The following is a 511,322-nucleotide window of genomic DNA, read 5'->3' as shown; positions in this document are numbered from 1 at the left end:
ATTGAAAGAAAAACATTGGGCAATGACTGGACAGAATGGAGAAGGCGAGTAGCAGAAGGCTGAACAGGGCTGAACGGGCCTCATCTAGCCTGCTTGTTCGGCCGCTGGGGAAACCAAGGCACAGTGTGGGCAAAGATCTGTGCACCTGGGCCTTCTGCCCTTGGAACTGGAGGATAGGAAGCGGGGGGGCCGTCACAGAGACCCAGGCCCTGGCCCAGCTCAGCCGCTGCTGAGGCTTTGGGCTGCTATCTCAGGGGTCTCGGTTCCCCCGAGTGGAAACAGTAGCTCATCAGCCAGGCCCGCAGGGCTGGGAGTGCAGGGTGTGTGACCCAGCGGGCCTGTCGCAGGGGGGGTGGCCGGTCCCCTGGCCCTCCTCTTGGCCCTCCCCGCTCTACCTCTGTGTTGTGTTTCTCTGTTCCAGTTTGTCTCTGTGCCTCTGCTCGCTGGTCTCAATCTGTCTCCGTCCCCCACCTCTCCCTCTGTCTCCCCGTGTGTGTGTCTCTCTCTCTCCCTCCCTCTCTCCCTTCTTGTTTGAAGACTGCCTCCCACATCTGCCTTCCGCCGGGCCCGGGCTCTGACCCGCCGTCTGAATGCCTTACTCCGACCGCACATCTGTGGGGTAATTGTCTCCTACGACCACAAGGTACTGAGGCAAATTATAGTTACGGGCGGGGGCCTCCATGTGGGCGAACCGCGTCCGCCGGGCCTGGGCTGTACCGGCCTCGGCGGGGTGAGGCAGCTGAGGCCGAGGTGGGGCCTCTCTGGGCCTGGGCCTGAGAGCCAGTGCCGGCCCCTGGCCCCTCCCTGCCCCTCTTGCCAGACCTGCATCTTTTGTGGCAAGATGAAAATGCCTTTTGTGAAAGTCAGCAGGAAATGCCATTGTTTTGCAAAACCCTGGCCCATTATTTATTCACTCACTGGTCCATTCAACAAATATATTACGGAGCGTCCACTCTGTGCCAGGCGCTGTTCCAGGCACTGAGGCCAACGCCGTGAACACGACCCAGGGAAGTCCCTGCCCTCCTGGAGCTCACGGTCCACTAGGGGATGCAGACGAGAAATAAATAATCGTGATAAAGAATGACAAAGCTGGGAAGGGAGCCACGTTAAACGGGGGGTCGGGGGGTCAGAGGGAGGTGAGGGCAGTGGGGGGGGATTCGCGGCCCTCCCACATCGCAGGGGGAGACCTCCTTGCCATGTGTCCCTGGGCTTGCGACCTGACTTCTCTGAGCCTCAGTTTTCCCGTCTGTAAAAGAGGAACACTCAAAGTACTGATCCCCCATGGCTCTGGGGGCTTGCGTGTGGTCGTGCACCTGGCCCGTATAAGTGGTCCCTAAATGGCTGCCGTGAATAATGAGGTGCAAGTAATTGGGTCTAGTCCACGTGCTTGCCCTCCGCCAGCAATCGCGGAGCCTGCTGCATGCACAGCTCTGAGCCGGGTGAGGAGGGAGTCCCAGGGACGTGGGGAATGTCAGGCTGGGTTTTGAGGGATGTGCAAGAGTCCTTGGGTGATACAAGAATGAAGGGTGTACCAGGCAGAGGGGATGCTGGGAAGCCAGGCGCAGTGCTTGGGCCTTCACAAGGGGACCTGGGAGCCATGGAGGGTTGCAGGCAGCGGAGAGGAGCACTCAGAGCCCCCCTGAGGAAGAACTGTCCAGGTGGTTTGGGGACAGAGCAGGGAGGGAGAGCCCGTGCAGCCAGGACCCCCTGTGCCGCCCTGCTTCACTCAGCCTTGGTCTCCATCCATGAGCAGCACGTGCTGCTCCACAAATCCTGCCTCCCCTCCCCACTCCCGGCCGGCAGCCTGCAAGGCCACCTGGAAACCCGGAGCAAGTGCTTTCCAGCCAGACGAGCACGTGGGCAGCCCTCACGCGGCAGTCCTTCCTGCTGTCTATCTTCTGCCCCTCCTGCTACCAATGCCGGCCGGACAGCCAACCCACACAGAGCAGGCACCCGCGTACTGAGATGAGGCATACACCCAGCGCTCCATAAAGACACAGCAATTATTAGATTACAAAATGCAAAGAGCCTCCCCGGCTTGCCCCTTCTCAGAGGTGGGGAGAAGGAAGGGAGGACGGGAAATCACAGGGCGGTAGGAGCCCCTGCTCTGGGCTTTGGTGTTTTGTCTCCGATCCCCACCCCCACCCGGGCGCCCACCTGGGCCCCACCTGGTCCTCATCCTCAGCGATTCTGCACCCTTTTCCAGACAGGCGTGGGGGCCCGCGGAGGGCCAGCCACTTGGAGGTGGCACCAGCCCCAGCTCAGCACCCACCTCCTCCCAGGCCCCGGGCCCCTGCGGCGCGGCCTCTTCCCGCACGCTCGGGCACCCAACCTCTCCAAAGGCCCTCCACCGCCCGGCCTCGGCCTCGGGCCGTTCCCAGGGCGCCCGGGACGCGGGAGGTGGGAGGTGGGCCGACCTCGGGCGCGACCCCGACCCGCTGCGCCCCAGCGCCCCTCCCCGACGGAGCCGACGGGAGGCAGGGAGGCGGGGGGCCGCCCGGCCGAGCCACACTCCTTCCGGGGGTGGGCGGGGGGATATTCCCGGGCAGAGGCTCATTCACAAACCCACGGGCCGGGCGCCGCCGCACGCGCACTCGGGGCGGTGGGTGGCCCTCGCGGGATGGCCCGGCGGGTCTCAGACTAGCGCGTCCCGCCCGCCCCGCCCGCTCCCCGCAGCCGGCGCTGAGCCGGGCAGGGGACCCCTCCTCCGCGCCCCGGAGCCCCGGGCCATGGGCGCCCGCTCCCCCGCCCCGCACCCCCGGCCCGCCCGGCCCGCGCTGCGCTCCCAGTAGGCTCCGGCCGCCCGTGCCCCCGCGAGCATGGAGGTGCCCGGGCCCCCCGTGGCCAGCAAGCCCGGAGAGACCTCGGTCAAATGGCAGCTGTGCTACGACGTGACGGCCAAGATGTGGTGGATGGTGAGTGGGGCGCCCCGCGGAACCTCGGGGGACCCCTGGGCGCCGGGGCCAGGTGGGGCTGCGGACGCGCCGCCCTTCCCCGGGTGTTTGCAAAATGGGGAGAGGTGGGCACAAGGGGGGGAAACCGAGGCCAGAGATGGACGATCAGCGCACCCGAGTCTTCCACCTGGAAGTGGGTCCGAGGCTGCCCCCGGGGGCGCATGTCCTGGTCCCGGAGGGCAGTGGGGGTGGCGTCCCCCTGGCAGGTCCGCAGGGAAGTAGCCAGGCTGGAGACCTTGCAGGGCCCTGTCCGGGACTCCTGTTGCCCCTGGAGTATCTTGGGGGGCTGGGGGCGGGGGACCCCCCAGGCGAGCTGGCCGGGACTCTGCGCCACCCAGGCTGCGCCTCTGCCCGTTTCTGCGCCCCCTGACCCGGGGAGGGAGTGGACGCCCTGCGGCATCCACCCTTAAGACTGAGCACCCTTCTAGACGCTTCCAGGGAGAGTGACCAAGGCCCCCGAGCCAGGGTTCAGCGACGGGGCAGGGTGGGCCGTGGAGGCTGAGGCTCTCAGAGCCAGCACGAGGCCACTAGGCCAACACACCATTGTCTGCCCAACTGTCCCCCACCCTGCGTCCCTCCGGGAGCTGGCTTGTCAGCCACAGCCAGGCTCTGGAAGCTTCTCTCAACAGTTCTAGACCATACAGACTAGGTTTGGAGCTGGGTATGCCATGTGACTGGGGTCAGCAGCGAGGGGCGCGGGGGTGCGGGGAGGCGTCTCATGACCAGCCACGACCACTGGTCCCTGCCGCCTCTCAGGTTCCTCTGACTTGGGGGGACTGGGGGCAGTGGGAGCTGCTTCCTTGGAGTGTGGCCGTCTTGGGATCCACGGGGACAGGTCTCCCCTCGTTTCTGGGGAGGCTCACACACTGCTTTCATGTGTCATCGTTCCTCATCCAGCCAACATTTACTGAACACCTACCGTGTCTCCAGCCCTGTTCGCATGCCCAGGACACAGCAGTGACTCAGACAGAAATCCCTGTCCTCTTGGGGCTGATGTATTGGTGGGGGAGACAGAAAATAAAAATACCAGTGCCCAGAGTCAGACAACCATGAACGTGGAAAGGATTATATGGACCTGGGGGGAGAGGGGGCTTTGAATAAGCCTGGGCGATCTAGGAGGGCTTCCCTGAGGAGGTGACATGTGCTCTGAGGCCTGAATGAGACAGAATTCATTAGAAAGGAAAGAGCAACAGCGTTCCAGGCAGCAGGAACAGGCCATGCAAAGGCCCTGGGGCAGCACCAGGCCTGGCCCACTGGAGGGACAGCGAGGAGGCCTGTGTGGCTGGAGCAGCATGAATGAAGGGGAGAGAAGGAGGACGGGAGGGCAGTGAGGGGAGAGGGCAGGCCGTGCGGGGGGGGGGGGCCCTGGGGGCCGCAGGGAGGACTTGCCCCCCCCCCCAGGGAGCTGGGTGCCCTGAGGGCTGTGGGCAGAGGAGGCCTGTTTTACATTTTTTAAGCTCCCTTGGGCTGCTGTGGGGAGAAGGGCTGGTCCGGGGCTGACGTGGCAGCCGGAGGCCAGGGGGAGCCTGGGGCGGCGTCCGGGCGAGCGCTGATGGGGGCCTGGGGGTGGGAGGAAGAACGGCGGGAACTTGACAATTAACGTGAAAACTCGAATCGTGGAGCGACTTGCTCAGAGGCCCGCAGCCAAGCAGGGGGGGAGGCCGAGCTGACGGGGGCAGAAGGGGCGCAGGGCAGGAGGTCAGCGGCGAGGGCACGAGGCCCCGGGGCCCACCTCCACGGTCCTGGGGCAGCCGTAGGACCTGGCAGCAAGAGGCGCGTTTCCATGCAAACTTGAGGTCTTATCAATGGAGGTAGTAGCCCTGACACCGGGGAGGTTTGGAGCCAGTACTCAGCCAAGGCAGGTGGCCCCTGAAGAGGAAGAGGCTGGCGCACGTGGGCACGGGGGCTGCAGGGGGCCGGCAGGAGGGACAGGGTCTGCACAGGCCCTGGAGGGTGGAGCTTGGCGTCCGCGGCCTCAGCTGCACTTGGCTAACCACTTTCTACTAAGTGGGTGTCAGGTGATGAGGCCTCCAGTGCAGGAGGCAACCAAGCCCCAAGTGGTGGGAATTCCACCCTCTGAGGCAGGATGGACTCCATGATTCTGAACATCAAAGACCCCAACATGGCTGGGGGTGGGGGGCAGGCGGTGTTGAGAATGTGGGAGGGGAGCGGGGAGGGACCCCAGCCTCGACCCGGAGTCCCTGTGCCTGCACATGGCTGTGCAGGAAATCCAGTCAGCGGGGGCAGGGGGCCGAGCCAGGGGGGCGGGGGGGGCAGGGGCGGTCTTACAAACTGTGAAGCACCGCGCCCAGGTGGGGAACCGGCTAATACTCACGCAGTTACTGCAGGAGGAATTGTGGTCAGACCCCAAGAAGACTTCCGTGGCCACGCCGCCTGCTCAGGGAGTGCCCGCTCCAGCTGCGCTGCCCTGGGACCCCACGACCCCCCCATGCCCCCCGCCCCCGGGCCCCTCCTTCCTGGGCTCTCAGTCCAGCACAGGAAACAGAGAGAAAAGGAATCAATGCGTGAGATTATTTCAAACTGGGAGGAGGCCGTAGGGCTTTGGAAGCGGGTCATAGAAGCCGGGTGGGCCGGGTGGGCCGGGCAGGCCTCCCCGAGGAAGCGGCAGTGCAGTCTGAGGGATCTCAATGGACCAGAGCTCTAGGGGCAGAGAGCACAGCATGTGCAAAGGCCCTGGGGCACGACCCGGTCTGGCGTGCTGGGGGGGATGGCGAGGAGGCCCGTGTGTGGCTGGAGCAGAGTGGAGAGGGGAGGGCAAGGAGGGGTCAGGGGAGGTCGCACAGGCCTTGTGGGCCCGGTGGGGGGTGGTGGGCTGTGTGCAGAGGGCACCAGGGAGCCCCGGGAGGGCTCTAAGCAGGGGAGGGCCTCCGCCGCCCGCCCGGCTGTAAGTGCAGCCCGCCACCTCCCCCGCCGTGTGCCGGGCGCTGGGGTGGGGGTCGGGGTGCGCAGTCTCCCCAGTCCCCAGCCCGCGCCCGCCCGGCCGCCGCCCACTCTGCCCACATCTGAGGCGCCGAGGAGCCGGACAGTCTGCTGCAAACCACGGAATGTTTCCCGGAGCGCCCGGGCCGGGAATGTCGGCGGCGGGGAGGAGAGGGCGGGGAGCCCCGGAGAAGAGAGTCGGGGAGACACAGGAGGCAGGACCGGGGTGGGGGGCGGACCCGGCACCACTGGGCGCCGGTGCTGAGGCTGCTGTCAACCAACGATGGGCCACCACGAGGCCCCCTGGCTTCAAGGACGGGGAAACTGAGGCAGGCCCACAGAGGCGCAGGCCCACAGAGCTGCAGAGAGGCGGACTCGAACCCAGCCCACCTGGCTGCAGAGCTGGGGCTCGACGGGCAGCCTCTAGGGACGGAGCCAGGGCAGCCTTTCCTGGTGAATGAGTGAAGGCGAATGAATGAATGAGGGCTGCAGGCACCACCCAGCCGGCCCGGCGCCCGTCAGCCCCCCGTCCCCGCATCCCAGTGCTGCCCTACCCTCCACACGTCCCTCTGCGGACACGCCCTGGACCCTCCTCGCCTATTTCTCCTCCAGGGCAGACAAACACAGTGTCCACACCCTCCCCTGGGGGCACCTGCCCCCCCAGGAGGGATACGGAGGGGCCACCGCTCGTTCTAGAGGAGTCATCAGAGAAGGGACCGCCTAGGCCCAGAGAGGGTCGGCACCCGCCCCACGGCCACAGAGCAAAGGACCCTGAGCCGACACCTCAAGAGAGCGGCCGGGCGGCCCCCACGTGCCACGTCCTTCCAGCTGCGCCGCAAGCCCACGGGGAAGGAGCCGCCACGATGATCACCTGATCACCGTCTCATGGGCAGGGAAACCGAGGCGCGGATGGGGCAGGCAGTGCGCGGGGTTGGGGCGGGTGAGCAGGGTGCCGTGGCGGCCCCGGGGGAGCGAGCGGAGATGGCTCGTCCACGTCCGTCCGCGGGTGGGTGATGTTCTGGGAAGCCGCGCTGCCGGGTGGGGGTGCTTTGCACTTCGGGGCGCCTTTGCGCTTGGTGGCCCTGCAAGTCTCCACGGGCCTGGGAGCCTGGGGGGGAGGGGGCACCTGGTCCTTGGATGGAAACGCAGGGAGCCAGGAGTGGCCCCCGGAGAAGGTGGCATCGGAGCCCGGCCTGGAGGGGTCACACCGAGATGGCAGGCCGGGCTCCCACACAGGTGTGGTGGCGGGACTGTGAGGGGTGACGGTGGGCGGGGTGAGAGCGTGTGCACCTCAAATGCTGGGGAGCGCAGGAGGGAGCCGTTGGGGGGCGTCAGAGCAGGGAGCACCATGGCCACACCTAAGGCAGGTGCGGGGTGTGCAGTGGGGACCAGGAGAGGGTGGAAGAGCCTTGATCCAGGTGGGAGAAAAGGAGACCCGAGCCCAGGCCAGGACCGCGGGCGGACGGGGGAGACCCCAGGGTGCAGGGACCCCAGCCGGGCAGACGCACAGCACATGGCAGGGAAGGGGCCAGGCCAGTGCGCCGGTTCCCACCTCAGGTACGGGAGCGACGGGGAAACTGTCCGTGAGGTGGGGACACTCAAGGGCAGCAGGTTCAGGAGGTCTAGGGACTCTGGGGGATGCTCAGGTGGGGGGGATGCTGAGTGAGGTGTGCGGAAGTCTCCTGGGGCCTCAGAACACCTGGTCCATCTTTGTGACCCAGAATCACTTGTCAATGGCAGGGAGGGAGGGAGGAGTGAATCCAGGGGGGATGATGGATGGATGGATGGATAAGTGAGTGGATGGGTGGGTGGATGGATAGAGAGAGGGATGGGTGGGTGGGTGGGTAGTGCATGGGTGGATAGGTGGGGGAGGGATGGATAGAGGGACGGACGGGTGGGTGGACAGGGAGAGGCCGGGTGGGTGGGTGGGTGGAAGCTAGAGACAAGTGGTTGTCCTGAGTGTGTGGCAAAGGCCTCCGCATGGCCCCGGGAAGCCCCCCCCAGTTCAGGCAGGGGAGGGGAGACGGGGTCCCCGTAACCATCGTCTCTCGGCGAGGCCCTCCCACCCACGCCCTCTCCTCTGCCCTCACCCCCCCACACACATGGCTCTGCTCTGGGGGGCCCACCGCAGGCAAATCAGTGGAAAATTAAAATAGTGCCTGTGCGCCCGAGATCGGGGCCTCGGCTGGGCCACTTAATGAGACCTTTCTGGGGATTGTTACCAGCTGGAGGTGCCGGGGGAGGGGGTCAGCGCCCAGCCGCCCCACGTGCCAGGACAGGAGGGTGGTCCCTGGAGGGGGAGCCAGCCGGGGCTCGGTCGTAGTTGGGGGAAGATGCCCCCAGGCTCCAGGCGGACTCACCTATCCCCGCCCCCCCGCAGCCCCGTGGGTCCCTCTCACGGTCTGTCCCTGCAGCACCTCCTGCCGGCCCGCTCTTCCCCCGCTCTGCCTGGGTAGCTCCAGCTCACCTTTTAGGTCCCCGGTCCATGTCACCACCTCCGGGGAGCCCTCCCAGAAGAGGCCAGCTCCTCCTGTGGTTTCCTCTATCGCCTTACCCTCCAGCCACACAGGGGTGAGGAGCAGGGCCTGCGCTTCGCCCCTCCCCTGCGGTGTGTCCCCCGGCAGGCCACTTCCCTCTCTGGGCCTCACGTTCCTCGTCTGGAAACCGGGATGCGACGTGCTGGTCCCTCCTCAGGGCGGGCCGGGCAGGCCACTCAGAGCCCACAGTACGCGTTGAGCGAGTACTCTGCGCCGCGTGGGGCCTGGGTCTGGTCCCCAGGCCCTGACAGTCCCATCTTACGGGGTGGGGACACTGAGGCCGGGAGCATCATCGGGGCTGCGACTAGCCCAAAGTCCTCTGCTGTGGACGACCCCCCCCCGCCCGCCCCCCACCTGGGGCTGTGGTCTGGTCCCTACCATCCACCTCCCAGCAACGACTACTGGAGGGCCCCCGTGAGCACCCCCCCCACCCGCCCCCATCCTGCTCCCACCTCACTGGGTAAAAACTCAAATCCTCCCTGAGCCCCCCCCCCCGTCCTGCATGACGCAACTGGCCCCCTCCCCTCCCCTCCTTCCTGTCACCTCGCCCACCCTGCTCCAGCTGCACAGGCCTCCTTGCTGCACCTGCAACAGTCGGGTCAGGTCCTGCCCCAGGACCTTTGCACAGGCCGTGCCCCTCTGTTCCATATCCTGTTGGCCAAGTTGATTTTGTCACATTCCTCTGTCCTGAGCTCAGATGGCACCTAGGAAACCCCCACTGCTCAGCTGAAGTAGGTCCTCCTGCCAGTCTATCTCTGGCCCCTCCTGCATTATGCTCTCTCTCTCATTTTTAAAAAAAGATTTTACTTATTTATTCATGATAGAGAGAGAGAGAGAGAGAGAGAGGCAGAGACACAGGCAGAGGGAGAAGCAGGCTCCATGCACCGGGAGCCTGACGCGAGACTCGATCCCAGGACTCCAGGATTGCGCCCTGGGCCAAAGGCAGGCGCCAAACCGCTGAGCCACCCAGGGATCCCCACTCTCATTTTTTAAAGATTTTATTTATTGATATGACAGAGAGAGCTCAGTTACTGGAGCTCCCACCTCCCCAAGCTCAGGACCCTTTCCCCCACCCTGGGCCGACTTTGTGATGATTTTTTAAAGAGTACATCATGGATTCCATTCTGCTTATTTTAATTTTCTGGCTTAAGAATCAGTTATATATGGAAAAACGCCGATCCAAAGGGCGGAAATAGGCCCCCGACACATTGGGGGGGGTGCTTATTCCAATTAGCGGAGAAGTGACAGGTTCTTCAGTGAATTTTGATAAGACAGCATTAAGGGCAGGGGAGGGGGGAAGCCCGTATGTTTTATTTTAGAATAATTTTGGGGGATCCCTGGGTGGCGCAGCGGTTTGGCGCCTGCCTTTGGCCCAGGGCGCGATCCTGGAGACCCGGGATCGAATCCCACATCGGGCTCCCTGCATGGAGCCTGCTTCTCCCTCTGCCTGTGTCTCTGCCTCTCTCTCTTCTCTCTCTCTCTGTAACTATCATAAATAAAAAAAAAAAATTAAAAAAAAACAAAAGGTTTTAGAATAATTTTGGATTTATTCCAAAAATTGTGGCAAAGTGGCAAAGTGTGGAAAAGTGGCAAAGACAGCTCGGAGAGTTCCCTCCAGCCTGGTTTCCCCGATGAAAACACCTTTCTTAAAGCTCTGCTTTAGTGTACTATCCGCTACCGAATTATGAATTTTTTTGCTCTGATTTCTCTGGTTCTGCCACTGGGGCGGTTCCACAAGGCTCCCGTGAGGAGGACAACTCTTTAGCCACCGGAGAAAGTATGAACTTGTTTCCCTTATATGGTAGACATCAGTCCCCAATATGCATCACATGTGGGTTAAAGATTTAGCTGTTAGAAAACTAAAATGTAAAATACTAGAAGAAAATTCCAGGAGAAACTGTTTATAGGGTCAACGTGTAAAGGCCTTTCTAAGTGAGAACAAAGCCCCAGAGACCATGAAAGAAAGACTTAAAGGTTTCCTTACGTAGGATTTAAAATTCTATGCATGGCAGAAAGTCCAGGAAACCAAACATGCTTGCAGAAGATTTTTACCGGATCACGAATATGTCAAGAGTGTCTACAAATCAATAAGAAAAGATGAACAGCAACAACAACAGAAATACAAAGGACGTGAACAGGCCATGACAGAAAAGACTTACAATGGATAAAAATGGACAAAATCTATGAAAAGATGTGTAATGTTGTTCCTACGAGGAGACATTCACGTTAAAGCTACGACAGGACAGCTACTGTTCAAATTTCGAAGAGTGAAAGTCGTCTCGCACGTGAACTTGTTATAGGCTTGGGGCACTGACTGTCAACCAGGACTGATTTCGACCCCGGGGGATGCTCGGCGACGTCTGGAGACATCCTTTTAGTGGTTATAACTCAGGGGAGGAGACGGCTGGCGTCTAGTGGGAGGAGGTTAGGGATGCTCCTCGACACGCTACGATGCGCAGAAGGCCGCCCCCTCAGCAGGGAATGATTCAGCCCAAAGCGTCAACGAGAAAGCAAGCTCTTCCGTGGACCACTTGTGAGACCATACGTCTTTTGGGGGTGGCTTGGTGACATCTGCCAAAATGCTCAGTGTGGACACCTCATACCGCCCTTCCAGTTCTCGTAATACGTCTTAAATGTCTGCAGCGATATGCACGTAAGGGGGTTCACCCCATCGCGACCAGAGTCCCCGAAGACCGGAAATCGCCAAAATGAGCCGCAAGCAGAGACTAGCTTGAACCATGGTCTGTGGGAAGCAGTGTGGCAGGTCCTCAAATACTTAAAAAAGGAATTACTGTCCGACCCGGCTATTTCACTGCTGGGTCTTTATTCCCCCAAAATCGGAAGCGAGGATTGGAAGAGACACTTACACACCCACGTTCACAGCAGCGTTAGGTACAACCTCCAAAGCTGGAGGCAACGCAAGCGTCCACTGGTGGGTAAATGGATAAAGAAAGTGCGACCCCTCCATACATTGGAATCCGGCCTCGGGGAGGAAGGGGACCTGCCACCTGCCCTGCGTGGACGGACCCCGAGGACACCGGGCTCAGGGAGGGGACCCAGACCCAGAAGGACACCTCCTGCAGGACCCCACTCCAGAGGAGGCCCGCCCACAGAGACAGAGAGGGGGTGGTGGGAGCCAGGGGTGGGGCGGGGGGCGGGGGTCAAGCTTCCTGGGGACGGGGCCTCCGTGTGGGGAGATGGAAGGTTCTGGAGGCGGTGGTCGGGGAGGGTGTGCTTCATGCTCTGAGCTGCGCACTTAGAAATGGTCAATACAGTAAATTACAGATTATGTGTATTTAACCACAATTTCTGTGACGGCCGGGCATCCACGCGAAGGCCCGCTGCACCTGCCAGCAATCCCGAGTCTTGGCTGTTTCGCTTTGCGGCGCAACCACGGCCCAGGCGAGCCAAGTAATAAGGCTGCGGTGCTCACCGTCCCCGCGAGAGGGCAGCGCAGGACCGGGACACCCGCCTTCGGGCCGCCTCTGCCCTTGGCAATTTTGGTGGTTTTCTCCTCTTCCTCCCTTTTTGTTGGTTCCTCTACCTAAGTCTCTCTGTCCGCTTTTCCCTTCGCCTCCTTTTGATCCCTTAGCCCGTTCCCTGCCCACCTCCAGTGTTCAACGTCTTTTCTTTTTAATTATTATTTCTATGTGTCCTTGAAAAATGCATTTTGTTGCCATAGGTTGCACACGCAGGTGATTTGCTTCCGAAGGGGATACCTAAGCCAATGGGTGTGGCCACGTGCCAATAAAATTCTATTTATAAAAACCAGCAGCGGAGTGGGGGGAGCCTGGGGGCTCAGCAGTTAAGCATCTCCCTTCGGCTCAGGCGTGATCCCGGGGTCCTGGGATCGAGTCCCGCATCGGGCTCCCTGCATGGAGCCTGCTTCTCTCTCTGCCTGTGTCTCTGCCTCTCTATCTGTGTCTAATGAATAAATAAATAAAATCTTATAAAAAAAAACAAAAAGCGGGATCCCTGGGTGGCGCAGCGGTTTGGCGCCTGCCTTTGGCCCGGGGCGCGATCCTGGAGACCCGGGATCGAGTCCCACGTCGGGCTCCCGGTGCATGGAGCCTGCTTCTCCCTCTGCCTGTGTCTCTGCCTCTCTCTCTCTCTGTGACTATCATAAATAAATAAAAATTAAAAAAAAAAAAGCAGTGGTGGGCTGTGTTCTCTGGAACCCTGAACCCTGTGGCCAGGGTTCTCCAGAGAAACGGGACCCGTAGCGTGGGTGGGTATGTGTGCACAGATACCACGTGGATGGTTAGGCATAGACAGACAGACATGGAGATAGGGATATGCATACATACGGATGTTTATTTTTTTTTAATTTTATTTATTTATTCATGAAGACACAGAGAGAGAGAGAGAGAGAGAGGCAGAAACCCAGGCAGAGGGAGAAGCAGGCTCCATGCAGGGAGCCCGATGCGGGACTCAATCCCAGGCCCCCGGGGTCATGCCCTGTGCCAAAGGCAGACGCTCAAGCACTGAGCCCCCAGGGCTCCCCCTAAAGATGTTTATTTTAAGAAGTTGTCCCATGTGCTGTAGGAGCCGGCAAGGCCAACATGTGTAGGACAGGCCAGCATGCTGGAAATTGGGGTAAGAGCAGATGTTGTGGTCTCGAGCCTGAAACGTGTAGGGCAGGCTGGGAGCTGGAAAGTCAGGCAGGCTTTCTGTCATGGCCTATGAAGCAGAACTCCTTCCTCCCCCGGACGCCTCAGTGTTGGCTCTTAAGTCCTGCAACTGATTAGATGAAGCCCACCCTCCTCGCAGCCATCTGCCTCCTTCACTTAAAGTCAGCGGGTTGTACGTGCGTGTAAACGCGATCGCATCTGCAAAACAGGTGCATGGGGCTGTCTGGTCCGGCATCTGAGCGAGCGGCGGGGCGCCACGGCCCAGCCGGGTGGACACATAAACTTTAACCATCACAGCTGGCTCGGGTCCAGGGGCCACACCTGGCCAGCTCGCGTGTGTGCTTCTTTCCTGGCGCTGCCGTGATTGAGGTACCAAGAGCTGGGCGGCTAAAGGAGCAGGAACGGCCCGGTGACCCCGGGGCCACAGGTCTGCTGTCGAGGCGGCGGCGGCGGGGTGGGTGCTGTGAGGGCGGCGAGAAAGGCTCCACTCCCGGCCTGTCCACTTGGCTCGCCCCGTCCCAGCCCCCGGGTGTCCCCATGTGCGCAGCCCTGTCCTCGTTCGGGTTACCAGGAGCCCCGGCCTGTTGGACTGGGCCGCCCCAACCCATGTCCCTTATGGTCCAAAAGGGGAGTCTGGGGGGGGGGGACACAGCTGACACATCACACCACCGCGGTATAAATGGAGAGGGCTGGCTCTCCGCGGCGCAGCCCTCCCCGCTGCCCTCTGCAGCCCTTCGCCCTTCTCGTCTGTTCTGGGGATGGTGCTCGGAGGCTGTTTGTGGACCCGCTGCCCGGGGCGTCCCTGCGGGTGCGCGCCTGTGGGTGTGACCGGGTGGCGACAGAGGGCCTCCCCGGGCCCGCTGCTGCCCAAACTCACACACATGTGCGCACATGTACACACTCACATGTGTGCGCTCATACACGTGTGCCTGCACACATGCTCGCATGCACACACTCAGGCACACATGCACACACGTGCTCACGTTTGTGCAGTGCTCAGATGCAGACTCACATGCGTGTGCGTGCTCACACTCGTGCGTGCACAGGTGCGTGCTCACATGTACACACTCATGCACATGCCTGCGCTCATACTAGTGCGCCTGCACACGTGCTCACACGCACACGCGCGGGCTCTGCGAGCCTGGGCAGCTCCTGCCCTTCTCATCTCTGCCCCCTCGTGGGCGCGGGTGGCGGGGTTCCGGAAGCGGCCCTGCCACCCCACCCCCTGCTCCGTTCCCAGTGCCCTTCGTGGGGCAGAAATCCTTCCAGTTATTGTCAAATCCACGCATGGGTCGCACACCAGCGCGTGCGCTGGAAGTTCTGCTTAAGAAACCCCTTCCAGCCGCCTAGTCGTGAAGCACCCCCCCCTCCCCGGTTTCCCGTGTGCGGACTTAATCCAGGTGGCTCCCCACTTCGGGGGCTCATCAGGCGGGGAGCCAGCCTCCCACACTCCGCAGGCGACAGGCGGGGAAACTGAGGCTCAGGAAGGCGAGTGCTCCCAGAGTCGCGCTGGCTGCTGGGGACGTAGAGGCAGCGCTGGAAGCCGGCACAGGGTCGGGTGACTCCATCGGTGTGATTTCTTGCCGTTAATCTAAAGCAGGAGGCGCGAAGCTTCTCCGTAAAGGGCTGGACGCTCAGTCGGTGGGGGTCTGTGCGCTGGGCGGTCTCGGCTGGGACTAGTCAGCTCTGTCCAGCGACGCAAGAGCGGCCACAGATGCCACGTGAACACGTGCGTGTGGCCCAGGACTGATAAAACTTTATTTGTGAAATCAAGGGGTTGGCCCGCCTTGGCGTCTGGCCTATGGTTTGCTGACCACTCGCCTAAATGTTTATCAAGCTCCTACAGGGTACTGAGCCCTGTTCTCCAGGCCTGGAGGTCCAGCAGTGATCAGGACAGGTGTGCAGACAACTGAACAGATAGGGTGACATCAGATGAGTGTGAGGCTGTGGGATAAAACAGGATGGGAGGACGGGGGAGCGGGAGAGGAGACAGGAGGGCAGGAGAGAATGTTCCCGAAAGATGCAAAGAAGGCAGCATTGGACACAGCCTGTGCAAAGGTCCTGGGGCCTTTGCATTGGAGGTCCGGGCCTGGTGCATTGGAGGAACAGCCAGGAGGCCCGAGCGGCTGCAGCAGAGTGGGCTACAGGGAGAGAGTGAGGAGGGGACGGCAGGGAGGGGTGGGGCAGGTGGTGTGGGCCCTGGGGGCCACGGGAAGAGAAGGCTCGATTTTACCTAAAGGGCAATGAGGAGCCAGAGAGAGTTCAAAAGGTATGTTTTAGGGACAGGACGGGGTGGGGGCAGGAGTGAAACCCAGGAGGCCAGGGAGGGGCCGGAGCAGCCTGCACTGAGCAAGCGGCTTCACGTCCCGGCTCCTCTGTGAAGCGGGATCCACGGCACCCACTTACTCACACAGCAGAGCAAGGGCCCGTGGCGGGGTGTCCATGGGCGCAGGTCCCAGAGTCAGACAGGGGCTGAGCTGGGGGTCAAGCGGTCGTGGCCTGGGCTGTGGCCGGACTCGGGCGGCGGCCCCTCGGAGCAGAGCACGACCTTGGGACGGAAGGGGCGAGGGCAGGAACCTCTCCCGCCTCCTGCCACACCTGCTGTGTGGGTTGTGCAGGCTGCCCCAGACTCCGCTACTATTGGGGTGGGAGGTTCTCGAGTCTGGAAGCAGGTTGCCAAGCTGAGGCCAAAGGGATGCTGGGGTCAGGGAGCCCCTGGGTCCCCCCCGCCTCCAGGGACGCCGGACACCTGCCCGGGCCGGCCCGGCTCCTGCGGCGGGCACAGGGGAGGCCGCGACCTTCCTCCCAGATCCCAGAGCTGAGTAACGGTGACCGGAAAAATAGCCCTGCCAGCCGGGTGGCTGCCCTGTGCCCTCGGGAAGCGGGTCCAGGTCCCCGGCCAGGCCGCAGGAGGCGGGGGCCATGTGACCGGGCTGAGGGTCCCCCTCCTCGCGCACCCTCCGCTCTCCATGCTGCACCCAGGAGGCCTGAAGGGAGGTGCGGGAAGAGCCCCCGGGCCCTGGCTGCCCCCGTGTCTCCCCAGGCCTTGCTCCCACAGAGCCTGTGTTGGGGAGGAGGGAGTCGGCGACGCGGCCGGCCGGGAGCCCGGACATCGGGGCCCTTCAACCTGAGCGCCGTTGCTTTCTGGTGGGGTGACCTTGCACAGGTGACCCCCCTTCCTGAGGCTTGGTTTTCTCCTCTGGACAATGGGAGCTAAGAGACCCCCCACCCCGGCTCCGAGAGGCTGGGGTGCAGTAGGGTGGCCCGGGGCACCGCGTGGTCCTGAGTGGCTCAGGCTTGGGAGGCCGGGAGGCTGCAGCAAGCAGAACAAAGGCACCTGCCCCCGTGCAGGCGACATTCCGGGGGGAGGGGGAGGACACCAGCATGTGACGTCCAGGAGCCCAGAGACCACGGAGCTCATGGGACCTACCTCGCATTTGTTACCGTCGCCACTGTGGCTGGTGATGCTCCATGAATGCACCCCACTGTCCGCAGCCTTCCAAGGCATGTGATTATTTAGCGCTGACTGTGTACGGCGCTCCGGATGCATGACCCCACACGCCCATCCCCCGAGGACAAAGTGAGGCCCTCGGTCTGTGCTGGTTGTACAGACAAGGGCCTGGGAGCAGAGCTGCCCCGGGGTGCGGGGGGGCATGCTTCGGGGACCCTGCTGCCTCCCCGGGCAGAGCTGGCACCCTGTGCCCTGAGCCTCCCCAAGCCGGGGTCGAGATGGGCAGTGGCCGGGGCGGCGCAGGAGTGGGGTGCCCGCTGCCCACCCCCCACCCCCAGGGCTGCCTGGGGAACGCCAACGCCTAATCCTGGCTCAAGAGGACACGTTGTACTAGAGATTATATAAACCGCCTCTCCCTTTGTTTGTTTAACGCTTTCAGGCTCCCCCCAACCCCATCTGTCACGCTCCCATCGTCCTGTCAGCGAGGCCGGGGTGGGTGGGATACTTTGGGCCTGGCCTCTTGGAGGAGGAGGGTCTGCAGCCCGTCGCGTGCTCCCCCTGCGTCCCGGCCACCCCATTCCCTCTCCCTGGCCAGAGATCCAAGTGGGGTCTCTGCCCCCCAAGACCAGGTGCACCCGGCGTGCAGGGCGGGGTGCTGGGCGGGCTGATGGAGCGTGACTGAGAAACAGGAGCCTAAGGGCCCAGAGCAAGGGCTCCGAGGTCAGGCTCTCACCCACTCTGACCCTGGCCATGTCTCTGCACCTCAGTTTTTCCCTCCTCCAGAAAATGGGGGTCTGAAAGGCCCCGACCTCTGGGTGCTTGAAAAGGCCATGCAAGGAGCTTGCGTAGTATACAGTAGGTGCTCACTTAGTGCTGGCTGTTCACTCTCATTGTGCACCCTGAGAAGCGTTGATGCCGCCCCTGCCCAGCCTGGGGGTACCCGACCCTGGGCGCCCTCGCTAAGATGTGGGGTTCCCATCCGTGGAATGGGGAAGCCAACATGGAGCTCCCCTAGTCCGAGCTGCAGGGCAGACCTCCACAGGGAGGTCTGGGTTCAAATCTCAGTGGGGATCCACTGAGTGAGAGCACCCCCTCCTGCCCCGGGGTCCCCGAGAGGGTTAAAAGCACTCGTCCACAGAAGGTGCTTAGCACGGGCGCTTTACACATGCGTGTACACGTGTGTGCTAAGAAGGGGAAAGTTAGAACCGAAGCGTAAGGTCGTGAAAATGCCGGGCCCACGGGACAGATGGGCCGACAGGGGCTGCGGTTCGCGCGGCAGGTCAGGGTAGGCCTGGGACTTGGGAAACCAAGTTGGCTGCCCTCACCCCCCACGCCCACAGTGCCCGCGCCCGGATGGAGGGCGTCCAGCCCCGGCGGCAGGATTCAAACCCCAGGCGGCCTCCAGCCAGTAGCCGGCCCGCGCGAACCTGCATTTCCCGCCTCCTTCGGATGGGACCTGGGTGGGTGGCAACATCAGGGTGCCCGCCTCCCTGCCTGCTGCCCCGCCCCTTGGCAACCCGGCCGCCGGCCGGAAATCACAGTGCCAACGACTCTCTCCCTGTGTAACCCACTTCCTGCCGTTACCGACCCACCTCGGGTGCCCGTGGCGTCCCCCCCCCTCCCCGGCCCGCCGTGGCAGAGAGGTATAGTCCTTCGCCCTGAGGCTCCCACCCCGGGGGCACCCCCCCACTCTTCGACCGCCCGTGGGCTGGCCGGGCTCCCTTCTGCCACTCTGCTGGGAGGTGGCTTGCTGGCCACCCCGTTCCTGCAGCGGCAGGATAAGGGGCAACGGGCCAGGAGCCCCCTTGGCGGATGGAGAGGAGCAGGAGGGAAGCAGGCCTCGGGGTGGCAGGGCTTCCCAGGGCAGCTGGCAGGGGCGGGCGGGGGCTGCCCTCGCAGTACAAAGTACCGTGGGGGCCACGAGGCCAGTCCCGCCGAGAGGGACAGCTGCGTGCTTCAAGCGCTGGGCCCATTTACGGGGTGAGCGGGCTACCTGCCCACCTGCCCACCTGCCCACCTGCCCCAGCCGCGAGGTCTGTAAGCAGCAGAGCTGGTCTCTGAACGTCCAGAGGCCTGATTGCGTGGGCACGGGGCGGCCTTGGTGGGCTCTGGGGGCCCAGGAACCACAGCTGCAACCCCCACCCCACATTTCTGCCCGGAGACGGATCCTCGTCTCTTCCCTGCGGCGACCCTGCCTGGCTTGTTAGCAGACAAGATGGGGACACTGAGGCCAGGAATACAGAAGCGATGCGTGCCAGTTCCCACACGACAGTGGGGATGCCTCATCGGGTCCCCGGGCCCCTCCCACCCGTGAGGTCCTGGCACACTTGGGACTCAGTTTCTCCACCCAAAGGGGGAGAGGCCAGAGAGGTGTGAGCGGAGCTCGGGAGATGGGCCCGGGGCGGGCGTGTGCGGGCAGGCTCCGCGCTGCCAGGCGGTGCCCGAGCCCACACCCAGGTGCCCACGCCCGGGTGCGAAGGGGCTGGGCGGAGTCCGTTCCCCGTGTCCTCCGCGGAGGCCTGGCCTTGACTCCGGCTGCATGCTCCACGGCCTTGTGGCTGTCCCCAAGCCTGCCGAGCTCCGTCCCACCTCGGGACCTTTGTTCAAAGTCACGCAGCAAGCAAGCGCAAACCCAGCTCAGCCGAACTCAGAAAGCTACAACATGTGGGGAATTTCAGAGGATTCCGGGCGCCAGCTCCCGGGCCAGCCGGAGTCCCACCACCCCGGGGCAAGCGGCCACACCTGCCTGAGCCGTGACATCCCTATTTCTTACAAAAGTGGCACCATTCACCCGCTCTTTGCTCCTCTCCCGAGGGCGTGAAGTGTGTCCAAAGGGGGAGAAAACATGGGTAGATTCCCTGCTCCACTGACCTCCAGACCCGGGAAGTGCTGCCAGGTGTCTAGCTGTAGTGTGTCTGGCTGCTTGGCTCCCCCTCCCAGTTGTTTGGACACTCCCCCCCGCCCCGGGAGGGGGGGCGGTGCAGGCAGTGGGGGCTGCTACCCAGGGCAGCCGAGGAGGTGGGTACAGTGGTCACCAGGCAGGGGACGTGGCCTGGAGGTGGACGGAGCCTCAGTTGGCTTCAGGCTCAGCGTGGGACCCCCCGGGGCAGGCGGCACAGTTTGCACAACCGTGAAATGGGTCAGAAGTGGCTGCAGCCGAGGGTGTAGACGAGGCGGGGAGGGGGGCGCCCAGCACACAGTAGGTGTGGAGAAAAGCCTGGCCACCCCCCACTGCAGCCGCCCGTAAAGGCTCCGCGGGGAGACTGAGGCAGCCCCTTTCCAGCAGGCGATGCTTTCCAGTTTCCAAAATGGCTAGGCCTCGGGGGCGCGGGTCCACCCGGCCGGGCAGGGGCGCTGCGGGCAGTGGTGGGGGCGCAGCAGCACCCCGGCCCCCTCCCGCTGCCGCCGGGGCACCCTGTTGTGACAACCACGGATGGCCCGGGGAGGGGCGGCGCCAGCGCCTGCGGGCACCTGGGGGGGTCGGGGGCTGGGCGGCCTGCACCCCGGGTTCCAGGAACTGGCACGAGGAGCCCAGGGCGTGCACAGCTGCAACATCTGAGGGCGGCAGGCCGGCGTGCCCGGGCAGGGCCCCCCCTCGGCAGCTCGCAACCGGGCACCAGCACCCCCGGCTGGGATCGCGGGCTCGGGCGGCGGGGGCGGGGGCGGGAGGGGGCGGCCCAGGTGGGGCCTGCGCCCTGCGCCCTGCGCCTCGCCCTGCGCCCCGGCCTATCCGGCGAAGCTGGGTGCGTGCTGGCCAATGGGGAGGCCCCAGCGAGGACGGCCACACCCCCGCGGAGGCCCATTGGCGCAGGGCAGCGCGAGGGGTGGTCCCCCCGCCTCCCCCCCACCCCGGGTCCTGCGCCGCGGCGAGCTGCGGGTGCTTCCTAATACGGGGGCGCGGGGGGGGCCTCCCCACCCTGAGCGCCGCTCGCAGGCGGGACCCTGGCTGTGCTCCCTTCCCTGAGCCAGAATGAGGCTTGACGGTTCAGGAAGGCGTTCGCACGCCGCGTGTAGGGGGAGCGCGGGTCTGCGCGGCGGGCGCAGCCCGTGCAAAGATCCTGGGGCAGCACGGGGCCCGGCGCGTTGCAGGGACGGCCAGGAGGCCGGTGCGGCTGGGCGGCCGGAGCGGAGTGAACGGAGGGGGAGAGGGAGGAGGGAGGGCAGGGAGGGGACGGGGCGGGCCCTGCAGGGCCTCTTGGCTGCGGGGAGGACTTTGTCATCCTGACGACCATGGGAGGCCGTGGAGGGCTTCAGACGGTGGAGCGATGTGATGTGCCCCCCAGAGACAGTGGGGTTTGGGGCAAAGGGCTTTGCGTGCGCGGGCCAGCAGCCCCTCGTGCATCAGCCGGGGGATCACAGCACCTCCTGGGGGGCCGCCGTGGAGAGAGGCTCGAGCGGGGTGGCTGGCGCATAGCAGGTGCACAGCCGTCACCGCTCCGGCCCAGCGTCACCCACTCGGAGCACTGCAGGACCCCCCCACGCCCCACCGGTCCCGGGGCTCCCGCCCTCGCCCCCCCACAATCCGTCCTCCCGGAAGCGGCCACCAGAGGGCGCCCGTGAGCACCCGAGCCGGGTCCCGCCCTTCCTTGCCCCCAGAGCTCTCCGGGGCTCCCACCCTCCCCGCGGGTCCCCGAGGCCCTGCACCACCTGCCCCCCGCCCTCCCCCGTCCCCCCTCCCCGTCCCCCTCACTAACTCCATCCGGTCACACCGGCTTCCTGGCTGTTCCTCCACGCCGGGCCCAGTCGTGCCCCAGGACCTTTGCATGAACTGTTCCCTGTGGAACCCCCTCCCCCGAGACACCCACATGCCTCCTCTTCCACCTCCCTCCTGTCTTAGCTCCTTAAAATCCCACCCCCAGTCCCGACCCCCCCACTCTCCCTCCCCCGCCCCCCAGCATGGCTTTTCTCAGAGATACCACCTCGAAGTGCGCAGTACACTCCACGTCTGCCTCTTGCTCACCATCTGTCTCCCCCACTGGATCGTCAGCTCCATGAGGGCAGAAATTTTGACTTTTTGTTCTCTGCTGCATCCTCCGTGCCCAGAACAGCCCTTGGCACATAGCAAGTGCTCAGCAAATGTTGATGAATGAATTCATGAACGATGACTATTATTATCCTCCTCCCCACACCTCAAGTTCCAGTCAGTGTGTGCTCCCCTTCCTGGCCTGCCCCGCAGCTCCCCCAGCCCTACGGGAACCCCAGGGGTTCATGGGGCCGCAAGAGGGAGGAGTGGGCATGGCCAGGAGGACTGGGGTGGGGGGCATGTGCCAGCAGAACAGCCACCTGCAGCCACCTTCGGCCCCCTGGTCACGCCGATGCCCCGGGCAGGTCCCCGCGATTTCTGTTTGGGGGAGAGGCGGGGGAGCAACCGAGGCGGCTCCGGGCTCGTGTGTGGGAAGGTTCTGCGGCCTGGCAGGGCCTCATTCTGGCCGGTGTCAGAAGTCATCCGGCCCGGTTCCCGGGAACAGAGGAGACGGGGCCACGTGGGTGCGAGCCGACGAGTGGAGGGGGTCCCGAGACCCACCCGCCCAGAAGCCTGCGCCGACCAGGGGGGTTGGGTGGCCGCGGCCTGGCCGGCCCTCTCCTCTGCTCTGGGCCCCGAGCGCCTGCCCCTCGGCTCCAGGATCTCTCCACCAGTGGAACCCCGGTGCCGAGGTTCTCAACGATGAACAGATGGTCTTAGGTCGGGGGGTGGGGTGCAGGGGCAGGGAGCTGAGCCCTGGAGGGGACCGGGGGTCCCTGGAGCAGCCCTGCAGCCCTCCTGGAGGGAAACTGAGCCAGGGAGCTCCTCCGAGCTTCTGTAACCCAGGGTGGGGGGTACCATCCGCAGAGGGTCCCCTGGTTTGGCCACGTTGCACTTGGCAGAGGACGGCTTGGGGAGGGCGGAGACCCGGGCCCTCTGCCAGGTCAGATTCCTCCCAGCAGCGGTTGGGGGGGAGGGAGAGGGTGTTTTTTTTTTTCCACCAGAATCAAAAGGAGGAGAGAGAGCTGTTGGCAGGAAGAAGGGATTGGAACGGAGCCTAGGCTGGGCTCACCCTGAAAATCACACTCCTGGCCTCGCGCTTGGCAGCTGGGAATGGGGGTGGCGGGAAGGGGAGTTTGGAGGCTCTCAGCATCCACCGCACCCCTGCATTTTGCAGAAAAGGAGGCAGCCTCCTCAAAGGGTACTGGATGCGGCCTTCAAGGCCCCCCGCAACTGCCTCAGCCCCTCTCCCACTGGTTACTCAAGGGACTTTGCTGCCTCCACACCTTTGCTCCGGCTGTTCCCTCTGCCTGGGATGCCCTTCCCATCCGGGCCCCCGTGGATCTGGGCTTCCATCCCCCTGGACCTCCAGGGCTGGGGTGGGGGTGCCAGGTGCTAACCCGAGGCTGAAACACCCCAAATCTGTAATGCTGACCTTACCTTTTCCAAAACATGGTTACTCTGTTAGCCGTGGGTTGTCTGCGTTCAGTTTGATTCTTCACAAGATTGTGGTAAGAGGTAAGCTGCCTCGAGGACCGAGAGCAGCCCTGGTGCAGCCCCCCAATAAGTGCCTCACCCTCCTTTCGGCTCTGGTGGTCTAGCTTGTCCTGTAACAAGGCCAGAAATGAGCAGAACCCAAGCCCAGCCATCGCCCCTGGAGACAGACACGGGGAGGTGAGACCCTGATAAAGGGGCCCAGGCAGCAGTGGGGGTGGGGATCCCCGTGGGCACATCGGACCCATGCTCTGCCCTCTGGTCCTGGAGCCTATCCTGGCGAGCAGAGCAGGCGCCCGGCAGACCTGGTCACACCAGTGTCCCCACGTGTGACCCTGGGCAAGTCATTTCCTTCTTCTGGCCTCAGTAATGCCTCTTCCACCAAACTTGTTCATCGGGGCTCCCCTGCCTGCCTCCAGGGCTGTTTGTGCACCCGATGGGATAATAGCTGGAAATGGCTGCCTACACAATGAGAGCTGTTATTAGGGCTTCCTGGCCACCTGCAGGCCTCAATTTCCTCATCTATAAAATGGGCGTAATGATACCCACTACGGCTAACCTCTAGGGTTCCAGAGGTTTCTAGGTGGGGGGCGGGGGATGATGAGACTTGGCAGAGGGAACATCTGAGGGCCGAGAATGTTCTGTGCAGGTAGGGACCGTGGCCAAGTCTGAACACATACACACACACACACACCCCCGCATTAGAGTAACACCTCCTACAGCAACACTGTCAAGGAGAAAAAGGTTAGCAAAAAAAAAAAAATTCAGCTAACACCATTGTTGCAAATGTGACCTCTTTCCTCCTGGTCCGTTCCCGGCTCCACCTTTCTGTTTTCCTCCCCTTTTCACAGCTCAGAGCTAGAAGGTAACTGGAGGGGGCGGTTAGGCAGTGGCCCTTGTGAGCCAGACAGCCCGCCTAGTTTTATTTATTTTAAAGATTTTGTTTATTTATTCATGAGAGACACAGAGAGAGAGGCAGAGACACAGGCAGAGGGAGAAGCCCGACGCGGGACTCGATCCCAGGACTCCAGGATCGCGCCCTGGGCCAAAGGCAGGCGCTAAACCGCTGAGCCACCCTGGATTCCCCCGGCCCAGCTTTAAATCCCAGGCTTACCACGTATTGGCTGTGTGGCCTGGGGCAACCCTCTCCACCTCCCTGGGTCTCGGTTTCCTCATCTGTACAATGAGAATGATGCTAGTCTCTGTCGCGTGGAGCTGCAGTGATCAGTTAATGCGAGGATCTGCAAACCACATGCCAGGGGCCGGATTTTTTTGTGCTCGGCCCATGAGCTAAGAACTGTTTTATGTGACATCGTAAGTGGGTGGAAAACTCAAAAGAATCATGAAAATCACGTGAAATTTATACCTTGGCTTTCGTGAATAAAGTTTTATTGGTACACGGCCCATCGGTTGACACACTGTCATCCCTAATGGCTTTTGGCTTTTTGGCTTTTGGCTCAGTAGGTGCTGAGTAGGTACATCAGAGACCATCTGGTTGGCAAAGCTGAAAATATTTACCCTCTGGCTCATCCCAGAAGTTTCTCACCCCTGAGTAACTTTCAACAGTGCTGGGCACATAATGAGCTTGGTATCCTCATACTGGCCATTGTTATGAAATATGTGGTTTGTATAAAAATCACATGCTATTTCTTCCCCTTAAAATGTCATATTTTTCCCACACCACTGAGGATTCTGGGAAGCTGACCTCACTCCCCCCATCCTGTGAAAGTTCCTCCCCGATCCCCTCCTGTTGGGTGCTCAGGTTATTCCCAGATGCTAAGGTAGAGCTGCGGAGGCCAACACCCCCACACCTCCAGCTGGGTTTGTGTTCACGTATCCGACACCTCGCTGTCGTTTGCGGCGTGCCGGGTCCTGTCCTAGGCCCTTTGCAAATGTGAACCTGTTTAGTCCTTGCGATGGCTCCCGTGATCCTCCCGTTTTCCAGATGGGCACACAGAGGCTCAGATGACTGGCATGACTGGCCCAGGGGACACGGCCAGCATTCAAACCCAGGCTGGGGGGCCCCTGTCTGTGTCTCGACTGCGGTCCTCGTTTCCGAGGAAGAGAGACCCAGAAGCCAAATCCTGGTATCAAAGCGGGACAGGAGTAAAAGATTCTGGCAAACTGCCCCTGCTGTATACATATGGAGGTCACTTAGGGCTAATGCGAGGTTTGATGCTCAAAACCTGACTACGGCCTCCCAGGGGCAGGTCCTAGAATCTGAGTGTTGCCAGGAGAACTGGCCGTCCCTGCCAGGTAGGGAAGCAGCAATCCCTTGGTTACAATCCAGGTGCAGTGGCTGGGCCCCAAACCTGCAGCTGCTTCGCTCACCTGGGCCTGGGGGCATGGCCAGCAGGTTCTGCACAAATCCAGGCCTTCATCTTGCCAGGACCTAACCCCCCCCAAGCTACCTCTTTCCCCTTCACCCGCCCTGTCTGAAAGGATGCCTAGGCTCTTCCCTTCGTTCAGGCTCAGCCACCAGAGGTGGGGCAGCTCGGACTCCCCATCCCTCCTGGCAGGTATGTCAAATGGTGCAACCGCCTCGGAGAACAGTTTGGCAAGTTCCAGAAAAGTTAGATACACACCCACCGCCACAGGACCCAGCGTTTTACCCCCTGGGTGTCTTCACCCAAGAGCAATGAAGGCTGATGGCGGTGCACGCACTTCTACATAGACGCCCCCAGCCTGTCACCCATTCCAGTCCCAGACATTCACCGGGAGGAATGAAAGGGCACGTCCATAAGGTGTCGTGCCACCCGCAAGTCCCAGCCACTTTCTTTGTGACAGTCTGAGGAAACACCGCAGATGCCCATCGGCAGGTGAGCCAGAGAAGCATGCTGCGACCTATCCGGCCCATAGCACGCTAGCCGCCAAGAAGGAGGCGTGAGCCATGGGTGTACATGGCAGATGGATGAACCCCAAAATAATTAAGCTGAGCGTGAGGATCCAGACACGTGGCCGTGCCTGTGGGTTGACTTATTGTCCAGGGTGGCTTCCGTGCTACTGGGGCAGAGTTGAGTAGAGAAGAGCTCTGGGTAATCAGTAACTGTCTGGGTCTCAGGTCCCGCAGCTACGGAAGGGGCCTAGGCGTGGCCCCTGACCCCACAGCCGTGGGTGCCCCCTGCTGCGGTGCCGCGTGGCTCCGGCTGTGCTCTGGCCTAGATGCCGGAAGGAAGTCTCCTTCATCCAGCGATTTGGGTTTTCTCTTTGCTTTGCCTCCGAGACAAAGCATCGTGGACATCGGTTCACGCCAGTGATTGAGTAACCCTGGGAGGGGGGTGGGGTATGTGCGTGATTCTTTTAAATATGTGTATTTACGTGTCTCGTTATCTAATAAACATATTTAATATGTTTATACACGTGGTAACATACAATTATGCATTATACAGTGTGTAACAATACCTGGCGCCTTCGAGTGCATGTACATTGGATGTGACACGTTACACACGTGTGAATATATACTATATGTTATGTGATGTCCATAGCATATTTAAAGCATAGACGTTTTATATAAATACACTAGGTAAATAATAAATACATACACTACATATACATTGTATGTTACACGTTTCATGTGCACATATATTATGCATATCAATACAACATATACATAAACATATGAGATGTGGGGTTTTTTCTTCCTTTTTTTTTTTTTTTTTTTAGAGCGGGAGGCGGGAGGGGCAGAGGGAGAGGGAGAGAGAGAACCTTAAGCAGACTCCATGCCCAGTGTGGAGCCCAACATGGGACTTGATCTCAGGACCCTGAGATCGTGACCCTGAGATCATGACCCTGAGCTGAAATCAAGAGTCAGACGCTTGGGGCTCCTGGGTGGCTCAGTCTGTTGAAGCATCTGCCTTCGGCTCAGGTCATGATCTCAAGGTCCTGGGATTGAGTCCCACAGTTGGGCCCCCTGCTCAGCCTCTGCTGCTCCCCCTGCTTCTGCTCTCTCACTCTCTCTGTCAAACAAATAAATATATATGAAGAGTCAGATGCTTAACCGACTGAGCCACCCAGGCACCCCTGTGATTTGTTCTTAAAATGGGATTTTTACAAGGCCTTTGGTCCCTCAGACTTGCATTCATTCAGTCAATATTTATTGAGCACCTACTTCGTACCAGGAGCTGTTCTCGGTGTCAGGATGCAGCTGTGAACTCACCAGATGGGTACCCCCTACCCTCGCGGCGTGGAGCTGACAGTTTACTCTCACACGTTATTCTGAGCTGGTGGTTTCTGCAGTTTGTTTGGGCTTTAGATGCTGAAATGAGTTCAGTCCCAGGCTGACTCATGACTTACTCTCATCACTGTTCCACTTATCAGTAAGTTTTAAATTTTGCTAATAGGATAGATACCCACCAACTCAACACCACCTGGATAAAGAGAATTTTAGCAATGACCCCATCCTGCTGCCTGGATTCTCCCTTAGAAAGCAACCACACTCCCTGATCTGGGGAAAGGATCATTTATCCTTTCCCTCCCTCCCCACCCCCCTCAAAAATAAGCATATCTCAAATTGTTATTCCCCCGTAAAATGTCGTTTCAAGTACTCTAACTTCATAAGGAGGCTATCACACCATGTGTAACTTCTGGGGGCTCCCTGCCCCCTCGATGTTGCATTGCTCCGTCCCTCCATACTGTTGGCCTGTGGCTGGGGACACCCCCTGGCCGGGCTGCTGATTGATACTCCAGTAGGTGAATTTCCCACAATGCATCTCTCCATTCTCACAGCAATGGGCATTCGGGTCGTTTCTGGGTTTTTGGCTTCTTCACGTTGCAGTGATGACTGTTGGGGGGGGCGCATCTCCCAGAAGCAACGAGCAAAGCTTTCTGGTGGATGTGTATCCGGGAGCGGAAAGGCCATGTTATGCGGCCCATGGATGTTCAGGGCTGCGATTCAGGCCAGTCTGTTTCCCGGAGTGTTTGCAGTGTGCAAGAGCTCTGTGTACGCACAACCTCTGTGACATTTGGTATTGCTGGACATTTTAAATGTAGGGCTATGAGGAAAATTGGGCCTTGCCACAGCCTTCCCGTGCATTCCCTTGATCTTTTAAAAAATTATTTATTTATTCATGAGAGACACAGAGAGGGAGAGACAGAGACACAGGCAGAGGGAGAAGCAGGCTCCCTGCGGGGAACCTGATGTGGGACTGGATCCTGGGACCCCAGGATCACGCCTTGGGCCGAAGGCCAATGCTCAACCGCTGAGCACCCAGGCATCCCTCCCTTGGCCCTTAAAGAGGCTGGACATCTCGTCATGAACTTGTTGGCCACTCCTGTCTCATCATTCATCGTACACCTGTTCGTGCTTTCGACCTATTTTCCTTTTGAGTGGTTGTCTTGTTCTTACTAGAACCTCACTCCTTTTCACATTTCATCAGAAGTCTATGCCATTATTTGTAGCATGCATTCTCGAGAAGGGCAAAAATTGGTCTGGTGGTGGGAGGGTTGTAAATAAAATCTTACTCTTCTGATGTACAAAACACAGATATACATTAAATATAAACACAAGCACGCGGTATACCCGTGGTATTAAAATTTCACGAGAGGTGATCAGGAAAGAAAAAGTCTCAAGCAGGGGCGTCTGGGTGGCTCAGCGGTTAAGCATCTGCCTTCAGCTCAGATGGTGATCCTGGGGCCCAGGGATCGATCCTGCAGGGAGCCTGCTTCTCCCTCTGCCTGTGTGTCTGCCTCCCTATGTGTCTCTCATGAATAAATAAATAAAATCTTAAAAAAAAAAAGTCTCAGACAGTTCAAGAGGGACTCTAGTGGGGGGAAAAAAAGGCTGAGAAACATTGTTTTGTAGCAATTCTCACAAGCATAGGGCAAGGAACATCTTCTGGGGCACTCATAGGTTATGGGAGTTCGAGACAGACTCCCAGAAGTTGGGCCCCGAGGCCTGAACGTGCCTTCGCCCCCTGCCATGCCTGCCAACTGCTTTCCCAACTCATACACATTCACCTCCGAGCACTTTGTGAAAATGCCTGTTTCACCACATCCTCACCAGCACTAGCTTTTTATCAATTTAACAATCTTTACCTACTTTGATGAGCGCCAGAGCATGGTATTTTTCTTACTGTTTGTTATCCTTTCTTTGGCCTCTGTAACACTGGGCACTTTTCGTGTGTTTACTAATCAGTCTGCCTCCCAGGAATGTAACAGAGTAGAAGCACTGCAGGCCAACACATCTGGAGGAAAAGGGGGGGTCCTTGGTCTGTGGTGGCAGAGACTCAGCTGAGCTGTGTCCTACAGTTATACAGGAAACAGGAGTTGATGATGTGAGAGATTCTCAGCCTATTCAGATCACAAAAGAAGCTAAAATGAGAGGAGGTTAAGTCAGGAAGGCGTCCTCCAGGCCAGCTGGGTGACCTTGGGCACATGTCTAAACCTGTCTGAGCCTCAGTTTCTCCACTCATGAAATGGGGATGGAATTAATAGCACCCACCTCATAGGGTTGCTGGGAAGGGTAACAGAGCAGGCTCACACATGAGCTCGGTTCCTGCAGCCCAGGGGTGGCCTCTGGGGAAAATGATGGGTGGGAGCTGCTTCTGTGCCCTCCTGACTGTCCGCTGGACCCCAATCCCTGGGGTCTGGCAGCTATCAACTCAGGCCCCGCCCCTCCTCTCAGGTACCTAAGAGGGAGGGGCAGAGGATTCATGGTGGGGATTAACAGGGGAAGATTAGAGATTGGGGGGAGGGGGGGAGAGAGGCAGAGGGTGGGGGAAGGGGTCTCTATCCACTTAACCCTTCCCTCGCCAGCGCCAGAGTAGCCACCCCTACTTCCTTTGGCCTCAGGTTTGTGAGAGGGCAGGCCACCTGCAGAACCTTCCCCTCTCACCACCGCAGAACCCTGGAGGAGGCTTTAGGGTTGGGGTCCTCAGGCTTCCCACATGCTGGTTGACCTGGGGAAGATGGGGTTCCTCTCTGGGCCTCAGTTTTCTCTCCTGAAAAACTGGGAGAGCGTGCAGAGGCGATGAGACCTCGGCTGGCAGGGCGGGAGCTCCGGGCCTGGTGGAGATCTGCTGGGGCGGCCCAGACTTACTGAGCACCTACTATGCAGGCAGGGCTGCTGTCACATCTCATTTGTCCGAGATTTCCCAGCCTCTGGGATGCCCAGCAGCGCGCACAGAGCCGCAGAATCAACTTCCAGAAGCCCCCAGAGTCCGCCACGGCTGCGGAAGGGCGGTCCGGGGCCCGATTCCCGTCCTGAGCCCCCGCCTGCCCCCTCCCTAAACCCCGGCGTCCTCCCTGGGAGAGCTGGGAACCACTTCTCCAAAGGGGTCCTTGAATCCCGGCGCCCCAGTGCGGGGACCTGGGGGCGCAGGCTGAGGGGAGCCCAGACAGCAGGACGCTCGCAGGCTCTCCTCCGCCCACCCGGCCCGGGCAAGACCCCTCCCGTCGTCCCCCAGCTGCGCCAGACGCAGAGCCCGGGAGGGGGGAAGGGGGCGGCGCCTGCTCTGCGGCTGCCGGAGGAGGGGGACTGCGGGAGAGCGCTGGGGGTGGGGGGGCGCTGCGGCACCGCGGCCCGGCTCACGGCGGCCCGCGCGGCAGGGGCGGGGGGTGACCCTCCTCGCCCGCCCCTCCCCCCGCTGCGGACGCTCCACCATTAACCGTGACCCGGGGAGGGGGCGCCCGCTCACCCCCACCTGCGAGGCCGCCGCGCGCGCTCCCCGCCCCCCGCCCCGCTGGAGCCCCTGCGGGACCCCCAGGGGACCCCCGCGCCCCAGGTCTGTCGCCCTCGGTGTCCGAGTCTGTCTGTGTCCCCATCTGTCCCGTCTCCCCGCTATGCGTGCTTGTTGTGACTGCGTGTATCCGGGACACCTGCACTCACGGGCCCGGGGTGGGGGGGCGGGCGCGATCGCCTGGGGGAGGCCTCCCGGGGTCGGTGTGCGGGTCAGGCCGAGGTCTGGAGGGTCTTTCCACGGCCGTCAATCTGTGTGAGTGTCCAGGGGACACCCCGCGGGCTGTGAGTGTGCATGTGACAGCGTGGAGGCTGTGGCTGTCTGCGTGACACCCCACAGGCTGCGAGTACGTGCGAGTGCCCGGGGTGTCTGTCTGGGTGGCAGCCGCAGGCCGTGCGGGTGTGCGTCCGTGGCCCCCTGCGGGAGGCGTGCGTCCGAGACAGCCCCCTCGGCGGCGAGCGTGGCCCCGCGCCCCGGGTGACGCCGCAGGCTGTGTGTGTTGCACGCTGCGGGCGAGCCTGTGCGGGTCTGCGCGCGTCGCTGTGCGTTGTGTGTCCGCGTCGGGGTCGGAGGCCCGGGCCGCGAGTGTCCCTGAGCCCTGTGCGCGCGTGTGTGCGAGTGTGTGTGCGAGTGTGTGTGCGAGTGTGTGTGCGAGCGCGCGCGCGCCGCGGCGAAGGTGGATCCGCTTCCTCCGCAGCCAGCCCGACCTGGGCCCCGCGACCCGCCGCGGCCGCCGCTCGCTCGGCCTCCCCTCGCGCGGGCCGCGCCGGGGATGGAGCCGCAGCCGGGGCCGCCGCAGCCGGGGCCGGGGCGCGGAGCGGCCTGAGGCGCGGGCGGCGCGCGGGGCCGGGGGGAGGGCGGGCCGAGGGGAGGGTCCTGCGGGCCGGGGGGGCGGGCGCGGCGCGCCCCCTCCCTCGCGCGCTCGCTCCCTCCCCCGCGCGCCCTCCCTCGCCGCCTCCTCCCGCCGCCTCCGGCCCCCCCTCGCCGGGGACCGAGCGCGCTCGCTCCGGCGCCGGCCTCGCCTCCTCGCAGCAGCGCCATGGTACGTCGCCGCCCCCACTTTCGTTTTCGCCCGGGGAGTTTTTGGGGTGGTGCGTGGGCTCCCGGCGAAAGTTGCGAGGTCTGGGGGGGCGGGGGGCGGGGGCCGCCCAGGGGAGGGGCTCCAGGCGGGGACCCCCCCGCGCCGCCCGCGGCCGCGGGACCCCCGCCCGCCGATCCCCCCGCCCCCCCCCGCGCGCGGCTGGAGGCGGAGCCGGCGCGCGGGGCTCAGCGGGGGACCCCGAGTGGGGGGCCGCGGAGTTGGCGGGGAGGGCGGGGCTCCCCGGAGAGGCCCCCCCCCCCCCCGGACCCGGCTCCCGCCTCCCGCCTCCTCCCGGGCCCGGCCGGCGCGGGAGGGCGCGGCCCGGAGCGCACGACCCCCGAGCGCGCAGCCCGCGGGGGCGCGGGGCCGAGGAGGGGGCGCCCGGCGGGGCGCGCGGGGGGCGGGGGCGGGGGGCGGCGGGCCCCGCGGGGTGCCCCGGCCCGGACGAGCGCCGCGCGCCAGCTAGCGGAAAATGGCCGCTGCGGAGAGGGGCGGAGAGCGCGCAGCGGCCGCCGCCGGGCGCCTTGAACTTGGAGCGGGGCGGGCGGCTGCGCTCGGGGGCCGCACCCCGCCCGCGCCAGGCCGCAGCCCCGCCCCCGGGCCGCCCCCGGGCCGACCCCGGCCCTCCGCCGCGCGCGCCGGCCGCCGCCGGGAGGGGTCCCCGGGTCTCGGCCCCGCGCGCCCCGGGCCCGCTTGGCGTCGGCGGCTGCGCCCGAGGGCTCCGGCCCGGCCCGCGGGCGTCGGCGGCATCCGGCGCTCGGGGGGCGCGTGGGGGGCGCCTGTGCCCCGGCGGGTCCGCGCGGGAAGCCCGGGCGCGTCGGCGGCTCTGCACGGCCGGGGGCCCCGTCGCGGGCCGCGGGCCGCGGGTCTCGAGGCGTCGAGCCCTCCTTTATGTGCCTGCGTGTGTCCGCGCACCCACGTGGCCGAGTGTGTTGTGTTGCGCGTGTGTCCGAGCATTGTGCGGCTCGGGGACGGCGGGAGCGCCGGTGGCCGCGCGTCCCGCTGGGAAGATGTTGTGAAGCTGCGAGGAGGGCCGCGGTGTCCCGGGGTGACCCGCGGGGGTCCGCATGGGGATGTGCGGCCGCCGGGGGGCTGTGTGGAGCGGCCGCGTCCCAGGGGACGGCCGGGTGTCGCCGTGTGCGTGTCTCTCGCGCCCAGGGACTCTTCCTGGGGATGGGTCTGCACGCTCCCTGGGCCCCCCCAGTTCCTTTTCTCCTGCACCCGGGGCTCCTGAGTGAGGGACGGGTGCTTCCTCTACCGCGTCCAAACTCTGACCCCTCATCGCACCCCACACCACCCCCTCCACTCGGGGTGCCCCATCCGCGGGGCCCCAGGTGGTCCCGGCTTGAGGCTCGGGCGCGAGGTGGCGCCGGGACACGATCGCTCGGCGGCGGCGCCTGCTCCCGCCCGGGGCTGCGCGTGCGCGGGGACCTGCCCCAGAGGGAGGCGGGGCGGCGGGTGTCCCCCCCACTCCGCGGCGGAGGAGGTCCCGAGGGACGGCTGGCTACAGAGGCGCGGGGGCCAGGTGGGGCCCGGGAGGGTGGCCGAGGAAACCCCCTCACCCCCGAAGCGGGGAGCCACCCCCAGGCCTGCCTCCCTGCGCTTGCCCCCTCCCAGGCCAGAGGGGCGGGCACAGAGTGTTGTTTGCTCCCCTGCGGGGGAATCCCCGCCGCACCCCCACCCCCACACCGGGGCGCTTGATATAATTTTCTAAATATAAAAGCGCCAAGGCCAGGCCGGAGGAGCAGCTTTTTTTCCTTTAAACCTGCAACCCATTTTAGGGGGCTGTTGGGGAAAGGGAAAGAGGGGTCCTACACCGACACCGGGATGTGTAGGCGCCCCACCCTCAAGGTCGGGAGGTCTGGTAAACTGCCCCCCTCTCTCTGCCAGTGTGCCCCCTCCCCTGCGCTCCCCACCACTGCGGAGACACAACAGTCCAGCCACCCTCCCGCCCAGTGGGACACCTGGTCCGCCTGCCCTTCCCAGCACGAGCCTCTCCCGCCGGGCGCCTGGTGCAGTGGGACACATCTGTGCAGGAGCATTGACAAGCACACACCCAGGACACAGGTGTACAGCACTGCACGCCCGCACCACCGCACACAGACCCACACTGACACTCCCAGCCGCAAACAGGCACCTGCATTTGGGGTGGGGAGACAGGCCCTGCCGCCACCACCCACCACCCCTGTGCAGCCCACTGGGGAGAGCATTGAGCCTGGGCCCGGCTCTGGGGGGCACGGGTGGGGGAGGAGCAGGGATGTGGTGCGCACGTGCAGGCACCTGTGTAGGGATCCTGGGAGGGCTGCTGCTTGTGGGCGTGTGCATGGTTGTGTTTGGGTGTGAGGGTGTGATGGTGAAGGAGCGTATATGTGTTATGTTCACGGTTGTGTGTGGACTGGAGTGGATCTGTGTGTCTCCCCAAGTCTGCTGAAGGTGTGTGTGTGTGTGTGTGAGCCTGTGGGAGTCCGGGTGTCCCTGGGTGCCCCTCTGAGGAGATGTTTGAGGCCAGGTGTGGGGAAGTCTGAGTTCATGGGAGTCTCTGTGTTTGTGTCACGTGTGTGTGACTGTATGTGTCATATGAGGACTGTGTGTCTGCATTTTTGTGACGTGAGTGTCCGTGGGGCATGGTGTGTGTGTCTGCGTGTATCTGTACCAGCCTTGTGCCCCATCCTACCTTTACTTGTGGAGACCAAAGACCTTAACATCGCCTTCTAGAACCTCAGTTTCTCCTCTGTAAAATGGGAACACAAGGGCAGAGGAGGGGTGACACTGTCACATTCCCAGGGCCTGGACGGTGCTGTGTCCTCTGTTCTCCGGGTGTGGTGGCTGTGGACTTACTGTGTGGACACCTGTGGTCCCTGCCTCAGCTGCCCTGTGAAAGGCACTCACTTTTTTTAAAAAGTTGGTTGTTAATGACACAAACCATCCAGGAGCATCTAAGGAAGATATAAAAGTCCCCAAAGTGAAAAGCAGCCTTCCTCACCACCCCTCCCCGAGTGGGACCCCACTCCGGGGCAGCTCTCTTTCCATCAGCTTTGTCTGAACCATTGCACACATAACAGGTACATATTCTTACAAATATGCTTGCTTTTTTTTTTTTTAACAAAAGAATCCCAGATGAGAGCTTGAGTCTCCTTGCAGCATTTCCAGTGGGCGGGGTGGGGTGGGGTGGGGGGTGTCACCCAGGGACTGTTCTGCCCCAGGAGACACTGGGTAATGTCTGGGGACATCTGTCTGGATTGGGGGGTGCGCCTGGCATCCAGTGGGAAGGAGCCAGGGATGCTGCTCAGCACCCCTCCCCCACAGTGTCCAGGATGCCCCCAGTCCCCGCCCCCCTCCCGGCAGAGAATGATCCAGAGCACCCTGCAGGGAGAAGCCCTGCCTACAGCTTGCTTGTGCTTTTATGGAGCTGCATAGTAGTCTCCCCGAACTGCCCTCCCCCCATGGACTCGGTGGCTTGTTCCCAAATTGTTGCCGTTGGTGTTAGAGAGTGGTAGTCAACACACTTGTGCGTCTGTCCCAGGGACAGTTAGAGAGAAGACAGAATGAGCTATAAAGGAGCGAGCGTGTTTTATTTAATCTTTTTAAACCAACGAGCTATATGGTGCTCCATCCAGGGTGCCAGAGGCTAAATCGTGCCCCCACCCTCGCCTCCTGGGCCCTGGCACAAACAGGTCCGGATCCACCAATTGCTTTGGTAAGACACTGCCAGGTGCAAGGCAGTGTCCTAACGTCAGTCCAGTCACTGGTTCACCCACGACATCCCAAGGGGTTGGAACTACCTTTGCCCTTTCTCACGGAGGGGAAGCTGAGGGGAAGCTGAGGCACCCTGGAGTTTAGCTGCTGCTGGAGGAGGCACAGACCTGGCCGCAGCCCTGCACTAGCGCTGGCCCGCTGTGTGCTCGCAGGGCCCCTCCTGCCCGGACTAGAGCACATACGTCCGCACTGTCCCACTCGTGGTGTCCAGGGTGTCCACACAGGTAACCCCAGGACTCCCAACTCCCCAGCCCTCCTCCAGGCGGGTCCTAGCACCTTTGCCATTTTACAGATGTGGAGACTGACGCTCCCAGGGGGTTAGTCTGTATTCTCCAAACCTCACTTTGCCAACAGAAGCCTGGGGGTTGGGGGGCAGGCTGGGCTCAGAGGGCCAAAGCCGGGAGAACCCTCTGAAGCCAAGGGCAACTTTTAAATGTCTGTGAATTCGGGATCTTGTACTCTCTGTGCTCCTTGCACTTTTAAAATAATAAAATACTGCCTGACGTTATGTTGGCATTTGGATTCCTAGACACCTGCCTTCCCCGTTCATCCTGGGGTTTTGAAATGCACCCCTCCCCACACTCCCCGCCCGACAGGGGTTTTCAGACATTCCCATGAAGTGCTCCTGATGTGCTAAGCACTATTTGTTTGAATAACGGACACCCACATGCAGTGGGGAGGTCCCCGTGGCCCTGAACGTGTGTTCTGTGGGAACCCTGCTCCCGCCTGGTCCATCCCTGGGGCCCTGGGCGAGCGGCTCCCTTTCTCTGGGCCTGTTTCCTCCCTGTAATGCGGGAGAATAACAGGGTTCCTGGCACCTTCCTTTACCCTGGGCATGGGGCAGCTGCCCCAAGTTGGCAAGAGGGTATCATTTGGCGTCAGGATACTGGGAGAGAACAAATCAAAATCACCAAGCTTTCTAAGAATGCCTCGGTGCACATTTGACAGAAGGTCAAGGCTCTGCTAAGTGCCATTATCCTCATGCCCATGGATCCCATGGGTGGGCACCGTCAGTGCACTTGACAGGGGACGACACCAAGGGGCAGAGCGACACATCGCCCTGGTCTGTGGGGTGGGAGTGGGAGCTTCCGCAGTGGAGGCTGGGAATGGGAGGATTCCGGGAGTGAATGGGGAAGGGTTGAGGTCATGGTCCTCAGGCACCCTGGGGGCTCAGATGAGGGGGGATGTCAGGTCTATGCCTCTTTCTCTAGAGGGAGAACAGTGGAGCTTTAGGAATGTGGGTTCTGGGGCCAGGTGGCCTGGCTCCAAGCCACTCGCTGTGCCTCAGTTTCCAGATCCGTGAAATGGGCACACTGCTGGGGCCAGTAGGAATTACTGGACGCCCAGGGAAGAGGCTGCAAGGGTTCACCTGGCCAGCCTGAGGTTCTGGACACATCCTCCTGGCATGTTGGGGAGACTCGTGGGGGATGCCACAGCAACCCCTCTCCCTGCACACCCAGGTCCCCTCGGGTGCTAACTGAAGAGGCGAGAGCAGAGTGCTGGCGGCTCTGGGGTCAGCTGGGACCTTTGGGGCTGGTGGGCTGGTGGAGGAGTGCACTTGGAGCCAACCCCTGCGCCCATGGAACCGCAGCCCATGTGTGGCTCTGGGGGAGCGGCGGGAGACGATGCCCCCGGAGCCCCCTCTCCTGCCCTGCACCCCGGGTTGTACATCTTTAAGGGGAAAGACGCGCGCTGGCGCCGGGCCTCTGCACACGTCACTTCTTCATTCTTTCCCTCCCCCCCCCCCAACTTGGCTCTTTTCTCCAACTTCCCGGCCAGCGCGGGGAGGGTAAGGGGGGGGTCTTAAAAATCCACCTCCGGCCCCAAAGTGTCCAGCAGCAGCCCAGCACCCCCTCCCCACTTGACTCGGGTGGGCGGTCCTGGGGGACCCGCGGTGACCCGGGTCGCGCGGCCAGTCGGTCCCCGTCGGTGCCCGGGACCAGGCGGCTCGTAATTCGTAATAATAGCGATGATAGGGGTTCACGGGGCATGGGGGGGGAGCGGCTTTGCTTCCCCGCTCGCTCGCGCTCTTTTTTCCCTCGTTTCTTTGAAAGTTGGATGTTGAGAAGTGGGAGGTTCGGGTGGGAGGGGAGGGGAATTGGGGGGAGGGAGGGGGAGGCTGCCGGAGGGAGGAGAGACAGAGACACGGAGAGACAGAGACGGAGGAGGAGGAGAGAGGGAGGGGGGACAGGAAAGGAAGAGAGGGAGAGCGAGCGAGCGCGGGAGGGAGGGAGGAGGGAGATCCAGGGAGGAGGCGGCGAGGAGCGCGCCGGCCGCGGCCGCGGGGGGGGGTTTGGAAAAATGACTCAGTAAGTTCAGCGCGCCCGCTCCGGCCGGCCCTGCGCCTCCCGCCGCGCCCGGGATGTATTCGTCCCCGCTCTGCCTGACCCAGGTACGCCCCGCGCCCCCCGCGCCCCCCGCGCCCCCCGCGCCAGGGCCCCGAGCCGGGAAGCCCGAGGAGGCGGGACGGGAAGGGCGCGCGTCCCTCCCGCCGCCCCGCAGGGTGCCCCCGCCGAGGGCCGGGGGCCGGTGGGGGATGGGCCGGCCCGGGGACCCCCCCCCCCGCGAGAGCCGTCCCCGGGACCCCCGCCCCGCCCCCGGCGCCCCGGCCGCTCCCCTGCGCGGGCGCGGGGCTCGGGGTGCGGGCCGGGCGCTCGCCCCCACCCGGGAAGGTCCGGGGAGCGCCCCCCCCAGCGGCGAGGGCGGGCCTCTGCGGGGACCCCCCCACCCCGGCCTGCCTCCGGGCGCAATCGAGGGGTCCTGGCCGCCCCCCCCACCCCGGGCACTGCCGAGGACAGGATCCCTCGGACGAGCTCCCCAGACAGCGCCCCCCCACCCGCCCCGGGACGCCGTCCCCCCGCGCTGGCCCACGTGTGCGGGGAGGGGGAGGGGGAGGGGGCGCGCGGAGTTGGAGGCGCCAGGGCGGGGGGAGGGGGGAGGGGGCGCTGACACCGCGGCTCGGCCTCCGCCCCCCCCCCCCCCCCCCGCCCCCCCGACACCGAGCTGATATTTTCACCGCATCGATCCTGGATTGTTGCGCCGCCGCCGCCGGGAGGAGCCGGGAGGCCGGGCGTTCCGGGGTCTGGCCGGGCACTGCGGCGCTGCGGACGCCTCGCCAGCCCGGCACCTGCCCTGCCCCTGCCCCCTCCCGTAGCCTCTCACCCCTGGCCGCGCTCCCAGACCGCCCCGGGCTGAGCCCTTGTGCAACGGGCCCGGGGGTGCGTGGGGAGGGGGCGGCCGGCCGGCCCGGCCTCCTCTAGTTCTCTCTGGGACACCCCCCAGGTCTACTTCCAGCTCCCCCCACACCCTCGTGTCTCTTTAGGCCAGGGGGGGTTCCGGCCTCAGTTTCTCCTGAGGACTAAGGCAGGTTCTGGAGACAGGGCCGGGGTGGCCTCCAGCCTGCAAAGTGCAGGACTCTGGGAGTCCTCTGAGTGGGGGGGGGGGACTGCGTGTCCCGTGTCCCTCCTCCCTCCCTTGTGGGGAGCACGTGGATGCCTGGCTCGGGCCTCAGGGACCGCCAGCCTCTGTGGGGAGGGTCCCTAATCCAGGATCTTGGGGTCCCCAGTCATTGGTGGTGGACTCTTTCCTGCTGGGGTAGGGAGTAGGGAGTTCCTGGTTCCCCCCAGCAAATGGGTGGACGGGTGCCCCCCCCCCCCGGGGGGGTCTCAGAGCTTGTCTTACCCATAATCCCCTGAGTGACCTTGGGCCAGTCCCTGCCCCAGTGCAGGCCTCAGTTTCCCCTTCTGAACAACTTTGGAGGGGGGTCTCCCCCGGAAGCTGTCAGTGCTGCCCCTCCTCTGCCTCCCCACTGTCCTGCAGCTCCTGGGAGCAACTGGGAGCTACTGGGGTTCTCGTCTGGGTTGCCGTGTGACCTTGGGCCTCCCAGCCTCTGCGCTCGCGGGGTGGCCTGGGTGGCTGTGGGTGCCCCCGCCCCCTCCACCCTCCGTGCGCTTGCCAGCTCCCGCCAGCCACACAGGGGGGCTGAGCCAGGGAGGCTATTCCAGGGGAGGAGGTTGGAAGGCCGCCTTTTGTCACCGAGCCCTGGAATTCCCCCATCAGGACTCCTCGGGAGACAGGCCTTCATCCACGTTGCCGCGAGAGGCGGTGGCGGTGAGGAGCGGAGCCCTGGGGTGAGCGTGTGTGCTCACGGGGCCTGGCGGGGCTGTGCCCCTGCTGGACGTGGCCCTGACGCCTCCGTGAGCCTGTCCCGGGCTGGGGACAGGGAGACAGAGACAGGGAGCCCCCCTCGCCACCAGGCCAGGGTGCGGAGAGAGTGGCCCACGTGCAGGGGGGTCCCCTCCCTCCCCTATCTCCTGCGTCCCCACCAGGATGGGAGTCCTGGGACCCTCTGTCAGGCAGCCTGAGGGCAACTCCAGAGCTCCTGGGAGAGCCAGCCTGGCCTGGGGCCTCTGGCGGGGGTCCCCGGAGCACCCCGACTGATCCCCCTCATGCAGGACCTCTGCTCCTGGCTGCCCGGCGGCTCAGGTCCCTAAGTACGCCACCACCCCCCTTCTCTGTGACCACCCCCAGCTCCATCTCCCTGTCTCTCCGTCTCTCCCCGTCTCTGCCTGCGTCTCTGTCTGTGTCTCCATCCGGTTCCGTGTGTCTCTCCCCCGGCCCCCCAGTCCGTCGTCTCTCCAGTGTGTCTCCCCGTCTCTGGGCCTCCGTCTCCCCCCTTTTCCCAACTCATTTTACAACCTGAGCCCATCCTAAAATAGCTCGCTTTTAGCTGATCCGACCCGGATCCTTGTCGGAGCCGGAGCCGAGGGGGGAGGCAGCGCCCCGGTGCCCGCGCCCGGTGCCCCCCGGGCCTGCCCGCCAAGGGGGGGCGGCGGCGGCCGCGCCCTGGAGGATTCTGGGAGCCCCGTCCCTGTTTCAGTGGTGACTCAAGCGCTTTTTCACTTTTACTCTTAAGAGGAACTGTGTGGAGCAGCCGTTACTTCCATAAATCCTGGCGGCGGGAAGGCCGGCCTCCCCGCGCTGGCCCTGCTCCGGGCCTCCCTCCCTGCCTCCCTCCGCCCGGCACCGCCACGTTAGTTATTCCGGGTTTGGGGCCAAATCCCTCTTGGCTGCAGTGCCCAGGATTCCCCGGGGCCGAGGCCGGCCGCTGCGGCCGCCAGGGCCCCTCCCTCATTCATTCATTCCTCCCTTCATTTCTGCCCCGGCTCCCCTGGGCCTGGCGCCCCGGCACTGCCGATTCCCCAGGGGGGAGGCCGAGGCCAGAGGGCGCCCCGCCGCTGAGGCGCCTGGGGGGGCGGGGGAGGCAGTGAGCTCTAGGCCTGGCCTGGGCTGTGGGGCGGTCGGGGTGCCCCAGCATGAGGACTGGGCGACGCCGAGCCCAGAGAGGGCCAGGGCCTGCCGGGGCGGCACAGCACGGCCTGCGGGGCGCGTCGGGGACACTCCCGCTTGGCTGTCTAGCCGGGCCTGGCAGGTGGGCGCTCCCCGGGTGATCCCCCCACCCCACCCCGCCACCCGCAGGGTCTGCTGGCCTCTGCTCGGCTCCTGCAAAAAGCACAACCTCCCTGTCGCTGTCTCTGCGTCTGTCTCTCCCTCCTCCCTTCTCTGCGGCGCGGAGGTGCCTCAGCGAGCGCGCCAGGGCCAGGCGCCTTGTAAATCACGAAGCTGGGATTCTGGCCGAGTCAGCGTTCCCTCTCTCCCTCTCTCTCCCTCTCTCTCCCTCTCTCTCCCTCTCTCTCCCTCTCTCTCCCTCTCTCTCTCCTCCTCCTCCTCCTTCTCTCCTTCTCTCTCTCCCTCTATCTCTGTCTCTCTCCCCCCACCTCTCTCTCCCCCTCCCCATCTGTCTCCCCCCACCTCTGTCTCTCTTTCTCCCCCCACCTCTCTGTCTCTCTCTTTCGCCACCTCTCTCCCCCCACCTCTGTCTCTCTCCCCCATCTCTGTCTCTCCCCCACCTCTGTCTCTGTCTCTCTCCCCCTCCCCATCTCTCTCTCCTTGCACCTCTGTCCCTGTCTCTCTCCCCCCACCTCTGTCTCTCTCTCACCCCTGCCCCATCTCTCTCCCCCACCTCTGTCTCTCCCCCTCCCCCACCTCTGTGTCTCCCCCATCTCTCTCCCCCCACCTGTCTCCCCTCCTCCCCATCTCTGTGTCTCCCCCATCTCTCTCTCCCCCAACCTCTGTCTCTGTCTCTTTCTCCCCATCTCTGTCTCTCCCCCTCCCCACCTCTGTGTCTACCCCATCTCTCTCTCCCCTCACCTCTGTCTCTTCTCTCCCCATCTCTGTGTCCCCCCATCTCTCTCCCCGCAGCTCTATCTCTGTCTCTCTCTCCCCCACCTGTCTCTCCCCTTTCCCCACCTCTGTGTCTCCCCCATCTCTCTCCCCCTACCTCTGTCTCTCCTCCCCCCCATCTCTGTGTCTCCTCCATCTCTCTCTCCCCACACCTCTGTCTCTTTCTCCCCCCATCTCTGTCTCTCCCCCTCCCCATCTCTGTGTCTCCCCGCATCTCTCTCTCCCCACACCTCTATCTCTGTCTCTCTCTGCCCCCACTTCTCTCTCCCCCACCTCTGTCTCTCCCCCTTCTCCACCTCTGTGTCTCCCCCATCTCTCTCTCCCCGCACCTCTGTCTCTCTCTCTCCCCCCATCTCTGCCTCTCCCCCCACCTCTGTCTCTGTCTCTTTCTGTCAGCCTGAGCCCTCCTCCCTCCGTCCTCACATCACAGGGATGGGAACCGCTCAGCACCTCCGGGTCCTCCTGTCGCCCTCACGCGTGGATGCACTGTTCACACCCCCCTGCACACACGTGTGCTGCCCACTCGCCCAGGGGCGTGCACGCAGACAGGCTGCTCGCTGACGGCACCGTCGAAGACGCAGCCCGGCCTGGCTGGCCCCACAGGTGCTCTGACGAGGGTCACCGGGACGCAGGCCTGGGGCCCCCAGAGCCCATGCAGACCGTGCTCGGGAGGGAGTTCTCAGCTTCGGGGCCACATGGCCCATCCGTGTCCCCTTGTCCCCACTGTGATGGTCAGCGGTCATCTCGAGCTGCGGATTCGGGAGGCGGGACCCCTGTGAAGTGCTCAGCGCAGGGCCTGGCATGCAGTAGGCGCTCACGGGTACCTGCCACGTGAAGGGATGGACGGCCCGGCCGAGAGCGGCCACTCTGTGAGCCTCATTTCCCGCCCGCATGAGACCCTGGGGGAGACAGTCCTGCCGTCCTCAGAGGCTTCACCCCCAACACAGTGCCTGGTATACAGTGGGTGCCAAATAAAGGTGGCTGTGATTCGGGCTGTTGCTATACTTCTCGGGGGTGCTTTGGACGCGCCCTCCCTCCACCCTGTCACAGTTGGCTCAGCGGGAGCCAGGCCTTGGGCTGGGTGACAGGGGCAGCTGGGACCCCGGAGGGTTCTGTCCAGGGTCATTCCTCCCCCGCGGCCTTCTCCGGGGTCCTGCTGAGTCTGGCCAACCCCACGGGGGTGCCGGCATCCGCTGGCGTGTGGGGAGTTTGGACTGGGTGACGTAGGGATTGCTCCTGGGGGATCCGGGTGCTGGGGGCCCAGCCGGGGACCGGGATGATACATCCATGTCCTGGAAGGGCCGCGGTCCGGGCGCTGGGCAGGGCAAGGAGGCCCTGGGGAGGCAGACAGAGCCTACGGGGTGCAGGGTGGGCCTCTCTGGGGAGTCCCAGCAGTGGGGCTGAGGTGTCAGGAGGCCCGCGGTCACGGGGACGCGGGGTGGATCCTAGCGGGGCTCCTTCTGGCTGGGTGGCTTCCGTGCCCAGTGCCTCGGTCTCTCCCTGCGGAAAGCGGGTACGAGGTCGGCCCTGTGTTGTGGGGTTGATCGCTCGAGACACGCGCAGCCCATGGCCGGGTGGCCCCACTCCCGGCCTCCCTCCGCGCCTGGCCACCTGGCTCAGCCCCCGCCGTGTCCCTGGCACAGAAGGCACAGAGAGGGAAGGCAGGAGATCCAGGGTTCAGCCTCCCCGGTCACTGGGGCAGGAAGTCTCCACCCCCACTACTCCGCGTGCCCAGATTCCTCCCAGAGGCCCCCAAGACCCCGCACAGGCAGACCCCGGCACCTCCCTGCCCTCCCCCACCCCCCTCCTCGTTCGCTCCGTTTCAGCCACACGGACCTCTTCACTCTTCTCACAAACCTGAGTTGCGGTGCTGCCTCTGGGCCTTGGCACATGCTGTCCTCACTCTCTGGAAAGCTCCTACCCTGGCCTGGCATTTTTTTAGATCTTTTTTTCAAATGTCCTCTCCCACGAAAGACCCCACCCCACCTCCGCCGCCACCAGGACCACTGTCAGCTAAGAAACAACCCCCTGGGCATTCCCCTGGCCCTCCCCAAACACCTTGAAATTTTTTCAGGGCACTTTGTTCAGACTGACATTTTATTACACATCGTGCCGGCTTGTTTAACATCCATCCCTGCCCCAGGTCAGGATCCACGCGGGGACTGAGCCCAGGTCACTGCTGGATCCGTAGCACCATGCACGGGGCTGGCATACAGCAGGCACTCCATATATGTTTGTCGAACGATCACACGGATCTCGCCCTGATGACCTGGGGTCATGCGTACGCTGTGCTGCTCTGAGTGTGAGGGGAGGGATGATCCGAGGTTGGGAACACCCCCTCTGGTGCCAGGTGGACCCGGTTTTGACCAGGAGCTCTGCCCTTCGCCCCTTAATGCTGGCCTTAACGTAGAGGAAAAGACGTCGGAACCAGGGCTTTGCAGGATGCGTAAGAGTTCGGGATCGGCATTTAGGTGGTTCAGGCAGTGCCCGGTAACGCTTGGCGAGCCGCTGAGTGACTGAGGGAGAGAGACTCCTTCCTGGAAATCTTGTGGTTGGTGGACGGGAGCGTCGTGGCCCCAGCCAGCCACCAGCCAGGGCTTGGACCCAGGTGTCCACCTCCCAGCTGCTGACCTCCTGGGCCAGGAAATCCCAGCGGGCCGAGCGGAGTTTCTGGGAAAGGCCTGGCCTTGCTCGGCCTGCCCCCGACATTGCCTCCCCGGTTACCAGGAACAGACAACCCCACCCCCCCGCCCCGGGACACACCCGACAGCTGCAGGATCCCATCCCGCCGGGTGTACAGGATGAGAAACCGAGGCCCAAAGCAGAGCCTCGGTTTGTTCTGGGGCCAGATGGAAGGTGAAAATGGAGGCCCTTTGCCGCCCAGCCTCATCCCCTTGTAGAGTCTGCTTGGCAAACGCGTGCTTCGGCCCCCGGTCTCAGTCTCGGGGTTGGGGGTTGGGGAGTAGCAGTAGAGCTGGACTCAGAAGCCCGGCCTGTGTGGTCCAGGCGAGGTCTGCGGGAATCCCTAAGGAGAGCACGGAAGGCTGCCCGAAGGAGAAGGAACGTGGGGACAGGGCTTTGAGGGATGTGTAGGAGTTCGGGAGGAATCTCCACCTCTGGCCCGCCTGGACTGCCTCCTTTGCCTGTCAAGCCCGGGGGGAGGGGGGGATGTGCCTGGGAAAGATGCCTCGGATGTTGCAGGTCCCGTGGGACAAAGAGTAACAGGCCTGCCTCTCACCTGACCTGACCCCCCGGGGAGGACGAGGGAGGATAGGGCAGCAGGTCCGTGACCCAGTTACAGACTGTTTGTCTTCCTTCCTCCCGGACCAGCTGGGGTCACTGGTGACGTGGGCTCCCGCCCCTGTCCGCCTCCCTGGCACCTCTCTGGAGAGTGGGCCCCCCGGGGGTGTGTAGGGCCCCCAGAAAGGGGAGGCGCGCGGGGATCCGTCAGCCTGCCCCACCGGCCCGCATTCCAGCTGCCCCTTCCCAGCTCCCTCTTATCGCTACCCCAGTAAGCGCCGGTTTGGGTGGCAGCCACGGCTCTATGTCAACACCACTGCTTGGCCTCTTGCCACCCTGGCCTCCCCTCTGCTGGGGGCAGCGACCTGGGCCTCTATCGATTCCCTACCCCTGGTCCTCCGGCCGGGAAGCCTGGGCTCTGGTCCCAGCTCTGCTGAGCGGCGGTGTGACCCTGGGTGAGTCACTCCCCGACTCTGGGGCCGTCAGGTGGGCCTCAGGCGCAGAAGCCCCGCCAACGACCATGACCACGACCATGAGCACGAGGGACAGGGAGCGGGACCGGGATGCACCCCCCCGCCCCTCCCCCTGCCTCAGCAGGTCAGCCGGGGTGGGGGTGGGGAGTGGGCCGAGGAAGAGAGCCCTGAGGTCCAGCCCCTGCCGCAGCTGTTCTGGTGACTCACGCTTTGGGGGACATCGGAGTGGGGAGCGGGCTGGCATGAGCCGAGCCCCATCCGCCCCACCCGGGCGAGGGCGGGAGGCTATTTTCAGAGCCTCAGTAATAGGTGAAATCTGAGGTCATCTCCCTCCCCCCCCCCAGCGCCCCACGGCCCGGCCAGGGGTGCACAGAGCAGGGAGGGCACATGCTGGGGGCTCCGGGGACAGTCCTGGCCTGGTGGTGGGCCCGAACCAGGCCACGTCCAACCCGAAGGCAAACGGAGAGCCCGAGCAGCCGCCTCCCCGGGACCCCAGGCCGTTCTGGGAAAGCGGTGGCGGCCTCCGCACAGGGCTTGGGGGCCTGGGCTGGGGTCCTCACGAGGCCCTGAGACCCTGGGGGAGCCAGGGCGGGTGTCCGCTCCTCTCCGGGCCTCAGGTCCCATCACTTGATGGGTAGCTGCGGCCTGTGGAGGGGCTCACGTCCCTGGAAGCCCACGGCCCAGGCCACAGGCAGAGTCCGGGAGCCTCAGGGTTTCTCCTCTCTGCCTTCCTTTCTCCTGGACGCTGAGAAGCCAGGCCCCAGGGGTTCTGCAGACTCAGTTTCCCTTGATGAAACCTAGAGAGGGTGGGACCACCATCCCACCGGACAGAAGGGGTCAGGGACCTCCCACGACCCAGCCAGCGCTGCTGTTGTTTTCATGGGGAACGGTCCATGCCCCCCATGAGTAGGGCGCCTCTTGGGGCCTCGGTTTCTTCATCCGTAAAACAGGTGTTAGTGTCTCCCAGCAACGCCGGTTAGGCAAGACGTGTGGGGGGTGTTGAAGTCACAGGTCTGGTCAGGCCTTGGTTTCTCCATCTGAATGGGTCTGTGGGGGGCAGGGTCATGGGGTGAACGGGCGCCCGGGGGCCCCTCTCTCCAGCTCTGAACCTCCGTGGCCCAGCTCCCCTTCTCTCGATCTCTCAGCCCCTACGGTGGGTCCATGCAGGAGCCCTCCCCCGCCCCCGCCCCGGCTGCCCTAGTATCGCCCCATGGACCTCTGCCGGTCTGTCTCTACGAATGACCCCTAGACCTCATTGTTTTGTTTTGTTTTGTTTTTTAATTTAAGGGGCCAGTAGAGGCAGCCCTGAGGACCCCCCCCCCGCCCCCGAATCCAGTGTCAGCTTTCTTTGCTGATGATGACACTATCTGAGCCTGGTTTCTGCTGCAGTCGTCGAGCACCTGCTGTATGCTTGGCCCTGCTCTGGACATTGGAGCTCAGACTGCAGTTCAGGAGTTTGCAGACAACAGGCCTGGGGCCCAGCGCCCGCCACCACCTGTTTTTGTAAATAAAGTTTTATCGGCACTCAGCCATGCCCATGGCTTGTGCGTCACGTCTAGGGCTAACCGGGGGCCACCGTGCACAGTTGGGTAGCTGCAAGGGACTAGGATGCTCGCTGTCTCGTTCTTTAGGGCGCTTGCAGACTGGGGTTTGCAGACCCCCATCCTGGTGGACAGACAGTAGGTCCGTAACCTCCCCATTCTCCCGACCTCAGTTTTCCCCGACTATACAGCGGGTCAGCTCCCATAGGACCTCTGGGGACCTTCCGCTTGCTCTGTCTGTGTGTTGGGGTTCAGGACGGTCCTTCAGGCACTTCTGCTGGGTCCCCTCCGGCCTTGAGTTTTCCCCAGGAGGTACCAGGTCAGCGGCGGCCCCCATGCGCCTGGCCCTCCCCGCGGGTCTTCCTGGAGCCCCCCTGCCTCAGTCTCCCGGGCGGGGCAGGGGCCCACGGTCCCCCGGCGCCTCCTGACCTCTGTCCTCTTGTGCCCACAGGATGAGTTCCACCCGTTCATCGAGGCGCTGCTGCCTCACGTCCGCGCCTTCGCCTACACCTGGTTCAACCTGCAGGCGCGGAAGCGCAAATACTTCAAGAAGCATGAGAAGCGGATGTCGAAGGACGAGGAGCGCGCGGTGAAGGACGAGCTGCTGGGCGAGAAGGCCGAGGTGAAGCAGAAGTGGGCATCCCGGCTGCTGGCCAAGCTGCGCAAAGACATCCGGCCCGAGTGCCGCGAGGACTTCGTGCTGGCCATCACCGGCAAGAAGGCGCCGGGCTGCGTGCTCTCCAACCCCGACCAGAAGGGCAAGATGCGCCGCATCGACTGCCTGCGCCAGGCCGACAAGGTGTGGCGGCTGGACCTGGTCATGGTCATCCTCTTCAAGGGCATCCCGCTGGAGAGCACCGACGGCGAGCGCCTGGTCAAGGCGGCGCAGTGCGGCCACCCGGTGCTCTGCGTGCAGCCGCATCACATCGGCGTGGCGGTCAAGGAGCTCGACCTCTACCTGGCCTACTTCGTGCGCGAGCGAGGTGAGGGGGCGGCTGTGGGCGCCCAGGGGCGGGGGGCAGGTGTGTGCGCGGCCCGTGAGGGAGGGGACGTCCCCTGGGGAGGCCTGTGGATGGAGGGACTGCAGGTGCCGTGGGAGGCGGCGTGTCCAGGGCCGTGGAGGGTGAGAGACAGGCCCATGAGATCTCGGGAGATGAGACCTTGTCCCAGAACGTCTAAGGGGCAGCATAAGGCCTTGTTGGGACAGTGGTGAGGACAGGATGGTGACCAACCGAGAGGCAGGGAAAGCTGACAGAGTGCCCGCGTTGCACGCTGTGGATGCTAGTTGATTGACTCTCAGACCTTCAGCAGAGGCCTGACAGGTCCCACGTTTGTGCTGAGGGGGAGGCTGTGTGCCGTGTGACTTTGGCTAGGTTTCCACCCTCCCTGGTCCCCTGTGTCCCCGGCTCTGGCCGTCCTAGAGGGTGTTTGCTGGCTGCCTGGTCAGACGCCCCACCTGGGGACCAGCAGGGTCTGGGGGACGGGGATCCCTGGCCGCTTCCTGGAGGGAGTGCTATGGCAGATGTGAGCTCTGCAGGGCAACTGTGGGGGCAGGGGGGTCCCAGAGGGTCAGCAGCCTGGGCAAAGATTTGGAGGCCGGATGTCAGCAGGGCTGGTGGCCAAGGGCAGGGCCTGGCCGGGAGGGCGGTGTTATCTGTCGCCCTGCTGCCCCTGGCTGTGTGGCCAGCCTGGGCCTCAGTTTCCCCCATCTGTCAAGTGGCGGCCACCTGAGTCTGAAGCTGGAGTAGGCCACAGGGGATTGGCCGGATCATGCATGCGGAGTGTGAACCCTGGCCTGCCATGTGGCAGGTGTCAGCTGGGAAGGTCTTCATGCGGACACAGTCAAGTGTGCTCGTGGAACCCAAGTGTCAGGTGTGCCCCAGGTCCCCGGCAGGGCGGAGTGTAGTTCACACCTGGGTAGCTCAGGCTGCAAACCAGCCCCAGCGACCCCGCAGGAGCACAACCCCATGGGAGCATGCGCCTGGGGTTGGGGAGGAAGTGGCACCACCAGAGACAGATGGGAGGCGGCCGGGGGAGAGGCGGGGGCATGTAGCGGGGACAGGTGGGGGCCACTGCCCTTTGTGGGCTGTGTGACTTTGGACGCATCACTGCCCCGTGCCTGTCCCCTCTGGAAGGCGTGGAAACGATGGCGCTGCCCCGGCCAGGAAGGATCAGACCAGCTTGCAGGGCTCTGGGTCCCCGGGGTGTGTGGGAGGGAGACGCAGGGCAGTTTCCCAGTCTCGACCTTGACTCCTTGACCTTGACCCCTCCTGCCCCCGCCCCCACCCTCCGAGGCCCAGGATGCAGAGGGGTGGACGCCACCTGGGTGACCGCCTGTCCCCGGCGGGGGGCGGGGGTGGCCTTGGGGGCGGAGGGCGTATTGCCATGCGGGGCCAGGCCTCTCCCACCACATCCATCCTCTGAGCCCGGCCCTGCCCCCACCTCCTCCGCGCTGAGCTGATAAAATTTTGAAGCGAGTTTTCTGCCTGTGTCAGCACAATCTGCAGGCGCCTCCCCTCCCCCAGCCGCCCCCTCCCCCCTGGGCTCAGCAGGCAGGCCCGGCCTCCAGGCTTCCCCAGACACCTTCGCGTCCGGCCACCCTGCCTTCCCTGCCAGGCCAGCCATGGGCAATGGGCCTGGGGCTGGGGCAGGTCAGAGCGGTCCGGCCGTGCTCCCAACGCCCCTCATGCCCTGCTCCAGCTGCCCCCCCTCCCCGACCCAGCCGCAACTGCAGCCCCCGCGAGTGAGGCTAAGGCTCCGTCCAAGGCCGGCTCAGCACTTGCCCGCTGGGCCACCCCAGACAAGTCACCTAACCTCTCTGTGCCTCCTTTCCTTGTCCTTAAGGCGGGAAGCTCAGGATAGCTACCTGGTTGGGTCCTCGTGGTGAGTGCTCCCCAGACAGCCCCTACAGGGGGGCGTGGGGGGGCCGGCTGGCGGGGAGGGCTCCGCGGGCCACTGTTCTTACCACCCCCCACTCCATACCATCCTCATCGTGCTTAGTTACCATTTACCAATTCCACGCCTTTGCCTTGCTGCGCCCCGGGGAGCACACGGAAAGCTCCTGCGTATGCTTCAGCACCCCAGCTCCTAAGTCCCCTTTCTCTCTGCTGGGCATTTTTCCTGAGCGCCTAGCAGTTCTTTCCGGGTCTGTCAGCAGCCCTACAAGGGCGGGGTCACTGTCGTACTCCTCCCGCCGCAGATGAGGAAACAGGCGCAGCGCAGGGCCCTGGCTGCCCAAGGCCCCACTGCCGGGGAGGGTGGGGGGCAGAGGGGGTTGTGGGTGCAGGCAGCTGCTGTGGAGGATGGCCCCCAGCCCTCCGCCCCCGACGGTGGGAGAGGATGGAGGTAAATCGTGCGCTCCAAAGCCGCTACCCGGGCAGCGTGTTTGGCACGTCAGGGTTGGGGCCGGGTTCTAGGCTCCCCAGACCCTGGGGCCACCCTCCAGGACCCCCCAACCTCGTTCCAGGCCCAGTGAAGTCTCTGTTCTTGGTGAGGCAGGTGTCGGTATGACAGTGGAGAGAGCTGGCCGCCCCCTGACCACAGCATGGCACTCCCTTCACCCAGCCCTGCCGGGAGCCATGGACTGGATGGGGAGGCAGGGGACAGGCCTCTGGGAGTGGGTGCAGGTGGATGTTGGGGCGGGGCCCCCCTGCAGCTGCAAGGGCACCACCTCCGACCTGGCAGCCCCAGCCCGTGCGTCTCTGCTGGACAGGGGTGCCCCCCGCCCTCCATCCTCAGGTTTATTTGAGGGGGGGAGGGGAGGTGAGCTCTGAGAAGGTGCCCTCACCACTGCGGCTGCACTGCGGCCCGGTCAGAGCCGGGGGTGCCTCCTGAGGCTAAATCTGGTGACTCTGGGCATCCCTCTGGGACCAGAGGGCCCTGATTCCAGGGGCAGCACTCGGTGTTGCCCTGGGGGCTGCCTAGGGCACATCTGGGGGGACCGTGAGGAGGGGGCAATGCGAGCTCTACTTTGGGGCTATGGGGGGGCTGTCTGCGGAACGGCTGTGTTGGGTGGGGTGCAACTGAGGGGGGGACCCGGAAACCGCCAGGTCACAGTTCAGTGAATAAGAACAAGGGCAGGAAAAGAAAGCAGGGGCAGGGTGTGGGGCACTCCAGACCCAGGAGTTGGGGGGGGAGTGCCCAGGGATGCGCCTGAAGGAAGTTTGGGAGCCACAGAGGGATTTGTGTGAGTGCACAGTGTGGGGGGGGGGGGCAAAGCCAGTGCAAAGGCCCAGAGGCCAGCGCCCCGGAGCCTGAGGAGCAGGGCAGGGAGGCCCCGGGGGACCGTGGCGGGGAGGCCAGGCCCGCTGCGCCGCGTGGCTTCCGGGGAGGCCCGGAGCGGGGAGCCCGCCAGTCCTCCACCTGCCCGGCACTTGGGAGGGAGCCTGCAGGAACCGGGGCCCAGAGAGGGAAGCCGCCGGCCCAGCCCTGAAGCCCGGCCAGGCCTCCCCGCCCCCTCTGGCGGCCCGAGAAACCCGAGGCGCGGGCGGGCGCCGTGCCAGGGCCGGGCGGGGGAGGGGTGCCAGGCCCGCCCGCCCCGGCAGCTGCCAGCCCGCCCCGAGCCGCCAGCCCAGATGGTGCCCATCTGCTGACGCTGCCGCGGGCCGGCCTCCCGTTCCCGCCTTGTGCGGTGCCAACCTCCCGGGGTGGCGCTGCGGGCCGGGGCCGGGCTTGGGAGGCTTGCAGCTGCTGGAGGGGCTCCCGGGGCACCCCCGGAGGGTCCCCACCCCCCCCACGGGAGCGGGAAGCGGCAGTAGCGACGGGTATAGTAATGGCGAACACGTGTCATGTGGGTCCAACACCGGGTGCCTGCTCCTGGGCTCACCCCATGTTCTCGCTTGTGGACCCCTCTCCACCACCCCGAAAGGGGGGGACTGCTACCTTGTCCCCGGGCTCGGGTAAGGAAAGGGCCCAGAGAGCGCCAGCCACCGGCCCAGGGCCACACAGCCCCGGAGAATCGGAGCAGAGTTAGAAGCCGCAGGATCCTGAGTGCTCCGAAGCCGGAAAGCACGTTGGAGGTTATCCCCTCCCGGTTTGTGCAGCCGATAAAAAGAGGAGGCGCTGGGTACAGGGCAAATAAATGAATGAGTAGCGGTGAGCCACGTTGAAGAGCCCAGTGTGACCGAGCCCGGGGGCCGGGGTCACCGTAAAGCACACCCTGGGTTCAGGTGCAGGAGAAGGGGCCTCAGTGTGGAGCAAGGGGGCCCGGGTCAGCTGTGTGACCGAGGGCAGAGCCCTGCCCTCTCTGGTCTGCGGGGGAGGCGGGCGGAGCTGAGGGCAGGAAGGTAGGGCCTTGTGGGGCACAGAGAGGAGCAAGCGGGCTCATGACTGAGGGTCCCCCTGCCTCCAACCCCGTTAAACTCCATCCCAGCACTGGGCCCTTGGGAGACGAGGGGTGGGCAGGAGGGTGTGAGGTCACCCGTTTATCTGCGTGACGGACAGAGTGAGTCCGTGAGATGCATTCCCCTGTGAAGCCTTGGTTTTCCCATCTGTAAACGGGGAGCGTGAGAACTGTGTCCACCACACTGAGGACCGGAGTCAGCGATCCCCTCCCTATACAGGAAGCGCTAAATAAATGCCCAGCCCCTTCCTGGATGCTCTCCCCAGCCCGAGGCGACAGTGGGAGGGCGCCTCAGTGGCACTCTGAGACCTCGGGCCTTCTTCCCGCCCAGTGAACCCACAGGGACACCTGTGACCCGGGACGGGCTCGTCCACTGGCAGCCGGCCGGCCGCCCTCTCCAGGTGTCTGGGCGGCGGAGGGGTGAGGGGCTGCTGGCGGCCGGAGCGCCCCCAGGGCCGGGCAGCCAGGTGTACGCCGTCCGTCTGTGCAGGGAAGGTGGCTGCACGGCTGTGAGGCCCAGACGCCAGCTGACGGTGTATTTATAGCGATGGCAGGCCTCCAGGCTCACGGTCAGCGGCAGACAGCGACAGGTGAGGGTTGTGCTCACGGAGCAGAGGCCAGGAGCCGGAGGCGGGGGCGCTGGCCGTGTTTTGGGGAGAGTTGGGGCACAATCTGTGGCCAGACCACCCTGGCTCAAATCTCACGGCTCCTGAGATTCGCGGCCTTTGGTAAGTGACGTCACTGCCTGCATCTCGGTTTCCTTCCGTCTCACGTGGGCAGGGTGAGAACACCTGTGCGCTCCTCGCCGCGCCCCGTAGGGTGAAAGTAGGGAACACGTGGGGAGTGTAGAATGCGGGGTACAGGGTAAGCCAGCATTCGAAAGCCATTTGTCATCCCAGGAAGGAAAGGGCCCTGCCACCTGCCCCGCGTGGACGGACCCCGAGGACACCGGGCTCAGGGAGGGGACCCAGGCCCAGAAGGACGCCTCCCGCAGGACCCCACTCCCAGGAAGTCCCCAGAGGAGGCCCGTCCACAGAGACAGAGGAGGTGGTGGGAGCCAGGGGTGGGGCAGGGGGCGGGGGTCAGTGCTTCCTGAGGACGGGGTCTCCGTGCGGGGAGATGGAAGGTTCTGGAGACTGTGGTCGGGGAGGGTGCGCGACGGGGTGAGGGTGCTCGGTGCCCTGAGCTGCAGGGGGTTACGGCGGTGAATCTACGTCATCGTGTGTATCTTACTCCCACTGATGCGATTGTTGCCGTCCGCGTTGATCCTACCGAGTTCTGTAGGTATCGCGTGCTGATGAATAATTCGTGGAGATACGGCTCTGGGGACGCAGTGAGAGAGCGTCACCCTCAAGGCGCCGGGGGCTCTGGTCGGCTCTGCTCTCTGGCCTGCTGGGCGCTCTTGGGCAGCGCAGCGCCCATCTCTGTGCTGCTGCGTCTGCAGAACGAGCAGAGGGTGCGAGTCCACGAGTAGGTGCTGCGCTGCGGCCCTCCGCACCCCTGCGGCCGTGATGCCGCCATGGCAGGGTTGCAGGGGCTCCGGGGGCCGCCCCCAGGGTGAGGGAGGGCAGGGCCGGGCCGGGCTCTCCCCGGAGCCGGCAGGAGGGGGAGGCGGCCTGCTGCACCTGTGGCGTCCACCCCGGCGTGGGGGGGGCTGCACTTGCCACCTTGGCCCTCTGCCCAGGGAGCCGAGGGGACGCCGAGGGCAGCTAGGGACATCTCTGGCACCCCCCGCCCCCCCTGCCAGCTGCCAGGCCAGCCCCTCTTCCTCCAGCTGGGTGTGGGCAGGAAGTCACAGATGGTCAGATGTGGCGAAGGGTGAGGGAGGGGGCACACGGGGACACTGCATGTCTGGTCCAGACAGGGAGACCGAGGCCCAGGGAGGGGTGGGGCGTTGTCCCGGGTCCCTTCTGCACCATCTTGGCCTCCGGGCTGGCTTGCAGGGGTGTTGGGAGGCGCAGGTGGACGGGGACCCTGGCGCCTCAGGGAAGACGACGCGCGTGTGGCGGGCAGGGGCTCCAAGCCTGGGGCGGGGAGTGGGGGGATGATTCTAGAGCGCCAGAAGCTGAGGAGGCTTCCAAATCCTGCAGGAGGCCGGTTCTGGATCTCCCCAGGCCTGAGTTCGGGAACCCTCACCGTCCTCACCGTCCCCGCGGCTCTGCAGTTCTCCCAGGCGGGGGGCGCCGGGGTGGCTCCGAGGCTTCGGCCTCTGACGCTCCATCACAGCCCAGGGTCCTGAGTTCAAGCCCCGCGATGGGCTCCGCGTGGGTCTCCTCGGCGGGCTTGGGTGCGATACCCGGCGAGCCACATAGACAGTTGAACGTTGTTGTCTTTCAGGTGTCCGCACTCTGAAGCGCGTACATACGTACCCAGGGGAAGTTGGGTTAATTAACAACGTGGTCACCCGGGACGTCCGCAGTCTCGTCCTTTTGACGCGTCGTCGGCCTGAATGGGTTATTGGGGTGTTTTACGTTATTTTATTTGTTCTGTCTCTGACGTCAGTGTGTGTTTTACACTCACACCCCCCCCCGATTCTGAGCAGCCACGTTGCGGGGCGCAGAGCCACATGGGGACCCGGGCAGCTCCGCGCTGGAGCATGTGAAGTCCAAATGATTTCAAGGCCCCGTCTCAGGTCGGCCCCCGGCTGGATCACAGAGAACGTGAGGAGGGCGTCCTAGAATTCCCCACTTGGCTTCTTGGAAATCCAGGGAGTAGGTTCTAGAAGGCCTCACCTTGGCGCTTTTGAATGTAGAAAGGCAGGTCTCTCCCCTTTGGCACCACTGACCTCGGGGCTCGGCCAATGTCTGGTTGGCGTCCAGGGCGCTGAGGAGGGCTGAGCAGCATCCCTGGCCTGCACCCCTCTGGGATGCAGGAGCACCCCAATTGTGCGGCCACAGATGTGCCCAGACATGGCCCTAGTGTCCCCTGAGGGCAGAAGCCCCATGCTGAGCCCCCCTGAGCCCCCCAGGGAGACTGCGTTCTGACCCCTCGGGCATCTACCCTGGTGTCTACTCTGACCCCCACCCACTTAACTGTGACCACCAGAAATGTCTCCAGACGTCGACAGGTGTCCCCCAGGGGACAGAGTCACCCCGGTTGAGAGCCGCTGTGCTCAGGGCAGCCTTAGAATTCTTTGAGGTTGGCCGATTTAAGGATCCAGGTAACGGCTCTAGGGCCTTGCTCTGGAACCTGGATCGGCAAGCCGGTCCCTCGATCTAGAATTCCTCGAGGGTACTCTGGACCACCTGGGAGTTGAACCAAGAATTTCCCCAGCTGGGTCACCGAGGGTCTCGACGCAGCGTCCAGGATGCTTTACGAAAACGTGTCACCCTGGGTTTTTGCTCCACTGAGGGCCAAGCTCCAGAGACCTGCGGGTTGGGTTCTAGAACACGTGGGTCCTCGCCTTCTTCGAGGTGGGTTTCTTTTCAGCAGCTGGGGACAGATCTCACATATCCCACGCAGGTTCTCAGGAGGCAGGCTGCCTTCTTGGGGATGGGGGGCGGGCAGCTGGCTGGACCGGGGCCCCAGTTCTGGGGTGAGATGTCTGGGGGCATTTCATGGGGGTTACGTGACTGCGAGAACCTGCAACCCGGTAGTCCTGGGAACAGGAATCGAGACTTTGTTGGATCTGACGCTTACTGGATGTGGGGACGCAGAACCCCAGGGTGGGGGGTGGGTTCCAGAGGCTGCTGTGGGGCCCAGGGACACCAGGAGGGGTGTTTAGTAGGTCCTCAGTTGAAGGCAGTGGCTGTCCTCGAGACTGACACCTGGAGGGAGGCAGAGTGCACGCAAGTGTGTCTGGGCGTTGGCGTGCGTGTACGGGGGGCGCTTGCGGGCATCCCAGGGACGCCCCCAGCTGGACCCTCAGTAGATGTCAGGTCCTGTTAGCACCATTTCATTTTATCCTCATGCCAGCGAGGTAGAGATGGGCGTGACCTGCATGTCAGAGTCGAGGAAATGGAGGCCCCGAGAGGAGAAGCCACTGGCCCGAGGCCAGGTAGCTAAAAGGCAGCGTCAGGACTGGAACCCAGGCCCACAGGGGTCCCCTGGGAAGGGGCAGTTGGAGATGTGTCAGGGACCTCCCCAGAATGGCCCAGGACCACCACCCCACCTCCTTGGGCCTATAGGACGTCGGTGCTAGCCGGTGGGCACCAGGTTTGGCTGGATCAAGGGGCCTCTTGGGGGGCTGCACCCCAGCTGGGGGTTGGGCCAGCCTCACACTCAGTTCAGGGACCCAGGGGAGCAGGAGGTGCTGCCGAGAGGCCGGGTGTGTCTCTCCGTGTCTCTCTGTCCGTCTCTGTGTCTCTGCCTCCCTCCCAGCGCCCGTCTCTGCCTCTGCTCGCCCCTCACTGTCCCTGCCTTTGCCAGCCTCCTCCCTGCCTCCCACCCAGGCCAGCCTGTGGGCTGCCCGGAGGTGGCAGCGGCAGCTGAATGGGCCCCTTGTTCCCGACCACACCCGCCCCTTGGGGTAACCCCGGGACAAGCCCTGGCCGCCTGCTGCCTTAAAGGGCCAGTGCCCACAGAGAAGGGGAAGGAGGGGGCCGCCTCCCCTCCCGAGCCACACCCCTGCCAAAGATGGGGAATGGACGGGGGTGGGGGGCTGCCATCCCCAGACACCCCCAAGCTCCCCGGGGGGCAGACGGAGGGTCCGGGGCTGGGGAGACCCGCTGGGGACAGAGACGGTGCACGCGGGGTAGGGCTTGGATTGGGCCTTGGACAAATCCAGGCTCTCCATGCCTCGGTTGGCTTCCCGGTCTGTCTCTCGGGCTCCCGAGTCCACCTCGGGGCTCGTTGTCGGGACAGTATCTGGGCCAGAGGTCGGTATACAGTCGGCACTCTTCCCGGCTGGGGGGGAGGGGGTCACCCTCACACATTCCCCTCTGTCCCTGCGGCTTCAGGGTAGCACAGGGCAGTGGCCGCGCCAGCTGCCCAGGGGCAAGCGGGTTGATAGAATTAAAAGGCTTTTCGAGCAGGCCCCGCGGAGTTGAGTGCTGCTGCATTTATTGAGTGCCAGCTGTACACTAGGCGCGGCGAGAAAGCTGCTGCCGCAGCCCCGCTGTGCGGAGGGGTGGGGACGTCGGGGCTCCGCTGAGGCCGCACCGTCCACGTCTGCGCTGCGCTCGGGGCTGGGCCGCGCTGGGCTGCTCGCTCGCCCTCTCTGGGGCTCAGTCTCACCTTCGGAGCAATGGGAGGCCCGTCCACCCGCGGACCAGAAGCCCGCTGCCTCCCCGCCGAGGATGCCCTGTGTGCGCCCCCCCGCGGGAGCCGACCCCAAGGCCCGTGGCCGGGGCTGCGCCCGGTGGCCACTCTGGGTGGCCCAGCGCTCCTGCGCCCCAGGCCGGCCCCGCAGACGGCCCGGGACAGGTTGCTGCCGGATGGACAAGCCTGTTCCCTGCTTCCTTATGTAACCAGGTTATGCAAGGGCGGCTGGGCTGCTTACATAAGGAGAGGCCGGGCCAGCGCCCAGCTGGGGAGGGGGAAGCTCTTAAAGGGGCCGGTGGCCCCCCGGGTCCTCCCCCCGCCCCCCCGCCCCCACCCACACCGGGGAACTGGATCCACGGGCCGATTCTGTGTGGGTCAGTGCCTCCTCGGTGTCGTTACTATTACTGTCGTTGATGTTGTTGACGATCAACTGTGTTGTTGGCCGCAGGTCAGCCGCTGGGGCACAGTGATCCCTGGCTTGGGCCTGCTCGGCTTCTGACCCTAGCCTTAGTTTCCCCACCTGTAAAATATGCTCGCCCCGTGGGGTTGCCGGGGTGGTGGTGGGGGGAAGTGTGTGAGCACTGGCGAGTGGTCTGGGGCGGCGTAGAGCGCGCCCACCCAGCACCCACCCAGCTAGAACCATGGTGTAGTCAGTGGATGACTCAGGAATAGAGATGGGGGCTACGGGGGGCGCTGTTTGAGCTGGGACCTGAGGGTTGAGGAGCCGGCTGTGCAAACGAATGGCAGGAGAGCATTGCAGGTGGGAGGAACAGCCTGTGCAAAGGCCCTGGGGCAGCCCTGGGCCTGGCGGTTTGGAGGAGCAGCAGGGAGGCTCGTGCGGCTGGAGCGGAGTGGGTGAAGGCGAGAGAGGGAGGAGGGGCCGGGGCAGGTGTGCAGGGCCTTGGGGGCTCTGCTGGAAGCACTTGGGCCTTGACCAGGGGGAGATGGGGGCCCTGGAGGGCTCACAGGCGCCCTCTGGCCACCGTGTGGAGCACAGACGCAGGCAGGAAGGGGGCTGGAGGGAGTCAACGGGCCCAGGCCACCGTGGGGGTTCAGGAGAGGGACAGGGACCCTCTCCCGGTTGGTTCCCTTGTCGCAGCCGGGGCCGCGTGGAGCCTGCAGGCTGACCGCCCGGATTGTGTGCCCCCACCCCCCTGCCGCAGGGCACCTGCCTGGGCATAGCAGGGGAGGGGTGCTGAAGCCAGGGCAGGACGCCCTAGACCTGCCCAGACACCCTCTGGGAATGGGGCGCTGCTGTCAGGCTAGCTGGGTGCAACCCAGGAGGCCCCTGGGGCCTGTGGGGTCCCCGCGGGGCAGCGTCTTGACCATTTTATCTCCGATCTCGTCAGGGGAGCTTTATAGGCCAGCGCCTGCCCTGCTCTGTGCCTCGGTTTCCTTGTCTGTGAAACGGGAGCGATAATCCATGAGTGTCCAGTGGGTTCCAGGAGCACCTAGCACGCAGTAGGCGCCTTCTCAGGGATGGGCCGCAAGGAGGCCAGAGGCCGGCACGGGAGGTGTGCAGGGGGAAGCACGCATGCTCACCGGGACAGGCCCCAGGCGGGGAGACCACCCGCGACCTCGGAGGCCCTGCTTTGTTCCGGGAAAATGGGAGCGCGGACACGGAAGGCACCAGGTGCCTGCACAGGTTCCAGCACAAGGTGCAGAGGCTGGTGTCCTGCTGCCCATCTGGGGGCGAGGCCGGGGGGGTGGGCGGTCACCTCACGCCATGGCTCTGATGCCCCGGGAACATGAAGATGCCTCTGGAACAGGGGTCCTGACTCCGGGCCACTCGCCGTGCCTCAGTTTCCAGGTCTGTGAAATGGGCACACTGCTGGGGCCAGTAGGAATTACTGGATGCCTGGAGAAGAGGCTGCAGGGGTTCACCTGGCCAGCCTGAGGTTCTGGGCACGTCCTCCTGGGATGTTGGGGAGACTCGTGGGGGATGCACAGCAACCCCCCCCCGCACACCCAGGTCCCCTCGGGTGCTAACTGGAGAGGTGAGAGCAGAGTGCTGGTGGCTCTGGGGTCAGCTCGGGGTTCCTGGCTGGCGGAGGGGATGCAGCTGTAGCTGAGCCCCCGGACCCAGGCCCCACAGCCCCTGCCGTACAAACACGCAATACGTGGAAGTGGTGGTTATTACTTTCGTGCACTCTTCTCACCCCCCAGGAGCCCCTTCAGTGCCTGGCAAACTCCTACTCACACATCAAAGCCCCAGCTCCAATATCCGCTCCCCCAGGAAGCCGTCCTGGGCCCCCAGGACAGACTCCAGTTACTTCCTCAGGCTTCTCTACCCTCTGAGACATTCAGGATCTGGAGCCATCGGGGGGATCTACTCGAGAGAGGATTTCTGCTGATCCTCGAGGGCCCAAGGGGACCGAGGTGGGCAGTGTTGGGGTGACGTTCCACACTCTGTCCCGGGCCTGCTCTCAGAACCCCCTGCGTCACCAGTGACTGGAGTCTGTATCGCCCTCGGCCAGGTCTTTCCCTTGGAATATTCCCCGATTTTCCCACCATTCCTCCAGTTCCTTGCACAAGCGTTTATTGTGCACCTGTTGTGTACCAGGCCCCATCAGGATCATGCCAGCCAGTCACACGACAAGCACGTATGTATTGGGTGCCTACTGCGTGCGGCCCCCACTGGGATCGTCATCACTTGCCTACAAGCATCCATCGAGTGCTGGCTACATGTGAGCATTTATTGAGCACCGACTGTGTGCCAGGCTCCCCGAAGAGAGGTTGTCAGGAAGGCCGGGGGAGCAGCAGTCTCCCGCGGCCTCCCCCTCTGGCGCCGAGGCCGTGGGTTTAGAGTAACTGGGCTCCGACGTGCTGGCCCACTCGCTGGCGGTGGGACCCGGGCCCCACCTGCCCGCGGCCCTCGCTTTGACCCCCCACGAAACGGGCTGCCCAGCACCTGAAGGGTGTGCACGTCGACACCTGCTCTGTGCAGAAAGGGAGATGAGCATGAGGGGGGCCTGGGGCCCCTGTGTCCCCGCAAGCAGGGCTGGGTGGGGGGGACCATTCTACTGACCCCACTGCGGGGCTAGGGGTGCCCCCCCCAAGGCCCGAGGCCACGCAACTCCCGGCAGGCCCGAGGCCTGGGGCCTCCTCAGTGTCCGCCTCCCTTGGTGGCCTCGTGGGGGGCGGGGCACAGTGGGGTAGGGGGGTTGGGGGGCGGCCCTAGAGGCCTCAGAAAGCAGGGGTGAGCTGGGGGGTCGTGGCCCCCGCCCCCCCGCCCCTTGCCCGCCTCGGGCAGCCGGTGTCCTCACGCGCTCCCGCTGGGCTCCGTCCGCCGCGCGGCCTCGTGGGGTCGGGGGCCTCCGTCCCCTCCCGGGCCGCCCACGTGTGCTCAGCCCGGGGACATGTGGCCCCGCGCCCCCGGTCCCCCCCCCGCGGCCGCCGCCGGGCCTGCCAGGGAGGCGGGAGGAGGCCCTGGTTCGGCTGCCGGAGAAGCCAAGAATTTGCTCCAAATGTAAACAGCAAGTTATTTTAAGTCTGCCCCCCTCCCCGGGTGGCGTTGACACATTTGACATTGGAGGGGACCGCGGGGGGGGGGGGGGGGGGGGACGCGCGTGTGGGTATTTTTAACCTGTTTTTCGCGGCCCCGGTGGCACCCGGAGCGGAGCCGCCGGCAGCCCCGAGCCCGCGAGCCCCCCGCGCCCCGCCCGCGCCCAGCCCCGTGCCAGCCTCGCCTCCTGCGCCGACAAAATGGCCGCCCGGGCCCGCAGAAGCATCTGGAAGGCGGCGGGGAGAGGGGAGAAAATGGCCGCCGCAGCACTGATGTCATCGGGCGGCCTGGCCGCCAGGAGCGGGGCCGGGACCCTGCCTGCCGGCCGGGGGAGGCGGGGGCCTCGGAGCGGCGGCGGAGCCGGGCCGGCGGGAGGGAAACAGAAACTTTTCTTTGAAAGTGACTCCGGAGCAGGTTGGCTCGGGCCCAGCGGCCGCGGCGGCGGCAGAGGAAGAGGGAAAGTGTGGGCCAGACTCGAGGAGCACGCGGGCCAGGAAGCGCCCGAGGCCGCCGCGCCGTCCCCGCCGTCCCCGTCCCCGCCGCCGCCTGTGGCCCCTGGCGGCTCCCGCCCGCCCCGGCCCGCACCCGGCCCCGGGGACAGAGCGGCTCTGCGGGCGCCACTCGGCGGGGCGAGGCGGGGCGCAGGGCCAGGCGGGCGGGCTGCGGGGCCTCCTGCCCCCCGAGCCGCCGCCGACGTCCCGTAGCCCGCAGGCCTCGGCCCCGCTGCCGTGGCGGGCGCAAGCCCCGGGCCGGGACCGCGTGCGGCCGGATGAGGGCCACGGCCTGGCCTACGCGGGCACTTGCGCAGACACCAGCAGCGGGCTGCAGGGGCGAGGCTCAGGGACGCGGAGCGGGCGTCCCGGCACCCGACGGCCGCGGGAATGTGTTGTCGCACTTCTCGGGAGAGCCGCGGGGAGGTGAGGTCCCAGCCTACCCGGCTCAGAGCCTGGATCCTGCGCCCACGGCTGTGAACGCATAAACCGCACTTGAGCAGACCTGATACAAAGTGAGGGCTTGAGCCAGGCAGGCATTGACAGGAAAGGCATTCCAGGCAGCTGGCACAGCCTGTGCAAAGGCCCTGGGGCGGCCCCCGGCCTGGCGTGTGTTGCAGGAACAGCGGGGAGGCGTGTGAGGCTGCAGTGGAGCGAGCAGGGGGGGCGGAGGGCAGGAAGGGGGCACGGCGGCAGCGCGGAGGTCATAGGCCAGGGTCGCGGGTACAGCACGGCCCTTCCAGGACACGGAAAGTTGAACCTCGGCTGGCTAATGTTTAAAAATGGCTGGTGACACCCGGGAGCTGGGAATTCCAGGGCCTGGCTTTGGTTTCCTCTCTGGCTGGCGGCGGCGGGAGGCAGACGTGGCAGCCCGTGGAGCCAGCTGCACTTGGACGCCGCAGACGTTGGAACGTGGACCCGGTGATAGGTCCCCGTGCAGGCGCCGCGGGTCCCGCAGACGTGCCGCGGCCCAGGCCCCCTGCCTCCCGCCGGGTTTCAAGGAAGGGGCACGACGACGGTGCCAGCAAGTCCTGTCTGTTCTACATCCTGAGGATCCACGAACGAAGACCCTCTGTCCGCGCCCTGGCCGTCCGTGGGGACACCTACCCCCAGGATCTTGGAATTCCCTGAGACGTGTGTGTGTGTGTGTGTGTGTGTGTGTGTGTTATTGTGGTTGAAAGACATGGAATATAAAATTCACCATTTTAACCATTTCTGAGCACACAGCTCAGGGCACAAGGCACCCTCACCTGCCGCACACCTGCCCCCACTGCTGTCTCCAGAACCTTCCGTCTCCCCACTCAGAGACCCCGTCCCCAGGAAGCACTGACCCCCGCCCCACCCCCAACTCCCACCACCTCCTCTGTCTCTGTGGACGGGCCTCCTCTGCGGACCTCCTGGGAGTGGGGTCCTGCGGGAGGCGTCCTTCTGGGTCTGGGTCCCCTCCCTGAGCCCGGCGTCCTCGGGGTCCGTCCATGTGGAGGCAGGTGTCGGGCCCCTTCCTTCCTGGGGCTGGGTCGTGTTCCGGGTGTGGATGGGACGTGTCACGCTGATGGGCACCGGGGCGGCCTCCCTCTGTGGTGACCGTTGACCCCGCTGCTGTGCGGGCGGGGTGCATCCATGGGGAGCCTCTGCTTTCACCTCTTTGGGGAAGATCCACGGGCCTGGAGTTGTTGGGTCATGTGGGAACCCCACGTTTAAGTTCCCGTGGAAGCGGAAGTGCCAGGCCGGCCTCCACCACCACGCACCACGCTTCCAGGTCCTGCGCAGCCTCGAGGCCAGCCACACGGTTGAGTCCCCCAGAGCTGGAGTCGCGGCGCCCCATGTGGCGCTTGAGGGTCCAGGCCGAGCTTCCCTCTGCGGTCACGTGGCCCAGGGGCTCAGTCCTGTCCCCTTTGTCTCAGCACGCAGTGCCACGTGGCCCAGCCCTCAGACGTCCCCACTTTATTCCTGCCCCAGGGCTTTGGCCCTGGTTGCGCCTCCGCCCAGCTCCCCCGACCCCGTTGCACAGGCCTCTGTGCCCACGTGGCCTCCTCCGCCGCCTGACGGCACCCCCAGACCCGATCTCTGTCCCCTCACCCAGGTTCATGGCCTCGCAGGAATGTAGAGCCGTGCACAGGGGTCTGGGGTCTGGGGTGTGGGCACGAGTCCCGCCGTCTCTCCCCCGCCCCAGGGTGTCCCCTGCCCCCGATGCCTGGCGGGCCTTGGTGATCGCTAACTGCTAACCGCCTGCGGGACGGCGGGACAGGACGACCGTCGACTGTCTGTCTGGTGGTGCGTGGTCTCCCAGCTCCGACCTGGGTGACGGGAGCTGTCACTGCACGGGGGTGGGAGCTCCCGCGGGAGGGGCAGGAAGGGCGGGACCGGAGGCCCGACGGCGCCTTTGTCGTGGGCTGGGACGAACCAAATTTGGGCTCGTGGCCACGGACAGGAAAGAACAGTTTGTACGCTCGTCAGTGGGATCCAGTTTACATTTCTATTGTCACCACGGTCATGTGCTCGTTTGAGCAAACGGCCACAGGAGGTGGTGACGTCCCGGCTGCGCACAAACACCCCAGGGACCTGCAAAGTCGAGGGAGCTGGGCCCAGGCCAGGGCAGGGAGTCACCTGCAGGGCAGCTGCTGTCGGGCCGGGGTCTCTCTGATCCTCACGCGGGCGTGGGTGACTGTGCGCCGCGCGGGTGCTGAAAGGCCTTCTGTGTGTGTCAGAGAAGGAGACGTGTGAGGGGGGCCCCGGGTGACAGAGGGGGCAGGGTCAGCCGTGCAGATGCTGGGGGAACAGTGTTCCAGGCGGAAGGCACAGCCGGTGCAAAGGTCCTGGGGGCAGTAACTGCCTGGCGTGTTGGAGGAGCAGCCCGAGGCCCGTGAGGCTGGGGTGGCGGGACGGCAGGTCCTGCGTGGGCCGCGGGAGAGGGGAGCCCTGCAGGGCACTTGGCGGAGGAAGGACGGCGAGTTCAACTAAAATCAGAGTTTGGAAAAACGCCGTCACTGAAGCTGTATTTGTCCCTTATCTGCCATTGGCCCTTCCTGTTCCGGAGCTCCTGTAACTTCTGCCTGACCCGGAAAGGGAGGCAGCGATTGAGAACGTTCACTTGACGGATGGGGAAACCGAGTCTGGGAGCGGGGCGGGGACTCAAGGTCAGGGCTGGCAGATGGATGGGTGGACGGAGGGATGGACAAGGCTGGGAGCCGCTGCCCCTTCGAGACTCCAGGGCATTTTAAAGACCCTACAGGGGCGCCTGGGCGGCTCAGGGCGTGACCCTGGGGTCCTGGGATCGAGTCCCACATCGTCTCCCCGCAGGGAGCCTGCTTCTCCCTCTGCCTGTGTGTCTGCCTCTCTCTGTGTGTCTCTCATGAATAAATAAATGGAATCTTTTAAAAAAAATTTTTTTATTATAAATAAATAAATAAATAAATAAATAAATAAATAAATAAATAAATAAAGGCAGGCCCTGGAAAGTCCCGCAGCTGCTCGCAGACCCAGTGAGGCTGGCGCGGCTCGGTCGCGTCTGGAACCACACGCCCGGCTCCCCAGCGGCCACGTCCGGCATCTTTTCCACGGGAGACACGTCCGTGTTTTCCTCGTGGGGAGCCCAGCGGCCGGTGGCGCGCCCGCCCCGCGGGGGCTGCGTGTTCAGGGCCGGGGAGCGTGCGCCGCCGCCCGCCGGGTCACGGAGAGCTCACAAGCAAGCAACGCCGCAAGGCTGGCGGCAGTCGTGGGACCACGTCCAACGGGGTGTTCGCTTACGCGTGTTCTTTTTTAAGAGGGGAGTGGAGAAACCCGGTGGGCCCATCGGCCGGCTGCTGTGTGGCCCCGGGTAGCCCGCTCACCCTCTCTGGGTAACCCGGGAGCTGCGGCCTCCATCAGGTGCACGGCTGCCGGCCGGCCCGGGTGCGGCGCGCCGTGGGTACGTGGCTGGTGTTGTTGGCCCACGCGGTGGGCTCGGGGGGGGGGGGGGGGCCCTGTCGCCCTGGGGTGTTTGCCGCCCTGCATGGGGCCGGGGGCAGCCGGGCCTCACCTGGTCAGGAGCGCAGGAAACAGAAGTGCGGCCTCCACTCTGGGCCCGTGGCCTCCGGCCGGTGCTGCACACCTTTAAAGCTGCCTATCTGGTGCCTCAGTTTCCCCATCTAGCAAATGGGGACGAAAATGGCAATGTTCCTCCTGGGGGAATTTATTTATTTATTTATTTTGTTTGTTGTCTTAATCAGGGTTGATTTTTTTTTAATTTTTATTTATTTATGATAGTCACAGAGAGAGAGAGAGAGAGGCAGAGACACAGGCAGAGGGAGAAGCAGGCTCCATGCACCGGGGGCCCGATGTGGGATTCGATCCCGGGTCTCCAGGATCGCGCCCTGGGCCAAAGGCAGGCGCGAAACCGCTGAGCCACCCAGGGATCCCTGATTTTTTTTAAATAAATCTTTAATCTTAATTCCTATCTAGTTATTGTCCCGTATCACACGAGTCTCAGGCGTGGGATAGGGGGATTCCGCAGTCCTACCTGGGAGCACGCTCCCTAATCCCCTCCGCCCCCCCGACCGCCACCCGCCTCCCCTCTGGGGACCACCTGTTTGTTCTGTGGTTGTTGTCAAGAGTCTGATTTCTGGTTCATTGCTCTTCCCTTCCCCGCCCCCCCTTTGCTTGTTTGTTTCTTCAATTCCGCATTTGGGTGACACCGTGCGGTGCTGGTCTTTCTCTGACCAACTTACTTCGCTCGGCCTTACACTCTCAGTCTCCACCGTGTTGTCTGTCCTCCTGGGGACAGTTTTCGAAGATCAAAGAAGTCAGTGGAGGTGAAAGTTGCACCCCAGTCAAAGAAGTGACTCACTAAGTATTAACTCTTGGAATGTACCATTCCCCACACAGCGGCCTTATCCACCCTCCCGGAGGCTCCGGCCGGAGCCCCTCTCCCTCCAGGGGCTGCCACCCACATCTCCCGCTTGGTTTGGCCTTCCTGGCACTTGGCACAGCCTGAGGCTCTCTCTCCTCCTCGTTTATTTGCTTACCCGTTGGTTGGTTGCCTGTCGCTCCCCCGTTAGGACAGCAGGGCCGCGAGGGCAGGGACTTCTGTGCATCCTGGTCGCTGCTGTGTCCCCCTGGGGCAACTGACACCTAGGAGGTGCTCAGCAAGCAATTCCTTTCAAAAGAACAAGGTGACGTTAGTGAGGTTCACATCTGGTTTATGGATGACGGAAGGGTACCCAGAGACGTCAGAGGACGTGCCCCGTGACACGCAGCCGGGAGGCCGTACTCACGGTAAACGGCCCAGAGGGCGAATATTTAAGACCTGGCAGGTCTCGTACAGTTTCTGCCTCATGGTCTCCTTTCTCCTTTTACAATCCCTTAAAAAAATGTACTAGGGTACAACACGTACCGATCTTTTTTATTATTGCTTCCCCGACATATTCCTTTTTAGACCTTTTTCTATAATCTCTCCATTCCATGAAGCTGGGTTCGTTTGTTTGTTTTTTTTTCCTAAGATTTTTATTTATTTGTTCATGAGAGACCGAGAGAGGCAGAGACACAGGCAGAGGGAGAAGCAGGCTCCCTGTAGGGAGACGATGCGGGACTCGATCCTGGGACCCCGGGGTCACGACCTGAGCCGAAGGCAGACGCTCAACCGCTGAGCCCCCCAGGCGCCCCCTCCGTGAAGTTTTCATATCACAGGAATATTACACATTTATTCACGTGCCGCGTCTAGATGGACGTATCAATGTTTTACACGCAAAAGAGCAAATCCCCTCAGCTCCTCCGTCCCCGCACGAACCGGTTTTCACCCCCACTGAAAATGGATGGATCCAGACCAGGGTCTCCCCACTTGGCACTGCAGACACTGGGCCAGGTCATGCTTGTGGGGGCGTCCCTGCGCCCCTGCCCCCCCCATGCCAGGAGCACCCCCCGTCGTGACGACCACAGATGTCCCCAGATACTGTCCCGAGGGGCAGGCTCCCCCCAGTGGAGGTGCTTCTGTGCACACAACTTCTTTGACTTGACATCAGTGTTGGGAAATAGGCTCTCTGAGGCTGGCCTCAGTTTACCAAACTCATCAATTGGGTGGGTTGAATCAGATGGTGCCGTGAAGCTCGTTGCACAGTGAAACTCAGCAAATGAGAGCTGCTGGCTCTGGGCCTGGGACATCCTGGGGCATCGGACGGTAGCCGTCCCTGAGACGTTATCCACTCCAGGTACCTCTGTTCGGGCCAGAGAAAGGTGTGTTTTAGGGCGCCGGAGTAGATGCAAGGAGGAGGGATTATCTGTGCCCCTTTGCTCCTGAGTTTTCATGGAAACATCCACAGGCCCTCAGCCCCTTCTGTGGTGATGGTGATATTTGGCACCGTCCAGTTCAGTCCCCATCAGTCTTGTGGGCTATTGAGTATGGAAAAGTGGCCAGTGCCACTGAGACCCTGAAATTCTGACTTAATTTCCATTTAGCATATTTAAATTTAAAGTCTCATGTGGGGCAGCCCAGGTGGCTCAGCGGTTTAGCGCCGCCTTCAACCCAGGGCGTGATCCTGGAGACCCGGGATCGAGTCCCGCGTCCAGCTCCCATTGCATGGAGCCTGCTTCTGTCTCTGCCTGTGTCTTTGCCTCTCTCTCTGTGTCTCTCATGTATAAATAAATAAAATCCTAAAAAATAAAAATAAAGTCTCAGGGCAGCCCTGGTGGTTCAGCGGTTTAGTGCCGCCTTCAGCCCCGGGCCTGATCCTGGAGACCTGGGATCGAGTCCCATGTCGGGCTCCCTGCATGGAGCCTGCTTCTCCCTCTGCCTGTCTCTGCCATGAATAAATAAATAAAATATTAAGAAAAAAAGAAATCTTTTAAAAATAAAGTCTCGGGATCCCTGGGTGGCGCAGCGGTTTGGTGCCTGCCTTTGGCCTAGGGTGCGATCCTGGAGACCCAGGATCGAGTCCCACATCGGGCTCCCGGTGCATGGAGCCTGCTTCTCCCTCTGCCTGTGTCTCTGCCTCTCTCTCTCTCTCTCTCTCTGTGACTATCATAAATAAATAAAAAATTAAAAAAAAATAAAAAATAAAAAATAAATAAAAATAAAGTCTCACGTGGCGAGTGGCTCCCATAGGGGACAGCTCTAGAAGGTGGGGTTTTCAGGAGCCAAATGACAGGCAAATGGTTGGCAGATGGATGAGAAATATTTCAAGGGTGAGAGATAATTAAAAATATGATGGCATAATTAAAAGGAAGGACATCCTATACCTATGTCCCCACGTGGACGGACCCCGAGGACACTGGGCTCAGGGAGGGGACCCAGACCCAGAAGGACACCTCCTGCAGGACCCCACTCACTCCCAGGAGGTCCCCAGAGGAGGCCCGTCCACAGAGACAGAGAGGAGGTGGTGGGAGCCAGGGGTGGGGCGGGAGGCGGGGGTCAGTGTGGGGAGATGGAAGGTTCTGGAAACAGTGGTGGGGGTGGGTGCGCGGCGGGGTGAGTGTGCTTTGTGCTGCTGTGCTTTGCAGTTAGAGATGGCTAAACGGTAAATTTTATGGTATGTATATTTAAGCACATTCTAGAAACTAAATTTAAAAAATTTTGATAAGATAGCATATAATTACAGTATTATTTTTGAGAAACTACACTTATTTAATTTTACAAAAATGCTCCTGGGACCATGGAAAGAGAAGAGAACCCCTTCGGCCCATTGCAGGGGTCAGCAGAGAGCCAGCCACATGACCACTGCACCGAGGAGGTGAGATCCTGAGTGACTTCACCCCAAGAGCAGAAGCGAGAAGGGACACTTGCTGTCCGCACTGGTGCTCAGCATTGTGCCGGGGGTCCTTGCCAGAGCGATAAGGCAAGAAAAGGAAATCCGAGGCATACAGATGAGAGGTCAGGATGGTCTGCTGAGGAAATTCCAAGGAGTCTATGCAAACGTGAACATCTAGAACCATCAGGGGAGCTCCGGAGGGCTCGCCGAGTACGAGATCGACCCACAAAGACCGGCCGTAGTTCCCCGCGCTGGCAACGAACAATCAGAAACCGAAATTGAGAGCACAGTGTCATTTTCGGCCGCTCCCCAAGCCTGCCATTTCTGTGAATGTCAGCCGGCGGGTGCCAACCCTCTCACACGTATTATTAGCTGCCTTGGCGCCCTAACAACACCTGGAGGTGGCTCTGACCATCTTCCCCGCGGGACTTTCAGGAAGCGAAGGCTCACAGAGGTGGGGTGGCCGGCCGGCCCGGTCAGAGTGAATGAGCAAGGGGACGAGGGCTCCCAGCTGGAGCCTGCCACCGCCCAGGGCCATCACTCTCGGCTGGTGCCAAGGCACACGGAGGACCAGCACCCAGGACGGAAACGAGGGACATCACACTAACAGCAGTAAAGCCCCCTGTCCGATTGATGATGGGCTTCCCGTGAACCCCCCACCCGGTGGGGTATTGGGGTGCATTCACTGTCCCCCTATTGGTCCGGAACGGCGTGTGCGAGGCGTGCTGTAGTTGTGCCCACTTCCCGGATGAGGAGAGCGAGGCACAGGGGAGGGGAGGCCCACAGCCCCGCTGCCCTGATCCCCAAGCCAGCAGGCGGCCGGTGTTCGGGCACTACTCCCCCCCCCGCCCGGGGCAGCACCCGGGTGCCAGCCGGGCACTGCTGCCTGCTGAGTCCGTGTGGGCGCCGGTTCCTCGGGAGGGTCCTGTGCCCGAGGCCCGCAGCCCGACGGCCGGCTGCCCGGGCTGGGCTCTTCCCAACGCAGGGGCCACCCGTGCCCAGCCGCCTGGTCGTCCAAGCAGAAGTGGCCCGCGCCAAGGGGCCGCTGGCTGCCCAGCCTGGGAGCGACCGCAGGGCGCGGGGCCGAGCCGGGCACACTCCCCTCGGCTGCTGCCCAGCCGTGCCCGGCCCAGTGGGTCACGCCTGGGGCTGCTCCCGTCTGCGCCTGTCAGGGGTGGGGAAACTGAGGCACAGGTTCCGGCTCCGGTGTGGTTTCGGGCATCCTCAATCTTGGCAGGCAGGAGGTGCCCCACACATGGAGTGGGTGAGGCCACAGGGCAAAGGGTGAGGGCCCATGGCTGTTTTGGGGCGGCACCCACATATCATGTCCACGGCACTCCGGGGTTGCTGAGGCTCCCGGGGCTGGGGTGGCCCTTGGGTGTCTGAGCACAGCGCTGGGCGCCTGGACGCACCCGTGCAAACGAATGCGGAATATCACCCCCGTAAGGGAGGAGCACTTGTTCGCGGTGTCAGCCTCAGTTGTCCTCGCCTATAAAAGGGGTGCGCTAACGTTGTGGCTCTCCCGAGGATTCAGGGGAACGTCTACAATGGGAACTTCAAGTGAAGCGCCCCATTTACGGTCGTCTTAGGGGTACAAACATAACCCCACCGCCAGGGACACCGGGATGGACGTCACCTGGTATCCGGTCCTTGGCGTGCCCTGGGTGCTTCGTCGGCATCGTCTCTCCACCCCCTCTTGGTGATGCTTACACGCACCTGAAAGAGAGAACGGCCGCTCAGAACAGCTCAGCCGCTGGCCCGAGGTCACACTGCGAGGATGCCTGGCCTCGGGGGGTGGCAGGTGGAAGGGGCTGATGCTCTTTCGTTGGCCTCTGATGGTGATGCCTCTCGCCACCTTGGTCTTTGACCTGACGGACAGCCGGGTAGGGCCGGGGGTTCCGTCTGGCTGGGCTTGGCCGCGTGCGCCCCCCACCTCCCGCCCCAGCATCGGTCCTGGGTGGACATGGTGGGGGCTGCCGCGGGGGGTTGGCGCTACTCGCCCTCCATCCAGGCCGCCAGAGCTGATAATGCTGAGCTCAGCGTCTGTCTGCTTCGCCCGTCTGCCAAGGAGCCTGATTATTTTTAGATAAGATGGAGAGGCGGGCGCCGGGGTGGGAGGGAGCCCCCAAGCCAGGCGGGTGGGTGGCGGTGTAGCAGCTGCAGGGGGACGCCCCTCCGCCCCCTCCTGGGGGCTGTGAGCGACAACCCAAGGACCAAGGGCTGGACCCGCAGGACGTCAGGGGCAGAGGCCAAGCGGAGGGGGCCTGAGGGCTCGATGACTCATCTCTTTGGCCATCAGTTTCCCCATCTGTAAAATGGGCATAACGAGAGCTCCCACCGCACAGGGTTGAGCCAGTTAGTGAATAAACGGGCTCGAGGAGGGGAAGATCTCCAGCCTGCGACTGAGCCGGCGCCTGTACACGGGTTCTGGCAAGTGGGTGCCCTGCCAGGCCCCCGTGACCCTGTGGGGCAGCAGCCAAGGGAGGGGGCGAAGCGGAGACCCTGGGGCCTGGGCGCCTTCGGAACCACCTCTCCACGGCACTGCACAGGGGTAGGGGTCTCCTCTCTCCCTGGGGTGGGGTTCCCTGCAATGTCACCACCTCTTCCTCCTTCTCTCTGCAGACGCAGAGCAAAGCGGCAGTCCCCGGGCAGGGATGGGCTCGGACCAGGAGGACAGCAAGCCCATCACACTGGGTGAGTCTGGGGATGGCGACGGGGGAGGGTGCACTGCCCCTCCTATTTAAGAATCTGAGCCACATCTGTGTGCTCTGCATGGCCCCACGCGGGCATCTCTCAGACACTGATAGATTTGTTCATCACAGCCGTGGCGTGGGCAGGTGCTGCTGTGGATGAGAACACCAAGGCTCAGAGAGGTTACGGGCCCTTCCCTGGGGCACCCAGGAAGCTTCTGCCCTGGTCTGCTCCCGTAATTGCCCTCCTGACCAGAGGAGTCCCCTGCACCCTGGTCCCCTGGCTTCTGCCCTCACCCTTCCCAGTGTGTCCTCCCTAATGTAGCCGGGGGGGGGGGGGGGGGGGGGCGCCTGTGAGCACCTGAGTCAGGTCCTGCCTTCCTCTGCTGGCAGCCCTCCACGATTCCCACCTCCCTTGGGGTAAAAATCCTCCCCTGACCCCCAAGGCCCTGCACAACCTGTCCCTGTGTCCTCCCTGCCCTCCCCTCCTGTCTCCTCCTCACTCTCTCTGCTCCAGCCACATGGGCCTCCTAACTATTCCTCCAACAGTCTAGATCCAGTCACTGCCTCAGGGCGTTTGCATGTGCTTTGCTCTCTATTTGGATAGCTAACTGCTCTCTCTCTCTCTCTCTCTGTCTCTCTCTCTCTCTCTCTCTGCCCCCCTCTCTCCGGATCACTCAGGTCTCAGGTGACATGCTCTCCTCTCAGAGAGATCTTCTGTTCTCAAGCAGCCTTAGCCACTCTCGATGGCTGCCTTCTGTTTTATTTCCTTGTGAGGAAGTTAGTGATTGCATATGTATTTGCTTAGTTGCTCAGTGACTGCACACACATTTGTTTATCTCCCCTAATGCAGCATCACCTCCTTGAGAGCAGAGGCTTTTGTCTGTCCTGGTTGCTATTGTGTTCTCAGTGCCTAGAATAGGATACATGATAGGTGCTCAATAAATATTTGCAGAAAGGAGAAGAAAAAAAGAGAGAGGGAGAGATCGAGCAGAGAGAAAAAGAGAAACTAGAGGGCTGCTTTACCAGGGGTGAGGAGGGAGGAGAGATGAAAAGGAAGGAAGAATGGAAGGAAAAGCAAATGGGTGAGGACATCCCCGTTGGAAGGACCAGCACAGGGAGGCTGGTTCCAGGAGGTTCAAGGGCCCCAGGCTGCTGACCACTGGCCGTCTGTGACCTGAGTCCTCCTTGGCCTCCTGTGATCTCCAGGCGCCTGCCTCCAAGCCAGATGTTCGAGGCAGGCGGGGGCAGCGGCGCTTGGCCTGGTCCCATGGGGAGCTCCAGTGTCTGGCGGAGGAAAGCACTTCCTCCCACCCGCCAGGGAGTCCCCTGGAGATGGAGCTGGGCGAGTGCTGCACAAACAGGAAACCCCGGTGGGGGGAAGGCGGAGGGGCGTGCTGACACCAGCTGGCCAGCCGGGTGGCAGGAAACGGCCGTGGCCACTTCCCCTGGATGCTGGGAGGCCATCGCCCGGTCCTCCCAGGGATGTTGTGGCCCTGGGCCTCCGAGCACGGGGCTGGGCATATAATAATTGCTCAATAAATGGTGTTCACAAAGCTTGTAACTGGGGAGCCTGGAGTCTCTGGACTGGCGGTGGGGGCGTGGGTGTCCCACAGCTGGGGAACTGGGCTCGAGGTCAGCTCCCCGGGGCCCGTGCTGCCCCCTGGGGGCCTGGAGAAGAACTGCTCTCACTGCCCCAGGAAGCCCAGAGCTGCCCACCTGCTGGTCCCGACCTCCCTGGCTCCCGTCACTCCAGCCCTGGTGGCCTCCGACCCCAGGGCTTCTGCATGGGCCATCGCTGGGAACATCAAGGCCCTCGGGGAGGCGGCAAAACACCACATTTGAGATCACCCCGAAAGCGGCAGCCAACGCTCGCTGGCGTGGTGGTCACCCAGCGCCAGGTGCTGTCCTTGCCGTTTCCCAAATTTGAACGTGTCTGCTCCTCTGGCCCACCCGCACCTTGAGGTCTTGGTAGAATGTCGCCCACTGCACGGCCTTCTGAGAGTCCCTTGCGTACACTAGGTCCCCTCACCAGTGGGTTCCCCTCACCCTGCCCACTGGCCGCTGCCCGGCACACGGCGCCTTTGACTTCATAAGCTTAATTTTTTATTTTTTATTTTTTTTAATTTTTATTTATTTATGATAGTCACACACAGAGAGAGAGAGAGAGAGGCAGAGACACAGGCAGAGGGAGAAGCAGGCTCCATGCACCGGGAGCCCGACATGGGATTCGATCTCGTGTCTCCAGGATCGCGCCCTGGGCCAAAGGCAGGCGCCAAACCGCTGCGCCACCCAGAGATCCCGAGCTTAATTTTTTAATTGTGGTTAAATTCACATAACATCAAATGTACAGTTAGTGGCTTTAAGTACGTTCACTCTGTCGTGCAACCTATCCGTCTAAAACATTTCTGTTGCCCTAAAAAGAAGCCCCATCACCATTAGTGGTCACCTCCACCCCTCCCCCGGCCCCCCAGCCCCTTTCAGGTCCGCGGACGAGACCATCCTGGACATGTCACCCACATGGACTCACACCCCGTGGGGCCTCCCGTGTCTGGTCCCCTCCCTGAGCATCATGGGCTCGGGGTCCGTCCCCGGGGCGGTGCATGTGGGCACCTTGCACCTGCTCGCGGCCGAGGGACGTGCCCGCGTGTGGATGGACGGCATTTTGGGTATCGGCTCATCTGCTGATGGGCTGTTCCCAGTTTGGGCTGTTGTAGACCAGGACCAAGCCACCATGTACATGCACGCACAAGAGTTTTTTTGTTTTTGTTTTTGTTTTTTTGCCTTATTCATGTCACATGGTGCCCACTGCCCACACAGACCGTGCGTCCCAGGAGGGCAGCCACTTGCGTCTGTCTCGTTCCCACGGTGTCCGCAGGGCCCAGCTCAGAACTAGACATTGGAGGCCCTTGGTTAATGATTGTTGAGTAAGTGAATTGTGCCTGTGGGGGCCTCAGGGGACACAAGAGGCCTGCTCCCGGCTGTCTGAGGTCAGCCAGGGCTCCCGCCCTCTTGGAGCCAACCCACATCCACAAAACGGGTCCCAGCCACCCCAGGCCAGAGAGGAGGGTCCGTCTTCCTTTGCATTATAGGCAGGAGCAGTTCTAGGGACCCTGGGGACTTTAACGGCTGCAGGTGGACCCTCCCTTCAGCCCCCGCTGTTGGGCCAGGCTCCGGGCTGGGCACTAGGGGACACCGTGGGACCTGGGCACGCAGAACCCCAGCCTCACGGAGCTCCCCGTCTGGAGGGGGATGGATAACAGGCTGCACTGCTGCATGGCATAATAAGTGACGGGTGGCATTTTCCCAGCTGCCTAGGTGACATTTTCAAGATGAGGGAGCATGAGGCTCAGGGATGAGAAGGGACTTGCCCAAGATCATATCCCCAGTGGCAGCGGAGGCAAAATTTGCACCTGGGTCCGGCCTCTTCCTCCATCTCGCCGCAGGGCTGCAGAGGGTGGACAGGGTGACCCCCAAGCCCCCGGAGTCTGGGTAGCCCATGGTGTCAAGGAAGGAAACAGGGATCCCTGGGTGGCGCAACGGTTTGGCGCCTGCCTTTGGCCCAGGGCACGATCCTGGAGACCCGGGATCGAATCCCACGTCGGGCTTCCGGTGCATGGAGCCTGCTTCTCCCTCTGCCTGTGTCTCTGCCTCTCTCTCTCTCTCACTGTGTGCCTATCATAAATAAATAAAATAAAAAAAAATTAAAAAAAAAAAGGAAGGAAACAGACCCGGTGACCCCCGTTTTCTCCCTGTTGCAGACACCACCGACTTCCAGGAGAGCTTTGTCACCTCCGGTGTGTTCAGTGTCACCGAGCTCATCCAAGTGTCCCGGAGTGAGTGTCCCTGCCTACCTTGTGCTGGGATGGGAAGAGGGGAGGGACTCACGCAGGGGAGGGGCGCCGGAGGGGGGAGGGGGACTCTGAGAGAGAAGGGGCCCCCGGGAGAGGGGAGGAGCCCCTGCCCATCCCCCTGCCCCACTCCCCTCTGTCACCAAGCCAAGGTTCCTAGCAAGGGCAGCATCCAGGCCCTCCCTGGAGCCCAAGGTCAGAGCAGCACACTCCTCCCCAGGAAACAGACTCCACATGCTGCCTGGAGGGTGCTGGAAAACCCTCTGCCCCGCACCCCCAGGAGGAGACCCCAAAGGGCCCCCCCTCCTGTCTCTGCCTCCAGTCCCCTTACCTTCCTAACAGGCCCTGACACCCCCGTCCAAGCTCCACCCCAGGGAGTTGTGGGCACCGTCCTGCCTCAACCCCGACCGTCAGCCTCCCAGTCTGCATCAGCAGAGCCGGGCCTCTCTGGCTGCCTTCGGTCTCCTGATCCATAGACTAAGGACAGTTTCAGCCAAATTAGGAACCAGGCCAGTTAGGGAAGGGGTTCCCTTTCGGACTGGCCAGCCCCGGGATGGCTCTCCCCACCGTCCGGGGCCGAGTGCAGCCCTGGGCCTTGCGCCCTGCTCACCCTGCTCTCTCTCGCCCCCCGCAGCACCCGTGGTGACTGGAACAGGACCCAACTTCTCCCTGGGCGAGCTGCAGGGACACCTGGCCTACGATCTGAATCCAGCCAGCACAGGCATGAGAAGAACGCTACCCAGCACTTCCTCCAGCGGGTACGTGGCCTGGTCGCCCTCTGAGCATTTACCCTCCCCACACCCCGGCGGTCCCAGCCCCCTGGTTCATTCCCCTCCTTGCCTGCTTGCAAGGCCCACGTGGTAAACTCCTACTTATCCTTCAAAACCCAGCCCCGAGGCCTGCTTTCCCCCGACCCGACACCCCGGTCAGAGTCCCCGTCCACGGCCCCTCGAGACCCCAAGAGAACGCGGACACTGGTTCCCGCAGAGATGCGCAGTGCGGGCGTGGGCTTCCCCATCTGTGAAATGGGACCGTGGTCCCGAGGTTGACGGTGGGCCCGGTGATTAGCCAGGCCTCCAGCGTTTTAGTCCGCAGCCCGCTGACGCTGGGCCCCCCGCTGCCTCGGGCCTCACGCGTCCCATCCGAGCAATGGGCAGGTGGAGGCAGGCGCTCACGCCTCCCGCTGGAAGCTCGCGGCTCCCGCGACGTCTCGCGATAGCGCCCTGCCCTCTAGGGACCGGAAGTTAGCGCAGCCTGCCCCACGCCCTCGCGTCTCCGTGGTAACCGGCCCGCGCTCTCCCTCCCCCTCCCTTCAGGAGCAAGCGGCACAAATCGGGCTCGATGGAGGAAGACGTGGACACGAGCCCCGGCGGCGATTACTACACCTCGCCCAGCTCTCCCACGAGTAGCAGCCGCAACTGGACTGAGGACATGGAAGGAGGTGGGGCTGGCGGGGGGCGGGGCCGGGTGACCGCGGCGGGGACTACGTGTTCCGGCAGGCACTGCGCGGGCACCGGGGAGCCGGAAGCCCGGGGGCTGGAGCCGCGGAGCCTCCTGGGAGTTGTAGTCGCGCGGGCGGCTCCCCGCTGCAAGTCCGAGCTGGGGTTCCCGAGCGTTCGGGTTTGGCTGCGTGCAGGGAGGGCGCACAGTCGTCGCGGTGTGGTTCGTCTCCGCGGGCTGCAGCGCGGACTCGGGTGGCCTCGGGTCAGCAGGGCGCTGAGCCCCGGGGTCGGCCCAGACCCTCCTCTAGCGGGTCCCCTCTGCCTGCGTGCTCGTGTTCCTGCGGGTTCCCATCTCCCGGCCGAGCCCCGTCGCTTCTCTGTCGGCGCCCTTCCCGGGAAAGTTGCGTCCTCCCGCGGCCGATCGGGGCCCTATCCGTTTCCGTGGGCTCTCGTGGGGCAACGCTGGCTCCCCAGGAACCCCCCACCCCGCCCTAGAGACTTCCCTCCCGTGGGGGCCCGTCTTCACCGCGCGTGTCCTCCAAGAGCCCGAGGCTCTGCTCTGCAGCGGGGCGGCCTCAGGGATGCTCAGGACCTGGTGCACGGGGCGCGCCCCTCACCCCCCCGCCTCCGGCCTGACCCAGGGCACAGAGTCCCTGGCGACGCCCAGATCCTCAGCGGGACCCGTCCCCACATTTCAGAAGCATCACTGTGTGCAGATGACCCCTTGTCAAGGGGTCGCCCTACTGATGGGCCAGGGGTTGCCAACCTGGACCCGGGGGTGCACGCCCACTGCTCTGAGCCTGTTTCCTCTCAGTACCTGCAGGACTCACCTAAGGTCGTGGGGACTAAGCAAGTTAGTGCATTTGGTGTCCCTAAAACAGGCCTGGCACAAAATACACACCCAGTAAACCTTAGGATTTGTTTACTTGTTCCCTCCCCCTTTGTCCTCCCTCCGTATATCCCCCAAGAGCCAGCTTTCTTATAAAGCTGTCTGTACAGAGTGCCCTGCCTACAGGATTCCTGGAAAGCAGTGTAAGATTACAGTTAAGAAGGCAGGTTTGGACGCCAGAGAGACGTGGGTTCGAAATCCAGCGCTGCCATTGGCTCGCTGTGTGGGCTGCATAACTTTGGGTAGGTGGCTCCACTTTTCTGGGGCTCAATTTCCTTATGTCCAAGATGGGATGGGTGAGCTGACTCTTCTGTCCCGGAGCTGGAAGGAGGAAATGGTACAACGTGCCTAAAGCAACTCTCTGGCTCATGATACGTGCCCAGGACACAGGAGAGTTCATTGTTTGTGTCTTTATAAAATTACCGTCTCTATGAGTTGGTCTCTAAGACATCTGGTTGTGACATTCAAGCCGGAGGGGCCCCCCTCCTCCTTCCATTGTGTTGGCGTCCAGAGCAGGTACCCAACTTTGGGAGGATCTGTCTATTATAGGCTCTAACTTATGAGTCAGAATGTCTCTGTGGGTTCCCCATTTGTCAGGTTTGCCTGTGTAAAGATCCTATATTTAATAAGCTTTACGCTTAATTGTGAGAAACAGAAAACCCAAAAGGACAGGGCATTTCTCTCAAAGTAAATGTTCCACCATCAGCAACCCTGGACGTGTGTGGTGTGCGGGACTTAGGCTCCTGGCTTAGGCTCCAGTGAATGTGGTTTTCGTTCCCATCTTGTGGTCCAAGAAAACTGTTGGAGCTCCAGCCATCACGTCTGCTTTCCAGCCAGCGGGAGAGAAGGGTCAAGTCTGAGCATGTCCTCGCCCTTTAAGTATAGAATAATTCTCGGAAGATGCACCACTTACCTCTTCTGCTTATCTCTGTGCCCACCGCTCCCTGCCCCCGAGTTGTCATATGGCCGCACTCTGCCACAAGGGACTCTGGGAAATGTGGCCTTATTTTCGGCAAGCGTGTGCCCAGCTCAAGGGGAAAGGCTCTGTGAGTAAGGAGGAAGGGTAGAGCAGATGTTGGGAGACTGTTACCTTCTGCCCCGGCGTTTACCGTCGGGGACCCCAAAAGCATGTGTCCTCAGCTCTGTGATCCACGGGGCTACGTCTACGTGTAGAGCGGATGCTCTTTGGAGGTGGGGGACAGCCCCGGTGAGGTGGCCACAGCAGCCCCGAGAGGAAAAGTTATAGCCCTGGGTCTGTGGATTAGAAAAAGAGGAGGGAGGGGTGGAAGTAGAAAAACCTAGCTTTCAATGCAGGAAGCTCAGAAAGAAAAAAAAAATTAAAAGGAAGGAAATGTTCGAGAGAGTCAGCGGAGCTCCTCTGAACTTCCTGCCTCGAGCTTGAAGTGGCAGCAGCCTGGGGGGGCGGGGGGGGGGGGGAGGACGAGGAGGAAGCCCACGCCCCGCTTCTGTTGCGCCATGGGGAACCACCCAGCCTCCTCGGGAGGGAACTTCAGGGAGGATCTGTCCCCTCTCACGTCCATTGGTTGCCTCTGGCGATGGCAGGCTCGCTCCTGCCGGCGGGGGCCCTCCCCCTGCACCCCAGCCCTGTGTCTGTCTACGCCCTGCAGGTGCTCGCAGCCTGGGGGAAGATGGACGTGGATGCTCCCCCTCCTCTTCCTTTCCCTCCTCCCTCCCCTCCCCCTCTGGTCTCCTCCTCCCTCCCCCACTTTCCCCTCCTCCTGGCTCCCTCCAGCTTCCTGTCTAGACAGCCCCCAATTAGCTGCTCATTAATGGGGTTAAGCTGATTAGAGCACTCTCTCCCTTCCTCTGCTCTGGCCACAAGGGCAGTGCTCAGCTAACCACCCCCCTCAGCATCCACACTCCCCTCCCTGGGAAGGGCGGAGGCCTGGGGGTGGGGGTCGTGGGAGGGCCCCCCCCCCCAGGCAGCCACGCCTCTCAGGCCCTGGCCCTCTGTGCCCCATGAGGAGCGCCTTTTCTCCTGCTGGCCACCCCCTCCCGAAGTCTTCCCTGATTACCCCCCACGGGAGCCAGGGAGAGGGCACCCTCTGCTCAGCCGCCAGAGTGCTTGGTTCTTGCTGCTTCTGTGCCCCCCACCCTCCCATGCAGGTATATTTGGGCTGAAGCAGGCAGCTCCCTTCTCTCACCCGGGGGGCTTCTGGTAGAACTCGGGGGGCGGGAGGGGGCCCAAGCGTGGGGTGTCTGCTCCACCATCCTGGGCTGGTGACCTTCCATCAGGCCCCACTGCCCCCATCCGTGAAGTGGGGTGACTCCTGTAAGCCCAGTTCGGGGCAGCTGTGAGCAGGACGGCCTCCCAGGGCCAGGCCAACGTCAGGACATCTGCGTGTCACAGCTCAGGGGAGGGGTGGGGCTGGGGATGCTGCTCAGCCCCCACCGTGCCCTGGGCGCCCCTGTGGACAGTGACCGGGCCCCACGTCCCCAGGGCCACGGGGGCATCATGTGTGCTCCATGCACTTGCACACGCCACAGCAGGCTGCGTGTTCAGGCAGGGCAGGAGGGGATCCTCACATGGGGGGCAGGCCTGGTGGTTGGATGGGGACACGGGGGCATCTGTGTCGAGCAGAACCATGACTGCTCGGATCCGGGGGTGGAGGATACGTGGATGTCATCCTAACCCGATGGCAGCTGCTCACACGGGCGCGTGGTAGGCACGTGGGTCGAACCAGCAAGGGATGTGCAGGTGCGGGGCTCACACCCAGGGCCTCCGAGGGCCTGCCCGGGAGCACGCAGGGCTGTTCTTTCTTGCGGGCCCAGGCTCCCCCCCTACCTCCCCCAGGCCCCGTCTCAGGAAGCTCTAGAACACCTGTAGAGAGGCGGCGGGCCAGGGTCCAGCCAGGCTGTTTCCATCCAGGACAGGCTGTTCTAGGAAATCCTCCGAAGTGAGCGTCTGCCGGCCCTAACCTCCTTCCCACCACAGCCCCATGGGAGCAAGGAGCCTGTGGCCCCCACACACATGCCCACGGTCCCCAGGGCTGGCCTCCTTCCCTGCCCGCCCCCCCCCCCGCCCCCCGGCCCACCAGCTCCCTGTTCCTGGAGAGCTTGGCCGCCAGGCCTGTTGGGCCTGCTGACCCTGTTGACCCTGCTGACCCAGGTCCCCGCACACACTCACCCACAGCGCGTGATCGGGGCCACCAACCAGGGTTCATAGTAGCAAAACTAGCCGACTGCCCCAGGGGCCACTGGGGGGCACAGGGCTCCCGGGTCTGGCTCACCACCAGTGCGGCTTGGGAGGGACCCTGAGAGGCAGGACCCAGCAGGGTGGTTGGGGGAACATGGTGCAGGACTGGGCTGGGGGAGCTCGCGCCACGGGAGACCCCAGCCTCAGAGGACGGCAGCCGCTCTCAGCAGGGCGACTCTGCCCCAGGACACCCGCGGTTGTCACCCTGGGGGGCTCCTGGGATGGGGAAGGGATGTGGGCAAGATTCTTCCCGGCCTGCACGGGACATCCCCCCCACACACGGGGATGACCCGCCCTGATGTCAGCGGTGCCGGTCGGAAGGAAGCACACCCCTCCTCGTGTTCCTCTGTGGGTCTCAGTGGGTGCGTTTCTCCCTAAGATATATATTATTTTTATTTAAATAATCTCTAAGCACGTCCACCTGCAGGTGCCACAGCCCTGAGATCCCGCTCCTGGGCTCTGCACTAGCCATCCTCCGCCCTCACGTCTGGGGGCTCAGCAGGGGTGGGGTGCAGGGGGCTCGCCTGTGTGTGGAGGGTCCCTACGTGGCCAGCCGTGGCGTGATCTGTCCCCATCCGTGCCACGTTGTCTGCTGCATCCGTGCGCGCCCATTTCACAGCGTGCATTCGTGGGGGAAGGTGCCAGGGGCCGGGCTGGAGGCCCCTCTGCAGGGCATCCCCGCGCCCTGGTCTCGGTCCCAGGGCTCTGTCTCCCCTCGTGCCCACGGTGGCTGGGGAGAGGGGAAGGCGAGGCTCTGCCTGCAGCCTGGTGACCCTCTGGCTCCTCCCACGCAGGTATCTCGTCCCCGGTGAAGAAGACAGAGATGGACAAGTCACCTTTCCACAGCCCGTCTCCCCAGGACTCACCTCGCCTCTCCAGCTTCACGCAGCACCACCGGCCTGTCATTGCCGTGCACAGCGGTGAGCCCTGGGCCCCAGGCAGGGAGGCAGGCCGGGCCCTCTCAGCAGCCGGGGAAGCCCCATACGCCATCCGACCAACGGTCCTTGCTGTCGCCCCCTGCCAGGCAGCAAAACCTGGAGGTGTCCCTGTGCAGAGCACCTGGCCCTGACTCAGTCTCTTGGGCCTCAGTTTCCCCTTCTGTACAGGAAGGAGGTACAGTCTGGGCTTGTCCCCAACCAGCTCCCTTTATCTCATACTCTACCTCCCACAGGGTTGGGAGGCCCCAGAAGGAGGGCGACACTCCCAACGCAGGGCTGGGGACACACACAAGGCCACACAGGGGCGCCATGTGGACAGGAGGCTGCATACGTAGCTGGGGGGGGTGCGGGGGGGGGGGCGTCTCCAGCAACCACAGGGCGTGTGCTGAGCTGATCACGGTGCCCCTGGCGCTCCGTTTGTTCGCCTCTCGGTTGGGGTACATAGATGTGTCCCCCCAAACACACCACCCCCAGGACTGACTTCAGGACCACATGAGCTAAATCCAGGGAATGTCGCCGGTCACCCCGTTGTTACGGTGATAACGGTTTAGTCCCGCACGAGGGCAGACACACGTACCGGAGGCCGGCAAAAATTAGAGCAGTGCAGAGGTTTGGACCAGCCCGTGGCGCCCGTTGGTATAAATAAGGTGTCGCGGGTGCGTGGCCGTGTCCACCCGTTTACACATCGCCTGTGCGGCTTTGAGGCTGCGGTGGCAAAGTCAGGTGCTTGCAAGAGACCCTGGGGCCTGAAAAGCCAAAAATACTTACTGTTTGGCCAGGAGCTAGAGAGAGGGGGAGGGGAGTGAGTGGGAGAGTAGAACAGAAGCAGGACTGCCTTTGGGGGTGATGGAAATGTTCTAGAATTACAAAGCGAATATATCAAAAGTCACTAGATTGTTTAGAGAAAAGAAGAAAAGCAAATAGTACCCAGGCAGGTCACTCACCTGCAAACTGGGGCGAGGCGCCCACACTCCGCCCCCCAGGGACGGACGCTGAGCCCACGACGCTCAGGGGGGAGCCAGACACAGGACGCCCCACGGGGTGTGAGTCCACGTGTGTGACACATGCAGGACAGGCTCATCCATGGGCAGGAAGGGGGCTCGGGGTGGGGGGTGACAGCTGCTGGGGATGGGGTTGCTCTTCGGGATAAGAATGTCCTAAAAGAAACTAGCGGTGGTTGCACAGTCCCAAGAATGTGCTAGAATTGCCTACGGGACGTGTGCATTGTCTCCGGAAAGAGAGCCAGCCGAGCCCCGGGTTGGGGTTGGGCTGTGGGGCCAGACTGTCCCCAGGTCTGCCACCACCTCGCTGTGTGGCCTGGGGCGGAGGACGTGACCTCTGAGAGCCACTGAGTCACCCTGTTCTCAAAACCAAAAACAAAACCCGGGTTCCCCCGGGGTGGCTCATCCGTTGAGCATCTGACTCTTGATCTCAGCTCAGGTCTCCATCTCGGGGTCGTGAGTTCAAGCCCCCCGTTGGGCTCCACGCTGGGTGTGGAGCCTACTTAAGAAACAAAGAACAAAAAATAAGAGGGTGCTACGGGACCCCGGTGGGCTCGTGGTGCAGGTCAGCCCGTTCGGCGTACGGGGGACAGCCGGGCCCCAGTGACGGGGCTGCTGGGTCTCGCTGTGCCATCGGGACTGAGCCGCTCACCGCCGCTCACACCGCCGCTCCCATCTCCGCAGGGATTGCCCGGAGCCCTCACCCCTCCTCGGCGCTGCACTTCCCCACCACGTCCATCCTGCCCCAGACGGCCTCCACCTACTTCCCGCACACGGCCATCCGCTACCCGCCTCACCTCAACCCCCAGGACCCGCTCAAAGATCTCGTGTCGCTGGCCTGTGACCCGGCCAGCCAGCAGCCTGGACCGGTGAGTCTGGGGGGCTGGGGCCTCCCCTCTTGGCCCACGCGTGGCTCTGGGTGACCTCGCGGGGGCCCCGGCGCGTCCCTCGGCCGTCCCCGGGCGGTTGCTCGACCAGGCAGCCTCCGTCTCACGTGGTTTCTAGACGGCAGGTCCGCGCCCCGCGCCCCGAGTGCTCGGAGCCGGGTCAGAAGTCAGGCCCTTCTGGGCGTCGGAGTTGACAGCACACGTCTTCCCCCGCATCAGACGTGGCCCTGTGGCCGCAGCTTGGCCCTCTGGGTGCGAGGAGCTTGTTGCATCTTGGAGCCGCGGGCGAGGCGGTGGACGCCGCGTCCCCATCGCGAGTGAGGGGGGTGCAGACCCGCCCCGGGGTCGGCTGCGGTTTCGGATGAGGTGACGGCTCTGGAAGGAAAGCAGACGGGTAGAGAGTGGCCTCAGGAGGACACGCAGGGTCCCCGGGATGCTGCCACAGGCGGGCGGGCGTCAGCGGCCCCACCGACTCGCCCTGGTCCCGCCAAGCCCGCCGTCCCCCGCAGGACGCGGACAGCAGCCCGAGGCAGAGGGGCGCCCGCCGCCTTAACCACCTGTCTCTCTGTTCCTCCCAGTTAAATGGAAGTGGTCAGCTCAAAATGTCCAGTCACTGCCTTTCCGCTCAGATGCTGGCACCCCCGCCCCCTGGGCTGCCGCGGCTGGCGCTCCCCCCTGCCACCAAACCCACCTCCGAGGGAGGAAGCACGTCGCCGACCTCGCCCTGTAAGCACTCGGGAAGCGGTGCCCGTGGCAGGGCGGGCGTCCCTGAGGGGCCCCCTCCCCTCCCCTCCCCGACTGCTGGGGTCAGGGGCTCAGGCCTGCCTGGTACCGGTGAGTTTGGTGGGTCCCCAGACAGAAGCCTGGGGGGCCACGTGGTCGGGCCCACGTGGGGCCAAGGCAGCCTTAGGGAGTGGCAGGCGAGGGCCAGGGGGGCGTCTGGGGTCCCCGTGTGTCCGCTCCCGGCCTCCGAGCCTCCTCCGTGCAAAGGGCAGGTGGCAGTAGGTCAAGACCTCAAACTGGTGGCCGTGGGGGCAGGCGCAGCCCCCAGATGCCTTTTGTCTGTAGAAGATGAGAATCTGTTGTCTTAGAGTCAGGACAGGTCACGTGAAAATCCCGGGGTTCTGGGTTCTTGGCAAAAAGGCAAGCCTGATGGCTGTGTTCCTGCTGGTGAGCCCGGCTGGGCCACGCCTGTCAATGGGACAGTCCCCACCTGCCCACCTGACCCTAGGAGGCCTTGAGTTGACTGCCTCGTCTTCTAGAACTTTCCACCCGCTGGATACATGGCTTCCAGAGGACAGCTCGCGGGCCCCTCGTGCACCCTCCCCCCCCAGTCTGGGACTTGGCTCCCAGGTGCTCCAGCCTCTCCCTGGACCCGGTGCAGGCTCGGGTGGGCCGTCCCCGATCCTCCAGGCCGCCTCACTCTGGGCCGCCGGCCTCCAGGTGTCCCCCAAGGCCGTCTCAGTTGGTGCCTCCCCAAGTGGATGATCTCAGGGACAGCCCCCCCACCCTGGGCTCTCAGTCTGCCCCTCACACGCTGGGTATCCCTCTCCCTTTGTCCCAAATGCGGTTCCTCACCGCACCTGAGCGGGGGTGCTGGCAGCCTGCTCCCTGCCCCGCAGGCACACCCCTGCCCCCCGCATCCGGGGCCGGCCAGGACGCAGGGCGGCAGCTGCATGAGCACACGGGCTTTCTCTGCGGCGTGAGGCACTGGGTTTGAATCCTGTCCCTGCGGATTCTCAGCTGTAGAATGGGACGGTCACAGGTCCCCGAGCGCCGGGTGGTGGGGAGCAGGCGAGGAGCTAGATCGGGGTGGGGGGACACGGGCGCCGCGCCAGGCGCAGGGTAGGGAGCCAGGACGCTGGACGGGGCACCGCCACTGCTCGCTGGGCTGTAAAATGGGAAGAGTCATCACGTCTGCTAGATGGGGGCCTGTGCAGGCTGGTGGGGTCGGGGCCTGTGAACCCCCCCACGCCCGGGTTATGACAGCACATACTGCCCGCCCCTACCAGGGCCCCCGCACCCCCCACGCACCCCCCCCCCCCGGCTGATGCCGCCCCCGGCCGGCCTGAGGCCTCCCCACCACCCCCGGCAGCCCCGGGCCGCGGATCCCTCACTGGCCCACAAGACGGAACTGGCGGGACGACGACCTAACTGTAAACGTAAACATAAAGGTGAATGCGTGTGTGCCTGCGCGTGCGTGTCTGCGAACACCCGGCCCTCCCGTGCAGCTGCAAGAGGAAAATTAATAAATAAAGCGCCCTCAATAATTCATGGCGCCCCGCGCGGGATGCGGGCCGCGGAGCAGGACGGAGCAGGCAGTGCAGCTTCCTGAATAATTCACAGGCGGTTTCTGGTTATGAATCTTTCATCTCGTGCCTTCCCTCTCAGCAGATGCCCCGCCTGTGTGACCCCAGGGCCCGGCACTGTGGGCTTTCCGGGGTGCCCGGATCGGCGGGGGGGCGGGGGGGCGCAGCAAGCTTGGAGGCGTCGGGCGCTGGGTGCGAAGGCCCGGCTGTGTGACCCTGGGCAGCGGCCACCCTCTCTGGGTGCTCCCGCGCACCCCCTCGCTAACGGGCTCTCGGTCTCTCTCGTCCCTGCAGCCTACTCTACGCCCGGCACGTCCCCTGCAAACCGTTCCTTTGTGGGATTAGGACCAAGGGATCCAGCGGGCATTTATCAGGCACAGGTAGGGGCCGAGAGGCCGGCTGGGGGGGAGGGGGGCAGGGCAGAGGGGCCCGCCTGGGTGTGCAGGGAGAGGCCGGCCTGCCGGTCCCGTGCCACCCCTCCAGCCGCACCCCTGGCACAGTGGCCGCTGAACGTGGCAGGGGGGCCAGCTTCCCATACCCTTCCAGGGCCTCGAGCCCGCGCCGGGGAGGTGGTACGGCCGCCAACCCTGCCTGCCGCTTCCCAGCGGGAGGCGCTCCCGGCAGAGCGGCTGCCAGGCCGGGCCTGTTACCACGCCAGGCCCATTTGTACCGATGGGAAGACTGAGGCCCGCCGAGGCGAGGGGGTTTGCCCAGGATCACACAGCACGTCAGCCCGAGCTTACAGCCCCCAGCCTTCGTCCCCAGAAAGGGGGCAGAGGGTAGCGGTGGACTCTAGGACTCCAGGGGCAGGTGGGGAAACTGAGGCAGCTCCTGGCCCCGCCCCCCAGAAAGGGGGCAGAGGGTAGTGGTGGACTCTAGGACTCCAGGGGCAGGTGGGGAAACTGAGGCAGCCCCTGGCCCCCGCCCCCCGGGGTGGGAGGGGTCTCCCAGTGGAGCATGTGTATCCCCCCCGCCATGCTGGAGAGCAGAGCAGCAGAGGCATCGCGGAACTGCAGCTGAGCACCGGGGTGGGGGGGAGCGGCCGAGGACAAGAGCAGGAGGCCCAGAGAGGAGGAGCGGGTTGCCTGAGGTCGCACAGCAGCGGAGGGCAGAGCCCCGATGGTCCAGAACTAAGACTCGTGGCTGCCAGCTTCCCGCAGGGTCGGGGTCTGAGTCCAGGCCGCACGCTGGCCCTGGGAGCGTGTTGGCAGCCGGGGGCTGGGGCCTGGAGCCCCTGCTCCCCACTGCGGTGCGTGTTGGGGAGGGGGGTTGTAGTGCGGGTTTGTGGGACCCATGGGCTGCAGCCGGCGCCCCGCCCCCGCCCCAGTAGCTGCGGGCAGGTTTTTTGCAGCCAAGGCCGTGGGCAGAGATGGGGAGGAGCTGGGGAGCTGGCCACGTCCCCCATCGTCCCCCATCGTCAGCTAAAACCCAGTCAGCTGGGGGCCCTCCGGCAGCTCACGGGGCTGCGGGCTCTGGGGAGGCCTGGCCTTTACCGGCTGCTTCACACACGGAACGCCTGTCTCGTCTTCTGGCCTTGGACGCCTCCCGGGGGTGCTCCTGCAGGGACCAGTTTAGCTGAAAGGCACCAAAAGGCAGAGCGGCTGCCCACGTGCCCTTGCAAACCCCCCCCCGGGGAGGAGGAGTGCGTGGCCTTGCTCCGGCCGGGGCCCAGACAGGAGTCTCTTGGTCAGGCTCCCCCAGCAAGCTGGGGCGACTCCAGGACTCCCCACTCTGGGTCTGGGGTACCCCACGGCACCTTCTGTGGGTCCCAGCGTGGACGCGCCCACTGCCCAGTGCTCTGGAGCCATCCATTTCTTCTCCTGCGCCCACCCCCCAGCCCACCCCCAGCGGGAGGCTGGGAATGCCCTAACTGCTCCAGAACCCAGAGGTGACACGCAGTGACCTGAAGGAGGCCCTGCCCCTGCCTCACCTCCCCATTATTGACCCCTCCATGGGGCCCCTCTCCCCACAGCAGGTGTCCTGGGAGAGGAAGGAAACTGAGGCAGGCCAGGGCAGGACTTTGCTTCTGCACACCTCTCATGGCCCCCTCTTGGCCAGCGAGCCCCAGGCGGGTGTGGAGGCAGCTCAGGGAGGGGCACCGAGCCCCCTGCCCGGGTCGGGAGAGGCTGGAGCTGGTACAGAGACTGCCCGACAGAGGAGCAGGGTAAGGGCGCCCAGGCAGGGGGCTTGGCCCTGACAGAGGCTGGATGTGCTAGAGAAACAGCTGGAATGTGGGCTGTGTCCTGAGGGCCATGGGGAGCCATGGACGGCTTCGACGTGAGGGAGGGGCACAGCCAGATCTGGAAACGAGAAAGAAATTTCTGGGTGGGGGACATGGACGTGGAAGGGAGATGGCTGGGTTGCGGGAGTGGGGAGGCCCCAGCCTGCGTGAGCGGGGAGGGCGGCTCTCGGGGATGCCCCTGGCAGCGCTGCGGTCGGCTGGGCTAAGGCACCCCGGTTCTCTGGTGGGGTCAGAGCCCCCTGCAGACCCTAAAGGGAAGGAAGGACACTATGAGACCCCTGCCCCCCCTCCTGGAGGCCCTCCGCCTCCATTATTCCTGGGAGGTTTGCGTTCCCCTGGCCCCCCACCCCTCAACTGCCCCCCAGCCTACAGCTGCTTTCCCTCCCCACACCCTCCACCTGCCGCACCTCATGTCAGTGCCCTTCCCCCACCACTATCTCCTCCCCCAGGGACACCTGGGTGGCTCAGCAGTTGAGCATCTGCCTTCAACTCAGGGCATGACCCGCGGGTCCTGGGATCGAGTCCCATGTCAGGCTCCCCACATGGAGCCTGCTTCTCCCTCTGCCTGGGTCTCTGCTTCTCTCTCTTTCTCTCTGTGTCTCCCATGAATAAATAAATAAAATCTTAAAAAAAAACCTCCCCCATCAATACCCCCCTTCCCCAGCAGCGCCCCTCCCCACCAACATCCTCTCCATCATCCCTCCCCACCATCAGTGCCCCGCCCCGCCCCACTCCATGCCCATCCCCCCTCCGTGCCCCTCCCCCATCCATTACCCACCTCCATCTCCCCATGAACCCCCCAGTCCTCAGCCACCCATCGCTTTGGCCCCCAGCGTGGGCTCCGAGGGCGCTGACACCTCTGCCCCATCCCATGTGATGGGAGCCCCCCGGCTGAGCATTTTACACCAGGATCCTTTCTGCCCGAGGTGAGGCGCGTGACCCCCATCCAGCAGATGAGTGACTCGAGCTAAGGACCAGAGGGGTTAAGCCGCCTGCCACCGCCACACTGGTGGCTCCAGCCAGGCCAGGGAGAGTCCAGAGCCCGGACCTTGTGCCCCACCCCCACCCCAGCACCTCAGGCTCCCCCTCAGCCAAAGGGGAGGATGTTAAGTTACTGGGACCAGAGGCCTGGGAGGGAGGAGGGAGGAAGGGCCGAGGGGAGGCCACCGTGGGGGAGGGTCACGCCCAGAGTCTGTCTGGTTGCCAACAGAAACCAGACATGAGGTAATGGCCAAGATGAACTTGAACTTGGCTGGAGGTGGGGGGCTGGGAGGCAGGGCGCCAGTCCGTGGGGATGGCCCACGCGGCGGCCTGGGTGGAGGGGCACAACTGACCTACGGCAGGGCTGGGGGGGTCCCCAGGCCGGCCCCACACAGGTGGACCGTTAGATGCATTTCCAGGGGAAGGGCCTGTCCGGCTTCCCCGTGGAGACCCAGGCTGGAGCTGTCCCTGAGGCTGAGCCCCGGGACCCCCCCGGGGGAAGTAGAGGTCGCGACCCCTGGAGGGCCAGGCCGGGGTCAGACCCGGGCAGGGAACAAGGGTTGGAACCGGGCTGCCGAGCTGGGAATCTGCCGTGGCGCCCCTTCGCTGGTGGACTCAGGCCAATTACTTGACTTCTCTGGGCCCATGTTTTCTTCGCTTTGAAACGGGGTAGTCGGGGGCGTCGTCCCTCCTTTATGGAGAATTGGGGGGGGTCATTAAATGGGAAAACATTTGTTTGAAGAATGACAGCAGACAGCCCTGGTCACCCTGTGACCCTGGTCACAGCGCCTGGACGAGGCGGCGCTCCCTAGAGCTTCAGCACGTGGAGGGAAGCCCAGGGCGGAGCCACATCCTCTCCCCTTTTTTAGACTCAGGGCACCGAGAGCTGGTCGTAAACAAAGGATGCTCAAGCAGATTTAAGTTCCAGATAAACGAGAGATAAAAATAAGTCTGAAAAATACCTGTTTTAGCATAAGTATATACCGGAAGTTGCGTGTGGTATACAGGTTTCCCCGAGGCTTCTCCAGAACTCGGGTGTCCGTGGGCACCCCGAGTTTCATCCAGGGCAGCCTGGGCCAGGGGCCTCTCGCAGGTCCTGACACGCCTGGGGCTGGGGGGACGGGGGAGACGGGTCCCAGGGAGGCGGGTGTGGGCAGTGGCCAGCGCGGTCAGTGGTGGAGCCTGACCCCCGTGTGTCTCTCTCTCTCTCCCCCCCACCCCGCTCCGTGTGTCCCCGTCGGGCACCCAGTCCTGGTATCTGGGATAAGAAAGATTTCGTCCCACGCCCTGCTCCTTCGTCGCGGGAATCCCAGGGGGTCGCCCAGCCGGCCCCCGGCCCACGTTTTCGGTGGAAAGTTAGAGCGAGCAAGAACACCCCGCCGACTCCCAGCCTGGCCGAAAAGACAAAACAGACACATACACACAGGAGGGAAACAAGCAAAAAGAGAAAAGAAAAAAAAAAAAAAAAGGCAAAAAAAAAGAAAAAAAAAGACAAACGGAAAAAAAAAAAACCACCATAAAAACAAACCCACCCAACCAAGAAGACAAAAGGTAAAGACGGCAGCCCCCAGACTGTGGGGTCGCCGCGGCCGGACCAGAGGCCAGGCCCCGCCACCGCTCCGAGGCCGCGCGAGGGTCAGGGCGCCGTCCTGTTACTCATCTCTGGCTGCTGCTCTGGAAGGGCAGGCGCCCGCTCCCCGCCTCCGCCCAGGACCAGGTGAGCGCGGCCCGGTGCCCCTGCCCGGGCCTCACGGGGCAGGACACCCAGCACGGCCACCTCTCCCTGGGTCCCCACTGCCGGGATGTCAGCCAGGCCTCCGCCACGGTGTCCACCGTGCGGGGAGGCAGGTGTCGTGGGGACGGTGGGGGGGCCTGGCGAGGACAGCCGAGGCCGCCGCCGCTGGAGGCCCGAGTGGGCAGGGAAGCGACGAGGGCAGAAGAGGGTTGTGGGGAGACCCTGGGTGTCGCCAGGGGGACTGGGACGCGTGGCAGGAACTTTCTCAGGAGCGTCCTGCGGTCGCGGGACCTCCGCCTGCCCCAAAGCGTGCGCGCTCGGCTGGGCTTGCTCGGGACTCGATCTTTCCGCCCCATGCCTGCCCTGTTTGGGAGGAGAAGTCTCTATGCAATTGACCCCCCAGCTCCACCCCGCGGCACAGGAGGCCACCCCACACCGCACCCCGCTGGCCCTGCTCCACACCCCACCCCGGGGAGGGACCCACGTTGCACACACTGTAAGAAATGCACTTTCCGAGGAAGGGGCTGGGGGGGTGGAGAGACTCGGAGCTCCCCAGGCGGGGACAGCTGCCCGAGCCTCCGTCCGCCCGCGCCCTGGGAGGGGAGGACCCCCCCTGAAGCCCACGGAGGTGGGAGGTGAGAGCGAGTGGTTTAAGTGCCTGATTCCCACCGCCCGCCCCCCTTTGTCCAGCTGGAATGGGAAGTGGCCGCGGGCCCCTTCCATTCCCTCCCACAACCCGGCCACCTCCAGTCGCCGACCCTCATTGCTGTGCTCCCCTCAGAGCTAGAGAGATGGGAACACCCCCCACCTGCAGTTGGCCCAAGGGGCAGAGCTGGGCTCCCTCGGGCCCTGCTGCGCTCGGGCACGGGGGTGGGATCTGGGGAAGCCAGCAGGCCCTCCCTTGTCTCCTCTGCCAGTGCCTTACATCCTGGAGCGGCACCCCCTCCCTGGTGCTTCCCAGCCCAAAGGGGGACCACGGTTTGCACTTTCATCTTCCCCCGCCGAAGTGGGGCGCAGCCAGGGAGGTGCATCGCAGCTGGGCCCCCACCAAGAAAGAAGGCCGGGCGGCCACATCCGTGCACTCCCGGATGAGGGTTGGGGGGGTTCTGGCCGGGGGAGGGGGGGGTTGGCGCCTTGGGGTGTCCCCTGTGGCCATGTGGGGGACCTCCTGTCTGCTAAATGTTTTCCGTTGAGCCGCTCCAAAAACACTAAGCTGGGGACACCGGGTGCCCCCCAACCCCGGCTCCCTGGCCCCATCCCCACCCCCACCCCAGGATGGCCATCTTGGGTGGGGGCCCTGGGAGGGGGTGTTAGGTGTTCTAGGGTCACCAGGCCCGAACACAGGGACCCCTCCCATCCCATCCATCTGAGTCCCAACTGGCCTCCTCCACGCCTGGCCCTGGGGAAGACCTTCCCCACCGCGACCCCCCATCCCCCAGCCTGGGCCAAAGCCATCGCCCTGGGCTGGGCCTCCGCCTCATCTGCTCTCAGCCTGGCCCTCCTGACCCTCTCCCGGTGCCCCAGGCCTGGCCAGCCTCCTCCCATCAACCCAGAAACTGGACTTTCCTCCCAAACCAGCCCCAGAGAGGGTTGGCAAACCCACTCAACCGTATAGAGAAAGACCCTTCCCCACCAACCCCCCTCCCACTGTCCAGAGGCATTCAAGAACCCTTGGTCCGTCCGTCTGTCCCCAAGGCCCCCTCCACTGGGTGGCCGTTGGGGAGCAAAGCCTGGGCCGCTCTCCGGGAGGGCAGGAGGGGGGTGGGTCGTGCAGGTGGGGTATCCGGAAGCTTCTCAGCCATGGAACCTTAGGGTGCGGGTAGGCGGGGTAGGGGAGGGGCACCTGGCAGCCCCCAGCTACCTAACTTTGCATGGTGCTTAGTCGGGGATTCCTGTGACCTGGCTCCTGTTGTCAGCTCGCCGCGGCTGATACTGCATGGCAAATTATACCTGGCTCTATCCCCCTCTCCCAGCCCTCCCCGAACCCTCCGACACTACCCCCTCCTCTTTAAAAAAAAAAAAAAAAAAAAAAAGATACAAAAAAAAAACCCTTAAAAAAACTCCATGTTTCCTAATTTGCACGAAATTTTCTACCACATGATGTGCCTTGCCTTCCGAAAATAAGTATTACCTTTAAACAATATCAGCGCACACAGTTAGCTGCATGCACTGCTCGTGTAGTTAAAAAAAAAAAAACAAAAAGACAAAACAATGACATGAAATAAAAAATAAAAATTGAAGAGGGATGTATTTCTATTTGTAAAAAAAGAGAAAAAAAGAAAAAAAAGAATTAAAAAGAAAAATCCCACGCTAGAAAAAGCAATCCACAGAACAATCGCCCCATGGTCTGCCCCACGCCCACCCCCTGGCTCTGTCTCCACCTCCTGCTGCAGTGGGGGTGCGCCCTGGTGCTCTGCTGCCCCCAGCCCCACCCCTGCGCTCCAGAAGGGTCACTTCCGAGGCCCCTGCCCACAGCGGCGGACAGACCTCAGGGGTGAGCCCTGACCCCAGTGCAGGGGTTTGTCCTGCCACCGGGCCAGTGGTGTCCCCACGGGGTGGCCATCCTGCCTACAGCCAGACCCCCACCCCACCTTTCCTGCAGGCTGGCGTCCCTCTGGCTCAGGGTCACATTGCCGCCCCCCCTCCCCAGGTTCCCCTCCAACCCTCCCCCAGGCCCCCCTTCCTTCTTGCCAAAGGACTCGCCTCCGCCCCCCCATTCCCTGGAGACCGGCCTGGGACGGCACTCCCCTCCTGCCCCCTCCGTGCCGCCAGCACCCACTTCTGTCTTCCAGCTGTGACTGGGGGGGGGGGGGTTATCTGGGATGAAACAAACAGAAAACAAGCCAAACCCAATATATGCAATATCTGTCTGTCTGTCCCTGGAGACTGAGCGCAGCCGCCGTAGGCCCAGCCGGCGCCCGCGGGCACACGGACGGCCCAGGACGGGGACCCCTGGGCACGGGCCTCCATCTGGTGGCTGCTCTCGCTGTTGTCTTGTCCTTGATTTCATGTTCCCTTTCTGTTTTTTTCTTTCTTTGTTGTTGGTTTGTTTTTGTTTTGTTTTGTTTTTATTTTTTTTTTCCCCAATTTCCTTTGCTTTTGACTCGACCAAAGCTGAGACAGTAGCAGCCGGTTAGCGGGGTGTCAGAGGGCTGGATTCTTCAAGCTCGGCCTCCCACTCATCTCCTGTGGGGACAGGGCGGGCAGGGCAGACGGTCGCCCCCCAGAGCAGGGAGGAGCCTCGCGGGCCCACCCGGCTTCCATCCACCATCCTACGCTCATCCCATGTCTTTTAAAAAGATGCCTCAGCACGTCCCAGGGGGCAGGTCGCTGCCCCTGAGAACTGTCCTTTGGTCCGAGAGCCCAAGGCCCTGCCTGTCAGTTTCCATGGGGCAGATTTCTGAGTTTTATTCTCTTCCCCCCAGAACTGGGGAGCAGCCTACCTAGGACCCCTCCCCGAGGGCTTGGGGGGACCATGTGGTCTGCCCACAGCCCGCCCCGAGCTGTGCGCTGCTGCTGCTGAGTAGGTAGTGCCATCCTAGGCTCGTCCACTCCCCCTGGAGGAAAGGCCACGGGCAGAATTTGGCAGAAGCAGCAGGATCCAGACCCCTTCCCCAGGTCTGCGGTTTGGGCTCCAGGCGGGGCACAGGGTGTCCCGTTGTTTTTTACCGGCGTGAAACTAACTTGTTCTCAAACCCCCTTCCCTCCCGCCTGCTGCCACCCGCCATCCATCATCGTCCTTCCCCATGGGAGGCCCCCCTCCCAGTCTGAGCCTGGGTGCCCCCCACCCACCCCATGCTGTGGAAGAGAACGGGGAGGCTTCCCAGATATATGCAAGTTGCCCTCCCTCCTCTCTTGGACGAGGGCGTGGGATGACCAGGGTGGAAAAGGAGGTGCAGAGGGGCAGGAAGACCTGGCCCTGTCCACCGAGAAGGGGGTCAGGGATCCCCAGGCCTGGGTTCGCAGCTCAGCCTCTTGTCAAGTTCCGAGCTCAGACCCATCCCCGCCCTGATCTAGACAATCAGACCCAAGAGGAACCCCGAAGGCGACCTGGGGGGTGGCTGCACCCCCCAAGCAGCAGACAATTCCAGCCTCAGCCCCACACATCCCCCATCTCTGCTCTGGAACCTGCTGTCTGTCCCCAGGGACAGCAGCCAGTTAGGAGCCTGGGGCTAGGAGGAACTCCAGCCCCCCTGCAAGATGCAGCTTGAGGACCCTCTCCCCACTCTGACTTCTCCCACGGTACTTTGACCTCCAACGTAGGGCTATACTATATACACACAGACACACACACACATACATATATACATATATATATATATATAATTTTGGAGTTTTTTTCTCATAATACAGGTTATACAGTGGCTACTTTTTTATTTTGACCTGGATTCCCTCTCTGAGACCCTGGTTTCTACTTTCTTTTTGGAGGGTGTTGGCAGAGAGGTTCCAGAGATCCATCCTCAAATCCGGCTTCCTCCGCATCCTCCCATCTTTCCCCATTTCTGCCCCTTTGGACACCTGAGAGTCCCACCTTAAACTGACAGCCTCCCCCATTCATCCATCCATCCATCCATCCCTAAGTGTTTCAGAGTGCATGGGGCCCCCGGCGCTGGCCCACCCCCCCACCACACCCCCCTCCAGGTGAGGCAGGGAGACAGACCCAAAGCTGTACCAGCGGGACTTGTTGCCAGCGATACCAAAACAGACTTTTCCCAAGCAGTGCCTCCACATGTCTCCTGGTGTGGCTTTGGGGTTCTCCTCCCCTGTTCCCCAGGGCCCCCCCCCAGGCCTCAGGAAAGAGAAGGTGGGATCTAACAGGAGTCAGGGCTCAGAGAGGAAGTCATGCACCCCCAAGCTGCTGCCCTCCCCACGGCCCTCCATTCACACCTCCTGGCCAGAAGAGGACCCACGGAAGGGGAATGGGAGCTATCCCAGCCCCCTCCTGTTGGAAACCCCAAAAGTCCATTCCCCAAATGCATCAACACCCCATCCTCCCATCTTGGGTCCCAGCCAGGCCTCCAAAACCAAAGTCCCTTCAAATCTGGGGGTCCTGGCCTCTGCCCCCAGCTTCCTGCCCTCCTACCCCCAGGACCCTACACGGGGGAAGAGGAGAGAGTCTGAGGGATGGAGCCCAGTGCAGGGGGCAGCCAGGAGGAAGGAGAGAGACCCACTTGACTCTTGAGTTTCTTTTCTCTTTCCTTTTTTCCTTCCTTCCTTCCTTCCTTCCTTCCTTCCTTCCTTCCTTCCTTCCTTCCTTCCTTCTTTCCTTCCTTCCTTCCAAAAACTTTTTGGTGATGTTGCTCTTCATTTTCTTTTCCCTCCAAGATATTTTTTGAGGTCCCCCTCTATTTTGTATTTTACTAATATTACCAGAATAGTTTACTCTGTCTCTTGCTTCCTGCTTGCCACGCACACCGGATCACACACATACACACACATACACCCATGCTCATGAACCCAGGTTGGGAGAAGGCCTAGGCTGGGTCTGCTGCCCATGCCCTCCCCCTTCCCCCTCCGGGACAGGGACAGGGGACATGTGGTAGACCAGCCGGACTCCTCCCTTGCCCGGCTCGCCCGCCTACCCCCCTCACAGCATACTCTGGTCATAACCTTGTGTATTATGCAGTCATTTCGGTTTTTGCAGATGCGCCTACCATTTACAGAAAAGTGACTCTGGCTGTTATTATTTTGTTTGTTTGTTTCCCTATGCAAAAAAAAAAAAAAGAAAAAAGAAAAAATGAAACAAGGGGGGGTTCCATACAAGATTCAATAAAAAGCAAAAAAAAAAAAAAAAAAAGACAAAAGAAGGAAGAAAAAAATGTATAAAAATTAAACAAGCTATGCTTCGACTCTCGCTGACTGTCCTGGGTCCTCCTTTCTGTGCTGTTTGGGTGGTTCTGTGCCTGAGTGAAGGGGAGGGGCGGCTGCTGGGCGAGCAGGCAGGTGCTCTGAGATTCTGGGGTCCCCGGGAGACATCTGTTGACGGGGTGCTCCTGGCATTGAGGGCTGGGGTCAGGGGTGCTGTGTAACCCCCCATGGCACTCAGGGACCCCACACACATAGCGGTCTGGCCCCATGTCCACATCCACTGAGCCTACGGGAGGGACCTGCTTTACACACTGACCTCGGTGAGCTCTGGGTCCCGCCTGGTCCCACCTGCAGTGCCCCTGGTGGCTCCAGTGCTCTGCCCACCCCACGAGGGGCTGTTTCACACCCCTGAGCCTTGGCTCCTGCTATTCTGCTGCTCATCGCTGGCTCCCCAATCTCCGCAGACCCTTGAGGCCCCACAACAACATCCTCTTCCTCCAGGTGGCCACCCCACCTTTCCCCAGTAGCTTCCACCCCCACCAGCCGCTTAGGATCTCTGCAGGGACTTCAATCAACAAACGCCATGGTAACTTCCACCTCTCCCACCACGCCCCACCTCTGGCTCCAAGGACAGAGCCTGGCACACAGTCGGTGCCCCATAAATGTACAGAATGCTCTCCCTCTCCTTTTCCACCTAGCAAACTCCGATTCAGCAAAGATTTCCTGAGCATCTGCACACTACAAGTACTGGGGACCCAGCGAGGAACATAAAACGCCCCAAATAACCAGCGTTCATAGCGCTTACAGTCCCAAGTTGGGGAGATGCATAGTCAACGGTAGAAATAACTAAAATACATATCAGGGGCGCCTGGGTGGCTCAGCGGCTGAGCATCTGCCATTGACTCAGGCCGTGATCCCAGGGTCCTGGGATCGAGTCCTGTATCAGGCTCCCTGTGAGGAGCCTGCTTCTCCTTCTGCCTGTGTCTCTGCCTCTCTCCCTGTGTCTCTCAGGAATAAATACAATATTTTCTTTTAAAAAAGTGTAAAATAGGGCAGCCCGGGTGGCTCAGTGGTTTAGCACCTGCCTTCCGCCCAGGGCATGATCCTGCAGTCCGGGAATTGAGTCCCGCATCCGGCTCCCTGCATGGAGCCTACTTCTCCCTCTGCCTGTGTCTCTGCCTCTCTCTCTGTCTCTCATTAATAAATAAATAAAATCTTTTTAAAAAATAAAATAAAATTTCAGGGGATCCCTGGGTGGCGCAGCGGTTTGGCGCCTGCCTTTGGCCCAGGGCGCGATCCTGGGGATCCAGGATCGAATCCCACGTCTGGCTTCCGGTGCATGGAGCCTGCTTCTCCCTCTGCCTGTGTCTCTGCCTCTCTCTCTCTCTCTCTGTGACTATCATAAATAAATTAAAAAAGTTTAAAAAATAAATAAATAAATAAATAAATAAAATTTCAAAATTGTAAAATATATATCAGAGGAGGTAAGTGCCAAAGAAGTGAAGCAAAGTAAAGGATAAGAGAGTGGGTCTCCCAGGAGGAGGTAACATTTAACCAGAGACGAATAGAAGAAGGGAAACATCTGAAAGATGAGTGTTTCAGGCAGGGGCATGGTCTGTGCAAAGGCCCTGGGGTTAGGCCCCGGCCTCGCATGTTGAAGGAACAGCCAGGAGGCCCGTGTGGCTGGAGAAGAGTGAGGGACCAGGGGAGGAGGGGAGGGCAGGGAGGGGATGGGGCGGGTCCTGCAGGGTTTCTCGGGCTTTCACCCACCCACCCCAGGAGCTGGGAGTCCTGGAGGCCTGTGGGCAGAGGGAGGACCTGACTTCATTCTAACCACCACTCATCCAGGAGGCCTTCCCCACTTGTCTGGGCAGAGCCCCTATTCCCGCCCCAGCTTCCGGCCCCGAACCCCTCCCACCTGGGCCCTGATGACACACAGGGGTGTCCAGCAGGGGTGTCAAGCGCTGCGTCCAGTTCTTCCCCCCACCCTCACCCACCCCCCGGCAGCCGTGGGGGCTTCTCAGCCACTGGAGTCCAATGGGAGGGAGGCTGTGGCGCTCGGGAGCATCACAGGAGTGAGGAGCTGTCACTTCCCCTTCTCGGGGGGCTGGGATCCTTGAGCCCTTGCCCGTCACCCTGCCCCGGCATCTCGAGCCCCCCCGATGGGGGGAACCCCACAATGGGCAAGCAAAGCTCTGGGCTGCGCAGGCTCCTGCCGTCGTACAACAGACCCACCCAGGAGGGACCATTACAGCCGGCTCACTGATGGGGACACTGAGGCACAACAACAGGCGCACACAGGGACCCAGGCACAGTGCCATGCAGTGCACACAGGTGTGCGGCCCTACGCCCCACCCAGCCGGGAACAGACCACAGTCGGAGGTGGGGGTCCGAGGGCCCCCCCAGACCACACATTCCCTCCCCGCACATCCCCAGCGGGGTTGGGTGCTTCTACCCCCAGCAGCGAGGTTCTGGCGCCCCCTTGTGGGCGGGATGAGATCTGGACCCAGAAGCTGGGTTTTGGGGGGCCCCCAGCTACCTGCACCCGAACCCCCACAGTCCTGCCCCTCCCTGCAGCGGGAAACAGGGCGCTCATAGGAGCTTCTTTTGCAGGGTGAAGACCCAGCAGGGGGAGGGGCTCAGGCTGGATGGGGGCTCAGCCCCTGGTTGAGGGGTTCAGTAGGGGTGAGCAGTCAGCCAGCCCTGAGGGGCTCAACCTGGGGTGCGGGTGGGGGGGGCTTGGCTGGAGTGGGGGTGGGGTCAACCAGGCCTGGGGTTCAACCAAAGTGGCCTGGAGTTGTCAGGGTTGACGGGCTCCACCAGTGTGGGGGTGTCAGCCCGGGTTGGGGTCCTCACACCGGAGGTCGGGGCTCTGCTGGGCCAGGATGAGGGCAATCTGGCCCTGGATCCCACTATGGGCGCCTGAAGTGATGCAGTTGTTGGCTTTGGGGGGCTGTCCCAAGACTGCGGGCTGGGCCTCCCTATAAAAGGGGGCAGGGCTTGTCACAGCCACAAAAGGCCCCCCCACACCAATTTCCAGACACCCTGGGGGGAGAAGTCCAGCCCCTTCGGAAAAGGAGGAGTCCACACAACAGGGATGCTCTGGGAACCCCCCTGAACCCCCCTCACCCCCCGACCTGGCATGACCTGGAGGCAGAGGACGCCAGCCAGAGCCAGAGCCGCAGTTTAACGCTCACTCTGGGCCCTTCTAAATCCCCCAAACCTGGGGGGGGACACCCATGCCCCTGGCCCCCGCCCACATCATTTCAGTGTAACCAACACCTGACGTTTATTAGACACCTTTTGGGTTCCGGGTCCGGTGCTCGCGATTTTTGTGGACGTTATTTCATCGAATCCTCATGACAACCCAAGGATCAAGTTATCTTCCTCTCCCTCCTCCCCCTCTGACAAGACGGGACACAGGCACAGACGTTAAAGTACGTGCTTAGGGCCACACGGCAAGGAGGCACCAGGGGTTCAGCCCTCCGGAGGGGACCAGCGGGAGGGCAGCACAGGACGGGGCGTGATGACCGTCTCCTCCCGCCCCCGCCACCCACACCTACGCAGCTTGCAGACAGTGACGGGAAACTCGGCTCACGGCGGGGCGGGGGGGGGGGGGGGGGGGGGGGGCTGGTCTCCCAGGAAAGGGCCGTGTGTGCCGCTGAGTCCGCTCAAAGCTCGGGCCCAGGAGCCACGAAGGCAAGGTGGCTGGGGGGCTGGACCTGCTCTGGGGCTGCAACCGCAGGGCCTTTGCACAGGTTCCCCCTCCACCATGGCTCTTACCCTTCAGCGGGGCCTGCGCAGGGTGTGCTTGGGAAGGAGGTGTATGAACGCCCGGGGAAATAAAAGCAAAGGGGGGATGGGGGGCGGGTTCTGAGGGCTCCTCATCTGAACCCCACATGGGATAATTTCACTGGCCCCAGGACCAGGTCTGCGCTAGTCGGGTGCACGGGGTGTCCCTGGGGGCCTGCCTGGAGGCGGCAGGCGGGAAGCCTTCATTCAGAGGAGTTCGCCCCTCTTTCGTGGCTTGGAGGCCCCTCCTTCTCCTCCAGGGCCAGCTCACAGTCGCCCTCTCCTTTCTCCTCCTCTCTCACGGCCCCCACTTCCTCCTCTTTATGGCTGTGGAGACAAGAAGGATCCAGAAAACCTCACTTAATTAAGGAATTACGGGGCCCAGGCTTGTACGATTCTCCCAGAACTTCTGCGCCCCGCGCTCTCGTTGTCCCCACCCCGACAGAAGCGGTCCTGAGGCCCAGACAGGTTAGGACACTTGCCCCGTGTGAACCTGATGGGAGGGCCGGTGCCTGGCCTGCCCGTTCCCTGGGTCTCGGGACTGTGGGTGAGTGAACGGGCAGGAGGACAGGGCGACGGACCCATGGATGGTGGTAGGTTAACGAGTGGATGTGGACAGACACCTCGACGGACATGGGGACAGGTGGTGGGAAGGTGGACAGAGCCACAGACAGCGGGACGGTTACGCACAGAGGACTTGGGGGGGGGGTGCGAGAGGGATGGATAGATGCGTGGGGCCCAGGGGAGTGGTAAAGACCTCACAGATCCCCCCTGGGACTCGTCTTAGGGTTGGGGTCTCAGGGCCCAGGGGAGTGGTAAAGACATCACAGATTCCCCCCTGGGACGTGTCTTAGGGTTGGGGTCTCAGGGCCCAGGGGAGTGGTAAAGACATCACAGATTCCCCCCTGGGACGTGTCTTAGGGTTGGGGTCTCAGGGAAGCCATCTCGTTTTTCAGGTTCGTAGCAAGGGGGGGAAGGGGGGTGCGTGTTGCCTGAGGTCCCGGCGGTTCTGAATCAAAGAACCCCCTGGCCTGTCGAGGCTCAGAGAGGAGAGGGGAGGGGAGGGATTCTGAGCACCAGTGGTGCTACGGGGGGCGGGGGGAGCTCATGCAGGACGGGGGGGGGGGGTGCCCACCTGTCGCGGGACTGGCTGCACCAGATGGCGTAGAGCAGGGTGAGGACGAAGAGGAGGAAGAGGGCGGCCAGCACGGCCCCCAGCCCCACCAGCCACGGCTTCCTCTGGGCCACTGCGGGCGGGGCGGGGCGGGGTCAGCTGCTGGGCCACCAGGTGGGGGCTCCCTTCCCCCTCCTGTCCCTCCCAAGGCCTTACGGGGTTGGGCCCAAACCGGCCCCAGGACCAGAGCTGCCAAAAGGGAGGCCCGGCCAGTGGTCGTCCAGAATCGGTCCATCCCTGTCCGTCTGTCTTCGCGTCCCTCCAGCAGGTTCTGGGGTGCCACCCCGTCAGAGGAGGAAGTGGCCGCCCCGGACACCCCAGCGCAGGGTGTGGCCAGCACCCTGCAGGAAGTGAGGAGTGGGGCCCCCTTCCCTGGATCCTGGGTGTGCCGGGGAGGGGGTCCAGAGGCCCAGGCGTCCCAGCACCCTGTCCCCCTGAGGCCCCCCGCCCTCCGCTCCCCACAGCCACAGCCACGGGAGAGAGAGGCCAGGAAAGGTGCGGAACGCGTTTCCTGAGCACCTACTATGCGCCGGGCCCTGCAGTGGTTCTTAAGCCCCGGCACCTGTTTCAAGCCTCGTAACTCTGGTCCTCAGGTTGCAGATGAGGGGTTACCGCCCCCTGCGGGGGGGACACATGGCATCCCAGAGGGACACAGCTCTCGCCGCAAGGAACCGCAGCTGGGAATGAACACCCCCCACCCCGACCCTCTCTGATCATCCTACAAACCCCCTCAGCGTTCGGGCAGCCTGGGCTTCCACGCGAGCTCTGCCAACAGCCACCCGCGAGACCGGCCCGTGACGTCTCTCCTGCCAGGCCTCAGTGTTTCCAGCTGGAAAACGGGGCTAACCGTGTACTGACCAGACGCCAGGCGCTCACCGGGAGCATCCGTGAGGGCGCTTATTAGCTTCATTTCATTTATGTTTTTTCCACCCTCTGGCGGACGATCCTGGAAGTCCCGCACAGCCGCTCCCTGCCTCTGGGTCTCACCACCCCCCCAAGCCCGGCTACGGGGCCTGAACGCCAACCTTTATCAGGGTCCTTATTAAGAAATAGTTAACATCCAGGGCAAGGGCCAGGGCCCGGAGAAAGTGAGGTGAAAGGGGAGGCTGGAAACTGGGAGGAGAAAGTACTCGTTGCTTCCCAGGGGAGCACAGAGCCCTGGGACACAGCCTCCCGGACCCAGGTCCCTGGAACAGTCACGTGGCCCCAGACGAGGGGTGGGGTAGCAAGGATTTCCCAGGATACGGGGCTCAAAGTCCAGAGCTCCGCAGCAGGATCAAGATTGCCGGGGGCATCTGGGCACTGGGCAGCCTGCCCTCCCATCCCTGCTCAGGCATCGGCCCCAACCACTGCCTCCCCCAGGGGGAAACTGAGTCCCAAGAGACAACAGGAGCCCTTCTGAAGGGCTCTTATTAATTCTTTAATGCAGGTCTCTGAAAGGCAGCCCCTGCCCCACGTTGGTCCCGAGGCTGAGTAGGACGGAGGAGCTTCTGGCCAACAGATACTAGGGAGAGGGAAAAGAAATCAGGCCGTGGGTAGAAGTGGGGGAGCCGTGACACGGCGGGAGCTCGGGGGTTTCTCCATAACCCAGAATGCGCTCCAAGTGCGAGAGGAATCACTAGGCAGACAAATCGGGAAGGAGGGTGCACAAAGCCCAGGCATGCAGCACACAGAGAGCCCACCCCCCCGAGGGGCAGGGCAAGTCCCAGGCCTCTTCATTTGGGGGCCAGTATTCTCCACTCTGCATGGAGTTACTATGGTGGCTTCACATCCAGGTCATCGCTTACACGGTGTGGAGGGGGCATCTCTGGGTGGCTGCCTGGAGGAAGCCGTGTCGCGTCTTCACATGGCTGTGTTCGTGACTTTCCCTTCAACTCTGGGCTCCTCTTGCTCCTCCAGCTCCAGCCCCAAGTTCCTCTCTCCTTCTTTCTCAGCCTTCCTGCCCTTCGTGTCCTTTATCTCCTCTATCTTCTCCCTCTTGCCTTCTTCACTGTAGGGATACAAAGGCCCCAGACACAATGAGAAACAGTCGCCCCCATTGGACAGACATGGGCCTGTGCCAGGCCTTGTGACAGGTGTTTTACAAAAAGTTTCTTTGTTGAATCCTCAAAACAGTCCTTGGGAGGAAGCCTTGCTATTTCCATTTCACAAAGGCAGAAAGTAGGACTCAACTGTCCCATGGATGGACAGATGGATGGAGAATGGATGGATGTGTGGATGTATGGAAGGATGGACGCATGGGAGGACGGATGAATAGGAAGATGAGTAGAGAAGTGAATGGAAGGTTGCATGGAGGCATGAACAGACAGCATGATAGGTGAGTAGATTAATTACAGAAAGGAAAGAATGATGGGTCAATGGATGGATGGGTAGGAGTGCAGATGGGTGGATGGGTGGAGAGATCACTGGGCTGATGAGTGGGAGAAATGGGTGGGTGGGTGGATGGGTGGGTGAGTAGATAGATGGGTAGGTTAGGGGAATGAATGGATGAATGGATAGATGGAGAAGGGGGTGGGTGGGTGGGTGGATTGATAGATAGGTGATGGGCAGGTAAGTGGTTAGGTGAATGGATAGCTGCGTGGAGAGATGAAAAAATGAATAGGAAGATGAGGGACGCCCGGGTGGTTCAGTGGTTAAGTGTCTGCCTTCGGCTCAGGTCATGATCCTGGGGTCCTGGGATCGAGTCCCACACCGGGCTCCCTTCATGGAGCCTGCTTCTCTCTCTACCTCTGTCTCTGCCTCTCTCTCTGTGTCTCTCATAAATAAACAAACAAATAAATAAAACCTTAAAAAATAGAATAGGAAGATGAGTGAATGACCAGGCCAAAGAAGAGCGTGACAGATCAATGGATGGGAGTATAAATGCGTGGAGAGATGGCAGTGTAGACATGTGGATGGATGAATGGATCAATGGTTTACTGGGTAGGAAGATCAATGGATGAATGATGGATGGTTGGAAAGGGAAGTGTGGGTAGGAGGATGGATGGATGGTTGGATGGATGGTTGGATGGATGGATGGATCTGGGGATGGATGGGGATGGGTGGGTGGGTGGATGGGTGTAGATAGGTGGATAGATGGATGTGGGGGGATGGATGGATGGTTGGATGGGTGGATGGATGGATGGGTAAATGGGTGGATGAGGAATGGATGGATGGATGGATACGGGGATGGATGGGTGGATGGGTGGGTAGGTGGATGGGTGAGTAGATGGGTGGATAGATGGATGTGGGGGGATGGATGGATGGATGGATGGATGGTTGAATGTTGGATGGGTGGGTGGATGGGTGGATGGATGGATGGGGGCATGGATGGATGGGGGATAGATGGATGGGGGGATGGATGGTTGGGTGAATGGATAGATGGATGGAGGGATGGATGAATGGATTGGAGGATGGATGGGTAGGGGAATGGGGGGTGGATGGATGGATGGATGGAAGGATGGAAGGATAGAGGGAGGGAGGGAGGGAGGGATGGATGGATGGATGGATGGATGGACGAGGGGATGGATGGGTAGATGGGTGGATGGATGGATGGGAGGTAGGAGGGTGGGGGATGGGGGATGGATGGAGGAATGGACAAGGAGAAAACTACCAACACAGGAGTTCAGGTGGGTTCGAGAACCTCCAGCCCACCCTGGGAGCGGGAATCACACTTTGCTGGAGCGGCACTGAGTCTCAGACAAAGCAAACAATGAGGCCTACAGCTCTCTCCCTCACATACGTCTCGAGCTCGACTGAGAATGTTCCAGTCAGGCTGGCCTCCTCCTATCTCCTACTCTCGCCTCCCAACTTTGGCCAAGTGGGGACACTGCCCTGGAAGAGCCCCCACCCCTGCCACATCCCTGAGCCTCCCCCAGAATCTCGTCTGGAAGCAGTCGGGACCACAGTAGAGTCACCCGCGCCAGTACCCACGCTCGTGTGCAGACACCTACACGACCCCACAGCACAGTGTCGCTCAACAGGGATCTGCTCAGTGCCCACTGTGCGCCAGGCCCCCCGGGGACACAGCCGGGCCAGAGCTAAGCTCCTTCCATCTACTGGGAGCCACCGTCCAGCGACGACAGAGCGGTAAATGGCTAAGATAATTTCGGCTGCCGGTCAGGGCAAAGAACGCAGAGCTGTGGGACGCAGTGTGTCGGAGGCCTGGTGGCCGGGGTGGGCTTCCGGGAGGAGGAAATATCTGAGCAGGGACTGGAGGACGAGGCAGCTCAAAGATACAGGAAAGAGCGTCCCAATCAGAGAGAAGACTAAGTGCAAAGGTCCCGGCTGGAATGCGCTTGACGTGTTCAAGAGTAGAAAGAGGTCACCGGTGCACACTCACCCCTCCCCACCCCCCAGAGGGGCTCACACAAACCCCCGACCCCACACCAGCACGCTCACACAGGCAGTAGTACCTCACGCCCACGTCCTGATAGGGGTTGGAACACATTCTGAACCCGGTGTCCTCCTCATCCTGGGCTCTGTAGGAGAGAGAGAGAGACAGAGGGGTGAGGGTGGGTGACGGGCAAGTCGCCTCCACGGTGTCCCGCGGCTGCACAGAGCAAGGTGCACGGCCGCATGGCTGTCCCGGGCCGTGAAGCGGGGGGTGTGAGCAGAAGCAGGGAGACGGGAGACAGGGGAAGCGACCAGAGAGAGTCAGCAGGCGGGAGGGGTGCCCAGCACTCTGGGGGAGAGGACAGGGACAGCGGTGCGGAGCGTGGGGAGAGGGGCTCCCACCTCACTTTGGAGCACCAGACGCGGTTGGCCAGCATGAGGACGAAGACGATGAACAGGAATCCCACGACGGCAGCCAGGCCCACCAGCCAGGGCTTCAGGTGGTACTGCGTGGCTGTCCGAAGGCGGGCAGGTGGGAGTCAGAGATGGCGGGGAGCGGGGCACGCCCCCAAAAGGGGAGACAGCAAGGGTCCAGGGGTGAGGCGGGGATGCTCGAGCAGGTGGGGTCTCAGAAAGAGCTGGTCAGACACCAGTTCTAGAGAAGGGAGGGGGCTGGGGCCTGGGGGGGTGTCCCCAGGGATGGGCAGGGAGGCCCCGGGGGAGCGTGGGGGCTGGGGGGCTCCAAGAGGGGCCCGGCCCCATTCCTCCTCTGCCCGCCTACTCTTCTCAGAGGGGTTCCTCACCATGAAAAATGGGGAGATGTTGAGCCTTCGAAGGAGCCCCTGCCATGACCCCTCCCGACCACTGCACCGTGCACCCCGCCCCCCAGCCCGGGTGGGCGCCCTACCCTGCTGGGCCTCTGCAGGTGACAGGAGCAGGGCGCTGAGCAGGAGAAGGGCCTCCAGGGTCCCCATGGTCATGGAAGAGCCAGCGGCGCGCACAGTCAGGGGCGGCTGGGTGAGGCCGAGCCCAGGCCCTGATATGCAGGCGGGCGGGCCTAGGGGCGGACCCGCAGCTCAGACTCTGGACCTGGTATAACAATTAACGCGGGGAGTCCAGCCCTCACCCTGCGCCCTGCCCCAGGCCCCCGCCTCCAGGTCCCCAGGCCCCGCGCCGCAGCGGCCAGGCTGACACGGGCCGGGTCAGGGCTTCCAGGCATCGTGGGCTCCCTCTCCGGACACCGCACGCAGGGCTCCCGCTCCCTTCCACAGAGAAGCCCTAGGAGGCCGGGGCACGGAGGTCACCCAGAAACAGCTGGAGCTGGGACCCGAACCCAGATCTCCCTCACCCCCGGCTTCAACTTCCGCATCCTGGCTCCCGGACCCCCGTGGGCCCGCAGCCACTATGGGATGAGCACACGGATGAGAGGTGATGGGCCACGTGCCCGCGGCCCATCTGGGGCCCAGCCCCGCCCTTGTGGCCAGAGAACGGGATGCGCAGCAGCGGGTGACTCAGGCTCAGGGCTCTCCTGTCCATCAACCTTGGTCCCTGGCTGATTAGATAGGGGGCCCTGCCCAGGAGAAGGAGCGTCCGTGCCACCCCTGCTGCCACTGGGCAGCCACGGCCCAGGCACGTGGCAGGAAGCCCAGACTGGGGGGGGGCCTCTGTAGGGCCCTCAGGGGTTGGGGGGATGCCAGTGTCACTGCACACACCTTTATGGGGCACCTGTGCATACCCGGGGCCTCCTGCCTCCTGAGGTCTGCGCACCTGGGCACCCGGGAGAGCGAAGGCGCTCAGGACCTGGCCGGCGTGAGCCCACGTCAGCCACCGGGCCATGCCTGTGACGCTCCTACTGCGTGCGCCTGTCCTTGCAAAGCTCGGAAGGGAAGGGGAAGCCTCATGCGGTGCCCTCCGGGGGTTCCTGGGTTAGTTGGGAAGTCAGGACCCCCAGAGGCGGTGGATCCTGCAGGGCCACAGAGCTGGGAAGGAGCCAGGGAGGTGGGGGTGCAGCAGATTCGGGCTTAAGAGCAGGAGCAGAACCCCGCCTGGGGACTCCTGCTTTTTCCAAGGCAGGTCACCCAACTGGCCTCTTTCTGCAAAAAGTTCTCTGAGCTCCAAGCACATCATTTCTGGGCGTTGTGCCTCCATGTTCCCATCTGTTACGGGGGGTCGGGGGGAGCTGGCCTGTGAGGATCCAATGAAATACTTCGAGGAGAAGGCTCCCGAGCACGCTAGCAGGCACACACTAAGTACCAGGCAACGGCCAGCCACCTGGTTACTATTTTAAGACATCTTCTTGGGGCAGCCCAGGTGGCTCAGAGGTTTAGTGCCACCTTCAGCCCGGGGTGTGATCCTGGAGTCCCGGGGTCGAGTCCCACGTCGGTCTCCCTGCATGGAGCCTGCTTCTCTCTCTGCCTGTGTCTCTGCCTCTTTCTTTCTCTCTGTGTCTCTCATGAATAAATAAATAAAATCTTTAAAAAATAAAACATCTTCTTGGTGGTGGAGGTTGGCTCCGGGGGCCACCGGGGAAAGGAGCACGGAAAGCACCGGTGACCAACCACGGGAATCTGCCGGCCAAGAAACAGAACGTCCTCCGCCACGACTGGGCAGGTCAGTGGAGCAAGGGGTCCAGTGTGCACGAGTCGTCTATACAGCTGCCAAAGGGGTTCAGAGCCAGGACCCGGGGCCAGAGGGCAGGGCCTGGCTCAGGCCAGCCTCCAGAAGGAGCTCCGACCGGGTGGGTCCTTGAAGGCGATGGAAGGGCGGCGGGGAGCCTGGGCGGGGGCTTCTGCAGGGGCTGCGTCACCAGCCCCGCCAGGGTCCTCGTCACCCCGCCAGGCCAGAGCCAGCTGCAGGTCCAGCTCCTCCAGATCCTCACCCTCCAGGCTCGAGCGCAGCTCCCGGGGGGCGTCCTCCTGGTCCGGCTTCGGGCCAAAGGCCCAGTCTGCAGGAGGATGTGGGTGAGGAGCCTCCCAGGGCCTCACCCACCCTCGGTGCCCTCCCTGGCCAGGACGGGCCCTCGCATCACCACCACCACCACCCCCGAGTGGCCCAGTGCCACCCCAAGCAGGGCCCACAGTTGAGGGGAGCAGCTCACCGGCCAGGTCGTGGGCAAGGTCCTTGATGAGGTGTCCAACGATGGCATAGGCCACAGCCACCACCAGGAGCGCTGCCAGCAGCAGGTACAGCGCGTACCTGGGCAGGCGGATGGCATCGAGAGGCGGCGGGCGGTACTCCTCATACAGCGGCGGGGTTGGGCTCCAGCCCTCCATCCCCTCCTCAACTGCCAGCCCCGGCATGACGGCCACCGGGAGCAGGAGAGGCCCGGAGGTGACCCTCGTGGCGGAAGTATTTAGGGGCTTTGGGTAAGAGGATTGGGGATCCTCCAAGGCCACCATCTGCCAGGATTAATCACAGCGCAAATCACTTCCGCCCAGTGGGCCCCCTCACCGCCCTCATTCAGCTCCAGCCAGCCCAGCTGGCACTCTGCACATCCATCCCCACCTCAGGGCCTTTGCTCGAGCTGTTCCCTCTCCTGGGAAAATCCCTGAGCTGACACTCAAAATAGGAGGATAGACTCTGAGAAGAACACAACCCTAGAGGAAGTGACGTTTTGGGTTAGGAAGCAAAGAGCAGTATTTGGGGTGGTTCAGTCGGTTGAGCAACTGACTCTTAATTTCGGCTCAGGTCATGATCGTGGGTCGTAGGATGGAGCTGGAAGTTGGGTTCCATGCTCAGTGGGGAGTCCACTTCTCTCCTCCTGCCCCTCTCCCCCTCATGCACATGCATGTGAGTGCACGTGAGCAAGCACGCCCTTTTTCTAACATAAATAAAACCTAAAAAGAAAAAGTGGCATTGGGGCGGAGGTACCACGGTCTAAGGGGTTGGGACTACTAGGAGGGAGAGTTAAAGTTTAAAATAGGATAGCCACTGCCCTCTGGAGATGCACGGGAGCAGAGACCCAGGGGAGGGAGGGAACCAGGCAGGGGAGTACCAGGGGGAAGAGCCGTCCAGGCAGAGGGCAGAGCACATGCAAAGGCCCGGAGGAAGGACTGGGTCTGGCGTGTTGGAAAAAAGCAAGGAGGCCCGTGTGGCTGGAGCAGAGTGAGCAACGGGGTGACAGGGAGGAGGGAAGGGTAGGGACTGGCCCAGTGCAGGTCATGCGGGGCCTTGGGGGTCAGGGGAGAACTTGAGCTTTTACCCTGGGGGAGGTGGGAGCCCTGGAGGGCTGTGGGCAGAGGAGGGCCGGAGCTGGTGCCCACAGGTGGCCTCTGGTGGCCACTGCAGAGAGGACAGACCTGGGGGCCAGGAAGACAGGTAGGGAGGGGCTGTGGTGGCCCAGGTGAGCGATGATGTTTTTTTCCAAATCATTTTTTCCTCGCCGTTATACATAATAACGTGGCCACCCATGCTTCTTTCCCACATTGCAAAGTGGAAACACTTTTCGCACGTGTTGCCCTGATTAGAACCCGCCGGGCTTCTCAGTGCGGCGGAGTAAAGCCAAGTCCGTCCCAGGCCCAGGCGCTCCTTCCCGCACCTGCCGCGGGCTCCGGCCCCGCCCCCCGGGACCACGCGCCCCGCCCGCGCCCTACACTCCTTCACCTGGGTCACCGCCCCGCGTGCATTTCACTCGCTTATTTCCCGTCTGTCTGCCCCAGGCCACCAGGCTGTCTAGCCCTCGGCCCCCACTATTTGTTAAGTAAACGACGAACTCGGACTCGCTCGGGTCCGAAAAAAAGCACGAGATGCGCCCCGCCCCCGCCTGCCCGGAGCTCGAGTCCGGCCACCTGAAGCCATTGGCCACGCCCCCTGAAGCCACTGGCCACGCCCCCAGGTTTGGGCACGCCCCCAGGCTTTGGCCACGCCCAGGAACGCGGCGCATGCTCCGTCGCTAGCCAGCCCCGCGTCGCTGAATCGGCACAAACCATTTCCACCCATCGAAGTGGGTGTGGAGCCGGAGAGCATGTCCTCCACGGAAACAGCGGGCGTTGCCCTTCCCTCCCCTGAGGGATTCCTTTAGACTCCTCTGGTGTGTCAGTGTGGACTATGGCACCGATGCGGACTCAAGCTTCCAGACCGGTCTCGTGCCGCGGAGGCTTTGACGGGAACCCCCCCGCTGCTGCGTTGGTGCCGTCCGGCCCGGTCACGTGGGCGAGAAGATGGCGGCCCCCAGAGAGTGCCGCGAGCGTCGCGGTTGGTGAGACGCTGGTGGCCGCGGAGGGGGCGGGTGAGCTCGGAGACCTCGACTTCCGGGAGCTCGTTTGGGCGTCTCGGCGGCAGGGAGCGCGGTGCGTGGCCCGGGCCTGGGGGGCTGGCACGGGGAGGACGCCTCGGGGGGAGGTCCCGTCTCTAGGATTCGTGGGGTGGGGGTGGGGGTGGGGGTGGGGGTGGGGGTGGGGGGGTCGAGGGCCTCCTGATGGGTTCTGGGGACCCTGTCGCCGGGGGTCTCTTCGTTGGGGGGGGCGCGTGTGTTGCTTGCCGGGCCACCCGTTTCTCGAGTTCCCGGGAGAACCAAAGGTGTGAAGCACCCGGTACTTGGGGATCCGCGTAGACGGGTCTTGAAGCATCCGGTTCCTCGGGGTGTCCTCCAGGGGGAGGGATCCCGTATTGGGACGACCCCTTTCTGGGGGGCCGTCGGTTACCAGACATGTTGTTGAGAATTCTTGGTTTGGGTGAGTCTCGGGGGTGGGGGGATCCCTGGGGGGCTCAGCGGTTCGGCGCCTGCCCTTGGCCCAGGGCGTGACCCCGGGGTCACGGGATCGAGTCCAGCGTCGGGCTCCCTGCGTGGAGCCTGCCTCTCCCTCTGCCTGGGTCTCTGCCTCTCTCTGTGTCTCTATGTCTATCATGAATGAGTAAAAAAAAAAATCTTAAAAGTAAAAAATAGATGAGTCTCGGGTGGGGACGGGAGGCCGAGGACCCTGGTCTCCTCTCTCCATTGGGGACCGTCCATCAAGAGGCTTTCACAGGGGCCAGCGGATCCCCAGATTCGGCTTGGGTGGGGGCTGCTCCCCTGCACCCCACGCCCACCTCCTCGCCCGGCCTCCCCCTGGAAAGCTGGCCAAGGCTTGAATTGTGGGCTTCCAGGAGGTGTGCCCTCCTGAGCCCAGGGAGGTGGATTCGGGGCTCCCCACGGGAGCATTTGATGCCTCGTACTAGGTGCCAGCAGTTGTACGAGGCGCTCCGTGAGCGCTCCTCCTCCTCCTTTTTTAAGATTTTTTTTTAGGATTTTATTTACTCATGAGAGACACAGAGAGAGAGAGGCAGAGACACAGGCAGAGGGAGAAGCAGGCTCCATGCAGGGAGCCCCATGCAGGACTCAATCCCAGGACCCCGGGGTCACGCCCTGGGCTGAAGGCAGATGCTCAGCCCCTGAGCCACCCAGGTGCCCACCCCGCGATACAGATTTATTTTTATTTACGTGTACAAGTGTGCATGTATGTATATGTATGATATGAAGTCCTGTCTTTGGGGCACTAACTTGTCTGGTAAAAACCTGATCTGTGATGCACACTGGACACCAGGTGCCGTTAGGTGCTTTGGGGGACCCTGAAGCCCCGGCAGGTGAGGAGGGCAGAGCAGGGAGGGTTTGCGTCGCTAACCTCGGGTGCTCCGAGAGTTCCTTCCTGCCTGCATAACTGAATATCTGAACAGAGACTGGAAGGAAACCTGACTTGTGAGCTGTTAATAGGCTTTATTCCAAATGTAGACTTTACCGCAGTTCAGGCCTTGCCCTAGAGCCCTGCGGCGTATTTCCCCCTCCCCCTCCTCTCCCACAGCTGGAGCTGCCCTGTTGGCCACATTCCCCCTCATTCCTGGGCATCTAAGGACTCCGGGGGATGTGTGGGTGATGAAGGGCCTTTTCCACATGCCTCAGGGCGACCTCCGCACAGACCGGGAGTCAGGAGTCTTGGGTCCTGTTTGCCCTTGGCTTGCTGTGTGACCCCCACACCAGTCTCATGGCCCCTGATGCCTTGGTAGCTCGCTCACTCCTGGCATTTCTGGTTTCTTTTTCTTTTTGTTTTTAGATTTTTTTTTTTAATTTATTCATTTGAGAAAGAGCAGAGCAGGAGGAGGGTGTCAGAGGGGAGGGAGAAGCAGACTGCGAGAGAGCGGCGAGCCCAGTGTGATGCGGGGCTCCATCCCAGGACCCTGGGATCATGACCTGAGCTGAAGGCAGACGCTCAACCAGCTGAGCCACCCAGGCGCCCTTGGCTTCTGTGGCTTCTCCTGGTCCCTCTTTCAAGGTGTCCCCTCCTCTGATGGTCACCTGTGCTCGGGCAGCTGCACCTCCCTCATCAAGCCCAGTCAGCTGTGCTGACGCTGCCAGGAGCCAGAGGCTGCGACGTGCCACTGCTCGCTTTATGAAGCGTCGACCAGGTCTTCATTGGTCTGGAGGACAGAGGTGGAGCCCCTCCTCCCAGCCCGGCTGTGTCATTGTGTCGCAGTCCACCCACTCGACACGGCATCTGTGGTTTAGAGTGACTCTAGAGCCCAGCTACCTGGATTTATAGTCTCAACGCTATTCCTGAGCAAGTTATTAAGCTCCCTGTGTGTCTGCTTTCTCACCTGTGAAAGGGCGATGAGCCTAGCACCGCTCTCATAGGTTATGGGGACAGGTAGATGAGTTCATGAGTGTGAGGGGCCTCGAAGAGGTGCCTGGCACATAGCAGGTCTCAGTAAATATCAGCTGCTGTTGCTGGTAGGGCTGGTGTTTTTATTGAGGGCCTACTGAGTGCTGGGAGTCCAGTGGTGATTAGCATAGACTCGGTCCCTGCCTTCAGGGTTCTGGTGAGGGGTAAGACCAACCATAGGCAGCTAAACTGATAAACATCCTGTGTGATATCTCGTGGTGGTAAGTGCTCGGAAGAAAAGTAGAACAAGGGAAGAGAGTAACAGTGAAGAGTGATCAGGGAGGGCTTCCGTGAGGAGGTGACATTTGAGACCCAAAGAAGTGAGAGGGTGGCCATGGGGGGCATTTGGGGAAGAACGTTCCTGGGGAGGAGAAGAGCCCATACAAAGGTCCTGGGGCAGGACCGGGCCAGGTGTGTTGGAGGAACAGCCAGGAGGCCTGTGTGGCTGGAACAGAGTGTGCAAGGGGTAGAGGAGGAGGAGGGGAGCCCTGGCAAAGGTCGGGGCAGGTCACGCGGGGCCTTTGGGATCGTGAAGGAGTTTGGAAGAACGAGGACCCATGGGAGGATTGTGGAAGGGCCCAGTGAACACGCTGGGAGCACCTGCAGCCCAGTCACCTGTCATGGAACGGACGGCCCCACGCTTGGCAGCCTTGAGCAGCGGCACATGCTCTCCCGGTCGGGGCGGCCGGGATCTGGGCCTGATCGGGATCTGGTGCCTCTGGCTCAGAGCCGCCGTGAGGTGGCGTTTGGGCCGCCAGCGGCAGTGGTGGCTTCAGCCGAAGGCGCCGGGGCTGCGGGAGCTGCCACCGGCCTCCCACGCTCCCTGGCAGTGGCCCGGAGGCCTCAGTTCCCCGGCCAGTGGGCCGCTTTAGGGCCGGGGGAGCCTCCTCATAGTCCTGGAGTGGCGAGGAGGAAGCCCCGGGTCTCTTAGGACCTGCCCTCGGTGTCGTTCCTTCCACATCCTGCTGCTCACACTGCTCGATGGAGGCTACTCAGTGTGGGAGGGCCGCACGCACAGTGGGGGTCCCCGGGGACCTTGTGTCCCCTCTGGCTTCCGTGCGGAGGGGACCAGCAGAAGTCACTGCTGATGTACAGGCGAGAGGTCAGGGAGGGCAGGTAACGTAGATGACCCCGCGGGTACACGGGGCCGACCCTGCCCTTCCCCCCATGCCCGGCAGGGAGCAGGTAGGAGGACCCCCCCACACACGCCCCAGGTCCTGATTCTTCAGGGAACTAATCCCCGGATGGATGAGAAGCGCCTCTCACCTGGGCTCTGGGTTTTCCACCCGTAGGTCCTCGTGCCCAGGAGCCCCCCACCCCGTTTCAGCCCACGTGGGGCCGCGGAAGGCCTGGGCCCACGGCAGCGGGCGGCACCATGGTGACGGAGCAGGAGGTGGAGGCGATTGGGCGGACGCTGGTGGACACCCGGCAGCCCCTGCAGGCCCGCTTCCGGGCGCTCTTCACGCTGCGCGGCCTCGGCGGCCCCGGGGCCATCGCCTGGATCAGCCGGGCCTTCGGCGACGACTCCGCCCTGCTCAAGCACGAGCTGGCCTACTGCCTGGGCCAGATGCAGGACTCCCGGGCCATCCCGGTGCTGGTGGACGTGCTGCGTGACGCCCGCCAGGAGCCCATGGTGCGCCACGAGGCAGGTGAGTGGCCAGGGCGCCGGCCCTCCACCCCGCCGTCACCCCTCCTCGGCCTCCTCCCCGCGCGACCCCGGGCAGGCCTCATCTGTACAGGGCAGGCCGTCAAACGTTCAGCCCCGTGGGCCCGGCAGCCTCCGTTGCCCGGACTCCGCTCTGTCCTTGTGCTCGAGAGGCGTGGCCACGGGCCGGGCCCCTTGAGGGCGCTCAGGTTGGGAGTCCACCCGAGTTTCACACGTCGGGAAATGTCGCCCCTTTGATTTAAAAATAATAATGATAATTATTTTTTAAAAGACTATCTTTTTAAAAGATTTTATTGTTTATTCACGAGAGATGCAGAGAGAGGCAGAGACACAGGCAGAGGGAGAAGCAGGCTCCCTGTGGGGCGCCCGATGTGGGACTCGATCCCGGGACCCCGGGTCACAACCCGAGCCAAAGGCAGACACTCAACCGCTGAGCCATCCAGGCATCGCCAAAGACTCAATTTTTAAGTTATCTCTGTACCCAGTGTGGGCTCAAACTTCTCAACCCCGAGATCCAGAGTCATGCGGTCTACTGGTGGAGCCGGCCAGGGGCCTCTAAAAAAAAAAAAAAAGACACGTGAAAACTAAAAACCATTCTTGTTCACACAAAACCAGGCGGCGAGCTCCCCAACCCCTGACGTCTCCTCTTCCGTTCGTTCATGTAATGTGCTGGGCCAGTGTTTACTGAGCACCTGCCATGTACCAGGCCCTGTTATCTCGAGGGACACCGGAAAGGAGAAATGCATAAAACCCGTGGCCAGCCCCGGCTGCTGAGACTGTGCCTCTCACCACCACCTCCATGCTGGGAGGGGGAGCTGGTGTCCATCCTGCTCTGTGTCTCATGTTCCCCGATGTCCAGCCCCACGAGCCGCCATCACCCCAGGCTGCCCCGGTAACTCTCAGCATGCCAGTCACTGGTTTTGTCAGAGCTCTCCTTACCGAGAACGTTCTCCCTAACCTCACCTCTCCGGAAGTTCTGCTATTTTGAGCGTGTGTGATCACAGAATGCCGACTGAGGTGGTGGGAACGCGTAAGTGTTGAGGAGAAGAGGAGAAACGAGGCAGGGCGTAGGGCGAGGGTGCCAGAGGTGTTGCCTTTTGTAATCAGTGGACAGAGATGTGGGTGAAGGCAGTTACCTGGAGGAAGGTACTTCAGGCAGAGGATGCCGCCCGTGCAAAGGTCCTGGGGCAGTTCCCTGTGAGCTCCTTGGAGGAGTGGCAAGGAAGCCCCTCTGGCTGGAGCGGAGTGAGTGACCGCGAGAGAGGGAGGAGGGCAGGGGCAGGTCCTGGCCCGGACTCCCTTCCATTAGGATGTTGTTGATGGTGGGCAGCAGCGTACCCTGCCAGCCTGCGAGGCAGAGGAGGGGTTGAGTGGGGAGCGAGTGCGTGCCGGCTGCGGTCTCCCCGCTCAGCGCCTGTGTGGCCTGGGGCAGCCCAGGCCCCTCCATCAGGCCCTGCCTTCCTCTGCTGACCCTCCTCCCTCACGTCGTGGCGGAAAACCTCCTCTGGGACTCACCCCGACGGGCTCTACTCATTCGGGTGCCCTGGGAAGCTCCGTGCTCACCGAGGGCCCCATGCTGTGATGTGTCCCCATCCAGACCGCGAGCTGGGGGGGGGGAGCGGAGCACAGGAGGGGGTGGTGCAGGTGGGCGCCCCCGCCCGGTGTCCGTGGCGTTCCCTAATCACACTGAGCCTTCTGCGTGGTTCTTCCAGGGGAGGCCCTGGGGGCCATCGGGAACCCGGAAGTTCTGGACGTCCTGAAGCAGTACTGCACCGACCCCGTCATTGAGGTACCGTGGCCTGACCCCCTCCCTGCCCCCGAGCCTGGGCCAGCGTCCCCTGTGTCTGGGTGCTGCCCCGTCGGCAAAAACCGACTGACTCCCCCACTAAACCCCGCCCGGCTGACCCGCCTCACCTCTCCCCTCCCACCCAGCCTGTCCCCTCCAGCCCCGTCCAGCCCTTGCGCCAGGATCCCCTGGAGCCCACCCGCCCCAGCCCGTCTGGCCTCTTCCAGGCTCTCCCAGCACCTGCCTGTCTCCGTTCTTCAGGGAACAGCTTTATTGAGATGTTAGTCACATACCACAGGGTTCAACACTTCAGGGGTTTCTAGAGCATCCACAGTTGGGTGCGACATTCTCCTAATTCCAGAACATTCCATCATCCCAGAAGGAGCCCCGCCTCATCAGTAGTCAGCCCTCGGCCCCCACGAGTCCCTCCCCATGCATGGACAAGTGTCCTGGACGTGTCACACACGTGGACTCACACCCCATGGGGCCTCCTGTCTCTGGTTCCCTCCCTGAGCGTCGTGGGCTCGGGATCCGTCCCCGGAGTAGTGTGTGTGGGCTCCTCGCTCCTGTCCATGACCAGGGGACATGCCTGCACGTGGGGGACACACTGTATTTATCCACTCCTCTGTCCCTGGACACGTGGGCCGCTTCCACTTTGGCCACCGGAACCCGTGCAGGTATCCGCGTGGACGTGTGTTTCTCACCTGCTGCTTCTCACCTCCGGAAGCTCCGCCCCAGCCCCTCTCGGCAGCTGGAGGTCAAGGCAGAACTAGGTCTCCTAACCTCTTGTGGCGAAAGCTCTCCTGTGCTCGTGACAGTGACCTTTAGGATGGAATCCCCAAGTTCTTGCTGCAGCTCCAGGCCCTGCGTGAGGGAGGGCTCCGCACTGTCACCCCTCCCCATGAGCTCTGGCGCCTGTGCCCCCTCATCCCCAGCCCCTCCGGGCACTCCTCCTCCCTCTCCCTCCTCCTCCCTCTCCCTCCTCCTCCCTCTCCCTCCTCCCCTCTCCTTCCTCCTCTTTTTCCTCTTCCTTCCTCTTCCCCCTCCCTCCCTAACCACTCAAGCCCCGCAGGGCTGTTTCCACCTAGAATGACTGGTTAGCTCCCAAGTCCCTCGAGCCCCCGGAGGTGGGGCAGGGGGTCCATCGTTTCCACTGTCAGGTCCTCAGTGGCCGCCCATGCGCCGCTGTCCCCGCAGGTGGCAGAGACGTGCCAGCTGGCCGTCAGGCGGCTGGAGTGGCTGCAGGAGCACAGCAGGGAGCCGGCGGTGGCGGCAGGGCCCTACCTGTCCGTGGACCCGGCCCCTCCGGCCGAGGAGCGGGACGTGGGGCGGCTGCGGGAGGTGCTGCTGGACGAAGCCCGGCCGCTCTTCGACCGCTACCGAGCCATGTTCGCCCTGCGCGATGCGGGCGGCGAAGAGGCGGCCTTGGCGCTGGCGGAGGGTGAGTGGGGGTCGGGGTCACGGTCGGTGCACCTCGCCCAGGCTCCTGGCCACCTGGCGAAGGAGAAATGGAGGAGCAGAGTGACCAGGGAACGTGCGTCCTGCCCCGGTGCCTGGACTCCCCCACGGGCTTTCCGGGAGGCGGGCAGGCACACTTGCCCCCACTTCCCGTGGGGAGGCCGAGGCCAGAAAGGCAGAGAGAGTTGCCTGAGCGGACAGTGGTTGGCAGCCGCAGAGCTGGGATCCGGTCCCTGGGAGTGTGGCTCCGTGACTTGAGTGACTTGAGTCACTCCCACCCCAGCCCCCAGGGCGCTCTCTGCAGGCCTCTCCCCGGGCAGCCTGTGGTCCCTGCTGCCCTCCGGCACTTCCTGTCTGGCCATCACTGGGACCTGGGCCACAGGGTGGGGGTCCCAGGCGATGCCGGGCAGGAGCACAGGGCTGGGTGGCCTTGAGTCCTGGCTCGGCCTTGGGGGCCTCTGGTCCTGGGCGGTCACCGCACGTCTCCCGGTGGTTGTGCCATCAGTATAAAGCCCGACCTGTGTGTGGAGTGGGGGCCAGGTGCCCGTGACTGTCCCTTATTAATCACTGCGGAGGGGCGGGAGCAGCTGGAAGGGGACCCTGGGTGCAGGAGGGCCACGCCTGCCCTGTCTGGCCTTTGGGAGGGCAGAGCTGTGACCTTAGGGCCCCCCCAGGACCCCCCCCCCCGCTGGCTGCAGACCCCTCCCTCTGAGCAGCGCTGACCACCGGGGCTGGGGCGGCTGTCCTTGAAACAAGGAGCCCCTTTCCACCTCTCCTGGTCCCCCGCCTGCCCCGATGGCACCGCCCAGCCAGTGACCAGTCGCCCTCCCGCCCGCAGGCCTGCGCTGTGGCAGTGCCCTCTTCCGCCACGAGATCGGCTACGTCCTGGGCCAGCTGCAGCACGAGGCGGCCGTGCCCCAGCTGGCAGCCACCCTGGCCCAGCGGGCCGAGAGCCCCATGGTGCGGCACGAGTGCGCTGAGGCCCTGGGAGCCATCGCCCGGCCCTCCTGCCTGGCCGCCCTGCGGGCCCACACGGCCGACCCCGAGCGCGTGGTGCGGGAGAGCTGCGAGGTGGCCCTGGACATGTACGAGTACGAGACGGGGCCGGCCTTCCAGTACGCCGACGGGCTGGAGCAGCTGCACGCCCCCTCCTAGAGCCGCCCGCGGCCTCCCCGGCGGGGCCCAGCGCACAAGCTGCCCATACACCGAGTGTGCGGGTGGGATCTGACCTCGCGGGGCTGTCCGCTTGGCCGGATCTGGCTGCTTTTGCATCTTTCCTCCCCCAGGGCCAGGCTGAGGTGTCCTGTGACCCCCACCCAGTGGCATGGCGCAGGGCTGTAGCTCCCGGGTTTTGGGTCACGGGGGTGGGCACGGGGGTCTGAGGGTGCAGGCCAGGGCTGTGCTCAGGGGAGCGGGGTTGCCTTGGCCCAGCTTCTCGAGGAACTAGGGGTGCTGGGAAAGGCGCTGCGGGCAAACCCGCCCCCCTCGGGCCTGGGCAGCGGCGGGAGCTGCCAAGAGCTGTTCCTGGGGCCTCTGGCTCCCCAGCCTGGGACTGGCTGGGTGGGTGGGCATGGAGACCCCAGTGTCCAAATGGATTATTAAATTATTTTTGCCAAGTCATGAGTCTCAGAGTGTGTTGGGGGTTCCACAGGGCTGCTCTCTAGGAACATCGGGGTGGGGCGCAGGGGGCTGGGGTGTTGGAGGAGCTCAGCTCTGAGATCTGCCCCCGCCACACGTGCCCTGGTTTCATCTCCAGCCAGCCCTCTCCAAGGGGCTTGGGGGAGTCAGCCCTCCGGCCTTGCCCTCCCCAGGCCCTCGTTCTCCCCTGCTCTATTGGGGGCAGTGGGGCAGGGGTTTAGTGGTATGGCTAAGAGCCCAGACCATGGCTTCTCATCCCAGCTACCCGCCCTCACGTTCTCCAAGTCCAGCCTGAACAACCTGCTTTACACCCATAAAGTGGGTGTAACCCTAGAACCTAATCTCACGTGGAACACGTTCCACCTGCTGCTCTCCGCCAGCCAGCAGCAACCCTGACACAGGTGGAGGGGTCACATGAGGCCGGGGATGCCCAGATGGGGGTCGTGAGCTGGTTCTCCTGTGCACGTGCCTTCTGTCCCCAGCCCTTCTGACACCTGGCACACCAGGCGTGTGGGGTCTCTGTCCGAATCCAGTCATTTGTCCGCGGGTGTCCTACGAATCGATCCAGTTCTGAGGCTCACTGCCCAAATGCACACAGACCCCTGGGTCCCCCACTCAGGGTTCCCACCCCCTCCTCACTTGTGATGTATTGCTAGCAGAGCTCACAGAATTCCAGAAAGTGCTCGACCTGCCTGTGTCTTGTAAACGGTGTCAGGAGCCGTCGGACAAGGGGTCCCGGGTACAGGGACTGCTTCCTGGTGGAGTTTGGGGCACAACCCCCTCCCACACCTGGATGCGTTCACCTGCCCAGGAGCTCAGTGCCCTTCGGTTGGGGTCTTGTGGAAGCTCTGGGTGCAGGCAAGGTTGGGGACTCTCCCCAGGGGGCGGGGGTGTGCCCGAAAGTCCTCACCCCACCCCCACCCCCGCCGCGGCCCCCAGCCTAATCCAGCAGCCACCCCGGAGCCGGAGTGTGGGAGGGCCTTCCTCTGGCCCTTGGCTCTCAGGAAGTTACGGGCTTTTTTTTTAAGATTTACTTACTTGAGAGAGACAGAGCCACGGAGCAGGGGGAGGGACAGAGGGAGAGCAAGTCCCAAGCTGACTGCTCACTAGGTGTGCGGCCTGACGTGGGCTCGATCCCAGGACCCCGGGATCATGACCTGAGTCTAAGAGTCTGTCATCCAGCCCAGTGAGCCACCCGGGCGCCCCGGGAAGTTACAGACTTTTCAAAGCGCCCAGGCCCCCGACACATGTTCCTTGAATACAAGGGGAAAAAAACCCTCAGCCTTCGTGGGGTCACGGCACCCCCAGGTTCTGTCTCCCGCCCACTTTCTGCTGCTCTTTCCAGCAACAGCCCTGGGAAGAGCCAAACCCTGACCGCCTCCCGCGACTCACCTGTCCCTCCTGCGCCGGCAGCTCAGCCTCTCCTGTCCCCAGACCCGTCATAGTGTCTGTCTTCCCTCTCCCCGCAGGGTCTGACAGCCCGGCCCGTTCTGGGAACTGTCAGAGACCCGGCTACCCCCCCACCCCATGCCCAGGCAGGCTGGTCCCAGCTGCAGACTCGGGGTCCGGCTGCCCTGCCCCATCTCCACTTAGACACTGGTGAGGTGCCCCAAACTTAGCGGGGGAACTCTCATTCCAGGAGCTCAGCCTAAAAACGTCGGGGTTGAATCAGTTTAAAGTCTCTCCCAGGTCTGCGGCCACCCACCCCGCCCCCATCATCATCTGCCTGGACCTGCTCCAGCCCCTCCCCGTCCTCCCGTGGCGGCCACTGGAGGGCGCCCCTGAGCACCCGCGTCAGGTCCTGGGTGGGGGGTAAAGCCCAAGTCCTTGGCCTGCAAGGCCCTGCACGACCTTCCCCTGCCCCCTCCGCTCTGCCACCCTCTCTGCTCCAGCCAATCACGACTCAATGTGCTTCCCACAGGCCAGGCCAGGCCCAGTCCTGCCCCAGGACTTTTGCACGTGCTGTTTACCTGGAACCTCTCTCCCTCAGGTGTCTGTTTACTCCCTCACTGAAATGTTTGCTCCTTTGTTCTAAGAGCACGTTAAAATCACGTGCTCCTCCTCCCGTTAAAGTCATAACCTCACTCTAAATGTTCCTTTTATAAAATAAATTAAATAAATTAAATAAATTAAAAATAAATAAATAAATAAATAAATAAATGTTCGTTTTATCCTGTCCCGTGTCTTATTTTTCTCCAGGGCATTGATATTGTCCTGTTCGCTTCTCGTAATTATTTTGCTTATTGCCCGTTTTCTGCATTAGAATTAGCACCACGGGAGCAGGGATTTTGTCTGCTTTGTTTTCTGTGACGTGACAGCGGTGTAGTGGTTAAGCAGCCACCTGGAAAATAAAAATAAAGCCCTAGTTTGTAGCGGATGAGGGTTCTCGTAGTTTAAATATACCCACCGTGGGGCTCCTGGGCGGCTCAGCGCTTGAGCATCTGCATTCGGCTCAGGGCGTTATCTCGGGGTCCCGGGATCGAATCCCGCGTCGGGCCCCCTGCAGGGAGCCTGCTTCTCCCTCTGCCTGTGTCTCTGCCTCTCTCTCTGTGTCTCTCATGAATAAATAAATACAATCTTTTAAAAATAAATATTCCCACCATGGTGCGCGCATGCAGTTTCCGATCATGACTTCTGTAGTCAACACCCATGGGCTCCAGCACATCACTAAGTGGATCCCTAGCACCCATGACATGCGTGGCTTGTAGTAGGTGCCAGGTCAGTATTGAGGACTACTCACCCACAGGGGTGCTGGTTACACGGTGGTGCACGTGAACGTTAAGGATCAGACCTTCCGAAGGAGGCCAGGATCCCCGTGTGACAGGAAAAGCAGTCCTTGCAGCAGCATCCTGCCATCTCATTTGCATAAGTGGAATTATATGTGTTATATGTTATGAGTCATATGTGTAAATTACATATCGATAACATTTTTGAAAAATACCCAAGCATTTGCCCAAAGTACTTTAAATCTTTTTTGTTGTTGTTCCCAAAGATTTTATTTCTTTGAGAAAGAAAATGAGCACAAGCAGGGGGAGGGGCAGAGGGAGGGGGAGAAGCCAACTCCCCGCTGAGCAGGGAGCCCGACCTGGGACACGGGGGCTCGATCCCAGGACCCTGGGGTCACGCCCTGAGCCGAAGGCCGACGCTCAACTGACTGAGCCACCCGGGCGCCCCAAGCCACGGAGGTGCCCCTAAATCCTGTAGCTCCCTGTGCTACTTGAAATTTTTTTACTGTGATATTTACTTTGACATTTGTCAGGAAGGATTGGCGGTGGGCCCTTCAGAGTGAGCAAACAGCCAGCACTAGGCGGCTGCTTTCCCCTGGGGCCAGAATCGTCTGGTCACTGAGGTTCTGTTCTTGGCTTTCTCTCGCTTCCTCTCTCAAATAAATCTTCAAAAAAAAAAAAAAAATGTGGGCAGTTAATTAAAAACACCAAAATGCCACGCATAACAAAAAAGGCACTTTGACAAGCTCACTATTGGTTTAAACATCCAGGCATTCATTTCACAAATATTTATTGAACACCTACCGTGCAGCAGGCAGTCCAGGCACGGGGTGCGGGGTGGGGGGGTACAGAACGAGATGGTCTCTGGTCTCGTGGAGCTGACATCCTGATACTATTTTTTTTTTAAGTGATTTCCACACCAAATGTGGGGCCTGCACTCACAACCTCGAGCTCAAGCATCACGGGCTCTGCTCTACAGACCAGGCCAGCGGGCGCCCCCTATATTCTTAGGTATTGTCTTCCCTGCCTTTGAAGGGTGACTCCAGGTTGAGGTGGTCGCGGGGCCCTTGGCTGCCTTGCAGGGACGCCGTCTCGACCGTGTTGTGTGGCTCAGGCCGATGTTCACGCGGGGCTTCCCCGGGGGACCGGGCGCTGTGCTGACTCTGGAAGGCTCCGAGGCAGCGCGCCAGGTGTGATTGGGAGGAGGTAGGCCCAGGGGTGCAGGAAGCAGATATGGGACGCCACACCCCAACGCAAGACCTGTGTGCGTCAGAGAACTTGGAATCTTGAACCTACAGACCCGCGACACCCCGATAGCAAGAGACATCTGTGCTAAGCAGACATCCCCGCCTTCCGGTCTGCGGCTCCTTCGCACCGAGCAAGTCCAAGCTCAAAGCTTGGTCAGCAACGCCGGCCGGCCTGGGCCTTCCTTGGCCTGGGGACACAGCTCTCCGGCCTGTGCCTCGGCCCCTCTCTCTGCGTCCAGATTCCCCTCTTCTTTTTTTTTTTTTTTAATTATTATTTATTTATGATAGTCACAGAGAGAGGGAGAGAGAGAGAGAGAGAGAGGCAGAGACATAGGCAGGCTCCATGCCCCGGGAGCCCGACGTGGGATTCGATCCCGGGTCTCCAGGATCACGCCCTGGGCCAAAGGCAGGCGCTAAACCGCTGAGCCACCCAGGGATCCCCGCCCCTCTGGACTTCTAATTTGTCCAAAACCAGAGCCTCTGCTTTAAAAAAAAGAAAAAAAAAAAAAAAAACGAGTTAAGTAGGAATTCAGTGATGCCCTCTAGGAGCAGAACGAGAGAGAGGAGAGGGTTTGTTCAGCACTGTGGCGGGTGAGCCCCAGATCGAAGGGGTGCCAAAATCTCAGTAAGTAAATCAGTAATAGCTTAATGCTTTTTTTTTTTCTTTTTAAAAGTTAACACGTAGGGACGCCTGGGGTCTCAGGCATCTGCCTTCGGTTTAGGTCGTGATCCTGGGGGCCTGAGGTGGAGCCCTATGTCCAGCTCCCTGCTCAGTGGGGAGTCTGCTTCTCCCTCTGCCTCTCCCCCTCCCACTTATGTGCACCTTCTCTCTGTCTCAAATAAATAAAATTGTTTTAAATAAATAAATACATGAAATGGACGTGTATGTTGAGATCACTGTAGATCCCATTGCAGTTCTAAGAAATAATCCAGAAGGCGCAGTGCAACCTTCACCTAGTGACACAGAACAGGGCGCACAGCACAAGTGATGACCGGCCCCCAAAAACACTGCTCCCTGACCCCCAGAACCGGTGACTGTGCGCTATGAAAGGAACTCTATAGATAGCGGTAAGTTATGAATCTTGAGGTGGGGGTGACCCTGGGTTCCCAGGGGGCCCCAGCATCCTCACCAGGTCCTCCCGAGAAGGAGGCAAAGGATGGGCGTCCCAGAGACGTGCAGACCCTGTGCTGCTGGCAGTGAGGACGGAGGAGGGACAGGGAGGGGGCGCCTCTGGAAGTGGGAGAAGGCTGGAGCCGGGACTCCCTGGGGCCCTGGAGGGGTGCAGGGGAACCAGTCCTGCCCACGCCTGGGTTTTACCCTGGGAGACTCGTGCCAGATTTCTGACCTCCAGCATGGTGAAATAACAGTTATGCTGTGCTCAGCTCACAGTAAGTTTGGGGCAACTCATTGCAACAGCAGTGGGAAACCACACTGGGTGATCTCCCCTGCTTTTATAAACCCCCACATTCCTCCCTCATTGATGAGATTTTTTTTTAAGATTTTATTTATTCATGAGAGACACACACACAGAGAGAGAGAGAGAGAGAGAGAGAGAGGCAGAAACAGGCAGAGGGAAAAGCAGGCTCCATGCACGAAGCCCGATGTGGGACTGGATTCTGGGACTCCAGGATCACGCCCTGGGCCGAAGGCAGGAGATAAACCACTGAACCACCCAGGGATCCCCCTGATGAGATATTTTTAAAAATCAAAATTAATGTGCAAAAAAAAAACCCACGCTTTTTTTTTTTAAGATTTTATTTACTTATTCATGAAAGACACACAGAGAGAGGCAGAGACACAGGCAGAGGGAGAAGCAGGTTCCCTGTCCTGTGGGCAGCCTGATGCGAGACTCGATCCCAGGACCTTGGGATCACGCCCTGAGCTGAAGGCAGACGCTCCACCGCTGAGCCCCCCAGGTGCCCCTCTTTGTATTTTTTAAATGTGGCTAGAAGAAAATTTGCAATTACTCATGTAGCTCATGTTTCTACTAGATCCTGCCGCTCGAGATCCTATAGTGTTTGCCGAGTCACTGAAATCAGATAAAGGCGCACACGTGTGACATACATCATTTCACACGAAATAAACAAACCAACAGAAACCACGTGCCGTGGTATATTCTTTTCCTTCAAACCTTTGCCTGAATATCCCTCATCCACCGTGTTTGAGACTCCAACCCCTCACCCTATTCTCCCTTGTTTCATTCATTATTCTTCATCCTTCAGCTCCCGGCACACAGGAATCTTTTTATGGTGACTTTATTGAGATAACAATCCTCATAGTATAAAATTCACTCAAAGTGTATGATTCATCTGGTTTTAGTGTATTCAGAGTGATGCAACTGTCATCACATTCAATTTTAGAACATTCCATCACCCCAGCAAGAAAGTTCCTAGCAGTCACTTCCAAGTCCTCTCCGCCCCTCCACCCGAAGCCCCTGGGGACCACCAATTTACTTTCTGTATCTATAGAAACAATACAGTGGCCTTTTGTGTCTGGCCTCTGTCCCAGGGGCTCATCCACATGGTAGCTTCAGCGTTTCGCTGCTTTTTACCGCCAAACGATACACCTGCACGTGGTTATGCCACATTTTGTCCACCCAATCATCCTTATAGGCATCTGGGTGGTTTGTGTTTTTCATTTATTGTGAATGGCACTAAGAACATCCAGGTAGACATGTTTACATGGACACATCTTCAACCCTCCTGGGTTCCTAGGAGAGGAATCAATCGCTGGGTCATCTGGTAATTCAACCTGCAACGTGGAGGAGCTGCCCGACCGCCTTCCAGGTGGCTGCCCCAATTTCCACCCCACCGGCAATGCGGGGAGGGTTCATTTGCTCTGCAGCTTCACCCACACTTATTTTTCCTGGTGTTGTCTTTTATCAGAGCTGCCCTGTCAGGAGTGAGACTGTGGTTGTCTTTTTTACTTTTTAAATATTTTATTAGTGAGGGACACACAGAGCGAAGCAGAGAGACACAGGCAGAAGGAGAAGCAGGCTCCCTGCGGGGGAGCCCTAGGCGGGGTCAGGACCTGGGCCTAGGGCAGATGCTCAACCTCTGCAAGATGCTCAACCACTGAACCAACCACCCAGGTGCCTGTTTTTTGTTTTGTTTTGTTTTGTTTTTTATTTACTTGAGAAAGCGCGCAGGTTGGGGGGGGGGGGGCAGAGGGAAAGGGAGAAGCAGGCCGATGACCCTTAACCCACTGAGCCACCCAGGCGCCCCGCCTGTGATTTTGATTGCATTTCCCTGATGACTCACGCTGGTGAGCAACTTCTCCGAGCTTCTCGACCACCTATTTTTTTTTTAATAAATTTATTTTTTATTGGTGTTCGATTTACCAACACACAGAATAACACCCAGTGCTCATCCCGTCAAGTGCCCCCCCCCCCAGTGCCCGTCATCGACCACCTATTTTGTTTGGAAAGTGGATGCTCTGCCCATGTGGGGGGCAGGGATTTTTGTCCCTCCCCTGGGCCAGCGCTGGGTGCGAGCGCAGTCCGCGGACTGAACCACCGTCCCGCGGGGGCAGCGGGGTCGGCCCGACCCAGACGTGCACCTGCTGTGGGGCGCGCCCGCCCGGGGGGGGAGGGGAGGGTCTGCCCTTCAGTGCCCGGCCCGAGCCTGTCCCCCGCTCGGACCACGACCCCGCCCGCCCCGGTCGCCCGTGGCAACGCTTGGCGCCGCGCTTCCTGTATTGATTCGAATCGCGGGCTACGTCACGTCCTCCCGAGATGCCCGCCGCGCGCAGGCGCAGTCGCGCGGGTGGGCGTGGCGGGGCGCGCGGCGCGGGCGCGCGGGTGGGCGGGGCGTGGCGGCCGCACGCAGCGCGCCGGCGCGGGGGCGTGGCCGGCCGCGGGAGCGCGCGCGGCGGAGGAGGGCTCCGGGAGGCCGCGGAACAGCGACCGCCGCCATATTAAGGAGCGCGGAGCCCGGGGTCCCGTCGGCGGCGGTCGCGGCCCGGCCGGTGCAGCTGTGGGCGGCGGAGGCCGGCGCGGCGCCGGGAGAGGCGGGGTCGGCGGAGCCAGCGGGCGACCGGAGCGAGCCAGGTGAGGCGGCCGCGGGGCGGGGGCGGGGACCCGCCCCCCGGGCCCGGGCCGCGACCCCCCCACCCCGAGCCGGGCAGGGCCGGACGGCGGCGCGGGCCCACTCGGGGCCCCTGACTCCGAGCCGGCGGCCCCGGACGCCGCCCCCCGAGCCGCGCCGGGCCCGGGTGACCTCCGCATCGCCCCGCCGGCGTCGCCCCTCCCGAGCCCCCTGCGGCCGAGCCCCCCCCCCCCTCCCGCCGGCAGCCCCCGAGCCCCGCTAGTGAGGGCGCGGCCGAGCTGTCCCCGAGAAGCGCCCAGCCCGGGCCTCCTCCAGCCCTGCCCCGACCGAGGCTGCCCCCGTGGCTGTCACGGCCCAGCCGGGCTCGCCCCCTCCCCCCGCCCTGCGGCCCCGAGACCCCGAGGCGCCCCCCGTGCGCCCCCCGCGCCGCCAGCCCGCCCGGGTCCAGCTCTCCGTGGGGGCCCGGACCCCCACCTCTGCCCAGCCACCCTGTCATCCCAGGGCTCTTCCCGGGAGCCCCCCGTGGGGAGTGCTGCTCCCATCACAGCCATGCCCCCCCCACCCCACCCATTGGCCCTGCACCCCCAGTCCAGCCCGAAGCGGGAGACCCTCCCCTGTGCACCTGCCTGGCCCAGACCTGCGTCGTCGTCCCCGAGAAATCATCCCCTCTTTCAGCTGCCCGCCCTACTGGGAACTAGCCCTCCTGCTTTCACTCCAGTCCGCGGAGTGATGACCTCATGCCTCCTGTGGGTGAGGCTGCACCCTCCCCCTTCGCCTCGCCCCCCCCCCCCAACTTCTTCCCTTACCTTCAGTGGGGGAGGATTTACCCAAAGGAGAAACAGGCCACCGCAACATACACAGGTGTTTCCCTTACCCCAAATCGGGGACAGGTGAGAGGATCTTTGAAATGAAGGAGGTCGGGTGGTCTCCGCCACCCCGCCGGGGATCTGCACACTAGAGGCTGATGGGATCTGGGGACAATCCTCAGAGCGGGGGCATTGTCCCCTAGAACGCATCCTAGGCTGTTGTTCGTCCAGAATTTCCCGTGGGCTGTCCAGGCCTCTGAGGTCAAGGGTCCCTTCCGTCTCAGGAGTACTAGACTGGCTGGCTGCCTTCCGAGCCCAGGGTGCTGCGCCGAGTGCCGAGTGAGCGGGGTTCCACTGCTCCAGGAGCGTTTTAGGGAGGGTGATGGGCTCTCCCGCTCTGCATCCAGGCTTCTGGCCCGTGGATGGCTCTCGGTTCAAAGGACAGTTGCTTTGCTGGGTGGTGGGCAGTGTCTGGGAAGCTAGCCGGCCTGGCTCTTCAGGCTCCCATGACTGCTTCTCTGGGGGAAATCTCAGACCCCGGGGCCCAGCCGGTGGTGGTAGCTGTTTGGGGCCAGGGGAGAAGTGCTGGGAAGCAGCTGGGGAAGCGGTGAGTCTTCAAAAGCCGGTCTGCCTCCATTCTCACACCAGGCCCTCTCTTTCAGCAGGAGATCTCCCCGTGCTATTCGGTTGGGGCCTCTGGCCTGGTGGGTGTGGGGACCTTTTGCCTGGTAGCACCGAGCCAGGCGAGGATCCTAGATCATTCTTTTGGAGGGCTGATCCTGGGGACCCATGTCAGGTGTCAAGATCAAGGGACTTGGTCTTTTAGGAACCAGCAGAATGGCAGTGCCATCGTAACTCTCTCCTGGAGCAGAGGTTCTTTTTTTTTTTTTTTAATAACATTTTTTTAATATATATATATATTTTTAAGACTTTATTTATTCATAGAGATGCAGGGAGAGAGAGAGAGAGAGGCAGAGGAACAGGCAGAGGGAGAAGCAGGCTCCATGCAGAGAGCCTGACGTGGGACTCGATCCCGCGACTCCAGGATCCTGCCCTGGGCTGCAGGCGGCGCTAAACTGCTGCACCACCAGGGCCGCCCTGGAGCAGAGGTTCTCAGCCGAGACATTGGTGCTGTCTGGGATATCTGTGGTGATCACGACTGTGGGTGCTCATGGTGTCGAGTGGGTGGGGTCAGGGATGCTGCCCCCCTTCCCCACCCAGTGCTCAGGATGGCCCCAAATATCCACAGTGTCGGGGGGAGACTTGGGCCTGGGTTGAGACCAAGAGCCCTCTGAGGGCAGGGACCTCCCCAGGGCCTGCATAGTGCCTGGTAAGGCTGGAGCTCCAGAGCACTGGCCTGAGTGGGTGCTCAAGGGCGGGAGTGGCCCGAGGATAGGGTGCGTTTGGCCCCTTCTGGGAGTTGGCACAGGGAGCCAGAGGCCTCGAGAGCTGGGAAAGGACTACTAGGCTGCCCCTCTTCTGCCCAGCTGCTTCCCACCATGCAGCTTCTGGTCCCTCACAGACCCTAGTAGCCTCCTGCTTGTCAAGTCCACTGGTCACCGCCCTGGCTACCTCTCACTGCACCTGCCTGAGATTTGGTGTGTGCAGAGCAGCCACAGGTGTGTGTGTGGGGGGGGGGGGGGGGGGCGGGGGGGCGTGTTGAGCCAGATGCGTCCTGCAGCTCCTGCTGAGCGCTGGGACTCCACATGCAACCAGAGCTCCTTCTCATGTGGCATTGACGTTCTGGATGGGGGACATTGGTGTCCCCAGCAGCCATGCATCCTTGGCAAGTGACTAATTTCTCCTGCTATGGCTTCCTCGCTTGAGACTGGTACAGGAGCACATGGTGCGTCCCACCAGTGGTTCAGTCCTCAACCATCGTGCCTAATAAATGACCCCTGCCCCCCAAAAGTGGACTGTGGACTCCACTCTCTGTGGCTTCGTATACCTGCCTGCCAGTGAGCAGACTCCTTCACTGGCCCTTCTTTTCGTTATTTATTTGCTGAATTTTTGTTGGTAATAGATCTATTCAGATATAATTCCCGCACCATATGGTTCACCAATTTAAAGTACAGAGGCCAGTGGTCTTCAGCTTTTGCATCTATCCCCACTAATTCCAAAGCATTCTCATCATTCTGAACAAACCTTTCCTTTACGCATCAGTTCTATACCCTCCCCAGCCTCCGGCCCCCACGAGCCCCCTCCCTGTCCGTGGATGAGCCTGTCCTGGACGTGTCACACACACTGTGGGGCCTCCTGTGTCTGGTTCCCTCCCTGAGTGTCATGGACCCAGGGTCCGTCCCTGGGACAGCGTGTGGGCACCTTGCCCCTGTTCGTGGCCCAGTGATCTGCCCCTGTGTGGGGGGACACATTATGCTTCTCCACTCGCCAGCTGCTGGACACTTGGGCTGTTTCCACCTATTACCTGTTACAGATATAGCCTCTACGAACAGTTGAGTACAGGTTCTCGTGTGGCGACCCTTATTTCTGATTTGAACCCAGATGCTTGTCTGCTCTCCACATGCTTTCTTGACGGGCACACTTAGCTTCCTGTCCTCATTTGCTGCTGGTGCCTGAGGCTGGCTCCAGAACTCCAGGCCCATGTGGCCGGTGCCAGTCGTTGTTTGGTTGTCCTGCAGGCACCCGGGTTGAGTTAGCCCAGAAGAGGCCACTCTTTCCTTGCACCTTCCCCACCCCAGCCTCACTTGGGGCCCTCCTCTCTGCCCCCCTCCTCTCAGGCCCACCTGCTTCCTCACCTGGACTGGGCAGGCACAGCCTGGTCCCCCTGCTCCCCAGTGCTCCTCTCCACGTGACCCCACCTTCGGTCCATAGAGGCACATCTCTCGCTACTCCTGGCTCCCTGTCCTGCCCCACCTCCCTGCCACTGGCCCCAGGACACGGCCCGGCCTGGTAGAGTGTGCTTTCAGCCTTCCCTTTCCCTCTTCCTGCCTCCAGCGTGCTCCTTACACCCAGCCTCCCCAGACATGTGCAGTTCTCTAGAGCAGCAGACCATTCCTTCCAGATTCCAGTGCCTTTTTGCATATTCTCCTTCCAGAGGAAGAAACCACTGATTTGCATGGGACAGACATGCCAGGCTGTGTTTGCATAGTGTCCTACAATAAGAGGAAAAAAGGAGACGCTGGCTGGGCAGGAGGTAGCGTGGGGAAAGGATGGAGTGAGCAAGAGAGGGTCTGACTGCTTCTTGGAGCTTGTCTGTCTGCACTTAAGGCTGAACAGCAAGAGAAAGGTCAGCGCTGGTCTACTGAGCCTGAGGGAAGCCACTCTTCCCCTTAAGGATTCCCGTAAAGCAGGGTTTCTCTCCTGGAAGCAACGTCTAGCGATGTTTATGGTTATCATACTGGGGGTGTTCTGGCATCAAGTGGGTGGGGGCCAGGGATGCTGCTCAGCCGCCTGTGGTGCCCGTGACGGCTGCCCACAGAGAAGGATGGGGCCACAGTGTCAGCAGGCATGGTTGGGGTTCCCTGCCCAAAGCATACTAGGTTTTAGGGTTTCCTTCTGTCCTTACCTGGGACCCGGAAGTGGGATCCATGGTGAGACCTATTGAGGATGCACTTTCTGATGCTCAGGGCTCCCTGAGAGGGTCAGCTCCCTGTCCCTGCAGGTGTGCAAGCAGATGCAGTCGTGAGGGGGCTCACTCTGAAGCCTTTAAGGCCTGTCCAGCCTTGAGATCTGGCCCTCTGACGTAAACCACAGCTGCAGTCACATAAGTGAGCATACATCGTTCAGGTGCCGTCGCCAAGTTTTCTTTCCTTTGCGTGGGGGTTTGCATCCTCTGGGCTGCTGTGGACCCTACACCTTTGTGGCCCAGATGTCTCACCACATCACACTGGGGAATGGGTACCTTGCAGTGCCGAGAGCTGGGAGATGAGTGGCTTGACCTTGGGCCCGCTTCTGAGGCTTAGAGCAGCAGTGCTCACCTGGGGAGCCAGGTGTGTGCTCTCACGACCCTTGTCACAGAGTAAAAAGGGAGAGCCTTTGCTCCAGAAAGCCATATCCTCTAGACTGCCAGCCCTGGGGGACAGGACTCCTTGATCAGCCCAGGGCCTGCCCGTACAGAGTGGGGAGGGGGGGCGGTCAGCATTCACTGAGTGAATGCATGCTGGAACTTGCTCCTCAGGCACCAGCCCCTTCTGGCCTCCCCAGAAACAACTTGCCTCTCATGGTGATTCACATCAGCCCCCCAGGGGAGGCACATTGTCACCTGTGTCAGGAGCACCTGTGTTAGGTGCCATTTAGATGCCAGCTCTTCCAGGCCTTGCCTTTCGCTATAGTGAGAGGTGAGGGACCACGAGCTCATCATGTTCCCTCTGCCGGGGGGACCTCCCTCTTCAAAAATCCCATTCTGTGCAGCAACTATTGGGCTCCTAGGAGCCGGCATTCTAGTTGAGGTCTAGAGGCCATGGCCAGCCCTCCATCACACGGCTCTACATCTCTTACTGACCATAGCCTTCCCTCCTCTTGTGAGAGATCCATTCTTCTCCCCTGCAGGGGCAGTGAGGGAGGAGAAGGGGCTCCACCTGGCCACCCAGCCTGCAGCTGGGGCCAGCTCCTCACTGAACAGCAGCAGCCGTGGCCGCTGGGGAACCTCCCTGTGCCACAGACCACACACGCTGCCGACAGAGGAGCAGGAGGCAGGCATATCTGGGGTCTGTTGTGCTCCTGTCACCGAGGCCCTGGGATCAGCCACCACTTCCTAGCCTCTCCTCTCCCTCTCCTCTGGGTCAGGCACACTGCTGGCTGCTTCAGAGAAGTCCCGCCCAGTTTTATAGCAACATAGGTGGCCATATCCCTTTAACCCACTTCAGAGAGAAGCTGCTGGGCCAGTAGGAGTTGAAGCCAGGACTCAAAGCCAGGTCTGCCCTTTTCTGAAGCCCTCCTTTATCTTTATCTGATAGACCTTTCTAGGACTGTATGGTGTTGTGTGTGTGTGTGTGTGTGTGTGTGTGTGTGTGTGTGTGTGTGTTGGGGGGGGGTGCTGTGAGGACTGCTTACAAGTCTGCCTGAGCGGAGACAGAAGCAGCAAAGCCAGAGGCTCCCATGTGAGCAGAAGATGGAACAACTCCCCCTTTTTCTCGTTGGATCTTTCTCATGTGCTACTTCCCCAACCTCTTAGAGACCAGCTGAGAAGAATATGACCACCTCCTGGGCCCCCGGCAAGACGTTCCGGTCTTCTCAGGAGGAAAGGGCTGCTAGTCCGTAGTGTGGGAGCATCCAGAGCTGCCCCCGGGTCTCTGGCAGCCTCTGCCTGTGGATCTCTCAGGTGCACGTTCCTCTGGAGAGTTCAGGGGTCCTGTGATGGGCTGTGCCCTCTGGTGGCAGTTCCCAGGGAACCCATAGCCATTTACCAGTATATTCCTTATTGGTGGATGGTTCCTGCGAGAAGCCACCAGCAAATATTCACATGTGGTATGATGTGATGCCCCAATCCAGAGCAGGCCTTTGATCTTCAAGCAGCTGGCTCAGGTGCTGGGCCTGGGGACTCTTCCCGCTGGGGCAGCAGCATAATCTGAGCAGCTACGGGTGCTCCCAGCCGGTTCCTCCTTTGTGGAAGGGAGATAGCATTGCACCTGGGGGAGGAATTAAGTAGAGGACCTGGAGCTATGCTGGCCCGAGGAAGGGTGGGGGCAGGATCTGCCGCTGTCATTGTGACAGGGGCCAAGAGTGGTATCCTGTTCATTTGGGGCCCTGTGCCCACACGGAACATGGCAGGGTGTGTGTCCACAGGCTCCTTCATACCCGTGTGGGTAATACCAGGTGCCACTTGACCTCGACCTGTTGGCAGATGGCTTCTCCCACAGAAACTGGAGTTACCCTCACCCAGGACAGTTTGCCAGGGGACGCCGGGTGGTGTCAAGGACATGTGGTCATCACAATGGGAAGAGCTACTGGTGTACTCCATTTCATAGGTAGCCAGACCCAGGCCAAGGTCATCCTCAAACACCAAGTCGTGAAAGCCCTGTTGTGGGGACATTTCATTTCTTTTGGCTTACTGAAGAGCCTTACAACTTCTACCCCAGGAGGGACCGGTTTTTCGAGATAAACAGGACCTTCGAGAACTTGAAATTTGGTGAGCGCTTCTGGAAGCAGAGTGCTCCGTCCTGGGCCCAGCACGAACTTGGGAGGAGATGTGGCCTGTGCTGCACCCAGGCCTGGAGACGGGACTGCTACGTGTCCAGGCCAGTGCCCCTGTGATGCCCCCCGTGGCTGCACCCTGATCCGGGAGGCTGGGAGGCAGGTGGAAGTGCCACATGTTGTGTCATTGGTCCTTGCTCACGCCAGGCTCAGCCACGTGTCTCATCATCTCCCTCATTTGCTGGCCTCCCTGGCCCGGCCCCAGAGCAGGTCTGCCGGGCACTGAACATTCCAGCCGGACCACTCTCTGAGAGGGTGTCCCCGGCCCCACCCCTCCATGCCAGGACTACCCTAGTCGTGACAACCACACATGTCCCCAGACACCACCCAGTGTCCCCTGGGGGTTGGGGAAGGAGGATGGTCCCAGCAAGAACCACTGGGTCGCGCCTAGAGTAAGCCATCCTTGCTGAGTTCCCAGTCGGTGGAAGCCACGTGAGCACCGCTCCCGGGGCTGGGCGAGGTCGGGGCTAGCGGGGAGCTGCGGAGGCTGCGCTCCATTGCTGCTGGTGGGAACGGGCCTGCTCTCAGGCCCCAGATGGGTGAGGAACATGGCCAGCGCCCGGGAGGGGAGCCTGGGGGCCTGGGCAGTCCCTGACCTGTGCAGACACTAGTTTCTGCTGTGTGGGAACCTCCTTGTCCTGTGAGGTGACTGGGGTGCTGGCCATCTCCCAGAAGAACAGGCGTGCAGGTTGGAAGCTTGTCTGAGGCAGGGGCAGAAGGTGGGCCTCCTGGCTCTTCATTCCGGGGGCCACTGCGAGAGAAGGGGAGACCCCCTTCTTTTTTTTTTTTTTAAGATTTTATTTATTTATTCATAGAGACAGAGAGAGAGAGGCAGAGGGAGAAGCAGGCTTCATGCAGGGAGCCCGATGCGGGACTCGATCCCGGGTCTCCAGGATCACACCCCAGGCTGCAGGCGGCACCAAACCGCTGTGCCACCAGGGCTGCCCCAGGAGACCCCCTTCTTAAGGGTTGGCTTGCTAGGTGCACTGGTCCCCCAGTGACCGTACCCCGTGGAGGGGACAGTGGCAGCGAGTGGCCGAGGGCTCTGGCCCCCCTACCTGACCTGGACACCAGATCCCCTGCTGCCTTCCAGCTCGGGCTCAGCCATGGAGGGGGGAGCAGGGAAGCAGATGACAGCTCGTTCACAGAAGCATCACCGCAGGCTGTTGGGTATTGTATCAGGAGGACCTTCTCGTCTGAGGGACAGAGGCCAGGGTGCCCTGCTGGCCGCACCCCGGCCCTGGGCCCCGCAGCTCCATCTCCCCCGCTGGCCTGTTTCTTTGGCGAACACGTTCACGGGACACAGAATCCAAGAAATACAAGCTGCCACACCTGAGGAAACCAGGCTCCCTCTGCTCCGGGCCCCTGCCCCCTCGGTGTCTCCCACAGCCAACCTGGGCTGCCCGATGTGCCCCGGGCCCCCGGAGGGAGCTTGCACCGCGCTGGCTGCCCTGTCCCCTGGTGGGGAACCAGCCTGCCGACGCTGTCCTTGGACGCGTGGTTTTGCACACACAGCTACTATGGGCAAATTCTTAGAAGCAGAGCTACTGCATCAGAAAGGATGTGCGTTTGAAAATTAGGAAGCAGCTGCCAAATTGCCGTCCTTAGAAGTCGGGTCTCAGCTCCTGCTGGGGAGCATGTGAGCCTGCCTTCTCCCTGCGGCTGGGCGGCCGGAGGGGGCGCCGGAGGTGGGCACCTGCTGCCCTCCAGTGCTGGCGAGGGTGGGCGTCTTTTCTCAGGAAGGCCACGCTCCCACCCTGCACCACTCTGTGTCTCCCGCGCCTGGCACATATTTCTCCCGGTTGTGTCGTCTTTTTAAATAAAACCATTTGTGGTTTGTCTTGCCTTCTGGACACTTCGTTTCTCCTGGGCCCTGCTGTCCTCACACGGAGTCACCTGAGGACATAAGCGTGGTGGCCTTGCTCTGTGAGTAGAGGGTCTGGTTTCCATTGGAAGTGAGCCTACCTGGGCTGAGAGGTTTAGAGCCCCGTAGTGCACAGTGTGACTGTTCCCCGTGCTGAGGTTTCTCATTCCCCTAAGCCACCCTGGCCCTGAGCAGCCCTGCCTGGGGAGAGCCAGAGAGGGGCGTCCCCTGAGCGTAGGGACTGCGCATGGCCTTCACCTGGTCCCCCCAGGGCTCACTGCCTGGTGGGCCAGGTGGGCTTCACTCTGCACACAGTGGCCAAGGGAGATAGCTTCCTCTCTAACCCTCGTTTCCTTGTCTGCAAAGGGGAGAGGACAGCTGACTGGCCCAACTCTGGGAAAGTACCCCTCAATGGTAAGACTTACCAGAATGGAGCCGTGGTTGCTCCTCTTCCGGTCCCTCTTCCTCCTGCTTGGGAAGGAATTCTCAGTCCTCAAAGTGGCTGCTGGCCTCCTGGAGCTCAGCCTTGGTGTGCATGTGGCTCAGCCTCACTCTCAGGACTGTCTTCTGAATGGGCGTCTCTGGCCTGGACAGAAATTCGTATGGGCATGCCGCCCCAGGAGTGGTCACGGTGGTTGGGGTTTGTTCCTGGGGCAGACCAGTAGGTCGACGTGGAGCTGGCCTGGAAGGGGAAGGTGGGAAAAGGGGTCTCACCCCCAGAGAAGTGAGGGACACAGCCATCACTCGCTTCTGGACTCAGTGACAAATGGGCTGAACCAGTCTGGGGACCTCTGCTGGGGCATTCAGGGTACATGCAAGGGGGGTGGTGGCCAAGAAGGGGATGGCTGTTCCCACAGGTTTACCCCAGCCAGAGGGCCTCAGCCCCACTTTGCTCACCAAGCAGGAGGCCCACTCTGTGGCCCTGTGGGGAGGACAGAGGCCGGGGGAGCTCAGAGGAACGCCAGGCCCAGTGGAGGGAGGACCCTGGGGGCCGGTGGCCACAGACAGTCAGGCCTTTGGGCAGGAGCCCCTTTCCCTGCCCCCATGTGACCCTGAGGTGTTGCTGCCCCTCGCTCAGCCATCACATGTCCACGTGCATGAGGCGGTAGTGCAAGCTCGCAGTTTGTGAGGCCATGCACTGGGAGCCCCAGCTAAGATGTGCGAGCCTGCTAACATGGTACAAGCTGTGGGACACACTGTGGTGGCTGGTGGCTGCGTTCTTTTGCCTCCGAGTTGAGTCCAGCTGGCTTGGCTTTGGCTGAGTGTCCGGCTCTGGGCCTGGACCACGTCAGGCCCGGCCTCTGTGTCCCATGATTGCAGGGGAGGGTCAAAGACTGAACTGGCTCATGCCTGCCCTTCAGCCACTGGCCCTGGAACCCATCAGAGAGGCTGTTTGGGGACTTGGATTGGCCTCAGTATATCCTGGTGTGGCCACACCTGGAGAGGACCAAGTGGTATATACCCAGGTTTGTTCCCTTCCGGGTGAGGTGAAGCTAGTACTTTTCTCAGGAGTCTCGTGGATGGGACCCTCTGGGGACCCCCTATGAGTGGGGTCATACAGGAGGTGTCCTCCTGTGTCTGGCTTCTCTTGCTGAGAGCAGTGTCCTCAGGCATCAGAACGTCCTTTCTTTATAAGGTTGAGTAACATCCAGTGTGTGGGTGGCCCCCACTGTTTGTCCTTCATCTGTGGACGGACACTGGGGAGTCTTTTTCTGAGTGGCTACTAGGAGTAATGCTAGTCAGGGCGTTAGAGTACTAGTTCCGGCGTGCGTCTGCCTTCCTCCCTCCTGGGTGTGTGCCTACAAGTGGAATTCATGGGGCACGTGGCTGTGTGTGTGTGTGTGTGAGGCTTCTCCGGAAGCTCGTGGAGATGGGAGCGGGGAGTCCGTGCTTCCTGGGGACAGAGTCTCAGTTTGGGGAAGATGAGAAAGTTCTGGAGACGGATGCTGGGGGTGGTTGCAGGACAGTGTGATCGTGCTGCTGAGCTGTGCACTTACAGTGGTTACAGTGTCTTTTGCCACAATTGTTTTAAAGGCGAGTATTGATGTCTCCAGGGCTTTACACCTTGGAATTCATAAACTAACAATTTTTGACCAGCCTTTGTTTTTTAACTTGATGTTTTCCTGTCATGGACCCAGGCTCCAGCCAGAGTAGCCCAGTGACGGTGACTGTGGGTGCACAGGGGGTCTGGGCCAGAGAGCAGGTGCACTGGGGGAAGCTGCAGTCCTCTGAGCCCCCTCTGTGCCAGGCTCTGTCCCTGCAAAGTCTTACATCAGCCTCCAGAGGCTCTGTGGTGCCTCTGGGGAGGTAGGGCTGGCAAATGTTTCATGTTGGCTTCTGGAAGCAGCTGCTGGCAGTGGGCCTGGTGTCCGGCCTCATGGCGAAGAGCATCCTCCTCTCAGAGGTGGCTACTCCCTCTCCCTTGCGCACAGCCCTTTCTTGCCTCCATGTGTTCCTCCTTCTAGAACATTCTTCCCTGCCTCCCCTCTTCTTACTCCTCTTCAGAGAAGCCTTCCAAGCTGGGATGAACTCAGTGGGAGGTGGGTGTGAGCTCTGCACACTGGCCAGGAGCAGAGTGGAGCTGCTGAATCCCACCCCACTTGTGTACACACAAGTGCCTGTAGGTTAAGGACTGTGGTCTGGTTCTTGCATTAGGACCCAGAGGCTGCCCTATTCAGGGAGGAATCCATGCTGAGACGGTAGCTCTTGTCCAGCCCCCACCTCAGGGCTGCACATGGTCTGGGGGCAGCTTGTGGCCTCCGAGGATCTGAAGCAGGAAGGCAGCACGATGGGGTGCATGGGTTGGAGGGGTGGTCCCAGCGTGAGCCCCGTGGCCCAGGAATAGATGAGAGACTTGCACTAACCAGGACAAAGCCAGGAGGTCTGGCAGACGGTCCCTCAGAGGAGTCCCGGTCCTCCCCATCCCATCCCCCTGGGGCCTCTCTGGCCTGTGGGGTGCACCCTGGGCTCCTGGGAGGAAGGCCCTACACATGGTAGAAGGACTCCGCCGTCACCACGGGGTTTCCTGTGGTCACCAGGCAGTGGAGGGAGCTGCTCCTCACTGGTGCTGACCTCTTCTGTCCTTCCTGCTCCAGGCTGACCTTGGCCTGCTGACCTTGGCCGGCAGGCTGTGCCTGCCCTGCGGCGCCATGGACCAGGAGTATGAGCGGCGCCTCCTGCGGCAGATTGTTGTTCAGAATGAGAACACGATGCCCTGCGTGAGTACCTGGCACCGCAGCCCCACTGGTGCAGTCCTGGCTCCACGCGGTTGGGGGCTGGAGGGGTGCAGTGAGCCACTGGGCTTCAGCCTGCAGGGGATGGGGTGCTGGGCAGGTGAGAGGCACAGCCACACACCAGGGAGTCCTCGGGCTGCCAGTGTGCCTCCTGCTGCTGGAGCCCTCATGGACCATCGGCTCCCCCTCTGTTCCTGTGGGGCCATGCTCGGGACTGCCTAGGGGGCCAGGGGACATGAGCTGCCCTCCCAGTCTCCAGAGAAGGAGGTGAAGGGCCCAGGGGCTCAGAGCTGTGGGGCTCGCCTGACCAGGCAGAAGTGTGATGGTGGCCTGAGGTGGCCCTGTCCTTATCTGCAGGAACCCAGCAGAGTTTGGAGGTGCCTCTTTCCTGTGCCCCACCCCTCTCAGCCATGCCGCCTGTGTCCTGGGCTCCTGACCTGCCCCAGGCTGTACCTGCTGCTCCCCTCAGCACTCTCTAAGCTCGGCGCCTGGCAATCAGGCTCCACCCGAGGTATCCCAGGGCCATGCTCCTTCTGGGGGCCCCGTGGGGGCATCCTTTGCCTCTCTCAGCTCCTGATGTGGCCAGCAGTCCTTGGCTTCAGAGCCATCACTCCCATCTCTGCCTTATCATCATGTCCCCTTCTCTGTGTGTTGGGAGTCTCTGACTCTTAGGACACAAGGTGTGGATTTGGGGCCCATCCCACTCCAGGATGGTCTTTTTTTTTTTTTTTAAAGATTTTATTTATTTGTTCATGAGAGACCCAGAGGCAGACACACAAGCAGAGGGAGAAGCAGAATCCTTGTAGGGAGCCCGATGCAGGCCTGGATCCCAGGACCCCGGGGTCACACCCTGGGCCCAAGGCAGTCGCTCAACCACTGAGCCACCCAGACGCCCCCAGGATGGTCTTGTCTTAACTGAATTACACCTGCAAAGACTCTGTGTCTGAATAAAGTCACTTCCCAGGTGCTGGGGGATAGAACTTCATGTCCTTCTGGGAGACACAGTTGAACCCACAGCAGATCCCTTATAGGAAAAGGACCTTCCAGGGGTGCCTGGGTGGTTCAGTCAGCTTAGCATCTGCCTTTGGCTCAGGTCAGGATCTCAGGGTCCTGGGATTGAGTCCTGTGTCAGGGCTCCCTGCTCAGTGGAGAGTTGTGCCCCCCCACCCCCCACCGTGCTCGCTTTCTCTCAAATAAGTAAATAAAGTATAAGAAAAAAAGAGAGAAAGGACATTCCTGCAACAGTTGAGAGGGGTGGGCTGCTTGGCTGGGAGCTATACCCCCGCGCCTACTTCCTGGTTCTGCTGAGTCGAGGTTCTGTGGAGGGACCGTCCTTGTTTGATGGAGATGGGGCAGCAGCTCTCAGTACCCAGGGAGTCAGGGGCCTTAGGTCTGTACTGTCCCCTCTCTAGCTGTTTGTGATGGCTGGGAAATAAAAGCCCTGTCACGCCAAACCGAGCGCATGGCTCACCTACCATTTCACCTCTCCTCCTGGACCTCGAAATCAATCCCCTGGTTCGGTGGCCAGAGACTGAGTGCAAGGAGCCAGGCTAGGCCCGGCCTCCGGGTCTGAGAGGAGAGGCTGGCCTTGGCACTTCATGCTGGGGGGCTCTGAGGCACCAGCCCTGCCGTCATTGCAGGTTGCGGAGATGCGGCGAACCCTGACGCCTGCCAACTCTCCCGTGTCCTCCCCCAGCAAGCATGGAGACCGCTTCATCCCCTCCAGAGCTGGTGCCAACTGGAGCGTGAATTTCCACAGGATCAATGTGAGGGGCTGCCCAGAGGGCAGGGGGTCCGGGGCGGGGGGGGCTGGGCAGGTTGCTCCAGCTGGCCCTGCCTCCTTTCCCTCCCTCCCACAGGAGAATGAGAAGTCCCCCAGCCAAAATCGGAAAGCCAAGGATGCCACGTCAGACAACGGCAAAGGTCAGGAGTCCGGTCCCCCTGCCCCAGCCACCCCCCCCCCAGCCCCTCCCTGGCCTCATGGAGCCCCTGCCCGCAGACGGCCTGGCCTACTCTGCCTTGCTGAAGAACGAGCTGCTGGGAGCCGGCATCGAGAAGGTGCAGGACCCGCAGACAGAGGACCGCCGGCTGCAGCCTTCCACGCCTGAGAAGAAGGGTCTGTTTACGGTGAGCCTGCTGCCTCCCGGCTGGCAGCCTACACCACTCCAGGCCACCCGGCTTGGCCTCCCCACTTGTTCCTCCCGAGCTCCCCTTGGGAGCCACTTAACCCCATGTCTCCAGCCAAGAGTTTGCTCTCCTACTGCCACGAAGGCAGCCCTGGGGCAGATCTCATGTGCATGGTCCTGAGCCTTGGGGCAGCCCCGGGGCGGTGTCGGAGCCTGTTTGGGTCTCCTCAGAGATGGCTGGGGGGCTGGTGGCTGGGGGGGTGGAGAGGTGGACACTGGCAAGTCACAGTCCAGAGGCCTTGGTCATGAGGCCTGGTTTGCTTCTCTGGATCCCCGGAGCCCAGGCCATGCCTCTGGCCAGTGCTTCCCCCGGGGTCAGTGTGCACCCCACACTCCTGCCCAGTCGCCAGCTGGGCAGGGGCACCAGGGCTCTGAGTGGGAGGTCCCTGAGCTCAGGCTGAGGCTCCACTCAGCTGTTGTCTGCCCTCCCCTGCCCCCAGTATTCCCTCAGCACCAAGCGCTCCAGCCCTGACGATGGCAACGATGTGTCTCCCTACTCCTTGTCCCCAGTCAGCAACAAAAGGTGAGTCTGGGCCTGCACGGGCCAGGATGGGACGGGGCGGGCGGCCAAGTGGTGCTTGGGAGCCAAGATTGGTCCTAGAACTGGGCTCAGGGTACAGCGGTGGTCCGGGGCGCCTCCCACATTGAGGATGCAGCACAGACTCCGTGGCATTGCACCCAGACGGGAGTCAGGGAGGGCTCCCCAGAGGACGTGCCAGGCAGAAGGGCATGATGTGGCTGTCAGAGCTCCAGGCGGCCAAACATCTGATGGTGGAGAGGTTGGTGGCCACTGGGTCACGCATAGCCTGGGATCGTGTGGGCGGCCGGAGTCAGGGCCCAGTGAGTAGGAGACCCTGAGAGGGAGCCTACGGCTTCTAGGACTGCAGAATGGGGAGGAGACCGTGGTTGCCTTAGGTTACACCAGCACAGACCCACGAGGGAGCCTCTATCTCTCTGTAGTCAGAAGCTACTGCGGTCGCCACGGAAACCTACACGCAAGATCTCCAAGATCCCCTTCAAGGTCCTGGATGCCCCGGAGCTGCAGGACGACTTCTACCTGAACCTGGTGGACTGGTCATCCCTCAATGTGCTCAGCGTGGGGCTGGGGACCTGCGTGTACCTGTGGAGCGCTTGCACCAGCCAGGTGGCCCTGCTCGGGGAGCATGTGCTGGGGGGGGAGCAGTGGGGGTCTCAGTCGGCCTCCACCTGTGTCAGCGGGAGAGGCGCAGCCTGGGGACAGCTGAGGGGGCCATGTCCCTCCCTGGTGGCGGTCCACCCACCTACCCTGGCAGCGGGTCTCTCCGAGTGGCAGCTGGGGTTTAGGGCCGCTGCTCTTTGGAGTGGGCTGTTGTCAGGAGTAAAACTGAATGCAACTGGGCTCCTAGGAGGCAAGTGAAGCCGCCCCAGAGAGAGGACCACCCTTCCTCTGCCCACAGCAGCTGGTGCCCTGCACCCATGACATGGTGCTTTGTCACCCGGGCGCCCCTCCCCTAGGTCTGTGCTGCTGTGTGTCCCCTCCCAGCGTGCAGCCTCCTGAACACTCCAGCTGCGTTACCCTGCGTCTCAGCGCTGACACCAGGGCCCACAGGCCTGAGCAAATTAATGGGTGTTTGGGGGATGGACGGGGGGGGGTGGGGGTGGTTGAACAGATGGTGAGGGGGTTTCCAGAGGCCCAGTGGGCAGTATGTCCACTCACACTGACCATGTCCCCTTTCCCCAGGTGACCCGGCTCTGTGACCTCTCAGTGGAAGGGGACTCAGTGACGTCTGTGGGCTGGTCTGAACGGGTCAGTACACAGGCCCCGTCCCCCGGCTGGGCAGGGCTGGCACAGGGGAGATCTGGTCTCGCTGGCAGGGGCCCTTCACAGTGCTGGGAGGGCTTCAGAGACCCACAGGAGCCAGAACCCAGGCTGGAGGTCACTCGTCTAAGCTCCAGGAGTGGCATCGGCACCCCTGCCTGTCCCCAGCCTGAGAAAGATGGTTACAGTTGTAGGGCTCCTCCGCAGAGACCCTGGGTCACACTCGATCCCCTGCAGGTGGCTCCCCCTCGCCTTCACAGCTGGTGCGGCAGCCGCACATTGAAGCGCAGATGATTAGTGTGTCTGTTAGCTGGATTTTAACAAACCTCTGTGTTGGCGTGACCATCTTCCTAGAGGTTTCCAAGGAGAGGTAGCCTTTTGGCCCAAAGGAACTTGCAAAGATATGGCCTCAAGGCCCTGCAGCAAGGAGGGTGAGGGAGAGGTCCCCATGCGGGGCCTGATGTCTGCTCCCTCCCCATGTGATTGGTCTTAGGGGAACCTGGTGGCCGTGGGCACGCACAAGGGTTTCGTGCAGATCTGGGATGCAGCCGCAGGGAAGAAGCTGTCCATGCTGGAAGGCCACACGGCACGCGTTGGTGAGGAGCTGCTTGGTTCCCAGGGGACAGGTGTGATTCTGGGGGGCAAAGCCTCAGCCTCCCTTGCCCTCTGTCTGGCCTCTAGGGGCACTGGCCTGGAACGCTGACCAGCTCTCATCTGGGAGCCGGGACCGCATGATTCTGCAGAGGGACATCCGGACCCCGCCCCTGCAGTCAGAGCGGCGACTGCAGGGCCACCGGCAGGAGGTGTGCGGACTCAAGTGGTCCACGGACCACCAGCTCCTCGCCTCAGGGGGCAACGACAACAAGGTAGGCACCACGGGCCCCCTGCCATCCTGGCCTGAGGCCTGTCCCTTCCACCACAGGTGTTTTGGGGTGCAGGGGGCTGAGACAAGCTCAGAGGTCTCACTGCCACTGCCCCCGCAGCTGCTGGTCTGGAACCACTCCAGCCTGAGCCCCGTGCAGCAGTACACGGAGCATCTGGCGGCTGTGAAGGCCATCGCCTGGTCCCCACACCAGCATGGGCTGCTGGCATCTGGCGGCGGCACAGCTGACCGCTGCATCCGCTTCTGGAACACACTCACAGGGCAGCCACTGCAGTGCATCGACACAGGCTCCCAGGTGTGCAACCTCGCCTGGTCAAAGCACGCCAACGAGCTGGTGAGTGCGGGGCTGGGTAGGGCCTGCGGGCAGGAGCATGCATGCGTCCCACCTCGATAGAAAGCCGTCAGGAAAAAAAAAAAAGAAAGCCGTCAGGGTCCCTCAGTGAAGAGGCAGGGGCAAAGGAGCCTGGGTGTGCAGGCGTGGGGGCTGCGCGGGAGCCCTGGCCCAGTCAAGGCTTCCCCTAGGGTCCTGAGGTTTGGCCGGGCACCTGCCACCCATGTCTTGGAAGACTGGAATGTCTGGATGTGCCCATTCTGGACGCAGGCCCTCCCACCCAGCGCGCACTGGAGAGTTCACAGAGTTCTCAGGCGCTGTGTGGCTCTGGTCAAATCCAGCCGTCAGCTAGAGTGCAGGGAGCAAGGGCTGTCCCCTGTGGCCTCTTGCTTGGCGAGCCTAACACGCAGGCTCCGGCAGCCTCGCTGCCTGGGTGGGAGCGTCACACTGCTTGCATCTGAGCCCTGGGGCCACCGAAGGGGGGCCTGGGTTCTGACAGTGCCTTCTCTGCCCCCAGGTGAGCACGCACGGCTACTCACAGAACCAGATCCTGGTCTGGAAGTACCCGTCCCTGACCCAGGTGGCAAAGCTGACCGGGCACTCGTACAGGGTCCTGTACCTGGTGAGTCTGCCCTGACCGGGTTCTGGAAGAACAGCACTGCCCCATGCGCCTGAGAGGCATTGTGCAGCCCTGCCTCAGCATCCCCCGGCCTGGGCAGCCTCCAGGACTGCAGTAGGGGACATCTGTAAAGGCCAGGATGTCGCACCACCTGGAATCTGTTTTCCGCACCCCTGCCTTCCTCCACTCATCTGTGTGTGTGCACACGCACGGAAGGAGTCTCTGTGGATAACCCGGGTCCGAGTGCTCAGCTGCTGTCTGGACATTTCACCAGACCACCGTTTGATCGGGCTTGGAGAAAGGACCACTCTCTCCAGATGTGCCCCGTTGTTTTTTTCTTCTCAGAAGAAAATGTTTTGTGTTTAAACCAACATATCATTTGTCTGATTGTACAGAACAAACTGTGTCTCCTTGCGGTGGGTGGGGGACGGCCTTGCATTTTTACCAGGATGCTCTAACCTCGCTCTGTCGTGCAGCCTCGGTGGGGCCCACCCCCTTGAGCCCCTGACTCCCCCTGCACCCCTCTGCTCCTCTGCTCCATTCCGGTAGCTTTGTCCAGGGAGGGGTGTCTGCAGGACAAAAGGATGAGGAAGGGTCTGTCTCCTTCCACAGGCCATGTCCCCCGATGGAGAGGCCATAGTCACTGGTGCTGGGGACGAAACACTGAGGTTCTGGAACGTCTTTAGCAAAACCCGTTCGACAAAGGTAAAGTGGGTCGGTATCAGTGCCAGATGTTCCCCCACGCGCGTCCCCTCAGCCTCAGTCCTGGGGGCTCCCCCTCGCCCCGCAACCTGACCAGCCCTGTTTACCCTGTCAGCTATACTCTCCCCGGGGTCCCCTCTCTGCTCCCCATCGCCGAGCAGCCCCAGCCACGTGGTACCAGGTGCTCGGAGCCTGGCTCCCCGCACACCTCGGGGTCCTGGGAACGGTGCCCGCAGGCCCCTGTGCCCGAAGCCCCGCATGCCCTCCAGGCAGAGGTTTTTCCCACCCCCCTGCTGCCTGGCGCCTGGCCCGGGTGGCCTGGCTGAGTGGCCCGCGATTACAGGGAGGCCGCCCAAGGGCCGCCGGCTCAGCGGTGCCTCCTTTGTGCCCCACAGGAATCCGTGTCAGTGCTCAACCTCTTCACCAGGATCCGGTAAACCCTCGGGCCTCCGTCCGGGTCGGAAGAGTACCACCTCTCGTCGGCGTGCATGGACCCTCCCCTCCCCAGCTCACGGTCCCCAGAGGGGGCGGGCGGGGAGTCGGGCCTGGAGAGACCCCGAAGATTCTCATTAAAGCCTGATTGCGAACCCTGGCAGCCGGTGTTTGGGGCGGGGACGTGGCCGGGCACCAGCAGGAGGGGGCCTGGCTCCCTCCATCCTGGGTGGCCCCAGCAGGGACCATCTGTTTGGCTGCTGTGCTCAGAGCACGATGGACACTTCCTGGGACCCAGCCTGCTTCCATCTGCGTCCGCCGCTGCATCGTCGGGGCTGCATGCTCTTCCCAGAAGCACGTGCTCACTGCCACTGCCGCCGTCACCGCCACCACCACTCATGCCTACAGGACAGACCCCTGGGGCTGGGCGGACTGCCGAGGTCAGCACATGGATCGAAGGGACAGAGCCACCTGATAGGTTTCTCTGCGGCTGGTCCTGCTGTCCTTGCCCCGGCAGCCACGCCGCTGACTCTTCCAGAGGCACCACGTCAGGAGCAGGCCCTGGGCAGTCTCCGTGCCGAAGGACGTCATCTTGAGATGGACTTGTCTGAGGAAAACGAGTCAGGTCCATCGGCTGTCTTGTGTTTACCCTGACCCTGCACTGTCCTTGTTACTAACGGGGGTCACAGCCCTGTTTTGTCCCCAAGCAGGACTCGGGTTCTCGCGGCTTGCTGGGCAGCCAGTCAGGGTAACCCAAGGGCAGACTCGACCCTGAGAGGGTTCCTGTGGGCATCTGGCCCTCCTCCCTAGCCCCTTGCCACACCCTAGGCCCCCTGGTTGGGTCCTGCCATTGGTGCCATTGGCCTTGGGGCAGCCAGGGGAGGAGGCACCCATAGGTCCTTCCAGATACTTCCTGAGCTTCCCCCAGCCTGCCTCATGGCCCTCTGCTCTGTCCAGCTGCCCCATGGGCCCATCCACTCCTGCCTTGTCTCCAGACCAGGAGAAATGGAGGAAGGGAGAGCCTGGGCGTGGCCAAGGTTGTGAGCATCCTCCCCACCCCCCCGCCGCGCCTCAGATCAAGGGGTGCTGATGGAGCAGACGGGGTGGAGCAGGCCTGGGCGAGGTGGGTCCTGCAGAGCCAGGGAGGCCTGCACGGAGCCCCTCCAGGTCCCCGTGGCCATGTGTGTGCACGTGTATATATGTACTTGTGATTTTTCTTTGGGTTGGTTTGTTTGTAGATCAGTCCCAGAAAATTTAAGCCTGGTGGGGCAGGAGCGGTGGCTCACCCACTACCCACTGGGGGGTCGGGCGGTGGGGGGACAGCGCTCACAGCTCCCGATCAGCCAAACCTGCCTGAACTTGGGGAAGGGACCCCTCCTCCCCAGCCCTGATCTGCCTGCCACAGGGACGACAAGGGACAGTGTACATAGATGTGTGTATTTTGATTGGTCGTTCTTTGAGTGTTTTTTTTTTTTTAAGAAAACGATCCTGACTCTGCCACGCCCTCACCTCGTGCAGTTGCCAGAGCCCTGGAGCTGGCCGTGCTCGTGACTGTGTGCCCCCCAGCCTGTGGACTGGGCCTGGGCCTTGGGATAGAGAGAGGGGCGCAAAGTGTGTCTGCAGCCGCAAGTGTGCGTGGGGCTAAGTGCAGGGGCTGGGGACGGAGGGGCGCCTGGTGCAGAGCTAGCCTTGTTCTTGTGAAGTGCAGCATCGTTGTCATTAAACCAGTCGTGGGTTCATGCACTGCTAGGGCTGGCTGTCCATCTGTCTTGTCTGTCTGGTCCTCGGCCGGGGTGTCTAGGTGTCACAGACGGCGCAGGCGGCTTACCCCGGGTGAGCCGGCCATGGAGAAGACTCACCTATAGTCTGTAAGAGGTGCTGGTGACCCCGAATTCAGGGTCCCCGGGGGCTGAGGACGTGGGTGTGGCCCAGCCAGGGTGCAGCCCCGCCGTGGGGAAGAGGCACTCAGCCCTGGTTACCATCTGGAAGGAGAATGGGCCAGAGTAGTGGTCTGTGTGTGCACGGGCTGGTCACGGTGGGGTCGAGGGAGGGCTGGAGCGAAGGAGCAGATGAGGACGGGGTGAGGGGGCTGCACAGCAGCTCTCAGGTGAGACAGGTGCTCCGACCACCTCCACCCTACCCAGGGAAACGGAGGCCAGTGTGGGATCTCCCTGGCCCAGCATCTCCCACAGGGGTGGAGGCTGGGGGCAACGGGCAAGGTTGGTTTTTGTTGATCCGTGAATGTAGCTTTTGCAGTGAAGGGAATGGGATTTAGTAGTAGTAGGGGGTGAGGCACAGGCCATGGGGGGAGCACGGAGCGGCCGGTGTGGGGGCTGACGAGAGGATCATAGAAGAGGGATTTGGATGTGGTCGAGGGGAGGGAGCAGCAGGTTTTGTGTCTCTGGAGGAAAGCCAGCCCATGCCAGAGGGGAGGTGACTCCGGGCAGGACCTGGCAGGTCAGGGAGCCTCAGGGGGTCTTGGGAAGAGGGATGAGCCCCCTACAGTGAGCAGCTGCCCACATGTGGCACAGCACCCAGAGCCCCTTCCCTCTAGGTGAGGAGCCCTGTCCGGGCAGTGGGGACCAGGCCATGGGGAGGGTGTGGGCTTCCACCCCTCAGACAGCAGGGACAGCAGGGCCGTTGTGGGGCCAGCAGGAGGCGCTGCGCAGGCAGCCAGGAGCAGGTGGAAGGGGGGCAGGCAGGTCTTGCGGTTCTCGTTCTATTTTTCATTACTGTGGTAAATATGCATAACATACAGTTTACCATCTGAAAGTGTATAATTCCGTGGTTTTTACTACATTCATGAAGTTGTGCTGCCCCCATCTCTAGCTCCAGAACATTCCACCACCCCAGAAGCATCCCACCCCAGAAGCATCCCCATCCCCACCCCTAGCCCCCTTTCCATCCGTGGAGGAGCCCATCCTGGACGTGTCACATAAATGGACTCATACACCGTGTGGCCTCGTGTCTGGTTCCCTCCCCGAGCGTCGTGGGCTCAGGGTCCGTCCCTCGGGCAGTGCGTGTGGGTGGACACATGGTCTGTGTCGTCATGCAGTTGAGGACTGTGCATGGGGCTGCTGTGCGTGCCTGCCCGGGGATCTTGCTGAGTGTCTCAGAAGCAGATGAGGGACAGGGCCCAAGGAAGGGGGGATGGAAGCTGGGGTCCCAGCGGGAGCTCTGGAAGGGTGCGCCTGGGGCATAGCCCGGAGCCGAGGAGGTGGGAGCCCAGGGTCGCACACAGGGAGCCGGGGCCTCACGGCCAGCAGCTCGCTCCTGGACAGACCCCCCCACGCGCCTCCTCTCACCTGGCCCTCCCGGCCCAGCCCCCTCCACTGGGGGAGAGAGGAGCAGGCTGGATGGGGGCCAGTGCTGGCCAGTAGCGTTGCCAGGACACCGAGGGTGGCCTTTATCACTGTCAACAATGGCCCTACAGGCCTTGCAGGCTTGAGCCCCTGGGGACCCAGAGGCAGACATGCAGACCCTACGGCGGGAGGCAGCCCGGCCCTTCGTCCCCCGGGGGACCCTCGAAGCCGACTTCCCAGCACCGCTGTACAGGTGAGTGCCCACACGGCCCCATGCGCCACCGCCGTGTGTCATGCCTGATGTTCTTGAGTGTCACTGACTTCAGTCAAGGCCCGTCGGTGCTGTGCCCTTGCCCTGTCCTAGCCTGGCCGCTCCCCGGGGGTACAGGCAGGGCCGGCAGAATGGACTGGCTCCCTGGGAGTCTCCTGCAGCGGCCTGCACACACCGCCAGGCTGGGGGCTGAAGCCAGAGAGGTGTTCTCTCCTGGTTCTGGAAGCCAGCAGTCCGAGACCAGCTGGTCCGCAGGCCAGTTCCTCCAGGGCCTAGTGCAGCAGCTCCACTGTGCCTCCCTGGCAGTCCTCGGTGCCCCCTGGGGATGCATCCCCCCCCAGTCTCTGCCCTGGTGACAGTCCTCAGTGTCCAAGCTCCCCCGTCCAAGGACACCAGGCCCTGCACGCGGGCGGGGCCGGCCCCAGGTGCCCACAGCTTAGCAATGGTGTCTGCTGGGACCCTGCTTCCCAGCGGGGTGGCTCTGAGACACCAGCAGGACGTGGACTTGGGGGGCCCTTCCCACCCAGGGGAGGGGGTAGTGACCCTGGGCCGCCCCACTGCGCGCCTGTGCAGACGGGAGCGCCCACTCAAGAGCAGGTGCAGAACTCGCCGGAAGCCCAGGCGCGGGGGCCGCGGCAAGGGGTAGGGTTAGCGAGGGCAGGCTGTCCCGTCACCTCTTTCCAGTGGCAGGAAGGCTCTGGGTTGTGGGCCAGGGTGGCATTCGCTTGAGGTTCTCCCCAGCTCCAACGTGCTCTTCAGCTGTTACATCGACATTTGACAGAGACCTGCTGGCTGTCACTGCGTTTTACGTGCACCTCCGTCGTGAAGTGTTGAGCTCACGGGGCAGGGTTCCCGAGGCGACCTCGAAGCTGCCCTTTGAGCAGCAAACCCTGTCTCCGTCAGGTCCCCAAACCCACCAGGCTTGTCCCGCCCGCAAGCAGACGGGTGGGTTTCTAGTCCGTGATGTGACCCCTCCCGAGGGGTGAGAACAGGATGCAGGGAGAAGCCTGGGGCCCGCAGCTCCCGGGGCCAAGGCCCGGCTCGTCCTCGCCCTGGGCCTGGGCGGCACTGCTGCCAGACGAGATTCCCTGCAGCCTCAGCAGCTTTGAAGGGGTCTTTCGCTTTTTGGTTTTCTTTTCCACTTTTTGGGTTTTTGTCTGCTTTTGTTTTTAATGTTACCACATTGAAATTCGATTTTTAGATTTTATTTTATTTTTAAGTCATTTTTACACCCAACACAGGGCTTGACCTCACAACCCCCGAGATGAGGAGTCACACGCTCCCCACCCCACCCCCACCCCGACTGCACCAGCAGGGGGGGTCCTTCAACCTTTACGGTCCAGCTCTGGCCTGTGTCCCGTTCCTTACACCGTTCCCTGTGCCCCGGGGCCTCTGTACATCCCCCTCGTCAGGGAAGCCATCCTAATGCTCAGCCTCAGACAGGCTCTGGCAGCAGAGGCCGCCTGGCACAGGGGCTCCCCCTGCCACCCCGTGTCCCCGGGATGGGGTGGGGAGGACAGGCCAAAAACACTTAAAATAGGAAAAGGTTTAGGGAGGGTCCTGGAGGGCTGGAGAGAGGGGGCTGCAGGGCTCAGCACCGCCCCCCCAGCCTGGTGTGCGTGCCTACAACGCAGGGGAGGGCCACAGGCTCAGCCTCTATCTCCTGCCCCCTGCCTTCACCCCCTAGTGAGGACTACCTGTCCCTGGAGGGGCCCCGCTGGGCACCGGCCATCAAGCAGGCAACACGCTGGAAGTACACACCCCTGGGACGTGACGCGGCCGGCCAGCTGTGGTACACCGGCCTAACCAACTCGGACTCCCACGAGGCCTGGTACACGCTCCCGCGGGCCCCGGACAGCCCGTACCGGGAGGCCTATGCCCGCTGGCACGGATGTCACAGGCACCGGGAGCGAAGCATGCCCTCGGGTGAGTGCTCAGCCCTGCCTGCCCCCAGCCCCAGGCCAGCCCCGGGGTGGGGGGGGACGGGGGCAAGGGCCAGAGACGACCTCCCGCCCCCTCCCCCCACAGCCTATACCCAGTGCCTCCGGGAGACCGCTTGGCATGACCCCATCATCCCTGCCCAGTACAGGGCCCCCAGCACGCAGTGGGGGAGCATGCTCTGGAAAGACAGGCCCATCCGGGGCAAGGAATACGGTGAGGAGGGGGTGGGGGCAGCCCGAGGGAGCTGGGCCACCTGGGCTGGGGTTCACACGGCCCAGGGGACAGGAGGTGACCTGGGTCCTGGCCCCATAGTGCTCAACAGACACTGGTACGGGGTGGAGCCACCGGGGCCGGCCTCTGACTACGTGCCGTACCTGTCGGTGCCTCAGCGCCCGCGCTACACCACCCAGAACTACCGGCAGTGGGACCTGGAGCCTTACTGCCCCTCCACCAACCAGCGGCCCCCGCCCATCTACACACCCATCCACTGATAAAGTTCATGCTGCCTGATGCCACCCTCTACAGGGACCCCAGCGCCTCTAGCCCTCCCCAGCCCACTCCTGTGTATCTGCTCCCTGGGGACTGGGGTGTGGGGAGGACTGGGGTGTGGTGGGGTCCAGCGGCAGCCAGATAAAGGGAGCTACTAACCAAGACCCTGGTGACCAAGACTCTGGGACCCACCAGCTGCCCTCTCCCCACTCTGGGCTCCAGGCAGACAGCTGAGGCCACAGTCCTCACCCACGGGTGGCTCTTTATTCGTGGTCAGCAGCGGCCTGGGCACAGGGCAGGGGACCTGCTCCTCCCACCTCTGCCCGAGGCTCCAGTCCAGCTCCGTGACCACGCCATTATCAAGGGACCTGGCAGCATGTGGGACACCCCATGGTGAGGGGTGAGCTGGGCACAGCCCCGGGTCCCAGAGGGCCAAGCTCAGTGGGATCCTGACCGCCTGCCCTGGTGCCCTTAGGCCCAGGCAAGGATGGAGGAGCAGGGATGGCAGGCGGGGTGGCACGGGGCTGCTCCTGGCCTCAGCTGGGCACCGTGCATGTGCACAGGACAGGGACCGTGGGGGGTCAGGGCTGGGCTCCAGGGTCCCCTGCAAGAGAAAGGGGTGGGGGTGGTCAGGGAGGGCGGGGCCTGCCCCTGGCCCAACCCTGCAGCCCGTGGCCAGTGGGGGCATGGCAGAGAGGACTCACAGCTCCGCAGGCGGATGGGCCAGATGAGGAGACTGCACAGACAGAGGGTGGCGGCCACGCCCACACCGCCGGTGGCGGCCACCATCACCCAGCGGTAGAAGCCCATGCAGGCCCTGCAGCAAATCTCCAAGCTAGGGGGAGGGGGAGGGGGAGGGGAGGGCAGACGCAGGTGAGTCACCAGCTGTCCGGCCTCCAGCCTGGGCCTCCTGCCCTGTCCTCTCCCAGCGTCCGCCTCCCGCAGGTCCAGCCCCATCATCGCCCGCCTAGACCACAGTCCCCTCCTCTGGGTTCTCCCCACAGTGGCCACCAGAGGGCTCCCACCCCCCTCAGCCCCCCTCACCCAGGCCTTGCACACCTGCCCTGTCCCCTTTAGCCGCGGAGGCCTCCCCGCCAATGCCAAGCCCAGTCCTGCCCTGGGACCTTTGCACTGGTGGCTCCTGCGCGTTTGCCTGGAACTCCCTGCCTGGTCTCAGGTCCAGTGGCACCTCCTCAAGGAAGCCCTCCCTGACCTCTTGCCCCAGGCAGGCCTCCATAAGTGATGTTTTCTACACCCCCGTGCCACCGGTTTAGGTAACAGTTATATGCTTATTAAAGCGGCTGGCGTTGCCCCAGGTCCATGAGGACTGAGGGATGGGTTTTTGTTCCCAGATCCTAGGCTCCTACGAGGCTCCAACTCAGTAGTCTAGAACCATCTGGGTCTGGAACCCTAGGTAGGTTCTGAGGGTCTGAACACAGGCTCTGGCTTTGCCCAGCCCTGCCCACCCCCACTCCCCCAGTGCGGGCGTACGCTGTGTCCCCGGCACACGACAGACACAGCGCTTGCCGAGCAGGCCAGCCAGGTGCCACAGGTAAGGAGCGAGCAGGTCTTTCGTCGGGGCCGAAGCCGCAGACCTGGAGCGGGGCCTGGCGCCAGCACGCGCAGCACACTCTTACTACATGAACAGATAGCGGGTGGCACTCACGAGCAGGGATACAGGCTCTGGATGGCCATGACCGCCAGCCCGTTGGCCACTTTATCCGAGAAGCTCATGGCGCCGTACACGAAGGCTCCGCTGTGCTGGGGTACACGAGCAGGGAGGTCAGCCGCCCGCCCCGGCCCCGGCCCGGCCCCCCGCCCACACCATCAGCCTCACCGTGTGGGGGCCGATGAGGTCGGCCGTCATGGCCAGTGAGGTGACGAGGATGGTGGCGCAGCCCGAGCCGAGCAGCACCGCCGCCGCGTACACGGCCATGCCCAGCCTGTCCGCCAGCGCCACCCAGGCCGCGAACGCCAGGATCACCAGGAGGCCCGTAAAGTAGGTCAGCTGCGGGCGAGCGGCCGGCGTCAGAGCCCTCACCGCGGGCGCCGCCCGCCCTGTCTGCGAGCACCCCGGGCTCGGACCTCGGAGGGCCGTGAGGCCGGGGTGCCAAGCGCCACGGAGCCGGCCCTGGGGCCGGAGCTGGCTGCAGCCACACGCAGATCGATACGAATCTCAACGCGGCGCAACGTCGAGGTCCCGAACCGCGCTGGCCGGGCTCAGGTCCCCCCGCCCCACCGGCGGCGCCCCGCGTGGCACGGGGTGCTCGAGCTCCCTCGGGGTGCCGGCGCTCGGCTGTGGGGTCCTCCCGGCCCCCCCCCCGCAGCCCTGCCCACTCACGTTCCTCCCGATGCACTTGTTGACGGGCTTCATGAGGAAGGACGAGCAGAAGCCACTGAGGTACATCACCAGCGGGATGGTGGCGATGAACTTCTGCGGGGGCAGAGCGAGCGTGGGCTCATCAGCGGGGGCCCCGCCGCCCTGTGCGCCCAGGGCCCCCGCCCCGCCCCGCCCAGCTCACCTTGGGCAGGCTGAGCGAGTAGGTGAGGTACATGGCTATGTACGTCTGCGACAGGTTCACGATGAGCCTCGTGCTCATGTACAGCAGGCCCACCTGCGGGCGGGCGGGCGAGGGCTCGGGTCGGGCCGCCTCTGTCCCCGGCGGCCGGGGACGCGGGGCCTCCGGGAGCGCCGTGGCGGTGGAGGACGGCGGAGGGACGGTGGGCCCCCGCGCCCCCCCAGCACACCTGATAGAAGGCCGGCTCCCGCAGCCAGTGTCTCCAGAGCAGCAGGGGCCGGGCAGTAGTGGGCGCCAGCAGCGGGCGGTTCTCGTCCGGCTCCTCGGCCTGAGGCCGGCGCCCCTCCCTGGTGCCCAGGTGGAACAGCAGCGAGAAGACGGCTCCAACTCCTATCACCAACAGGGAGAGGTTCTGGAGGCCAGGCGGGAGAGGGGTCAGCGGCAGCGCTCTCAGCCCGGGCCCCAGGTTCGGGGCCACCGGGGCGTCCCTCCCGGGCCCGGCTCACCTGGAACACCTGCACGTCCTGGATCCCCAGCTGGTCACTGGCATCCCGGGCCATCTCCACGTTCGGAGAGCCCTGCAGGTGGAGCAGGAACCAGGCGGCAGCGTACACGGTGATGTTGGCCACCACGGTGAAGGCATACCTGCGGAGGCGGGCGAGGCTTCAGCACGTGGCCGGGAAGGCCTTGGCCCCACACCATCTGATAACGGACATCGGACGCACGACTCTGCTGTGCGTCCCGCTGCCCAGGCCGGGACTGATGTGGCCAAGACCGGAGATGCTCAGAAGGGGACTGGGATGGGTTCCCAGATCCTGGGCCTGGACGGGGCCGAGGCTCGGTGGTCTCGGAGCATGTGGGGCCCCTCCTGCCTATAGCCATAGAGCAGCATCCCTCCGAGGACTGGGGGTGTGGGGGCAGAGCCCCCGGAGCTCGCACCAGGACTCAGTTTCCCTTTCTGAAAGTGAGAACAAGAATACCCCAGGGATCGGAGTGAAGAGGCCACAAGGCTGGTAGGAAAGCGCCTGCAGGTAGGAGGCGCCCCGGAGCCCGGTCTCAGCACCACCCGTCCTGCCGGCTGGGGCCCTCGGGGCCTGGGCATTGGGCAACCCCGAATGCGGAACTCAACGGCGGGGTTGGGAGGAAGCCAGGCTGGCAGCGCTGGGGGCCAAACGGGCCGAGGTGGCAGAGCGAGGCCCTCGAAGATGCCCTCGAGGCGGCCAGCCCTTTCCTGGGCTCCAGCCACACCGGCCGCCGCCCCGGGTGCCGGCCCTCTCCCTGCAACTCCATCCTTGCCAGCCTCTCCTGCTGCGGCCCTCCCCCAGGGACATGCCCTGCCCACACCCTCGCGGGGGCATGTGACCCTCTAGGAAGATTAAAGATAATGCAGGTGAAAGGCCTGGATCTGTGCCTGCACACAGCAAGCGCTCCATAAATGCTCCTGTTACCACCGTATCCAGGAGAACCTCCATTAGTGCCCCAAGCAAGTCAACAGATGAGCAGCTGTATGCACGTGTGGCAGCCAGGATGCCAAGATGGCCCTGTCCCACCCCACCTAGTCCCTCCCCTTGGGGACGGGGCCTGTGAATATGGGACGTCACTCCCACAATGAAGCAGCATTTGGTGACAAAGGTAAAGGGAATCTATGGATATAACGAAGGGAGATTATCCTGGGTGAGCCAGACCTAATCAGGAGATCCTCAGAAGACCCTAAGCCTCAGCAGAGGCCCCAGCCCCAGCCAGTGCCCTGATGGAAGCCTCCGGACAGACCACCACCCCAGCTAAGTGGTGGGGCGCCTCGGTCGAGCGTCCACCGGTGATATCGGCTCAGCTCAAGTCACAAGGACGGGGTCGAGGCTGTGAGATTCCCTCCCTCTCCCCCTCCCCCCACGCTCTCTAATAAATCAACCTTAAAGAAAGAAAACACGGCTAAGCGGCCTGGCCGGGCGCGTACCTGAGGGCCGTGAGCTCCACCTTCTCGTGGTCATTGGTGGCGAGCTCCGGGATGAGGCTGAGGTGGGCGATCTGCGTGGCGGCCCAGCCGAACTGGAAGATGACAATGAAAGGTCCATAGTAGAGGAGGGCGGCCCACTCGGGGGTGGCTGGCCCGCAGCCCAGGCACGGGCTGAAGATGAAGGGGAAGGACAGCAGGACACAGACGGTGCCTGTGGATGAGCAGAGAGCGGGCAGGTCACCCCGCAGGGCCCGGCCTCCACCTGCTACGTGCCCCCAGTGTCTGCCGGGGAAACCGAGGCACACAACGGTGTCCCGGTCCCTAGGTCGTGCGCTGCCACCAGATAAAGGACAGGGCCGGGACGTACGCCGAGTGATAAGGAAGGACAAAACGGGGCCTCCCCTGCCAGCCTCGGGTCCCCCAGCAGGAAGGAAACAGGAGGGTGACAGGTGGGGAAATGGAGCAGGGTGTCCGTGGCCACACGGAGCAGGGTGCCCACGGCCACGTACCAGGTAGAAAGGGCACGCAGGGTCCCCGGAGGCCACACACACCCTCTTCGCCCACAAGCCCCCCTCCACCCCCGGCCCCACGGGGCCTTTCCCCAGGTCCCGCCCAGCGTCCTGCCGTGTTCCCAGCAGTCAGGCGGCCAGGTGCAGCCGGGCAGGGTGACACCTAACCCTGCCCTCCCTGTGCCCCAGGGTCGCCATCAGCTCATAAGGAGGTCTCTTCCCCGGAAAACCCAGGACCTCGGAAGCCCAAGTCCACAGGCGCAGCCAACAGGCTCTGCGGGACCTGCCCACCCCGCCACCCCGCCACCCCCCAGCCCCCACACCAGGCTCCGTCCTGCCCCAGGGCCTTTGCACAGCTGTGCCCTTCATTCCCCTCACATCCTAAGGAGGCTGAGTCTTCCCGTCTCAGGACTCAACTCCAATGCCACCTCCTCAAAGCTGGCCCCCACCAACGCGATCACCAGCTGTCCCCTCCCCGCCAATCCCTCTAGACGCTGCTCGCTTCTCTCGTGGCTTAGCGCACACAGGGGCGCTTTTGTCTCTGCTTGTTTCCTGCCCGCCTCCCCCACGGGGCCGGGCTCCGGGAGCGTGGGCACTAGGTCTCTCCGGGTCCCTGCTGGGGCCCAGGCCACCGGCGCGGAGCCTGGCGCGTATCTCCGGGATGAGTAAGTCAGGTACTTAGAGCACCCAGGGGTGGCCTCCCATCCTCCCCGCTGCGGGCCCACCCCTCCCCACCCAGCACCCTCTCCCCATCCCCTGCCCGCCCTGCCAGCTGGCCCTGGACCTCACGTCCCCGGGCCTGGGGCCGCCTCCGCGCCCGGGAGGAGGAAATGAAAGCAAAAGCACCCTTCCTTGCTATTTCCCTGGAAGTGGGGCCCGGGAGGGGGACCCTGAGCTCACGCGGTTGGGGGGGGGGGCGCACAGACTGCGTAGACTCTGGTCAGAAGAATGTGCTGTCCTGGCTGGAATCCGCCCCGGCACCGGCTGGGCCGGGTTAACCATTGCCGGGAGGAGGCTGGGGGGGGGGGGCGGGGGGAGGCAGGAGCTCTGCGGCCTCGAGACGGTGTCGCAGCCGTCGCAGCCGCCCCCGCCCCCCCCACTCCTATTCATCCTTCACAGCAACACCTCTCCCTTAGGAAACTGTCCACCCACATGCCCCAGCCGGGACCCCACGGGAGAAGCCACATGTGGCTCTGAGGGTCCCCTCTGGGCTAGAGCGGGGGCGCCCAGGGAGCTGGCGAAGGGGAAGAGAACCCGCCACCCAGAGGCTCAGGGGCCAAAAGAAAGAAGCGGGCACGGTTTCCGAGGTGACTTTCACTCAAGCCACCTTATCAGGCATCAGGAGGGGCTGCCCCAGCTTCCTCTCCCCACAGATCATCCCGGGGCTCCCACATGCTCCCCCTGAGGCGGAGAAGGGGCGCAAGTGGGGGCCCTGGAGCCCGCTGGGGGCCCCTATCCCCCGGGCCCGTTTTACATGAACACAAAGCCTTCGCTTCTTTATTTACAAAGGTGCCTAACCTCTGCCTCTGCTGGGGGCTCCGATGCCTCCCGGGGCGTCGGGGGTCTGTCACTGAACCCCACGCCCCCCACAAAGGAGCCCACAATCAGGCCTGGAGCACACGCGACACCCGCTGCCAGGACTGCCCTCCCACAGCGTGCTCTGCGCCTTGCCTCCCCCCCCCCCCCCCCCCCGGGCAGAGACCCCCGCCTTCCACCATCCGCCCGCCCAAGACGAAACCTCGCTGGAGGGGCGCCCGGGGGCTCAGCGGTGGAGCGTCTGCCTTGGGCCCAGGGCGAGACCCCGGGGTCCCAGGATCGAGTCCCGCATGGGGCTCCCCACAGGGAGCCTGCTTCTCCCTCGGCCTGGGTCCCGCCTCTCTCTGTGTCTATCATGAATAAATAAATACAATCTTTAAAAAAAAAAAACAAACGTCACTGGAGACTCTGGGCTCAGCTCCGCCCGCAATCCCAACATCAGCCCAAAGGGGGGCACCTTTTTCGGTGGAGGCGATCACCCGCCTGAGTCCTCCGCCTCCCCTGCTTCCCTCCCGGTGCTACGGCCGCAAGCGCCCAGCGCAGCCTGGTGTCCTTCGTGCCGCAACCCCCGAGATCCGAGGTGCGCCGCGCCCGCAGAAGTAGCCCTCACGAGGCCCCGGGGCGATCGCCGCCGTGGTGACCGCTCCAAGGCCAGGGAGCCACCAGCCAGCCCCTCCGGACTCTGGAAGCTGCCGCCCAGGATTCACAGGACCGGGCAGGCGTCCTGTCCCTGCCCCCTGATGCCCAGAGGCCCCAAACGCCAGGACGCCGGGAAAGAACAGCAGAGAACGCGGCTGGGGCTAATCTCAAGGCCCAGCAACCCGGCGGCAGAGGGGGGACGCGGGGGCCAGGCCTTATCAAGGGTGCGCCCCAGGCAGGACAGCCGGCTGCCGGGGACCTGCCGCCTCCCTTGCCACCAGAGGTGGTCTGACCGCTCCCCCGGACCACCGTGCGCCCCGCGGCCGGACCGACCCCCACGTCTCTGGTCTCCCCTGGCCCCCAAGCCTTGGCTCCCCAGGGCAGCACCCCTAAACCTCCCTGCAATGGGGCAGAAGACATGGGCAGCAGTGCTCTAGACAAACGGACAGACTGATGGACGGGGCTCTAGGCAGCCTGCCCCTCATGCAGACGGAGTTGCCCTGAGCAGTCACTGACAGATGGAAGAGTCAAGCTGGGCCAGGCAGACTGACGGAGGGGGCTCTAGGCAGTCAGGCCGCATCCAGAGAGGGCTCGGGGTGCCCACCGGGGTCAGACAGAAAGACAAAGGGAAGTGCCACTGGAGGGTCACATGAGTGGTCAGGTGGCAGACAGACGGGGGAGGTCACGGATGGGGCAAGAGGGCTACTGAGCAGCTGGAGGGAGGAGGCTCAGGCCCTGGGGCAGGAGGAGGGGGTAGGCAGAGAGGGACGCTCAGGCCCTGGGACAGATGGAGGGAGGAGGCTCAGGCCCTGGGGCAGACAGAGGGGGGAGGCTCAGGCCCTGGGGCAGACAGAGGGGGGAGGCTCAGGGCCTGGGGCAGACAGAGGCGGAGGCTCAGGCCCTGAGGCAGACGGAGGGGGTACGCTCAGACCCTGGGGTAGGCGGAGGGGGTAGGCTTAGACCCTGGGGTAGGCTGGCAGGCAGAGGGGGCAGGTGGGGGGGGGTGAGGCTCAGGCCCTGGGGTAGGCTCAGGCCCTGGGGCAGGCTGGCAAGCAGAGGGGGCAGGCGGCGGGGGGGTGGGGGGGATGAGGCTCAGGACCTGGGATGGGCGGAGGGGGGAGGCTCAGACCCTGGGGCAGGCAGAGGGGGGAGGCTCAGGCCCCGGGGCAGGCGGAGGGTGGAGGCTCAGGCCCTGGGGTAGGCAGGCAGGCGGGGTAGGCTCGGGCCTCCGGGAGGCAGTCGGAGGGGGCAGGCGCAGGCCCCGGGGCGGGAGGCTCGGCCGCGACTTACCAACCAGGTGCCAGGCCTTTCGGGGCCCGCAGCGCACGCAGCGGCCGGCGGCGCGGTCGGCCTCGTAGCCCACGAGGGGCGTGCACAGCCCGTCGGCCACCTGGCCGAGCAGCAGCAGCAGGCCGGCGCCGCGCGAGCTGTAGGCGCGCACCGAGTGCAGGTAGAGCAGCAGGTAGGTGAACCACATGGACGCGCACAGGTCATTGAGGAAGTGGCCCACCGCGTAGCTCAGCCGCGCGGACAGCGACAGGGGCCGCGGGGGCGCCGCCGCTCCGGCCGCCGGGGGCCCGGGGCCCATGGCCGCGCTCCGCACCCGGGCCGGGCGGTCTGGCGAGCGGCAGACGCGACCCCGGGGCGCACCGTCCCCGCCCGGCTCTCCCCGCGCCGCCGCCGCCCAAGCCCGCCCCTCCGAGCGCGCCTGCGGCCGCCGGGCCCCGAACCCCGCATTAAGGCCCGGGCGGGGCGGGGCGGGGGATGCTGGCGGCCGCCCCCGCCAATCGGGGCCGCGCGCCGGAGCCCGGCAGCCAATCACCGGAGAGGGGGCGTGGCCTCGGGGCCAGCGCGGCCTCCACGCCCTGCGCCGGCGGGGCGGGGCGGTCCTAGCGCCCGACGGCTCACCGTGGGCTCGCGGGCCCCCAGGGGCGGGGGACGGCGCGGGGGTGCCCACACCCACACTCCGGCCTCCGGGCCGCGCCGCCCCAGCCCGCCCGCTGCTTCACGAGGCCTAATGAGTGGGGCCGGGGGCGGGGGTACGGGGTGGGCCGGGGGCGTGGAGGGTGGGCGGGGGGCTGCCTGCGGATTCTGCGTGGAGCTGCCCCTCCTCGGTCCAGTGACTTCCCGGAGAGGCCCAGTCGGACGCGGAGAGGGCGCATTAGTTCTAATTAATTAGTTTATTAAGGATAATAATGGGGGTAATCATCATAATAACACCAGCTGGCGTTTAATGAGCGCTGACTGTGAGCCAGAGGCCCCACGTGGGTCTTCTCCCCAGGCCCGGAGGGAAGCGGGCGCCGGAGCGCGGGGAGGGCGCGCGGGGCTGAGTCAGGTGCACGCGGCGCCCCCCAGGCCTGCGCTCCGAGCTCCTCCCCACTCCTCCAACCGTCCTCCCGTCCTCCCGGCAAGTTCCTCCCAGCGGTGCACGCAGTCGTCACCCCACCCCTCGGGCCTCCTCCAGCAGCGGTTTGACACCTGCACCCGGAGCCAGACGCTTGGGGCCAAACCCAGCCCCGCTGCCACCCGCTGTTCCAGCTCCGACACGCCCTGAAACTCTGCGGGGTCTCGTCTCCCCAGATCTGGGCTGGGTGTCATGCACACAGGTCCTACAGGGGCGCCTGGCTGGCTCGGCCCATACAGGGTACCACCCTTGATCTCAGCCCCACGTTGGCCTAGAGATTACTTTTTTAAAAAATAGAATAAAATCTGTTTTTTTTTTTTTTTAAGTGACATAATTGTTAGCTCTTAATAGTCTTAGGCAGAAAGGTTTCTTCTCCCCCACCCCCCCTCTCCCCGGTCACCTCTACAGTACTCTGGGCCGCCCCTCCCCATCATAACCCTGACATCTCTCTTCTGGCCACCCCAGCTGTAGCTGTGTCCCCCACTGAACTATGACCCCCGTGAAGGCAGGGGCCAGAGCCCTGTCGGTCACTGTGCTGTCTCCAGCGACGCCTGGCACATAGTAGGAGCTCAAGAAATGTCTGTCGAATGACCGTATGCTGGACACAGAGGCAGAGATTCCGAAGTTCAGAAACAGACAGGAACCCGCTGACCAACCCGGGGCCCAGGCAGCCCACGAAGGGGGGGGTGTCCCAGTCCAGACCCCCACACTGACGCAGACCACCCACCACAGTACCCACTGTTTTATGAAAAGGAGCCCCCAAAATGGGTGTGGATGGGGTAATAGGGACTCAAGATAACCTAGTGGGGGGGGCAGCGGGGAGATAAGGGGTCACCAATTTGGAGGAGATAAACCGATAAGGAGAGACAAGAATCTCAATTCTTTCCTCCCCGGGGGCCATGCTCCCGCCCGGTTCTCCACTGGAACGAGAGATGACTTAAAGACATTCTAAAAAAAAAAAAAAAAAAAAAAAGACATTCTCAGCCTCAGCTTTACACTACTTTTAAAAAATACTTGCCTACACTTCTTTAAAATGTTTTTAAAAAGTTATTTGTTGGGGGCAGCCCTGGTGGCCCAGCGGTTTAGCGGTTTAGCGCCGTCCTCAGCCCAGGGCCTGATCCTAGAGACCAGGGATGGAGTCCCACGTCGGGCCCCCGGTGTGGAGCCTGCTTCTCCCTCCTCCTGTGTCTCTGCCTCTCTCTCTCTCTCTCTCTCTCTCTCATGAATAAATAAATAAAATCTTAAATATAAATAAATAAAAAATTATTTGTTGATTTAAGGCCCCTCCACCCGCAACGTGGGGCTCGAACTCACGAGATCCAGAGTCACACGCTCTGCATCTGAGCCAGCCAGGCGCCCCTCACCTAAGCTTTGTATTTACAGTTTCTCATCTCCTTTCATCCCACATCCCTGGGGGATCCTATACTCCTTCTTACCCATTTTACAGAGAGAACAGGCTCTTACAGAAGTCCCTGGCCAGAGGGCACGCGGCTAACAAGAGGCAGATTCAGGAGCCAAGCTCTGCTCCCCGCGTGATCCGCAGCTCAGCGTCTTTGAGTTCTTTATTTGCTGGTGGGGCCCCACCTGGAGAGAAAGGTGCCTGGAGTCCGCTCTGACCGGCCTCCCCTGCGGGTCAGGAACGCACAGGGCGCAGCCCGCACCCCCTGGAGCAGGTGCAGCACCCTGGAGCGGAGCAGGGGGCGTTTGGCAGAAGCACCAACACATCTCTGGGTTTTCCTCCCAGGGGAGCCGCAGGCTATTCCCCCAGGCCTGAACCTTGGCTGGGGGACTGGGCGGGGGGGGTGGGGGTGCGGCAAGAACCAGGCAGACCCTAGCTGTGTCCTTCCTTCCTTCCCTCCAACCTTCCTTTCCGGACTCATTCATCTGCTGGATCTGGCCTCACGCTGAGCCCCAAAGACTGAGGCCCCCAGTCGGCCCCCCTGTGGCTGGTGCTGGTGCTGGAGGCGTCAGACACTGAGTGGCAGCCCGAGTCTGGACGTTCCTCCAGGGCTGGGGAGCCACGGTGGGGTTTTGAGAGGACCTGGGGGGGAGGGGGGGTCCCATATAGAGTCTGGGAGGGGACGAGGGCGTCTGCTCCTAAACAGGCCTTTGGCTGCTGGGGTTGAGGCAGGGGTGAGGCTTGTGGGGAAGATCAGAGAAGGTCCTGCCTCAAGGAGGATGTGAGAAAGCAGGCCCTCGGGACAGGACGGAGACAGGCTCAGGGTCCAGAGATCCGGACGGGCTCAGACGTGCCCCGAGCGTCCAGCGCTCCCCCCCCCCCCCGCCCCTGCTGGAGATCGGATGTCCTCCTGGCCACGGTCCAGCTGCAGGTAGGGAGGGGGGTTTGCTTTGATCCTCTCCCAGACCAGCCCCCACCCCGTGACTAGGAGCGGGGGTGGGGGAGGATAGGGGTGGGGGGTGGGAAGGGGACCGGTGGAGGTTTCTAGAAGCCGCCTGGGACCTTGGCCAACTTCCATAAGATCCCAGGGTGGCTGTGGGTGGGGCCCACAGCCAAGATCAAACCCAGTCTCAGGGAAGCTCCCAAGCCTCAGTTTTCCTTTCTGTAAAGTGGGCACGACTGTAACACTGCGGGATAGGGTCACGGCGTTGGCGTTCAGCCTGGAGATCGGGGTTCGCCAGCCCGGGCACAACGACACATGGCTCCAGATCATCCTGTGGGGCTGCGGGGGGCTGTCCTGTGCATCCCGGCATCGCTGGCCCCCACCCAGTAGACGCCAGGGGCACCCCCCACCGCAGGTCGTCACAGCCAAAGATGTTTCTAGGCATCGTGCAGGGTGCCCTGAGTCACCCTGGGTGACAACCACCATACTAGAAAATTCTCCGTGGGCGGGGGGGTGGGGGGGTGTCTGCAGCTGCACGGACAAACAGGGACCAAACCAGCGAACACGTTCAGTCCACTGGGCTTGAAGGCTGAGCTCCAAGCCCAGTTCTAAGGCAGAACATGAATTAAGCTCCTTAACCCCTCGACGTCCTGACACAGTCACTGTCCCCCTCTGGGAGCGCTGGACCGAGGCGCAGGCAGCTTCGGTAAACAGCTCGAGTCACACACCAAGGGCTCAGGGCCACCTCCCTGACCTTCCGAAGGCCCCTGCCCCCCACCCCTTCTTTCTGGTGGCTGGGACCTCAGTCCTCCATCGCCCATCACAGCAGCCCCTCATGCTAAAGGTGTCCATCAAAAATCCCGAGGGTGGCCCAGGTGTCCCAGCAGCGCTAACTACACCCTGATTCATTTTTTTCTTTAAAAAAGTATTTTAATTATTCATGAGAGACACAGAGAGAGGGAGAGACACAGGCAGGGGAGGAGCAGGCTCCCTGCGGGGAGCCCGATGCAAGACTCGATCCCAAGACCCAGGGATCACGCCCTGGGCCCAAGGCAGATGCTCAACCACGGAGCCCCCCAGACGCCCCCGCACCCTGATCCTACCCCGTGTTGGCAAATAAGCATTAAACATTTCAGTGGGGGACACCGCAACCCAGGGCTGGTGTTTACAGCACGAGGACAGTCTGATCACAAACACAAAGAATGGCCTCTCATCTGTACAGAAACACGTGTGTGTGTGCATGTGTGTGTGTGCGAGACTTGTGTTTCCCGTTGTGTCCTCTCCCCTGCCACCTCCCTACCCCCCACCCCGGACTTCCATCTGGAAGTCCCAACCCCCAGGATCCGGAAATACACCCTTGTTTGGAAATAGGGCGATGGCAGATGTGGTGAGTTAAGATGACGTCACTCTGCAGGGTCCCGTGTGGACCCGGTCACAAAGGAAGGATGGACACCGACACACGGGGAGAAGCCAAGTGACCATGAAGGCAGGGAGGTCCAGGTGCCGCTTGGACAGGCCGTGGAGTCCCCTGGACGACCAGCGAGCAGACCCCGGGAAGCGGGGAGAGCCGGGGACAGTGTCCCTGGGGCCGCAGAGGGAGCCAGCTCTGCCCAAGCCCTGCAAGTGCACCTCCAGGCCCTGGCCCCCGGCCCAGTACCTTTCTGTTGTGTAAGGCCCGGGTTTGCGGTGCTTTGTTTCTGCGGCTCCAGCAGTGTGCGCACACGTGTGCACGCGTGTGGGTAGGAAATGTTCTATTAAGTGTAACAGGTTGGGACGCCCGGATGGCTCACCGGTTGGGCACCTGCCTTGGGCCCAGGGCCTGATCCCCCGGGATGGAGTCCCTCGTCGGGCTCCCTGCATGGAGCCTGCTCCTCCCTCTGTCTGTGTCTCTGCCTCTCTCTCTCTCTCTATCATGAATAAATAAATCTTAAAAAAAAAAAAAAAAGAAAAGAAAGAAACTAACACGAAATTTATGACTTTAGACAGCTGTGGTTCCTGCTTTTAAGGAGAGCTAAAAAAAAAAAAAAAGAAAAAAAAAAAAATAAGGAGAGCTAGGTGGGTTGTTTTTTTTTTTTTTAAGACTTTATTTATGGGGCAGCCCAGGTGGCTCAGGGGCAGCCCGGGTGGCTCAGAAGTTTAGCACCGCTTGCGGCCCAGGACCTGATCCTAGGGACCCGGGATCGAGTCCCACATCTCATTAATAAATAAAATTTAAAAAAAAAAAAGACTTTATTTATTTTAGAGAAAGAGAGCGCAAGTGGGGAGAGAGAGTATCCCAAGTGACTCGATGCTGACTGCAGAGCCCTTCATGGGGCTCAATCTCATGACCCTGAGATCATGACCTGAGATCATGGCCTGACCCTAAACCAAGAGTGGGTGGCTGACCCAGCTGAACCACCCAGGCGCTCCTACCGAGGCCTAAGTACTGAGAGACCTTTCTGTAGCTAAGAAAAAACAAGGGGCGCCTCGCTGCTTCAGTTATTGGACACACGACTCTTGATCTTGGGGTCATGAGTTCGAGCGTGAAGCCTACTGGAAAAAAAAGAAAAGGAAAAAATGATTTATAATTTCAGGGCAGAAAGGACCTGCTGTCAAATAAATCACGAAGGATGTAAAGTCAAATTATAGTAGGAACACTGCTGCTTGTGTGTCGCTTGTTTGGGGTTGTGGGTGTGTATGGGCTGCATGAATTGGACGGAATCCAATGCAGTTTGGACTGGAAACCCTTATTTTTTCTAGAGAATATCCATGCAGCAAGATCTTTTTCTTGATCCCCAGGAGCTGCAAATTGCTTTCAAAATCAACCTCAGGGGTGCCTGGGTGGCTCAGTCCGTTAGGCGTGGGACTCTTGGTTTCGGCTCAGGTCATGATCCCGGGCTGCCTGGACGGAGCCCCTCTTCTGGCGGCAGGCTCTGCGCGGAGTCCGCTGGAAATCATCTCCCTCTCCCTCTGCTCCCTCCCTGCTTGCTCTCTCTGTAAAATAAATAAATATTCTTAAAAAAAAAAAAAAAAGGAGGGGGGAATCCCTGGGTGACTCAGCGGTTTAGCCCCTGCCTTCCGCCCAGGGCATGATCCTGGAGTCCCAGGATCGAGTCCCGCGTGGGGGTCCCTGCATGGGGCCTGCTTCTCCCTCTGCTGTGCCTCTGCCTCTCTCTGTCTTTCATAAATAAATAAACAAACAAATAAACAAACAAATAAATAAATAAAATCTTTAAAAAAAGAAAACCGACCTCAAAAGATATCATTTCTTTCTGACCTGCAGGATGACCCTGAATTCCTTGGGTGGTACCTTGGGGGGCGGGGAGGACAGTTTCTAAGGCAACCCCTTGTCAATCAAGCCAAAGAGGCGGGGTTCCCCATCTTCTTGCCTGGACTTCTCACCTAGGTTTTTGTTTAACGCAGCGGAGGGAGGCGAGGGCGGGGTGTCCCAAGAAGCAGTAGAGCAGGGTCTGGAATCTGGATCCGTCAAAATTCCAGGGCACGCTCATCCCACTCAGCCCCGGGCTGCCTCTTAGGGAAGCAGGTTGTGCGGAGCTTTAATTCACATACCATACAATGCACCCATTTAAAGTGTGCCATTCTGAGGTTTTTAGTATATTTAGACTTAGCAACCATCACCGCGGTCTAATTTTAGAACATTTTGATCACTCAAAAAGGAACTCCAGGGATCCCTGGGTGGCGCAGCGGTTTGGCGCCTGCCTTTGGCCCAGGGCGCGATCCTGGAGACCTGGGATCGAATCCCACGTCGGGCTCCCGGTGCATGGAGCCTGCTTCTCCCTCTGCCTGTGTCTCTGCCTCTCTCTCTCTCTGTGAGACTATCATAAATAAATAAAAATTTATAAAAAAAAAAAAAAAAAAAAAAAAAAAAAAAGGAACTCCATGCCCATTAGCAGCTTCTCCCCCATTGCCTGTCCCCGCGAATTCCCCAGCCCCAGGCATCCACTAACTTTCCGTCTCTGCGGATTTATTTGCCTGTTCTGGACATTTTGTATGAATGGAGCCACACACTTGTGGTCTTTTGTGACTGGCGTCTTTCACTGAGCATCATGTTTTCAAAGTTCACCCCCGTTGTAGCATGAATCAGCAATTTATTCCTTTTTTTTTTTTTTTTTTTTTTTAAGTTTATCTTCGTGACCCCTACATCTAACGTGGGGCTTGAACTCATGACCCGGAGATCAAGAGTCACAGGCTCCTCTGACTGAGCCAGCCAGGCGCCCCTTATCCCCTTATTTGTTTCTTTTTATGGCCACTGATATTCTATTAGATTGAATGGACCACATTTTGTTTGTTAATCAACTGATGGGCTTTGGAGTTATTTCTACTTTTTGGCCATTCTGAATCATGCTGCTGTGAACATTTGTGGACAAGTTCCTGCGTAGACATGTGTTCTCCATTCTCTTGAATTCACCTCTAGGAAGGGGGTTTCTGGATCACCTGGTAACTTCATGTTTAATGTTTTGAGGAACTGCTAGGCTGTTTTCCAAAGCACTTGCCTCTGAGAAATTTACTGTATTTCACACATTTGCTTATTCAACAAATACGGATTGAGCAACTCCTAGGGGCACTGTTCTAGGTGCTGGAAGTGTTAAAAACCACTCCCCCATAAAAGAGCCTCTTGGGGCAAGTCACCAAAGTGGGGCTTAATGCCTAAGCCAATTACAGCTTCAGCCTCCCCCAGAAATGTTAGGTCTTACTGGGTCAGCCAGGAACTTTCCCTCCTCACCCCAAAGGAAAATGAGAGAATCTGCATAGTAAGACCTCCAGCTCTTGCCCTGCTAAGGGAAAGTCACCTTGCGAGTAGGAACAATTCTTTTCTCTTGCTAAGAACATCTTCTCCCCTTTTTCCTTCCTCTATAACTTCCCTTTAAAAATTTTATTTATTTATTTATTTATTTATTTATTTATTTATTCATTCATTCATTCATTCATTCATTCATGAAGATACAGAGAGAGAGAGAGAGAGAGAGAGAGGCCGGGACACAGGCAGAGGGGGAAACAGGCTCCATGCAGGGAGCCCAATGCGGGATTCGGATTCGATCCCAGGAACCCAGGGTCATGACCTGAACCAACAACTGAGCAGCCCAGCCGTCCCTAACCTTCCATTTTGTTCACCTCTTTGGAGCGCCCTTCTACTTGCTAGATGGGATACTGCTCCACCCATGAATCCCTCAACAAAACCACTTAGATTTTCAAATTTATTCTGTTAAAATTTTGTTCTTTGGGGGGCGCCTGGCCGGCTCAGTCATAGAGCATGTGACTGACTCTTGATTTCTGGGTGGGCCCACGTTGGGGGTAGAGCTTACTTAAATAAAACTGAAAACAAAACTGTTATGTAGCAGAGGAAACAAACACATGGGGAACAAATAAGGTGTATGGGGGAAACCTCATTGAGAAGCTGACATTTCAGCAAAGACCTGAAGGAGATCAAGCCATGAGCCAGGCGGATAATCTGGAGGAAAGGGCACACCAGGTGCAAAAGCCTGGAGGCGGGAGTGAGAGAAAGGGACCTATTTGTATGTGAGGGGCATCAGGAGGTGGAGAAGGCAGAGGAGGGCAGGGCGGTGATGTGGGAGAGTTGTTTGGGGACTAACGGGACATCGTGAGCATCCAGCGGCCGCAGCTGTCATCCTGGGAGTCGGGGAAGTCCCAGCCCAGGCCACAGGACCACGCTGCCGCCTGGGGCTCCCCCAGATCCCAGAGCAGAGCCTCCTGCCCCTCCATCTCCACGGGGTCCCAGCCCCGGGCCTCAGCTTCGGGCATCCCAGCCTCCTGGTCCTGCACATCGTGCAAGGTCCCCATTGCACGGGAGGGAAAGCGGAGCCTCCGGGGGAAGAGCAGCCCCCGCCCGCGCACTGCGGGGCTGGGCACAGCGGGACGCCGGGGGCCCTAACTTCAGGGACTAGCGGGTAACTTCCCCGCCGGGTTTGCGAGGTACGAAGACAGGTCCCACCTCGTCCTGGGGCGGGGGGTGGGGGAGACCGCCACGCCGCGGGGAAGGACCTTAACCCCCTTCCCTAGCAACCGGCCGCCGTCTCCATGGCAACCAGGGAGGGGCGCGATCTCGCCCGGCAGGTCCCGGGATCCCGCTGGGGCGGGGAGTCTCGCCTTGGCCGGGAGAGGAGGAGTCCGCGCCGCCCCTACTGGCCCTTTAAGGGGCTCCGCCCGGCGCGGCCCCAAGGCGCCCCGATTGGCCCCGAGAGCGGCCGAGCGCAGCCGAACTTGACGCACCCGCCCGCGGCCTTCCCCGTCCACCTCCCACGCGGCCCAGCGGCTGCCCCAGCCAATCGCCGGCCGGCGCGCCAACCCTCATCTGCATGGCCACGCCCCAGGGAAAGCCTGCACCCAATCGGACGGCTCGCGGAGGCCGCATTAGCATGCCGGGGGCGGGGCGAGCGGCAGGGGCGGGCTCGGGGCGGTTGGTTGGAGCGTCGCAGCAGCCGAGAGGTCCCGGAAAGTTTCTTTGGAGGTGAAAACAGCCGCGGAACTCGGGGCCCTGCGAGGGGGCGGGGGCGCGGGGGTCCCGGGACCGGGGAGGGGCCCCTCCCGGACCGGGGGAGAGTGGGCCCGGCCCTCCCGGGGGGCGATCGCCCAACAAAGGATCCCTGGGGCGCCCGCCCTCGAGGGCCTCCCCGCCCCTGGATCCGGCCCCCCCAAACACCCCGGGCCCGGCATTCCGGGATCCCCCGCCGGCCCGGCCCGTCGGCGGCTCGGGCGCCGCTCACCCGGCCACGCGTCTGCCTTCCAGGTGGGGCCGGGAGCGGCCATGTCCCACGGCTCCAAGCAGCCCGGCGCGGCCGCCGCGTGAGTGCGACTCCCCTCCCCCAGCCCACTCGGGTCTGCAGCCCCGCCCCCGCCCTCCCTGTCGGAGCTCGTCGCCCCTCGCCCCTCGCCCCTCGCCCCTCGCCCCCGGGTCTTGACTCCCCCCACTGCCGGGCAGGACCTCCCCGCACGCCCCCAGCTCCCCGCCCCGGTTCCTCCCGGGGGTCTCTCCCGCCCCCCACCCCCGTGCTTCCGTCCCGGCCCGCGGATAGTGACCCCCGCAGAGCCCTGCTCCCGGGCCCCGGGCCCCAGGCCCCTCTGTGCCAGCTCCGCGGTCGGGATGGACGTGAGGGCGGCGGTGACCCTGGCGTCCCGTGGCTCCAGGCCGGCGGGCGGCAAGGCTCCGGGACCGCACGGGGGCTTCGTGGTGGCCGTCAAGCAGGAGCGCGGCGAGGGCCCCCGGGCCGGCGAGAAGGGGTCCCACGAGGAGGAGGTGAGTCCCTGCGCCGTGGTGGGGGCAGCCCTGGGGCTCGCCCCTCGCCTGGAAGCTCCACCCCGGGCTGGATTTGAATTAGCTGCGGCCCCGCCCGCAGTCCTGATTTTCCTCCCGGAGCTGAGGCCCCGCCCCGTGCCGCGTGCCACGCCCCCGGAGGTCCGCGGCCTCGGAGCCCAGGCCCCGCCCACCGCCAAATGTCCGGTGGGAGGCACCTTCCCGTCGTCCCGCGGGGCTTTCCTCCGGCGAGAAGCCACGCCCACGCCAGGTGCCACGCCCACTCGCCGTCGCTGGGCCCAACCCGGCTCCTTATGCCCCGCGCCCGGGATCGCCCGGGACCTCCGATCCGTCACCCGCGCGGCCGGCGTTCCCCGAAACCCGCCCTCTCCCAGTTCTGGCCCTTGATCAAGCCATACCTGCAGGTTTCCAGGATAGGCCCCGCCCAGCCCTCTAGCCCCGCCCCAACCCTCCAGGCCCCTCCCAACGGCGCGGAGTGGGTACTGTTCTGCAGCCCGTGAAGAAGCGCGGCTGGCCCAAGGGCAAGAAGCGGAAGAAGATCCTGCCAAATGGGCCCAAGGCACCGGTCACCGGCTACGTGCGCTTCCTGAACGAGCGGCGCGAGCAGATTCGCACGCGCCACCCGGATCTGCCCTTTCCCGAGATCACCAAGATGCTGGGTGCCGAGTGGAGCAAGCTGCAGCCGGCGGAGAAGCAGGTGGGGACCACTGACCTTGCCCCGCCCACTCGGACACTGCCCTGCGGCCACATCCCCCAAAGGGCTTCCGCGGGGAGCACTGACCACCCTTGAGCCCTCCCCAGCAGGCGGAAGGAGGGGAGGGTCGCAATAAGCAGGAATCCACGGAAAGCTTGATAACCAACACGGAGAGGTCTAAAGAAGTAGGAGTGGGGGCCGGATTTTTATGTGATAGCTCTTGGTTTTCAAATCCTGCTAATTAAAGTTGCAAAAATATAGGAAACAAAACACACCACCAGTTTGCACCCTCTAAGTGGGATTTCACCAAGCAAAATGGGTGTGGGAGCCCAGCCCAGCCTGGAGATGGGAGCCTGCCCTCAGACAACTGGGAGAGGCTTTTAAAGGCAAGAGTTTGGGGGAGGAAGGTGCCCCGCACAGCAGGCCGAGGAGCCGGGTTCACCTCCAAGGAGGGAGCTGTGGGAAGGTGCGGTGTTGGCCTTGGAGGCCGGCCGCCCCTGCCCCTGGGCTGGGACAAGCCTTCTGCTGCCCCCACCAGCGGTACCTGGATGAGGCCGAGCGGGAGAAGCAGCAGTACATGAAGGAGCTGCGCGCCTACCAGCAGTCGGAAGCCTACAAGATGTGCACGGAGAAGATCCAGGAAAAGAAGATCAAGAAAGGTGGGAAGGGCCCCAGCCCCCAGGCAGCTGGGTGCGGGCTCTGAGACAGGTGACCCAGGCAGACCGACCTGCCCTCCTCCATGGGACTCAGTCCCATGAAGACGAGACAGCTGTGGGTGGACAGGGCTGAGCAGTGCCAACGCGGGGGCACACAGACACTGGGGGTCCTCACAGGAGCCTGCCCCAGGACAAGTAGGGCTAATCTGGGGGGGGGGTCCCAGGCAGGGGGGACAGCACTTGCATTGCAAAGCAATGTGTGGGCCCCTGCCAGGCTGATCCTGCCCTCCTCCCTCCCCCACCAGAGGACTCGGGCTCTGGGCTCATGAATACGCTCTTGAATGGACACAAGGTAAGTACCCCTCCTCCTAGGACCATGCCTGGGTGAGAAAGGTCTGGAGGTCTTTAGACCCTGGGTGAGCCAGAGCCAGCTCTCACGGGAGGAAGCAGTGCCGGGCCTCCAAGTGTGCCAGCCGACGTGGGGCAGCCACATGGTGGGAATGTTGTTAAAAGGACGTCGATGACGGCCAGAGGAATCCCTCTCAAGCTTGAGGGACGTCCCAGAGGGGTTGTAGCTGCCCCACCCCCCCATCATCACCTTGTCCTGTCGTCCCAGGGTGGGGACTGTGATGGCTTCTCCACCTTCGACGTCCCCATCTTCACTGAAGAGTTCTTGGACCAAAACAAAGGTGAGCGCTGACCAGGGGTTCTTGGGGAGGGTGCGCGGGCCAAAAGGGTGCCAAGGCCGCAGGGGGCGGGGGTGGTGGTGGTGGGGAGCATTTAGCACTCCCAACAAGCTGCGGCACCCACCTCCCCCGCCCCGCGTGGGGCTGCAGGCAGAGCAGGACAGCCGGCCTGGCAGGGAGGCCCAGCTAAGGCAAAGGCCCCTCGCAGGGCAGGGAGGGCAGGGAGGAAGCGCAGGCTCTGACCCGGCTCCCCCACGCCGCAGCGCGGGAGGCAGAGCTGCGGCGCCTGCGCAAGATGAACGTGGCCTTCGAGGAGCAGAACGCCGTGCTGCAGAGGCACACGCAGAGCATGAGCAGCGCGCGGGAGCGCCTGGAGCAGGAGCTGGCGCTGGAGGAGCGGCGGACGCTGGCGCTGCAGCAGCAGCTCCAGGCCGTGCGCCAGGCGCTCACCGCCAGCTTCGCCTCGCTGCCGGTGCCGGGTGCGGAGGCCCCGCCCCGCCCCTCCGAGCCCCGCCCCGCCCCTCCGAGCCCGGGCCCCGCCCACTCCGCCGCCCCGCCCCGCCGGCCCCACCTCCTGGCCCCCGCCCCCGGCCGTGCGACTCCAGCTCCGAAGGACCGTCCCGGTCGTGAGCAGAGCACGCGCCCGCCCCGCTGACCCCTGCCCCGCCCCCCTCCTCCCTGGCCTTCCGCGCTGCGGCCGCAGCTGACAGCGGCTACTTCCTCCTCCCGGGTTTGGATCCCCCGGAACCCCCCCCCCGGGGCTGCCCCTCACCACTTAGCACCCTCTGCCCCCTGCCGCACAGCTGGCCTTGGTTTTTCCGGGTCTAGACGTCCTGATCTCCCACCTGACCCCACCGACGCGCCGCGCCTCTGGCCCCGCGCCCCGGGACCCTGCCCCTGCAGACCCCCACCCCCTGACCTCTGCTCCTGTGGAACCCCGGCTGCGTCGGCCCCCCTCCTCCGCTGGGCCCCGGTGACCGGTCCCTGCCCTCTCCAGGCACGGGCGAGACGCCCACTCTCGGCACCCTGGACTTCTACATGGCTCGGCTGCACGGCGCCATCGAGCGCGACCCCGCCCAGCACGAGAAGCTCATCGTCCGCATCAAGGAGATCCTGGCCCAGGTCGCCAGGTGTGTACCCGGGGCGGTGGGGCCGCCCTGCGCGGGCGGTGGGGGGCTGCCTGGGGCCCCGCGGACATGAGGCCGCCGCCACCCGGGACCTGCCAGGTGGGGCCTGTTTGATGCCCGCGGCCGGTGCACTGGGTGGCGCTGATCAGATCGGGTACTTTACTGCTGCCGGTGGGGTGTGCTAGTCCCCCTTGGCCAGTGGGATCCCCTGGGAGGCTAGAACGTCCCCACAGCTGCTCGGTGGGTTTGGGTGGCTTCCAGCTGCCCGAGACCCAGGGCGATAAATGATGGGGGTTCCCCGTCACCCGTCTTCTCTCCTGTCACAGTGAGCATCTATGAGGGTGTCTGCAGCCCCACGGATCCAGAGAAGACCAAGCTTTGGTCATGGCCCCTTCTCTACCCCCATGGAGGAGGATTGGGGGTCCACCTTTTGGGGCCATGCCCAATCCTGCACCTTGGGGGCTCCAGCCCCCCTAAAATTAAATTTCTACAGCATCCCTCTAGCTTTCAATTTCCCCAGCCCCCTGAACCCAGAAAGATCACCTGCTGTACACGATATACCTAGAACCCATAGCCCCGAGGCCCGGCAAGGCCTGCTCGCCTTGCACATGACACTACAGGGACGGGGGAGCACCACAGGGCTGCGGAACCCGGGACACAAGGGGACCTGCGGCAGCTGGCTCGCCCAGTGTGGGGAGGGTTACACCTGCTGCACCCGACCGGGCCAGGGACAGGGTAGAGAAAGCCCACCCCTGACACGCTGGGACCCCCAGCAGGTGCTCACCACAGGTGCCCCCACACAGGCAGGCACACTGCAGGGACACGGTCTCGTACCCGGGGCGGGGCCCTCTGCTTGTGACCTCAGATTCCTGCACCCCAGAATTGAGGGGGCTGGTACTGACCACCCCTCCCTCATTCAGCCGAGGGACCTTTGTGGAGGCAGCCTCTGCCTTTGCTCAATCTGGACTTTTTAAATAAAAAAAGTGGAATTTGAATTCCAAGCTTGTGAATGTTTTTTTCTGGGGGGGGAGGGGAGGTGGGCCAAAAGATGTGCCAAGGGCTCCCAAGACACCCCTGCTGGGTGTCCGAGGCCTGCCCACCCCTGGCAGCCACTAACCCCCTTTCTGTCTGGATGAACCTGTCCTGGATGTTTCACGGAAATGGACTCACACACCTGTGGCCTCCACCATGGGCTCAGGGTCCATCCCCAGGGCGGCACCTGTCGGCACCTCGCTCTTTTTCGTGGCTGAATAATATTCCAGCGTGTGGATGGACCACATTCTGTTGATCCCTTCACCCGCTGATGAACATTTTGGTTGTTTCCACCTCTTGGCTGCCGCGAGTCGGGCTGTGTGAACACGCGTGGACAGGCGTTTGAACACCTGCTTCCAATTCGGCAGGCTCTCTCCCAGGCGTGGGATGCTGTGCTTGACTTACTGAGGAAGACTCGCTGCGACTTTTTGTTTAATGCGCTATTGAAGACATCCCAAAATTTTTGGAGAACAACTTGACAAACGCCCGTATCATGGGTTGAATCATGTCCCCTCAAAAGACGCTGAAGCCCTAAACCCCAGCTCTCAGAATGTGACCTTATTTGGAAATAGGGTCGTTGCAGATATAATTAGTCAGGATGAGGTCATCTTGCAGTGGGGTGGGCCCCTGATCCAATATGACTGGTGTCCTTATAAGAAGATGAAGATGTGGACAGCCACGTGACCAGAGAGCAGAAATGGGAATAACGCAAGCTGCCAGAGAGCGCCGAGGAGCGCCCGCCGCCCCGGCAGCTACGACAGGCTGGGAAGGGCTCTACCGAGGGCTCGAGGGCTCGGCGGCAGCGGGGCCTTGCTGACAGGCTGACGTCACACTTCGGGCCCCTGGAACCGAGAGACAGCAAATCCCTGTGGTTTTAAGCCCCCCTCAGCCCGGAGAGACTCGCACAGCCAGACGTCGCCACCTCCCCGACCCCAGGTCCCTTGTCTGCCCCACACACCCCCCCTGCCAACGGCACAGGTACCCCCATCCCGAATTTGGAGTATATAGCAGGCGGGTCTTTATATTCTTTGAGCACGCAAGTATGTCTTCCTCGAAGAGTACCGCTTTGATGGGGTTTGGTTTTTTTTGTTCAGTTTTCAAAGGTTTGAAAGTGTACAAGTCTGTGGTTTCTAGCGTATTTACAAAGTTGTGCAATCATCGGCACAATCGAATTCCAGAACATTTCTGTTGCCTCAAGGAGAAACCCCGTACCCCTCTCAGCCACCGCACCCCCCCCCACCTCCATCAGCCCCTCGGGGACACGAGCCCCCCTGCCTGTCCCAGGACGAGCCCGGCCCGGACGTGTCACACGCGTCTGCTCACACGCCGGCGGGGCCTCCTGTGTCTGGTCCCCCACCCCCACCCCTCGGCCCCGCCAAGCGTCATGTTTTCAAGGCTCGTCCATGGTAACACACGGCGTGTTTTGCAGGCTTTTAAACTTGACATTACATTTTCTTACATTGTCCAAAGCCTTCTGGGACTTGCCTTTTTCTATCAACGCTTGGTTTCTGAGATTCTCCCAGGGCGGGAGGCCCCTCTTTGGGCCACTCCGTGGCATTCCAGGGCCGCTGACTGTAAGAGCCAACATTCTCATTGTTGGACGCCTCGATGTTGCGTCCCAGGGGATTCTGACAGGTGCCTCCCGGGGGCCAGAGCCTCCTTCCCTCCTGTGACCTGGGAGTCCATGCCTTTCCTCACTGCAGATTGCCGGGGTGCCTGCTGTCTCCGGGCACCAGACCCCAGGATGTGGCAGTGGGGAGAAGAGGCCAGAGCCCCTGCCCTCCTGGGGCTGACACTGCGGTTGTGGGGACAGCCGGGATACAGGACGATTAAGTAGAACAGTTGATATCTATCAATACCAGGGAGAAAAACCTAGGAAAAGGGATTGAGAGGTGGAAGGAGCGGACAACATTTGAGCAAGTAGCTGAGGTGAGGCAGGGACCCAAGCGCATGACTGGGAGATGGCATTCCAGGCAGAAGGAACAGCACGTGCAAAGGCCCTGGGGCAGGACCCAACCTGGCATTAGAGGAAAGGCAAGGAGGCCGGTATGGCTGGAGCAGCGTGTGCCAGGGGGAGATGGGGAGGAAGGGAGGGCAGGGAGGGCGGCCGGGCTGGTCGTGCAGAGCCTGGCGGGCCTCAGGGAGGACGGAGCCCCCGGGGGCTGCGGCGGGTAGGGACAGGGTGTAGCTGAGGTGATCCCTGGTCCCTGTCCTGCCCTTTCTAGGGTCCTTGCAAGGAGTACATGGGCGCGCCCACTGCCCTGGTCCTCACTGGGAACCCCCGTTTCCGCCCCGTGTGCTGCTCAGGCCCCGCGGCCCGCCCGGCGTCCCCCGGGAGCGCGCAGCTGGCCTAGCAGGGCCCGCGCACCTGGGCCAGACCCCCCTCCGCGGCCCGCGGTGTCGCCTTCCCGGGAGGCTCGGGTTCCCGGATCCCCTTACCCAGCGGCTCGGCTGTCGCGCCCTGGGCCGGGGGAGGGGAGGCTGCAGGAAGCGGCGGATCCGGCGGCGGCGGCGGCGGCGGCGGTGGCGGTGGCGGTGGCTCCTCCCGCCATGGAGAGCGCAGCGGCCCACGAGCCCCGGGGCGCCGAGGCCCCGCGCCCGTCCGCGCCCCCGCCCCCGCCCTCGCCCGCGCCCGCGGAGCCCCCCGCCGCGCCCCGCGCGCGTCCGCGCCTGGTCTTCCGCACGCAGCTGGCGCACGGCAGCCCCACGGGCAAGATCGAGGGCTTCACCAACGTCCGCGAGCTCTACGCCAAGATCGCCGAGGCCTTCGGGATCGCGCCCACAGAGGTGAGGACCCCCGAGGTCCCCCCGCTCCCCGCGCCAGAGCCCCCCCCCACGCCGTCTGAGCGGGGAGAGGGGTGGAGCCCGGGGCGCGGGGCTGGGGGCCCGGACCTCCCCTCCCGGGTGCACGGGCTCCCATCAGCGGGTCTCAGAGACACGCCGCTCACATCCTGGGGGCCCCGTACCCCAGACACCCTCTTGGCTCGCCCTGCGCAGAGGGCCTGCGTCGGGGTCAGCGGGTCCCTAGCCTCCCCGGAGCCCTGCGCTGGGCCAGCTAAGAGCGGACCCCGCCGGCGGGGAGGCGCCTCTGCGGTTCCAGGGCGCGGCGGGGGCCGGGGTTCCAGGTGCGAAGTCGCCGGGGTAGGGGCCGGGCTGCAGGGCGGTGCGGCTCGTGGCCCCCAGGGGGCGCCAGCAGATCCAGAATCGACCCCAAAAGTCGGTCTGGGTGTCAGGGCGCCAATGTATCAAAACTGAAAATCTAGGGGTGACGGGGTGGGGGGGCCTCTCTTCCTGCCCACAGCCCCCTTATCACCCTGCTCCCCATTCTCAGGGTCTCAGACTCCTTCTTGCCCCTCTACCCCATTCGGAGGGCCCCACACCCCGCCTTGGACTGGGATCCCCAGGGGCTGGGTGACCAGGCCAGTTTCATGCCCCTTTCTGCCTCAATTTCCCTCCCAGGCTCCTGAGCCCATCACCCTGGTTGTTCTGCACAGACAGAGGGCGATGAGCGCTGTCATTAACTCTGGGCTTCCCCTCCCCTTGGGACAGATCTTATTCTGTACCCTAAACAGCCACAAAGTGGACATGCAGAAACTCCTGGGCGGCCAGATCGGGCTGGAGGACTTCATCTTTGCGCACGTGCGCGGAGAGACCAAGGAGGTAGAGGTCACCAAGACCGAAGACGCCCTGGGACTGACCATCACGGACAACGGGGCCGGCTACGCCTTCATCAAGGTGCCCACGGAGGGCGGGTGGCCTCCTGGGGGCTCAGGGCCCTGGGATGAGCCACTACCTGGGCTCTGGGAAGCCGAGGGGGTGGCTGGGGTGGCCCCCTGAGTGACTCTGGGTCCCTACAGAGGATCAAGGAGGGCAGCATTATCAACCGGATCCAGGCTGTGTGCGTGGGCGACAGCATCGAGGCCATCAACGATCACTCCATCGTCGGCTGCCGCCACTACGAGGTGGCCAAGATGCTCCGGGAGCTGCCCAAGTCCCAGCCCTTCACCCTGCGCCTGGTGCAGCCCAAGAGAGCCTTCGGTGAGGGCCGCCTGGGGCCCAGGGGGCAGGTGGGGTGCTGGCGAGGAGCCCTTCCAGAAGCGGGTTCTCTGGATGCCCAGCACAGTGGACGATGGGGGGACGGGACAGGATGGAAGGTTCTAGATGTCTCTGGTGGCATGACAGAGAGCCTTTGGCACTGTGTCAGGAAGAGGTCGGTAGTCTCTAGATTGTTATGGTCAGTCCAGCATGGGGGCGGCGGGTGAGGAGGTGTCTGGACCTGTTTGGTAACCTGGCTAGGAGGTTTTAAAGTACTGTGGTCAGGCTACGGTCCTGAGAATGTTTTCCTAAGTGAGTTCTAGAATGGTGCCTTTTTTTTTTTTTTAAGATTTTAATTATTTATTTGAGAGAGAGAGAGAGAGAGAAAGCGAGCACAAGGAGGGGGAGCAGTGGGCAGAGGGAGAAGCAGGCTCCCATTGGGCCAGGGAGCCCTATGTGAGGCTCACTCCCGGGACCCCGAGATCATGACCTGAGCTGAAGGCAGATGCTTAACTGACTGGGTCCCCCCACAGGCGCCCCAGCAGGTAATTTTTTTTAATAGCAAGACCTTCTCAAGGAGGGAACCGGCATGTTGCTTCCCATTCCAGCCCCACTTTCCTATTTCTTTACGGACTGGCCTTTGAGTAGCACCATTCTCCAGCAAGAGGTTCTAGAAGCGCCCTGATGCATCTGGAGGGAGGTCCCAGGGAGAATGGGACAGGATGGGGTTCCAGATCTGCCCTGTTGCACAGCAGGGGACCCTGAGAGCCAGGCCCCAACGTTAGGACTGAGTTCTACACAAAGTCTCCTCTAGGTTGACCCTCTGGCTACGGGAGGGTCTCAAGCATTCCTTCTAGAGAGAGTTGTTTTATTTTATTTTTTTTTATTTATTTTATTTTATTATTTATTTATTTTGAGAGAGTTGTTTTAAAAAGAGGAGGGATGGGGCGCCTGTCTGGCTCAGTGAGTGGAGCATGTGATGCTTTTTTTTTTTTTGTAGATTTTTAAAAAAGATTTTATTTATTTATTCATGAGACACACACACACACACACACACACACACACACACAGGCAGAGGGAGAAGCAGGCTCCCTGCTGGGAGCCTGATGCGGGACTCGATCCCAGGACCCCAGGACCCCAGGGTCACCCCCTGAGCCGAAGGCAGACACTCAACCGCTGAGCCACCGGGCAGCCTGGAGCATGTGCCTCTTGATCTCACTGTCGGGAACTCGAGCCCCATGCTGGGCATAGAGATTACTTAAAAAAACGTAAAAAAATAAGAAGAGGAGGGAGATTCAGGGGAAGAGAGGATTCTCAAGGGAGGTCTCTGAAGATTCACCTGTGGACCTAAGGAGGGCTTTGAAGGCTTAGAAGGTTCCAGAAAGGCTCGAGGGCTTACACAGATGGGGGTCTGCCCAGAACGCACGCCCCTCCCCACTCTGTCCCCTGCAGATATGATCGGCCAGAGGAGCAGGAGCAGCAAATGCCCCGTGGAAGCAAAAGTGACCAGTGGGAGGGAGACCCTGCGTCTTCGTTCTGGGGGGGCTGCCACCGTGGAGGAAGTGGTGAGTGAAGGGGAAGGGAGTCTCCTGGGGCTCTTGCACCGAGCACTCGGCTGAGGCCGTGGGACCTCGGGTAAGACCCTCTCCTTCTTCCCGCCTGCTCCCCTCCCTGCCAAGTGGGTCCTCCCTGCGAGGCGGGGCAGCGGCGGGGGCACTGAGCTCTGCCTCTGCTCACACCTAAGGGGCGGGGCCTCGGGGGCGGGGCCTCGGGGGGCGGGGCCGCGTGGCGGAGCGGGAGGGAGCCAGTTTCTGACCCTGTGGTGGATGCTCCTCCCCCAGCCCAGCGAATTTGAGGAGGAGGCGTCCCGGAGGGTGGACGACCTGCTGGAGAGTTACATGGGCATTCGGGACCCAGAGCTGGGTAAGGGGCCAGGGTAAGCCGGGCGGACCCTGGGGGGAGGACAGCCCACGGGGAGGGCACCGAGGCCCACGGGGAGGCCGGGGCCCGGGGAGCACCCTCACCCGCCTTCCTCCTGCTCGGCCTGCAGCGTCCACCATGGTGGACACCTCCAAGAAGACAGCGAGCGTCCAGGAGTTTGCGCGCCGTTTAGACTCCGTCTTGGGCGAGTTCGCCTTCCCGGACGAGTTTGTGGTGGAGGTGTGGGCCGCCATCGGCGAGGCCAGGGAGGCCTGCGGCTAGTCTGCCCCGGCGCTGAGTGCGGCCCCAGCCCGGAGCCCAGCCCCCTGCCCCAAACCTCCCGGCCGGTTCCCGAAGCCCGGCTCTGCACCACAGCCCGGGCCCCATCTGAGACCCAGCCCCGCTGCAGAGCCCAGGCCAGCCCTGGGGCTGAGTTTACCTCTAGAACCCACAGCAGTGTCGACACCAGTCCCAGCTCTGAGGCCAAGCCCTGCTCTAGACTCCAGGCCGGCCCTGAGGCCGAGTTCATCTCTAGAACCCAAACCACTCCTGAGACCCAACCCAGCTCAGAGACACAGCCTCCTTCCAGAGCCCAGGCCAGCTCTGAGACCAAGTTCGTCTCTAGAACCCCTTCCAGTTCTCAGACCAAGCCCAGCTCTGAGGTCAAGTCTTGCTCTAGAACCAAGCTCAGTTCTGAGACCAAGCCCTGTTCTAGACCCCAGGCCAACCCCGAGACTAAGGTCATTGCTAGAATGCAGTTCGGTTCCGAGAACCAACCCAGCTCCAAAACCCAGCCCTTTCTTAGAACCCAAGACAGCTCTGAAGCTAAACCAAACTCTGAAATCAAGTTAAGGTCTGGATCCCAGATAAGTGTTAAGACACAGCCCGGCTCTGAGACCAATCCCAGTTCTGGAACCCAGCCCAGATCTATGACCAAGACCTGCCACCCAACTCAATCTGACACTGGAACTCAAGACAATCTCATGACTCAGCCGTACGAAGACACCCGGTCTAGCTCAGGAACTCCCATTAGTTCTAGAGCCCAAGTCAGACTCAAGAAACAGCCCAGCAACAGGAGCCACACCAGCTCAGGATTGGAAGATGGCTCCCAAACCCAACGCTGCTCACGAGCCCAGATGCATGCTACAGCTCAGTCCAGACCCAGACCCCAGCCCTGCTCTAAAACCCAACTGCATTCGACTACCCACCCCCATCCTGGGGCCTGGTCCAGTTCCAGCGATGAGTCCAGCTCAGAGAATGAGTCTGGTTTTAGACCCCACCCTAGTGCTACAACCGGGCCCATCTCCAGAAGTCAGACAAGCTCTGAAGCCCCATCCACCTCTGAGGCCAGCCCGGCCTCTGGAGCTCAGCTTGATGCCGAGACTGGTTCTCACTGTAGAACACAGACCCGCTCTACAATACCAGCTAACTCTGGGACCCAGACCAACGTTAAGGCCTGGACATTTTCCAGAGCTCAGTCCAGCTCAGGGACGCCACCCAGCTCCAGAACGCAGCTCAATTCTGAAGCACAGACGGGGTCTGAAATCCCTTCCAGCTCCCAAACACAGTCGGTTGTTGGGACCTCACTGAGTTCCAGAATCCAGTTAAACTCTGGAATCCACTCCAGCCCCGGGACCCAGATCAATGCAGCAGCAGATTTATGCTCCACAAATCTGCCTCACTCTGAAGGGAGGCCCAGCTCCAGGACCCAGACTGGCCCAGGAACTCAGTCAACTTCTGGAAGTCAGATCATTTTGGAAACCCTGTCAACTTCTAGATACCAGCTCCAGGCTGCAACCCAGGGCAGCTCTGGAGTCGAGCCGGACTTTGGGAAGCAGACCAGCTCTGGAACTCAGCTCATTTCTAGAGCCCAGCCGAGCTCTGGGGCCCAGATAAGTTCAAGAATTCAGCCCAGCTCCAGTACCCAGCACAGCCCCAGGATTCACTTTGGCCCTGAGACCTGGCCCAACTTGGAAACCCAGAGCAATTCCAGAACCCAGACTATTTCTGAAGCCCAACCCAGCTCTAGAACCCTGATCAGTTCTGGAACCCAGCTCAGCTCTGAGACCCAGCCCAGTGCAAGAATTCAGCCCAGCCCTGGAGCTCAACTTAGCTCCGGAACCCAGCCCAGTTCCAGGATTCAGCTCAGCCCCGAGACTCAGCCCAACTCTGGAACCCAGAGCAGTTCAAGAACTCAGGCCAGCTCTGGAACTTACCTTAGTTCTAGAACCCAGACTGTTTCTGGAACCCAGTCCAGCTCCGGGATCCAGACCAGTTCCAGGATTCAGCTCAGCCCTGAGACTCAGCCCAACTCTGGAACCCAGAGCAGTTCAAGAACTCAGGCCAGCTCTGGAACTTACCTTAGTTCTAGAACCCAGACTGTTTCTGGAACCCAGTCCAGCTCCGGGACCCAGACCAGTTCCAGGATTCAGCTCAGCCCTGAGACTCAGCCCAACTCTGGAACCCAGAGCAGTTCAAGAACTCAGGCCAGCTCTGGAACTTACCCTAGTTCTAGAACCCAGACTGTTTCTGGAACCCAGTCCAGCTCCGGGACCCAGACCAGTTCCAGGATTCAGCTCAGCCCTGAGACTCAGCCCAACTCTGGAACCCAGAGCAGTTCAAGAACTCAGGCCAGCTCTGGAACTTACCCTAGTTCTAGAACCCAGACTGTTTCTGGAACCCAGTCCAGCTCCGGGACCCAGACCAGTTCCAGGATTCAGCCCAGACCTGAGACTCAGCCCAACTCTGGAACCCAGAGCAGTTCAAGAACTCAGGCCAGCTCCAGAACTTACCTTAGTTCTAGAACCCAGACTGTTTCTGGAACCCAGTCCAGCTCTGGGACCCAGACCAGTTCTGGAACCCAGCTCAGCTTCAAGACCCAGCCAAGCTCTGGGACCAAGAACAGTGTAACAATTCAACTCAGCTCTGGAACTCATGTCAGTTCCACGATCCAGCCTCTTTCTGGAACCCAACCAAGCTCTGGAGCCCAGAGTAGTATAAATATTCCACCCAGCTCTGGAGCCCAGCTTAGCTCTAGAACCCAGTTTACCTCTGAGACCCGGCTCAGCTCTGAAACCCAGCCCAGCTCTAGAACCCTGATCAGTTCTGGAACCCAGCTCAGCTCTGAAATCCAGCCTACCTCAGAGACCCAGCCCAGCTCCAGGATTCAGCTCAGTCCTGAGAACCATCCCACCTCAGAAACCCAGAGCAGTTCAAGAACTCAGCCCAGCTCTGGAACTTACCTTACTTCCAGGTCCCAGCCTGTTTCTGGAACCCAATCCAGCTCTAGAACCCAGACCAACTCAAAGATCCAGCTCAGCTCTAGCAATAGACGCCACCTACAGACCCCTGGCCTTGACCCTAGAACCCAGGCTGATCTCACTCGCCCCGTCCAAAATCAGCCCTCAGGCCCACAACCCAGAGCCCTGACTCGGGCCCCGAGCACAGTCTCTCAGCCTCAGCCGCAGCCCCATGATCTGGTACATGGAACGCAGGCCAGTACCGGCCTGGGCAGAAGCCCACCAACTTCCCACCTGGCCCCACAGCCACAGAGCCCCTCAGCACCCCAGAAACCAGCGCTCTTCCCCAAGCCCCAGCTAGGACCCCAGAAGCCCACCCCACCCCCCATATCTGTTATCTCTAGTTCTGCCCCCAGGGCAGCCGTCCTGCATTCCCAGCCCCCTGAACCTCTAGCCCAGAGACTTGTCCCCTCCCCTACACTCAAGGAGTCGAGGTCTGCTCCTTGGGGGTCCGAGCCCCTGCCCCACCAAGGGGAGCTGTAGCTTGAGGGTAACATAATTGGCTTCCATGGTTCCCCCATCCTGTCTCCTGCCCCTCCCTCCCAGCCTGGGTCCCCTGGAGGCAGCAGGTGACCTCATTCCCCCAGCAGGTGGGGAGGGGGGGAGTGGGGAGAGTGGAAACAGGGGCTTTAGTTTCACTCGGCCTGGCTCTGAGAGGTGTAAGCAGATCCCGGGTCTGTGGAGTGGAAAGCCAGGCGTATGGCGGAGGGGGGCATGTGGGCCGGAGGTGGAGATGTTGGAGCAGGAGACAATTTTGTCCTCATGTACCTCGAGGGCTGGCAGGGAATAAAGGCATCTCCCACCCCTGCAGCTGGGTGCGTCGTTTTTGGGGGACGTTCATGGGAAGGCGGGGGAAGGGGCAGGTGTGAGTGTCCAGGGGGCTCACGTGACCACACGCGGCTCTGTGCCTAGCCCTTTACTAAGTGCGCGTGTGCCCGTGTGCCTGCGCGCACCTGATGCTGTGTAAGGCTCGTCCTCCGGCCGGTCGGGCCGTGTTCACACCTGCTGTGGGCCAGGGGCTGTGTGTTCCAGGCCCCGCGGGTCTGAAGTGTTGAGCGAACAAGCAGGTAAAGGCACGAGCCCCGTATGGAGGGGGAGGCAGGTGCTCCCTCCAGGATCCCGTGTCTTCTCTCTTTCCTCACCTCCCGGGGGTTAATCCCAGAACCCCAGGGGCCGCGGGGAGGCTCCCAGGAGATGTGACCATGGCAGGCCCACCGAGGGCGAGGGCGCGGAGGAGAGCGGCGGGCACCCAGCACACCCCCTCCGCCCTGCCCGGCCCCGGCGCGGCTCCGGCTGTGGCCAACACAGGGGAACAGCAATCTGACGCCCGAACTTTAAAGATTGATGATTTCTGGACCCAAAGGAAAGTAAAGCTGGGGGGGCCAGTATATATTTTGGCAAGAGAGCGGTGTCTTGCCTGTGCACACTCAATGTTTTCTAAATAGAGCCTTCTCGGGGCTGGGGAGTCAAAGGGAATCAACTGTACCCCAGGAAGCAGGTCATATCCAGGGGTCAGAGTCCCCCCATTCTCAGGGGATTCCTGGAAGGGGCGGCTTCCAAGTCCGATTTCCTCAGACACCCTCCCCCCAACATGCCTGCCCACCCTTTCTGGGTAGGGAGGGGGAAGGGATCAGAGAGGAGTTGGTGGTGGGTCCCCAGGGCCGCTGGGGGGGCCCCACCATCCTGGCATGCACAGTCTTGGCCTTTCTGAGACTCCGGGCTCCTGGGGCTCCGGGCTGGCTGGGGGGCCCCCCGTGTGCGGCCGTCCCGCTGGGGCCCTACGGCACCGGGCGCCTCTGGGTGAGCTGGGGCTGCAGGGACAGCGACCTGGGCCGCGCGCTGAGGCGAGGGTGCAGGCGACGGATCACCGCCCGGCGGAACAGGATGTACACCCAGGGGTCCAGGATCTGGTTCCAGGTGGCCACGCGCAGGTAAATGAGCAGCTGCTGCTCGGTGGCCCGGGACAGCTGTCCGGTCGGGCTCATGGCGGGCGGGCTGCGCAGCACCGTCTGGGCGATGAAGACCTGCGGGGGGTCAGAGCCGTTAGCGGGGCACCAGCCGCCGCCCGCACCCCGCCCCGCGATCCAGTGCCGCTTCTGTCGCCGCCTTGCTGGGTGACCTGGGGGGGGGTGCCCAGCCTCTCTGAGCTTCCCCGACGCAATCTTCCTGCCTGTCTCCACAATTAAATACGGTGGAAAACAAGGCGGGTGTGAGCACGCAGAGCCCCCGCACCGCCAGCGTTATTATCCTCCTAAACACCTGAAAATTCGTAAAAATTTCATAATGTAAAACTATACTATTCAATTGCACCTTAAGTATTTAATTTTTTAAAAGCTTTTATTTATGTATTCCTGAGAGACACACAGAAGGAGGCGGAGACACAGGCAGAGGGAGAAGCAGGCTCCCTGCGGGGACCCCGATGCGGGACTTGATGCTGGGACCCTGGGGTCACGCCCTGAGCTGAAGGCAGATGGTCCACCGCGGAGCTACCCAGGCGTCCAAAAATAAAATCTTAAAAAAGAAATTTGATTAATGTTGTTTCCTGAGCACCTGCTGGGCAGTGCTGGGGACACTGCGCTGGCCACGAGGGACCAGTCCCCGCTGCACAGGCTTGCGGCCCCAACAGGAGGCGGCCAGGAAGTCACAGCGTGGGGGCGGGGGTGACAGAGCTGTGACAGGGGACACATGGGGCCTGCGGGAGGCCAGCGTGGGCGCCTGAGCTGACCCAGGGCTGGGAGCCAGTTGGCAAACTGGGTTCCCCAGGTGAGCTTGAGGGCCTCCTGGGGGGCTTATCCTCTGGGCCCATGGGGATCCGGGGCGGGATTAGAGCACCAGCTGGCCCCTTGGCCAAATCAGGCCTTTCCCCTCTTCCTGTTTGGTTTGCTTGGGCTTTTATGGTTTCATTTTATTGTTTTGTTAAGGACGTTTTTACATGTGCAAATAGTGGGAGAAAAAAAATAGGAAGGAGTTTGTGACATGTGAGAACGACATGAAATTCTCGGTGTCCTCTGGGCGCACAGTCAGGCCCACTCGCTGCCTGTGGCTGCGTTCCCGCCCGGGAGGGGACAACACAGCTGAGCCTGTGACAGACCGCGTTGAAAATACCACACGGAAAAAAAAAAAATTAAAAAAAAAAAAGAAAATACCACACGGCCCTTTATGAAACAGTTTGCCCACAAAGGGGACTCAGGGGGTGTCTAATGATTCAGTGATCCTACTAGGACGGCTTCCCTCTTATGTGTAGCAAGGAAACTCCTATTCATGCTTCAAAGCCCCGGTTCCAATGGTTCAGAGCAGCACGGAGCCCATTCTGGGTGTCCCCGGGAGAGACCGGGGGGCAGGGAGGAGACCGAGGCAGGTTCTCCCCGGTCCTCCCCGGCCCTCCCTCTCCGTCTCGCCCACTCTGCTCCTCCGACATGCCAGGCAGCGTCCTGCCCCAGAGCCTTTGCACGTGCTGTGCCCCCTTCCTGGAATGCCTTCGCCCCCAGATCTCCGCACAGCCCGCTTCCTCCCCTGGACCGCGTCTTTGCTTAAATGTCACCTTCACGGAGACGTCCCTGACCAGGATCTGCCGCAGTCTCCCGGGACCCCCAGAACGGGCCACGCTCTGCTCGGAACCACGGGCTCTGGGGCTCTGGAGCATGGGTGCGAGGTTCACAGCTGGATCAAAACCAGATAGGTGTCCTAGATCGAATCTCACGGAGTCGTGAAACGGTTCCCGGGGCCCCTTTGGTGGCCACCTTCCTTCTTACAGGGCCGTGGAATAAATATTCTAAACGCAGTCCCTGTCGCAGCTGGGCCACCGCAGCCTCGGAGCTACAGGGAGGCACAGGGGCGTGGCTGTGCTCTAGCGTTATTTCTGGATGCGGAAATTTGAATTCCATGTCATTGTCACATGTCACAAAACATCAAAATATGATGCTCCTTTGTACTTTTTCCCCGACTACTTACGTATGTGAAAAATTCTTAGCAAAACAAAACACAAAGCAAAAAAAAAAAAAAAATATGATCTTTCCATTTGCAGTGCTTTCTTTTTTTAAGATTTTATTTTTAGGGGGCGCCCGGGTGGCTCAGTGGTTGAGCGTCTGCCTTTGGCTCAGGTCGTGATCCCAGGGTCCTGGGATTGAGCCCGGGTGGGGCTCCTGCTTCTCCCTCTGCCTCTGCCTGCCACTCCCCCTGCTTGTGCACACGCAGTCTCTCTGTCAAATAAATACATAAAATCTTTTTTTTAAAAATGCATTTAAGGTTTTAAGTCCTCTCTACACCGAACGGGAGGCTCGAACTCAGAACCCCGAGATGAGGAGTTGCAGGCTCGACCGACTGAGCCCGCCGGGCGCCCATGCGGGGTTGGTTTGCACTCTAGCTCTTTTCACTCCCATCTGCCGCCTCCCGCATCGTCGCACACGTGCACGACCGGCCCTCCCCGCTGGCAAGAGCTCCCAGGGGGCTCCGTTGCTTTCATCCTCCGCTGTGTCCTCGGTGTCTACACCGCAGCCTGGGACGTAGCAGTCACTCATGAAACGCTTGTGGAAGCAGCAGATGGATACACGAGTTCATTTCACCCTCACCACCACTTGGAAGGGCAGGCAACTTTTTTTTTTTTTTTTTTTTTAAGATTTTTTATTTATTCATGAGAGAGAGAGAGAGGCAGACATACAGGCAGAGGGAGAAGCAGGCTCCATGCAGGGAGCCCGACATGGGACTCGATCCCGGGACTCCAGGATCATGCCCTGGGCCGAAGGCAGGCACTAAACCTCTGAGCCACCCAGGGATCCCCAAACTTTTGAATCCCCGTAATCAGGCCTTGGGGAGGGGAGCCCAGAGCCAGAGTCACACAGCAAGTCCTTGAAGGACACGGGTTGGAAGCCGACTGTCTGACTTCAGACTCCAGACTTGTTCTGATCGAGTCAGAAATGGAAAAATGACCACCCCAAATGGCCAAGGACGTTGGCCAAGCTCCCCTGACTGGGAAAATCCGGGCAGAGCTGGGTCTCGGACCAGAACCCAACACAAAGTGGCCTCAGGAAATGTCTGACGGGTCGGTGATACTACGTAGAACGCTTTCCTTGGTTTTGTTTGGCAGATAAACTCTTATGCGTCCTTCAAAACCCCAGCTCCAGCGCCCCTCCTCTGGAGAACCCGCTGATGACCCAGATGGAAGCTTGGAGCCCCTCCGCCGGCATCCCGGGCCTGGCCCCCCCTGGTTGGGGGGTTGTCTGTGTCTTATCCATGAGCTCCTCTGGGAAGGATGCTCAAACATCGGGGGTCTGTGCCCACATTTTCCTGGGTGGGTGGGAACCTGGGAACCTAAATCCACTGTGGAGGGGCACCTGGGGGGCTCAGTGGGTTAAGTGAGCCTCTGCCTTCGGCTCAGGTCGTGATCCCCGGGGTTCCAGGGTCGAGCCCCACGAGGGGCTCCCTGCCCAGCGCTTCTCCCTCCGCCCCCAGCCCTGCTCGTGCCCGCACACGGGCTCGCTCTCTCTGAAATAAATAAAACCTTGAACAAAGAGGCAACAGGTCCAGGCGGATGGAGCCCCCCCGCCCCGGGGAGGGTGCACTCACCAGCAGCGGCATCCAGCAGATGCTGGCCACCACCATGATGCCCGTGAGCTGGGCCATCATCTCCACCTCGCAGTCCCGCGGGCGCTGCTGGGCCGCCTCCTGCCCGTGGTACACGTGGCACAGGGTGGCCACGCTGATGGTGTTGAGCAGGAAGGACAGCCCCACCGAGAGGCTGCCGAGGAGCGTGAAGAGGAGGCCGAAGGCCACGTCCCCGGGCTGGGCGCCGAGCGTCAGGAAGCACCAGGAGCCGGGGTACTGCACGGTGTAGCGGCCCACGCCCAGCAGCGGCAGCAGGCCCAGCGCCAGCGCCGCGGCCCACACCAGCGCCACGGTGGCCCAGGCCCGGCGGCGCGAGGAGGCCGCGGGCCGCGAGAAGGGCCGCGTGATGCCCAGGTGGCGCTCCGAGGCCATGGCGGCGCCCAGCAGCAGCGGGCAGAGGCCGAAGAAGACCATGACGACGCCCATGAACTGGCACAGGCGGCAGCCGGGGTCGGCGGCGCGCCAGTCGAGCAGCGCGGCGTGCTGGGCCACCACGATGGCGCCGGTCACCAGCAGCCCCATGAAGTCGGTGAGGACCAGGCCGCAGAGGAGCGTGAGGAAGGAGGAGCGCGCGTGCGAGCCGCCCTGCCTGGCGCCCGCCAGCACGCCCAGCGCCAGCAGGTTGGACGCCAGGCCCGCCAGGCAGAAGGAGGCCGCGAACCAGGGCGACGCGATGAGGCGCCGCTCCTCCGCCGTCAGGTTGCTCGGCCGGAAACACGGCCCCGCGGAGCTGCCGTTGGGCCACATGGCGCCGAGCCGGGCGCGGGGTCAGCACCCCATGGGGCGCGGCGCACCTGGGGGCACAGAGAGGGTGTGCTAGGCCCCGGCGGCGCCTCCTCGCGCTCCCGCGCCGCGTGACTCTTACTGCCTCTAGCAGCGCCGCTGTCCTTGATGGTCTGGGTTAGAAGCGCGGCCCCGGCCCCCCCCCCCCCCCCCCGACGTGACCCCAGGACCCGATCGGCCGTGCCCCGCCGAGCCCTTGGCCGCCGCGGAATGCAGGACGGTCGGCCCGAGCGCACCGCGGCCGAGGTGAGGAGGTCGCCGGCTCTCACGCGCTCCGGGCGGCCCTGGGCCCCGGTCCCGGCTTTTCGGAAGCCGCTGCCTCACACATGTTGGGGTCATGTGGATTCTTCCCCCGTCTGCCCCCGTTTTTATAATAAGAAATAAACCCAGAAATCCAGTTCCATTCTGGGAACAGCAGCAAAAAACCCCGGCTCACTCGGAGCAACAGACTCCCCAGGGACGAGCTATAAATGGCAGCGAGAGGGACCTGTCACCCTCCGGGGCTGCGAGACGAGGCGGAGACGCCCGGGCCCCGCCGCGAGTGTGGACGGGTGTGGACGGCTGGACCGGACGGGGTGGCAGGGGCAGGGGGGATGTCCAGGAGAAAGAAAACGAGGGACCATTCTGGAAACCGTTCCCGGTGCCCGAGAAGGACAGGCCGGGGGGCCTTCCGGGGGCTCCTGGCGGCAGCTGGCGGGTCCCCAGCCTCCTGCCCTGGTCCGTGCACCGGGCTCGGGTGGGCAGGCGTGGGCGGTACGCACGCAGGTGCCCGGGGGGCAGAGCCAGGCAGTGCCTACGAGGATCCCCACTTTGCAGAGCCGGAGGGGGAGACACAGGGGTCAAGCCTCGTCTGTCCCACTGGCTTGAGTTGACCTGAGATGTAAATTCAGGCCTTGTTATGCGTAAGCCCATTCGCAGGCCCGGGCCTGGGGGGTCCGGGGGGTGGGTGTGGGCACCCCCCATTGTCGGATTCTTCTTTAAGGGGTAGAATTTTCTACAGCGGGGTCCGGCCAGATCTGCACCCAGGCTTGGCCACGAGCCCCCTCACGGCCCTGCTGAGCTTCAGCTCCCCTTCCTGTAAGCAGGGACGGTGGGAAGGAGCCAGGCGAGCGCAGGGCCTGCGGGTGCCCGTGGGTGCTGCCGTGGCGCCGGCCCTGGGGTGGGGGGGGCCCCTGCGGCCGCCAGCCCTCGCCCCCCAGCTCCCCTGCTCATCGCTGCGTTGGTCGGGCCCCTCTGCGCGGCTCCTTATCGCTCCTCATAAATCACCCAGGCCCTGAGCTTCCCTCCCAGGCTGTGAGCCAAGGCCAGGGCGCTGGTGGGGCGGGGCCTCCTGGGCGGGGGTGGGGGTGAGGGGGGTGGGGTGGGAAACCGAGGCCTGAGACCCACAGGGTCTTAGCCTCCCGCAGGGCAGGGCTTTGCCCTCTGCTCCTGCAGCGAGGCCTTCTTCAGGGCCTCTCGGGCCCGGGCACCCTCTGCCTCGGGAGCTGCTCTGCACCGTTTCTGAACATTCCCGGGGACTCGGGCTGCGCCTCCGCGTCCTGGGTCTCGCGGCCCCAACCGGGTGTGGGGGCTCGTGCACCAGCCATTCGCGGGGGGCCGCACACCCCGAGACTGCCAACGGCCTCTGTTGTCTGAGAACAAACCTGTGACCCAGAGCCCTTGGCGTGGCCTCCTGGGGCAAGCTGGAAACTGGCATGACTCCCCCTGGCCACCGCCGGTGGTTTCTAGTCCCCCCGCAGGTTCAGGTGATAGCGGCCGTCTCAGGTTCCCCAGGCACCCGGGCCAGGCCAGTAGGGGCACCGGGCACGGCCTCCTGCCCTTCCCAAGTTGTCTGGGAGGGATGGCGGGGCCCTCACCCTGCAGGGGACTGTCCTCGTCCGCGCGAGGTCCTGAATCAGCACCGCGTGGCCCTTGGGGGAGTCCAGCTCCAGCTCCCCGGGCCTCACGGGAGGCATGGACCCCAAGTTCCCAGGCCGGATTTGCTGGACAAACCCAGGCTTCCAGGACCCAGGCGCGGGGAGGTGTGGGCTCCGAAGGACCAGGGATCTGGAATCCTCCCAAGCTGGTTCTGGAACCCCCGGAGCCCTCAAATTCCAGTGGCTGAGGTGCCAGCACTTCGCCAGGCATGTGGCAGGGCCCTGGGTTCCAGAGCGCGGGCCTCAGCTCCCGGTCCGTCCTGGGGGACGACCCTGCGTGGTGGTCAGTCCACCTGGGGAGGCCGCCCGTCCTGCCCCGTCCTGCCCCTCCCGCGCCCAGGCCCCTGTGGAATGTGATCTGGGCTCCCAAGCGCCAGGCCCCTCCTCTGTCCGAGGTCACCAACGCCCAGCGCCCCTCCTCCCGCCCCAGGGAGCAGGCCAGCCCCCCATGCGTCCCTCTCCTGCGCTGCAGCCCACGCACTGGGGCCCCTGACCTGCCCCTGCCAGGCTGGGGGCGCTGCTGCTGAGCCTCAGCATCCCCCCCTCCCTGAAATGCAGAGAAGGGGGACACCGAGTGGCCCGCTGGCATCTGGCTGGCCTCCCCAGGCCTGACCCGCTCCCACCCCCGCCCGGTGAGCCTCTCCTGCTCCTGGGGTGCTCCCAGCTTAACCTGTTGGCCGTGTGCACGCGTGGGGCGGTGGGGGGCAGCCCTGCGGCGGCCCCAGCACATTTTCTGAGTCCTGAGTGCTGTCTAATGACCGTCGCCGCCCTTTGGTGTGACACCACAGGGGCCCGGCCAGCCCAGGCCTGATGCAGACCCGTGGCTCCCGGGCGCGGCGCCCCCACAGACACCCACCCAGACACACCTGCCGGTTCCCAGGCCGCCCCTGCCCACCCTCCCACATCACAAGGCTCAGTTTCCGGGAACTTTTTCCTGTTTGTGACACCGACCTAGCCCTCACCTCAGAGGGTGCAAAGTGGGGCCTCCACAGTCAGCCAACTAGGTCTCAGCCCAGCCTGGGCCTGACTCAGGGGCCCCCTGGGAGCCTCAGTTTCCTCATCTGTACAATGGGTGTGCCCTCGAGGGCTCACCACCCACGGCCAGGGGGTCTGTGCAGGGGGGCAGGTGCAGGATGAAGGCCCCGGGGCCTGTGGCCGAGGTTAGGGCTGCACAGTTAGTGATGGTGCAGACGGGCGCTGAGACCTCGCTGCCTGTGCATGCGCACGCGCGCGCGCGCGCGCACACACACACACACACACACACACACACTTGCTCACAGCCACACCCAGACCCTTGCACCCTTCCCGCGACACCAGAGGCCCCAAGTGGCTCCACGCTCGTGGACCCCGGGACACGCACAGGAGCACATCCTCAGCCACTCCGGGGCGGTGGCACACCTGGTCTCAACACCCCCCCAACACCCACACCTGGGCCGGCTGGTGGGGGGACACACCCACCCAGGCCCCTCCCCTGACCCGGCGCGGGTCTCACCTGGAGGTGGTGATCTGTGGGATGCGCTGGGGTCGCCGCGGCCGGGAGCGGGCCCAGGCCGGAAGGGCGGAGCGGGGAGCGGGGCGGCCGGGCCTCCGGGGCCCCTGGGGAAACAGAGTCACAGCCGGGGGCGGGCAGCTCGGAGGAGCCTCGCAGGGCACAGAGGGAGGGCGCGGCGGCGCAGCAGGCGGGGGTGCGCGTCCCCCGGGGCTGGGGGGGGCACGAGCCCTCCGGGCCGGAGCGGGTCCGCGGGGGCTGGGAACGGCCAGGCCCGGGGCTCTCGCTCCGCTGCCCGCGCCCTCTGTGCCGTGTGTCCGTCCGTCCCTCCATCCGTCTCTCCGCGGCCCCGCCCCTGAGCTGGCCACGCCCCTCCGGCCAGCCCGGCTGCTGGGGGTCGGTGGGGGTCGGTGGGCGCCCCGGGTGGCCTGGGCAGGGGCGGGGATGCGGGGCCGCGGCTCTGGAGCCTCGCCCCGGGCCCCCCTGGACCTGCCCCGCAGCCCCGCGTTGTTCACCAGCCCGGCAGCCCTGGATCGCAGGCCGGGAGGGCCGGCATCGGCCTCCCCCACCCCAGGCGCCCAGACCCGCGCCCAGGGCCCGGGGCTCTCAGCTGGTGACCCCGAGGGCTGGCGCCTGGCACCCAGAGGTACCTAAGAGGCTCTGTGGGCACCGGGCGGAGCCCTCGGGGGGGGGGGGCTGGGGGTCCCCACCTCCCTGCGGGAGTGTCCTGCAGGGCAGAGGCTTGGAGAGGCTGTGGGGCTGGAGAGAGCACAGCCCTAGAGCCCGGCAGGGGGAGGAGGTCCGGCCCCCTTGCCCCTCCACCTCTCACCCCTGCGTGGGGTGGGCAAGGGTGCCCGGCCGCTCAGCTCAGGCGGGAGTGCGGGTGAGGCCCGGGGCTTGGGTGCGGGCCGCAGGCAGGGTGCGCTTCCTCGGAGACCCCAGACCCCGTCCCCCCAGCCCCAAGAGCAGAGGGCGGCCAGGCTGGACGCGGCCGAGCAAAGGCCCCAGAGGTGCCTTTCGCTGCAGGTAAGTGAGGCGAGGCGAGGGGGGCAGGAGGCCTGACCGGGGCCTCACTGGCCCCAAGTGAACCGCCTGGACGGGGCGACTGGCCGCTTTGGCCTCAACCCCGCCCCGCCCATCCCCCCCCCCCCCCCCCCCCGGGGCTCTGCCCTCCTCTGCCCTGAGTCCCGACAGCCGCCTCCCGCGCCCCCGTCCTTCCGGCCTCCAGGCCTTAGCTCACACCCAGCGTCCTCCCAGACGGCCCCTCCCCGAGGCCGTTAACTCTAACTTCTCCTCCTTGGGAAGGGGTCCCCCCAACTCCTAGGCGCCTGGCACAGCCCTGGCTCCAAGGGCCCCTCCTTTGTAAAGCTCAGCTCTCCCAGGCAGTCTTGCTACCTCCAGCCTCCCTTGGGGCAACTCAGTGTCCTAGTCCTGCGCCGGCACAGTTTTGCGCTGGATCTGCCCTCGAGGATGCCCTCGTGTGGGAGAAAGACCCAGCGAGAGGGACAGTCCGGCCCCCTGGGGCCAGGGCTGGGCCAGAGGAGGTGACGGGGCGTAGGGGGTGCCCAGAGGTGAGCCAGGAAGGCATCCTGACAGAACTGGGGCTTTGTAGGACGAACAGGAGTCCCCCGGGTCTGAGAGACGGTCGTGGCAGAAATGACATGATCAAGACGTTGAGGAGGAGACGGGAGCACTGAGGCTTCGGGAAATTGTAAGGAAGGCAGATGTGGTGGCGAGAGGATGTGGAGCGGGGGCTACAGATGTGGGGACTTGAAGGACCCTGCTCCCCACTTCCTCTGCCGCGAGATAACAAGGACAGCATCCCTTCTGGGAACAGTCGCGGCGGTGTCAGAAGGGGCCTGACCTGCGCGCCGCCGCCAGCAGCGCCCGAGGCAGTGGGGGCGGGGGAGGGGACCGAGGGGCGCCGGCCAGCTCGTTGGCAGAGGGTACGACGTCCGGGTCGTGAGCTCAGCCCTGTGTCACGTGTGGGGATTACTCAAAAAGTCTTAAAAAAGGGGGGGGGAAACTGAGGCCCACAGGAGGAAACGAGGCAGCAGAGGCCTCGTGCGGGCACGCAGCTCGCGGCCACGTACGTCGGCCTCCTCCGGGCCTCCCTCCGGGCCCGCTCCCGGCCCCCCTCCCGGCCTCCCTCCCCGCCCCGGCCCCGCCCGCCGGCTCAGGCTCAGCTCATCTGCTGGGGAGGACCAGATGGTGGGAACAGAGGCCAGGCTCAGGATGCGCCCCCCGTGGCGGGCTTCCGGTGGGGGCCAGGCAGGCAGTGTCTATTCTTAGCCTCCAAGGCCAAGGGCAGGAAGACGGGGTGGGGGCTGGGGCAGCTTAAGGCACCGGGCGGACCCTGGGGGAGGGCAGGGGGGTGGGGGCGGCTGCGCTGTCTCCACTGACACCCAGCTCCAGGCCGCCAGACATTCGCCCTCTATGGCTCCCAGGGCCACCCCCGGCCCGCAGTCACTGCTCCCCACCCCACCCCACCCCCAGCACCTGCTGCCTCAACCTCTCCCCGCAGCCCCGAGCCGAGCCACAGCCCTGCCCAGCGCCCCTTCTCCCCTTCTCCAGGGAGCCTTCCACGTTCCTTCTGGGGGCCAGACCCCAAGCCCCCCTTGCCGCAGCCTGACCCCTAGGTCGCCCTTGGGGTCCGCACCCCGTGGGGGAGCAGGTGGACACAGGCTGGGGCGCGGTTGGGAGGTGGGATCCTCCCAGCCGGAGACTCCAACCCCGGCTCACACACGTGGCCTCTCTCCGTGAGCCGCTGTGCGGTGCCTGGATGCACACAGCCCGCGCTGGGACCACAGGCAGCAGTGGACCCAGCCTGCGACCCACGGGCGAGCCCCAGACTCAGGCTCGCGCCCAGGGGCCTGCGTGCACCCGGACAGGGGAGCAGATCCGGGATGCACTGGTGCCAACTGCTGGGACGTGCGGGACAGTGGAAGATCGCTCCAGCAGGCGCCACTGATTAGCGATGTCTGTCGGGGGTTGTGAGGGGGCCCCTTCGTGCTGCCCCCAGCTGCGGTGGGCACATGTGAGCTGTGCCAGGCGCTCCTGGGAGCGTACGGTGGGCTTGGGGGCCACCCGTGGCCCTGGAACAGTCTAGGCTGTGCACCCTGGGGGGTGCTGACCAGAGCACCCTCCCCACCCAGGTTCCAGCCGGTCAGATGCACTGGGAGGTGAGGCACTGGGAGGTGAGGCCGGGCGGGCAGAGACGGGAAACCTGGAGCGGGAGGTTCCCGAGGGGCCGCCGCCTCTGAAGTGCTCTGCAGCTTTGTAAAAGGTCGTCTTGCCCGAGCCCTGGCTGGGACGTGTGTGCTGGGCTCACGGGAGATGGTAAGGACATGGCGGCAGGGCAGGGCGGGGCACTCTGCAGCATTTCTGACAGTCTGGAAGTATTCTAAAATAAAGTGTTTATTAAAAAAACATGCAACCTCATGAGTCGACCAATTAAATGAAAATAAGATCTTTCCCCCACCTAAAAAAAGTCTTCGTAGAGAAACCACCTTCGTAGAGAAAACATTTCCAGACAGAACAGGGCGTGTGGGTGGGGCCGTTGGGGGAGCCCGCAGGTGGCCCTTGGTGGGGTGGGGGTCATCCCCCTTAAGGCCAGAAGGAACCGTCTCTGGAACCAAATGTCAGAAGAAACGTTTCTGGGGCAGCATGTGACCGGGTGGTGACTGCACCTGTCAGCCCCGCTGGGCTCAGGCCACACACGGACGCCGAGGCCAGTTTTGAGCCGGCTGGGAGGTGCTCTCCAGGGACATAGCTGTCCCAACATGGGGGGCCCCCAGGCCAGATGGCGTGCCACAGCCGCACACAGAGACCAGGCTCCTGCAGCCACAGAACATCTCAGCCCCCCCCCCCCGCCCCGGGCTCCTGGACCCGACGGCAGATGGTGATGGGTCTTCCTCGCCCACCCGGGGGGCACTGGCCCACACCAGCACTGGGGCCACCTGGGGAGCCAGAGCTCAGGCGCCCCTCAGCAGGCTCTCCTGGACCGTGCCCGGCAGGGGCCCACATCCCTGTGCTGCAGGCCCAGCCAGGCCAGCCAGGGAAGGGGCCAGGGGTGTGAGTCCTGCAGCCGCCCTGGACTTGGTTTCCTGCCCCTCGAGAGCGCCGCTCCCTGTTCCGCACCCTGTTGCACTGACTGTCCCCAGCAGGCTCTGTGGTGAGCCCCCCTGCACCCCCTTCCCACTGGGGAAATTGAGTCTGGTGGAGCGGCAGGCCCAGCCTGAGCTCCCGGGGCCCCTCGCCCGGCCCGGGGAGGCTGCTGGCTCCACCAGACCCCGAGGGGGGCAGCAGATGGTGTGGGAGGAAGGCCCCTGCCGTCACCGCCGGTAGCGGTAGCGCTTGAAGTGGAACCAGAGCTGGAAGATGCCGTTGGCGAACTGGCAGCGGAAGCCGTGCCGGTGGGAGTACTCCCACTCGCGGTTGACGATCTTGAAGGCGATGTCCTCGTAGGGCGGCCCAGCGTGGAAGCGCAGCGTGGCGAAGTCCTTGTTGTCGGGGCACGCCTCCAGGAAGTACTCGGGCGTGGAGCGCTTGTCGATGAGGTCGGGGTAGAAGATGTTGAACTTGTAGCCCTGCACGATCTTGGGCGGCGGGTTATCGAAGTCGTAGTGCGTCTGGTTGTACTTGTTCCACTCGAAGCCCGTGTGCACGCGGTTGAAGAAGCGCGGCTTGCGGGGCCGGTACTTGTCGGCCCACAGGTAGGCCTTGCCCGTCAGCGGCATCTCCACGCTGAACTGCGCCTCGTCCTGGCCCATGCCCTCCTTGGCCCGCCGGAAGAAGATGTCCTCCGCACTCTCGCTGGCGTCGCCTGCGGGCGGGGGTGCGCGTTGGCGGGGATGCGGCAGCCCTGGGCCCCGGCTCCACCGAGAGGTGCACAGAAAGCCCCCCCCTCGCTGCCCCCTGCCCCCGACGCCCGATCTGGGTCATCTCCGCGCGTCCTCCTGGGTGGGCACCGAAGAGCCTGTGGCCAGGAGCGCGGCCAGAGAGCCTGCTGGTGAAAGCCCTGCACGTGAGCCCCGGGCAGGTCCCCACGCCCCTGTACCTGTGACCTGGAGCTGCTGGCGGGACAGCTGCAGGCGCTGCAGGTCCTCGTCGGGCTCCAGCACGTGGGCGTCCAGTGGCAGCTCGTGCGCTGTAAGCAGCCGGGGGCTGTACTTGCCGGCGTCGTAGTCATCCAGGCTCTGCTGGATCAGGTCCTCCTCCATGAGCACGGCCTCCCCGTCCGCCTCACCCTCCACGGGTGCCGCCCCTTCCGCCTCAGGCTCCGCAGAGCCGCCCTCCGAGGAGGGCCCTGGCGGGGTCGGTGCCGGGTCCTCAGGCTCCAGGCTGCACAAGGGAGGAGGCTGGGCTGGGCCAGGCAGCAAGGAGCAAGGTGCTGCCCGGGGACCCACAAGAGGTCCTTGGCTGAGGGGTGGGATGGGGGCCACGGGGTGGCCTACCTGTGGCCAGGGGACGGGGGCTCCTGCTTGAGGATGGGAAACAGAGGCTCGCTCTCCACGCCCTGCTCCTGCTTCAGCTTGTAGAGCTTCTGACGCAGCACGTCCTGGTGGCGCTCTCGGAGCCTGGAACGCAGGCTGCCGGTCACCCCGACACTGGCCGCACAGGGGCCCCTCTCCTCCCCCACGGCCTTTCTTCCGACCCCCTTTGATGGTGAGGGCCTGGAGCCTGGGAGGGCACCAAGGGGTCCCTGCCCAAGCCCTGAGGCTCCAGGCTGTGGAGGGGAGAGGGGCGGGGGGGCGGGGGGAGCCTGCCAGGGTGGGAGTGCTGCAGGGGGCGGGGACCTCTGGGCCAGGGGCCGGGACTCAGAGTGACGACCCTGCCGGGAGCAGCATTCTGCGGTTGGCAAGGGCAGGTCCCCGTTCAAGGGATTCATGCGCCATGTCAGCCACCGAGCCGGGCGGGACAGGGCGCAAGACGCCAGCAGGGGACGAGTGAACTCAGAGACAGCTCTGCAGTTAGCGACAGCCAGGCGCTGTGTTTATGCGGCGCGGCCAAACATGCTGAGAATTTGTACACAGAGGGTGTGGGGTGGGCGGGAGACGGGGGACAGGCGGCCTCCGGGCCCGCCGAGATGCCCGCTGACCCGGGCGAGACGAAGGCCAGGTGCGGCTGGAGGCCAGGCCCGCAGAGGCCCTGCCCGCCGCCCCGGACCCTGACCCCCGACCCCAGGGGCACAGCCTTCCAACTGGGACAGTGAGCGGACGCTCCCCGGGGCCGGCTCCTGGGCCCCACAGAGGCCGGGGGCAGCACTGACCTGGCGCGCGCCATGTGGGCACGGAGCTGCTGCAGGAGGCTCTCCCAGTAGCCCATGTCCAGGTTGGGGCCCCCGGCCCGGATTTTGCCCTCGATGCCCTGGAAGATGACCTGCAGCTGGCTGTACGTCTTCCCCTTGAAGACCGACTGCACGTCAGAGCTGACCGAGGCATTGACCCCCTCTCGCCGCTCTCCTGAAGGGGACGGGACGCTCAGCACGGGCCGGGGTCTGAGCTTTCCCTCTGCCTGTCCCCCTCCTCCCCTGCTCCTGGGGTCCTCCTCCCCGCCTCTGGCTGGATCCTGCTAACACATGAAGTGGACACCAGGCCACAGACCCTGGCTGGGATGGTTCGGACTCTGTGGGCCTGGGGAGCCGGGCAGGTCCTTCAGCGGGCCTGACCCCCGGGCCACGTCCGAGCACCTCAGCCTGGCATGTCTGGCCTGTCACCCCGAAAAACATCTGAAGAACAAGGAGGGATCGCCTGACAGCCCAACTCTTGGGAGCTCAGATCCTGCTCCCGCTCTCGGCCGTGTGATCCTGGGTAGGGGGCTTGCCGCTTCTCGGTCTCCCCGTTCCCCAGGAAGGAGAGCTGCTCATCTCCCAGGCTTTGCAAGAAATCCTGGCGCTGCCCGGAGGGGAGCATGCTCACCACCCCCCACCACGGTCCTGCATCCGTGTTAGCTGGGGGCCCCGGAGGGTGGTGCTGGGTGCTGCGGGCCCCACCCGCTCTGGCACACCCGCCTCCTCGTTGCTCAGCACAGACACCACACCCTGTCGCAGGGCCTTTCCTCCAGCAATGTGACCTTCCCTACCCGTTTGCCTTCCAGATCGCTCCCCTTGGCCCGGATGCCCGATTTGTGGCTTCCCCGGGGCAGGGGCCTTGTGGGGCTTCTCTGCGGAGCCGTGCTGGCCCTCAGGAGTTAGGGTGCAGCTGCTGCTGGGTGCAGAGGGACATGAGCAGAACGTGGTCCCTGCTCAAGACCTGGCTTCTGCTACCCTCCCGCTGGACGGAGTCGTAGCCGGTCAGAGAGGGGCACGAAGGAAGCACGCTCCTCTAGCCAACCAGCGCAGGACCCGGGAAGCAGAGACTCGGCCCCTCTGCACACAGCTGGGCGCCCCAGGTACCCGAGTCTGACCGGCTGAGTCTGCGACGGGCACAGAAACGTTACAGGATCAGAAGTGAATTCAGAGACAGCTCCCAGCCGCCCCTGGGGCCACATCCCGCGCTCGCTCACACAGAACTCACACCACACACAGACTGCGTCCGCCGGCACAGCCCCACACGAGCCAAGCTCCACCTTGTCATGGGTTAAAGTCGGGTCCCAGGTCCAGATGCCCCCTAACACCCAGCTACACGGCCCGGCTGGCTGGAGGCGGGCGCCCGAGTGGCTGTGCCCTGCTGACTGGAGCACTCTGCGGGCAGCACACGGGGAGAACCCACAGGGAACGGTAGTGGGGGACCCGTCGCGGTCACCCACTTTCTACCGCACAGCTACCAACGTGAGAACAAGAGAAGCCCAACTGAACTTGTAAAGACAACGTGTGGCGCTTGACTCAAGGAACGATGGAACTGAGACTGCTTGGAAATGAGGCCGAAGGGAGAAACGGAAAAGCAAAGCTCACCTCAGAGGATGGCTCAGGTGAGGGGGGAGAGCGGGCGGGGACTGGGCGCAGGGCAGCTGTGCGCAGGGGCACAGGGCGGGCCGGCCCCCACTCTTCCCCAGCCGGACGTGCATGACGTCCCAGAACTTCCTGATTCTCGCCAGAAATTACTGGAGGATGCGTCCCACTAAGATGAGGGAGCAAAGTGCCAAAAATGGTGATGTGGGGGGTCACAGTGGGGCTCCAACATGGGCAAGTGAAGGGAACCCCAGGAGGTGGGGGGTGAGGGAGGCAAAGGCCAGTGGTGAGCCTGAATGCCACGACCCTCGGTGACACTGGTCAGTGCAGCTTCTGGTACGTGACAACCACCTACTCGTTTCTCCTCCCGTGATGCTCCCAAACATGTCTTATCATCCCTGGGGGACAAAAAGGACAACCAGGCTCCCAGGAGCAGCCGACTGGCCCAGGTCACTGAGTGGCCTGGTGGCCTGGATCGGCACTCAGGGCCACACCTGCCCAGTCAGTGCCCTTTGGTCCAGAGTTCTATACCCAGCCCCGCTGCCACCGAAGGAAATGCCTCCTCAAGCATCTCCAACAGCAAAGTATTTCCTTTTCCTTCTCCTGAAGTTACTACAGGACGTGCGGAGGGGACGCAAGAAAACAAAGCACCAGTTACAAAGACAAGGAAAGACGTGCCTCCTTCTCCTAAGCAGAGGAAACCAGCCCCAGCCCTGTCTGAGCAACACAGGCGTGGGGGAGGGGAGGCCACCACGCCTGAGAAATAGCAGCAGAGGACGTGCCCAGGATAAGCGCAGAGGAGCCAGGCGTGGTTTGAGGGGCGGCTCGAGGGGTGGAATGCCGTGTTGGTTATAAGCTCCTAGAACAGCGGTTCTCACCCTGGACAATCCTGCCTCCAGGGGACACCAGGTTATGTTTAGGGAGCTCTGTGGCTGTCAGGACGGAGTGTTTCTGACACCGAGTGGGTCGGGGTCCAGCGTCTGTGGTGCTGAGCTCCAGAGTCATGCCCCAGAGGTCATGAGTGTGTGGCCACCTCCAGGGCAAGAACGCACACGGAAAGATCACCAGGTTGAACAGACTAGGGCTCCAGGGGGTTCCCAGACAAGCGGAGCCGAGTCCCACTCTGGTTCAAACACACCAAGCCTCTGGCAAAAACTTGAAACCCAAACAAACAGGCCCCTGCTGGCACCACTCCCAGGGAAGCTGAGCGGCTGAGTGTTTCAAGGAGGCCGGTGGGTGCGCTGGGGGCTCTGAGCCCCCACCCAGTCAGCGTCAGGAGCACCTGCTGCTGCCCCCTGGTGGCTCCCGGAGAGGCCTCGAGAGGGACATGGAGACCCCATGTGGGGAAACTGAAGCAGCAGCGAGGCCAAGGTTCCCTGGGGAGCCACCCAGACGAAGGCAGATCCAGTTATGTGTCCCTCAGAGCACACCGGGCGCTTTCTGGTGACTCTGGCGCCCGTGCTGGGTTACCTGGGCCCTTGCCCGACGCTTCCAGCTTGCGCAGCTTGGCGATCTCATCCTCTGTGATGGTGGTCATGTCCCGCCAGAAGTCTGCGTTCTTGCCCTGCTCCAGCTCCATGTACACCTGGAGGTGGACGTGCAGAGGGGCGAGTTGGCGGAGGGCTATCCCAAGGGCCCGGGTGCAAGGGGCAGGGCCGGGCAGTACCTGGATGTCCTCCAGCAGGTCCTCCATATCCGCTACGGTGAGGCCGTTGAGGAAGGTGTATGGCTCGTGCATCTCCACAGCCAGGTCATCGTCCTCGGCGCTGATGTACTTGGCCAGCAGGTCAATGGGCTTGGCCCGCCCGTCCCGGATGCGGATCTTGGAGCTGCCAAGGAGCAGGGAAGTGGTGTCAGAGCCCAGGACATCATGACCCCCGCTGCCCCTCCTGAAGACCCTACTCTGGAGGGGTGCCAGGGGGAGAGCCTGGCCTGGAGGGGCTGGTGGTCACAGAAGTCTTCGGGAAGGGGGGGTGCCAGGCACAGGAGCAAGGGAGTTGGAAGACGTAAGTAAGCGTGGCATCTGAGGAGCAGCAGGTGGGAGTGGAGCAGGGCAGGGAGGAGCCCACTACCTGGGGTGGGCTGCTGGGGTGGAAGATCCGAAGCCTCACTGCTGTACCCATGGGGACAGGAGTCAGAACCAGGTAGGTCTGAGCCCCTGGGGCTGGCATGGCCAGCAGGCCTCAGGACAGAGGGGCCAGGAGTGGGTTCCTGGCGCACACACACCGGGCCTGGGGTGCTCGTGAGCCCTAGAGCCTCACAGTCCTTGTCTGTGGACCAGGCTGTGGGCTGGAGTAGAGAGGGGTGACCACTCTGGCTTGGGGTCTAGCACTCTGCTCAGCTCCTGTGGCACCACTACATGGAGCGAAGATCACGCAGATGTCTCCTTGGCATGTGACTCAATGGGGGAGACAAGGGGACTCGTCAGTGACAGGCTCAGGGAAGGAAGTGAACAGGAAGCGGCACACACAGCAGGGGTTGGCACCAGAAAGGGGGTGAGGGAGGGACACCCTGAGGCGGCGATGGGTGGAAACCTGAAGGGCAAGGGGAACCAGCCAGGGCAGAAGGCTCCAAGCAGTGCAAACAGCATATACAAAGGCCCTGGGGCAGACAGGGCTCTGTGCGTTTGGGCCCAGAAAGAGGCTGTGGGCAGAGGGAGGTGGAGGCAGCACCGTGCAGGCCTGCCCACGTACCGCAGCTTGGCCTGCTGGAGGTGGAAGTTGTCCTCCTGCTCCTCCCACGTCTTGAAGTGCTCTGCCTCCTTCTCCCGCTGCAGCATCTCCAGCTCCTGCTCCCGCATGGCCTTCTCCCGCTCCCGCTCCAGTCGCAGCTGCTTCACCTGGGGGTGCACGGGGAGGACGTACTCTCTAAGGCCATGGGGGACCCTGAGGTCAGGGGTGGGACTCTATCCCAGGCCTGGCCCCAGCCCACCAGCCCGGGTGTGGACTAGTCAGGAAAGCCTGCTTCAGACAGACACTAGGGCAGACGCACATTCTTTCTGCTGGAAACACAGCAGCCTGCAGCAGCCAGGACCATTTCAGACCTTTAACTGAAGGAAGTTTCTGAGAGTAAAGCCCAGAGCCCATCAAAACCGAGAGATGGAGGGAGACAGTGTGCTGAGACACGGCCTGAACCCCTTGATCCAGCTGTGCCTGAAGCCAACCTCCCCTGGACTTACTGCATAAGCCAGTCAGGTCTCCCTTGACTTAAGCCAGGGTCAGCCAGCGTTTAGGCCCTCACAAGGGAAGGCCTCCTGACCCGCGTAGGCAGGCCCAGGGCAACCCCACCTTCTGCAGCTCTAGACGATTATCCTCCTGGATTCTCTTGTTGCGCTCCTTCAGCTCCTTCTCCTCCAGGTGGCTGATCCCCTTCTTTTCCAGGGCCTGGAAGGGCCAAGCACACGCCCACTGAGCAGAGACGCCTCCGTCCCAGGCACCACCCGCCAAGAATCTTCCATGCCCTCCTCTGTGAGACCCAGATCGAGATCCACCTGGCTGAGTAGCGTCTCTGCAGGTGAGGCCCAGAGAAGTGACCTGTCCACGGCCACACCTCCCTGAGTCCCACTGAAGATGCGGCCCCCTCAGTGCTCCTAGACCCAACACGGCCGAATGCAATGCTCAGAGCAGCCTCCTGCACGGGTGGGACATACACTAACGTGCAGAGGGGAGGCAGCCGCCTGCCCCAGGGACTCTCGGAGGTCTCTCTCAGAAGCACCTCAACATGAGCCCCACTGCCCTGGTTTACACAGGAGCCTAGCTGTGCCAGGTCCGTTTAAGCCCCCAGCAGGTCAGAGGCCCACTGCATGTGGGCAGAGGCAGGACATCGATGGAAGGACTCAGAGAGCACACTTGCCGGGCTCGCTATGAGAGGAACAGCAGTCCCCGGGCTCACAGACCCCTGGGGTGCCATGCAACATGGTCAATGCTTCTTTCCTATCTGCCCCCTCACCCAATGGAGGGTGCTTGGGGCACAGGGGCTGGAGACCCCTCGACCCTGACATCCCCCCCATGATTACTGCCTGAGCCGGGCGCTAAGCCCACACTTACTGACATGCACTCCCCTGGCTCCGAGGGCTGTCAAGGAGGCCCCCAGTGCCCAGGAAAATATGCCCGCAGCAGGACACGGAGCTCAGTGAGGGACCACCCGGCGACGCCCGTGCTGCTCCTTGGCCTCCCCAGCCGCCACACCTATTAGCAGCGACCATACTTGTCACCTCTGTGGCCACAAAGAACAGCAACTGAGGAGCTGGGCAGCCCTGGTTCCAATCACGGCTCTGCCGTTCAGGAGCATAGAGACCGTGGGCCACCAACTCAGTGACCTGGAGCCGACAAGGCCAAGTCAGGGAGAGCCAACACGCAGAGAGCACTGTGAACAACACCCAGCATGGAGTGTGTGTCAACGATTAACATGGTGACTGCCCATGCTGCCAGCCAGCGGTCCTGGGACAAGGAGACAAAACGCATGATGCTGTTGGCCTGTCTAGAGCGGCCTCAGAGGCTGAGCTGGGGTCGACCCCCAACGTGCTGATCACCGGAGGGGCCAATGAAGGCCTCTTGTGGGACAAATCCCCCTAAGCCAGCATGGGGCCCAAGAAAGACCGTTGGGGAAATGCCTGAGCACATGTGTGTGCACACCACCCCACCCCGAACTCATTCATTCCACACCTACCCAGGGTCGAGCGTGCACCAGGCTCTGGGGACAGAGCTTGCCTGGTGGGGCTCACAGTCTGGCAGGAATCGCACGCACGTTATCAATCAGAACCCGCGTTTAGATGTCTGCTTTGCAACGAGACCTTTCTGGACCTGCTTATTCTAACCACAGCCAGAGCACCCCAACACCTGCCTGCCTTCTCTCCTCTGTGCTTTGCTAATCTACTTATTTACAGTCTCCCCCAGATGGCCGGCTCCACAGGCGTCTGTCTCTGCAGCTCACGGATGCATGCTGGGCCTGCACGGTCCCCAGTGCCAGCAGTTGAGTGGCACAGGTTCATGAGTGAAGTGCTAGGAGGGGAGAGGCAGCACTAGGACCTGTGGGACCAAGGGGGCCAACAAGCGGGCCCCGAACAGGGACCAGGTCAGCTGCGATCTGAAGGAACGAGAAAGCAGCAGCCACAGAAAGAGGTAGGAAGTGCTCCAGGCAGAGGTGCGGCGAGGAGCAGGGCCCACGGTGGCGTGGACTCAGTGTGTTCTAGACAAAGGCCTGGAGTGCACATGGTGAGTGGCAGACATCATGGCATCCGACTGTGCCACCTCAGGGGTCCCCCACCCCCCATCCCACCATAGATGGGTGCCGTGTGAGGGTTAACTGCACCCTCCAGAAAGACGCATCCACTTCCCAAGCCCAGAACCTGTGAAGGGGACCTTACATGGAAACAGGGTAGTGTTCAGAGCAGCCTCCTGCACGGGTGGGACATACACTAACGTGCAGAGAGGAGGGACCCCAGATGTAGTGAAATAAGACCAAGTCACGTGGAGTTAGGCTGGGCTCTAAACCAATGACCAGTGTCCTTATACGAAGACACAAAATGGCCACGTGACCGTGATGACAGAGGTTGGGGAAAGCAGCCATGAGCCGACTTCTGAACTAGGAGAGAAAACCTGTGGCTTTAAGTCCTGTGCGCAAGGCCGGGACTGACGGGTGAGTGATCCGCATGTGACTTTCATCTCGACAATGAGACGTCCACAAGACGACTGAGCATCTGTAACTGGAATCCCATCTTGGGCACCCGACGCAGAGAACCTGCTCCCGGTCACGTCTGAGATTAGCCTGGTGTCTTAGGGAAAGTCTTTGGAATTTTACACGGCAAGAAAATTGACTCAGTAAAAGCTGGCAGAAACCAGGGAGCGTGCGCACGGATAAAATACACTCTTAACGGCAAAGTACCACCTGGGAACACGTGCTGCGTGTGCTAAACCACGTCTCTTGAAACAGAAACCGTAAAAGGCATATGAAGCAAACCCATGAGAAAGGAAGGAAGAACCTGCAAAGGATGCGCCACGTGCCGAGGGCGGGAAGAGGCTCACCTTGTTCCAGATGAAGGTGCCCAGGAGATTGTTGTCGCCGAAGGGGTTGTCGGTGTTGGTGTAGCCCATGTACTCCTCCCCCCAGCCCATCTTCTCCCGCTTCTTCCTCTCCTTGGCCTCCTTCTTGGCCAGCCGCCGGGCCCGCTTCTCCTCGGGAGTCTCGAAGGCCTTCATGAGCTCCTCCTGCTGCTTCCGCTCCTCCCGCAGCCGCAGCCGCTCCTGCAAGCTCTGCTGCTGGCTCAGGGCTGCCGCCGCCTCCCGAGGGCTCTGGGAGCGGTCTGGGGAGGCCGAGCTGGATGCCGAGGAGCCCGGGGACCAAGAACGTGTCCGTCGCCGGCGGGCCCATCGGCGCCGCTGCTGCTCCTGCCGTTCCTCATCCGAGTCGGACTGAGAGGACCGGTCCTGTGAGCGCCATCGTGGTGGCAGTGGGCTCGGGCTCGGCCTCCTTCGTCGCTGCCACCTTTCTTCCTCCGAATCTGACCTGTGGAGGGAATCCACAGAGGTGCGCTCACTGCCTGCTGGTCAGTCTCTTGTTTGAGAGATGTTTACCGAGCACCTACTGTGCCAGGCGCTGTTCTAGGTCCTGGGGACACGGCCGTGACCAGCAGTGATACCGACCAAAGGTCGCACCCTTTGGAAGGCTCCCATCAACAAACACGCCACATGACACTAGACAGTGCTAGAAGTCGCAAAGAAGAGTGACTAGGCATTAGGAGATAGAGATCTGAGGAGGCAACTCTGGAGGAAGTGGGGGAAGATGCCACAGGGAGAGAGTCATCCATGAAGAGGGTACAGCAGGAGCAAAGGCCCTGCGGCAGAAATTTACTTGGCATGTTCAAAAAGCAGCAGGAAGCCTGTGTGGCTGGAGCAACGTGAACAAAGGGGAGTAAAGGGAGGGAGTGAGGACAGGGAGGCGGGCTGTGGCCTGGATGGTACAGGAGCTGTAAGTATAGGACACAGAGGATCTGATCTGTCCGAGGTAACAAGAGGGAGCTTACAGGAGAAGTGGTGGCTCAACAGGTCTCATAGGATGGGCCAGAGTGAACTGGAGTAAGACTGGCAGGACCCAAGCACCAGGCAAAGAATACTGTGGACACGAAATGGAATGCACGAGCCCTACTGCAGGGATAGGCTCCTTAATGGTCAGGGGCCTTTGAGTGTGCAGAGGAACAACCGTGTCTCTTCATTTTGTTAAACGCTCCACTTGTTAAGCTCACAAAAAAAAATCTATGCCACGGGAACCAATTATTTTAGAGTCCCTGTAGGCAAACTACACACTTGATCAGATTTTTTTTTTTAAAGATTTTACTTATTTATTAATGAAAGACACAGAAAGTGGGGGGGCAGAAGGAGAAGCAGGCTCCATGCAGGGAGCCCGATGTGGGACGCGATCCCAGGACCCCGGGGTCATGCCCTGGGCCGAAGGCAGGTGGTAAACTGCTGAGCCACCCAGGAATTCCCCCTTGATCAGATTTTCATAAACAACCCAACTTGAACTCGGTATCCAGGATGGCTGATTCTCCTGAGTAACTCGAATACCAGGAAACAGCAAATATGAGAGATGCACAGAAGACTGACTGCTGTCCGTGAACCAGTGCAGGAAACACCAACCCCAGGGGCTCACACCAGAGCCAGCAAACTCTCTCTGTAAATGGCCAGATGGTCGAGGACACAGTCTGCTGCTCTGCTGGTGTAGGGAAATAGTAGCTCGGACAGACAGGAACTAATGGGCATGGGTGGGTCCCAGTAAGTTTTTACTTCTGCACCCCAAAACTTGGACGCATTCAAGTACCCCATAAAATTTTCACGTCTCATGAAATACTTTTCTTTTCCCCCCCTCACCATTTAAAAACGTAAAAACCAAGGGCACCTGGGTGGCTCCGTCGGTTAAATGTCTGCCTTCGCTTCAGGTCATGATCCTGGGGTCCTGGGATCAAGCTCCGTGTTGGGCTCCCTGCTCAGCGGGGAGTCTGCTTCTCCCTCCTCCACTCCCCCCTGCTCATGCACGTACCTACGCGCTCTCTAATAAATGAAGAAAATCTTTAAAAAGACATGTATAAACCATTCTCGCTTCACAAGCGGCAGGCTGCACACCCTGCTTTAAACCCTGTCTGCACTACTTCCGTTCTGCTTCTTATAACTTCTCGGCAGCCTGCGGTTGCAATGATCTTAGGAGCCTCAGAAAAGAAAAACTTTCTCGAAGCTAGAGGGCCATCAGCCACTTCTGACTACAGCCACTGCGGCTACTACGGTGTGAACAGGCCGGAGGGACGGGAGACAAGGCGTGCTGGGAGAGGCCCCATGGACATCTTCGGTACGGAGAGGAGCACACGTGGGCCACACTGGGGCAGGGACTGGCCCGACGGTCACAGCCAGGCAGGCGGTTAGTCAGCACTGGGACCGAGATCGGGAAGTCAGTCCCCGGCACCGTCGGGTCCCTTTGTGCAGGAGCAGCCTGAAGCCAAGCCTGGAGAGCGGAGAGGTGTCCCATTCCCCCCCGAACCCGCTTTTTAAAGCTCGTATTTATTCATTTGGCAGAGAAAGTGAGCACAAGCAGAGGGAGGGGGTGTGAGGCTCCATCCCAGGACCCGGCCATCACGACCTGAGCCGGAGGCAGAGCACTTAACCAAGGGAGCCACCCAGACGCCCCAGGCGTCCCCTTTCCAAAAAGACGGGACTGCGGGCCTCGGAGAAGCGGAGACCCAGGTCCTAGAAGTCGGCCCAGGCCTGCCACCTGTCGCCAGCAGTTCTTCTGTCTGGCGCCCACTCCGGCGGCAAGAGCTGTCAGGCGGCAAGAGCTGTCACCTCCACTTAGGAATCCCTCTCGAGTGTGCCTCCCACCGCCTCCCTCCGTTGCCCAGACGACCGAACCACCTTCCTCCTCCCCGCTGTCGCTCCTGCCAGCCTCCTCCGTCCCTTTCCCACGCGAAAACCGGCGGAAAGTTCCACAAAGTAAGTCAGGCCACGTCGCTCTCTTGCTCAGAATCCCTCCCTGGCTTCGTGCTTCCCTCCCAGTAGCGACCGAACCTCTCACCGCGGCGCAAGGACGGCCGGGTGGGCTCTCGGCTCTCGGCTCTCGGCCGGACCGCGCCGCCCAGCCCGCCCCCGCCTGCTCGCGGCGCTCCCACTGTCCCCTCCGACCCCCGGGACGCCTGGGGCGCCTCTCGCTCTGCTGTCGCTGCCCAACCGACACCCGCAGCCGGACGCCGCCTCCTCCAGGAAGCCCTCACGGACTAATTCCGGGATCCCCGGCTCCCCAGCGCCGTCCGCGCAGCGAGCCCACCTGCGCTCCCGGCTCTGCCGCCTCCGCCTGCGCCGTACTTCGTCGTCCCGGCGCCGGCGGCTTCGCCGTCCATGGCTCCCGCTTCGACTTCGGCTCCGACTCCCGCTCCGTTGCCTGCGGCGCCTGCGACCAGCCGACCGCGAGCGCGAGCGTGTGTCCCGACCCATCAGCTGAGACGGCGGCGGCAGCGCTGACACAATATCCGGGGCCTGCGCCGGGGGCCTTCCTCCCCTGCGGCGCGCGCCAGGCTGCCCCGCCCGCGCCTGAGCCGAGGGAAGGAAACCTGTGTCGCTGTCCCGTCCCGCCGGGACTCCGGCGCCCCGTCACCTCTCCACTGCCCTCAAGTGTGGCCCGTGTTTCGGCCTCCGGCCAGGCCTCCGTCTCCAGGGTGGAGGACTCGCCCTTTAGGCAGTATTAGGGGCAGCTCCATGTGGGTCCTCGCGCCTTGGTGGGGGGGGCCCGGGGGCCGTGGGCGGAGCCAGAGCGAACCCGGAACAGCGAGGGGGGCGGAGCCTGGGAGGCGGGGCCCGGGAGGGGGCGGGGCCTCGGGGGCGGGGCCAAAGCGGAGGCGCGCCGCGCCCGCGAGATCTCGGGGCCCGTGCAGGCGGGCAGGGTGCGACATCGTGGGTTCGAGTCCAGGCTGCTCACCGGGGAGACTGACGGACTCCAGGTCGGAGACTGAAAAGTCTCGAAGCTGGGCTGACCTTTGAGAGTTACCCTCATGCTCCATCGCCCGCAAAGATGGGGAAACTGAGGCTCAGAGATGGAAAGTCAGTTTAAGAAACAGTAGTCCCCCCGGCCCCAGCCCCGATGAGGCAATATGGAGCTGGGATCTGAACTAGGTGGTGCGGTTTTGTTCTGTGGGTGCTGGGGAGTCACAGGAGCGCTTTGAGCAGGGAGAGGGGTGTGTGTGTGGGTGCTGGTTGTTAGGTGGGGTCCCTGAGGGACTGGTGGCCCAGGAAGGACCAGGGCAGGTAGAGCTGGAAGACCCCGAAGTCCCTGCTCCAAGCTCCCGCAGCCCACCCCAGAGGATGGTACTTCGTGTTCTAGTTTAAGCTCTTCAAATGTTTATCTTTACAACTTCATGACCTCACCCTAAATGCTAGTTTGCACTCTGCTTCGTGCCAAGGCGCTGGGTGGGGTGGGTGGTGCAGAAGACTTCCCGAAGACCGTCTCCTGCCACCCTCCGTAACAAGCCAGCTTATCAGGATGTGGATGAAACCCAAAGGGCCCTGTGACTCTCAAAATGCAGATGCATCTTTGAGAGTACGGAATACTCTCTGGACGTGACGGTAAACGTGCTGCAGCTCATCGGCATGTCCAGGTTCTAAGTGAGCTGTGCTGTTCCGCATCAGGATGAAACTGGGCGTCCAGTGGCCTGCTCACAGATGGGATCTTACTTTCAAAGCAGCGTTTCTCCAGTTGGGAATCCTGGAGAAATATTTTCCCCTTAAAAGGGGTCCATGCATTCATTACTCAATTTGAGCAATGCTGGCGGAACAAATACAAACTTTGGCAAGTTTGTTCTTTTGAGCTGGGCTGATGTCAGAAATTTTTCAGTTTCCTGAGCTGAACTGGAACCCAAAGCAGGCCACAGCTATTAAGGCATTAGGTCCTGTTATTTTTTTTTATTTTTAAATTGCTTTTTTTTTAAAGATTTATTTATTTATTCATGATAGACATAGAGAGAGAGAGAGAGAGAGAGAGGCAGAGACACAGGAGGAGGGCGAAGCAGGCTCCGCCAGGAGCCCGACGTGGGACTTGATCCCGGGAGCCCAGGATCGCTCCCTGGGCCAAAGGCAGGCGCCAAACCGCTGAGCCACCCAGGGATCCCCGGTCCTGTTATTTTAAATCTGACCAAAGTTTCTTTCTGTTCTCCTTCAAAGTCAGTCCTTAAATTCCCCAGCCAACCACCAGAACGTACGGAGGCAGAGAGAGAGAGGGTGATGCTTATTACCCGATTTTATTAGAGAGAACTCTTCAACGTAAAAAGGAGGAGGGGCGGTAGGGAGGATAGGGGCCGGGGGGCTGCATATGTTATTTGGGGCCAGCAGGACTGCACAGTTACAGAGGTGCCCATGGCTCTGGGTTTGAAAGAGACGGCGTTCTGTGCCTGATGAGGCCGCGCTCCAGATTGTCACACCCCAGACCACGGGGGCTGAGCACACGGAACCCCCAGAGAGAATTAAGACACACGAGGTTTGCAGTTTCATTGTGTTGAAATCAGTTCGACCATAAAAACGACATTGGGGGCGGGGACAGGCAATGCAACTGAGCCACCAGAGAAAAGGCGGTGGAGGGCGCTGGCCCGGGGAGCAGACCGAGGGGCTGCAGCGACAGTACCATGGCAAGGGACCCCACCGGGAGTATTGCACTGAGCCAAGTGGTGGAGGGAGGGGCGAGGGGAGGCGGGAGGACGGAGGCTGGAGGCTGGAGGCTGGCAGGGGCTCTCAGGAAGTTGCACCTTGTCAGTCTCAGGAAATGCCTTTTGTTTTCACAGCACAGCAATCCAGACGGTGCCCAGGCTCTCATCTCTCAGGGACAGCAGCCATCTCAGGGACAGCAGCCATCGGGGATGAGCCATGAAGGAACTCAGATTTCTATGCTGGGGGTGGGCACAGCTGGGTGGGTCCAGGGCTTTCCTGGGATGGGGAAGGGGGGTAGGGGGTGGAGCCTGGGAAAGGCCCTGAATTTTGCTACACATTATAAATAAGGTCTTGCCTTCCTGCCCCCACCCCCCACCCCCGGAACATAATAAGCAAACACTCCCACCGGCACAGTCTGCAGACCACGTTTAGCATCCACGTGACAGTTCTCTGAAAAGGGACAAAGAAAGCAACCAACACAAAACAGGTCTCCAAAGGGGTCTCTGGGACCTAACACAAAAATAGAAACATCATGATATCCAGGACGTCTGCAAATTTCTCTCAAGTGTCAGCATCTAAGTGATGCCTTTGTTTCGTGATTCAATTAGGAAAGCCCGCGGGGACCAGAAGGGCTCCCCTCCTGTCTCCTAAAGCTCCAGGTGTCTGTCAGTGTCCTGTGTCCAGGGCACACTGCTCCAGGAGGACTGTGCCTGCTGCTCTGGTCATCCCCACAGAACTCACAATGTGCCTGAACATCCGACCTTTGGGGGCCGGGAGGGGACTCCCAATGCCGGCTTTTGGATGACATAGTTGTCCCTGTCAGTCACCAAGGCCTGAGATACCCCTTCAGACCTCCGTCTGCTCAGTCGCCACCTTCCTTGGCGAGAAGGGGTAGGGATGTGCTGACGACTCACAGCATGCAGCCAGGGCACCTGCAGAGATGCTGATCTGAAATCCAGGTAAGGACGCTTTCTGCCTCTGGACAAAGGCTCCTTGGGCAAGAGGGGGAGGACATCACTTTGCTTCTAATTGGGAACACCCACGGGCTTGTTCTGACGGATCCTCTCAGGATTGCCTTCTCTCAGGGCCGCACGCTGGCACATTCCCTGGCAGCTCTGGACCGATGGCAGCCAGGCCAACAGGCTCCCTCCAGGCACAAGAAAAGAGCCAGGCGAGGGGAGATGAGGGACACAGAAAATCAATCTCCTGGATCAGTAGGTTTTCCACCAGGAAGGCAAGGGCTGGGAGAAATTCTTCCAGAAGGCACAGCTTCTGCTCCAAGCCAGCTCCCAGCTCCTCCCAAGCAAGCCAGTGGGGGGCAGAGCGGTTAGGGGGAAGACCATCCCCGCCATGCCACCTCTCAGGAGGTGGGAGTGCATTTCTGTGGGGACAGGATGGACCCTGCCATGCTGTTGGTGCCCACAGTGACACAGCGAGCTCTCTGAGCCCAAGGGGGGGGGGGGGCTGCCCCTGCTGAGGACAACAAACCGGAAAAAAATTTATTTTTCATGAGGAATTTTGTCTCCTATCCTTTAACTTGCGTTCATGTCAGCATCTTAAAGAGAAAGCCCAAAGCCCATCCCAGGCCTGGAGGAGCATCTCTTACTGGACAGCCGAGCAGCGTGAGCACGGGAGGGCCCCTGCTCCAGGACCGGCTCTCGGCAAGTCCCACGGCCTGAGGGCCCAGCGCGCCTCCCCGGCTCAGGCCCTCTTCCAGACACTGAGCAGGCCACGCCGGGAGCACAGACAGGCCCACAGTCCTGAGCTCCGGCGAGAGGGGTGGCCCCCGGCCATACCTGCTCATGAGTCACCTGGCAGGTGAGGTGGTGGGAAACAGACTCGTAGAGGTTACAGGCTTCGGCAGGGTGGAGAGTCGCCCCCGGACCACTGGTCAGCCACCTCCAAGGTCGGATGTCCAGTGCCTGGCCCGGAAACCTGAGCCCATGGGCTGCGGGTGGGGGCCCTTCCTTCCTCTGCATCCCGTCCAAGTGTGAAAGAGCCTCGGAGTGTGGATTTCAGCCGGGGGGGGCACGGCCCCCCGAGCCCACAGGCCTTGTTCCCTCCGGGAGACACATGCAAGCACAGCAAAGAACCACAAAGTGCAGTGGACTTTCTTCTTTTCCCGTGACACGTCCTTTTTTTTTTTTTTTTTTTTTATCTTTTTCTAAAAAAGCACACGTGTGCTGCTGTCTTTGTGCAAAGAGTAAGGACCCAAAATAAATACATGATCGGACACTCAGGGAGGTTCACAGTCTCACAGGCATAGGTAGTTGACGGGAGCGGCGGCGGCGGCCGGCGTGCAGCCAGGTCCTGCGGGCGGGCCTCCGGGGAGCAGCCGGGGCGGCGGCGGGCGCTCGGCTCCGGGTCGGTGACTGCATAGGAATTACTGCGGAAGGCAAGAGGGTGGCTGAGGGGTGGAGGGGTGGGGCGGGACCCCCAGCTGCTGCCCTCCTCCCCCCCCCCCCCCCGCTGTCTCCCCCTTGGTCCTGGGCAGGTGGCCAGGCGGGGCCAGGCGGGGTTAGGTGGGGCCAGGTGGCCAGGAGAGGCCAGGTGGGACCAGGTGGGGCCAGGTGGGGTTAGGTGGGGCCAGGGGTGGTCAGGTGGGGTCAGGTAGGGCCAGGCGGGGCCAGGCGGGGCCAGGTGGCCAGGCGGGGTCAGGCGGGGCCAGGTGGGGCCAGGTGGGGCCAGGTGGCCAGGCGGGGTCAGGCGGGGTCAGGCGGGGTTAGGTGGGGCCAGGTGGCCAGGAGAGGCCAGGTGGGACCAGGTGGGGCCAGGGGGGGTTAGGTGGGGCCAGGGGTGGTCAGGTGGGGTCAGGTAGGGCCAGGCGGGGCCAGGTGGGGCCAGGTGGGGCCAGGTGGCCAGGCGGGTCAGGCGGGGCCAGGTGGGGCCAGGTGGCCAGGCGGGGTCAGGTGGCCAGGCGTCAGGTGGCCAGGCGGGCCGGGCAGGCCGTGCGCTGGCCCGAGGCCGAGCGGGGCGCACTTACGGTGTCGCTCTCGCCGTCGGAGGCTGGGTGGGCGTGCGCGCTATAGTGAAGCGGGGAGTACACCCAGCTCCTCTCATCGGTGGGCTGGGCGGGCGGGCGGGCGCGCGTGCAGGAAGGGCGCAGAAGAGCAGGGGTGCGAGGAGGCGCGACAGAGGCGACAGGGAGGAAGGAAGAAACAGAAATAAAGGAGGCGGACCCCAACGCGGACGACGAGGCGGCGGCTCAGCCCCTGGCCCCGGCGGGCCCTCCCCCCACCCGGACGGCTCCGGGCCAAGGGCGAGCGGGGCAGCGCGGGGCGGGCGGCAGGAAGCGGAGCGCAGGGTGCAGCGGAGCTGGGGGGGGCGCTTTGCTTGCTGTCCCTGTCCCCTCCCCCCTGCTCAGCCCCCGCCCGGGGGGTGGCACCCAGGCTCGGGTCCTGCCTCCTGTGTGGCCACCGGGGCCGCCCCTCCACCGAGGGTCCTGGGTGATGAGGGCAGTCGGGTTGCAGGTGGAGCCCATTTCCTCATGTTGGGGGCGGGAGAGGGGGCGACCAAGGCGCGGGCCACCCAGAGAGCCAGCCACAGGGGGTGGGCCGCTCTTCTCCCGGCTCAGGGGAGGGGTCCGTCCCCGTTCTGGGTCAGACTCGGGGGGGGGGCGGGGGGGGCAGGGTGCACCTTCCTCCGGCACCCACACCTGTCCCTCCTGGGTCTGTTCTCAGCACCAGAACCCCTGCAGATCCCTTCTCCCTCTTCCTCCTCTTTCCTGGGGATCCCCACCCCCAGTCTGCAGCGCCCTTGCTCCACCTCTGCCCTGGCTAAACCCGCGGAGGCCACAACCCGAAGAGCCCCCAGACCTGCCCCTCCTCAGTCGGGTCACAACCACGAGCCTCAGCTCTGCAGGGGCGGCTTCTTCAGAGCCTCCTGAAGGACAAGTACGAGCACGCGACCTCCAGGCTCTCTGGGTGAACCCAGGACCCCCCTGACCTTGCTGCCCTTCAAGGCCCCCACTGCCTCTCCCCACCTCTGTGTCCCCTCCATCCCGCCCTCCTACAGCTCTGGCTGCAGAACCTGCCCTCACAGGCCAGACCACCGGCACTGGCACCAGGCGCCTGGCCCAGGGCCACATCCCCCTGAAGGCCGTCCATCAGCGGGCAGCCTGGCACAGAGAGGCGCATAGGCCCTGCTCACCGCTTGGTGGTCACAGCACACCCCGCCCGGCCCCCACCCCAGCCGGCTGGAACCGGTAGTCCGGGAGCATGGGGCGAGGCCTCTTTTGGGGCTGCTCATGCCCAGTGTCCAACACAGGGCAGCTGCAGCACACATTCGATGCCAGGGCAGCTGCCCCTCTAGGACAAGAATGTGGGACAAAAGAATCTCCATCTGAACTCTGCAAAGAGCTGGCCTCAGGGGAAGGAGGGATCGCGGGCAGCAGGATCCAGAACTCTGCGATGACCCCACTGAAGTGGGGCCAAGGACACATCCTCCCCAGGCCCTAGGGTCTGTGCCCACTCACCTAGCCCTCACACTTGCTTCCGTTGTGCCCTCTATGGAGGCCCCCTCCTCTTCCTGCCTCCCCACATCCTGAGTGTTTCCTGGTCCGGGTCAACCCCTCTCCAGGCAGCCTCTGCAAATCACTTCCCCAGGGGGCCTCAGGGCCTGCTGTGTATCCCCAGATCTTGGATCATCTTCGGGGTGTGGAATCCCTGTCTCAGCAGGACACAGCATGGCAGGAAGGTCTGGGGAAGTGGTTTCCACTTCTTGGGTTTGCTTGGCAGTGCTGGACACCCACTGACGCTCAGAGGCATTTAGGGTAGGGGATGGGAGCCTCTGAGGGGCCTCATCTTGAGAACAGAAATTCCTACTTCAAGTATTCAACTTGTTTTGCCTGCTTGAGTGCTGTGTGGCTCTGGGCAGGTTCCTAGGCCTCTCTGGGTCCCTCATTTATTGCTCATGACGAAAGTAACAGGTCCTGATAATACCATGGCTACACGATACCCACAGTGTCCCAAGCACAATAGGTGTCTACTAGACACAGGGGCTGCTTGGGAATTTGGACCCAGATTTTACCTGAACTGTGCCCTTTTGTGGGCTTCCTGGGGAGCTGAGCCCGTGGTTTCTCCACTATCAAGTAGGTATGGAGATACCACCTCCTCTCTCCTGCAGCGAAAAGCTTGGCTTTGAAGTCCCTTTGCTGACCCACATGACCACCTGCTTCTGCAGGGCAGATGCCCCTTGGGGGGCCACTGGCAGCCAGGTCTGAATATTAGACAAGAGTCTACCGACTTGTCCCTGACTTAGCAGGCTGGGGAGGGGGCAAAGACAGCCAGGGGCTGGGGTCAGATGCAGACCCCATCGCTACAGACAAGTCCCCTTAGCCCTGGCTGTGTGCCTACCGGCCTAGCAATGCCCACCTCAGAGGGACCTAGGTGACATCACTGGGGACACATGACCAGCTTCAGTCGTGGTGATTATTTCCCCAAGTCCCTTCGCAGAGGACGAGGGACAGCCAGGACTTGTGGCTCCCTGCTGCCCAGGGTGGTGGGACAGGGGCTGGGCTCCCTGGAGGCCTGCTGTGGTCACTTACAGTCCCTGAGGAGCTCAGCGTCACGGCCCGCAGTCGGCGATGCCGGGGAGAGTAAATCCAGTACCTCCCATCGGTGAACTGGGCGGGCCGGGTGGGCGGGGGAAGAAGCAAACAGAGGACAGGATGAGGCAACAGGAATCCAGGGGACGGTTAGGTGGGGAGGGTGCTGGGCAGGGGCAGGTAAGCCGATAGCCAAGCAGGAGGTGAGTTTCAGGGTGGCAGGGGTCCCACAGCAGCCCGATACCTTCTCTGCTGCCCACAGGGCCTGGCCGCCCACTTGGGTGTCAGGACCCAGACACACATACAGGACATGGCCCCCTGGGGCCACCTCACACACCGGTCCACAGGATGGGACACAAACCAAGCCCCCAGGGATGGGGATATGACGGCGGGTGTGTGGACGCATAGACAGTGCACCTGTTCCTTCTTCAGGCCCGACGGAGGCCCCAAGACAGAGCAAGGTGGTGTTAGCTACACAGCAGCAGCAGCAGCAGCAGTAGGCCCCCAGCTCACTGGCCAACAAGATCGAAGGTCTGGGAGGAGGAGAGGCAGTCCCCTTCATTGCATAAGGCCTTCTGACCTGACCCCTCAGTAGGGCTGCCTGAGGAAGGCAGCCCCAGGACCCACTGGGGCAGGGGGGGTATCATTGGACTGGATTTTGCAGGCTACCTGGCTGCCCAGCACCCACCTCACCCAGGCTCCTGGCCCAGCTGTTTGCCTGTGGGAGATGCAGTGGGGGGAGGCGACCCCCTGCTCTGGAAGAGAGGTCCCAGGTCCCTGGGGGAGGGCCGCTTCTTGCTCCCACAGACCCCGCCCCATCCAGGAGCAGCCATGAGTCCTCAGCCAGTGAGGTTGGCAGCGTGAAGCACACCTACCCCTTGCCACAATTCCCTTGCATCCTTGAGAACAAAACCCGCCTAGCTGTACCCACCACCCAGCAGGAGAAGATCCACATGGTTTGCAGCCCTCAGAGGCTGGCCCGGTGGGGCACACAGCTTGAGGACTCCAGATGTTTCCTAGGGAGATGCGGTGGCATGGCTAGGGCCTTGCCTGGCGGTGGTCACGAGGCCTGGGGAGGAGGGACAGGGCTGTTTCCTGGTCTTGGAGTAGCCTGGCCTGGATGGCGAAGGCAATGTGCTCCCATGCCATGTGAGCATGTGATGTGAACGTGTGTGAGGGCACACTGGGCGTGCAAGAGTGTATGCATGTGACTGCTGACCAGTCAGTGCACTGTGTCCACGTGGGTGTTCTGTGAGTGTGACTGCAGGAGTGTATGCCTGGTCAGGGGTCTGGTGACGGAAGGAGTTGCAGGGGACTTACAAAGTAGATGTCTGTGGCGGGTGCATCCTCCTCATCCGAGGCCTGGCTGGCGGGCTCCGAGGCCTGGCTGGTGGTTTCTGCTTCGGCAGCCGCACAGGCATGAGCTGGAGAAGCCTCCACCCTGGGGACACGAGGACAGGGGAGTCCTGAGGCGGGGCTCCGGACAGCACCCACACCAGCCCCAGCCTGCACCTGCCTCTTCCCCTCTCATCAGGAGGTCATCATGGGGACAAAAGACTCAGGAAGCCAAATAACTGCCCCCCCACCCCCTGCCTCCAAACACCTCTGTGGCGAGGTGGGGAGGATGTGCCCACCAACAGGTGAGCCTCTACTGACCGCTGCTCAAGCACACACGGGTGGGCAGGTCCTGGCCTCACCACTCACCCCTGGCGACCCTGAAGGTCCTTTCCCAACCCTAAGCCTCAAGTAGCCCCACCTGTAAAGGAGGGACACCTAGCACCCATCCTACATTGAGGTCAGAACCCCTTTGTAATCTTTACTGAGCATTTGCGATCTTGGAAGAGCCAGGTATCCTGAGTTATGGAAACAGGCTCCAGATGGGAGGGGAGGCGACTCCTAGGTCTCACCTGGTGGCCAGGTGATTGGGGGCACAAGTTCATCTCATGAGCAAAATGCACAGCTCTGAGATGGGAGGGGCACCTATAACCACGGGGAGCTGGCTCTCCAGCCACGTGGGATAGTAGGCTGTTTTGGGGGCAAAGACAGAAAGATGTGTCACACGGCAGGAATTCAGTTAATGGGAAAAAGTGGCTGGTGGCAGAAACCGCTGTGTGTGCACGCGGGCGTCTGTCTGCGTGTCTGCAAAGTAATTCTTGATGGCAACGCGCAGGCGGGGAGTGTGTGTGAACGCTAAGAAAGGGGTCTTGGAAAGAAGAGAAATTTTAGAAGCAGGGAAGGAGAAATCAACAATGGAAGCAAGAAGAATTTGATAACAAAGCAAACACAGAACCAAACAGACCAAACCAAACAAGGACATAGGCAACTAGATGCTTCGATCAATACACGGGACACAGAACGTTCCTTCCCTCCACAGAAAACACACGTTTCTCCCACATGCCCACTGATTTGGGGGCACCTGGGAGGCTCAGTCGGTGAAGCAGGTCAGGATCCTGCGGTCCTGGTGTTGAGTCCCACATCCTTCCCTCCGGCTCCCTGCTCGGCGGGGAGTCTGATTCTCCCCTCTGCCCTCCCCCCAGCCCCGCTTGTCTCTCTCGAATAAATAAATAAAATCTTTAATAAATTTTGGGGATCCCTGGGTGGCTCAGCAGTTTAGAGCCTGCCTTCGGCTGAGGACATGATCCTGGAGTCCTGTCCCACCAGTCCCACCTCTGGCTTCCTCCAGGGAGCCTGCTTCTCCCTCTCTCTCTGTCTCCCATGAATAAATAAATAAAATCTTTTAAAAAAATAAAATAAAATAGAAAGATAAATTTTGGGGACGCCCGGGTGGCTCAGTGATTGAGTGTCTGTCTTTGGCTCAGGGCATGATCCTGGGGTCCTGGGATCCAATCCCATGTTGGGGTCCCTGGAGGGAGCCTGCTTTTCCCACTGCCTGTGTCTCTGCCTCTTTTTCTGTCTCTCACGGATAAATAAATAAAATCCTTGAATAAAAAAAGATAAGTTTTGTATTCAATCATGAAGGCTTTGATCTGTTTTTAAAATATACGTCTATTTCTTTAAGGCCGCTTTCTTCAACTTATAACTAAAGACGTATAGGGGGATCCCTGGGTGGCTCAGGGGTTTGGCGCCTGCCTTTGGCCCAGGGCGCGATCTTGGAGTCCCGGGATCGAGTCCCGCGTTGGGCTCCCGGCATGGAGCCTGCTTCTCCCTCCTCCTGTGTCTCTGCCTCTCTCTCTCTCTATGTCTATCATAAATAAATAAATAAATCTTTAAAAAATAAATAAATAAAAACGTATAGAAATCAGCCCTGAAAATATAAACAGGTCTTCAAATCCTGTAAAGTTGAGAGACACTTCTAAAACCCTACAGCAGGGTGTCCCTCCCGGCACACGGGGGGTGGGGCTGACCGCCACAGGTGTCCCTGGGGTGGGGGGGGCAGGGTCACTCCCGGTCGCTGAGAGCCACTGCCCCGGATTAAGGAGCCGGTAGAGAACTGCCCCACGTGAACCCAGGAGAAGGGGCGGCCGCGGGCGCCTCCCCGTTGAGGGAAAGGCCTGAGCACGGAGAGGAACCAGGAGCGGGAAGGCAGGTGCTCCGCAGGAGCAGAAGCAGCGGACACAGGAACATACACACGGGGCAAGGGGGCTGCATCCAGAGGCTCCCTGGGGAACCGGAAAGCCCCCTCCCGCAACCCGGGGCTCAGGGCAGAAGGGGTGAGGAACCCTGGGAGATCCGAGGCCCCCCAGGGGCCCCTGCACAGACTGCCTGGTTCCCACGCCCTGCACCGCCCCTTTCCAGTGGGAGGCCCCATTCCCAGGCTCTCCCCCCTGTGGCTCCCCCACCCTGCCTGGACTACATCCCCCAGCCGGCCTTGCTGCCAGCTGGCCATGTGACTGCGCTTAGCCAATCGGATTGGACCGAGCGCGTAGTGCAGAGGTCGGGCGATGCGACACTCACCCCGCGTCCTCTTCCGTGGGGACCACGATCTCCACGCTGCACGCGGGCTCCACCTGCACCGTGATCTGCTGCAGGTCCTCCTCTGCATGTGTCTCCTCCTGGGGCCTGGAGGCAGTGGGAAACTGCACCTCACTCTCTCTCCTCACCCTAACTCTGCCCCTGGGGGCAAGCTCCAGGCCAGCTCAGATCTCCAGCCCTGGTAGGAAGCCGGGGGGCCTCTATGGGGTGCTCTCTCTGGGTGCCATCTGACCAGTGCCCTGGGCTGGTCCAGCTCACCCCTGGTCCTGTGGGTGTTATGCCCACCTGGGGTCTGCAATGGGGGCAGGGACTGGTTGTCCACCTGAGACCATCTTGTGACTCTGGTACCAGCAGGGGCATAATGCATAGGGTGGGATCCTGCTCACCCTCCTGGGGGGAAGCTGCACATGGACCTGGACTGGGGGTGGGGTGGCTCCAGGGCTTTCAAGGTCCAGGCCCCTGATGCAGGTGGGTCAGAACATTCCGGCAGCCAGGCATGCAGAAGCTCTCTGGATGGATGGCAGCATCAGAGAGCAGAAAGGTCGCTGAGGTGGGAGCAAGCAGCAGGAGAGAGAAGTGCATTCTGCCAAATGTGCTTTGTGCTGTAACTTTTTTTTTTAATGACCGGAATAATTGCCCCAAAACTAAGGAAAGCAAGCCCTATTCACTGTGGTCGCGATGGCAAGATCAGGCAAGTGCAACCACCGAAGTGCCCCCGAGGGCAGGCTACATTCCGTCAGACGGAACGCGCAGGCGCTCCCCCCAGCTCACAGATGACCTTTATCTGCTAAGTGCACAAAGCAAGAGGCCTGCAGTGGCAGAGAGCTGTGCTGGTGTCAAGACCAAAGGCAGAAACAGGCCAGTAGGTTTGTTTTCTCGTATAGTCATAAAATATTTCTAGAAAAATAAAAAACCCATCCAGGGGCTGCTCCCGGGGAGGGGAAGGGGCACGGGGCAGGGGGAGGTGTTTCACTATATTGTCTTTTGTACCGCTTAGAATAAAAATATGTAATAATGATTAAAAAAAGGATCAACAAGCAGGTTCAGGGGAGGGGTCCTCTGGCCCCTCTGGGGGTCTGTGTGGAGAGAACCACAAAGTAACTCAAGATTCTGTGACATTCTAGAGTCTAACTTAAAGCTGTGCCCAGGGGAGTGGCCAGAGAGGCGGGACTCTGGGTGGGAAAGTGCAGGGGTGCCTCAGGGGAGGCCGGACTGTGGGGGCGGTCGGGGTCTGGGGGGGAAGCTGGGGTCTCAGCTCACCGGCCATCGGGTCCTGAAGACTGTGTGCGCCTCCTGCAGAAAGACGCAAGCAGGTGGATCAGGTAGGGGAGGCAGCCCGCCGCGCCCCTCCCACGGAGGATTCGCACTCCCCACCCCTGCCTCACGGAGGGAGAGGCCCCAGGCTCCTCACCGGTACCGCGGCTGCTCTGATGACTCCGAGGGAGATCGCTCCGGGATGGAGAGAGACGTGGAGGACAGGGTTGTAGCGATGGAGGCGGTGGTGGCCTCCTCAAAAGACGGGGGCGTGCAGGGCAGGAGGTCGGGCCGACCTGTGGGGAGGAGGCTGTGGGCGCTGCGGCAGCCAGGCCCCCTCACCAGCCCTCCCAGGCCTCTGGCTCCACCTGCAGCTTGGCTCACCTTCAGCAGCCCGTGCCCCGCCCCACCTGCCACCCAACACTCCATTCTGCTTGGCAGCTTTAAGAGGACAAATAAGCTTGAATTTACTGTCGGCACCAAGGTTTCGGTAGCCCACTACTCTCAAACTGCAATCGAAACCCTCCTCAGGCCCACAGGTCCTGCTGGAGGCCCACTTCCTCCCTCTCTCCTTCCCTGACTTTGCTCCAACCACACAGGTGTCCTGCTGTCCCTCCAACACAGCAGCCCCAGGGCCTCTGCATGTGCGGTTTCTCCCTTCCTTTATGCTATTCCACCCAGCCCCTCCGTGCCTGGAATCTTTGACTCTTTAACCCTGGGAACTGGGGGGGACCTTCCAAAACATCATACCCAATTCCATCAAATGCTTCATGCCTCTAGGTCTCCAGGTGTCTGGTGATGGGGTGGGTCACCTCCCCGGTGGCACCTTCTCTGTTTAGCTCTCCCTGTGGCAGTCTCAGCTGCTCCCCCTCCCCACATGGCCGCAGATCTTTGGCTGGGCTAGGGGTGACTGTGACCCAGGCCCCTCCCGTCCAGGTAGCCAGCCTCAGTAAACCCTTCCTCACACTGTCCCTTAGCCCCAGGGACAGCACCTGTCCCCAGCAGCCCCCTTATCTCTCCCATCACCAAAGCACCCAGTCACCTTCGTCCTCCAGCGTGGGGTAGCTGCGGGCCCCCCGGAGGTCGTACTGTGTGTCCTCCCGCTCGCTGGGGATCTGGCTGGCCGAGAAGGCAGCTGTGGGTCCCAGGGGCTTGACAGCCAGCAAGGCCCCACGGCCCTTCTTGGACGGTGAAGATTTCAGGGCTGTGGATGGTGGAGAGGTGGAGTGGCGCTTGGGGCAGCCTGAGAGCCGAGGCAGCGTGGAGGCAGGCCCCCCCAGCCCCGGCCCTCCTCCGCACGGAAGCCTGGTTGGTACCCCCCGAGGCCCGCTGCCTGCACACAGGGCCCCCCACTGCCCGGCCTCCAGCGTGGGCAAGCAACATTCTCTGTGCAGAAAACCCTGCCCTGCTCTCTACCCAGCTCTGCCTGGAGGTCCCAGGAGGCCCTGTCCCGCGGCCCGCCCTGCCCGTGGCCTCCACTTTCACACGAGGACACGGAAAGCCTTGGGGCATGCGGGGTCAGCACCAAGGCCCAGGCTCCAACCCAGGACAGAGCCTGGGGAACGGGGCCCGCCCCAGCGTCACCGTCTGCAGCAACAGGGTGGGACGAGGCAGGTGAGCCCTGTGGCACCCCCCGCACCAGGCCTCGCCCATCCGCTCCTGCTGTGAGCTCTGCTCCCAGGATGGCCACAGCTCCCAGCACACACGTGCCGGATTCCCTGTACGCGGCCCTCTCGTCCCTGGAGGCTGGCAAGCGCCCCTGGACCACAGTGAGAGTGACACTCCAGGCAAGGTTCTCATCTGCTCACATGGATGGTACGCTCACGTGGATGAACCACCCGCTCTCAGGAGACAAACGCCAGAACTGTGGCGTTTGCACACTTCCCCAATGTGAACAATATAAATAATCCCCCTGCCATCGAGTTCAAGCTACTGGCTAGATGTCAGAGAACGTGGGGTCGCGTTGGCACCATGACTGGCTCCAGGTGACCGGAGCTGGGTCACCGCCCACACACACCTGGCAGAGAGGTGGGGTTCCATCGCTCCTGCAGGTCGAAGCCTGGATGGTAAAGTGTATGCCCACGAACACTGACTGAACACCTGCTGCGTGCCAGGGACATACAGTGCAAGGCTGACAAGCACGCTGCCTTCTGGCAGCCCAGGGGGCAGATGCCAGGCAGGCACATGGGGACAGAGACAGGCCCTATCAGGCAGCACATGGGATCCTGGGCTGGGGTGTGCACCAGGGTCTGGGACTCGAGGCCCAGTGCAGACAGGGGACCTCCCGAGGCCACCCCTGGAGCACAGGCACCTCTGTCCTGTGCCCTCCTTAACAATGCCCGGTCTGGCTGATGATGGGCTGCCTCCATGCCCACTAAGGCCACGTGTCCTTGGTGATGCCACGAGGCCACAGGTGATGCCCTTGAGGACCGGTATAGGGCCAAAGGCACCCGTAAACACATCTTGCTCTCACAGCTCTGTACAGACAGGCAAACCGAGGCATGGGGTAGGGCATCACCTGCTGGAGGTCACACAGGCAGGATGCGGTGCGGCCAGGACTCAAGCTCAGACAGTGGGCACCGGGCCCTGTGCTGGGGCCCATGAGGGTGGCACCCTGACCACCCTGCTCTCTGGACCTCGTCCCTGAGCCAGGCCCAAGGATGGCCAGGCAGCGGGAGGAGGTGCTCCGGGTTTACTGCACTCTTGGCCACCCCGCCTCTCCGCTCCGCACCCCGGGGCTCTCCTGCCAAAGGGCCTGGGAAGCTCACAGGAATTCTTCCGGAAGACGGTGTTGCTCATGAACTTGAAGAAGCGCTCTGCATAGAAGCTGGGCCGGTGGACAGAGACAGTGTCCTGGGAAGAAAAGTGGGGCCCGAGGGCAAGAAGGGCTGAGTGCCACCAGGCCGCCAGGAGCTCCGTGTCCCACAGGACGGCCCAGGCCACGGTGGCGGGACAGGGAGATGGGTTCACGGTGTGGGGCTGCCTGGAAGACTCAAGGACCAGGTAACAGTGGCAGGGAGGGGGCCCGTCAGGAAGGGGGCCTGGCACACAGCCAGTGCTCCAGTGTAATGCTGGACCCCGAAAGGTGGGGATGCCTTGCTCCTCCCCAAGGGCCAGTGTCCCCGGCCTCCATGGCACAGTCTCCCCTTGGCACTACGCACGCCAGCCCCGGCGCTGTGGGAGCCTAGCACGATCCCTGCCCCCACCCCTTGATGCCGGGAAGCTCCCCCAGGCATGAGGATCACAGATGTCCCCAGACGTGGCCCGGTCCTCCCCCCACTGTAATGTAACAGGACCCGCAGGGACACGTGGACCTCAGAATGCTCGCTATGGTGAGCATCCTTGCTGCCGCGAGGCGTGACCGCATGCTCTGGCAGACGGCATGGGAGCCGAGGCGGGGACAGAGGCAGCCTGCAGGGCTGGGGGCGAGGGTCACGCCCGAGGGTGTGCAGCGACACGCAGGAAAGACCTGGGCCTCCACTCCACCGGCCACCCCTCCTGCCCCAGACTGCTCACGCCTGTGTGGTCACTGTGATCAACATCTGGACCCCGGGAGCTGACGCAAACCCCACTTCAGAGATTACTAGTGGCCTCGCCAGGACTTGGCAGCTCTCTCGTCTGCCACGGCCTCATAACCTATGGAACAGCTTCCTGCTCACCGGCTGCCACCTGGACCTTCCCAGTGCACTTTCCAGAAGCTCCCGCCTAGACCCTCCAAACACTCTGAGGGGTGTCGGGAGCTTGCTGGGATTTCCGACTTTACAGACTATGCAAACACACACAGCCCTTAGCACTTTAGTAAGAATTGGTCTGCAAGGGGGCACGGGAGGGGAGGCGTGCACCCGAGGCACCGGCCAGCTTGTCAGCACCACTGGACCAGGGCTGGACCAGGGCTGCCTGGGGCCCCCCAGGTGGGCTCCGTTTGCTCCCCAACCATTGGTTCTCAGTCTTTTATATCTGGGAATCGCCCACTGCCAGCATGCAGACGTTGGCAGCGCTGACAGGAAACCGCGCATTCCAAGCTACTCTCACGCAGTGGAGCCATCCTGGAGCAGGCCACACGCCTCCAGGGCAAAGGGTCAGCGCTGCACGGCCCCTGGGTGTGGCCAGTGCCCAAGACCCCCTCCGTATCGCACGTGTCCACAATGGCCCGACTTTCCTGCCAGGCTGTCCTTGGGAATCCTTCCCACTCCACCTCCGAGGAGCCTTCCTGTTCCGCTCACCAGTGGAGCTCAGAGCCCTCACTGGAGAGCCTGTGGCTGCCGCCTGTGCTCTCCTGTCCTGACCCCGACCCCCTGGCCTGTGACTGCCAGGTCACAGGGCCGCCCCCACTGGACGGAGACTCCAGGGAGGAGGGAACACGTCTCTTGTCGTGGCCGCGGGAGGTCATTATGTTTGTGGATTGATGGACGAACACTCACCCCATCGTGAACAAGAGCCTTCCAAGTATGTTCCAGCTTCTTGATGAACCTGCAGAGAGAAGAAATACCTGAACACCTGCCAAACTTTCAGGCCCAGTGGTTCCCAGTGGGGCACTGGGCCGTGTCTGGGGATGTGTGTGGTCACCACGACTGGGGGTGCTCCTGGCACGGAGTGGGTGGGGGAGCCCTGGTCCAGAGGAGCTGAGGCTGCCTGCTGCACCCACCAGAAGCCGCCTCCCTCTTGTCCGCTTGTCCCCCTCCAGGCCTGCTGGCAGCTCCTACCACTGCTGCTCTTGGAGCGGAAGTGAAAAGACCATGGTGCTTGACCCCCTGTGGGGGACGGAGGGCCAGCGCCTCCCAGAGCACGTCCTTCACCTCTCCTCATGGCCTGGCCTGAGCCCCGGGCCCCCCTGCTGGAACTATTGTCCTGCACAGTGGCTCTAACTAGGCCCCTGCACACGTGGGCTGGGGAGAGTGTTGCCTCCTCCAGACAGCCCTCCCGGACACCCCCTAGCCTGCAGCGGTGGAGGGTCCTCTCCTCAGCACACCCCCCATGACACCCCTGCCCCAGGATGAGTTTGTGGCTGCCTGACACACACAGGCCCCCCTCCTTGCCTCCACTCAGAGCATCTGCAGAAACCTTGCTCTGCTACCTCAGAAGCTTCCTAATCCTGCCCTAAATTGAGAGGAACATTCTGCAGCAGACACTGGCCTCAGGCAGGAAATCAACAGGCTGTGAGTCTGAGCGTCTGACGGGCAGGAGTCGCGTTTTGATTTAGGGAGTAGAGACCCGTGAGGAAGAAAAGACCCAAGGCTCAGCGGGCTCCCGAGGCGGAGGGCAAGGAGCAGGGGCCACCCGCCCACAACGTCCCCTGGGTCCTGTCAGCCCAAGCACGAGGACATACGCTACCCTCAGGACAACACGTTCATTGGCAAAGCCTCGTGAAGGACAAGCACAGGGCAGCCCGGTGGCTCAGTGGTTTAGCGCTGCCTTCAGCCCAGGGCCTGACCCTGGAGACCATGGATCAAGTCCCACGTCGAGCTCCCTGCATGGAACCTGCTTCTCCCTCTGCCTGTGTCTCTGCCCCTCTCTATGTCTCTCATGCATAAATAAAAAAAAATCTTTAAAAAAAAAAAAAAAGGGATGAGCACAGACGACGGGGCTGCTGACCCCCCAGCTGTCACGAGGCTGGAGTATCTGTTCCTCAGGCCACGAGCATGTACTGCCCCCGCGTGAGCGGTCCAGGGATGCCGGGCTTTGTGGCCACGAATGAGCTTCCATCCTGCTCAGTGTAGCCCAGCGCTTGGCACACAGCAGGTGCTCAATAGACAGGGGAGCTGGCGATAGCCTGTCCCCCACGCCAGCCTCTACCTGACGTGGGCTCTCACTGCACTCCTAGCACAGATCCTCACGCGGAGTCACCACCTGGTCGGGGACCAGATGCCTCCCCTCAGGGCTGGGGAGGAGGGCGTGCTAAGGAAGGCTGGACAGCAGAGGGCACGCTGCTCCTGTGAGCAGGCGAGTGTATCTGGGGGAAAGGAGAGGCAGGGCAGGGAGAAGGCGGGAGGTGGGGAGGCAGGGGCGGAAGGGGGGGGAGGCAGAGGCGGGTGGGGGGCAGGGGGAGGCGGGCAGGGGGGCAGGGAGGAGGCAGGGCAGGGGGAGGCAGGGCGGGCGCCCACCTGTAGGACTGCAGAATGTCGATGATGCCGATATGCAACAGCAGGCGCTCCCCTCGGCCATTCACGGCGGGAATCCCACCCATCCTGGGGGGGAGAGGGAGAGAGTACCCTCTTCAGCACCCCACAGAGCCGGACCACATGGGAGGGCACCAGGCACTCACCCTGCCCCGAGCCCCCCTGCTAGAGCCCAGCCTGCACCCCCGTGCTCCCTGCAGGCGGCAGCGCAGCTGGGACTGAGCCGCTCCCCTCCTCTGGGGCACTCGAGGCTGGAGGCCGCCAAAGGGTCCGGCACCCACATGCCCATGTGCACGCATACGCACACCCATGCACGTGCATGCACACGCTCACCGGGGGCAGGGCCACCAGGGCTTCTGGGTGCCCACCGGGGAGTTAGTTGCTTCACTCAGCCCCTGGCCCACATGTGCCAGGCCCAGCAGGGTTAGTGAGGTCACACAACACAGAGACTGTCCTCAGGTCACCAATGACCCCAGACCCGCTGGCCCAGGCCCCCCACAGGCTCAGCTCACTGCACTCCACGCACTGCTGAGCTCACCTGCGCACCCCGCCAGCCCCTGCCAGGCCCGGCACAGATCCTACAAACACCAAGATGGTTGGAGGTGGGCTAGCCGCGCCAGGCCCTGCTGCTCCCCAGCCTGCCCTGGGGGGCTGGGCTCAGCTCCTCCTCTGGCCCCCCTGCAGCTGCTGGCCAAGTGTGGTGACCAGGCCATGGGCAAGCCTCGGCCCGGTCACCAGCCGGCTGTGCACCCAGGACAGCTGCTTCTGCCTCTGAGCCCCCGTGTCCCCAGCTACGGTGGGGGTGACGCCCCCTCCTTCACCAGCCACTCCCCCGTGATGGTCCCCAGCATGGTCAGCGTGTGGTGACGAGAAGTCACCCTTGACATCTGCCTTCAGCAGTGGTCCCCACCCAGGAAATGCCTTCCACAAGCTCTGGACAATGTCTGGAGACATCTGTGGTCCTCACGACGGGGGTCGCTCCTGGCACCGAGTGGGTGGGGGTCGGGGAGGCTGCTCAGCCCCCCAGGGCCCAGACAACGACCCGGCCCAGCATCCACAGTGCTGGGAAGGTGGGAGGGGGCACCGTGCAAGGCTATCTCCCCCCTGAGCCGAGCCCCATGGCAGGACTGGGTCAGCCCGCTGATCCGAGCCATGAGCTCATCCTCCATCACATCACGGCCACCTATCCCTGGAGCTGTGGGTCTGATGGCCCGTGGCAGGAGCCCACCCCCGTGCCCAGTGCCGCACCCTCTTCAATGCCTTTCCAGCTTTGCTTTGGACGGTGGTGCTTTACCCCGTTCTGGGGCCCGCCAGGAAGAGGGGGCAGCTGTGCTTCCCGCAGGGCCAGCCAATGGCCTCAGCCCGCTGGAGTGCTCATCCACACGTGGGGGTCTATGTGTCCGCGCGTGTGACCCCTATGGGGCCTGCCAGGCAGGCGCCGTTGCTCTGGTTCCCACACCCTGAACTGGCTGCAGATGGGTTTCTGGACTCATCTGCTCTGTGGTCTCTTGCCCCCCCCGGCCACCCTCCCCCTACCCCCGCCCGCCTCACACCTGCCAAAGGGGTGTGGACAGAGGAGCTGGACGCCCCGCTGGCCCCGGGCCACCTACGTGTCGTCCGACTCGATGGCCTCCCCGCGCGCGGCCCCGCCCTGGATGGACTCCATGGCCGTGGAGTACAGGGCCTTCTGGCCCAGAGGCCGCTTCTCGTCCGCGGTGCTCTGGGCGCCCTCCGCCTGCCGCTCGCGCTCCTGCTGGTCGATGTTGTGCACGCCCAGGAGCAGGCTGTAGTCCATGATCTTGAAGCTCTCCAGCACCTGCCAGAGGTGGGGGTCAAGAGATCAAGTTCTCCGTCCCCATCCCCAAACCCGGCCTGGCGCAACCCCAAGCCACGTCTGGGTCTGGGCCCACTCAGCCATGTGAGGGCCGATCCCCGTTGCACAGACGGTGAGGAGACCAAGGGGCCAGGCCTCCAATCGGGACTGGGACAGGGTGTGTCCTTCCTCCCGACAGAGCTCCCACCTGCCTGGTGACAGCTGAGGAGCCCAGGTGCTCCCGGCCCCAGCGTCTCTGACATCGGGGCTTAGGGGAGCAGGAGGTCCTCAGAGGTCTGTGGGGGTCATCTGGGGAGATCATGCAGTTTTCAGAGGCCTGGAAGCCGGGGGTGGTGGGCTGGGGGGCTGCGGATGGGGCAGAGGGCCCTGGAAGACCCGGCCCGGCAGGCTGGGCATGTCAGGCAGGGCTGCAGGGGTGGAGGAGACCGCACAGACACACGATGGAGGCTCAGAGAGGCGAGGGCCCGCGGGTCCCCCTGTGCTCAGGGGAGGCTGGGCGCGGCGGCCTCACCAGGCAGTCCCGCTGCAGCGTCTTGACGAGCGCGGAGAAGGTGTCTGCGTCGAGCAGGAGCCCCTCAGGCATGTCCTGGATGAAGTCCAGGTCCTTGTAGGTGGGGATGCTCTTCTCCTTCTCCTTCTTGCTCGCCCGCCGCTTGTACGTGGAGCCCTTGAGGTCGAACTTGAGGTGCATCTTGACCACGCGCGGCAGGATGTTGTTCATGACCACCACGCGGATGTTCTTGCCGCCCGACTGAACGCAGTACAGCCCGTAGAACTTGGGCAGCAGCGTCCTCGGGTTCTGGTTGAGGTTCTGGGAGGTGGGGGAGCAGAGAGGGGTCAGAGGAGTGGCCCCCTCAGGAAGCGCTCCCTGGCCACCTCCCGGGGGGGCAGGCGCCCCCCCCAGCATCCTGACGGGAGCTGGGCACCATCTCCCCAGCAGACAAGAGGCTCCAGGAGGGCCCGCTGCAGGTGTCAGGGCCAGACCGGGGGTCCCACGTGCCCAGCCCACCCCGGGGTGACATGGAGCACGGCCGCTGGGCACTGTCCAGGGCAAGGGTTGGCAAGCTCCGGCTGGAGGGCCAAATCCGAGCACCCGCTTGTTCTCACGCGGCTGGCTGAAGGTAGGGTTTTGTGACACATGAAGATTACGTGAAGTTCACGTTTCCATGTCAGTTGGTGAAGTGTCACCAGCGCTACGACACGCCTGCTGCTCCCTCCAGGCCCGCGGGGCCCTCCCTGCGACATCAGCAGGGCTGAGCAGGGCAGGGAGAGGCCGTCTGGCTCCTTCCAGAAAGCGTGCTGAGCCCCGACCGAGGGGAGCCGGGAGCCAGGGGCCCACCCAAGCCCACGTGCTAGGATGAGACGCCCCAAGCGGAGAGGGGTCCGCGCACAGCTGCCAAGAAAGGGCGGGCCCACCGCTGCCAGGTGCCAGGTCGGGCTCAGCAGGGCAGGTGGGCGCTCAGGCCGAGCCAGCTCCACCCCGGGATGGCTGGATATGGAAGTGGAGGCTCCTGCTTCCACCTCCACCAGGGGGTCTGTTGTGCCCTTTCCGGTTGTGAGTCACCCGGGAAACGGGAAGCGCCCCAGCAGCTGGTCCTTGGTGACAGGCCAGCTGGTGGCCCGCCCCCCTCCCCCACGCCTGAGTCACCAGCTACTGACACACAAGCCCCACGAGACAGGATTTCTGGGATCTGTGACTCGGGGGTGTCAGTGGGGGCAGGGGACAGGGAGCGGGGGCTGCTCGGGTGCCCACCTCCCCCCCCCGGATGGCAATCTCTGCCTGCCGTGTGGGGGGGACCGCGTGAGGGGGATCCTGTGGGTGAGGCTCAGTGACCCGGCAAGGCCCCCGCAGCCCCCAAGAGGTGGGGTGGTGCCTGGGACCCCTGCTCCGGCGCCTGCCCTGTGAGGGAAAGGAGCTGGGGGAGGGGGCTGCAGGGCAGGCTCACCATGTAGTAGCCGGGCAGCAGCTTCTGCAGGAACTCGGCCTCCTTGTGCATCACCGTCTTGATGATGAACTCGTCGTCGCTTGTGACGTAGAAGAGGGAGCCGCTGGCGCCAGGGTTGGACAGCTCGATCAGGGGCTCGTTGCACAGCGAGTACTGGGGGGGCAGAGAGTGTGCAGGTGGGTTGCTGACACCTCACAGCCCAGCGGCTAGAAGACGACTCTGGAACAGGTCACTGTTCCTTTCACAGACGAAGAAATAGGCTCAGAGAGGGAGACCGACGTGCCTGAGGTCACACAGCACAGAGTCGAACCCGGGCCGAGCCAGCAGCTGGGGTGCTCACCTCCTAGGGCCCAGTCCTTCTCCTGCTGCTAACAGACCCAGTCGGGGTGGGGTGCTGACACATCGGGCCACACTCACTTCCCAACCACTCCCCCACCCACCCCCCCCAGCTAGGTGAGGCCGCAAGAGTCAGCTCTGGCCAGTATCTGCCTGTAGAAGCTTCTGAGTGGAGCTTTAGGGAAGACTCCCTAAGCGAGTGACAGAGGAGGGCATACCTGGAGTTTGGGACCTTCCCTCCATCCCATCTATTTCCCACCCGGAGTGCTGACGTGAGAGCTGGAGCCCCAGCAGCCACGTTGGACCACAGGGTGACCTTTGGTACGGAGACCACCCTCCAGAACAGCACAGAGGGGGACCTGTGCCTCTGGTGAGCAGCCCTTAGCCCACCTTCTCTTCCACTGACATCTGCTTCACCTCTGCTCTTGCGGTCCAGCAGCCCCACACGCCCTCCCACCAACAGTCAGTACGTTCTGTGGACGCAGGAATTTTTAAGCGTGTTGTTGGTGGAGGGTCCCCAGCGCCTAGGACGGTGGCCGGCAAGCAAAGGAGTGGACAGCAAAGCCCTGCAGGCTGCTCTCCCTGGGCCCATTCAGCTAGGGAGCCGGTGAAGCACTCTCCAGGGTGACGGCTGTTTGGGCTGGCTTTCTGTCCCTGCACCCCCAGTCCTGACTGAGCACCGTGGGTATAGAACACGGATGAGGCCCCAGCACATTCCCCACTGGGCTGAGAGTGTAAGACTGGGGCCGACAGGTGGGGGGGGGGACACAGGGAGGAGCAGGACGCCCCCCACCCCCACCGGGTGCCACGTGCTGCCCCTGGCCCGGGGAACACCAGCGTGCTGGGGGTGTCCTGCAGTGTGGCGGGGAGGCTCACAGGGCCGCAGCAGCACGGGGAAACAAGGTGTCACCAGCTCCAGTGTGGCCGTGCCCCCGGGGAGAAGCGAGCTACAGTGAGGCCTGGACCCCAAGACCAGGCGTTTGCCATCACAGCACACCCTGCCAGCCCTGGGCTGACTCTGCCGAGGGCCCAAGGCCAGAGGGCACCCGTAACCCTACACCCCAGCAGTCAGCGTTCCCCAGCTGGATGAAGACCCAGGGGATCGGGAGCCCCCACCCGCTCCTGGGTGGCACCGTGGGAACCCCAGGGTGGGGCCCGGTGTGCCAAGCACTGACCGCAGTGGGGCTGGCTGAAGGTGCGATGGGCACCCCCCGAGGCGTGACCTCCCAGGGACCAGGTGGGGGCTGTCGGTGGAGGGGAGCGGAGTCAACGGGCCTCCCACCTGCACTGGCACAGGCAGCCAGCAACCAGCTCAGGGAGGCAGCGGGTGTGGAGGGAGACCCACGGCCCTCCATCCATCCGTGGCAGCCATGAGGCTCAGGACAGCCGGGCACCGTGAGGGAGATGGTGCAGGGGATGCCCAGCCCACCCTGGGCTCTGAGGGAGAAGGGACACACCTGGGGTCACCTGCCCGTGACCCCGCCCTGCTGGCTGGCCACCCGGCCAGGAGGTCCCTGTGTCACCTCTTCTCCCTCGGCAGCCAGGACCCCGAGAGGCCTGACCCCATATCCCCACCAGGCCACTCCCTGAGGGCAACTGTTATTAGCCATGTGGTTCCAGAACATTCTCTGCTCATAGACTTTTGGACAAAGCCATTCCCTTCCCACCACTTGTTTCTCTCAGCACTATCCCCCATCTCCTGCCAGGTGGGGTCGGCCGTACCGCCTTTGGGGTTTGCCTGTGAGGGACAGTGGCTGTGGGCTCCAGAGGTCCAGGACACCAGTCCCCGCAAGCTCCCCGCTTGCCCCTCGCTTCTGCCTTATAAGAGGGAGAGCTGACGTTAACACCAGGACGCAGCAACAGTGGGCACGCCCCCATGAGACCCAGGACCAGCAGCAGCTGCCAGAGAAGTCTCTGACCCAAGGCAGTGCCCGTGGCCCACAGGGACCCCTCCAGGAGACAAGACCCCCAAAGGGGTTGCGCTGACAAGCAGGGACAATGATGTCGTCTGGGTGCCCGCTCCAGCTGCACCCAAGCTCCCGCCCCTGCCACGGGAGCGTCTCTCAGTCCCAGGGGTCTCGTCCCCATTGCTGCAGCAGGATGGGTCTTGAAGGGGACAGAGAGGCCGAGAGAGGACCTCACCGTGTCTGAGTCCCCGCCCTGCAGCCAGGCCGCGCCAGCTGGTGCCCGCTCCCCGCTAAGGGCACGGAGGCCACATCACCACGACCGTTCGTGCAGCAGGTCTCCGCTCTACTCACGAGACCTCAAACCTAGGTGGCCCTGGGTCGTTTCCACTCCAGGACCACCAGGATGTCTTCGCTCTAATGAGGCTGCTGGACCACGGGGAAGGTGTTCACGGGGCTGCAGGGGACAGCAGGGGTGGCCGTGGAGCACGACACAGAGCCCGTGGTTGGGGGACCAGGCCTTGGCCTTGACAAGGGGCCCCGTGCCTTCTGCACCCCGGGCAGCTGGAGAACTTTGGGACCAACGCGTCCCTGGCCGGAGCAGTGCTGGTTCCCTCGGGAAGTTCCTGACCTGCGGGAAGCACCTGCCGTGGAACCTGCTACGCGGCGGTCGTGCCTTGACTAAGGTGCTCACCAAGTAATCGTCCGGCCGGATCCCGAAGAGCTCCCGGAAGTAGCGGAAGGCGACAGGTGCGTAGGTCTTGAACCTGAAGTCCTGGAAGTGGTGGGCGGGGGTGAGGTTGCTGCCTTCACTGTGGAGCAAGGAGGGAGGGAAGCCCGTGAGGGACACTGGCTTCGGGGGTGCATGTGCCCAGCACGCTGGCGGGCGCACAGCCTCCCCTGGTGGCCAGCCCAGAGAGCAGCACGGGGCCCCCGGGGGCCAAGGGCCATGGCCCGTCTCCAGCTGTGTCCCAGTATCCACTCTCACCCAGAATAAGTCCACTGCCGGCCCCTCCTGCCAGTGGGGGCGGTCACGTGCCTTTGCGTGGCCAAAGAGCTATGGGCGGAACAGAAACCTGTGCCATTTCCAGGTCCTGCGCTTAGAGGGAAGGGGCTTGTGCTCCCCTTCTCCTTTTCCTCCCACAGGTGGAATGCAGGTGTGATGGCAGGATCCCAGGCAGCCGCCGGACAGTACTGGCTGGCAAAGCTGCACATGAGGATGGCGGACCTGCTGGAAGGAACAGGGGCCCCACCCAGGGAGCCGCCTGACAGCCCTGGACTGACTGCCTATCAGTTCTTTTCACATGAGAGAAAAAGAAACTTCAGATTTTCTCTTCCTGTTTTCTCCCAACCAGTCACACCGCATCTCTCTGGTTCAGTAGAGAACTAACAGCGTGGCAGATACGGGGTCAGACCTCCAAGCCGAGCACATGCCAGGAGAGACCTGGGCGATTTGCAGCAGAGCAGGGCGCTTCGAGAGCAAGGCTGCAGGCACCGCAGCGGCAGCTCCACGGCGCAGGGCCAGGCCTACCTGGGGAAGAAGATGCTCTCCACGACGTAGAAGTCTTGCATGAGCACGTCGCGTTCCGGCTTGGAGCTCAGATTGCCCACCGTGTAGCCGATGCCCAGCTGGATGGCCCCCTTCAGGGTGGAGGATGTGGTCTGCAGGGAAACCCAGCTGCATCAAGGCCCTTGGCCCCCAGGGTGACCAGCAAAAGCAGCAGCCCCCCCGGGCAGGAGATCGGGGCACGTGCCCAGCCCGCAGCTGCACTCAGGCACCCGCCACCACCGCCGGGCCCCAGGGCACCTGCCAAGTACTTGTCACAGACCCGCTGGCCTCTGTGCCACTTAGCACACACGGGCGCACAGCAAGGAGGTGGCCTGGCTGAAACTCCAGTATCACCTCACGTGGCCCCAAGGCCTGTTTTCCATCTAGGTTCTAGAAGGTTCCAACTTCTCAAAACTGTCCTGACTCAGGAAGGGTCAGTCTACTGCCAGGATCTTTTTTCAGGGGTGGCATAAATTTACAGAGTGACACCCCAACTCCACTTCTGTTCCTTCCACCCATCCTCCCAGGGATGTGCATCATCACGCTGGGGGAATGACGCTGCTGCTGTGCCTCAGTTTCTCCACCCATAGTTGGGCATGAAGATGGCAGTACTGGCCATCCTGGGGCTGCCAGGCGTTATGTGGTCTGAGCCGCCGGGGCTGAAACCTGCCCACACCTGAAGGGGGGGAGATGGGAGTGACAGCTAACGGGGACGTCATTTTGGGTGACAGAAACAGTCAGCACTATGACTGACTGTGGTGATAGCTGGACACAACTGGAAGATGCTAGAAACCATCTAACTTGGAAAGGGTGAGTCACGTGGTCACCCTTCCTGTGCACCCCGTGGCCTGGCCTCGCTCAGGCTTCCATCAGCTCAGCCCCACGTTCAAGGGAAGGAAGGAGAACGGTATGTCCCCCTCCCCAGAGGAGCCAGCAGGGCCGGAGGTGGCAGGTGACCCCTGCAGCCACCTGAGCACAGCGCCCGACGCCTGTGACATCAGCGACAGGAGGCAAGGACGTCGCTGGGACGAGGGGCCTGCACGAGAGCATGTGCCTCCAGCCAGATCCAGGCACAGGGCTCGCCCGACCCTGTGGGGCCCCAGGACGGCCGGGGGCCCACCCCACCAGCTAAGGGCAGGAGAGAACCTTCTTGTAGGTGGTTTCACCAGATGCGTCCACGCCCCGATGACCCAACTTCTTCCCGTGGCCAGGACCCGGCTGTCCAGTCATCAGCGGGGCCTGAAGAAGAGGAAGTAGGAAGCATCAAAAACCAGCACGGAGGTGCCGCTGGGGCCAGAACACTCTGGAAACCCTGAGCAGGGAGGCTGAGTCGCCAGGTCCTGACAAAACACATGGGGTAGAGGCTGGTGTGGGCGGGCGCCAGGGCAGAGCAGGTGGCCTGTCACCCCAGGGCCCACACGGCCCAACTCTGCACACCCAGGAGGGCCCACCCCCAGGCCGCTTCCGGCTCCCAGACAAAGGCAGGAAATCGGCCAGCACAGCCTCCTTGCAGGGTCTGGCACCACTGACACAGGGGCCGGGTCATTCCCCGCGGCCCCCACCCCTTGGGGCAGCCCTGCCCTGGCACGACGACCACAGATGTCCCCAGACACCGTGCAGACACTGGGCAGTCACCCACCTGGGACCCTGGGCTGGAATGGCCGGGGGCTGAGGGGCACGGTGCCCCCGGCCTGGGCCCTCTCTGGGGACAGCCGTGGCAGGCGTGACAGACCGGTGCACGAGCACCAGCACCGACGTGTGACTCCACGGGGGCAGTGGTGGAAGGGGCAGGGGGTGCAGCTGGGAGCCCGAGGCCGAGGCGGCCAGCAGAAGGGAGCCGGGCCTCCCGGGGGCTGGACCGTCACTGACCCTCAAGCGTCATCTGTGCACCTGCTGCCATCTGCAGAGCCCGCACAGCCCTGCGGCCCCCAGCTGGGACGGCTCGGAGCAGCCCGACCCACTGCCCCAGCTCCTGAGCCCGGCTGCCGTGTGTTCTGCACACCGGCCGCCAGGGGGCGGGCTCTCCCCGGCAATCGGAAGGCACAGCCCCTGCCCTGCAGCCCCCTGCCCTGCAGGCCTCGAGGACTCCCCAGCGCCCCACGGCTTGACACCGCCTGGGAAGCCCTCCTTGCAAGATGCCACGTGGCAGATGGCATCCAGGGGACATGGATGCCTGGGGCCCGGCAGCTGGCACAGGCACAGGAACGCCACCCCTGGGCCGCTCCTGGAACGCAGGGCTCCTTTCAGGACCAGGGACCAGGGACCAGGGAAGGGCTGACGCCACCCCCACCCCCAGCAGGGCTGAGTGGGAGGGCGGCCCAGGCCCCAGAGGCGGCACCCCCAGGGAAAGCTCTCTGGAGCACGACCGACGACGCGGGACGCTACAGTAAGGGTGCTGGTGCTGGGCACTGGGCCCGGTCCCGTCCTCCTGGGAACTCCACAGGGACCCGCACGTGCCGGCTGCCTTCCCGCTCTCTGCCCCTCGGTCTCCGGTCCCTCTGTCCCTCACTGTCCGGGCCGGGTCCTCACTCTCCCCGCCCCAGCGGCTCCCCTCCCTGAAACTCGAGACGCTGGCCAGACTGCAGGACTTTCACCCCTGCCACTGGGGCCCCTGGAGGTGCGGTCAGCTGCCCCGGACCCCGGGCCGCTGTCTCTGGAGAGGAGGAGGGTCAGGCGGGCACAGGACACTCACCTCCGTCGGGACCATCTTCTTCTGTGCCAAGCCTGCGGGAGAGAAGGGAGAGGCTTCAGCCTGGAGCCGGGGCGGCCCTCCACCCGCTGTCACCACCCTGCCTCCGCCGCACACAGGTGCCTCTGACCCCACTCAGCCCTGCACCCCTATGGAGGGATGGGAGGACCAGGGGTGTGAAACGGGCAAGGATGCCAACCCACCACGGACGCCTCAAGACGTCAGGTACCCCGTGGCAAACAACTGGCTGAACTGACAAAGCCGTCTACACCCGCTGGTGGGAGCAGGGGTTAACAAGGAGAGGCTCGGGCCCCCGTTGGGTCGGTGGGAAGGGCCAGTGCCCAGGGCTGTGGACACGGCCCCCTGGCTCCTGTCCACACAGTCCCCGGGGAGAGCTGCTTGCCACGGAGAGAAGTCGGAGGCAGCGGAGCGCTTTGGGGGGCCCTCCCCCCAATCCTGGCTCCCGTGAGGCCACCAGCGACCTCTCTGAGCCTTGGCACCCTCCCCTGGAAGGCAGGCTTCTGCTGAGGACTGTGTTCAATGAGTGTGGATGGCAGATACGGCCACTCCCTGCGGATGACGGGCTCTGCAGGGGGGCAAGGTGGGGGCGACCCTGGGTTCCCGGGGGGCCTCACGAGAGGGAGCCAGAGGTGGGAGCCCCAGAGACCGGCAGACCCCCACGGAGGTGAGGACAGAGGAGGGGCCGCAGGCTGGGGAGGGCCGCCTCTGGAAGCTGGGGGGCAGGAGCGGGTCTCCCTGGGGCCCCGGGGGGGTAGAGGGGGGCCAGCCCTGCCCACACCTGGGTTTTAGCCCCGGGAGACCCCTTTTAGGCCTGTGACCTCCAGAGAGTGACACAGGTGTGTGGTTTTAGACCAAGCCGTGGTGACTTGTCACGGCGGCAACAGAAGCTCATACACGGTGTCCACCACGTGTCCGGCTGGCAGGAAGGCAAGTGGGACCAGGACAGACACCGCCCCCACCTGCAAGGGCTCACAGTCGGGGGGTGGGGGGCAGAGAAGGCCTGGCCAGTGTGGAGAGAGCCAGGAGGAGGGCCTGGGGTGACGGGTGAGGGGTCGGGTCAGGTCGGCAAGGGAGGGCTGGGGCTTTTCCCCCAGGGAGGTGGGAGCTGGGCGGGGGGGGGGGGGGGGGGGGGGGGGTCTGGCTCGGGTGCTCACGGGTGCCCTCTGGGGGCCGCCGTGGGGAAGGCAGGGGGTGGGGAGGAGGGTGGGGGCCCAGCTGGGTGGAGAGGGAGGCGATGGGGTGCACCAGGTGGAGGCCCAGGAGGGAGAGGGGTGCGCAGGTTCTGACAGGTGTCAGGTTAGGCTACGCTCATTGGAAGCAAAGTGAAGAAAACAAGAAGTCGAGAATGACTTCTCGGATTCAGAGAATGATTCTGACTGCAGCAGTGACAGGACAGGACACACGGCCTCAGCCGAGATGAGTGACGGGGCAGGACGGTCGGGGACAGTGTGGCTGAGCTGAGTGAGGGACGCCCCGGACCCTCGGGCAAGGAGACCTCCAGGGTCAGCAGACCTTGGGGGGGGGCCAGTCTGGAGACAGGACTGTGGGCATCGTCCCGCCATCGACAGGGGAGAGTGGACGAGGCTACTAATGGGAATAGGGCTTCCTCCAGGGGACGAGAATGTTCTAGAATCAGCGTGTACAGTTGCACCACATTGCGAACACACGAAAACTAAATTGTAAGCTTAAAAGTGTGAGTGACGGCACATGGATTACACTTAGAGGAAAAGCGACCCCAGGGGACCCTGAGTGGGGAGGGGGGTCCTCGTTCAGCCGTAACCACCTGCGCCTCAGCCATATGCTGGACGTGGTCTAGCCAAGGAAACGGGCTCGGTGGGCGACAGGCCGATACCAGGGGAACACCGGCTGCCGGGCGCCCCCAGCTTGTCAGGGGCAGCGTGGCAGCTCCAGGCCACACCAACACCAGCATCTGAGACGCCGTCCTGCCCAGGCCTGACCTGCCTGAGGACACCCGATGACACGACCAAGCTGCCGCTGTGTCACCTGCTTCGTGACTGGGGTCCCCGTGACAGCCACACTCTCTAGCCCGACTCAGATGCGGGCTAATAAAAGGGAGACTCAACCTCCCACCTGGAATATTCTGGACTCCGTGCCAGAAGGGGCCGCAGGAAGGCCACACACTGGCTCGGGTGAGAGGGGGGGGCCCGACTGCCCCACTGCAGCAGGATGCCGGGAGCGGCCTGCTGCTCTCCGACGGCGGCTTCGGGGGCGGTGGCTGCTCCGGGCCGGCGGGCTGCTGGAGGCCACGCTGTGTCGAGCTCCTCCCAGCCTGAGACGTGACCATCCTCTTCTGAGCGAGCCACCCCATTTTTGAGGAAATTTTTAAAAAATAGCCTGGGGGATCCCTGGGTGGCGCAGCGGTTTAGCGCCTGCCTTTGGCCCAGGGCGCGATCCTGGAGACCCGGGATCGAGTCCCACGTAGGGCTCCACGTTGGGCTCCCGGTGCATGGAGCCTGCTTCTCCCTCTGCCTGTGTCTCTGCCTCTCTCTCTCTCTCTGTGACTATCATAAATAAATAAAATTAAAAAAAAAAATAGCCTGGGGAGGGAGAGAGTGGGCCAGGCTGGACCAACACCTGCCTGGGCCCAGCTGGGCCGGCCGCCGGGCGGAAGAGGGGGGCGCCTCGGCACCAGGGCCCCGACTGCTCAGGGCGAGGCGGTGTCCCTGCTGCGCCGCTGCGTGACTCGGGCACATCCTCCGCCTCCCTGAGCAGCTTCCTCTGGTCTCCCCGCGCCTCCATGGGTGGCCGCAGCCAGCTCTCCGGAGCTGGGCCCCTCGCCCTAGCCTACCACCCGGCGCCACCATCGGGTCCTGCTGCGGGCCACCGGGTCACTCCTGTGCAGGTGACCTCACAGCCCCACATGCTCCTCTAGGGCCAGAGCCAGGCCGAGCACCCACCCTGGGAGGTAGCTGCTCCCGCCCTGGCCTGCGGCCACCTTCACCAGGCAGCTCCCTGTCCCCCCACCGCCCTGCCTGGCTCCCTGTCCCGGGCCCCAGCCACCCCCCTGTCCCCCTGCCCGGCGCCCTGGCCCCGGCCCCCCGCCCCCCACCTGGCTCCCGGTCCTGGGCCCCCGCCGCCCTCAGTACACGCTGCTCCCACACCTGCCGCCTTCTCCACTCAGGAACCGCTGCTCCTCCCTGCAGACCCTGTCCTGTCCCTCCGGGCGACAATGACGTCAACATCCGTCCTCCCCGCAGGAGCTGGGGTCCTCCTCCCTCAGGGCTGGCCCTGCCCTTAGCAGGCACCTACTAACGTTTGCCGACTGACAACCGTTCCTCTCCCCTCCGCACACACATGAGCTTCAGCAAGAGCCGCTTCTCCACGTTTGCTTCACGTGGAAACTGAGGACTGCGGGGCCCCAGGACCAGACATGAGCCTTCCCATCAGCCACCTGTACCCTTACAATCCGTCCAAAACCTGCCCCCGTCCCTGACCCTCTCAGCCATCACCTGAGCACGGTCCCCTCCACCCCATCCCAGGCTCCTGCCCTCACCCCCGTCCGTCCTCCCCGCGACGGTCCCCAGAGGGCGCCTGTGAGCACCTGGGTCAGGTCCCGCCCTCCTCTGCCCGCAGGGGAGGGGGGAGACAGGACAAGTCCAAGGCCTCCCTGGGTCCCCAGGGCCCTGCACGACCTGCTCCATCCCCTCCCTGTCCTCCCCTCCTCTCTTGGGTCCTGCCCCAGGGCCTTTGCACAGGTTGGGGCCCCTCCCCACCTGAGACACCACTCCCAAGACACTTGAGGGGTTTGTTCCCTTGCGTCATCCAAGACCTGGCTCAAACGTCCCCCGCTGTGAGGTGTCCCCCAACCACCTCACCCCAAACAGCCCCTCTGAGGTCACTCCTCACCTCCGCCTGCTCAGTCTCCCAGGGACTCAGCAGCACCTGGCGCCTCTGTGCGATGTCTCCCCCACTACGGGGAGACCGGGTCTCCCCTGACAGACACCTCCAGCGCTCTCCGAGGGCGGGTCCCCACTGGACAGGGGCCGCAGAGGGGCACGAGGCCCGGCAGCTCTGCGCAGAGGCCAGGCGCCAGGGCGGGGCCGCTTCCCAGAGCAGGACTGCCGGGTGCCCAGGACGGGTGCCGGGTCCCCGTGACTCAGAACAAACAAGAAAGCACGGGGACAAGGCAGGCCGGGCCAGCAGCCCCGAGGAGCCAGGAAGTGGCGCGGAGGCCCGGCCGCACACACTTCCCTCATTAGCTAGAATGATCTGGCCCCTGCGGGCCGCCGGCGAGGAGCCTGGGGGAGCCCGGCAGCCTCTGGGGGCAGCGCCCACCCTCACCTCGGTCAGGCTCGGCCGCCCAGACGCTCACAAGCCCCACTCGAGAAGTGGAAGAAAGTCTCCCGTGGCAGAGGGAACGGGGCCACGTCTTTGCATCCACGTGATGCTCTGAGCAGCAGAGGGTGACCCCAGAAGCCGGAGGGCGCGGCAGTGCTGGCGGCTTCTGACCCGCCCCCGGGAACCCTGCGCCCCAAGGTCCATGGCGGGGTCTCTGCCAGAGACCGGAGAGCCCGTGGGGACAGGCAGGCGGCCCCCAGCTGAGGGCTGGATTTCGTGCCACCTGCTGAGCGTGGCTGCGTGGCTGACCCCAGGTGAGGCCGCGGAGGAACCGCCCCGCTGAAGCTGGGGACAGAATCACGAGCAAACACGCAGGTGTTCTCGGCACTAAGCTCTGGGGTGGTTTGTTACGCAGCATCAGCGGACTGAGGCTGGTATTATATGTGCACGTGGAGAGTGTTTCTAAAAGGAATACAATGACCTATTACCAGGGACTTCGGGGAAACAGAAGGGAAATAGAATTTTAAGTCTTGTATCCAACTAAAATTCCTTACATTCAAGACAGCGTTAAAAATATTCAAATGGTAGATGATTAAGTCATACAAAGGATGAAGTGCTGACACGCGCTGCCCTGCGGACGGACCCCCGAGCCCACGACCCTTGGGGGTGCGGGGTAACCAGACATATGAGGCCCCACAGCGTGAGTCCATGTGTGACACATCCAGGATGGGCTCTTCCATGGACAGGGAGGGGGCTCCTGGGGGTCGGGGGGAGGGGGATGGGAAGTGGTCACTAATGGGGACTGGGTTTCCTTCGGGGTGATGGAATGTTCTCGAACTAGACAGTGGTAACAGTGGCACAACAGGCGAATGTAGTAAAACCCAATGAATTGTGCACTTTAGAGGGTTTTTTAAAGACTATTTTAATTTTTTTAAAGTTTTTATTTATTTGTGAGAGACACAGAGAGAGAGGCAGAGACACAGGCAAAGGAAGAAGCAGGCTCCATGTGGGGAGCCCGATGGGGACTCGATCCCGGATCCTGGGATCAGGACCTGAGCCGCCCAGGCATCCCAAGACTATTTATTTTAGACAGAAAAAGACAGCGAGAATGACCATGAGCAGGGGAGGAGCAGAGGGGGAGTCAGAACTGCAAGCTGACTCCCCACTGAGCATGGAGCCCCATACGGAGCTCGATCCCATGACCCTGAGATCACAACCTGAACCAAAACCAAGAGTTGGATGTTCAACAGACTGAGCCACCGAGGTGCCCCAATGGGGTGAATTTTATGGCATATGAACGCATCTCAAAAATGAATCCCTTAGTTGCATAACCACTGCCCAACGATACCCACCATCCAGAATGTTCTCTGGACTCTAGTCTTTCTGGCAGGTGGTGCTGCAACGTGAGAGAAGGAGTGGCCCAGGTCACGCTGCCCCAGGCAGGGAGGCCAGAGGGTGCCTGTGAGCTCCTGGGACAGATGCCACCTGACTTAATGGTCTCGTTCTGGTACCAACATTTTACAGGGAAGGCAGGGAAAGGGTTTGAAGAAATTCACCAGGTCGAAAGTGAAAAACCTAAGGATTACATCTCAGAATCCAGATAGGCATTGAACAAAATTCAACAGATTTCACATCCAAAACTATTAGAAACCAGAGAAACAAACAGAAAATGGGGGCCGGACAGGGGTAAGAACTGCCTTTACTTGAAAAAACACCATAAAGCGAAAGCCCACAGCAAACACGCAGCGTCCACCGCCAGAGGAGTGCAGCCGAGAGCCGAGAGCTGGCCACTGCAGTATGACAAGAAAAAAAAAAAAGGAACAGAGACCAGAAGGAAAGGCAAAATTTTAGGAATCCCAGAGAACCAAGCGGCCGACTGCTAGAACTAAACAGAGCAGAGCAGGTGGCCGGCAACTCACCCGAGGCCTGCACCGCACGTGTGCTGAGAAGGCGGCTCTGGGAGCTTCTGCCCCTTGCTCCCACCACCTGCTCTTTATCCGGCCGCCTCTCCCAGGTTTCACGCTTCGGTTAACTTTTACCTGTCAGATGTACAATAAGCGGACCCTGGGAAGGTTCCCCGTCCCCCAGGGGCACCAAGGCCCCAGAGCGGGGAGGGGATACGGGGGGGACAGGTGGACGGAAGGGGGGGATGGAGGGAGGTAAGTGGGGAGAGGCGCAAAGCAAGCACAGCAAAATGCCAATGGTAGGACCCAAGTGGTACGCAGTGCGCGTCCACTGTCCCATCCTTTCAACTTTTCTGCCCGGCTGAAAATTTTCCTGATGCGATCTTTTCCCTCTGGGTTAAAGGTGGAGTTTGACTTTCGCCGCCAGGTGTTTTCAAGCTTAGGAGAAGCACGTTTTTTTGAGTTGATTCTGCCCAAGGAAATGTGAGCAATCACAAGGGAAGCAGCAGTTGTTACGGAGCACCGTGTGCGAGGCTCCGTGCCTCTGCACGTTCACCCAGCAGACCTTCAAGAAGGCACATTCCCACCTCAGGGCCTTTGCACTCACCGCGCCCTCTGCCAGAATGCACTATCCATCTCCACATGTCTGGCTGCTGTCTGTCCTCCACCACCCAGGTCTCCCTTGAATATCGCCTGCTGGAGGGACTGTCCTTCCCACCCCCGACCATGCCTGCTTGATTAATTCATGACACACCTCGCTGTCTGGAGCTAATTGCTCGGCCGCCTTGCTCCTTACCAATGGAGCAGGGACCAGGACTGTCTTGCTGACATTACTTCCCCACGGCCTAGCCCAATCCTGGCACACGGTCAGAGCGCGGCGGCCACAGGTCCCGTGGGGCTGGGCGGGGGACGCTGGGACGGACAGGTGGGCCTGGATCTGGGAAGCACCCTGGAGGGAGGACAGCCCGGCTGTGAGAGGGGAGCACCAGGGAGGACACGACGCCAGGGACTGGGTAGGGTGGACAGCAGAGGCGGGACACCTGGATGTGGCCAGATGCTCAGGGCGGGGCACACACGCAGGACAGTGCCTGAAGGGCATCACAGGTGCTCGATCAACGTCCCTGTCAGGACTGGATACACAGACACTGTGGTTAGCACCCCCCACCCCACACTGTCCAAAACCCGGTTGGGCTGGCCCCCAGGGCACGTGGGAAACGCATCCCACTCAGTCCCCTCATGCCAAGGAGAACATACCGCGTGGGCGCTGGGCAACCACACGGGGCCTCAGCAGCAGCAGGACAGCCTAGAACAGCCTAGAACTTCAGAAGACAGGGCAAGTCTCCAACCAGGGCCTGGGGATTAAGCCAGCTGTCCTCCCCCTCTTGGATGCGCCTCCCCCCACAGGTGTGCCTGCATCACTCGGAGCCCCTGCAACACTGAATGGGGTCAGGTCAGGAATTAGGAATCTTCCTTAACAATCAACTACCCAGAGAACAGTCTGTTTCTTTCCTTTACTTCCTCACTTGCTCGTTCCAGACTGGGGAGCATTTCCTGCTCGCTGGGCCCTGCCGTGGGGATGAAGGGCTATGGAGGGAGGGGCACGGCCTAAACATGATGCTGAGTGACAAACGGATTTGAAACAAGGTGTAGGGATCCCTGCGTGGCGCAGCGGTTTGGCGCCTGCCTTTGGCCCAGGGCGCGATCCTGGAGACCCGGGATCGAATCCCACGTCGGGCTGCCGGTGCATGGAGCCTGCTTCTCCCTCTGCCTATGTCTCTGCCTCTCTCTCTCTCTCTCTCTGTGACTATCATAAATAAATAAAAATTAAAAAAAAAAAAAAAAGAAAAGAAACAAGGTGTAATATAAGGGACACCCCCAGGTTAAACAGATCTCGTCTTGTTTATCCCTTAAGTCAGGGGTCGTCAAATATGTCCTGTTAAAGACCAGAGGGACCCCAGGGAGGCAGGGACGGTGACCAGGGCAGAGGGGAGTGACATATAGGTGGCTCTCACCCAGGCCGGTCCTGCCCCACCTGGGGGGCTCCTGGTCCAGAGGCTGCTCAGCCTCCCCAGTGCCCGGGACGTCCCCCCCAGAACAACCCGGCTCTGTGTCCACAGTGCTGGAGACAGACTCTGGGGCTGCCATGGGGGTGGGAGTGGGAAGGACGAGGTGTCAGTATTCTCCAGGTATTTAAAACACTTTAGGGGGGTGCCTGGGAGGCTCAGGTCATGACCCCGGGGTCCTGGGAGGCTCAGGTCATGACCCCGGGGTCCTGGGATCGAGCCCCGCGTCGGGCCCTCTGCTCAGGGGGCGCCTGCTTCTCCCTCTCCCTCTGTGCGCTCTGGCTCTACCTCTCTGTCAGATAAATAAATACATCTTTAAAAAAGATGTTACGATAGGGCAGCCCGGATGACTCAGCGGTTTGGCGCCGCCTTCAGTCCAGGGCGTGATCCCAGAGACCCGCGTCCAGCTCCCCCTGCACGCAGCCGCTTCTCCCTCTGCCTGTGTCTCTGCCTCTCTCTCTCTCCCGGTCTCTATGAATAAATAAATAAAATCTTTAAAAAAACGTTACGATAAAAACATATTTGTACCATCCTGTATGCTTCTGTCTGGCTTGCAGTTCCCCGTAGTAAAAAGCTACAGCGCGCACACCTTTCCCAGCGCTGGGCTGGGCCCCGGAAGCAGCTTCTCCAACCTCCTAACAAACACTCCTGCAGGCAACTGTCACCGGACCCACCGTACAGCCGGGAAGACTGAGGCTCAGACGTCCAGGCCAGTTCAAGGCAGCAGAGCTGGACTCACTGGTGACCTCTCACGAGGGCTGGCTCTCAGCTTTGCTCAAGGCAGCCCCAGCTGGCCTGTCCTGACGCGTGACTGGAAGCTTCCTCCCAAAGCCCTCTGGTGGCTTTCCCTGACCCCCCGGGCTGACCTGCTGCCCCTAAATGTGCTCCCTCGCGCGAGCCCGCGTCCTGCACCCATCTGGTCACTGTGTGACCCCCACCACCCTGTCTACGGGGCTTGAGCACAGAGCCCCTGCTGGGCCTAGTACTGGACCTGGTGCCGCGCTCTGAGCCCGTGCGACCTCCTGCCAAGCTCTCGGCACGTGGTGTCACCCACACCGTCACCGTCACAGGGACAGAGGGCGACTGCTCGTCTTTCACGAACCTGGACACCCCAGGCTCACCCTCCAGACCCAGCACCCAGTAGTCACCCGCCCGCGCCCATGCACCCGCCAGCCTGTGGTCTGCTGTCTGCTCAGGTTCCTTCGCGCTGTGGGCCCTGGGCCATGCAGCAGCCGCATCTCCTCCCCACATCCCCTCTGCTTGGTGAATGCCTCCCCGGGGCCCATCCTGGGGCCTGGGGGTTCAGGGTTCTAGCCTCTCCTTGCAGCTTCCCTCTGGAACCCACAGCACGACACCACCTTCAGGGCTCTCCTGGCTCCAAGGACAGCTCCTCAGGACAGGTCGCTTCTCCCTGCCTCCCTCACTGACCCCCCTACCAGCCCTCAGGCACAGAGCTAGCCTCAGTGCACATGGCAGAGAAACCCTGGAGGGCTGCGTGGAGGCAGCTGAGGGCAAGCACCGCGGGACCCTCAGGGGAAGGGAAGGGCAGGGGGAATGCAGCTCTCACGTGTTCCCCGAGCTGGACATCTGATGAAGGGCTTCCCACCGGGCCTGTCCTGGGTATGCCTCTCACCCCTCTTCTTCAGAGGGTGAAACGGGCTCAAAGAAGGGGGATTAGGTGGCTTTGCATTCAGTCAGACGCCTACCTCACACTGCTGGGACAACAGAGGGACATTCTTTTTAACAACTTTATTTATTGAGACAGAAAGATACAGAGAGAGAGATGCAGAGAGAGAGAGAGAGACCACGAGCAGGGGAGAGGCACAGAGGGAGGGAGAAGCAGACTCCCCCGCTGAGCCGGGAGCCCGACGTGGGACTCGATCCCAGGACCCAGGGATCATGACCTGAGCTGAGGGCAGACGCTTAACTATCTGAGCCACCCGGGGTGCACCAAGAGATATACAGGTTTCAAAGATTTCATTTCTTTATTTTAGAGAAGAGAGCGAGCATGAGGGGAGGGACAGAGAATCTCACACAGACCCCTCCTGAGCACAGAACCCGACACGGGCTCGATCCCACAACCCTGAGATCATGACCTGAGCAGAAGCTAAGAGGTGGACATTCCACTGACTGAACCACCCAGGGCCCCTGCGCCTCCGTAAGATTTAATTTGAAAGAGAAAGAGAGAGAGAGAGAGGGAGAGGGAGAGAGGGAGAGAGACGGGGAGAGGGGCTGTTGTTAATATAACCCGGACCAGCAAACTGCGCCCTGCGGAACAATCCCACACGCTGTTTTATAAATGAAGTTTAATGGACACAGAGCCACGTGCACCCATTTCGGGATCCCTACAGCGGCTTTTGCGCTTCGACGGGAGAACGGGACGCTCGCCCCGGGCCCACCGGCCCTGCCCGGAAGCTCGCCAAGCCCCGACCGACGGAAGAGGGCAGGTGCGAGGAGCCTCCCCCCGGGCTCCTGGGGCCCCAGGACCGGCTCCCCCACTGTCAGCGCCGCGGCCCTCCCGGCAGGGCCCCCAGGCAGGCGCTGACTGTCGGCTCTGAAGTCCCAGGGTGGGGTCCCCACGCGGCCCTGCAGCCAGCGGCGCCCTGCCTCGGGTGGGGGGTCGGGGCTCCTCGGGGGACGCCAGGTGGCCAACGCTGGACCCAGCCGGGACGGTCCGGGGACGAGGCTGACCTGGAGACAGGAGGGCAGGACGGGCGGGGAGGGAGGGAGCCCCGCCCCGGCAGGTGCCCCGCAGAACATCACGCGCTGTCTCAGGACCAACGTGTGAGGTTCCTTGGCCCAGTTTTCCTCCCAGATATATTTTTACTCCCCGGAAGCCAGGGCTGGGCTGCAACACCGCGCCTGAATTCTGAAATGCCAAGAGCGCTGAGGACGCAAGCGGGGCTGCCGGCAGAGGCCCCCGGCCCGGGGCTCGTCACGCCCGCAGGTGCGCGCCGGTCAGGCTCCAGGTGGACATTGCCTCGGCACATGGTAAGCCCCAGGTGGGCCGGCCTCCCCATCAGGGCAGCTCCGGGCCTCCAGAATCCCGGGGCCAGCATGGGTGGCGAGCCGGGCCCGAACCAGGCCCCCGACGCCCGCCGGGCCCCAGGATCACCACGGGAGCCTTTCACCTTGAGGGTCCCTCCGCAACAGGCACGCGCTGGCTGCCCCACCCCGCGAGCCAAGGGCCAGCACGGCCCACCCTCCGAAGCCCGCGCGGGTGGCCAGCCTCCAGGACAGCCTCCGCTGGGCCGGGCCCCCGCGTCCTCCTGCAGTGGCCGGTGGGTGTGGTCGACGGGGTAGGGCTCAAGCCAGACACCGTCATGTTCCCGGGTGGACAAGTGGCTGCCATGCCGGGAACCAAGGTCACCTGCCACCAGGCATGCAATGGAGTAGGTGGGGAGTGGCTCCTCCAGCAGCGGTCAAACCTTCAGGTGAGGCAGGAGGCTTGACTGCAAGCTGCTCTGAGACCCTGTGGGAACCACGCAGCTCGGCCGCCCTCGGGTTCCGGACACACAGACATCATGAGATAATAAACACGTGCCACTGTCTAAAGCCACTACATTTGGGGTAATTTGTTTCACAGCAACAGCTACCTGATACACGCAGGGTTTCCACATGGCCCCCGAGTACAGATGAGGATGGCAGGCTGGGGGATGCCCACAAGGCTGGCTCTCTGCCCCCCATGCTCCTGCCACATGGCTTCCTCACTGTCCTCACATGTGCCAGGCAGTCCTGCCCCAGGGCCTTTGCACACACTTCTCTGGGATGCTCTTCCCCATCTCACCATTCAGGCCTGGATCAAAGTCTCCTCCCCAGAGAGAGGCCCTCCCTGCACACCTGGCTGAAGACTGCTCCCCACCCCACTTGCCCCATCATAACCCCTACCCCTGATCAGTTCAAAGCTCCTCCTTGCTCCTGCAGTCCCACTGGCTGCTCTCTTAGAGGCCAGAAGCCTCCTGAGGGCAGCAAGCACATTGTGCTTCATGGCCACAGCTCAGGGAGCCGCTCGGCAGGGCCGCCCACACAGTATCTGCTCCCTCCTGCCTGGTGGTGACGCGGGGAGGCACACGGGGAGTCACGACAAGGCCTGGGGGCCGGGGCACGAAAAGCCTGGCTCAGGAGGCAGACAGGGGAGCAGGAGGCTTGGGGCACAGCCTGCTTTGTGTCTCTAACCACTGGGCCTCTCCTGCCTGACGCTCCAGCACCGGCTAGAGAGCAGCAGGGCTGCGGACACAGCACCAAGGAGCTGACGTTTGCTGAGCCTGAACGTGGGGCCGGCAGCGTGGGACACCCTTGCGTGTGAATTCACCACATCCTCCAGCAGCCCTAGGCGGTGGGTCTGCTGCTACCTACACTTAATGACGTGGAAGCCAAGGCTCCAAGAGGCCAGCCAGGCCACTGGCCTGAGGTGCTCCAGGAAAAAGTGGGAACAGATGAGTGTGATTCTGGGCAATCGGGCTCCAGCCTGAGCCGCAAGCACACAGAGGAAAGGAGACGCCGAAGCACTAGCCACACTATAGCCAGCAGAGCCTCCCTGGCAGAAGGAAGAGCCAGTGCAAAGGCCCTGGGGCATGACTGTGTCTGAGAGTGTCTAGCGGTCAAGTGACCATCCCTGCCGCCCGTGCTGCTCAGGAGCGCGGGACAGGGTGGGAATCCGGTCACAGGGGCAAAGGCTGGTGCGGGCCTCTTCCTGTGTTCCTTCCTTCTGGGCTTCCCTCCAGGCCCAGCATACAGTAAGCGCTTAGGGCTGATGAGCAAGCAGGAGTGCCCAGCCTGTGCACAATGGGATATCACATGGGCTTCAGAAGACCCCGGGGGGCCCTGAGCTGCACCCACAAGGACAAAGCCAAACCTAATGTGTTAAAGTGTAAACTGCAGAACACAGTGGAAGATTCCCAGTTCCCCATTTTTTTTCTTTTTTACAGATTTATTTGTTTTGGAGAGAAACAGAGCGAGCGGGAGGAGGGGCAGAGGGAGGAGGATCTCAAGCCGCCTCCCCACTGAGCGCGGAGCCCGATGTGGGGCTCAATGCCGGGACCCCAAGATCACGACCGGAGCTGAAACTGAGTCAGACGCGTCACCAACTGAGCCGCCCAGGCGCCTCTCCCATTTCCTCATTTCCTAACTGATGACAAAGCCACAGTAATCCAGGCCGGGTGGTCCCCACAGAGGCAGGGACATCGTGGAATGGTCCAGAATGCATCAGTGAGGATCCAGGCGTCCATGTGCACACTTGCAGCCCGCTGAGATCCACCGGGCACCACGACCCCTCGGGGGGGGGGGGGTGCAATCCCCACGCCGGGACGACAGGACCTCCCTGCGTGGAGGACGGAGTGGGGCCCCATCCCACACCACACACAGGACAGACCCCCAGCACAGCGGGACTCGAAACCGATGTAACGAACAGAGGAAAACACGGCCGAGCCTTTACCACGTCGGGTCCGGCCGTGGCTTCTTGCACGTGACAACGAAGCACAAGCAACCGAGGCAAAATAGACTGGACTTCCTCAAAATGAGAAACATTTGCGCTTCGGGGGCGGCGCCCGGCGGGCTCGGTGAAGTGTACGACTCTTGACTCTTGGTGGCCGGCTCTTGAGCATGAAGCACACTTGAAAAGTAAATAAATAAATAAAATATTTGTTACAAAATGTTTGCCTACACAACAGGAGAGAATATTTGTGGATCACAGGCCTGGGAAGGGACCGGTCTCTACGACACACAAAGGACGCTTAGGATTCAACAATAGAAAGAAAAACCACCCAAGGGAAGAACGAGCAAAGGCTCTGAACAGACACATCCCCACGGAAGACGAACCCGTGAAGAGGACTCCACGTCGTCAGCGGGATGCAGGCCCACGGGGGGGGGCACCTCGCCCCCCAGAACAGCCAGAGCTGAGCTGACACCCGGGAGCAAGTACCGTCCAGGACGGGGGATCCGAGGCCTCATGCACGGCGGGTGGGATGGGAAGGGGGGCAGCTGCGGTGGGGGAGTCTGGAGGTTGTTCACAAGGTTAAACCCAGACTTCCACGCGACCCAGCAACTCCGCAGCCGGGTGTCCGCCCACACGACAACCTGCCCACGCAGGTGCACGGCACACCACCCGTTATTGGCAAAACAGCAGAAACGACCCAGTTGCATCAACAGATGAATGGATACACAGGACCCGCTCCATCCCCAGTATGGAACGAAGAAGAGCGAGGTGTCCACACGTGGTACCCGTGGATGAAGCCCGAGCACATGACGCCTAGTGACGGCGGGGAGGGTGAAGGCATCCTAAGGGGGAGAGAGCACGTGCAAAGGTCCTGGGGGAACAGGATGGGATGCTTTTGAGCAAAGAACAGGATGGGTTTGGTGTGGCTGGAGGGGAGGGAGCAACGGGAGGAGCCGAGAATGGGGGCAGGGAGCAGCCTGGGGGGGCAGAGCCCCGACCAGCAGCCGAGCCTCTCCCCCCACACCCCCCCCAGATCTGTCCATCCCCTTCTGCTCCCCCACCTGAATCTCACTGCACAAAGTGAATGCGTTTCCAGAGCAATAAACAGGAAGCCTTGCAAAGGATGGGGGAGGGTGGCCATGGGTCCAGAACTCCGCAGGCCTCAGGCCAGTGGTCACTTTTCCAGAACCCCCCAGCATTCAAGAAAGAGGATTCCAGAACTTTCACCAGTCTTGCCACCAACACGGCCACACACAGGTCCAGGCCAGCGCGGGCCTCCCCACAGAGTCCAGGGCCTGAGGCTTGAGAGAATCTTGCGGCTTCCTGAAGAAGCAGGCTAGGGGACCAGCGCTGAGCGAGCGGCAGGCGGAAGGCCTGGGGGTCGGGTCCACAGAGTGTGATCCTGGACCCCATCCTGGTGAGGAGACAGTCGCAGCCCTGAGGGGCAGTTTTGGACTAACTGATATCCTGGGAATCCTGACCGTGCATCGGATCAGTGGTGACCTCGGGGGCGACTTGACCCCACACTTAGGGACGAGAACGTCTCTGATTTTAGGATCCGCAGCAGCTCGTTATTCGCGGGCCTGTACCAGCCGATCCACCCACTGGCCAAATCAACACCCGCGAGCCTTTCACCGTCACCTGCAGACACGCAGGGTAGTGAGAAATCTGTCACCTCCCACCCGTGTCCAGCTGAGGTCACTCTGCCTTCATGGTTCACCTCATGGACCACAGACACTTTCCACGGCCTAATGAGTGACGTGTCTTGAATTTTTGTGCTTTTTGTTGGTGATTTTCACAGGTTAAAACGGCCCCCAAGCGTCTGCCTTCGGCTGAGGTCATGATCGAAGGGTCCAGAGGTGGAGCCCCGTGTGGTGTCGGGCTCCCTGCTTCCCCCCAGTCCCCCCAGCCCCGGCAGCTCCCCCTGCTTGTGCTCTCCCTCTGAAAGAAATAAAGTGGCCCCCAAGCGTAGAGCCGCAGTGCTCTGGGGCCCGCGGGGGCAGAAGACCGTGTGTGACAGGCCCTCAGAAGGAAAACACTCGTGGGCAGCCCGGGTGGCTCAGCGGTTCAGCACCGCCTTCAGCCCAGGGCCTGATCCGGGAGACCCAGGATCGAATCCCACGTCGGGCTCCCTTCTCCCTCTGCCTGTGTCTCTGCCTCTCTCTCTCTCTCTCTCTCTCTGTCTTTCATGAATGAATAAATAAAAATCTTAAAAAAAAAAAAAAGAAAGGGAAAACACCTGTGTGGACAAGCCTCCCCCACGCATGAGCTCCAGCGCCGCGGGCCAGGCCCTCAGCCTTAGCGAATCGACCACACATACCTTACAGAGAGGCTCTGAACAGAAACACACGTGACACAAGCTTCCACGATGAAACTGTGAGCAGAGGCTCGCAGGGACCTCACCCTGTGCGCCCGCGGGAGCCCTGCTTCCGTATCCACGGACTCGGTGTTCGCGCCGACCTTACAGGACAGAACCGACGCGAATGAGGAAAACCGGCCACCTGGGTGTGTCAGGACCAAAGGGGCATCAAGTCCGCAGCCGACTCTCAAGTGGCCCGCAGCATCTCTCTGTCTCCCTCACACACGCGCGCGTGCGCGTGCGTGATAATACCCATTTGGTAAAAAGATAACGTAACGTGGTGAAGTGTGAGCAGCTGGCGAATCTCAGCTAAAGGCCTATGGGTGTTTGCTGCAGTATTCCTGCAACTTTTTCTGCAGGCTTGAGAATTTTCAAAACAGGAAGTTAAAAAAGAAAATGTACGGACACAGAAAACCACCTGGGATGACGGTTATCTCTCCTGGAAGCAGAGGGCGAGACAGGAATCTTCCCTCTCCCCTGACCACAGGTCTGATTGTTGCTTTTTTAAAGGAAACATGTTATTACTCGTCGTTACAGACTCGCCTGCTGCAAGAACCAGGCGGATGAGTGGGACAGAATAGAAAGTCCAGAAATAGAGCAGCCACGTGCACGAATCTGGTATGTGATAAAGGTGGCATCTCAAATCAGGGAGGAAAAGCAGCTTATCCAGAAAGTAGAGTTGGGACAACCCCGAACCACCTGGAAAAACACGGAACAGTAGACTCTCTTACACCTTGTGTAGGGATGAGTTCCAAATATAGCAAGATTTTAAATGTGTTGTTTTTTTTTTTAAGTGAAACTACAGAGGCTCTAGAAAAATTATAACCTCAGAACAGGGAACTCTTCTGTCCACGACACCAAACCGAGAAACCGTAAGAGTAGAGATTGATAAGTTTGGCCACGTAAATACAAAGATATCTGCCTGACATTATTTATCATCATAAGAGATGAGAAAAGACCACTCATACCTGTGCATAAATTAAAAAGAACAAAAATGAACACTGTTCACGATATATAAAGAGCTTCCACCAATCAATAAGAAAAAGACCCCGAATGAATATGGGAAAGTTACAACCGCCCAGTTCCCAGAAGATACAGAGAGTTGTGAGACGTGAGTTATTAAATGTGGGAACAGGGGTGAGCAATGAGGAGGGGACTGGCCCAAGTGCACCTCGGGGCGTCCTTCATACACGAATACCCGAGGCTCACCCCACTTCCTTAAAGCTTCCAGGGGAATAAAGGCCAAGAAACGTGTGTACGGTGTAAACAAGAGACAAAAAGCAACTGTGACAAAACTGTCACCGTTTTGGGGGTTGCTTCTTCCAACCAAAAGCCAGGCTAAGTCCCCAAGACGCCTTCACACGGACTCAAGCTCGCGGGGCCCCTCGGGCTGGACCCCAAGCCTGTCAGGGTGGCCGGCTGGTAAAGCAGGTGCAGGGCCCCGTGGCTAATCCCCCGGGCCCATAATCCCCACACGGGGCAGCCCACAGCTCCAGGCCCCCCTGTCCAGCTGGCAGCGGCAGGCAATCCTCAGTGGGGTCTCAACCTGCCTTGTCACGAGTGGCGACACGTGGCTCAGCTACAGCAGCAGGCGGTGCAGACAGGAAGGCCCGGGAGCCCGAGACCCCCCTGGAGCCCGGGCCTCCCCAGCTCTGAATGCTGACATCACGAATCTGTCATTTGGTGAGCGCCACCCAGGGGCTGCAGGCCTCCCCCCCCCCCCCCGTTCCTGCCTCCCGAATCCCCAGGACCCCACTGCCCTCATCTTGAAAGGAGTTGACATGGGGAGCAGCAACTGCACTGGCTCAGAGGCACAGCGTCCGGGGGGCAAGGGGGGCCGGACCCAGGCCAAGACCCTGCGTGCCCCTCCCACATCAGCACCAGCCTGCAACAACTTGCTCCTCCCCAGGCTCTCCCCAAGGCCCCCCACCAGCTCCAAGGCAGGGGCCAATCCCTTGTGGGTTCTTCGGCTCCCTCAGCCTCCATCCAGGCCCCCAGCACCGCTCAGCACAGCTCACCTGGTACCTGCCCTAGGAAGCTGGGCCAGGCCCCCCACCCCCACCCCACAACCCCACATGACTGGCCCTGCCCGTTTCAGAGCCACCCACAACACCAATTTTGTTTCCATGGATCAAATGACTCAAGCTCATGCCTACCTCAGGGCCTTTGCATGGGCTAACCCCTCTGCCCAGAACACTTGACCCGTGGCTGCACTTCTCACTTAGGCCACCCCTCCCCAACCACCCCACTGCAGCTGGCCCCGCACTGGCAGTCGCCCCGACACTGGTTTCTTTTTCCTCTGCACGCTCACTACTGACCAGCCTGCTCTCACCCAGGGGACAACAAACACTTTCCACTTTCCGTAAAGCACAAGACCGTGAGTATGCCTGACGTTGCAGGCCATGAAGTCTACGAGCAAAAAGTCTTCTCAGGCCACACGTGAGTGGGTGGGTGCAGCTGTGTGTGAATAAAACTACTGATGAAAACTGGTGCTGGAGGGGCTTGACCCCATGGCCCAGTGGCTGAGCCCCGACCCTGCCTGCCTGTGTGTCGAGAGCGCAAGGGAGCCTCCGGGTCACTGCACCGGCCCAGCTGGCCCTCTGTGGGTGCCTGATGTTTAAGGGGCCTTGTTCAAAGACGAAGAAGCAACTGGGTGTCCCCAGGAACCCCGAGCCTGATGGCAGACCCCACCCCGCGCCAGGCTCTGCAGGCAGCAGGTCCAGCACGCGGCCCTTGACCGGAGGAGGGAGGAGCCCAGCACCCACCCGGGGCCAGCTAAGGGCCCAGGGCGCTAAGGCCGTAGGGGCCACCGGCCTGACCCAGCCCCATGAGAAACGTGCAGCCGTCGCACCCATTTCCCAGGTGGACACCCTGAGGTGGGGGCCCCTGGCTGGTGGAGGACGCACGCAGGATGTGGACCAAGCAGTCTAGCTGCCAAGGCCTCTCCATGGAGGGGACGAAACTGGCAGAGGCAAAAGCGTCACGTTGCCAAGAAGCACCCAGGGCACAATTCCATCTGGGAGATTTCTGCCTCCGAAGCACACAGATGACTGGCAGCAGGGGGTGAGGGACCATGCGCCCACAACTACAGAGGAGGCCTCCGGTGACAATGCCCCACCCCAGCCCCGTGGGCTCCTGCTGGTTTTCAAGCACACAGGCCTTTGCCGGGGCTGTGCCATCTTCTTTTCTCTCCTTCAGGCCTCCTTCCAATGCTGGGGGAGGCCTCACTGACAAGGAGCTATTTGAGCAAAAACTTGAAAGAGCTAAGGAAGCAAACAACACAGAAATGACAAACATTCTAGACAGAGGGCATATGTGCAAAGGCCCTGAGGCAGGACCACACCTAGTGTGATGGAGGAACAGCAAAGGGGCCCACGTGGCTGGACCAGAGTGGGTGAGAGGGGGAGGGGGAGAGAGGGAGGAGGGGAGGCAGGTAGGTGGCGAAGGCCCTCATGGGCCTTGGGGAGGACTTGGGTTTTTATCCCAGGTAGGTGGGTGCCCTGGAGGGCGGTGGGCAGAGGAGGGTGGAACCTAAGTCTGTTTTTTTTCTTTTTTTAAAGATTTTAATTATTTATGAGAGACACACACAGGGAGGCAAAGACACAGGCAGAGGGAGAAGCAGGCTCCTTGCGGGGAGCCTGATGCAGGACTCGATCCCAGGACCCCGGGGTCACAGCCTGAGCCCGAGACAGATGGTCAACCACTGAGCCACCCAGGTGCCCCCTAAGTCAGTTTTTAATGGGAGCCTTCTGGAATGAGCTGTAGGGAGCACAGCAGGGACAGGGGACCAGGCCAGCGATGCTTGACAGGGCTAGACCAGGTGGGGCAGAGATGGGGGAAGAAGGAGGCAGACTCTGGGTCCATTGTGAAGACAAAACCAGCATAATCTGCCACCAGATTAGATGTGGGAGGGGGCTGGGGGGGGTGCCGAGAACGAAGCCAACTGTTCTGTGACATCATGCAAGCACGAAGGACAGGAGGGAAATGGCTCCGAAAACCAGATCGCAGCTCAGGCCAAAAACCCACAGGTCCTAACAGTCGGCCCCGTGAACATATCCGACCCCCCTCCGGCCCTTCCTGGGCCAGGCTCGGGAGCAAGGAGCAGGGCATTTAAAGTAACCGGATTCTAAACACCACGATACCATTTCACCTCCACCACACTGGCCAAAATCAAGGAGCGGGTAACATTCGGAGCTGGCACCACTATGGCGGAAATCTGGCCCCTGCCAGACCTTTCTAGAAAGTCAGTGGGCATCAGATACTGACGTTCAATCTGCTCGCCACCACCCAGCCAGTCCCAAGCAGGGGCTTCAACTGCTAGAAGGTAAAGGGCCACAGTCAAGGGCCACGATCAGAGATGTTTACCATAGCATCTCTCGAAACATTAAAAGGTGGACTCCGGTAGGTCCATTAAAATGGTCCTCGGTAGGAGGCTGGTTGAACCAGTAATGGCTGGTGCCTAGAACAGCCTGTGTCGAATGTTCATGAAACACTGTCAACAGGCTGACGCATGCTAACTCAGTAAGGCTCATGGCCAGCCCCAGGCAGGACACACATCACCCCACTTAACAGACGGGACTACTGAGGCCCAGCGAGAAGTCAAGGCATTTGCCCTTCAAGGTCACACAGCACTCGACCAGGGTTTGCACCCTCTTAACCACGGCACCATATTCTCTCTCTCTCTCTGAAGAAAGAAACTGATATCAACATGGGAGAAAAATTCAGATAAATTGCAAGATAAATGCAGATAAAAAGCAAGCCAAGTTATGGAATAAAAGATACAGTACGATGGTTCTCACCCGGGCTGACGGTGTCTCCAGGGGACACCGGAGGTATCTGGGGGCATTTATGGTCATCACGACTCAGGGGAGATGTTTCTGTCACTGAAAGGGCGGGGCCGGGATGCTGCCCAACACCCTATGGTGCCCAGGACGGTACTTCCAAAACAAAGAATTTTCCAGCCAAAAATGTCAATAGTGCCGAGGCGGAGAACCCCTGGTGCGGCATGGAACCATTTTGGCAAAAAATAAGCAGACGTGTTTATGGATTTCTACATTTCTAGGAGCAGTAGGAAAAGTGTGGACAGTTATTACCCAAATGAGGACTTACACCAGGAGAAATGAGTTTGGAAAGGGAGCGGTAGCTCTGCATTTTAAAGTTAGTGAAGTAAATGATTTGCTGGGGGAGTCAGATTTCTGCGGATCTTGGTGACGGGCAGTCAGGGCCGGTCCCTTATCTCCCACGTCCCCTTGCTTAAACCCGCCACCCCGCCACCGCTGGGGCCTGGGGCTCTATCTGCCCCCCGTGTGGCTCACTGAGCCCCTGATAAAATAAATGTTAGCTCTGTGGCTTCCTTGTGATCACTGGGTCGTGGGCTGATCTGTCTCTGAGCAGCCCAGGTCGGAGGGCTGATCGTGCGGGCCAGGGGTCTGATAAAGGAGCACGGCTGGGTGCCCGAACCACGTCTAGGGCCAGCCAGGCCAGGGCACCGGGCCCGGCCAAGAACAAGGGCGAGGCAACCGGCAACCGGATGGTGGAAGGGAAGCGGGTCATCTACCAAGCACTTCCAGATGGCAGTAGGGACAGAAGCGGCGGGAGCCTTCCAGAGCCTGGGGGAAGCTCGCTCGCTGGCCCTGGCGCTCTCTCCCCAGACATTTCGCCCAGCCCCCCTCCCCCCGCCCCAGCCACACAGCACATCCCGCCCTGCCTGCCAAGGAAGCTTCAGGAGGCCTGGGGGAGAAGGAGGACGGATGCCCATGTGGGTGTCTGCAGGGCCTCTGCTGGCGAGGGCTGCCCGAGGAGAGCGGAGGATCCTGCAGATCCGGAAACTTCTGTTTGGAAGCTTGAGAATGTGACCCAGAAGGAACCTTGGGGGACAAGGGGCCATCCCTCCGGGCAGCAGCTGGGCTCTGCGAGTGCCCCGGACACGGCTGGCCGGGAGCCTCCGGGGCTGGGCCGGGCCACCTCGCTCTGCACACCTGCTGTTCTGGAGGAGGCAGCCCCCTCCAGCGTCCAGGGAGAAGGCTGTGGGGTGAGGGGGGCCGCCTGTTTCTGCTCCACCTGCCTGCAGAGCCGTCCAGATGTCATGTCCTCAGCCCCCTCCTGTTGCAAGCAGGGAAACCGAGGCCCAGAACGGCAATGAGTGGCCAGTGCACTAGAAACTGGGGTTTGGGGGACTCCCAAATGAGGAGGAATGAGGCAGCCAGGAGGCTGACCCAGATGGCCTCAAAGACCCCCCGCCTCCCCCGTGGCAGCTCCTGGCCTTCGGCGCACCGCTCAGCAGAGGATGTGCCCACGGTTGTGCTGCGGGCGGCCCAGGGAGCGGGGCTGTCAGCGCCCCTGCCCCGCTCACCGGGCAGGCGCGGCCCCCGCCAACCAGACTGGGTGGGATGCGACCCCGGGCGCCCTCGGCGGGAGGCAGCGCGCCCACCCTCCGCGTGCACCCCCGCCCGCCCCGAGGTGCGGACCCCGGTTCCCTGCACGCCTCGGACGGGGGCTGCTCCCGAACCGGCCCCGCACGCGCCCCGGGAGCCCCCGGGCAGGGCGGCGGCCCCGCGAGCCCCGGCGAGGGGCGCCCCATCCCCCCCCGGGAGCGCCCCCGAGTGGAACGTTCCGGCCTCCCCGCGGCGGTCCCGGCGCCCCTCCGGCGCTCGGGCGGGTCCACTGGGCCGCGGCGGGGGGAGGCGGGCGGGCCCATCGGGGAGCGCGGAGGGAGGAGGTCCGGCCCCGCTACCTGCCGCCGCGCCGCTCTCCGTGGTCCAGGACGCCTCCGAGGTCACGGCCTCCGCCTCGGCGCTCTCCGCCTCGTCCGGCACCTCCAGCTCCATGGCCGCGCGCGGACCGGCCGGCGGGCGGGCGGCCGAGGCTGCACCCGAGCTGCGGCCGCCGCCGCCGAACAACAACCGCCGCGGGCTGGAGGGCGGAGGGAGGGGGCCGGGGGCGGGGCCGGGGCGGGCCGGGGGCGGGGCCTGCGTGCGCCTGCGCACAGCACGCGCGCCGCCGGCAGGGGCTCGGGGCGGGCCTGCGTGCGTCCCCGCGCCTCGAGCGCCCCCAAGCGCCCGGGGGGTGGAAGGGCGGCGCCGCGCGCGTCCCTAAGGTTAGAGCCGGGATAACCCGCGCGGGTCACAGACCCAAGCGCTGACTACGAGGAGCGAAGCGCTGTCAGCATCGCATCGCGGATGACAACTTCTGCGCTTTGTCGTCAGGAGCAGCTATGATGACGCAACAAATGACGCAATAAGTAAAAATAAACAGGATCTGTGTTAACGTGCACGGCATATAAATGACGCGGTAGGAAGGTGCAGGCAAATTAATACCGCCAGACAAAAGTACATAATTTTGACAACAGAGATAATGTTAAAGCGTCGCAGACGTATATAATATATAACACTATGTATGATGTAATGCGAAGATACAAATAACGATGCAATTAAATATCAGGCTAGATGCTAAAGCCTCTGAGTACAATCCCGTTGTAAGTTAGGGACCTATTTCTTGTTTGCCTTTTTTTTTTTTTTTAAACTACTAATACGTTCCCGGTACCTAATATGGAGCATAACACCTAGAAGAAAATAAATATTTGAAAGTATTGATCAACCAGATTGGGACTCTTATCATTCCCATTTTACACACACAAAGAAAACAGGAAAAAAAGAAAGGAAGGAAGGAAGGAAGGAAGGAAGGAAGGAAGGAAGGAAGGAAGGAAGGAAGGAAGGAAGGAAACAGGAGCTCAGAGAGCTGAAGCCACCTGCTGGAAATCATAAATAAGGATGCTGTGAATCAGTGTGTTTACATACTGTATTAGGACTCACTGTGTTCGTGTCATTAAAGTTTAATGGTGAATTTTTTTAAAGATTTGTTTATGATAGACACAGAGAGAGAGAAAGAGAGAGGCAGAGACACAGGCAGAGGGAGAAGCAGGCTCCATGCCGGGAGCCCCACGTGGGACTCGATGCCTGGACTCCAGGATCACGCCCCGGGCCAAAGGCAGTCACCAAACTGCTGAGCCACCCAGGGATCCCCTTAATGGTGAATTTATTGATGACATGTCTAGGTTACTAATTCTGAGGCCATGATTCAGGGAGTAATAAATGTTGGTATTATTAGTTTCGTTCGTGACTAATGATTTCTGTTGGGGGGTGAGTGGGGGAGTCTGAGTACCCAGCCGGTGAGGGACAGCCTAGGATATTTTCACCCAGGCCTGTCTGACTCTGGAGACGTGGCCCTTCAGCACAGTCTGGGGTCCTGGCAAGGAAGTGGGAGACTGGATTCTGGGGTGCTTGGCAATGGGATGATGGGGATTGGGAAGATGGAGCAGGTCACAGTCAAACCCAGAGGTTAGAAAGATGTTTCTGAAATGTTTTCCATCAAAACAAGGAGGCAAATCAAGAAAGGAAAGGGATGGATAATAGGACTCAGGATGTGGCAAAAGGAACCCCCAGCTTAGCTGTGCCCTCTGTCAGAAGAGAGCCAACCCAGATCGGAGTCCAAAGATTTAAGGGAATCAAAGCATGAAGGATAAACAAAATATGGCCCATCCACACACTGGAATGTTCTCCAGTCTTAGGAAGGAAGGGACCCTGACACCTGCCCCCACATGGATGGGCCCAGAGGACACCGGGCTCAGGGAGGGGACCCAGACCCAGAAGGACACTTCCTGTAGGACCCCACTCCCAGGAGGTCCCCAGAGAAGGCCCGTCCACAGAGACAGAGAGGAGGTGGTGAGAGCCAGGGGTGGGACCGGGGGCCGGGGTCAGTGCTTCCTGGGGACGGGGTCTCCATGTGGGGAGTTAGAAGGTTCTGGAGAACGATGAGTGTGCTTGATGCTACTTAGTTGTACACTTAAAAATGGCGAGAGTGGGAAATTTTATGTTGTGTGCATATTTTTTTTTAATGATAGTCACACAGAGAGAGAGAGAGAGAGGCAGAGACACAGGCAGAGGGAGAAGCAGGCTCCATGCACCGGAGCCCGACGTGGGACTCGATCCCGGGTCTCCAGGATCGCGCCCTGGGCCAAAGGCAGGCACCAAACCGCTGCGCCACCCAGGGATCCCTGTTGTGTGCATTTTATCATTTAAAACAACGTAACAGGGATCCCTAGGTGGCACAGCGGTTTGGTGCCTGCCTTTGGCCCAGGACGCGATCCTGGAGACCCGGGATCGAATCCCACGTTGGGCTCCCGGTGCATGGAGCCTGCTTCTCCCTCTGCCTATGTCTCTGCCTCTCTCTCTCTCTCTCTCTCTCTCTTTCTCTCTCTCTCTGACTATCATAAATAAATAAAAATTAAAAAAAATAAAAAATAAAACAACGTAACATAAAGCCTCCAGGAAGAACTCTTTGGATACACACCATGGATAGATCTCCTGAATCATCTTGAATCTGGTGTTTTGTTAAGATTTTGTTTCTTTAAGTCATCTCTACACCCCGCATGGGGCTCAAACTCACACGTCCCTCATCCTCCACTGACTGAGCCAGCCGGGCACCCCTCATTTTAAATCCATTTTGAAGGAAGATTAGAGGGATGGTCCTCGAAGCCTGGTCCTTGGACCAACAGCAGCAGCCTCAGCATCACCTGGGAGCTGGTTAGAAATGCAGATTCTTGGGCAGCCTCAGACTTCCTCTATCAAACACTCCATGAGTGGGTGGGACCTATAACCTGGGTTTCGGGGAACACCCTCCCCCCCACCTCCTCCTCACCTGAACTCCAGGCAATTCAGATGCCTGGGTTTGAAAACCACTGGCTCAGACAACTGGAGAAGGGTTGGGGGCTGGGTCAATGATAAGGATCTTGAAAACGAACCAAATTTAAAAAAATCGGGATCCCTGGGTGTCGCAGCGGTTTGGCGCCTGCCTTTGGCCCGGGGCGCGATCCTGGAGACCTGGGATTGAGTCCCACGTCGGGCTCCTGGTGCATGGAGCCTGCTTCTCCCTCTGCCTGTGTCTCTGCCTCTCTGTCTCTCTCTGTGACTATCATGAATAAATAAATCAAATCTTTAAAAAAAAATCAACTTCCAGGTTGATTCTGAAAGTCTCCTGGAGGGAAGTCAATACTAACATCGAAAAAAAAAAAAAGTGGCAAGACAGGTCTTACTTAGATATGCGGAAGTGAATGTCCAAATAATCAGTTAAAAGACGCTCAAGGAGGGGTGCCTCTGGGAAGGGAGGAACTGTGGGGTGGCAGTGGCACTGCTAAGTTTAGCAAACCTAAATGATGACTCTTTAGGGTGCATGCATTACTGGGGGAAAACACACACACACACACACACACACACACACACCAAACAAAAAACAAACTGGTGTTGTGGGAGGCAGGAGAGCATGGTTAGGGAATGGAGGGGAGGGGCGGGGATCCGGGCGGAGGTCGCAGCTTCTGAGCCTCCTACCTCATCCCGTCGTGTTCCCATTTTACAGGCCGGAAAACTGAGGTTCCAGGGCTGAGGCCGGTTATCTGGTTTCTAGCGCCCCCTGGTGGCTGTTACCGCCAGCTCCAGGTTCTCCAGATAGGGACTCCGCGCTTCCCTCCATCATTCATTCATTCATTCATTCATGCCACAAGTCTTCACTGAGCACCTACTGTGTACCGGGCACTGTTCCAGGCCATGGGGACATAGAACTGTCACGCGTGCCAATTTAAATGGAAAGCTGTAACGTCATCTTAAAGTTTTTAGTAACCACATCTCGAAGAGTGAAAAATGAACAGGGAAGATTACTTTTAACGATTAAATTTAATCTAACCCAAAACATCTGAAACTGTTACTGTTACTGTTCCAACACGGAATCAGTATTCAAAATAACGAGGTATTTTACGTTCTCTTTTGCACGCTGAGCCCCCCACATCCAGCGTGTGCCTTACACCTACCGGCACCTGAGGACGGATCATCGTGGCTAGAAGGTGCGGACCCAGCATGGTCCTATGAGCACTTTACAGACATTTTCATCCGTTTATCCAACTTCTCAAATAGCCCCAGAACGTAGGGGCTGGTGCTTTTCCCATTTTTCAGGTGAGGAAACTGAGGACACTCGGTGACTTGCCCACAGCTGCCCAGCAGGGAAATGGTTGGCCAGTCCCGGCACAGGAATCCACGCAGGGGCGGCAGTGGCTGAGGAGCAGAATTTGCGCTCAGATGTGTTCCGCGGGCGGGAGCCAGCCGAGCGGTGATCTGCGGGGGGCATGTCCGCCCCCCCGACAGAGCTAGCCAGCCTCAGATGCAGGGGAGCCGAGGGAAGGGGAGCCACCAGGTGCGTCCATGGCCCACCTGTTCCTTCCAGTCCCGTGGTGATGCCAGGGACTCACGGCAAGGGAAGCGTTGTGAGCGGGGCGGTCCCTCCGGGCGAGCAGGGGTTAAGGCCAGCGACGCCCACGTGAGAGCACCTTGGGACAAAGCCACACACCCAACCAGCTGCCGGTGCTGCTGGTGCTGCTGCTGCCGCCTTGTGCACCCCGTCCTGCTGGTTCCACCTGGCACAGGACAGAGCCGCTGCACTCACGGGGGAGGAAAAGTTTGGGAACCCAGTGCGGAGGACAGAGCTCAAACCTCAGGTCCCCACCCCACCCCATGCCAGGCGGGCACCCAAGCCCTGGCTCCTGCCGCCTGCCCAGAGGCCACCCCGCCTCCTAGACAGGTAAGTCCCTGGCCCTGCTCTACGACGACGCAGACGCAGACTGAGCTCCCCAGCACCAGTCCTGGGACCCCCGTCACCTCCCCTCTGCTGCCCCTGAAAGCAGGACACTCACACTCCCGTGTGGGCATTTGACAAAGTTTCTACGGGCTTCTCTGGCTGGAAGTTAGCGCCCCTGGCAACCTGCCCAGGACGCCAGAGCCAGAGACTTAAAAGGGTCATTGTGGACCTAGGTGGGGCCAGGGAGGCCGAGAAGGTAGGGACTGGTCCCCGATCCCCCCACGCTGGGGCAGGGAGGCCCGCGCAGGGAGGCAGCAGGCGAGGCAGCCTGGCTCCTGGTGGGTGTGTGGGCCTCCTGGAGCTTCCAAGGAGACTCCCCAGTTTCCAGGCAGCGGCCCCCACCTCCCCTACTGCTGGGACCCGCAGGACCCGGGGAGGGGTCCCGTGCTGGGCTTATCTCATGCATCTGGAGTCCCTCTCTGGGCAGCACCTGCCAATGGAGAAGCGCAAGAAGGGGGTGGGGGTGAGCAAGGTGCTGGGGGTCCCTGGGGGCAGAGGAAGCCCAGAAACCGCAGAGGACAGGGTTAGGTGGCGAGAGGTTTCTTTTCTGGGTCGTTTGCTCCCAAAAGTGCAGGACAAAGAGAGCTTCCTGGCCAGCTAAGTGTCCGATTGCACCTCATGCCTCTTTGTCTGGGGCAGAGAGGGTCCCTCGGGGCCGGGTTGGGGGCACAGGCATACAGCTGGTTTGGAATTTGGGGTCACTCCCAGGGAGTGGAGAGCTTGAGAATCTGGAGTCTGTGGGGTTGGAAGGGGACAGATCTTGACTGTCAGATCCCACCTGCCTGGGGTTTTGGAGAGAAAATCCACAGAGTCTGGGAGATCTATGCCCCCGGCCGCTCAGCCTATCTAAACGTCAATTTTCCACTCTGTGAAATGGGTGCAATCCGAGTCGGTGCAACCCAGGTCTGCAGAGGGCAGCAAAGGAGAGCGTGGGCAATAGATTCTCAGTCACGGGGGGAGTCGGGTGTAAACTGTCCCACCCAAAATCGGGACTCAGAGTGCCAAGCTCGCCACAATGCCCCATCCACCTTCCTTAGACAGAAGTTGAACTCGGGCTCAGAGAGGGGCGGCCACTTGCCCAGGGCTGCACAGTAGAGAACGGATGCCAGGCAGATAGGGGAGCGGGGGGGTCTGGGGGCTGCCCTTGCCTCCTACCTCCTTCCCCCCCCAAAACCAAACACTCCCGGCTCAGCATCTTGTAAAAGTCCTGCCTCTGCGGCTCAGTGTTTCCGCGTGGCCCTGAGTTCTGGCGAAAGTCCACTGAGGCCAGTTTGGGTTCCTGTTCTTCCTCCTCGGCCTGGCCTTGTGCCACAGAAGCAGTGTTTGCTCAGGGAGGAGCCTGACACCCTTTGGAATGGGCTGAGGTTAGCGAGAGATGCCACCAGGAGGAGGGGCCGCCCCGGGAGCGAGCTTGCACTTATTGAGCACCTACTACGTGCCGGGTGCCGCTCCGGGGCCTTGGGGATTCTGGGCAGGAAACCAGACGGACAAAGCTCCCTGGTCTGGCGGGCTTGTATTCAGGTGGGTGAAGACATATGAGAAACAAGACGTATTATAAGGAAGTGAATCATATCCGGGGTTAAAGACTGGTCAGTCCCATGGAGGGAAAGATGTGAAACAACAGGGACGGGAGTGAAGCAGGCAGAGAGGTATTTTACAAACCTCAGTAGAAAGATCAGGGCGGCCCTGCTGAGCGGGGGACATTTGAAGAGACAGAAAGGAAGTGAGGATTTGGGCATTCCAGGTACATGGCTCAGCCCGTGCAAAGGTCCTGGGGCAGGATTGGGCCTGGCATGTTGGAGGAACAGCGAGGAAGCCCATGTGACCGGAGCAGAGTGGGAGAGGAGGAGAAGGAAGGGGGGGGACTGGGGGCAAGTCATGCAGGGCCTAGGAGGCTGCATATGTTGGTAGGACTCAGGCCTTTACCCCTAGGAGAGTGGGAGCCCCGGAGGGCTGTGGGCACAGGAGGGCAGAGGAATGTTCCAGGGCTTGGCAACATGGGGGGACCCGGGGCACCATGGGGAGAGCCCTGTGCCATAGGAGGGGGTCAAGGCTCCAGTGGGGACAAATGGAGGTGATCTCACGGCATTCCCAAGGCTGGGGGGTCCCCACATGCCATCTGTGCCAAGGCCTGTCCGTCTGTCGAGATCCCTGGTGGTGCCTATTACCAGCCTGGCCTCTGCGCCTATACCCCAGGCCAGCTCCCCTCAACCGGCCCTCAGGGAAGCCCCCCCTAGGTCGCCAGTCCTTACCTGCTCTGTGGCCGGACCTGCCACACCCTGAGTCTGTCCTTCTGGGGTACACGGCACGGGTGTTCCTACTCTGATCAGAGTCTTGGGTGGCTCCCCAGGAGCTCTCTGGTCATCTCAGCTGTGGCCTAGGCGCTCGGGGTGATACAGGGAGGCGCGGAGCTCACAGACCAGCAGGGACAGCAGATCCTCCAAAAGTAGCCCGGAAATAAACGTGCAGTGAGCGAGCTGTGACCTTAGCTCACAAACATCAACAGGTCCTTAGCATTTGTGTGGTGACGGAGTATCGATTAATGTCAGGCTCTGGTGCGCCCTCCCAAACCTCCGGGGCTTCCTGTCGCCTCTGGACTATTTATTGTACAACCCCTGGAAACTTTTTTTTTTTTAATTTTTAATTAAAAAAAATTATTTCACAGCTCTTGTGGCTTAGAGCTGACTGGTAGCGCGGCAACCTTGACTCTGGTCCATAGAAACGCAAACGAATTTTGCTCAACGGAGACTGTTGATTATTGCCCCGTGGTTAGTGTCTGGCTTATTGTTTATCTATACATTCGTTGCGGTGTTCTTGATGTGTGTGTGCACGTGTGTGTACACGTGTGCGCACGTGTGTGTGCACCAGCACTCTGCCGTTCGGTTCATGGTGACCGTGGTGGGATGTTGATGTATTAGCTCTGACAACAAACCGCCGTCGTGGAAGACGTTAGTGCTGGGGGAGACCAGGTGAGGGTCATGTGGGGACTCTCTGAATTATAGCTGCAACTTCGCAGTCAAGGTTTTTTTTTTTTTTTAAGATTTTATCTATTTATTCATGAGAGACACAGAAAGACAGGTAGAGACGCAGGCAGAGGGAGAAGCAGGCTCCCTGTGGGGAGCCCGAGGGGGGACTTGATCCCGGGACCCTGGGGTCACGCCCTGAGCCAAAGGCAGATGCTCCACCGCTGAGCCACCTGGGCGTCCCCTTTTCTGTCAATTTTTAAATGATTCAAAGTGAAACGTTTGTTTGTTTCCAAGCTACATCTTGCAGGGCCTGCAGGTTGGGCCTTCCGGGTCACCCCCCCTCCCCCGGGCCGTCCACCCACAGTGGCCACCAGGGGGCGCCTGCGAGCACCTAAACCAAGGCCCCCTCTGCCTACTGCCCTCCAGGACTCCCACCTCCCAGCAGTAAAAGCCCAAGTCCTCCCCAGGGCCCCCAAGTACAGGACCTTCCTTGTTCCTCTTCCCGCCGTCCCCTCCTCCTCCTCTCTCCCCCTCGCCCACTCTGCTCCCGCCACACAGGCCTCCTGGCTGTTCCTCCAACACGCCAGCCCTGTCCTGCCCCGGGGCCTTTGCACAGGCCGTGCAGCTGCCTGGAACACCTAGATCTCCCCAGGGCTCCCCCCTCATCTCCTTTAGGTCTAATTGTTCGTCTGCTTAGACCCCTCTCACCTAGGTCACTCCTACTGGATTCAGTTTGTTTTTTTTTTAAGATTTTATTTATTAAAAAAAAAAAAAGATTTTATTTATTTATTCATGAGAGACACACACACACAGAGAGGCAGAGATACAGGCAGAGGGAGAAGCAGGCTCCCTGCAGGGAGCCCGAGGTGGGACTCGATCCTGGGACTCCGGGATCACACCCTGGGCCAAAGGCAGATGCTCAACCACTGAGCCACCTGGGTGCCCCTGAACTCAGTTCTTGTTTCAAGGGCCATTCCTTGGGGAAGCCCTTCCTGAGCTCCCAGCCCCCGTACGTCCCCCGCTGATGCACTCAGAGGTCTAGGCGGTCCCTTTTACTTGTGCTACCTGACGATTTGACTACTGTGTGCCTCTCTCAGATCTGTCTCGTCAGTCCTGGGCACACAGTGGGTGTTCAGTAAGTGCAGATGACTGAGCCAGAGCCGGCCAGGCTGCACAGCTGCTCAGGGCGTTCTTGGGTTCGAATGACACCGTCAGGCCACAGATACAGCCTCAGCCTCCTGCAGCCCCACAAAGCAGCCTTCACCGGGGAGGCCCCAAGCCAGTAGGTGACTCCCGGCCCCCAGGCTTTCACCTCTTCTGTGGCCAGCTCTCTGGAGGAGGGGGAGGGGGCCTCAGCCCCACCCCCCCACATTCTTGGGGTCTCAGTTTCCTCATAAGCACCAAGATCAGTGGAGCAAGGTCATCCCAGGGGTCCTTCTGGGACCCGCCTTCCCCCACTCTCCCCGCCTGGTTGAATTTGGCACGGAAATTTCAGATGGGAAGTCGGTCCCTATGGTCTGACACATTTTTGTTGCGTTAATGACTGAATAAAAACAATGAATGGAGTCGATTGATGAAAAGCAGAATTTTATTTCCTTACAGTAATCGGGCTGGGGGTGCGGGGTGGCGGCTGCAATAGGAGGCTTAAGGCCAGTTCCTCCAGCCTGTGGGGCAGCACTGGCCGCACCCTTTTTCTTTTTCCTTTTTTTTTTTTTAATTCAAAAAACTTTAATGCACCCTTTTTCTTTTTTTTTAATATATTTTTTAATTTATTTATGATAGTCACACAGAGAGAGAGAGAGAGAGAGGCAGAGACACAGGCCGAGGGAGAAGCAGGCTCCATGCAGGGAGCCCGACGTGGGATTTGATCCCGGGTCTCCAGGATCGCGCCCTGGGCCAAAGGCAGGCGCCAAACCTCTGTGCCACCCAGGGATCCCTGCACCCTTTTTCAAAACCCTGCATTTGGTGGGCCGCCTGGCCGGCTCAGTTGGTGGAACCCGGGACTCTCAATCTCAGGCTGGTGGGTTCAGGCCCCACGTTGGGTGTGGAGCTCACTTTATTTTTATTTTTTAATTTCTTTAAAGATTTTATTTATTCATTAGGGGACCCTGGGGTCACGCCCTGAGCCAAAGGCAGATGCTCATCCGCTGAGCCACCCAGGCGTCCCAATTAAAAAAACAAAAAACCCACAAACTCTGCCTTAGAGCACAGGGTCATCTGATGGGTACTAGGGAGCCACTGAGAATTCTTGAGCCTGAATAGGTGGGGGCAAACGTCGGGTGGTTAGAGGAAGACCATGCGTCTTGGGGTGGTTGCCCCCCTTCCAAGGCTGGTCCAGAGTGGGGTTCCTCTACTACATTAGTGCCATTAACATTCTCACCCAGGTCATTCCTTGTGGGGAGCAGTGCTGGGCGCGGGGGATGAGCAGCACCCCTGGGCTCCACCTACTTGATGCCAGGCATCTCCAAGTGTCCCCCAGGGGCAAATTCCCCTATAGCGAGCCAGAAGCACTGTATGGAGCTAGGGGCGCGGGGTCAAACAGAGCCATACGGGGTGGGTTTGGGGGGGCCAAATCCAGCTCTTGCTGGCGGCGCTTGCCACTCAGTCAGGCTGCCAACGCGTAGACACGTGGACATCCCGTGTACCCGGGGCGAAGCAAACGCTCAGTAGACGTGCACCAGGGGGCTCATTACCTACAAATTCAACCCATTTGTTCCCCCCATGATGGTGCTGAGGTCTGTAGTGGAGCGGGAGTTTAGGACGCTCCTCACCTACAGGCCTCTCCAGGTGCTACAGCCGCAAACACCCACGTTCGTTCGCGTGTCAGTGGGGAGCTTATTTATGTTTTCCTATGACTCATTAAAACAAATACACAGCGACTTAAAAAGAAAAAAAGTTTGACCTTGTTCTACCTCAAGTTGTTCTGTGTGCCGCCTGCTGGTGACCTGACAGCAGGGGGTGGGGGGCGTGACTGCGAGACACGGAGCTTCCCCCCCAGCCCCGAGGTTTCACGCAGGTCCTCAGAGGGGTTTCTGCAGAGACTGACTGTCTTGGGGACCTTTGGAGATGCGTGAGGGGCCCGTTCAGGCCGCCTGGGCTCTAGGACTAGTGTTTTTTTTGGGGGGGAGGTACTACAGTGAGGAGGGGTAAGAAGTCAACTCTGGGGGCCTCGAAAATGTTTATTACATCCTATTACAGCGATTATACCGTCCACGTTGTTCCCTTGGCAAACTCTTACCCAACCTTCAAAACCCCGCTGCCGTGTTCCCTCTTCTAGGAAGCATTTCCTGAGACACACACACACACACACACACACATGCACACACACACCCCGTCTCCTTGTTTCTCTGCCTTTCTGTGCCGCAGCGTGGGGCTCCGTGGGGCTCCTTTCTGCCGGAGTTGCCTGCATGAGGCTGGGAAGGGGCCTCTGCCCAGATTTGCCCTTCCGACCTTGGCGCGAGGTGGGGCACCGAAGAGCTGGGCCTCAGGGTGTGTGTGCATATTTATATTTACACTTAAAGGGGTGAGGAGCAAGGGGTGTAGCCAGGGGCAGCTCCAGCCCCCCTCCCCCCGGGGGATCCCTCCCTCCCCCCACAAGGAGGGGTCCTGCTGCGCTCTGCTCGGGCCTTCCCAGATCTTACCTTCTAAGGCCCAGGAGGAAGCCTGACCTTTGCTCCCAGGAGCCTGAAGAATGTTCTGGGCCAGGCCAGGCCCGCCCTCCTCAGCTGGGGGCCCGGCGCCCTGCGGGGTGTGAGGACGGGGCTCTCCGGGGTGCCAGTGGCCCAGCACCTTCAGGAGGTCGGTGCGGCTGACCTCCCTGGGCCTCAGTCTCCCCGTCTGTGTGATGGGGGTGAACCTCCCGCGGCTGGGGAGCCCCGCGAAGGCCCAGGCCTGCGTCCCCAGGTCCCCGGCCCTGCGCTTGCCCCCGCTGTCACAGGCGTCCCCACCCGGAGACGCGCGCGGGCCCCGGGCGCCGAGCCGCGGGCCCGTCCGGTCCGCCGCCCGCGCTCCTCCGGGTCTTCCCGGCAGCCGGGTCCCGCCGGCCTCCAGCCCCGACGGCGGGCGAGCGGCGCGGCGGGCTGGGAAACCCGGACTGGATCGAGGCCCGGAGCCTGGATCCCGCGCTTCGGGCGGAGGCGGCCCCGCGCGGCCCGGGGGCGGGGCGGGCGGGGCGGGCGGAGGAAGAGGGGCAGGTGCAGCGGCCGCGGCCGGGCCGGCGGGAGGAGGGCGAGGGCCGCCGCCGGGGCCGCCGCGAGCCTCCGCCGCCTGCTGCCTCGCCCCCAGGTGGGGCCCGACTGCCCGTCCAGGCCCCCCGAGGGGCACGGGCGCCGCAGAGCCCCGGGGTGGACCATGGCGGTGAGATTCCAGGCGAGTAGCCGCAGAGGGCGGGCGGGGGAGGGGATCTAGCAGGAGTGGGGCCTGCGACCCGGACCCGGGACCCCAGACCACCCCGGATGACGGATGGGGAAACTGAGGCCCGGACGCAGGTGCAGGCGCGCGGCCAGGTCCCTGAAAGCCGTCTCTGGGGTCTTTCTCTGCCCCCAAGGTCCGCCTCCGTTACCTGGTGGATCTGGGTTCCAATTCTGACTTTTCTGTATGACTCTGGGCCAGTGAATCAAGGCTTCCCGGTACTTCGCCTATAAAAGTGATGATCTTCGCTTTAAAGAAGGTGCAGGGAGGATCCCAGGAGGAAAATGTGTTTTAAGCGCCCGGCACGCATGGGGTGCCCAATAAAGATGTTTACGTCCGGCTCCTGGGTGTTCGGCCGGGCTGAGCTTGAGCAACAGTGGAAAGGCGGCAGTGACTTCTCTTGTGGGCTGGAGTGGCTTCAGGGAAAGCCACGAGGCTGCCGGAGAGGGAAGCAGCATGCATGTATGAGCGCCTGCTGTGTACAGGGGTGGCAGACATAGGGGTCGAGAGCCCCTTTTCCACAGAAGCAAACATGCTGGATGGAGAGGGTCTCCGTGTCTCTATTTGGGGTACCACACTGTCCAGGGATGGAGCTTGAACTGACTCTTCCACAATCGCGGTATTGGGTGGGAGATCGCGCCTGGGGTTGGGGGTAATGGGGGTAAACTGAGGCCATAGGGAAATGTGGCTCAGCCCAGACCACCCGGCCTGAGCCCTGAGGCCGGGCCCTTCTGGTTGCCGCCTGAGCCCTGAGGCCGGGCCCTTCTGGTTGCCGCCTGCCGGGGAAACAGCTTCCAGAATCCCCTCCCCGACTCGCCTATCTGTGGCCCCCCTGCCCGCCTCCGGGCCTTTGTTCTGGAGGTGGGGGGAGGGGGAGAGAGGACTCCAGTCCCGGAGCCCAGGGCGTGGGGTTGTGTGCCTGGGTACCACCTGACCTGCCCCTCTGGGCGACTCCTCCTCTCCCCACTGTTTGTCAGTGGGTCCGAGCCCCCGCCCCAGCCTCCGGGCTGGAGGAAGGCACAGGCCCCGCCCCCTCAGCTCACCTGGATGGGTTACCTGCTGTGGGGTCTAGGAATTCCGGACACACCTGGCTGATTTCCTGACCAAATATACCTTTTATGTCACCACGTACCTGTTCCTCAAACTCAGTCTCCCTGCTGGTCCTGTGGGGACTACGCTGGGGTCCAGGGCCGCCAGCCCTGCCCACCAGCAGGCCCCAGACTAGAGGGGTATATGGGAGACAGTGGACAGGGGCATCCCAAATTCTAGTAATTAGGGATGTGAGATGTGTGTCTGGGACCACTGAAGACTCATTTTCTGGAGGAAGAGACAGTGGCACTGGGGCTGTGAAGGATGAATAGGAGTTTGCCAGAGAGTACAGCACCTGCTAAGGCGTGGGGTGGAGGCTGATCGCCAGGCCCAGGAGGTGCCAGTGGGCGTCACCAGAGTGTGCAAATAAATAGCCGGCCTCACCCAGCCTTCACAGCCCAAGAGGAAAGACCAGAAACTTGCCAACCGGTGATTACACAGGGTACATTTAAGATGGTTCAGAGGCCCTGAATAAAGCGCAATAAAACAAAGAAGAGTGCTAGGGAGCCAGGGAGGCTTGGGCAGCCAAGGAGGGCTCCTGAGGAGGCAGCTTTTGAGCTGAGACCCTGAGTGGCAAGGGCTGGCTGTGCACAAATCCTGGGAGGGTGTGTTAGGGACAGGGGTCAGTCAGGGAAAGATGTGGAGGTGAACTAGGCTGACAGGGGCTGCGGGGTTAGCCCCCCCCCCCCCCCCCCCCCCCCCGGTTTTCATCAAGGCCTCAGAGCAGTGGAGGCACCTATGAGAGGTGGGATGAGCCTTGGCCACCTGCACCTGTCCCCCTAGGGGCCCTGGTACTCTGGGGCTGTTTGTTTGTTTGTTTCTTTCTTTCTTTCTTCTCTTTCTTTTTTAACTTTTCTATTTATTCATGAGAGACACAGAGAGAGAGGCAGAGGGAGAAGCAGGCTCCATGCAAGGAACCTGATGCAGACTCGATCCCAGGACCCCGGGATCATGCCCTGAGCCAAAGGCAGATGCTCAACTGCTGAGCCACCCAAGCGACCCCCTGGGGCTGTTTCTTTTTTTAAATATATTTTTTAATTTTATTTTATTTTGATAGTCACACAGAGAGAGAGAGAGAGAGAGAGAGGCAGAGACATAGGCAGAGGGAGAAGCAGGCTCCACGCACCGGGAGCCCGACGTGGGATTCGATCCCGGGTCTCCAGGATCGAGCTGGGGCTGTTTCTTAAAATAAGGCCAGGAAATCAAAATTCTGGAGGGCATTTCATGATACAAAGTGTAAAATCAAACCAAGTGAAAAAGATTGTTTTGAAAAATAAGCTTCCAAAGAAAAAAATGAAATAAGCAGCAGGATGCCGTGGGTGAGGAGCAGGGGTGGGGGACGGGCCACCCGTGTCCACCGTCTGCTGTGTGACCTCCCGCAACTTCTGGACCTCTCTGGGCCTTCCTTTGCTCTCCCTTGGTGTAGGAACAATATTGGTGCCGCGGCCTAAGGCCCCTCCGGGTTGAACGAGGTGGGTGCGTGTAAAGCTCCGGTTGGCAGCCAGCACGGAGCAGGGTTTTCTCCTCCGTGCACAGGAGGAATGTCGGCATCCTGCCCTCTAGGAACCAATGCCGGGTCCCTGGAAGGGACCTTTCGCGCGTGGGGCTCCCTGCCTGGCCCCAGCTCCTCTGCCGTGAAGGACCAGGCAGCAGGGACCCGAGTTACCCATTTTACAGGCAGGGAAACTGAGGCCGGAAGAGGCGCAGGGCAGCCAGCAGAGGGGTTTGAGTCTGGATGGTGAGGGCTGCCCTGGGCTCCCTGGTAACCGCAGCCCGGTGCCCGCGAGGCCCCGCCCTTGGCTTTGTTCCTCTCCCCTCCCTGGGAGCCAGGAATGCTGCTCTCCTGGGAACCTTAAGAAAAGGCCCTGGAGCCGCCAGCGGGGGTTCCTCTGCGGAGGGCATCACCCACCTGCTGTGCCAGGCTGGGGAGGGCCTCCCCCCCCCCCGCCCCCTCCCCCAGGAAATAGGGCCCCCCAGTGTGTGTGGGGGGGTGAGCTCCTCCTCCGCCTTCCCTCTGGCAGGTGTCCTGCAGTGTGGCCTTCCCGTCTAGAGTCTAGAGCACCAGCACGGGCCTGAAAATAATCTGGTATTTCCACATTCCCCAGCCGCGACCTCCGTCAGCTCTGTTTTCTTGGCAGGTGACTTTGCCTCTCTGGGTCTGGAGGCCCTGTCTGTGCGGTGGGGGGGGGGGGGGATAAGAAAATCTCCTTCAATGAGTGCATTAAATGAGATAGTACATGGAAAGGGCTCCACTGCGAACGAGACGAACAAAAATCTCTGTCCCTCTGGATCTGATTTTTCTTCCTTCCTTTTTTCTTTTTTCTTTTTTTTTAAAGATTTTATTTATTTATTCATGAGAGACACAGGCAGAGGGAGGAGCAGGCTCCCTGCAGGGAGCCCGATTCAGGACTCCATCCCAGTACCCCAGGATCACGCCCTGAGCCCAAGGCAGATGCTCAGCCGCTGAGCCACCCCAGGTGACCCCTGATCTGATTTTCTAGAGAGGGGAGTTGGACAGACCCCCCAAAAAATCCAGAGGACGTCAAGGGGTCAGAAGTTGTGTGCATTAGGGCACCGTGTTGGGGCAGGGGGTTGGGGTGGTCTGTTGTGCAGTGGGCGGGCCTCGCTGTTCTAAACCGGCAGGTGGGGAGGCCGTGCAGATAAGATAACAAGTGAGCCACGAAGAGCAGGGGTGAGGGGAGGAGCCTGGTGGAAATCGGGGTGAAGAGGGTTTCTGGCAGAAGGAACAGCACATGCAAAGGCCTCAGGTGTTGGAGGGACCCTGAGGAGCCCCAGGGTGGCTGGAGCTGAGTGTGCTCCCTCTGCCCAGCAGGCCTGGCTTGAGCCCCCAGGCACGGGGCCCCTCACCCCCACCCCCGGGCTTGATCCCCCTCCCCCCAGCCGTTTGTCTTTTCTCTGCTCGTACCTGTGTGGTTCACTTAAACCAGGGTCTCAGCTTTGGCATTTGGACATTTGGGCCTGGACTGTTCTTTGTGGGGGCTTGAGCAGCATCCCGCCCCCCCCCGCCCCGGGTGCCAGCAGCACTCCGGGTTGTGATGACCATGGATGCCTCCAGACGTCGCCAAGTGTACCTCGGGGTGGGGGGCAGAATGGTTCCCGGCTGAGATCCCCCCCTTGACTTAAACCCACTTTGCAGATGAAAAAGCTGAGGTCTCCAGAGAGGTGGCAACCTGCCTGTGGGCTTGGGACCATGGGGGCGCCAGAGCCAGGCCCCCACCCGGGGCAGGGGAGGTCCCTGAGTGCCCCAGGGGACCTGCCACGGCCTCACGCCCGCCCTCTGTTCCCTCCCGCAGGTGCTGGACATGGAGGAGCTGACCATTTGGGAACAGCACACGGCCACGCTCTGCAGGGTGAGGCCTCCCTCCCCCCGAATGGGTGCCAACGAGAATGTCACCTGGATCCCGGGCTGCTCAGCGGGAGGGGAGAAGCTATGTGCCCATGGGAAGTAAAAGCTCATCGACTACCTCATCCTCTCTTAGGACCCCCGGCGAGGCTTTGGCATTGCGATCTCTGGTGGCCGGGACCGGGCCAGCGGGTCCGTGGTCGTGTCCGATGTGGTGCCGGGGGGACCCGCGGATGGCAGACTGCAGTGAGTATCAAGGTGGCGGGGGGCGGCCCCAGGAGGGACCCCGTGTGCGCCAGTGCTGGGAGTCAGGAAAGTGCCGGGTGCCTTCCAGCACCTTCGACACAGGGCTTGGAGCTGGCTGCATGGCCCTCACTGTCCCCAGGGCACTTCCTGGTCCTTCCTGGTCGGTCTCGGGGTCATAGTGGCCCCACGGCATTCCTGGAATGAGAAGTCCTGGAACCCTGTCTTGGCTGGAGGGAGGGAGACCCAGGGTTCGGAGCCCCGGGGGGCAGTAGGGCTTCTGGGAGTTACGTTGGGGGAAATGGTTCTGGGACCTGAGCAGCTGCCGGGTGACACGGCTCAGCCCCGGCACAGCTTCAGAGAGAGAGATTTTGAAACACAGGGAACGAGGAGAACAGCAGGAAGAGGGCATTGACAGAAGAAATGGGGGTGAGGAGAGACCAGTTATAACCACAGCCTCCGTTCTGTGGTTGCGTTTTATTATTATAGTAGCATCCACGACTGGCCCCCATTTTACAGATGAGGAAACTGAGGCCCAGAAGAATTGATGTCTTTGTGAGACACGGGACAGTGAATTAGAACGAGGCCTTTGTGGACCTGGGAGTGATGGCCCCAAAGTGGGGCACTGGGGCAGGTGCCGGGGCACCAGGGACGGGGGCCTCCTCCCTGAGACCCAGCCTCCTCCCTCAGGACAGGCGACCACGTCGTCATGGTGAATGGGGTTTCCATGGAGAGTGTCACCTCCACCTTCGCCATCCAGATACTCAAGACCTGCACAAAGTTGGCCAACATTGTGAGTGGGGTCAGGTGGGAGGGGAGCCCCTGGCACAGTGGCACCGCTGCGCCCCGCTGAGCCCCCCCCATCCTGCAGGCCACGGGCAGAACAGGTGTGAGCTTATCCCATTTCACAGCTTGGATGTTGAGGCCCAGAGAGGGGCTGGGGTCCCCCAGGAGCACCCAGGGGACGGGGTGGAGCCCTGAGCTGACCCTCCCCTCGCTCCCCTGACAGACGGTGAAGCGTCCCCGGAAAATCCAGCTGCCTGCCACCAAGGCTGGCACCTCCGGCCGGGGACGCCAGGGCTTGGAGGAGGAGGCCGACTGCGGCCAGGGCTATGACGGCGACACGTCCAGTGGCTCTGGCCGCTCCTGGGACGAGCGCTCCCGCCGGGCGAGGACGGGCCGCCGGAGCCAGGCTGGCAGCCGTGGGCGCAGGAGCCCGGGCGGGAACTCGGAGGCCAACGGGCTGGCGCTGGTGTCCGGCTTCAAGCGGCTGCCGCGCCAGGACGTGCACATGAGGCCCGTGAAGTCCGTGTTGGTGCGGAGGACGGAGAGCGAAGGTGAGCCGGGGCGGCCGGGGCGTGGTGCTGGCCGTGGGGTCAGAGCTCCCGCTGAGGTGGCCCCCCGGTCACCGCCCGACACCCTGTCCCGCGTGGCGTGCGTGGGCGCGGCAGGATAAAGCCCCCAGGGACGTCCCCATCCTGGTCCCTGGGACCCAGGACGTTGCCTCCCATGACGAGGGGAGCTTGCAGAGGGCAAGTCAAGGCCCCCGACGTGGGGGTGACCCTGGGTTCCCGGGGGGCCTCTGGAGAGGGAGGCAGATGGGGGGAGCCCCAGAGACGGGTAGACCCCACGCTGCTGGCGGTGAGGACGGCGGAGGGGCCGCGGGCTGGGGAGGGGGCGCCTCTGGACGGGACAAGGCCGGAGCCGGCCTCCCTGGGGGCCCGGGGGTTGGTGACCAGCCCTGCCCGCCCCTGGGTTTTAGGACTTCTGACCCCAGTACTGAGATTACAAAGTAGCATTGCTTTAAAGCCGCTGAATCCGTGGCAATGGTGAGCAACCCCAGAAAACTGAGGCCCGGGGACACTGATAGAGTCACGAACCTGGAATTCCCTTCGTGACACAAACAACGGGGATGTGACCTCTGACCCCACCTCGATTCAGTGGCAGCACTGTGACCTTTGAATTCTAAATGTCATGTGACAAGTGGCACCAGGGCCCCTGTCCCCATCTTGCAATTCAATAACAAGAGTCACGTCCTGAAAACAGGAGGCGATGTCATTAAGGGTCTCCGTGGGGTCACGCTGGAGCCCCTGCAGTGACCAGCAGGGCGCTGGGAGCCAGGGGCAGGGGCCGAGGCTCTCTGTTCTGTCCCAGGCCTCCCCCAACCCCACCGGTGGCGGCCCCGGAGGGCGGGAAGGCCGAGGGCAGGTGAGAAGTCAGAGCTTGAGAGGAGCCCGCAGCCCAGACCCCAGGCCCCGCCTCAGTTTCCCTGCTCGCCCCCACAGAGTTCGGGGTCACCCTGGGCAGTCAGATCTTCATCAAGCACATCACCGACTCGGGCCTGGCCGCCAGGAATCGCGGTTTGCAGGAAGGAGACCTCATCCTACAGGTGTCCCCAGGCTTCCTGTCGGGGGCGGGACAGGGAGACCGGGAGGCTGAGGTGTGACCCTGCCACCCGGCGGGCAGGGCTGGCTGCAACCTGCTGCCTTCTGCGCTGTTGCCTGTTTCCCAGGGACCCCCTGCCCCCGGCCTCTGCCCAAACGCGGCCAGATGTCAGGTTCTGGTAGCCCCCCCGCCGCCGAATCACACGGGGGCGCCGGCCCAAGGGGGTCGGGGCCCACGGTCCAGAGGCCAGGCTTAGAGGAGCGGCTCTGCCGTGCAGTGGGTTTCTTTCCAGACTCCTCTCCTGAAACTCTGTTTCTAGCCATTCCTAATTTTTTATTTTTAAAATTTTATTCTTTTTAAAGATTTTATTTATTCATGGGAGACACAGAGAGAGGCAGAGACACAGGCAGAGGGAGAAGCAGGCTCCCTGTGGGGAACCCGATGCGGGACTCGATCCCAGGCCCCGGGGTCACGCCCTGGGCTGAAGGCAGAAGCTCAACCACGGAGCCACCCGGGTGCCCCCCACATGAAGTTTCTAAGCCACGTCTAAGTGTCTGATTCCAGGACCTCCCACAGATTGGCTGTCTACCCCCGCCCCCTAGTTAGACTTGTTTCTAATGTTTGTTCCTGGTGTTTCCTGGGAAACTCCCCTTGGAGGGAATCAACCTGCTTCTAATTTTCCCCTAGCACCTACCCCGCCCCTCAGAAAACTGGCCGATTCTGGGTCTTGTGGGAGTCACTTCTGGGCGTGTCTCCTCTGAGCAGGAGGAAGCCAATTGTATTATTTCCTCTTGAGAACGTCTGTTTCTATGAATTCCTGGGGACTGTGTGTTTCTAGTCCCCCCACCCCACCCTGTAAGCTGTTTCTAGTATCCACCCCCCACCGCCCCATCTGGCGTGGACTCACCTCCTGTCTTCCTTCCCGGCCCCTTCTAGATCAATGGTGTGTCCAGCGAGAATCTGTCCCTGAGCGACACCCGGCGCCTGATTGAGAAGTCCGAGGGGAAGCTGACGCTGCTGGTGCTCAGGGACCGAGGGCAGTTCCTGGTGAACATCCCGCCGGCCGTCAGTGACAGCGACAGCGACAGCTCCTTCCTGGATGGTGAGGGGCCCCCGGGCAGGTTGAATGGAGAGAGGCCAGGGGAGGCCGAGAGGCCCAGAGAGGCATAGAAACATGCCCGAGGCCGCACAGTAAGCCGGGCTGGAGGCTGTGGCCGAGCCTGACTCCGTCCGGGCTCCTTTGCTTCGAGGAGCCTTGATGTTCCTCCCTGTGAAATGGGTCCGGCCTGGCAGGTGTGGGCCGGAGGCCTGAGGGGACGTGCTCTCCCCCGCAGACATCTCGGCCCTGGGCTCAGAGCTGTCTCAGGCGGTGCCGTCCCATGTCCCACCGCCACCCCCGCATGCGCAGCGGAGTCTGGACTCCGACGGAACCGACTCCCCCAGGTACGTACCCCCGACGGCCAGAGCGCTGGAGCAGGAGGGGATCGTGGGCACATCTTTTCCAGCTGGTGCCCTGCCTGGAAGAGGCTTCCCCCTCCCACCCGTAGTCCTCCCGGCCCCCAGGACGGGGCTCTGCATGCTTGGTATGGGGCAGGGCAGGGGGGGACCTGGTATCGATCGCCTGAAAGCAAAAGGAACTGAATTTTACAACACATCCCCGGAGATGTCAGAACACAAAGGGCCCCTTTTTAGGGCTTTTCTCTTGGGGGCAAAATGGCCGTGGATGTGTGTGGGGGATTGGAGGCTGCTTGTTCACTGTGGTGACGTTCGCAGGCGGGGACAGGTGGCAGTGACCTTGCACTGGTGTCCCGTGGCGGCTGTAACAAAGTGCCACAAACCTGGTGGCTTAGGATGGAGAAGGGTGTGGGCTCCAGGGTCCCAGATGAGGGTGAGGACAGGGCCACATTCCACTGGAGGCCTGGGTGGCTCGGGGCTCTCTGAGCTTCTGGGAGCTTCCGGGAGCCTCCCCTGCAGTCCTGAGCCCGTCGTGCCCACCTCCTCTCTGTCTGCACATCATCCTCTCCCCCGTGCATGTCTGTCTCTCTGCCCCAATGTCCCCATTTTATAATCCCCCATGGGTTCAGGGCCCTCCCCGCTCCTACTTGTCGGACCTCCTGTCCCCTGATTACACCCACAGCGACCCTATTTCCAAGTACCTCCACGTTTGGAGATGCTAGGGCTTGAGAGCTGAGCCGATGAATTTTGAGGGGACACGACTCAATGTCTATAGTAACCTAAGTGCCCCACACGTGGGGATTCGACAGCGGGAACCTTCCTAGCCTCCCACACCTGTGAGGCAGGGGGTCGGTCTGTTACCCGTGGCTGTGGGACAGGTTACCCTACAGCCTGGCAGCTCGGAACCCTGGACAACCTTCTCAGGCCGCGTCTGAGAGCCTGGAGCCAGGGCGGCTTGGCGGGGGCCATCGAGGGCTGGAGGATCTGGGAGTGGGTGAGCCATTCCCGAGCTCACTCGCGGGGCGTTGGCAGGAGGACACAGGTCCTCGCCGGATGGACCACCCCTCTTGTGCCGCTGCTGTCCTGGGTGCCCCGGGACCTCTGGAGCGACACAGGGCAGCATTTCTCCAAGGGTTTTGGGGGGTGACTCTCGCATGACCTTACCGGGCATCCCGCTTGTGCACAGGAGGAGGATCTGCGGGGCCCGTTTCTCTGATGTGGACCTGCTGGGGGGGGTCGTATTTTCAAACCTCTTCCCCACCCCAAATCACCCAGCGCTAAGTGCTGACATGGGGGCTGATGGTTTCCTCCACGCGTGTTTATCGGAAAGTGACGGGAAAGTCTGGAAAGTAGGTCCTGCGTGCTAAGCGCGGATGGGCTTTGCAGGTGACCTTCTGACCCGTCTAAGTCGTCCAGCTCAGGCCGTGATGACAAATGCCGGGCGGAGGGGGGTTGTGGGCCCGCAGCCGCTGCTCCTCATGGCTCCGGAGGCTGCAAGGTCACGGCCGTGGCTGCGCTGCCCCTGCTGGGGGCCGTCACCCCGCCGCCCACAGCTTCCCGCTGTGCCCTCGCCCCCTTCCCAGGGGCCGCACCCTCATGACCTCACCCGACCTGTCACCTCCCAGACACCGCAGCTCCACAACCACAACCATCCCACTGGGGTTGGGGGGACGGGGACACACTCAGGCCAGAGAACCTGCTACCACTTCTCACTAATACTGATATAATACATGTGACCGCCTGTCACCGGCTCCGTCCCTTGGAGCCAGGGCTCCTGGTGGCCCTGACTCCGCTGTCCCCGGCACTCGCTCGGAGGGAGCACGGGCCCCACGGCCTCACGGCTAGGGAGGGGCAGACACAGGCCTTGGACCCGGGTGCACGCGCACTAGAATCCCCCAGTCACCTCTCAGCGCGCACCCCCACTTCACCCAAGTACTGTCTCCCTCCAGGGACAGTCCCCCCCTTCGGCGGGAAAATTCTCTGGATTCCAGAACCATCTCGGAACCCGGTGAGCAGACGATGCGAGGGTGGTGACTCTGAGCATCCCCCTGGTTTTTCTGATCCCAGCCAGTGAGTTTGTGCCAGGCAGGGCGGGAAGGGCTGGCACGGGTCTCAGGGGTCAGCGGCAGCTCCCTGGGAAGGGCGGAGGGCCGGGTGACGGCGCCGAGGGGCAGGGACGCCACAAGGCAGGGGTGCGGCAGCGGGAACAGCCCGTGTGCCCGGAGACAGGCTGCTGTTCCCTTCTAGACGCCCCGAGGCACAGCAGCTATGACATCTACAGGGTGCCCAGCAGCCAGAGCGCAGAGGACCGTGGGTATGTCCCCCGGAGAGAAAGCCCACCCGCCCAGACCCGCACATCCCGGGGCCGCCTCCCTGTCATGCTACCCTGCCTCCTGGCACCAGTGTGTTGGTGGGGCCACCGTGCGGGGCTGGGGCCCGGAGCAGGTGCGGGGCTCCCCCAAGGACGCCCAGCACGCCCCCTGCACCCACTCGGGCTTGACCCCGCCCCTGCCTCCCCCCCAGGTACAGCCCCGACTCCAGGGTGGTCCGCTTCCACAAGGGCACGACCATCGGGCTGCGGCTGGCCGGCGGCAACGACGTGGGCATCTTCGTGTCGGGGGTGCAGGAGGGCAGCCCGGCCGACGGGCAGGGCATCCAGGAGGGAGATCAGATTCTGCAGGTGACGCGGGGCTGGCGCCGGGCGTGCAGCCCCCGCCCGCGCGTCCCCCTCTTTGCCCACCCCCGCGGACAGGCGACACCCCGTGCAGACATTTGAACACTTTAACGTCTCTCTGCCTGCGTCATGACCCTGGTGGCTGGACCACAACCTTACTGATCGGGGCACGACTTGCCCAGGGCACAACCTTGTCCTTGTCACATCCTGGTTATCAGTGTCCCCAACCGTGTCATCCAGGTCACGCCCTTGTCCCATTCACGGCCGTGTCATCAACATCATGATCTGGTCATTGGTGTCACGGCCACGCTCACCGTGTCCTGCCTCTATTGTCTGTGTCACGGCCTCGGCTACTCCCCCACGACCCCCGTGCCCCTCTCCAGTCCCTCTGTGCGCCACCACGCGGTGTCTTTCGCGGCCTCATCCACATCGTGCCTTCCCCATGCATCTTGCCTCCCTCCACACCTGTCCCCTCTCACAGTTTTACATTCTCATCCCTGTCCCCACGCCCTCACTCCAGTGTCCCGCTGTCCTCCTCCCGGGAGGGGGCTCTGCAGAGGCCGAGCTGGGGTGACCAACCAGGGGTCCCCCGGTGGCCGCGGCCCGTCTCATGCCCCCTTCCTGGCAGGTGAATGACGTGCCCTTCAGGAACCTGACCCGGGAGGAGGCTGTGCAGTTCCTGGTGGCGCTGCCGCCGGGCGAGGAAGTGGAGCTGGTGACGCAGCGGAAGCAGGACAGTGAGTGCGTGTGGCCGGGAGGGCCGGGTCCGGGCGGTGACCCCCGGGTGCTCACCAAGCCCCCCACTCCACAGTCTTCCGGAAAATGGTGCAGTCCCGCGTGGGCGACTCCTTCTACATCCGCACACACTTCGAGCTGGAGGCCAGCCCGCCGTCGGGCCTGGGCTTCACCCGCGGGGACGTCTTCCATGTGCTGGACACGCTGTGCCCCGGCCCCGGGCCGAGCGGCGCCCGCGGGACCCACTGGCTGGCCGTGCGCATGGGCCGCGACCTCCGGGAGCAGGAGCGCGGCATCATCCCCAACCAGAGCAGGTGCGCCCCCCGCCCCCCCGGGGCCTCGGCTTCCCCGCCGGCGTCGGCTTGGCCCCGTGGCACAGTCACGGGTCCCCTGCCTTCTCCCCAGGGCCGAGCAGCTGGCCAGTCTGGAGGCCGCCCAGCGCGCCGTGGGGGCCGGGCCAGGTGCCTCCGTGGGCTCCAGCGCGAGGGCCGAGTTCTGGCGGCTGCGGGGCCTGCGGCGTGGAGCCAAGAAGTCCACCCAGCGGAGCCGCGAGGACCTATCGGCTCTGACCAGGCAGGGCCACTACCCACCGTATGAACGCGTGGTGCTGCGAGAAGGTGGGTCCCCGGGCCGGGAGGGTGGGGGGTGCCACGGGGGCGTCGTAAGATTGTCGGAGCTTCTGGACCCGCGATCCATCCACGTCCAGCCTTGGGAAGCCGCCATCCTTACCTCTCTCTGCTCACCAGAAATAACCCATTTTTTAGGGTGCTGGAGGAAACAGGGAAGGGCTTCTTTCCTTAAAAATTCATTCCTATTTCCAGTTGACACATGCAAGCCACGTAGGTAATCTTGAAAAAGAAATGGTTAAAGATAAGTTAAATAATTTATATCTAAACCATTATTTTAATAGATAATCCAATTATGGAATTAGTATTTCACATCTTTCTTTTGTGCGTGTGTATTGTCTTCGAATTCCGGTGTGTGTTTTGCACTCAGAGCAGCACGCCTTGGTTCAGAGGAGCCGCGTTGCAAGTGCCCCACGGCCACACGTGGCCAGCGCTTGTTGCAGACAGCACAGCGAGAGGGGGCGGTACTCGCAGTGGGTGCTGCTGGCGCCAAGCAGACGCCGTTTAAAATACAGGCGTGCAGTGAACGGGCGTTAGACCCCACCTTGCACACGCATGCTCACAGCAGCCAAAATGTGGAAACAGTCCAAATGCTCATCAGTAGATGAAGGGATATAATACAGCATGTCCCCCACGCGCGGGCATGTCCCCTGGCCACCGACAAGAGCCAGGCGCCCACATGTGCTGCCCCAGGGATGGACTCTGGGCCCATGATCCTCAGGGATGGAACCAGACACAGGAGGCCCCACAGGGTGTGAGTCCACATGTGTGACACGTCCAGGACGGGTTCCTGCACGGATGAGGAGGGGGCTCATGGGGGCCGGGACGGGGGTGGGTTGGTGACGGCTGATGGGGACAAATTTCCTTACGGTGATGAGAATATTCTGAGACTTAGTGGTGGTGGCTGCACAGCTCTGTGAATGTACTAAATGCCACTGACCTGTACATCTTTTACTGTACATACAGTAAAATAACTAATTTCATGTCATGTATGTTTCAAAACATATGTAATAATTTTACAAATATTTTTTTAAAGATTTTTATTTTATTTATTTGTTCATGAGAGACACACACAGAGAGAGGCAGAGACACAGGCAGAGGGAGAAGCAGGCTCCATGCAGGCAGCCCGACATGGGACTTGATCCCGGGTCTCCAGGATCATGCCCTGGGCTGAAGGCGGTGGCGCTAAACCACTGAGCCATCTGGGCTGCCCTCAAAACCTTAATTTTAAAAAGTCACAAATCTTAACTAAAAAAGTTAATCCAATCTTTAGAAAAACAGACAGAAGCAGCACATAGATCATAAATCCTTCCTCTGGTGGGGAGACAGCCCCGTCGGGATTGCAGGAAGGAGAGTGAACCCTGGCCCACGGCCTTGGGGGGAGAAAGAATTACAGCAGATGCAGAGGCCTTTAAAAAAAAAAAATAACCTGCCGATGGGAATGGGCTGAGTTGATGCTCCAAGGTCCCGGAGAGGAGAAAGATTTATGTTTTATTTTTGTGAGAAAGACTTCAGAGGCCAAAAACTTAATTTTGACCAAAGAATGTTTAGAAATCAAGGTATGGAGCTCTTGGGAGAGGGGCCTGTAGTCCAGGGGCACTGAACAAGAGCGGGGTCAGGGTATAGCCCAGCAGGGAGGCAGCATGGAAAGGGTGCCTGGGACTGTGTGCCAATAAAACTTTATTTATAAAGCAGGCAGGGGCTGGATGTCGCCCCCCCCCCCTTCCCGGGGCTGCTGTAGTTTGCAGACCACTGAGTCAGCTAGGCTCAGCTGCTCCAGCCGGCTGCCCACCTCACCCCCGGGACAGCTGCAGACACAGACGAGATGCAGCCCAGAGCGGCCTCTCCCCGTCTTTGTTTTTCTGTGCAACTGGGGTGCAGGGTGGCTGCCCACACCTACCTGGGGGGGCGGTGCAAGGGACCAGGAGGTGAAGCAAGGCCGCTGTGCTCGTGCCCCATTGGCCAGGACAGAGTCACGTGGCCGTTGCCTGCAGGGGATGCTGGGAGATGTAGTCTTTGGCTGGGCAGCCGTGGGCAAGGCTGGATCTGGTGTCTTTGCTGCAAATGGGACCTCGACTGTTGCGGTTTCTGCGCCCTCAGCCAGCTTCAAGCGCCCGGTGGTGATCCTGGGGCCCGTGGCGGACATCGCTATGCAGAAGCTGACTGCCGAGATGCCTGACCAGTTCGAAATCGCAGGTAAGAAGACAGGTCCTAGCAGGGCCTTGTTGGCGGGGAGGGGGTTGGGGATCCTTTGACAACCGTTTCTCTACCGCGGGGGTGCCGAGGCAGGTTGGTGAGCCGGCTGCTGTTTGGGGAAAGGGCTAGAACAGCCCATGGGAAATGGGAGTCACAGCACCCTTCCGACGCCTGGGCCAGATGTCCTGAATCAGTCTGGATTGAGCCTCAGAATCTTTCTTAACACAGTTCACCAGGTAGCCAGTGTGCTCCCCCCCTTCGTTTGTTAAAGAGGTATTTATTGAGCCACAGACACGGGCACTGAGCAAGACAGAGAAGTTCCCCGGGAGAGGTCCAAAATTCGCAATGAGCTAGAGTGGAGGGTCAGCAAATGAAAGCTCCTGGGCCAAACCTGGGTCCTCAACTTTTATACCACCTGCTAAGAATGGAATTTACACATTTTAAAAATATTTATTTATATATATATATTTGGAGAGAGAGAGTGTGCACGTGAGCATGAGAGCTGCGGGGGCGGGGGGGGGGAGGGAGAGAGGGCGTCTCCGGCAGACTCCCCGCTGATCTCACAACCCCGAGATCATGACCGGAGCCAAAATCACAAGTCGGACACCTAACCCGCCGAGCCACCCAGGAGCCCTGCATTTACACATTTTAAGTGGCCTAAGAGAAGTTAGATATTTTGTGACACGTGACAGCGACAGGAAATTCAGGTGTCGGCATCTACAAATAGTTTCATTGGGGTACAGCCACGCCCTTGGGTTTCGGATCGTCTGGGGCTGCCTCGCAGCGGAGACAAGTTTGTGCGGAGCGGATGCGCTTAAATAGAGCAGCCGCCGAGCTCTTGGTCGGGAGCCCCCAGCGCAGGGTGGGGCGGCTTCTGCAGCCGGAGGGTCCCCCTGGCCGGGCCTTCGAGTGAGGCTGTTAGGAGGGCGTGTGTGAGCTGCAGGCAACGCCGCGGGCCCAGGGGACCAGTGCCCTAAATCCGTTCCGCTCTGCAGGGTGGGGTGACCCCCGGGCTGGCGCCTTGCCCTCTCGAGACCCTGCTTCCTCGTCTCTCCCTCGGGGGCCGTTGTGCTCGGGAGGACGGGTGAGGGACCAGGGCGGGTGCGCGTGGCCTGCGTCCCCAGGCACTGGGGGGGAGCCTGCGTGAGCTGTGAGGCTCAGGAGGCGAGGCCCTCTGGCCCTTTGGGGCTCGGCAGCTTTCGGGAGGGCGACCTGGGAGGCCGGGTCTGTGGGACGCAGCCTGGTGGGAGGAGGAGGCTCCGGGGCATGGTTCAGAGGGCGACGTGCGAGGCGAAGTCACACCCGAGAGGGGCCATCATGTAAAGCAAAACAGACGGACGGAGCAGGTGTCCGGGAGGATGTGGAGCAGGTGCGGCCCCAAGGTGACTGGGGCTGGAGGGGGCGGTGCCGGGGAAGACCGTTGGCAGCTCCCCGGAAACTTAAATACAGAGTCAGCATCTGACCCAGCAAGTCCGCGTCTGGGTCTATACCCAGGAGACGTGAAGGCCAGGCCGCAGCCTGGGACCCGCGCCCTGAGCTCCGGGCAGCGCTGTCCACTGCGGGCACACTGCGTTCTCAACCCATCGACAGGGGAGCGGGGACACATGGTGAGGCCCGTCCACACCTGGGATACGACCCAGCCCCAGGAAGGAAGGGGCCCGACACCTGCCCCCATGTGGACGGACCCCGAGGACACCGGGCTCAGGGAGGGGACCCAGACCCAAAAGGATGCCTCCTGCAGGACCCCACTCCCAGGAGGTCCCCAGAGGAGGCCCGTCCACAGAGACAGAGAGGAGGTGGTGGGAGCCAGGGGTGGGGCAGGGGGGCGGGGGTCAGTGCTTCTTGGGGACAGGGTCTCCATGTGGGAGATGGAAGGTTCTGGAGATGGTGGTCGGGGAGGGTGTGCGCAGCGGGGTGAGCGTGCTTCGTGGTGCCCTGAGCTGTGCGCTTAGAGATGGTTACGATGCTTAATTTTATGTTGTCCATATTTTATAATAATTAAAAAAACACATAAGGCTGTTACCGCCCCTTCCTTCCCGGTCCCCCCAGGGCAGGCGTGCCTCCTGCTGCCTGGCTGTACTGGAGGGCTTCCTGGGGGAAGCCGCGCTCCACCTCAAGTCCTAGAGGGCAGATGGGGGGCAGGAGAGCCGCTTCCATCCACACGGTCTGGGCAGAGGCCTCCACAGAGCTGGGGTCACCTCCGCACAGAGACTCCAGATCAGGCTCTTTCCCTGCCCCCCTGTTGGCTCAGCGACCGTGAGCCTGTGACCTTAGGTCCCCGAGGCCGAGTCCCATCTGCCTGCTGGGTCAGTGGCCGGGAAGGCCACGGTGGGCCCGGAGGCCGAGCGCAGCAGCCTTAGGGTGGCCGTCAGGGCGATGGGAGCCCGGGCGGGCTGCGCAGCAGGAGGGGCAGGGAGCGGGGAGCTTGGGCGGCTGGGGGCGCCCCTTCTGAAGCTGCCGGCTCATCTCCCCGCACAGACAGCGTGTTGAGGACCGACAGCCCCTCCAAGATCATCAAGCTGGACACCGTGCGCGTGATCGCGGAGAAGGTAAGCAGGGCCCCCCCGGGGGGGAGGGCGTTTCGAGGGCGGGGAAACCAAGGCCCGGGCCTCCGACCCCTCTCGCCCCACCCCGCGTGGTGATGTGGGGGCCTGCGAGGGACACGTGGGGGGGGAGCCCTGGGCCGTCACGGACCCCGCCCCCGCCCCCCGCGGGCTGCCTGCGGCGCGAGCCTGGGGTCCACCTGGCCCTTCACCTCCGTGTCTGGTCGCCCCCTGCCTCCCCTGCCTCCCCTGCCTCCTGGCCCGGGTCCTGCTGTCCGCCCCTCCCCTCCGCCCAGAACAAGCACGCGCTCTTGGACGTGACGCCGTCGGCGGTCGAGCGCCTCAACTACGTGCAGTACTACCCCATCGTGGTCTTCTGCGCCCCCGAGAGCCGGGCGGCCCTCAAGGCCCTGCGCCAGTGGCTGGCGCCCGCCTCCCGCCGCAGCGCGCGCCGCCTCTACGCGCAAGCCCAGAAGCTTCGGAAGCACAGCGAACACCTGTTCACGGGTCGGTGGGCGGGGCCTGGAGGGGCGAGGGCGGGGCCAGGCCGGGGGCGGGGCCTGGAGGGGGCGGGACCGGGCCGGGTGGGCGGGGCCTCCCTGACGCCGCCCCCTCCGCGCAGCCACCATCCCCCTGCGCGGCACGAGCGACACCTGGTACCAGGAGCTCAAGGCCGTGGTCCGCGAGCAGCAGACCCGGCCCATCTGGACGGCGGAGGACCAGGTACGGGCGTGGGGGGGTGGGGGGGTGTCCGCGGCCCAGATCTGGCCCGAGGTTCGGGTCTTGACCCGGCTGGGACCGAGGCCGAAGGCTGGTGTCCTGGGTCTGGGGCCTGGGGGTGGGCGTCTCGGCTCAGCGCCCCCTTCGCCCCCAGCTGGACAACTCGTCCGAGGACAACCTGGAGCTCCCTCACCGCGGCCTGGCCGACAGCTCGGCGGATCTGAGCTGCGACAGCCGGGTCAACAGCGACTACGAGACGGACGGCGAGGGCTACACGGACGGCGAGGGCTACACGGACGTGGACGAGGGGCCGCCGGCGCCCGCTCTGGCCCGGTCCTCGGAGCCCGTGCTGGAGGAGGAGCCCCGGAGCCCGCGGGATCACGGGAGAGCCTCGGGTGCCCGAGGAGCCCAGGTGAGCGGGCCGGGTGGGCGTGCAGGGGTCCTGGGGTGAGGCCGAGACACACGGGGGGAAGGGGGTCCCCTCCAGGAAGGCGGCGAACAGGGGCGTCTCTGCTCAGACCCGTGTCTCCCACCCAGACCCAGGGTGCGGGAACCGTGAGTCCCTGAACGACTTAAAACCAGTGCTTTAACCTCCGTGCGTTCTAACCTGGGTACAACGGACTAGATAGATCTTGAGGCTCCAAGCGGTTGTTTAAACCCAACGCACTTACCCAAGTCCCAGCCTGCACGACCTGGGTGTTGACCAGTGACAAGGATTTATATGCTATTTATTTTTTGTGAGGCTGCCTCAGCCCCCGCAGTGCCTTTCTAGAAGTTCGACAAAGGTGCCCCTTCCTCCAGGCCCTCTCTGGTGAGATGTGAAAATGGACGAATCTATGAAATGCTCCCTGGAGTTGTGCAGTACCCAACCTGCTCAGCTGTCCGTGGCAGCCTTTGCATACCCAGACTTACTTACCCACCCCTGGCCCAGTGTCTCTTCTCACTAAGAGTTGGAGGAGCTGCAGAGCTGAGTGGGGCAAGGAGGGAGTCTGTGGGCAGTGGAGCCTGGGCCCAGGTGGGGAGCTGGACGGGGTGGGGAGGTGCTGACCTCCTTTCTCCCCTCCCCCCAGGTGGACAGGCACCCCTACCACAGCCAGGGGCGACAGGACAGCATGCGGTAAGAGCCCCCGCGCTCCACACTGGAGTCCCTCAGCCCTCTTCCTGGGACTCAGGCTCCAGGGGTCAAGGGACCTTGAACCCAGCTCTGCCTTCACGTGCTCCCAGCCCTGTGGGCGGGATGAAGGCGGAGAGGCTGATCCCACCCCACGCAGTCAGGGCCAAGGAAGTAGGAGCCTGCTTCCTGGGAGGACTGGGAAAGCTTGGGGGAGGACAGGACACGAGCTGGGGCTTTGAAGGATGTGTAGAAGTTCGTTAAGGAGGCCTGACACACCCACGCACACCCACCCCCGCCATGTGCAGCCCCACTTCTCTCTGTGCACACCCACTGTGTCTGGCAGAGTCAGCCTCAGGTAAGGGCAGTTCCAGCCTCCCCACCGGGCTCACAGCCTCCCCTCTATTTCCTGATCCCCAGGACGTACGGGCAGGAAGCCCTGAAGAAGAAGTTTACACGAGCTCGAGATGTGGAGTCCTCCGATGAGGACGGCTATGACTGGGGCCCGGCCACCGACCTGTGACCCCTCCCAGGTTCCCTGGGGCTGGACCTGGTTTCCCACTCAGAACCCAGAACCCCACGTCCTTCTGCCAGTCATTAATAAATAAGAGTATTTTCACAACACTGCTTTCTGGAGACTTCTGAGCAGGACACGACACGAGAGTCGGTCCTATCTGTCTTCTCTCAACGTCACAGACCTCAGTCCAAGATTCTGCTGGTTTTCTTTTTTTTTAAAGCATTTAATGTTTTACATGAGAAAATAACACGGCGCCAACGAGCCCAGGAAGCCCCGCAGATGGAGTCCCTGGGCCGCTGGAGCTAAGGCACGACGGGGGGCGGGGGCAGGGGTGCTGGTGGCCGGTCACAGGTACACGGGCTGCTCCTGGCCTGTGAGCAGGCGGTAGGTGGCGGCCGGCATGGTTTTGATGTGGACCTAGGGGAGCAGAGAGGGGGGCCGGTAGTTCCGGGGGACCTGCGCTGGCAGGAGCAGGGCCCCCCGCCCCGGACCCGCCCGCCGCCACGCACCTCGGTGTGGGCCTCGGTGAGCAGCTCGATGATGCGGGCGTGCGGCGTGGCCACCACGCTCTGCCCGTTGATCTCGATGATGCGGTGCCCCACGCGCACGCCCCCACGCTCCGCGATGCCGCCCCGGAGGAGACTGCAGATCTGCGGGGACGGAGGCGCCGCACTGCTCAGGCGGCCGTGCTTGGCGCCCCCCCCCCCGTCCCTCCGTCCCCCCCCATCCGGGGCTGGGGTCTCACGATGCCGTCCTCCACGCAGAAGCCCAGCTGTTCGCGGGCGTGGGGCCGGCGGATGATGGCTGTGGTGACTGGTGGGCAGTGGATGATGCTGAGGGTGACCAAGGTCTGCGACTTCACCTCCTGGGCAGGACAGGGGCTGTTGGCCTAGCTGGGCCTCCAGGGTGCTGCAGGGCCTCTCGGGACACCGCAGCCCCTGGGGGCCTCAGTTTACCCACTCTGAAATGAAAGCTTTGGAGTCGAGGCTCTAGATTCTAGAAGACGCCTCAAGGAGCAGTTAAGGACACAGACTCAAGCCAGGAGGCCTCGGGTCGGAGGGGTGACCTCTCCGCTCCTGATCTGTGGCCTCAGTCTCCCCATCAAGAGCAAGCTTCCAGCAGCACCTGCCACACTCAAATGCTCGGCAACACGCTGCGTGGATCTGCCCTCCTGACCTGCCTGGGGCCCTCCCCAGCTCGGGCCTCAGTCTCCCTGTCTGGCAACAAAGGTCAAGACCCAAGAACACGCGGGCTGCCTCGTGGCGGAGGAAGGCTCCTGGCCCCGCAGCCCAGCTGCCTGTGTTCGAGTCCTGCCCTCGCACCACCAAGGTCCCCCCTGGGCCGGCAACGGCTCCCTCCCCAGGAGTCCGTTCCCTTGGGCGCCCGGGAGCGGGCGGGACGGTACGCTGCACCTCGGCCCTTCTGGAGCGCGCCAGGGAAGGGCGTCCCGCTCCCGGGGAGGACTCACGCGGACAGCGGCCTGGCAGGCGGCCAGGGGCAGCCCCACCAGGCTGGTCCCGTTGATGGCAGTGAGGCGGTCCCCGATGCTGAGGGCCCCCGAGCGTTCGGCGGGCCCCCCATGCAGCAGGTTGGCGATGACGGCCGTGGGCAGCAGGGAGCCCCAGCCCGACTCCACCAGGGCCACGCCCAGGCCCTCACCCCGGCGCTTCTCGATGCACACCTGGGAGGGCGACACGGGGCGGGGGGCGGGCGTGAGGGCCGCGCGTGGGGGGGCCGGCGGGGCCACCGGGCCGCTTGCTCACCTCCCTGCAGTTCTCGCTGTTGGAGAAGTGGTCGAGGTCCCCGTTGTGCAGGTGGCCGGGGCCCGCGGCGCCCTGGCTCTGCGGGGCGCCCACCTGGCTGGGGTCGATGCCGCTTTCCCGGAGGAACTGGCTGTAGGCGGCGGCGAAGGCCTGGCCGATGGCCTGAGCGATGAGCTGGGCCTGCGAGCCGACGGGCAGCGTCCATCCGGGGGGCGTCCTCAGAGCCGCCCTGCCACCCACCAGGGGACGGCGCGATGGCCCCGTGGAGTCCAGCCGGGGCAGGGGCGAGGGGGGAGAGGGAGGCAGGGAGGCCGGCCCGGAGGGGGCACGGTTCAGGGGTCGGCCCACAGAGGGACCAGGGGCTGAGGGGGTGGAGGGCGGACAGCGCCGAGGACCAGCGGGAGGACACTGGGGGCCCCCGGTGGGGGCATCCGGCCCAAGTACCCCCCCACGCTCACATCCTCTGAGTGGAAGACGTGGCACAGCATCTTGTAGAGCCTGCGGCTGCGCGTCTGGGAGGCCGGCCTCCGCGCCAGCCGCCGCCGGGCCATGAGCACCAGCACGCTGCCGATGTCGGCCGTGTAGGAGATGGTCTGCAGCGCGTGGTCCATCATCGCCTCCTGCCGCGGGGGACAGCACGCTGGGCGGGCTGCGCGGGCCCTCGGCGGGGACCCCCACGCCCCGCAGGCCCGGCCCGTACCTGGGAGTCGGCCGTCAGGACCTTGACCCTCTTGGTGGACACAAAGAGGTCCACTTCCGTCATGGGCTGGGTCTCCCCGTCGGGGGCCTGTGGGGCGAGTGGGAGGTGGAGGCCCGCCGGGACCCAGCCTCTAAGGCGCTGGGCTCCAGGGGCCTCGGGGACCCGCCCGCCCCGGGGACCCCGCCTGCCCAGCCCTGGCTTCACCTTGACCCGGTCCATCGCCTCCCGGGCCTGGGCCATGCGCGTGCTGGGCGGTGGGTTCCGCTCGGACACCAGCTGCGTGGAGCCCAGGTATTTCGCCCCAAATATGACACCGTCCAGGAGGTCTTCGTGGTCACAGGGACCAGGTACTGGAGGCAACAGTGGAGGACGGTCAGCCCCTGGGAGGCCCCCGCCACGCGTGTCCAACCCCACGGGCTCGGCCTTGGGTCCCGGCTCCCTCGGCGGGCTGGAAGCACAGAGCCCTCGCCACGGCTTAGCACTCCGGACCACACAGGTCCACTCGCTGTTCCAGAACCGTCCTGTCAACAGGAGCTACGGACAGGCAGCTCGGCCCTCAGAGGTCTAGAGCCCCTTGCCAGTCTAGAGCCAGCTCGGGCTCTGTCCATGGCTCAAGGACCCCGGGGCAGGGGACCCAGTTTTCAGGGGGCCTCCGAGCGTCTAGAACCACGGCCAGATCTGAAAACCCGCTCTAGCACCCAGACACCTCCACCCTGTGTTTTTTCTGTAATTCTGTCCTCAGGCGAGAACCGGGCAGTCCCATTTCTAAAACCAGCAAGGTCAGAAAAACCACAGTCAGCTGCACTCAATGGTTCTGGAGTCCCCCCTGGATCAATCCAGAGCCAGTTAGCTTTGCCCACTGTTCTAGATTTCTCCTTCGTCGGCCCAGGACCGGAGACAACTGTGCTCCATGGTTATACAACGGCCCAATTAGGGGTAGAGAGAGACAACGTCCCCCATGTCCAAAACTCACACACCATTCAGAACCCCAAATGGCCCCAATTCGTGGTTCTAGAGCTCCTCGACAGTCACAGAATTCCGCAGGGGTTCTAGAAACCAGCACTGCTCCAGAACCACATTTTCCCCACGCCGTGCTTCTGTACCTTCTTAACCATGATGCGCTGGATAGCTCTTCCTCTGCTTCTAGAACATCCTCCACCAGCTGGACACCTCAGCTGTACCCAGTGGTCCTAACACTTATCCGAGTAGTCCAGAGACGAACGACTCTGCTCACGGTTCTAGAATTCCACCAACCTGGCCCAGAACCACACCGAGAACTCTGCCCTCATGGCTCCCGTAACTCCCTGGGCTGCCCAGAACCAGCCAGCCCTGCCAGTTCTGAAAGGTCCAAACCTGCAGCCGTTGCCCCTTGGATTTAGAACTGCAGGTACCAGCCCCAGCTCTGGGTGACGTGAAGTGATTTAAACCACAGCCAGCTCTGCCCATTATCTTTCGTGACCTAAGCATTCTGGAACAACAGACGACTCCACTCTGGGGTTCTAGAACTGTGCCATCGAGCACGGTAGCAGCCAGGCACGTGTGTGTATCGTGCACCTGAAATGCGGCTGGCCCAGACTGAGAAGTGCTGTGAGTGTCAAATGTGCGTGGGGTTTTGAAAATTTTATATGAAAAAAACGTAAAATAATCGTAAGATCTGGATTATATGTTCAAACAACACCTAAAATATACTGAGTTAGGGATGCCTGGGTGGCTCAGTGGTTGAGCGTCTACCTTTGGCTCAGGGCGTGATCCTGGGGTCCCGGGATCGAGTCCCACATCGGGCTCCCTGCCTGAAGCCTGCTTCTCCCTCTGCCTGTGTCTCTCTGTCTCTCACAAATAAATAAATAAAACCTTAATATATATAAAAATATTATTAATCTTACCTGTAATTTTTTTTGTTTCGTTTTCATTTTTATTTAAATCATCTCTACACCCAACATAGGGCTTGAAGTCACGACCCCATGATCAAGAGTCACAGGTCCTCTGACTGAGCCAGCCAGGTGCCCCATGTTTATTTTTTTAGAGCAGGTAACTAGGAAATTAAAAGTCACACATAGGGGGCACCTGGCTGGCACAGTTGGTTGAGCGTCCGACTCTTGATTTCAGCTCAGGTCATGATCTTAGGGTCCTGGGATCAAGCCCAGGGACCCGGTTGGGTTCAACACTCAGCAGGGAGTCTGCTTGGGATTTTCTCTCTCCCTCCGCCCTTCCTCCTGCTAGTGTGCTCTCTAAATAAATAAAATCTTAAAAAAACAAACAAAGTCACAGGGAGCCTGGGTGGCTCAGCAGTTGAGCATCTGCCTTCGGCTCAGGGTGTGATCCTGGGGTCCCGGGATCAAGTCCCATATCAGGCTCCCAGCCTGCTTCTCCCTCTGCCTGTGTCTCTGCCTCTCTCTCTCTGTGTCTCTCATGAATAAATAAATAAAATCCTTTAAAAAAATTTTAAAAATAATTGGGCAGCCCCAGTGGCGTGGTGGTTTGGCGCTGCCTGCAGCCTGGGGCCTGATCCTGGAGACCTGGGATTGAGTCTTACGTCGGGCTCCCTGCATGGAGCCCACTTCTCCCTCTGCCTGTGTCTCTCTCTGTGTTTCTATGAATGAACGAATAAAAAAAAAAAAATCTTAAAAAATTTTAAAAATAAAAAAGTCACACATCACTCACATTTTGATTCTACTGTACAGTGACTCTAGAACTGATTCCTCTAGAATCAGAGAGCTGTGTCCACAGTGCTAGAACACCCTCTGATCTAGAACTGTAGATAAGTTCTATTCACTCCACGATCATGAACACTCCCCGTCTAGATAGCTCGGTCTCATTCCAGAACACTGCCAGCCCAGGTTCCTTTAATCTAGAACCACAGGCAAAATGCCAAATTCTGGAACTCCCTAGGTGAGTCATAGTCCCATCCATGATTCCAGCAACTTCTTAGAACTGTGAGTTAAACTAACTCTCCTTCCCACAACGATAAAACTTGCTCTTTGACTCACAGCCTCAGGTAGTTTGGGGGGGGGGAAATCCTAGAACATTCCAGGTGCCCAGAATTGGTTCTTTCCATGCTCTCAGGGCAGAGATTCACAAACCTTCTTTTTTTTAAAGCAGGTTCCACGCCAAGCCTAGAGCCCGAGGTGGAGCTTGAACTCACAGCCCTGAGATCAAGACCTGAGGTGAGATCAAGGGTCAGACACTTAACCGAGCTACCCAGGCACCCCAAGATCGGCAAACTTCCTATGCCGGGGGCCAAACCAGTAAATATGCTTGCGCTTGTGGGCCAGATGGTCTGTGCTGCAACTGTTCAACCCTCTCTTTGTTAACACGAAAGCCACCGTAGACCATATGTAAATGAATGGGCATGACTGTGTCTCAATAAAACTTTATTTGTGGACACGGAAATTTGAGTTGCACATTGTTTTCATGGATTGAGAAACACTATTCTATTTTTCTCCAACCACTTAAAAACGCAAAGGCCGCTGTTAACTCACAACTCACATGAGAACAGGTGAGCTGGATTGGATCCGCAGATGGCTGTAATCTGCCAATCCCCGCTCTAGAACCCAGTGCTACAAATGCCATACCTGCCCTTCCATCCCCTATTCGTTCTAGAACATTCTCGCCTCTATCTCTCTCCTCTCAGACCGTCTGGAATCTACTCAAACCAACCTCAGAGCCTCTCTAGAAGCAACTCCTTACTGGCAAACTTTTGTGCCACTCTGGGAGCCTGGTGTGGGCTATTCTGAAACTGCTACGTCTCTAGGGCCAGGGTGGGCAGGACACTCACCCTCCTGGAGGGCAGGGTATGGCACCAGGGTCTTGGGGCTCTGGAAGAAGATAGAAGAGGGGCAGGACTGAGTCCCCTGGCTTGGTTCCTGGCAGCAGAGGCGGCCTGGGGGGCGGGACAGGCTCTACCTGGGCACTGGCAGGCGGTTCTTCAGGAGCAACCAGAGGTACCGTCTCCAGCCAGGGTTCTGGGGAGCTGCTTGAGCTCCTACTGCCACCCTGCTCGGCAGAAGCTCCCTCCGCCCATTCCGGGGCACTGGTATCTCCATCCGGGTCCTCGGGGGGCTGCAACAGGCGAGGGGCAGGGTCCGGAGGCTCCTTGGGACAAGGCTGGGAGGGAGGGCACTCCTGGCACTGCAGAAGGCTCAGCAGGTCCTCCCGGCCCGCCTCCGCAGACAAGAGCCCATGGGCATCAGCAACGTCCTGGGAAGCCAGGCCGTGGCCCGTGGCAACGTGCAAGGGGCAGGGACGTCCATCTGGGGACAAGCCCACCAGATCACCAGGCAGGGCCTCAAACTGCTGCACCAGGTCCTGAACACTTGGCCCATCGAGTTCCATCTGACTCAGGCTGCCGGAGCTTGCCGGCACTGGGTCCCACTGGCAGGTGGGCGTGAGGTCCTGAGAGGGTGACAGGGTGTCCCTGGGCTCCTCCAAGTCCATGGCTGGAGGGGCTGAGGGAGACTGGGAAGCCGTCAGGAAGTCCATGCTGGGACCGCGGGCTCAGGTCAGCATCTGAAAACACAGGTTCAAAGATTAAGATTCCCCAAGTGCCGCCGCGGTGCGGGCTCTGGTGGGAGCCGTTCCCACAGAACACATGCACAGATTAACCCCTACATGCCCTGCAGGGAAGGGTCCGCTGCGATCTCCGTTTTAGGGACGAGGAAACCCAGAGCGGCGCAGGGGGTTGTCAGGCAGTGGCTTCGCGGGCGGCGAGCCGGGGGTGCGTGTCCCCGCCCGTGGGCCCCGTGCCCCAGGCCTGGCTCTTCCAAGTCTTCCTCCACCGCGACGTGTAACCCAGGCTGCCTACACCGACCCGGCAGGCGCAGGTAGCCGGGGCCTCGGCCTCGGGGCCCCAGACCTACTACCTAGAGATCCAAGCCGCCGGTCCCACGCTCAAGATCAAGGCCGGACTCCGACCCGGACCTCGAACCCAGCCCCGAAGACCGAACTCCAGCCCGAGGCTGCGAGTAAGCCCCCGGGGCTCTCGCGGACCCCAGCCTCAAGCCCTCACAGCCCTTCCGTCAGCCGCCGGCTCCAGACCCTGCTCGGCCCCGCCGGGACACTCACCTCCCAAGCGGAGGTGGCCTCAGCCCAGAGCCCCACGCCCCCGGCCCGACCGTCCCCCGGTGGCCGCCGCTCGCAGATCCGCGGCCGCGGCGCCGGCAGGTCCGTCCGCGCAGCGCTCCGACCCACTGGGCTTGCGCGCGTTTGCGAGGCCTGCTGGGAAATGTAGTTCTCCCAGCCAGCAGCGCCGCGCCGGAACTCTAGGTGTCCGGACCAAGGGTTCGCATCCTGAGCCTCAGTTTACACAGAGTGGCAGCCCAGGCTGGCCTCTGCTCCTGTTTCCTCCGCCACAAAGCGGGGTAGTGATCGCTGCCCATTATTAATAATGCCGCGGCTGCGGGCATTATTCCAAAGGATGGCAGATGGGAAGAAATAGGACTGGGAGATATTAAAGCGGAAGGCGGTCCCTTTCGACGAAAGGGACACCGGAAAGCAGCGCGGGGACCCTAATTGTAGACGGACTTCCGGTTTCGCTCCAGCTGGGAAAGCGGAATGGCGCGTCCTGGCAGGATTTGCCGTCCCTGCGCTCCGCTTCCGGAATTATAAACCGGGGATGATAATAAGAGCACCGACCTCCTACTTGTGAGCATGAAGCGGGCTCGAGCTGGTTACGGATTTAGCAAAAGGAATGGGATATAACGAGTCTATTAAGTATTGCCTAATTATTTTGGGGCTTTTAGTAATTGCTGATTGAATAGAATCAGGCATGCATAAGGCGTGATCTTAAAGTAGGTGATAAGCAACCCGAGAAGGGCAGTAAGTAAACGAGATGTCTTTTGAAAGTCTCATACAGTAACAGGGTATCCGTAAAAGTTTAAAGAAGACTCAGGGAACGTCTAAGACTGGAATACTACATTTCCCAGAAATCTCTAGGAGCCTACAACTCCCAAGCACCCCCTGGCCGCTGTCGGCTCCCGGAACAAGTGCACGTGCCGGCAGTCGGCGTACGTCATGGCGGCCAGACGCCTCTTTGGGGCTACGTGGAGCTGGGCCCGCTGGCGGGCCCGGGAGCCCCTGGCCCCTGCCGAGCCTGGGAGACTCCTCGTTCGGGGTTACGCTAAGAGACCGGGTGAGCTGGGTTAAGAGGGACCCGGGTGAGAGAGGTTTGGGACATTGGGGAGTTGGTAGTGCGCAGGCGCTGGTTTGGGAGGTGGGCCCGGAGCTCCGTGCGCAGGCGCAGTGCGAGGTACCTGGGAGGTGATCGGACCCACTGCGCAGGTGCGGGATGGATGCACCGTTGCATGGAGGGGGGTGTGTGTGGCGGGGGGTGGGGTCCTCGTGAGCTTGGGTCCCAGGCCTGGTTGTGCCTCCCGGGCACCGTGTGAACCTGAGCAAGTCGCCAGCGGACCTCGAGGCCGCTGAGCATTGGGCACCGAAGAAACCCCCAATCAGCCGGGTGTAGCCTCGCCTCGTCTCCTTCGTTGGAAGGAGAGACTTGATAACATGTTGGGCCTGCGAGCGTCCGAGCCCTTTCTCCGTGACGCAGACGGGAGGAATCAAAACCATTGGAAAGCGGTGACCTGGTCCCTCCAGGCCTCAGTGTGTAACGCAGTAGCCACGTCCCACCTAAAGTCATCTTGGGCGCAGCAGACAGTCCGGTCAGGGGCCCCAGGGCCACCGGGGGAAAGAGGGAGCAGAAGGGAAGGTGGGGCTCCCGAGGCCGCAGCCGGCAGAAACGACCCTCTCCCACCCCGTAGTCATGAAGGGGGGCAAAGGCGGCAAAGGCGGCGTGGCCAGTGAGGCCCTGAAGGACCCAGACGTGTGCACCGACCCTGTCCGCCTCACCACACACGCCATGGGCGTCAACATCTACAAGGACGGCCAGGACGTGGTCCTGAAGCCAGACGCCGAGTACCCCGAGTGGTGAGTGACGGGGCTGGAGAGCCGGGAGAGTGTGATGGGGCGAGGGTGGCCTGGCTGAGCAAATCTAAGGTTTCCGTAGGGCTTCCCTGGGGAGGGGAGGCGGGGCTGGAGACCTAAGTGGGCGGTAGACTTTTTAAAGGTGCAGGGAACAGCCAGTGCAAAGGCCCTGGGGCAGAACTGCATATGCTTTGTTAGCAGGACAGCAGGAAGCGAAGGTGGAGATGGGTGGTGGTGGTGATGGGTCCCAGCCCTCACAGGGCCAGCGGGGAGGCAGGCAAGATTTTGCTCTCGGCCCCAGGACCAGTAGCAGGGCACTGAGGCCATTGACCCACACTGATCCTTAAAGCCGGGGAAGCTTCAGAGAGGTTGTGTGGGTGCGGAGGTGTCCCCCCCGGACAGCACAGGCAATGGGCAGGAGGCAGAGGAAGCGGTGCGTGCCCACCTCCCAGACCAGTGCCAGCTTTCCCACAGCCGGGAACTGGCGCAGGATGGGGTGGGGGAGCCTTGGGGGTCGGCCCACCTCCCTGATCCCCGCCCACACCGCGGCAGGCTGTTCCAGATGAACGTGGGGCCCCCCAAGAAGCTGGAGGAGCTGGACCCCGAGAGCCGGGAGTACTGGCGGCTGCTGCGCAAACAGAACATCTGGCGTCACAACCGGCTGAGCCGGAGCCGGAGGTTCTAGCGGGAGGGGGCCGTCCGCCCAGAGCCCCCGGGGCCTCCCCCGGCCCTAAAGGACGACCCAGACGCACGCCGCGTCCCTACCCGGCCCCCGCACAGGACTTTATATTCCTGAGGAGAACAGAGTTTTCTGAGGACAGAGGAGGCCCCTGACCTGGCGCCTGTGTGGTCCCCACGGGCCACCCCTGGCAGCCCTGGATGCTGCTGGGTGCTGCGGGTGGTGGGGGCGGGGGGCACCTCAGCCCCATGGCTCCAGGGGCAGGGTTTCCTAGACACGTCCCTTCTTCCGGGTTGCAGGGGACTCACGCCTCCAAACTAGCCAGACGTGAGAGTCTCTGAGCTTCAGAGACTCTGTCCAGGTGGGCTCGGCCTTCAGGCACGCTGCACTCGGGGGCTTCGGTGTCCAGACGTGCGGCTCCTTCTGGCTCTGGTCCCTGTAGCCCCAGGGGGTAGTTCTGCGGGGCGGGGGGGGGGGGGGCGCTCCAGGACTCCCGGCTGACACCCCTGCCCGGTCAGCAAGCCCAGCCACAGGGAAGGCACTTCCTTTTCCTTCCCATGAGCTCACATGTTCTCTGCCTGGGCCAGTCGAGCTCAGGACCTAGGCCTCCCGTCCATCCTCCTGTCTACTGCCTAGTTCTTGGGTCTCAGCCTCCCCTGCGCCCACCCCACCGGGAAACGCACCCGGGAGTCTTAATCTGGCACCATGAACCCGACCCTGAGTGAGAACCCCAGCTCCCCGGTTCCTGACTCCTGGCCTGCGCGGCTGGGGGCAGGGGCCGGGGGTGAAGCCTGGGAGGGTATGCGGTTGCAGGGGTGGCAGGATGAGGGCGCCACCTGGGGGCTGGGCCAGGGCCCCTCCAGGCTCCTCTGCACCCTCTCGGCTCGCCGGGTGGGCGGGGCCGGGGGCTAATTCTAGTCCCGGGAACCCTGGAGCCCTCATCCTCTTACAAGGACTCTGCCAAGCGGATTATCTGCCCTCCCTGGTGGCCTGCCCAGAGCAGGTGGAGGGTCCCAGTCCTCCATGGCTCTCAGGGTAGAAACAAAGCTGTGGTGGCCACAAGGCCTTGCCAGACCTGCCTCCTGTTGTCCCCCCCCCCCCCCCCCCCCCCCCCCCCCGTGGGCACCTCGCTGGCTTTCCTTCAGCCACAGGGGCCTCCTGGTTGTTCCTCCCACATCCCAGGCCCGGTACTACCCCCGGGCTTTGGATGTGCCATTCCCTCTGCCCGGGTGGCTCTTCCCCAAGTGTTCTCTTGGCACCCTCTTTTATCTCCTCCAGTCCTCTGATGTCACCTCCAAGAGGCCCTCAACCACCCCTGGTAAACTGCTCTCGTGCCACACACTCTGGTTTGCCTCTTGTGGTCTTATTTTCTCTCAACACTTAAACCAGCTGGTGTTTTATGTATGTGTGCATTTATTTGTGTTGTCTTCCTCCCACTGGGGCGGAAGTTCCACCAGGGCAGGGATTTTTGTCTGTTCACCCATCACATCCCTGTGCATGGATGAGTAGGTGCACGGACGGGGTGATGGAGGGGTGGGTGGCCGGGTGGGTGATGGAGGGCGGATGAATGGATGATGGGTGAGATGGACGGTGGATTGGTGGGTGGATGGGTGGGTGGGTAGATGGACGATGAGTGGATAGATGGGTGGGTGATGGGTGGGTGAGGGGGGTTGGCGATTGACCCGGCTGCCACGACGTAGAGAAGACATGGGCATAGGCTCATGTGAGTTGCCCAGTGAGACGAGATGAGCAGGCCAGCTTGAACCCGGTGGGTGCGCACCGGTGCGAGGACCCAGCAGTGATCCTACAGTCACTTTGTGGACAGACCTCAAAAGCAGGGTGCTCGTCACTTGCGACTTCTGCCCTTGAGCCCCTCCCCTCCTGTTCTGACCCAGGCTGCCCCGTCCTGCCCCGTCCCCTGGGGAGATCCGCTGTTGTGCTGAGACTAGGCCAGGCCCGAGCCTGGTCACACCCTGTTCCTTGCCCTCGACGCCTCCTAGTCCTGGAGTCCAGCTGAGTTCTGGGAAGGGTGGTCAGCAAGCCTGGCCTCTGGGCCTCGGTTTCCTCCCCGAGAAAGCAGCTGTCTTGAGGGTCAGGTGATGGGCCCAGGACGGGCACACGGTGAAAGACGCTGGGGAACGTGCGCTGCCCCGGCTGTTCTTGGTCATGTCTTGGAGAGCGGGAGGCCCGGGAGCTGGGGCTCGGCTGGGGAGGACCAGGCGCGGGCGGGGGGCCGGGGCGCAGCGAGCCGGGTGGCTTGTGATTGCAGCCTTGCTGTCCCAGAGCCTCCCCCCACGCCCGCCCGTCTGGCAGATGGGGAGGCCGAGGCCCCAGGCCGGGCCACTTCCTTCCTGAGGCAGCGCCCGTCTCCCTGCAAGGCAGGGTGAGGAGGTGAGGGGGGACCAGCACGGGTGGGCACGGACAGGCCGAGGCAGGAGGGCTAGGCGGGCCCCACACTCAGGCCTGTGGCCAGGCCCTGTCCAGAGCCTGCGCGTGCTCCTTGGCCAGCAGCCGCAGGGACGCCTCCTCCAGGGTGAAGCCCTCCGCGAAGGCCGGACCAAAGGCGTGGGGCCCGAACGACGCCTGCAGCCCGGGGCCCGGGGCCAGGAGGCGCGGGAGGCCCGGCACGGCGGGGGGTGCGGGGCCCAGCCAGGGCTCCAGGGGCAGTGGCATGGCTGGCGGGCGGGCAAAGGGCAGCGACGGGGCCTCGGGGAGCCTTGGGGCTGCCACAGGCCCGGAGCCTGACTCCAGACGCTCCTGGCGGCGCCACTTGGCCCGGCGGTTCTGGAACCACACCTGGAGGTGGTGAGAGGGGTGCTCCCAGCTGAGGGCCCGGCCACCCCTCGCTCCACCGTGAGCTGCTCGGGGCTCCTGCCGTGCGGGGTCCTGCCTGCTGCTGTGCCTCAAGGGGATGGTGTCTCGGGAGAAGGTCCCCCCAAGGCCCCCACCAGGTCAGCCGAGGTCCCCTGAAGCTCGGCCCTCCTGGCCTCAGCTGGGGACACCCTGCACGGGCTGCGCCCCCCGGCCCACCCCCTGGGTGCCGGCAGGATGGGAACCCTCCGGTGGCACCCCTCCACAGCTGGTGCCCAGAGAGACACCCACCTTCCTTCCTTCTTTAAAAGATTTCAAGTACCCTTAGACCCAGCGTGGGGCTGGAACCCCCAACCCCGAGATCAGGAGTCACTCGCTCTACCTGCTGAGCCAGCCGCGCCCCCGACCCTTTCTGCTTTCTAACTGGAAAACCTGTGCTCCGGCGCCAGGGTCCCAGTCCCACATCCCCTCCTTCCCGGATGTCCAGGTCTCCCGCCTGCGCTCCTCCCGGGGCCGCCGGGCGCCCTCACCTGCACGCGCACCTCGGGCAGGTGCACCTTGGCCGCCAGCTCCTCGCGGCTGTACACGTCTGGGTAGTGCGACGCCTCGAACGCCCTCTCCAGCTGGTGCAGCTGGTACGTGGTGAAGGTCGTGCGGTTCCTGCGGTGCTTCTTCTTGGGGGTCTCCTCACCGGGGCCCGGGCCCCCCGCCTCTGCCGCCGGCCCCTCCCCGGGGCTCAGGAACATGGCTTCTCCTCGGCCCCCTGGGGGGCGGCAGGGCAGGGGGCCGTGAGGCGGGCCCCGGTCTGCCGGTCTGTCCCTCCACCTGTGTCCCCTCCCGCCCGAGCTCTCCCTCGTGGCCTCCGGCCCCCACCCCCGCTTTCGTCCGTCCGTCCATCTCCGGGTGCCTAGGACGCCGCCCCCAGAGCCCCCCTGGCCCCGCTCAGTACTCACCGCCGCCGGCAGCCCCTCGGCCCCCCAGCGTCCACGCGGGCCCGGCGCCCCGACTGCTGCTGGCCCGGCCCTGCCAGACCCGAGCGGGTTGGGGTCTGCGAGGAGATTAGCGCCAGGTGATTAATCGGGGCCCCTCCCGCCCGGCTGGCCTGGCTGGCCGCTCTGAGCTGCAGGGGGCGGGCACGGGGGAGGGAGGCTGGGCTCCAGAGGGGTGAGCTCCCCTTGCGGGGGGACCCGGCCAGGGCCTCCCCCTCTCCGGGCCTCGGCTTCCCCGGGACCTACCTGATGGGCTCTCACGGGGCAAGGGGGGATGAGGGAGCGGGCGCCGTGACTGCGTACAGGGCGTGCTCGGGGAGTGTCCACTGCTACTGGTTTTATCAGCTGGGGCCAGAGAGGTGCTCTCAGCCACACAGGTGCTGGGGGGCCGTTCCCGTCGGCCCCGGACAGTGAGCTGGCCAGGGAGTAGGGGGCATTGTTGCTGGGTTTTGAGGAATGAATAGAAGTTCACTCTTCATCCATGCAGTGGACATTATTGAGCACGAGCTATACACCAGGAACTGTTCACGGCGGTGAACAAAACAGACTTGGAGCTGACATCCTAGTAGGGGAGGTAGACAACCAGCAAATAAGATGCGAGCGTGTCAGGGGGTCACAGGCTAGCGAGGAAACGCAAGCAGGGGAGAGAAGGGGGAACGGAGGGTGGGCTATTGTAGAGAAAGTCCTTGGAATGGAGGATGGAGCAGGAGGCTAAGACTGTGGACACAAGGCGTGGAAGGGGAGGGTACTGGGGAGCCATGGGAGGTCGTGGAGCAGGGAAGGGATGCAGTCAGATGGCATTTTGGGTGAGTATGTATTGTGGGCAAGATGGGAGGCCAGGAGGAAGCTGGGGCCTGAGCAGGCAGGGCTGTGGGGATGGAAGTGGGGGGATGGGGGGCAGGGGAACATCCCCGGGGAGAAAGTTCGGGGAAGAGGGAGGAGCTGGTGATACCCAGGCCCCTGTTTTGGGGACAAGTGGATGACAGGATTGTTCCAGAGGCTGAGCAGGTTCCATGGAAGCCCCTGAGCCTGGTTTACTCCCCACAAAGGAGCCTGGGGCCCAAGGGGAGGGGAAAGGAGAGGTGGGGACCTGGGGGGGGCAAGAAAATGTCTGATGGATTTAGTGACATGGAGGACGGAGGGAGATGGTGTCTGGCATGAGGCAGGAGGCCCTGGAGGGTGAGCACGGACCAGGGAGCAAGTGGGGCGGGGAGAGGGCACCTGCCAGGGAGCTAGTGGGGCGGGGAGAGGGCACCTGCCAGGGAGCTAGTGGGGCGGGGAGAGGGCACCTGCCAGGGAGCAAGTGGGGCGGGGAGAGGGCACCTGCCAGGGAGCTAGTGGGGCGGGGAGAGGGCACCTGCCCTAACGGAGGCTTCGAAGGGAGGGGCCCGCGGGAGGGAGCAGCGCCCGTGCACCCGCACACACGGTGGGGCGGCCGGCCCAGGAGGGGGTCCACGGCCTTGCGCGGCCAGGATGCAGAACCAGCTGCGGGTCCGGCTGTGGGGGGGGCGGGCAAGGAGGCCCTGGAGGACACCCTGCCCCGGGCGGGAGGGCAGCAGGTGCTCCCCGAGGCTCCCTGGGACCTGCCCCGTCGGTGAGGGGGGCTCGGGGGCCAGGGGCACGAGGCCTGGGGTGGGGGGCGGGGGAGGCTCCCTGATTCCCTAATTGCTTCCTTGCTAACGAGCTGCTCTGTTCTCAGGCCCCAATTAGCTAATTGGCCCGGGGAGGTTAAGAGGCTGCAGGAGGATCAGGCGTTAGGCGCAGGGGCTCTGCTGGCTTAGCGGATGCGGCTGAGGGTGCAGACGCTGTGTCAGCTTAGAGGACCGGATTAGGGGCTGGGTGGGGCGGGGCCCGGTGTCCCCTCCAGCTGGATTAGGTGGGGGTCAGGCCACCCTCAGCCTCCTATCCCTCCACCTGGAAGGGGCTTCCTGAAGCCCCTTCAGGGGCTAGTGGGGAAACTGAACCCAGAAGGGGGCAGGACTTCAGGGGGGCACTGCAGGAGGTCAGTGTGACCTTGGCAAAGTCCCCGGCTGAGGCTGTGTCAGGCGCAGGCGGGCCAGCCACCATGGGAGGGTGTGCTGTGGGGTGGGGCCCCTTCTGGCATGGGGGGTTCCTGGGATGAGGGAACCCCTGGGAACATCAGGGGGTGGGGGTGATGGGGTCACAGCACTGAGCACCAGCTGTGTGTGCTGGATCGCTGGGATGAGCCTTCAGGTCCCTACCCCCACCCCGAGGCTGCTGGGGTGCAGGGGGGGACTGACCCGTGTGTCCCCGTCCCCGAAATGCTCTCCATTGGGGGCGGCTGGTCGCCACAGGTCGGGGTCAGGGCCACAGAGCGGAGGGTGAATCAGACTCAGACCCCGGGGGTGTGGGCCTGGGCCCCAGCCCCCGAGTGGGTGTAGATGGGGGGCGGGGCCAGTGCTCCTCAGCCCGTCCCCCACCCCAGTCACTGGGTGGTACCGAGCACCCCCTGGCAGGCCACCGCGGGGCAGAGGTTCCCCGGGCTCCCACAGGCCCACCCTGAGGGGCAGGGGTGCTGGAGCCTGGACCTCCCGAGGGTACGACGGTGGGAACCATGGGTGACGGCAGGCCTGTGGGGGGGCTGTGGTCCTGGCCGGGGGCTCCATCCCTGCGCACCTGTGTGCCCACGGCGGCTGCAAGGCCCTGGCTGGGGTGGGTGATCGGCCCGGGCTGAGTGATGGGGGTCCCCTGGGGTTCACCCCTGGGGTGAAGGACGCCAAGGGTTGTAGAGAGACACAGACACCCACAGTCCTTGGAACCAGTCTTTATGGAGGCGCTGCCCCGGTCCTCCCTGGGTGTAGGGTGCCCACGGGCTGCCCGGAGCCCCACGTGGGCGGCTCCCTGGCCCTGACCCTCCCGAGGCCTGGCCCCATGCCCGCCCCGCACCCGCCCCGCGCCCTCCGCTCTCTCCTCTGGGGCCTGCGGCCCCCGGGCAGGGTCAGGGCTCCTGGCCGCGGGGCGAGGAGGAACTGTCCGTGTCCTGGCCCCCCACCAGGGCCGGGGCCCCCGCGCTGCGCAGCTCCCGGGCCAGCTTCTCTGCCAGTTTTCGGAAGGGCGGCCGGCGGGCAGGCTCAGCCTCCCAGCAGCTGCCCATGAGGGCATGGATGGGGCCCGGGCAGCCCTCGGGGGGCTCCATGCGGTACCCCTTCTCCACGGCCTCGGACACCTCCTTCAGCGACTGTGGGCAGAGGGCACACCGGCATGGCTGGGGTCAGGGCCTTGGCGGCCAGACCTGCGGGGCACCCGGCGCCTCCCCAACACCCCACTCACCATCTTGGGGTATGGAGCCCGGCCGTATGAGAACACCTCCCACAGAAGCACCCCGAAACTCCAGACATCCGACTTGCTGGAGAACTTCTGTGGGGCCCAGGATTGGGGTGAGGAGGGCCCCGAGGGGCTTGTGCACCAGTCCCCTGCCCGGGGACTCGGACTCCGTGCGGGGTTGGGGGGGTGTTCTTGTTATTCTTGGCCTGGCATGGAGCCCGTCTGTGTCAGAAACGGGGAGACGGAGGCCCAGAGGGTCCCACAAGCGAGAGGCCAGACGCAGGGTCACACAGTGGGCAGAACTGGGGCTTCAGGGGTCCCGGGGGCAGAGGGGCGCTCACCCCGTGTTTGAGAGCCTCGGGTGCCGTCCACTTGACCGGAAGCCGGCTTGAGTCCAGCCCCTTCCGCTCGGCTTTGGCCAGACCGAAGTCACTGACCTTGGCCACCAGGTCCTCGGAAATGAGGATGTTGCGCGCGGCAAGGTCTCGATGCACCAGCTTCTTGCTCTCCAGGTACTCCATGCCCTCAGCGACGTGCCTGCGGCGGTGGTGCGACGCTGCCAACGCCCCAGGCCAGGCCGGCCCCGCTCCATGCCCCAGTCTCCCCCTGACCTGGGAGGGCCCCCGTCCCCGCGCCCCGGGGAACCCCACTCACAGGGAAAACTGCAGGAGCTGGGAGGTGCTCACAAGGGCCCGGCCTCGGGTCCGCAGAAAGTTCACCAGGTTGCCCTGTGGGGAAGGGAAGTGGGTCTGGGGGCCTCAAGCCACTCTGCGGCCCCCCCCAAACCCTGATGGCACCTCAGGCCCCACCCCCACCTTGCTCACGTGCTCCATGACGATGTAGAGCCCCTGGTGCAGGATGACGCCCAGCAGACGCACCAGGTTCTTATGCTGCATCTTCCTGGGGGGCCGGCAGGCGTGCCGTGAGGGCGCGGCTGGGACCCCTACCCCGGGACGCCCGCCACCCACCCCCGCGACCCCCGGACTCACGTCATGACCGCCGTCTCGTCCAGGAAGGCCTGGGCCGTCACATCGCACTTAATGTTCTTCACGGCCACCTTCTGCCCCAAGTACTCACCCTGGAGGACCGCTGGGGGGGGGGGGGGGGGGCGTGGGGACAGACAGATGGAAATACCCGCTGTCCCGACCCCGCGTACACCGACACAGCAGTGGGGAGCCCCTCAGCCTCCGCGCTGCTCAGAGAATCACCGGGGTGAGGTCTGCAAACTGCAGCCGTGGGCAGAGCCGCCCCGGACAGCGGACCCCGGCATTTTGCGAGGCCCCTAAGTTCTGAGCGGGTTTTGCATTTTTAAATGTTTGAGAAAAAAAATCAAAAGAGGAATAATACTTTGCAACAAATGAAAATTTACACGAAGTTCACATTTCAGCGTCCAGAAATAAAGTTTTATCGGCACGTGGCCGCGCCCGTTCATTCCCGCCGCAGAGGCAGAGCTGGACACACGTGACACGGGCTGTGGCGCTCAGGCCCCGCTCCAAGCCCCAGAGCCTTCCAGAACAGTCTCCGGGAGTCCGGGAGTGGCGTTCCAGGCGCGGGGCCCGGAGGCATGCAGGCACCCCACGGCCCCCGAGCGGACGCCAGCCCCCCTCCCGGAGCAGGTGGTGACGCGGGTGTGGATTAATCCACCCCTAAACCTGAGCGCACCCCCCGCAGCCCCCGACCCGGGCCTCCACTCACCTCCAAACTCACCCTCTCCTATCCGCGCACCCAGCGTCAGATGCTGCAGGTTCAGTAACCAGCCGGCTGTGGGGTGGGGACGGGCTCAGAGGGGAACGGCCCCCCCACAGCGAGGGGCCAGGTGGTGTCCCCCCCAATTTGGGTGGCTGCTGCTCCTGGAGGTGGCCCAAGGGCTAGTCCGGGACACCCCATCCAGCGCTGGAGAGCAGCAGAGCCCGTGGGCCTCAGGGCCCGAGGAAAGGGGCTTGGGGACGGTAAGGCCCCAGCCCTGCTCCCCAGGAGCGCCCACCCGGCCCGGGGGCGTGGGCAGCCCCATTAGGGCCACCCCTCTCTACCTGGAGACCGCGGCCCTCCACGTACCCCAGGGGCTCCTCCCTTTACAGTCCTTTGCTCTGGCCACCCCGACACAGCAAAACAGCAAACAGGGAGACTGCTAACGCTTCTGGAGTCTTCCGACAAAGGTTCCAGAATCTTCCCATGCTCTACGTGGTCATCTGTGGTCCAGCCTCCCTGACCCATGCCTCAGACATGCCCGTGTTCTCCCAGCCTCTCTCCTCTAGTAGGTTCCACGGGCCGCTTCCCCTTCCTCCCCAAAGCGCCCCCTCCAAATCTCGAGCCTGAGTTGCAGTCAGGCACAGGGACACCAGCCTCCCCTCGGGCCCGACCCCGACACGGGAGAGACGAGCTTCCAAGGAGGCAGCCAGGACCACCGGGTTCAAGGGTCAAGGGCAGTGGCCGTGGACGGGCCTTGCACATGAACCAAGAAAGATGGCTGGGCCACGAGGGAAGGTTCTAGAAGGCAGGGTGGATTTTCACCGTAGAATGTCCCCTCGGGGGGCACCGAAGCAGGGGTCCGGTGGAAGGGGAGTGCCCCCCAGGGAGGAGGTGGTCTGACGGCCGGGGCTGAGGCGGCCCGTGGCCCAGGCGACGGGCAGATGACGGACACGTGCAAGCAGCCACAGGCGTGGGGATGCGCTCCCTCGGGCTGATGGGTATCTGTGGGCGCCCCTGCCCGGCCCGGGGGCTGCCCCCCGCCTTCCGCTCACAGTGCCAGGCACCGGGGCCCAGTGGGGGGCGGACCCGCACCTTTGGCCAGCTCCTCCTCTGCGGACCTGGTGCCCTGCTTCCTCTTGGGCTTCACCAGCTTCGTGCAGATGGCTCCCTTGTCCTTGCTGTAGTGCTGCAGGGAGGGGCAGCGCGGGGGAGCCGTGAGGCGGCCCCGGGTGCGGGGGACCCTGCTTCTGCGCCCCTCCCCGGGGGGTGCTCTCTGAATGGGGTGGGCAGGAGCTGGGGAGGAGAGGGGTTTGCTTCCCACTGGGGGAGTTGGGCTGGTTTCCATGGGAACGGAGAGGATGCTAGGAAACAGGAGGATCCTGGGGAAGGTGGGGCGGTGGTCCCTGGCTTAGTGTCAACTTGGAGGTTCCTAGGGGTCCCCAGAGGAGCCAGCCCAGCCCGTCCCTAGAGGTGGACGCAGAGGACTCAGACCACCTGTGGGGTTGCTGGGCTGTGGAGACAGCCCCTCCTTCCCACCCTGCGACACATGAGGCTTCGGGTACCCGGGGCCCACCCGGTTGCCACAACAGGACAGGGGGGCCCTGGGGTCCCTCCATCTCCACAGCTCAGACCACACGGCTCTGGGGGGGCCTGGGCCCCGGGGGGCCGCACCTCCACCATGTCCATGAGGTTGCAGAAGCAGACGGCCTCGTCGATGGTCAGGTGGCCGTCGCGGTGCAGCACGCGGTAGTGGATGACATCACGGCCGAAGCTCACGCACAGCACGTAGTCGCCGGGGTGCCGCGCTGACTCGCGCACCAGGAACAGCCCGTCCTCGGGCGGCTGCAGCTGCTGCACGGCCTCCTGCCCGGAGATCTTGCCGTGGAACCACCTGCGGCCGGAGGCGGGAAGGGCACGCTGGGCGGGTCGGCCAGGCCCCCCTGCCGCCCGCCCCGGGGCGCCCCGCGACTCACGGCATGAGGCTGAGCTTGGGGTCGGCCGACAGGGCCTCTCGCTCCCGCAGCGCCCCCGCCGCCAGCAGACCCTCCTGGCCGCTGGCGTGGTGCTTCGCGCGGTACCAGCTCTTGCTCTGCCAGGGAGGGAGCCAGGAGTCGGTGTGTGTGTGTGTGTGTGTGTGTGTGTGTGTGTCAGGGCAGGGGTGTCCTGGCAGAGACACATGTCCCCAAGCGCGCCCAGGCCCTCTGGCCACCGCTCACCTCACAGGCCTCCAGGATGGTGACCACGTCGCCCTTGCGGAAGGCCAGCTCTCCCGGCTTGGGGCGCATGTGCTCACACTTGGTGATGCATTGGGTGCCTGGGGCCCAGCGCCTCTGAGAGGGGGTGGGGGGCAAAGGGGCATGAGGGGGAGGCCCAGGGCGTGGAGGACAGGGGATTTGGGCGAAAGACAGCAAGGCAGACACAGAAGGAGCAGAAATCAAGAGGGAGCAGCCAAGGCAGAAACATCAGTCACAAACCCAGGTACCCAGCGCAGAAAGTCAGGAAGGAAAGGTGACACAAGTGTCACACCAACTGACAATGTTACAGCAGGCAGCGTCTTCCCGAAGGGGGCAGGCGTCACCAAGTGCAGCCCGGGGACAGCGGGCTAAGGTCCCCGGGGGGGGGGGACTGAGCGGAGGACCAGCCGGGACACAGGCCCCGGGGTTGGGGGTACTCACCGTTGGCATCCTGGCTGAGATGCGCGTGGGGTGCCAGGCACGGAGGAAGTGAGGGCTCACCTGGGGGCGGGCAGAGACCAGCTGCAGAGACCAGCTGCGGAGCCCAGACTGGGGGCCGGCTGGGGCCCGGGGCCATTCCTGACTAACCACTTCCCGCCCAGGCCTGGTGGAGGCAAGCGCAGGAGGGCATCCCCATGAGGGCCTCCAGGGGGTGGCTCCCCAAGCCCCCTGGGAGCGGTGGTCTCTACCCACAGGGGTTCCTTATCACCGTCGCAGCCATGGAACCTCTGCGAGGGAACCGCAGAGTCTAGCCCCGCCACGGTCCCGAGAGGGAAACAGAGGCCCGAGGTGGGCACGGAGCAAGCGGCCACCGGGTGGGCAGGGCTGAAGCGCCACGTTCAGGCCCCAGCAGGCACACGGTGGGTGGGGGACGCGGTGCCACCTAATTGAGTTGGTTCTTCCTCTTTTCTGCTAAGTGGGCAGGAGCAGGGCAAGGAAACAGGATGATTCAAGGTCATTCCTAAGTATCTCTGAACCTAGGGTGGGGCCCGGGGGGGGGAGGGGGCATGCAGCCCCGCCGGGCTCCTCTGGCCCTCGGAGCCCTCGGCTGAACCTCTCCCATGCCCCCCAGTCCCGATGCCAACCTGGGACAGACACGCGGTGTCTCACCACTGCTGGGTGGGGGCTTTTCCAGGCCTTTCCTCCTGCACGGACCCCACAGCAGGTGGCTGGGCTGCGGCGAGGGTTGGGGGCACGAGCCTCTGCCCCTCCAGGACTGCCCCCCCCCCGTAAGTCCCCAGCCCCCCGCCCCGTGTACTCACACGCATACTGATCCATGTACACACGAGCACACACAGAAACACACGGGGCTTGGACACAGGTGGACACAGGTGCCCACAGGCGCGGGTGTGCAAGCAAAAGCACGTTCACCTAGAGACAGGTGTGTACACTTCTACACACGTGTACACGCGGACAGACTCTGAGACAGCCAGCAACGCGGGTACCTGTCCCCCCAGCACACACGCAGCCCCACACTTGGACACCTGGGCGCCAGACACTGGGCCACCGGGGCACGCAGGGCCGCACGCAGGGCCGCGCACACGCGAGCACCCCTCCACGTGGACGCGCGGATACACACACCGGGAGCTCGCAGACGCGCACACTCGCGCCCAGAACCCCCCCACCCGGCGCCCGATGGCCGCGAAGCACCCGCCGCCCCAGCCGCGTGCCCGCCGCGCACACTCGCGCGCGCCCCGGACCCCCGCCGCACGCCGGGCGCCCCTCCCCCGCGGCCCCCTCCCCGCGCCTGTCCCCTCCCCCCGCCGCCGCGCTCACCTGCTCAGGGGGCGCCCCCGGGCCGCGCCCCGCGCCCACACCCAGGAGGGCCCCCGCGCGCCGGCTGCGCACCCCCAGGCAGCCCCGGCTGCACAACTTGGAACAAGTTGCTCCGTTTCCTCATTTTGGGGTGGGGGGGCAGGGCCGGGGGAGCGGGGGAGCGGGAGGCGCCGCGGCCGGGAGCCCCCGCAGGTCCTAGCGCCGGCCGCACTGCGGTCTCCTCCGCGCGCCGCCGCCGCCGCCGCCGCCGCGGCCCCTCCCCGCCCCGCCCCGCCCGAGGCCCCCGCGCCGCCCGCCCCGCCCGAGGGGGGCCGGGGCGCTCGCCAGCTGCCCCCTCCCCGGCCCGGTGCCGCGGGGCGCGCACCCCGCCCACCTGGAAGCCCAGGCCGCGGGGCGCGGGGCGGGTGCCGCGCACGGGGCGGGGGGCGAGGCGGGAACGCGAGAGTGAGCTGCCCGTCCGGGGAGAGAAGCAAGCCGCAGAGCCCGGACGCCGCAGGGATTCCAACGCGCTCGCTCACCTCCCTGCCAGGAGGGTCGTTGGCGTCTGGTGCAAAGAAGTGCTCAGAAATGCCGCCGGTCACCAGTGCTGTTAGGATCGCCAGCAACAGTAAGGGGGTGTGGGGGCCCCGGAAGAAAGGTCACGGGGACCCGGGGAACCCGAGGCCTCGGGCTGGTGCGGCCGCCTCGGAGGGCGCAGTGGAGCCCGCCCGGGTCAACCCGCTGAGCCGGGGCTCGACCTCCCTCCGCGGGGCCCGCACCGCGGCTTCGACCTCGGACCTGGCGCAGCGGTTCAGTCGCTGCACATCTGGGGCCGGCGCCCTGGGCCTGGCCTGGGCGCCCAGCGAGCTCTGCTTCTCCTCGGGGAGTCCGCTTGGACCAGCATGGAGCTGGTGGGAGGCGGTGATGAGCCAGGACGCCCGGGAGCCCGAGTCCTGCGGCCCCAAGATGCCCACTTGCCCAAAAGCCTAAGTAAATGTCTGTGCTCTAAGGCATCATGTGGTTTCTCAGAATACAGGCCCAGTTGCAGAATTACAAAACATCCCTATTATGGAATATTATAGAACAAAAACTAGGAAATCATGTGTATCAAGGTTCTAGAATCAACAGTTGTCGAAAACCACCCCCACCACCCCCACCACCCCCACGCCGTGACACAACCCAGACAGCACCACCCTGTCCTGTTATACAGGAGAGCATAAGTCCAACGGGGAAAGTTCTAGAAGGAGACCCTCCAGATGGCACCAGGGTTATCCCAGCGAGGGCAGGGGGCAGGGGAGGGGAGCCCCGGAGGGAGAAGACGGCTGTCCTTCCTTTCCTTCCAGGTGGTGGAGTTCCCAGAAGTGGTAGTGTTGGCAGGGAGGGTGCCCTAGCATCTTCCTGCTAATAAGCAGGGGTCCCCGGGCTCCCCGGGCTCCCCAGGCTCCCCGGGGCCGGCTGCTGGGAGTCCTGGGGTCTCGCCCCACCTCCCAACCACAGGCACTGCTGTGGACCCAGGGCTGGGGACCCTGCCACCAGCATTCTGCTGGGTCACGGGGCCACCATATATGGCAAAGCATCATCACTTGCCTGAAATAGAAACATTGAAATAGCCACAGGAAGCCCAGCAGCACCAGTAGATTCAGACCAGAGTCAGAGGTCCCACGATGGGGTTCGCCTGCTGTCGCCTCAGCGGGGACGGAGCCCGTGTGTAAAGCTGGAGGAGGCCCTGACACCCCAGGGAAGCTCTCTCCTTGACGCTGTCAGGGAGATGGGGAGCGGTTGAGGGGGGCTGGCTTGCTCCCTCAGTGAATCAATACTTGGTGTCTGAGTGGTACCCGCGTCTTCCCCGGCACCCCATGGACCCTTGTCCCACACTCTGGAAGGCCCTACCCCAGAAGGAGAGATCAGAGGGCCCACAGGGGCTGGACTGGAGAAAGACAGACTTCAGTGGGCAGCACCAGGTTCCCCAATCTCCAAGGAGGGCTGACCTGGGGTGCAGGGGGCCCCCCAGCATACGGGCACCTGACTCCAGGGAGCGAGGTTTGAGTCCATGGCTTATTTGGGGTGAACTCCCCATCCCCGAAGGCATTCAAGTGTTGGCCACTTTGAATCTCAAAGACAAAGATGGGAATTCCAGGCCTCAGAGGTGGGAACCCCTAGTTTCTCCTCCTCCTGCCAGGAGCGGGGTGTGGGGGAACTTGGGGGACTTGCCCCTTCCTCTGCCAGCCTGAAGCCAGCCGGCAGCCACACCAGCAGGCTGGACTCCAGAGCTACCCAGCCCCGCGCTGCTCACCCCCCATATTTCTGTCCTGTCAACGTGATTGTGGAAAATCCCTGACGCCCCAGGCCACCCGCTGGTGCAGGTGACACAGAAGGCCCCCCCGGGCTCCCTAGTTGCCTCCAGTGTTTCTCCTTGCCATCACTCACCTTCCGCTGCGTGCCCAAGGATGAAGATGTGACTGCGCGCCCCCGGGCCCCGCTGTGAGTCCTCCCAGAGCTCCCCGCCACCGCCACTGAGGCGCTGGGTCTGGCACTCAGAGCTCTTCCCGTGCAGGAGTTTGCGTCCCCTTGTGCCACCTGTCCCTTCTGCCTGCAGTGCCCTGCCACCTCACCCGGCCGGTGTCCCCCGCTCATGCCCCCCTCAACTGGCAGCATGTCGGTGAAGCCTTCTTGGATGCCCGCGCCCTGCTCACAGCAAGACCCGGCCCCGGGAAGACCCCCCGCGGGAGGCCCTGGCCCTCTGGTCTCGCTGTGTCGCGCTGGCCGTGGACCTGGCCTTGGTGACCGAGCCCTCGGCCCGCCGGGGAAGGAGCCCAGTCCCAGTGATGTGGGAAACAAAGGCAGAAGGAAATTATTCCATTTCCTTACTCCCTACAGCCCGCTGACAAAGTCCTTGCAACGGGCAGAGCGACCTTCCTCTAGGGACTCGGCTGCCTCGATGTGACGCTCTGCCAAGGGCAAGAGGCAGCCCTAGCCCGACCCCAGGACCCTGTGCATCTACTCTGACATACAAAAATCCGGGGGATCCCTGGGTGGCTCAGCGGTTTAGCGCCTGCCTTCGGCCCAGGGCGCAATCCTGGAGTCCCGGGATCGAATCCCGCGTCAGGCTCCCGGCATGGAGCCTGCTTCTCCCTCCTCCTGTGTCTCTGCCTCTCTCTCTCTCTATGTCTATCATAAATAAATAAATCTTAAAAAAAAAAAAGAGCCTGTCCTCTATTTAAAAAAAAAATCCCTTTGGAAACTTCCTTTATCTTTACCCCCCAAGATATCACCCTCCGAGCGATCATCCACCAAGCATATGACCCCGCCCCCGACGTCTATCTGAAGGGTATCATGACTGAGTTTTTGCTAAATAATAATAAATGATCTTTCCCAACAATAGCTAGCCCCCTCGGGATCCGGGAAACCTTGTTCCCAAAATACCTGGGAGGCTTACACTCTCCCTAACCCGCTCTCAGCTTGAGAGTGTATCATGGGCCATCCTCCTGACCCCATAATGGGCAGCTCTTTCTGCCCACGGGCCCCGGGCCTCGCACTTTAATAAATCCACCTTCTTGCATCAAAGACGTCTCAAGGATTCTTTGTGGGCCGTCAGCTTCGAACCCTCACGTCTCCCCTACATCAGCAAGACGGCAGGGGCTGAATCCTGCAGGAAGAAAGAATGCAAATCCTTGGATCCTGCCAGAGGTCACGCTACGACTAGTGCTGGAAGCCACTGGTTGCTTTTTGGGTTGCTTCTGAGGCGGGTTTCTGCTACCTGCAAGCAGAAGGAATCCTAATACCGAAAACGGGGCAGGAAGTAGGGCGGTGGAAAGACTTGGAGAAGCTGATTAGATTTCCCTCAACCCAGTCAGGAAGCGGGATCTCTTGGGTGCGCCCTCCCACGATTCCATAAATCTGCCCGCCACCCATCCCTCACCTGCGGCAGAAGGACCCCGAGGGACCCCTTCAATCCCTCCCCAACGCCTTTCCTTCTTTATTTCTTTATCCAAATCTCACTCTGCTTCCCTCCTACCTTTCTCCTGTTTGGGCTGTTGCGATTTGGGTGGGGAGTTGGGGGGGCCGATCCCCTCCTTCTGGAATTGGAGCAGCTGAGTTCCAGAGAGGCAAAGCAACTAGTCCCTGCTCACGCAGCTGGCCGGGGCTACACACCAGGCCTGCGGACTCCACTCAGGGGGGCTGTAAGCTTCTCAAAGGCAGAGCTCGTTTCTTCTTCTTTACTAATACGGATGAAGGTCAACGTAGGCAATGAACAGGGGGGGTCATGTGACCTGCCCTTCACATAGTGCATCGGTCAGTTACGGACGGAGGACCCCCAAGTGCGAGAGGCTTGAACTAGACAGAAGGTAAATCTCTGAGGGGTGTGCTCCTGGGCAATGTCAGGAACCGGGGCTCCTGCCGTCTTGCTGCTCTGCCTTTCATAGCACGCGAACTTCCATCTCTTGCGCTAAGAGGGCTGCTCAAGCTCCAGCCCTCCCATGTGCATTCCAGCCAACAGGAAGCAGGAAACTGGGGGGGGAAAGGTTCACCTCTTCTCCTTAAGGCCTCTTCCTGGGGATGCCCGGGGCAGGGTGTGTGTGTGTGTGTGTGTGTGTGTGTGTGTGTGTGTGAGTGGTTGAGCGTCTGCCTTTGGCTCAGGTTGTGATCCCGGCGTCCTGGGATCGAGTCCTGCATCCGGTTCCCGCTTCTCCCTCTGCCTGTGTCTCTGCCTCTCTCTCTCTGTGTCTCTCATGAAAATCTTTAAAACATAAAAATTTAAAAAAATAAATAAATACATAAAGCCTCTTCCTGGAAGATTCACGGTGACACCTTTGCTTCATTCCACTGGATGGAACTTAGCCACGAGGTCAAAATCAGTAGCAGGGGAAGCTGGGAAATGTAGTCTTTACAGCGTAGCAGGGCAGGGCAGGGCAGGGGGAGGCAAAGAAGCTTCCTCAAAGCCCTGTTCCCACCCCAGGGCCTTTGCCTCAGCTGTGCCTTCTGCCGGGGCACTTCCCCAGACATACCTTACAGAATATTGCAACGTGCTGACACTTCACGTCCCCGCCCCTTGGAGCTCTGCAGAGCTCCCGTAGTCTAACTGACCATATATGCTGTTTGTTTTTCTTGTTGCTGGCCGCATCCTCTCTCGAACATCAGCTCCCCCGAGGGCAGGGATTTTGGACTGTGTCATTCATTGCTGTGGCCTCTGTACCTGGCACACAGGAGATGCTCAGAACCTATTTTTTGTTTTGTTTTGTTTTATTTTTAAGCCAGTGAATATCGGGGAGGGGAGAGGTAACGGCAGTGAAGACACCTGTGCGCTGACCACTTTCATTGTACCCATTTACAGACGTGAAAAACTAAGGCTCAGAGGGTTCTGCGGCTCACCCCAGGACACAGGAAGTAGGCAGGCTGAACTTTTTAACCCAGGGCTGTCAGGGTCCAGGGCCCCACACTCCAGCTGCACAGCAAGCATCCGAGAGACCACCCGTCCGAAGAGTTTTATAGAGGGCAGGTGAGGCAGGCCAGCGGCAGCCAGGTGTAGGAACAGCTACACCCTAGTGGATCTTCCGCTGGAGCATGTGGCCAGGTCAGACTGCCCCAATTAGTACACCTTTAAATTTAGCTTTCCCTTCCCTGCCAGGGGACTTGGGGATTCGGCGGAGGAACACTCCGCTCTTTCGAGGAAAATTGCTGCATCGCTCGCTCTGCAGCTGGAGGCGGGGCTTGATGGGCCATTCTCTGCTCTACTGCTTTGGGGTGCCAGGGATGGTCGGCCTTGGGTGGTAGAGTCGATCTGCTCCCACATCCCTCACCTTGCCTTCCTTGTTCCATAGGTGGAGCTGGGCCTGTCATTTCCCAGCCACGCTTGCACGTTCAACACGTGTAAACTGGGTCTGGGTCCCTTTTTGGCTTAAAATCTTGCCGTTTTAAGGCTCCGCCACGCTTAGGGTAAACCCAGGCTCCTCACTGCAGCCCGTCTCCAGCTGGGTCTGGCTGCTGTGACCTCTTGCTCCGAGCTCCCTCCACTTCCCTGGGCTGGCTCTCTACCACCTCCTCTCTGCTCCTCCTGCCTGTTCCTCGAATGTTCTAGGCATTGATTGCCCAGCCTTGGAGCCTTCGCACAGGCTGTTTTCTCCTCCTAGTATTTGCTTTTCCTGGCTTGACTCTCAAGATTGGCTCCCTCTCAGCACTTCTGGCTCCTCTGAGAGACCCTTTACTGACCACCCATAATGGCCACCCACCATCTGAGCCCAAATCACTGCCTGTTATCCTGTCTTACTCATTCTTGTTGACTGCCCTCCTGACTTGCTCTGACCCCCTTCATAAAATATATATATATTCCATGAACGAGGGCAGGGACTGTCTCTGGCTTGGTCAGTCATTCATCTCTGGACCTGGCACAGAGCAGACCCTTATGTTATTATATGTGAATTGCTCACAGCAGAGCAACGTCCACATAAGAACACTTTTATTTTCTAGGACTTGCTTTGTTATTTTCCTGGAGTTAATAGTTGCCTTTGTTTTGTGTATCTATGACATCCTCTTACCTCCAGCCATTCTGATGGAAGAAACTTCTCCACTCAGGGCCAGCTGCAGCCCAGCTGTACCCCTGGCCCTTCTTTTTTGGCACGTGGGTATTTCTGGGATGTAGCTCCTGTTTCTTGGGTCCGGGTCTCCCTGTTTCTTGGTCTGTGCCCTTGTTTTGGGAATGTGAGCCCTCTAGGCATTTCCAGAGAAGGTATTCTCTCTCCGTACTCTTCTGTGATGGTGGTTTGGCTGAGGACGCTGTGCTGGGTGGGGGCTAATTTCCTTTGCCTTGTGTCTTCCAGCTTCCAGTCTTGGGCAGTTGAACAGCCTGAAGCCAATCCTCTTTCCTCATTGTCTGCTCATCATGTTGTCTTCTCTCTCTTGGGGAAGCTTGTAGAATCTTCTTATTCTCCTCATCCTGCACTTTCAAAGTGTGGGTTTGGTGTGGGTCTTTTCTTCGCCTGTGGTGCTGGATATTTAGTGGGGCTGTATCATGTCTTCCATTCCCCGCAAACTTCCTAGAATGACATCACTGGTGATATCTTCGACCTTGGTGTCTCCTCTGTGGAACTCTTCTTTGACATGTGTTGGCCTTCCTGGGTTGATCTTCTAATTTTCTTGCCTACCTTTTTTTCATTTTGTCTCCTCATTCTACTTTTTCTTCCAAGCCTGTCAACATTTCCATCTTGACTATCAGGTTTTTAATTTCCAAGGGCTGTTTCTTGTCCATTGAATGTTCTTTTTCTTAAAGATTTTTAGGACATCTCTACACCAAACGCAGGGCTTCAACCCACTCTCCTGAGATCAAGAGTCGCATGCTCCCCCGACTGAACCAGCCAGGCACCCCTCGGTGTTCTTTTTCCAAAAGCTGCTTCCTGATTGCTGTGTCTCCTGAGACCTGAGGATTAACCTACTCGAGGGTTTCTCTGCAACTCATTGTCTCTTTCCTCCAACAAGTTACTTTTTTCTTCTCCTTTTGGGTTTTAGTCTCTCACTAGCTGCTAGAATTTTTGAGGCATGTGCTGCAGAGCTGACAGGGGGGCCCCTTGCCGTTGGGGTGGCTTCACTCTGGTTTGAGTCTGAGGCACTAGCCACTGTAGGCGAGTCCCAAACACCAGCAACATCTGCAGGGTCTTTCTCACAGCCCCGCGGCTGGTGTTCTAAAGATGAAGGGGCCACTGTTCCATGTGTGACTTTGTGACTTTCATCTCGATTGCTGGTTTCCACCTTCACACTTGCCCTCTGCCACACCTATAACTCTGAGGCTGACCCTTTCTGGGCAGCAGGTGTGAAAAAATACATTTTATCACTGAGTTCTCCCCCCAGCTCTGCAACCTGGGTGCTAGTAGTTGAAATTCAGCTTTATAGAGGCTCGGGGAGGTGACACCCCACAGCTAATATGTCCAAGGGCCACACTGACACTAGAGCCCGGAGTCACCCTCCCTGCACGAGTTACAGGGTCTGGGTCGTCTTTGGGTCCCCTCAAGGAAGGCAGTGAGTGCTTGCTGATTGAATATTGAACACATTTCAACACTCTTGGTGGGAGCCATGGGGAAGCCACGCGAGTGACTGTAGTTCGATAAACACTGTGTTGAACAACTGAGGAAAAGAAAGAACAGCGGTGTGGGATGTGAGACATCACACAGGAGGAAACCGAACTGTTACACTTCTGTCCATGCGAAGAGAAACGTTTGGGACATGAGAAGACAGGGTCCTGACTTGGGGTGGAGTCTGGGGCTCCTTCGGTTACAGCGAGAGGGACACTGGCAAAACCTGATGGAACACAATCTCGCACATGGAAGTTTCGGATGCCTTAAAATGCTCGTGCCCTTAGATTGAGAAGCTCCATTTTTGGACACCTATGGGGGTCAGCGACAGAACCCCAACTGTACAACAGCAATCTAAGTGTCCAACAGTAGGGGGGGATGGTTAAGCAAATGAAGGTATGTTTATTTTATGGAATATTATGCAGCTGTTAAAAATTTTCTCTCTTCATAATAGCCCCAAAGTGGCTATTTCCAGTTTTGGAAACAACGCAAATGTCCATCAATGGATGAGTAGATAACAAGACGTGACCCACCCACACGTGGGAATATCAGCTACGAACAGGAGTGAGGCGGCCACATGCGCTGCCCTGTGGACAGTTGGACCCTGAAGTCACGATGCTCAGGGAGGGAACCAGATTCAGGAGGCCCCACGGGGTGTTAAGTCCACATGTGTGACATGTCCGGGATGGGCTCGTCCATGAACGGGAATGGGGCTCGTGGGGGCCGGGGGCTGGGGGTGACAGATGAGGGGGCTAGGTTTCGTTTTTGGGGTGATGGAATGTTCTGGAATGAGACAGTGGTAAAGGTTGCACACCTCTGGAAAAAAAAACAACCCAAAACCACTGGGTTTTACACTTTGAAATGAAGTGGTTAAGTTTCACACTATGTGCTCAATTTTAAAAATTACGTCATGAGGTCTGCAGAAGTATAAGAAAAAGTATCTGAACACATTAAAACACATGAGAAAGCCACGCTGTGACAGCGTCAAGTGAAGAAAAGCAGGAATCACGATGGTATAAAGAGCCTCTCCGCAACCAGGAGAGCATGAGAGGCGGGAAAGGAAGGAAACCCCGTTCGGGTTCGCAGCGGTCCACTGCATTCCGCTCTTCCACTGTTATGGAACTTTCAAGTTCTTTGTAATGGGAAACCGCAACGCATTCAAGCTCCTTAGTGTAAAGCGGATGTAAACTCACCATCTTCACCATCATAATTGCCTCTAGGCTCACAGCTCAGGGCACGGAGCACACTCACTCCACCACACACCCACCCCCACCACTGTCTCCAGAACCTTCCATCTCCCCACACGGAGACCCCGTCCCCAGGAAGCACTGACCCCCTGCCCCCTGCCCCACCCCCGGCTCCCACCACCTCTTCTCTGTCTCTGTGGATGGGCCTCGACACCTGCCCCCACGTGGACGGACCTCGAGGACACCGGGCTCAGGGAGGGGACCCAGACCCAGAAGGACTCCTCCTGCAGGACTCCACTCCCAGGAGGTCCCCAGAGGAGGCCCGTCCACAGAGACAGAAGAGGTGGTGGGAGCCGGGGGGGGGGGGGGGCAGGGGGTCAGTGCTTCCTGGGGCAGGTGTCGGGGCCCCTTCCTCCCCGAGGCTGGGTCGTGTCCCGGGTGTGGACGGGCCGCACTGTGTATTGACCTGTTGACGGGCAAGTGGGTCATGTCCACCCTTTGTCTGCCGTGGACAATGCTGCTGGGAACATGGGGAGGCAAATACCTGCTTCCTAATACTTTTTTTTTTTTTGGCAGAACCTGGGCAGACATAACCGGGCACTACTCCCCCAGCCCAGGGCCCTTCCGCACCGAAGGGGCAGCTCTGGCCTCTGGCTCATCCGCTAGCACAGCCTTCACCTGCTCGCCTGGAACACCTTCCCGACTAACAGGCACCCAGGGAGCCCAGGGAGCCCGCCCGCAGGGCCTCTGGAGATGCCCCCGCTGCCCCTGGGGCGCCACTTATCCCCCGACAAGGGACGCGGCGGGTTTTCACGGTCAGCAGGGACTTTGGATGAAGTTGGCAGACCTGCCCTTCCATTTTTGTCTCTGGGGACGGGCTGCCAGGTTCAGCTCCAGCCCTGCCCACACGGCCCGCGTCATCCCTCCCACACTCACCGCCGTCTCCTAGCAACCTGCTCGCCCGCCAGCATCCTGCAGCCTGAGGTCTAGGGGGGCTTCCCGGGCGCCGCCGGCCTGCGCTGGGGTCTCCTGCCCGGGGCTGCAACGAGCTCGGCGGCCCAGACGCTTCATCCATCTGGACCCAACGCTTCGCTAGCCAACTGCTTGATCATTGTGGAATTGCTGGGGGGGGGAGGGGGGTGCAGATCTGCCTCCCCAACAACGGCATTGGTTTCAGAGCACCCGGTGGTGAGGATGCCATCGTCTTCCCCAGCGAGAACAGTGGGTTATGGGGTTGTCTGGGGTCGCCCCTGCCAGGCACTGTGCCCGTGGGGCTTTCCACGACCGCCCCGCATGGTGGAGGCCAAGCCATCCTCCCTTTTCTTCACCTCCCCCCTCCTGCCACCCCCCCACCCCCCCCCACCACCGCAGCTGAGGCCTCACCCCAACCCTTCCAACAGCCTCCTGGGATGGACACAAACGGGGTCCTCACTGCCAGGAGGCATTTCCTCTGACAGGGAGCCGCATCTCGGAGGCAGAGCACGGCTCCAAGCCGCCTAACGCGTTTATTGGGCTACGACGGTGTCCGTGGTCTGTTCTGGGGGATACCGTGGTGAGCGGAGCGGCCGCACTCCCTGCCCACAGAGAAGTCACATCCCTGGGGGAAGGCGGGGAACATGTGATTCTAACCAGGGGTGTGCGGTAGTCAGAAAAACGGTCATGTGACCATCAGGCGTGCTCGAGGAGTCTCCTGTGAGGGGGTGACACCTGAGCTGAGACCCGAGGGAAGGGAGGAGTCGCGGGCCCTACAGGTCAGGGAAGAGCTTACTGGGTAGTGGGAACAGCATGTGCAAAGGCCCTGGGGTAAGGAGGTCTGAAGCAGCAGAGGGCCGCCGTCACGGCAGGCAGAAGGGGGGCTTGCACCCGAGCAGGCGGCAGTGAGCCGGGGCATCTGGGTGAGAGGCAGGGCCCTGGACGGGGAGCGTGGGGTGAAGGCCTGCTGCGGGAGGTGGAGAAGGCGGCGACGCCCTCCCCGTGCCCACCTGTGGCTGCAACCAGGGCCAGCTGAGGGGCTGGCTCTGACTCCTGGTGTTGTGGGGAGCGGGGGCGGGGGGCGGGGGCCGCCTGCCCTCTGGGAGGTGGTGGCGGCTAGGCGCGGGCTGGCTACAACGAGGCTCGGCCTCTCCCCGAGGGGCTGATGGCCCCCCGGCCAGGCTCTGAGAGGGGGTCCTGGCACCTCCCCACCCTGGTTGGCATGCGCCCTGCCCGTGCTCCGACAGGGCCACTCCCGCTGGACACCGTGCCCCCTCCCCTCCGGGCCCCTCCCTGCTGCCTGCGCCACTGCCCGGGGCGCCCTGGCTTGAGGCTGTCAGCAGCTCAGCCCGTGACCAGGTCTCCCCATGTGAGCCCCCCTACCCACCCCCGGAGGTCTGCAGTGAGGATTTGGGAAAACTCCAGCAAACTCTTGGTGGGAGACCTGCAGGCAGAGAACCCCCACCCCACCAACCCCGCTTGGCCGCCGCCTCCTCCAGGAAGCCCTCTGGGCCTCTGACCGTCGTGCTGATGGCCCCACTGTTCATTTCTGGGACCAGAACAAGAAGGGTTCCTTGAGCAGCCGTGGGGCAGGTGTGAGAGGAGTGCTTCTGGGGCAGGATCCCCAAGTGTGGGGATGGCCCGAGGGACCACACGTCAGGGTGCAGCCTCCAGGAAGTACCAGCTCCTCAGACCTCCCCACTGGTCACACTCGAGGCCTGAGTCCCAGAGGCCAACACTGGCTGGTCAGGTGCCCCTGCTCGGAGCCCTGAGGGAGTGGGGGGGGGGGCCCGCAGGCGCACCTGTACCCCGAGCAAAGGATTGCACAGTGCACAGCAAAAGATGCTGTTTATTTACTCCCCGCCCCCCACAAACTCTGGGGTAGCCCTACAAGGACATGAGACACGAAGCCACACTCAGACTGTCCCCTAAACACAGAGGTGAAACTAAAAGGACCAAGTGACTGTAGACTTTTCTCCTTCAGGGTCACGGGGCAGCTGGTCAGAACCCCCGAGCACAGGGAGGCCTGCCGGGGCGGGCGGGGGCTGGGGGGTGCCCCACGTCCACCAGCGCTCCTGCACCAGGCCCCGCCCTCGGCCCACCCGCAGCTGCACGTGAGTGGGGCCGAGGGCAAGGCCCAGCCCCGAACGAGAAGCTGCACATGGCAGCATTACTAGAAGGCACTCGGCGGTAGGGGTCAGGGCACACTGGGTCATGGACGCGGCTGGGAGGCGAGGGGGTGCCCAGCCTGCATCCTCACCACCCTCCCTGAGGGCTGACGTCGGTGGGGTGGGGGAGACACCAGCCCAGCTCAGGCCTGCAGACCTCTGGCTGTGGGGTCGGGGGCTTCTCTAGGCTGGGGGTCTGGAGGGGTCGGCTGGGTCGGCAGCAGGCTGGGCCTGGGGAGCCCGGCTCCAGGCCTGGCAGTGCCCCGGGTTCACCCCCCCGCCCCCCAGTGCTCCCTGGCCTGCCTCCCCCGCCAAGGGGGCCTGTCCGCCTGATTTCCAGTCCTCACACGGCTGGGGCATCCCAAGGAAGCGCTCCCGAGCCCCACGTGCCTAGCAGGCCACCGGCGAGTTGAAAGCCAGTGAGAAACACCAGGGTTTACCATCCCATCGGTGCGCTGTACCTCCTACCGGCTGCGGGGGGAGGGGGGGCAGGCCTGGGCTGGCGGGGCTGCCCCAGTCGGCTCTCACTCCCAACAGCGTGGTTTCACTGAAGATCTAAGCACAACTGTTTTTAAAGAAACCCACAGAGCGTTTCCGGAAAGGAAAACACGACTGTCCTCTGGCTGCGGGGACATGTGCCACATCACTCGCAGGGGTGAGGCTGCTCACGCAGGTCCCTCTCTGCCCTGCCCGCCCTGCTTCCTCTGGACTTCGCACTCCGAGGCCACAACCTCCTCCCGCAGCCTCTTCCGGAAGCGTGGCCCTGGCCTGCTCCTGGGGGGTGGCAGCGGCTCCATGCCCAGGATCGTGTGGATCTGCCGGAAGGCCAACAGGCGCAGGGCGTGCTGGGGGCAGAGAGCCAGTCAGGGCCCACCCGCGGCCTCCCCTGCTGCAGCCCCGGCCCGGCCCACCGCGGGCACAGGGGCTCCAGGGGTGTCCTTGACAGCAGCCTTCCGCCAACCACAGAGCCCAGGGCACACTAGGCGTGAAGAGGTGTGGGGGGCTCGCCGGGCGCTGATGGCAGGACGCTGCCTGGGAGCCCCTGGGGTGTCAGCCCCTTCCGGCCTCCCTGTGGGGACCCCAAATCCAGCCTCTGCTGTTGCCTCTGATCCGGAGCAACTTGGCTCTTCCTGTCAGGGGCAATTCGTAAGTGCCAGGCCTGATGCGGTTTGTGTGCCACTGGGAGATCTTCTTATAAATAAACTCGCCGACGAAAGGGAAACCACAGGCGGGGGCTGTGCTGGGGGCCAGCCGAGCTCGAGGCCATGGCTGGGTGTTTTCACAGCACAGGGAGGGGGGGCTGGGGGCGCCCAGGGAAGTCCCAGCCAGCAAGGGCCCAGGTGTGTGCCTCGTCGCCATGGCAGCCGGGCTGTCCTGCTCCTGGGAAGGGTCCTGCCACCTGCAGGCCACCCATCTCCGCAAAGGGAAGGTGGGGGAGGGAGAGCCCCAGACCATTTGCAGGACCACCAAGCCTTGCTGGGACCTGGGTGCCACCCTCCGTCTGCTGGGGCTGGACTCCACTCAGAGCCCTGTGAGCCGCAGAGATCGGCTGTCCTACCTGGGCAGTGGCCGTGAGGTCCTCGCGCTGCTGGGGGGTCATGGACTCGAGGGTGTCCCTCTGGTCTCTCTCGCAGGGATCCTGGAGCCCAGGCCCATCTTGGTGAGGGGAGGTGGGGGCGGCGAAGGAGAGAGCACCCTGGTGAAACACTGCCATGGCCACGGGGCCATGCAGGGGCCCAGGCGGGTTCCAGGGCGTCCGCCCCTGCCCCCCCCCCATGCACCTGTGACCGCAGTGACATGAAGGGCCCACAGGACGGGCCCACGGCATCACTTCTCCCCTCTCTTAACCTGCCACCATCCCGCAGCACCAGAAGGACCAGGAAACCCCATTTCTGCATCTAACACCTCAACGTTGCAGTGGGTATGGGGACGCCCTCGGCACCCGTAACATAGGCCGCGTGAGCACCTCGGCGCGCAGCCCACTGTCCCGCCGGTTATTTCCTTGGGCAAGATTCCCGGGCTCTCCCGACACAGGGGGGCCCCTGAGAACCAGGGCTGTGCGGCCCCTCCCACTCTCCTTCGCAGGCGCCGTCCTGAGCCTGTGTATGCAGCTCCCTCTGCACCTGCCACGTGCTCTAGCGTTCTGGGCTCCGGCTGGTGGGACTGACCTGGCAGGAGTGTCCCCGAGGCCACGCACTCCAGGACACGCCTCAAGCCGTCCCCAGGGTTCAGGCGCCCACATGCGCTGCTCAGAGCCTTCTCCACCAGCAGCTCCAGGGCCTGGGGTGCGGGGACAGGACAGACACTGAGGTGTAAGAGAGCGCTTGGGCCGCTGGCTCCCACCCCAACAAGAGCCAACCCTGGGCCGAGAGGCCCCCCCACCCTGCCCGGCTCTCTGCCTCTCGCCCACCCTTCCCCGGAGCCTGGCCTCCTGCCCCCGTCACGCCCTCTGTGACCCTCTTGCATTTAGCCCTCTCAGAGTGGACCCCGTGTCCACCCTGGGGTGGTGTCAAGAGCGGTGCCCCCCTAGACACGGCGGGAAGTGGAGGTTGGGGAGGGGGCACGAGAACCCTGGTGGCTAAGGCCCAGGGCTGGGCGCGGGGAAGGGCTTTGGAGGCAGAACTGCAAGTAGAAAAACTTGTCCCCAAAGTAAACGAGGGAGGGACAGACTCAGACCCGCCCTCGGGTGCAGGGGTATGGCGCGATCCCAAAGGAGGGTGTGAGGCGGGGAGTAGCCCAGAGAGGGCAGGGGGCTGGGGGCCTTGCAACACGGCACCTCGGGGCCTGGGCGCACGTGTGCCCCGTGGTGTCTTCTCCCCGCTTCCCCACGATGGGCTCCAGGGTGACTGCCAGGGGGTGTCAGAGGAGAGAGGGCGCAGGCCAGGCTCCTGTTCTGTGTGCAAGGTGTGGGTTTAAGGTGCTCCCCCTGGTCCCAAGGGACCCCGAGACGTGCCCCCCATCCACCTTCCCTGGCTGCTCAGGCTTCAGTGGGCGCCTTTCTGAAAAGCCCAGCCTGGGATGGGGAGCGTCTGTCTGGGACAAAACGGGGCCCCCGGGGATGCCTCACCCAGTCTGGCAGGGCGCCCCACGTGGGCACACGCTGGCAGAGGTCACGAAGGACCCTGAGGACGATCACACACGACTGCAGGCCGCTGGCTCGAGCCTTTGGGGGAAGAGGCGCCCGTGAGCTCAGGGAGCCAGCCCGTGAGGCGTGGGGAACAAGGGCCACCCGGGGCCGTTGGCCAGGAGACATGGGCCGACGCCAGGCAGGGAGCCGCCGTCAGACGCTGCCCTTCATGGTTGTACTCAGAGCCCGCTCTCCTGCGCGGCAGGGCAGACCGCGTGGCCCCCCGCCCCTGCCCCCTGACCTGGAACCACTTGGCATGGCGGAGGGCGGCCAGTGACTGCAGGCACTTCTCTGGGCTCAGGATGTCGTCGGGGTTGGGCTGAGGCACCTGCACTCCTTCTAGAAGTAAAGGGCATGTGGGCACGGTGCCCCCTACCCCTCCTCCCACCCCCCGCCTCCCAGGGCCCTAGACCGGCCACCTTCCTCCAGACACTGCAAGGGCCAGAGACAATCCTCTCCCCCTGTGGTTTCTTTTCTTCTTTTCTTTTCTTTTCTTTTCTTTTCTTTTCTTTTCTTTTCTTTTCTTTTCTTTTCTTTTCTTTTCTAAGATTTATTTATTCATGATAGAGAGAAAGAGAGAGAAGCAGAGACACAGGCAGAGGGAGAAGCAGGCTCCATGCCGGGAGCCCGACGCGGGACTCGATCCCGGGTCTCCAGGATCGCGCCCTGGGCCAAAGGCAGGCACCAAACCGCTGAGCCACCCAGGGATCCCTCCCCCTGTGGTTTCAAGGGGGAAACTCCAGCACCCAGTCCCGTGGTGAGCAAATTCCACATCAGGTGGAAAACGATAAATGAAGCCAGACTTCCAGATACTTCCAAGTGCATCCCAACAAGGGAGCAAGAGGGTCAGATTCAAACAGATGCCACCGCTGATGGCAAAGGCCTGGCGTTGGGGAGACACCCTCTGACTGCTGCTTCACACGCACCTCCTCGCCCCAGGAGGCCCCGGGTACAGAGGTCAGCAGTGAGACCCACGTCACTTGTGCATAGATGTCCCCACAGTGGGTGTCAGGCCAGCTGCTCTCTCAGGCAGAGATGGAGGCGGCAGGGGTGTCTGCGAGGAGGGGCTTTTGACACCCCCTCTGGTGACCACCAGCCGGGGCCCGGGCATCCCTGGGGACACAGGGGCCACCCCCAAGCCTGCGCCGTTAGTGGACTCGGGCCGTCCACACTTCCCGACCTGCCCCATCTGCCCCTTGTTCATGTGCTGGAGCAAAGCCTCATGGGGCCTTCGGCTACAATTTAATGGTGTTTTATCCCCGAGTTTATTTTTTAGATGAATGTGACAGCTGGTAATGTTTTCCACCAACGGTTCAACGGTGCCACTCAAAAAATTAAAGTGACAAAAGTGAACTGATTTAAAGAACAGTGTGAGACGTTCGGGGTCCTCAGCTCTGACGAAACAAGCAGAAGGGGCTTTAAGAATGACCAGAGCTTGGGACGCCTGGTGGCTAAGCATTTGAGCGTCTGCCTCCAGCCCAGGGTGTGATCCTGGGGTCCCAAGATCGAGTCCCACACTGGGCCTCCTGCAGGGAGCCTGCTTCTCCCTCTGCCTGTGTCTCTGCTTCTCCCTCTGCATCTCTCAGGAATAAATAAATAAAATCTTTAAAAAATAAAAATAAAGGAATGACCAGCTGTGGGCCCGTGTCTGTCGGCAGCTGCCCTGAGGCCCAGCTCTTCTCCCATGGCAGCATCCAGGGCTGACAGAATACATCCCTGGCCGCGGACCCCACCCCACCCGCACACAGGCAGATGCTGCCCTCAGCCACCAGTGAGTGTGGGGAGCAGGTGGGACGCAGGGGCCCGGCCGCACCTTGGTCCACAGAGGAGTCCTCCCGCATCAGGGGCGAGGTGACACACACAATGACCTTCATCCTGGGCTCCTCACAGGAGGAAATGATGACGCTGTCTTCAGAGTCAGAGGAGACCTCATACTTATCTTCTGTCACCATCTGTGAGGTGCAAAGGCAACAGGAATCCGTGTCACTGCAGCTGAGAAGCACAGGGAAACCAGCAAGGATGGAGTCGAGTGACAAGCCCCGGGCTGGGCGTCTGGAACCTCCAAGGGACCGAGACATCGCCCCCACCCTGCAGGGGCGCAAATATGTAGCAATGCGTACAGATAACGGATCCTACATGTAGGTACCTTCATATGTAAAGAATGCCCACAGCTCAATAACAAGATGAGCAATCCAATTAAAGAAACAAACTGGTGAGTAACCTAACAGGCAGTTTGTGGAAAAGAAACAGAAAGGACCCTCTTTACACAACAACACAGGTTCCTCCCATGGTGAGGACGAAGCAAATTAAAACTATAATGAGGTGCCATCGTCACCCGTGAGGACAAACCTCAAGAAGTCTGAGGGGCAGCCCGGCTGGCAAACCCGGGCACCCATAAACTGCTGGCAGAGGCTGATCTGGAGACGTGCACCAGAAGCATCTGGCCTCCCGTTGCCCAGCAATTCTGCCCCTGGGAGAAGCTCTCACAGGTGTACAAGGTCATCTCCTCGCTGGTAACACTGCGCACCGGAAACGGCCTGACTGTCCAACTACACGGGCGGGGCCCTCAAGTGATGGACGGACAGCAGTGAAATGCTCATCGGCCACACGACACGGCGACGCTCCTTAAGCACTTAAGCAAGGTTACGCAACTGGACCCAAGAGGTGCTGCCCAGTGAGAACGGCAAGACCACTTAGTGGGTCTAACAAGCTCCAGGGTGGGCATACCAGGGAAGTGTGGGGAGAGCCCATTCCACGTCCTGCCTCCAGGCAAGACCCAGGCGCCCTCTGGCTCTGGTCGCCACCCTTACCTGCCACAGGGGCCCAGGCACGGCCACTGCCTCTCACTGGGGGCGGCCCTGAGCCGGCCACCCTCACACGCAGGGCCTCCGGGGAGATTTCACAACCGAGGCATGTTTGGTGCAGCGCCCACTGCCCCAAGAGGCCTTACTGTGCCCCTTGCCTTGTTTGGGCAGCGTGCTCCCGAGCTGGCCTGGAGCTTCAGGCAGCCGTGTCTGCACCCCTGGACATGCTCCACGCCCCGGCTAAGCCGCCTGGCCCCCACCTGGCCAGCACAGATGAGCCCGAGTTAGGCGGTGGGTTCAGATGCTTCCCCGTCACAGCTCCACATCTTAGTGTGGGGACCAGGGAGCCCACGGCCCACCTCAGGGGGCCTGGGGCCTGCAGCACGGAGCTGTGCACCCAGCACCCAGCGTCCATCACCCTCTGACACCACCTGCATATACGCCTGAGGCCACTCTTGGCCCTGAAACGCACCCTCCTCCTGCCCGGTCCCCTGTTCTGCTCAGGGCCTCCTGCTGAGGTGGCCCCGGCGGCCTGTCCACGCTGCTAGAGTGGGGCGCACTGCCCACGACTGAGGCCATCCTCATGGGGCTGCACATGAGCCATGCTTGCACCCCTGCAGTAGTGAGCTGGAGACTACAGTGAAGGAAACAAGTATTTACTGATTTACTTAAAGATTAACTATGAGAGAGAGAGAGAGTGAGTGAGCTTGAGCCCGCTCATGTGGGCATACAAGGCGGGGGAGAGCAGAGGAGGAGGGAGAGGGAGAGGGAACCTCAAGCAGACCCCCTGCTGAGCACCGACCCCCCCCCCCTCCCCGTTGCAGGGTTCGATCCCATGACCCTAGTATCATGACCTGAGCCGAGATCAAGAGTCCAAAACCTAACCGGCTGAGCCACAGAAACGAGTATTTACGTGGCCAAGTCGGGGCACGTCACTCCTCTGCTCAGAACCCTCCTGTCTTCCCACTTCCAGGGAAGTGGTATGATCCAGGCCCCCGTGTGCTCGGACACACCTGCCCCGCGGCCACTGCAGATGCAGGTCCTTCTACAGGGACCACTGCTCCCCCACCTTTCAAGGCCACCCCGGTCTCTAGCTCCTGCCTTGAGCGCTCTACCCTGTTGGGATGCACGCCTCCCACCACCCCGTGTCATGTGCCTCCCTGCTCCCGCCAGTGCTCCCTCCTTGGCATCAGGCTTTCACTTCTTCACCGACACGCTGGAGGTTAGCTTGCTCTCGTGCTCCCTGGTTGTGCGTCCTGACCAGCGTGGAGATGTGCTGGGGTCTGCCCGGCCCCCATGCGGGGTTCTCCCAGGATCGGAGGCTGACACACCAGGAAGGGCCCCCCACACACACCCCGGAACTGATTTTTTTTAGCCTGAGATGATCCATTTAGATCACAAGGCCATCTCAGTCCTCCCACAATTGTTGTTTCTGGGGAGAAAGTCCCAGGAGCCCAGGCCGCCTCCCGCTGGCCCCAGACGCCGCTCTGGCTGCCCCAGCACAAAGGGCCCCGTAAGGTTCTCGGCTCCCCTTGCCCCGCAGTGGCTGGTAAGTCGGCACTGCCGCGACAGGACACTGTTGCTGGGACTTACCCTGAAGTCACCTTAGGAAGGAACCCCAACGTTCCTCCCCCTCTTGTCAACCTTTTAATGAAAACAACCTGGTTTGCATCTAACAGCCAAGCCTCTTGTTTCTTAGAACCGCGTGGAAACAAGTCATCCCGCCTGGAGCCCACGGGCGGAGCCGAGGCTCTTACCGGGAGCTGGCGGGGCAGCTGCTCCGAGATTCTCCGCAGCAAGGCGCGAGTGGGCTTCTGCGAGCAGAGCAGGGTCAGCTGCACCGTCCTGTCTCCCCGCAGGAGGAGGCCCTTTGCCAGGAGGCCGACCCGCATCACGCCCTTCAGGACCCGAGCTGAGGAGGAGCCGCCGCTGTGAAGACAAGCCCACAGAGGTGTGAGACCCTCGGGGTTAGGGGGGTGGGGAAGAGGTGCTGCCGCCAGGGTCCCTGGCTCCGGCGCTCACGGGCTCCTTGCCAAGCCTCTGCCTCAGCTTCCGCACCTGTGAAATGGGCACATGCCCAGGGACAAGGCTGCTGGACTGCACGTGCTCAGTAAGGGCTGGAGGTTGTTACTCCTTCCGGATAATCTACACTCTGACAAAGGCCCCCAAAGGCCATCCCCGTGGGCCCTGGTCACCGGTGGGCCCCACCCACACGGGCCCTTGGCTGTGTGTCCCCTCCGAGTGTCTCTGGGGTCATGGCGCCCCCACCTTAGCTCCTTGGCTGGGAGGCCTGCCAGGTCCTCTGCTGGGAGCCTGCCCTCTCCCCTCAGGCCCAGGTCCCGAGGCCGGGGGCGCCCCACCTGCAGCGGCCTGACGCAGGTCCCTGCTCGGCCCTCTGAAGGCCTGGCCTGCTTGCTGCCGTGTGAACCTGACTACTGCCTCTGTCCAGCGCAGCCCCTCTGCAGGCTGGGGGGGGGACTCCAGCTTCTCCCAGCCCGGCTTGAGGCCTCCTGGCTGCCACCCTCTCCCTCGTGGCCTCGCTGCCTCCCTCCATGGGCCTCTGCCTCAGCCCCTCACCAAATCCCTGCCTCGGCTCAGGAACTGCCACCTTTGGTTTGACACTTCTTGGGATAGGAGGGGCTCCAATTTTTACAAATCCATTTATGTATTTCTTTTTCTTTCTACCTTTTTTAGGTAGGCTCCATTCCCAGTGAGGAGCACAGTGCAGGGTTTGAACTCACAACCCGGAGACCAAGACTCAGACACTTAACCAACTGAGCCACACAGGTGCCCCCACTTATGTATTTCTTGTTGGTTTCTGGACCACAGTGCGCTGGAGCCCAACATGGCCAGAGAGGCCTGGGCCAAGAGGCCAACAGCAACATGCAGATGGGAGATGGCTGCAGAGGGGCCGAGGTCCACGGAGGGCAGAGCTCGGGGGCGGGTGGTGGGGGCTGCAGACACAGAGACTCAGAGCTCGCCAACCAGTCTGGATCCTAATTCATACCCACTGTAAAACAAAACCACCCCCAAACCCACAGTCTGACCTCTGTGGGACAACAGGAAATTTCAACCCTGCGTATCTGACAATGTTGAAGGATTGTTGTTGAAATATAATGGCATTGTGGTTTGTTAAGTCAAACAAGAGCCCTCGCTGCTTAGGATGGGCTTCTGGCCTCTCAGCTCCCTTCTGAGGGATCAGCTGGGACAGGCACCAGGCGTTCCCCAGGGCTTCACTGTGTGTATGTGACAGGCCCTCCACAGTAAGCGAAAACCCCCAAACACGAGCACACTCTGCCCCCAGCTGAGTAAATGACTGTCTACTATGATCCCGTGTAAAGAAGGCACATCCCTGTTTTTGAACAATAACATAAAGACCTAACACGTGATGTGACATAAATGTCAAGTGAAAGCTTAAAATGGGGTCAGGGCACCTGGGGGGCTCAGTGGGTGAGGTCTGCCTTCAGCTCAGGTCGAGATCCCGGGGTCCTGGGATCGAATCTCACCTCGGGCTCCCTGCTCAGCGGGGAGTCAGCTTCTCCCTCTGCCTCTGCCCCTCCCCCAGCTCATCCCTGAGCACTCTCTTAAAAAAAATTTTATAAAAAGAACAAGGTAAGTTTTGTTCTTCGAGCACACAGCGGCTGCAAGGTTTAGGGGAGGCTGACTCGTGGCCGTGGGGCCACACGAATCTGCAGGTCCTGAGCTGAGCATGGTGGGCGTGTGCACATCCCCAACAAGCTGGAACGGGACTTTGCCCTCTTGTACGAGGACGCCCGTGGGGAACAGAAAGCGTGTCTCTTTGCACCCCTGCTTCCACCAGCACTCGAGGTGGAGGAAGGGCACTCTCCTGGGGGAGGCCCTGGAACCTGGGGGCATTTGTGTCAGGATGACCCCCTGGAGCTCACTCAGGGGCGGTACACATGCGCTTTCCTAGGGCACAAGTCTGCAGAACAAGAAGCTCCTGAGTGGCACCCGCCAGATGCAAAAGGGCCAACCCTGTAGGGGTTCCTCTTGCAAGTGTGTGCAGTGTCCGGAACAGGCCGAGCACGGGGACAGGACGTGCAGTGGTGGGTGCCAGGGCCGGGGTGGCCAATTTACCAGGGCCGGATTTCTGCATGAGGGGGCGGAAAAGCTCTGGAAGCAGATGGTGGCAATGGGCACACAACCTGTGAGTGTCCCCTGTGCCGCTGGACCATACGCACGAACGTGGAGTACTTTAGCCTCATACAAACAACTCAAAAAGGAAACGAAGCCACCACTCAGAAAGAAAGGCCTTGGAAAGGCAGACTTCCTTCAGATCACAGGCAGCGGGGCCTTCCCACCCGACAGTCACAGCGACCGGAATAGTGACTCACTGCGGGGGCGCTCCAGGGCATCCTCCCGCCAGCGGGGGTGGGGCCAGAGGAAGAAGAGGGTCAGAATCACCCTAATCTCCACTTCACAGAAGAGGAACAGTCTGGTTTGCCCTTTGTGAAGTACATTTCTAGATGCACCTTCCGTAGGAAATGCCAGTTTGGGGAATGTTCTGCCCACGGGTGGAAAGCCCCAGAAACTGGGGTGAGCTCAAAGCCAATCAGGGTGAGGCTGCCTCTGCCCTCCTGCCAGCCAGCCACGTCCCATCCGAGACCCCGACCCTCCCCCCAGGGGGACCTCTCTGCCCTGCCAAGTCACCCCGGGGCCCTGGGAACGGAGAGTGGCCCCACTACCTGTGCTCACCACCCGCGTGCTCCGGGCTCCCGGAGCTGTCCTCGGCCAGCGTGTCAGACACCAGCTTGAGGGCACGCTCTGAGTGGGAGACGGCCTTCTGGACGGCCTGGAGCTCCTCCTCCGTGGGGTAGATGGCGGCGTGCTTACACAGGACGTGCCGGTCATCGCTGGTCTCCCGCCACGTGGACTGCAGGGCAAGGCGTGCACGTCACAGGCTGGCTGCGAGGCCCCAGGCGCCCGGTGGGCAGGCGACAGGAGGTCAGCCCTGCTGAGGCACAGCACATGCAGCAGGAGGCCACAGGGAACCCCAGAGTCAGGCTGGCTTCGGGGGTGACAGGCAAGTGGCAGCAGGGAGCCAGGCCAAGGGAGGACAGGAACCCGTGAGGCGTGGAACAGCGGGGATGCGGGACTGCATGGGGCCAGAGGGCTCCCTTTCGGTGACGTTCTTACATTTCTGAGCCAGAGGCTTTTCAGCCAACTCAGTGGGGCTCTTCCCCTCAGCAAGGTGGGAATGAAGGCTCCCATCCAAGCCTAGGCCCAGCCTGCACGGACGGACACCGAGGGCTCTGGAGGGAGGTGGTGGCCCGGGCCTCGGAGCTGAAGGAACTCCCGTGGCCAGTGGTGGGGCCTGGGCCTGGGGCTCCTGCAGGTGACCGGTGATGGGGTGGGTAGGCTATGGCTCTCAGGCCCTGCCAGCTCCCACCCTCGGGCCCCTCTTAGGGGGGTTTCAGTTCAAAGTCATGTCCCTCACCCTGGAGAACTCAGGTCCTAGCGAGGACTTGAGAGGGTCACCTGCCTGCGGGGCCTCCACCGTGGGAGGCATGATGGCACCAAGACAAGGCCACCACCCACCAGAGCTGAGCCGGCAGGCGCCCCTGGCCTGCTCTTGAGGGAAGGAGGGTGCTGGTCAGGTGATGGGGGTCCGGGGTGCTCATCCTGGGCCTGGGGCCCCTCCTCCAGGCGTCTCCTGCACAGCTCGTGGCGCCTGCCGGGGAACCAGGGGCGAACAGGGTGCTCAAGTGGCTGCAGGCCCCACTGGGCTGGTCACATCAGAACCACACCTGGTCGTGGGGCTCAGCAAGGCTGGTGGCTCCAGGACCACCAGGGAGGGTCTCAGCTGCCCGACGGGGCCCTGAGAGCCCAGGAGATGGAGGCGAGGTGGGCTGGGAGGACACAGGCCAAGGGCAGCAGCGGGGGAAGGCAGGGGCGGCTGCAGCCCCCGGTCTGTCCAGGGCTTCGTTCCCCAGCTCAGCCACGGCCCAAATCTTCCATCAATCATACACTAGGTCAGAAAAGGCTTCCAAACTGCTCCAGATGGTGAAGAGGGACATGACAAATGTGTGTGTGCTCAGGGGACACCAGGATTCAGGGGGGACGCAAGGAACACTAAGATTTAGGGGAGACAAGAGATCAGGACACAGGATGTCAGAGGGACTCTGGGGAGAGAGGGAGACACAGAGCATGCCCAGGAATGGGGGCCCAGAGCACCTGCCCTGCGGTCACAGGGGCTGTGCTGTTCTGCATTTATTATGTGACAGTAGCACAGATCCTCAGTGTGACCGTCTCCCCCAAGGGCGGTGTCCCCTGCTAGCCTCTCAAGGGTGAGCACCTGGGTCCTCAAGCCTGAAGCGAGCAGAGGGTGTTCGGGAGGGTGGGGGCGGCCTGGCAGGGACCCTGTGCACCCCATCCCCGCGTACCAGCGTCGCATCTCCTCAAGCCGCTTCTTGGTCAGCTGCCTCTGCTTCCTCAGCCTGGCCTCCAGGAGCTTCTGGGTTCTGTGGCTGGGCTTCAGTGCAATCGGAAGGTCAGGGTTCACTTTTTTCTGGAAAGTGGAGGAAGGGCCGTGAGACAGGAGACCTTCATTTCCATGAGCGCTGGGAGCCCCAGGAGCCCCCATGCCTACAGCCTCCTGTGCTGACTCAACAGTTGGGGCTCCATCCCACAGAGTCCTAAGGCTCCTGGGACTGGGAGCCACAAAACAGGGAGCTTCTAGGGGGAGTTTGCCCAGCAGACACCCGGGTGTGGCCACCCAAGGAAGAAGGGCATTCGGTACCACCTTGAGACACTTCACTGACCCTGGATGGGTCGCTGCAGAGCCAACCCCAAGTGCGTATTTCTAATCAAGCAAATTCAGCAGAAGCACCATTTGCGTGAAATCCGGCAATCTGAGTTTTCTATACCGTTGCAGCTTCTCTCTTCCTTCATCATCCAGAAAGTGCAGCACTGTCTAGGGAGCACTCACTGCCGGCAACGGTCCACATGTACACGTTCCCCCGACACGGGCACATCCCTCAGCTGCAAACAGCGGAGTGAGGCGCCCACACATGCCACCCCGGGGACAGACCCTGAGCCCACGACGCTCAGGGAGGGAACCAGACACAGGAGGCCCCATGGGGTGTGAGTCCATGTGTGTGACACGTCCAGGACAGGCTCCTGCACGGATGGGGAGGGGGCCCATGGAGCAGTGTGTGCAGGTGTGATGGGACCTCATTTCGGGGTGATGGAATGTTCCGGAACTAGAGAGAGGAAATGGTCACAGTGTGTGAATATACAGTAGTAAAAGCCGTGAAACCGTACCCTTTATATGGGCAAATTGTGTGGCGTGTGAATGACGTCTCAATAGAGCAGCTAGAAAGGAGGGGCCCTGTGAGAGAGCCACTCATGTGTGCTGTGCACAAGCTTGCTCGTCGCCCATGTGCACACGTAACAAGACCCATGCTCTGCAAACCTGTGAGAGGGAGGCTGAGGGGGGGCAGCTGACAGCTGCACTGGCTGGGCCCATGGGGCAGAAAGGCCCACAGGCCACCCCCTTGGGTGGGAAGTGGAGTGCATGGACAAAGGCCCCACTGGCGCTGGAGGCCCTCAGCACCTGTTGCCCAGGGTCCTCGGAGGACTGGCTCCCTGAAGACACTCAGCCTGGACAGCCCAGCACTCCTGCCACATCTGTGGCCCCTGGGTCACACCCTCCTGCCCCCCAGGCTCCCCACTCAGCCCCGCACGCTAGCTGGAGCTCCTGGTAGACACCAGAAGAGAACACGGACGCTGAGAGCCTGGGGACAGGAGGCGGCATCCGTGAGCCCATCCCATGTGCTTCGAGGACCCCCTCCCGCAATAAGCGGGCACGGAGTTTTACCACTAAACCTTCCTTGGCAGGAGCTGAGACACCACGGGAGACACAGCTAGTGCTGGGTCTCCTCCCACGGTCCCCAGGCAGCGGGAATGCGGGTGTGGACACTGCCTGACAGGCTCATGGGGCCTGGAGCTCCCGGCAGGGGCTCAGACTCAGGAGCGGGAGCCAGGGCGGGGTGCGTGAAGCCTGGTCAGTCAATCCCACATACCTTGTACTGCAGCCGATGTCGCCGTCCCCGCACATGCGTGTCCCTGGCCGTGGGGTCGCCAAAACTGCACTCACACAGCCTGCAGTGGAACCGGATCACCTTGCCTTCCTCATTGCACACCTGAGACACAGAGACCTGCTGAGTTGGCTGTTGCCCACGCAGTGTGTCTAGTCCCTGGGCAGGGGGACCCCTGTCCCCTCAGGGGCACTGAGCCTCCCCCGGAGGCCCTGATAAGGGACAATGGAGCCATCCAGGCCTGCGTGCTGGCTTCCTGCCTGCCAAGAGGCCTTCAGGGGAGCCAGCATGTCACCAACACACCCTCCCGTGCCCTGGGTCTCCCCTGCCTCCACCCCCTTCCCCCACCCCCATCCCCACCCCGGGTGCCGACACCTGGGGCCCAGGCCCTGTCCTGCAGAGCTCCTGCCTCTGTTCTGTGGCGAGTTCCACATCATCAAGCCCTTCCGTGCTTCCTGCGGCTTTTATGCACCTTATCTCCTCCACTACTAAATGACGGGGCTTCCCACGGCAGGACTCCTATCTGGTGTGGTTATTTTATAAGGGACAGAACAGAAGATGCTGAATGGGTTGAACAAAGAGAAGAAATGGTGATGCTCACACACTCCCTTTCAGCCACTGACGGGGAGCCTGGGAACTATGGAAGCGGCCAGTGGAGGCGGCTTCCAAATCGGGATCTAGAAGGCTGTTCAAGGCAGGCCGTGCAGGGCCACTGCTTGAGCTCTGGGCATCTGGGCGATGCCACAGAGGCCACACACCAGCTCCTAATGCCCAAGAGTCCTGTGCCTCTGTCTCAGGCCTTCCTCCTAGGGTCTGAAACCTAGTGCTGGGACCTTCCAGTGAGTTCTGCAAGATGGTTCACTGAGTCTGCCCGTGGACAGGTGTGTACATGTCAGATGGAGAACTGGGGTGCAGTCTTAAAGCCTGACCCCTGCCAGAGCCCTCTACCACAGCCCAGAGGCGGAGCAGGGTGCACACCGATGGTCCAGGGCACGGCAGCTGCCTGGCAGTGTTACCTCTTCCACGTAGCCTGGGCCCACTGGCTGCGCCTCACAGCTTCCAGAAGCTTCTGCAGAGCCTCCTCGGGTGGGCGGATCTCTAGGCCTGTCTGGTATGGGGTGTGCCCGCTTGCCCTCTGGGGGTCTGCTGCCTGCTGCCTGCGGCTTGGAAGGCCCTGGAAAGAAAAGCTGGATTGCTCATGACCTGCTCCAGCGGGGAACTAGGGCCGGCTTCTGTTCTGCTAGTGTGAAGGGTGGAACACCATGCAAACCGAGGTCTCCCACTGCCCATTCACCCCCTTGTGACATCAGCCAGTTTGGTGCCAATCTGAACACATCCACAGGGCGGCCCTGGAGGCAGGCCCCTTGCCAAGGAGCCCACGGCCACACCAACTCTGCAGCCCTTGGGTCCCAAAGATGGAGGTCCTGGTGGACCCAATGTCATGGTCAACTGAGCCCCATGAGGCAAAGCAAAGTCACTGGGCCTCAGAGGGGAGACGTGTCTTGTTACCACACTGCTCTTTGGTTTGGTCTTCGATGTTGTGTGGTGATTCAAAACACAGAGCTGCTGAGGCTTAAAATAAGTCCTCCTCCCCCTTCCTGGGCAAGGCCTGGAGGTGGAGAGCAGACCTGTCGGCCAGATCTGAGTCTGAATCTCACCTCTAAGAGCTGTGTATGAAGGGGCCCAGGGCCAGGTACATGACCTCACCTCACCTCTCTTTCTCCCTCTGCAAACTGGGATTACAGCAGAACCTACTTTCCAGAGTCATGGAGGGCAAACTGGTCAACGCCGTGAAGCAGTCAGTGGACTGAGCGTCTCACACGCGACCCTAGCTGTTAGCCACTCAATCTGCACCACCAGGCAGCCTTTACTGCCCGGGCCCCCCCAGGGGAGGTGGGACCACAGGTGGGGGGACCAGGAGCCCACTTTAATCTCCCCGAGACCCACATAACTCATCAGAGCCTGCTCCGTTCACCCTGAACACCAGGGTGTGAATCGTGCTGTCACCATGCTGGCTCTCAAGGGTGTGGCCCAGAGGTGGCCAAGATGCGGGAGAGGCCTGCCTCTCACCATTCCCCACCCTCCATCCAGAGCTTAGTCCCTCTGGAAAGATGTGATGGCTGTACACATACACACAAGTTAACGGGACAAGCACTTCTGTGAAATTCCAGCATGAGGAGTGAGTCAGGGCACGGGCATTAGGCTGTGACACGCAGACATGTACCCACACACGTGGCCTTCAAAGCTGGTCTCTTGGCTAGTGCTGGCTTGCTCAGGGTGCACATGCTGGGGCCAGCAGGGGCTGTGGGCTTGGCAGAGGCCGTGGAGAGATTCTCCGTGGTGAGAGGGGCTGGCTTGCTGGTACAGGTGGCCTGGGCCGAGCTGGAGTCCCCTGGCACTGGTTCTATGGCAGGGATGGGCTTCCCCAGCTGAGTGTGCAGCTTGAGGACCTGGAACAGACCCAGGCCCCCTGTCAGGGCCACCTCCAGGTCTGATTAGACCTCCTAAAAGAAGAGCACCTGGGTGGGTGTAGGAGGCAGACAACCTGGAGAAAGGGGGGTGCGGGTCCCATCCCAGGCCCCAGGGATATGCCCTTGGCTCCCAAGCATCACTTCCTGCTTCCAGGCCCGTTAGTCATGCCCCGGCAGGACCTAGAACATCTCAACACCCTGTGCTGCTGACATCCACAGCTCTGTCCAAACGGCATGGTCTCAGCTGAAAGACAGAGCTGTTTTTGGCATCCCAAGCAGCAGCCCAGTGCCCACCCCAGATGGGTACAGGGACCACCTGCTAAGATGTATGACGGTCCACATGCACGGATACACTCCATGTTCCCTTGGGACTGTGCATCCCTGTCCAGGGACACGGATTCACGTAGGATTTGGTGACACCCTGTCCTTGGCATCCCAGCACCCCCCTCAATGCATTACTACAAGGACTACCCCACCACCTGCAGCATCTTTGCTGACAACCACCTCAGACCTGGCTTGGGTGCCGCGGCTCTGACACTCACAGCTCAGACCTGCCCCCTCCCAGAGCTGGCTGCAGGATTCCTTGGCCCCTGGAACAGCCCAGCCCTGTTGGGTCCCAGCTCTCTTGCCTGCAGCCCCACACGGCCAGGCCTGTGCACCCACTCTTCCCACTCCTCTGCTTGCTTGCTTGCTTCCCTTCCTCCAGGTATCTGCTCTCTCCTTTTGTGGGCTTTGTGGGTTTGCTCAGGCTTCTGAGAGCCTGGCCTGGCTGGGCTGAGGACAAGGCCCTTGAGGAGGGGAGGGGAAAACAGGGGCTGGTGACCTTGGGGTGGCCCAGCTGGCAACAGGAACTGGAGGAGGGCCGGCAGCGGGGCAGGGCAGGAGCAGAGGCCCCAGGGGCAGGAGGGAGCACAGAGCGGGTTCCGTGTGGGCCCACAGACCGGGGCCTCCCTAACTCTCCTGCCTGTGAACTATATGTCACCAAGCTGGTGTCCCACCAGGCACTCCTCGTCCTGCCTTCAGGGCACACCCCCTGCAAGTGAGCATTACCTAGCTGGTTAACAATACCATTTGGGCAGCGTTGCTGCTTTTCAAAAAGCTCCCTCTGGAGCCCAGCAAGGGCAGACCCCTCAGGGAGAGAGGTGGGTGTCTCTCTACCTTCTCTAGCCAAGGGGATCCCACTGAGCTTCTCATAAGCTGGCATAATACAGGCACTTTAAGGCCACAGGAAAAGGTTGATATTAACATAGTAATAAATATAAAAAACACAGATGTTAAAGAATCTCATACCCATTAAAACACTGCTATCAAAATTGACATGGGAACTTGACCATTTTAATTGTATTCATTTGATCTACTTTTTAAAAAGCAGAACCCCAAATTGAACATGCAGTTTGACTTCATCCGTGTTCCAACTCTCATTTCCATAAGCAGGTAAACATACCTAAGGCCCAGAGCAGTCTTCCCTGGAGTCTGGGAATGAAAGAGGCCTCGATCCAGGGGGCGGGTACAACTTCTAGAACATCCCAAGGAATGCAGCCGCATGGGCCCCACAGGAAAAGCTTCCTGTTGTGGGCAGCTGCCCCCTGGGAGGCCATCGGTGGGGGGTGGGCATGAGGGCTCCTACCTTCTGGTGCCTGGCCCCCCGGATGTGAGCGGCGTAGGCTTCTGCCCCCGTGCATGACACGGCACACAGGCTGCAGCGCAGCTGTGCCTGCACCCCACACGGGCTGCCATTGGGCTGCGTGCCCGCCTTCTGGGCCGCCTCTCTCTTTTTGTGCTTCTGTCCCTCCAGGTGCTCGCGGTAAGTCTGCAGGCAGAGAGTGAGAGCGGCCTGAGAGGCCCGTGTGTGCAGTTCCGTGATGGGGGAGACCCAGGCCTCCCGCCCCCCTCCCTCCGTTCACTGGCCACCCAGACGGTTGTGTGCCACTTTATTAGACCTGGTCAACAGGCCAGAAGCTCAGCCTGAAAGACATAAGTTTTCTTTCTCTTCTTGGAAAATTGATGACCTTCTTGAGTTTCAGGGGCTACTTCAAAGGAACATGCTGGCTATTTAGATCTGACCTCAAGAACCACACGAGACATACGCTACCAGAATCACACAGGGCACACTTCCTTGTCAGAAGGCGGCGAACATGCCGGGGGGTCTGTGAGGGAGGCTGCGTGAGTCACCGGCCTGTGCGTGCTGCACCAGCGTGCCCGAAATATCTGATGGCGTCTGGCAAGTGACCAAGCTCTTACGGGGCATTCCAGATTCCCCTCTGGGAGTCCTTAAGATGAGGCCAGCTGCAGTAAGCATGCTCTAAGTGGGCCTGCTCAGCCACCTCGTCAAGAATCGGCCTGCCCTGGTGACATGCGCCAGTGACACAGGCCAGTTCCGGGGCAGATGGGAGGCAGCCAGCAACAGGAGCAGGAGAGGAACTCTCTGGAGCTCAGGAAACTTATGAGCATTTACCTGAGCAACAGAACACACACACACACGCACGCACGCACCCCCCCAGGTAAAGGCCTGTGGGGCAGAGAAAAGCCTGGAAGAACAGACTCCATGGTGCTAAAGGGAAAGCCGCTGTAAGTACAGCAAGTAAGGCAGCTCCGGCCTGCTCCTACATGCACCACACCAGTTAACCCTCACGACTTCGACCATCTGAGGTCTGACTTCTGGCTTCATCACTGTGGCGAGTCTGAGTTCCTCGGTTCTGGGCCCCAGGCCTCCCCCTGACACATGGACGTGGTGATGAAATGACCTACAGGACGTGGGGCGCAGAATCTGAAGCTCAAAGTAAGAGGAAACGTTTGCAACTGTCTTTCTGCCACCAGACCTCCCACCATCAACATGCATTCAGTGTGTGAAGACAGAAAGACCAGGAAAGAGGCCTGTCTGGTGCTCCTGCAGCTCCAAGGACTCCCCTTGGCCACACAGGGGCCCCATAGTCCGCATAGTCCTGGGGGCCCCATAGTCCACTGGGGGCCACTGAGAAAGGCCCTCAGGACACCCCGAGAACAGGTACCAGGGACGAAGCCCTGCACATGTAGCAGATGGGAGTGAAGGGCCAGGGGTAGGTAAGTGCTGGGAACATGCAGGTCCCCGAGGTGGTGGTGGCAGATGCAGGGGCCTGCCCAGGTGCTAAGTCTGCACAGAACAAGATGCACACACATGTACACATGTGCATGACAAGCTGCAGACATCTGAATAAGAAGGATGGCTCGCATCAATGTCACCACCCTGGTTGTGACACTGACTGCAGCCCGGAAACTGGTGGCCTTGGGGAAGTTGGGGCAGGGGGTACAGGGACATCTCTGAGTCATTATCTACACCTGCTTCTGAACCCACAGCTTTCTCAGCAAAAATTCCAATTTCAAGAGAGCCATTAACCTTAGCAAAAAAGCTGGCATTGACAAGAGCTCAAGTTTCTGTGGCACATGGCACGTCCAACAGGTGCCAACCTCGCAGCAGGCATGTGTCCCCCTCGTGGGGGAGCGCCCCACCTCACTCAACACAGTGCTGTGCAGGGCCTAGAATTAGGAGTGGAGGCTTGTGTTTGGCAAGTGAGAGGACCCAACAATCGCAGAGATGCAGAATAAAAATCCCGCAGAGAAGTAAAGACAGGAGCAGAGAAAACTAACCTCCCCTTAATGAGCACGTGTGTTTTACAGTGGAAAGAGTGCACAGAAGTTTCAATCAAGAGGCCTGTAAAGAAAGCAGGAGGCAGGAAAGGGCCCCAGCCTGGCCAGGGAGGTGGGGGCTGGATGGGGGTACTGAGGGCTCCCCATGCACCCCGATAGCCTGCCATCCTGGAATCTACGCACTCCTCCAATTTCCAGCTTTCTCTCAGAGTAATAAAAAGAAAACAAAACTAGTGTGAGGTACTCTGTGAAGAGGGAGCCCTGGGGTCTGATGACTTCAGACTGCGTGAGAGCTGGGTTATCCGTGAGTGTGGCTGCGGGATCTCCTTCTTAGACACCGACAGGCACACACGCGAGCGCACGCTGGCCTCCTTAGGTGACCCTGCAGCGAAGGCACGCCACCCCCAGGCGCCTCTTGGAACGGCGCCTACTGGACCCATCAGGTGCGGAAGAGGGGGCCCCGCCCAGTCTCTGCCCTCTCAGGCAAGGGAACCCCCAGACCACGTTCCCACCGCCAGCAGTCAGTGCTACGCCTGCCCTCTGTCTTCCACAAGCATGCCAGAAAGGCAACTCTGACGTGCACTTGACACTGCCAGTTTAATAACAGGCCTTTTGGGGCAATGACCCAGATGTCTGGTTAGCCAGGTGGGGGAGGGGGCTCTCCCAGCCCACGGCGGGCAGGACGGTCCCCAGAAGGTCCTCTGGGCCTGCTCAGCGGGGGGTGGATGGCAGCTGACCTGGGGACCAGCGCAGCTGATCTTGCAGATGTCACAGTAGTGAAGCGGGGGCTCCCTGGGGCCGCCCTTAGGTTTTGGCAGTTTGGGGGGAGCCAGTAGCTTCCCAGAGAAGCTGCCGGCAGAACTGGCACCGGGACTGCTCCCTGAGCCGCCCCACAGGGAGCCCGGGGGCTCCGGGAACGGGAGGGGCGGCAGTGGGGGGCAGTGAGGACCAGCCGCCGAGTGCACCGCTGCTTCGTAGCCCAGGTAGCTTGGTCCTAGAAAGCAGAGAGAAAAAGGAGACAGGAGGATACGGGTTGGTTTCAATGACACTATTAGAAGTATGGCCTGTGCCTGCACGTGCCCGGAAGCACGTCTCACCCATGTCCGGGGCAGAGGTGGGGCTGTAGGAGGTCGGGGTGTAGGAAGGCAGGGCAGAGACAGAGGCCTCTGGCAGAGTGCTGGTCGCCAGCGGGTAGGTGTAGTTCTCCATGCAGCTCGAGGCCAGGGTGCCGGGTGGCTGCCCTGCCTTGGCCGTGGCCGCTGGTTGTAGGGCTTGGCTGTCCCCTCCGCTGGGCTGGATGGAAGTTCCTTTAGTCCCTGGGGGGCAAGCAGAGTCTCTCTGCAAAGCCACCCTTTGGAATGACTCCCAGCAGACAGTGGTGGCCACACTCCCTGTGGCCGTAGCAACTGGCCGCCCCAGGCACTACTGCAACACCACCCTGGAAGTCTAAGCTTGGCCGAAGGCCAGAGCCCCCCTCTCTTCCATCTCTAAACTCCAAGTCCTCAGCAGAACTCACCTCCTTGGAAGAAACTGGTTAGCGCCCCTTCTAGTTCTCTCTCTTTCCTTCCTGCCCTCTCTGTCCTACACCAGCCCCACCCCTGGCCAGGAAGATAGCCCTGATGTGCACGGGACCCCTGGCCCTCCTCTGAAGCTGCAAAGTTTCAAGTGTGACTTCGCGGCAGCTCCTGGCACCGTAAGGCCAGTGCCTCCATGCAGAGGCCCACCTGGCTGGCAGAGCGTGGCAGTGGCTGGGAGCTGAGGCTGGCTGGAGGCAGGTAAGTGACACTGTCCGTCCTCGTAGCTACTGTAGCTACTGGCACCTGCCGACGGTCTGTAGAGGGAACTGTCCTGCAAGGGTGTTACCAGAGAGACACAGAGGAGGGGAAAGCCCTTCAGGGCAGGGGTGAGGGCTGCCCTCGTTCGCCCCACAAGTGGCACACGTTCACACGGTTCCTGAGCTCCTGCTCTGAACTGGGTCATTTCAGGAGCTGGGGACACACTGACCAGTGACATGGACACAGCCGCTCCCGTGGAACTGTTAACATCTGAGAGCAGACATGCTCTGAGGAGTGTCTAGCTTGGCGACAGCTCCTCGGAGGAGCAGTACAGGCAGCGCACACGTGAGCCAGGGCCGGCACGCGGAGGCAGCAGGTGGGCTTGCCGACCAGAGGGCAGTAAGAGCACAGGCCTGTGCACATGCCATCTGGGGCCAGAGGGACAGGTGGGGCCAGGGGCTCGGGGAGGGTCTGGGTGCCATGCCAAGGGGCATTTGGGCTGTTGCGTGGAACAGGTCAACATGCAGGCAAGGACAACAGCAGAGGCCAGGCAGCGCCCTGGGGGTGGGCATGAGTTTAGGGGTGGCCTGGAGGGAGAGTCTCAGACGCAAGGGAGGGAGGAACAAGGCAGAAACAGGCAGTGTGAGCTTTGCAAGCTGGGCAGCCCATGGTACCACCCGCTAACGTCAGGGGTACATGTGGTCAGGGGCAGAGGCTCGGGGGTTGGACCATGCCCAGCTTGGGACGTGTTGGCAATTCCAAGTGGAAATGCAGCAGCCAGATGTCTAGGCTCAGAGCTCTGAGTTGAGGAGATGGCATCATCAGTGCCAGAAGCGCCCTATTAGCACAAGCTCATCCCCTGCTGCCTGTCAGGGGCAGGGACAAGAGCAGGAAGGTAAGTCTGTATGTGTCCTCATTTGTCTGCCACTACGGGCTGCCCAGCGCACATGCCCACTCAACGGTATCCGTGTCTTCAACAGTGCTAGCCAAAGAAAGGCAAGGCTGATACCTGGTAGGAGGAGGCCATGGTGGGTGCCAGGGCGGGCTCCTGGGGCTGGCTAGAGTGGAGCTGGTACCCGCCATATCCCGCTGGGGTGACAGGCCCGGGTGGCTGGGTGGCTGCAGGGAACGGTGGGGTCATAGTGGGACCCATTCCAGCAGCGGGGCCCGAGGCAAGGCTGGCTCCAGCGGTCGGGAGGGGAAAAGCCATCGGAGGCTGGGCGCTAGAACCACAGATAAACACGACAGCTGGTTGCGTCAGATGAATTCTAAGTAACACTACTGTGGAACACACCCTAAGTTCCATCAGGCCCTGGGCGTCAGCTGCTCTGGACGCCTACAGTAAACCCGCCCTTTCTGTGACTACTAACGTTTGTTAAGACCTTTCTAGGGCAGCAGGCTTGGGTCTAAGCACTTTCCACGAGTTAACACAATGTCCTAACAACTCTGTGAGTCAGAGGCCCCCCTTGTCCCCACTGACAGGAGAGGAAACTGAGGCACTGTAAGTGGCAAAGTCAGGCCCTGAGCCCGTTGGTCGACTTCTCAGCTCATCGGTGTGGGCAGCAAGCTTTTTCTGGACATCAAGATTCTTTAAAGCAAGCTGGTCTTGAATGGAATTTTGTAACTGAGGGACAAGTGGATCCTGGATCACCCCTCACCCCTGTTATTAAAATACAGAAGATCAGTTAACACGAAACTAAAAACTCATTGTCACCAGAACTCGTTTTATCACCAGTCTGCTCTGAAGGCAGCACAGCACCTCTGTCTCCTCCTCCACTTCCTCATCACAGAGGCGGTGCCAACTGTGTCCATCTGTCTGTCCGTCAGTCCCGTTTCTGGATGAGGAAATCTGTGACGACCATGACACAGGGCAGGTGCTTGATTTGGACCTAGATCTTTGTGACCCAAGCGTCCCTCACTCTGCTAAATAGCCGTCACTGAGGAGATGGTCCTCGAAGGTGAAAGTCCATCTGTCTGGGAAGGGCGTCACCGAGGCTCTCAGCCCCATACCAGTATGGATCACATAAAGCCACCGCAAACCCTGCAGGGGACGAGCCTGGTGTGCACGTGTGGTTTGGGGCAGGCAGGCCCAAGTACAAAGAGACCGCAGCAGCGGTGCTCATGTACCTTCGCACTTGTTCTAGACCAAAGCTAGCCACACGATGGCTGCCGAGCTGCCCCTGTCCCTCTAAGTGGCTTGCCGCCCAGCTGGCACAACACGGGGAGCACTCTCCAGGCCGAGCACAATGCTGACGGTCAACCACACAGAGTGAAGTGCCAACGCCGCTCACAGGAGCTGGGGGCCAGCAGAGCCCGGTGCCTCACCCCTGCCGGGCGCCCGTCCACCTCCTCACTGGCTCCGTCCCCCTGGCAGCCAGACCACAGCATAAACCTGTCTGTGTCACCTTCCTGCTTAGAACCCTCCAAGCCTCCGAGATGTGGCCCCATCCCACTCCTGATGGTCGCTGTTCGAATGTCACCTCCTCCAACAAGCTCTCCCTGAGCCCGTCTAGGACAGCAGCAGTACCCTGCCCCTTGCCCTGCTGGATTTTTCTTCCCAGTACCACCTGATCCTCTCGGAACTGTCTGTCCCCTGGCCGTCTCCTCCCCCATAGCATGAGCCCACAGGGGCACAAGAATGGCAGTGTCCCCCAAGGTCTTTCTGGGCACTGCAGGAGCATCTGGCGCAGAGCAGGTGCTCAGCAAATACAGCTGCGGGAGCAGGTGTTTACAGTCCTCCTGGGGGGCATGTGTTCAGGTAAGGGTGGGTGGGGGAGGCCCCTGCAGCTCCCATCTAGAGCATCTTTCTGGATCCAATCAAAGGCAGCATCCTGGACCCACCAGGGCCCCCGGGGCCACTCCTGAGTGCAACGCCCACTGTCCAAACAGGTCGAAGTCTGCAGCCCTACGGCAAAATTATAACGCCACCTGGAAACCAGACCTCTAACAACCTGAGATGCTTTCATCTCTCCCAGGAAAAATGGAAGCACCCTGTCTGCTATGAAGGAACGCTGAGATTTCTCAAGTCAGCCACTTGTGAGGTTCAAGTGTCTCTGTGCACCGTCTCAGAGACCTTCTTGGTCAAAAAGCAGATCAAGCGAATGGCTGACTAGCTCTCTGGATCCCTCGGCATTGGGACTTCTTTCTTAGACAATTTTCAAGCACAGAACATAATGACTGCACACCACTGAGATGTAATAAACCTTCATGTTTTGCCCTATGTCCCCCAGAACTTCTTTAATGAAAACTGAATCTTACCCCCATCAGATCCCCTTCCTACCTCCCCTGGGCTTGGCCCTTATTTTTATACTTTTACTACACAGGAAGGAGTTTCCATGTCCCAGTGCCGTCTTCCAACGTTAAAGCCATGTCCGTATTATATATCATACCCCGCAACCTGCTTCTCCACCCCCAACATCCCCAGGCTGTCCAAAGGTACTGGAATGAGACAAATACTTGTGCTTCCTTCATATTTAACTCTGTTATGGCCCATGCTGCCCTTCACTTGGGCTAAGGAGCCCCTGACCTGGCCCCCACATTTTATTTTATTTTATATTTTATTTTATTTTATTTTATTTATTTTATTTATTTTATTTATTTTATTTATTTTATTTTATTTTATTTTATTTTATTTTATTTTATTTTATTTTATTTTTTTCTGGCCCCACATTTTAGAGCTATGCTGCTCAATATGGCAGCACTGGCCACATGTGGCCCCAAGGCACTTACAGTTTGGCTCCAGTGGTTGAGGAATGGAATTCAACGTTTAGTTTCATTTTAATTAATTTAGGTTTCGAGAGCCACCTGTGGCTAGCGGCCATCACGGTGGAAGGCGTAGATATAGAACATTTCCATCATCACTGAAAGTCCCGTGGGGCAGTGCTGCATTAGAAGCCCCCCCCATCACAAATACACACTTGTACTGAGAAGCACACAAGCCTCTCTGCCCCCACCTGCTCCTGTGACCACCCCTCTTCAGGCCCTGGGGAGACCCTTCTCCCCACCTCTTGCTCTAGGACATGAAAGCAAAATGTGGTCTACACACACATAATAGATTATTTAGCTTTAGGAAGGAAGGGACCCCGACACCTGCCCCCACATGGACGGACCCCGAGGACACCAGGCTCAGGGAGCGGACCCAGATCCAGGACACCTCCTGCAGGACCCCACTCCCAGGAGGTCTGTCCACAGAGACAGGAGATGGTGGGAGCCAGGGCTGGGGTGGGGGGCGGGGGGTCCGTGTGGGAAGATGGAAGTTCTGGAGACGGTGGTGGGGGTGGGTGCGCAGCAGGGTGAGTGTGTTGATGTTGCTGAGCCATGCACTTAAGAAATGGTTCATTGGTATATTTTATGTCTATTTAACTGCAATAAAAAGAAACCTCACAATCACTACCTGTCACTCCCCATCCCCACCCATATAGTTTGTCTTTACATTAACAGAAAATTTTTAATATTTTTTAAAGATTTTATTTATTTATTCATAGAGACACAGAGAGAGAGAAGGAGAGAGAGAGCCAGGCAGAGGGAGAAGCAGGCTCCACGCAGGGAGCCCGACATGGGACTCGATCCTGGGTCTCCAGGATCACACCCCTGGCTGCAGGTGGTGCCAAACCACTGCGCCACTGGGGCTGCCCATTTTTTAATATTTTAAGAAAGAAACCTTTAGAAACACATGAAAAATTGTGTTGGTTTTCCATGTTTTACATTTACTCAGCATTTTTAAAAAATATACTCAGCATTTTTGATGAGAATATATCTGTTTGGCACACTCTGGCTTTAACTGCATCTTATGGTTGGATCTTCTAGCTCAGCCTTTCTCAACTGGGGTCCCAGTGGAAATGAAGGCCTCTTGCCCCCAGGTATCCGTGTAGGTAAGAACTCTCGTCCCCCTGTGGAGCCTGGAATGACGCTGCTTGTGGCCCGTCCCTCGAGGACTCAGGCTCTCCGACTCTCTGACCATCTCCCGTGTTCTGCAGCTGTGAGGTGGAACTCTCATCATCTAAGGGGCTGTGTTGGTTTGCTCGGGGTGCCGTTACAAAGTCCCACCAATGGGGGCAGCCTGGGTGGCTCAGTGGTTTGGTGCCTGCCTTTGGCCCTGGGGTGTGATCCTGGAGTCTGGGGATCAAGTCCCAGGTCGGGCTCCCTCCATGGAGCCTGCTTCTCCCTCTGCCTCTGTCTCTGCCTCTCTCTCTGTCTTTTATGAATGAGTAAATAAAATCTTTAAAAATAACAAAGTCCCACCGATGGGGTGGCTTGAACAACAGACATTACTGTACAGGCCAGAAGTCCAAGATCAAGGAGTTGGCAGGGCGGGTTCCTTCCAAGGTGTCTCTCTGGGTGTGCAGACACTGTCTTCTCCTGTGTCCTCACAGGGTCATCCCTTTATGTGTGTCTGTGTCCTCATCTCCTCTTACTAAGACACCAGTCAGATTAGATTGGGGCCCACCTTTGTGACTACATTTTAACTTAATCACTAACTTAATGACCTTTTTAAAGATCCCAATCTCCAAATACAGTCACATTCTGAGTGAGGTCTTGGGGGTTAGGATTTCCAACATTTAAAATTTAGGAGGACACAAGTCAGCCCACCCATGACAGCTGCCTCATTATTGTAACAAAACTCAAATAACATGTAAATCTTCATTATGAAAACATCATTCATGCTGAAATGAAAGCACCTAAAATAAGTTTTACAGAATATATAATCATTTATGAATTTAGGACATCCAAACAGCACTAGCGGATCAACAGAATGCCCAGACATGCACGACAATAAACAAACTCAATCATCTTTGATGTTTTGCTAAACAGAAAAATCTTAGTCTTTTTTTTTTTTTTGGAAAGAATTATTTGTCAAGGTAGGTAGGATAAAACCTACTCTATTTAAAAAAAAAAAAAACCTACTGTATTTAAATTTTTGCCAGTTAGGTTTATAATGTTAAAATGTTTAGACATATGGGGATCCCTGGGTGGCGCAGCGGTTTGGCGCCTGCCTTTGGCCCGGGGCGTGATCCTGGAGACCCGGGATCGAATCCCACATCGGGCTCCCGGTGCATGGAGCCTGCTTCTCCCTCTGCCTGTGTCTCTGCCTCTCTGTCTCTCTCTGTGTGACTATCATGAATAAATAAATAAAATAAAATAAAAATAATTTAAAATGTTTAGACATATGGTATGCAAGCTCCCATTTGTACTTTCATCCTGGGCCACCCAAATTTAAAGGCTGATTACTTAGTCCTTTGAATAGATCACAATTCATTTGCCTAACCTCCTCCTGGTAGATATTTATATCATGTATTAGTTCTATGTACTGCTGAGTCACAAAATTATCCCCAATGCCATGGTTTTGAATAATAGTAATCTTCACAGTTTCTGTGGGACAGGAACTCAGGAGTGGCTTGGCTGAGCTCTAGGCGGTCTTTCTGAGGTTGCCAACAAGATGCTGACTGGGGTGGCATCATCTGAAGGCTTGATGGGGGCGGTGGGCCATGCTTCCCCAATGTTCCCTTACATAGTGAGCCGTTTGCTGCTGGCCGTTTGCGAGGAGGCTTGGGTCCTCTTGCGTGGGCTCTTCCCAGCACAGCTGGAGCATTCTTACAACACAGCTCCTGGCTTCCCCCCAGAGAGAATCGAGAGAGTCTGGGGGGTGGGAAGGCCCAGGCGGAAGCTGGCCTTGTAATGACCCAGCCTCTGACCCTGGTCACATGGCAGTGTTGCCACATTCCATTAGTTAGAAGTGAGATGCTAAATCAAACCCACACCCCAGGGCAGATGATCATGCCCCAACTTTTGAAGAAAGGAGCATAAAAGAGCTCCTGGGCATCTCTTTAAACCACCAAACATTAATTCCAATTTCCTGCAGGTAAAGCAATGCTACAAGGTATCCTCACGTACATTCTGCATATGCTTTCTTGCACTGACTCCCTCTCATGACTTCCTGTCCAGGCTGGGTTCCACACCACACACCACAAACCAAGCACAGGCTACAGGATGGGGCCAGGGTGGCTGCCTCAGACCCACCCGTGTCTTCATGTAACTTCAGTGACTTCATTAAAGGCATCACATTGGGGGTTAGAGTTTCATATGAAGGAGGTGGGGAGAAGGGGACACAATTCAGCCTACAGCATCACCTTACCATCCTCAAACAGGACAAATCTTGCACTATCTTGGTGATTCTCCATTGATTACTGCATAAAAGCAGCTTCTGCCTCATATCTGAGAGCCCCGAGCCCACCGTCTAGCCTCCTGCCACATCCTCTGTCCCTCAGCACACAGCAGTTTCCCTGTCAGCGCCTGTACTTTGCTTCCATTTCAGTGTCCATTCCAGGCCCTTCTCTCAGGCCAGTGGGTCATGTCCAAGGCCCACCCATCAAAATCCCAGTCGCCCTTTACTGTAAGGCCTCTTCCGGCCTTGGGAGGTAGAGGAGGGCTCCTGCTAACTGAAGGGCTGCTGGCCCATCCATTCTTCCTCCTTCGGGGCTTTACCAACACAACGGGGTTTTGCAGAGCAATCTAGGGTAGTAAATGTGTGGTGACAATGACCAAAGTGGTGGCTGTGGGCCAAAAAAGGGAACACTAGACCAACCTTATCCTAAGTAACTACTCACGACACCACGAAGGCACCTGTGAGTGTTTATGGTCTGGGAGGGTAGAGTGTTGCCTCACTTTTATTTAGTGAGCTCTAGAAGGATGTGGAGCATGGACTCCCCCTCAAACTCGGGGAGGGCATGTGCTGTGCATCTCACACCCACTCTTAGAGACCTGGCACAACAGGGCCCAACGGGAGAGATGAAGTGAGAAACGGGAAGGTTTTCAGCAGGGTTTGGCAAGGGACAGCCACATCTGTCCACTGCCTGCTTTTGTATGGCCCACAGCAAACTATGGTTTTCCCACTTTTAAATGACTAAAGAAAGACCCTTGGGTGGCTCAGTGACTGAGCATCTGCCTTTGGCTCATGTTGTGATCCCGGCCGGGGTCCTGGGATTGAGCCCTGCATCAGGGTCCCCATAGGGAGCCTGCTTCTCCTTCTGCCTATGTCTTTGCCTCTCTGTGTTTGTCATGAATGAATGAATAAATGAATGAATGAATAAATCAATAAATGAGTGGAGAAAGTTAAAGGAGTAATATTTCGTGACATGTGAAAATTATGTGATGTTCACACTTCAGAGTCACACTAAAGCTTCGATGACACACAGCCATGCCCACTTGTATACCGTCTACGGCTGCCCTTGCCCTAGAATGGTGGAGCTCAGGGGCTGCTGGCACTGGGTCAGTCACCAGGGATGCTGCTCCACTCCCCACAGCACTTACCCCGAGTGACCTGCCTCAATGTCAAAAGTGCTGCTGAGAAACTCAGACCTGCCAAAATGGGTGAGGATACTGCAAGCTTAGGGACTGCAAATTGAGCCTAACGTTTGGGGAGAAAGGCAGCCAAGGGGGCAGTAGAGGCACTTTCTTTCGCCCAGGCTCCCTGCACACATCCAGAGGTAGAGCACCCCACCTCTGCTCAGGCTCCCCTTCATGGGAGGTCATTGGTCACCTTGCCTTCTCTCAATTTCCAAGTTTTCTGGGTTAAGAATCAGCCAGAAGCTGAGACTTCCTTCCCTCCGAGTCCTTGGAAATGGCAGTTTTGCCTGCAGTCACCTGGGCTTCACAAGCCCCCGATTAAGAATCCCTACTGGAACAGAGATAGGGGTAGGGGAAGTAAAAAGCAGTTGTTGAAGTTAAATGGCAAATTTTACGTGGCCCTGTGTGACGTGGCCTGTCCCCTTCTCTTGGGAAATGTGAAGTCTCCTTGCAGTGGCACGGACCTCTTCGTGTCCTTACTCAGGCACCTTCTGGGGATTAAAATCCCACAGGCACACGTGAGACATTCCCTTCAAGAAAGCTGGTAGAGAAGAGAGGCTGAGGATAAGAAAGTTCTGCCTAAGGACTGAGCTGGAGTCACAGAGGCTTCAGGATTAGGAACTGGAAAGAGAGCCCCAGCCCAGAGGGATGGCTTCCAGTCCTGCGCTGCAGCCTGGGGCCTTGAGCAAGTTACTCTTTCCTACGCTTGGTTTACTCGCCTGTAGAACGGGAACATCCACCTCTTGAGATGGCAGGACAATTCAACAGGAACTCAAGTGCTACAACACCTGGCACGGGCAGGAGCTTACGATGCAGTCCAGAGGTGCCAGATCTTGCGATTTTAAGCAGGTCCAGGGATGCAGATTTTCCAATTAAAATCAGGGTTTTTGCAAAGTCTCCCAATGTTTATTTTTTAAAGTGTTAAGTAACCTTGACCCCCAACATGGGGCTCAAACTCACAACCCCCAAATCATCAGTCACATGCTCCTCCGACTGACCCAGCCAGGCCCCCAAAGTCTCCCGATTTTTAAATGCTGGTAACCAATTCAAATAAAGCAAGCGACAAGCCTACTCCACACAGGCTGAAGAGGGCAGCTGTAAGAATCAACAACCATGGTGCACAGGCTGCCAATTTTCAACTCTTGATGGATAAGGAACAATAAAAAGCTACAAATTTGCTCTTGGTGAAGCCGCCCCTTAAGCCAGCAGCCTAAGCTGTGAGGCTATTGTTGGAAGTCACCGGTTGTTTAAGGAGAGGGTGTGCCACTGTACTACAAGGCTGAGGGCCGCCGTCTTCACAATGAGGATCACATGACAACAAGGACCCAGCTGGGGCCGTCTGCCCAGGAGGGAGAAAAGCTGAGGCCAGAAGCTGGGGGCAAAGCGTTGGGCACCTGTTAGCACAGGAAACGCAGTATTTAAGCACATATATGTGCTTAAATATGTGGATTCCTAAGTCCTACCTGGCATCCTCATCTTTGGATCAAAGCAAGTATCTTCTAATGGCTTTTGGGTCTAAATGTTTGTTTCAGGAAGTCAGGGGGTTTTTTGAGAACACCATCTAGATAAAATTTTAGAATGCAAGGTTGGCAAGACCCGTTGATATCATTTTGCTCAGTCACCTAATTGATGGGGACATGGAGGGCTGGAGATAGAAGGGACTTGTCTGAGAAGGTCAGGTTCTTTCTCCCATGGGAGATGCTCCTGCTTGCTCCTGAAAGGCCAAACATAAAAGAACACAGGGAACCCTGAATGTAGACCTCACTTCAGAAAGGTGGGTCTGAGGAACCTACAGCAGGTAATGAAATGTTCTGGGTTTGGGAGCAGTGATGGCTTCTATATATAACTTTCAACAGGTCATGCTCAGTGGGAACACACACACAAAACTAGAAACATTTAGAGTCTGAAAAAAAAAATCAAGTGGAAAAAAGATTTTCCTGGGCAGCTCCAGTGGCTCAGCAGTTTAGCGCCACCTTCAGTCCGGGGTGTGACCCTGGAGACCGGGGATGGAGTCCCACATCCAACTCCCTGCATGGAGCCTGCTTCTCCTTCTAACTCTCTCTGTTTCTCATTAATAAATAAAATCTTAAAAAAAAAAAAAAAAAAAGATTTTCCTGCAATCATAGTGCTGAGATACTTCAGTCAGTATTTTCTTTTTATACCTTGGACCCTTCTTTCCAGAACACAGCTCTTCACCTATTCATTTACTTCCTCCTCCTCCTCCTACCACTGCCCCACATGGCATAAACTAAGCCCGACTGAGATTATACCCAAGTACCCAGCAGCTGGAAATCTCACTGAATTGCTGGAGAGAGAAAATGGCTCCAGCACCCTGACCTTGGTACAGTTTTCCAAGCAGGTCTGTGACAACTCAAAGGCTGAGGAACAGAGTTTAGATGGCTCACGGTGAACCACAATACCCACTGCTAATATGGTCACTAAACACATTCATCAGAAAGGACTTTTCCAAATCTGTTTTATTGTAAGACCATATTATTTTATGTGTACATGCACATAAAAAATACCCAGGGATCATCTCATTTGGCACTTTGGTTTGCAAGGTTTTTATATTCAAAATATACATTATACACATTCACATTCATAACAATTCTGATTTTTAAAAATATTTTATTTTTCTAAAGTTTATTTAAGTAACCTCTACACTCAACATGGGGCTTGGACTCATGACCCTGAGATCAAGATTCACATGCTCTTCCCAATGAGCTAGCCAGTGCTCTACAATTCTGATTTTTTAGTGAATTTTTTTTTTTTAATTATGAAAGCCTTATATAGCTCCTCCAAGTGAAATCCCATTTCAGATCCAGATACCCCAGAAAACATCCCAACATACTAGAAAGGGATTTGATAAACTAAATCCTCGGGCTCTTGAGAAGATGACAGAACTTCATTCCTCACCCCCAACTGCAACCTTCTTGAAACTGCAGTCAGGAGTCTCCAGCTCTGACTCAGGGCCAGCCTGGCTCCTCAAGACAGAGCCACTGGGCTGCTCCACATTCCTGAGGCAGGGACTCCCAAGGCTGGCAACAGGTGTTTCCCGAGCCTCCAGGGTGAACCAGATTCTGTGCTTGGCAGTGCATCTCTTCCATCCTTCTGCAAAGGAACATGGTGCCCACATGGAGGGTGGCCCCAAGGTTAGTCCACCAGGCAGGTGCTCACAAATGCTGTCTTGATGAGATCATGCTGAGTAAGCCAAAGAGAAAGCATTCTGTATGCGCCCTCCTAGAAGTGCAAGCGAAAGAATTTCCAACTGGGGTCACAATGGCCTCGCTAGTCTATTGCTGTAAATCCAACTGGTGACAGGCCAATGTCTGGGGGCTGGCGAGGGGTCCTGTGTGGTTCCAGCCCTCTTCTGCTGCTTTCAGGGGTGGAGAAACCTCCACAGCCACATCTACACTAGTCTAACACATGCACCTCTTATGTCAACAGAGTGAAAGGCAGGACTAGACAGCCAATGTGAGGTTCTCGTGAGGTTCTCATGAGCAAGTACAACAGATGTCCAACTACCAACCCTGGATTCAAGCAATGACATTCAAATGAAAAAGAAGCCACTGGTGGGGCACCTGGGTGGCACAGTCGGTTACAAGTCCCACCCTTGGTTTCAGCTCAGGTCATGAACTCCCAAGCCCTGAGACTCAGCCCCCAAGTTGCGTTCCTGCTCAGCAGGGAGTCTGCTTGTGATTCTCTCTCCCTCTCCTCCTCTGTCCCTCCTCCCACTCTCAAATAAATAAATCTTTAAAAAGAGAGAGAGAGAGAAAGCTTCTCAATGTTTATTAAAATAGAGCTTCTCCTGATGGGAAATCAAGTATTACCCCCAAATCCAGCAGGTGTTTTATTTAGATTGAACAAGAATGTGAAGGTGAGGTAGCCAAGTCTACTATAGCAGTGGAATTTTCACAAAACTGCTAAACAAAGAGGGAAGGAAATGTAATGAGAGAGGGCCAGCCTGTCCTGTTCCACCAGTATGGACTTCCAGAGCTCAGTTCCCAGTTCTAGATGTTTCCATTACCAAAGTGATTTAAACACACATAGAACCCTGCTGGAGTTCCTGAGCTGCTCTCACTGAAAACCACACTTGGGACTAATGAAAAGCACCATCAAGGGGATCCCTGGGTAGCTCAGCGGTTTAGCGCCTGCCTTTGACCCAGGGCATGATCCTGGAGTCCCGGGATTGAGTCCCGCATCAGGCTCCCTCCATGGAGCCTGCCTCTCCCTCTGCCTATGTCTCTGCCTCTCTCTCTCTCTCTCTCTCTCTCTTTCTGTCTCTCTCATGAATAAATAAAATCTTTTTTTAAAAAATGAAAGAAAAGAAAAGCACCGTCAAATTCAATTTTCCACATGGGATTAATCCTTCACTCAGAAGACCTGCAGCACTAACTCTATAAAGCCTTAGGAAATTTAAAAGACCATATAACATACAATAAATGAAACTCATCATTACCAACAATTTTAAACTTTTCTCACACCTTCAAGAGTGAATGTGCATCTAACTCCTATTGACCAACAACTCAAAAAGTTCAGATCCCAACCCTAATAATGGACAACAGTGTAAGGAATATTCCTATCTGGGGCTATGGTTATCAAGCTTAAAAGCCAAGAAAACCTACTCAAAATTCCTCCAAGAAAAAAACTGTTGTCTTTACTTTGGCAATTTGTGAAACAGGCTTTGAAAATACTATTGTCCAAATGCTACCATGAAGTTGATGTGCAATGTCAAAATCTGTTAACTAGTTTCCTCATAGCACACTACATTACAAATATGTACTCTAACAGCAGAAGGTTCCAAGCAAGTCACTTCCCCCAGAAGAAAATGTCTAAAGTCATTCAGATAATGCAGATGGTATCTTTCAAATGTTTTGTAAGACTGCAGTTTATTTTACCATGATACCCGTTTCAGTTTCACTTAAATTTACCTTTTTTTTAAGATTTTATTTTTTTAAGTAATCTTTACACCTAATGTGGGCCTCAAACTCATGACCCTGAGATCAAGAGTCCCACACCCTGAGCCAGCTGGGCACCACTACTTTTTCCTTTTTATTTTTTTAAGATTTTATTTATTTATTCATGAGAGACACACAGAGAGAGGCAGAGACACAGGCAGAGGGAGAGGCAGGCTCCATGCAGGGAGCCTGAGGTGGGACTCAATCCCGGTCTCCGGGATCACGCCCTGGGCTGATGGCAGCTCTAAACCGCTGACCCATCTGGGCTGCCCCCCCCCACCCTTACTCTTTTCTTAAGGAATAACATGTTCTTGGGGACAATTCTAAAGCACAGACTAATATGACATTTCACTCAGAGTAGTTTCCCAACCTAAGTTACAGGTGGGTATCGCTTAAGTCATCAGAATACAGACAACAGCTAGGCTGAAACGTGTACGAACGTTAATTCAAATAAATGACAGATGTGCCCGCTGGAGCCCAGCAACTATTTATTTTAACAGTGTAAATACTCCGTTTCTCCTCCATAAGATTTTTTTAAGTATGTATTTAGGTATGTATGACAGGGAAAAAGACAGCGGGAGCAGAGAGGGAGGGAGGAAGAGGAGCAAGCAGACTCTGCGCTGGGGCTTGATTCCAGGACCCTGATATTCTTTTTTTTTTTTTTTTTTTAAGATTTTTTTATTTATTCATTCATGAGAGACACAGAGAGAGAGAGAGAGAGAGGCAGAGACACAGGCAGAGGGAGAAGCAGGCTCCATGCAGGGAGCCCGACGCGGGACCCGATCCCGGGTCTCCAGGATCGCGCCCTGGGCTGCAGGCGGCGCTAAACCGCGGCGCCACCCGGGCTGCCCAGGACCCTGATATTCTGACCTAAGCTGACACCCAGAGTTGCACACTTAACTGAGCCAGCAGGCCCCTCCCCCAGAAGGTGACCTTAACAGACAGCGTTAGCATTCGCGCGACTTCCCACGCACGACTGAAGAATGCGCTGGAGAAAGAAAAAAAAAAAAAAAGGAGAAAAGGAAGAAGTGCCTGAGGCGGGCGGAGGGTGAAGCGCACGCAGCCAACACCCCAGCCGACTGGGGAGTCCGGGGAGCCGGCGGTAGCAGCGCTGAGGGTGTGGGGGGAACAGGACGAAGTAAGAACAGTGTGCGGCAGAGACCGCGGACGCCATCGGAACCCCCACCTGAGAAGCCGCTCCAAGTGCGGAAACCATGCGCAGCAGCCCCCCCTTCCCAGCACCCTCACTTCCGAGCAAGCGCTGGGACCCCAGAGGGAAGGGGCGGCAGGGTCGCCCCGACGCGGTGCGCGGTCGGCCCAAGCTTTCCACTCCTGTCCTCGACCCGCTGAGACCAGGCGTGCGGCCCCGGCCTCAGGGGCGCAAACGGCGTCCCTGCGGGAAAGCGTCTCCCGGAATCCCAAGGCTGCAATCTTACCGAGGGTGGGCCAGGCCACAGCAGGAGGCGGACCCCCCCGCGGGGGCCGACCCCGACCGCGCCGCGCCGCGCCGCCTGGGTCCTGCCCCTGAGGCTGAGGAGGCTGAGGAGGCTGAGGAGGCTGAGGAGGCTGAGGAGGGCGGCCCCGAGGAGGCGGGGCGCGCGTACATCCGGGTCCGGCACAGCCCGCGTGCCCCGACCCGTCCTCCCCTCCCCCGACGCCCCTCAGAGGCCGGTGCGCCACCCGGCACCGCCCGGGCTCCGTCTTCCCGCCTCCTCAGGGCCGTCCCCGCCCCCGCGGCCACCGCGACCCTCCGGGGCGTCCGTCCCTCCCCCACCCCCGGCCCCCGGCCCCGCCCCGAGGGCTGCTGCCCTGCCCGCCTCAGGCCTCCCGGCGGCGCGGCCATCTTAGCTGGCGCAGGCCTCCCAGCGCGCCTCTCGCCTCGTTCCAGCCGACACGCCGGCCCGCGGGTCGCGCCCCCGTTGGGCCGGCGGCGCGGGCGGCACGGGCGGCACGGGCGGCGCGGGGGTTACCTGGACTGTGGGCCGGCGCCCCACGCGAAGCCGGAGCAGCGACCCGCCGCCATCTTGGCGCCTCCACAGAGCGCGAGCCCCGCCGAGGCGCGAAGGGGCGGGGCCGCCGGCGGTGACGTCCCCGGGCCCCGCCCCCCCGCGCCGCGTGCCGCTCGCGCCCCGCCACGCGCCCCAGGCCCCGCCCCCCTGCGCGAGGCTCCGGCCCTCTCGCTTCGCTGCACGTCTGTGGGCGGTCGCTGCGTCAGGCCACGCCCCCTCCCGGGGCCCCGCCTTCCCTTTACCCAATAGGCTTTGCGGCCCAGCACCTGAGCCTGCAGGTGCTCTTACCTGGTGTCCCACCAGGGTGGGGTTGGGAGTTCCGCTGACCGCCCTGGCTGAGTGCAGGTGGCCCTGTCCGTTCGGCCACGTCCTGCTTGGCCCTTCCGCAGTCCCTGGTGGGCGGCCTTCCGTGGGGCCTTTTTTTTTTTTCTTTTAAAGATTGTAGTTATTTATTCATGATAGGCACAGAGACAGGCAGAAAGAGGCAGGCTCCATGCAAGGAGCCTGATGCGCGACTCGATTCCATGACCCTGGAATCACGCCCTGAGCCAGGGCAGATGCCCAACCACTGAGCTACCCAGGCGCCCCTTCCGTGGGGCCTTTTTTTTTTTTTTTGCTATAAAAATTTTTGCTATAAAAATTTCCATATGCTTTTAAAAATTTTTTTTTATTGGAGTTCAATTTGCCAACATATAGCATAACACCCAGTGCTCATCCCGCCAAGTTCTGTGGGGCCTTTTAAGAGTCCACTCAGCACCTAAGATTTGGTGACCCCTAAACTAGTGGTTCTCAACTGGAGTGATTTGTCTCAGGGCACACTGGGCAGTGTCTAGGGACATCTGTGGATGTCATACTGGGGTGCTCCTGGCATGGAGCAGGTGGGGCACCAGGGATGTTGCTCAGCCCTCCACAGAGCCCAAGACAGCCCCGCAGAAAAAGACCCCACTTTGTTTATTTATTCATGAGAGACATAGAGAGAGGCAGAGACACAGCAGAAGGAGAAGCAGGCTCCCTGTCAGAAGCTTGATGCGGGACTCGATCCCAGGACCCTGGGGTCATGATCTGAGCCAAAGGCAGACCTCAACCACTGAGCCATCCAGGTGCCCCTTGAGAGATACATCTTGACCCACCTACTACAAGCCCGGCCACGTGGAGGGATGCGGCAGTGAGCAAAGCCGCATGGTGCCAGTCCTCCTAGAGTTGGGGAGGCAGATCATAACCAAACTATTCATTACAATCGTTTACAACTATTCATTACAATGCCTTTTTGGTTAATAACAGCTTTACCAAGATAGAATTCACATACCAGACAATTCATCCATTTAAAGTGTGCAGTTCAGTGGTTTTCAGCACATTGACAGAGGTGAACAACCATCACCACTGTGAGATTCCAGAACATTTTCATCACCCCGAGTAGAAGCTGTCTCAATTAGCAATCACCTCTCAATGTCTCAGCCCCTGGCTACCACTAGCTTGCTTTTTTGTTCCTGTTCTGCACATTTCAAATAAATAGAACACTTCTTAGCAACAAAAAGGAATATATTCTTTTTTAAAGATTTTATTTTTAAAAAGGAATAAATTCTTGATACACGCAACAACTTGGATGAAGCTCTAGAGAATTATGCTGAGTGGGAAAAGCCAATGCAAAAAGGTTACATGCTCTACATACTCTTATGATTCCATTTACATAAACTTCTTGAAACGTCAAAATCACAAAAAATGGAGAACATATTTTTGACTTCTAGGGGTTAAGGACATGGGGAAGAGGGTATGGGGAGTGGAAGCATTATAAAAAGACAACATGAGGGATCCCTGGGTGGCGCAGCGGTTTAGTGCCTGCCTTTGGCCCAGGGTGCGATCCTGGAGACTCGGGATCGAATCCCACATCGGGTTCCCGGTGCATGGAGCCTGCTTCTCCCTCTGCCTATGTCTCTGCCTCTCTCTCTCTCTGTGTGTGTGTGTGACTATCATAAATAAATAAAAATTAAAAAAAAATAAAAAAAAAGACAACATGAGGTATCCCTGGGTGAGGAAATCTTCTGTATCTCAACTGTATGGGAAGCAATGGTGATACGGCACTATAACTCTGTGAGATTTTACCACTGGGTGAATGGGGGGAAAGGGTACACGGGGTCTCCGTTATTTCTTACTGCATATGAATCCACAATTACTTGAGATTTTAAAAAAGTAATTTTTAAAAAGTGCATTTACTGACTGTGGAGGGGTGCTGTTCCTTTCCTCCTTTATATGAAGCAGGCACAGGGCTAGTTAGTTCTTGGACAGAAACCATGGCAAGCCCAGGGTGCCAAGGAAAGCCGTATGGGTGATTTAGTGGATGGCATTCTTCCACTTGTGTCTTCATGACCATGTGTGGCCACCAGGAACAATCTAGTGGGGCTGGCAAATGCAGCTCTCCCACCATGCCCTGGCTAAAGTTCAGAGTGATAATTATACAGGGCCTCCCTCCAATTCCCTGCAGCTCTAACTAGGTAATGAAGGCTGTGTGCTTTACACAAAAGCAGGTCTGTTTTAATGTTTTCTCTGGATTACATAATATCTTTTTCCCTCCTGTTATTTACTACAAACATTGTGCTAAACGTTTTGCATGCACGATCTTATCTGGTCCTTACAATAGTCTCAGAAATAGAAACAGTTGATTCTCATTATTGGCAGCAGCTCTGTTCTATAAAGTTGCAGCAGACTCTGGAAGGTGAAGGCTGAAGCATGGCTCCTGGGGGAAAAGAAACCCTGGGGTAGGTTCCTGCAAGCCTCTGGTCACAATATTTTCATCAACTGCTCAATACATAATCTTGTGTTCTGTATGCTTCTGTCTAAGGATACCTTATTGAATATACATTGTTGATTCATTAACAGCCAACAGGACTGTAATTCATGCCTGAATGAAGCTTATCTAACGCATATATTTTCTCTGTGAGCTGCACCCCAGCCTTCTTGTGCTCAGAAACACCAGACAGCACTTTGGCACCATGCACGGGGGCACCATAAGCAGCAAAACCAGCAATATAAAGTGCAGAAACGCAAAATTTATGGTAGTAAATGGATCCTGAAAGGGGCCATTTACAACCTGGGCTGGAATAAGGAGGCAAAATTGTGCCTCATTCAAACCCAGCTGGGAACTTGTGCGGCCAGCACTTAAAGTTTTCACCACTCTGCATTGTCTGCAAATGACCCCGAAAGCATCGTGAGTATTGATTTGGAGGTTACAAATGTTACAGATGAATTTCAGCCAGTAGGCCAATTTACAAATACAGAAACAACTAATAATGAGGCTCGAATGTCCTTGTGTCAATTCCCTTTGCAAATCAGGAAAATGACAGCCAAGAAGCTTTAGCAATTTCATTGCCTCAACCCGATTTAATGAGAACTGACTATGTTTTAGGCGGTCTTCTAGGGCAGGGCTTCTCAACCCACGCTGTCGATATTTGGGGCCAGATAATTTTCTGCTGTGGGGGGCCGTCAGGTACATTGTAGGGTGTTGAGCGGCACCTTTGGTCTGTACCCACTCAATGCCAGTATTGTCTCCATCCCCCAAGTCGTGATAACCAAAAATGTCCCCAGACATTGCCCAATGTCCCGTGAGGGGCAGGACCCCCGCCCCACCGTGAAAACCCTGGTCTAGGGATTTGAGACGCAGCAATGACAAAGTGCAACAGCTCTGGTCTCAAGAAGCTGGCATTATGGGAGAATGGTGAATGGGGGTGGGGAGGTAGTGTCTAAGCGGGACAGAGTTTCCGTTTGGGAAGGTGAAAAAGTTCTGGAGGTGGCTGGTGGGGATGGTGGCACATTGTGAATGTAATTGATGCCACTGAATTTTGCACTTAAAAATATCAGAAAGGCAAGTTTTATGTTATGTATGTATATATATTTTAACCACAAGTAAAAATAAACCAGACAAGAGCCAAGTTTGGTTCTTGCAGAGGCTCCTTGGCAGTGGCCACAGCACCACGGACAGCTCCCCGTGCTCTCTCATCGGGCAGGGAGCGCGGCTCCATAAATGTCCCTCTGTCCAGAATGCCTTACTCTGTTTCTTCATCCATCCCACTCCCACCCACTCCTCAGGGCCCCCAACTCACATGGTCGCTACCCACCCTCCACCCCGGGAAGTCTTCCCATGCACCCTCCCCCACGCCACTCTGCTCCAAAGATGTCTAAATCAGCCCAGACTCCTTTGCCCATCTGTTTCTCCAAATGGGAGTTCTGCAAAAGCAAAGTCTTTCTTATTCACACACTGGACCCCAGTGCCCGGCACAAAGGCTGGCCTGGATTTCCAATTAACACAAGTGTCTCTTCCCAGAGCTCCACTTCCTCCAGCCAGGAGGCTCTGGGCTCTCCTCCCGTGCTGTGGGGCAATGCCCTTCTGCCTTGGGCTTGGAGGGCACAGACCCTGATGCAGTGAGTGAGGCAGCCACGTGAGCAGAGTGTTGTCTGGTATCCGGGAGGAGGGCCGGCATCCCCACATTCCACCTGCATCTCCCAGAAGTCTCCTCTGCGCTGGGTGCTGCTGCCCTCTGCAGAGAACATGGCGGTGTACAAGACTAACCAAGCCTCTTTTATCTTGAATTTTATATTCTAGCTAGGGGGTCAGGGAATTAGCAAAGACATAAGTAAATAATTTCAATTAGTGGTGAGTGCTGTGGGCGAAAATCAGGCTCCTCAGTAAGTGAAACAGAGACTTACTGGGGGCAATTCCACTCCCAGACATGTACCCAAAGGACATGAAAACAGATAAGTCTATGCACATCCGTGTTCACAGCTGCACTACTCACAACAGCCAAAAAGTAGAAACAGCCCCAATGAATATATAAACAAAATGTGGCACATGCATACAATAGAATATACTATTCAGCCATCAAAAGGAATAGAGCGCTGGCACTTGCTGCATTGTGGATGATCCATGAAAAATTATGCTCAACCAAAGAGGCCAGACACACAAAAAAATAACATCGTGTATGATTCCATTTATATGAAATGTCCAGAGCAGGCAAATCCACAGAGATAGAAATAGGATTAGTGGTTGTCGGGGTTTGGGGCTAGACGATGGGGAGTTAGTTTAATGGGGACAGAGTTTCAGCTTGGGAAGATGGAAAAAGTCCTGGAAATAGATAGTGGGGATGGTTGCATGGCCATGTGAGTGTGCTTAATATCACTCAATGTATGCTTTCCAATGGTTATAATAGTAAATTTTATGTTATGAGTATTTTACCACGATTTAAAAATGTATATACTAAAAAAAAAATCAGACTGGGCAATGGAATGGGTGATGGAGCAGGGGTGGGGGGCAAGGTAGGAGGGGTTAGGGAAGGCCTCTCTAAGAGATTACTTCTGAGCTGACACCTGAATAATGAACATCTGCTGGAAGAGTGTTATGGCAGTGGGAACAGCATGTTCAAAGGCCCTTGATGTGTTCACAGAACAAATCAAAAACCAGCAGTCACAGAGCAATAGGCATCGGTCCAATCAGGGCCATGTATTAGTTCCCTGGTGTAACAAAGTACCACAAACCAGGTGGCTCAAAATGATAGATTTCCATTCTCTCATAGTTCTGGAGGCCAGAAGTCAAAAATCAAGGTATTGAGACGGTTAGCTCCTTCTGGAGGCTGTGAGGGAGAATCCATTCTAGCTCTGATGGTTTTTGGAGATCCTTGGTACCCCTTGGTTTGCAGATGCAGAGACATTTGTCATTGGATTTGGGATTCACCATAAATCCAGGTGATCTCATCTGGAGAAGAGAGTACCGGACTCCTAATTCCATCTGCAAAGATCTTTCTCCCAAATAAGGTCATATTCACAAGTTCCAGAGGTTAGGATGTGCCCATATCTGGGCATCCCGGGTAGCTCACCAGTTTAGCACCGCCTTCAGCCCAGGGCCTGATCCTGGAGACCCAGGATCGAGTCCCACATTGGGCTCCCTTCAGGGAGCCTGCTCCTCCCTCTGCCTGTGTCTCTGCCTCTCTCTCTCTCTCTCTCTCTCTCTCTCTGTGTGTGTGTGTGTGTGTGTGTATTTTTCTCATGAATAAATAACTAAAATCTTAAAAAAAAGACATGGCCATATCTTGTGGGGGCCACCATTCAGCCTGCTACAGGTCTAAAAATAGACACAGCAACGGCAAGAAACGCCTATAGCAGCTTTCCAGGGCTCCGTGCTAAGTGTATCTCATGAAACGCCCCAACGCCAGTACCATGGTGTTTACATTTCACAGATGGGGAAACTGAGGCCTAGCAGGTAAGATCACTTACCCCGTGGTGTATCCCAGCTAGTTAGTTAGCCACCCAGCCAGGCTTGAACCTCCTCCTGGTCTGATTTCAGAGGCTGCACGCTTCATGTCCTCCTGAAGTCCTCCGGGGCAGGGCCGCTGCAGCGCACACCTGCAGGGGGCGCCTTTCCCTGGTTCCGCCCCCTCCTCCCCCAGCAGGTGTGTCTCCGCAGACTCAGCCTCCCCAGCACCCAGCCGGGCCCTCAGCACACACGGCTTGGTCCACCGTGAGGGGCCCCGGCTGACGGACTCAGGGAATGGGGTCCTAAGCATCTTCCCCTCCTCCCTCCCTCCTAATCTCAGGAATGAGGCCATCGCTGTCATTTATTTATTTGTTTGTTTGTTTGTTCCTGGTCCTGTTTTTAAATCTGTGATGCGCCATCAGGAAATCATTTCCGCTTCTGCCACCGGTGAGGCTCAGAGATATTCCCCTTCCAGCCAATGGAGAGCACCGGATTCTGGCTGGGGGCTGTGCTTTTTGGTCAGCCCTGCCCCCACCCACCCACCCTGCACACAAAAGCAGCATAATTAACTGTCTTAAGGCAGCCGAGCCTCCGCCAGCTGGGAGCTGGCGAGAAGCACACACTCGGGAGGCACGGGCGGGAGGGTGGCAGGGGCCGCGATCGCAGCCGGCAGAGGGGCAGGCGACCACCGACTGCGTCCGCCCCCCAGCCCTGGACAAGAGCAGCCCCTCTGCGCCGCCTCGCTGCTCCGGGTGACCTTCCCTGGGTGCAGAGTCCGCCCCAGTGCCCGCCGCCCTCCGATGCTCTGAAGGCCCCGGGGCTGCGCTCGGAAGGCCGGGGATGTCCGGCTGCATCGGCGCGGGGCTCGCCTTTGTTTGCGCGTAACCGGCAGAGGCCGCCGAGGTGAGTCCACCTTGCTTTCCCCCGGCCCGGCCCGGCCCGGCCCGGCCAGGTTTGGCCAGGTTTGGCCGGGGCCGGCCGCTGCCGCAAAGCCCCTTCAGCAGATGGGGCGGGTGGGAGCAGGGAGCCGCGGGCTTGTGATGCTCCCGGATGACAACCCAGCCACATCTCGGGATGATGCGGGATGATGCCGAGCGAAGCCATCGCAGGCACACACACCCACGGCGCACCTTCCGTGCCCACCGTTGGAAGGCAGGCGATTGCACCATTTTTCAGGACGTGCTTAGAGATTAGGCTGATAAAACCCTCAGCCTCTCTCTGGGACGCTTCCTAAGAGACCGAAATGGACACGTCCCATCTCTGTGATTTTCCTATTTATAACACCGTGAGCGGATCTGGAAAAAAAGAAAAAAAAAAAAAAAGAGAAGAAGACTTGCTAGATGTGTACCTAGAGGTTTGCCGATGGGGTGGGGAGGAAGGGAGAAGGTTGGAGACTTGTAGCTCCTCTGTGTGAATTGGGGTAATTCAGCACCCCAGCTCGAAGGCACACTTCCCAGCTGCCCCCCACCTAGCCTCATTTTCCAATCCTCGAACGCGAAGTCGGGATCTTAGAACAGGAGTGCACGGGGCCCAGCAGGGACCCACCCACACCCCACGTTTACACGATCGTGGGGCCAGCTGTGTGGCTACAGAGTCTCAGTGGTGGGTGGGATGGAGGGGAGCATGCTTCCTGGGGGCTGAGGTCATGCCCAGCTCAGGATAAGGAAAACCAATCCTTATTGGTTCAGAGACCAATCTCCTCGGAAAAAAAATTATTTTCCATTGACCTGAACTTTCCCTTGCAGTAAGGTTCTGGGAGGTGGCTGTTGCCAGAGGCATCAGGGAGAGATTTTTTTTTTATTTTTTTATTTATTTTTTTTTGCGTACTGCGTCGAACTGTCCCTCCTCCATGAATGAATGACGACATTTGAACAGTGACAAGAATCCAGTGGGAAACTCTCACCCAAATGTGGGGGGAGGGGTGGCTAATTTTAGCCACCCCTCCCCCTGCCTGGCCTTCACCCGGCCTAGGCTCCCTCTGGGTCTTTCCTGACCCACAACCTCAAATGCACACCCCCACACCCCCACACCCCCACACAGGGGCTGCTATCCTGGGCAGGGCTTCAGATGACACGCCCAAACTGTTAGCCACGCATCAGCTCTACAGAGGGACAGCCTCGGCATCTGGAAGGGTGAGGGCCGGCGGGGGGCAGGGGAGCCCTGGTGCGGGGCTGTGAGAATAACAACCCGGGAGCTACCTGGAGGATGGGATGGAGGGACACAGAGAGCCCTCTACAATGACTGTCATACCCTGCCCGAGGTCCTTCCACAGTGTGCCATTAGGACAGGGCTTCTCCATCTCGGATCTGTGGACGTTTGGGGCTGGACCACTCGTGGTCCTGGAGGCCACCCTGATCACTGTGCAGTGCTGAGCAGCATCTCTGGCCTCCGCCCACTCCATGCCAGGAGTTCTCTCTCCAAGTTGTGACAACCAAAAATGCCTCTAAACATTGCCAAGTGTCCCCTGGGTGGGTGGGGAGAGGGCAAACTTATCCCCTGTTGTAAACCACTGGTTTAAAAGCACAGAACCCATTAGCCCTGGGGTCAGTAGGTTGTCAGGACTTGCTTCTTTGTTGGGGAATAAAGGGGCAGGGCAGGCAGCCTAGAGAAAAGTAAAGGTGGGTTGGGGTCGACCAGGTCCTATTTGAAAGTGTCGTTCCCAGCAAGGAAGCTTAAGTATATCAGTCACTAACACCTTAGTATAAATTATTTTAATTAGGGACACCTGGCTGGCTCAGCAGATGAGTGTCTGCCTTTGACTCAGGGCATGATCCTGGGGTCCAGGATCAAGTCCCACATCGGGGTCCCCACAAGGAGCCTGCTTCTTCCGCTGCCTGTGTCTTTGCCTCTTTTTTTTTTAATTTTTATTTATTTATGATAGTCATACAGAGAGAAAGAGAGGCAGAGACATAGGCAGAGGGAGAAGCAGGCTCCATGCACTGGGAGCCCGATGTGGGATTTGAGGATCTCGAGGATCGAGCCCTGGGCCAAAGGCAGGCGCCAAACCGCTGTGCCACCCAGGGACCCCTGTGTCTTTGCCTCTTTCTCTCTGTGTCTCTCATGAGTAAATAAATAAAATCTTTTAAAAAAAATAAGTAAATGATTTTAATTGGCTTTATTGCTTCCCAGTTTAAGTCCAAGGTAAGGGAGGGATGATGAGGCCTAAGGAGAATGGGCTTCGGAGAATGGGCTTCAACAGGAGAGAGGCTTATACCTGGTGGCTCAGCCCCTCACCTGGATTCAAATTCCAGACCCACGTGGGTGTCATTAGCTCTTTACACCTCTGTTTTCTCACCTGTGATGTGGGAAAACCTCACGGGGCTGGTCAACGGTTCGGTGTAACAGGGGATGCAACACTCTGTGCCTATGGAGCTGAAGCGCCGCGCGTGGGTGAGGGGCCGTAATTATGACAACTGTGCAGTCAAACCTCCCTTTGGCCCTCCCTCAGGATTCATCTCTGCTGCCAGCCAGAGCCTCTCCTCGGCTCTCATGGGGACCACGGAAGCCACGCTCCGGATGGAAAACGTGGATGTGAAGGAAGAATGGCAGGACGAAGCTCTTCCCAGGTACGGCTTCCCCGTCCGCTCCCACATCACCTGTTGCGTGGAGGGGAGGTGCCCACGGCTTCTCTGAGGTGGGGTGTGGGGGCCGCCGCCGCTGTCGCCGCTTGATGGGGCCAGGCACATAATCGATATTTGCTGGGTTACTTAAGATTGGTTCCCCAGGGATCCCTGGGTGGCTCAGCGGTTGAGCATCTGCCTTCGGCTCAGTGTGTGACCCCAGGGTCCCGGGATCGAGTCCCACATGGGGCTCCCCGCAGTGAGCCTGCTTCTCCCTCTGCCTGTGGCTCTGCCTCTCTCTGTGTGTGTCTCATGAATAAACAAAATCTTTGAAAAAAAATTTTTTGATTCCCCGCCCCCGCCCCCACCAAAGCACCACAAAAGCTCCCATTCCCGCGCTATTTTAAGAGTCCTGGACGTTCTCCTACAACCATCCGATGGACTGTTACGTTCCTACATGTGTTCCCAGGAATTCAGGTGATAGCGTATGTTCTCCTGTGGCAGCCACAGGGATCGCGTCCCCCTCCTGCTTGAAACCCCCTGGGGCAGAGGCCCGTCCCAAAGAAAACCCCATGTTCAGCCTCCCCTGCGGCTTCTTCGACCTCTCTCCCACCACATCCCCTTCTTGCCCCTCCGGTTCTAGCAGCTTCCTTCCCATTCCCCTCCCTGAACTGTCACACTTCGCTCTGGCTGTTCCCTGTGCCTGCAGTGCCCCCCCCAGACGCCCATGCTTCCCTCACCTACTTCAGGCCTCTGCCCGTAAGCCTCACTCTCAGAGGACCTCTTGGCGCCACCGATTTACCCCCTCCCTCGGTTCCTGAATTGTTTCCTTCCTGAACAGCGGTCCCCAGAGATGCCCAGGTCCCAATCCCTGTCCCCTGAGAATGCTCCCCTGCATGGCAAAGCCCTTCTGCGAACGTAATAGGGCTAAGTAAGGATCTCAGAATGGGGAGGTGACCCCAAGTTATCCAGGGGGGGCTCCGACATCACAAGCATCCTTCTGGGAGCTCGAAGGGAGAATCTGTTTTCATCCCCTTACCAGATTCTTCCTTCACGCTTCCAGAAGGAACCAGCCCTGGCCGCACCTTGCCTTCAGCCCCGTGCCACGAATTTTGGACTCATTTCTGGCCTCTAGACTCATAAGAGAATAAATTCATGTTGTTTTAAGCCACTAAACGGTGTGGTGATTTGTAACAGCAGCCACTGTGACTCTGCGAGGAGTCTCATACCCTAAATATTCCGTGCATTTATCTTGTTTAGAGTCTGTTTCCCCCACCAAATGGAACCCCACGACCGCGGGGGCCTTTGGTTGGATCACTGTTGTAAGGCAGCATGAGGACAGACCCCGGCATACAGTCGGCGCTCAATAGCTATTGGGTGAGTGGGTGATGGCCACTGTGGGAATAAGAAACCACGTAGGGGGAAGTTGAGGTGTGTGAACCGCCAGGGCTTGCGCCCCTCTGTGTGCTGCTCGGGCGGCGTGGGACAACAAAGGACGTGGTCGGCACGGGTGCCCCGATCCGATGGCTGGACTCACAGCCCACCGCTGCCTGTCTTTAATGCAAGCAGCTTACCCCAGGGGATGATGCCCAACAGCTCGTTATATAACCATCCGGGCAGGACTAGCCAAGGGATGAGCGTTGTCACCCCGGAAAAGAAAATCAGAAAGATCCGAAGGCTTCCTGGTGCCTCAGTTTCCCTGTCTGTGAAGTGGGGACTCCCGATAATCCCTCCCTCTCAAAGTTGCTGGAAGAACTGGCTGGGGTGCTCAGGGCTGGGTGGCCAGGCTGGGGTCGTTGCATGATGCAGGCGGCCCAGACACCAACCCCGCGCCCCAATTTCTCAGCTTTGTCGTGTTTGCCCCGGCTCCCTGTGCCCCCCACCCCCACCACCTCCTAAAAGCTGTCCCCTCTCCCAAGCCCTGTTGAGACAAAAGGGGGCAGCTGCAAATGTAGATTTTCAGAGTTTCTCCCAGCTGCAGAGGGTCCCCGCACCCTTTTCTGTAGGCCAGTGTGTGGGGGACAGTGGCCCGCTGTGCGGCGCGCGCGGGGCGGGAGCCAGCCTCGCTCTGGAGGAGGGGCGAGCAGCTCCTTGAGGCCGCAGCCAGCTGCAGCTCCACATAAGCACCTCTGTCTGCTGCCAGACAACCCACAGTTCTGTTCCTTCCAGCTCAGCGATCTCGTCCGTGGGGCGTCTTCGAGCTTCCTGGGCCGCTGGGGAGGATGGGGGGGCAGAGTGCCGGTCCTGCGCCCGCAGCCCCCCCTGCTGCCATGACCTTTTACTATCGCCCTTCACCCCTGCCTTCCTGCAGGTTCCCGTGGGGCCAGAGGGCAGCCCCGGAGATGGTGTAGCTCGCTGCCTTACCCGCCCCCCCCCCCACCGGTTCATTCTCGGTGATGATATGCACCCCCTGTATGCCAGGCCCCCGGCGAGGCACACGGCGAGCAAGACAGACACCCTCACGGGGGCATTCAGTCTAGGGCAGAGGCAGGCCTTCCCCTTGTTAAACTTTACAACCCAAGATAGAACTGAGGCTGGGTTCCTGGTACCTGGAGAATGCCTGGGTGGGGTCCCTCCCGGCTGGAGAGACTGCAGAGGTGGGGAGGGCACTGGTCCTAAGCTGTGAAGGCTGAAGAGCGCGAGGGGGTAGAAGCTGAGCGTTTGGAGCTCGGAGAGCGGTGTGTGCAAAGGCCCTGAGGCCAGTGGAAGCGGGCTGAGGAACAGAAGGAAAGCTGAGGGGGGATCTTGGCCAGTGCCTCACAGCAGAAGAGAGGCAGGTACAGGGTTAGACGTCTGACGGGCGCCCCGGCCTGCCCTAACCTCCACCAGCAAGCGGCCGGCCATGGCCGTGGATTTGTTTGTCTCCAACTTTTTATTCTGACACAGTTCCAAACTGAGAAAAAAAAAAATTACAAGAATGGTGTAAGGCATATCTGTGAACCTTTCCCCGGATTTGCCAATTAAATTTCACTCCCTGTGATTTATCACTCCCTCCCCACCTCTCCCTCCCTCCTCTGCCGCTCTCTGCCCCTCCAAACATATACATCAGTTCCCTGTTTGTATCTCCCCATCCCGCCGGGGCAATGCCAGCGCTTCGTCTCTCCCCCAGCCCAGCACACGCGCAGAGCTGATTTTGTGTGGCACACACCTCAACAGCCCCCCCAAAATGTGTGCAGCCACTGGGGGTTCAGGGCGAGGAGCAGGGAGGGCTCTGGGCAGCCTGAGCATCATCGAGGGGCGCCCCTCTGCCGCTCTGCTGCGGCCTCCGCTCTCCTCTGCCCCAGTCTGCTCCGGATGCCACAGCAGGACGCCACGGTTACCCTTCTGCTCCCACAGTCCCGGAGGCTGGGAGTCGGGTAGGGGTCGGGGGGCTGGGTGAGGGGGGGCTGGGGGCCGGCGAGGGCTCTGTCCATGGCTTGTGGCTGCCTTCGGGCCGGGGTCTTTGTGCCGTGTGTGGAGGGATCACTCCTGTCTGTCTCCCCCGCTTCTCCTAGAGCCACAGCCCGCTGGGATCAAGGCCCCCCAATGACCTCATGTGACCTTGATTGTTTCTTACCGGCCCATCTCCAAATGCAATCATATTGGGGGTTGGTCCTTCACTATGTGACTCTGGGGGCTGGGGGCATGCGATTCAGTCTAACATCCTCTTTGCTGAGACGGAGCCCCACTGCTGGAGCCTTTGGTTGGATCACTGAGTGGGGGTGGGGGCAGGGCTTGGTGCCGCCGCTGCCCGTGGTTCTGAGCGTACCCCAGGCCTTGGGACCCTCCCTGGGGGTGGCGGTGCTGGGGGAAGGAAGGAGAGCGAGATGAAGGGACAGACGTGTTGGACATCGCAGCACATTTGTCCAGTCTACGGAAGCCACCAGAGTGGCCAAGAAATAATCTGTTCGCTCTCTCTGGTTCCCTGGGTGGGGCTTTGGGGGTGTCAACGCCGTTGGCCCAGTCTCGAGCCTCGGGAAAGCCTCCCTCTACCCAGAAAGCGATTTCTGTGGTCATCGTGCACCAAATGTGGCCTCAGTCGGGCAGAGGCAGAGGCTGGCCAGCCCCGGAGGGGAGACCGAGGCAGCAGAGGGCAAGCTTGATACCCTCCAAGTCCTGGAGCACAGGCTGGGGTCGGGGCAGGGGGCAGGTCAAAGGTCATTCCCAGTCCCCTTGTCTCCGGCATGAGAGACCAAAGCCAGAGGCGGGGAATGTGTGGGTGGAACTGGACCCAACCGGGGAGGTCAGAACTGTGCTCCCCCCATCACAGGAGGTGCCCTCACCCAGTCTGCCCTGCGACAAGCCACTTCTCTGAGGGCCAGACCGTGACTCACCAAAGTGAGGTAGGAGGAGGCAGTTTGTCGTCGTCCCAGGAAGCAAGCAGTTAGTGGGTGCGACCGCTGGGTTCTGGGGCGGACGGCGGGGTAGCTGGAGGCCGGGCTCACTCAGAACCTCCCGGAGAACCCTGCCCCAGCCTTAAAGGCTAAGCAACTTTACCACACAGACAAGGCAGGAAGCAGCACTCTGGACGGGGGGGGGGGGGGGGGGGGGATGTGCAAAGGCACTGGGGCAGAGGAAGGGAATGCAGCCCAAGAGCCCAGCCAGATCGCGGCCGTGGGGCTGCAGGGTTCACAGACGGCACATCCTGGAGGGGTGCCCAGGTGGGAGGCCAGGAGTCCACATCGCGGGCCCCACACGTGTCCCAGGGTTGCCGCACTGGGTGGCCTGTGATGACAGACATGTGTCCTTGCACGGTCCTGGAGGCTAGAAGTCAGCAGGACCCTGCTCCCTCCTAGGACTCCCCAAGCTCATTTCCCCCTACCAGCCTCTGCCCAAATGGAACGCCTTCCCCCAGTCTTCCCAGGCCACCAACCTCCTGCCTTCGGGTCTCCATTCACAAGTCACCTCCTCAAAGAGGCCTTCCCTGACTGCCTGCAACTGCACCTCCCCTCCTCCCCCTTCTCCTGGCTTATTTTCTTTGTGGCAAGTATCACCATCCTGCTTCCTTCATCTATTTTGATGTAGGAACAGATGGTAGGGTTCGAAGCCAATGGCCAAGGAGGAATTCTTGAGAAGTCTTTGGTGCAAGGGTCCTTTGGGACAGGACCCGGGGGCAGGAAGAGCTGCACTGGGCTCGTGAGGAGTGGCCCATGATATTCTCTCAAGTTAGGGAGGGGGTTAGGGAGAGGCAAAGTCTCCAAGGTATTTTGGAAACAAGGCTCCCAGGACTCTGAGAGCTCTAGCTATTGTCGGGAAAATGTCATTTATCACCGTCTGATAAAACCTTGGTCAGGGCGGCCCGGGTGGCTCAGCAGTTTGGCGCCACCTTCGGCCCAGGGTGTGATCCTGGAGACCCGGGATCGAGTCCCGCATCGGGCTCCCTGTGTGGCGCCTGCTTCCCCCTCTGCCTGGGTCTCTGCCTCTCTCTCTCTCTCTCTGTGTGTGTGTGTGTGTGTGTGTGTGTGTGTCTCATGAGTAAATACATGAAATCTTAAAAAAAAAAAAACTTGGTCATAAGACCCTTCAAATGTATATTGGTGGGTCATATGCTTGGCAGATGATTGCTCGGAGGGTTATATCTTGGGGGGTAGAGATAAAGGAAGTTTCCAAAGGGATTTTTGTATGTCAGAGTAGACGCACAGGGTCCTGGGGTCGGGCTAGGGCTGCCTCTTGCCCTTGGCAGAGCGTCACATCAAGGCAGCCGAGTCCCTAGAGGAAGGTCGCTCTGCCTGTTGCAAGGACTTTGTCAGCGGGCTGTAGGGAGTAAGGAAATGGAATAATTTCCTTCTGCCTTTGTTTCCCACATCATATATGTCGACTCCATTGTTCTCTTTCTCCCCTCTACTATCAGTCAGGTTCCCCGCAAAATAACAGAACCAACAGTTTTTTAATATATCTACGATATCTAGTATTAATAATACTTTATATTAAAATCATATATTAATTATGTAACATATGTTCTATAATTAAATGTGTATATATAAATTACTTATATTTGGAAATTACTTATATTTGTGTTACTTTATTCATTTATACGTTATTGATATATATTATGCTTATTGTATTTTTGTGTCGTACATACAATTACATGCAATTACACATAATCAGATCTATAATTATGTATATTTTATATGTAATATAAAGTATAAAATATATTATATATTTTCTATATTATTTTGTACATGAGTATGTATATATTTTTTTGAGAGAGAGAGAGAGAGTGAGCAGGGCAAGGGGAGAGGGAGAGAGAATCCCAAGCAGATGCCCCCTGATGTGGGGCTCGATTTCACGCCCCGAGATCATGACCTGGGCGGAGATCAAGAGTCGGAGGCTTAACCGACAGCCACCCAGGCGCCCCGAGGAGGTGTGTTCTCCATGCACCTGACCTATTCCAAGGCACCAGCTCATGCACTGCGGGGACTGGCGGGTCTGAAACCCAGGGGGCAGGCTGGGATCGCAGGCGGTAGTGATGCCACCGTCCTGAGGGAAAGTTGCCTCTTCCTTGGGGAAACCTTGATGCCTTCCAGCTGCACGAGACCCACATCAAGGAGCGTCACAGGACTGCGGAGGTCACGCCTACCCAACACCTTGACAGCAGCCCCTAGATGGGGTTTCTGCGGCCGGACGAGTGTCTCTCTGCCCTCACTCCACCCTGCAGTTAGCCCGGAGCCCCAACGCCTACCATGTACCCATTAGCTGCGTGAAACGAGGTGCTAGCTCGGGTCCCTTTTAAAGATGAGGGAAACCGGCCCAGAGCAGGAAGGGCACCACCCCCAAGCATCGCGCTGGAGATCAGTGGTGGGGCGAGGGGTGCTTCCAGGCTCCCGGACATCCGCTCTGTCTCCCTGGAGCCTCGGTTTCCCTGTCTGCACCTTGACAGTTTGGCGGTGGCCGGGTCACAATCCTCTGGGTCAGCGGCCAGCATAGGATTTACGCGGCCCTGTCCAGGGTCGGGCGGCTGAGTCACATCCTGATGGGAATTGGACAGCCTGGGCTGCAAAACAGCGCAGCTTCCCTCCGGCTGGGGGGTTGGTGGCAGGACGGGGGGGAGGGGGTCCAGAGGGCCCCTGGCTGGATGGAGGGTGGGGCGCCCAGGCCAGTGGATTGTTCCCTGGTGTCCTCATTGGGGTCGTTGCCCTTGCGCTGACCGGACACAAGGGGGCAGTAGAGGGCAGTGGCTGGAATCTGGGCTGTCACTGGGTAGTTTCTACTCCCCTGTGCCCCGGGGGGGACCCCAGGCCGGCCTCAGTTTCCTCCTCTGTGCAGTGGGCTCCCCCCTGCCTCCTAGGGTGGCTGTGAGGAGCAAGTAAGATCATGCCACGAGCATTCCAAGCCGGCACGCCGCGAGTGCCCTGCCTGTGGGGTAAGTCGTGATTCCAGCTCGTTCTAGAACAGGGATTGCAGCCTGAGACCTCGTCGATGGGCGCTGGGCAGGCGGTGGACGTGCTAGAAGGAGCCAGAAGCAACCGCATCCTGGCGCCCAGGGGAGCAGGAGTGGCCCGCAGTCGGCTGCTGGTGGCTTGTCACCACTCGCGGAGGGCAGGTCCCTGATTGCAGAAAAGATAGAAATCCAAGTTTTTTGTGTGTCACGTCTCTGATTTGACAGCAAATGTAAAATGTTTCCAGATGCTGTGTGGGCAGGACAGAGCTGCAGGCGGTGCGCCCGCCGCCGGTCTGCAGGCTGGGGTCCCCCGGCAGGTGGCTGGTGTTTCCTGGGCTCTGGGGCCCTGGGCCCCTCGCGGGTCACCCGCAGTGCGGAGCAGGAGCGCCCGAGACAGGCTGGCTCTCCGGCCCTGTCCGCCTCTTCTGACTCTATTCCAAGCTTGTTTGCTTTTCTTTTAAATGAGGGAGGATTCACAGAGCGTGAAAGCGACGGGGTTAAGTGCACGGCTCAGTGGCATTTGGTACATTTGGAATGTTGTGCAGCCACCACCCCTGTTGCATTCCAGAACATTCCACCTCCCCAAAATGGAAGCCCCTCCCCATCATTCCCCGTCCCCTCCTTGGCTCCTGTGAGCCCCCTTCCCGCCCGTAGATGAGCCTGTCCTGCACGTGTCACACACGTGGACTCACACCCCCTGGGGCCTCCTGTGTCTGGTTCCCTCGCTGAGTGTCGTGGACTTGGGGTCTGACCCTGGGGCAGCGTGTGGGCTCCTCGCTCCTGCTCGCGGGCTAGTGACGCGCCCACAGGTGGGGGACACGTTGTCTATACCCCTTCGCCCCTTCATGGACACTGGGGGTGTTTCCAGCCTTTGGCTGCTGCAAACCTTGTCACCGTGAGCACCAGGGGGTGAGTTCTTCTGTGGATACGTGTCCTCACTTCCCGTGGGCCTGTTCTGACCTGTGACCTCTGCGAGGGAGCAGAGTGGGGTCCTGTTCCTCCCTTACCTCCCCCCCCATCACTGCACCTGGCGGTGGGGGAGGAAGTGGTTTCTCAGGGAACACCCGATGCTCCGTGAGCAGGAGGAAAGGAGAGAGAAGAGGAAGACAAGAGCCGACTCAGGCCCTGGCAGGAATGAATTGTTTTCTTTTTCTTTTTTTTAAGATTTTATTTAAAAAAAAGATTTTATTTATTTATTCATGAGACACAGAGAGACACATAGGCAGAGGGAGAAGCAGGCTCCACGCAAGGGGCCAGATGCAGGACTCGATCCTGGGACCCCGGGGTCACGCCCTGAGCCAAAGTCAGATGCTCAGTGAAAGGGAAACGCATTCCAGCACCCTCCTCTCCTGACCAGCACCCCCGGAGCCCGCACACCCTGCAGCCAGAGCCCCTGGCAGCCCGCGCTCTCTGCCTACACCTGTTGCCCAGGAGCAGAGGAGCCGGAGCGTCCGGCTCCAACTCGGGCAGTGTGAGCCGGGGCCCCAGGAGTGGTCCAGGCTGGTCCAGGCAGTGCGGCCTGAAGAAAGGTCTTATTTTGCAAATCCACGCTCAGCTGGCCGTTACAGGGGCACCAACGCATAGTTGGCGGCGTTATTTTAAAGAAATAAAACAAAACTTTACCTTTTAGAAGTTTCAGATTTACCAGGAGCGCCTGGGTGGCTCAGTTGGTTAAGTGCCTGACTCTTGATTGGGGCTCAGGTCACGATCTCGGGGTCGTGAGCTCCAGCCCCAGTGTCTGGCCTCCACAGTCAGCGGGGAGTCTGCTTCTCTCCCTCTCCCCCTTCGCCACCCCCACCCCCCCAAAAAAAATAAGTAAATAAATTAAGAGTTACAGAAAAGTTGCAAGAATATGACAGAAAGTTTCCATATATTCTGCAGTCAGCTTGTCCTGGGGTTTACATCTTTTTAAGATTTTATTTATTTATTTGAGAGAGAGAGAGCGAGAGAGCATGAGCAGGGGGAGCAGCAGAGGGAGAGGGAGAAGCAGACTCCCCGCTGAGCAGGGCGCCCAATGCTGGGGGCTCGATCCCAGGACCCCAAGATCATGACCTGAGCTGAAGGCTGGGGCTTAACCGAGTGAGCCCCCCGGGCACCCCCATGATTAACGTCTTACATTAGGAGACTGCATCTGTTACAATTAACAGATCAATGTTGACACATTCCTAGTGAGCGAAGTCCACGATTGATTCTGATTTCCTCAGTTTCCCCAACGTCCCTCTTCCGTCCCAGCATCCCCCAGGATACGCAGGCGTCACATCTCCTCGGGCTCCTCCCGGCTGGGACAGTTTCTCAGACTTTCCTTGTCTCTGATTCTGATGCCCCTTGACGGTAGCATGGAGGTCCGGGCAGGGCTTTTTTTTCTTTTTTTTTTTAAGATTTTATTTATTTATTCATGACAGACAAAGAGAGAGAGAGAGACAGGCAGAGGGAGAAGCAGGCTCCATGCAGGGAGCCTGATGCAGGACTCGATCCCGGGACTCCAGGATCAGGCCCTGGGCTGAAGGCGGCGCTAAACCACTGAGCCACCCGGGCCGCCCCCGGGCAGGGCTTTTGTAGGAAGCCCCTTCCTTGGGTCTGTCTGGGGTTTTTCTCATGGCAAGGCTGGGGTGATGGGTTTTGGGAGGAAGACTCCGGAGCAAAGTGCCCTCCTCCTGGGGCCATCTCAGGGGGCGCGTGCTGTCACCATGGCTTGTCACCGCGGACGTTGGCCTTGGTCCCCTGGCTGGGGTGGGCGGGCAGGTGTCTCCCCTGCAGGGTCCCTCGCTTCCTCTTTGCTGACTATCCCCGCGTCCTGGCCCACACTTACAGAGAAGGGAGTCATTCTGTGTCCTTGATGACAGAGAATCTACATACATGATTTGGAATTCTATTCCACAAAAATTTGTCTCTTCCTCCTATTTATTTACTTATTCAATCATTTATCTACATCTTTATGGACTCATAGCTGTTTTTTTTTTAAGATTTTATTTATTAATTCCTGAGAGACACAGAGAAAGAGGCAGAGACCCAGGCAGAGGGAGAAGCAGGCTCCATGCGGGGAGCCCGATGCGGGACTCGATCCCAGGACTCCGGGGTCACGCCCTGAGCCACAGGCAGACGCTCTACCGCTGAGCCACCCAGGCGCCCCTCGTGGCCGTTTATTTTGTAGTTCTGGCTCAGAGTCCAATAATCCATGGTGTCCTTTGTGGCTCGAACCATCCCAGCGGTGACCACGGAGAGCCTTTCGGTAGATCACTGGGTTTACCCGACAACGCCTTGCAGCATTTAGTAGCCAAAACGCATCCCGGGGACCAGACTCTGCAGGGTCACCCCTGAAAAGTGCTGTGCATATTCCGAAGGGAAAGTGCGTGTGATCCGCCCCCCATCCGTGGGCTTTGGCATTCTGCATCCAAAAGAAGGCAAGAAAGGCTGAACATCCATAGATGATCCGAAGGGGAACCCCCCCCCCGCCGCTCTGGCACTGACGGGTTATGATTTTCTGCGCTGAGAGCAGGTGTGTCCCGGCCCAGCGACTCCCCAGAACTAACCAAGTCTTATTGTTGTTGTTGTTTGCCCTCGGCCCGGCCTGCAGGCCGCTCCCGGAAGAGACGGGGATGGACCCGCTTGGCAGCCCCACGGAAGACACGTCCTGTAAGTGTCCGCGCGAGTGGCCTGGGGCGCGCTGTTTCCAGCTCTCGCTCTGCGTGAGGTTGGACTGTAGAAATGTCAGGGGAGGGGGTTGTTCTGCTCGGAGGCCCGGAGGGAACTCAGCCACAGTGGGTCATGAAGTTGGCACGTGGCATTGCTATGTGTCCTTGAGCTGGTTGCTCGGCCATTCTGTGCCTCCAGGTCCTTATCTATTAAATGTAGGTAGTGAGCTTCCCACAGAAGGGGGTGTGCAAGGATTTAATGAAGCGACATGTATAAAGTGCCCAGGGGTTGCCAGGTGCAAAGTCAGGCCTGGGAAGGCTCTGCTGCTCCAAGCGCTCAGGAGGGCTCACAGCCCCAGGATAAGAGGGGGTCCAGGGCAGCCAGAGGAGCTTCCCTGAATAAGTCCTCCTCAGTGGCATCTCCTCAGAGTCCAGCTGCGGTCCCCGCTCTGCCCGCATCTCCCCCATGCAGCTCATCACAGCGCCCACCCTTTCTGAGGGAAGACTGACGAGAGAGGGACAGCCACATCCCTGACGTCACACAGCACTAGGAGCCAGGTCTGCCTGCAAGCCAGACGGGGGGCCAGCACGGCCCAGTTTTCTGGGGCCATTCAGGATGGTTGGTCACCTTAGGGTACCGGTCCTCCTCCCGGCCTGAGCACACAGGCTCTGCCTGCTGTTGTCACATCCCCAGAGGGTGATCCTGGTGGGTCCCTTCACCCCTTTGGGCCCTGTTTCCTTTTTTAAAAATTTTTTAAAGGATTTTATTTATTTATTCATGAGAGACACAGAGAGAGAGGCAGGGATGCAGGCAGAGGGAGAAGCAGGCTCCCCACAGGGAGCCCGATGTGGGACTCGATCCCAAGACCCTGGGACCATGCCCTGGGCCGAAGGGCAATGCTCAACCCACTGAGCCACCCAGGGGTCCGTGATTTTTATTTAGTTAAGGAGCTGGAGAGATAGGGTGGTGAGTTGTATGTGTCCACGTGGCTGGGCCACCCCACCCAGAGATGTGGCCAAGCATTATTCTACATGTTCCTGTTGAGAGTCACTTTTCTGATGAGATTAACATTTAAATGAGTAGACACTGAGTAAAGCCGATTGCACTCGAGAGCGTGGGTGGGCCGCATCTGATCAGTCGAGGGCCGTAGAGGAAGAAGACTCCAGTGTGGCTCACCCTGGGACAGAATTCCTCTTCAGCCGTGAACACGGGATACCCAACAGGTTTCCGGCTTCCGTAATATGATGGTGGGGCAGGCGTGGGACACACAACCTCATTCCCAAAAGGAAAAATAGGAAGGAAGACAGAGATCATCGATCCCAGTCGATCCCAGCAAGTCTGAAGCTTGGCAGGACAAATTCTATCAGATTTTTTTTTAATTCTATTGGATTTTAAGGCTGGAGAGCACTCCTCTGGCTCGATGCTCTGTGCTGCGGGTGCCCACCCCCCACCCCACCCCCGTGGCATTACCCCCGCCTTGCTTCCCTGCTGGGGAGAATCGTTGTGCGGACAGCCTCTGTCTCCCTGTCACCATGCTGTGACCCCGCAGCTCCACCCCCTGGGAGAGGGAGCCCCATTTCTACCGAGCACGCTGGATGCACCGCGCCCCAGCCACGTGCTCCCGGCAATCACCACCTCGGTGTCCCCATCTGTAAAGTGGCTGATGCGACCTGCCACGCCGGGTCATGCTGAGATCGAGGCGTCACGTCAGTGGCGGGAGCACGGAACAGGCGCAGAGTGAACAGGGCGGTTTTGTTTTTATCACTTTGTGCCAAAGCGCACATTTACCTCCAAGCCACTTGTGAAGCGGTCACCTCTGACCCGTGGCTCGGGGCCGGAGAAATTCAGAGAAAAAAAAGAAAAAGAAAAGTGAGGAGCTGGTGCATTTAATTGTGGATCGAGGAGCGTCTTCATCCGGTGAGAGAGGGGCAGGGCTCTCGCATCGGCCCATTTATTTTGTCCTCGATGGTGAACCTGGCCGCGCCTTCCCAGGGTCTCCAGAAGAGCGGGCTTGGGGGCAGCCGGGGGCTCTCCTCGCCCGTAGGGTAACCTCCGGCCCCCCCCCACCCCGGTTCTGGCTCTGCTGCACTCGCTGCGGGATCGGCTCTAACCCCTTGGGGAGGAGCCACCTGTCACAAGGAGACCGCGTGCAGGCTGAGAGTGTCCGGGAGAAAGCAGTGCAAGCCTGGAGGCTCGCGCACCCTGACCAGCTCCAGAGGGAGCACCTGTACCCCCCGTGCCTCAGTGTGCTCACCTGGCAAAGGGGATGATAACAGAACTTGCCTGGCACGGATATCAGTGCAAAGATGGCCCGTGAAAAGGCTGGGGGAGCACTTCATGGGGGGCCTGGCCCCAGTGCCGGGGTCGGTTCATGCCAGTTATTAAAGGGAGAGGCCAAAAGTCACCCGTGGGGGTTCATCCGCTGGCCGGATGCAGAGGGAGCTGTGGTCGCAGGGACTGGCGGGTGGGGAGCACAGTGTCTGGGGCTGGTCCGCAGGCCCCGGGGTGCCCCTGACCTCACTCACCTCATGGAAGTCGCATCTGGCAGATGGCGAGAGCAAGGCAGGCCCAGGGAGGCGAGGCGAGCTAGGAAGCAGCCCCTCCGGGCAGAAGGTTAGGGCATGAACCCCCACCGGCCCCACAGGACGTCCTCCGATTTCTAGATTTCTAGCCGGTCCGCACGATGGGGCTCAGCCCTGGCCGGGTCGGCGAAGCCGCAGCTGTTTTGTCTCCTTTCCCGGTTTTCCGAACAGCCCCTCCCAACGCCTTGAACTTCAACGGAGCTCATCGCAAGCGGAAGACGCTGGTCGCCCCGGAGATCAACATTTCCCTGGATCAGAGCGAGGGCTCCCTGCTGTCTGACGACTTCCTGGACACCCCCGATGACCTGGACATCAACGTGGATGACATCGAGACCCCCGACGAGACCGACTCGCTGGAGTTCCTGGGCAACGGCAACGAGCTGGAGTGGGAAGGTGAGGCCCGGGCACAGCAAAACCGACGGGCACAAGCTCGTTGCAGCTGGTCGTCCGTGCTGTGAGGCGTTGGGACAGGGTGGGGGGTGGGTCTCACCTGAGGGGCCATCCTGCCCCAGGGGTCACGGGGCTATGTCTGGGGCTGTCACACTGGGGGTGCTCCTGGGCCCACCCTGCCCCCCGGCGCCTGGGATGCCCCGAATTTTCTGCAGTGGCGAGGGACAAGGATTGGTGTTACCCACTTATTCATTTTAAAAAGATTTCATATATTTATTTGACAGAGAGAGGGGGAGAGCGAGTAGGGGGTGCATAGGCAGAGGGAGAAGCAGGCTCCCTGCAAGGAGCCCGAGGCAGGACTCGATCCCTCTTTAGATGTTTGCTGGAATTCAGGACACCTGGGGGGCTCAGTGGTTGAGCATCTGCCTTCCGCTCAGGGCGTGATCTGGGATCCTGGGATCGAGTCCTGCCTCGGGCTCCTTGCAGGGAGCCTGCTTCTGCCTCTCCCACTCCCCCTGCTGGTTCTCTCTCTCTCTCTCTCTCTCTCTCTCTCTCAAATAAATAAAATCTTAAAAACGAAAAGAAGAGATAGGTGTCTGCTGAGTTTTAGCCACAAAGTCACCCGGCCCTGGGCTTCTCCGCGCTGGGGGCTTCCCATCACTGACCCGGTTTCCTTCTGGAGAAGGTGGCAGTTGAGCTGGAGCGTGAAGGGAGAGCAGGAAGGGACAGTGGACGAGCAGGGGCTCCGGGCAGGGAGACACACATGGACCAGTGTCACAGGAGAAGGATGGGGTGACACGTCCACAGGCAGCAGGGCACAGGGGTCCCGGGCAGGAGGTTGCAATAAAACGTCTGGCCTCAGGCGTCCCTTCTGCTCGTCCCGGCCCGCTTCTAGATGACACCCCCGTGGCTGCCGCCAAGAACATGCCCGGGGACAGCGCGGACCTGTTTGGGGACGGCGCCACGGAAGATGGTGGTGCCGCCAATGGGCGCCTGTGGAGGACGGTGATCATCGGAGAACAAGAACACCGAATCGACCTGCACATGATCCGGCCCTACATGAGGGTAGTGACCCACGGAGGTGAGACCGCACCCCTCGGGCTCCTCCTGGCTCCAGCCAGCCGCCTGCGGGTCGTCGGAGGGCCTCTCTGAGCCTCAGTCTCTTCTGCAGGGATGTTACGCCCTCGTCTCTGGGTGGGCGCACACAAGGGTGCTCACGGGTGCCTGTGAGGGTGGCCAGATGGGGGTGGGGGTTGCTGACTCCCCCGGGCGAGGTTCTAGGACTCAGAGCTGTGCCCTCTGGGAAGGGGCCTGGCTGGCGAGCAGGTGGGTGCCTGGACCGGAGCACAGGGCCTCTCAGAGCTCCCGCCGCTCACCGGCCGCCTGTCCCCAGGGTACTACGGCGAAGGTCTCAACGCCATCATCGTGTTTGCTGCCTGCTTCCTCCCGGACAGCAGCTCCCCCGACTACCACTACATCATGGAGAACCTCTTCCTGTGAGTGGCCGCTCGCTCCATCCCGGCCCGGGGTTCTGAACGCCCCCCCATTGCCACCCGAGCTTACTGAGCATTTACCGTGGGGCAGCCACGGGCCCAAGCACTGCGTGTGCAGAAACACCACCAGTAGGTGCTGATGCCCCTCCCTCTGCAGGTGCGACACCTGCCCAGGACAGCCTGGTCCAGTCCTGTTATCAGGGAGACGGATAATACACCTGCGGGTAACAGAAAGGGCTCGCAAATCACGATTAGTCCTGTGTTTGTTATTATGAAGATTTCCTTCTCACCCCGTGGGGCTGGGGGGCCCGTGGTTCAGAGGATGACCGGTCAGAGCCGGAAGAAGCCGAGAAACCAGGGAGCCCACCCCCCCACCCCCCACTGACAGGTGGGGAAGTAGAGGCTGAGACAGAGGAGAGGATTTCTCTGAAATGGCTCAGGGAGGAAGGGGCAGGGACGGACCCCAGAGTGGTGAGGTCCGATGGGGGGGCTGTCCACGGGGTGCCCGTTCCCCACCTGTAACTGGGGCTGTGAGACCCACCGCTCAGGATTAACCGAGACACTCTATCCTCACGCGTATAAAACACTTGGTGCCTAGTAAGTGCCATCAGGTAGTAACGACTGCTGTCGGTCTGTCCACTGACACGAATCTCGAGGGGGCTGCGTCTACCCCTTCCCCCGCCCCCAGCGAGCCGGGAGGGCCGCCGGCTGAGCAGGTGTGGCTGGCATGGCGGGGGCGAGAGAGCCCAGAGGCCAGGTGCCCCAGTTGTTCAGCCGTGGGGACCGCGGCTCCCTAACTCTTGCCCCCCGTCTCCCGCACCTGCGACCAGGTACGTCATCAGCAGTCTGGAACTGCTCGTGGCGGAGGATTACATGATCGTGTACCTGAACGGGGCCACCCCCCGGCGGAGGATGCCCGGCATCGGCTGGCTGAAGAAGTGCTACCAGATGATCGACAGGAGGTGAGTGCGGCGGGGCCGCCTCGGGGGCGAGGGCGCGTGGAGGCTCACCCGGAGCAAGGGACCCCCGGGCCCCTGCATGGCAGCCGTGTGGTCGTCAGCCCGGCCCCGGAGGCGGGCGGCCGAGGATCGCTGTGGGCAGGGCTGGGAGGGGGCGTCTGTCCCTGTGCCTCCGGGCTCCCGGGGGTCCTCGGCCATCCTGGGCGTCCCTCGGCTTGTAGACACGTCGCCCCATCTCTGCCTCCGTGGTCACATGGCCTGTCCCCCTTGTGTCCGTGTCCAAACATCCCCTCTTTGTAAGGACACTGGTGACAGGATAGGGTCACCCCGCTCTGGCATGGCCTCTTAGCAAATTACCTCTGCGATGACCTTATTTCCCAATGTCCTGATCCGAGGTGCAGGGGGCAGGGCTATAGCATAGGAATCGGGAGGGGGGGGCGATGCAGTTTGACATGACTGTGACAGGTGCTCAGAACCAGGTGGGGGAGCGGCGGTTCTGGAGCAGGTGGCAGCGAGGACTAGACATCAGGGTGGCCACCTGCAAACCCCACAAAGCAGTCACGCAACCCAGCTTCACGGACCCCTCTTCCCCACCCCCTGGAAACTGAAGACAAGCCTGGCCGGACCTAGGAGCGCAGGGGAGGAACCACCCCTTAGCTCCTCCCTTCCCGGGGGCGCTCCCTCTGCTCCCTCCTCCCCCCAGATTGCGGAAAAACCTGAAGTCCCTCATCATCGTGCACCCGTCCTGGTTCATCCGCACCGTCCTGGCTATCTCCCGGCCCTTTATCAGGTAAGGACGCTGTGCCCTGTGCGGGGCCCCCACTCGGGTCGTGGGCCTCTGCTGTTCTATTCCGGATTTTGCAGCTTCTCTAGGGCGAATACGTATTGTTGCTTTAACCCGTTTTCAGCCGTAGGTGCGGTTATTGAGGAACAAACAGGAAAAATAATAGCAGGCAGCCCCCCGTATTACGTGTTGGATCCCTCTTAACATTTACAACCGCAGCCTGAGAGGCCGATGCTGTCGCGAACTCCTTGCCCGGATAAGGGAACCGGGACCCTGTAGGGTCAAGGGACCCAGCCCGGGTCACGCAGCCAGGTCGCTAGCCCACGGAGTCCCCAGAAGTGGGCCGAGCTCCGTCCGCCACAGCATCTGCGCAGGGACCCCGAGGACGCCAGGAGGGTCCGAGCCCCTCCCCGCAATGATGCAGGAACCCTGTGCGTTGGGGTCCTCGAGACTCAGGTGTGGTGATTCACGGCAAGGGCTCACAGCTCAGAGCAGCTGCTACGGTTTGCTGCAGGGGAAGGATGCAGTGAAGGTGCAAGGGACGAAGGTGCACGCGGGCAGGCGTCCAGACTCCACTTGTCCCCTCCCGTGCGGCGAGCTCCCCTTGCTCTCCAAGGTTTTCACCGGGTTTAGCCACATGGGGATGGAGTAGCCAAGGGTCCGACCTTAGCTGCTGTCCTCGGGTGGCCCAGCGGTCACACTGACGTGATGTGCCCGAGACGCCCACCACGAGTCACACCCTTGACACAGACTGTGTGACAGGGTCCCGGCCCAGGTCACCAGGGCGCTCCTCGCGGGTGGGGCATTCCAGGAGCCGCCAGGCGGCCTCCCCGAGCATCAGGAAGCTGGTTCTTTCTTTTCGATGTGCAGGCTTTGGGGACCCCCACCCGCTGGGTTCACCGCGCGATATAAGAGCACCCGACATGCAGATCAAGTAAAGCGAAACTAGTCGTAGGAAATGCCCCAGTCGATGGCATAAACCCCATATTGAATCCAATATGCTTCAAAGCGTTGAATCGGATCGAGACCCTTCAGGGGCGCCTGGCTGCCTCGAGCCGCAGAGCACGTGTGCAGCTCTTGATCTCAGGGTCATGAGTTCGAGCCCCGCGTTGGGTGTACAGACTGCTTACGTAATAAACTTGAAAAGAAAAATCCATCACATCCACATTCCCAGTTCACGATGTGTGGCGAGGTTGAGGGAAGGTCCACGCTCTGAGAGGGTCACGCTCTCGGTGTGAACAGTTTGCAAGGAGGTGATGTCAGACTGTGTGTGTTCAGGGACTTGGTGGCACCCTGAAACACTTGCACACTAGTAAAACCAGGTAAGTGCGCTAATCACGGGCCGCGTGTGCTCATGATGAAACCCCCCCTCCCCCAACCGCTGGGCAAAACGGTGAAGACGTCCTCCTGCCCAACAGAAGCTCGCTCTGCCGTCCTTGGCACCCCCAACCGGGAACATACGTTTGCCCTGATGCAGGTAACTCTCTCACTTGGGATTGCTTTCCCACGGCGAATTTTGAGGGGTCAGGTTTGAGTTTCTATTTTTTCTAAGATTTTATTTATTTATTCATGAGAGACACAGAGAGAGAGGCAGAGACACAGGCAGAGGGAGAAGCAGGCTCCGTGCAAGGAGCCCGATGCGGAACTCGATCTCGGGTCTCCAGGATCACGCCCCGGGCTGAAGGCAGGCGCTAAACCGCCACCCAGGTGTCCCAGGTTTGAGCTTCTAAAGAAAAAAGAGGAGGCGGGAGAGAAACATGAGCTTCCCCATTTATAAGCCTAGGAAGGTGGAGGCCATTCTGAGCCCGCCGGGAGATAGGACGCGGGCCCCCCAGGCAGACGGAGCCTTGTCACCGCGGAGATTCGGGCACAGGGTCAGGGGACGGGCACGGTGGGCATCGCGGGGCCGCAGCGGCCGTGCTCTCCGCCTGTATGGATAGCCCGGCGCCCAGAGCAGCAGGTGCGGGCTCTGCGTACCCTAAAACCCTTCCTAACGGATCAGATCGTCCACCCTCAGAGCCCCTGGGCCTGGACGCACTCAGGTAACATGGACACGACTCCTGCCTGGCTGGCTGAGGCCCACGCCCTGCCCCCGGTCCCTTCTCGAGACAACTCCATGTTCCAAGAATAACTGGGTTGGGTTTTTTTTTTTCCTTTGTATTAAAAAAAGTGACTTGAACTGCGTGAAGGCAATTGGGGCCACTCATTGTGCCACACATGGCCGCTTGTGACCCTCCGTGGGGGGACACCTGTCGTCCCGAATCAGTGACCAGCCGCCTTCTGCCGAGCAGCCGCTTTATTTTTCCCTAATGGACACTGCGAACCGTGTGATTCCTCATCTGTCCCCCTGTGCATCGGCTGCGGGAAAGCTGGAGCCAAATTCTTATCTCATCTCTAAAAATAGATATGAAACGCCTTAGCACACTTCTGTACATGTTTGGCTTTATCTTCTCTCTTTTTTTTTTTACTGTTACTCTATCATTTTATTATTTCTGTAGTGCTGTATGCTCCGGGCCTTATGTTTGTCGTTCAGCAACATCGTTTGACCTTGAAAAAAAGGTCATTTAACACTTTACGTGTTACCGAAATTAGGTTTAATTAAATGTGAAAAAAGTAGTCGCGGCCATGAGTTCACAGCAGCATGCTGGTGACACAGCCCGGCAGGGACCCTGCCCCTTGACCCTGGGCTCTGCTCTGTGCACCCCCACGAGGGGCGGGGGTCGAGGCTAGCCTGGGCAGCCAGGGAGGTTTGAGGGAAGGTGCTCGGGACATCGTGCAGGAGGCTTGTGTGCTCATCCCCGACTGCCAGCGCCCCCTCCGGGCCCGGACTTCAGGCGTCTGCCCCCCTCTCCCCCCGCCAGCGTCAAATTCATCAACAAGATCCAGTATGTGCACAGCTTGGAGGATCTGGAGCAGCTCATCCCCATGGAACACGTGCAGATCCCAGACTGCGTGCTGCAGTAAGTGTCCCTGTGCCGTGTGAGTGTTCCCCGTCCCCAGCCCCAGCGATGCTAGCCTCCTCATCTCCCCTCTCCGGGATGGGGGTGGTGGGGACCAGCCCCTGGACGTGAGTGGGAGCAGCGGAGCAGAGGGGAACACAGTGGGCATCTAGCGCAGGGCAGGGGCCGGCAAGCCACGGCCCACAGCTTGTTTTATAAATAAAGTTTTATCGGCGCACAGCCACGCCCGCCCACTGACGCATCAGCTGTGGCTGCTCCTGAGCTGCCTCTGCATGGAGTAGCGCGGCTGCAAGTGGCCTACAAAGTCGAAAATATTTACTCTCTGGGCTGTTACAGAAAAGCTGCCCCGATGTTGGGGTGGCGGCCAGCCCTCATCAGCGAGGATGCCGCTTCCTGACGGCACTGCTTCAGTTGCTGGTGCTGAATCAGGCAAAAAAAAAAAAGAAAAAAAAAATCTGCTGAGTGGCCTGTACCCCGCGCTGGAGTTCGCCAGCAAGTCAGGTGTTCCCGGCTGGGGCGCTGCGGGCCGCTGCGGGGCTCGCTTTCCGCTCCGGAGCCTGGCGTGTGTGCACACCTGACAGTGAGCTTTTCTCCCCTCCCGGGAGGAAGGACATCCCGCCAGGGCGCCTTCGGGGGGCAGGAGGGCCGCGGCCGACCGGCTGTGCTTTCTCTCTTCCAGGTACGAGGAGGAACGGCTCAAGGCCCGGAGAGAGAGGTCTGTGCGGGGCGGCCATCGGGCCGGGGCCGGGCCGGGTCGGGCTCACGTCTGGGGGGCAGGTGGGGGCGTCAGCTGAACAGGGGCCGGTGACCCCCTACACACACACGGCTGGGGGCCTTGTCAAGGGCCTTGAATCAGACCCGGGTTCGAACCCCATCGGCCCCACGGGCGGGTTACCGTGGGAGATCAGGTCGACGGGACCCCCCGGCAAAAACGGTGGCTCATCGTCATCGTGATTAAATTATCGTGCACCGTCCTGGCCCCGGACACCCCCAGAAACGCCCCGTCGCTAACTTACTGGCTCAATTTTCACTGGCGGCATCACCGTGTGTGGCGGTCACGGGGCCCCGGGGCTACTCCAGGCCCACCCCGTCACGGGGCCCTGCGCCATCTCTCCTTCACCCCACCCCGCTCCCCACCGCCCGGAGCAGGCCAGGGCCAGGGCTCCTGACAGCATCTTACCGCCCAGGAACCCAAGGGCCGGAGTCGGCAAGGCAGCTGCCCCAGGCCGCACCCCGAGTCTGGGAGACGGGGCGGGGCGATCCCTGCCAGGCCCCGTGCCTGCCCCGGGGTGGGGGGGCAGGTGGCTAAGACAGGGTCCTGGGCTCTGCAAACAGCCCGGGAGAGGGACACGGCGCCAAGGAAGGAAGGGGGAGCCCGCGGCAGGGTGGGCGACATGGGTGGACGGGCCACAGAAGGAGCAGAGCTATGGTGGCCTTGCACGATGACGAGCCGAGGGCGACAGGGAGGGAGGCCGAGGGCAGGCGGATGCACCAACCCCAGCCTCCTCCCCTCCCCGTCCCGCCTTCTGTCCTCTCTCTCTCTCTCTCTCTCTCTTTCTCAATGTTTTATTGTGTTAAATATATATAACATGAAATTCACCATCGTAACCCCCGGTAGGCGCACAGCTCGGGGCACGAAGCACACTCACCCCGCCGTGCACCGCCCCCCACCGCCTCCAGAACCTTCCATCTCCCCACACGGAGGCCCCGTCCCCAGGAACCACTGACCCCCGCCCCCCTGCCCCACCCCTGGCTCCCACCACCTCCTCTGTCTCTGTGGACAGGCCTCCTCTGGGGACCTCCTGGGAGTGGGGTCCTGCAGGAGGCGTCCTTCTGGGTCTGGGTCCCCTCCCTGAGCCCGGTGTCCTCGGGGTCCATCCATCCACGTGGGGGCAGGTGTTGGGGCCCCTTCCTTCCCGAGGCTGGGTCGTATCCCGGGTGTGGACAGAGTGCACTGGGTTTATCCTTCATCCGCGATGGACACTGGGTTGCCCCCACCTTTGGGCTGCTGTGAACGGGGTGCAAACATCCGTTTGGGTCCCTGTTTTCCCAGATGGAATCACTGGGACAGCTGGTAATTCCACTTCTAAGAGGTAGAGGAACTGCCACGCCGCGCTCTGCGGCAGGGTCACTGTCTCGGGCCCAGTCCCGCAGCCTCTCCCGGCTCATCGTCGCTGCAGCTTCTGGTTTTAGGACAGGAGCCCCGCCCTGGGTGTGAGGCGGAGATGTCTGTCTGTCTGCCTTTCTCCTCCCTCTCTGCCCCTCTCTCCATCTCTCTCTCCCTGTCTCTCTGAATCTGTCTCCCTGAGTAGTGCCCCCCCATCCGGGCCCTCCAAGCCTTAGCTGCGGTGGGGACAGAGACCTGCACCACAGGCCAGAGTCAGGGCACAGGGTGGCAGCATCCATGCCACAAGGGCCACAGGACGAGGGCACAAGCATCTGGGATGATGGGCCACCCCGGTCAGGCCCCATCCCCGTGGCCGCCTCTGCTGCCAGTAACCCCTGGGTGATCTCTGCACCCTGGGGGCCTGTGCAGGGGCAGGGAGACCCCCGACACTACCCGCAGAGACCACAGTGGCCAGCTTGTCACCCTGCCGCCTCTGTCTGTCCCCAGCACCAGGCCGCAGCCAGAGTTCGTCCTGCCCCGGTCTGATGAGAAGCCAGAGGCCGCGTCGGCGGAGGACAGGTGAGCGTGCAGGTGACCGTGGCAAGGGCCGCCGAGCCCCCAAACCCCTGGTGAGCGTGCCCCCCACGCTATCGTGACAAGGGCATAAGAATGCGGGTGTGAACAGCCAGCATGATGCCCACTCCCTTGTGGGGGCTCAGTATCGGGGTCCCCCTTCCCTCCACCCGGGCTGCCCCTCGGGGACACCGCAGAGGCCGGCTCAGTCAGCGGAGGGTGGGACTCCCAATCTCCGGGATGTGACTTCAAGCCCCACGTTGGGCACAGACAGGACTTAAAAAAGTAAAATCTTTTAAAATAAATAAACATGGGGGCACCTGGGGGGTTAGTTGGTGAAGCATCTGCCTTTGGCTCAGGTCATGGTCCTGGGGTCCTGGGGTCCTGGGATCGAGTCCCATATCAGGCTCCCTGCTCACTGGGGAGCCAGCTTCTCCCTCCCTCTGCCGCTCTGCCTACTTGTGTTCCCTATCAAATAAATAAAATCTTTAAAAAATAAATAGGTAGGTAGACAGATGAACTAACAGTTAATAAAATGGAAAAGCCTGCTCCTCTCTGGGGCTCGGCTGCCTTCTCGGGGCCACGGGGGCTCAGAACACACGCGCCCACCGTGCAGCACGACCCTGGATGGCCGGCCATGGTCCCCCCTCTTCTCCGGGGGCTTCCTCACCACAGTGAAATTCATGTGATGTGCAATGAACTATTGTGGGGTATTTTTTAAAAGATTTTATTTATTTGAGAGAGAGAGAGTGCGCAAAGCAGGGGGAAGGGCAGATGAGGAAGCAGACTCCCTGCTGAGCAGGGACCCCCCCCCCCAACTGGGACTCGATCCCAGGACCCTGGGATCAGGACCCGAGCCAAAGGCAGATGCCTCACTGACTGAGTCCCTGAGGCGTCCCTCAATGAACCGTTTTTAGTGCCCATTCCAGTGCCCATCACCCCACGAGGGACCCCAGACCCATTGAGCAGTTGCTCCCATTCCCCCTCCCCTGTTCTTTCTTCAGCAAATATTGTTACAAGTCCTTTAGCACCTTGCCCTGGGACGGGCAGAAACACGGCGCGGCCCTGGCCCTCTCCCTGCCACCCACCGCCACCTGGCCGGCCTGCCTTCTGCATCTGGCCCGGGTCACCCTCCATCCCTGCCCTGCACGACCTGGGGGCAGGGGCTGTGTCTCGGGACCATCCCCCGCCCCCACCCCCTGCATCCAGCACAGGCCAAGGGTAGGGACCATGGGTGGCTGAGGCTGGCAGGTGACTATCATGCCACTCCGCAGGGGTGGGTTTGGCCTCCCCAGGCCAGGACCCTGAGGCACATTACTGGTCTCATTTTGGGTTAGTGAGGAGCCTCGGCCCCTCTTCTCCGGACTGCCTGGCTCACTGACAACCCAACAGACACGTGCTGATGCTTGCTTGGCCCCAGATGACGACAGGGCCGTGCTGGCCCTCGTGGAGCTCGCGGCCAAATGCCAAGGCTCCCCAGATAGGCCAACGACATTAAGACGTCTCTCTTCCACAGGTCTGCTCTGGCCACGGAAGATCAAGAAACAAGGTGAGGCAGAAGCAGGGCCATCTTGGTGCCCGGTTTTCCGCGCACGTGGAGCCTACCCCATGGGAACTGCCCCACGATTTATTGTCTGGGGTCAGAGGGGCACCAGCTATCAGGACAACAGGGTCTTCTCTGTGGCAAGCAGCCTGTCCCCGCACAGCTCCAGGGGGTGCCATTGACAGGAGGCCCCAGAGCCAGGCTGCACGGCAGCCCTGCCTGAGACGCGTGCCTGGAGCCAGGCCATGTGGAGCCTGGACTTGCTATCTATCTATCTATCTATCTATCTATCTATCTATCTATTTACTTTTTATAGCTATTTATTTTTAAATTTTAAGTAGGCTCCACGCCCAACATGGGGCTTGAGCTCATGACCCCAATATCGAGAGTTGCATGCTGTAGTGACTGAGCTGGCCTGGTGCCCCAAGCCTGGGCTGTATTACTTAGCCATGGGTACACTGCCTGCCCACAGCCAGTGTCAGCGTCCACACCTGTTCTAGATGCCAGGAGAAGCCTCTCAGCGTGTGTGTATTGTGGGGGGCTGTCCATGGAGACCACCCCCAGGTTCAGGTTTGCTAGAATGACCCACAGGACTCAGTAATGCTGCTATGCTCACGGTTATGGTTTAATACAGCCGAGGAGTGATGAATGCAGGTGAAGATCAGCCATGAGCAACAGTGCATGATTCCAGGGCCAGGAGAGACCAGGGCAGGGTTTCCAGCAGTTGCCTCCTGGGGGACTTATCCAGACAGCCCTTAGTTCTCTCAGCAGCATGTGGCAATACACAGGACATGCCGCCAACCAGGGACACTCTCCCCCGTCTTGGTGTTCGGGGTGTTTGCTGGGGGCAGTCCCTTATGCATGGCTAGTCACCCCCAGGGCTGACCTCAGCCTCAGCTCCTGTAGAGGCCGGGCTGATCCCCCCATCCTAGGTCACATTGTTAGCACAGACTCTCCCATGTGGCCCAAGGTCTCCAGGTGGACAAAGGCACTCTTACCAGGCAGGGCCCTCCAAGGAAGGACTGCGTTACCTCCTGCGATCTGGGAAAGGGCCGTACCTTCCTTTGGAACATGCAGCAGTAAGGGCTAACCCTTGACCACACGGTCTCCTACAAATCTGGGACACAGCCTGACCACATGCCTTAATAGCAGCTGCTCGACCGGGAGGCCCCAAGCCGAGAGAGAAACATCAAAAATGGTCTTAGTGGGTGCCCAGGTGGCTCCATGGTTGGACGTCTGCCTTCAGCTCAGGGCATGATCCCAGGGTCCTGGGATCGAGTTCTGCATCATGTTTCTCCCACAGGGAGCCTGCTTCTCCCTCTGCCTGTGTCTCTGCCTCTCTCTCTGTCTCTCATGAATAAATAAGTAAAATCTTAAAAAAAAAAAAAAAAAGGTCTTAGACCAGCACTGCCCTGGGTACACTGAATGGAAGCAAGTTCTCAGTACATCTCCGAGGTCATCTCAATCCCTGTCTTCCGGAGATGACTTTGTGTCCACAGACACAGAACATGCAAGGAAGGCAGCCACCATGAGTGAGAGCCAGCAGATACAATGAAAAGCAGGGTTAGACTCCTCGTGGGAATCCTCAGGTAGGGGTGATAAATCAAGATGTTTTAAATGATCAAAGATGAGGCACCTGGGTGGCTCAGTCGGTTAGGCATCCGACACTTGATCTTGGGTCAGGTGGTGATCTCAGGGTCGTGAGACCAAGCCCCATGTCAGGCTCCTCACTCAGCGTGGATTCTGCTTGTCCCTCTCCTCCTCTCTGCTCCCTTCATGCTTGCTCTCTCTCTCTCTCTCTCTCTAAAAATGAACAAATAAAATCTTTAAAAATCATTAAGGACATGGAAGAGATTGTAGGAAGCAATGGATGGATGGACAGACAGGTGGGTGAGTAGATGGGCAGACGGAGGAACAGAAAGATGAGTGGCTGATTTGAAGTGTCCCTCTGGTCTGATTGGTGGCGCCAGCCCCGGAGCCCCATTCCACTAAGGCTGAGAGATAGAGAGAGAGAGGTCCCCTTCAGAACCACATCTGGAGGGTGGGTGGCGGGCAGGTACACATCTTGCTGCTGAGGACCCCCAAAGCCGGAGAAGATCGTGCTCCTGGATTCCACACAGGGATGCATCCCCTACTTTCTTTAAAAACAATCCTAGTGACCTGGCCTGTGTTTATTCCTCTCTAGCATGTCCTGAGGTGACAAGAATGCAGAGAAGAACAAGAAAGAAGATTCCAGATGCCAAGAAACCTCTGTCAGACGCCCTCTGGCCCTGGACCTCAACCCTGCCTCGCCCTGAGTCCCCGTCTTCGGGGTGGGGGTGTGTGTGCCAGTCCCCTCCATCCATCTCTGAAACCCAGCATCCTTTTTAGCTGCTTGGAAGCATTTTTGTTTTGTTTTTTATTATTTAAACAGCGCAGTATTCGTGTGTTCCAGAAGGGGCCCTGGTTCTCAGCCCTCCACCCCTCCACACTCATGAGCTCATGGCCAGGATGAGCGAGCGGCTCAGGGCACGACCCGTGTGTCCTGGACGGCTTCAGAGACCCCTCCCACTGCGCCAAGTCCTGGTTCGAGACCCTTCTGTCGTTTGTCACCTGGCCCACGTTGGAGCCACCAATGCCCACCAGCTCCCTGGCCGGATCTGGATTCGTTCTTGTGCCTTTTCTCCTAGAATATTCCCTGCAGCTCTGGGCATCTGGCCTGGAAGCTCAGCCGCCCAGCAGGGCCGTGCCCCAGGGACCTCCCAGCCTTCCATTTGACCAGCTCCCTTCATCTCTTGTGACACCCGCCGTCTCTGGGAGCATCGGAACCCACAGCACACAAGTGCGCTGCCGATAACCATCCCTGCCCTGCAGTTACAAAGCCGCCCCTCCCAGTCTAGAACATTCTCAAGCCCCTTTAACATGGATGCCACCGCAGGGCAATCCTGATCAATCAATACCTCCTACTGAGGGAATGAAGTCTCCCCACTTTCCTGAGCCCCCTCCACAATCAATGCAGGGTTGGGATGCGCCCCTGAAGTTCCCCCCAAGGGGACCCGGCTCCGAACTGCATGAAGGAAGATACAGGGTACTGCAGATTTGAGTATTTCGAAGTTCACTTGGGAGAGCACATCCTTGTAGCCCGGACGCTGTGGGGACCTGCCGTCAAAGGGGGCAAACTGACCTTGGACAAAAGACAGACTTTCCTAATGCAGCCCAAACCCAGGGCTGGCCAGGTTGGCCTCTAGAGGTAGTGAGTTCCCCACCGGTGGAGGCATTTAAGAAAAGGCCGGCAAGTGCTTGCAGAATGTGGCCCTCTGCGGTCCCCTCCAGTCCTAAGAGTCTCTATTTATATAAACCTGAGAACTGGGATGGACGCCTTCCCCCGGCCCCTCCTAAGCTCACGCAGCTTCTTAGCCATGGAGATGGTGAGTGTGGGGTTCCTGGCCCCGGAGGAAAGGTCAGATGCCTCTCAGCCTGGGACCTCAGGTGTTTGGGAGGGGCCAGTGGTGTTTGGTGCCGCACACATGGCTACGTGGGAGGGGGTCCTGCATGTCACGGGCCGCTCCCACCCCCAACACCAGAGGCTCCTGCCTTGGGGAACGCGGGGTTTCTGAGCGCTCCTGGGCCTGGATCCCCGGGACACTTGGGGGCGGGGGGGCTCTTAAGTGTGTGTTTCTACCGCGTTTCCCGAATGTCGAGTGAAGGACAGGCCTGTGGCCCGGGCCTGGTGACCGTGTGTCACCTGGAGCCCGAGGCAGCGGAGGCTGGCAGGCGCCGGGTGCGAGCCGAGGGCTGGGACCGTGCGGGCTGCCCGGTGCCAGGGAGGCGACAGAGGGAGAGGAAGCGGCAGACCGCAGCCCCAGACGAGCCCGCAGCTGCACGGGGACCCCCTGGCTGGCCCGCCGCCCTCGGACCACCAGCAGCCACAGATCCCGGCAAGCAGGACCCAGGACCCCGGCTCAGCCGCGGCAGCCCCTCCAGAATAAAGAGGGACCCCGCGGTGGGGGGCGCTGTCCCCAGGCGCACAGCTCCGTCCCCACGGGGCCACCACGTCCAGGCCAGCCGCTGCCCGCACTCAGAGCGCCTTTGTGCAAGGCGTGCGTCCCGGGGTGGTCGCAGCCAAAACGCAACGGACCCTGGGCTTCGTGGGAAAGGGACCCCGGGTTTTCCTCCCATGACACGTGGGATGTGTCCCAGGTCGTAGCTCACATGTCCATCCTCACCACGGCGAGTTTTGTGGTTTTTAAAAAAAGAAACCCTTCATTATGATTACTGTCGTGATGTTCAGACATCATCTCCATGAGCTTTGGGGGATTTTTATGTGGAAATAAATACGCGATAACTGAGAAGGGAGGTCTGTTCCTTTTGTCCACTTCTCCGAGGTGTGGCGGGGCGGGCGCACCGGCCTGAAGCCCCCGCCCGAAGCCCCCGCCCGGCAACCTCGGGCAACCTTGGGTGGCCTCAGGTGACCCCCCAGCCCTCTCTGGAATCAAACCTAGCCAGCAGGTAACAGTAGTAACAATTTAATAATCATATACCTGTTCTTATTACTCTTCCGCCCGCTGTCCCCACCCCACCAAGTCCCTCGTGACCCTGAGGGGGTTCTTGAAGCCTGACCCCTTCACTCATAAATGCATGCGGTCGCTCATCTGCTGGCGCTGGGGGTCCTGCAGGGTCCCCGCTCCTGCACACTGCTCCCGGCCTGGGGGTGGGGAGCTCGACCCAGGGCCTCCGTGGGGACCAGGATGAGGGGCCGGGTGCTGCTCTGGAAAGAAGGGTCCTCTCTGATGGGAGACCCGATGGGGAAGCAGCAGGCAGCAGGCAGCCGGGGGTGGGGGGTGGCGTCCGGGGCAGAGGGCCCCGCCGGGCACAGGGCTGGGGGCTGGGTCAGCGGCCCGGGTGCCTTAGTGGGACCAAGAGCTCACTGAGGACCTAGCCTCTCTCTCCCTCTTCTAAATTTACCATTAGTGGCGTGTAGAACATTCACGACACTGTGCACCTGTCAGTACTATCTAGTTCCGGAACATTCCATCTCCACCAAAGGGAAAGCCTGTCCCCACGAGCAGTCGCCCCCAGGCCCTGGCACCCACTAACCTACTTTTTTCTCTCTCTGTGGATTTGCCTGTTCTGGACGTTTCACACAAAGGGAATCCAACACTCTGTGGCAGGATGGTCGCTCTTCGTGACCTGTGGACTGTTTGGGGATAGGCAGGTCGCGTTGTGTGCCAGGTGAGCTGACGCCAAGCGGCAGGCGGCCTCCCAGAGGTGCCCTGCCAGGGCCCCCGTCGGGGACGTCCCTGTCCCCGGTGGTCTGGGCTTCAGGCCCCACAAGGAGGCTCCCAGGAAGCTCTGGCCACTGAAACTGGGGCGGAGGCCATCCCCCCTCCCCCGCACCAGCTCCCTGCCCGCCTGCCAGCCAGGCGCCTGGGGGAGCTCAGGGGTCACAGTCCAGCTCAGAAACTGAGGCCCACAAGGGGCTGTAGGTGGGAGGAGAAGAGGTTGGGCCACTTGCTCCCTCTGTCCCCGGTGGCTGCCTTCCATGCGAGGGTCACACCCCCGGTGACCTCTCCGAACCTCTGAACCAGGTCAGTCCCGCTGTGGCCGAGCAGGGAGTCCTTAATGACCAACCAACCGGATGACACGTGTTCAGTCTCCCTGGGGTGTCTGGGCCACTGCGGTCCTGCCAGCAGAACCAGGGGACACACAGGGCAGCCCCAGAGGAGGATGTCAGGGCAGGGGAAGGGCAGCACCTGCTCGGGCTTTGTGCGAAGCTGCCTCTGGTCACACGTAGACAGGGAGTGTCAGAGAGAGCCAGAGCCAGACAGTCGCTGGGGCGGAAGAAGAGGCTGCGCTCAGCGTCCACTGCAGGCGGGAGAAGCCCTAGGTGTCGCGTGGGGGGGGACACGGGCGCGTTACAGCCAAAGGGAGGCGGCTCGGTGGACAGAGGTCGCTGTCAGGAGACACAGGGGTATGGGGGGAGGGGGGCTGCACAATCTGACTTTCCCAGTCTCAGCACCAGAAGTCCTGTGTCATGGAGAACCAGGCACGCGGGGATGCCGGTCACCGTATGCGTGCCCCCCACCACCCCGGGGCCACAGATGAGAGGTAGGAAGGCCTGCGGGTCACGGTCAGGAGGGCCTGGGCCCCCGAGCCCACCCACCACCCATGAGCCATGCAGCTAACAGCTCAGGACCCTGCGTCCCTGTACACTTGGGCCAGATTTGAATCTGTCAGGGCACTTAAAACGAAACAAAAATCAAAACCAAAAGACACTCTTATGAATTCAGTCGTGCCCCCCCCCCACCCCGCCACCAAAGGTTCATACACTGGAGCCCCAATATCCCAGGACCTCAGAATGTGACTGTATTTGGAGGTGGTTCAGTTAAGGTGAGGCCACGAGGCGGGGGGCCTGGCTGGCTCAGCACGTGGAGCATGGGACTCTTGATTTCAGGTCGTGAGTTCAAGCCCCATGCAGGGTGTAGAAATGACTTAAAAATAGTATCTTTAGGGATCCCTGGGTGGCGCAGCGGTTTGGCGCCTGCCTTTGGCCTAGGGCGCGATCCTGGAGACCCAGGATCGATTCCCACATCGGGCTCCCGGTGCATGGAGCCTGCTTCTCCCTCTGCCTGTGTCTCTGCCTCTCCTTCTCTCTCTGTGACTATCATAAATAAATAAAAATTAAAAAATATATATTTAAAAAAAATAGTATCTTTAAAAGAAAAAAATGAGGTTGGGGCGCCTGGGCAGCTCAGTCAGCTAAGCGTCTGACTCTTGGTTTTGGCTCAGGTTGTGGTCTCGGGGTCATAAGAGGGGAGAGCTGCGTCGGGCCCTGCTCAGCACACAGTCTGCGTCTCCCTCTGCCCCTCCCTGTGCTCATGTGCTCACTCTCTTCTCTCTCTCTCAAAATAAATAAATCTTTAAAAAATAAATGATGTCACAAGGGTGGGTGGGCCCTAACCCAACATGACCTGTGTCCTTACAGGAGAGCAGCTCAGGACGGAGGGGGGCACCATGAGAAGACGTGGGGAGGAGACGGCCTTCTCCCGCAGGGCGGCAGGGGCAGCAAGGGGCAGCAGGTAGGACAGGGGCTGGCGGGGCACACAGGGAACGCTGAGCCTTTGCAGGGCTTTCTGGCGGCAACTAGTCCACAGGGGCTCCTGCAAGTCCTGAGCACACGGTGCATGTGCTCCTGAATGCTGGACAGGTGTCTAGCAGCTGTCTGTCCGCTCCCTACGCTCCCAGAGCCGGCCTAAATAACAGGGGTTGCCCTGGTTATTAATAGCAGCACCGAGTGTGGTAGGGAACCCGGCGGCTGAGGGCTTGGCCAGCCCAGGCCTCCTCCCTGACACCTGCTCACAACCCCAGGCCAGGGCACAGGGTACAGGGCATGCGGCCTGCCGCTGACCTACAGCAAGGTGGCAGCACCCACGGACACAGTGTGGTGTGGGAATTCCTACATCCGACACCCCCGCCAACCTAACAGGACTTGTGCTTAGGGGGTGCCTGTTGTGCTGACCACCTTTCCTCCACCCCTCACTGCCCGCCTGGGAGATACCCTAAGGCAGGGCCGACATGGCAAAGGGAGGAGGTGTGTCTGCCATGAGCCCAGAGCCTGATGAGGCTGTGCTCAAGCCCGTCAGAGACCCTGTCCCTGGGAAGCAGGGGGGACTGACCCCCCCGCCCCCCCTCCGGCTCCCACCACCTCCTGTTTCTGTGGATGGGCCTCCTCTGGGGACCTCCTGGGAGTGGGGTCCTGCAGGAGGTGTCCTTTTGGGTCTGGGTCCCCTCCCTGAGCCCGGTGTCCTTGGGGTCCATCCACGTGGGGACAGGTGTCAGGGTCCCTTTCTAAGGCTGGGTCGTATTCCAGTGCGTGGACAGACACCATGTTCTTCGTCCATTCATCTGTCAATGGACACTTGGGTTGTGTCCACCTTTGGCTACCGTGACCTGCATTGAAGCACGTATCTTGACCCATTTAATCCTCAAAACCAACCGAAGGTTGATTCTGTTCTGGACATTTCACAGAGGGGGACACTGAGCCACGGAGACGTGAAATGACCTGTGCACAGCCGCAGAGCGCCGAACGCGAGCCGCGACTCTGGAGCTGGGCGGTGTGGCTCCGGTCATGACTGAGATGCCTGTGCCCATCCCTGTGCCCACCCCCGCGCCCTCTCCGCAGCCCGTGTCGGGGCTGCATGCGGGGAGAACCCAACCCGCCCCGGGGATGCCCACAGTGGTGGCCTCGCCTGCTCAGACTCGGCTGCCACCAGCTTCGACATCTCCGAGAACACCGCACTACAGGATTACAAAGCCCTCTCCGAGCTCCCACCGGACCCTCACGGCGTTGGTGGGGAAGGGGGATCACCACCATTGTGCACTTGGGCGTTGTTTGCAGGAGGGGGTAACGCACCTGAGGTCCCTCTGCAATTGCTGAGCTTTGTTTTGAGACAAACACGAAGCTTTACACCCTTCCCTCCAATGAGCTTCACACACACTGCAGCCCAAATCGGGGCCAACCTAGGGGCAGCTCTGCCCGGATTCCTGCCTGGAGGAGGAATGCAATCCACGGCTCCCATAGTCCATCCTTCCAACACACCCCGGGAAACCGGCATGATGACACCCCCACTTCGCACAAGGCGAAACCAGACGGCAGGGAGCCCTCACCCCGCACACATGCTCCATGGTCCATTCCACTCCGAAGGAAGATGCCGGCCCAGCACTAACACGCGTCCCAATCACAACCCCTTAAAGAGGGGACGAAGGCTCAACAAGCAGTGTGGCCGCAGAGGACATGAGCAGAAGGTCAACTGTTCAGGAAGCACACAGGTGGCTGTGGCTCACCTTCCTCAGTGTATCCGTCAGCTACTGCCGTGTAACACAGGACCGCGCATGGTGGCCTGAAACGACGCACGTTCTCCCCAGTGTCTGTGGGCCTGGAGTGCAGGCACGGCTTACCTGGGCCTCTGCTCAGCGCCCCTTGATCCAGGCCTGGGTCTTAGCTCTCGGCTCCACTGGGGAAGGGTCTGCTTCTGGGACCATTCATGCGGTTGGTGGGCTTTACGCCTTGCTGGCTGTTCCCCGCCACCTGGGCCTCCGGCGTGGCAGCTCCCTTCATCTAAGCAGGCGAGGGAGTCAGCTAGCAAGATGGGAGCCACAGTCCTACGTGGCCTAAGGAGGGAAGTGACCCCCATCACCTCTGCTGTATTGTTGGTTAGGACCCACCTGGGGACCAGCCTCCTCTCAGGGGGCAAAGCTCCATAGAGGTGAGCTCAGAGTCCGTGGGCCAATGTCCAAGTAACTATATTAGCTCCACGGGCTCTGCTAAATGCCTGCACGGGCCAGACACCCTGGCTCGTGCCCTGGTGGCCCAAGGTGGCTCCTCAGGCCCTCAAATGGTGGAATGAGGAAGCAGGGGCTGAGCTGTGTGAAGCCACCCAAGATAACCCAGGTGGGAGGGGTGGAACCAAATTGTTTCCAAGGCCAGGACACCTGCCCGTTACCCTTAGTAGACGCAGGGAATCTAGGCCTGCAGCGTGGCCGACCCTGGATACTGAGCAGGTGGGTGGAAGTCCGAAGTGGATTCCCGTTCCTACCCAACCTCAGAGCAGCTGGAGATGTGCCTACTCCCTCCTCTCCCGCATCAGGACAGACATGGTCTCAAGCTCCCGCCAACGCCTCCCGTTGCCCACCACAGTGCCCAGAAGGTGCGAGAACGGCTCAGCACTGGCTGGAGGCTGGACAGGTGCTGTCTAGCGGCCCCTGGGGCCCCATGTGGTCTGGAGTTTACTGACCCCACACACATCTGGGCGCCCCTCGCCCACAGCTGGCCCACTGCTCTTTGCGGTGTGACATATAGCAGAATTGGTTGCTCGGTCATCATCCTAAAGGACCTGACAGCTGGACACCATATGCGGGCCAGACCGGGTCCTGGGCTGCACAATCCAGCTGCAGAGAACAGTTGGGGACAAAGGGAGAAGACCCGAGGTCTGAGCAAAGAGCTGAAATTTACTGAAATGCCAAACTTGAAGTTGCTAACCAGGAAGAGATTAAAAGGGAGAAATGTTATGGTACCTCAGATCTCAAATTTTTAAAATTAAAATGCAAAGACAAGACGAACAAGGAGAAATGTGCCCTGAGGTGTATGGGATGAGGCAACAAAATGATGGCTGGGGGCTCCCAGGAAGGAAGTAGGAGGGCTTCTTCCTGGAACATTCCAGACCCGGGGGCTGCACAGAACAGCAGCAGGGGCGATAAGGGCGCCGCTCACATCCCTCCCAAGAAGATGGGGTGGCCCAAGCTGGGGCCCAATGTGGGCAGGGGAGCCTGTGTGTAGCCTGGTAGTGTGTGACGCAGGACAAATGGACAGGAAACCCCTCTGACTTCACCCTGGCTGCCTGGAAGCTTCTGGTTCATTACAAGGAAATGAGACCAGTCCAACCCCAAGATCACGCAGCCTGCAGCCCCCATGATGCCCTCTTCTTCCCAAGCACAGGGGCAGCAGCGGGGAGAAGAGACGGGCCAACCTGGCGAGGCCCCGGCAGCGGGTAACCACAAGGCTGGCTGCCCCTGCCCGGCCTCACAACACACACAGCTGCATGTCGGGGAAGTGGGGCTTTATTTCCCTTAAGCTTGCGGCACACATGCAAATGGGTACAGCTGAGCTCGTGGAGGGGTACACAGTGGCTCCTGACCCAGCCCTGCAGACAGGCCTAGCACATGGGGGGACACCTCTGTCTGACCTCGCAGCCGGGTCCTGAGGTCCTGGCCAGTCCCACTGCCCGGTTCCTCCCTGCACTCGGCCCAGGTTGGCTTCTGCCTGGAGAACTCCTCCAGGGCCATGGGAGGGCTGCACAGATGTCACTCGCTTAACCCGACCTGCCACAGGGAACGTGCGCAGAGCACTTCACGTTCAGGTGAAGCCCAGACCTTAGGGCACCTTCTCTGCCACGTGACCCTGCTCGAGGGCGGCACCTAGTGGCGGCGATAGTGCTGCCCACTGCAACCCCTCCACTCCTCTCTGTCGGGGGGCATCAGGCCCTGCGTGGGGCGGTGAGGGGCAGCAGGGGGACAGGGACTGGTGGGGCACACAGGGGACGCTGAGCCTTTGCAGGGCTTTCTGGGGGCAACTAGTCCACAGGGGTTCCCGCAAGCCCTGAGGTGAAAAGGCAGCACTGGAACAGGGACTGAGGCTGGGGCGTGAGGTCGGGGCGGGGGGTGGGGGGGGGGGGGGCGTCCTCCACATGCACGGAGGCCACAGGTGCTGCAGAGGAGCGTGCAGCCCAGACGGCTCCTCTTCCCACCCAGGGCTCCCTGGGCTTCTGCAGCAGGGCACCATGCCTGGTAACACAACCCCCAGGACCCACTCCAAACTGACAGCTTGAGGGCTAGGCCATCTCCACTCTGGCCCTGGTGCCAGCTCAGACCTTGGGGTGCAGTCAGGATGGGGGATGGCGGGGTCCCCACGAGAGACCCCAGGGGAGCTGCCTCCCATGGCTAGAAGAGGTGGGACTTTGGTGCCCAGCAGAGGCAGGGGAGGCCCCTCTGATTCTAAGCCCTGGATCCTCAGCAAGGCTCCCAACACAGGCCCAGCACAAGGCGGTGTCCCCGCCAGCCCAGAGTTCCCCAGGTGGTGCTGCCCCAGAAGCCCCAGAGTTGCCAAAGCCGGAGGCCAGAGGAGCTCAGCCGGGAAAGGTAGCACTGAGTTCCCAACCCCCACCCCCGAGAGCACATCCCAGTGTGGCGCCACTCCCGCCAGAGCCCAGGAGCGGGGTGAAAGGTGCCTCGGCCACGCGGCCCTAGCGTAGGCCACACTCCACCCCCTGCAGCTTCTCCTGCTCCATGGCGCGCACCAGATCCTGCACGAAGCGCATCTCGGAGGCCACCTGCTTTGCCAGGGCCTCGTAGCGGTTCTCGAGGCGGCTGAAGCGCCGCTTGAGCCCACTGGCCCCCAGCAGGGCGCCCTTGGCCTCCTCCTGGGCCTGCCGCTGCAACGCCTCCGTCTTGTGCAGCTCCTGGCGCAGCCGCCGCAGGTCCTGGCCGATGCTCTCGTTCTCCTCCCTGTACCAGGCCTCCTTCTCCTCGTAGATGGCCGTCAGCGCCTCGATGTCCTCGTGGAAGAGGCGCCGGCTGTGCTCCAGCCCCCGCAGACCCTCCTCTGCCGCCGCCACCTCCTCTAGCACCTTGGAGAAGCGCTCGAAGTTGACATAGGTGTTGTTGGGGGGCATGCTCGAGTGGGACTTGATGGTGTACTCCTTGAGGCGTGCCGTCTTCAGGCGCCGCCGCTCGGGCTTCCGGCCACTGTCTTCACGCCGCACGTTCCGCCGCCGGATCGCCTGTGGAGAGAGGCCCAGGGCCTGGAGCAGGGGGCGGAGGCGGCCACTGAGGGCCACATCCCGCCCTCCACCAGCTTTCCCGGACAAAGCTTCATCAGCACGGGGCCACCTTGCCCGTTCAGGCAGGGTATGCGTGGCTCTGGCACCAGAGACCGCAGAGAGGAAAACACAAGACTCTCCGGCCCTTTACTGCTGCCCCTGGCAGACGTCACCCATTCTAGGAGTTTCTGTGGGAGGGTGCCCTGCTGTGTGCAAATGGGCTGAAGAGCCAGCCAGCATCACAGGGAGCCGGCACCAGCACCACCTCAGGCGCACCCCATGTCCTCTGCCACCCAGGCCCACTCCCCTGGGTCCCTCCCTCCCTTGTCACACATGGCATCCTTGAATGGGAGCAGCCCCGCCCACCTCACCTTGATCCAGGAATGCTCCAGGCTCTGGGCGATGGTCATTCTTCTCCTGTAAGAGCCCCCCACCCTGGTTAGTCGCACACATTCCACGTGCTCTCTCCTCCCACAAGGCTGGTGGGGAACCGAGCAGAGATCAGGGAAGGGTTTTCCGGGCTCTCCCTGGCACTTCTGCTCTCCACCTCCACCTTAAAGGACTCCCACACGTGGGCCCCTAGGGACTCCCCTCTGGCCTGGGAACAAGTCCCTGAAATGACCTTGAAACCACCTGTGCCCTCCAGAGCATCTGCCCTGCTCAGCCAGACACAGGCCCTGGGGCCTTCCATGCTTTCTCAGAGGTTTTGTGAATCAGGGCAAGACCTAACGCTGGGTCTTGCCAACTCGGGAGCCCACGGGAGGGACCAGGTAAGTAGCAGGAATGGGTGGCTGCACCAGGGCAAGACTGTCACCAACAGGAGCCCCTCTCCAGGAGTGAGGGCTCTGTGACACCAGAAGTTTTAGATTTTCCTAGGAAAAAAACCCAGGAATCTGGAATTTCACATGAAAATTATCTTAAACAAACAAAAAATTATCTTAAACATCAGCAAGGACTTAACAGCTCTTAAAGAGACACAGCGGAAGCCAAGCTAAGCACACTGCCACCCCAACCCCCAGGTACGTGGAGGGGACTGCATGGAGGCCCGTGCTCCTGGGGGACCCAGCAGCCTTCCCTGACAGCCCCCTGCCCCCCCACCCTCTCAGCCCGGCCTGGCGCTCCTACTTGGGGTCCTTGACAAGCAGGCGGCGGATGAAGTCCTTGGCCAGCTCGCTGGTGTTGCTGAAATACTCCTCGTCAAAGTCGTAGTTCACAGCCGAGATGTTGGTCAGGGTCTCCTGCTTGGTCTCACCCAGGAATGGGGAGGCGCCGCTCAGGCTGGAAGGCAGACACAGGGCTCAGCGACCCCTGCGCTCGCTCCACAAACAGGCCACTGCCTGGGCTCCCAGCGGCTCTGCCCTGCCACCTCGGGGGGCCGAACACAGAGGAAAGCAGACGCCGGGCCCTGGGTGTCCCCCACATCCCCTGTTACTTGCACTCAACCAGCCCGTAACCTTCCACCAGAAAGCACAAAATCTTCCCCCCTGGCCACTGATGGGCACTGAAGAGTGGGCAAATGTCCCTAAGGAAGCTTGAAGCACCCGCCCTAAACATTTAGTGCTCACGGGGAAAGCTGTTGACTTCCCAGAAGGGTACCCTGGCTGACGTCAGCACTCGGCCAGGGTGCACATCACCAGAGATGACACAAGGACGTCGTGTGCCATCCTGATGGTGCTTGGGGGCCACACTACCATCTCGTGAGGCTCTGGGCACGTGGCACTGTGACAATAACAATTACACTTCCGGTCCTCACCCCAGTCCTCAGGCACAGAGCTCCCATAAGCCTCACGCTTTCCTAAATGCTACCAACTAAGAAAGTGGCAACAACTGTTCTGACATTCGGTCTCTATCCTCGGTTTCTGAAGCGGCTGCAGGGTGATGAGATGAGAAGAGCCTTTTGCCGACCATCAAGAGCGCCTTTCAACCACACCAGAGTTTATGTGAACAAGGCGACTTCTGGAAGTCACCCCAGATGACCCTGGGATGGGGCTGGTGGTTGGAGGAAGCAGCCATGAGATTAACAGGATGGAACCGCTGGCCCCACCCCTGACCTCTGGGGCAAGAAGAGGGGCCAGAGATTGATTCCATCACCAACAACTTAATCATGCCTACACAATGGAACATCCATAAAATCCCTCAATGAAAGGGCTTGAAGTTTCCAGGCTGAATGCCCCCACGTGTGGAGAAGAGGGTGCACCCCCAAGTCCACGGAGACAGAAACTCCTGCGCTTGAAGCCCTCCCAGACCTTACCCTACTACGTGCCTCCTCATCTGGCCTTTCATCCATATCTACGGTCTTCATAATTAACTGGTACCAGAAAGCACACTGTTCTGAGTTCTGTGAGCCCCTCCAGCAAGCTCTCCAGGCCGAGGGGGTCAAGGGAGCCTCTGATCTGATAACCTGGCCTGTGGCTGGTGGCAGAACTGGGACCAATCCCTGAGCCACCTCCAGGCTGACGGCGCCAGAAGTGAGGGACGCTGCGGGATGCGATCCAGGGTGGGGTCCTGGACCACAAAGAGGCAAGAGCAGGAAAACTCTGGGATTCTACTTGCTAGTGTTGTACTGGGCTCATTTCTTGGTGTTGACAGATGCTCTTTAGGGCACTAACGCTGGGACGCTGGGTGAGGCACACAGGAATTCTGTACTGGCTCTGTAGCTCCTCTGTAAACCTCAATCTTTATTTTTTTTAAGGTTTTATTTATTCATTCATTCATTCATTCATTCATTCATTGAGACAGAGAGAGAGGCAGAGACACAGGCAGAGGGAGAAGCAGGCACCATACAGAGAGCCCGATGCGGGACTCGATCCCGGGTCTCCAGGATCACGCCCCGGGCTGCAGGCGGCGCTAAACCGCTGCGTCACCGGGGCTGCCCAACCTCAATCTTTAAAAACAAAAACTGGGGATCCCTGGGTGGCGCAGCAGTTTGGCGCCTGCCTTTGGCTCAGGGCACGATCCTGGAGATCCGGGATCGAATCCCACATCGGGCTCCCGGTGCATGGAGCCTGCTTCTCCCTCTGCCTGTGTCTCTGGCTCTCTCTCTCTCTCTGTGTGACTATCATAAATAAATAAAAATTAAAAATAAATAAATAAATAAATAAATAAATAAATAAATAAATAAATCAATCAAACAAAAACTGACCTAATAAAAACCTGTCTTAACAAACCTTTAGAGTGTATCGCTCTATCATCTGACAAGGGAAGAAAAAGCAGTGGGAGCCTGCTTGACGCAGGGATGGAGATGAGGAACAATCCAACCTGAGGGAATGGTGCCTGAGGGAATGAGGTCAGGGAAAACCACTCTGCACAGAGCAGGGCTCTCCAGGAGCCCGAGACAGGAACTGTCTTTCCCTCCTGCGCAAATCCATGCATTCTTCACTCATCCATCCACCCAACCACCCATACAACCATCCACAATCCACCCATCCATCTACCCATCCATCCACCTTTTCACCCACCCACCAGCCACCCATCCACACATCCACCCATCCATCACCCACCCACTATCCACCCATCCATCTATTCACACCCACCTATCCACTCACTCATCCACCACTCACCCACTATCCACCACCCACCATCCACCCACCTATTCACCCACCCATCTACCACCCACCATCCATCCACCTATTCACCCACCCATCCACCACTCACCCACTATCCACCACCCACCATCCATCCACCTATTCACCCACCCATCTGCTACCCACCATCCACCCATCCATCCACCCATCTGCCACCCACCATCTACCCATCCAGCCATCCACCTATTTATCCACCCATTCACCTATTCACCCACCCATCTGCCACCCACCATCTACCCACCCACCCATCCACCTATTCACCCACCCATCCAGCTATTCACCCACCCATCCACCACCTACCCATCCACCCACCAAGTTCACTGAGCACTCTGGTGGGTCAGAGCTCATAGTCCCCATCCCTGCACAGGAGCCATCCTGACCCTCCTCCTGACCCAGGGCCTCAAGAAATGCAGGAAGCATCAACCGGGAACTCACAGGATATAGGTGATGACTCCAATGCTCCTGGAGAGAACACACAAGAAGAGAAGTCAGCTCAGCAGTGGGCGGCAACACCCCAATTCTCAAAACGTCTAAATGGCCGGGGATCCAGAGTCCAGGTGGGGAAGCCAGAAGCCCATGGCCTACTCTCCTTCCAGGGTCTGCATGGCCTCCACTAAGAGCCTTCCTCTCTCCCACTCTGGGGCTCTCAGGATTGGACGCTTGAGCTCGTCTGGCCACACCCACCTATCCAGCTCAGAGCAGGGGAGGGGTTGCGGCAGATGCAGGACTCTATGACGCCTGCTGTGCTCAAAAGTGGGCTGACACACTTTCTACAAAGGGTGAGACAATGAATATTTCACACTTTGTGGACCACAGTCTCTGTCGCTTATTTGTCTGTTTTGTTTTTAACATCACCTTAAAAACAAAACCATTCCAAGCTCACAGACCTGTTCTGGCTGGTGGGCCATTGTTTGCTGACCCCTGTTCTAAGGCAATGGTCTACCTGGCCCAGGCCCATACCCAAGAGCATCACAACCATGAGGATGGGCTACGTCCTACCCTGTGGTTGTGGCCCGGCAGCTCCCATGGATAGTCAGGGGACTCCCAGAGGAGCAAAGGTGCTATATGCCAGGTGTGTTGTGTGCTGGGCTCAGCGCCAGCAGCCCTACCACTCCTTGCCACTCCCTGCCACTCCTTGCCACTCACCACATGTCTGCTTCCAGACCCAGGGGTTCATAGTTGACAATCTCTGGAGCTGCAGAGACAGAGAAACAGAAGGTACAGAGTCAGACGCTGGGTAGATCTAAGGCAGCACTGGGGACACAGCCACAAGGAGCAGCACAGCCCACCTGCAGGTGGGGGGCAAGGCCGGCTCTGGGGGCAGCAGGCCTGACCTCATGTACCTAACACCAGGACTCGGGAAAGGAAATCTGAGTGAGGTGGACCAGATGACCAGGGGTTAGGCCTGAGGCACGCACGCAGGCCAGGAAACCTCAAACGGTCCCACAAACCCTAGCCCCAAAGCACCATGCAGCGCCATACCCACAAATTCAGGGGTGCCGAAAATGTTCTTGAACTCATTCCCCGCTTCGATCTTGTGGGCGATGCCAAAGTCGATGAGCTTGATCCGTGGGTTGGGCACGTTCTTGTCTAGCAGCATGATGTTTTCTGGCTGGGGGGTGGAGGAGGACTCTGTAGCTCTGCTGGCCCAGGGTTCCCAGGGACAGCCTCGGCTCTTCCCTGGGAACCCCTCATAGGTGGCAGGCCTGAGCTGGTCTGTCTCGACCCCTAGGCAGCAACGGGGCTGCAAGGGTGCACTCTGTGCCATAAGAGCTGGACCCCCTTCCCAGCCCCCCACCTCACCTGCCCAGTTGGTCCCCAGCTCCCTCCCTGGCCCACCAGGGCCCACCTTGAGGTCAAAGTGGGCAATGCGCTTGGAGTGCAGGTAGTGGACACCATCCAGGATCTGCTTGAGGAACTGGGTGGCCTCGTCCTCTGTCAGTGACTCCTTCTCTGCCAGGAAGTCGAAGAGCTCCCCGCCTGAGACCAGCTCCAGGATGAGCACTACGTCAGTCTTGTTCTCAAAGATGTCGTGCAGCGTGATGATGTTGGGGTGCCGGATCTCCCGTAGGATGTTCACCTCCCGCTCGATCTCCTCCCGGCTGACTCCCCGCCGGCTGGACGACAGGCGGCGCTTCTTGATGAACTTGGCCGCATACTCCTTCCCAGTCCCCTTCTGCCGGCATTTCCGCACAATCGCAAACTGGCCGCTGCAGGGACAGAGGAGTGAGTGGAGCCCTGTGAGGGACTGGGGGAGTGGAAAGGATGCAGCTTCTGAGACAGCACCTTCCGGCCCTGCCCCTCTGCCTCTTGTTGGGGGGGGGGGGGGCTGTTAGGTGTGTTCAAAGCGGCCATGGTATTTCTGCACTGCAGAGGGCAAAGCAGCCCCTCGGTGTTTGCAAAAGGGAATTAAGTCCATCCCGGGGTCGGTGGAATCCCACACAGCCAGGAGAAAGCAGCAGACTGGGAGACAAACTGAGGACCTGCTCGGGGCAAGATGGGCTTGCTTACAAAGGCCTGTGCAGTGGGCAGGAGGCCTGAGGGCTCGCCACCATGTCAGAGAAGGGGTGGAGGGTCAGGGCAGCCAAGAGCGGCTTTTACTTTTACGTAACACAATTCTACACTGATTTATCTTTCCCTGGTCTATTTCATCATTTTTAAAAACCTAAGAAAAAAGAAAAAAAGCCACTGACTTCAAAGGGGCTTCTTATTCAACTGGCTGAGTGAGAGGAACACACCCATTTTCAAACTGACAGAGGATGGGGACCGGAGCCCACACCCATGGAAACGGGCTACTGGTTCCCCAAGAGCTTAGACACTGTTTCCATGCGCTTCTGCAATTCCCTCCAGTGTCTGCCCAAGAGAAACGACAACATAAATCCACAGAGAAGCTTCTACGCAAATCCTCAATCAGCCAGATTCACAGCAGCCTCAAGAGGGAAAGAACCAGATGTCCATCGACAGATGAACATAATGTGTCCACCATGCACGGGCCCATCCCTCTGCCGTGAATAGCAGTGAGGCGCCCAAACACACTGCCCTGGGGACAGACCCTGAGCCCACAACACTCAGGGAGGGAACGAGACACAGAAAGCCACGTGTGTGAGTCCACGTGTGGGACACATCCAGAACAGGGTCATGCAAGGACAGGAGGGGGCTCGTGGGGGCCGGGGGCTGGGGGAGGGATGGGGAGTAACAGCTGATGGGGATGGGGTTCCTTTTAGGTGATGGAATATTCTGGAATTATTTAGGGTAACAGTTGCAAAACCCTGTAAATACACTAAAGATCACTAACTTGCACACTGTAAATGGGTGAACTGTACAATATGTGGATTATAGCTCAAGACAGCAGTTATTAAAAGCGAAAGAAAAAAAAGCGAAAGAGAGAGAAATCCTATTTACTGCACTCCAGGGAGCTGTCCAACGTCCCAATTATTTTGCTATCCAGGAACTTAGTTATATTAACTTACTTTAACTCAAGAGTTGGCTGAAAAAGGCCAGACAGTAAATATTTTTAGCCCTATGGGCCATGTGGTTTCTGTCATAATTCTTGTGTGTTTTTACAACCTTTGAAAAAATAAAAAAACATTCCAGGTTCACAGGCAGGCAGGGCCACACTAGGCTGGGGCTGGATTTGCCCACAGGCCGTAGTCTGCTGACTCCACATGCACAGGAACCAATTCCAAGACAAAGCACGCGCTCCACAAAGAAAATTTTAAGACACCACCAGGGATCCAGAGAAAAGATGATATGACCTGTCGGGGAACTGAAGGAGAGGGCGTAACGGGAGGAAGGAAGGGCAGAGACTGGGAAGGCGGGTGTCCGGGCAGGCTCTCTGACGCTGGGGATGGCAGAGGGAAGACAGGCCAGGCAGGAGCCCAAGAACAGAGACACACAGACTAGTGAGGGACGCCGTTGCCAAGCCAGCAGGGCCCCCGAAAAAGCTGAGGAACCCAACTGGGTTTGTTTGATAAGTGGACCAGGCAAAGTTCAAGGTGAGCAGGTGGGAGGTACAAAATTATTACTAACACACTGGGTTGAACAACAGCCCCCACTAAATGCCCACATGTGAATCCCCAAGACCTGTGAATATATCACCTCTCCTGGTAAAAGGGACCTTGCAGGTGGAAGCAAGTCAAGGCCACCGAGGTGGGGGTGACCCTAGGTTCCTGGGGGGCCCAGCGTGCTCACTAGGTCCTCATAAGAGGGAGGCAGAGGGTGGGAGTCCCAGAGACGAGCAGACCTTGCGCTGCTGGCAGTGAGGACAGAGGAGGGGCCTCGGGCCAGGGAGGCAGCGTACGAGCCGGGTCTCCCTGGGGCCCTGGGGGGACCAGCCCTACAGGTCCACTACAGACTCTCGACTCCCAGACCTTTCACATAATAATTGCACACTCTTCTAGGCTGAACTGTGATCACTGACAGCAGTGACAGGAGACTCAGGCCTCGCCCCCCCATCCCCTGAACCTGCTACAACAGTCTCCTGGGTACATCATGCTCCTGTCCCCTCCATATCTCCACTAACTCTCCCGCCACCTGAAATGCTTTCCTTTCTCTTTTGCCTACAGCAGCCAAGCTAATTTTTCCAGGCCCACCTCCAGTCCCATGACAAACTCCCGATGGTAATGCCATTGAACGCCGAACATTCACCTCATACCAGTGGCACTGTGCTTCGAGCTAGACGTGGGGCCTCATTTTCAAATGTATGGATTATTTTTCCCTGCTTTATTCTGAGCTGAGCTAACAAATGAAGAGCAGTAATGCTCATGGAAACAGGTAAAAAGATGCTATTCTATTTTTTTTTTTTTTTTTGCAGAGTGTTTTGTTTTTAAGATTTTATTTATTTATTCATAGAGACAGAGAGAGAGAGAGAGAGAGAGAGAGAGAGGCAGAGACACAGGCAGAGGGAGAAGCAGGCATCATACAGAGAGCCCGACGTGGGACTTGATCCAGGGTCTCCAGGATCACGCCCTGGGCTGCAGGCGGCGCTAAACCGCTGCGCCACCGGGGCTGCCCAAAAGATGCTATTCTAGACTGAACTGTGTTACCCCAAAAATCCATGTTGAGGTCTTAACCCCCAGCACCTCAGAACGGGACTATCTGGAGACAGGGCCTTTAAAGAGGTGATTCAGTTAGAAAGAGCTCACAGGAGAGGCTGAACCCAATCTAATCCAAGCCCTTTTAAGAGGAGAGCAGAACAGATTTGTTCTGACAGAGGGACAGCCCTGGGAGGCCACAGGGAAAAGATGGCCATCTGTACATCAAGGAGAGGCACCTCAGAAGGAATCAGCCCCAGTGACACCCTGATCTGTGCCTCCTGCCTCCAGGCCCGGGAGAGCATAAACCCCTGGTTCGTGGCCCCCTGTCCCAAGCCAGCCCAGGTGCACACATCACTCTACCAAGGCAAAGCCAGGGTGAAAGTCCACACTTGTCGACCACAGACTAATTATTTATTTCCCAAGACTATCAATGTGAACTAGGAAGAAAGAATTCCCCAACCCCTCCCAAGCACACACACAAAGAAACTTGCTTCCAGTTCATGTGGCCCCATCCCCCTGGAACAACAAAGTGTCGCCCTGTTTTAGTCCTGGTCCTCGTTGCCACGGTGATGCTTGGCAGCTAACTCCCCAAAGACAATCAGCAACTGGCCTCAGGGAAGACCCTGCCTGCCTCTGAAACTGAGAGCTCCCTGCAGCAGCCACCTGCCACCTGCCAAAGTGCAGAGCAAGCATGGGAGAGGATGCTCTCAGGGGCAGAAGGATGCATGCTCTTCCTGACGTGCAGGGCTGCTCTTCACTGGGACCTCTAATGGGCCTGTTCCAGGGGGGCAGGCGGAAGCCTAATGTTCACCTCTGGTTCCAGAATGCCTGGGCTTTGCACCCAGCAGGGCCTGGTCTCAAGGCTTGACCCCCACATGGCCTTGGACAAGTTGCTTCCCTCCTTTCAGCCTCCACTCCTTTATGAAACGGGGAGGGTAAGCACACCTGCCTCGTAGGTCCTTTCGCAGATGAACAAAACATAAAGACAGACTAGAATTCAGATGTCAAAATGACATCCGTAACTCATACAAACTGCAGCACAGTGCTCACAGTGTCCTGTCCCTTTAACCCTTCACCTCATGGTTCTCTGAGCACAACTGGGATCACCAGAGCAGTGCTGTCCAAGATGACAGGCACCAGCCACATGGTGGCCCACAGGCCAGTCCAAACCGAGATGTATTCTGAGTGTATATCACACACCAGACCTCAAAAGCTTCATATCAAAAAGAAAGGTGGTAAAAAAAATAAAATAAAAAAAAAAAAAAAAAAAAAGGTGGTAAAATTTTTCATTCATAATTTTTATTGTGATTACAAGCAAAATGTAATAGTTCAATCTATTGGGTTAAATAAAATATATTAAAACTATTAAAACTGACACAGCTACTACAAAACTTCAATACACTTCTTAGGTGGTGAACATCATATAGGTTGCCTGGATCCTTGTAATGGCTGCGTAATATTCCACCCACAGAGGCAGTGGTGCTGGGGGGACCACTGAAGAGGCTCCCCGCCCTTTGTTCATATACAATCCTTACAGCGACCACCCCTGTTCTTGGGTCACTGGGTTTGCATATGCATGTATTCCCGCTGAATTAATTCCTAACAGTGGAGCTGGCGAATTAAGGGGAATCTACATGGGACACTGGCTGACTTTTGCCAAGCCACCCTCAGCAGGAGGACCTAACACATTTTCAACAGTAAAGGATGAGATTGGGCAGGGGGCATGGGGGAAGAGAAGGGGACGGGGTGAGGGACCCTACATTCTCTACGACTCTATTAAGGAAATTCCTAAAGGAGAGACTTCAGAATCCCAAATGAGCCTGAAACACTTTCTCAGCCAAGGCCTGAGGCACGACTCAGTTATTTACATTCCCTTTTGGTGACATCATGGGTTGGTCAGCAGAGAACTCACCAAATAAGGTTTGAAGCTGGAGGGGGGGGTGGGGTGGGGAGGAGATGGTGACTGGCTAGTCTGAGGCAGGGTGTTCTCAGGGGACACTCAAGGCCCCGCCAGACAGGAAATCAGCTGCCTGGCTGGAATGGGAAACCTCCGTGCTTTCCCACAAGAATGCTAAACAATTGGCAGGGACGTGGGCCCAGACAGGAGGCCTCTCCTGCAAACGTGCCCGAGAATCAATCACCTCCCTCAATCAAGACAGGCTTCAACAGAGGGACAGACCTTTACCAACAAACACCGCCACCACCTACCGCTCTCATGTCACGTGCCAGGCGCTCTGGTAGGCGCTCCATGCGCTCCACTCTATTTTTCCCCGAAGGAAATGCACAGAGAAGGTCAGAGCAAGAACGTGCGGTCAGGGCCACCTGACTCCAAAGCCTAAATTCCCTCCGCCAGCACATGCCACTGACTCATTCGCGCTGGAGAGGGGAATGAAGGACAGGAGGGGGGATGCGATCTGGAAACCCCCGCAGCGCCTCTTGCTCTTGCCCATGCCCGGAGCCCTGGCGGCCACAGGCCCTGCTCACCTGCCCAGCTCCTCCCCCATCTCATAGTAGTCTTCCACGTCTTCCTGCCTGAATGTGGACATGGTGGGCAGCCTGCCTTCTGGTGCCCTCCTCTCACTGAAGGCTGGCGACAGGACCTCAGGGAGTCCCTGAGCTGTGACCTGGAGGAGACAGGGAAATAGGGAAGAAGTGAGACACCAGCCATTACTCCTAAATGGAACAACTAAGTTCCCCCAAAACTAAGTTCCCCGATCCTCGGCCAGGGCACGTGCATGCGGCGCCCGGGGTGCTTTCCTGTTATCCCGCTCGGTGACCACACCACCAAAATGTTGGTGGCAACCCCACTGTGCCCGCTTAGCCCCGAAACCTCCCCCAGGCCCACGCCGCCGGCTCCCCTCACGCCGCCCCAGCCCTTCTCTGCCTCTCCCTCCCAGGCTTCTCCCGACCTGCTCATCCAAAGCCCCCCCTTCCTGCAAGTTCCCCCACACTCCGCACACCCTAAGCCCCGGGGCTCCGCACGCCTGCCCAACTTGCTGAGTCGGCGCGGCGCCGGCCCCCGCAGCTCCCCTCCCCCACTCCCCCCGGACCCCGGCCGTCAAGCTCGCGCCAGCCCCCGCCGCCGGCCCCTCGCCCCGGCCCCCGGCGCCCCGCCCCCGAAGGCTCCCCCGCGGAGGCCCCCACGCCGTCTCCCCCACCCGCAAAGGGCCACACCGCAGAGCCTCCTCCTCTGCCCTCTGCCCCGACCCCGGGGCGAGCTCGGGGGCAGACCCCCCGCAGGTGTCTCCGAGCCCTAACCCCCGCTAGGAGCGCCCCGGAGGCCGCCACGCCCCTCGCAAGCCCCGACCAGCCCCTTCACCGGCCCGCTCAGCCCACGGGTCCCCGGACGTGCCCCCGCGCCTCCAAGAGCCGCCCCGGCCTCCCCCGCCCGCCGCCGCCGCCGGCCGCGCCCGCTCCGCACCCTCCGCGGCCCCGCGCCCCGGCCCGCCGTCTGCCGCGCTGGCTACCGCCGCCCTCCTCAGCCCCGCCGCCTCGGCCACCGGGACGCTTCGACCCGCGTCGACGTCACCGCGTCCGCCAGTGCCCGCCCCCCGGGGGCGGTCCCCGCCGCCCATTGGCCAACGCCCCCGCCGCTCGTGACGCCCCGCCCCCGGCCGCCTTCCAGGCCCCGCCCGCCGGCGTCCGGTCCTCCGAACCCGGATGCCGCCTCGCCACTGGCTGACACTTTCGCCCTCCCGCAGCCGATTGGCTGGGGCGGACGTCGGGCACACTTAGGAAGTCGGAAGGCCGACTTCCGGCCCCGGGCTGCCCCGCCCACTCTCCTCTGACCTGGGTCCTGAAGCCGAGGAGCTCGGTGCTGACCCTCTGCATCCCTCTTACCTTCCTAGAGCTCGAGATACGCGAAAGCGCTCCCGCACGACCGCTCCTGGGGTGGGCCCAGGCACGGCTTTCGTCCCTGACTTCAGTTTCCCCCTCCGTAAAATGTTACCCACATCCCAAATGCATAAACAAAAATGCAGATGAGGCCGGTCAGGTGTTGCCATTCATCCTTGAGACATTTCTGATTCCTGTTGTCTCAAGACACGGGATGAAGCAGCTAGTTCGTATGAACCAGGCAACAATCTTAGGAGGTAACGTATGTTAACATTTCTCTCGTTCTACAGACGGGGAAGCCGAGACCAGAGGTTAAGTAACTCACTGGGAGTCACACAATGTCATGGCTGAGATTCATTCCCAGAAAGACCCGAACCCAAAGCCGGTGCTGCACCACTGCAGATGCCATGTGACTAAAGACCCCAAGTCTTGAGCGTCCCCGACTATCCTGACCTCATGCTGTTCTGTCCTCATTCACCCCACTCCAAGCTCATTTGCCTTCCGATTTCAAACATTGCACTCCCACCCACGTATTTGCACAAGTTGGTCCTTCAGCCTGGAGATCGCCTTTCTCCATTCTTGTTTAAAGTACCTCCCACACCCATTGCCAACTACATATTACATTATGGCACACTTGTCACAACTAGTGAACCAGCAATACATGATCATAACCAAATCCATCGTTTATTCAGATTTGTGTTCCCGAACATCATCCTCCTCTTGTATCAAATCTCATCCGGGATCCCACATATTCAGTCCTTAAGAGTCCTCATCGTTTCACTTTCCTTTTAGTGACATTGACAGTTCCAAGGACTGGTCAGGTATTTTGTAGAATGTCCCTCAACTGGATTTGTCTGTTATTCTCATAGACTGGGGTGATGGGTTTTAGGGAGGAAGACCAAGTCCTCTTCTCATGACACCGTATCATGGGCCCAGGTTATCACCATATTGCTGTTCACGTTGACCTTGGTCCCCTGGTTCCAGGTAGTGTCCGTCCGTCAGGTTTCTCCAGAATACTTTTCTCCCCTTCCCATGCCGTATTCTTTGGAACTAACTTATGTAGATACCACACTTAGAGTCGGATCATTTTTCTCAAAATAACCCAATAAAATATAGTAAATTAGACTTGGGTATACGGCATTTTCTCAAAAACCTTATCACAAAGGCAAACAATGGACAGGATTTGTTGCCAATGGTCAAATTTTAACTACTGTAGAAAAAAAAATCCAAAACTTGACAGTGATTTCCTGATACTTCAACCCTTCCCTGATGAAACTGTTCCATGAATGTGACCTTTCAGTATTTAATGAAATGTATCCACTGGAAAAACAGCAAACATCGTATACCAGTATTTCCAAGGAACTGATGCATGGTGTTACAAAAGCATGCATGGGAAAAGGACACAAAGTGCAAGATGGAGCCAATGGAGTTTAATTAACAGCATGAAAAGCTCATCGATACGATTTAGGATACCACATAATTAAATTACCACTTGAGTTTTTGGTGTTGTATCAAAGAATACCCACACCAACCACCTGAGAACAATTCTTAAAGTGCTTCTCTTCTCCAAGGACAGGAATGAAGCTGGATACGCTACATAGAATCCAACCAAAACCACGTTATCACGATAGACTTAACACAGCAGACGTGATAATCTGGCTTCTATTAAGCCAGAGAGTTCAAAGATTACAAAAATGTTGAATACCACTAATTTTTTGGAAGGTTCTTTTCCTCATAAAAACATTATCAAACAATGGGTTTATTATCTTTAAAACAATTATTCTTAAATCTCTCAAATTTTTAAACATGGTTAAGCATCAGTAGATAAAACCCATGTAAACAAAAAGGATCTTTGGGGTCCTCGATATGATTAAGAATATACAGGTGTCCTGAGACTAAAAAGGTTGAGAACTACTGGCCTAGAGGGACAAGAGTTAAAATCGATTAAAGGAAAACATGTAGCCAACAATACACACCCACACACACACATACTTGAACACGTTGATGCTTGGGAATAATTTAACACAAAGACATAACGAAGTCAGGTCAGCCCCTACAAATGTAATCCTTTTGAAATTTACAGCTGAAAATGCACAACTAGACTTGCTGTTAGCAAGCCAAACACCCCAAGTGACATATGAATTTAGAATTTAAAACTTAAAACAGTCTCCTCTTCAATTTACAGTCCTATCTTTTGACAAATTGCTGGATGTTAAAAATGTGCAAAACTAAATGCAGTGAGGTATCCTGGATTGGACCCTGCAACTGTGTAAAGGACTTTAGTGGAAAACCAAGTAAACAGTCAATTAGCGCACCTTTGTAACATCTTTGCACCTTTTCTGTAAATATAAAATTATTCAAAAATAAATGTTTACAAAAGTGCAAAAAACACACGTGCCCTTCAAGCAATGTCAGGTTTTGAAATAAGAACTTCCAAAAGGGCGCTTAGATGGCTCAGCCTGCTGAAGTGTCTGATCCACCGTCCTGACACTCAGACCCACATCAGTATTCTGGCTCAGCAGGGAATCGGCTTCTCTCCCTCTCCTCGTGCTCTCAAAAGCTTCCCACCAAGGAGTGCTCCCTCCAAATCTTAAACATTTTCCAACTTTAAAAGGACCTTGTTGGCAGATGCTAGGGGTCAGAGACTGCACAGTACAACTTAGATGGGCAGAGCTGTGCAATGCAGGACATCCATCATCCCTGGTTCCCGCCTTTTAATTACTGATAGTGTTCGGCTCCCATCACAGTTATGGCATCACTGTTAAAGCTAGGTTTTTTTCAATCCAAGGAAGATTAAAAGGCATGAAGTAGAAAGATCTTAGTACTACATTCTGTCTAGAATTAAAACGTTGAGGTTAAAATAAAAATCTATTACATAGGTGTGTCACTTATATTCCCACTTTTAACTTCTGAATAACCAATTGTGGTTGAATAAGACAACTTGCCTGGCAGGTGATGGTTTCTTCTGTGGTTTTCCCTCACTGGGACAGGGCTCACTTCAGAACCCAGAAGCCACACCAGCCAGGGGCTGCCCCTCTGTACCACATGGGTCCATGAGGCTCCACCATCCCATCAGCTAGCCCCATGTGCCAAAGGGGAGGACTGCTGGGCTCTAAAAAGGTACTTCAAGGTCAGGTTTAACCTGCATTGCAGTATCACCAATGGTGGGGAATGGCACAGGGGAGCCCACTGCAGCCTGACTGGACCAAGGAAGTCACAGGGACACACACAGTCACCACCATATCAAATTTATTATTCCAATGGCACTAATACAGCTGGAGGTGCTCACGGTGACACCGCACAAAGTTTCCTGCCTTCTAGCTTCTGTCCAAAAAGAAAGGTCTACCCGCTCGTTCCTTCCCCCTTTCTGGGGGGAAATCCACTACGGGCCATTTACCCAAATAAACCTCTTAATGCGTTTTTTTTGACATTTGAGTTTCTGAAATGGAAAAAAAAATGTTGAGTGTCCCATCCCGCCTCCCCCACCCCCACCGGCCAAATAAGTCCCTGCTGCTAGGGCGTTTGTTGCCTCTGAAATTTTGAAATAAATATTGAAAGAAACGGCATCAAGTGTTCACGTTGAGTGATGGCACTAAGTGGGCCCCAGAACCTGTCAGGTGGAGCGTCACTGGACAGTCTCGAGGTGTCATGGAGAATGCGAGGGCTTGTTGCTGTGGTCGATCGTCAGCCGGGTGCAGGGGCTGTGCTGAGTCCCACCTGGGGTGGTGGGCTGCAGGGGAGGGCTGCCTACAATTTGTCCAGGAAGTTGTCCAGGGCAGGGATGCCTTCCTTCAAGCCTTTACGCTTGCGTGTTTCAGCCACCACCTGGCTGGGGCGGCTGGTGTTGTCGAAGGGATCCCCGGGCAGGATCTGCCAGTGGTCAAATACGCACTGGGGGAAGGCCTGGCCACCGGTGTTGGACCTCAGGTCAGCAGTGAAGCCTGTGGGGAGGGACAGGGCTTACTAGCAGGCTCAGGAGACTTAACTCCCACTACCTCCATGGCAAAACCCTGGAGGAGGCGGCAGGGGACAACAAAGGCACAGAGATCACAGAACCTAATCAACCCAAACTGGATCAGACATTAAACCTAACCCTGGAATCTCACCCAAGCCTTGCTCAGAGAACACTAATTTGTAAGAGAGGCAGTGTTGGCCATTCCTGGGCCTCCCCCCTCTGCTCATCCACAGGATGAACCTGAGCTACAGCCCAACTGCTCTGCTGCCCTTGAACATAACATTTCACCAAGTTACACACATCCCAGGGTGGTCTTCTGCAAATTCACCATTTCAAGGGATCTGCTTGTTGAGTGGGCCACACTCTCCTCTGAACTGCTGTTCCAATGGCCCAAATGGGTGGGGGCTAGGGCAGCACTTTACAGATTCCATCAATGATTCAAATATCAGACCCACTCTAGAATGTGCCAAAGGCAAAACCCAGACATATCCTAGACCAGGTTTGCCCGGAAGCCATCTAGCCACAATCAAGTGGGCATTCGAGGAATGATGCATTGATATTGAGACTTACCAAAGGACTCATTCACAGGCAGGTAGGCCTTCACAACAAACATGGGAGTGCCGGCCACCTGGGACTCCTCAAAGACGTGACCTCGCTTCCTATTCAGGACACCATAGATGCCACCAACCACTTGTTCTGGACACTGTCAGGAAAAAATGGCCATTATAAGCAGTTGTTGGGCAAAAAAGAGCCTGTTAGAATTAAGAGGACCAAGCCTCCCCACCTGAATCTCCACAAGGTAGATAGGCTCCATAAGCCGGGGCTGGGCAGTCAGCACACTGGCGTAGAGGCAGCGCCGGGCAGTGGGGATAATCTGGCCACCCCCGCGGTGGATAGCGTCTGCGTGCAGGGTCACATCGTGGACATCGAAGCGAACACCACGCATGTTTTCCTCACACAGAGCACCCTGCAGAAGGAGCAGAGACTGTCATCACTGCAGCCCTTCCCTCCAGAATGGATCACATAGCTTCTACAATGCCTCCAGGTCTCTAGACAGACCTGTTGGGTCCTGCCCCACCAACCCCACCCTCCCTAACATTCCCTTCCCAGAAGGCAGGACAAGAGCCCCCACATCACCCGCAGTAAACTAAGGACATATCCTAAGATCCCAACAGCTGTGAGCATCCCTGGCCTGAGAACACCATAGGTGACTGATCCACTGTCAGCTAGACACCCAAGCGACCCACTCACCTCTTTGGTGGCCCACTGGAAGCCAGCTACCACGCTATCCTTGATCTCGTTGAGGTACTGCACACCCTTAGTGATATCAGTGAGGACGTTGGGGCCAGTGCCGTCAGGCCCGAAGCACCAGATCTTGCGGGCCTCAGCCACATCCCACTCATACTTTTCTGCCAGATAGCGGGCCCGCTGCTTGAGCTCCTGGCGGGCAGACACCTCACCCTTATCAATGTCCTCAGCCAGGCCGTCAGGGAAAGGCCGTGCCTTCATGTACAGCCGGTTGTGCTTGTTGGGGGACTTGGACAAGCAGAGCACATTCGACTCCTCACTGACGGTCTCACGATAGGAGACAACAGGGTCAGATTTCTGCAAAAAGATTGTTAAAGTCAGGCCAGCCTCCAGGAAGCAGTGACCACTCAAGATTTACAGTATCTTCCTGATTCGATTCATGAATGTAACATATACATGGATGGAGCTTGGTGCCTTGCAAAAGCAAATGAAATCCAAACCACCCTGAGACTTGCTACAAAAACCTAAATGATCTGTATCTTAGAAGTTTCCAAGCTTTTAGTGTATGGAAAACAACACACCCCAGGATGCCTGAGTGGCTCAGTGCTTGAGCAACTGCCTTCAGCCCACATCAGGCTCCCTGCATGGAGCCTGCTTCTCTGCCTAGGTCTCAGCCTCTCTCTCATGAATAAATATCTTAAAAAGAAAAAAAAAAAGCAGGCCCCTCACACTGCAACCTCAACCATTCTGAACACATATGCAAACGGTTTCCTAATAATAGCACATTTTTCTGACAAACACATCAAGGAAGCGTGGACTATGCAGTCTACTTGTCCTGCTCTGTACTGGAAAACGCAGGCCTCCAGCCATCTGAGCCCAGAGCCAGGCCTCACCTTGATGGGAATGCACGCATGGTCCTCCTCCAGGTCCTTCAGACAGATCTCCAGGTGCAGCTCCCCAGCCCCCGCGATGATGTGCTCCCCGGACTCCTCAATGATGCACTGCAATGGGCCAGGAGTTAGGCTCTGGGCACGGACCCCAAGACACTCAGAGACCCCAATAAATTCTAGGAACAGGTATAAAGCTCCAGGTTTCCCTCCAGATAGAGAAGACCAGACCCACCAGAAATGGGTTTTGTGGCAACTCAGGGCTCGTAAAAGGCAGCAGGAGCTGTGTTTTTGCTATTCTCGTTAACCTCACAATCTGCTCCACAGCCAAACCATAAAAATAGAACTGGTATACAAAGAATTAACTAGATTTCTCAGAAAAAAGCCACCACCTTGTCACACAGTAGCTCTGCCAGGGAAAGTGTATGCTCAGCACACACCAGACTTTCCAAGATTTGAATATCCGTAAATCTGTGACAAGCCCTATGTAAGCCACAAATTAACCACTTGCACCGCGGTGTTCCCATCTGCCAGGGCACCCACCTACCTGCACCATGGGGTCCGACTTGGCCAGCCGTTTCAGACCCTCCACTAGCTTGGGAAGGTCAGCTGGATTCTTTGCCTCCACAGCAACCCGGACAACGGGGCTCACGCTGAACTTCATCACCCTCATGTTGTGGGCATGCTCAAAGGTGGTGATGGTGCCAGTCTTCACCAGGAACTGGTCCACTCCCACTAGACCCACAATGTTCCCACAAGGCACATCTTCAATAGGCTCAACGTAACGGCCCATCATCAGGATTGTTCTAGGGAAGACAAAAAAAACCCTCCAGATCCCGAAATGAACCCCTTCCTTCTAAAGCCTGTGGCCATCCCATCCACCTGAAATGCTGATGTGAACCCAACTCCCAGAGTCTCAGGCCCTAGCCCTAGTTTCACCTTATCAGCCCAGTTCCTGTGACAATAAGTCCCAGCTCTCTTACCCCAAAGCAGAAGCCACCTGCTCCTCCCCGACTCCCCTACGTAGGGCTCCACACCCAACCTAGCACTGATAGGACTGTCACGGGAACCTGAGAACCAATGAAAATCAGGGCTGCAAGAAGCTGGAGAGATGGAAGTTCACTCTTCCCACTACCCACACCAGGAGCCAGGGAATGGTGGCTACCACTAGCCTCTCGAGACGGCTCTGCAGATGCGTGCCACCACCCTGACCTTAGGGCCAGGTCTGTCCAAGTCAGAACTAGCGCAGTGAGCCTCACCCAGACAAATCACTCCCTCCCTCAGCTTCAAGGGTCCTCCACCCTTCTCTGGACCACATTATGTCTTGTCACCCTCCCTGTGGAAAGAGATAATCTTGGATATGGACCAGACTGGGACGTACCCAGGAGCTGCTGGGCACCTCACCTCTGGATGGGCTTCAGGTACAGGTCCTCCTTCTTCCCAGGGGTGTAGTTGGGCCCCATGATCCTGACTTTCAGGCCAGTGGACACCAGCCCCGAGAATACACGACCAAAGGCGTAGAACCGACCTTTGTCGGAGGTTGGCACCATTTTAGAAATGTACATCATGAGAGGGCCTTTGGGGTCACAGCTTTTAATGCCTGTGAAGAGGAATTCCCAAAACAAAACATGTGATTCCCTCAGAGCTCACCCTCACAGAACCCTGTGACCTGGACTTGCCAATGAGCATCACCACCTGACCACAGCCACAAAAATACTTAGGCCTCTGCCCAACAATCTAACCCCAGGACGCAGGTGATCCTCACATACCCATGGCTGCCTCGTCGTCTGGGGGGCCCTCATACAAGAGCTCACAGCGGTATTTCTGGGCTGTCACAGGGGAAGGCAGATGGATGGTGATCATCTGCAGCAAAGCATCCCCGGCAGGTAGCCAGCGGCGCATCACAGCCTACAGGAGAAGACAGGGAGGTCAAGCAAGGCCCAAAGCCCTCAGAATGCCATGCCCAAGGTCCTGGTGAGAGGCACTTAGATTCTGAGCTGCCCCTCCTGGGGAGGTGCCAACAACACAGATCCCCTGACCACCCTGTTGGTGATGGGGACATGACTGGAAGATATGACAAAGAGCTCCAGTCAGTGCAAAGCTGGTAGGCCCACCCCAAGAGGCACATCCGCATTCACCTTCAGAAGTGGTTTGCCTTCCTTATCTTTGTCTTCACTGTCCAGCTTGATGTCCAGCTTTTCAATCAGCTTTGCGGTCTCCTCTTTCTTGAAATTCATGATCGCATCAAACACCTGACAAGTCACAAAAACAGGAAGATGGGTTCAGGAATGTTACTGGAAATCTGCAGCTGCTTCCTACCAGGCAAACCTCACCCTCCTCCAGCACCCACCTGTCAACCCAGCTCTGCCCAGCCAGTTAGGTCAGGTAACAGATCCTCCGGGAGCCACCAGGCCCAAGGACAGCCCAGGGGACGCACATCCATGAAGCACACTCAGCAGCTCACCTTGAAAATAGGGTCCAAGATGAGCTGGCAAAACGTCCGCGGTAGCTTCTTGCCGTCAGGGCTGGTGGCTGACTTGCTGAATTTGCCGTTGGCTGGATCAAAATACCTGGCAGAGGAGTACAGGAGTATTTCACCAACTCAACGATGGTAGATGGGTTGGAGAAACAGGAGACCCAAGTGAGTGAGGAAACCAAGCTGGGCAGAAGAACCCTACAGACGTTTGGTGGCCCTTAGTCATGTTCCCACCACTGCAGGCAGGTCCCTGCCCCGGCACACAGGTACCAGAGTGCCCTGCACCTCCCCCAGTACTCACCGGTCACCCCACAGCTTCTTCATCATGTCCTCCACTTTCTTGGCCCGCTCAGCAGGCCCCAGCTGGCCCTCGCCCTTGGCAGCAAATTTGGCCACATACATCTCTGCAAACTGCTTCAAGGTAAAGGCCCAACCGTGGAGTCCAGACCCAAAGCCAACGGTCCCAAGTACAGGGTCGATCTGTGAGGGTCAGAGAACACTATGAGCGGAAGTAAACAGCTGTACAGAAAGCACAAGAGTCCCTGGGCACCATGGGCCTCAGACGTCAGTTTTCTTCAACAGCCATCAGGTCAAAGTGAAGAAATTTTAGTCATCACTTACAAGGCCCAACTCTACGCCATCCCCTCTGGAGGAGCAAGGAAAAGGTGTGCATAAACTTGGTGAGCACAGACAGCAAGCAGAACCCACTACCCCACAGCTCCCCCCCCCCACCCCAAGTGCCAGATGAAATAGCTACAAAAATGATCCAGGCCCCTTGTCACTCTACAGGTCCTGGCAAACCTTTCAGAAGTGCTATCAATAGTCCCCAAGATCAGCACCCTCTCAACCAGAGCCCTTCCAGTGCGAGTTAAGGACTGTGGTTCCCCACCTTGGGAGACGTGCGACATCAGCAAGCTGGTGGAGGAACCCTCACTTTCAATAGGCAGTTAAGCTACTTACCATGATGTTGCCCATGGGACCGCTCTCGCCCTCCCCATACGTAGAAATGATGACGTTGACGTTCTCCACAATGCGCTGGAAGGTCTGGTAGAGCTCCTCAGGCTCCAGCTGCAGCTCCAGAAGAGCCCGGTCCATCTTGTTCATCATCAGCACTGGCTTGATGCGCTCTGCAATGGCCTGCCGCAGCACCGTCTCTGTCTGCACGCACACACCTGGGGATGGGCATCTCCATCAGCCAGAGGAGGGAATAGCCCCCGGGTCCCAGCCACACCGAGGGGGGTACTTATCGCTTACCAGACACACAGTCCACTACCACCAAGGCACCGTCGGTGACACGGAGGGCGGCAGTCACCTCTGAGGAGAAGTCCACGTGCCCCGGGGAGTCGATGAGGTTGATTAGAAAGCCAGAGCCATCCTTACTCTGCTTGATAAAGTTCAAGTCGTTTTCGGAGAGCTCATAGAAGAGTGAGATAGCCCTGAGGAGATTGGTGCAAGTTGGATCGATGGAAGCCACGTTTCATTGCCCTCCCAGTGACCCCTGGAGTCAAGCCCAGGTTCCTGTCCAGGGTTAATATGGCTTTCTTAAGTATCAAGGAGATTGTAAACGGTTAAAAAACCAAGTCCCACACTACAAAAACACCACAACCTGTTTCCTCTCCTTGCTAATTACTTCTTCCTGCAGACAGACAGATTTCAGATTTCCCACAAAGAAACCATTCCACCCAAGCAGCTTTGCCCTCAGCCAGGGAGGTCCACCTCCCTCCTAGTACCAGCTACCAATAGCAGCCTCTGGGAGTCCACCTGTGCAGCCCCTTCATTCAGGTTATTCCCAGGCTCAACACACTTGCTTCCAAATATTGACCCTGTGCCCAAACTATATCTAAAAACCCTAAACTATCTCTTTCCCTCCGTTGTCACCTAAAATAAATCTCAAATGACCTAGTAGAACCTCACAAACAATAGATAATTGGCAGCTACAGGCACTACTTTGAATGCCCTTGCTCAAAACGGGGAGCCAAAACTGTCGCTGCACAGCATAAGATTTTTGGCAGCGTCCTTATGCCAGTGGCACTACCCCCACACTTCTCCAGGCACTGCCCAGAGCCCTGAAATGAAGCTGCCGGGTTAACCCTCTTTTCAAGGCTCCCCTGCCGCCCCACCCCAAGCATCACTGCGCCTCTCCAACTGGCTGCACTTTTCCATCACTCCACTGCGCCTGTCTGCCTCACAGTTCAGAATCCCAACCCCCAGCTGCTCCAATCATCTCCCCAGCAGCCCCAGGAACACGGTAGCACCTGCCCTCTGGCTTCTCCACCCAAGACCTGGGTGAGGACCTCCCTCCCATCCTCCCTAGGATATCAGAGCCTGCTCACGTGGACTTGATGGTGATGCAGCGCTCCTGCTCGTCCTTCCGGGTGTCAGTGAAGCGGGTCTCCCCAGCGCGGGCGGAGGCAATGATACCGGCCTTGCACACCAGCGAGTCCGTCAACGTGGACTTGCCGTGGTCCACGTGGGCGATGACGGACATGTTTCGGATGTTGGCCTTCTTGTCCATGATGGCCCGGATCTGGTCTACCGTGAAGTTCACCTGGGCGGGGAGGGGAGGAGGGGAGGCTCAGGCCGGCCCAGGCGGCCTTGGGACTTCACAATCGATGGGCTGCCAGGCCCCTGCCAGGAGTGCACACTGCAGCTGGGCTGGCCCCAAACCACCACCTGAACTCCATCTGTTTGCTGACACCCCTTGGAAATGCCACTTGCCCCGTGTGGGGGGGAGGGGCAACGCCGCCTGTCACGGACACACCGCAACTCGGACGGGGACGAAGTCTCTGGCCCCGAGGCCGTGACTTCCCAGGGCACACGCTGGTCAGAGGCAGCCCGGCCGCTGCAGGGTGCAGGAAGGAGGAGGCTCCCCGCAAGCCCCATCCCCGCTGCCTTCTCCCCGGCCTCTCCCAACCGGAGATCCAAGGTCATCCCTCCAGCTGGGGGTCACACGGGGCCAGCGTCCCCCGGAGGGACGGCTGGGCGGGGAGCTCGCCCTGCCCCCCGCGGACGCCAGCCTCCATTTGCAGGCCGGCTGTCAGCTGTTCTGAGCCGGGACGCGGACGCGCCGGGGGCACAGGCAGGCGGGCGAGGGAGGCCCCCCGCGCTGGGCGGGGGGAGGGGCTCCCCCCCCCCCCGCGGACCCCCCAGCTCACGACCCGGGTTACAGAAGGCGGCTCCCCTCGCCGCGCTCCCCACACGGCGCCCGCCATTACAGCGTCTGCCACATCATCACCACCACCACCACCCCCCCGCCCCGCCTCGGCCCCAGCTCCGGACCGGCCCGGGCTCCACGCGAGGCGGAGGCGCCCCCGGAAGCGGGGAAGGGGCTCGGCGAACGGCGCGTCGCGCAGACATGGCGGCGGCCGCTTCCTCAGCCCCGGCCCCGCCGGCGCCGCCATGTCTCCTCCACGTCCGGGCGGCCCCAGCGCTCCAAGGCCGAGAGCGCCGGCCCCGCGGAGGCCCCGCCGCCCTCCCAGGCCGCCCGGCCCGCCGGCGTCGCTCACCATGGTGGCGGATGGCGGTGGATTCTCCCAGGTAGATCCGAGCGAGGCGAGTCGCGCCGAGGATGGCGGCGACGACGGCGGAAGAGAACGTTGACGTCAACACCCGACCTTTTATAGGCAGAAGCCGGTTGGGCGGGTCATCTGACCGCGCTGCGGGGGCGGGGCGAGAAGCAACGCCCTGCGCAGGCGCAAGGACGCACTCCTCCGGTTAACCCTTCAGGCGCTGGCGTGGCTGCGGGAGCTCCCGGGGGCGGTGGTCTCCCGGGACCTGGGGGCACGCCTCCAGAATGCGATGCTCAGGTGCAGAAAGCGAAAGGCGCCGTTTTAGCTGAGAATATTAATCGTAGCAGCTCTATCAGCTTCCAAAATGCCATGCACTTCTGTTAAGAGCACTTGACAATGGGAAAAGGGTCTGTGGATTGTACCGCAGCCAGTTTTCTGGTTTTGCTGTTATGTAATGAATCCACTGAGGGACAGTGGAGCAAGGATACTCGACACCTCTCTGTACTATTTTTGCAACTACCTGCCTATAATTATTTCAAATATGAAAACCTTTTTTGAAAGCAGATGTTAATCACACGCTTATCCCACAAAGATAGATTGGCTATCTACTTCACCAAGAACTGTGATAGGTGTAGTCGCTATAGCAATAAACAAAACACCTTACCAGCCCCACCACTTTACCTGCTCTTACACTAGGTATTTGGGTTTTTCTGAGCCTCAGTTTCTTCATCTGTAAAATGGGGTAATCGGTACTACTTCACTGGGGGAAGGAAAGAGTAAACACATGCAAAGGGATTAGCTCTGGTGCCTGACACAGCACCCAAAGCACGTCAGCTCTCTTAATTAGCTATCATTGCTATTAATACAACATTTATTTCAGGGACATGGTTTGCTATGTCTCAGGCACAGGGCTCAGCGCTTTCCAGGTGCCATCTCATTTTCTATTTCATTTCCTCTCCAGCCGGAGGTTCACAAGTCTATTTTGCATTTGTGTCCTAATGTGACCCTAACAAACTATTGTATTCAGGTCTTTGGCTCGAGAGAACAAATCGGCATGCCATTCCATATCTCTATTCTTTATAAAGAGCCAACCTCAATGCTTGGTACGAAATACATGCTTAGGAAATATTTCTTGCATCATCAGTGAACAGTATTCTTACTAGCACAAACCCCATAAGGTACATCTTCCCCTACACTCATGCTGTCAAAATGAGAGGGACAGCATGGCTTTTCCCCAGCTGGGAAGAGGGAAGATGTGTATCCCCAAAAGGCAATGCTAGATGGAATCTGAGCTCAGCCTGTGCATCCCTCCTTCCACAAATGCTTTGCATGTTTTGCTTTGTAAAGCACTGTCCAGCCCTGATTGCATTTACACTGATTGCATTTACACTGAGGGTTGATTCAGGGGCTTTATTTTTGTTTAAGATTTTATTTATTTATTCATGAGAGATACGTAGAGAGAGAGGCACAGACACAGGCAGAGAGAGAAGCAGGCTCCATACAGGGAACCCGACATGAGACTCGATCTCAGGGCTCCAGGATCACACCCTGGGCCGAAGGCAACACTAAATCGCTGAGCCACCAGGGCTCCCCAATTCAGGGGCTTTAAATACCTACATCTGTGTTCACGACACATTTGATGCTAATTTTTACAAGGCAAATGTATGTGCCATTGAAGGACACGTTTTCAGCAGATGGGTATCCAGTTTCCCATTCTTAATGCATTTTAATTTTTATTATTTTTTAAAAAGATTTTGTTCATTCATGAGAGACACAGAGAGGGAGGAGCAAGCTCCATGCAGGGAGCCCGACATGGGACTTGATCCTGGGACTATGGGATCAAGACCTTAGCCAAAGGCAAATGCTCAACTGCTGAGCCACCTAGGAGCCACCTAGGCATTCCCAATACATTTTAATCTTTATTTTTTTTTAATTTATTTTTATTTTTATTTATTTATGATAGTCACAGAGAGAGGGAGAGAGAGAGGCAGAGACACAGGCAGAGGGAGAAGCAGGCTCCATGCACCAGGAGCCCGATGTGGGATTCGATCCCGGGCCTCCAGGATCGCGCCCTGAGCCAGAGGCAGGCGCTAAACTGCTGCACCACCCAGGGATCCCCATTTTAATCTTTAAATGTATTGAGCACCCACTATGTACTGGGCTCTGTGTCAAGCACTTCTCAGCACTTCCTTGCAAACTGGAGCATTTCATTGATGAAAAGCAAAGGTTTTCATTATAAGGGGGAGCCAGTGTGCTCTCAAGTGAATAGAATGTTTATTACGAAAACTCCATTTAGTGTAAATTGAATAAGCAGGGTTGAATTTAAGAAGAATAGTGAGATTTAAGTCTTTCCCTCCACTGCTACCCTGGGGGGGGGGGGCGGTGGCGCGGGTTCTGTCCCACAGCTACAGAGATGGGACCAGGTATTGGCAGGACACCTGTCCCCATCGCTATCCCCAGACCCATGTTGAGCGGAAGCCTGGGGAAGGATTTGGGTCTCAGCAGAGAGCAAAAGCCACAGCCAGGTTCAAGGTCTGCGGTCATAAATACAGGCCTAGGTTAAGGGCGGAGAAGAACCCTGAGAAAAAAAGTCACCTCTGCAGGGAGGCTCAGCTGCGCATGCGCCAGCCCAGTCGCTGGGAGGTCCAGGAGGCGACGGCAGCGGCCCCTGCTGACCTGCAGCTGCCATTGCAGGCCCCTCGGATCTGCTTTTTTTTTTTTTTAACGTGAAAATGAATTTATTTCAGTAACAATGCAGTGATTACTCATCATTCAGTATTTCCTAAAGACTGTCAGAAATCCAGAAGTCATTCCAACACAGAGCCCATGAAAGAATCCAATCCACTAAGTGCTGCTTACTATTTCAGGCCACGGATCTGCCTTTTGATGCGCATTGAGCGCTTATAGGATGTTAGCCACCGCCCTCCCAATCAATGAATTAATTCACTTAATCCTCCTCACCCCGGGCTTTGGCTAAACTCCTTCGTGCTGCAGAAAACGGAGACTCCCAGAAGTTAAGTGATTTGATCAAAGTCTCACAGCTGATTAGAGCAGAAACAAGTGACTCAGAAAGACATGGTTTAGTACACACATAATGGAAGGTTCTTGAACCTTAGGAAGGACAAACATTCCTGCACCTGCCACAATGTGGACGGACCCGGAGGACACCAGGCTCGGTGACAGGACCCAGACCTAGATGGACACCTCCTGCAGGACCCCACTCCCAGGAGGTCCCCAGAGGAGGCCCATCCAGAGAGACAGAGAGGAGGTGGTGGGAGCCAGGGGTGGAGTAGGGGGCGGGGGGTCAGTGCTTCATGGGGACAGGGTCTCCGAGTGGGAAGATGGAAGGTTCTAGAGATGGATAGTGGGGGTGGGTGCACAAGAGTGAATACTTAGTGCAATAAACTGTATAAAGTGGTTAAAATTGGGGTGCCTGGGTGGCTCCTAGTTGGTTAAGCGTCTGTCTTTGGTACAGATCATGGTCCTGGGGTCCTGCTCAGTGGGGAGTCTGCTTCTCCCTCTGCCCTCCCCCTGCTCATGCTCTCTCTCATGCTGTCTCTCAAATAAATAAGTAAAATATTTTTAAAAATGGTTAAAATCATAAAAGTTATGTACATTTTACCACACATACAAAAAGACATGATTTAATCAGGGAGGAACTCTGCCCCACTACTATTGCCTGGACATGGTTTAGATTTGGTTGTAACTGCAGCCAGACATGGTGTGTTTCAATTCTGGTTCTGCCCACACTGGCTGTGTGACCTTGGACATGTTACTGAACCTCTCTGAGCCCAGATTTTGCATGTAAAATATTGAATGATTACAGAACCTATTTTATTATGTGGCTCTTGTGAGGCTTGGAGAAAATAATACCTACTATACAGTATTCCCTTAAGAGTTTACTACTGTTAAAATTAAAAGAAAAAAAGGATTTAGTCCTGTTTGGTGCTGAAGGGTGTCCCTCACTACCACCACCACCACCCAAATAATATACTGAAGTCCTAACCCCCGGTACCTCAGAATTTGATTGTATCTGGAGAGAGGTTTTTTAAAGAGTAATAAAGTTGTAATGAGGTCATTACAGCAGGTCCTCATCCCATGTGACCTAAGTCCTATTGGTCGGATTACGACACAGCAAGAAGTTGGCCATTTAATAGCCAGCAAGGGAGACCACAGGAGAACCAGCCCTGCCGGTGCCTCGATCTCGCACTTCTGGCCTCCAGAACTGGAAGACAACAAATACTTGTTTGAGCCCCGCAATGCAATGTTTTGTTATTAAGCCATAGCAAACGAATACAGCTCCGATTATGGGATAGAAACACTAGATTTCATGCTGCACCCATTCCATCGAAGATTTTTATTAATTTATTCATGAGAGAGAAACAGAGAGAAAGGCAGAGGGAGAAGGAGGCTCCCCACAGGGAGCCTGAAGTGCGACCCGACCCTGGGGCCCTGGGGTCACGCCCTGAGCCAAAGGCAGACAGACACTCAACCGCTGAGTCACGCAGGCATCCCCCTCCCAACACCAAATTTTTAAACCATGATAGGACCAACATTATTATGGATTTTTCCCTTTGCCTCAGGGTCCAGCACGTCTCCCAAACAGCTCTTCGGAGCACAGTTCTGCGAGATGCCTGCGTTGCCTTCAAGTCCCAAGAAAGCAGTGTCGCGTAGCATCCTCCCAAAGCAGCCTTAGGGAGAGACAGATTGCGCCCCAGGGAGGGCGGAGTAAACAGGTTTAGGGAAGTCTGGCAAGGCGAAGTGGTGAGCACGGCAGCTCCAGGGCAAAGCTGGTGTCCGGGTCACTGAACTCTGCAGAGGCCTTAAAGAAAAGACAGACTTGCTTCTCCCCTTCAACAGGGTTCCTCCAGGCAGCCCTGAAGCCCCAGTTTGCACAGACTTAGGTGGAGAGTCTGGGAGGTGAAGTAAAGGTGACCCTCTCTCCCGCCCCACTCGTCCTTAGGGACTTGATTAGAGCCCTTGGCAAACTGTTTTGCATTTCTTTGTTTTTAAGCTGCCCCTAGGACCTCCAGCCCGGGGACTTTCCAGGGGCCCCACCCCATCCCGCCCGCCAACACGCCCATCAGCTGGGCGGCCTGGCTCCACCTTTTCGCCTGGAATTCTTCACATCCCTCAGTCGGGGAGCTTCTCCGATTATCTCCTGGGAGAGTCCCTGCCCTCCAGGAGCTGACGAGCTGGTGGAGGAAATAGTCAATCAAATATTTGCACAAGCTGAACCTTTCTAATTGGGCTTGGAAGGAGAGATAGGCTGAGCAAAGATGATAGAACAGGGAGGGCTATGACCTGGTGGGGTGCGGGATCAGGGAGGGCTGCTGGGAGGAGGTGGCTCTTAAGCTGTTACCTGAAAGGTGAAAAAGCTCTCACTGAGTAAAAGTGGAGACGGATTAGCAAATCCAAAGGCTCTAAACAATGAAAGCCCAGTGGCTCTCTACCTCCACTACTGCCAACACAGCAGGGAGTGACAGGGGAGCTTCGGCGGCACTGGCCAGGGCATGACTCCAGGACAGAAGACCGCTGACTTTCTTCAAGGGCCAAGTGGAAAGCAGGTCAGCTTTTTGGGTCCCCACAGTTTCAACCACAGCCTCTGCGGGGGTAGCATGTAAGCAACCGCAGACAGACTATGAGAAAGGGCACAGCTGTGTTCCAATAAAACTTTATTGATGGATGTTACAATTTGATTTCACGCAGTTTTCACAAGACATCGAAATAGTCCGCTCCCAATCATCTAAAATGGGAGAACCGTGGGACGCCTGGGTGGCTCAGGGGTTTAGCACCTGCCTTTTTAAAAATATGAAAGCCATTCTTAGCTCCTTGGGCATACAAAAGCCAACAGTAGGGTGGATCTCGGCCTGGGGCTGCAGGTTGCCACTCCTTGCTCTAGGAGGAGGGTGTCCCTATAATTTATCACCCAAATAGGAACATTTTATGTTGACATCCTTGTGACTGAAGTTTAACCAGTTTTACAGAAAGGGCATAAATCAAATGTGAAAAAATCTGATGCCTCTTCGGAAACTAAACATAGCACAATAATCGACGTGAGGATTAAAGTACAGACCGTGGCGCTCAGTTGGTTCAGGGTCTGACTCTTGATTTTGGCTGGGGCCATGATCTCAGGGTCCTGGGATGGAGCCCCACAGGCTCAGCGGGGAATCTGCTTGAGATTCTCTCCCCCTCACCCCACCCCCTCACATTCTGTCTCCCTCTCTCTATCAAAATAAATAAATCTTTAAAATACAGACTGCAACCCGCGTTCAGAAATCCTAGAAATGCCCTCACGTCTCTTCCAGTCACTACCACCCCAGATAAAGCACCATCATGTCTTCTAACCACACAGATGAATGGGGTGCTATTTGTGAATTTTGTGTATGTTCAATCACGCAGCACGGCCTATTCTCAATGCTGTCTTTTCCTTTTGAGACCCTGGCAATATTGGTCCATTTCACTGTTGGTGGGTATTTGGGTTGTTTCCAGTTCGGGGCAGTTATGACTAACGCTGCTGTGGAACATTCTAGCACATGTCCCAACAGCATTTCTGTTGGGTACATACCTCCGAGTGGAGTTGCTGAGTCATACAACCGTGCCTGATTCCAGCTCCAGTGGATGCATCCGACTACCAAAGTGCAAACCGGGATGATTTTGAAAGCAAAAAGAATGTCCCAGGACCCTGGGACATGTGGTTCCCCCAGAGTATAGAGGAACATATGAGTAGAGATGCCAATGAGAAGAACCTGATGTTTGGCACGCCTCCTGTAAGCCTCAGTTGTAAACTGGAACAGGTAATCCTCACTCTGCATCAGTGGAGAGCACCCTGGAGCAATTCCGTCCCCCCGTGGGACACCGGGCTGTGTCTGAGGACATCTGTAGTTGTCACAACTGGGAGTGCTCCTGGCATCAAGTGATGCTGCTCCACACTCCACCCCACAGTGCCCAGGAGACCCCACAGTGCCCAGCATAGCCCCACTTTAGAAAATGATCAGGTCCTGAATATTCACAGTGTGGAGACTGAGCGAAAACCTATTGTGTGATCTTTTTTTTTTTTTTTTTAATAATATGCTCTACGGGGCGCCTGGCTGGCTCAGTCAGCAGAGCATGTGAGTCTTGATCTCGATCTCAGGGTCATGAATGGGAGCTCCACATTTGGGGTAGAGATTACTAAAAATAAATAGTTCTAAATTTTTATTTTTATTGTTTTTGAGATTTTATTAGTTCATGAGAGACACACAGAGAGAGGCAGAGACACAGGCAGAGGGAGAAGCAAGCTCTGTGCAGGGAGCCTGATGTGGGACTCAATCCCGGGACGCTGGGGTCACGCCCTGAGCCAAAGGCAGATGCTGAACCACAGAGCCACCCAGGCGTCCCTAGTTCTAAACTTTTAGAATGTGAATGATATTCATCTATCCTGCATATATCTAGTGAGCACCTCCCATCTGCCAGACATTGACTGAGGTGCTGGGGACTCCGAACAATCATTCCTGTTCTGGTGGGGCTTGTATTCCAGTGGGACATGGCAAGGAGAACCATAAATACACAAATACCATATATTGTATGTCAGATGGTGACAAGCACTATGGAGGAAGCCGAAATAGGATTAGGGGCTGGGAGGACTGGGGAGCAGATGGTAGTACAGATTTCACATGTACAAGGATATAGCAGAGCAGACATCTGATCAGGGAGAGAGCAATGTGAGTGTCCGGGGGAAGGGCATTTGAAGTGTGTGTGGGGGGGGGACAGCATGTGCAAAGGTCCTGGGGCAGGACCATGCCTGGAGTGTTGAAGGAAGAGTGAGGAGGCCCTGTGCCTGGCGTATAGTGAGGGAGAGGGAGAGAGGGAGGAGGGAAGAGCAGGGAGGGGGTAGGGTGTATCTTGCAGAGCCTTAAGGTCCTCTGGGAGGACTAAGGCTTTTACCCTCCAGGGAGCTGGAAGTCCTGGAGGGCTGTGGGCAGAGGAGGGCAGGACCTGACTCAGGTGTTCACGGGTCCCCTCTGGTGGCTGCTGCAGGGAGGACAGACTGCGGGCAGCAGAGGACAGTGGGGATCTTGCTGGTGCATGCCCCCTGCACACTGGAATACTAAGCTTTAAAGGGAGAGAAGCACTGGCACTCACACTACAACGTGGATGGACCTTTTTCACATCATGCTCAGTGAAAAGAGACCTAAAGGTCACATACCATATGATTCAATTTGTAAGAAACGTCCAGGACACAGGCACCTGGGTGGCTCAGTTGGTGAAGCGTCTGCCTTTGGCTCAGGTCATGATCTCGGGGAACTGGGATGGAGCCCCACATCAGGTTCCCTGCTCAGCGGGGAGTCTGCTGCTCCCTCTCCCTCTGCCTGCCGCTCCCCCTGCATGTTCTCTGTCAAATAAATAAAACCTTAAAAAAAAGAAATGTCTAGAACCAACAAATCCACAGAGGCAGAAAGTAGGTTAGTGGTTAACAGGGGCTGGGGGAGGAGGAATGGGGAGTGAGTGCTAAGGACTACAGGGTTTCTTTTTAGGGTGCTAGAAATGTTTTAAAATTAGAACATGGTGCTATGAAAACTCGCTGTACACTTAAAATTGATTCTGTCTACTTTGCTCCATCCCCTCTGCCCCCACCCTGGTCCAGGACCTCATCCTCACTTGTCTGGGTGACTGCACCCACATCCTCCCAGGTCTCCTGCCTCCCTGTATGGCCCCCCCACCACAGTCTCCGATTATTCCACAGCCGCCAGAGGGATGTCTATAAATGGAAATCCTACCGTACTCTATGGGCTAATTAACTGTATGTGTCCACTTTGCCAGGCCATGGTGTGCATATTTCATCCAACAGTATTCTGGATGTTTCTGTGAAAGTATTTTTGGATGAAATTAACACTTGAGTCAGTGTACTAATAAGCAAAGCAGGTTGCCCTCCTTAATGTAGTGGGCCTCATCCGATCAGGTGAAGGCCTGAATAAAACCAAAAGATTGAAAAAAAATTAAAAAAAAAAAATTAAAAAAAATTAAAAAAAAAAAAAAAAAAAAAAAGATTGGGACACTGGGGCTCAGCGGTTCAGTGTCTGCCTTGGGCTCAGGGCGTGATCCCAGAGTCCCAGGATTGAGTCCTGCATTGGACTCCTGAAGGGAGCCTGCTTCTCCCTCTGCCTGCATCTCTGCCTCTCTGTGTGTCTCTCATGAGTAAATAAATAAAATCTTAAAAAAAAAAGACTGCCCTTCCCCAAGCAAGAATCCCGCCAGCAAATGCATACATATGTATATACATGCATCCGTATATGCAGACACACATCCCCACGTGTGCATGCATAAACACACATGTGCATGCACACATGCACAGCGTACATATTTACACACATGCACACATATACACACGCATGTGTACCTGTGGATCTTCTATACTGCCTGTGTGTGTTTTTTTAAAGATTTTATTTATTCATTCATGAGAGACACATGGAAGGAGAGAGAGGCAGAAACACAGGCAGAGGGAGAAGCAGGCTCCATGCAGGGAGCCTGATGTGGGACTTGATTCCAGGACCCCGGGGTCACACTCGGGCCGAAGGCAGGCACTAAACCACTGAGCCACCCGCCTGTGTTGTTTCTATGTAACGGGTATCTTATTACACATACACAGGGTATCTGTAAAATATATTTGTGACATACATATTACCATCAACACCCCAAGATCCTTCTTTTTCTTTCAAGATTTTTATTTATTTATTCATGAGAGACACAAGCAAAGGGAGAAGCAGGATCCATGCGGGGAGCCCAATGCGGGACTCAATCCCAGGACTCCAGGATCATGCCCTAAGCCAAAGGCAGATGCTCAACCACTGAGCCACCCAGGCGCCCCAAGATCCTTGTTTGCCTCATTCTCCATAGAGTATTGATTCTCCTCACCCTCGTGGCCCAAGACTGTGCACCACATGACCACCTTGCAGCCAAAAGCAAAAAGGGAAAAGAAGTGTGCATATCACTACCATAATTGGCTAGAATTTAGTCACGTGCCCACACTTAGATGCAAGGGAATCTGGGAAATGTAGTCTTTATTCTGGGAGGCTGTGCCAAGCTTAGCAGAGGAAGTCTTATTACTGGCAGAGAGGACAGATACGGGGGAACAATTCAGCTTTACCATCCTGTGATAATGCTAAGAATGCTGTGAGCCTTGCTACCTCTTGGAACACCCAGCACAAATTTTTCTGCAAATCACACACTTCCAAATTTACCAGTTCAGAGTTTGGGATATATGTGTGTACGTATATGTGTATGTGTGTTGGGATGTGTATATACACACACACACATATATATACATACACACACACACACACACACACACACATGTCTCTATGGAATAAATACCTAAAAGTGAAATTGCCAGGCCAATTTGTATGCCTACTTTTAATTATTTTATTTTTTAATATTTTATTCATGGAAAAAAATATTTTATCCATGGGACACCTGGGTAGCTCGGCAATTGAGCCTATGTCTCTGTCTCTTTCTCTCTCTGTGTCTCTCATGAATAAATATATAAATCTTTGAAAAAAAAGATTGTATTCATTTACTCATGAGAGACACACAGAGAGAGGCAGAAACACAGGCAGAAGGAGAAGCAGGAGAGCTCCTTGCGGGGAGCTCAATCTGGGACTCGATCCCAGGGCTCCAGGATTACTCCCTGGACCGAAGGCAGACGCTCAACCACTGAGCCACCCAGGTGTCCCAACTACCTTTAATTTTTAATAATGATGTGAATGTGGGGCACTGGGGTGGCTCAGTCAGCTAGGCGTCCGACTCTTGGTTTCAGCTCAGGTCATTATCTCATAAGTTGTGGGATCCAGCCCCAAGTTGGGCTTCGTGCTCAACAGGGAGTCTGCTTGAGAATTCTCTCCCTCCCTCCCTCTCTCTCTCTCTCCTTCTCTTTCTCTGCCCCTCCCTTTACTCATGCTCTCGTGTTCTCTCTCTCTCTGAAATGAGTAAAAGTCACAAAAAATAATAACACAAAGGTCAGTGTGCCTGGCTGCTTTAGTCGGTGGAGCATATGACTCTTTATCTCAGGGTTTTGAGTTTGAGCCCCATGTTGGGGGTACATATTGCTCAAAAAATAATAAAACGAATATTTAATATTGTACATAGGATCAAATTACGTACACAGGATCAAATTACGTACACTAGGGATCCCTGGGTGGCGCAGCGGTTTAGCGCCTGCCTTTGGCCCAGGGCACGATCCTGGAGACCCGGGATCAAATCCCACGTCGGGCTCCCGGTGCATGGAGCCTGCTTCTCCCTCTGCCTCTCTCTCTCTCTCTCTCTTTCTGTGACTATCATAAATAAATAAAAAAAATTTTTAAAGTTTTTTTTTAATAAATAAAAATTTTTTAAAAATTACATACACTACTTTTAAGATGCTTCTAGTATTTTTATTATGAACATTTTCAAATATACTGTGGTGGACAGACTCTTAGGTGGCCCTCCACATCCCCACCTCCTGGTATCTACACCTTTGTGCACACTCCTCCCCCCAAGTGTGGGTAGGACCTATGATTTGCTTCTAACTACCAGAATACAGCAGATGTGCTGCATGTCGTTCCCATGAATCTGTTCCATAGGATTGCAGTCTCCAGCATGCGAGCTGTCTCTCTCACTTGCTGGTTGGGATGCAGTGAGCATGCACATTAGGAAGGTTCCTGTGACAAGTCCTGCAGGGTGGCTTCTAGCTGACAGCCAGCAAGGAGCTGAGTCCCTCAGTCCTACAACCACAAGGAACTGAATTCTACTCATGACCACAGCACACATGGAACCATTTCTTTCTTCGGGCCTTCAGATGAGACCATGGCCCGGCACACATCTAGATTTCAGCTCAGACTCTAAGAAGCAGAACTACATAAGCTGCCCATTGGATGCTTGAACTATAGGAACTGTGACTAAAAAACAGGCATTATTTTAAGCTGCTACATGAGTGCTTATATGTTACACAGCAATAGCTACACATTCAAGTTAAAGTGACCGGTATAAAGAATCATCAGGTATCAGTTATTCAACAGTCAAGATTTTGCAAGTTTGCAACAATTTCTATCATGAAATACATTAGAAGTCTATGGAATTTCTCAAAAATGTCATTTTCCTGGTTTTTTTTCTTCTTCTTTTGAACAGTATATCAGTTTCCTAGGACTTCTATAACAATATGTCCATGGGGCAGCCCTGGTGGTGCAGCGGTTTAGTGCTGCCTTCCGCCCAGGGTGTGATCCTGGAGAACCTGGATCGAGTCCCATGTCGGGTTCCCTGCAGGGAGCCTGTTTCTCCCTCTGCCTGTGTCTCTGCCTCTCTCTGTGTGTGTCTCTATGAATGAATAAGTAAAATCTTTAAAAAACAAACAAACAAACAAAACAACAATATGTCCAAACTTGGGCTTTGTAATTGACAGGAGCTTGTGTCCTAGTTCTAGAGGACAGATATCCAAGATCAAGTTGTGTTGGCAGTGTGGGCAGGATTGGCTCTTCTGAGGCCATAGGAAGGGATCTGTCCCATGCCTCTCCCCCAGTTCTGATAGCCAGCCTCAGGCGTTGTCTTGTACATGGCTGACTTCTTCCTGTCTTCACATTGTCTTCTCTCTGTACATGTCCAAATCTCCCATTTTTATAAGGACACAAGTCATACTGGTTTGAGGTCATCGTAACAACCTCATCTTCTCTCGACCATTCACAAAGACACTATCTCCAAACAAACTCACATTCACAGGTGCTGGGGGTCAGGACTCTAAGATCTTTTGGGGAGACACAATTCAACCCATAACAAACAGGATTCAACAAAGTCCATGGTTAAATTTAGTTGCTACATCTCTGGAGTCTTTTCATTACAACTGTTCTCCCTCCCCCGGCTTGCTTTTCCAAATCTGACCTCATTGAAGAAACCGGGTCAGTTGTGATGAAAAGTGTTGCACATTCTTGGATGTGTTAATGTGCTTCCTCGGGGTGCCTGTGTCTGTTAACCATCTGGTCTAGTCTTGATAAAATGGCAGTTAGGGCTGGAGTCTTGGTTGAATTCAGGATCAACTTTTGGGGCAAAAATGCTTCCTAGGTGGAGCTATTCGCTTCCTATTGCATTTTACCAGAAGGCTCAGAATGCTGCATGTCCCAAGTAGAGTGATTCTAAGAGAGATTTGAGTGTCCAGGTGACGGCAACCCAACCCCTTCAACATCAACTTATCATTCCATCGATTGGCTTTGGCCAAGAATCATTTCTGCTGGAATCAATGATTTTTTTAAAGTTGCAAAATGGCAGCTTTCTAATTCCATCAAAATGTAGGCTTTCTCTTTTTTTCCCCTTTTAAAAATTGAGCTATAGTTGGGCAACCTGGGTGGCTCAGGGGCTTAGCGCCACCTTCAGCCGAGGGAGTGATCCTGGAGACCCGGGATCGAGTCCCACGTCGGGCCCCCTGTGTGGAGCCTGCTTCTCCTTCTGCCTGTGTCTCTGCCTCTCTCTCTGTCTCTGTGTCTCTCATGAATAAATAAATAAAACTTAAAAAAAAATAAAAATAAAAATTGAGCTATAGGGACGCCTGGGTGGCTCAGTGGTTGAGCGCCTGCCTTTGGCTCAAGTTATGATCCCGCGGTCCTGGGATTGAGCCCCACATTGGGCTCCCCACAGGGAGCTTCTCCTTCTGCCTGTGTCTCTGTCTCTCTCTGTGTGTTTCTCATGAATAAATAAAATCTTTAAAAAAATAAATAAAAATTGAGCTATAATTGATATATAGATTAATTTCCAGTGTATAATACAATGATTGATTTAATATTCATGTTAAACATAGACTTGCTAGGGTCACCTGGGTGGCTCAGTGGTTGAGTGTCTGCCTTTGGCTCAGGTCATGATCCCAGGGTCCTGGGACCGAGTCCCACATTGGGCTCCCCATGGGGAGCCTGCTTCATCTTCTGCCTATGTCTCTACCTCTCTCTGTGTGTCTCTCATGAATAAATAAATAACATCTTAAAAAAACAACAACATACACTTGCTAATTCCTATACAGATTGGCTGGAATTCTGTAAACAAAAAACAAACAACAAAACCTTCCCCTTATCAGCTACAGCTACTTGATTCCACTGAAATAGTTTGTAGGGTAAAGGCTGATTAAATGCTTAATTCTCTACCTTTGAAAGCCTGCTTTGATAGGAGTGGGTGCCCTAGTTACCTCCAAGGGTGACTAGGGGTAGCTTAGTTTTCTTCTGCTGCTGCTTTTATGAAGTAGCATTAGGAACTTAGGGGTTTCTATATTTGCAATGTGTCTGGCCAATTGCAGTCACCTCATTATTCTCTGAAAGCTGCTTTTTCCCCACCATGTAAAATCACGTTGTGAAGCCTTGTCCGTTATTCCATTGAGTCCAAAATAAGCATGCCATTATTACCACAACTTCTGTATCAAATAAGAAATAAATGACATCATCCATCAATCTATATCACACAATTGATTTTTAAGAAGCATCTTAATTTCAGTGACATTAAAACATGAAGACCACAGACATTTGAATTTTTAAAATTTATTTATTTATAAGATTGTATTTGCTTATTCATGACAGACACAGAGAGAGTAAGAGACACAGACAGAGGGAAAAGCAGGCTCCCTACAGCGACTTGATCCCAGGATCCCGGGATCACGACCTGAGCCAAAGGCAGACGCTCAACCACTGAGCCACCCAGGTGCCCCCAAATTTTTTTAAGTCATGTTGTGTAACAGTCTATCTTGCTGTTTTTTTTTAAAAAAAAAACTTTTACTTTAATTTTATTTTTTTTTAAATAATTATGGATTCATAGGAAGTTGCAAAGATAGCACAGACAGGTTCCCTGTACCCTTTACCCAGTTCCCTCCTGATGGTTACATCTTATATAACTACAGCACAGTATCAAAGTCAGGAGGGTATTGGTATTATGTGTGTCTAGTTTGGTGTCATTTATGTGTAGATTTGCATAACCACCACTGTAATCAAAGTACAGAACTATTCCATTGCTCTGAATGTCTTCCTTGTGCTATTCCTTTCCTGTCTCCCTTAATTCACTCCCCATGGCCCAGCCCTTATGCCTGGAAACCACTAATCTTTGTTCCAGCTCTCTAATTTTATTAATTCCAAAATGTTGTCTAAATGGAATCATGGGGGAATGCAAGCTGGTGCAGCCACTCTGGAAAACAGGATGGAGATTCCCCAAAAAGTTGAAAATAGAGCTACCCTAGGACCCAGCAATTGCACTACTGAGTATTTACCCTAAAGATACAAATGTAGTGATCCAAAGTGGCACTTGCACCCCAATGTTCATAGCAGCAATGTCCACAATAGCTAAACTATGGGAAGAGCCCACATGTCCACCGGCGGATGAATGGATAAAGATATGGTGTATATATACAATGGAATACAACTCAAAAAAAAATGAAATCTTACCATTTGCAATGACATGGATGGAACTAGAGGATATTACGCTAAGTAAAATAAGTGAATCAGAGAAAGACAATTATTGTATGATCTCACTCATATGTGGAATTTAAGAAACAAAACAGAGGATCATAGGGGAAAGGAGGGAAAAATAAAAGAAGATGAAATCAGAGAGACAAACCATGAGAGACTCTTTTTTTTTTTAAGATGTATTTATTTATTTATGGTAGGCATAGAGAGAAAGAGAGGCAGAGATTCAGGAGGAGGGAGAAGCAGGCTCCATGCCGGGAGCCTGACGCGGGACTCGATCCCGGGACTCCAGGATCGCGCCCTGGGCCAAAGGCAGGCGCCAAACCACTGAGCCACCCAGGGATCCCCCCATGAGAGACTCTTAAGCATAGGAAACAAACTGAGAGTTGCTGCCTATTGGGTGATGGGCATTAAGGAGGGCACGTGGGGATCCCTGGGTGGCTCAGCGGTTCGGTGCCTGCCTTTGGCTCAGGGTGTGATCCTGGAGTCCTAGGATCGAGTCCCACGTCGGGCTCCCTGCATGGAGCCTGCTTCTCCCTCCTCCTGAATCTCTGCCTCTCTCTCTCTCTCTCTCTCATGAATAAATAAATAAAATCTTAAAAAAAAAATGAGGGCACGTGATGTAATGAGCACTGGGTGTTAATATAAGACTGATGAATCAGTGACCTCTATCTCTGAAACCAGTAATACATTGCAAATTACTGGAAATTGATTGAATTTAAATAAAAATTAAAAAAATAAATGGGGACGCTTGGGTGGCTCAGTGCTTGGGTGCCTGTCTTTGGCTCAGGGCATGATTTCAGTTCAGGAATTGAGTCACACGTCGGGCTCCCTGTGGGGAACCTGCTTCCCCCTCTATGTCTCTGCTTCTCTCTGTGTCTCGTGGAAATAAATAAATAAAATCTTAAAAAAAATAAATGAATGCATCATATGATATGTAACATTTTGAGATTGGCTTTTTTTTTCTGCCCCATTCAGCACAATGCCGTTGAAATTATTTTGTCCTTTCTCAATTAGTGCTATAATAAACATTTCAATTCTGGACTGGTTACTGAGTGCCAGGCACTGGACAAGGTGCCCTGTGGCCCTAAGGTCACCTAGGAAGCAGATGCTGTTTGTGGCGGCCACAGCAATCCTCACCCCCTGGTATCCAAGCCTGGTCCCCACTCCCACTGAACAGGGCTAAGCTTCATGACCAATGGGATATTGTTATAATGGTACAGAGTGACTTCCAAGGCTCAGTGAGGAAAGATGGCATGGGTCCCTCCTTGCTCTGGCTGCAGGATCACCCATCTGAGAAGTCAGCCACCATGTTGTGAAGAAACTGAGGTAGCCCTGTGGATAGATTCACATGGTAAAGAATTGAGGCTTCCCACCAACAGCCCTATGATGGAACCTACCTTGCAAGCAGACCTTCCAACCCCAGTTAAGCCTTCAGATGATAGTAGCTCTGTCCAACATCCCATCTACAACCCCATTAGAAACCCAAGCCAGAACGACCCGGCTAAGATGCCTCCAAATTTCTGACCCACAGAAACCGGGTGGAATAACAAATATCGGCTGTTATTTGAAGCTGCCAAATTTTGGGGTCATTTGTTACAGTTGTATATAACCGATACATTATCTCCTTCCTCTCCTTTATGGATGAGGAAAATGAAACTTTGACAAGTTAAATAACCTGCCCAGGGTTACACAGAGCACAGGTCCTAAAGTTGGTATTCAAACCCAGGATAACAGCCCTGGAGTTGTGCTCTTCCACTATGTAAATAGATATGTAATTTAGTAATTCGATCCTCTGTGGCTGAGCACGTAGGTTATTTCCAGATGGTCACAGGGGTAAATAGCATTGCCTTGATCATTGGGGTGCATATCTTTTTATGCCCTTATTTTCCTACAGTGACCCTGGCAACTCATTTAACCACTCATGACCTCCATTTTCTCAGCTGTAAATTGGAACCAATAATAGGGCCTATTTCATGGGTTTCCGTAGGGGTGATGTGATAACATATGTGAGGTGCATAAAACAGGGTTCAGCATTCAAGGAAATATTAGCCAGTCTTATTATTATCATCGTTATAATCACTAACATCGTTATTATTTCCTGGGGAAGTGGAATTGGTAAGTCAAAGGCTAATTAACTTCCTTTTCCAGAAAGCCAATCAAGTCAGCCATTTTACACATTGGTTCTTTGAAATATTACCAGCTTCTCTTTCTTCTCATTTTTTTAAAAGATTTTATTTATTTATTCATAGAGAGAGAGAGAGAGAGAGAGAGGCAGAGACACACAGGCAGAGGGAGAAGCAGGCATCATACAGAGAGCCTGATGTGGGACTCGATCCAGGGTCTCCAGGATCACGCCCTGGGCTGCAGGCGGGGCTAAACCGCTGCGCCACCGGAGCTGCCCCTCTTCTCATTTTTATTTTTTTTCTAATTTTTTTTAAATTTTTATTTATTTATGATAGTGACAGAGAGAGAGAGAGAAAGAGGCAGAGACACAGGCAGAGGGAGAAGCAGGCTCCATGCACCGGGAGCCCGATGTGGGACTCAATCCTGGGTCTCCAGGATCGCGCCCTGGGCCAAAGGCAGGCGCCAAACCGCTGCGCCACCCAGGGATCCCCTCTTATCATTTTTAAATGAATAAAATACTGGGGCGCCTGGGTGGCTCAGTCAGTTGAGCATCCAACTCTTGATGTTGGTTCAAGTCATGATCTCAGGGTCCTGAGATGGAGCTCAGGGTCTGTCTCCAAGCTAAGTGAGAAGCCTGCTTGAGAGTCTTTCTTTCTCTCCCTCCCTCCCCCTCTGCTAGCTCTCTCCCTCTCTAAAATAAATAAATAATAACCTTTAAAAAATAAAATACTAAACACCTGGAACAGGTAGAAAAGACAAAAGATAAAGCAGTCACAAAAATTAATTGGGGAAGCAAGAACTGGAGTTTTGTTTCTGTTGCACATTTTGCCCCCTAATTAAAAAAAAAAAAAGGGCAGCCAGTGATTAATTATTTATTTAAGAAAGAGAGAATACAAAGGGCAGCCTGGGTGGCTCAGCGGTTTAGTGCCGCCTTTGGCCCAGGTGTGATCCTCGGGACCCAGGATCGAGTCCTACATCGGGCCCCCTGCATGGAGCCTGCTTCTCCCTCTGCCTGTCTCTCTGCCTCTCTCTCTCTCTCTCTCTCTCATGATTAAATAAATAAAATCTTAAAAAAAAAAAGAGAGAGAATACGAGAGAGCATGTGCAGCCATGCAGGGGTAGGGAGGGGCAGAGGGAGAGGGAGAGAAAGTCAAGCTGACTCCATGCTGAGTGTGAGCCCAAGGGTGGGCTCAATCTCACCACCCTGAGATCACTACTTGAGCTAAAACCAAGAGTTGGAAGCTTCACCAACTGGGTCACCCAGGCACCCTGATAATTTTTTTTATTTATACTTGAAAAAAAGGTAAGAAAATACACATAACATTAAGTTTACTCTCAAATCTATTTCTTTGGTCAGTATGTTTGTGCAGAGGCCGGAACCATACCATTTTAATCACATAGGGTTTTTGTTTTTAATATGTGAATTTCTATTTTTAAAAAGATTTTATTTATTTGACAGAGAGAGTGACAGACGGGATCCCTGGGTGGCGCAGCGGTTTAGCGCCTGCCTTTGGCCCAGGGCGCGATCCTGGAGACCCGGGATCGAATCCCATATCAGGCTCCCGGTGCATGGAGCCTGCTTCTCCCTCTGCCTGCTTCTCCCTCTGCCTGCGTCTCTGCCTCTCTCTCTCTCACTGTGTGCCTATCATAAGTAAATAAAAAAAAAAAAAAAAAAAAAAAAAAAAAAAGAGAGAGTGACAGAGCACAGCAGAGGTAGTGGTAGAGGGAGAGAGAGAAGCAGACTCCCTGCTGAGCAGGGAGCCCAATGTGGGGTTTGGTCCCAGGACCCTGGGATTATGACCTGAGCCGAAGGCAGACGCTTAACTGACTGAACTGCCCAGGTGCCCCAACCACATAGCTTTATGGTAATTTTTCAAATCAGGAAATGTGAGTCCTCGGATTTGCTCTTTTTTTTCTTCCCAAAATTGTATTGGCTATTTGGGGTCTCTTGAGATTCAATATAGATTTTCGGATGAATTTTTCTATCTCTGCAAAAAAAGTTGGGATTTTAACGGAGATTGCGTTGAATCTGTAGACCGATCACCTCTTAATAATATTAAATCAGGCACCCAGGGAAGAGGGGAAAATATTTGCAAATCATACATCTGATGTGGCATGAATGGCCACATATATAAAGAACTCCTATAACTCAACAACACAAAACACAAACAGCTCAATTAAAAGAAGAGGGGGCCAAAAGACTTGAATAGACGTTTCTGCAAAGAAGATATACATATGACCAATAATTGCCTGAAGAAATGAGAATTCGGAGTATGAATCCTAGGAAATGCAAACCCAAACCCCAATGAGATACTATTTCATACCCATTAGGATGGCTATTGTTAAAACAAAATGAAACAAAGAAAAGCAGAAAGTAACAAGTATTGTTGAGAATGTGGAGAAATGGGAACCTTGGTGCCCTGCTGGTAGGAATGGAAAATGCACCAGCCACCATACAAAACAGAATGGCAGTTCCTAAAAAAGTTAAACATATCGCCACCACATGATCCAGCGATCCCACTTCTGGGTATTTACCCAAAAGAGTTGAAAGCATGTTCTCAAAGAGGTATTCATTCACCCAATGTTCACAGCAGGATTATTCAGAAACAGTCAAGAGGTACAAGCAACCCAAGTATCTATCCATTGACAGATGAATGGATAAACAAAAGGTGGCCCATCCATACAACAGAATGATATTCAGCCTGAAAAAGGAAGGACGTTCTGGCACCTGGCACAACATGGATGAACCATGAGGCTATCACGCTCATCAAAATAAGCCAGACACCAAAGGACAAATACTGTATGATTCCACTTATAAAAGTGACCTAAAGGAGTCTCATCCACAGAGACAGAGAGTAGATGGTGGGAGCCAGGAGTGGGGAGTCAGTGCTTCCTGGGGACAGGGTTCCGTGTTGGGAGATGGAAAGTTCTGGAGATCGGTGGTGGGGGTGGTTGCATAACAGTGTGGGTGGGCTTCATGCCACTGAGCTGTGCACCTTAAAATGGTTAAGATGGCACATTTAAAAAAATATTTATTCATTCATTCATTCATTCATTCATTCATTTAAGAGAGTGGGAATAGGGGCAGAGGAGAAAATCCACAAGGAGACTCCCAGGTGAGTGCAGAGGCCCGCCACGGGGCTCCATCCCAGGACCCATGAGACCCCGACCTGAGCCTGAGCCGAAACCAAGAGTCAGACACCTAATCGACTGAACCACTCAAGCACCCCAACGATGGTACATTTTCTATTTTGTATTTTATCACAATTGGAAATTAAGAAAGAAAACAGAAAGAATGGAAGAGAGGAAGAGAAGGAGGAAGAGCCAAATCTAGCCTCACAACTTTTTGTACAGCCTTTGATCCAAAGATGTTTTTTATCTTTTTATCTTTTTTTTAAAATACTTTATTTATTTATTTGACAGAGAGAAGGAGAGAGAGAGAAGGTGCACACAAGTAGGGGGAACAGCAAAGGGAAAAGGAGAAGCAGTCTCCCTGCTGAGCAGATCCATGTGGGGCTGGATCCCAGGACCCTGAGATCATGACCTGAGCTGAAGGTAAATGCTTAACCGAATGAGCCACCCAAGTGCCCCTAAGATGTTTTATCTTTTATTTTATTTTATTTTTTTGTTTTATGTTTTAAATGTTTGTATACATGCTGCCGAAGCGAGCACTCTTTTAAATGTTTGAAGAAAACAGAAGAATATTTCCTAACATAAGACAATTATATACAATTCAGATTTCAATATTTATAGTTTTATTGGCACATAGCTGTGCCTGTTAGTTTACGTATAACCCAAGACTTCTGCCCCCTGATGATAAAGTTGAGTAGTTGTGAGATACACTGTATGTGGCCTGCAAAGACAAAAAGAAAAAAAATTTTTTTTTAAGGATTTATTTTTATTTTTTTCTAATTTTTTATTTATTTATGATAGGCACACAGTGAGAGAGAGAGAGGCAGAGACACAGGCAGAGGGAGAAGCAGGCTTCATGCACCGGGAGCCTGACGTGGGATTCGATCCCGGATCTCCAGGATCGCGCCCTGGGCCAAAGGCAGGCACTAAACCGCTGCGCCACCCAGGGATCCCGAAAAAAAAATTTTTTAAGATTCTATTTACTTATTCAACAGAGACACAGAGAGAGGTAGAGACCTACGCAGAGGGAGAAGCAGACTCCCTGAAGGGATTCCGATGTGGGACCTGATCCTAGGACCATGGGATCATGACCCGAGCCAAAGGCAGACACTCGACCACTGAGCCATCCAGGTGCCTGACAAAAATATTTCTTATCTAGACCTTTACAGAAAGTGTTTACTGACCCCTGATCCAAAACAGTATCTGGTATTTAACTGCTCAATTTATGGATAAATTATTACTATCTCATGAAGGGGCACCTGGCGAGCATCCAACTGTTGCTTTGGGCTCAGGTCATGATCTCAGGGTCATTAGATCAGGCCCTGGGTCAGGCTCCATGCTCAGCACGGAATCTGCTAGCATTCTCTCTCCCTCTGCCCCTCCCCACTGTGTGTGTGTGTGTGTGTGTGTGTGTGTGTGTGTGTGTTCTCTCTCTCTCTCTCAAATAAATAAATTAAAAAAAAAATCTCACAGAAGAGATTAATGCAATTTATGACTGTGGTCTTGGAGCGGGTCAACCTGGGTTAAGCTTCTCCCTCTGCCAAAGTCAGGCTGCTTCTCATTTCTGAGCCTGGGTTTCAACTCCAGAAGATGAAGGACAACTAGAGTCCTAACTTCCGGGAAAGAGCTTGACCTGGCAGTTCTGGGAGAGTAAGAGCACAGCAGTCTTAGCTACTATCACAATCCTTCAGAGATCCAGGCTCTGGCCTCAATAATGAGCAATTCCCCCTCCGTTTAGTTTCACCTCTTCTCTCCCCACCGCCTGCACACTCTCATTATTACAGCAAATCCTGCATCATTTCTTCTGTTAATATGCCCACAAGTACTTTTCGCTTTTTATTTTTTATCAAATATTTTATTTACTTATTTTTTATTTACTTATTCATGAGAGAGACAGAGACACAACACAGGCAGAGGGAGAAGCAGGCTCCCTGCAGGGTGCCTGATACAGGACTAGATGCCAGGACCCCGGGATCACCACATGAGTCAAAGGCAGACGCTCAACCACTGAGCCACCCCTATGCCCCTTCACTGACTGTTCTTAAAACACGGCCATAAAAACCATTATCACGCTTTAAACCATTAGAACCATGATGGTTTCAAGAATCTACATGTATGATCAGATTTCCTAGAACTATACACCGCCACCACCAAAAAGTACACGTAAAAACTGGAGAAATGTAGACATCTGTACCCGAGTGCATTGCGTTTTACCGACTTCACTGTCCTGGCTTAGACAACACACGGTGTTTATGAAAGATGTTATCATTAGGGGAAGCTGGCTTGTGAAGAGTAGGTAAAACTCTATGCACGGTCTTTGCAGCTTCTTACAAAATCTGAAAACCGTTCGGAAAATTTAAAGATTGCAATGACAATAAAACAAACCCCGAGAATTAGGCTTGGGGTGAGGTCAGTGAGGTCTTGTGCAATTACAATTGCAATTGCAAGTGCAGCTGGATTCTAACTTAAGAATTTTGAAATTGTCATCACCGTGGGTTTTTTTTTTCCTCTTGCATTTTATATATATAAAAAAAATTACTCTAACATATTTGGAGTGTTCTGGGGGGTGCTTCCCTAAATGTCTCTTAATTCCTTTCCTGAGAATCATGAACTCAGGGTATGAGCCCTGGAACATACATTTTTTTGGAAAAAAAAATTTTTTTTTAGATGTCAGCATTATTATTTCTAAGTAAGCTCGCCCCCCCCCTCCGCTCCCCAACGTGGGGCTGGAACTCACGACCCCCGCATCAGAGCCGCACGCTGGGGCGCCGCCGGGGCACGCAGGGGTGTCCTGTCGCCTCCCGCCTTCGGCACAGGCGAGTTGCAGCAGCGCTGCCGGCGGGCGCTGGGGAGCCCAGGAAGGCTCTAGAGCAGGGGAGGTTCCAGGCGGCGCCGATTCCAAAGGTTGCAGCGGGCGGGGAGGCGGGACCCGCGCGAGGGTCGCCCGCGGGGGCGGGGCAGCGCGAGCCGCGGGAAGCGGGCGGGGGGAGGTCCTCGCGACCCGGCCCTGGGCCAGCCGGGGGGCGCCGCGCCGGGACCCGGATGTGAGCGCGCGGGGCGCCGGGCCCGCCGGGGCTGCACCGGGCCGCGCGGACGGGCTCCCCGCTGCACGCGCCGGAGGCCGCTGCGCCGGAGCCCCGGCCCCTCCCCCGACGCCGCCGGGCGTCCGGGCGCGCACCTGGCCGGCGGCCCAGCGCGGGGGCCGCGCACCTGGCTGCATTGTTGTCCCCTTCCCGCCCCACCGCCCGCCCCCACCTGTGCGTGACGCGTATCCCTTTAAGTAGCCAGACGCCGGCAGGGGTGGGCGTGGTCGCCGCGAGGGAGGCGCTGGGGGGGTGGGGGGGGCAGCGTCGGGCCGTCCTGATTGGCCCGGGGCCCGGGCGGCGGTCGTACGCGCCTGCGCACTGCAGGGCAGCGCGCGCCGGGGGGGGCAGGAGGGCGCGCGGTGCTAATTGGCCGCCGCCGCGGCCCCGCCCGCGAGTGGCGGGCGGTCACGTGACGCGACGGCTGGGGGCTCCCGGCGCGGGGGACGCTGGTGGCCAAGATGGCGGCGGAGCTGGTGGAGGCCAAAGTGAGTGAGCGGCGGCGGCGCCGGCCCGGGCGGGCGGGAGAAGGGGCGGGGGCCGGGCGGCGGGCGGAGGTCTGCGCCTTCCGCCCGGGGCCCCGCGGCGCGGCCCGCTTGCGGTTCGCCGCCCGGCCCCCTCGCCCGCCCCTGGCCCTGGCGCGCCGGGTGCGGGCGGGGGGCGGGGAGGCCGGGGGCGGGGCCCCCCAAACCTTACCCCAGCCTCCGCGCTGGGGGTTGGTTCCCGGGCGTGAGGCGGGGTCGCCCCCCCGCCCGCCCGAGGGGTTGGGGGCGAGTCTCCCGGAGCCTGGGCGCAGGGCCGCGCCTCCCGGACAGCCTGACGGGCTGGGCTGCTCGTCCCCTCCGCGCCCCGAGCCGGGCTCCTGCTCTTTGGCCTGGGGGAGCGTGTTCGCCTCGCCGCCCCCCGTGGCAGCGAGGGTCGGCCCCTGGGTCTCAGCCTCCCTGCCCAGCAGGCCGGCCGGGCTTGGCGACTCCCTGCTCAGAAGGGCCCCGTGCCCCTTGTGCCGCCGCTTCCCGCGCCCGGGGTGACGGGCCGGGGTCCCGAAGCACCCCCCAGACGCCGCGTCCGCTTGGGGGTTTGTACCCCGGGCTGGAGGTCGCCCCCCTGCTTCGGCTCCCGCGTTGGTCCCGGAGCCCCGCCCCCCTCCCGACACCGTCTCGCTCGCCCTCGGAGTGGGCACCGGGTCTCTCGAGTTTGCTCTCCCGCCTGGGATGGAGCCCTGCCCCTGTTCCCTGTTCAGAGCCTTCCTCCGTGCCCGTCTCCTCGGTCTTGGGTCCTGGGCTCTGCCTTGCTCCCCGTTTTTACTCTCGGGACAGCGTTTGTGAGATTTTGGACTCTGCTCCTGGGGTCTCTCAACTTCACGCTAACAGAATTAGACCCTGTGCCGGCTGTTTCCTTTATACTCCCAAGTGCTTCTACTGAGGTGGTACTGTGTCTACGCAGCTCCCCAGAACCTACTTTAGATCCCTTTATACGCCCCAACTCTGGCTTCTGAGGCTGCCTCTTCCCTTCTGCTGGTTTCTTGTGTTGGTTCATGGAGAGTGCTTCTCCACCCTCTCTCTTTAGTGCTTCTAGTGCTTCTCCCTCATGCTCCATTTTGGGGTCCAGGTTCCACATCCCATAGAGGCCATTTCTGTTCCAGGGGTACTGTCTTCCAGGTACCTTGCCCCACACTACAGTGGGGTTGTTCCCTTCCTCCCTGAGAAGTTTACTCCAGGCCTTTGGTGGCCGGGAGGTGGGAGACCGGACCTTTCCTGGACAGAGGCTCCGCCTTTTCCCCTCCCACTGATCTTCCCTCCCCAGGTCCTGACCTGTAAATGTTTTCTTTCTCCTGTTCCTCTCTCTCCCTCCATCTCCCTTCTCTTCCTGCGGAGATCTGAAATGCAGTTCCCTTCCCCCTGGAGCGTCCCCCTCAATGCCTGTACTACACTCTGCCCTTCTGTAGGGTTTTGAGAAATTGGGACTTGCCCTGGAGATGTGGAAGTCTGAACTCTGCATGCCCAAGGTAGCAGCCAGTGGGCTTGAGGACCCCCGGAGCCCTCAAATAAAGCCGTCCCATAGGGCTGTGACTCTGGGTGTACCCCACCCCCCACCCGGTCCCAGTCCCAGCCAGACGGTAGGGACTGAATTCTTTTATACCATCCAGGGCCTTGAAATATGATCTCATGAACTCTACTTGACCCTCCGGTGGCTGGGGCCCCCACCCCAATTAAATCAAGTTGACCCTTTTTTCAAGTTCTCTAGAACGTGAGCCTCTGTTCAGTGACACAGCTCGCTCCGAGCCTCGGGCGCCTTTCTTTAGTCTGTGGCTGCCACTGTGGAGTGTCTTAGGTGTCGTTGAAGTGTTCTCTTTTTTTAGGTGCTTACCTAGCCTTTTGTAGTAACAGGGGCTGGAGATTTTGTCTTTTGGAGTTCAAAACAGGCTGGTCCTCAGGAAGAATGACAGGGGCTTGTTGGTAAACTTGGAAATCCGCCTTTGCCTGAGGCCCCTGTGAGGGCTTGGGGAGAAGAGGCAGTCTGGGAACCCCTTGAGATGGGAGCATTTTGCACAGATCTCCCATTTCCTGGCGATAAGGACCTTAACTTTCCGCCACATTCAGAGGAACCTATACCCGAGACGGGTTAAGTTAAGCGCGGCAAGTCTATCCAGGCTGATGTTTTTCCACATAGCTCCAAACAAGCCCAGAGTTGAGACTCTGGAAGCCGTGGGGGCCTGGTGCTGTTTATAAACACAGATCTGAGGGGCAGGCGGGTAGGATGAAGCCATGGCAGGAAGTGATTTGCAAAGTGCTTGGGGCTTCTTCCTGAATGTTTGTGCCCCTCTCACACTGTCCCCCCTCCCAGTGTCAAGGGCAGGCTCCTTGGTGGTGGCAGCTGCTGAGAAATCCGAGTCGTGAACATATGGCAGCTTGAGGGATGTGCCCCAGGATGCTTGTGCGGCAGCTCCGGATGTCCAACCTGGTGAAAGGGCTGGGCCATGGCGGGGGCAGGGTGCTCCCAGGGGCGGGGTGATGGTAGAAGATGTGTTGTGGTCAGACTCGGCACACCGAGCCCACCTGCCTTTAGCTCCGTGGAGGGCACTCAGCTTCCACATGACGTCTCCTCTCCCCTCCAAGGCCTTGGGCCTCTTCCAGAAGAAACATCTTGTCTGCAAGCCTATTTTCTCTGCTCAAGGTAGGAAGTCAGGCCAAGGAAGGTGAAGTCTTTGTGTTTTTGTAAGCATTCTGGGCTCTCTGAGAGCCTACAGATTGCTTAAGTCCCAAGGCAGGAGGTGTGCTGGGATGTGAGGGGTCCCCAGGCCCCCAGATAGCTGGGTGGGAGTGGAAGGAAGTGCCCTTGGGACTCTGATGGCTCCTGCCACTGACACGTGGGGAGGCTCTGGGCCAGCCACGTTTTTCACGGGGCCTCGGTTTTCTAACCTGCCTGGTGGGCGTGGACCCTTGTGAGATTCGTGGCCGCAAAGAGCCCTTGTGCTTGGTGTGTGGCGGACGCTCCACATCTGTAGTGTGGGAATAGGAGGAAGGCCCTGCAGCGGGAAAAGGCTCCCCCTTGAGATTTTGCAGGCAGGATGGGCAGCCCCACATGTGTGTATCTGTCATTTTGTGCCTTGACAGCCTCTCTGCTATCAGCAGGAACCTGGTGGACGGCTGCCGAAATCTTAGAGGGCTCACATCTTGCATGGGTAGATGAGATGCCCAAAGTGCAGAGGGGCCCTACAGAGGACCTGGGGTTGCCTAGGAACCCAGAGCTCCTGAGTCCTGGTGCTGCCCTCAGACTACACGCCTCACCCTTCAACAGCCAGGAAACGGGAAACACCAGAGCCTTCTGGCAGTGAGACTGCTACGTAAACACCCTGGCAGGGTTCCCACCCACCTCTAACTGTCAGACTCTCAAGTTGAATTTAAGGGCTTCATTGGTTTCCTTGGGTGCTGTCCTGCCCTGTGCCCGCCAGCTTCCCATATACACCTTCATCACTTGTACCTGTTTTCCCCATTCCCCTGGAAGTTTCTTTTTCCCCACCACATTTCATTCATTGCAGGCCAGCTTTGGGGCTCAGTGTGGGTGGCCCTGAAACCCTGCCGGCCTATCCATCCTTCAAGGATACTTTGCTTATGTAGCATATTGCGGAGTGTCAGTCCCCTTGGCGTCCCAGAGTCTCCCCGAGGCCAGGCTATGGTCAGGCCGCCCCAAAGAAAACATCAGCGTCAGCTGAGCTCTCGTGTTTGGTTTGATTTAGTCGGAGGGACCCTGCCAGGTAGTAAGTGCCAGACTCTGCTAGACCTCTTTCATCACTTTGCCACAGCTCACAGCCTCCGTGGCTGCTGTATTCCCAAAGCCTTCTCCTCAGACCCGTGGTTCTAAATGGGCCGAAACTGTTCCCAGGGCACACTTGGCAGTGTCTGGGGGACCTTTGTCATTATCACCACGGGAGCTTGGGGAGAGTTCCTGGCATCGAGTGGGTGGAGGTCAGGGATGCTGCTGAGTACCCAACAGTGCCCAGGATGGCCCCGCCCCAGAGAACAATCCAGTCCCAACGTCCACAGGGTCGAGGCAGAGAAGGCCTTCTGGAATGATCAGCAGACGTTTGATGTTCACCAGTGCTCAGCCCCATGTGGACACCCCTAGTGCAATAGAGAGAAATTACCCCTGGCTTTGGAGTCAGGCCTAGGTTTGAATCTTGGCTGTCATGTGGAGCTCCCCACAGCCCAGCAGGATTGTCATAAGAATCAGCGTTGAGTATATGATCACATGTGCAGCTCAGTTCCTGGCGAGTGATTGGTATTAAGTCGTGGCTACCATACTCCAGACTGAAGGGAAAATGTGTTTGTGGCCAACGTTGATTTTCTCTGCTTTCCGTATGTTACCTCATCTGGTCCTTCCCACATCCCAACGAAGTGGGTCCTGTCATCCTGACGAAGAGACTGAGGGTCACAGAGGCCATTAGTGTTCTTGGCTAGGGAGTGGCTGAGGCTGTTTACGGGTAAAGGAAGATTCCCAGTTCCTGCCCTGGGGATGCTTTCAGGCTTGAAGATGGGAAAAGAGAACTTAAAATAGAAGGCAGCGGTGTGTGTTGGGGGGGCGGTCAGAAGCTTTTGCTGCGTTGGCAGTGCTGAGGAAGGTTTGAGGAGGAAGAGGTGGAGGGGAGCAGGGTTAAGCTGGGAGGGGGCATCATAGGGAAGGGTGAGCGGGCAGCGTGAGCAAGGTCATGGAAGTGGGACTGAGCCTGGGCTGGTGGGCCTGGTGCCTACGCCTCCTCCTCCTCCTGGGCTCCTGCTCCTGCCCACCAGAGTGAAGGGGGTCTGGAGGGAGGGCCAGGCAGCACCTGATGGGCTCTCCTTTCGCTGTCCCCCCCGTTTAGGGCCCAGGTGGCTCCACGAAGCCCCTTGCCCCATTGGCAGTCCCCGAATCTGGCTGTGTCTCCTCTGAGCGTGTGTATCTGTGGTTGCTCTTCCCCAGAACATGGTGATGAGTTTCCGAGTCTCCGATCTTCAGATGCTCCTGGGTTTTGTTGGCCGGAGTAAGAGCGGACTTAAACACGAACTTGTCACCCGGGCCCTCCAGCTGGTCCAGTTTGACTGTAGCCCCGAGCTGTTCAAGAAAATCAAGGAGCTGTACGAAACGCGCTACGCCAAGAAGAGCTCAGAGCCTGTCCCCCAGCCCCACCGGCCCCTGGACCCCCTGACCATGCACTCAACCTACGATCGGGCTGGCACGGTGCCCAGGACTCCCCTCTCGGGCCCCAACATTGACTACCCCGTGCTCTATGGGAAGTACTTGAATGGACTTGGACGCTTGCCCACCAAGACCCTCAAGCCGGAAGTGCGTCTGGTGAAGCTTCCCTTCTTTAACATGCTGGATGAATTGCTGAAGCCTACAGAGCTGGGTGAGTCTGCCACCACCTGGGGGTGGGGGGCCCCGACCTGCACTCTCGCAGTGCCTCTGGGCAGCCACAGTCACTGACCCAGAGTGTCTCCTGGGAAGCAGTGAGGGCCAAGGGGTGGGGGTGGGAGGGCTTTCCTTCCCAGGAAGCACAAGAGCCTCCTCTGGATCTATCAGCAACCTGGTGAGTCGTCTCATGAGTACCCTGAATCTCAGTAGCTTAGCACCACAGGCACTCATCTGCTCTCAGCTTGTGAGGGTTAGAACTTGGGAGTGACTTAGTGGAGTGGTCCTGATACAACCTGATACACGGTCACTCGTCAGGTCTCATCTGAAGGCCCGACTAGGGCTGGGGGCCACCCACTCCCATGCTTGCTGGCAGGTCTTGGTTTCTTGCTGGCTGTCAGCAGAGACCCCACTTCTTGCCATGTGGGTTCCATAGACTGCTTGAGCATCGTGACAGCGTGGAATGATGGCTTGCTTCCTTTGGAACCAGTGATGGTGTGGGAGAGTTAGTGTGCGCACTTGAGAGTGAATGATGTAGAACAGGGAGAAGCCAGAAGCAGCTAGAAGTCGTCTCCATGACCTCAGCTTGGAAGTGGCCTAACTGCCACACTCTATCAGTCACACAGAACAGCTCTGTGTTGTGGGCCAGGCCTGGACCATCGGAGGGAGGCATCTCTGGGGGCCACTGGGGATGCTGGCTTGTGTGCTCTAACTCCCTGTGGCAGAGGGGCTGGAAGTTGGATCTGATCTCCCTTCCTCCTGCAAAAGGCTTGTTTCCTGGTAGGCGGCCTTCGGAGTAACCTTGGCCAGTGGGGTGCAGTCTGGTCACCATGGGCCAGCTGGTTAGGGAATGGCTAGCTGTGCTCCCAAGAGGTGGGACACCGCCAGGAGTGTAGGAGACAATGCCAGGGCCCTGTGGTTCCTGTCTGCCATAGAGAAATTCTCTGACTCCCAAGGTTGATGGTGTGCTGCACATGGATGGGCCCCTGGTCTTTCTCCGGCATCTGTGGTAGTGGTGGGGTGGGTGGGCGTCAGCCTGGCCTCGGCCTCATGTGCTCCCACCAGCCACAGCTGCCTGCGCCTCCAGGGCTCCAGATGGCAAGTCTAGTAAGAGGGCTTCTTGGCCCCCCTTGGATTTGATGGGGTCCCTGTGTGGTCCTGGAGACCCCTTTTGTCATCATTCTTGTCTTCTTTGCCTTGAGAACCTGCCAGGTGGATGCCCATGGAAGCCCTCCCTGGGGACGCCCACCCCGGGGACATGGCAGGGAGCAAGCAGAGCACCCCACCCTCATGAAGGTTCCCTCCGGCAGTCCTGGAGGTGCCCCGAGCATGTGTCGGCACCGTGGGTCCTGCTGTCTCCCTGTAGCCCTCATCCCCATCTCCATTTCAACCTCCCACGTCTTTGCCGAGCCCCCGCTGCACACCAGCCTCTGGCCCTGGTTGTGAGTTGGTTTTCTCTGTAATGTGGCAGAGGTCACAGCCCCTCCGTGCCCCCACCCACCGGGCTCTCTGCCGTGTGGTTCACTCCCTCCCTCCCTGCTGACCCAGCATCCTGTCTTGCTCAGCCAAGGGGCCCCTCTGTGCATGGAGAGCTCCACGCCAGCCACATGCCAGCCAGCCCACTCTGTCCAGCCCTAGCTGGGGGGCAGTGGGAGGGATGCGGCTGCCTCCCTTCCTCCTTCCTGTAGCTCTGGAGCTTTGTGAGGCTGGACGAGGGGGCTGTGGTTCTGAGTGAGGCTGAAGGAGGTGGCGGGAGGAGTTGCTGGTCGTCCAGGCTCTGGAGTCCCAAGGCCCCATTTCGGCTCGAGGCTCTGATCTCTCCTGCCTTCTCTCTGCAGTGTTTGTCACCAGCCCCCAAGTGGGGAGTAAGTTGCCCTAGCGGCACCTGTCGTAAACTTAATGCGGCAGCATTGGAGAACCTGAGTTTCTCCAGGACAGCCTCACTCCTCCCCCAATCCCAGCCTCCACACTCTGCTCGTCCCCACTCCCCTCTGTACATGTTAGAACCCATTCACCCCTACCCCCAGGGGTTCTCCGGCAGGCTCTGGGGGCCTTGGGACTGGCTGGCTCTGAAGGTCAGGCTGACGGTTCAGGTTTCTAAGGACTCGGGGATGCTGTTCATGATAGGGAGGCTGGGTTTTCACCGGGAAGCAGTTAAGTCAGGCTCAGCACTGGGCGGGGGACAGAGGTGACTTTGAACTCAAGGGCCAGCGGTCTCCCTCCCCTGCCTGGACTATAGGCTTCCTTCCTGCATGGCCCGCTCCCACTCCCGCCCCATAATGCATCACTTTGCCCTGAGCCCCTGGGGACCCCAGTCACCTGATCTCCGGGAGAGTCTGCTCCCCTGTCTACACCAGGAATTACTCTGCTGGCGGCTCAGAACAAAGAGGCTGACCCCGCCCTGCCCTGGCTTCCACCCACTCCCCTGCCCCAGTCCTGAACATACTTCTTCCCTGGAACCCCCATCCTCAGGAACCCCCCAGCAGCTGCCAGGTTCCTAGGGAGAGTCCTCAATGAGCACAGACCTGGCCCTGAAGCAGTCCGGTCCCCTCTGTTCCAGGACCAGTGATTTTGTCCACCCACTTCTCAACCTGGGTCCCTCCCTTTGGTGACTTCTGCAGCGCTGGCATTGCCCAAGAGCCACTTCATGAGGCTCAAGCTCAGCCAGCTTCCCCTTCCCCCTCGCTCCTGACCATGACCTGCTGACCAGAATGAGGTCCAAACACTCTAGTCTGTTTCCCCGGAAGAGCCGCCAGCCAGCTCCAGCTTCGGGATGGAGACCGCGCCGGGTGCAGAGGAGACATAAATCACAGGGAGTGGAATGTTTGGGTTGGGGGAGGGGAGGAGAATAATGGAGCTGGAAGGACCTTAGGAGACAGATGATCTTTCTGGATGGTGGCTGGCACCTAGAAAGGTCGGGAGACCGGTGCAAGGTCACACAGCATCCAGAGGAAGGGGCTCTGGGGCCACATGCTCAACCATCTTACCGTCTTCCCATCTTCCCGACTCTGACCCCTCCCTGAGTCATAGTGCCTTGTACCCCTGTGGGGAGGTACCCATTTTGAACCATGTAGAGGTTCTGGACCTCAGGCCTCCTGTTAGCTCAGAGAGCTTGGCTCTTCTACCCATCCCAGCCAGGGGAGGGGCACTTGCTTCTTGACCACAGCAGGACCCAAGTGGGGCCAGGGAACACTGTCCTGGTCGTGCCACTGCAGCTGGGGGCTTACTGGGCACCTGATAGCCTAAAGGTAGATGGCAATGGCCAGAGACTGACTGGGAAGGCCCAGACCTCTGTCAGGGTGCATGGCAGAAAGGAGAGGCCGTCATGAGACTTGTGGGTGGAAGGAAGGAAACACGTTGATCTCGTGCAGTGCTGCTCCGGGAGGCTCCTCAGCAATCCATGGCCAGCATCTCAGGCTGTGGGGCTGTGTCCTTGCTGCTGAGCAGTGAAGGAGCCACCCCATGTTGTGACAACTCTCAAGTGTCCCTGGTTTTCTGCGGTACCCCTAGGGGTAGCCAACACCAATGCTGGTGGAGGACCACTGGTCCAGCACCCACCTGTTGTGCAGGTCACACGTGTATCCCTCATCTAGCCTCTCAAGCCTTTGGGTTGGTATTGCCCAAGCCACAGGGGAGGTGTGGGGTTCCTGGCCTGGTGTGTTTTGCTGGGAAGCTGCACTAAAGGTGAATAAGTGGTGCCAGGAGAGGAATGCTCTGGTTGGGGAGTGCAGGCTTCGTAGGGGGCAGTCAGGGCCAGGGGCCCTTTGTTACATATATGTGGGGAGGTGGCAGTCAGGAGGCTTCCTGGAGGAGACCACCTTCCAGACCTGAGAGGTGGGTAGCCATTAGCCTGACAGAGAGGAAGGAGGAGGGGAGTGTGTTCCAGGCCCAGGCCTGGCAGTAAACGAGGGCTCTGGGACGGAAGTCATCGTGACTAGAGCGGAGTGTGGCGTGGGAGGAGAGAGGGAGGGAGAGGCTGGAGAACACAAGGTGGGCAGGCCATGGGGAGAGTGGCGACCAGCGAGACTGTACTGAGGGCTTTGGCATCCTCGAAAGTCTGGTGAGCTTTTCCAGGTCTCGTTTCCTGGGGTCCTCTCTGAGGTGGGTGTTAACCTGCGGGGTGCACAGAGGCAGAGCGGCCTATGTGCCGTCTAGCGGCCAGCCAGGGTGCACACGAAGGCCCATGCTCTCTCCCTGGGTCCTCAGGTCCATCCTGTGCCCTGAGAGCCTGGGTGGTCATGTGGCATCCCAGGTCTGGTCTCCTAGCTCAAGAGGCCGGCGGGCCAACCTACTAGGCTAACAGGGCACCCCCAATAGCCCAGCTGCCCAGCTGCCTCCTTGGCTTCTTCCCTACACGTCACTAGTCTCCCCAGAAGCCAGAGGAAACTTCCTCTGTTCAAAACATACGTGACCACTGTTTCTGCCTGGTTTCTTTCCTGCTTTCCTCTCCTCTCTCTCTGCCTTCCCGTTGCCCACTGTGCTCCATCCAGGCATACAGGCCTCACTGTTCCTCTAAAACACTAGGCCCAGAGTTGCCCCAGGGCTTTTCTGTGTGCTGAACCTTGTCTGTCACACTTTCCCAGATGCCACATGGCCCTTCCCTCCCCTGCCACCTACCCTGAAACTCACCTTCCTTTCCTGCTTACCTTCCTTCACCTTCTCATCACCACCTTGTCCTCCCCTGTGTCCTTGCCGCCAGCCCTGATGTGGCTTATTTGATTGTAGGTATTCTTCTTTAATACCTGGGCCCGGAAAGGGTTCATCCCGTCACTGCATCCATGGTGTAGAGCGGAGCAGGAGGCGCCCAGTCCAGGACCTGAGAAGCAGCTCAGGGGCTGCAGTGAGAATCACCGTGAACTGGCATTCTCTGGCTCTGCTTCAGCGTGTGACCCTGTCCCATCCCCATAATCTCATAAGTAGCAAGTCAAGAGCCTGTCAGCTGGGTGGAGGAGTTGGGGTGTGAGCCCAGAGCCCCTGACCCAGGGCTTGTGCCTCCTGGCTCCCTGCCGTTGGCAAGGGCCCCTGCACCCAGCCCGGAGCACCTGTTTTCCCATCTCCTCCCCCAGTGCCACCCTAGCACCACCTGTACTGCCTACACTGTCTCTCAGACCTTGACTTCTCCATCTGGGGAGCTGGGGCCGGAGTTCGAGACCATGTGTGGGTCTGGGGGCATTGGTCTGGAGGACGAGCCTTGATCCCTCTCAGGCCCCAGGGTGCAGGAGGCTACAGGCCAGTGGGAGGGAGACCAGGTCTGTCCCAACTGATTTGAGATCTTTTTCTTTGCTTCTGTTTTTTTAAAGATTTTATTTATTTATTCATGAGAGACACAGAGAGAGTGAGCCAGAGACATGGGCAGAGGAAGAAACAGGGAACCTGACGTGGGACTCGATCCCAGGTTTCCAGGATCACGCCCTGGGTCGAGGACGGCACTAAACTGCTGAGCCACCTGGGCTGCCCACTTTTGCTTCTTATTGAAACTTTTGTCAAAAGTGTGTGTGTGTTGTATGAGAGTCAGGCCTCTGTTGGAGGTTTGGGCTTGTCCTTGCCACTCTTGTTTGCATGTGTGATCCTCTGAAATGGTGGCAATGTCCTAACTACTGTTTTATCTATCCCCCCTCATATCAGGAGTGGCCGCTCAGGTCACTAAGCATTGTTTGCTGGTTGTGGTTTGTATGGGCCTGGCAGCCGGAGTAGAGACAGTCGTGTTGGGGTTCTCTGTTAGTGTCTTAGATTGAACCAGAGGCTGGTTCTCTGAGGATCTGGGAGCAGGGGGTTCCCTCCCTTTAGTTTCTGGGGGGCTCTGAGGCCTGGGACAGACGCCTCATTCTCGTCCACACACCACCTGGCAGGGCCCCCATGGCTTTGCAGCAGCCTGTGTGACACAGCAGAGGTACTTTTGGGTTGGTTTCATGTTCATCATCCAAAGACGCTGAGAAGTTGTTATTCTCAGGAGGTAAGAGTTTTAAAATCGTGCAGGCAAGGAGACATGGGGAGTTACCAGGATTGCAGGGGGGCTGGGGGGCTTGCAGTTTCTAAATAAAAGTGCTTGGGGAAGGCTGTCATTCTGGCAGCGTTTGAGTAGACTTCAGAGACATCAGCCATCTAAGTAGTTGGGGGAGGAATGTTCTGGAAGAGGGGATGTCCAATACAAAGGCCCCAAGGCAGGTTGTCCTTAGCATGTGAGGAGCATGAGGTGGCGGCCAGGATGGCTGCCATGGGATCAAGGCCACTGGGGGTGGGGACAGCATCCCTCGAGTGGCAGGCGGTGAGCTTGGGGAACCAGGGGGCCAGCGAGGGTTTTGCGTACTGAACAGAGGGGCGGGAGTGGTGGGGAAGGGACCTTGCTACTGTGTTTTTAAATTGGAGCCAACTGGGAATTGATGCGGGAGTGGGGGCGGTTGGGGGTGCCAAGAATCGTGGATGCTGCCCATGGCTCAGCCCTGAATAGCTGAGAGGGTGGAGCTGCCACTGGCAGTGGATGATGGAGGCCTGGGTTTGGGGGCCCCCCACCCCCTTCCTCTGTAGGGCATGCTGTTTTGCAGCTGAGGTGGCAGCTTGCCTCCCACTGGCTACTTGGCTTCCTGAGAGAGCAATTAGCTACCTGGGGCCAGTGGTGCAGCAGAAGATCCAAATGTTGTCCCCGCAGGGACATCATCTAGAAGTGGGAGCCCTGGGGACACCTGGGTGGCTTGGCGATTTAGTGCCTGCCTTCAGCCCAGGGCATGATCCTGGGGTCCCGGGATCGAGTCCCACATCCACCTCCCCGCATGGAGCCTGCTTCTCCTTCTGCCTGTGTCTCTGTCCCTCCTCCCCCCCCGCCCCCGTCTCTCATGAATAAATAAAATTAAAAAAAAAAAAATAGAAGTGGGAGCCCTGGAGGGGACCCCGGACTCCTGGTCTCCCATGATAGAACTCATCTGCCTTCCTTGTTTCTGGGGACAGCTCCCTGGCCAGTGGGTGGGGTTGAGGGTGGTACTCTTGGCTTCACTCAGCTGTCACAGCCCAGCTGAGGGTATGTGAGCACCCCTGCGCTGTCCCGCCCCGTCAGAAATAATTGCCCCTTGGTTTTCTGGGCAGGTCTGGGCATGTCTGCAGGTGGATTTTGTGCATCCCCACTCCCCAGTTAGATGGCCCTCCTCAGGGGCTCTAACCAGGACTCTGCAGGGACTGACCAGGCCCTCAATAAACAAGCATGCAGCTCTCTGCCCTGAGAAATGGGTCCCGTGTACAGAAGGCACCCAGGGGTTGGGGGGCGGGGGGGGATAGTGTGCCCCAGGCAGGACTCAGGTATGAACCCTGGGTGGTCTGGCTTCTGACCCTGAGCTGTTTTTAAATCCAAATTGTGGAAAAAAAAAAAAAAATTGTGTGTGCTTTTTATTTTTATTTATTGTTTTTATTTAAAAAAATATTTATTCATGAGAGTGGTAGAGAGGCAGAGACACAGGCAGAGGGAGAAGCAGGCTCCCTGTGGGGAGCCCGATGCAGAACTCGATCCCAGGACCCTGGGGTCACGCCCTGAGCCGAAGGCAGATGCCCAACTGCTGAGCCACCGGGTGTCCCTGTGTCTGCTTTTTAAATAGGTTACCTGCTGCTGTGGTTTAGAATTCAGAAGGTTCTGGAGCAAGAGTTGGCCGATTAGGGCCGGGGGCCAACTTCATTGGCTGCCTCTTCTACTAAACCAAGCTGTATTGACACACAGCAATGCCCATTTGTCCGTTTACTGTCTCTGATGGCTTTTGTGGTAGAAGGCAGAGTAGGGACATTGAGGCAGAAACCACGTAGCTCATTAAAAACCAAAACTATTTACACTCCAGCCCTTTATGGGAACAGCATGTACAGCTCTGTTGGAAGGGGTTTGCGGTACAAAGAAAGCTGGCACCGTGCCTTTCCTAGTTACTCTGAGGGGGTGACCGTGGCCGGTTCTCACAGAGCCCCCAGCCCCGAGATGGCTGTCACACAGATGAGCAGACATGCACTTGCGCCGACCCTTCTCTCTGCCGGCGACCGGAGTCTGCGTGTGATGCACACCTGCCCGCACCACCTGCCGTCACCTGAAGAAAACATCTTGGAAGCTACTCTGTATCAGTGTGAAGAGCTTCTGGATTCTTCGCTGTGTTGGGGGTCACGTACTCTGCCTCTGTCTGCCGTTCTGGAGCGCATCTTCACCAGACCAGATCGGCGGGCACTTAGGTCGTCAGTCATCGGATGGAAACCGTTCTGAGTACTGGCTGCCCGCGGGCCTCGCCCATCCGTGGTGTGTGAGCACGCCTGCAGTTGGGCTTCTAAGAACAGGCGGGCCGCTGTGTCCCACGCTGTGTGTTGGTGTGGGCAGATGGAGTGAGATGGCCTGCCCTCCAGGCTTCCGTTCCTGCCAGCCACGTCTCATCCAGTCTTGCGATCAGGCGGCTTTCCGGTGTCATTGGTTAGGTTTTTTAAGATTTTATTTTTGAGTCATCTCTGCACCCAACGTGGGGCTTGAACTCACAACCCCCACCCAGGATTGAGTCGTACGCTTCCCTGACTGAGCCAGTCAGGCACCCCTATTCAGCATAGGTGTATTTTTAAGTTGAGGTATAATTTATGTACGGAGTCCTGCTAAGTGAGTGTACCCCAGGAACCCAAACACCGGCAAACGGAACATACCCGTTATGTAAAACCCCTCGCCCCCCTGCCCATCCCTCGCCTCCCACACTCCCAGAGGCAGCCCTCATTCCGGTTCCTGTCACTGTGGGTTAGCTGTGCCCATTGTGGACGTGGCCTAGCACACGTGCAGCGGGTACTTCTGGGCATCTGCCGACTGTGGTTCGGCACCCTGACTTTTAGATATGCCTGGGCGCTTGTCTAGGTCATCAGTTTTATTTTACTGTGTGAACCTACCATTGCTTGTTTATCTGTTTTTCCATTGGCAGGCATTCAGCAGTTTCCAGTTTAGGTCTCTTCAGGAATAAGATTGCCATGAGTGTCCTCGTGCAAGTGTTTGTGTAGACCTATTTCCATTTATATGGGGGACAGATACCTAAAAGTGGGGTTTCTGAGTTACTGGGTAGGTACATGTTTAACTTTGTTAGGAATTGCCATACAGTTTTCCAGAGGGGTTGTGCCTATAGCAGAGAATCCTGCTCGTTCCGCATCCCTGTCAGCACTTGGAGTTGTTGCTCTTTCCGTTTTAGCCATGCTAGAGGATGTATAGGGGTTTTAGACCAATGTTGCATTCCTGAGCTAAATCCCAAGGGCCTGGATGTTTGCTGATATTTTCTAAAGAATTTTTATGACAGTGTTCATGAGAAATGTTTATAATTTTCCTTTCTTGATATTGTTTTGTCAGGTTCTAGAATCAGGGTCATGTCAGCCTTGTAAAGTGAGTTAGCAATTCTTTATTTTTTGAAAGTTCATAAATGTTTATATGGTTTCATAAAAACTTAATAGAACTCACCAGTTGGATCTGTGATTTTCTTGGCAGAAAAGTTTTTATTTATTATTATTATTTTTTAAAGATTTTATTTATTCATGAGAGACACAGAGAGAGAGGGAGAGAGACAGGCAGAGGGAGAAGCAGGCTGGGTCTCCAGGATCAGGCCCTGGGCTGAAGGTGGCGCTAAACCGCTGAGCCACCTGGGCTGCCCAGAAAAGTATTTAATTTTGAGTTCGGTTTCTTTAACTGGTAAAGGGCTTCTCAAACTTCCTTTATCTTTTGTTGCTAGTTTTGGTCATTTGGATCTTTGGAAGAGTCTGTCCATTTCATCTGAGTTTTCAAATTGATTGCCATAAAATTGTTACATTCCAATATTAAACCAAAAGACCATGGGATCTGTACTACTGTCTACCTTTTCGTTTCTGACAGCATGTATGTTTACGATCTTTTTTTATTGCTCATTCTAGCTAGTTTATCAAAGAACTCTGGCTTGATTTTCTCTGTTGCTTTCTATTTTTATCTTTAGTTTCTTTCCTGTTAATGACTTCATTCTTAGTTTGCTCTTCTTTTTTTAGTTTTTTGTGGAAGAAATGCAAGTTACTCATTCAAAACCTTTTTCTGTGTTTTTTAACAGAAGCGTTTAAAGCTATGATTTTGCCTCTAATGACTGTGTTAGCTGCTTCCCCCAAGTTTTGGAGCACTGTATACTCTCATTCAGTTCAGAGACTTTCTGATCACCCCAGGGGTTCTCGATGCAGTTATAACTAAGAGTGGAGAGTCAGCTTGTCACCACATGGTCTCCATCTGCTGGCAGATGTTCCTCTACTTCTGCACCCAGTGGGTGCTTTGGGATGGCTGGTGTGGCTCTGTATGGTGTTCCCTGCTGCCCTCATGCCTCCCACTGTGAGCTGGGCTGTTCCGTGACTCTTGTTTTGTGCACTTGGGAGATTCACTGTTTCACTCCTATCTCTGCCACTATTGGCCATGGATGACCGAGGCAGGACCTCTGTCCCGCGGGTGCCTGGAACAGCCATACAAGGTGCGGCTAGAGTTGTTGCTGGCATCTTACAGGCTCCGGGTGAAGCAGCTGGCCCAAGGGCATGCAGGCTGTCCCACTGTGTCCTGCCGAGCCAGCAGGCTCCTTTCCCTGAGCCCAGGGCTTCTCTGTCTTCCTTAGAGACCTGAACCCCAGAGAGCCATGAAGGCTGCTGCTTCCCAGGGCCGTTCCAGGGTTGGGGGTGTTCCCTGAATCGGAGGCACTTCTTCCTTAGAGGTCTTGCTTCCATCCCACAGGCCCAGCTGCCTGAGTGAGGCTCAACCTCCTGTTCCCAGCTTCCCAGTCTAAGGAGGGACTGGCCCATGGAAGTGGATGTGGCTGGCTTCTGTACCGGGGACCAGGGGCAACCCTGACTCTGCGTTTATCTTTAGTTCCACAGAATAATGAGAAGCTTCAAGAGAGCCCATGTATCTTTGCGTTGACGCCAAGGCAAGTGGAGCTGATCCGGAACTCCAGGTGCGCTGCTCCCTGCACCCCTGCTGGCCTCCATGGCAGGCAGTAGACTGCATGGTCTCGGGCCATCTAGAGGGCTGGGCTAGGGAGCCTTCAGTAGACCTGCTGTAGACCCTGTGCTCCGCAGGAGGGAAGCAGAAGCCCTGCCCTCTGTGCTCAGCACTTGCCATATGTCCCGGGCTTTGTGCTCAGTCTGCGTGCTCATACCATTTTTGACCTGCAGCCCCCAGAGGTGGGCTGGTGTACCCTCCCCTTCAGTGGGGCTCCCCTTCGCACTGTTGGTTTTGGAGCTGGGTCACTCTTTGGAGTGGGGTGCCCCAGGCACCCTGAGGGGCTGAGCAGCATCCCGGCCCCCTCCCCCTACCCCGCCCCCCACTGGACGGTAGGAGTCCCCTTTGTTGTGAGAACCACACCTGTCCCCAGGCACTGCCTGGGGTCCAGCAGGGGCAGGATCGCCCTGATGAGGACACTGAGCCATAACAGTTGAGGGACAGAGGCCATTGTCAGTCCTGCTGTCTGAGGCCCTTCGATCTCCAGCTGAGACCAGAATCACCACTGGAGCAGCCATTTGTTGGCCCACTTGGCACATGCCAGGCCTGAGTCCACCAACTGACTTAATATATCCCATGGACATCCCCCCATATGTACAAAGAGAGGAGGTCATTTGCCCAATTCACCAGTGAGTAAACAGGAGGGAATGTTGTAGTCAACAGCCATTGACCTTCGGCTGCCAGGGAAGGTAGCAGGTGAAGGGAGCAGCCTGGTGGGCCGAGTGCTCTCCTGCCTCACTGACCCCTCTTCTCCTCCCCTCTGATTCCTCGGCACACACAGAGAACTGCAGCCCGGGATCAAGGCCGTGCAGGTCGTCCTCAGGTAAGCCCAGGCGGGCCTGGACCACTGCTGGCCGTAGCCCCGTGTCCTCCCCGGGTGCACCCCTGTCAGGCCCCTCTCCCTCCTGGCAGCTTCTCTTGGGCTCCTCCCTCCTCCTCTTCTCTTCCTGCCTTCTGTCCTTGCTTGTGGACAGGACAGGCTCGCTCAGACCAGATCCGGAGCCCGGAGAGCCCCTTGTGCCATCCAGAACTGTGATCCGCCTGCCAGATGGGCTCTTCCACCCTGGCCCCGCACCCATCTGCCTCTCAGGGCCGCCCCTCTGTCCAGAGCCCCTGCTGGCCTCACGGTCCACATTGTTGTTGCAGAATTTGCTACTCAGACACCAGCGGCCCTCAGGAGGACCAGTACCCACCCAACATCGCCGTGAAGGTCAACCACAGCTACTGCTCAGTCCCGGTGAGTGGGACCTCCTGTGCGGGATGGGGCAGAGAGCCTACAAGGGAACATCTTTCTGAGGCCTGAGCCCCCATGTCTGCTTCCAGGGCTACTACCCCTCCAATAAGCCTGGAGTGGAGCCCAAGAGGCCCTGCCGCCCCATCAACCTCACCCACCTCATGTACCTGTCCTCGGCCACCAACCGCATCACCGTGACCTGGGGGAACTACGGCAAGGTGAGTGGGGTGGGGGTGCTGCCCGCCTGTCCCCCCCACCACCACTGCCGCCCTCCCACAAGCCCTGCCTGGGCCTGACCACCCCTCCCCCACCTCTGCCCCCAGAGTTACTCCGTGGCCTTGTACTTGGTGCGGCAGCTGACCTCTTCAGAGCTGCTGCAGAGGTTGAAAACCATCGGGGTCAAGCATCCAGAGCTGTGCAAGGCGCTTGGTGAGCTTGTGGGCCTGTGTCACCCCAGGGGGTGTGGGAGGAGGGGGGCTGGGCAGCAGAAGAGCCTGCGAGGAGGCCCTGAGGCAGGGCCATGGGAGGCGGGTCCCCCAGCCCAGTGAGCCGGGGTGCTGAGAGGCGGGGGCCTGGGGCACAGGCGGCCAGGGCAGACCCGATTCACTGCTGCAGGTACGGGGCGGTGATGGAGACCAGACTGGCTGTGTTAAGGGGGCCGGGGGGACAGCGAGGGCTGAACGTGAACCACCAAGGACGGGCAGACAAAACCAGATCAGTTTCTCCTCTCGTGTCTGTGTCCATGGTGGCTGTGTGGCCTCGGGCGAGTCACTGGCCCTCTCCAGTGATGCTCCTTCTGACCAGATCTCACAGTCCTGGGCCGAGGGACCTGGCAGGGTCTCCATCTGACCTCTGGGGACACTTGGCGCAAAGTGGCAGGGCTCCCGCCTGTGTACCCCACCCCAGCACCTCCCACTTCCCTCAAAGAGCTCTTTCTTCATAAGCGCCCCCCACCTGTCCGTCTCCCTGTGGGGACAATGCCGGACTTGACCAGAGGGTCAGGTGTTAGCCTGGGGGCAGGCAGGATTCAACCTCGGCCCACAAGGTGGGGCGTGGAACTCTGGGAGGGGCAGGGGCCGCAGTGCTGTTGGGGGCAGTGTGTATGGGATGTGGGGCCCCTGCTTGACTCCGATGGTCCGGTTTCCTCTCTGAAGCCAGCCTCAGGCCAGGCCACTGGGTTTCTAGTTGCCGCGGGAAGTCCTGTAGTTGTCTCACCGGTAGCCCCAGCCTTCTGTGTCACGGGGAGGGGGCCTTGCTTCAAAAACTGATGTGCCTGTGTCATCATTGGCATTTCACCAGAGAGGCGAGTCCCGAGGTGGGAACTCACATGGAGGTGTGAAGGGCTGATGTGGCCTTCGGGACAGCTGGGGAGTGGGGTGGGGATGTGCCAACCCTGTGGGGGGAGGAGGAGGGGCTGCATGGAGGAAGGAGGGGCAGGTCTGCGGTCAGTCTGTCCTCTGGGCGTCTGTCGGCCGGTTTCCCATTCCCACGGAGAGCAGAACAAACGCAGACAGAACGAGCCTGAAAGGGTCCAGAGGGAGGGAGACCCCGCAACTCCTTGCGGGTCCACCCCAGGTTTTGCTCTGCATGCGTTTTCTTCTAGTTTTTCCTCTAGTCTGTGTTCACAGTTGAGAAGGGGGCCTTGCATGTTGTTGCCAGCATTTTCCATGAGGCCTCTGGCTTCAGGCGCCGGTCAGCTTTTACTTAGTTGGGTGGACTTGGTCACGCAAGAAGCTGTGCTTGGGGGCTCGCTCGTGCCCTGCAGGGTTTGGGGTGTTCAGGACAGGAGCCTTGGTCGTCCTCGCCCCACATGTGGTGCGGAGCCGTCAGGACCGTTCCGAAGCGGCCCGTCTCCCTTCTTGCTGAATCAGGGATCGTTTGTGTGGGATACACAGTTGTGGTGGACGGCCCCGTGGGCTCCCATCTTTTTCCCAAGAGAGGCCTGGGGCTGTGGAAATGTGTAGCAGGGTGGGCTTGTTGGGACGGCCTGCCTCGTCAGCATGCCAGGTTGTCCGGAATAACCAGCCGCTGCCAGGACGCTTCCACAGGTGACCCTCGCAGCCCTGGCTCTGGCCCCGAGATGTGCATCCCAGCCTCCTGGGAGGTGGATGTTGGGCTGCTCCATGTGTGCACCGTCTTACCCTGGCGTCAGCAGGTGCTAGAAAAATTTGCCTCTTGGCTCCGACCCCACAGACGTCTCTGTCCCTTGTACTAACGACAGCCATCCCCTTCTCTGCAGTCAAAGAGAAGCTGCGTCTGGACCCCGACAGCGAGATCGCCACCACCGGCGTGCGGGTCTCCCTCATCTGCCCAGTGAGTCGGGGTATGCCCGCGGTGTGGGGCCTTCCAGGGTGAGCAGTGCGGGGCCGGGGGGCCGCTGACGCCACCCCCTCCCCGCAGCTGGTGAAGATGCGGCTGTCAGTGCCCTGCCGGGCGGAGACCTGCGCCCACCTGCAGTGCTTCGATGCCGTCTTCTACCTCCAGATGAACGAGAAGAAGCCCACCTGGATGTGCCCCGTGTGCGACAAACCAGCCCCCTACGACCAGCTCATCATCGACGGGTGAGGCTCTGGGTGGCCCTGTGTGCCCCCTGGGGCACCTGACTTTCTGGGGAGCCCTCTGCTTGGGGAGCCCTCCTTGGGGCAGGGAGCAGCAGGGGGCTCTTCGGGGCCTTGGCTACAAAGGTGGAGGCTGTTAGCTTAGGCGCCCTGGGCCCAGAAAGCCCATGGTGCTTGTGACCCCCTAGATCTGGAGCCTGCTTTCCCCCCGCGCTGAGCAGCAGCCCTGGGAAGCCTCAGCCTCACGGCCACTGCACAAGCCAAAGAGCTGCTTCCCACACAACAGTTAGCCTGGTCTCCGTTATACCCCCTGTGATGTTTTCCCAGGTGGCGCCAGTGTGCAGCCAGGCTGTCCCCGTGACCTAACCACCAGGTCCCCCCCACAGTGCCACGGAGTGGAGGGGGGACAAGAGGAAATAGGCCATTCTCCCCAAAAGGGAAACTGCTCAGGTCTTAGGTTCCAGAAACTGAGCCCAGCACCTGACCGAGCAGCTCCTGCCAGGCGCCAACCACACCCATGTCCTGTCCCCAGAGCTGGGGGGGTGGGGAGGGAGAGAGGCCGTGGCCAGGCTGGGTCTGTGGCCACACGCTGCACCTGGCAGTCCGTGAGGGCCCAGATGCGTGTTGCGGGGGGTATGCCTGTGGCCTCTAGGGGTTTGGCATGAATCCGTCCCCAAGTTCTGGTGCTTGTCTCCATCGGGTCACCACTCCTGGCTGTCGTCAAGCCATCCCCGCCCACTATGACGGGAGGTGGGCCTTGATCGTTCCCACCTTACAGATGAGGAGACTGAGGCTCAGAGGGGCCATCACCTGCCCCGGCGTGCCCAGCTTATAGGTGACCAGGCCAGCTCGGAGCCCGGGTCCCCTCCCTTGCAGGGCTGAGCTGCCGCGCCCCAGTGCCCCCACGCCGTCTAGCCTTGGGGTGGAGTGAGGAGGCCCCTGGGGCCGGGCACAAGGGCCAGGGCTGAATGGCTGCTCTGTTCCTGGTCTGGCAGCTGTGCGGCCCCGTGCCTGCCTCTCCCCCCACCCCCACAGGCCTAGAGCGGGTCACCCAGGCTCAAGTGGCGGCAGCTCCGACAGCTCCAGGGGCAGATGGGCCTGGGGTTTGGAGGTGTGGCTGTGCCTCACCCAGACCACAGTCCCAGCATCCCCAGGGCCTGGGCATAGCCAGGGAGGCTTCCTGGAGGCAGGGTCCTTGATTCGTGCATTTTCCTGGAGGATTGGCTATTTTGTCCCACCCTTGTACTGGAGCTGGGTGATTCTGGGGGCGCCCATGAGGACTGTCCCAGAGTGCCTTCAGAGCACTCCCGGCTGGGCCTGGGGTGGGGCAGGAGGGCATGGGGAACTTCACCAGAAAGACCTACTGCTCTCACTTGGGCTTGGAGGAGGGGGAGGCGCTGTGGACAGGGCCTTTCCGTGGGAGGTGTCTGTGGGGCCTGCCATAGACAGCAGAGTGGCCCTGCGGTGGCTGGTCTGTGAGTGTGATGAGGGAGGGCCCCAGGGTGTCCTGGAGCAGGAAAGGGCCTCCCTTCTGTGCAACTGCACCCGAGGTGCTTGGAGTCTCCTGGAGGCAGATGCAGCTTTGACGTGAAACAAGTGCCGGGGGTGGTGTGGTGCAGCGCTGCTGGGGCACGCGCGTGCCCTGTACCTGGCGTGGGCCCCCAGCTGCTACATGTGGTGGGCGCTGCATACGCCTCGTGGGCGGGGAGATGGAGGCTCCGTGGCCGGGAAGTGGCAGGGCCAGGAATGGACCCAAGAGGGGCTGCTTTCTGGCCTCGTTGGCTTCGGGGAGCTTACCACCACCCCAGGCCTGTTTGTCCATCTGTAAAGCGGGCCTGGCTGCCAGTACGTCAGTGGCACGGCGTCCAGGGCCAGAGCACGTCCCGCTGGGCCTGGCTCGCTGTGGGTGCTGTCACATGTGCAGGGATGTAGCGGCCCCCTTCTACCTCCTGCCCGGCCCAGAGCCGCTCCAGGGGGCTGCGTGTTGCACGGCCCACCTGCCCACACCTGGTGCCTCGTCCGTAAACAGGGACAGCGCAGAATCAGGGTGGGAGGGTAGGGGGCCCAGACCAGCTTCCCTGGGCTCCTGCCGTGGAGCAGAGGGCAGTCCCTGTGCCCCGAGCAGGGCGCTAACTGCGGGCACGCGGAGCCCCGCCCGAGCAGGCCCCTCGCTCAGAGGAGGGGAGAGGGGGCGGCTGAGCCGGCCCTCAGGGCGCAGGCCCTGCTGGGTGCCATCCTAGAAACGCCTCTGCAAAGGAGGGAGTGACTTACTTAGTGAGCTCCTCCGAGTCCAGGGGAGCGGGGTGGGGAGACAGTGGCCCTGCCGCCCGAGTCAGCCCTTCGCCCCCCCAGGCTCCTCTCCAAGATCCTGAGTGAGTGCGAGGATGCCGACGAGATTGAGTACCTGGTGGACGGCTCGTGGTGCCCCATCCGCGCCGAGAAGGAGCGCAGCTGCAGCCCGCAGTGCCCCATCCTCGTGCTCGGTGAGTGGGCTCCTGAGGGAGGGGCAGACGGGGCGCCCGCCGTGTGCCGGGCCCTGTACGGGGCTCTGGGGACCCAGCGGCGATCGAGGAGGCGCAGGGGATGTCCCGGGTCCCTGCGCCTCACTGGCTGCCGTGTCCCCGCTGCGAGCACCTCTCCCTGTTGCCCTCAGGCACCTCGGACGCCAACGGGCTCCTGTCCACCCCCAACGTCAATGGTGGTGGTGGTGGCGGCGGCGCGCTCGGGGGCGCTGGTGGAGGGGGCGGCGCAGTAGGCGGTGTTGAGAACGGGAAGCCAGGAGCCGACGTGGTGGACCTCACGCTGGACAGCTCATCATCCTCAGAAGAGGAGGAAGAGGATGAGGAAGATGAAGAGGATGAGGATGAGGAGGGCCCCCGGCCCAAGCGACGCTGTCCCTTCCAGAAGGGCCTGGTGTCGGCCTGCTGACTGCTCGCCGCCGCCACCACCACCACCACCACCACCACCACCACCACCACCGCCACCACCACCGGCTGGACACTCGACTTTCCTGGTGCTCACCCACGCGGATGGGGCGCAGGCGGGCCTCGGGGTACAGAGGGAGGAGTGATTTTTTTTCTTTTTATTGTTCATTTTGTTTTTCCACCCCTTTCCCTGGCTCCTGGCACCTGTACCTCTGGACTTTCCTATCGGAGGATTAAAAAAAAGTAAAATGACAAAAAAAAGTACAAAAAAAAAAAAAAAGAAAAAAAAATCAAACTCTTTCAAACAAGGCAAGCCACCCACACAGCTGCTTCCCCAGCCGGAGCCGGAGCCCCGGAGCCAAAGCCGGCCCTGGGCAGGGGCGGGCAGACCGGGGGCTGCGCTCTCGGACGCCCCGCCTCGCCTCTTCCAGTGACCATTCCAGCTGGTGCAGGGGGACAGGGCGCATGGGGGTAGTGGGGGCAGCGGGGAGACCGAAGGGCACACGGCCCCCCTCCCTGGCAGCAGCCACGACTTTGACATTCGTCTGTTCCTTTGCTTTTTTTTCTCTGCAAACACGTTCTCTCGCCCAGAGACCCTGGAGCGCGCCGCCGAGCAGGGAGCATTTTAGCCAAGAAGCCATGGAGTGGGTTGGGGCGGGGAGGGGGGCGGGGGGCACGGGGGGCGGGCCGGGGGTGGGGGGCCGGGGAGGGTTTAGCCACAGATGTGTTGTATTTTTTGAAAGTGCAATAACTTGGTATTTTGAAGACCCAGCATGTGGCCAGGACCCCCCGTGGAAGGCGGGGGCCCCAGGGTGCGGCGGCGTGTGGCGTGGGGGGGTCTCAGTTCTCTAGCCAGCTACCTCGGTAACTCCAATTCAGGTTAACTTCCCTACGGAACAGCGCAGATGTCCACAGATGCCACCACCACCACCGGCCCTCCTCGGCGGGCGGGGCGGGCGGGCAGGCGGCCACTACCCGAGGGGCAGCAGGGACTCCCGCCCCACCCTCTCCACGTGGGGGGGCCCCTTCCCCCTCTTCTTGCTCTTGGGTTTTCCGACGGGTAGAGGCCTGCCTGGCCCCCCCTCCCCCGGGAGCCTCACTCTCGTCTTCCAACAGGACCGGGCCAAGGGCCACCCTTCCGCGACTCGCCCGGCCTCGGGGGTCCGGCCAGCGCGGGGGGCCCCCACAACTGCCCCAGATGCCTCCAGGAACCCACAGCTGGGTGCCCGGCCCCCCGCCCAGCATCCATGTCCTCTGGAGGCCATGCTTGGTTTTCCCACCGCCTCTGCCCTCCGTTCTGTTCTTTTTTTCCTTGCCCCCCCCCCCCCGCCCCAGAATAATTTCCTTTGTGTAAACAGAGCTCTTCTAGTCAGGAAGCAATACCGTTTCAGGTCTGAAGAAGAAAGGGACATCAATCTGGCCGAGGGCAAATTCAGTTTTACTGTATAAACTCGGCTGTGCAGCTCCCCTCCGGCTGCACTGGCAGCTGCGGGCCGCGGTTTTCTAATATTTGTATTCTAATTTAATTGTTTTTAAAAAACGCAAATAAAAAAGGTCAAGGTGAAGCCACCGAGGCGTCCGCTTCTCTGTGCGTCGGGGCGCTGGCCGCGGGTGACGGATCACGGGACACAAGCTGCCGGTTCACCGTCCCGTTTGGCTGCACGACGATCCGGGTGCAGGAGGCGCGGCATTTGGTCAAATGCAGGAGGTTTTGTCGTTTTGCGCCTCGGGCCCGGTGTCGTCCTGCTGGGCCTGGCAAGGACCGAGGCAGAGCCGCCGAGGCCAGGACGGTCCCCGCGCCCCTGGGTGGTCTGGCAGCTGGTGGGAGGACGCCGAGCTTCGGGGGTCACGGGGAAATACGGGCCGCGGCCCCCCGCCGTGAGGGCTGCGCTCAGACGGCAAGTGTCGGCGAGGCTGTGGCGGGATGGCGACCATCCTGTGTGGCTGGCGGGGGTGGGGCGTGGGCCGCCGCCCCGGGGGACAGGTCCGCGGTGGCCCGCGGGGAGACCCGGAGTGACCGTGGGGCAGCCGCGCCGGCCTAGGTCGGCAAGACGAGTTCTCCCTGCCCGGACCGCATGTGCGGGCACCCAGAAGGCACAGCCTCGCGTCCGGCGACAGATGACAGATAAAGGGTGCGACCCTTGGCCGGGGACGGACCCCGAGCCCAGGACGCTCAGGGAAGGGACCGGACACGGGAGGCCCCACGGGCCGCGAGTCCACATGTGTGACACAGCCAGGACGGGCTTGTCCACGCATGGGGCGCTCGGGGGGCAGTGTGTATGGGTCAGGCTTCTGGGCTGATGGAATGTTCTAGAACCAGACGGGTGGGTTCCTGGAACGTGCTGAGACCCCTGGTTTCAGGGTGAGTCCTGTGTGAACACGATTTCACTCAAAGACCACCCCCTCCTCCCAGCGCGGTGGTGAGGAGGCCCATGGGCAGGTGGCCTGCCCCCCCGCGCCCCCAAGGCCCTCCCTGAGCCCCCACTAGTGCTCTCCAGGCCGTGGCATGGCCGTCTCGGCCCCCGGGTCCCGCCCCCCCCGCCCACACTTGGGGCCCTGCAAGTGGCCGTGTTTGGTAACCCCAGCCCGGACGTGGGCGCCACGGCCGGGACCCCCCCTCCTCCTGGGAGTGGCGGTGCCCCGGCCGCGCGCAGATCTGGGCTCAGATCTTGATCCTGTGCCTGGGGCCCAGCGTGGGGCCGCACCCGGGGGCCTCCGATGGACTTGGGGTTCCCGGCCCGCCGCCCCGCCCCCAGCCTCCGGAAACCCTGGAGCTGGAGGTGACCGAGAAGCCCGTCTGGCCAGTTCTCCCTGCCCGCCCCCAGGCCCCTTCCTGGTGCCACCTGCCCAAGCCGGGCATGTGGGTCACCTCCTCTGCAGGGGCCCCAGGCCTGCCGGTGCTGGCGCTCCCCAGGGCCCAGGCCCCCGGCGGGCAGGGTCAGGCTGAGCAGGGGGGGCCCGCGGTCGTGGGTGCATGAGGGGCGCCCCTCGGTGAAGGGGCCCGAGGCCCTCCGTCCCCGCCCCCAGCCTCCCCCCCCAACAAAACACAAGGAACGTCAAAATCAGGCAAATGAGGCAGCAGCGTTCGTAACAGGCTGCGTTTAGTGGTTTTTTATGTACAAGAAAAATGATTTTTTTGTCTGGTTTTTCATCTTTTGTCTTTTTGTTTTTGTTTTTATTACTTTTAAAGCTTCTCCCCCCCACCCCCAAAAAGTGCATTTTTATCAATTGATTTTTTTTTTAATCTCCCACACTTTTATAAAGACTCTCAGATACAGTCTATGGAATGTCTGCTCTGTGCTCTGTGCCCCCGGGCGCCGCCCCTGCCCCCCTTCACCGGCCCGGCCCCCCCAAAGTCCAAGGCACCTCGTATCTGGGCCTGGGAGGGGCAGGGGGGAACCTGGGTATGAGGACCCCTGGCCGCGGCCTCCAGGCAGCCCCGGCTCCGGGACGGGGGTCTCCCGGGCCCCCTCCAGCTCCTGGCCCTGCCCGCCCACCCCCCCGTGTAAATCTAAGTATTTAGTACGAGCTAGTCTTAACTCTGAGGTTATGGCTCCCGGGGCGCCTGAGCCCCCAGGCCCGGACCCGTCCTGCGCCAGCCGCCCCTCCAGGAAGGCTGCTTCCTCAGCTTAAATAACTTTTTAAAATAAAACTGCAAATATAAATATCTTTCTTTCTCAAAAAATAGGATTTTTGCTTTTTTTTTTTTTTTTTTTTTTTTTTATGGGTTTTAAATTTTTTGTCTTGCTTTTCCTTTCACTCTGTCTGGCCTCCTACAATCCTGGCTGCCTGGACTGCCTTGGTCCTGGGGGGGGCCGCCCCCCCACCCCCACCCCGGCCCCAGCCCCTGCCTCAGTGGGACCACCGCGTGCCACTTGTCCGACACTGCCCCTCCCGCACTCCCGCCACGGTCGATGGGTCTCAGGCAAAGACTCCCCAGAAGGCCCTGGAAGGGGCTGGGGGCCCCCCCCTCCCCAGAAGGAAGCAAAGGGACAGCCATATACAAACGGAAACGGGATGAGATGCCACATGGGGTCTCCCGGGCAAGCCACCCAAGGCGGGCAGACTTTGGTTCGGCCTGCTGGAGCCCGGCTGGGCGCAGGCCCACACCCGCGCCAGGCTAGGCCTGCTCCGGCACTTTACATTCACTGGGTTTTAAGGTTTTTTTTTTTGTTTTTTGTTTTTTTGCCTTTTTTTTTTTTTCTTAATCTCAAAAGGCGGGGGCAGGGTTGGGGTGGGGGAGGCTAGGCAGGGAGCAGTAGCAAGGGTGTTCACCTCTCTCTCTCCCAGGTCCCGCAGGCCGGTGGACGGCTCTGGGTGGGGGCTGCCCCCGGAGTGCCCCCTCCCCCGGAGCCCCCACCCGGAACCCCAGGCCGGGACCTCACTCTTGCACACGCGCGCACAACACACATCCACGCAACTTCACCAAGATGATGGAAATAACAATTTCGCTTTGTTTTTCTTTTCTTTTTTTTTTTTTTTGTACCAGGCAGTTTAAAAAAAAAAAAAACACCCCAAAAAAAGAAAACACAAAAAAAACCCCAAACAACCAAACAAAAAAACGTTTTGCTGTGTCCTTTCTGACCAGTCAGCACGTTCCCCCTCAAATATTTTTTTTTTGTTTGTTTGTTTCCTGAAACGCGAGAATTCAGCAGTATCTTTGGCAACACTTTATCACGACCTTAATTTAAAGAATAAAAATAAAATCGATTCACGTCTATATACAGTATGTGATTGCGCAGAGTTGGGGGGCTGGGGTCCCGGCGCTGGGCCCATGCAGACGCTGCGGCCCCTAGGACGGGCTGGCGGGCAGCAGGAGAGGGGTTAAGGCGGAGTGGGTGGGCAGGGCTGTCAGAAGCTGAGCTCAGAGCTAGGGGCAGGGGTTTAGTGCAATTCCCGAGGAAGTCTGTGTTAAAAGTGTGCTCGGCGGGGGGGTTCAGCCCTTCCCCCGCCATAGTCCCAGAGGCCTCGATCCCCCAATCCAGTCGCCCCCACTGGCCAGGACGACAGCTGTGATTTTTCAGTTGGTTTTATTGCGAGGGGGGTGTATGGGGTAGGGCAGGGGGAGAGGGCCGCGCCCTCAGGGAACCTCTTGGCCGGGGTGGGGGCGGGGGTCCCTGGCCTGGGCGCTTGAGCTCCCTGCTTGGCCTCCACAGATGGTTCTCCGAAAGAGCGAGGCCACCCGGCCCTGGGCTCCCCTGCCACCCCCCTCAGGAGGGGGGGTCCTGAGACATTTGGGGGGCTGATGGGCCCGGGGGGTGGGGTGGGGCACGAAAACTATCCTGTAGAAACAATGATGAAAGTTGCCTTCTTAAAAAGCTTCCCTTTAAAAAAAAAAAAAAGAAAGAAAGAAAAGACGAGAAGACGGGGTCTGTCACAGAGCCAAGGGGTGCGGGGAGATGGACCAGCAGCTGGAGGGGGGGCAGGGGCACCCCTCACCTTGGGCTTTGATGGGGGAGGGTCTCGGCTTGGCAGAGCGTCTATTTACAGGGTCCCACGCTAGGCATTGCATATGCGAGAGGGCGTCGGGGTGAGGGTGCCCTGGCCTCTGGCGACACGGTCCCCCCAGCCCTGGCCCCCGTCCGTGGCCTGTGGCTCGGTCGATACCGGGCCTTTTGGGGGGCCAGAGGCTGGGGGAGGCGGGTGCCGGCCCCCAGATTACAGTCAGTGCCTTTGAATAAAAAGAGGGGTGCCTGGGGGATGTAAGGCCCTGGAGGTGGGGCCCCGTCACCCACCTCGACGGGGATGGCATGTCCTAGATGGCGGCTCCTTGGCGGCCACGGCGGCGGGGGCGGGGGGGGCAGCCATGCTGAGGGGGAGCCCCAAAGTGGGGGGGTTGCTCCGGCTGGTCGGAAGGCCAGCCCTCTCTCGGTCCGTCCCTGAGCTGGGGAGTCAGTAAGGAGGGTCCCCGCGGACACGGGCGGCCATCGTATGGCTGGCGGGTGATGAGACTTCTCCGAATCAGAACCAAAAAGGGGACGGGGTGGGGGTGGGGGGGGGACACGGCAGAAACACAAAAACCCCGCGGTCCTGCCTGCAAGGCAAGCCCCCCGCGGCGAAGCCCCGAGAGAGGAGCCCGTGCCTTCCTGACCCCGCCTCACCTCGGGGAACAGAAGTGGATTCTGCATCTGTGGTGGGTTTTTTTTTTTATTATTTTGTACAAAAATAAATTGACTTTTAGGAATTTGCTCTCTCGCTCGCTCGCTCTCTCTCGCTCGCTCTCTCTCTTTTATTTTTGTTTTTTTTTTTGTCTTTTCGACTTTTCATAGAAGTTGGTTGCAACTTGTAAACATGTTTTTAAATTAAGAATTAAGATAAAGTGTAGTACCCGTTCTGTTACAAAGTGCCAAGACTTCTATTTGTGGTTGGTTGTCTTTTTTTTTTCCTTTTTTTTTTGTTTGTTTTTTGTTTTTTTTTGTTTTTTCCTTTCGTTTTGTAAAATCTTGTTTTTATTGCTTTTGTGACACTGGAACTTCTGGACTCTCTCCCCTCCTCCCTGCCACCGTGAGACCCTGGGCTCCCTCTGCTCTGGGCTCGTCCACCCCACACTGTCGCCTGCTCCTCTGAGGAAAGTATATTTTATATATATATATCTATATATATCTATATATAAATTTTGTTTGTTTGTTTTTTTTTAAGGAGGAAAAAAAAATCTAAAAAGTGCTTTAAAAACTCGGGAGAGGGCTGGGGGCGGGCGGGCGGTGAAGACAAAACAGTTTTGAATCTCCAAACATCTCGTGGGGTCTGGGCGGCCTGGGTCGGGGAGCGCAGCCGGGGTGGCGGGGCGCCCTGAGCGGCGGTCCGGGGTGGGGTCGGGGTGGGGGGCCCGCCGGGGTGTAAGTGCCGTGAAGGGAGGCGGCGGGAGCCCCCTGGAGCCGCCGTGGCGACCCACCCCCCCCCCAGCTCCCCTCTCTCCAGGCCTGGAAATAAATAGATTTGTGTCACAGCGGCCAGGAGACACAGAGGACCACAGGCAGGAATGGGAGGCGGGGAGGCCGTCGGGGAGATCGGTGGGGGGGGACCCCCACTTAGTAAGTGCCCTGAGGAAGGAGGGTGGGGGTGGGGACGGGGTGCATTTTAACGTCCACTCACAGTGGACAGAGATCATTTAAGGTCCTGTCTGAAAGACTCGTAGAAACCAGCGAGGGGATGAAAACAAAAGCCCGCCCCGCTCCCCAGCGCCCCCCGCGGCCACCCTCACCCCCACCTGGGGCCCGGGGCCCTGACCAGGCCTCAGAGGGGACCCCGGACGCTGCGCCAGGGTTGTCCCGGGGGGCGGGGGCGTCCGAATCCCTGTGTCCCACAAAAACCCCAAACCGAGCCCCGAAAGCCATCGACGGGGTGGGGGGGACGGGGAGCTGGAGCGGGGGCGAGGGTCCCCGTGGAGGGAGAGAACATCATGAAGGAGAAAACTCTGAGAAAAGCACTACCCTAGATTCTGTGACGCTTCATATATATATATCTGTATATATATATATAGATATAGATATCTGTATATAGATAGATTTTCTTTTTTTGTGTTTTTGGGGGGGTGGTGGGTGATTCTCTCTCTCTCTCTCTCTCTCTCTCTCTGTCTCTCTCTCTCTCTCTCGGGTTTCTGTTTTCTCTTTTTGGTTTTCAGGCAAGTCCGGCCGCGAAGCTGCCCTCGGCGGGGGCCCCGGCGCCCCCATCGCCCCCCCCTCCGCCGGCGCCCGCTACATTCACCCTGCTCAGGCCGTCGGGGGCCTCCTCCTCGTCCTCCTCCTCGTCCTTAAAGTGCTTCTCCCGGCCGTTGCGCGGGGCGTCGGGGGAGCCGGGCGGGGCCGGGGCGCCGGGTGGGGCGGCGGCGCCCGGGGAGGGGGACGGGTCGGGCCCCCCGAGCCCCCCGCCCCGCACGCGGGGCTTGCGGCCGCGGCGCGAGGGGACGCCGTTGCAGCCGTCCTTCTTGAGGTGTCTGTGCAGGTGGTCGGAGCGGACGAAGGTCTTGCAGCAGCTGTCGCACTGGTAGGGGCGCAGGCCGGTGTGCACGCGCATGTGGTTCTTCAGGTCGTAGTTGTGCGCGAAGGCCGCCCCGCACTGCTGGCACAGGTACGGCTTCTCGCCCGTGTGCTTCCTCATGTGCACTTTCAGCTTGTCCTGCCTGCGGACGGGGCGAGGGTCAGCGGGCGCCGCCCCGGGAGCGACCCCGCCCTGGGGCACCGGGGGGCAGGGGGGCGCGGGGCCCACGGCGCCTCCATCGGAGGAGGAAGGTCACGGAGCGTCTGCGAGGAGCATCCCCGGACCCGCTCCAGGCGCCGCGAAATACGACCGGGCACGAGTTGGGGTGCCGGGCTGTGTGGTAACGCGGGGGCACCAGCGGCCCTGGTTCCTAACACCGAGGGGCCGGCCTCCACCCCCTGGCCCCCGTCCCTGCCAAGGCCACAGCACCTGTGCCCCTCTCTGCTCTGGCTGCACCGGCTTCCTGGCTGTCCCCGCAGCTCGCTAAGCACACGCCTACCTCAGGGCCTTTGCACAGGCTGTTCCCGCCGCCGCCCAGAGCACTTTCTTCCCAGATCCTCACATCTGAATCCCAGCTCAACTGTCACTTCCTCAGAGAGCCCTCCCACCCGCGACAGCCACCCCCGCCCCATGGCCCTCCTGCCACCACCGCCTGATGCTCCTTGGCGAACCGAGTTCCTAGTTCCTCATCTGTCCTCCGGACTGGACCATGAGCCCCAAGACAGCAGGGTCTGGGTGACCCCAGGACCCCCTCCCCGCCCATCCTGCCCCACAGGGAACAGCAGGTCCTGGCTCTGTCACCCCAGCTCTGCCTATGGGCCTCAGGCGACCACGGCACAGGTGCTGCTCTGTCCCATCCGGCAGCGCGTGCTCACACGTGGCCCCCGGGCCCTGACACGTGGCACGCCCCACCTGAGGCGCCAGGAGCGCAGGAGGCACCCAGACCCCAGAACCCCCATTCACTTAGCGTGACGGGAAATACACGCACTAGTTACGCGTTAACCGTTAACACAAAGGCTATAACTCACGTGATTCACGTTATTTTCACGTGTTCCTTGTACTTTTTTAAAAACGTGGCTATCAGAAAGTGCAAAATCAACAAGTGCCCCGCGGGGTGCTTTGTGGCACCGTGTTGGGTCTGTAGTCACGGGGAGAGGACTCCTGCCTGGACCCACGGGGCAGGGCAGAGACCCGGTCACTGGAGCCCCGGCAGCGTCTGACTCATTCCTCGCTGCAGCTTCTTGCGTCCCACGTCTGAGCCACCCCGGGCCGCTCACTTCCCACACACACCAGCCTGGTCAGTGCCAGGCCTGGCAAACTCCTATTCATCCTTCAAAGCCCCATCTCAAATGCCCTCCTCCTCCAGGAAGCCTTTCCCGGCCCTCAGGCAAAGGTTTGGTCTCCCCAGGCTCTTCTAGCCCCGGGTCCCTCCCTCCGGCATCACCCACAGAGCTGCTGTCCTTACTTGCTCTAACCCTTTTGTGGCCCCTACTGCTCTGAGGGCCAAGGCCGCCCTCGGCGGCCACACCCCTGCTCGTCCTCCAGCCTTATTACTCCCACGTGAGTCAACAGAACTCAGGCCGCAGTGAACTCATCGTTCCCTGGACTGAGCGGGTCAGTCGGCAGCGAGGGGATGCGACTGCCAGGAGCGCCCTCCCTGCACCCCTCCGAGGGCACTAACGTGCTCGTCCAGCAGGGGGGCAGGTCCGGCGGGCACAGCGGGGACTCAGCACCGTGCAGAGATCTCCCCAGGTGAGGCTCAGAGAGGGCAAGTGCCCTGCCCCAAGCTGCACAGCGGGCCAGGGGCCGCACGGTGCTGGGGTGGGGGTGGAAGCAGCCTGTTTCGTCACCCCAAGCCCTGTCCGGGTAATTATAGCCCCGGCTGCCACAGGCCCCGCTTACTCAACTCTCTAGTGTGACTCAGAGGGGCCCCTGGGCTCCCTGGCCTGGAGGAAGGCGTGGGGGCTGGGGCCCCTGAGTTGGGGGCAAAGTGGAGCCAGGTGGGTGCACGGGGAAGAGGCCCAGCCCAGTGGCCCTCCCCGTGCCTCAGTCTCCCTGACTGGTAAACAGGATCAGCCCGCGTCAGAGCAGGGGGACCATAAGGACACCAGGTCAGAAGGAACCCCAGACTGTGGTTAGGGGTGCTGGGGGGGGGTCCGGGCCTCTGCTCAGCCTGCCCCTCTCCAGACGCTGGCTTGCTGGGCCTCCACCAGGCTGGCCCTCCCAGACCCACAGCCCCGAGGACTCCTGCGTGGAGGAAGAGGGTGGCCCCAAGACCACCAGCACCCCAACCTCACCTGCAGATGGGAGCTGGGCCACTGACCAGACTGCCTATGTCCCCAGGGCAGCCTTCGCCCCTGCTAGGGCTCCTGGGCCCTGTGGTCTGGGCCACAGCCTCTCCTCCTGGCCGGCTGGGGAGGGGGCCAGGGGTCAGCCCCTAGGTCCTGTCCCCACGGGGCAGGGCCGGGAAGCCGGGACAATGGCCTCTTTCTTCAGCTTGGGTGGGCGTGGCTGGGGGAACCCCAGGGCGGGTGGGGGTAGGGGGTGATGCTGAGTCACCCAGCCTGGCCAGGCCCCTGCACGCCAGCCCCCCACCCCCACTGGGCTGGCCCACGAGGCCCGGCCAGCCAGCCCTGGACTCTGAAGATCCGATCACAGATTCCCCCAGCCTGGCCTCCAATTCCTCCTGCCCAGTGGCTCCGCGGGCTGCGGCGACCTGCGGCGACCCTCCGCGCTCTACTGGCCTCAGGGCCTTTGCAGCGGCCGTTCACTCTGCCATTCCCCTGCCGCCGCGCCCCTGTCCTCTGCTCCCTTTGCCCCTGCCGACTCGTTATCAGTGCTGTGGTTTTATCTCCCGCATGCCCCATCGCCCCCCACGGGGATGCGAGCGCATCTCCCCCCTTCTGGGTCCCTGGTGCCTAGAACAGGGCCCCGGCCCCCAGCAGGTGCTCCACAAACGGCCCTGGGGCCCGCGGCGGCCTCCAGGAGAGAGCACAGCGCCCTGAGCCCTACGGGGCAGCCACCCTCTCCCCAGGCAAACACCCACTCCAGGCCCCACGACAAGAACCCCCCGGGGAAAAGACGAGCGACTCTCGCTGGGCCCTTCCCTCCCGCCTCCCGGGGTCGGGCCCGCAGCCTGCACGCTCCCCCCACCCGAAGGCTGCTCCCCAGGGGGGCTGGGCAGGCAGGGTCCCGAAACGGAGGACGCAGCATTCTTCCCGCGTGGGTCCTACATGTGCGGGGTGGGTGGGTGGGGGGTGCACACGTGGCTGCGGTCTCAGCTCACGACCTGGCCAGCCCCCTGCCCGTGGCTCCCCCTCTGCCCCCCGCTGCCCCCGGCCGCCCCCCGACACCCGCCGCCCCGCCGCGGCCCCGCCGGCTCACCTGGTGAAGCGGACCTTGCAGATGTTGCACTCGTACGGCTTCTCCCCGGTGTGGGTCCGGATGTGCCGCGGCAGCTTGCCGGCGCCCTGGATGACCTTCTCGCAGATGGGGCACTTCTGGAAAGCCTTGGCCCGGATCTTCTTTTCCACCTTCTGCGACCAGGCCGGGTACACATCCCCGTCGTGGGCGCCGCTGAAATACTTCAGGTAGTAGTCCACGACGCCCTTGTCGTCCGCCCGCGACTCCTCGTCGCTGTCCCCCGCCGCCGCCGCCCCCGCCCGGCCCACCGACGACATCATCTGCTGCAGCAGCGTGCTGGCCGCCAGCCCGTCCGCGTCGGGCCCGTCCCCGTCCCCGTCCTCGGCCGCGCCTGAGAGGAAGCCCGGAGAGTCGCCTGGCTCAGGGGCCGCCTCGGACAGCGAGGCCGCCTCCTCCTCCCCGGCCCGGCCGTAGTGGCCGTTCTGCGTGGCGGCGGCCGGCGGGGCCACGGGGGGCGGGAAGAGGCCCCCGGCAGGGGCGTCCTCGTCCCGCTCCGGCCACAGACCCGGGTTGCTGTCGCCCTCGTCCCCGTCCCCGGCCGAGGGCCGATCGGCCGGCGGTCCCGGCCCGTAGAAGTCCAAGCCGTTGCAGTCGCCGGCGGCCACGGCGGCCACGGCCGCGGCCACGGCCTCCTTGGTGGCGTCCAGGTCGTCGTCGGACGCGCCGAAGGCGGACCAGGGGAAGGCGGCGGCGGCGGCGGGGGGCAGGCTGTTCATGGGGTTGCTCTGGAAGAACTCAAGGTACTCCTTGGCCCGGAGCAGGTTCCGCTGGTCGGTCTGATCCACGAGGTCCAGCTGCCCGGCGTCGGCGCCCGCGTCGGCCGCCAGGATCTGCCGGTCGAGGAGGTCGGCGCACACGTGGCTCACGGCGGGGATCTCGAGCAGGCGGGCGGCGCTCAGGATGTCGCCCACGTTGGCCGTGCTGACGGTGAGCGTGGCCGTGTAGGCGAAGTCCATGAGGGCCGTGAGCGCCTCGGCGCTGACGAAGTCGATCTCGTACACGTTCTGCTGGTCCACCACGGCGCCCGACGTGAACAGCTTCTTGAAGTACTGGCTGCAGGCCGCCAGCACGGAGCGGTGCGTGGGGAACTCGCGGCCCTCCACCAGGATCACCACGTCGCACAGCAGGCCCTGCGTCCGCTGCTCGTTGAGCCCGCTCAGGATGTCGCTGCTGTGGTCAGGGAACGGGATCCCGATGGGGCCGTCCACGCCGCCGGCCATCTTCCGCGCCGAGACCTGCAGCGCCGGGGCGGGGGGGGGGGGGGGGGTGCTCGTGAGGCTGCGGGGCCGGGCGGCGGCCCGGAGGGAAGCCCTCCCCAGCAGGTCCCGCCTCTCACGGACCGGGCACCCTCCCCTCCACCCGGGCCGTGCAAGGGACGGTGGGAGGCGGTACCGGAGCCCACGCAGGTGCTCGGGCCAGGCCTCGCTCGACTCGCTTCCTAAGGAACCTGAGCACTGGCTTCTGCCCGCACCCCCTCCCGGAGGCCGTGACGCAAGGCACCCCCTGTGCGCCGTCAGGCCCGAGCCCCCAGCAGCCCGCGGGCACCCCGTCTCCGCCGTGGAGGCGGGAGACCAGGACCAGCAGGGAGAGCGGTGCCCGCGGCCCCGCAGCTGCAGCCCAACAGGGTGTAGGACCTGAGGGTCAGCGCCAACCGCCCCCCCCCCCCGCCCCTGGGCCTCCCCGCCCCTCGCTCCTGCCTCCCAGCGAGGCCCGGTCCTCGAGGGGCTCTGGGGCAGAGGGAAAGGGAGCGGCCGAGACCCGGAGACCAGGCCGGGGTCAGCAGGCTGTGGGCGTGCCCTGGAGGGGGAGCCAGCGGCGGCACCACCACCCCTCCTGCCCCGTGGAGCCCCCAGGACCCCCGGGACGTGGGTCTGGCCTGGCAGCGAGCAGCAGCGAAGTGCCTGGCGCTCCTTTTCCCTGCCCACCCAGACTGAACCCCCAAAGGAGGAGCAGGGGGCCGCGGCTTCCCATCCACCTCACGCCCACCCAGCCCCTCCCCAACTCTTGGCCACCCTGGCCACTGCTGCCCAGCCCAGGGCCTCAGTCTCCCCATCTGTCAAGTGGACAGAGACCTTTGGAAGAGCTGGCCGTGGGGGGGGCGGCCCACTCGGTCCTGCCCCTCTCTCCCCCATTCCTTTTTTCCGCCTTCCCCTGGGCTGTGACTCATCCACCCACTCGGGCGCTTGTGCAACCCTCTGGCTCCTGTCCCCACCCCTCCACCCTCTCTGGGGAGCCCCCGGCTGCCCCAAGCCACCCAACACAACCCACATTCCTCTAACTGGTCAGCTCTCGGGGACAGTGCCCCTGGACCTGTCCCGGGAGAGGCGCGAAAATGTGCCTTCCTTGGCCCCCCAGGGACCTCAGGAGCCTGAGCCTCCCAAGCGGAGCCGCCCGACGCAGCTGGGACCCAGATCCCCGTCGCCGCCGGGAGTGGGCCAGCCTGGCACGGGACCCCGGGGTTGGTCCGGCCGGACCCAAGGCCAGGGCAGGACCGTCCCAACCCTGGGCCGCCCTGGGAACAGGGTCCAGGCCCTGGGTTGACACAGACGCCTTTGTGTGGCCGCTCAGGCAGGCACTACACTTCCCAGGACGCCTCTCTGCGGCCCGCCCTCTTTCCCGCTGACCACACCAGCTGCTCGGTTCCCCCCTCTGTTCCGCCAGCGCGTGGTGGGGGTGGGGGAGGCTCAGAGGTGGCTGCTGGGAGCAGGAGGACGGGGGGCTGACCCCATATGAGGCTCAGCCTCGGAGGAGCCCCTCTGGCGGCTTCCACCCCCTGCCACCATCTGCTGTCTGGCCCCAGGCCCCAGGGAGCGAGTGGGCAGATGGGCTCCGGATCAGACTGGCCTCGGCCCTCCTCACCCCCTTCTGATCCAGGCCACCGATGCCTCAAGATGGCCCCCCCAGGTGGCCCAGCGTCCCCTCGGGCCCTGGGATGTCTCCAGGGGCCCCGAAATGGTTCAGATGATTCACCAGCCCCCTCCACGGCCGCTCCACCCCCGTCTTCCCACGGGCACTGGGCCCGCCGGGCAAGGGGCTGGCACAGCCCTACTTCGTGTGCGAAGATGCCCAGGCCCTAGGCCGCTGGAAGCCACCCGGCTGGGGAGCAGCAAGCGTGGGCCTCGGACCGGGCGCGGGGCACTGGACAGAGCCCAGGTCAGGGTCTCCAGCGGCTGCGGAGCCTGCTGCACCGGGTCCCAGAGCTACTCCTTCCCTACGTAACAGTCAGGGATCGTCCCCCAAAGGGCCAGGCCTGGGAAGACCGATGCCAGCCAAAGAAACCCCCGGGCCAGCAGCGCGACCCCCACCAAAAGAGAACACACCTGGGATCCCAGCCAGGGCCCGGCCAGCCCGACCCTCAGGATCTGGCCTCCCATCTCCCCTCATCCCTCACCCTGGAGACTAAACTCTGCAGACACCTGGCCCACACCCTCTCTCCAGGAACACAGGCCACCTGCCCGCCACGCCCTGGCCGCTGCCCCCACCCGGCCTCCGGGGCCCTCCCTCCAACGAGGAGGCAGAAGGCCGAGCCGGACGCCAGAGGAAGACAGCTGAGCCCCCTCGGAGGGTCAGGCGGGCTCCCCGCGGCAAACGCGGGCGTGTGCTGAGCACCCACTGTGCGCCACCGCATCTCCGCACCAGGGGAGCCCGTGGCTTCCTGCGCTCCGGCACCCAGTAGGTGCCCCCACACCACGCGGTTTCCTGGGTGACGACGATCCAGTCAAACGTCTCTCTTCCAGAAAGCCCCACCCCCACGCCGGCCGGGTCCCCACCCAGGGCGGCCAGGGTCCCCAGGGCTCGGGCCCACACCCACCGGGCCGTCTTTCATCAGAGCTCCGCCCCCGCGCTCGCCTCCGTGGGATTTCCGGGGTGCTGGGTGCTGACTCGGCGGCCGAGGGGCAGGCCTCAGCAGGCTCCTCCCGGGCTAGAGGTGGGGCACCCCTTCCCTCTGTGTCCCCGCCCCCCCACTGCTGCGGGCGCACAGTAGGGGCACAGCAAACCGGATGAACCGAAGACCACAGAGCAAGGCGCTGGAGCGCCCACACCCGGCCCCGCCCACCCGGCTGGCGGGCTCCGGTCCCACCTCCCATCTACCCCAGGGTCGTTTGCTGCACTTTTTCCCAGGCGGCAGTTACCCAGGCTGGTCGGTTTCCACCCTCCTGGGGGCCTCCCCTGTGCCCTGGACGGTTCAGGAACTAACTGGGCACCTTTACTTCATCCCTCCTGCTGGAAGCCCTAAGCCCTGGGCTCCGCAGACGAGGAGAGGCTCAGAGCAGTGAGGACACCCGGGCAAGGTCACACAGCAGACGGGCGGCCGGGCTGGGGCTGACCCTCGGGCCTGAGCTGCTGCCGCTCAAGCGCCGGGGCCTCGGGGTGAGGTCGGGAGCACCTTCCCCGGGTCCCAGGAGTAGCAGGTGTCACCTGGGAGGGACCCCGGGCCTGTGGGAGGGGCATCCTGAGCCCGGGGAATGGCCACCCTGCCGAGGCCTGGAGGTGGGCGCCCGGGAGAGGGACAGGGAAGGAGGCTGCCTCCACCGGGCTTCCCAAGGTCAGGCGCAAGGTGAGGCTGGGGCGGCCTCCTCCCCCTCCCCGCCCTCCTCGGGAAGGAGAGGGGGCCGCCAGCACCAGGTGGGCAGGTAACTGGCACCCGAGGCCTTCCCGGGGGAGTGCTGGGGGGCAGCTGATGCGGCGTTAGCGCCCTCCGTCCCCCACCCACGGAGAGGATGCCGGGAAACCAGAGGGACCTCTAGCACCTACTGTGTGCCACGCACAGCAGCCGGGGCCCGAGTCCCCGCTCTCCCGCTGCCACGCGCTGGACCCGGGGCGGGAGGCATGGCTCGGTGCCTCACTGGCCTCTGGGGGCAGGACAGTGGCTCCGGGGCCCGCTCTCGCCCACTGGGCGCTGCCTGAGGACCTACTGTGTGCCGGGCCCGGGCCCCAGAGGCCCAGTGAGGCTGTTTAGTGACCCTCCCCTCGTGGATGGGCGGCCTTGACCTTGACCTCTGAGCCTTAGTGCAGGAGTCGGCCCGTCCCCACCTACTGTGTGTCAAGGGAGAGGGGGCGTGGGGGGCAGGTGGAAGCCAGGGCAGAGGAGCCGTCACCTGGCGGGGAAAACCGGGCCCAGAGAGGGCGGGTGGCCGGCCCAAGGTCGCCCAGCAAGGCTGGTGCCCAGGTGCGGCTGCCAGGCCCACGCCCAGCCGCCCCCACCCCCTCCCAGGCCAGCGGCCTGTGTTGCAAGGTTGGTCCCAACGGGTAACCCCGCCCCGACCTGGTGCCAATCCCTGCCTGGCCCGGTCCCCGGGCTGGGGTTTAATGGGACAGGAATGCAGTGTCCCGATTAGGGAGTGGGGGGCACCAGCGGCCCGGCGTGGCCCGGCTGCCGCCCGCCTGTCCTCCTGGGCCTCCCTGCAGGCCGGCACCAGCACACGGGCCCTCGGCCATTTTCTGTGTCCATTTATTGCCCTAAATGGGGAGGGGCTTCCTGCCCAGCCCTTAAAGGGCCAGAGGCAGGAAGGCTGCGGGCCCAGTGGGAAGTGTGTGCGGGGGGAGGGGCGCCGAGGAGGTCAAGGGGACCCCACCTGACCCCCCACTCACGGGTGGGGCTGACGCTCGCCCTATTCCCACGCTCAAGCCGGCACGGCTCAGGAAGTGACAGCCCTGACCCCAGTACCGGGTTCCAAGAGGAAGCCCCGGGAAGACCGAAGCCATTCGTGGTGAGTTAGAAGGAATGAGCTTCCCATCACCCGGAGTAAGCAAAGCCAGGCTTCGCAGAATCCCAGAATCCCGTCACTGCCTATCCCACCCTTGCTCGGGCTGCACCTGCTGGTACGAAATGCCCAGGAGAGGCCTGCGTGGCCTCCAGAAGCTGTACTCCCCTCTACCTCCAGACCTCTCCCTCCCTCCCCCAGGCCTGCTAGTTACCGGGAGGTACCTGCACCGCTCCGCCCCCGCCCCGCCCCCAGCCCGGGCAGGTGGAGGGCTCAGCCTGGGAGCCCCAGACACGGGAAGCTCGTGTCCTGTGCCCGCAAACCCGCCATCAAACACATCCTGACGGGAGGTGGGACGGGACCTTGTTTTCCAGTTAAACCAGAAAGGCGTGGGTGGGGACACTTCCACTGAGTGGCCGTTCACAGCCTGCTGGGGGGACAGATGGAGGGGCTGGTCCTTTGGCCACGCTCCTCACAAGCGCCGGATTCTCCGCAGGGCATCTTTCCCGCTTTGGTGCTCCTGACTCAGGCCTTGGGGCCCGAGGGCAAGGGCTGCTCCTCAACAGGCTGGGGGTCGGGGTCCAGGGGCTGATCATGACCATCTCCACATCAAGCCTCACGGGGTCTGTCATTGCCCCACCTTATGGGTCAGGAAAGTGAAGCTCAGAGCAGGGAAGTGACTGGCCCAGGGTCACACCGCAGAGCTGACCGGGAACACAAGCCCCCTGGCTCTGTACTGTGGCTCCGTGCCCCCTCCTCCACGCTGCCCCCAGGCACCAGCAAGGCACTAAACCCCCTACCCCGGGGGGGCCTTGGGGCCGAGGACAGCTTATTCCCACGCCCCCTCAGAGCTGCCTTGTGATAGCCCAGGGAAGGGAGAGGTTTGCCTGAGGTCACACAGGGAGCCTGGGGCAGGACTGGAGTCGGCTGACCCCTGGTCACCAGGAGAGGGATGCAGGAGGGGTTCGCCCGGGCCCTGACCCCGCACGCCAGGGACCCTGCACAGGCTCCTGGGGAACCCCGGGCTAAACCCTCAGGACCACAGATTCGGGCTGGCAGCAAGACAGGTTGACAGAGGGGTAGTGACCTCCCCAGGTAAACCCCAGGTGGAGGTGAGGGCCGGGCCGCGACTGGACCACACTGGCCCCCACCCAAGCCTGTTCCTCTGGCCCCACCGCCCAGGGCTGTTGCAGGGCGGTTTATGCTCCTTCAGGTGCCTGGAGCGCCAGGTGACAGGTGGGGGGTGCCGCGTGTCTCAAGTGGCTCGACCGGCCACATACTCCCGCAGAATCCTGGTTGTGCCCCGAGCTGACCCAGGTGCTCCGTCCAAGAGCAGGGGGAAGGAACGAGAACACAGGTGGATCTGCAGGCACCACCCACCGGGGACCCTATAAGCCCCAATTTACCTAGGGGGACACCCAGACCCCCAAAGGCCCAGGGGCTTGTCCGAAGTCATGCAATAGCCAGGGGGCCGTCAGTCGGAACCCCGGCAGACGTCGGGCCAGCTCTGCTGCACAGGGGCTGGCCCTGAGACGTGGCTTTTGCGAGGTGACCTCGGTCATCTTGGGTAAAATGGGTCATAAAACCCAGAGCCCTGCCCGTCTCCAGGGGCCAAGGTGCGGGACTGTGGCGCGGAGGGGGGTGGGAAAGGCACTGGCAAGCCATAAAAGTGCCTGCCACAGAAGGCTGGGAGGCGAGCGCACGCGGCCGGTGCTGTGTGACCTTGGGCACCTTGCTGGCCCTCTCTGAGCCTCCCTGGCCTCTTTGGGCAAAGGGTTTCAGGAGCCCCAGGAAAGCTCCCCTTGGCCTACAGGTGCCCGCTCTCAACCCCCAGGCTCTCTGGAAGACGGTGGGTTGCCGTCCCTCAGCAGAGAGGAAGGACACCCGGGCCTCATCCTGAGCCGAGAGGCAGGACCACGATGGTCAGACCCAGCTCCAGCTAGGTGACCTTGGGCTGCTCTCTGCGTCCCCCCAGGCCTCGGTCTCCCCCGCCCAGCACCGGCACGTGCTGGGCACCCGCTCGGAGGGTTGCCGCAAGCCCCCCGCTGGGCTCCCTCGCAGGGCAAAGGGGGCATCGGGGGCTGCCACTGGCCTGGACCAGCCGCGGGTCAGGGGGCCCCAAGGAAGAGAAAGCAAGGGGAAAAAAAAGCAAACACAGGCCCTTGCTACTGCCCCGGGACCCTGCCCCGCCGGACGGAGGCTGAGCAATGCCAGGCCTCAGTATCCCCCGCGGAGAAGAGGGTGCTTGGGCTTCCTGCGGCCACCCTAGTGCTGCTTCTCCTAAGGCCTGCCTGTGCTGAGAGTTTCGTGGCTCCCGGCCCGGGCCAGGGTGCTGACTGGTCACCACGCAGCCAATCAGAACTGAATAATAAATACCCCCCCAAAGTGACCCACGAATTAAAATTTCAGTGTCCCCGTTGGCTCCTCTTTCCTTCATTAGGCATGCGGATCCCAGGGCTTCGCTCCTCCAGTCACCGGCTCCTGCCCCCCCTTCCCCTAGGCTCCCGTCTCCACAGCGATGGCTGGCGGTAAACAGAGCCCCGAGCCCAGCCGACAAGTGCCAGGCCCGGTGTGCTCCAGGGGCCTCGCCGGGGGCGGGGGGGTGGCCCCCAGAGGGGAAGATAACCCGCGGCCTGCAGCCCTCCATCGGGCCGCAGCAGGGCCCGGCCTGGGCGCCCCGGACCTCTCCCAAGACCAGCTCTGCCAATAGGAAGTGATCGGCTGGTCCTGCGGAGGCCCCCCCAGTGTGGGAGCGGCACACTCAGGGTTACGCCCTGGCCGTGTTGTTGGGGGGGGGCTGACATGGAATCCCGGATGCCCTCTCCAGCCGGCCCTGCTCCCGGAGGCAGCTGGCAGGGAGCGGGGGGAGAGTAAACCAAGCCTGCCACCCATGGGTGAACCAGGTGGGCACGCCCGGGGAAGGGGCACCAGCAGCCCTCTCACTTCCGCCGCCCGGCTAGGGGGAGACAGAGGAGTTGTCTGCCTCCCCCTGCCGCTCACTCCACCGCTGGCTGCATTCCCCAAACATTTAGTGGGCGCCCACTGGGTGCCCCAGCCTGGTTGGACAGCAGTCTCTCGCTGCGGTCCGCCGAGCTCCCCCGCAGCCAGCCAGCGCGGGCAGAGCCTCCCAGAACCCGCAAAGGCCTGCGCCTGGGGGTGCACCGGCCCCGGCGCCCGGCTCAGGCCCCTGCCGGGTTCCCAGGCCTGCGGCAGGGGGAGGGGGCTGGTTCCCAAGCCAGGGAGGGAGGAAGAGCGGGGGGGGGGCCGGATCCCACCAGCTCACCCCCTCCTCTGCCGGGGCTCAGGGTTCGCACGTGGTGGTGGCGTCAAGGGGAAGGAGGGGGGTCCGGGCCGCAGGAGACGGGGTCACGCGCTTTGGGGGCGCGGGCGGGAGGACTGGGGTGCTCCCCGCCCCCTCCCCGGGGGCCGGAGCCGCCTGGCCGCGCGGGCGGGGCAAGGGGCCAGGCCGGTCCCCCCACCCAGGGCTGAGTCAGGCCCGGGCGGGGGCAGGAAGCGGCCCCCTCCCCCGCCCCGGCCGCGGCGCGCGGCCCCCGCCCGGCCCGCGGGCCCCCGCCGCGCCGCCCGCGCGGGGGGCTCCTACCTCCTTCCCGGGGCAGCGGCGAGGGGGCCCGGCCCCGGCGGCGGCGGTGGCGGCGGCTGCGGCTGGGCTGGCTCCCTCCGAGGGGCCGGGAGGCGGCAGTGAGCCTGGCCCCGCGCCACCCCCCGCCGCCGGCGGCCAATCCCCACCCGGGCTGGGGGGAGGGCGATGCAAATTACCCCGGATCTGGGTCCGCCCGCCCGCCTCCCCCACGCCCGGGCCCGGCCTGCACTAGGCCGCGCATCCCCGGGCTCGCTTGCGCCGCGCGGCCGCTCGGGCCGCCGCCCTCCCCGGGGAGCGCCGGGTGGGTGACCCCCCCCCGGGGCGGGGGGCCGAGGGGAGGGGGGCTGGGGACGGTTACACAACCAGGCGGGGAGGGGCCCCGGGGCGGGGAGGGGGCCGGCCCGCGGGCCGCGCAGCCGGAAGCCGGGGACCGCCACCGGCCCCCGGCGAGGGGAGCCCGGCTTCAGGCCCCGCCCCCGGGCCGGCTCGGCCCGCCCCCGCGCCGCGCCGCGCGATCGCTCCGCGCCCATTGGCCCGCGGGCCCGCCGCTCACCGCCCCTCCTCCGCACCGCCCCTACCCGCGGACCGCGGCGGGCCGCCGGCGCGAGGCACCCTGGGACTTGTAGTCCGAGCCGCCTGCCACCTGCCGGCCGCAAGCGGCGGGGGGACTACGACGTCCAGAAGCCCCCGCGGCCGCGCCCGCCCACCGGGACACTCCACCCCTTCCCCCTCCTTTGCAAAGCCCCCCTCCCTGTTTTTTCAGCCCCCTCCCCCCCATCCCCCATGGAGCTCAATCCTGGCCAACTCCAACGTATGCACGCAGCACCGAATAGGCCCCCGGGGGGCGAGAGCACCCCCAGCGCCTCGCTGCAAACTTAGCACGCGACGCGCCCCCCTATCTCCCCACGCCGGTTTCCCCCACCCTCAATGCGGCCCCGCTTCCCCTCCCCCGCTCCCCGCGCGCCTGGGATCCCCGAAAAGCCGTGCACTCGAGTGGGGGGGGGGAGGCCGGGGCACAAGCCCATGCACTTCGCCCCCAACCCCCCCTCCCCGGGCGGCGCCCCCTCCCCGCGCCCGGGATCCAGGGCACCTCCAGCCTCCGGGCAGCTGCCAGCCACCCCCTCCTCAGAAACTTGCGGAACGTCGGCGGCTCCCCGTATCCCCCTCCCCGAGAGGGCAGAGGTGGGCGCAGCGCCCCCGGCCCGTCCCCGCCCTGCACCCCGCGCGGGGGGCCGCGCCGGGCGCTGACTTACCTCGCGCGGCCGGGCCGGGGCCGGGCCGGGCCGGGGCGCGAGGGGCCGGGGCCCGGAGTTGGGACTGGGCTCCTCGGCCGCTCGCCTCCGGGGTCCGCGTCTCCGGCTCTCCGCCTCTCGCGCTCTCCCCTCGTCGCTCCCTCGCTCCGGCGGCGGCGGCGGCGTCACTGCCCTACAGTAACTGTACAGTACAGCCAAAGCCCCGTATGATGCTCGCGACTCCCTTCCTGGTTTCTCCGAGGGCAAGAGGGGTCCTCCCTTGTCTTAAAGGTGCCGCAGCCGCCGGCCCCCCCCCACGCCCAGCCCGCCCCCCCCACCCGGCCTCGGAGGCCAGAACAGGCTCGGCAGGTCCCCTCTTGCCACGTCTCTGCCCTCCCGTGGGGCTTCGCCCGCCGCGCCGGGGAGACCGGGCTGTTATTAGGTTTTGTCAAGTTGGGGGGGGGTCCAGCCCGCCCCCGGCGCGCCCCCCCTCCTCTGACCTCTCCGCCCCGCTGCGCGGCGCCGTGCCAGCTTGCCAGCTTATCTGGCCCCAGAGCTCCCCGGGGCGCGGGGGGAGCGGGCCCCCCGGGGTGGAGGGGGGGTGGGGGCCTCCAGATAAACAGGCCCCCAGCCTCTGCGCAGGGGCGGGCGCGGGGGGGCGCGGGCTGTGCCCCCGACGCCCGGGGCGTGGCAGGATGGCAGCGGGGGCGGGGAGGGCTGTGCGCACTGCGAGGACCGGCGCGGGCGTGGGTCGCGGCGGCGCGGGCGGCGGGGGCGGGGGCGCGGGGGGCGAGCGCGCGGGGACCCGGGCCGGGCGCCGGCCCTCCCGAGGCCGCGCTCTGCGCAGCGGCGGAGGGGACCCGGGCGCGGGCTTTCCGGGGACGCCGCGGGTCCGCCGGGCTCCCGGGTCCCTAAATGAAGCAGCCAACCTGCCCGCCCGCGATTATATAAAAGAGTCGCCTCCGCCCGCCGCGCCAGGGGCGTAGCGGGGGAAGGGGTT

The 511,322-nt window shown here is 60.3% G+C and overlaps 24 protein-coding genes, 1 long non-coding RNA gene and 1 other non-coding gene across 68 annotated transcripts; 10 read left to right on the top strand and 16 right to left on the bottom strand.

Moving 5' to 3' along the window:
• The first annotated feature begins 31,560 nt into the window (after positions 1-31,560).
• On the top strand, positions 31,561-96,690 carry NFIC (nuclear factor I C). 7 transcript variants are annotated; one of them, XM_072787874.1, is made up of 11 exons: positions 31,561-31,688; positions 47,432-47,963; positions 71,860-71,931; positions 75,689-75,763; positions 76,413-76,536; positions 77,095-77,219; positions 82,121-82,246; positions 83,950-84,134; positions 84,731-84,878; positions 86,756-86,841; positions 90,934-96,690. In XM_072787874.1, the coding sequence occupies exons 1-11, from the start codon at positions 31,686-31,688 to the stop codon at positions 90,949-90,951; spliced, it is 1,494 nt and encodes a 497-aa protein (XP_072643975.1). In that variant the 5' UTR covers positions 31,561-31,685; the 3' UTR covers positions 90,952-96,690. The 7 variants fall into 7 exon arrangements, with proteins under 7 accessions (XP_072643975.1, XP_072643979.1, XP_072643974.1 ...); XM_072787873.1 differs by lacking the exon at positions 31,561-31,688 and adding an exon at positions 37,707-37,875; XM_072787872.1 differs by lacking the exon at positions 31,561-31,688 and adding an exon at positions 46,832-46,942.
• Positions 96,691-100,499: 3,809 nt separating this feature from the next.
• Positions 100,500-102,505, bottom strand: LOC140611090 (small integral membrane protein 24-like). The gene is made up of 3 exons (XM_072787871.1): positions 102,350-102,505; positions 102,155-102,266; positions 100,500-101,346 (listed from the first exon to the last, which is right to left on the bottom strand). Exons 1-3 carry the CDS (start codon positions 102,426-102,428, stop codon positions 101,223-101,225), a joined length of 315 nt encoding a protein of 104 aa, XP_072643972.1. The 5' UTR covers positions 102,429-102,505; the 3' UTR covers positions 100,500-101,222.
• A 1,084-nt stretch (positions 102,506-103,589) lies between these two features.
• SMIM24 (small integral membrane protein 24) lies at positions 103,590-107,550 on the bottom strand. Its single transcript, XM_072787870.1, has 4 exons — positions 107,415-107,550; positions 106,910-107,021; positions 106,588-106,653; positions 103,590-104,183 (listed from the first exon to the last, which is right to left on the bottom strand). The coding sequence occupies exons 1-4, from the start codon at positions 107,485-107,487 to the stop codon at positions 104,036-104,038; spliced, it is 399 nt and encodes a 132-aa protein (XP_072643971.1). The 5' UTR covers positions 107,488-107,550; the 3' UTR covers positions 103,590-104,035.
• A 107-nt stretch (positions 107,551-107,657) lies between these two features.
• Positions 107,658-111,033, bottom strand: SMIM44 (small integral membrane protein 44). The gene is made up of 2 exons (XM_072787869.1): positions 109,605-111,033; positions 107,658-109,451 (listed from the first exon to the last, which is right to left on the bottom strand). The coding sequence occupies exons 1-2, from the start codon at positions 109,903-109,905 to the stop codon at positions 109,213-109,215; spliced, it is 540 nt and encodes a 179-aa protein (XP_072643970.1). The 5' UTR covers positions 109,906-111,033; the 3' UTR covers positions 107,658-109,212.
• A 590-nt stretch (positions 111,034-111,623) lies between these two features.
• DOHH (deoxyhypusine hydroxylase) lies at positions 111,624-120,664 on the top strand. Of its 2 annotated transcripts, none has more exons than XM_072787867.1 (5): positions 111,624-111,795; positions 115,431-115,787; positions 117,517-117,593; positions 118,788-119,031; positions 119,887-120,664. In XM_072787867.1, exons 2-5 carry the CDS (start codon positions 115,514-115,516, stop codon positions 120,201-120,203), a joined length of 912 nt encoding a protein of 303 aa, XP_072643968.1. In that variant the 5' UTR covers positions 111,624-111,795; positions 115,431-115,513; the 3' UTR covers positions 120,204-120,664. The 2 variants fall into 2 exon arrangements, with proteins under 2 accessions (XP_072643968.1, XP_072643969.1); XM_072787868.1 differs by lacking the exon at positions 111,624-111,795 and adding an exon at positions 111,915-112,024.
• Positions 120,665-128,549: 7,885 nt separating this feature from the next.
• On the top strand, positions 128,550-149,456 carry FZR1 (fizzy and cell division cycle 20 related 1). Of its 2 annotated transcripts, XM_072787862.1 has the most exons (14): positions 128,550-128,708; positions 140,625-140,747; positions 142,403-142,528; positions 142,622-142,685; positions 142,762-142,889; positions 143,389-143,471; positions 143,909-144,092; positions 144,669-144,734; positions 145,240-145,342; positions 145,428-145,612; positions 145,730-145,963; positions 146,478-146,582; positions 147,192-147,293; positions 147,677-149,456. In XM_072787862.1, the coding sequence occupies exons 2-14, from the start codon at positions 140,679-140,681 to the stop codon at positions 147,716-147,718; spliced, it is 1,491 nt and encodes a 496-aa protein (XP_072643963.1). In that variant the 5' UTR covers positions 128,550-128,708; positions 140,625-140,678; the 3' UTR covers positions 147,719-149,456. The 2 variants fall into 2 exon arrangements, with proteins under 2 accessions (XP_072643963.1, XP_072643962.1); XM_072787861.1 differs by lacking the exon at positions 128,550-128,708 and having other exon boundaries at positions 147,192-147,284.
• Positions 149,457-151,111: 1,655 nt separating this feature from the next.
• Positions 151,112-153,737, top strand: TEKTIP1 (tektin bundle interacting protein 1). Of its 2 annotated transcripts, XM_072787866.1 has the most exons (4): positions 151,112-151,268; positions 152,974-153,212; positions 153,315-153,440; positions 153,540-153,737. In XM_072787866.1, exons 1-4 carry the CDS (start codon positions 151,186-151,188, stop codon positions 153,716-153,718), a joined length of 627 nt encoding a protein of 208 aa, XP_072643967.1. In that variant the 5' UTR covers positions 151,112-151,185; the 3' UTR covers positions 153,719-153,737. The 2 variants fall into 2 exon arrangements, with proteins under 2 accessions (XP_072643967.1, XP_072643966.1); XM_072787865.1 differs by having other exon boundaries at positions 153,315-153,737.
• A 216-nt stretch (positions 153,738-153,953) lies between these two features.
• On the bottom strand, positions 153,954-162,495 carry MFSD12 (major facilitator superfamily domain containing 12). The gene is made up of 10 exons (XM_072787864.1): positions 162,164-162,495; positions 158,190-158,400; positions 156,742-156,880; positions 156,465-156,647; positions 156,239-156,331; positions 156,058-156,150; positions 155,554-155,724; positions 155,383-155,477; positions 154,421-154,551; positions 153,954-154,320 (listed from the first exon to the last, which is right to left on the bottom strand). The coding sequence occupies exons 1-10, from the start codon at positions 162,459-162,461 to the stop codon at positions 154,298-154,300; spliced, it is 1,437 nt and encodes a 478-aa protein (XP_072643965.1). The 5' UTR covers positions 162,462-162,495; the 3' UTR covers positions 153,954-154,297.
• A 9,516-nt stretch (positions 162,496-172,011) lies between these two features.
• Positions 172,012-177,047, top strand: HMG20B (high mobility group 20B). The gene is made up of 10 exons (XM_072787860.1): positions 172,012-172,085; positions 172,365-172,420; positions 172,763-172,871; positions 173,383-173,586; positions 174,122-174,242; positions 174,545-174,591; positions 174,856-174,928; positions 175,189-175,404; positions 175,923-176,055; positions 176,379-177,047. The coding sequence occupies exons 2-10, from the start codon at positions 172,383-172,385 to the stop codon at positions 176,389-176,391; spliced, it is 954 nt and encodes a 317-aa protein (XP_072643961.1). The 5' UTR covers positions 172,012-172,085; positions 172,365-172,382; the 3' UTR covers positions 176,392-177,047.
• Positions 177,048-179,634: 2,587 nt separating this feature from the next.
• Positions 179,635-187,148, top strand: GIPC3 (GIPC PDZ domain containing family member 3). 2 transcript variants are annotated; one of them, XM_072787856.1, is made up of 6 exons: positions 179,635-179,871; positions 180,634-180,819; positions 180,942-181,122; positions 182,572-182,684; positions 182,961-183,055; positions 183,170-187,148. In XM_072787856.1, exons 1-6 carry the CDS (start codon positions 179,635-179,637, stop codon positions 186,819-186,821), a joined length of 4,464 nt encoding a protein of 1,487 aa, XP_072643957.1. In that variant the 3' UTR covers positions 186,822-187,148. The 2 variants fall into 2 exon arrangements, with proteins under 2 accessions (XP_072643957.1, XP_072643958.1); XM_072787857.1 differs by having other exon boundaries at positions 182,961-183,042; positions 183,170-184,212.
• A 553-nt stretch (positions 187,149-187,701) lies between these two features.
• TBXA2R (thromboxane A2 receptor) lies at positions 187,702-196,250 on the bottom strand. Of its 2 annotated transcripts, none has more exons than XM_072787858.1 (3): positions 196,131-196,250; positions 191,901-192,733; positions 187,702-188,362 (listed from the first exon to the last, which is right to left on the bottom strand). In XM_072787858.1, the coding sequence occupies exons 2-3, from the start codon at positions 192,684-192,686 to the stop codon at positions 188,117-188,119; spliced, it is 1,032 nt and encodes a 343-aa protein (XP_072643959.1). In that variant the 5' UTR covers positions 192,687-192,733; positions 196,131-196,250; the 3' UTR covers positions 187,702-188,116. The 2 variants fall into 2 exon arrangements, with proteins under 2 accessions (XP_072643959.1, XP_072643960.1); XM_072787859.1 differs by lacking the exon at positions 187,702-188,362 and adding an exon at positions 188,376-190,537.
• A 3,276-nt stretch (positions 196,251-199,526) lies between these two features.
• On the bottom strand, positions 199,527-213,531 carry CACTIN (cactin, spliceosome C complex subunit). The gene is made up of 10 exons (XM_072787855.1): positions 213,325-213,531; positions 210,042-210,522; positions 207,306-207,401; positions 206,712-206,857; positions 205,685-205,847; positions 205,489-205,603; positions 202,399-202,591; positions 201,584-201,706; positions 201,187-201,470; positions 199,527-200,952 (listed from the first exon to the last, which is right to left on the bottom strand). Exons 1-10 carry the CDS (start codon positions 213,489-213,491, stop codon positions 200,462-200,464), a joined length of 2,259 nt encoding a protein of 752 aa, XP_072643956.1. The 5' UTR covers positions 213,492-213,531; the 3' UTR covers positions 199,527-200,461.
• A 1,737-nt stretch (positions 213,532-215,268) lies between these two features.
• PIP5K1C (phosphatidylinositol-4-phosphate 5-kinase type 1 gamma) lies at positions 215,269-277,507 on the bottom strand. 16 transcript variants are annotated; one of them, XR_012012433.1, is made up of 20 exons: positions 265,610-265,735; positions 264,855-264,978; positions 242,800-242,831; positions 241,254-241,346; positions 240,090-240,220; positions 239,253-239,370; positions 236,319-236,471; positions 234,884-235,183; positions 234,149-234,354; positions 232,524-232,607; positions 230,844-230,892; positions 229,191-229,275; positions 227,465-227,626; positions 226,580-226,718; positions 226,429-226,461; positions 225,151-225,255; positions 224,326-224,437; positions 222,556-222,676; positions 218,674-218,757; positions 215,269-218,076 (listed from the first exon to the last, which is right to left on the bottom strand). XR_012012433.1 is itself a non-coding variant. In XM_072787834.1 (20 exons), the coding sequence occupies exons 3-20, from the start codon at positions 242,812-242,814 to the stop codon at positions 218,074-218,076; spliced, it is 1,959 nt and encodes a 652-aa protein (XP_072643935.1). In that variant the 5' UTR covers positions 242,815-242,831; positions 256,518-256,694; positions 265,610-265,750; the 3' UTR covers positions 215,269-218,073. The 16 variants fall into 16 exon arrangements, 14 of the variants coding, with proteins under 14 accessions (XP_072643935.1, XP_072643928.1, XP_072643939.1 ...); XM_072787834.1 differs by lacking the exons at positions 224,326-224,437; positions 264,855-264,978 and adding exons at positions 221,236-221,313; positions 256,518-256,694 and having other exon boundaries at positions 265,610-265,750; XM_072787827.1 differs by lacking the exon at positions 224,326-224,437 and adding an exon at positions 221,236-221,313.
• On the top strand, positions 270,249-297,694 carry TJP3 (tight junction protein 3). Of its 4 annotated transcripts, none has more exons than XM_072787816.1 (21): positions 270,249-270,498; positions 282,335-282,391; positions 282,521-282,630; positions 283,318-283,420; positions 283,637-283,964; positions 284,913-285,016; positions 285,949-286,114; positions 286,347-286,455; positions 288,417-288,475; positions 288,715-288,781; positions 288,991-289,147; positions 289,770-289,878; positions 289,953-290,190; positions 290,282-290,493; positions 292,603-292,698; positions 295,177-295,247; positions 295,538-295,748; positions 295,864-295,964; positions 296,116-296,373; positions 297,032-297,078; positions 297,493-297,694. In XM_072787816.1, exons 2-21 carry the CDS (start codon positions 282,344-282,346, stop codon positions 297,593-297,595), a joined length of 2,697 nt encoding a protein of 898 aa, XP_072643917.1. In that variant the 5' UTR covers positions 270,249-270,498; positions 282,335-282,343; the 3' UTR covers positions 297,596-297,694. The 4 variants fall into 4 exon arrangements, with proteins under 4 accessions (XP_072643917.1, XP_072643919.1, XP_072643918.1 ...); XM_072787818.1 differs by lacking the exon at positions 270,249-270,498 and adding an exon at positions 271,994-272,076; XM_072787817.1 differs by lacking the exon at positions 270,249-270,498 and adding an exon at positions 277,746-277,889.
• Positions 297,695-297,791: 97 nt separating this feature from the next.
• Positions 297,792-305,263, bottom strand: APBA3 (amyloid beta precursor protein binding family A member 3). The gene is made up of 11 exons (XM_072787843.1): positions 305,114-305,263; positions 303,956-304,558; positions 303,828-303,867; positions 300,257-300,402; positions 300,053-300,139; positions 299,811-299,972; positions 299,353-299,532; positions 299,058-299,270; positions 298,335-298,454; positions 298,099-298,239; positions 297,792-298,006 (listed from the first exon to the last, which is right to left on the bottom strand). Exons 2-11 carry the CDS (start codon positions 304,529-304,531, stop codon positions 297,935-297,937), a joined length of 1,737 nt encoding a protein of 578 aa, XP_072643944.1. The 5' UTR covers positions 304,532-304,558; positions 305,114-305,263; the 3' UTR covers positions 297,792-297,934.
• A 310-nt stretch (positions 305,264-305,573) lies between these two features.
• Positions 305,574-308,990, top strand: MRPL54 (mitochondrial ribosomal protein L54). Of its 2 annotated transcripts, XM_072787853.1 has the most exons (4): positions 305,593-305,692; positions 305,894-306,179; positions 306,808-306,973; positions 307,523-308,990. In XM_072787853.1, exons 2-4 carry the CDS (start codon positions 306,062-306,064, stop codon positions 307,653-307,655), a joined length of 417 nt encoding a protein of 138 aa, XP_072643954.1. In that variant the 5' UTR covers positions 305,593-305,692; positions 305,894-306,061; the 3' UTR covers positions 307,656-308,990. The 2 variants fall into 2 exon arrangements, with proteins under 2 accessions (XP_072643953.1, XP_072643954.1); XM_072787852.1 differs by having other exon boundaries at positions 305,574-306,179.
• Positions 307,794-311,218, bottom strand: RAX2 (retina and anterior neural fold homeobox 2). Its single transcript, XM_072787851.1, has 2 exons — positions 310,991-311,218; positions 307,794-310,445 (listed from the first exon to the last, which is right to left on the bottom strand). The coding sequence occupies exons 1-2, from the start codon at positions 311,204-311,206 to the stop codon at positions 310,107-310,109; spliced, it is 555 nt and encodes a 184-aa protein (XP_072643952.1). The 5' UTR covers positions 311,207-311,218; the 3' UTR covers positions 307,794-310,106.
• A 3,001-nt stretch (positions 311,219-314,219) lies between these two features.
• Positions 314,220-321,098, bottom strand: MATK (megakaryocyte-associated tyrosine kinase). Of its 5 annotated transcripts, none has more exons than XM_072787845.1 (14): positions 320,434-320,592; positions 319,920-320,028; positions 319,099-319,158; positions 318,640-318,753; positions 318,397-318,512; positions 318,095-318,314; positions 317,516-317,609; positions 316,442-316,495; positions 315,724-315,823; positions 315,550-315,634; positions 315,389-315,462; positions 315,076-315,271; positions 314,741-314,827; positions 314,220-314,648 (listed from the first exon to the last, which is right to left on the bottom strand). In XM_072787845.1, exons 2-14 carry the CDS (start codon positions 319,923-319,925, stop codon positions 314,409-314,411), a joined length of 1,446 nt encoding a protein of 481 aa, XP_072643946.1. In that variant the 5' UTR covers positions 319,926-320,028; positions 320,434-320,592; the 3' UTR covers positions 314,220-314,408. The 5 variants fall into 5 exon arrangements, with proteins under 5 accessions (XP_072643946.1, XP_072643945.1, XP_072643949.1 ...); XM_072787844.1 differs by having other exon boundaries at positions 316,430-316,495; positions 320,434-320,585; XM_072787848.1 differs by lacking the exons at positions 319,920-320,028; positions 320,434-320,592 and adding an exon at positions 320,952-321,098 and having other exon boundaries at positions 316,430-316,495.
• An 11,362-nt stretch (positions 321,099-332,460) lies between these two features.
• ZFR2 (zinc finger RNA binding protein 2) lies at positions 332,461-376,644 on the bottom strand. Of its 6 annotated transcripts, none has more exons than XM_072787825.1 (19): positions 376,229-376,644; positions 355,670-355,883; positions 354,610-354,733; positions 353,983-354,201; positions 353,623-353,879; positions 350,889-351,071; positions 349,015-349,240; positions 347,807-347,964; positions 346,776-346,895; positions 345,135-345,259; positions 344,290-344,422; positions 343,437-343,624; positions 340,488-340,659; positions 337,740-337,878; positions 336,168-336,265; positions 335,867-335,962; positions 334,968-335,079; positions 334,358-334,506; positions 332,461-333,644 (listed from the first exon to the last, which is right to left on the bottom strand). In XM_072787825.1, the coding sequence occupies exons 2-19, from the start codon at positions 355,868-355,870 to the stop codon at positions 333,465-333,467; spliced, it is 2,880 nt and encodes a 959-aa protein (XP_072643926.1). In that variant the 5' UTR covers positions 355,871-355,883; positions 376,229-376,644; the 3' UTR covers positions 332,461-333,464. The 6 variants fall into 6 exon arrangements, with proteins under 6 accessions (XP_072643926.1, XP_072643921.1, XP_072643924.1 ...); XM_072787820.1 differs by lacking the exon at positions 376,229-376,644 and adding an exon at positions 369,932-370,025; XM_072787823.1 differs by lacking the exon at positions 376,229-376,644 and adding an exon at positions 369,932-370,025 and having other exon boundaries at positions 334,358-334,455.
• LOC140611079 (uncharacterized) lies at positions 365,463-369,677 on the bottom strand. The gene is made up of 2 exons (XR_012012435.1): positions 369,398-369,677; positions 365,463-366,243 (listed from the first exon to the last, which is right to left on the bottom strand). It is a non-coding gene; the product is annotated as an uncharacterized lncRNA (long non-coding RNA).
• Positions 376,645-376,760: 116 nt separating the features above from the next.
• Positions 376,761-408,483, top strand: ATCAY (ATCAY kinesin light chain interacting caytaxin). The gene is made up of 13 exons (XM_072787850.1): positions 376,761-377,111; positions 379,657-379,774; positions 390,703-390,761; positions 393,515-393,736; positions 394,629-394,814; positions 395,127-395,229; positions 396,057-396,188; positions 396,889-396,975; positions 399,831-399,929; positions 400,609-400,644; positions 402,544-402,615; positions 404,126-404,158; positions 406,338-408,483. The coding sequence occupies exons 2-13, from the start codon at positions 379,698-379,700 to the stop codon at positions 406,345-406,347; spliced, it is 1,116 nt and encodes a 371-aa protein (XP_072643951.1). The 5' UTR covers positions 376,761-377,111; positions 379,657-379,697; the 3' UTR covers positions 406,348-408,483.
• Positions 408,484-414,732: 6,249 nt separating this feature from the next.
• Positions 414,733-428,670, bottom strand: DAPK3 (death associated protein kinase 3). Its single transcript, XM_072787849.1, has 9 exons — positions 428,547-428,670; positions 427,610-427,749; positions 421,939-422,299; positions 421,572-421,701; positions 421,236-421,284; positions 420,525-420,551; positions 417,631-417,783; positions 416,877-416,922; positions 414,733-416,466 (listed from the first exon to the last, which is right to left on the bottom strand). Exons 2-9 carry the CDS (start codon positions 427,669-427,671, stop codon positions 415,930-415,932), a joined length of 1,365 nt encoding a protein of 454 aa, XP_072643950.1. The 5' UTR covers positions 427,672-427,749; positions 428,547-428,670; the 3' UTR covers positions 414,733-415,929.
• A 3,521-nt stretch (positions 428,671-432,191) lies between these two features.
• On the bottom strand, positions 432,192-441,168 carry EEF2 (eukaryotic translation elongation factor 2). The gene is made up of 15 exons (XM_072787815.1): positions 441,032-441,168; positions 439,859-440,073; positions 438,780-438,961; positions 438,486-438,697; positions 437,827-438,005; positions 437,514-437,619; positions 437,188-437,301; positions 436,819-436,957; positions 436,454-436,649; positions 435,597-435,855; positions 435,056-435,163; positions 434,166-434,519; positions 433,699-433,881; positions 433,485-433,617; positions 432,192-432,900 (listed from the first exon to the last, which is right to left on the bottom strand). Exons 1-15 carry the CDS (start codon positions 441,032-441,034, stop codon positions 432,707-432,709), a joined length of 2,577 nt encoding a protein of 858 aa, XP_072643916.1. The 5' UTR covers positions 441,035-441,168; the 3' UTR covers positions 432,192-432,706.
• On the bottom strand, positions 438,082-438,146 carry LOC140611537 (small nucleolar RNA SNORD37). Its single transcript, XR_012012687.1, has one exon. It is a non-coding gene; the product is annotated as a small nucleolar RNA SNORD37 (small nucleolar RNA).
• A 23,992-nt stretch (positions 441,169-465,160) lies between the features above and the next one.
• PIAS4 (protein inhibitor of activated STAT 4) lies at positions 465,161-489,954 on the top strand. Of its 3 annotated transcripts, none has more exons than XM_072787812.1 (11): positions 465,161-465,298; positions 470,268-470,694; positions 481,537-481,621; positions 482,450-482,491; positions 482,815-482,905; positions 482,992-483,120; positions 483,226-483,331; positions 485,142-485,215; positions 485,303-485,463; positions 487,813-487,943; positions 488,114-489,954. In XM_072787812.1, exons 1-11 carry the CDS (start codon positions 465,272-465,274, stop codon positions 488,386-488,388), a joined length of 1,548 nt encoding a protein of 515 aa, XP_072643913.1. In that variant the 5' UTR covers positions 465,161-465,271; the 3' UTR covers positions 488,389-489,954. The 3 variants fall into 3 exon arrangements, with proteins under 3 accessions (XP_072643913.1, XP_072643915.1, XP_072643912.1); XM_072787814.1 differs by having other exon boundaries at positions 465,220-465,298; positions 470,170-470,694; XM_072787811.1 differs by lacking the exon at positions 465,161-465,298 and adding an exon at positions 467,712-467,771.
• Positions 489,955-491,468: 1,514 nt separating this feature from the next.
• ZBTB7A (zinc finger and BTB domain containing 7A) lies at positions 491,469-510,933 on the bottom strand. Of its 2 annotated transcripts, none has more exons than XM_072787810.1 (3): positions 510,344-510,933; positions 499,746-501,019; positions 491,469-496,503 (listed from the first exon to the last, which is right to left on the bottom strand). In XM_072787810.1, the coding sequence occupies exons 2-3, from the start codon at positions 501,002-501,004 to the stop codon at positions 496,002-496,004; spliced, it is 1,761 nt and encodes a 586-aa protein (XP_072643911.1). In that variant the 5' UTR covers positions 501,005-501,019; positions 510,344-510,933; the 3' UTR covers positions 491,469-496,001. The 2 variants fall into 2 exon arrangements, with proteins under 2 accessions (XP_072643911.1, XP_072643910.1); XM_072787809.1 differs by lacking the exon at positions 510,344-510,933 and adding an exon at positions 509,091-509,311.
• Positions 510,934-511,322: the final 389 nt, after the last annotated feature.

The sequence above is a fragment of the Canis lupus genome, chromosome 19, assembly GCF_048164855.1.
Source record: "Canis lupus baileyi chromosome 19, mCanLup2.hap1, whole genome shotgun sequence".
In the NCBI taxonomy this organism is placed as follows: domain Eukaryota; kingdom Metazoa; phylum Chordata; class Mammalia; order Carnivora; family Canidae; genus Canis; species Canis lupus.
This window is presented reverse-complemented; position numbering and strand designations above follow the sequence as displayed.

Bases quoted from the DNA above. Each gene is read 5' to 3' on its own strand.
- NFIC (XM_072787872.1), top strand. From the start codon at position 46,847: ATGCTTGGCCCTGCTCTGGACATTGGAGCTCAGACTGCAGTTCAGGAG. The intron at 46,943-47,431 runs GTAAATAAAGTT...TTGTGCCCACAG, and splicing joins GCCCGCCACCACCTGTTTTT to GATGAGTTCCACCCGTTCAT. The intron at 84,135-84,730 runs GTGAGTCTGGGG...TGTTCCTCCCAG, and splicing joins CCAGCCAGCAGCCTGGACCG to TTAAATGGAAGTGGTCAGCT.
- LOC140611090 (XM_072787871.1), bottom strand. From the start codon at position 102,428: ATGGACCGATTCTGGACGACCACTGGCCGGGCCTCCCTTTTGGCAGCT. The intron at 102,267-102,349 runs GTAAGGCCTTGG...CCCCGCCCGCAG, and splicing joins GCCGGTTTGGGCCCAACCCC to TGGCCCAGAGGAAGCCGTGG. The intron at 101,347-102,154 runs GTGGGCACCCCC...TTGTCTCCACAG, and splicing joins TGCAGCCAGTCCCGCGACAG to CCATAAAGAGGAGGAAGTGG.
- SMIM24 (XM_072787870.1), bottom strand. From the start codon at position 107,487: ATGACCATGGGGACCCTGGAGGCCCTTCTCCTGCTCAGCGCCCTGCTC. The intron at 106,654-106,909 runs GTGGGAGCCCCT...TCTCTCCTACAG, and splicing joins GTCTGGTGCTCCAAAGTGAG to AGCCCAGGATGAGGAGGACA. The intron at 104,184-106,587 runs GTACTACTGCCT...GTATCCCTACAG, and splicing joins TATCAGGACGTGGGCGTGAG to TGAAGAAGGCAAGAGGGAGA.
- SMIM44 (XM_072787869.1), bottom strand. From the start codon at position 109,905: ATGGTGGCCTTGGAGGATCCCCAATCCTCTTACCCAAAGCCCCTAAAT. The intron at 109,452-109,604 runs GTGAGCTGCTCC...ATCCTCCTGCAG, and splicing joins CCTTGCCCACGACCTGGCCG to ACTGGGCCTTTGGCCCGAAG.
- DOHH (XM_072787867.1), top strand. From the start codon at position 115,514: ATGGTGACGGAGCAGGAGGTGGAGGCGATTGGGCGGACGCTGGTGGAC. The intron at 115,788-117,516 runs GTGAGTGGCCAG...TGGTTCTTCCAG, and splicing joins CATGGTGCGCCACGAGGCAG to GGGAGGCCCTGGGGGCCATC. The intron at 117,594-118,787 runs GTACCGTGGCCT...CTGTCCCCGCAG, and splicing joins GCACCGACCCCGTCATTGAG to GTGGCAGAGACGTGCCAGCT.
- FZR1 (XM_072787862.1), top strand. From the start codon at position 140,679: ATGGACCAGGAGTATGAGCGGCGCCTCCTGCGGCAGATTGTTGTTCAG. The intron at 144,735-145,239 runs GTCAGTACACAG...GATTGGTCTTAG, and splicing joins CTGTGGGCTGGTCTGAACGG to GGGAACCTGGTGGCCGTGGG. The intron at 146,583-147,191 runs GTGAGTCTGCCC...CTCCTTCCACAG, and splicing joins CGTACAGGGTCCTGTACCTG to GCCATGTCCCCCGATGGAGA.
- TEKTIP1 (XM_072787865.1), top strand. From the start codon at position 151,186: ATGCAGACCCTACGGCGGGAGGCAGCCCGGCCCTTCGTCCCCCGGGGG. The intron at 151,269-152,973 runs GTGAGTGCCCAC...TTCACCCCCTAG, and splicing joins TTCCCAGCACCGCTGTACAG to TGAGGACTACCTGTCCCTGG. The intron at 153,213-153,314 runs GTGAGTGCTCAG...CTCCCCCCACAG, and splicing joins GGAGCGAAGCATGCCCTCGG to CCTATACCCAGTGCCTCCGG.
- MFSD12 (XM_072787864.1), bottom strand. From the start codon at position 162,461: ATGGGCCCCGGGCCCCCGGCGGCCGGAGCGGCGGCGCCCCCGCGGCCC. The intron at 158,401-162,163 runs GTAAGTCGCGGC...GCTCATCCACAG, and splicing joins AAAGGCCTGGCACCTGGTTG to GCACCGTCTGTGTCCTGCTG. The intron at 155,478-155,553 runs GTGAGGCTGATG...CGTGTACCCCAG, and splicing joins ACCTCATCGGCCCCCACACG to CACAGCGGAGCCTTCGTGTA.
- HMG20B (XM_072787860.1), top strand. From the start codon at position 172,383: ATGTCCCACGGCTCCAAGCAGCCCGGCGCGGCCGCCGC. The intron at 173,587-174,121 runs GTGGGGACCACT...TGCCCCCACCAG, and splicing joins TGCAGCCGGCGGAGAAGCAG to CGGTACCTGGATGAGGCCGA. The intron at 175,405-175,922 runs GTGCGGAGGCCC...TGCCCTCTCCAG, and splicing joins CGCCTCGCTGCCGGTGCCGG to GCACGGGCGAGACGCCCACT.
- GIPC3 (XM_072787856.1), top strand. From the start codon at position 179,635: ATGGAGAGCGCAGCGGCCCACGAGCCCCGGGGCGCCGAGGCCCCGCGC. The intron at 181,123-182,571 runs GTGAGGGCCGCC...TGTCCCCTGCAG, and splicing joins GCAGCCCAAGAGAGCCTTCG to ATATGATCGGCCAGAGGAGC. The intron at 183,056-183,169 runs GTAAGCCGGGCG...CTCGGCCTGCAG, and splicing joins GAGCTGGGTAAGGGGCCAGG to CGTCCACCATGGTGGACACC.
- TBXA2R (XM_072787858.1), bottom strand. From the start codon at position 192,686: ATGTGGCCCAACGGCAGCTCCGCGGGGCCGTGTTTCCGGCCGAGCAAC. The intron at 188,363-191,900 runs GTGAGTGCACCC...GACCCCCCGCAG, and splicing joins TCTGCTGGATGCCGCTGCTG to GTCTTCATCGCCCAGACGGT.
- CACTIN (XM_072787855.1), bottom strand. From the start codon at position 213,491: ATGGGTCGGGACACACGCTCGCGCTCGCGGTCGGCTGGTCGCAGGCGC. The intron at 206,858-207,305 runs GTGGGGTTGCCC...GTGCACCCCCAG, and splicing joins ATCGTCTAGAGCTGCAGAAG to GTGAAGCAGCTGCGACTGGA. The intron at 201,471-201,583 runs GTAGGCCACCCC...TCCCTTGTGCAG, and splicing joins CCCCCGTCCCCTGGCCACAG to CCTGGAGCCTGAGGACCCGG.
- PIP5K1C (XM_072787827.1), bottom strand. From the start codon at position 264,963: ATGACATCTGGACGGCTCTGCAGGCAGGTGGAGCAGAAACAGGCGGCC. The intron at 239,371-240,089 runs GTAGGCCTGGCC...CTTGCTCCACAG, and splicing joins GAGAGCATCTTCTTCCCCAG to TGAAGGCAGCAACCTCACCC. The intron at 225,256-226,428 runs GTGAGCTGAGAC...CACTGCCTCCAG, and splicing joins TCTTCAGGACCCGATGGCCG to GCCCCAGGAGGAGACACATG.
- TJP3 (XM_072787817.1), top strand. The intron at 295,248-295,537 runs GTAAGCAGGGCC...CCCTCCGCCCAG, and splicing joins TGCGCGTGATCGCGGAGAAG to AACAAGCACGCGCTCTTGGA. The intron at 296,374-297,031 runs GTGAGCGGGCCG...CCCTCCCCCCAG, and splicing joins CGGGTGCCCGAGGAGCCCAG to GTGGACAGGCACCCCTACCA.
- APBA3 (XM_072787843.1), bottom strand. From the start codon at position 304,531: ATGGACTTCCTGACGGCTTCCCAGTCTCCCTCAGCCCCTCCAGCCATG. The intron at 298,455-299,057 runs GTGAGTCCTCCC...TGTCCTGCCCAG, and splicing joins CCTGCCAGGCCGCTGTCCGC to GAGGTGAAGTCGCAGACCTT. The intron at 298,007-298,098 runs GTGCGTGGCGGC...CTGCTCCCCTAG, and splicing joins TCACCGAGGCCCACACCGAG to GTCCACATCAAAACCATGCC.
- MRPL54 (XM_072787852.1), top strand. From the start codon at position 306,062: ATGGCGGCCAGACGCCTCTTTGGGGCTACGTGGAGCTGGGCCCGCTGG. The intron at 306,180-306,807 runs GTGAGCTGGGTT...CCCACCCCGTAG, and splicing joins GGGTTACGCTAAGAGACCGG to TCATGAAGGGGGGCAAAGGC. The intron at 306,974-307,522 runs GTGAGTGACGGG...ACACCGCGGCAG, and splicing joins GACGCCGAGTACCCCGAGTG to GCTGTTCCAGATGAACGTGG.
- RAX2 (XM_072787851.1), bottom strand. From the start codon at position 311,206: ATGTTCCTGAGCCCCGGGGAGGGGCCGGCGGCAGAGGCGGGGGGCCCG. The intron at 310,446-310,990 runs GTGAGGGCGCCC...CACCACCTCCAG, and splicing joins TGCCCGAGGTGCGCGTGCAG to GTGTGGTTCCAGAACCGCCG.
- MATK (XM_072787844.1), bottom strand. The intron at 317,610-318,094 runs GTGCGGCCCCCC...CCCTCCCTGCAG, and splicing joins ACCTCATGGACATGGTGGAG to CACTACAGCAAGGACAAGGG. The intron at 315,463-315,549 runs GTGGGGGTGGGG...CCTTCCCCACAG, and splicing joins TCATGGAGCACGTGAGCAAG to GGCAACCTGGTGAACTTTCT.
- ZFR2 (XM_072787820.1), bottom strand. From the start codon at position 369,984: ATGGCGGCGGGTCGCTGCTCCGGCTTCGCGTGGGGCGCCGGCCCACAG. The intron at 335,080-335,866 runs GTGAGGCATCCC...CCCGCACCCCAG, and splicing joins GGGGCGCCCTGCCAGACTGG to GCCCTGGAGCTGCTGGTGGA. The intron at 334,507-334,967 runs GTCAGTCCCACC...TGGCCATGGCAG, and splicing joins CTCGGGGACACTCCTGCCAG to TGTTTCACCAGGGTGCTCTC.
- ATCAY (XM_072787850.1), top strand. From the start codon at position 379,698: ATGGGGACCACGGAAGCCACGCTCCGGATGGAAAACGTGGATGTGAAG. The intron at 379,775-390,702 runs GTACGGCTTCCC...CCCGGCCTGCAG, and splicing joins CAGGACGAAGCTCTTCCCAG to GCCGCTCCCGGAAGAGACGG. The intron at 394,815-395,126 runs GTGAGACCGCAC...GCCTGTCCCCAG, and splicing joins GAGGGTAGTGACCCACGGAG to GGTACTACGGCGAAGGTCTC.
- DAPK3 (XM_072787849.1), bottom strand. From the start codon at position 427,671: ATGTCCACATTCAGGCAGGAAGACGTGGAAGACTACTATGAGATGGGG. The intron at 422,300-427,609 runs GTGAGCAGGGCC...CTGTCCCTGCAG, and splicing joins ATGGGGGAGGAGCTGGGCAG to CGGCCAGTTTGCGATTGTGC. The intron at 416,923-417,630 runs GTAGGAGCGCCA...GGGCTCTTACAG, and splicing joins CTGCTTGTCAAGGACCCCAA to GAGAAGAATGACCATCGCCC.
- EEF2 (XM_072787815.1), bottom strand. The intron at 438,962-439,858 runs GTGAGCAGGCTC...CAATCTCCTCAG, and splicing joins TGCATCACCATCAAGTCCAC to GGCTATCTCACTCTTCTATG. The intron at 437,302-437,513 runs GTGAGCTGCTGA...GTGACTTGTCAG, and splicing joins TCTTGGACCCTATTTTCAAG to GTGTTTGATGCGATCATGAA.
- PIAS4 (XM_072787811.1), top strand. From the start codon at position 467,727: ATGTGCCCCAGGATGCTTGTGCGGCAGCTCCGGATGTCCAACCTG. The intron at 481,622-482,449 runs GTGCGCTGCTCC...CGGCACACACAG, and splicing joins GAGCTGATCCGGAACTCCAG to AGAACTGCAGCCCGGGATCA. The intron at 487,944-488,113 runs GTGAGTGGGCTC...TGTTGCCCTCAG, and splicing joins GTGCCCCATCCTCGTGCTCG to GCACCTCGGACGCCAACGGG.
- ZBTB7A (XM_072787810.1), bottom strand. From the start codon at position 501,004: ATGGCCGGCGGCGTGGACGGCCCCATCGGGATCCCGTTCCCTGACCAC. The intron at 496,504-499,745 runs GTGAGCCGGCGG...CCCCGTCCGCAG, and splicing joins TGCAAGGTCCGCTTCACCAG to GCAGGACAAGCTGAAAGTGC.